The 576,716-nt window shown below is 39.2% G+C and overlaps 5 protein-coding genes and 1 long non-coding RNA gene across 21 annotated transcripts; 3 read left to right on the top strand and 3 right to left on the bottom strand.

Annotated features, from left to right (window-relative positions):
• Positions 1 to 56,740: 56,740 nt before the first annotated feature.
• On the top strand, positions 56,741 to 78,847 carry GDNF (glial cell derived neurotrophic factor). 7 transcript variants are annotated; one of them, XM_054055390.1, is made up of 3 exons: positions 56,741 to 56,818; positions 60,037 to 60,234; positions 75,852 to 78,847. In XM_054055390.1, the coding sequence occupies exons 2-3, from the start codon at positions 60,063 to 60,065 to the stop codon at positions 76,334 to 76,336; spliced, it is 657 nt and encodes a 218-aa protein (XP_053911365.1). In that variant the 5' UTR covers positions 56,741 to 56,818; positions 60,037 to 60,062; the 3' UTR covers positions 76,337 to 78,847. The 7 variants fall into 7 exon arrangements, with proteins under 7 accessions (XP_053911365.1, XP_053911364.1, XP_053911367.1 ...); XM_054055389.1 differs by lacking the exon at positions 56,741 to 56,818 and adding an exon at positions 58,132 to 58,265; XM_054055392.1 differs by lacking the exon at positions 56,741 to 56,818 and adding an exon at positions 58,132 to 58,265 and having other exon boundaries at positions 60,037 to 60,135; positions 75,852 to 78,846.
• Positions 78,848 to 100,457: 21,610 nt separating this feature from the next.
• WDR70 (WD repeat domain 70) lies at positions 100,458 to 250,664 on the bottom strand. The gene is made up of 18 exons (XM_054054495.1): positions 250,590 to 250,664; positions 250,448 to 250,510; positions 247,758 to 247,841; positions 239,892 to 240,006; positions 235,608 to 235,809; positions 204,356 to 204,415; positions 199,558 to 199,691; positions 193,053 to 193,206; positions 191,203 to 191,279; positions 162,007 to 162,181; positions 140,897 to 140,996; positions 134,400 to 134,484; positions 133,229 to 133,367; positions 115,439 to 115,539; positions 113,993 to 114,072; positions 110,547 to 110,663; positions 110,000 to 110,162; positions 100,458 to 101,172 (listed from the first exon to the last, which is right to left on the bottom strand). Exons 1-18 carry the CDS (start codon positions 250,609 to 250,611, stop codon positions 101,088 to 101,090), a joined length of 1,956 nt encoding a protein of 651 aa, XP_053910470.1. The 5' UTR covers positions 250,612 to 250,664; the 3' UTR covers positions 100,458 to 101,087.
• Positions 250,665 to 256,240: 5,576 nt separating this feature from the next.
• Positions 256,241 to 292,154, top strand: NUP155 (nucleoporin 155). Of its 2 annotated transcripts, XM_054054775.1 has the most exons (36): positions 256,241 to 256,449; positions 259,322 to 259,459; positions 259,801 to 259,897; positions 264,359 to 264,429; positions 264,984 to 265,070; positions 265,859 to 266,025; positions 266,457 to 266,562; positions 267,060 to 267,133; positions 267,451 to 267,542; positions 267,675 to 267,772; positions 267,865 to 268,017; positions 268,756 to 268,856; positions 270,047 to 270,217; positions 271,310 to 271,420; positions 272,300 to 272,394; positions 273,905 to 273,993; positions 275,310 to 275,369; positions 276,444 to 276,521; positions 276,628 to 276,775; positions 277,362 to 277,428; positions 278,285 to 278,403; positions 278,610 to 278,713; positions 280,517 to 280,650; positions 282,419 to 282,610; positions 283,259 to 283,397; positions 284,058 to 284,193; positions 284,576 to 284,729; positions 285,022 to 285,126; positions 285,250 to 285,404; positions 285,907 to 286,036; positions 286,286 to 286,399; positions 286,869 to 286,989; positions 287,962 to 288,072; positions 289,174 to 289,310; positions 290,007 to 290,107; positions 291,357 to 292,154. In XM_054054775.1, exons 1-36 carry the CDS (start codon positions 256,326 to 256,328, stop codon positions 291,493 to 291,495), a joined length of 4,218 nt encoding a protein of 1,405 aa, XP_053910750.1. In that variant the 5' UTR covers positions 256,241 to 256,325; the 3' UTR covers positions 291,496 to 292,154. The 2 variants fall into 2 exon arrangements, with proteins under 2 accessions (XP_053910750.1, XP_053910751.1); XM_054054776.1 differs by lacking the exon at positions 275,310 to 275,369 and having other exon boundaries at positions 291,357 to 292,153.
• A 441-nt stretch (positions 292,155 to 292,595) lies between these two features.
• Positions 292,596 to 295,202, bottom strand: LOC128850425 (uncharacterized). Its single transcript, XR_008447854.1, has 3 exons — positions 295,088 to 295,202; positions 293,039 to 293,132; positions 292,596 to 292,943 (listed from the first exon to the last, which is right to left on the bottom strand). It is a non-coding gene; the product is annotated as an uncharacterized LOC128850425 (long non-coding RNA).
• A 273-nt stretch (positions 295,203 to 295,475) lies between these two features.
• On the top strand, positions 295,476 to 360,791 carry CPLANE1 (ciliogenesis and planar polarity effector complex subunit 1). Of its 4 annotated transcripts, none has more exons than XM_054054231.1 (53): positions 295,477 to 295,514; positions 297,494 to 297,634; positions 298,468 to 298,603; positions 298,794 to 298,913; positions 299,754 to 299,983; positions 300,415 to 300,521; positions 302,037 to 302,193; positions 302,988 to 303,091; positions 303,241 to 303,423; positions 304,849 to 305,098; positions 306,167 to 306,319; positions 307,254 to 308,014; positions 309,358 to 309,542; positions 310,210 to 310,290; positions 311,163 to 311,327; positions 312,094 to 312,267; positions 313,124 to 313,352; positions 313,594 to 313,727; positions 314,747 to 314,964; positions 315,265 to 315,429; positions 315,993 to 316,131; positions 316,519 to 316,628; positions 318,216 to 318,377; positions 319,087 to 319,195; positions 319,550 to 319,856; positions 320,302 to 321,229; positions 322,418 to 322,581; positions 323,511 to 323,647; positions 324,220 to 324,302; positions 325,447 to 325,526; positions 327,005 to 327,073; positions 328,606 to 328,795; positions 329,403 to 329,660; positions 329,856 to 330,599; positions 331,473 to 331,639; positions 332,914 to 333,040; positions 333,999 to 334,053; positions 335,103 to 335,204; positions 335,679 to 335,771; positions 341,179 to 341,291; positions 341,539 to 341,737; positions 342,009 to 342,253; positions 343,084 to 343,177; positions 344,090 to 344,251; positions 345,642 to 345,672; positions 347,533 to 347,664; positions 349,475 to 349,640; positions 351,299 to 351,360; positions 351,796 to 351,960; positions 353,074 to 353,183; positions 353,528 to 353,611; positions 355,039 to 355,208; positions 356,215 to 360,790. In XM_054054231.1, exons 2-53 carry the CDS (start codon positions 297,554 to 297,556, stop codon positions 356,353 to 356,355), a joined length of 9,531 nt encoding a protein of 3,176 aa, XP_053910206.1. In that variant the 5' UTR covers positions 295,477 to 295,514; positions 297,494 to 297,553; the 3' UTR covers positions 356,356 to 360,790. The 4 variants fall into 4 exon arrangements, with proteins under 4 accessions (XP_053910207.1, XP_053910206.1, XP_053910205.1 ...); XM_054054230.1 differs by having other exon boundaries at positions 325,444 to 325,526; XM_054054232.1 differs by lacking the exon at positions 335,679 to 335,771 and having other exon boundaries at positions 295,476 to 295,514; positions 325,444 to 325,526; positions 356,215 to 360,791.
• A 4,949-nt stretch (positions 360,792 to 365,740) lies between these two features.
• Positions 365,741 to 518,557, bottom strand: NIPBL (NIPBL cohesin loading factor). Of its 6 annotated transcripts, none has more exons than XM_054053716.1 (47): positions 518,417 to 518,557; positions 462,371 to 462,514; positions 459,520 to 459,685; positions 458,200 to 458,330; positions 453,899 to 453,998; positions 453,658 to 453,809; positions 452,474 to 452,634; positions 448,310 to 448,403; positions 438,482 to 439,114; positions 424,359 to 425,930; positions 410,773 to 410,955; positions 405,642 to 405,839; positions 405,401 to 405,472; positions 405,223 to 405,312; positions 402,543 to 402,646; positions 400,868 to 400,954; positions 399,224 to 399,455; positions 398,372 to 398,523; positions 397,488 to 397,568; positions 396,344 to 396,444; positions 393,991 to 394,129; positions 393,700 to 393,782; positions 392,540 to 392,672; positions 391,494 to 391,637; positions 388,669 to 388,758; positions 388,215 to 388,429; positions 388,013 to 388,115; positions 387,203 to 387,301; positions 386,958 to 387,104; positions 385,944 to 386,078; positions 384,595 to 384,693; positions 383,337 to 383,390; positions 382,078 to 382,186; positions 381,361 to 381,497; positions 379,663 to 379,803; positions 379,267 to 379,360; positions 379,002 to 379,156; positions 378,658 to 378,748; positions 376,737 to 376,910; positions 376,025 to 376,215; positions 375,136 to 375,243; positions 373,687 to 373,887; positions 373,115 to 373,261; positions 371,415 to 371,710; positions 370,920 to 371,094; positions 370,107 to 370,292; positions 365,741 to 369,544 (listed from the first exon to the last, which is right to left on the bottom strand). In XM_054053716.1, exons 2-47 carry the CDS (start codon positions 462,432 to 462,434, stop codon positions 369,179 to 369,181), a joined length of 8,385 nt encoding a protein of 2,794 aa, XP_053909691.1. In that variant the 5' UTR covers positions 462,435 to 462,514; positions 518,417 to 518,557; the 3' UTR covers positions 365,741 to 369,178. The 6 variants fall into 6 exon arrangements, with proteins under 6 accessions (XP_053909691.1, XP_053909694.1, XP_053909695.1 ...); XM_054053717.1 differs by having other exon boundaries at positions 369,404 to 369,544; positions 370,066 to 370,292; XM_054053719.1 differs by lacking the exon at positions 438,482 to 439,114 and having other exon boundaries at positions 365,742 to 369,544.
• Between the last annotated feature and the right edge of the window lie 58,159 nt (positions 518,558 to 576,716).

The following is a 576,716-nucleotide window of genomic DNA, read 5'->3' as shown; positions in this document are numbered from 1 at the left end:
TTGGTTTAAAATGGCTGCTTATCAATACTGGGAAGGATCTGAGGGGGAGAGCTTCTGTTCTCAGCTCTGCCAAAGATTCCTCATGGGACTTAGCATTTAAATTTCATACTCTCTCAGTTTAACTTACCTGCAAAACGAATGCAGTAAGCACTCTCATGAAGTTGTTGGAGGCCTCATTTAATGCCTGACAAGTATTTTGATGTCATCCCACGGCTGCTTGCATAAGCAGAGTACAGTTATTGTAAGTGCTTTTTAATTCCTATTTTCCTTTCTCAGCCCATTTTGGCCTTTGTGTTGTTTTGCTGCAGCCTCGCCACAAAATGCTCCAGTTTCATCCTGTGTAATCTGTTGAATTTACGCTACACAGAAACCAGAAGTGGGCTTGTCTTTTAAAGCATGGATATCATATTAGACATTTTCTAGGGATGAATCTCTTTCCCAATTAATATTTTCTGGCATCCTACCAGATTTTAGTACTGTAAAATTTAAAGAATCTGGAATCCACATTGCATGTTTGTACAAGGTTCATTTAATTAAATGGAAAATATGCTGCATTGGCTATTTTTCTCTGACAAAGTAATGCTTCTCCACTTCAAGTTTTAAAAACTACTCAAAAAAACAGTTCTAAGTTGGACTGAAAACAGGATCTTGTCCCATGCACAGTATTTCAGAGATTATGTCCTCAAACCCTTTCCTGTGCGTCATCTCTGTATTAGCTACTGCAGTTCACCCATCATTATTAAATTAAATTTGAAATAAAACCCAAACCATACACTGTAAGTTAGCCGTAGTTTAGTTCCATGTCCTGATATCAAGAATAAAAGTCATTTTCTTGACATATTCAACACAAAAGCTATCCCTGGATAATGCTAAATCTATGACAACCAGAGAAATCCAAGAAAATATGAACTTAATGCTGACAATTGTTCCTCGGTACTTTTCAATACATCATTCTTCTAGGAAATTATTCTTAGATTTCAATGAAAAGCAGATTTCCAGGTGTCTGGGTGTATGGAAACCTAAAACATGCAGTGAGGACAACTTATTTCTCTCTATGCAATTCAGGCTACGGGTTACAGCCATGGGTCTTATCAGAAGCTCAGTCTTCACTCGTTCAGAGCACAGCTGATATGGATTAGATTAGAGTACTGTGATATAAGGTATTAATAAAGTGGTGGGAAAAACAGGCCCTTTCCCCCAGATCTGGGAGTTCAAATCCCTTTGGGAGCATGGCATGCAATATACTCTACATTATGGTATTTCTTTTTAGCTTCTTGCACAATATGCTGCCTTTAATGAATCCTATCTTAAGTCTCAAAAGTTAATACAGTACTAAGGTAATAACCGAATACGTTTTGCAAAGTCACCTTAGATAAGATGCTATACAAATATTTCTGGTTTTATTTTGTTCTGCACGGTTGAATAGCGAGACAAATAGAGGCAAGCACAAGGGAGACCAGTACAGAAAATACTCTTTATTTAGTATCCTTCGGGTATCATCTCCTTCACTATCAAGAGATCAGCATCTACCTCCAAATTGCCCAGAATGTCAGTCTATTGCTTTCCCCAATAGTACATCTCATACACAAAGTAAGTGTTAGCCAAATAACCCATTTTTCCTACTGAGTTCACTCTGCTCCAGGTGTTCCAACAAAATTTTGATAACAGGATTTAGATTAACTAATCTGCATTAATGTGCACTAATCTGCATAATCTACACTAATCTAGGTCCATCCTGCATTTGGCTTCATCCTGTATTTAAATTTCAAGCTTATATGGTATAGGAGGTTTGGGGTTTTTTTCCTGCTTCTGCAGCATGCAACACAAAAAGGTCCTACTGCTTGATTGTAATTCTACATCTTGAAGCTTAATAACACCAAATTCTACTCTAATACCCTCTAAGAAATTGCTAGGAACCATCAGGACACACTACAATAAAACACATTCATGTTCACACTTGCAGGACTTAGAGATGGGTATTTACATGCAAAATTGAAGTCTCAAGTTCTCTGCTTACCTCTAGAAGTGCCTCTCCTTTTGCCCAAGCAGAGAGTCATGTTGCTGCAACTGTACTGTTCCAGAGCATAAACCATATCAACTACCGTATCAGAGTGAAACACGAGGGAGATGCACGTCCGTACTGGCCCATATACGCATAACTCTAAATTTCTCAACAAGATGTTTCTTAAGTAAATCCCTTTTTGCTGCTGGCCATACACATAGCTGCCACAGTCCATCACCGTACTCTCCAGCTCGGTTCCTGCCTCAAATTTAAACCATGATTTAAGATTTCACACATGAGGTACTCTGCATTTTAAGGAAGAAATCTTGCTGTGAGTACTCACCATTACCCACAAAATGGCAGACTTGATGCCAAAACAACCTTATTATTATTTAGAAGCCTGAGGCTGTGGGGTAGACCAAAGCACTCTATAAAGTGCTCTGTAATTACAGTACTAAAGTACTGGGATGTAAATGAACCAAAGTCAAGACCATATAAGGTACAAATTGGAGAAGGGATCTAAAGATAACTTCCAAGAAAATGCTTTAATCACCAAGCTATTGAGCATTTGAAGGAATGCTGTGTCTCCTGCTGAAGCTGCAGTGATACTAGAGCAAATGAGAACTACGTGAATAACTGATTTGGGATGGTTTGCTGAACTGAAAGACCACCAGACTAAAGCTAGATAATTACGTATTTTTGCATAGATAATTAAATATTCACTGGAGCAGGAGCTTGAACATAACCCTCCTTTATTTCAGACAGATCTCTGCTGACTGAGCTGTTTGCCAGAAGTGCAAATGTACCACACACTCCTTCCCCTCCTTCTATTCCAGCTGCACTTTATGTGAGAAGCGTCTGGCCACCCACCTACTCGCAGGAAAGGATTTGTGGCTGTGAATGCCAAGAGGCAGAGGCACCTTCATTCAGACTTAGATGTCTAAAGTCTCTTTGAAAGACAGAGGAGGATGAAAGGCTTCCCCATATCCTCAGTTTCTCTGATTGACCCCTCGTTTAGTGTCCTGGGTTAACGTTCCTATACTTTCTTTCCGCACTGGGCAGACACGCCTCGCTACCTATACCAGGACTGTGAATTCTGTCATTCGGGACAATGGCTAAAAGGTAAGCACCACCACATGAACCCAACAAGCTTGACATTGCCCTCAGAGGCTCTCCAACAGTGCCTATTTCTGAACCCACTTTCTTGGTTTTATAAAGATTGCAGCTTATAAATGAGAAAACTTTAACTATTTCCAGATATATTTGAGACTCATCCTGAACAAAGCTAAATTTGTAAGATTGAATAATAGTAACGTGTGGTTCCGATGCTCCACTGTGGCGAAGCATTTTTAAATAACAATATCTTATTACCAAATGGACACTGAGATTACAGAATTACTATCGACTCGTAACGTTAGTTTGCAAAATATACATTTAAACCACCCCTGGCTATTACATTCCTACTATCGGGGGGGGAAAAAAAGAGCAAATAAAAAACAGATTAACAAATCAAAATTACCTGTTCTCTAACAGTAATCCTTTTTCTATGTCAGCCAAGTTCTCTACTTATGTCATGGAACCGTTATGGAGCTTACAAGCTTTTAATCAAAACCAATAAGATTTGCTTGATATCAAAACGGAAATCAGGCTGAAGATAAGTAATTCCCATGTTGCTGTTGGTTTTAATTTAAAAAAAAATAACTAATTATCCAGAATTAATTGTAACAGGTGTTCTAAACAGGAAATATGTTTACTATTGATTGATGCATTTCTGCCATGAGCCATGAAATATGCGTATTTATAACGCAATATAACATTTGCTATCCATCATTTTTATTGCACATTGTTTCACATGCACTCAGCAGACCAGGCACTGTACGAGCCACAGTCTCTGCCTCTACACCCGCACTTAAACATCCGTTGGGGAGCACAGGGCTACTGCAAGGTCCCTGTGCCACCAGCTTCCACCTACTACGGACTCCTGCTATCTGCCCCTCTGAAGGTACCTAGAACCCAACTGATCCACAAGATCTGGCGTTCTCCAGCGGATATTTTCAATTACACATCTGTCTTACAGAGTTTTCTTTCATAGCATCATAGAATCATTTGCTTTCACTTGCTCTCAGTCTTTTCTTGAAAATTGCTACTGCTACGCTGCAAAACCTAATGTAGAACGCCACAGAGAAAGATAATCTTAGTCATGAAAGCATGAAGGTATGATAGTTGCTTCTATAAGAACAAACAGCACACAAATATCCACTCGCACACAGTGCTGCGTTACTGCAGAAGGATTCCATGCAGACGTACACAAGAATCCATTTGCCTTCACCAGGGCTCAGCAGCAGGGTCTGGGTCTACCACAGCTTCGTGCTGGTGAACAACCGATTTAGGGTGAGTAAAACAGAAAAAAAAAAACGGCCGCTCTGAGACAAAACTTTCTACTTTTACCCAGAAAAAATGCCTTCCCAGTGACACATTTCATCACCGTAAGGAGGGAAAACTAACCTTAGGAGGTATTTCAGTAGCAGATACTAAATCCATGCACGTTACTGAACAGAATACATCTGATTGCTGAAATCCTGTTCCTTGAAGATATCATGCTGCAGCATTTAAATGCTTTCCTACAATACTTCTCTTTCCATATGAAACAAATAGCTGAATTCTAGATTAATTTTTGAATCGTTTCTGGGCAACTGAACTCTATTCACTTCATTAACAAATACCACTGATAGTGGACATGTCCCGTTGACTAAAACAGATAAACCTAAAGGTGGTGAGAACCTCCCTAAAGGCATTTGGTTCTGTACAGACTCTGGCCGTTACAGTGGCAGCCTGAACCTCACATCCTCACGGATGAGCTTTGTTCCACCACACCCAAATAGATCAGAGATTAAAAGGTCCACTTCCCTCTCTGATATATGTGGCAAATACCCGTGTGGTCTACTGGAACAATCAAACAAAGGCTTCTTACAGGCAGTGACAGTCATGACTAGGTTTTCCAAAGTTGTTATAACCAAGTTCAACTAAGATTTGAGTATTCTTATGACTTTGTGCTCAAATGGTGTGATCATAATGCTGCGATATTCAATGTTGTTGGGGTTTTTTTATAGGGTAAAGAAACTCTAATTTTCTAGCGAAAATACTGTTTCCAAATATGAAGAGATATTAAACGAGACCTTATTCCTTATTCATGAGAGACAGATGTTATTTTTGGCTGCACGGTTTAATGAATACCATATTATGCTCTTTTTAACCTTATACCAGAAATAACATGCTTCTAGCATTCATGAACTTCAAGCCATTATCAGTTAAAGCTTCTATTAACTATCCAGAACTTTTCTCAATTCGCACTGCAAAAGCTTTAAGCTGTCAGCTACAGTCCCTATTATGGAAGGATTTTTTTTTTACCCATCAAAAGATATTCATGCAAAAGATATAATCCTTAGCAGCCAGATAGCTGAAGTTGAAAACACTGTAATATTTTCCTGTTGTCTTATTTACAGTACTGAAATTATGCATTTTATGCCTTGCTGTATTTTTGCATTTGTGTTTTGTTTTCTGCTTTTCCAAAAACAAAAACCCTGTGCACTTTTAAAAAAAGGTATTATACTTCTGTTTGCCTCCACTGATTTGGAGAAATGCCTGCCAGTAAGCATGAGCTGAAACTAATTACCATCAGTACAAAATCTTCAAGCTGAACTGGGATGCTGACAAAAATGCAACCAGAAAATGGGTAAAATATTTCTTGGGAAGCAGAGATCAGTCTTCCAGCCAGTGATTACAATGAAAAATAAAATCCTGCACACAAACAGTTATTATTAGCATTTCATTTTTTTCATGGATAACTTTCTTCATAGATTAAAGGTTGTGGCTCACTCAAACCGCTTGATTTAAGCCAACTACAAAAGATTTTGCCGTGCCTATGTGGCAACTGTGTCAGTGTGTGCAATAGGATTTTACCCACTGCATTTAATACGATAGCTTGAAACAAATGAGGCTGTTCTAAGAAAGACCCTTAAAATATAAAGTTCTGGGCAACTGTCTCAGCTACATAGATGAGAATACAGCAGGGTATCTCCCAAAGGTGTAAGCACAAAACCATGCTGAGGTGATGACTCCTGGATCTGCAGCACGAATGAACAAAGCTCAGGAGTCAGGGCATGGAGAAGGTAAGATGCCACAAGTTCAGGCGATATAAACAGCTTCCCTTTGAAAGCAGGTGTAAAAGTGTCCAAATTACCGCCTATTACCTCACAGCCACAAGCAACCATCCTGGGAACCGCAGAAAACTCCTTTCAGTTACAGCAGCCTGCTGCGCGAGGAACTCAACAGCCAGAGCTCCGAAGTCAAAAGCAGATTCAAAGATTTACTAAGGAGACATCAAGCTGATGAGAGACAACAAGGAGCAAGAGCAACGCGAGATTAAAGCGAAACAACAAACTTACGAGCAGACCGTATCTCATGTTGCACAACAGGGCTGAGGGAAAACAGAGCATCACTTCCATGGCAGCAAAGGAAGATGACTTTCTGGCACTCAAATTCACCTCATGATTAGCCTGGCTACAGCACCAGCCAGCTATCACAGAGCAGAGTGGGTGTGATCAGAGGAGACCATATGTTGTTACTCTTCCTACAAAAGCCGACACCATTGAGATAACAAAAATGCCCAACAAGACACCTCTTCTCAGGGCAAAAGGAGCTCCTACCTGGGAGCACAGCCAGTGACGGGAGAAAATTGATAAAACCAACAGCAGCACACGCGTGATATCTGCTGGGAACAGCAAGGAGAGCCTCAATCCACACAGGCAGCAAAAAGTACAGGACACGCCGCATTTCTCACGGGCACCTTCGTGTTATTTTCTTTACTATTTTTGTAAACAAAAGAATGGACAAGACTCAAACCAGAATTCTTGCAGCTCTGTATCTTTTCTCTGACGGTAGCCTGGCAATCTAGCGAAATAAATGATAGTAGTAAGACCAGTGACTATTCGCCGTGTGGTCAGCAGGAAAGGGAGTCAAATGCGAAGTTTCTCTTACCCTTATGGAGTCCACATACTTAGCATAACTGACCGGGAAAAGAACATATCCCTGAATGCATAAGTGAAACCCAGGAAGAGAAAGCAATGTGCTATTGGCAGCAACAGACAAAGCTCGCTGGTTAAAGTTGTAGTAAAGTGACTTTAATGCAGCTGAACAGAAGACAATTTATGGTGTTTAGACTACACCAGTGCTGGCTTTGACAAATACTCTGAGCAGGCCAAAAAAACACTCAGAACTTCTGGGTAAATTTAAATATGTCTGCACAGGCACATGAATGACTGTGAATGTTTTATTGTAATTCTTTCCTTTCCTTTTTATTCTCAATATTTCATACACAGTATAATTCACCCCTCTGACCACTGACCTGGAAATTTAAATAATAAAATGCCTCAAAATGCTTTGAAGTTATAGATGTCAATGAAAAGTGCTCATAAAATAGCTTTAACTTTTATTATTGTTTGTACGCTTTTATCTCAAAAATCATCAAATTGCCTTTTTCAGATATCCTGAGACTTCCTTGTGTTTCCTGCTGCTGATGGCCAAGTTTTATCTGAAAAAAAAATCATTTTATAGCTCCATTAAAATTAGAAAAAAATTCAGAAATATAGGGTTAGAATTTGCTGATACAGAAAGGTTTTAGTCTTGTAAAAGCGAAAAACAACATATTTCTGTGGGGCAACGCTGCCAAGAGCAAGATACTGAACAGAGCATAGCAGTATTGTTCCTTCACAGTGCTGATTTGCATCAGACAAGCATTTGTCTCCCAGGTTTTTTTTTCCTATTAAACATTTTCCTTCTATCCAAGTGTTCAGACTTTTTGAGGGAAAAATGCAAGGTGTGGGAGTCAAAACACCATCTGGAAAGCTGGTAGTTCCTTAAACCATTTCATCACGCTGTCTCCACTCGGGGGGACTTGGAATAAAATTCCTCCCCAGTTGACTGTGCTGATGCAAGGATTAATCTGTCAGTATTTTAAATATTTTCGAAAGGACAAGTTCCGTGCAGATTACAGTCCAGCAGAAATCCAGTTCCTGGACCTGTAGCTTTTATTCCTTGGGTTATATTATGTAAAAAGTCTAATAGAGGTGCTCTGCAACCTTAGATGACTGCCTATCAGCAAGCCCTGTTATAACACCTTGCTATAAACCACCAGGAGCCCTGTTTCATTGAGACCAAGCTGCAACAGGTGGGAGAACAGCTTCAGGACAGATAGATTCTGTACACAGCCAAACACCTAAATCCCAGTCATTTCAGGGAAATGGGGATTATATCTACATAGTGCAACGGAGAACGAAGTACAGAGCTTCGAGTTAGAGATTAACACGCCAGCACGTACACAAAGAATGGAGCAAGGTCGTGCAGAAACCGTATCTCAGAGCATCAAACCAGACACCTCTCGGAACAGCACAAGCCTTGTGCTAATTAGACTGTCTGTGAGGCTCGTAGCTATAAGACACTGCGCCAGGGTAGCTGTGTTCCTAGTGATGGCAGTTCCTTTAGGCACTGGATACCTCTTTCGCTGTCCGTGGCACGCAAAAGCGTCTAGAAATGTTTCCCAACATCTCTAAGCAGATTCACATATCCGGGTTTTAACCCAGGAGTTGTGCCAGGAAAGACACTAAAGTCACTCCTTGAACTTCAGTCACTCAAATAGCCAAGCGTTTCACTGATGCAAAACAGCTGGGGCCATGCCTGATACAGAAAGAAGAGGCAGGGATAGAGGATGTCAAAGAAAAACGGGAAAGCCAAGCCAGTTTTAGGATCTGATAGTAATAGAGGGCTGCATAACTCAGCCACCTGCATCTTTGGATAAATACTTTTTTAAGCCCAGAAGCTGTCCTTGATGGGTGGACATTTATTCCAGCTGAAAATGCATCCCACAACAGCAGTTTCATACCCTCTCTTGGCAGCTGTCTTTTTCATTCCCCTCCTCTAACAAGCCTTCCCTGCTGAATTTGTATTTTCATCCTGGCTCCATCTATAACTGCTTCTACCATCCTTCTCAGTTAATATGAACAATGATGCTGCTTCACCTTGTAAGACCGTTTAGATGCAAGATAGCCAGGTCCCATGTTCCCATCAGTCATCTCTGCATTACATATTCTCACTTCTTTCCCCATAAGTCTTCATTTCCAAAATATCTATCACTTTAGCTGCTCTCCTCTGATCTCTCTCCAACTTGTCTGGGTCTTTTTTAAAATATGTTGCCCGGAACTGAACCCACTACTACAAATAATGTGTTGAACACAGCAAACTAAGAACGCTTGCCTCATATACAATACCCTTGGTGGTTCAATGAAATGCAATGGTAGCAATTTTTCTCATTAGTATTGCACCGTTTACTAACTCTTACTCAAATCACCATCAACTATAATCCCTAGATACTTCTCCATGGGTTAAGTACATGTCCTAAAAGATTTCCCACATCCTATATTTATTCTTTCTTACGTGAAACGTGCTATGTTTGCATTTGAAACTTCTCTTGATTGACTTCAGTCTCTTTCTGGTTTTCACCAACACAGTACTTCTAAGTTCTATTCTCAAAACACTTATTACACACTACTTTTATGAGAAGTTAATAGGGAAGGTTCTGAGAAACACCAAATCGCCCTCAAGTACAGGCTCGTCATGCATCAGTATGTCCTGGTAATGAATAAATAGCAATTACTGATTAGATTTGTTTAAACTCATCTTATACAGAAAATATTAGAATCTCACTATAGCAGTTACACCTCTACCACATCCCTGACCTTCTCAGAGAAAAAATTCAATCAAACAAAATAGCAGTATGGGCACTGCATTTCTTTCTTTTGTTAAGATAACCATCAAACACATAACGTATCTTGCCATGAGTCACTCATAACAAACTCACATTACGTTCTCTTCACTGTCTCATTTTCCTCCATTAAGACTTCCTTCTGGTCTCTGTGACTGTAGTATTTCTTATCCACTGATGTCCTTAAATGAGACCTATGTGATGTCTTTCTTCTGTCCAAGCCAAGAAGAAGCGAGTTAATTAACCCGATGCAGTCTTGCATCTTTTGATCTCTTGCAGCTCGTGAGCTCACATATGCAATGCCACCTCCATACCTCTGCACTACACTCCAGTCTGGAACACATGCGGTGGAGCTCTTGTTAATTCTTAGGTGCAGATGCAGAACACAGAATAAAGCAGAATCCTTGCAATCACTGATAGGTAGTTGAGCATCCCGTAACAGTAGGAGTTAAAAGAAGACATCTCTCTGTACATAACAAATATCTTATGTGGGGAAAAACAAGACCACAATTAAATACACCTCCAGCTCCTCTCTCCTCCCATTATGATCACCACCAACTTAAAAGTCTCCACGAAATAAGAAACTCTTGGAAATCATTTTTAGTGTTTCATGCTGTATCTGCCAGCAGAGAGGTCTAGCAGAAGGCAGTCTTCAGAGAGCAGCAGCTTCTGAAGCACTTGTGTTCATCAATTTTCATTTATTTCTGGCAGAGAAGGCTATGAAACCATGCTTAGGAAGTGGGAACAGTTCTACATGCCACATAAAAATGAAACATCTGAGAGATGTCTGTTTAAACAGAATATAGAAAGAAGGCCAATCCGTAGAAAGAGTTTGGGTTTGATGTAAACCTGAAGAATAAATTTCTCATATAGATAAATGAAAAGGAGAAAGTATAACAAGACAGGTCCATAACTCAACCCAGACTGTCACTAGGATCAAAGTCAAAAACTCTAGGAGACGTAAGACAAAAATTTGACAAACAACCCTTAACAAAGCAGTTTATGATTTTCAATGGGAATTAAACTATGGAACAAGGTAGATACAGCTATTGTACAACAGACACATTGGACAATTAAAGACACTACAACCAAACAGAGTCTGAACAACAAATTAATGGGTATGCTTGGCCTTTGCCATGATGGAAACAAGGCTACTAACAAGGAACACATCCCCACTAAGGTTTATGGCTTTCCAGACCAGGCAGACATACGCTACTAAACATTATGCAACACACTGCTAATATCTTCAAAGAAAGGAAGCACACAAGACTCTTGTCCAATAACATGTTAGACAGTCAAACCATCGGCCACGAGAGACAAGAGAGCCTCAGGATACAAAATCAGTCTGCCAAATTAACTCATTGTTATTGAATGCAGTGCTGGTAGTGCAGGTGCCAGCTCCTCGTACGCTCATGTAGACTCCAGTTAGATCCCATCCGAATCTAACTAAGCCTGTTACAGGACACTATTAATAAAGATCTGTAAGAATGAGAAAGACTGAAATAATCCAGTATAATGACCTGACAACGGCATTTGAAGGCTGCAACAAGACTAAGTTTGCTTAAAAAAAACCCAAAAGAGTGGGACCAGAAATCAGTCACCGAAAAGGAAGTACTGGAAGTAATTAATTCTCAACTGACAAATCAAATTATGGACTATTCAAACCACACCTCTTTAGAAACCTTCCAGAAGAAGAGTCTGTGGGATCAAAGAATAATTGAAACTATGCCAGAATACATACTTCCTCAAATATGCTTTGAACAACAGGAAGAGTGACCTCTGGGCATTACAGTTTTCATCGGTGACAGGAGAACTCAAAACCCCACCTCACATGTGATTCTTTCCCATTGCCACCTCTTCCCTGTAAACCCCTTTTGCCTACCTTGTCCTTCACACTCTGTTTCCCTTTGCTATGTCTCCGTTTTTAGCCATTTACCTTATAAAGCCCAGCACAGACAGCCCACAGCTTGTCTTACAAAGCGCTGGTGCGATCCAATGTCTTCAGAGGAATCTAAAAGCAGCGTTCACTGAACAGGCTGATGCTAGTTAGTTTGCCAAGTTTTGTAGTGAATGTAGCTTTGTTTCTCCGAGAGAAACTCAGAGTCTGTGTTTGCTATTTGCACTGCTTTTTTCTGTGTCTCTGGTCTGCATATCTCTATTTCCTTTCAGAAACAGAACCAGATTTTAACAACAGCAGCAACATCAAGTCCAGCCATGGAACCTCACTCATATCTTCTTTTTCCCAAAAAGGGAAAGATATTAACTATTGCATCTGAGACACTACTGAACAGGAGCTGTCCTTGTTACAAATTAAATCCTCCACAGTTTAGAAGATAAATAATGTAACTGAAACAAGCTTTCTTTTATTTTCCAAACTACCTAGCTGTCTCGTTTTCCTCTTCTATCTTCTAAAGTTCAAAAGATTTTGGGAGGCTTTAAGCAAATTGAAATCTCCAGACTCAAACCCTTCAGAACACTACATACAGTGCAAGGGCAATCACTTGGGCGTCTCCAGGTCCATTGGTTCCCTTAGAAATAACACAGCATAGGACATCACAATCACTAAATGAAGAATTTATTAACAAATTTAGTTCTTAGTCTGTTCTTATGTATTTTCAACAGCCTTCTATTAATGCACTTGCTTAGGTATGCATCCTATACTAAGAGACAGTATCCTCAGGCTTAGGATTCTTGGACTCAGGCACCTCTACCCCAGCAATGAAACACAGAATTGAGGTTGATCATCGCTGGTATGGCCTGCGGTGAAGTGTAGCACCGGTTAAGTGAGCTCAGTTCAAGCACCCCAGGACAATGCTGCTCCTAACCAGCTCCAACTTTCAGCAGCAGCACACTGACGCGCCAGACCTGGTTCACATCAACCCATTGCTACATCTCAGCAATTGTACTCCATCTGCTTCTGTCTCAGCATTCGCCCTTGGGTGTCTCCGCAGTAGAGCTGTAGATTTTTGCACGGCAGTAGGAGCAAGATCTACGAAGCTCTTGCATATACCGTGTGTTGCCCGGAGCCAGCTAAAACCATGCTGAGAAAAAGATATTACGCTTTGCAAACACCAAGGAGGAGAAAACTGACTGGATCAACACACTTTCTATAAACAAGGCTCAGTTCTGCTACGCCTCTGCTGTGAATAAGTAGGAATTCTTCGTAATCAGAGACTGTTTCTCTGAGGCTGTTCCCATTTTATGTTACGCTTTAGTTCCGATTCTGTATTCTTCTGTGGTGGTTTTACTCCCTGTAATGAAGGGAACTGCTCTTCGAGGTACAGTGCAGAATCCTTATCTCCTTTTTATTACAAAATTGTATTTAAAAGCATTCGTCAATTTCTGACTATTGCAACAACAGAAATCTTCATTTTCACTGACCCGCCGCCTCATTACAAAAATAAAGCCAAAAGCTTTCATTTCTACTTACTCCAAAACATCTGGAATTAGGCCTCAGAACTGGTATCTCAAAACTGCAGCACATTTCAAAGCTCTGGCTGTCAATGTTCTGCAATACAAGCGAGTTTTGTGTCACGTATGCAGTCTTAACACTGCACTTTTTGACAACCAGGGCTGAAAGGTAATATAAAAAAATCTTTGTAAATGAATGTATTGCTTTATTACAGATATATTCTATAGAGATAAGGTATAAATGTTTTAGCCACGTTATCTCCCGAATTTCCCTGCAAAATATCTCATCTACTGCCATGGATCAGTAGTCCAGAAGTTGTTACTAATGGTTTTATGTTTGTTTCTAAAGACTGGAATGGATACAGATCCTAATCAAAACCGTACTAAAGTTAATGAAATTCTTTCCTTTTCTGCAGTATTTCTGGAGCAGTGTCATTATAGAGGCTTTTATGCTAAAATTTCATTATAGGCCAACATCAAATATGCTGCAAGTGAGTACAATTCTCATGACTTTATCTTGGCAACAAAGATTTAAAGCATTCCTTAACATCACAGTAGCCACTGAACGTGTGATGTTACAGCGTCAGCAAGTTTCTTTGTTGGTCAGATTGAGTTTGCACATATTTGTGAGATTCATATTTTCCAAACTTGTAAATCCTACACCTTGTAAAAATAAAAAAAAAAAAAAATGAAGGGAAACTGCAGTTCAAGAAAAAACATTAGCAAAATAGTTTATGTAACTGTTTTGATGATGCATTTCAACCTACTGAAGCAAGGTTTAGATAGCTATCTCTGTGCAACTTTATGAAATAAATCTGAATGTCATCTCAATAAATACATGGTGTTATGAATCGTCCTGTAAACTCCAAACTCTGAGAAGTTCTGGGTTTGAGTGGAAAGCATTCCACTGATGCTTTACACGTGAATAAGTAAGAGCATCTCTAAATAAATAATCCTCCAGATGTTACATAAAGAGTAATAGGTCTAACATGAAAGACATATGAGTGAGTGCAGAGTTCAGATATTGCTTGGAACATAACAGAGACAAGTATCTTCATTGTGCAACCTAAAAAAAAATAGTCACCTGGCTAGTGATGCATTTTAAATTAAAAACTCAGGAATTTCTGTAACATGCCTTGAAGTGGCTGTAAACAAGATCATCCATCTATTCTCTGTTTTCTACCATCTGCGTTACAACTGTTGGACTCACTGCTGTAGCAAAGACAAGAAGACCAACAGGAAAGATATATATACTCATTTTGGAAAACAATAGAATCATTTTAAGTTTTAGTCATGAGTCCTTTTTTAGTCATGAGGTTACTTTGTTGGTATGCTGACAGTGAGGAGAGCAGAAAGAAGACACCACCTTCACTCTTTGATTATCCTTTTTCTGTGCTGTATATTTATACCACGGCATTCATTAGGGGTTTCTGAAGTAGTTAGGAAAGAACTTCTTTCCACTTTACAATAAAATTTGACACCTATATTCTTCTCATTTCATTCTTTCAAGCATCGGAGATTAGTCACATAAAAAAAAAAAAAAAATAAAGAACGAGGCATTTGAATATGTTAGTGGTACTGATGTTATTCTCTTACCAGACCTATATTTGCCACAGCGCTTGTGCTTTGTGGTCTGTGACAGATTGAGGCACATGGAGTAAAAGTTCTTCTAAACTAACCACCTCTGATGTGGTTCCCCAACCCTGCCGAAGACAGGACCCAGTGACGCAACTAATCTCCTTTGTCCATCCTGCATTCCTATGCGCCCATGCCCGAGGATAATGAAAGATTACTGTACCCTGACTTCCTCATGGTCAAACAATCTTGTTCAAGTAAAAAGAATTCTTAATTTCACAACGCTACTGAACAGGGGTGGTGCAATATTGAAAAGAAACCCCCAAGGATATATCCCTTAGATCTATTGCTTCCCCTGTAAAGACCTTGCGAAGGGAGAACATGACAGGTAGAGCCAGTTCACTCCATGAAACACCTTCACCATCTGTCCCTCACGGTTAGGACCAGCCTTCGGGGAGACCAAGTACTGAGGGCACCTCTGAAACAACTAAAGGAATCCAGCACAGAGTAAAGCCAACCAGCTTCTGTTCAAGGTGCACAAGCTCTTCCCAGGCATTTTCCTAATACCTTTTTACAGTTCAGTGAATACCTAAGAAAAACACATGGCTACCCCTGTCAGTCCTCAACCTATTCATCAAAGTTTGCTACAGCACAGCAGACAGGGAAGTAAAGGGAAACTGTCAAAGGAGGGCATAACCAAGGAAGATACTACTGCTTTCTTCCATATTTGTTTCTTCTGTATTTGTTTGTAAAAGTAGATATAGAAGATATAAGGCCAGGAAGAAACAATCTGCCCCCATCTCCTACTTCTTCTTAAAGGTTAATTTCTCACTGGATGGAAAGGAATCTCTAATTTGGATTTAAAAAATGGCTTAAAGTCAAGAGTACAAGGAGTGATGCATTAAAAGATTAACATTGGATACCTCATGAATTTTAACATTTGCAGAGGCATAAATGGGTGCACAGTTTATTCTCAAAATATGCTCTGAGGTCCCAATAGTGCAAGGCTCAAAGAAGTGCAATACCAAAGCGGCAACACTGGAATGTGAAACAAGGTCCTTCTGGTCCACCATGCCTGAGAAAGTCTAGTAAGGCTTATAAGGAAGCTGGCAACCAAAGAAGAGAGTACCAGATGAAAAAGAATGGTGGTAAATGCAGTATAATGCAAAATGGGGGAAAGAATTAAATGTAGTGATAGAATTATCAAAAAAGCCTAGTAGCTGTGGTACAAAGTAGACCCTGATACTGCAAAACCCATTTTCAATAATTAGATCTACTAAATAAGCGGAGTTTATCAGACTTACGAAAATCTAATGCTGGTGCAACTATAAACTTCTTAGAAACTACAGTAGTCTGAGCAGTTCTGGATACCTATTTCATTGTTCACCGTAGAAATAATCTGAAGATCATTGTGCAGAGCTTCACAAATACCGTTCATCCAACTGAAGACAATATTAGGAGGCATAAAAAGAGGCGTGGAGACCAATACCAAGTGCTTTGGAATGCTGTTACATTTTGGTATGACATGCTCCCACCAGAGTACTGCCTCACAGGCTCTCTCTTTGGCTCAAAAAGGCACCAAGGTCTTTCGTAGCCCTGGCCTGCAGCTAACGAGACTCAGGTGACCTGGCTCACAAAACAGGTCAAATAGTTCCTTGCCCTCAAGTCTGAAGTATCCTCATACACTCCTTCTTTGTTTGGGGCTGGAAAGTCTCAAACAAACACCTGTGCTCTCCATTGTACCACGTCTATAAGCCTTAATTTTTTTCCTAGAAAATGTTCATCCCAGTAGTTTCAAAACATTTAACTAAATACTGCTTTACATTAAGCTAAATTAGTGACTCTCTTTAGTCATTTTATAACAACTTGCCTTGAAAAATGCATGCTGAAAGTTGACAGCATTTCTCAGTTTGGAAGTAGAGATGATAATGGCAGCATTTATATTTGACAAGTCAAATCTCTCAGTCAAGAAGTCTCTGTGTTGCCTATTGAAACAGCAGTGAAGATTCTGTCTACCAAGAGCTTTTAGAAATTCAAATTCCCTCTTTTATCCCTAGACCTCCAAAAGCCTGGGAAGGAGGAGATCCAGCCCAGGAACTGCCTGATCGAACCTGGGCAGCAGACTTCATACTACGCATGAAGTGCTCCAGCAGGATGCGTTCTTATCAGCACCACAGGTGAGAAGGGCACAAATGGGGAAGGGGGAAAGAGGCTGGCAAGTGTCCCAAGATGTTCCATCTATAGGACAACCCTACTACTAAAGTGCGATACTCCAGGGTAGACTATGCCTGATCCAGGAAAAAGTCAGCTGTGCCTCACACGGAGCCCTGTACAGGGCCACGTACCAGTACCGCACGTTAGAACCATGGTACCCCATCAGTGGGGTGCTTTGCACAGCTCAGTGCACCGAGGGTAAGGAGAACATCTGCACCACCCACCCTCTGCGTGTGCCTTCTGCATTCAAACAAGGCTACTCCGGTGCAGCTTGTGCGTACATCCGTACTGTTCGTGCCTGCTGGCTCTGATGGCAGCAGGACAGGCACAGCCAGACCAGGAGAGAGACACCATTTTGGCCGTTACCAGGCAACAAGGGGATAGACATGGTGCCTGCCGCCAAGCTCCACCGTGACTGGCTATGGTCACTGGGTGGGCAGGCAACCAGCTGATAAGTGACCTGGGGGACCCAGGAGGGACCTCAGGATGCGTCCCCACAGCCTGCTTCAGGCCCTAGAGAGGGATCTGGGCATTCCTGCATGGTGCAGGGTCAGACAACATTTTTTTAACACCTCAAAGCATGCTAAAAACCCACCACACGGCTGCTTGCCTTCCAAACGGGAACAGGATCTCACCACCACCCTTCACATGCACATGTGTCTTCTGCAGCAAAACCTGGCTCTTTTTCTCCCAACAACGGGAGAAAAAACCCATGAATTTTGTTTCTGTTGATTCTCAGCCTTAGAGAAGGCTTCAGGAAACACTCTCCCTTCACTTCGATCAGCCCAGAATGGACCTTACGGAAAACACAGCACTGAGACCTCCGGAGACAGGTAGAAACCACTCCATCAAGTGCAGAAATTAGGAAGAATTTGACTGACTCTCATTTCTATGGTTGTCTCCGTGTGTAGGTGGATGAGCAGAAAACCATGCAATGATGTGAAGTCTTTGCTGTTCTTTCCCCCCTATTAAAGTCATATTCTGTCAGCGCAACCCCTCAGCTCTCAGGAGAAAGTCGCATTAATTTCATTTTCAGAATATAAAGGAGCAGATAATCATAATGTGAAACTCATTAGTAAAGTCTAAAAAGAACTAATTTAAGCAGCATTTATTTCTCTGCTCTGCAACACAGTTCTTAGTAGTTTCAAAATTAGGGGCAAATGAAGAAAACATTCCCAGCAGGGAAGAGGAGGTTTCAGCATGCCATTAAATTTGCCCATGACATTCCAAAGCACAACCTCTTGCTTGAGGTATACAGTTTGCCAGGGGCTTATTGTTGGAATCCCCGCACATCCCTGCACAAAGAATTGCCACAGACCTTGATATACCACTATTTTAAAACATGGGGAGGGGGAGCATGGGTGGTCCTACAATGTCTAATTGGAACTGTGATCCTGGAGGTCAAATTCTTGCAGGTAGATCCAAGCGAAGAGTTAACCCTCTGCAGATTAGGCACTGAATACCTGGCCTCTAAGCATCTGGCTCCTTCTATGAAATTCAAACCCTGGAGCTGCGTGCTAAGCCTCCCCCCATTAAGCACATGCTAAGTTAGACCTCTCAGAAGGGCCATCCAAGAAAGCGCATGTAAAGCGGGAGACACTTGGAGCTGGAAATGCTAATTGCAGGAGCGTGGCTGAATTCTTGTCCCCTCTCCAGAGCTGCGGCATCTGCCCGTGTCAGAGCTCCAAATAGAGCCTGACCCCACTCCCTCCTGCCAGCAGCCCCCGGCAGGCTTCTGTTTTCTTTCTAAAACCCAGCCAGGATGCTCGAATGGTGTTGGTATTTGTGCATACATCATGCCCTGATGTTGGTAGCACCCCCCCGGGGAGAGGCACATGGGTGCATGGGCTCCTCTGCCAGCTGGTAGACCATCTCCCGCCTCCCAGCAACGCTGCCTCACTGCAGTACCCTGGATGATGTGACCTGGATTTCCATAGCTTCCTCTGGAAGCCCTAACCTTAATGATAACGCTAGCAGCAGGTCTCAGAATTTCAACTCTGTACAATGAAAGCGTACGTAGTTTTGTGCCTCTTCACAAGAACGGACTTCCTATGTCCGCCTATCCCTGCTGTCGTCCTAGGCGCCTTTAGAGCTTTCAGTTACCTCTCACAACCATCAGATATACCACCTATGCGAAAATACGTCTACCTGTAACTCAGGATTTACCCCCTCGAAACCAAGCGCGCTCTCTCTGGATTTTGTTCTGTGGTCTAAAAGAACTGTATTTGCAGATGATTTGGGACAATTCACCCCAACACACGGTGGCTTTTTTCAGTTGTCTCTTGCTAATTTAACAGTTTTTTCCAGCCGCAGCACACACACCTGTGCAGTAACTGCCACTGCTTTTACACAGGGATATGTTTTATGATATGAAGCAGAGTAAGTTAAAGCTAACCTGTCATAAGCCCTAAGTTAAGAAGGAACATATTTAGCAGTGATGTTTGATGTTAAACACATGTCCTTAAAACATATCACTTCTTGTGAAAAATATTTCTTTTACTAAGTAGATTAATTTTGGTCAATATTGTCCCGGAACCTGAAATAAATACTAGAAGGACATGGTGATCTTTTTAAAAAACATGAAGTTCGTGTCTATCAGAATTGATGTCCATAGACATTAAAGGTAAAATACTGCCCTGAAATGTAACTCTAACCTGTATCTATGATGACATCATATTTCTGGTTTTTCCTTTGCTTTGAGCACCTGCACTCGAATTCCCTGCTGTAAAATCAGTTAAAGTTGGTATAATGTAACAGATAATTATATTTAGGCTCAGAAGGAAAATATTGAGATTCAGATTACATGGCAGAAAATAAGAACTCCCATTAGACCTGAATAATTTGAAATGAAAGTTATCTTTTTAAGTCTTAAGGCATGGAACTGGATTACTCAGAGACCTTTCTTGCATCTGAAAATGCTACTTTAATTTGTAAGTATTGCCTCATTGGAACAAAATTCTGGAAAATTAGTTACAATTTACACCCTGCAGCATTGCTATAAATGAGTAACTCAAGAAGCTTCACAGAAATCTCAAACACAGAATTCCAAAGTAAGTTGCGTTGAAAGATTTAGCAAAATATGTTCCCTGACATGCAGCAGGAGAGCACAGGGCACACACCTCGCAGCTCCGCAGCAGTCTTAAGTCAGGACTCTCACTTCCTAGAGCAAGGGACTGTGACCTCTGCCTATTAAAACAAACAAAATAAAGAAACTAAATGAAAAACAGCGGCAGAAATGAAGAAGGAAGGCGTCCTTGTTCAGTTCGCAATACTGGGCCTAAATGGAAAATGCTGGCAAATTCCTGAAAAGTTGGTTGCACGCTAGGAAAACAGCCTGTTAGATAGCTGGGGCATGGACACTGGAAGCTTCTAAGCAGCCCTGCCAGCTAGAGAGTGCTCCCTGCCACTGACACATGGCACTACAGTTGAGGAAAGTGATGATCTTTCCAGGAAACAAAGCTTTTGTATTTTTCCTACAACAGTTGGGCAAACAAAATGGTTACAACCAGCGTTGCGGTGCAGAAGTCCCTTTTGTCATTGTTCAACCCTTATACCACTAAGAAAAAATTTCCAAATCCTTCTTTCTAAAGCAGCTTCCTGCTAAAGCCATATCAGTTCAACGCTCTCCACTATTCATACCTGCTAGGCTTTCCTTATCTCAAGGCCCCCTCCGACTTAAATGGAATGAAAGAAGAAAGCCAAGATATGCACAGGATGTCTCTATCTGAAAAAGTAAGAGCAGGTAAATAACTTATCGCACATCCAGGCACTGAGCCAAATATTCAGTGCGTGTAAACAAGCAGAAACTTCACTCAAGGTGGCAGAGGTTTGCCAGAAGAACACTCACTAAGAGTCTATCGTTCTCTTTACCACAGTACCAAGCTGATACTCTAGGATGAAACCTGAATCCCTCAATATTAATGAAAAATAATTTTATTAGATTAGTAAGTGTCTGAAAGAAAATTGGAGACCTAAAACTGTAAGCTGTCACTTATCTAGATCCAATTGATAATGTTTCATTAGTATTATCCCTAGAAGTTTTAGACAAAGTAACAGGTGATGTTCTCTGTGTACACCACTTACTAAAGCTACAATACCTCTCACTCTGAATAAAATCAAACGATTGATTCTTCAAAAGCAGGGATGAACTTCCCAGTATGGCACGGCTAATTTACCTCTAGTAAACTAAAATTGCTCTTGCACAGTTGGGACACACTTCATAAAAATGAGGATTGATCTTGTGTCAAAGTACTTTGAAATATACTCCTGAAAAATGTAGGCACTTGTGTAACTCAAATATCATATGTCAAACATTCATATATGTTGGCAAGATTACTAAATAGCAAATAGATAACTATATATATAATATAAAGGGAAAACCTGCTGCCTGAACATGATCATACAAAACTTAGAAACAAAGGGAAGAATCCATGCCAAAGTTTATATAAAACATATGAGTACCATAATTTCAAACATTTGGGAGCTATGTCCAGTGAGTCATGAACCTCAGTAAGAAATTTGTACATAAGAAGTAATGGTAAGCATTATTTAATAATTCACTGGGAATGAGAGTAGGAAAATTTTATTTCCTGTTGTTACTAAATTATTTCAGCTATCACAAGAGCTTCCATTAAAACAAAAGAAATCTTGACAGGACAACGAAAACAGCACAAGAAATAAAATGTGCAAAGCCTTAATCTAAATGGAACTGTAACAATTGCTGTGGCTAAACTGAAATATATTTTCTATTACTTTTAAGGTTTTGGGTCGCCTAGGGCATAGCTCACTGAAGAAGCCTCATCACCTGAAATAATACTTAGTATAACTTGTTGCCACTATTGCAGTTGTAGTAACTTCCCTTAAACGGAGCCAAACAGTGTGGGAAAATACAAACCAACTTGTAAGGCGCTTACACCATTTTGTTTCACCTACCATTCTATCCAAGCAGCATTCATAATATCCCTTTCATCTATCTGATATCTGCCTGTTGAAGACGCAGAAATAAATGCCTGATGGCATAGCTCAGAGTCTCCCAATAACCTACATTCTGGAAAAGGGGAATTTATGAGTGAAGACCCCCCTGTGCCTTTAGGTTTAGGTTTTGAACACTTCCCCCCATATGCGTGGTTGGTTGAGCCAGATTTCCAATGCATAGAAGAAGAACTGGACCATGCAAATTTAAGAACTTTGTCCAGTTTTCTAGTCCTGTTGCAGCTGATTATTGTTATTATTTTCTCATTGGCATGCAAAGTTAACATACCAGGATAATCTGTAGAAACATAGTCATTAAAATTTACACTTCCCCTGTCTCTCCGTGCAAAATAACAATCAGCACTGGACTTTTCTCAATCTCCTCCAATTCAGTTTATACAAGAATGTTGTTTTCTGTTAACATTTTTCACAGGACAAATACTTCTCTACTGAATAAAGATTTATATTGTGGTTTCCTAGAATAATCTTCCAGAAGGAAAAGGTATTTCCTCCCTCACAAATCCCCTTACTCCATGCGCACACCACAGCATGCTCTGAATAAGAGGAAGAAAAATTAGCGAGGATATGATTACTTTACTAGAGAAAACCTACTCTCCTCCAGCGCCAACAAGATATTATAGGTCATGTCAAGTAAGGTCAAGTGAGTTCTTGTCATGTCCAGTATCTCTGATTTATTCTGTCAGCTGTTCGCTGTCATGCAGCACGGTGGGGTGAGTGTCAATATTGAGATAGCACAAAGCGACTGGACACTTTGATTTAAACTAGGGCAGCTCATGTTCACTTGAAACACATGCTGAGCCCTGCTGGGTGATTATGGATGTCATGGGGAGTGTGGGATGAACAGTATATTAGCACACATAATTTATGTACAGAGCTTTCTTTGCCGTTAAGAATGTAGCCCCTGTGATGGGGAAGTCCCGTGGATTCCCCAAGCTCCTTTCTCCCCTAGCAGACAAGGAGATACAAAAGAAGAAAATGCAGAAGAGCCGGTGAGTTAAAACCCGCAGTTCAGCATTTCCATTGAAAAGGCAAAGTAGGTATGCAAAGTGGTAGTGGTGGTGTTATGCAAGAAAGCGATGGCATCACCCCTGCAACTTCTTTCTTTTTTTTTTTCCTCTGCTTCTATTGGTAGGTTTTTATTTTTGGCAATCCTTTATTAGGGATTAGGCTATTTGTTTATGCTAATCTTTTTCACTCCTTTTTTAAAAATACGCATTTAACGTGGGCAGAATGCAAAGCCGAACAGCTGCTGAAAGGGATCTGATGCCTATCAGAACATCCTGCACTTTCTTTAAAGCGCTCCTTTCTGGTGGTCACAGATTTTACAAGCACAGTTTTCAACAGCTCAGGTGTCAAGGGCCTCACTTCAAGAGCTCACTGCAGTCATTCATCAGATATGGAGTAGGAGGTACTAGAGTTATGTGCAATACTTGTATTACTGTTCAAAATTTCAGTTTGTAATAGTAAGTGGGTATGAGAACTATGTGGTTATGTATGTGTGAGTTTTTGTGCACGAGCTCATGCACAAATCAGAATTTAATCTAGAGTCCTTTAATAAGTGTACTCTCACTATGGTGCAAAAATACATAGAAGCTAGATTACTTATAAGTCAGACTAGCAAGAAGTTTTATACGTCATAGGCAAAGCCACGGCTCAGATGAATTCAGTGGCAAAACTTCCACCGACATCAGCACATGCAATATTTATCGCTGTGACTATGTTATGAAGCAGTGTTTAAACAAGAGTGGAATGGAACAATCAACTTCTACCTAAGATATACTATGCTTTTGTCTAAATTATACTGATCTGGGCCTGTTCAAACCCCATTACTTTTCCACTTCCCACAGACGGTAGCGGTTTTTGCACCAAAGCCTTCAATGCCCAAGTCTGCATTTCTGAATAGCCTTCCATGGGAGCGGCAGCAGACCACAAGGCTGGCTTGACACTTTGATAAACACATTGAACAAGCATCTGTTCTGTGGAGTAAAGAGAGAAGACATGAAAATAACAGAAAACAATGCTAAAAATTACTTTTATTTACATACTTGATACCACTGGATCCAAATGAGTGAATACTGCCAGGCAAAGCAGATGGGACTCTACGGCTGTGCTATGCCTCTACTGAAAATACTTGGAGGGCTCTGGTTTCCCTTCACAGAACTCAATTTAATTTTTAATCTCAGGTTCAGGAAAGAATTTCCAGTTTCCGTATCTATTCTTTTCCTGAAATATCCCACAATCCATTTGTTTCAGATATCAAAACCATTAAACAACACCATTGAAACTTTGCCCAAGGCAGATCAAAAAGGCTCAATCTTTGTGCCAAGTGGCAATGCTGCTGGGGCACAAAAGGCCATTGCCACTCTAAGTTTTAGCTTGGATAGAGAAAATATTTGATGGTCAATATTTTGTGGCCTTCTCCATGGAAGCCTGTATCTCCAGACCTGGTTTTATTGGTTAGGTCTCCAAACAGCAAAATACCCAGGCGCACACAACCTTAAGCAACTGAGTAATCCCAGTGCTTTGGTTTGCACTGCTGAGTTCCGTGGGAGTCTTGCCATTGAATTTTATAGGAGTATTATCAGACCGTAAGTGCTTTGCTGGTTCAAGGCCAATATTTTCTCAGACTTTAGAGGAAGCCAGATTGGGCCTGATCTCTACACAGCCTCTCCTAGAAAGATCAAAATAAAAACAAATGATACTAAGCAACAGGAATGCACATAGCATAGAGGAAAGCACAGTCAAACAAAAGACAAGACGAAGAAGCATTAGTCATTGAAATATCAGTACAGGAGGGAGTAGTGGCAGGTTGTTTTCCTCACAGTATCCCGCACTCCAAGTTTTACAGACAGACGATTTGTCCATCTAGCAAACAAGCATCTGTCCGGCTGAGGTTTGGACAGGCAATACGCCTGCAACAGAGCCACGGCCGCAGCCTTCCTCCGGCAGAAGGGGCTTAATGCTGCACTGTTTAAAGAACAGTCTGTGTGAAATTAATGTATGCATTAATCACCCATTTCACACACCTGTAGCAACAGCGAGTAGGATCAACCCCAACTACCAGCACAGCAGACAATTAACTGTGGCAGCACGCAGCAGCAGTAGAATGAGCATTGTGGTGCTTTTGCTTCGTTGGTCTGCGCTTGCAGCCAAGGCGAAGGGAGAGGGGAGGAGGACTGGCAGCCAATGGTGAGTGCTGGGCTTCTCCCCTCACACCAAGCACTCACACATCCCTCCTACAGAAACCCACACTGAGCCTAGTGGGAACAACCTTTCTGGAGCAGCAACAGCCGAGTCCTGAGACAGCCTTGCCCCAACACCTCCACAACTGCATTTCAGGGAAGTCACTGTGTCCACATTATAACACTATTTGGCTTAAAATAACTCTGTTCAAACTGTTTGGTGTCATGGTATTCACTCCCCTCACACTAAGAAATTCTTCCCATGGTACTAAATCAGTAGAAACCCATTTTGTCAAATCTGCATATCATTTATATGCACTGAAATCTTGATATATTCTGCATACAGCCTACTGTAAGTTTTAATGAAACATCTACAACATGGAGACCCAACTATGGCCAGTGATTAACATAGCTCCTCTAAACCAGCTGAATAGTGCAGGAACAGTCTCTCAGGTCCAAGACTGCTCACTGATGTATCTTAGATTAGAAATAAAGAAGCTTCTTTTCATTTTTTTCTAGTAAAAAGAGGTTTGGGTATTTCGTCTTTTTCTGCTGTGCCTACTTTGGAGGTCTCTTCAGCTAAAAGAAAAGAAACAAAAACAAAAACAAAACCAGCAGGTACACACTTCAGGTCTGATTCTGTTACTCTTTTAAAAATAATCCATTCATTGTGTTGCTTACTCCCATTTAAGTTAGTAGGATTATGGTTCGCAGTAAGAGTTATCCCTCTAAAGCCACAAACTCCAGACGCTTGGCTTTCTGCTACATTTCCTTCAGTGGGATAGCCCATGCTGGGAGAACATTTATTTACTCCTCTCACTCCATTCAACCATACAATTAGCAATCTCTTTTAAACATATGTATCTTTTTATGAAATACAAACCAACTATCAGATGCTCTGTTGTTCCAAGCCAATTAAAAACAGTGCTCTACAGAGCACACAAACAACTCAGCTCCGTGAAAGGCACATGCCTTGAATTGCTAACCAGCACTGGATAGACCAGAGAATGCATTTTAAATGACAATGTCACATGCAGCTTGTGAGCGAGTAAGAAGCTATGCCACTATCATGTCTCTGGAAATAAGCGCTACTGTTTTCCCAAGGCACTTCATGACCTTGTGCGTTGATCTCTGTCCATTTTCCAGGACTGTAAATAAGAGCACTTGGAAAAGCTCTTCTGTTCACACATTTGTAGTTACAAGGGAGAAGTCCTGAATGGAAGCACGGCATCCATCAGGCAAGCACAGCAGGTGGCACAGGACAGACTGCATTAAGCAGATCCTACAACTGGGGCTTCTACAGCCTTTTATTATGGCAACAACCGAACATATATTTATCAAACAACGCTAAATATAAGAAAGTTGTTCCTGTGCACAGTAGTAAGCTGGCAAGTTTCCAGACAACAGTTTTACTGTTGGCAACACAGAGAAGTTACTCGCTGGGGTCACCAAACTGCTGAGAGTCTGCAATTACTTTTATCATATTATCTAGAAGCTTTTCATTGATCTCGAAAGGAACTTCGTTTGATCACCTATATACTTCCAGAAAAACTCAGGTTTAATCAGAAGGAACTCCTCCAGTTAAGTTGAACAGCTTCATTGACAGTGTTGTAAACATGTTGGAAAATTTACTTTTGTCCCCTTCTAAGTTTCACAAGTGGCGATATTTTATGCTTTCTCTGTTAGTTTCCATTTATCTGGTTCCATTCAGGGCTATCCACATCGAATGCCTAAGAAGCAAGTAAGATTACTAAGTGGCTTTTATTAATTACAGATTTATTTTTTTTCATATTGTCCATGTTAGTGTAATAGAAAAAAGGCTGATAGCATAGTGTCTGGGTGCTGATCTGAGCTAGCTGTAGTCCTAAAGGCAGAAAAGACGACTCAGAGAACCACAGCCACTCTCATCACTTTCACATAAGGAAAAGAAAACCCTGAAGTGGAAAATTGCATCTACAGAATAACATATGTGCTAAGCATGCTGCCAAAACAAGAAAGCTCTAAGTCCCGGACACCTGTACCTATCAAAAATACTAACGCAATTGCAGTGAACGAATCGCTATTTTTAAAGAAAATCGTCCATCATCCCCCGTATTTCCTGGAACCACCTTTAATATTTTCAGACACAAAAAAATTGAAGCAGAAATAAGTAAATTGGAGACAGCCATGATTGTTGGCAAAGTTTCTCCTGCTTCCTTCCTGTAATCTTTACAGATTACATCACCTGCACTTTGTTTTCTAGATGATCAGTTACAACCCTGTATCTGCACTCGCAAGGCCAGACACTGCCTACCCCAGTGTATCTTGCAGCTCCAAACCAGTTCTGAAAGACCAAATTAAACACAGCAAATGGATCCTTCCTAATGGCCCCACTTCAAACTGCCATAACCTACTGCTAAATTTTCAAACAAATATCTTTGGTTTTTTCGCCACATTGGTCCTCACACTTGGGAACAGCTCCCTGCAAGCCATCACCAAGCTGCTTCCCTGTCTTCCTTCAGATTCTTCTTACAAATTTACCGTTGTGGTGATGTCCACCAGGAGCTGACAACAGCAAAGCTACGAGACTGTAGCTTAGACCCTTCTTCCCTGTTCAGCTGCAGCCCGATTTTCTCTCCTGTACTTTTGCACTAAGCCTCTTAGACACGAGATCTGACCTTCATGTCAGCAGAACCAAGAAATGAGGCTGGCTCTTCCTTTTACAATGTCCATTCCCCTCCACACAATATTGAAGGGTTTAATTGAAACACATCATAGTCTGTCAATAGCTCCTATGACCTCAGAAACCTCCCTGAATACAAGAGCCCTTCCAAAGACCATGTTAGGGAGGAGGCTTCTCATACAGGGACAAGGGGAATAAGACCAAAGCCCAGTAGCTTTCAGATACGATGGATAGAGTACCAGAAAGTGGACATACTAAATCCTTAGAGCTTTATATACCAAAAAGCTCATTAGACTTAATACTAGGCTACTGGTGAGACCGCACCTCGAATCCTGTGTTCAGTTCTGGGCCCCTCACCACAAGAAGGATGTTGAGGCTCTGGAGCGTGTCCAGAGAAGAGCAACGAAGCTGGTGAGGGGCTGGAGAACGTCTGACGAGGAGCGGCTGAGAGAGCTGGGGTTGTTTAGCCTGGAGAAGAGGAGGCTGAGGGGAGACCTTATTGCTCTCTACAACTGCCTGAAAGGAGGTTGTGGAGAGGAGGGAGCTGGGCTCTTCTCCCAAGGGACAGGGGACAGGACAAGGGGGAATGGCCTCAAGCTCCGACAGGGAAGGGTCAGGCTGGATATCAGAAAAAAATTCTTCACAGAAAGAGTCATTGGGCCCTGGCAGAGGCTGCCCAGGGAGTGCTCGAGTCACCATCCCTGGAGGTGTTTAAGGAACGGGTGGATGAAGTGCTTGGGGCATGGTTTAACGGAGTGTTAGGAATGGTTGGACTCAATGATCCAGTGGGTCCTTTCCAACCTGGTGATTCTATGATTCTATTCCTTCTCATCAAAAAAAAAAAATAAGAAAAGTTCATTGGTTTCAGCCAGGAATTACTTCCTGAAGTTGAGGAAGAGAAACTTTGCCAGCAGGAGAATGAGAAATTACAGACATAAGCCAGAGAGAATTCTAAAAATAATGTAAAGGGATTAGTAAAGAGATCTTTCAAAACGAACCTTACACATTGCCGAAATAAGGATTTCTTTCCTGTAAACCCCTTCTTCTTTATTTCCTTACTCGCTAGAAGCAGATTCCAATCCTGCAGTACAGCGTGTAAAAAAAATAATGGTGAATTATAAGACAGAAAAAACGCACTGAAGAAAATGCAATATTTCACGTAGGAGTCTGAATAGAAGTAGTTTTCCTCTGAATTTCCAGTCTCATAGGTTTAAGTTTTTATTATCCTAGCATTACTAACACTTTAGAAATGTGGCATTTTGTCCTGTACTGGGTAAGAGGGCAGGAAGGAGGAGATAGCCAGTAACAACAGTGAAGAGAGAACGTGTCTTTTCTCAAATCACCCAGCATTTAGCGTTTCTGTAGGACCTGCAGCCAAAGTCACTTGTGATACAGAGGCCTTGTCCATCAACACCTTTGGGTTTCTCCATTCTCTGTTTCGAAAGAGAGACCGATAGTCATTTTTAATCCCCACCAAAGACATGTTTTCCTATACAGTCTTTTGGGCTGCCAAACCTTGAGCCAGACCTTTCTATAGCAACAAAGCACAGTAGGAGTCATCCCTTCTGGAAGCTTGGAAGGGCAGGAAAAGAGATATGCCAGTGTCTCTCTATTTATACCTTTAAAGCCTATGAGGAGACTGGCGGGGCATGAGGACCACAGCCAGCTAGGAATTCCTTGCAGAGCTAGTATTGCTAGCTGCTCTGAACCTAGATTTCAGCATTTAAGATAACTGCTACTCAGTGGAAATTGCAGCTACAACTCGTGTGTTTTGCCAATATTTTGAGGCAAATAAATTAAGATATACTGGATGCTAAGGGGTGATGTGTTGTTAATAAATACAGACCGTGTGGTATTGTCAACGACTTGGTTAAGCCACACAAAATAATCCAATAATTGAGATATTTTTAAAAATCCAAGTATTCCATGCTGAAACTATCGGAAATGCATGTAAAAGGCTACCAAGACTGCCCACAGATATGGGCAACTAGTCAAGGGCCAGCTGCATGCAATAAAGGAGCATGCATAACAAAACCAATTTAATATACAAGGAAAAAATATTTGTTTGATCAAGATCTGCCTCACATCTGATAAATATTTCTTGGTACACCAAGTTTTTCCCAAATGAGTCAAACAGTTACATGCAATGTTAATAACACACAAATACCAAAAAAAAAAATCAAATTTTCTCTGGATGTCATAAGGGGAAGGGGCAAAAAAAAATAAAACAAAAAAAAAAACCAAACTGGGGTCTTTTTCTAAAGAGAAGGGTGACATTTTCAAACCACAGCTCAATGTACAAGTAAGTAAAAACATATTTAATGACAGGGCGAGTCTGCTTGCATTTTCTTAAGATAAAACAAAATTTGCTTCTACACCTTTCAAAATAGGAATGTTTGTTAGGTAGATTACTAGGAACACTGAGAAATGTTTTTAACTTTATTTTTAGTGCACTTCTTAATTGTTCCCATGGAAAAGAAAAATGTACTTTCAGTACAGATTCTGAGAAACTTTCAGCAGATACTTCTGTTTCTCTCGTGAGCCAAGTTCTTTTTTTTCTTTCTTTCTTTTCTTCTTGTTTTGTTTTTCCTCTTTTTTTTTTTTTTAACTGAAACGGCCAAATCCTTCTCTGCTGTTACACCAGTCAGCATACATTAGGAATTAAATGGCTCTGTTCAGTTCTTATCAGGTAAAACGTTGCAGCTTTGACAGTAGCAAAGCCCTCCTTGATTCATTTCAATGTTTTAAACTGTTGCACAAGCTCAGAGAATTTCCTTCACTTTAACTGTCTCATTTCACACTATTAGCTGATAAAGGAGCACCTGGTCTTTTCCTTCCTCCTTCGGTTTTAGCATCTCTCCGTTTTTCGGGCTCACAGAAATGGAGGTTGTTTTGTACTTGCAGTAAGCAGTATTCTTCCAGATTCAGCTGTACGTTCCTTTTTGGTGCAACTTGATAGCGCAGCCTAGAGTATCCCAATCTAATTTTGCACCACTCCAGTTCTGGGAGCTCGAATCAAAGGGTGGCCCAAGAAATGCTTTGCAGCTCCTCTGAATCGCCACTCCTCAAAGAAGCCCCAGGTCGGTACCCACGCTCCCATTTTGGGCTGAACTCTGCAAAGAGGAAGGGTAGTGAAAGGCTAGTGAAATCTGTTTGTACATCTTCGCATTGAGAAACTTCAAAGGACTTTGAGTCAAACACTCAGCTGAAAAATATTTCTGATTATTCATTACCAACTTGCATTCTTCCTTCATTTTTTAGATATTCTCTGGCAAAGACTCGATATATCTGATCTGTTGATTCATAAAGTTCATCTTAGCCTTCATATTTCAAACCTAGCTCAGATCTGCAGAGGTTTATCCAGCAGCAAAACAGCATTCTTTCTAAAGAGGGCCTACAAAAGCTGCAGTGAATGACCAGCTTGGCTCAGCCCTGTGTACAGCCATTATCTTTATGAATTACAACTTAGCAGAGAAACTGCTCTAGAAGTTTAGTCCTAATCATCCAACTGTTCCAGTACATGCCTTTTAAAAGTCTATAACTAGTTGCCACAAATGCAAGAGGAATAACCCTAGCAATAGGCAGATGGAGGCATGACCTACTCATTATGAGGGGGTCTCATTCCAGTCTGTAACTGTTAGCAAAAATAACAAATAAGATGCTATTTATTACATGATATAGAATTTTCTCAACCCAAAGCTTTTTTCTTTTCTTTTTTTTTCTACTTCTGCTTAATTAGTACCTGGCCTTTACCATCTGCTGAAGAGAGATACGACAGCAGACACCAGATTATCTCCACTAGTATACGATACAGCTAACTTTCGTGTCAGAATTGCCTAAAATATTTTTCTCTGAAGGAAATGATAAATCACAGCCCTCATTTTTTGGTACATGTTCCAAGGCAATGGTTTCCAAACTGTTTTGGACCTTGCTCCACTGTCAACTCTCAGCATTACTTACACGTGATCAATCACCATTACTGTCAAGTATTTAGCTGAACTGCTAGGAAAGCTTGGATCTGTGTGCCAGCTGTATGCCATGCCCTCACAGGCCACTATTCGGGACACCGTCCTGCTCCAAAATAAGGTTTATATGCACAGGCCACAGTACAGTCAGAACTAGGTCTCCCTTCACCCCCTAAGGGGGAGATCCAACACATGAAAATCTCTTCCTGTTAACTCCTACATCAAAGCCAGGGATAAACGAGAGCCCGGTGTTCAGAGGAAATCAATGGTCCTCTTTTTCTCTGCACGCTGAAGGTTGATGACAAAATAGTTCTGTTTCTGCAGAGCATGGTACGAAGTGTTGGAGTCCACCAAGAAGCGATATGAGTTGAATTTCATGGAAGACAGAGGAAGGGTATATGTCTATACATGTTCCTCATATCTCTGTGTGTGCAGAGGAGCTCATGCAGAGTGTGTACTTGCATTACTCAACAGAAAGCTCCTGAAAGTGCTTGTTTCTCCCAGACACTCTGCCACCTCCATGAGGCATCGTCCCCATCACAGCGCTGGCCCTAACTAGCTCTGTGACGCTGCCTCCCACTTCTGCACCCTCTCCCTTGCAGGGCTGCTCTTTTCCTGCACGTGCTGGTGCCCACAGCCCCAAGAAGCTGAAAAACAAAGCCTCTGGTTCACTTCATTCCTTGACCATGCAACACCTGATGTCACAAAGTCTAGGGAGTTGCATTTGAATTCTGCGAAAGCAACACTGAAGCCTGCTGCCTCCTCAGAGGACTCCAACCCTCCTGACCAGGAAGGTGGAAACAGGGAGTGTTCGCACTATCTGTCCGCTTCATTGTTAAAACTGCAAATTTTCTTTCCAATCTTTCCCCAACAAGCCGTGCTCCAAACCTAAAAATTATGCAAATGCACGAAGAGAGGAGACACAGGGAATTTCTTTCCAGATGACTGGCTGAGGATTTTAACTTTCTGGCCTACAGTCAGCAGAGTATCTCCCAGTTCATGTGAAGCTGTAAGTGTGTCATCAGGATACCACATGCTTTGATAATTACTCTAGTAGGTATTAAAGTTAATCCGGTGCTGTATAGATCGCTTACAAAACACAATAACTGAACCAGAAATCCTTACGTGAGACAGTCATAAAATCAGTGGCTGAAAGTGCCAGCACGTCTCCGACACGTCCGGCATAAACTGGAACCCAAAATTCCTGCCTAGTGCAGCCGGTCAAGAATCCAACTGTCCTGTGATTATGAAATCTGAGGCATGGCAGAGCAGCTTATGTCAGATCTACTGCATATCTATGAGTCTTAAACCAAGACTTGTGAATATAACCCATGCCCTTCCTGGCTTGTGAGAATAGTCATGAGCAACTGGTGAAATTTTAGACCAAAATAGCTGATGCATCATTCAGAGGACCCAGCTCTTCTTCCTTTAAAGACCAGGCACCCATCCCAGATGCACTGGTCCTACCCAGCTATATTCCCAGTATGAAATCTCTGTTCTGCAGAAAGCCTAGAGAAAAAACATTCTAGGCTTTCTCAACCTTGGCTCAAGACAGGACACAGACCTAAGCATGATGTAGAGCGAAAGACATCCGTTCTCCTCACCCTACTGCTCTTCTTTGCTGCCCCCCTGCAGCAGCCATCGCGTTACCATGTTTTCACAATACATTTTCAAGATAATTTCACTGTACAAATGGTAAATTCCTTATGACTATCCTAAGATAGTTTCAGTCTTTCCCAATAGAAGAAATTTGGTGAACTAAGTAATAATGACAAAGAGCATGTCCTCATAATACCTTCCTTGGATCAGTATTTTCTGTTTTTTCCTACATCTTCATATTATATTGCATCGAATAACAAATTTGATGCAGAAGATGGACTCTTATCACTGAATAACAGTCAGCACCAAGTATTAAGACCAAATATCACCACCTGCTGCCACCACAGCTGTCTAGAGCTTGGACAACACTGCCTGAAAAATTAATAACCGTTACAAAGCAGTAACAATGCTTGAAGGTAGTTTTATCCATCCTGAATCATTTGCAGGCATAAAATTTTCATCTTTGCCTGAATATTTCCAATAGCTTCCTCAATTGTGCTCAGTTTACCACGTGCTCTAAAAGCAGTATTCATTAATAACCTTTTCTCTATCCCTGATTAGATAGGAGAACCTTCCCATACTTTCAGATGGGAACTTCGGCCTTTAAGAGACATCAAACAGTCCAAACAGCAAAGTAGCACAAAATGTTAGGAGGGTACCAGACCCATCTGTGCTATAAATTGGCTCAAATCATCTCCAAGGTCTTGACCATTGTCTTCAAGGTATTCTTTGGCTTAAGTCCAGGATATATAAAAGGCTATGAGCAGGTAGGAGAAACTTCCTGAAAGACCAGGAATAAAATCCTGGATATCTCAATACTCGCTACTCTACACACAAGACATTTTCATTGGTTTTACCCTCCTCTTACTTGAACACACAGAAATACCCATAGTTTAAAAAGAAAATCCTTTCTAAAATAAGATATTTTACAGAAATTGTTTGCCTCGAAGAATACATAAAACATAACAAAGAGTTCAGATGCATTATGAGATTCATCAGGTACCACAAGATGGAACAGACTTTGCCTTACAATAACCTGTCCTAGAGTCACAGGCGGCAAAGGCCAAGCTCAGACTATGAAGAACATTTAGGAGATGGAGAGGACACAGCTGGACTGGCTGTATCTGGGGCAGCTGAAGGATGCAGTGGCCTTTGGAAGCAGACAGAGGAGGCGAATCATTGCACTGTTGCAGCCCACAAGGAAGAGATGTGTCCTTCCAAGAGAGATCCACATAATATGCTCTCAAGGAGGTAAATCTCTGTTCTTAATATCACTAAAACGATGCAATTCCCAATTCCATATATGGCTTTAAGAATTTAGAGGGTGTGCCTTTTTCTCCTCCTATTTCATATGCAAAAAAAAAAGGCGTTCAAAAGAGATTAGAACTTTCTATCAACCTTTGGTCTTGCCTAACAGTCCTTTTAGCTATGTTCTCTATCAGTGTTATTTCCATTATCCTTAATTATTTTAATCAGGCAGATTATCGTATTCATTAGACTTGAAGTAGAGGTAACTCTCGGTGAGGTCTGAGTTACAGCGCTAGTAAGACTAAATGGCTATTAATATTATTAATAATAAAATTGGCCCTAAAAAATAGTCAAACTGAGGTCAGAACCAAAGCAAATAGACAAATTAGCAGGAACACCAAAATTAAATGGCCATTTTGGTTAGATTGTCAAACTGAGATGGCAGGGAATAAATCTTCATAAATCCTTAAACGGGAAGTTAAAAGAAGTAGTCATGTAGGGAGTTACAAATCATGTGAGCAAATTTTTGCCTGCAGCAGTAAAATCAAATTTCAGCTGGGTGCACATTTTAGTGGAAGAACCAAATTACTGTTTATGTTTAGATCACAATCTCAAGATCAGTGAAGGCTTCCTCCCTACACTTGTGTTGTATGAAGGCTAATCTGTTTCCTTCTACCTCCCTACAAAAATTATAGACTTCAAGAGGGCAATCTGTGAAGGAAATGTCTAGCAGCTTGCTCTCCCAGATGTATGTGTATATGTATAGACATATATATATATACACACACATATATAAATAGCTGACAGCTTAATTTCTCTGGAACCCTTCACAAAATGGGACATGAAGATTTCAGTCTGAGATTTAGACTACAGAAATTTAAGAGATTGACCTTGGTCCCTGGGTAAGGTTTTGTGGGAATTCATAGGCACAGTCCAGCATCAAGCCAGTTAAATTTGTCAACATTCCCAGGGCAATCTGCAGTTCTGAAAGATCAGGACTTCACCAAGCCCTTCGACCCTCAGCTGGTCTACCCACAGCATCTCTGCAGAAGGCTCCAGGCAGTGCAATACATACCTTGGATTCGGGCAAGGAGCGTTCAATCCTGGCAGTTCAGTATGTGCTGCTGAGCCAAAAGCTTCCTTAAACGGTACCTGTGATTGAAATAAATACGATCATAGCAATAGAAAGAAACTTGTGAGGCCACCTCTGAACCCTTCTCTCTGAAACAGGTGATCAGAGCATACCTTCATCATTACCAACATTTGATAGAGTTTCTAAATGCCAACAAGAAGCCAAAAAGACCTGTGAAGGTGAACAGACTGCAAAGGTACAGCAGCAAGAGTAGATCAGAACAAGCCAGATTTTGCAGTCTGGCACTGCCAACCTGGGCCCAGCACAGGGCAACTAGGAACGCACAATTGCTCACCTTCCCTGCTCCCGAGATCCTCAGTGGGCAGGTAAAATATAAGTTCACATCCTCTGCCTGCCTTTTACTCTTTCTCTTCCATGAAAAGGATCTGGAAAACTAGCTGTAAAATCATCAAGAGGCAGTGAAGGTGTACAAGCCTTCTTCATTTCCAACCTCGCATTTCATTCTTCCACTTACTTTCTAACCTGTCTAAAAAATGTCCCAGGGAAAAAAAAAAATAAAAAATTAACACCCAGGAAGGAAGATGAGGAAGGGACAGGGGATTTTTCAGTGGTACCTTGGTGGAGCTGTGTAGAATCACAGACCAGTTTTGTTTGGAAGGGACCTTTGACAATTATCTAGTCCAACCCTCCTTCCATGGACAGGGACATCTTCAACTAGATCAGATTGCTCAAAGCCTCATCCAGACCGACCTTGAACACTTCCATCTACAGCCTTCTTGGGCAACCCGTCCCACTGCTTCACACCCAACCACTGTAAAAAAGTTTTCCTTATGTCCAATCTAACCCTACCCTCTCTCAGTCTTAAGTGTTGTCCCTTGTCCTGTTCCTATATGCCCTGGTAAAAAGTCTCTGTCTTTCCCACAAGCCCCTTGCGCTGGCCGAAAGGCATCTCAGCCACTGCAGTTTTGCCCCTGCATGTACAGCCCTTTGGTCACATCAAGGAAATTATTATTTGCCTCCTAGCCACAACTCCTCTCCTGCATAGATACAACTACGTACCTCCTGTCCCACTCATGCACCACTCCAACAGCCATCCAAGATGTGATTCATATCCTCTCCCAGGAGATTCTTTAAAAAGTCCTGGCCATACTTGCCAAGAGAAGCCTGTTTGTCTTCAGGCCATGAAAAACTTTTGCTACCTTATGTGTTTTTAAGTGGTATCCCTGCTCAGCTTTCAGAAACAATAGCAATCGTAGAAGAGCTTTTAATGACATTCACTACATTAGGCTGTTTCATAGGAAAAATAGTTTGGCAAAAATAAGTACCGAGTGGAAAACAGATGCTAGAGTCGGTTGGTCAGTTCCTCAACCATCTATGCCTCCACTACAAGGTGCGCACGGCTGTTACAGTCATCCTCCTGCCTTGTGACACCACGTTTCTGCATCAGCCCCACACAACCAGCTGCTCCGGGTTTTTCCATCACTTGTCAAATTAGAGACCAAATTTGCCATTGTCAAAGCAAAACGGATAGTATCCCGAATTTGTCACTTGACAGACCCACTAGTGACTGAGACCTCTTTCTCTAGCTCACTGTAATGCTGCAAGTTGGGAATATTCAACAAGTTTTGCTTATTTTAAAGGAACCGCTCTCCACAGACACATTTCAATGGGCCGCTATGATTTTTCAGGGGGATTTTTGAGTAAGCCTAGAATTTTATTAGTGTATACAGATTACTTCAGAGAAGTGAAATCACTCTTAAAGGGTAGTAGAGCCTGCTGGTGTTCCTTTTCACCAACTCTTGCTCTCAAATGAGTTTTGCGTAGAGAGGGAAGCGATTCAGGAAAGAATCATTTTCTGTGGTAACTGGTGCTGGAAAAGCATTAATGAAATTACGACCACGTCAGTCAATGTTCACTCCCCAAAGTAGATGCAGATAGAAGCAAAATCCCCTGTCCTGGAGGAGCTCTTGGCACATCACAGGAGGACCGTTGTATTGATCCCCACAGTGTGAAGTCCTCTACTCTGACCAGCTTTAGTTTTAAACTCTTTGTCTTTAGAAGGGGAAGAGGAAATGTCCAGCTGACCTGTCAGTAAGCCAGAGAGGAGCCTGCTTGCCCTTGCAGGAAGGACTCCTTCACAAAGCCATACAGCACATCCCTCCTTAGAAACACTGTTTTACTTACGTCCTTTTGCATAAATTAAACAAAATTCTACGCAAATACTTCCTACGTTACCACATATATAACCAAAATATAACCTACTATTTGAAGATATAATTTTAGGTCTTGTACTCAGCATATATTAGAACATAGAGTTCTGTGTATTTATATCATTTTCTTGATTCACAGATGAGTGACAATTTTTCAAAACGTTATTTTTAGTGAAAAGAGAAGCGGATAGATGATTTATATTGGTCTATGGGATGCAACAATCCTTTAAAGACTTTCACAAGAATTATCAAATAATTACTTTGCCATACGCCCGTAGTGAAAGAGTTCAGGGGCAGAACTGCAGTTGACATTGGCCACCCAATAACTGGAGCAACTGCATTGCTTATGCCAAAAGAAGATCTGACATTTCTTTATGAATAGATACAAGGAAGGAGTGGATGCAGCCTTTGGCAGATTGTTGTAGACATTCAGTCCTGACAAGTGACACAGTCAGCATCTAGAGCAGATGAGGTAATGAAATCTTCACTAGTGCTGTACATGCAAACACAGGGTGCCTAGACTGGGGACATCATGACCGAAGCATTTATTCAGCTCACACAAGTCTTATCTGTATCTTTGCTTCCCAAGCTACACTTGGCTGCAGTATTAATAAATTCATTTTTTTTTTGTCACTGTAGATTTCATGGAATTGGTTTTTTGTCTCCCAGCTCGGTTCCTTCATTAGCCTTGTTCATCACCTACCATCTGTCTCTTCTCCTTTTAACTCCTGATCTGGTTGTGGTTATTACTAGAAAAATTCTTCATTCCATTATGGGAATTTGCACAATTGTTCACATTATTTACTCAAGGAATGCCAGTAGCCCAAAATAAGAGGATCAGACTCCGATATTGGCTAAGCTTATATAAGCCTGGAATAACTCCACTGATTTGATGGTAATTTCCCTGGATTTACATTCGTATGGGTAAGATAAAAATCTGGCCCAGGGTTTCTATTTCTTCACTCACTTTAGACTTCACAAATCACGAAACCCTGGATGCTAATAGTTTGACTAAAACTAGAGCGAGGCTTTTTCACAGGGGTTAGCACTGCATGGTCTTTTCCAGATATGGAACATCAGCTGTCCACCACGAGAAATTTCTGCTGACTGAAGCATTTAAACCTTCAGTCTAAATTCCAATTAGTAATCTAAAGCTTCTGGTAAAACATTGCTGGAATTTTTTAACAAGTTCTAAATGTGCGAGAAACTTTAAAATCATCATATTACCACTGTTTGGGCTACAATTCTCGTTTATAAGCTAGCAGAGCTGTACACCGGCTGTAAATCATTGCAGTATTCTCTCCTTTGAGGGCCACTTACACGCTCTAGAGGAATAAAAAGCGTCTTTGGTGTTAATAAGAATTGGGCTCTTTGTGCTTAGCATTTCTTTTGCTGTTTATTGTAAGTAATCATCTGCAGTGCAGTGTTTTCATGGTGTGGATAAGATGCATATGGTTGTTAATTGACTTCTTCTATTGAGACTTTTGTCCTCTGGTGACTCCGCCTGTCTCAGGGCGTACTACTCTGGCAGCAGCACCAGGAGAACGCACCACCAATCTTTCTTGAGATTCGTTGTCACAAAAGACTTCCCCCCAGGGCAGCAGCAATTTTCCTGCAGCGATGACCGCAGACGTCAAGCCCTTTCATCTTACGGACCACTATCTGCAGCAGACTCAGTAACTCTGCACAATCAAATGCCACTGAGGCCAGTGAGAGCACCATCGGGCTGTAGGTCAGCAGAGTTTAGGCAGCAGCTCATTCATCCTGCTACATTATGTAAGGCATTGTGGCTGTGTGCGCCGCGATAGTCCCTGTAAGAGAATTGTTTTTCTCCCCGGTGATTTACTCAAAGTACTTTGAAATCAGTGGAAAAACGGTGACACCCTGCAATTTTTACTTTAGCTGACTGGCACAGACATCTTCAGAGTTTAAATCAAGAAACTTACTGTAGCTGAAACTATCTAAACCCAGATCCATCAACAGGGTAATATCATTTTTAGCTTGCTGCCCGAGGGCACATAACTGACATTTTGTATATATAAAGTATTGGCGTTCCTCATATGCCAAAGTTTAAACCACAGAAAGAATCTTCTGGCAGATTATAACAGAAGCTCCCCAGAGGCAGCTGAAACTGTCTATTATCTGTGCGTGCCTGTGTTGACTACAAGTTACACATAGGCTACACTCCACCATTCAGCAAGCAAAGGCACAATGCCGGCCTTATCCCTGCGGCGCATCGGAGCGGGAGCTCCCATCAGCATCGGGGCAGCAAGGGAAAAGCTGCCCTCTGCAAAACCCAACAGGGTCTGCGCAGAGAGCGCCCTGTATCCCTCGCTGGAGTTCCAGATGTGCCACTCCAACCGCTTGATACAAGGAACTGGGAGTGCACGGAGATAGGAGGATACCGTGTTGGCCTGAAGCTCCGCCAGGGGAGGTTCAGGTTGGACATCAGAAGAAAATTCTTCACAGAAAGAGTCATTGGGCCCTGGCAGAGGCTGCCCAGGGAGGGGGTCGAGTCGCCTTCCCTGGAGGTGTTTAAGGAACGGGTGGATGAAGTGCTGAGGGACATGGTTTAGGGAGTGTTAGGAATGGTTGGACTCGATGATCCAATGGGTCCTTTCCAACCTTGTGATTCTGTGATTCTGTTGAGTCACCTAGGAAATCACTCTAAAGGATTAGGGACTAAGAAAGGACAGAAGGTTTGCAAAGCAGGTTGCACAGAAAATACCAAGAAAACCTTTTCCAATCCCTTACACCCGATATTTTTTTCAACCCAAGACAGCCCAAGGCCTAGGAGGAGGGGAAATTTTCATTTATTCTGGTTTCTTACAGCTGCTTGAATGAGTTCTTTTCAGTCTTTAACATTTGTTTCATAATAAAAGCTACCAGAAAGAGCAGTGTTTATCTTTGTGATATCTTTTACAGAAGAAGATTGAACACCTGTTTGCAGTAGTAAATTTTATGAGTTTAATTATGAAAAAGCTAGGCAACATAGTCGGTCATTTTGGCCCTTCCATTTAAAATCTCAGGAGATGAAAAGGAGCAGAAATTTTCTGTTTGACTAAGTTTTTTTGCCCAGGTTAAAATGGCAACACTTCATAACAAATTTATTACTGATACAAGTTTATATTAAGCTTTTTCTGTACATCTTAGTAAACCATACCAAACCCATACTACTATTTTTATGGCATTAAAAAAAAAAAAAAAAAAAAAAAAAAAAGAAGTCTTAAACTCAGGATAATTGCAAGTTAGATATCTTTTAAGTTTTATTTGTATTTTCAGTCAGGCTTATTGTCAAGGAAGGTTTGCCACCACATAACTCATTCTTCTGTCCTTGGCTCACGATCACAACCAGCCGCTGCAGGTAAAGCCGTTAAGCATGTGCAAAGCTAAGCCATATTCAATGGGCCAAAAATAACGCTTATTTACAGCTGTGTTTTGCTCGCTTTCTGTAGTATTTACCAAATTCACCCTTCTTTGTAGACCTTGTTTCCAGTATTATGAGAAATTAACGCTGAGAAATTCCCGTCTCACATACCAGATTTCCGTATTCTGGTCAAATGCTGCAGGAGTGTGAGATAACTTTTTCTGTAGGTGTATATGTTCACATGCAATAATTTACCTAGTTAAGGCAGCCAGCGTTTTTCCGATTGTTCAATGCTATGATTCTGTTTCCTGCCTATTCCAGTATTACATAGCTGCTGCCCTTCCTCCACAAACATTAGGTTCATCTTGAGGGTAGGCTCAAGTGGTTGACCTATAACAAAGTAAACATATGTAGCTCAATCACATGAGCTCAAGGCATGCTTGTGTGAGGTTGCTTGACAGCCTGGGGTCTGTGAAAGCAAATGTGTAGCTGCAGTGCTGCAGGCTGCTCCAGAGGGGAATAGTTTACATGAAGGCAAAGCATAGTTTAGATTAATATCCTCTGGTATGGAGATGTTGCAACCTTGGCCATGATCACTCACCTCGCAGAGCTTCATTTCACAGCCTCCAAGGGTGGTAAAAACCACACTGTCTCCTCACCAGAGCACTCCCCTCTGCCTGTCACCAGTCTGCCTCGACACTTGCTGTTCCGGGCTGTCCCCTGCCGTAGCCGGGCTCTCAGCAGCAGCAATGTTAGTCACATTAGAGAATGGAAACGACTACTGCATGGGGGAAAGGCTGTGGATGGAGTCTTCTTGGACTTCAGTAAAGCCTTTGACACAGTTTCTCACAGCATTCTGCTTAGGAAACTGTCAGCCTCTGGCCTGGACAGGCGCACACTCTCCTGGGTGGAAAACTGGTTGGATGGCCGACCCAGAGAGTGGTGGTCAACGGAGTTAACTCCAGCTGGAGGCCAGTCACAAGTGGAGTTCCCCCCGGCTCAGTGCTGGGTCCAGCCCTGTTCAATGTCTTTATCAATGACCTGGATGAAGGCATTGAGTGCACCCTCAGCAAGTTTGCAGATGACACTAAGCTGGGAGGAAGTGTGGATCTGCTGGAGGGTAGGGAGGCTCTGCAAAGGGATCTGAACAGCCTGGACTGATGGGCCCAGACCAATGGCATGAGGTTCAACAAGACCAAATGCCGGGTCCTGCACTTGGGACACAACAACCCTATGCAGCGCTACAGACTGGGGGAAGAATGGCTGGAGAGCTGCACGGAAGAGAAGGACCTGGGGGTGCTGGTTGACAGCCGACTGAACATGAGCCAGCAGTGTGCCCAGGGGGCCAAGAAGGCCAATGGCATCTTGGCTTGTATCAGAAATGGGGTCACCAGCAGGTCCAGGGAGGTGATTCTCCCTCTGTACTCAGCACTGGTGAGACCGCACCTCGAATACTGTGTTCAGTTCTGGACCCCTCACCACAAGAAGGATGTTGAGGCTCTGGAGTGTGTCCAGAGAAGAGCAACGAAGCTGGTGAGGGGCTGGAGAACAAGTCTGATGAGGAGCGGCTGAGAGAGCTGGGGGTGTTTAGCCTGGAGAAGAGGAGGCTGAGAGGAGACCTTATTGCTCTCTACAACTGCCTGAAAGGAGGTTGTGGAGAGGAGGGAGCTGGCCTCTTCTCCCAAGGGACAGGGGACAGGGGACAGGACAAGAGGGAATGGCCTGAAGCTCCGTCAGGGGAGGTTCAGGTTGGATATCAGAAAAAAATTCTTCACAGTAAGAGTCATTGGGCACTGGAACAGCTGCCCAGGGAGGGGGTCGAGTCGCCTTCCCTGGAGGTGTTTAAGGAACGGGTGGATGAAGTGCTGAGGGACATGGTTTAGGGAGTGTTAGGAATGGTTGGACTCGATGATCCAATGGGTCCTTTCCAACCTTGTGATTCTGTGATTCTGTGATTCTGTGAAAACAGAAAATGTTGACTAGCTGATCAGAGCATTACCCCCACTTTTCCCAGAGTGATGGAGAAGACATATCCCAGGGTCCAGCAGGAAGCATAAAAGTGTAATTTTACCTTGACATAGGAGCAACAGCCCTCACAAAAACCAAACTGTATTAGAATGGATCCGTGAGCCTCAGTAAAGTTTCTCTGACTAGGTTAGACACCCTCTGCCCTGTGCAGCTTGGCCCTGTCCTCCAGTCCCACCTCACACCCATTCCATCTGCACCACCGTTGTTTCCCTCCACTCCTCTCCACAGCACTCCACCTCTTGGCATTCTCTCCCCTTTCAGCCAAACCTCTCATAGTTTGCTTCTCCCCTCTCCAACTGGACTGAAACAACACCAACACAGTGTTCGCAGCCACAGTGTGGTTGTCTCCACCTGCTCATCCTCTTATCCATCTTCTCTCAGCCTGTATCCGTCTGCAGCATTTGGGCCATGTTTCAAAAAAATCAGCACTTGGCTTTTGTATTTTTTGGTGCTTTTAACTTGTGAAAGTGAAAAAGTATCTGCCCCCACCACGATGGGAATAGTATGAATAGATAAAATTAAAATTGTGTTTGGTCGTAATTAAGGCACAAGTTTTCAGGCACTGGCTCCCCCTGTCACGGAGAGCGAACCTAGAACACATCCTTGCCTGCACAGGTCTCATGGTGTATAAGCACTCCAACCTTTGGCTGCAGAAAAGGATTTACTCCCAGATGCTTGCAAATGAAGGTGCAAATTACTAGCTGCAAAACTTAATCTACATTTCTGTATGGCAAAAATGCCATATCTGATCGAGTCAGGCTAAGAGTTTGGTCCTAGTAATTCAACAGCTGCATATACTAAGTGATGACTAGACCTTTGGTAAACTTGGAAGATGAAATGCTTAGTCATTTATACGAAGTAATTGTTCTCTGCATGTAGAAAACAGCTCTTTTAAGCATCTAGAGTTATTAATACATGTCACTGTCTGCAAAACGGTTCTTTCTACTGTACGGTGTTGATCAAAATGCAGATGTTAACACTGCGTACATCTAAACAGAGCTTCTTCTTACTTTTCATTTCTCTTTCACTCCTGCTCATTCTTACCACAATGTAAAATGATTGATTACAATATTATGATGGCTGGTGGTGTCATATTTCAAACCTACCAGAAGTTAAGATTTCTAATCATAACAGAATCTCAACTAATTATTTTGAAAACAGAATTTTTCTGACAGAAGAATTGGATATGAACCAATGGTTATAACCACCACAGTGATTATCAAGAACTCCAGCGTCTCCAGCCTGCCTTCCAGGGACGGCACTCAAGGTCTGACTGGTAATTCCAAAAATCTAGTGAGTTGCCTCTTAAATCACACACTAAAAAAATATTTTCCTGCTAAATACATACAAGCAGACCACATCCTAACAAGCAACTAGTGTCTAGTCCATCTTTTCCTCTCTTTTCATACAGTGCACAGTGTAGAATCCTGGCCCATAATGAGATCTCCTGTGCATACCCTGTGTAGAGAACAGAGGTGATGTTGCCTCCCACAGCCGTGGGGCATGGCAGACTCTCTCATGCCCTTCTGGTAGTTTTCATTCCTGCTGTCAACAGCACTAGTGTTACCAAAATTGTTTTGATATTGTTGTAGAATGAATAAACAAACTCACTGGACCGGGACCAGCCCTATACTTATCTTGAGAAAATCCACCGTGCATCTTCCACGGCATTAGCCAAGCTCCTATCAGGACCCCTGTGTATTTGTAGGGGCGGAGGCACAGCTATGTGAGGGTGTGTGTTGTTCTGGCACTTAAATAAGGAACAATGAGCAATTCAAATTGTTACTGGAAATGTAAAAGTTGCATTTCTAATAGACCGGACTCAATTGAGAGCTAAAAGTCAGTTTGCGTCAGGTTTTGTATTTAATGAGTAAAACATAAGTGCTCAAAAACACATCTCAACCAAATGAATACATTTAGTCCAGCAGGTTTATTTCACGGTAGTGGTGCTCTGAAAGCCGGCAAGCATGATAGTTACTGTCCTACACTCAAGAAAACTAAAACCCAAGTGCTCTCTGGAGAGATCTTCAGAATTTTATCACCCACACAAAAGAAGCCAAACATTCTTTTAAAGGAATTGCCCTTAAAAATAGAAAAGCTATTTTAATCAAGCTGCTGGACTGCTTTATCTTGTCACCTGTGCCCAGCTATGGAACACTTTTCCTTTAATAGATATGTTTCTTAAAACATCCTGATCATAAGTGACCTTTGGTTTTTAAGCAGAACACAACGGAACAGTTTAGTCCTGCTCCTCTTCAGGTCAGTGGGAAAACTGCCACCCCTTTCAACACAGGGTGCCTCAACCTGCAACACGCACAAGGCTCTGCCCTGCAAAGCCATTTCAGCCCCCACCAAAGTTCATGGACGAGGGAGAATCTCAGCCCCTCTGAGGATCACAGCTAAGAGATGCTTTCCAAATGATCCACAAAAGAATAGCTCGGCATGTAGCAGCCAGCTGACAGATGAGAACACTGTGGGAAAGAAGCTTTCAGTTTTGATTTAAAGAGTGAAAGGGCAGCAGTATCTCTGGCATCTTTGGGCAGGGACTTTCATGGATAAAGTAACAGCTGCCCAGTCTGCATAAATTTATGAAGCAGTGAGACAAGTAGGCTGCTATCTGCTGGCCCTTTGGAGGGTGAGAGGTGTAACCAGATTACACAGAGAGAAAGACCTTGGGTTCAAACCCTGAAGGGCTTCATAGATTCAGTGGAAAGCAAATTGCTCCAAAGAAAATACTGAATGTAAGCAAAGTACTATTCGATAGTGGCTGGCGGAGCCCTGGAAGTATGGGCAAAACAAATTATAGCAACTTTTTGTATGCAGAAAACCAGCACAAGTGGTATCACAGTTCGAAGTGGCTAGAAACAAACAGTTTGTTGCCAGACTAAAGCTCACTGGCAAAATAAAGTTTTTCATTAACTTACATCCGTCTCAGGAAAATCACCACTAAAAAGTCTAACATACTTTTTGTCATCGGCTGCAAGAACTCTTTTATTTCGCTCTGAATTTTACTTTACTTGCTTTGATATTTGTGTTTTATCATAATGTTTTTGTGCACAAAATACTACTTAAAGCCCCTAATGCAATAGCTAGGAGATGCAATGCTTACTTCACTTTTTAAAATTATCAAATACTGATCTAAAAATATCTAATCAAAGAAGTTACTATTACATTGTAAGGACGAAGCTTCAGCCAGCTCAATTGATTATAACATATCCAGGTGAGAAAAATGCATACTTAAGTATTTTAAATAGCTGCAGGTCCAGGAAACGGAGCGCCAGTATTTATAGAAGAGTTGAAGTCAGAATTCATCCCAGGAAAAACCAATGACTCAAACCTTAAACCTTCCTCCTGCAACTATGCTTCTCTGATAAACATCCTTCAGAAACAGCAACAAACAGGCAGAATGGAGTAAAAGGAGAGCAGATCCCCAGGCAGTTGCTGGAGATGCAACCAAGGGTGAATTTCTAGACTATCTAGTCTCTGATAAAGCACAAGGAAAGAAAAAGAATTTTAAAACAGTGATGACACAAAGGCTTATGAATAACACCCAATACAACATCAAAACACAATTTTCGTGGATGCAGCTTGAACACATCTAAAAGCAGAACCCAAGAAGGTGACACAATAGCCTGAGGGGTGACCCCAAAGGAGACCCAGAGAGCCATCCTGGGGGTTGCAGGGCTTGGGTGAGGAAGGACTGTTAGCCGAGAAGCTGCAAGCCTCTGGGAATCCCCACAGGCAGGGCAGCAAACAAACCACCTTCCCAACACATGGGAAGCCCTAAACCACAGGGAAATATAACACAGCAGACAGCAGCTACCTCTTCTGAGCATCATCCCAGGCTCCTTAGGCTATCAGAGTCTAAAACCAGCCCTTCAAGACTCTCTGATTTTCCACATCTCTAAGACTTCACTACAGCGTTATTCTTCATGCAGAAGTTTGGGGTTAGGTCTCTTCAAGTATAACACCAGGAATACAGCTGCTTATAATGTTTTACAATAGGATTTAATATTATTATTAACAGCCACAGATGACAGTAATAATATTCCCATTAACCAGCCCTCCAGATAATTTCCAAAAACTAATCAGCTACTTCAGACGGATCATTACCTTTGCAGTCATTGTCTCTCTTCACAGGCTGGCAGTGAAGCAAAAACTCTTCCATGGATTGTACTGAACCTTGCTAAAATTGCTTATGCCAATTTAACTTGCAGGAAAACTGACATAGCCATGATGAAGCCAAGGGGGCGGGCTACTTCCATGTGTTTCCCATTTCCTAGTCAGCATAAGCTGCAGCAGATACGCAGAGAGCACACAGAGAAACTATGCAGGGCTTGTTTCAGCTTTGATGGTTGTACAGCCAGTTACTGGGACCGCAGCTGTTGAAAGCTGAAGGTACTTCGCTTCCCATTGCCCATCAGACAGGCGTTGACATCCAGGGAATCTTACCTGAGAGATTGTACACTCATAACACCACACTGTTTGCATTTGTCTCTTAAGGTAGCATCAGCTTAGCAAGAATGCATTAAACATCGTGATTCTTAAACATTTCCTGCTGTGCTCAGAGCCTATGCCCTTGTGCTTTCCCATGCACCTGTGCTGCTTTTCCCCTGGTGCTAGGAAGTGAGCCAAGATCCATGTTTCTCCTTAGGCTACATCATCTTCTGTGAGAAGCTGCCTGCAAACTTTCTGCCAAGAAAACCTAGCAGAATCAAGGCCAGAAGAAGCACAACTAAGTCCCCTCTGGCCATTGTGCTCTGAAGAATTAGAGGGGAAGGAATATCTACATTTTGCATATGCTTGTGCAGCGTACGCACACAGCAAGGGCCAGAGATGGGGAACACTCGTCCCAGGGCACTGTGCAGGGAAAGAGGAAGGGAAAAATGAGGCCAGAAATATCTCAGAAATTAGGTGTGTGAGCCATCCCGGCAGCAGCAGTTGCAGGGAAGAGTCTTCAGGACCACAGGGCACTGTGGGTCAAGCGGGTGTGTTTCCATACAGATGGAAGTGTTTATCAGCTGGCCCAAGACACATAGCAAACACCTCACATGAAAAATCACATCTGACTACTCCTGGCAATGCATATCCAAGCATCGGAAAAATGGGTCCTCTCTCCCCTACTCCATCCTACAGACCTGTGCCCACCCAAGCTTGCTTTGCCGAGATGCCCCTCAAGACCTTGGTCACCTCTAGTTTCCTCTAACACTAATGAAGACACACATCGCTGCTACTCATCTCTTAGGTTAGCCGAATTGCCCCCGGGAGAGTCCGTACCCTCAATGAACTACTGAGCAAACTGTGGCAAATCAGCTTCCTCCTTGGGCACCCAAACTGTCTGCCAGCAGTTGAGTGGAGTGGGGCTAACCCACAGTATCTCTCTTTCTCTCGATCTCTTTCAATGAGCTTTTCCCCAAATAAGGCAACAAAGAGGCAGAAGATGATCCTAGAACATCAGTGTAAAGGGCCGGTGTGTGCCTGCTCTACTTCCTTTCCCCTGGTCCCTCTTTCCCACCAAACGCAGAAAAAAAACTCATTAAAAGCTGTAGCCAACTTGGTACAAAGTGGGGAATGTAAGGACTGTTGGAATTCCCATAAAGAGAACAGAGATTAAATTATACATTTAGAGGGTTGAGTACTGAAGAGTTCTGTTGGTCTGGGGCTTCTTTTTCTTTATTTTGTTGTTGGGAAAGCAAGTCAGGGGGTTTATGGAGGGGGTTTTTTTGAGTGTTTTTCTCTAGTGTTTTTTGTCATTGTTGCTTTGGGATTTCTTTTAAATGATAGCTTCCTTTTATATTGCCTGTAGAGAGGAAGGTGCTGGAGCCATGAGCAGAGAGAACCAGTGCCTGGTACCTGCACCATGAGCTCCCATGATCTGAAGAGTGGGTGTCCCCATCTACACAACCTGCTGGCTGCCCAGCACCCAGGCACGAGCCCTTCATGGCGCTGCTGAGAGCATCATCAAAGGCTGAAAACTGGTTGGCAGAGGAGGAAACACCAGTTTTAGGCATGGAAGAGAACCTCTATAGGCCGGGGTGAGAGACAATGCAAGGGTTACCAATAGCGGGCAGGAGGTGCTGCTTGCAGAATCTCAAGAGAGCGAAGCAGGAATGCTTCAGTATGGAACGACAGGTGCTGTGGCCATCCTGACACAGTCAGACAAGTGTGAAGGAGCATCAAAGGTGCCAAATGTTACTGAAATTTTAGCTAAGACTGGGGCCAGAACTGGGCTTGTGTCCTTGGGACATCAGCAAATGAAGATTCTACGATTTCAGGAGCAGATAGTTTGGTATCTCAAGAATGTCTCCGAATTAGGGAATCTGTTGATGTTTGGGGTAACCTGACTTCATGTTAGAAGCTACGTTGATTAAAGCCTCCCTGGATTTTTCCCTCACGCATTGTGCTGTTCTGACACCTGATCACCATTCCTATAGCAAAGGACTGGGGTTTTTTTCTGAACAAAGGAAGTGCCTTGTAATACAGGTTCATCCCCACTCTAAAAATGCAAGTTTGGCTTTAAACACACCAAGCAAAAAATAATCGATTCCTTGAACCAACAGCCTTTAACAGCTCCCATCATGATATCACATGCTCTTCCTGAGGAGACCTGCCAGTTTTCTCCTGGCTCTTTTCAAAGTGTCTCAGAAGAAAAACACAAAGGGAAACATAATGAAGGCAGGCTGTGGGGAAAATCCCCTTTTACCCATTCCCAGAAAAATTAATTCCTTGGGATCTTAGCTAATAATGATATAATCTTAACTCCTGCAAGAGTGAATTTCTTCTTTCAAAAACAAAGAATGTCTTCTTGTTTCCATTTCTTATTTCCATTCCCCCAACAAAACCAGAAGTTATCAAAAATCTGATACAGAGGCTCAGAGAGTACAGGTGAGATTTTATGGAGCGAGTGATGTTGGGAAAGAGATCTGAAAAGAGAGAGAATGGGAATGAGGGGGGTGACTTGACCCAAGGCGACAATAATTCTCCACGGGAAATAGCTTTTGCATGAGCCTGTTGGAACTATCCCTCATCCAGCAGCATCACACCGACTGTGGTCCAAACAGTCCCTGGGGAAATCACCACAATGAAACCAATGGAAACATTGCTGGAGTAAGAACAGCAGACAGTTCCCAATATTGATTTCGTATTGACTTTCGTGACCCTAAGACAGCAGATACTGGGAAACCTTTGTAGCAAATTTACCAATTTACAACTTTGCCGTGAAGGCTTGTAGCATCCTACCATCCCAAGGTATAATTTTTTATTAGAATTTTTAAGAAGCTGTGTTGCAGATTATAACATACCCAACATTTCTTTCCAGCCTAAAAATGACTGATCACATCCTTCCTGTGAATATCGGGTACTTTCACACCTTCCCTCACTTGCTCCCCTCTGCATTCTTAAATGTCTGCACTCTATTGCAGTTTGCTAATTAATACTGTCTAATTTTTTCATTTTGCCTGCACAAAGCAGTGTGAATATAACTCCATGCTGAGACATTTAAAGATCTAGGAACCAATTCGGCAAGAAGCTTGCATGTGTCTAAAGTATGCTAATCATCCCTGGCTCAAAGTCAATGTTTCACTGATTTGCTGAATTGAGACGCTAAACGTAATCTTTGGAGGAACTTCCTTGAAGATCACATACATCATTGCACTTCAGAGGCTTACTAACTATGGAGAGCTCAGAGATGTAGGCAAGAGCATGGTACAGTATCCCACGCTTTTCCTCGCTAAAGGAGATAGAGGTCTACGCACAATCCACTTCATAAAAATCAAAGCGAAAAGTGAGTGGCTCCTACTGAATGACTTTAAAAGGAGCCTGGTATAAATAACGTGTCGGTTCGCATTTCTGTCCCAGATTACAGCCTCCAGTTTTCAGAACTTCTTCCCTAACTGCTGAAGAATATTTTCGGATGGGTGGGTTCACAGGTCTATTAATCATTGTTATACCTATTCTGCATGTGAACTATTTCCTCTGAGCTTGTAACAAGTCTTAATTCTTCGGCTCTGTGAAAGTATATTCATGAATGTCTCCTTCTGAACACAGGAACCAAATAAATGCTTCGAGTTTCACTAACAGTGACATTTTCCCAGTGTAAGCCAGCATGCTGAAACATTACAAGCTGATGGTCAGCGCACATTATAACTGTTTTATGTAAAAATATTTAAAACAAACACTGCCATAATTCCACATTTGCTAGGAAAGGAAAACTATCGTTTAATTGTCTCTACATGACAAAGCACACATAAGCAAAGAGAAGAAGATCTATAGCCCAGTTGTTCTCATAAACAATCTCAATTACGATGTGTCTCTGCTCACCCTAACAGAAACATCTGCCTAATCACCAGGGCTAAGGATAACCACTGCTCTCTGACATTCCAGTGGTTTACAAGGACAATGCAGTTACAGCTGCAAATTTGCCATAAGCAAACAGCTGAATACACTGCTGAACGTATCACAATCATTCAGACTGCTAAGATGCTTCTTCCTATGCTTAGAAACAGCTAACGAGGGATAATCATCCAAAAGAAACAAGCGTCTGCTACGTATCTCGTAAAATCTGATGGTTTCTTTATTTTGGATTTGGTGGGGTTTTTTTTTACCAACTTGGTCTGACAGAAGTTAAGTTTAATAAATTAATGAATACTACCGAACGACCTTCCTTTTGTCCTACGCTGACGTCTGACAGCAGAATACAAATTCAGAAATACTGAAAAAAAAAAAATGTTGGGAGAGAGAATCCAAATGGAAAAACTCACCACTTTTGCGAAGTGTCACTGCTTGTTCCAGTTGTCCCTCTGCATGGCTCACTTCTCTTGGCTGCTTTCAGGGCAGATTAGTGACCCTCAACCCTGACAAATATGTTGCCCTCATGCTTTTATGATCTCCTAATCTCTCAGAAGGTGACACATTCTGAGATTAGAGTAAATAGAGCAGGATCCCAGTGGCAGCATAGTACAGATGCAGCTGTGATGAATGCCAATTAAAACAGTAGCAGCATGTGACAGCTGTTTACAATTACTTTTAATTAGCGAGTTTTAAACACGGTTATCGGGCTCCTCCTTGAAGTATGCAGCTAGAGTAGGTTTTAAGTTTATGATTCCTTAGTCCTTTGAGTATCTTTCTGCTAGAGAACTACTGCAGAAAAGACTTCAGCAGAAAAGATTGACGTGATCCGCTAGTATTTCCCTGAAAAATGCCTCCTAAAAGATAAAGTAATTTCAGCCCTGGGGGGAAATTGGGCACAAGACGTTGCCCAGATGAACTGTTAAACACAATTTCCCGGCAGTGGTTCCCTACCACGTATTAAATTTTACCTTTAAACACAAAAGTTAAACAACACGAGCAGGTCTCTGCGATAAAGTTCTGCGAGTATCTACCCCAAAAGGAGTAAAATTAAGGTTGCTTTTAAGCCTCATTTGCCGCATCTCAGACCAATTTTAGACACAGGTTGTCTTCTCTTGTCCTCATACCCCAGCAAGAGAAGAGCCACCATTTAGGACTTGTTTTCATTGCGCAGGGAGGGCTCTCCGGAGCAGGTGGAGACACGCTGACGGCACCTATCCCAGGAAAATAAACACTGCCAGAGATGCTGCCAGGCCTAACCATCGATACTATCGCACTGGGAGAATGGTCGCTGGCGTGCTGAGGCCCATGTTGTCCCAGGCAATCCCATTCCCGCATTGGTGCAGGAGTCCACAGGGACGAGGAGATACCGCCAAAGCTATGCGTGTGCAGCCACCCTCTCTGGGAGCGAGCAGAAAGGATGTGGTCAAACAGCAGCAGTTGGCCCCCAGGCTAAAGAACAGACCTTGGCACTGACTCACAATAATTCCAATAAACACAGCAATTAGGGCCAGCTCTAACTAGATTGCTTGAGAGACGCGGATAGTCTGGGCTCCAGCGCAGCCTGGGCACCTGAGCAAATCCTCAGGGGCCCCAAAAGACCTGCACTGCTCAGGAGGACATCTACGCTGCTACGTTTTCACTTTGTTTCTATCTATCTAAATTTAAGGTCTCGCCCCTTGCCCAACAGTTCGGTCACCGTAATACACGAACGATGGGGAACGGCAGATCCAACACTGGATGCCGGTGCAGAGCAGAACAGTCACTCATGTCCCCAAAACACACTAATTCATAAGGGACTGAATGCTTAAAACAGTTCCGTGCAACGGCCTCATAGCTGGTTTTAAAAGAGCCAACATTCACAATGTAAAAACACAATGTAAGAATATTATTTAGGTCTGAATGGCCAATTTTCTCTTTCTGTTTTCCTTCCTGGCAGCAGCAGTCTTTTCTTTCACCAAAAAAAAAAAAAGAGCTGTATCTTAAGCAGCTCCTAAACTCTTGTGCTTCAAACTTTAAGATCTCTATAGAAAAATATAATCTATTCTTAAGGTTTTGTAGCTTTTGTTAGCTTTGAAACTACAAAAATGTTGCAGTAGCTGCTTTAGTTTCCACAAAGCAAGAGTGCACAGGGCTCTCATCCTTACCAAGGAACTGGGAATGGCAGTGCAGGGAAAAGCAGACGTATTATTTTTGTGATTAAGAACTAGCAGGTTTACTCTCCATTTATTTTGACCATCTTATTAGTTCGGCTAGGACATCTGCATAACATTTCCTTTTGCTATGGTTCACATGGGCTAAATAACGCGTATGTTAAAAACCAGGCTTTCAGCAGCTTTTAATAGCAAGGAAAAATAAACTCCCGCAGTTTTACAGATACACGATCTCTGTCTTGGCTTCATCACCTGATGTTATTTAAAGAAAATTAGTGGCTTTGCACTGACAAAGCCCATGCAAAGGAATAGTGCATTGAGCTCATTTTATCAAGTATGTACAGTAAAGGTTTAGTTAATAGCCTTTAAGTTAAAATATGAGGACTCCATCTCGCTGCATGTTAACAGGGTAACCAAGACATTCGTTTCAACGTCTCATCTCCAGACCTCTAAGAGTGGCACCACCTTGTAGTCATTCCTCTAACCTCTCTCCTTGCTCTGTTCAGTCTGGGAGCCGGCGATGGCTTTTGTGCACACAGCATTTAGTGCACACAGCACTTTGCGCATACAACAATTACATCCATCACCTTGAACTACGTGTAAATATCTTCGTGGCAGAGGTAGCATGATCTGAGTAGTACCTCTGAGCCAAACCAACCACTGCTCTTCGTAATGCCTTTTCCTGTCCCCTTCTGGTGTGCACATAGATAGAAACAGATGCACTTATCAGACACCGGTGTCTTTATTGCGTGGGTACCATATACCCTGTTTCTTTTGAACAGGTTGTTCTGCCGTTGTTCCACCCATTTGCTGCGGTCTGTCTCTCAAGGAACCGGACTTTAGAAGCTTTTATTACAGGTGCCCATCACTGGGCTGTCTGTGCTGAAAAAAAAAAGTGACAATCACTTTAAAGTGACTGCTGAAGTGTAGCACTGTTCCAAATTTATAAGGGAAGATAACTTTGGGGGAATATTTTACTCTGCTGTTGTTACGAGAAATCTCTTCTGTGCAAATTATTTCTTCCCCAAATCAAACAGTCACAAAAACAAACAGCACGAAATTTTAAAAAAATCTAATAAAGTTATTCATTCAGACGCTATTTATGAGTTGTAAATCCGTCAGTCCAGTAGAGAGGGGAACACATTCCCCTCGGAAGGCTGCCCCCTTCATCACAAATACCCCTCTCAGTAGAAGACAGTTGTGAAATTCCCCTCGGCAGGCAGGTGACTGCGGCAAAGCAAAAGCCATGCTGCCCGACGGGCTTCGTGAGGAGGTTCATGGTTTTCTCTCTGTCTTGTCAGCCAACGGAAATTTAGGAGATGCCTCCTGCAGGAATATTTGTCCTGGCAGCCTATCCAGATGACATTAGCAGACCCCTCACTTCCCATAAAAACATCTTAAAAGCCTCCACTCCTTCGACGGTGGCAGGCAGAGGAATTCCACCCGCTCCCATCACACCTGGTGAGGTGACCATGATCTCCTCTACACCCACACACCTCCTGGTCTCCATAACTGGGTGCTGGAAGGATTCTGCAAGTGTCACACTGATGAAAAAGAGACAGTAAGTGTTGTCGGTGAGCACACACCTAGCGCTGGAGCCCACGCCTGAGGTCCTCGTCCTACTTCCTAGACCAAGTGTGCAGAGAGGGTGCAAAGGGTGCAGCAAGGGCTGTGCAGAAAGCCTGGGATGGGCAGCAGGAGCACACTATGGGACATACAATGGGAATGGGGCAGAGGGGAGAGGAAAAAGGGAAAAGGAAAGGAAAAGAGAAAGGGAGAGGGAAAGGGGAAGGGAGGAAAGGGAAGGGGGAAGGGAAAAGGGAAAAGAGAAAAGGGAAAAGGGAAAAGAGAAAAGGGAAAAGGGAAAAGGGAAAAGGGAAAAGGGAAAAGGGAAAAGGGAAAAGGGAAAAGGGGGAAGGAGAAGAGGGAAGGAGAAGGGGGAAGGTGAAGGGGGAGGAGGAAGAGGAAGAGGAAGGAGGAAAGGGGGAGGGGGAAGGAACGGGGGAAGGGGAAGGGGAAGGGGAAGGGGAAGGGGAAAGAGGGATGGGGAAAGGAGAAGGAGAAGGAGGAAAGGGAAAAGGGGGAAGGGAAGGAGGAAAGGAGGAATGAGGAGGAGGAAGAGGAATAGGAAGGAGAAGGAGAAGGAGAAGGAGAAGGAGAAGGAGAAGGAGAAGGAGAAGGAGAAGGAGAAGGGGAAGGGGGAAAGCAGGAAGGGGAAGAGGGAAGGGGAAGGAGAAGGAGAAGGAGAAGGAGAAGGAGAAGGAGAAGGAGAAGGAGAAGGAGAAGGAGAAGGAGAAGGAGAAGGAGAAGGAGAAGGAGAAGGAGAAGGAGGAAGGGGAGGGGAAGGAGGAAAGGAAAAGGGGGAAGGAGAAGAGGAAGGGGAAGGAGGAAGGGCGAAGGGGAAGGGGGAAGGGGAAGGGGAAGGGGAAGGGGAAGGGGAAGGAGAAGGGGAAGAGGAAGGGGAGAGAAGGGTTTCCCAGCGGACGAGGCGGCCCAGGAGAGGCAGAGCAGGGCCCGGCGGCGGCCGTGCCGGCACCCGGGCGGGTGGCGGGGCCGGGACTGTGCAGCGGCTGCTCCCCTTCCCCGCCGGAGAGGGACGGAGGGCTGCGCACACGCGTGAATGCAGAACCGCCGCCGCGCTCAAGCGCGCACCCGCGGGCGGTGCGGGAGCCGCAAACCCACAGCCGCGCTACGGCTGCCGCGGCCGCTCCGCACCCCGCAGCGAGCGGCTCTCCGGGCTTCGCTGCTTTTGGGGGCGTCGCTGCTCTCGGGGTTTCGCTGCTCGGTTCGACACCCACCCCCCCACCCCCCCCCCCACGCCTCCCAAATGCTCCAAAAGCCAAAAATACTGTATTAAAGCGAATGGAGGTGGCATCGCGGTGGGGACGGAGGCGTTCGCTCCGCCAATTGCAGTCGCACCGGCGACATGAGGACCTCATCCCTCCGGACAACCGCGTGAGTCATAAACACACAGCGCGGGGCTGAAAGCCGAGACTGTTTACACCGACTTTTACGGGGTGTCAGCCCGGCTGCGCGGGGGGCACCGCGGCACCTGCGGGGGGGGGGGATGGGGGGGGGGGGCAGGATCCCGTCCGTCCGTCCGTCCGTCCGCGCGGGGCGGCGGGAGCGGCGCTGGGGAGGGGACGCGGTGTTGGGTTACGGCCGCGGGTACCGCAGCCCACGGTATGTCGGGCCGGTGACTTCAGCCGGGAGATATTTGGAGGCTCCGCGGGGTCCGGTGCGGGGGGCCAGCGTGTGTTTGGGTCTGAAAGCGAATCAGCGGAGGGCGCGTCACTGCCAAAGGGCCCTATAAATCCATCTGCGGCGCCGAGTCGCCCTGGCAAAGCCCCCGCCGCTCGGCTCCGCGTTCCCCTCCGCCCGCGGGTGCGGCGCCCCCCGCGCCCCCGCCCAGCCCCGGGCGCGACACCGCCTTGGATCTAAGCCGCGACGGGACCCCCGGTCTGCAGGAGCAAGCCTCGCCGCCACCGGCTCGACACATCCCACCGGCTTCTCCCAGCAGGCTGACGGGGTGCCTTTACCATTATTATTATTATTATTATTACTATTATTATTATTATTATTATTCCCTCCCCTCTTCTGCTGGGGTGCGCTTTTTTCGTGATTTTTTTTCTTTTCCTTTTTTCTTCTATTTTTCTTTTTTCTTCTTTTTTTTCTTTTTTCTTTCTTTTTTTATTTTTCTTTTTTCTTTTTTCTTTTTTTCTATTTTTCTTTTTTCCTTTTTTCTTTTTTCCTTTTTTCTTTTTTCCTATTTTTCCTTTTTTTCCTTTTTTCCTTTTTTCTTTCTTTTTTTCCTTTTTTTCTTTTTTTTTCTTTTTTTCTTTTTTTTTCCTTCTTTTTTTTTTCCTTTTTTTCTTTTTTTTTTCCTTTTTTTCTTTTTTTTTTTACTTTTTTTCTTTTTCCATTTTTTTTTTCCCCCCTTTTTCTTTCCCGCCGCTGCGTGCGTGCCCGAGCGGTGCGCGGCTCCCCCGCGGCGTTGGACCAGCTGGCGTTATAGGAGCCCTGATGTCTTCATCTGACTCTCCGCAGTTGTTGATGGAGTGTCTTTCTCAGATTTCCAGGCAGGGTCCCAAGAGCAGCACCCAGCGCCAGCTCCCGCTGCCAGGCGGCGCTCCCCGCGGCTCGGGCGGCTGCTGAGCGCGGCTGCGGGGCCGGAGCGAGCGGAGAACCCCCGCGGCCACAGCACCTGCGCCGGCGGTGTGTGTGTGTGTTTGGGGGGGGGGTTCCCCTCTGCCTCCATCCGCACTTGCGACCTCGCCCCACATCCACACCCGCACACACCCGCGGCGGTCGGACCCCGACCCGCCCCACATGCATCCTCCGCGCGGCCGCCCGGCTCCCCGGCGTTAATGTCCATCTCGGGTCCGACGAGACCGGCTCAGAGGTGAGGGCGAGGCGGGAGCCGCGGAGGGGCAGGGAGGGGGGAACCTTTGGCGGAGGCGCGGAGCTGCCCCGCAGCCGCCCCGGAGAGGTGCGAAGGCAGCGGGGAAAGCGCGCGGCGAGCGGCGGCGGCCGCGCCCCGGCGGAGCCGGAGCTGTGCCCCGGGCCGGGCGCTGCCCCGCTGCCGCCCCGCTGCCGTGTGTCCCGAGCCCCGGGCCGGGCGGAGAGAGCGGGGGAGAAAGGGGAGGAAAAGGGGGGAAGAGAGGAGAAGGGAAGGGAGAGAAGAGAGGGAAAGGGGAAGAAGGGAAGAGAGGGAAAGAGGGAGAAGGGAAGAGAGGGGGAGGAAAAGGGAGAAGAGACGGGAGGGGAGGGGAAAGGAGAGAAGAGAGGGGAAGGGGAAAAAAAGGAAGAGAGGAGACAGAAAGAAGGAAAGAGAGGGGAAGGAAAAGGGGAGAAGAGAGGAAAAGGGGAAGAAGAGAAAGGAGGGGGAGGAAAAGGGGAGAAGAGAAGGGAAGGGAGAAAAGAGAGGGAAAGGGAAAGAAGGGAAGAGAGGGGAAGGAAAAGGAGAGAAGGGAAGGGAAAAGGAAAGAAAGGAAGAGAGGGGAAGGAAAAGGAGAGAAGAGAGGGGAAGGAAAAGGAGAGAACGGGGGAAGGGAAAGGAGGGAAGAAAGGGAGAGGGAAAGAAGGGAAGAGAGGGGAAGGAAAAGAAGAGAGGGAGAGGGAAAGAAGGGAAGAGAGGGGAAGGAAAAGAAGAGTGGGAAGGAAAAGAAGAGTGGGAAGGAAAAGAAGAGAATAGAAGGAAGGGGAAAGAAATATAGGAGAAGGAAAAGAAGGGAAAGGGAAAGAAGGGAAGAGAGGGGAAGGAAAAGGAGAGAAGAGTGGGAAGGAAAAGAAGAGAATAGAGGGAAGGGGAAAGAAGAGAGGAGAAGGAAAAGAAAGGAAAGGAAAAGTAGAAGAGGAGAAGGAAATGGGAGAGGAACGAAGAGAAAGAGGCAAGGCAAGGGGAAAGGGAGGTGGAAACAAAGAAGAAAGGGGAAAGGAAAGGGAGAAAGAGAAGGAAAAAGGAAATATTTAAACAAGGAGAAGGGGAGATTGGAAGAGAAGGGGAAAGGAGAAAAAGAAAAGGGAAGGAAGAGGAAGGGAAGAAGGTAGAGCGCAAGGAAAGGAAAGTTGGCAAGTGAGGAGGAAAGAAAATAGGAGAGGACAGAAAAATTAAAAAGGTGGAGAAGGAAAGAGAACGAGGACTAGGAAGGGGAAGAAAAAAAGGAAAAGAAAAAGAGGGAAGGGAAAAGGAAAGAGAGAAAGGGAGATGAAGAAGGAGAGGAGACGGAAAGGAAAAGGAAGGTTTGGCTGTAGCACAACGAATCTGCAGACGCCAGATCAGCCCGGTCTGCCCTGGCCGACAGGTGCTGTGGGTGGACAAGCGCAGGGTGACCTGGCTGCCAGCACAGGGACACAGTTACGCTGCCACATCCCTGGGCACAGGCTCCCGGGAGCTGCTTGCCCACATCCCCCAAGGCAGCAGGCTTAGGCGTAGAGAGTGGAGGCCATCCTACATCTCCCTCTCCCGCACCGTTCGCTGAGGAGACACCACCTCCCTCACTCTGGGAGGCAACAAAGGTGTGAGGCTGAGCTGTGCGAGGTTGTCTCCCGCTGCTCTGTGCCCGGCCTGGCCAGGGTGCACCGGGCGGATCTGGGGTGCAGGGCTGGCAGGGAGCGGGCAGGACTGGGGAGCACAGCAACTGGGGGCTAATCCTGCCTCTCCTCTCTGCCAGGGGCCTGTGTTGGAAGGAGATCTAAGATGAAGTTATGGGATGTTGTGGCTGTCTGCGTGGTGCTGCTCAACACAGTCTCCAACTCGCCCCTGCCCACCGGTAAGACGCCTCCCAAGGGGCTCCCTTCAGTGGTAGAGGGGCCTGAAGACGATCTCTCCCCCACCAGCCTGCCGCCTCCCTATGCTGTGCACAGTGACTGTAAGAAACATTCCCCTTTGTAGCCACTGCTGTCTGTCTTGCTAAATCCGCTCCCCTTTGCCCAGGCATCAGGGTGAGGAAAGGACCCCCACACACACACTTCTGTCCCCCACTTCTCCCACGGGCAGGGTCGTGGGCTCTGGTTTGGCTCCAGCAGCTCCAAACCAAGTAATCTGCCAAAGCTTGGGGTTGGCGATTGCAGGGGCAATGCCCTCCCCTTCCTCTTCTGCTTACGGTCCTACCTTCCTGCCAGTTGCAAGATCCCTTTGGTTGAAAAACCTGGAGAGAGGGGAAAATTATTTGTATACAGAGGAACCGAGAGAAGGATCAGGTACATTAACCTCACAGTGCAGGCACTGAAACGCCTCTACCCCTTCAACCTCCTTTCCCCGCTCAGACCTGCCAACGTAATTATTCACTGTTTGTAGTGGGCGCAAGTCCTGACGGAGATTGAGCTCCGTGGTGGGAGGCACTGTACACATCCTGGAGTGCTGCTGAGTTTTGCTAAATCCTCCTTGGATCCTGATCCCAAAATTAGTGTGTCCACATGGAAATTTACAGAAGAGTAGTAGTGGCCGGGTTAGGAGCTTGATGCAGAGCAATCCGCCTGAACCAGCTCACAGTAAGACAGCTTACAATCCAAATGACAGATAATAATAATGCCACGCTAATAATAGGTCTCCTACAATAGCAGATACAGGATTTTCACAGTGGTATGTGAATGTTGCACTAACTCTGTTAGCTTTTTAAGGGGAGAGTTAATATGACCCAGTAAGAAGTGGCAAAATACTCACATGAGTGGTGGAGATGTTCATTTAGCAAACGCCCAGGTGCAGCTTGGAGGTTGCTCCCTTTGCCCTTGCTCAGCTCTCTCTGTTTAACTTGTTGCAGGGTAATTGGGATTCATTTTTATCTCCTTATCTGGAGGCATGTCCTTCCTGCGCCTGCTGCAGCTCCAACCACAGGCAGCCCCACTCTGGTTTCCCTGGGAGCAGCCGGGCTAATGCAGTGTAGATCCACCAAGTGGGGTGCGTGCCATGACTCTGCTTTCATCCCCTCCCCAACACCCATCTCCTCTTCCGTGTACACATCTGTGTCCTTCCCCATTTAGTCTCTCTATCCTTTTCTTGCCTGTGTTTCTCCGCTGCTGGAATCTTGCCTAGGCTACCGCCTCCGTGCGTCCCAGCCTGTACTCTTGCTGCTCACAGTCCGACAGCCCCTGACGTCCTTTCAGCCCCTCTTTGCAGGGAGGTGAAGCAAAAGTGTTTCCTCCCAGGGCTCCAGCCTGCCAGGGCTGCGGGGCCAGCACGTGCGGTGATCTTTTCCGTGGCGAGCTGTGTAGCAGGATAGGTGCTGCCCTACAAAAGATAGTGATGAGCTATTCAGGCCACTGTAGTGGTTCCCTCTGCACAGGTTTGCTGCAGCGCCTGTGGCAGGAAGATCAGTAAGAGGAGAGCAACACCAGTCAGTTTGTAGCTCTGGCAGAAGCTGTGGGGTGGGATAGCGTTACTGCTCCGTCTTTCCGGAGTGATAGTATTTGTACGACACCTGCTTTTATCTTGAAACTTACTTCTGGCAACGTGGTTCCTGATGAGCTGGTTTCTCTGCAACAGCTCAAGGGGACAGTCAGCGGCAGTGGTCTCGTCAGTTCCTACTGTCCGAACCTTCTCATTGTTGCCTCTTTTTTTCGCTGTGGATTGGGTGAACAAGAAGCGGAAAGGAAGACAACCTGTGTTTTACCTGAGGTGTAGTAGTATCAATAGACACCCTCTTCCAGATACCGGTTTCCAGGGCACAGACGTAGGCTTTGCCAGGCGGAGTTGGGTTGCGGGTTATTGCCCTCTGTAGTCATTTGAGAAAGGGCTGATAGTTTGGTCCCAAATCTCTGAACCCTGTGGATCACTAATAGATGGGCTTGGCTGCAAGGGGAGGAAAAAGCAGTGCTGTTCTTCACAGCAGATATTGGGGAAAACCCAAGGGTGTTCCTGTGGTCTTTGCACAGCAGTGGTTTACACAGCACCCATGCCTGAAAGTCAGAAACTCTTCACTACGTTGCCAAGTCGGATGAGTCAGGGTGGAAAGGCGGCTGTAAGAGAGCAGTGAAATGCTTTTATTCACTTTTACCGCGTTTTTAGTTGATTTAAAAGTGTGTAGTGTCTGGAAGGCAGTCTGCAAACACAGACCCCGTGAGGCTGATCCTACCTGCGCACAGCACTGACTCGCTGATGCATCAGCACTTTGTTAAGACTCACCACCGTAGTCATCTTTGACATATTTGTTTCTTTTCGCTTACCATTTGATGGCACACATCCATCAGCACATGGAAGTCATATAACAGTGTACAGAAGAGGACTCACATCCACACCATGTAGACTTCCCTCTCCTCTTTGGGGTTGCTTTCACAAGCAGAGGGCAGTGTGCCACTAGCATGCAGGCATGCTTGCAGCTCCCCAGCTCATCCGCTGATGGATCCGCCTGCCATGTATTACCTCTGTGGATGCTGTTGGTCAGCTGCTTCGCCAAGGGCCTTCGCCAGAGGCAGCTCACAAAGCAGTGGGAGCGCCATCATCATCACTTGTTTTGGCTTATCTGCGTAGGTCGGTGTGTGGATGCTGAGCAGGAGTGGGTGCTGTGTGCATTCAAAGAGGGGTGCGCTGCTCTCTGCTAAAGCAATAGCAATCCCGGTGCAATCCTAGGTGGGGAGTAGAGAGGTCAGCTCTCCCATATATTGCTTGCAGCAGGGGTTATCAAGGTTGTCAGATCAAGTCCTGCTCATAATGGCAGGCTAAACACATTGCTGGAGCACAGATCTGTTTTCCCAGGCCGTTGACACCTTTCTGTATTCTCATTTGCTGGGATTGCTTTCTCCGCAAAGTGCTCTGAGGTCACTTGCTGTTACCCCGTTCAGATTGGCTCAGAACCATCCTTTGTTCCAGCCTACAGGCGAGATCCTAACTTCCTGAACTGGTCAAGTGCAATGTGCTGACCTTTGCTGTCCGTGGAAGTAGTTAGAGGTGGCAGAAAGCGTTGGCAGTTGCTTCCTTCTGCATTTTTTTAGTGGACTGGAGACTTTAGTGAACTGGCTGCAGTGCATTTGAGATACATCCAGTGATCGTAGGTGTTTTAGGCGTCGGTGTTCATGGTGTAGCTTATTTCATCAACGAAGAGTAGCTGTATAATTCGTCAGGTTAGGAAACCCTTTCTTTGTTTCCTTCGTGCTACAGTCTGGTGGGGGAAGGACACATTTGGCTTGAATAGCAACTGCAAACAGAACAAATACAAGCCAAAGTATTATAAACTAAATACTAAATCAGCAGCTTCAGAAGCGTGACAGCTCAGAGGGAGCCAAACACTTGGTTTGACTCGCACATGGTTCCCAGCAAGTGCGTTTTGTATCTGCTTGCTGTTGTATGGCCATAATCAACATGTATGTGAGGACTGGCGTATCCTAAGATCCAGGATATGATATGTAGCCTTTTGATCAAGTGGACATCTTTAGTAAGAACTAGTGGTAAGCGTGCGGAATTGAATGAAAAGTGTCACCCTGAGCTTCCCCTGTCTGATAGGAGGAAAAGGTGGGTTTTGGCATGATAACATCTGAGTTACTCTACGACCACTGGATGGTTGTTTGTTGTTGGAGCTCATTTGGTATGTTTGTTATGCTGTAATATACTGTAGTATGTGTGCGTGATACCTCTCTCAAAAATTCTTCATATCCCTGCTAAAGAATATTTAATATTAGGTTACTGCATTTAGCTGCGACTTTATCAACTAATATGGAACACATCTGAAATGAACAGTGATAGTATAGGGCTCTTTAAGGCAAATACAGTATTAAATTATACTTCCGGCTGAATGCATTTCCTTCCCTACAATATTTATTAGGCACATTTGGTGTTACGAACCAGAACTCTCATGTTTCTGCCCAGGCTTTCCTGCTCAACACGCCTATGGTGGGGCATATGTGCTTTAGTCTGAGGTGGCCACAGGCTGCAGAGGTAATTTGCCCATCCACAGTAAATCCAATGTATCAGAGAGGTGTCTGCCACAACATACGGGTGCTACACTGCACCATTCGATCTGTGTGTATCCGGTACAGCGGGTGCATACATCCAGTGTCAGAGCGAGTGTACCAGTGTCCCTGAGCCAGCATATATATATATATATATATGTGTATATATATATATATATCAGAGTTCGTTTGCATGGGCACACCCAGGCAATTAGAAATCTCACTCATTTAAGTTTGCCCATTCATGGGTAAGATTCTGGAAAAAGAAAGAACAGGACACATCTGGGTAAATCCAGGTGAATGTAGCCCTAGAAGCCCATTTCTCTGCAGTCTCAGCTATAAATAATGAATATACTCTTGTGAAGGGTGTTCTGAAACTTAAGGAGGAAAGGACTGAAATGCAAGAGAATATGGCTTTGTTCTCTTTTTGAAAGTTATTCTTTGTTTAAAGTTTTATGTGTTCACTGCTTTTTAACTTAGAGACCTCAGGGATTTCCCAGTGGGAGTGTGGATCCTTTTAGATATTTTGCAGGTGTGTGTTGCTGGGTAACATACCTGAACACGCTTTTCTTGGTCACCTTTCATGGGCCTCTTCAACAAATTTTAGCGATCCCGGTGTTCAGGCTCCGCAGGTGACAAGCCTTCAAAATCCTTTCTGAAACGCTGAAGAATTCAGCTGTGTGGTGACTATTGATGAATTGGTGGTGGGGGAGGCATTATTTGTCCGCTGGAAGAGGATCCTCAGATTGATAGGTTGTGATGTCTTTGTAAGTTATACTGTTCCTGATTAGGACTGTATAAAGTAGGAGGCTGAGAGAAGCTGTTTGGCTTATCGAGTCCCATCCCCCACAAATGCAGGTGATCAGGGATAGATACCTGCTGCAAGGATCCAGTCTTCATCCCTGTCAACTTTAAACTTGTAGTTCATAGACCAAACCCCGCATACCTACACTTGTGGATTCTCGTATTTCTGAGGTGATAAGCTTATGATAAGTAATAAATGAGGAATACTAATTATTGCAGCTTACCCACGTTCAGGATAATCAGACATCTAAATAGACTTTAGTGCTGGTAGACAGGTCGACGCTGCAGAATGGTCCTTTTTGACAAAACCGTCTGTAGTTTCCGATCGAGTAGTAGTATTTGTTATGGGGAACTAAAGGAAAGATTTCATTGATTCTTGGAAATTCAGTCCTGGTTACGAAGAAAGGAAAGAAAATAGGATAAAAAAAAAAGATTTATTTGGGACGGGTACAAAGAAAGTATTAAGACAAAAACATACACGAGAGTATGTCTGCTCTTAAGATCACACACAGGAAATTAATTGTGTGAGGCATTTCAAATATCAGCATTGTTTTTAAGGAATAAAGCCACGTTATGTGGCTTAGCAGATTTTTGGGCTGTATGTAGGTACAGCACTTAAATGGAACCTGCAGATATATTTCTTTGAAGAGTCAGTGGGACTTGTTCAAATTCTTTAATGATTATTGAACAGGAATAGTCTTCAAAATAAGCAAAAAACTGAAATCAGAATATTTGTTTTCCTGCGTGAGGGCCAGACAGTGTTACAGCAGTATGCTGGGACTTCTCATGTGGCCACATTTTTAGAGGCATTTAACTAAAAAGCTGCATACAAACATCTGGACTACCTCTGCTCCCATGCCAAGCATGTAAGGTTTCTTTGGCAAAATCAGCGATTAGTCAGGAAATTTCTGACAGGGAGATGTGGATCCAGCGTAGCAGCTGGGAAGGAGCTCGCTTTTCTAATCACGTGCCAGTGCCATTTGGCAGCCCTAGTCCGCACATCCCAACATGAGACCTCCTGCAGCAGAGCACGTAGCACCTGCCCGAGAGCCAGGGGATGGTTATTATAATAACAACGTTTTCCAAAGTGCGACTTTTTGTATCGTTCCTATTGTAAACACATGGAAATGCGGACAGTGAAAGGCGATGATGGGAGAAAAAGTATTATTTATAGGTCAGGTCAAAATCTAATAGCAGCAGAGATTGTCAAAGGAAGAGGATCAGCCCTGGATTTGTCTGTGTGGCTTTACTGCCCCCAGGTAAGAGACAGGGATGGCTGCATTGCTGCCTGTGCTGTTCCTTGGGAACACCCCTAAAGCCCAACAGGTGATGCAGTGTTAAGAGCACAGGCAGCCCAGGAACAGTTGCTGCTATTTATTTGGGAATGCCGATCCCATTCAGCGATCTGGCACCACCGTGGGGCTGAGTGACTGATGCAGGGTTTGACCGATGTCGTGCAAAGGCAGGACTGGATGACATCTGCACAGGGGAAGCTAAAGAGGATTTGTTTTTATTACCAACTGTATGTCCTCAGTGCATACCTGTTAGCTGGCTGCATGGGTTCTTGTTAACAGAAATCACAGGGTTTGGGTCCCACTCATATATACTCATTTGAGGCTCTTGCAGGATTGGGCCAGAACCAGATATTGAGCTCCCCAAATATATTACTGGGGAGCTGGGTGTTTTCTCAGCATAATATGAATTTCGAGGGGTACAAGGCTTTAGTGAGGGGACAATAGACAGGTATGTGCCATGCCCAGGTTTGGCTCCTGCTGCATGACTGGTTTCAGACAAGGTGCTGCCACTTTTTCTTTCCCCCTCTCTTACACTCTGTATTAGGTAACTACTTAAAATGCAGAGACTGCCTCGTGGGTGCTAGAGTACCCACACGTCCCTGTTCAGTAAGGCTTTAGTGCAGATGGGCTCCTGGCAGGTGCTGCAGGACCTGTCAGAAAACCACCAGAGCGACTGCTGAAGAGCTGTATGCTCCTTAGTTTTTCAGAGCTGTTTTTTTCAAAGCTCTGAATCAGACGCGAGACCACGTTCTCCCACCGCTCCCTTGCCGTTGGACTGCCAGGTGAGACCTTCCTTTGCCAACTGCGGAGAGGCCAGAGGAGGTGTTAGCAATCCCAGAGCCAAGCAGGATTTTGTGAATAACCTTGCATGGACTGGGTGAAGAACAAGAAATTCCCCAGGACAGGTCAGCCTTGCGAGCTGACCTGTCCTTTACTTCCCTCATTTCACCTGACCTTGCCGTTTTCCACTGCTATCAGAGAATTCCCCTGCTGGCAGTGATTATGATGGTCCTGTTGTTTCTCCCCTTTTTGCTCCTGGTGGGAACCAGCGTTTCATACCTGCAAGAAAGCAGGCGAAGGATGCGAGGGGAGACACTGTTAAGCATGCCGGTGTGAAAATACACTCTGCAGGTTTGCCATTGTGACCCACGCGTGCGAATCAGCAGGTTTAGCTAGTGAGCTACAAACATGGAACTTGGCTGCTCTGAGTGGTCCTGGAGCGATCTTCTAGATTACTTAGTACTTTCCCTTGGAGAGACAAGTGACACCAGGTAGAGTCTCGATTTTAAGGACTCTCTGAGTTAGAGGGGAGGACACAGCATGACCTGGGAGCTGGCAAGGCGGGTAGTGAGGTAGTGAACCTGAACAGTATTAAACATTTAAAGGTGAGCTGACCTTAGTGCGTTTGGTGCTCTGTTTCCTAATGGACACAACCGAATGGTTTCCATTACGTTCTTAGCCCCACGGATTTTCAGACAAGGCATGAAAGCAAAGTCGTGCCTCAGAGAGGTGATATTTTAATTGTTTAAATCCTGAAGACCTTTCAGGATAACTAGCTTTAAGACTTCACTTTGCTTTGATTCCAGCACAAAAGGCTTTGTTTTTCATGAAAAATTCTTCTTTTTCCATAACAGAAATTGTTTATCCCCACCACAGTTGATGCTTTTTTGCATTGCAAAGCAGAATGATCATCACATTAGTAATTTTAACCTGGTGCTAAGGTTGCAGTTCCACAAACAGGTTACTCCAAGGGGCTCTGAAGTCTTTGTGGCGCGAGATGGAAGGATTCTGTGTTTGTAGAGAGCATGTAGGTGAAAACACTACTGCAAAGCTAAATGCAAATATAATTAATGAATAAATAGTATACCAGAGTAAACTTCATAAGCGACAAAAAAATGAGCATGATTTATTGCAGTCCCCACTAAAGGCACTTTAGTTGTCTATTTCCCTCAAGCAAATGACCTAATAAGTAATGTCTTCGGAGTATAACTGTGGAGGAGACTTAAAAAATAACGAGGAAAGGAAGGAAATTAAAATATTGTAGTCATGAAAGGCACAGATTACAGTACAAGAACTGTTTTTGAAAAAGGGCCACTTGATCCTAACACAGATCTGGATCTGGGTTTTCTAAATAATGCTTGCCATTATAATGAGCTCGATTAACCCCCTTGAACTTGGAAATCGTACTTTAAACTGGACTCTGAATGCTACTGTTCGAACTTCTCAAATTGAAAAACAGCTGTGCTTAAGAGAAATACCCTGGTAATTTTATTAAATGCTTGACCTGGAGTTTTGATGTAGTAGCTATACACTTCCACAAACGCGTACGTAAAAAGCTATGAACTAAAGCAAAAATCTGATTTTATAATTTTGAGTGTATCTTATTAGACTTCTATTGTATCACTTCAACTTTTGTGCAAAGTGACAAACGATGCTGCAGTGATGTGATTACATTTTCCTGAGATCAGCATGGAAAATTATTCTATAATATACAGCTTCAAACAACTTAAAACATCATGTTTGGTGAGATATCTAAAAAAAATAAATTCTACTTACATAAATTATTATTTAGCAATGAATATAATTTAAGCTTTCCTTGTAAACCATAATAAATAGCAGGGCGAGAAGAGACTGTATTTATCCTTTTAAATCCATAACCAGGCACCAAAATGAGTAACTGCATTTTTTCTCAAAAGCTGAAGATCCATCTGTTCCCACTGAAATCAATTTGTGGTCAGGTACAAACCAAGGGTTTCTTGCCCTACCATGCTGGGTTACTGCCACTGCGGGGGAATATTTGGCTCTAAAATGAATCTGTTGCTAGTGAAGTCAAAGAAATAGTTTTACAAGGTGTAATTGTGACCTCATTTGAACAGATAGGAATAAATTGTCCATTTTTCCTTATTGGGGACTGTTTTCTTGAGACCACAACGAGTTTGATTTGTGTATTCATTTAAACCTATTTTATGTAGAAATCTATCTGAAAACTGTGTAATTTGTTCTTCTAAGACATCAGGTCTTGTTCCTTCTGGCACGCAATGTCTCTAATTAATTGGAAATGCAAAGGCAGGCTCTTTGCGGTAGTGAAGATGCCCAGAGGAAGGCACATTCCCGCGCACGTCCAAAGCAGAGCTCCAGGGTAGCTTTCTGCAGAGGACAGTGGGGATCATAACAGGTGTTTGGCTGCAGGATCCTGTGCCCATATGCGCTGCCAGCTTTTGCAGTGCTCTGTGTACAGGGACTGTGCTTGGGGCCATGCCGGTCAAAGCTTTAGGTGCCAGCGAGCAGCAATGAGGCAAGAATATCACTTTGCATTCAAATGGGATGTTCCTGACCTGAGAGTCTGAGTCGAAACTATGAGCAGAGTGTGCCGTAAGGGTTCAGAAAGCAAGAAAACAGCTTGCGAACAGCAAGCAGAAGATGCATATATTCTTGGTGGGGCTTTTTCATCAGTATTTCAAATTAGTCTCATTGGTTTTTTTTGTTTGTTTGTTTGACTCTTGGAGTTCTGGATGTTTGGTGTTCACCGGCTGTGCCCCCAGCCCAGTCACTCTTCTAGATTCCTATGTGCACCAGTCCTGTGATGTTTCATTCTTTCCTTCTCTGCTTTTTTTGCTCATTTTCTGGTCGTGTGAGGAACTTCTGGCAGATCTAGACCCCTGGTTGAGCTGCATGTGGGAGAGAGAAGGTGCCCAGACTGGTACTTGGGCTGCCATTCATAACCCCCTCCTCAATACTCCAGTGCTAGAAAGCAAACTGATGCTCTGTTTGGCACTAGAGGAAAAAAATCTGCCTGTTCCTGCCTGGGTGGTCAGGTATTTGGCACAGTGCTGAAAGAGGCCATGGAAGGGAGCTGCGGGAGAGCGAGATGAGCGGGAGCATGACACATGCTGGATGCAGCTCCCGCAGGCACCACTGCCTGCCCCATGCTCCTGCCCTTCAAGGGACTTCCCTAAGGAGTTGAGCAGCCAGGGAAGAGCTTTCAGAAATACGACATGAAACCCAAATAAAACCTCTTGACTTTGCACCAGCCTTGTGAGTTTCCGTGGCACTATCGTCCAAGTGGTAGGGCCACGGTGGGGTCTGTGAGCCTTTTTCTCACACTGTGAGCAAGATACACAGAGACCCCGTGTTCCCTGAGGGAGGATTTTACACTTCCAGGACATATGGTCCTTTCTCTCAGGAAGCACCTGCTTTGAGGTGTATCATGTGTCAGCCAACCAGTGCTCCATGTATTGAGCACATGCTATTGTGGGCTCTCCCATCCCATCCTAGCCTAGGTGGCTTTGGGTTTTTAAACTTTAATTCCTTCACACACTGGAGCATGAGACCAGGGACTACTGCTCAGAGATCTTTACTGCTTTAATTGCCGTAGTATCTGAGCATTTTCTGCTGGCACTTTGTGTACAGTGTGAGAGACATCTGTCATGTGTTTGTTCTCTCAGCTTTCCCAACAGAAGGCAAGTGTTTTCAGTAAACTAGTTTGTTTTGAAAAAAATACGCGTGTATATAATTAGATGCATTTCGTATATGTGTATATGTAAATACAACAGGCATATACACACATGCAAACTGTGTATGATACGGGAAGGGATGACAATATGTGCCTCTCTGAAGGGCGTGAAATCCCTGTGGAAAGCTCTGCTGCACAGTCCAAGTCAGCGCTGGCTGGCCCTGCAGTATAAAAGAAGCAAAGCTGCTGGGCAGTTGACCATTCTGAGGCTACAAACGTTTTCTAAGCAGTATTGATAGGGAGTTCTAACAAAGAACCCCTCAACTGAGTGGCTTTGTGCGTATTACAAACCAGTACTCTATGCCAAGGCAGTCCCTCTGAGTCCAGTGGTGTTCCCTGGCTACAGAGCTCTGCTCAGCATTCCCTTCTCCCCAGCACCACCTACCGCAGCGCAGAGACCAAATAAGTGCTTGGCACATGGTGGCTGTGGTGCAGAGAGGTCTCCGCGTCCCTCGAGCACATCTACCAAGTGCCCATCAGGATAGGGTGGTCCTGCTGTCAGTCTTCTCCTCCTTCCCTTCTGTCTATTAGCCTTTTATAGTCTTTACTCTTTGGTCAGTGGTTATTGCTTATTCATGTATGATGTCTGGTTGTGACTTCCTTACCTCTTACCTCTAGCGTGTTGTTTCAACTCATCATGCCTGAAGTTAATGTTAGCATTTCCGCTTGGTTGCCCAGGATCCTCCTTCAGCACCGTTCTACAGCATTTTGTTTCAGGCTCTCATACTTAACATACTTATTGGACAGCTGAATATCCCTACCAAGTCATGACTGGCACCTTGGCACAGGCTGCAAAGTCAATGTTCACTCTCAGCTGTCTATGTTTCCTTGAAACCCCTGTGAGCCAATCCTAGTGACTGTTTGTAGTTGTGCTGATGACTCTGCTTCATTAAGCAGCAAAAGATTAGCACCGAGCCACACCTGATCAGTATGAGCCCTGTTGCTTGAGTCCATGGTTGGGTGATTGCTGGGTCCGGTTGCACTTGCCACAGGACTAAGGGCGCGGGACCTGTGCCGCTGAGTGTGTTGGACCTTGTCTTTGTGGGGTTATGTAATAATTCAGAATTGTACCAGTCAGAGGCTGGGTGATGGTGGGGTTTGGAGATGTTCCTCTAACAGTGCTAAATTATGGAAGCAAACTTGGGGTACATTGGCAGTCCATTTGGAAGCTATCAGGAAGAGCATCATTGCATTGGTCATCAGTAGTCTGGAGCTCCACAGACAGAGGGTGTTTTGCTTTTGGCAGCTTGCAAGGGTTCTCTGAGTAGCCCAGTAGTGCGACTGCCGTTGTGCTAGTGTGGTGTCCAGCACATTGGCTCAAGGAGGGCTCTATGCCCGCACTGTTCCCACTGGTTCCCTAATATCATTCACGTGCCTGCTGTCTCCTCCAGTGATGCAATCTCCAGATACTGGGAGTCGCTGCAGGAGTTCTCTTGACAAATTTGCATATCTGCTTGGGATGTTTTCCAGTCCCCTGGGCTGAAGGGGAAATCCACCCTGGAGACAGAAAATTGGCATTCCTCTTACTCATAGTGCTGGCATCCCTCCCAGTGAGTCTCCTGAGTGGCCTGATATTGCAATAGGGGATGAGCTGAGCAGGAATCCCCGGCTCCATCAGACATATTGGCCATGCACACCTCGTTCCAGGTTCCAGCTTCGAGCACGTCTTGCATGGTTTGAATTAGAGCCCCAGTGAAATCAATGGGATCAGTCATGCTGCCTCATTTTCTGGTTGCAGCGAGTCGGTGTGTGTAGGTAGAACTCCTCTATTTGGATACGCTGTTAACTCGGTCTACTTCTTGCTCTGCTGCTTCCACCTTCTGCGATGTTGACACCTCGTGCCTGTGCTGGCAGCCGTGCACGGGGCTCCGACGTGGTGTGCTTTCTCCACCTATCATAGGCCACTCGCAGCGTGTAAGGCTCTCAGCAGCATTAGCTTCGTTGGTGCCGCTGGGGTAGTTATCACACGTGAACCAGGACGGATGTCAGTGCAGGCTTTCAGCAGGGACGCAGTCCACAACGTGAGCCTTTCTTCCTCCAGGGCATACGTGGATTGGCTTGGGCAGGGCAGTGCTTGAACCCTGTAACTGTCTGACTAGTATTTAACTAGACTCCTGCACGTTGCACTGTTGCAGGGAGAGGTGGTATTTTTGCACCTGAATTGCAATCAGTTTGAAAACGCATATTCGGGTTGTTATCTCTTCAGGTAATCTGCTTGTCCCTTCTTAGGTGGGGAACGCTTATTCCCCTCACTGCGCTGGCAATCTACCAGGCTTGGCATAAGTATGAGGCTGAAGGTTGCAAAGAAGAATCTCCATATATAGGTTGGGTTTCTCTGTAAGAATATCCCATCCTGATGGTTGAGCATTGCATGAATTTTATTAAACCCCAGTACGCTTCCCTGATGACTCTTTCTCACTCTCCATAGCCAGTATCTCACTGTGTCATACTGTTGCTACAAGGATTGGGCTAGGATTATGTGGCAGAGGTGTGGCTAGGAGCTAATTTGAAGGTGACAGTGGAGAATAGCACAGTTAGAGCCGTCTCCTCAGGGCCACATCCTTACCTTCTTGGTTGGGAGCTAAGAAACTTAGTTTCTGTGCAAGGAACCTAGAAACTACCCAGTCCCACAGCAACAAGTGCCTTCTGCCAAACGCATCTGCATCTGTGTCTGTTCCAGGACTTAGCTTGTGGGGGCTATGCCAGCTCCACTGGGGTCATCTTGCTTGGCTGAGTCAGGAGAGGTGATACCCCTTCGTGCTTTTAAGAAATGTAGTCCACCCATCGCCTTGGCCTGAACCTTGCTCTGCAGGACGCTATTCATATGGTATTGTCAGATCAACCCTTCCTGCAGCAGACGGGGTCGATGCATCCAATGGACACACCTATCCCGGCTACCCCCTTCTAGTTGGTGTGGCTCTAAGCGGGTATTTTGGTACCTGCTACAGATATAATGACAAGAAGGGTGCAAGAAGGATGCACTTACCATTGGTGTCACAGGAATATAGGGTGTAGTGCAGCATCTTGTACAGGTCCCGTATAGCTGTATCCCTCCTTCATATCTTTTGACAGTTCCTGGTCTGCCAGATTGTTGCCTTTGGCATGGATATATGTAAAACAAAGTAAATTCACGTTTCCCAGTCCCAAAATCTACAGTTTATAGGATCCCGCTTTCCCTATGCCACCCTTATTATGTGAAGATACAAGATTGCCTGCCTTCATTACTCTTGTATCAGTCTATACTATTTTGATGGAGCCACCCATGAAAAACTGTATGCTTCTAATCCATTTTGTCGTGGAGGTGGGCCTCTAGGATATGGCTGCTTTGGGAAGGCCGTCCGTGTTCTTTCTTATGTGCAGATGCACTGTTGTTTCAGCAGCTCTTTGCACTAGCGGAGTTAAGATCCTGCTGTCCCCACCTCCTCTGCACTTGGTGCTTCTATTGAGGATATGAAGGTCCAGCTTTGCTAAGCAATGGTAGGCAACCTCATGTCTTCCTCTCTCTTGTTAACAGAACCCCTGCTGCCACATGTGGGCTGCGTACACGCACTGCCTGGTGTCCCATCAGGGCTCCTCTCAGTTATAGTGTTTATTAGGAAAATAAGGCTCTGAGCCGTAGCCTAAGGCACTGTTCCTATCTCAGCACCTGACCAGGTGAGAGTCCTGGTGGCTCAGTGGGTACCAACCCCTGGCCAGACGCACTGTGTTGGGTTTCACCTTTTCCCAATGTTTGCAGTCCCTGGGACAGTTGTAGGGGTTCTTCTGGAAATGGATCCCCCATACAGGCGCGGCTGGGTGGGTGACACAGGTCTGTTATGTGGGTGGGCACTTAGGAGTTAAGTACAGAAACGAGCATCCCCTTAGGTCTTACTGCAGAGGAAGTGAGTCCTCAAGTCTTGATTTTTTGGCACAATAAATGAGAAGAAAGAAAAATCTCAATACTGCGGTATAGTTTATGTTTAAGAGACGATCATTAATAATGCAACTTAAGGGCACCTACACATGGGCTACTCACAGCCTGACTCTCTGTTAAATGACTGTATTCACTAAAGCAGATCACAGTGAGGGATTTAATCCATGGGAAGTTCAAAGATTTCAAAATGCGTTTTTTTTCCAAACCATGCTGAAAAGCTGAACTCTGAGAGGACACGTTCCATTTCACCCTCCTTGAAGAGGTTCATTCTTCTAGTATCAAAACATTCAATTGTGTTCAACATTTAATTGATTTGAGTCATTTGTCACTGGTGGAGTGTATGTCAAGTGAAAAATAAGGTAGATATTTTAACTTCATAAAGAGAAAACGCATTAATTTCCCTTGAAAATTAACTTAATGCTTCCATTCTGACCTATTTCTACTCAGTCTGATCACCATTTTGTGATAAAAAAATGTTCTGTGAGAAATTTTTCACCAGCTCTGATAATCATTATCCCCAAGTAGCACTAAGAAGCAGGTGTGCAGCCAGAAATAGTAACGCAGCCTGGCACCCCAGGACATTCCTCTTTCTGTCCTGCCCCGAATCCTTATCGATAGATGGCTTTGGCACTACTAACAGCTGACGGTGTGAAAAGACAACAATTAACAATTATAATCACAAAATTGCTTTAAATAAACCTTGTCCTTTTGCTGTTCTGCTGGGAAGAGCCCATATAACCTCTCTACAGTAGCTTCAGCCACCCATTAATCAGACTTGTATTATGACATCCTTTTCCTTCCCTTGAGTTTGACAGCGCTCATTCAGTATTGAGAGATGTGCTGGAACGCTACTGAGCATCAGCAAACACCTACAGACATACATACGTATTTTATCTGTTTTTCCCCAAGTGAGATTCCGTGCTGATCTAAACCATTTGAAATTCTCCCTGATTTCTGAGGGTCTCGGGCACGTGCTCTGAAATGCTGGGCAGAACAGCTTGCATGTGTCTAGCGTTTTTGAGCCATGAATGGACAAACGTAATAACATCTGACAAAAGCCTTTTTTCTCTTTCCCAACAGCTAATATGCCAGAGGATTATCCAGATCAGTTTGATGAGGTAGTGGACTTTATTCAAGCCACTATTAAAAGGCTGAGGAGGTCACCAGATAAACAGACTCCAATTTTTTCTAGGCGGGAGAGAAACCGGCAAAACGCAGCCACGAACATAGAGAACTCCAGCAAAAAGGGAAGGAAGAATCAAAAGGGCAAAAATCGAGGATGTGTCTTAACAGAAATCCATTTGAACGTAACTGACTTGGATTTGGGATATGAAACCAAAGAGGAGCTAATTTTCCGGTATTGCAGTGGATCTTGTGACGCAGCTGAGACCACCTATGACAAAATTTTAAAAAACTTAACCAGAAAGAAAAAACTGGTTACTGACAAAGTGAGGCAAGCTTGTTGCAGACCCACAGCGTTTGATGATGACCTGTCCTTTTTGGATGACAACCTGGTTTACCACATACTGAAAAAACATTCCGCAAAAAGATGTGGATGCGTCTGACAGCTGCGCACCAGAGGTGGCGCCAGTTTTGCATTCCTGCTACGATGCAAAGAGAGGGACCAAGGTTCCCAGGGAAGCGTCTGTTCAGAGTGGAGAAGAGAGGACCAAGAATGCAGAAAAAAGGGGATATGAGAACCCAGGGTTGGGGGCACAAGGCAGCGAAGGAGGATGGAGGCTTTTGATGTCCTACAGGAAAGGAAATAAAAGCTCAGGTGGAGATGCCAACAGCTGGATGGCGTGCTGATGGTTCCCTTTCCCATTTGACACAGTCCACTGTCAGTGAGACTCGGATCCATGAGGAATGTGCTTGAAAACACAATCCTGCATACCACGCTGTGTTTTAGTTCTACCATCTGTGCCAGAAAGCTGAGCTGAGAACTGGCTTAGCGGTACCTTACTCGTCCCTTGTGCCCTCAGCTTTACTGAAAGAGACATTGGGATACTGCCCATTGAAGGGCAGTTCCTAAGCACTTAGGACAATTTCTAAGCTATAATGAGATTAACCTCATAACTAAGGGGATATCGGGAAAATATTTCCCAGGCTCAAGTTCTCTAGGGCCAGTATTGATACGAAGCAAAACAGTTCCGATTACTGGTTAAGTTTGGTTATTTCTATCTTGTGTTTCTTTAAAACGAGTGTAGGATTTCATTCTTCTGCTACCTATGAAAACAAGTTGAGTTTTAAGCACTTCTTTCTAGAATAGTAAGAGAAATAACAAACCCAGCCTACACAAAACGTGTTTCTTTTGGTTTACAAAGGACTAATGTCACTTGCGTAACTACATTTCTATTTGGTCATTGTGAGTGAGCAGACTACTTGATGCGATGCATCCGTTCAGAGACATAAATATACAGAAGATATTTATTAAGATTAAGTTATTGTTATTTATTACAGTTCAGTAATGAGACTCCTTTCCTTATTTATTAAAGTTTCTTTTCAATGGTGCCAAAGTAGAAGGTGCTTGGAAGATAGAGAGAGAGACAATGAAATTGGGAACAATGGTCCATGCTTTTAATTGAAAGTGTTAACTTGAATGCAAAAAATCACTTACTTTACCTTTTTTTCTTTTAAACAAAATCCTGTTAATGTTCACAAAATGTAGCGGCGAAGCCTGCAACCCTTCTGTTCACTAATACTTTTGAAAACTACTGCAGTCATTCATGCACAGCAGCAGTGACTCTGGACAAGTGGGGGTCACAGGACTTGGCTCAACATTAGCAATTTGTTAGAAAAACTAATTCTAGTCATATTTTAAATGTAGCCACTTTTTTTTTTCCTCACACTTTTTGCCAACTGACCTCATATAACTATTGAAAAATGGAAAATAATCACATTTAGCCTTATAATTTCTTGTTATATTTATTTATGCTTTTCCTTCCATTTTTCCGTGTAGAAGAGGTTAAATCTCTCTTACTAGTTAGCCCTGGATTTATATAGTCTGCAGGTAAACAACTGTGTTAAATAACCAAAGTGTTCTGTATAATTTGCTGAAATGTTACAGGATCCTACCCAGGCAGCAGAACAGTCTGAGTTTCCTTAGGGTGAGGGAGGTTGCACAGCAAAGGCGTTCGTACCGCACCGCTAATGCAAGCTCTCATTCTGGAGACCTTTTTCTTGAAGGAGCAGCAGTGCAGGTCACTAGCCATGCCTGACAACCAGTGAAGCATCAGCTCCCACAAAAACAGCAGGAAGAAAAAAAAATTCCTACTGAAAACCGAAAAACTGTGGTCCGACCTTTTATCTCGTGCACGCAGTGGCTCTCGTGCTCCTTTTGCCCTAGGCCCCTCAGGGCACCACAGGAGAAGGGTCTAGAGAACAAAAAAATTCCAGAACAGGCATAGAAGGATGTGCCAGGTACTACGGGGATATAGGGAAAATATTTCCCAGGCTCAAGTTCTCTAGGGCCAGTTCCAATTCCAAGCAAAACAGTTCCATTGTACGAAATGTGATTCAGCCTTGACCTCCACTGCTTTCCTGGGTGGATGGAGGGAGCCTCAGAGCCCACATGCAGGGTTCATTCTTGCACTGCCATGGGGACACCTTACTCTACATGATGGGCAGGAGTGGTACGGCTCATACCACCACCAACGTCAGCATGATTTGGGCAGTAAGAGCCTGCTAAGCCGAGGGTCGGCTGTGCTGTGGGGCGGTTGACCAGGCACGGCGCTCAGAGGAGTGCTTTCATGCGCTCCAAATGCTGAGAACTTGCCCCACAGCGTTTTCTGTGCAGCTTGAAGAGGCAACCAAAGCAAATCGCTATGTTCAAAATACAAAAGGGTAAAGTTTGTGATTTTTTTTTTTTATTTTTCAGACCTTACTGAAGACAGGAGTGTGCTTCTCTGGAGTTTTTTACTTTACCTGCAATTTATGTCTCAGTCATTTGTGTTAATCAACCAAAGTTCTCTACAGACTTTATTTTTGTACAATATTCATTTTATAACTTTTTACAAAATAAAACTCATTTCTATTGTTACCTGGTTTGTTGCTTGTGCTTCTGCCCGTTACACCACTTCCAAGTATTGCCTCGTGCGGTTCCAGGACTGCATGGGGCAATGCTGAAGAGCCAGGAAGTTCTCTACACAGTGGAGCTTTCCTCTCCTACCTTACCTGTGGCTTTAAAGTGGAACAAAGCTCTCCGTAGCTTCTTAGCAGAACATGACATTAATGGGCCACGGCGATGAGTGACTGAAAAATGCGTGGTAAGCAGTGCCACAGGAATCAGCGCAGTGGCAGGCTTGAAGCCTGGTGTTACCCAAGCTGTCCCTTGCACATGTGGGTCTGCGGTGGCTTTGTGGTGGCCTTGGCAATGCACGGCCACAATTCCTGCACTCGGAGGAGATTTGCATTTTGCTTTGCGAACTCGGGCATTAGAATCAGTTGGACTGAACTCCATCCACGTTGGCAGTCCTTTTCCCGTTGTTTTTGAAATAGGAAAATACAACTTCAGACATTTTCTTTCCCGCCACCATCATGGAAAAGATGAGGGCGGGTTTTGTGGCTGCGGCCAGCAACGTTTTTCTCAACTGCTTTGTTTTAAGTGTTGCAGTTCCTGCCGCAGAGCCAATAAACGCCTGAAGACTTACAAGTTTTGACACCACGCTCTGTACTCCTCGAGACTGCTACAGAAAGGAAGAGGGAGTATGGGAGCAGTGAGCAAGAGATCAAACGCTCTTTCTCTTAATGTACAGCATATGGATGCCTTGGTTTCATTTGTGCTTAGTGAGGCCGTGCACGCAGCTCCAGCCCAGCTGCTGGAACGCAAAGTAAAGCTTGCGAGCAGTGCTTTTGAAGTAGACGGCATTGAAGGCATTCATCCTCACATGCCACCACCTCCGCTCCCTGCAGCAGAAGCCCATCCGGCGTGCACGAAGGCAGCTGATTGGAGCGTGATTCAATAGGGCACACATTGAGTGCTTGGCATGGGAATGGTCTGCAGCTTCATGTTCGGCAAAGATCGTGCGTGTTCCCAAGAGCTGGAGGGAGTGCCTGTGTGCAACACAACTGTGAGGTGCTCTGAAGATTAAGCTCTGGTGTTAGCTCAAACCTTCTGTCTCCTCTTACGTGGATGGGGAGGCATGAGGCCAACACTGAAGTCTTGCTTGGCCTTATCAAAAGCTTTCAGTGGGCGATATAATGGCTCGCAGGAGCAGGATTGCTTGCATGGAGCTGTTTCATCCCTAGCCTTGCTGCTGCAGATAATATTGGAGTGACCAGATGGATTTTTCCATTCCAGCTCCAGGCTCTGCACTGCTGTGCTGGCACCTTCAGCTTCGTTTTCTGGTTAAAGTAAGGATTGGAGTATTTCCCTGGCACCCTGCACACAGTAAAGCAGCTTGAAACCTTCATCTGGCAGGTTGTGTAAAAGATTACAAGAAGGACTTAAACTTTGATTTGTCACTAGGTTGTGCCAGTGCTGGGACAGGTGTTGCATCGCTGTTGGAGACAGCGGTACCCTGGTTCCTTTCTGGGTGGAGAAGACAGGTCTTCAGTTAGATAAACTGTTTACAAGGGAAAGAATGGACTCCATAACTATTTACACTTATTTGACCCTTAAATCAGGAGAATATTACTACTCAACACCTTGATAAAGTCGAGGGGTTTGTTTTGTTTGGGGGATTTTTGGATCAGATAGCATTGTGCTGTCAGACAAGAAGAGCTGATTAGAGACTTGGGACGCGCTATGAACAAGGCTAAGGAAAACACAGGTAATTTGTAGAAGGGCATAATTAATGATCCAGCCTGGAAATCTGGCCTTCAGAGAGTCCCCTCCAGCAGAAGGAACTGAAGCCACATACTTCTCACAGGCAGTGTCATCCACAGGCAGAGCATCAGGAGAGAAATTATAATACCATCAGGTCCTTCTGCAAGCTGTCCATGCACTCTGTCCAACAGCTGTCTGGTGGTGCAGTCTCAGTGCGGAGAGGATGAAGTAGAAAAAAAAATGTGTTTAATTTTGAGTTGCTTCACCTCTGCTCTCAAAAAGGGGAAAGGCCAGACTCAGCCAGTGCCTCTGTCTGGAACAGGACAGGAGGAAACCAGCAGCAGCCTTGCTCCTTGCAATCTGGATGGTTAACCAAAAACACAGAGGAAAATATCAGGATGAAGAAAACAAATGGAGCTGACACATTGTATAAATAGGTCTTCAAATGTCATGCAGGGCTGGAACAAAGATATTTTGTTCCAAAGCAAGAGACAGTTTGAAATGGCTCAGTAATACACATTGAGGAGTTTGCTTCTTTGGAACAGAGCTCTTCTAGTGAAAAGGTTAATTGTGTTGCAATGGAAAAGAAAAAAGGCAAAGCAGAGGCCAGGCCTGCACTCCTCACCCTAGCAAAATTTCCCATTCACTTGAAATGAAGATTTTCTATAGCTAACATCACAGGACTGAGCTACTAACACTACAGTAAGTTATACAGTAGGTATATTCACAGGTCAATAAAAATAGCTAAATAAACCATATATCCCTTCAATACTAATCCCAGTGACTTTCAGACAAGCCACAGCAGCAACCAGCAAGAGGAACACAATGCTCTGCTCAGCCTGGTGCCGGCAAGTTTCTTTGGGAAGGCAGCAAGCACCGGTACTTGAGGTCAGCACTGTGATGTCTTCACTGACCATTAGCTTTTCCACTTCAAAACTGAGGCATTTTGTTCATTTTTCCATAAAAGGGTCACTCATAAGTGTGCAAACATTCCCACTTTGCAGCTGAAGAAATGGAAAAGAACTCAACAGGGTTTTGAAGGCTGCAAAGGGTTGCTGGAATTACCTACAGGGCTGAACTTTTGTGGCAATCTCCAGCTTTTTGACAGCTCTCCAAGCCTTGGGCCGCAGGTGCAGGTTTCTTTCTGCTGCCCTAAATCTTTGGTTTACTGTCTGCCAGCACACTGGATGAGGAACACTTCCTTCTCCTTCACCCCATAAAAAACACAAACATCTTATGATGACAAACATCTAAAACCACTGATATCCTCCCTAGAGCTGCTCCATTGTCTGCCGTGGAATTTCTCGAGTTTCACAGGAGTATGAATAAGTATATCAAAGCTGTTGCTTTTGTTAGCAGTAGTCACATACAAATACTTTGTCTTTCTGTTCCTCCAAAGTTTCTCTCACTTATTTCAAATGTCCTGGGATTTCCAGAACTTCAAGACCTTTCACTGCGATCTTACTATTTTGCTAATTCCCCCTTCTTTTCTCCATCATGTCTCTCCAAAAGCTTTCTATTTCTTGACTGTCTCATCCCTCCCACATTAATCTCTGACATCACAGAGATTCTGTGATTGGATCTGATTCTGTAATTCATATCCGATTGTAGAAACATGTCCAAATATTCCCTTAATTCAGGTTAAAATCACTTCCCTCTGAGCTACAAACGGGCACTCGTTGTTAGCATTATTTTTAACAACAGTTTTAATGTGGAGATTCAACATCTCCTAAAAAAAAACCAAACCAAAACAAAACACAGTATAAAGAGCAGCTTTTGATAACCCTGAATTTTGAAAGACACAGAGACTCCTTTCCTGCAGGAGTAGACAGGTCACCTGGGGGTGAGAGTGGCTGTGCAGCCAAAGCAAGGATGGACATCTCCCAGTACTCTTTCTCTGGCAGTGGCCCTCAGCTGGGAAAGGGAAGAGTAGAATAAAAATGCAAATTGGGAGTAGAATTTTCCCAAGAATCCCCACCCCAGCTCCAACAATATGCAGTTAACTTCCTGAGCCAGATGTTTTAGTGGTGCCTAACAGCCCTCGGCAGGCCTGTCTCCCTGGGAAGGCAGTAGCCTCATCTGTGAATGTATCCCTTTGGCCTCTCCTGCACTCCGGACAACTTAATTCCGTGCAATATGAGCAAGCACTGTTCTGCTGCCACTAAACCTCCATTTTATTGAGTGCCCACTCATTCCTTTGTCCTGTTGAGTTTCCAATCCTCCTCCACCTTCATAGTCCACATGGGTCTCTCCGATCTGAGAAGACTTCATCTCTCACCATCCATGTCTCCTCTCCCTCTTACAGTCAGACCACAGGCGTCCTGAGGGAAAGATGCTCTCATCAGGATGCTGAATGGGAGCAAACCCTGGATTTCCACAGGGACGCATTGGTATTTCCTTTTTTGTTTTCTGTTCTTTTTCCAATAATTCATTTCAGGTGCTTGATTGGGGAAGTCATCAGAGATATGACTTCAGAGCCAAAGTGCTGCATCCTTTTGTTTAACACTGAATTTTTGTCTAGTAACAGATCGGAACCCAACTAACTCCGACTGTGTCAGTCTACACAAGATATCACCTGGCAGTCAAAATAATATTTCATCTTACTGATATGACACCACTGTGTGCAGTGGATGTGAGCCAGAGGGCATTGTCCCAGGATTGCACCGCTCAACCAATGGATACCCACATCCCAGAGCTGTCAATGTATGAAGACCCCAAATCTCCAAGTCTGAGGCACCCATCTGACTTAGGAAAAAGTCTTACGCCTCATTGCTGACAGAAAGTTAATTAAAGGGATCTTGTCTTTTGGGAGCTCCCCAGAGGGCTGCCTTAAACCGAAAAGGATAGATAATGAGTTGGCCCTTCTCAAAACAGTAATTAGTGGAGGAAGAGACATGGCAGTAGCCCAAGGACAAGCAACAGCGACCAAGTGCTGCTGCAAACAAGGGATTCTGGAGGCCCAAAACATGGCACAGGCAATACCTCAAAGCTGTGTTGATCAGTGGGAAATGTTTTCTGTCAGGCCAGGAAACAAGTGAGTAAACGCAAAAATTTGTCCAAAAGTTTCTGAGGCTCCTGCGTGGCCCAGGCGGTGAAGAAATGAAGACCACCTAAGAGGCAGATGTTTGGGAGGAGAAGAAAGCCCTGCAGCCGTCTTTTCTGGTGTTTATGTAAGAGGTCAAATTCTGCTAAAAGCAAATATTTTCCTATTGCGGACCTCTTGTTTCTTTTCACCTGCGAGTGGAAATCCCATTTAAAACCCCAGAGCAAGTCAGTGATAAAGAAGCTCTTTTGCAAGGAGCACAGAAATCGCTTTCTAATTCTGACCACCAGTGAGACAAAATTTGGACTAGTTAAAAGATCTCCAAAACGTTGGAATTAGTTCGATTGATCTATTAAAAAGGTCTCGGTAACACGTTAGGCTGATTTCTTAATGGTGGTAATATGTGACTTCTATAGGACAATGCAAGTAAGTCTTAGTAGTTAACTGCAGTTTATATTTGACTGTGAACGAGTCTGTATATTATGTGCTAATATGAGCCAATGAAACACCTCTGTCATGAGATCTCTTTGCCTAGTTGCTTTGGGGTGATGGTTTTAACCCTTTAAATCTTTGTTCTTTTAGAATAAATGTGATATTGGCCATATTTAATGCAAACAAATCTGTAACATGACATGACATTTCTTTACATGATATGCTTTTTTGCATAAGCTGAAATAATGTGCATTCTAAAATAGTTTCCGCATATTCATCATGCAAAGGATGAAAGCCGGAATACCCAGAATCAGAGGCCGCACCAATGCTATTGTATTTAGGACAAGAAAGTTCACTAAAAGATTCGTGAATTGGCTTAATTTACCCATCTCATGACAAACCACAAATCTCCTCTACCTTCTTTGATGCTGTCTAGCTACAGACTCAAAAGCATTCTTTAAAATTACACTGTGTAAAGATTTTTGAGCAAATATGGTAAAGTCTCTCTTAAAAACAAAGGTAATCCCTTTGAGCCCGCATGGTCTCGGTCTATGTTTATTCATCTCTTCCAGTGTTATAACTCAATAAGTACTGCTATGGCTTAGCTAGGACAGCACAAAATGTCTAATTTTATGGCTGAGTCTGCTCTCTGGTGCTCATTTAATCATGAGTTTTATTGTCAGCTCTTCTCAAACTGTCAAGTGTAGTTCCTTATGAGAGAGAGACCTGCTTTCTGTAACACACATCCCCCTGGTCCCACTTATCATCTGGTACTATTGCCTTTCCTTTCTCTAGGCTGTTGATGACATTTATGGCTGGTTTTTCCCAAGAAACAGCATATCTTTAAACCAGGGCCTCTTTTTCACTTTTTAGTGCTTTGTTTCAATAATTTCTCACACTCCAGAAATGGCCCAGCTGATGTGTTGATCTTTATATCCAACCTCATCCAAGAGCTATAACCAGCAGCGAAAACTCACTGTGTGTATTGATTTTGCCTTTCTTCAGGAGACTCCATGGAAAATCCTTTTCCTGCTTTCTCGATAACACAAATGCAGAAGCCGTATGCGCTGTGGTCCATAGCACTGGGCTGCTCCTCTCCATGCGTGGCCTCTGCCACCCCTCCCTGAGCGTGACCATGGGCAGCAAGGCCAACGCAATGGAGAAATACACACATTTGCCTGTGTTTGCAGCCAACGGAAACCTAATTCTCACGGGAACATGATGGAAACTACCACCGACAGGACACCGCAGACTGGTGGTATGTAAACGTGCAGTGGCCTCCACTGTGCACAGGATTTGCCAATGCGGTGGGGCTGTGTCTGTGCACAGTCCTCTGAGCCTTGTCCAGGAACAGCACACAAAGGGCGGAGAGATGCTGCTTCAGCTGGTATGAGCCTCGTTTAAACCAACAGGCATTCACACAGACAACTGTTTAGCAAGAGGAACCGGGCAAATAATCTGCTCCTAGGACTTTCATGCATTTCCACATACAAATATTTTAAGAAGAGCAGTAAAGACTGACTGTTTTTACTACACTTTTTCAAACTTAGCAGTTTGTTCCTCCATCAGAAAAAGTCAATTCAGCAAAACAGAAGCCTTTTGTGGTAACTCATCCATGCAGCCAATGCTTCCTATGGCAAGCGATAAAGGGATGTCGGCTCACCTCTCCTACGGATCTCAGACAGCGTGTTAGGCTACGTAGCAGAGCTGAAACAAAGCACTCTGGCATTACAAAGATGAAATATCCCATCAGCTTTTGAAAGAAATCCTTGACTACCCCCTCCTGGCACTTCACTTCTAATACTGGTCTGCAAGTAGATTGTGTCCATCCTGACAAGTCCTTTTGATCCTCCAGCTGATAGGATGCCCATCAGGACATACATATTCACAGTTTCTGGGACATGGTGAAACAAAATCCAAAGTAGAAAAAAAGCTGCTCCTTTCTAACAGTGAACCTCTACAGAACTGTCCAGCTGGTGGATAACAACGGCTTTCGTGTCATCGGTTTAAATGTGGAACAAAATATCTTTTGAGAAGAGAGTCCTAATACTGCATTAAGTCACACAGTAACTTAATCTTATCACCCCTGTGCTTTCTAAGTGTTCCCCAAAAGCGTAACTCTTGCTCTGGGCTGTCTGGACTGCCGGGAATTGCTGAAACTGCTCAGCAAACAGGATGGATGAGAGCACAGTGAGAAAACAGAACGGTGTTTGGAGTTGGGATCCAGGCTGCAATATCACTATTTCAATCCAGCTGAAGAAAATTCTCTTTCTGAAATCTTACAGAGAGCAATAAATGTGTGTTTCCTGACCTCAGCAGGGGTCTGGCTGAGAAGAGCCCGTTTCAGTTGCTGAATCCGAGCAAAACAGCTTTGCAGATTTGCCAGCTCCCTCTGCAAGATGGCCTGCAACATGTGTACACATGGTATCTGGCAACAATAATTCAGAGAAAATGAAAAATGCTTCTCATTCATTGCAAACAAATGGGTACAGTGCAATCCCAGGCAAACTTTCCCAAAGCAGGCAGCTTTCCGGATTAAAAAAAGAGAGGAGTGAAAAGAGAGTGGGGGTGGGCGCAGAGGACCCCTGACAGAACTGCGTGGGAACAGTTACTTCAAAGGAGGGAGTAGATATCTAGGAAAAGAGCAAGTTTCCAAATGCAGCCTTTGCTTTCTGGTCTGGAAAGCAGAGCTCTTCCTGCGGCCGCTCACGCGTGTACTGTCAGGGCTGCAAACTGCAGCCGCCATCAACACTCTGCTCCCATCGTGGACCTTCATCGCTCACCTCCAAGTTACCCCCAAAACAGTAAGTCCTAGAATTGAAAAGCCTCGTAATTGCAGGTCTGTGCACCTTGTGAGAAATGAACGAGATCCCATTTATTTCCAGGTTTCTTCGCCGTAGAGGCTTTATCTGCCAGGGCTGTGATATCAGCACTCAGGGCTACTGAAAAAGCAAACCCATAGAGAACGTTCAGACTGCCCCAACTTTTGTCTAACAGGGATGCTCCAAACGAAGGCACCAGAGCCGTGATAGTGAATAAGAGCATGCTGACACCACTCAGAACTGCTTAGCAACACAAAATTTGAGGAAACCAACCTGACGGTCTCTGCATCCACATCCTTTCTGGATGGTTTTCCTTAGTCTTCTCCGATATGAAATTGGCAACTACTTGGAAAAAAGGCTCAGCAGCTAGGTGGAGGAATGTATGGCATATACACCACTGCCAAAAGAAAAAGAACAAGAAAGAAAAAAAAAAAAAAGGTACAGCATGTAACATGGGTAAGCAAATAAACCATTTTTATTAAAAATATTATAGAAGCTTTGATTTGGATTGCATCTGGTGTGAAAGCTAAGGCATATTACCACGTGAGGATAAAATTTAGTTCTCATTTTACTCTAAGCATACATTAGTTTATATATACGTGTCAACAAGGTAAACAGTACAAAGTTCATATATTGTCTTAGTGATAGGACCTCAACGCAACCACAACCGATTTGTAGTCAAGATACAAAATGCTAAAATTAGTGGCTAATCTGATCTCTCCAAACCAATCGGAAACTGATAGCTTCATCATAGCATTTCTATTGTCAATGGTTTGAAAGTTATAACCGTGCTTTCCTGACGCTTTACAGGGAATAACAGCCGGCACCGATGTCACCCGGGTCTGGTCACAACAGACCTTTGGTTTGGAGTTGTTTTACTCCCTCTTGTAAAAGCTCTGTTGTGTTTACTTCACTAAAATTTAACGTGGCTATGATTTCACGACTCCTGAATTCACGCTGACCCCTGGCCAAACCGTAGAATAGCTAAAGACTCAATAAAGACGAGTGACATCATTGACCCAATACAGTAGCTATTCAGATGTACGCTGTGGTCTCCTTACATAATCACCTAATTTTAGCTACTGAGTGAACCGCATACAGTGCCACACTGTATTACAAGCTCTGAATAGCTGTCTAATATCCAGCTGCTTTTTCCAAGGTTATTTTATTTTTCCTGGTTTAAAATTATTTCCTTACGTAAATCTCAAGGTGTTATTTTCCCTTAAGCAAACCCCATCTTCAAAATATGCTCAAGGCTTCTTGATCTTGATCATTTTGACGCATCATTAGGTGGTCATCATGGTAGTAATGGTGCCCATGGCACTAATATACAGCGCAGGACCGTAGGGATTTATAATGCCTAACAATGAGAACAGCCCAAAGAAAACAGCAAGGTGATACAAGTCCTAATTCAAGCACCAGACACACATACGTGCGCACAAGTAAAGAAACTGGTCGGCCAAAAGTAGCTTTTGCTTGTAATTATACAAAATATCTGCGAGTGTTTATTTTAAACCAAAAGCATTTTTCGGGCAAGGACTTCTTTTTGCTACGTGCTACCACAGCAGCATCTGCGAGCCCTATTCCCTGTGATCAGCGAACAGTAGGTGCACGCGCACTTGGTGCCATTTATAGGTGCAAACTCCAGATACGAATTAAATGTGGTAGCTTAGACGTAGTTTCGGAACTACCTCACATGCATGTTACACTTCTGAAAAAGAAGTAAGAAACCCGTGCTTTCGTTGCAGGAATCCCACAGGCAGTTTGCACGTGGGTGCTGTGCACCCCTTCCAGGTAAGTGGCGTATTACACACATCGCATGTACACGCGCCACAGACTGCACTACGTACAAAACCAATCCGATTATACTATTTGATCTAATTTATTCTTTTTTTTGTTTGGTTGGGTTTTTTTTTTACATAACTCTGATCTAACAATGAGAATTGTGACTTTAAAAAACTCCTATTTCTGTAGTGTTTTCCATCTAGCTGGCTTAACACAGCAAATCCCAAAAGTTCTAATTGCCGATTGCTTGCGAGTTCCCTGTGGCTGTAGAACATTACTGTAAAGAAATTGGCAGATTTCTTCGCAATTACAGAAAACAAAAGGTACAAAACTACCTCCGGTGCTTGTACTGAGGAACTTTATTATGGAGAGTGCAGAAGGAGATTACATGTAAAAGCTGACTGACATGTTATGATCCCCAAAACCACAGATCTGCTAATCCCCCCCATACCAATAGTGGATATTTGACTATCTCTCGTGGCACACGCTCTCTCGCTGCTGCCCAGAGCACTTCTCCCGCCAGGAGAGCTGGCAGCTGCTCCCAATCCCTTGTGTAATCAACTAGCTCACCTCAGAGACACGCTCACATTGTGCTGGTGCAGACTCACTTCTTCCACTTTGCAGTGCTACAATCTGCGGACAGAGCTCTGGCCGGCTTTCTGCCTAGTTAAAACAAAACTAATGTCTTTGTGACAATTTCTGGGGGGAAAAAAAGAAGATGCTAGAACCCCAGGCGCCGTCCTCTGCTGGCTTAAGCAATAGCAGCTCCTTAGCTCTCATTTCCATTAGCAGGGGTGCTGGTTCTTGAACTCCAGTTCACTCCGCGCTACTGGCACAATATTTTTGATTGCAATGTTAGCAGGAGTCAAATAAATCACGTTAATGTTGAGAGCTGAATATTTGTGCTGCAAAGGGCTGCTAGCCGTACGCAGCCTCAGCCCCCGACCATCTACTCTGTGCCTAATGACACCGTGATAATTAACAACAAAAAGTCTCCGCGTGGTAAAAACAGACTGTAAAATTCCCTGTAAAAAAAAAAAAATAAAAAAATCTCATGTAATTAACAAATTAAAAAATGAAACCAAAGCTCAACCACAGAGGAGAGCTGAGCAAGGCAAAGAGGAATGCTGATCGTGCCTTGGGACAAGCTGTCCCTCTGGGGTCCTGCCTGTTTGTCTTGGCATTTATAAACAGCCCAAGTGGAATAACAAGGTTTGATTCTGCCCAGAACTGTCAGATCGCAGCCCTTGCATTAATTCCTGCAGGCAGAAGGGCCTATGTTTGAGAGTCGAACCATTTTTTAATTTAAAAAACTCTCGCTCTCAAGCAGCACAGCGCGATTCAGCAATAAACCTCGTGGATGCTGAGCCCGAGACGCAGAGAGTGGCTCCGCGCCCTTGTTTCCCAAAGGAACTCAAATGTTCCTCGGCCACGCACAGAGAACAGAGCAACAGGACGAGCGAGTTACCAAGCAGAGTGAAAGCAGACAAAGCACAAATCAGAATTTGCGATGTGTTAGCTGGAGTGTATTTCCAAAGGAGCCATTTTGGCCTCAATTGCCACTGCAATGTGCCTCCAACCTGAAGGATTCGGTTTCTAATGACAACCAAACGGCTGCTGATGCTGTTGCACAGTGCTGTTTGTAACTCATTCATAGGCGCAAACCCACAAAAGTCAGATTACAACAGCAAGTTAAGAGTATTCCCCTGGTTCAAAAGATGCCTTACAGACAGAGAGATGCCGGTAGAGTACGGAAGGGACACTGAAACAGCTGAACTGTATTCCTAGAACTGCCACTAATTCGACTTTGATTAACTTCCCTCATCTTGCATTTCTGTTTCTTCAATCCTGCAGTTATTGTTGATTTTTCTATGTAGATTCTTACAACAGAGGATACCATCTCTGATCATCAGTTTGAGAAGCACCTAACAGAATAAAATCCTGAACTCGAACAGGGATTATTCTAGGACAACAAAAGGGGAGCTGGGAACTGGGAATAGTTTCTAGGATTTAACGAAGTTACTTCTCCCTCCTTCCCAAAGAAAATGAAAAACATTTAAGAACTTATTTACAGAATTGCTTTAACTCTCTTTTATGCCAGAGTAGGACAGTACTCCAGGGAGTAAAATAAGTAGTTAAATGAAACAGAAAGATATATACCTATGTGATACTTATCTAGTTTCCATGAACTATAGCTTCTCTGTTGTTTTTTTTAGTGTAAACACAAGTTAAAGCTAATAAAAGTTAACAAGAGAATCCTACAAATGGACATTTTATAGAGCCCCAACAAAAAAGATTATCACCTTGTGAACAGCAGAATATCTTACTGCGTTTGGGAATCCGGCAGCTTTCCTCTTCACTGAAACCTTCTTCTTCTCCTGTATTACATTACGAGATGATTTTACAATGTTTTTGGATAACATTACAGAACCTTTGAAAGCTCCCTCATTTATGACCATGGGCTGTAATGCCTGGGTACGCATTATCTTCATCCCATAACCGGCCTGGGGTTCCGGTCCTGGAAAGGTGTTCTAAAAATGTAGAAGAACAATAGGATCCCACAAGCCTGAACTTCAGAGTTCAGGATAGCTAAAAATGGGTGCCTTGGCACTAGGGAAAAATCTCACCAAGAAGATAATTTCCAGGACCGTGTCAGTCTCTCTTCTCTTTTTTTTTTTTAATTTATTTGTCTTCATTTTGTGGCTCTCTGGGCTACTCCAGTGTATTGTTAATATCAGTGTGTTGCCTAAGTGTACCCCAAGCGGATTAAAGGAGACTCATGTCGCCAATTAAAATACTGCAGATTCACCTACTCGTTCCTCCACTGTTTATGCCTCTCTCCGATGACGTGGCCAGCTTCAGTTTCTCTGGTCCTCTACATTTCACCCAACATACTGTCTTGATCAGGTAAACGTCTTCCAGGATAACTGTTCATAAACATAGTTAATGCACAACTTGAGATACATAGCATTTTACTTCTTAAGCATAATTGTTTGCATAGCACGTCCTCGTCAATAGGACAAGTATATGTACCTATAGGACAAGTATACGTACAATATACTTGTAGTATATATAGTATATATACAATATATAAGTATAAGTAATATATACAAGTATATATACAATATATAAGTAATATAAACAAGTATATATACAACATATAAGTAATATATACAAGTATATATACAATATGACAAGTATATGTACATATATATGTGCACACAAAAGGCTGTCACGCTGAAGATAAACCTGTTTCAAGTTACTTTAACGTATGACCTCTTCATCTGCAAGAATATTATGTTTTGAATCATCAGGTTTTGTCATAAAGCTTTTTTTGTCAGTGTAGCACAGAGTCCTCCTTTCAGAATAGTTTTCTAGGCAATCTTTAGCATTGACGGATAATCTGCCTTGTCGTAGTCACCAGTATTGCTGTCACTCCAGGATGAGGAGGAGACTCCCGTGAATCCAAAGCCTGCTGTGCTGGCATTGTCGAAACACCGTATTTCACAAGGATCACGGATCTTGGAGTTAAACATGAGCTGTTTCATAAATCAACAAACCAGGACGTATTTTGTAGTTTACCACATATGGGAATATTATAATGGGCCAACAAGTCCACTACCAGGCTTATTTTTCCTTTACCGTGCTTCTTCGACATATATTTCCTTGGAATTTCTATATACTGTTTATATGCAGGGGGTGAGAACGTCTAGAGGTTGTTTCTACGAAGCAAAAATACCTGTACCGATAATTCAACATTCATGAGAAATTCTGCAACAAAGCACTTGAAGCACAGCTCTGCGGAGAACACCAGAATTGCTTTATGAAATGTGAAAATTTCCAAACTGGAGAGAGAGAGAGAGAGAGAGAGAGAGAGAGAGTGAGAAGGTTCTTCTACCTTCCTGCAGATTATCTTGAAAATTCTAGAGTGTTAAGGGTGCAGAGAGCTGCAATTATGAACAGGAGAGAGAAAGCACATTTTTAAAGCTGATAGGAGACAAGAGTTTGCCCCTCTGGCAGCCAGGTAAACTTGCAAGACTGCAAACAGAAAGGAGACTTTTAACTTGCACTACACATGACATCAGCATCCGATGTCCACAAAAGGAGACGCCCCTACGCTGTATTTACCAAGCTGATTTTCAGATGAAAGCTATCCCAGCCACTTTCGTACTCTTCAGTGGCAGAGAGACAAAATGTGCTTCGTTCCCCGTCTGGGTTTCACCCAAGATGCTCAGCCAGGAGCCATCGTTTTGGCAAAAACTACACGTGCATTTTTTTGTCTGCCTTGTCAGAGGAAACACAGGAACACAAACTACTATCCACCAACTCTGGTGTAGCTGAAAGTCATCCCAGAACAGAGGAAAAAATAATCTGTGTTCTGAATTATTGTTTTCCAGATGTATTATCTTGCATTTGTCAGGGTGACTCCTTGTTATTTCCTGCTTCTCATTTTTCAACGGTGTTTGCAGTATTCATCTGCATCATCTGTTAATTTCATTAACATCCTGTTTAATGATTTCGAAGGGGGTAGTTTAAAATGATGTTACATAAAACCGGACATAAACTCCCTATTCCTGCAGCATCCCACCAATCACCTCCCACTCATCTCTGCGCACTATTATTTATCACGACCCTGTTCCTCGTCTTCTGCAAGAGAGATATATCTGTCTCATATATACCTATTACACCGTGTTTGTTTGACGTGCCATCTTCAAATGAAAATTCCTGAGTCATTGGCTTTTAATTTCTTAGTCTAGGATTGCTTCTTGTTTTCCTTTGATTGCTACAGTGTGCCTTTAAGGACCGAATTAAATGTCTCTGAATCATTGCAATCACAAAGGAGTTTTGCCTTGGTTCTGTGTTGCACTGACTTACGGGGACATGGCTATAGGCATGTTATTATTACAAACCATAGTGGTATTATTTGTGTAACAAACTGAAAATGTCATATTCTCCAAAAAATGTTACAATTAACCTATGCTTCTGTAATTAATTCAGCCACTTAATTAAAATACATGTCAAGGAACACTGAAATTATTCTATGAATAAAGCAAAAAAGCCATAAAAGCTTTGAGCCATTGTCAATAACATTGCTTGCAAAGGCCATCCTGAAGATGCTGACCTCTTCATTTGGAAGATCCCTGACATTTTTTCCTCATCAGCCAAGATAATTGTAAATGAAGAGCCAACTGCAAACTATACACCACCTTCATCACAGCGCGGCCCCTTGTTCACGCTGCAGGTTGTAGTGTTCGAAAATCTGAAGTTCTCTAAGCAATGTCTTTTAGCAGCATCAGAAGCCGACAAGTTTCATGCCCACTGTCAGAGTCTTTTGCTTGCATAACCACTCTAAACTTAGGCTACCTCGCACTACAGAGATGCCACTAAGTGACAAGGGCAGCTAACAGTACAAAAGAAAGATATTCCCCAGCTAGCATGGAATGGCTGCACTACAAATTGCATGGTTTATGTGGGATGAAGAAGCATGCCTTTATGCAACACCACAAAAATAAATACTCCTACCACAGAAAGCCTTCACGACATCACCTGTAAAATTGTTACACACACAATCCCTTGCAGTTATCTCTTCTCACCCATCTGCCATCCCTCTGACATCCTAAGGTGATGGTTCGAGTCTGAGGGATGATGGGGAAAACGGGATGTTTTGGCAAGTTGTTAGCAACCCTAGCTCTTTGCGAGGAGATGGTGTTGATGGTGGCGGTTTCTTCCTTCTCACTGTAGAATCCACATGGGACTACTTCTACGCATTCTGCATGATACACTAACCCCTTTCTCTTTCTTTGCTGCTCTGTGGTTTCATGCTATGGTCAGATTCTCTATACATGGCCTGCTTTATCTTCGTTAGATACTTGCTATTTCCTCTTTTCTACCCCCGAAACTAGCTTATCCAGCTCCCAAAGCTGCATTCTCTGGATGGCCAGTAATTAACCGCTGTTGAGTTCCTATTAGCTTGCATGGTGCTGCTGGTAGAGTTCTGTGTCCACACCTTAAACACATCTGTTATCAACCCATCTCTAAGTTGCATTTTAATGTTAGGGTCATAAGCAGTTCGTTCAATACAGAACAGTTAACGACAATTACAAAGTCATGAATTATAACATTAGTTTCCCCATCATTTGTACAAAGCTAAGCAAAATCTTAAATAAATGAAGCAGCAATCACCTGGTTGTTAGGTAGCTCTTATAGGAGCTAAAGGAAGCTCAAAGCCCCACGCGGCTCAAAGCCAGGCAAGTCCTAAGACCTCTCAGCTCAAAATAGAACCATTGGCCTGTTACTAGCGATGGCAACACAGCATTAAAGGGTATTCTCGGCTGCACTACGGATCCACTGAATCAAGTTCAGTAACTGACAGCACCTCCTGAAGACACGTTTAGAGAGGATCTCTAATGAGCTTCAAGTTCCTCAGCATCTGAGCATCACAGAAACCTGCACACTCAGTGCTACCTGATCCCCGCAAGCTGTCCTGCACGCTCCCATGTTTTTAAACCACCAGCAGTGCATTCCCAGTGATCTTGGCAATCCGTAGCAACAGGCTAGGGAAAATGCCAACGATAGTGATTTTCACTGAAATCTTCCCGAGGCCACTGGAAGAGCAGACGGTGAACAGGAAAGCTGTGGGACAAGAAACACTGCTGCTTCCCTCATGCTCGGAGTTTGGAGAAGTCAGCGTGTGGGCAACAAAACCACCACGCGCAAGGTGATCACAGATCTCATTGCAGCATCACAGCTCTTGGTGGGTGTGAATGTAGTAACACAACGCCAGCGCAGACCAGGCCAGGTGTACACCTACAGGTGTGTGGACAGACCTTCTGCTCACTCGCAGGTTATAGCGGACGACATTTTTTATTACAGAAGACGAATTAAAGTGAGAATTCAGGATCAAAACTCCTAACTGGGACAGGCTGGAAGTATGTTTAGAACGTGGCATTCTGAAATTCTGAACACAAGGAGGTCTTGAGGTCTCTCACTTCTCACCCTGTTAATGTCAGAAGGATTCCTGCTGGACACAAGGGAACAAAGCCATTACAAAATTCCTGAAACCAGGACATGAAGGAAATCCAACAATTTCTAGGAAACAATTTTCTAGGAAAGCAAAGTGTTTTTCAAGAAATTCCTGAGTATATGAACTAGAAGCTTCTGAACACTTAAGAAAATTAACAGTGTATGAAACATTTCCCTCCCATACACGCAGAATACCTTACGGGTTTGCCACTAACCACCAACTTCAATAGTGGTTTAACTGAATAACAAGGAATACAATCGTTACATCCACTGACATCTGGAAGCCGTAAAAAGTTGCAGCCACTTCGGGGCCAAAAGAAAATCCAAAATAATCTGAACAAAATGGTGGTACAGTTTGAGAAAATGCAACGAAATTCAGTACAAAGGACAAAATCCAATACCTGACCACTAGGCAGTAAATTCCCTGGGCAGCAGCTTTGTCGTGGACACTCTGGAGTTTGAGCAGAATTAGTACCTGAACACAACCCTACGCTGCCAAACTGCAGGGAAAAATAGTTACTGCAGAGAGACATGCAAGGATTTTTCCTGTTTACTTGGTAGTACTAAAAAAAGTAGCTCCATCTGAAACACTGCATACACTGTGTGCAGTACACTGAGAAATGTCGGCAATCAGAACAAGGCTGAGGAAAGCAAATAAATGATTATAAGCCAGAGAACATAAACCATAAAGGAAAACCAAAAGAATAAAAGGAAACAGGAGAAAAAAAAAATCAAATGTAATAAAAAGCTTCTGCAAAGGGGAATGTCATAAACTGACTTCCATGGCTGCTGGGAACAGGATGGGAAATAGTGGGCTTAAATTGTTGCAAGAATGTTCTTCTTATAGATAATGAAAAATTTTCTGCTGCTAGGAAGAACGAAGCATTGGAACAGATTGTTCAGGGAGATTGTGCAGTGTCTATCATGAAAGCGTTTGAAGTGCTGATCCAATAAAAATGCCAGAACTGGTTCAGGTATAGCTGTAACTTGAGTCAAGGATGGACTACAGAACTTCTCAAGGTCCCATCTAGTCCAGTTTATCTACTGCAGGTGTTCACCTGTTGCATCTACTATTTCATGGTACAACAAGGAAAAAGGCCAGAGCCTGCAGGATACTTCTTCAAAAGAGTAAGGAAAACCATAACTACTGGGCCTGATGTGCAACAGTCCTGCATGAGAGCTAAGGTTAAAAAAATAAAAATAGACTTATAGTCTACGCTTTCTGAATCAGCTTTCTTTCAAGTCACCTCTAAGACAACAAGATGAACGTACTGTCTGATCATCATCCATTCGACAAAAATAATGAACTATTGGCAAGGCACTCAAGCAACACACAGGTCATGGAGATCCCAACAAGTTCATCTGAACATGAGACATCGCTGCCAAAGCGGGAGACTGACAGGATGCTCCAATACCTTTGCATATAAGATGGAAAACTTTGACAGCCAAAGCAAATTTCAACCTGGACGATATGCTATCCAGACAAAGTATCTTGTGTTTCTGAATTACCCAGACTGCATGAACCAATCGGATGCTCGAGACCCAGAGGATGGATAGAGTTATATCGTAGACAAACTTGAACCTAAATGAGATTAGCCGAAGAAAATTAGCAGGTTTAAAAACTGGTGTAATAAGATGCATCTATGTTTCAATGCCGGGCACGCATAAGCACATTTCTCCTATCCAGCTATCCAACTCTTCACTTATATGTATGCATGAAACAGTTAAATCGATGAGAAGAGCTCAAGGATCGACAACAGGGGACAGAATGTCACAAAATCCTGGACTAGCCATGGTAAAAGTCAGGAGAAGCCTGCTGACTTTTAATGAGGGTAACTATAGGGCTTTCCGTAAGTTACCATTGCTGAGAGGCAGGCTAAGAAGGCCTACAGGCACTTAACATGACAAGGAAATAGAAGAGGAATTTTGCAATGCTGTTGCAACTAAGAGGCCACATCAAAATTCAAATGATTCATTATTAAAGGAGGATGTGAACTACAAATGTCTCAAGCTGGACACTCCCAAAGGCATAAGAAGTCCAACAAACCAACAGATAAAGATCTAACAAAGACCACGGCACTTCTGCTCAGCAACGCCACTCATTGCAAAACACTCCTCGGGGTCCGGCAGAGATTGAAGTGATAGGGCAAAGTTTCATGGTTTCTCTTCCCATAGCACATATTTCTCTACCACCCAACAGAGAAAAGGCATGCATGAGAAAGAACATCAAAATAGGAGTGTTATTATAAGCAAGGAGCCAATGACTGGAGCCCTCTAGGCACAAATTCACAGCTCTTGCTATCAGTCACAAAAACCATAGCCAAAAGTATAATCTTCAATAAATTACAGGTCAAAGGAGTTAGATCAGAGAGAAACTTAACCAGAAGATAGTTACAAACAGCCAGAGGAAAAGTGCCAGGACTCAAAGACCATCTTAGCAATCTTCTCACCTGCTGCAGGAGACTTAACAAATAAGGAAGGAATAAGGAGGATAGGACCAGACAAAGGACTACAGTGTCAAATAAGACCTTCATACCAATGGGGGCGACATAAACAAGAAAGGGGAAACTGGGCTCACCACTAGCTGGTGGGCTGCAGTGTTGTAGGAAAAGCCCTGGCGCAGTGGACAAGCATGGAGCACTTCACAGCTGGTCACAAGTAGTTATTAGCACAAAGGACAAAAGAGCACAGATTGCTATAAAAACCATCTAGAAACTGCACAGAACACACGGAGAAAAATCAGTGGAGAAAGCACCACAGATGCCATTCTGCACACCAAAATGCTGGTGATGATTGTGGCATGCCTGTAAGCAAGTCTTCTGCAGAACAAGAAAAACAGCCCACCTTGTTTCAGAAATGTGGGAACAGAAGACCATCTGGACTCTGGCCACAGTCACACTAAATATCGACATGAGGACCAAGATCACAACTTGGCAGCTACTAAAACCGAGGTCCTTTGTGATGTTTAAAAGAAATTAGATTCACAAAAAGTTAATACAAGAATAGTTTCAATATTCCAGTTTGCATGCAGAGTTCATATTTTTAATGTCAAGATTTTTCCCTGGACTATTCAAAGGCTTGACTCAGAGTTTGCTGTCCCAAGTGTGGTCTCGCAGACTGTTCATATCTCCTTCCTGACTGCATTAACTCTTATCAATGAACTACTGAAGATTAAAAACTGCTTCCTAAAATGCATTAAGATTTGCCTTGCTGGAGAACGTGCCTGAAAAAAACAGTGCAAGGACAAACAAACCAAGCTAAGAATTAAAGTGTAAGTACAACTGAAGTTAATTTTAAGTCTTTTTAATACATATCTGCACCTGCACTGCTTTAAATTTAGGCTGCTAAAATGTAAGAAAATTAATCACTGTAACAATGACGAACTCTTAGAGAAATTCTAACAGAACAGAACTTTTGCAGGGTTCACTTAGAGAACTCAATCTTCGAAGAATTAGGAAACAAAATCTAGCTGGTATGAATAAATAACATAGAGGGAGAAGCTCCACTTCAAGCTCAGAACAGCTGCAGCATTTTTCTTCTGCCTTTCCCTGCAGCTCTGCTCCCTAAATCACATTGCCTCAGTGTAGAAATGATAAACTGTTAATATTAAGCCTAAACCCAAGGATATATTAATCCTTTAAAAATCTTATTCAAGATTTCATAGAAATGTATTTAAAAGTACTTTATTTGGTAGAGCATCATTTGAATTAAAAAAAAAAAAACACAAAACAAAACAAACCCCCAAAAGTAGCCTTAAACGAAACAATGCCATTTAATGTTTATTTGCTGAGGGGGGCGCAGCACAGGGAGATCTTTATCAGGTCTTGTTAACAACTGCTGCTCTTAATTTGGTACTGTTCTTCCCCTCCATTTAATGTCCATGTAGGTATCAAGTCCTTCATTCTACATATTACAGATGAAATTGTAAATTAAGCATTGATGTACTATTCTATGTAAGCATGAACTAAAATATTTTTACCAGGGACAGACAAGTTGTGAATTATTTACTGAAGTTCCACTCATATCAAAAGACTACACTGAGTGAAAGTAGCGGAAATATTTTGTTGTAGAAATGTCATGCCAATGCTGATTACACCTTCCGAAGTCAGGTTTAGTTTCTGCTAAAGTATAAAAATAATAATTGAAAAAGAAAAAAAAAGCTTGAAACAGGATATCATACAACGAAATAGTGATGCAGAACAATGCTTAAAGAAAAACCAACTAAGCTCTGCTGACTACCAGGACCACAGGCTTGAGGTTAAGAAGGTGATTAAGTGCTTTGCTAAATATAGCCTTCACAATCAATTCATAATTAAGAAAGCTTGATTGTTTATGAAGTCTGTTACTCTCTACTCTTACTGGAAATGCAGTGTTTGCTATACTGTGTATCATTATAATCACAATACTTAGCATATTATTATTATAATCACATTATAAATGCCTAAAACTAACCCAGGTTCCTTTCTCCTTCTCTAAAGGACATGAGTTTTAAATCTGTCCTTCACTTTATGATGAATTGCAGGTTTTGGTTAAACAATTAAAACTTCCAATATTTAAAAAACCACCATAAAAAGGACTCTTCAGAGAGTGTCAGGCAGGATATACGTAATTCCAGCACACAACAAAGTCAATGGATACTAAGACTTACCCTAACACTTATCAATACAAACTAGTAGGGGTAGAAAGTCCGAATAACAATCTTCATCAGCTAGGAAATAAACATTTTTATTATTTTTATTAAACTAGAATATGTAATTGTCTGTTCAAATTCCACATTGTTGAAAAACTACAAAATGTCTGTGATACGTGATATGTGATATGTGAGATATTACACACACTTAAAAGGACAATCATTCAAATAAGCACAGGCATTAGAAAATGTGTCTTCTAAAACACAGAACTGTGAACTGAATTGAAACTACTGTTAACACATAAATGAACTAAACTGGACTATTCCACATTAATTCATCTAAATAGAAGTGTAAACTTTGTTGTACTTGTAACAGAAGGGGTAATTTGTTATATCTTACCTAGAAAAAATAGAAAGGAGTCTGAGAAACTGTACTTATTTTATTCATATACTTAAAATCATTGAACATTGTCATGACACACATTTGTACGGTTGGCAGTAATTAAAAAAACACTTGGCAATATAATGAATTCACTGGAGTCCTATTTATAAAGAAATATATTTCACTTAAATCATGAAGCTAAATAACTCATACAGAGAAGAGTTCTTTGCACAATATAATTCATTCCTTATTACAAGATTCAGAAGCGGGATTACAATCCAGTGTAATACAACAATCCCCTCTTACACTGCAGCAACTTTCATGACCTGAAGTAATTTTTTGCTTTCCAACTGTGATCCGCTACCCAAAATAAAGAAATAAATGCTGCATTGTGTTTTAAATGCTCCAGAATTACTCTTCAAACCAAATTTTTCAAATTTTTCGTTTTTTCCACTCCGGCTTGTCTGTTTCATCATCTTCTGGTTCCACTTCTGCAAAAACTGTTTTTGGCTGTGTTCTAGAAAACATTTAAAAGATTAAAAGAATGGTAAGACTACGACTCTTTATCAGAAACTTATTAGACATGCACTAGACACAAATTGCATCCTTTCTATGTTTATGAACAGCATCCTAGACTTGCCCATTTCTCATTTTCAACATAAAACTATCAACCAATCTGCCAAGAAGGGAAGAATCATGCAGCTCTCAGGAGAAGAACACGCAAAACACACACACAAGTTTTGCAAGTATTATTTCCTCACCATCTCACAATCATTACTTGTGTACTCCATGAATAAAATTAAAATAGAAGAGAGGAACAAATTAATTCAATACAATGCTAGAAAAATGGAGCCACAGGTTTCTCTTTCCCTGATTTTAAAAAGGCAAAACTCCGTTTAGATACACTGTAGTATGACAGCAGCCAGTACGTAGACAGAACAGCTAAGCAAGGTCTCTGGCTTAGCCTGTGCATGAAAAAATAAGCTTCTTCCCCAGAGACTTTACCCAGCACTACCATAACATAAAAAGACCTAATGATCATCGTATGAGAACACAGTGTATCCTACAGTTAAGCCCGATGGTATCTATTCCTCCACTGTTTACTTGTATTTTAAATAACACTTAAACTTTATAAAAATAATTATTGATTATTTTTTAAACGAACACAGTATCAAGTAGCATTTCAATAAACTGTTTGGACATTCAGTTCCCCTGTTTTACACTTCAACCACTGCATGGTCCCCTTTTGCAACCTAATTCTGAGCACAGTCACTGTGGAGCTGAAACCACTGGATTTCTGAGTCTGGCTGTGCTCGGTTTCTCATTACAACAGATATGACAAAGTATAAAATACAGCCAAGGCAGTCATAATCTCATTAATGTATTAACTAATGTTTTTACAGCAGTCTAAGGATGTGAAGTACTATTATTATAACAACTGTTACTTGGCAGACTCTACAAAATGCATAAACCTTAAGAAAATTGTGTCTCCCTTACTTAGCACGTTGCCACTGACTTCAAAGAGTAATAGCAAGCCACGAGCCTCTAAAGAGCAAGGTTCTCCACTTGTTAAATATGTGGCACAAAATAGATTTAAAGTCACTAGAACTAGCCAAAGACAACGTTCCTTATCACAGGATCTTTCTATCAGCCTGCCTCCTCCTCCATCCTCCAAAAGTGCCATGGAGGTAAGACGTATACTAAGATGTTCCGGAGGTGGTACTACGGCAGTACTCTGTTGGCACATGGCCCCTGGGTGCAGGCTGCAGGTCTCATCACACCGAAGCAGATCTTGTGCCCACATGATGACCAACATTACCGGAAGTTAGAGATACCATTCCGCTCTCCATGGAAAGCAGAATTAAGATTAAAAAAATAAAAATCCAATTAAAAAATGCCATTAGGAAACAGTTACATGAAATCTACCTTAAGCGATCACTGAAGGAGGATGAAAAAGAAGAGAAAGAAGAGAAAGAAGAAAAAGAAGAGGAAGAAGAAGAGGAAAAAGAGGAGGAAGAAGAAGAGGCGGAAGAAGAAGAGGAGGAAGAAGAAGAGGAGGAGGAAGACGAGGAAGACGAGGAAGACGAGGAAGACGAGGAAGACGAGGAAGACGAGGAAGAAGAGGAAGAAGAGGAAGAAGAGGAAGAGGATGAGGAAGAGGATGAGGAAGAGGATGAGGAAGAGGAAGAAGAAGGAAAAAGAAAAGGAAAAAAATCAGGCACCAGGGATGAAGACTTTATTGGCCAAAATACTGGACTTTGTTAGCTGATGAAGAGATGGAATGTATGCAATCTTTTTCTCAATTTCAGAACACATTGATGGCAGTTTATTTAGCTCATTTTAACTGTGTACCTTCCTTTTCCCACAATACATGAAAGGTATCTAAATGCCAAGTGACCACATCAGGTCAGTACAGAGATGCTTTCTAGTAAAGCACAACTAATCAAGTGTAAAACTATCATTCCTGACCACAAAACCTGCAACTGTCACAATTTTGACCGGAAACTTCCAACCAAGAAGAATTCATTTGTGAAACAAGCAGCAGAACCTACTTGTTTTCCAGGACAGGAGTGGCAGAGGGAAAAGTTATAGACTTCAGCTAATGTGAGTATGCTACTGTGCCCAGGAAAGCTGAGAGTGGGGTTGGGGGAGGGAAAAAAAAAGAAACTGCAGAATAATCTAGCAGTAACCAGCTAAAGCAAAAACATACAGAGGAAATCAAGTCTGCTTGCTATCTCATTTTTTATAATTAGCGTGAAATGGCTGTAGCCTCACTCAGCTCAGCTGAAATGTAAACTATTCCACCTCCACAAGCTACGCAGCGGTAACTGGGGCACCTAGGGTGACTCATATGCCTGACCATTTTAAAGACACAGGCACAGATAACACTGTTTTTGTTATAGCACTATCAGCAGTGATCTTCACATTTAAACACAAATTGTTCTGCTTAGAAATTGCACTTGCGATTATTAGTGCAGTAGGAGGTTGATGCAGGATTGATATTTATAGAAAAATTATTGAAACAGTTTTACTACTTCAAAGTATTTTTATTTCTGGGGGTGTAATAATACATGCAGAAAGATGTGTTCTTTTTCCCCGTCAACTTTCTCAATTTTACTTATCTGTAACTTAGAGTTTGTTAGAGACTGCCAGGGAGGGCAAAGTGGACCAACAGAGCTGGTTAATCTTCAAGGTCAGCCTGCTGAAAACACACCCCATCCATGCACAAAAATTGAAGTCTGGCAGAAGCCTCGTATTGATGTGCAGGGATCTCCTGACTAAGGTAACCCCCAAAACCCCTAAAAGGAAGAACACCCAGAAAGAAGGGAGAGCCTTAGCCAAGAGGAACAGGGGCATTACATGAACATACAGAAACGAAGTTAGGAGAGCCAAAGCTTAGCTGGAGTTGAAATTGGAAAGAAATATGAAAGGCAACACTATAGGTTTCTAGAGCTACACCAACAGCCAAAGGAATGATAGGGAAAATGTGTTTAGTGGGGCAGGTAACCCACTAATGTAGAATATGGATAAGGTCAAGATACTCAGTGCTTTTTTTTGACTCTGTTTTCCACAGGGTGGTCTGCCCTCAGGTGTCCAGGGACCCCTACGCTACCAGCAGAGTCTTCAGAAGGAGGGAGACATTACCAATAGAAGAGGAAGCAGAGACAGGGTTCATTGGACACAATACATATCCATGTGATCAGATGGAATGGATTCAAAGGTACTGAGAGAGATGGCCAATGTCATTGCAAGGGCACCCTATCATCTTCGAGAGGTCATGGCTATTGAGAGAGATTGTCAATGCCTTGAAAAGACAAGTATCACCATCCTTATGACGGGTAAAAGGAGGATTTGAGGAACCACATGATAGCCTACCAAACCTCAGACCCTGGGAAGAATATGGAACAAATATCCATGGGAGGTATTTCCAGGTACTTGAAGGACAAGAAGACGACAGGGAACAGCCAGCCTGAACTGAGCAAGGTCATACAAAGCCTGCCAATCAGACTGCTGAAACAGGCTTCCCAATGAGGTGTTGTGGAATCTCCATCCTTGAGGATATTCAGACTTGGCTGGGCAAGTCTCTGAACACCAACCTGAATCAAATTGGACCTGAACAACCTGATCTAAAACAACAGGCTTTAAGCAGTAAATTGGACTAAATGACCTTCAGGGGTCCCTTCCTACCCAAATTATCCTACAATCCTATGTTTTAACGTTACTGTCAGCAGAAGCCAGTATCTCATACACCGACAAATGCATTCCTATTGTGGGTTACACTAACAGGGTGCGAACAAATATCAGGAAAACAAATTACTATGACTTATTCATACAGTGTGCTTCTCCATATTTCAGCGGTTTCCAACACATTCAGGCATGCAGACCCCTAAATAATTTCCAGGGGCCACGTAGACTGCTTCAGAGTCTCCATAATCCCTCTAGTTATGGGTTGTTTTTTCTTAAGTTGCCTGACAGGGATCCAATAGAACTAGCTCATTGACATCTCAGGTTCATAGATTAGCAGCTAAAAAAGTACCACTGCAGCTAAACCAGCTGGAGATGTCAACTGTGTATCACAGCATGTGACTCACGTCACAGTAACTTTTGAAATTTGCGTTTATATTGCACCGAAATGGAGAAAAAAGACAAATTTCAAGCATGCCTGGAAACCAGAATGTCATAAAGGCTACTTCCAGACTGAAAAGTGAAGGTTTCAGCATCAGGCCTCTGTATTCCTTACCCCATCAACCAGCCTGACTTTTCTTCAACTCTCAGGAGCTTCCTTCTTAAAATTAATAATTTCAAAAAAAGATTTAGTTTAAATATACCAATACGTGGCAACAAAATCACTGTTACAAGCCATTTTGTTCAGTTCCATGTCTTCAACTACAGACACCCGAGCCACCACTCGGTTATGACTAACACTTCACATACTAGTCCTGCCACTCAGAAAAAGTTCAGTCAAAACAGCACAGCTACAGGCTGTTTCTTCAAGTCATTCTCTTGCCTGTGTCATAGAATCATGGAATCATAGAATAGTTTGGGTTGGAAGGGACAGAATCACAGAATCACAAGGTTGGAAAGGATCCATTGGATCATCGAGTCCAACCATTCCTAACACTCCCTAAACCATGTCCCTAAGCTCTTCATCCACCCGTTCCTTAAACACCTCCAGGGAAGGCGACTCGACCCCCTCCCTGGGCAGCTGTTCCAGTGCCCAATGACTCTTACTGTGAAGAATTTTTTTCTGATATCCAACCTGAACCTCCCCTGGCGGAGCTTCAGGCCATTCCCCCTTGTCCTGTCCCCTGTCACTGGGCAGAAGAGCCCAGCTCCCTCCTCTCCACAACCTCCTTTCAGGTAGTTGTAGAGAGTAATAAGGTCTCCCCTCAGCCTCCTCTTCTCCAGGCTAAACAAGATTAAAGATCACCCAGTTCCAACCCCCTGCCATGGGCAGGGACATCCCACTGGATCAGGGGCTGCTCAAGGCCCACCCAGCCTGTCCTGGAACACCTCCAGGCATGGGGCACCCACAGCTTCCCTGGGCAACCTGGGCCAGTGTATCACCACTCTCATCATGATGAAATTCTTCCTTATGTCCAGTCTAAATCTGCCCCTCTCCAGTTTATACTCGTTCCCCCTCGTCCTGTCCCCACAAGCCTTTACAAATAGTCTCTCTACAGCTTTCCTGTAGCCCCTTCAGGTACTGGAAGGTCACTATAAGATCTCCTCTGAGCCTTCTCTTCCTGAGGCTGAACAACCCCAACTCTCTCAGCCTGTTCTCGTAGGGAAGGTGCTCCAGCCCTCCGATCATCTTTGTAGCCTCCTCTGGACCCATCCCAACTGCTCCATATCCTTCTTACATTGAGGATTCCAGAAGTGGACCCAGTATTCCAAATGAGGTCTCCCAAGAGAGGAACAGAGGGGCAGAATCCCCTCCTTCGCCCTGCTGGCCACACTTCTTTTGATGCAGCCCAGGACACAGTTGGCCTTCTGGGCTGTGAGCGCACATTGCCATGTATGACAGCTCATGTCAAGCTTCTCATCAACCAGCACCCCCAAGTCCTTCTCTGCAGGGCTGCTTTCAATCACACCATCCCCCATCGTGTACTGAAATCAGGGATTGCCCCGACCCAGGTGCAGGACCTTACACTTGGTCTTGTTGAACCTCATGAGGTTCTCCCACTTCTCCAGCCCGTCCAGGTCCCTCTGGATGACATCCCGTCCTTCTGGTGTGGCAACTACACCACTCAGCTTAGTGTCAAGCAGCAATGACAAAGACCGCAAAACATGGGCAACATCACTGATCTGAAAGGTATTTTCTAAGAAGTCAGGTCTATCTTTATGGGGAGGGAAATTTCTGCCTCATCTTTCTTAGGGTGCAGAAGAGAGCTACATCTGTGCCTGATTAGGCCCTCAGCTACAATGCTTAGTAATTCCTGCAGATCCTTTAGAGGGACATCTCAAGTCATTATAGTATCTCCGTACAGCTGTGTTAAAACAAACAGCTCACAAAGAATGTAATTTTCAAACATTTACAACTGATGCCTCAAGTTCCTTTCCTGTAGTTCTTTACTTGAAATCTTCAATCTGTCCTTCCTTTCCTTTCACTCCACTGGAACAGCTCTTGCCAAGGGCTCTAACAAGCCTTTTCCTGAAAAATCTCAATATCTTTTCTTTATCCTCATCCATTATGACTTTTCCGCTGTGCTGATTGCTTTTTTTTTTCTGACACTTTATTCACAATGGGCTTCTGTGACATGTCATCTTCTGATTCAGCATGTACTTATTATCATCCCCAGTATTCCTTTCAGCAGCATCTGTTTTCTTGCCCATCCTTTGGCCTCTTATATACTTACCTCCCCTTTTCTGACTAAAATTTTAGAAGAAACAGAAAGGTCAGGCTAATGATAACAAGCTTGAAAAAAATTTCAACTGATGTAATGTAAATTACTATTTGGCTTCAAGAATAAACTCAGCACCTCTGACTCCAACAAAAAGGCAATATTTTTACATATACTGGTCAAGCCATCAGCAAAAGTCACGTGGCATGTACATCTTCTAAAGATTATTGAAGTGAAAATACAATTGAAAAAGCATGAAATTTGTTATCTGATTTAGAATGACCCACTCAGTGCAAACTGTGACCAGCGGAAACCTAACCCAGTCATCACACTCAGGTATAAAACCTCTGATCAACCAGAAAAAGGGCATTTCTTAGTATTCTGCATAATTACTTAATAACCATCACTGAGGAGAACTAACTAACTAAAAGTTTAGACATTTTCTTAAGAAGGAAAACGAAAATCAGCAAGTGAAGAACCATCTATTACACAACACAAACCAAAAGCCTTGTCAAACGAGATATATCAAGCGGGTAGTTTTATACTCAATTTAAGTGAAAATTTACTACAAGAAATGTGGAAGAACTGGTAGCAAAGAAATAAAGTAGTAGAAAGAATAAACACTATTTAAAGAAACAAAATCTACTGGATGCATGTTTTTTTAGGTATTATTATTATTAATGCTCTGAGTAGACTACATCTTTAAGTCAAGCTTTTAAAGGAAGGATAACGGCATTTTCACTGGCATGAGATTTATCAGCCGACAAAGCCATGAAGGCAGCATGTTGTTGGCTGCAGTCCAATTCCCCCACATACATATCACCGTCTGGTGTGTAAGTTAATAGCAGTCTGGACTTGCATCCTCCCCACTTCTCAGCCAGCTCTCTTCTTCCCCTGCAGCTACATCTTTAACAAGAAACTGTAATGAGATCCGCCCACCTGACACAGTAAGCCTTCTGTAATACAGCTATGTTTTAAAACTTTCATGTCTACTACATTGCAGGTGTCAGGGATGAAATTTAATATACAACCAATTAAGTTACTGAGCCAAAAATATACTGAGGTATCTATCTACCTGATGGAATGTGCGATTGTATTTACTTTTCAGAATGGATAGTTGCATATCTCAAATAAAACCAGATGCCTACACAATCAAAGTATATCCCATCCCTAACAAGCATTAACTCTCAAACAATTGCCATACTCATTAATTACCCAGTAAAAGTCAGGCTGGGTTGCTGGCTTTCTCAAGCTGCCTTGGAACAGCTATTCAGTTATCTTTGCGAACGCACAGGTCAAGTCAGAAAACAAGTGTCACCACTTGAAGCAGCCAATGATTCTTAATAAACTTCGATATACTGGGAAGAATTGGTCATTGTTTTACTAAAGAGCTGACCACTATAAAGAAAGTACAGTCATTAAAGTACTAATGAAAGTACAACTGAGGAGACAGAACACTGGGCTGCTAACAAGAAAAAATAGTTTGTTATTGGTAGACTGCTCTGTGTGCATTATTAGAGCTCTTCAAAACCTTTTCCTTATGCATTCTGAAAATACTACACATATTAGATTATTTAGTGCAACAAAGGCATGAATATTGATAACAAAGTGTGAAAATTCTAGTAACTTTTAAACCAGTAGTTTCTGTTCATTAGTAAGAAATGCATCTATTCTGTCATTATTGTAGTACTATTGTGAACGTATTTACTTAACAGCTTGAAATCTATTTATTTTTAGAAAAAAAAACCTTTGGTAAAAGCATTATAGAGGCATATTGAACAATTTTCATTGTAACACATGCAAACAAATGCACAGTCACATACACAATTTAAACTGAGTATGTTACGATCTGTGGGATTTTCAAGATTTTATGACCATAATTTTGATCAGGCTCTTCAACTTATGTAGCGACAATTAAGCACTTATTGCTCTACGTTCAGTTCTTGATAGGACATATTATCAGTGCAATTTTTAATATTGCTATACTTTTAACACCAAGTTAATTCAAGCCAGCACTCAGGCCATTAAGCAGGAAAAAAATCAAATATAAATTTATGGCATTTGAGAATTCAACTAAAATAAGATGTCAAAACACCAAGAAATATTTTGAAAGTTTAACCTAAGAATCAGTCAGACCTAAGGGGCCTACTGGAAAACTTACCATCCCAGTTTGTCAGTAGGACAGTACCTTATTAAAAGGTATACTGCAATTTCAAACACTGATTTGGAGAAGATCCTAAATTCTAATCAACCTAGCTTTAAAATAATTTCATATCACTAGCACGTATAGTTTCAAAACGGAAATGTCAATTTTAAACAGTTCAACTTCCTGAAAACTCTTTATCATCATAGAAGAGTATGGTATATTCTTGGTTTACATAACCGTCGCAGCAACACAGAAAAGGCAAAGACTGCCATTAAAAATGAGTCTATTCTATTTTTAGAGAATTCCCACCAGCCTCCAGAAATATTACTTGTATTTTTTACTTGTTTCCTTACTTAGCATATGCTGGAGCCACCCAGTATGGATTCTCCTCCGCTTCCTTTGCGTGACGCAAAATCGCCTCTCGCGGGTTGCTATCATCTGTCTTATCCAGCGCAATATTCTTGACTATATATGATGACAAGGTGCCTCCATGAGTTCCAACACGCCCACCGCGACCTGTAGTAAAAAAAACCCAAAAGTTTCTTCTATAAAAAACTCTAAAAAATAAACAAAGAAAGGTTGTGTTGTGTCCGTAACAATGATCTGATACAAAAAAGTTATTTAATACTATAGAGCTAACAATGTAGCTCTAATTTAGAGCTGCATTTATTTAAATGTTTTGCTGATAATATAACTTACAGTAAGTCACTGTGATTATTAATTTATTCCAGGCAAGCACTCTAATCAAAGACCAACATCTTACAGTGCTGGACACTACCCATACATATGTAATAGAGTCACGACCCAAAGAAGTTTGAATGCAAATCCTGACAAGTGAAGAACCCAAGCATGACAGTCCCCCTGGCATGTGACAGTCTGAAATTATTATGCCTAGATTACCTGGTCCTGCTACGGGAGGTTCAGGTTTGTGAGACTTCATGGGGTCCAGCCTATCCTTCTCCAACTGTTTCCTGGTGCTTCGCTGTCGTGGTTCACGGAACATTGGAAGTGCGTGGGCTGAAGGTTTACATTTTGGAGAAAAAGAAATGTTAGAAATTCCACATTCTTTTTAAGATTTTAACTATAAAGACTGAGATTCTTTCTTGCAACGGAAAAAGTGGCAGAAGCAGCCTCCCAGTTCTTCTGTATTCAAGTGGTGGTTTACAGAGGTATATTTTAGAGGGATTCTGTCTGCTGAATTTTTTAAAGATGAAAGCAGTCAGATTGCCAGGGTTCCTTCAGGCAGGACCCTTTTATCTGAAATACTGTTTGCATAGTTTATGCATATTTAATTTATTCCCCTGTCATTCAGTTCTCAACATTAGCATTGTGACCAAACAGCTGCTCTTTTCTGAACTTTCCATGTTTCTACAGATTTCTAATACTTTAGGAGTATTAAGCATTCTCAGATCTGAAACAGAGAGGGGTGGAATCCTTCAATGACCCACAATGTAATGTTTCTGCAACTGAAGTCACAATCATGTCCTTTCTTAAACTATGAGGTTAATCTCAGTTGGAAGAATATCCCTAACAAGTAATCTGTCTAAATTATCGGGATTTAAAACTCCTGTTTCTGCATAAACCTGCTACTGTAATGGTTTTGGTCCACTCAGACAAGAGACCCATTTGACCACAACACAGAAACACTATGTTAAGGGACACTGTTTCCTTGTTCTCACGTTCAGGCGTGCTGATTGCTGCTGTCCCCCAAAACGTGGGCAATTGTATTGGGGTCAAAACACCCAACAAAGACAAAACCCACCAAAGCAAATCTTAAATTTAGTGGAACTGGCTTGATATTGAATAAGAAAATGGAAGGCAGCATCCAGCCACCTATCAAGTTTGATTTTTCAGCATATTCTGGAAGCCTGCTCAATTTATTAGACTGAGTGAAGTCACAGCCAGGTGACAGAGCAGTAGATCTTTGGAAATCAATGTTTAGGTTTTGTTTCTGCAGATTTCATTAAGTATGAAATGCCTGGGACAATTTGCTGGCAAGCACTAAGCTTGATTGGTTTGCATAGAGCATCTAAGATGACTAATGCACAGATCCAAGCTTTTACCATTCGTAGAGTCAAGGTTGCCTAAGCAAAACTCAAACTGCCTACTCCAGTGTTTTAATAATTAACACCTAATCCCTCAAAACAACATTTCTGCATTTTAAATAGCCATTACAGGCAATTCTGAGATTAAAAAGCAGCCAGAAGTCCAAAGTGAAAAAATAAAAACAAAAAGAGAAGGAGGAAATGAGGAAAAAGGAGTGGGTTTGCTTTGCAAGAGTGAATTTGGAGATCTCCAGTTCTTTCCAGTCCTACCTCTAAGCTTAAGACGTAAATTTAACCCCTGAAACATTTACAAAATATTCAACGAACTTAAAAATTTGCAAAGCAAATCTTTACAACATTTTTGTAAATGCCACTCAATACATACGTTCATTGGATTTTAAGCAGAAAGTTTCTAAAAAGTCACAAAAGCTCTTTACAGTATAAACCTTAACGACAGGGCACACAAATGATTTAGATAACACATCATGTGCTGATATAGTCAAGGGTGTAGTAAGGATGGATTGAGAAAAGCACCCAAAGGAGATCCCTGATCTTCGTCAGCTGCTACTTTACCCACTGCTACCCAAAAACAAGTTGGACATCTGCTGCACAGAGGTAAGCAGGAGACTGCTGCAGCTGGAAAGTACCTCTGATGGGAACCCAGAAGCAAAGGGCCTTGATAAGGGCCCAGTCACAAAGACTGCTCCGACTTTCTAAGCTTTCTTTTTGTTTATTACGCTGCCAAACAACTACTTTGTTCTACAGAAATGGTCCTAGCTATTTCTAGACCAATACTACCAAAAAACAGTGCTGAATTCTAATACCGTAGAGCTGCAAGAGGATGAAGAGAAGCAAGACAGCACAACTGCAGGACTGTTCTCAATTCAAATGAGAAAACACTATAAAGCACAATGCTAATGGGTAGGGACAAAATCTCTCAGCTGATCCCCTTGTTTCTTGGTAAAATTTGTCCTTGAGAAAAGGCAGATCACCAAACATTTCATAGTAACGATGATAACTTTTCCTTATGCATCAGTGAGCCTTAATAGGAACATAAGTTCTTATACAAGTATAACTCTGAGACTAGAGAGATATTTAAGCTATTCAAAACCCCACATAGAATCATAGAATGGTTTGGGTTGGAAGAAACCTTTACAGGTCATCCAGTCAAAGCCCTCTGCAGAAGCAGGGACATCTTCAACTACAGCAGGTTGCTCAGAGCCCCATCCAGCCTGACCTTGAATGTTTCCAGGAATGGAGTATCTACCACCTCTCTGGGAAACCTGATCCAGTGTTTCACCACCCTCGGTGAAAAAATTTCTCCCTAATACCTAGTCTAAACTTCTCTTCTTTTAGTTTAAAAACATCACCCCTTGTTCTATTGCTACAGGCCCTGCTAAAAAGTTTTTCCCTATCATTCTTAGAAGGCCGCAGAAGCTCTGACATTTTGGAGGTGTGTTATACATAGAAAATATATACCTTTCTGGTTGAGTAAGGCTACAAAACAATTCGTATGAAGCACTAATATCTCACACAAACAATCAATACTTAATGAAAGATTGCAACTTTTTAGAGAGGAAAATACATAGCTAAATGATCTGTAAAAGGCTTCGAACCTGAGAAAGAGCTGACAACGTGCACTTGCAGCCCAGAAGGCCAGCTGTATCCTGGGCTGCATCCAAAGCAGCGTGGCCAGCAGGGCGAGGGAAGTGACTCTGCCCCTCTATTCCTCTCTTGTGAGACCTCATCTGGAGTATTGTGTTCAGTACTGGAATCCTCAATGTAAGAAGGAGCTGGAGCAGTTGGAACAGGTCCAGAGAAGGCTACAAAGATGATCAGAGGGCTGGAGCACCTTCCCTACAAGGACAGGCTGAGAGAGTTGGGGTTGTTCAGCCTCAGGAAGAGAAGGCTCAGAGGAGATCTTATAGCGACCTTCCAGTACCTGAAGGGGCTGCAGGAAAGCTGGAAAGGGGCTGTTCATAAAGGCTTGTGGGGATTGGACGAGGGGGAACGGGTATAAACTGGAGAGGGGCAGATTTAGACTGGACATTGGGAAGAATTTCTTCACCATGACAGTGGTGAGGCCCTGGCCCAGGTTGCCCAGAGAGGTTGTAGCTGCCCCATGCCTGGAGGTGTTCCAGGCCAGGTTGGATGGGCCTTGGGCAGCCCCTGATCCAGTGGGATGTCCCTGCCTGTGGCAGGGGGGTTGGAACTGGATGATCTTTAAGGTCCTTTCCAACCCTAACTATTCTATGATTCCATGATTCCATGATGCTATAAAGATATATTTTAACTCCTTACGTGTTATAATGTAATCCTGCGTAAGAGTTTCTGCTTGTCTCTCTTTTCGTTTCGTTTTAACCACACATAACTTTGCTCCCCTAGGAGGAAACATAGAACAGTTCAGTTGGTCTCTTTATATCAAATAAAACCCATTTTTTATTCAAGACATAGTTTCAACAAAATTACATAGCACTTTAAATATTCATGAATGTGTGTATCTTTGCCTGTCCACGCAGATGTGAAGGAGGGTAGAGAGATTAGTGTTTCTGTTACAGAGCAGTTTATATGACATAAGGAAATAAGGGTGGAAGATTCATTTCACACTTCATTTATCCACAATACTTGCAGCGTGCACATTCAAAGTGCTCCTCTCCAAACATGGGCAATGATTTGCTTCTATTACTCTTCCTAAGCAGCAGAGGTGGCAATAACCTAACCAGAGGTCTCTGTAACACTGCAGAAGGAAAGACTGCATGACTCATGATAAGTACCAGAAAACAAACTGGGCACAAAATTGAGCTAGGGCTCTTGTGGTCTCTGCCTAGGAGACTCAGGCTGCCCTCTAGAGAGTGGCCCAAACAACGATATCAATTCTCTTGTTCTCTAAATTGACAAAGACCAGGGGAAAAAAACCTATTTCTGATAATCTTGTAAACCAGAATTTATCTTCCCACGCAAATGTCCAGGTCACAGTAAGTAGTCAGAAACTGTGAACTGTAACACAGTATGGTTTTGGATGCCAGTATAACAAAGATAAGTTTATACAGGGGAAGAACATCTTATTTGTATCACTCAGTATAGATGAAGTGCACATTTCCCCGCTGCTGACAGGAAGGAAGCACACCCCAGTTCTTCAGCCAATTCAGATGGTACAAGCCAGTTAATTGCAAAAGAAATATTTATAGACCAGTTAAGTCCTGTTCTTTTCATTCCAGGCTGACAAGTCACCTTCTGACGAATGAATACTACCTTTCCACTAGATGTACAGGCAAAAGCCACAGGTCGTGAAGACTAGCAGAACACTGGGAATGTGTTTCCTGAGTTTGCCCCACTCAAACTGGGTCTTCCAGTACTGCTTCACAGACACTGAAGTTCAAGCTAGCTTTTTAAACAAGGTTTTTACTCCAGGAGAAAAAAAAAAAGACAATAAAAAAGTATGACACTACATCACCAACTTCCTAGAGATCAGATGAAAGGTCAGTTATTCATACCGCAGCTTTCATGCAATTAAAGAATGAAAGTATTTTTAAATTCAGGTTAGAACAGCCAGCATACTGCACCATGAAAAGCCCAGGAGAAAATCTGCCACTTTCCAGAAACAAATTGTCGTTTTCTTCTTTCTACTGTTACTAAATAAAACTACAAAATAGGTTTTCTTGTATCTTAATATAATCATAGAATGATAGAATCAGGATAAATTTGGGGAAAAAATAGTGTTCTTAATCATTAATTATGATTACGTACCTCTGGCTTTTGACAGGATCATAATACACTTTGGCCAAACCATTTCCTGTACCAACCATGATCTGGTTCAGCTTGGGATGCCAAAGGCAACGCACAACACTCTGAAATAAAGCAACACGTTGATAGTTAGTTGGTCATTCATCTAGATCTTATAATTAATATTCACATAGCCAAGTAGTGGATCACAGTACAGCATGGACAAGCTTAAGCACATGAATGAATACGTGAATAAATAGAAGTTCCTCTGCAGAGCAGAATACATTGTAAAAGGAGTAACAAAACACGGATGTAGGCAGAGGAGGAAGTACAAACTGATGACAGCGTGATAACCAGTGGTTTCCCCAGACTAACTGCTCCAGAGACTTTCTGTGCATAATGGAAATGGAAAGTTAAAGGAGGATTTGAAGAACAATGAAGTGCTTCAGATATAGCAATGCAGGCCTGCATGAATTGGCCTTTTTATTTTTAATTCTTCCACTCTGTTCTTGACTTTATCTGTTTTTCCTTTCTTCTCACACAGTGCTGACCTTTCACATGCTGACTACAGAAACGGAGGAGTAGCTGATTTTCACTCTTGGTTCTTCCATCCCACAACACCCAGACAACTTGGTATTTGAAGCCAATGTCTCACATCTCTGTCACCCTTCTGGTCAGCAGAGAAACTAATTTTCAGACATTAAGAGTATTGTTCTTTTATAGACACAGTGTGGCTCTTCATGTGATTTTGAATCTCCATGTGATTGCTGTATTCAGTCTGATTCAGCAGGCAGCACAGAAATTCTGTAAGACTCGAGCTTCTTACTCAAGAGAGCCAAAGTAGTGGGTGCTATCTGCCACGAAGGACAACGCATCTTAACACAGACACCAAACATGCACGTGCATCTGACTAACTGGGAGCTTGAGGGGGATGATAGTATTTATTTTCCAGAGATAGTAATTCTTTCCGGTAGGCAGCCAGGCGAACATGAGTCAGCAGTGTGCCCAGGCAGCCAAGGTGGCCAAGAGCATCTTGGCTTGTGCCAGAAACATTGTGGCTGGCAGGACCAGGGAAGCGATTGTGCTCCTGTACTCAGCATTGATGAGGCTGCATCTTGAATCCTGTGTTCGGTTTTGGGCCTCTCAGTACAGGAGAGGCATTGAGGGGCCGGAGCGTGTCCAGAGAAGGGCAACGAAACTGGTGAAGGGGCTGGAGAGCAAGTCCTGTGAGGAGTGGCTGAGGGAACTGGGGTTGTTTCGGATAGAGAAAAGGATGATGAGGGGAGACCTTATCACTGTCCAGAACCACCCGAAAGGAGGCTGTAGTGAGGTGGGTGTTGGTCTCTTCGCCCAAGTGACAGGCAATAGGACGAGAGGGAATGGCCTCAAGTTGAACCAAGGGGAGGTTCAGATTAGATATTAGGAAAAATTTCTTCACCAAAAGGGTTATCAGGCACCTGACCAGACTGCCCAGGGAGGTGGTTGAGTCACCTTCCCTGGCGGCATTTAAAAGACAGGTAGATTAAGTGCTTAGTGATAAGATTTAGTAGTGGACAGGTACAGTTGGACTCCACGATCTCAAAGGTATTTTCCAACCTAGCGATTCTATGATTCTATGATTCGTTAAATGGATATTGTCCAGGACTGAAGACAAGTCTTAACAGCGTGCTCAGACGTAATAAATGTATCAAACAGAATGCAATATCATGTTAGTACTTCGCTGAACAATGCTTGTTTTTCTGGCTCTTCTTCCCCTCAAGATTACTACTAGTCCTTTCTCAAAAAACAGGAATAGACTCTTCTCAAAGTCAATCAATAATTCAGTAGTCAAACATTATCATCCATCATTAATGTATCTCTATATATACCTCTTTTACATAATACAGCACATGCAATTCACGAAATTGTAATCTCTAATGTCTTAACACGAGAAATATAACAAAGCTAAAATATAACTAGGGCTGTAATACAGGCCTATAATTTGGGAGACGAGAATCATCTAATCTGGAAGAGATTACGTTATGTGTCAGCTCTAGTGACTCCTGAATCACTTCCCATTTTGTGTTCCATACTACTTTTTACTTGGTCCAGATCCCATTTTTTTTGCATGCTATAAGGCACATAATATAAACACTACTAGAAAAAATTCTGAAGCCCACTCAGCCGCAGTGATTCAGAACTTCATTTTACTACAAAATGATGGATGACTCTCTTGTGAGCTGTCTTTCTGCTTTGTGTTCTTGTTTAAGAAGAAAAATGGAGTGAGATGAGTTTACATGAATCAACTGACCATTCCTTATAAGGTTCCTCTGTAAAACATCCTCCTTTTACACAGATACACATACAACATTATACCTTCCCATCCACTTACAGGTACACATAAACCCAGCTTACTTATTACAATAACAACTAAAGGACAACAATCTTTTTACACGTAACTCTGAAGTACAAAGAATTCTGATAATGTATGATGTCCATGACCCCTGCCATAAGTAACCAAGACAATTAATGAAAGGTTGCTAATAAGTTGATTTAAATAAGAGATTCATAAATGTATTATGTAATACTCAAAATGCTCCAGTAACTCTAAACCACCACGCAAAGCTAATAACAAATATTGAAGGTCAAAGGTGGGTGGCCTTTTCTTTTAATAATATTTATTGCATGTGTTTAGCCAGCCTTTTAAAACTTCGTAGTTAATGTGGTTCTCCACTTTCTACTGTCAAGTAAATGTATTTTATAGCATGGTACTGGATACCAGCCAACAAAAACAAAGTCTGAGACAGTGTGGCTCAGCACTGATGGGGATTGCTAAGTTTCTAACTTGTCAAACATGCACAGCACACTTAAAACCACCATGGCACGTGTTCCAGAGCAGGCGAAAGAAACTGCCATTAAATGCAGTCCTATAAATCTCCTGAAACCGTAAAACAGCCCCAGAATATAATTTGTCAAAAACTAAACAAATAAAAGCTCTGAACATGCAAGTGATTTTATTAATCTACTGGCATATAAACTTACTTCATAAGAAATTCTAAAAACTACTTATGCAGATTTTCAGATTTTAGAAATGGGCAATACTTTAAAATTACCAAAATACTGAATTTCTGAACCAGATCCTAATAATTTTTCCCAATGATATAATCCTAAAGAAGGAAAAACTCTAAACAACCATACAAGAAAGGTAATTTGTAGATTATTCTTAACATTGGGAACAAGGGGGGAAGGGGAATCTTTACAATGGCAAAAATAATTATTCTTAAAGAGCAGTCTAACCCTAACTTTTCTCCTGCATATGCTTAGAATAACTCAGGCAGACATCTTTTTCACTGCATAAGCTCTAACACCAATTCCAGCTCAAAGAAGGACCCACCTCCCAACTCTCCAGGCAAATAATTGTGTTAATAGCAGACAAAGAAGTCTTTTGCCGACTTTGCCTGCCAATGAGCACAGGCAGATACTCACCTACTGATACTGCATCGTATACACAACTACCGAATGGTTGTGGTTGGAAGTGAGCTCTGGAGAGACCTCAACCCTCCTGCTTCAAGCAAAGTCAAATACTACAGGCAGCTCAGGACATCGTCTAGTTTGGTTTTGAATATATCCAAGGATGGAGACTCTACAGGTTTTCTGGGCAACCTGTTTCATTGCATGTCCACCCCCACCATCAGAAAATATAACAACAACAAAACACAAACCAAAAAAAAAACCAAAAAAAAAACCCCAACCACGAAACAAACCCAAAACATTTTATTATCCTTAAGTGGAACTCTGTATAATTAGTTTTGTGCCTGTTGTCTCTTGTCCTGTGACTGGGCACTACTGAGCTTTGTTTTATCTTCTTCACTCTCCTGTTACCTTCCAGTATTTATATGTAAGATCCCCCACAAGCCTCCTCTTCTCCGGCTAAGTGATTCTAGCACTCTCAGCCTTGTTTCCGTGCCACATACTCCAAGATTTTAGTCACCTTTGCAGTCCCTCGCTGGACTCACTATAATATTTTTCTCTCTCTCGTACTGGGAGCTCAGAACTGGACCCAGCTCTGTCTCACCAGAGCTGTTTATAGGTGAACAACGGCTTCCTTCAGCCTGCTGGCAACACACTTTTGCCTGATGCAAATGCCGATGTACTTCTTGCCACCACTTTCCCTATAGCAAAAAAGCACGGTTGGCATTCAACAATCACTGTTTAAGAATAACTTGTCTCATTTTAAGGTTGTGTCCCACAATGGAACCCAACACAAGCAAGGTGGTACTCCTGAGTGAAACAGAAACTCAGCCCGGAAGCAATAATCTCAGCAGTGAAGAGAAAACTCCAAGCTCGCACTCCACTAAACGAGGTACTTTCATTCTTAGGGAGAGCCGTTAAAGAGCAGAGAATTAAATTGCCTAACATTGTTTTATCGAAACTTAGCACAAAACATTTGACTAACTATAAGTATTGGTTGTAAGGAAATCCTGTGGATGACAGCTTCAACACTCAGAAAATATGAACACCAGAAAAACAACAAAAAACTTCAGTTAGAATCACAGAATAGTTTTGGTTGGAAGAGACCTTAAAGATCATCCAGTTCCAACCCCCCTGCAATGGGCAGGGACACCTCCCACTCAGTCAAGTTGCTCAAAGTCCCATCCAACCTGGCCTTGGACACCTCCAGGGAGAGGGCATCCATGACTTCCCTGGGCAACCTGTTCCAGAGATCTGCCAGCCTCACTATGAAGAATTTCTTCCTAATGTCTAGTCTAAATCTTCTCCGCTCCCATTCAAAGGCATTCCCTCTCATTCTGTCACTCCATGCCCTTGTAAACAGCCCCTCCTCAGCTTTCTTACAGTCCCCTTCAGGTACTGGAAGGTCACTATAAGATCTCCTCGGAGCCTTCTCTTCTCCAGGCTGAACAACCCCAACTCTCTCAGTCTGTCCTCATCACAAAGGTGCTCCAGCCCTCAGATCATCTTTGCAGCCCTCCTCTGGATCAACTCCAACAGTTCTAATGCTGCAGATTCCATAACCAAACGCAGTACTCCAGGTAGGATCTCAAGAGAGTGGAGTAGAGGGGCAGAATCACCTCTCTCGACCTGCTGGCCACACTTCTTTTGATCCAGCCCAGGATACAGCTGGCGTTCTGGGCTGTGAGCGCACATGTCAAGCTCCTCATCAATCAGTACACCCAACTCCTTCTCTGCGGGGCTGCTCTCAATCATATATTGCCCCATCTTGTATTGAAACTGCAGATTGCCCCGACCCAGGTGTAGGACCTTGCACTTGGCTTTGTTGAACCTCATGAGGCTCTCACGGGCCCACTTCTCCAGCTTGTCCAGGTCCCTCTGGATAACATCCTGTCCTTCTGGTGTGAGAATTGCACCACTCAGATTGGTTTCATCCGGAAATTTGCCGAGGGTGCACTCAATCTCACTGTCAATATCATCAATGAAAATATTAAACAGCACTGGTCCCAATAAGGACCTCAGGGACACCACTTATTAACTATAGATTCAAACACTCAATACAAAAAGACTTAATCTGTTTCTCATAACATTTAAAGCTGAAACTAGATAAATCTATGCAGATTTTGAACTCCAAAAATTCCAGGTCATATCTCAGTGTTGTAAATGAAAACTAATGTCTCATTAATAAAAAGAATGATAAAACGCAAAATGCATCATCACATAAACATGTTCAACATGTGATAAAAAGATTTGTATAACAGCTGGATGTTGCAGACAACATATCTTTGGAGCATTAAGTCCTGGCAGCCTGTCATAAAATTCCTGAAAATAACTTTTTCCATGGAACTGATGTGGCCAGCTTTGTGACTGTAAGATCTGAAAACACAGCACTTGCAAAAGCTGTTTGGTACTTCTGCTGCTGCCGAAGCATTAAGTTCTTCAAATGAAATTAATCTGAAAAGCCTTTGGCAATGTCTATTGCATATACAAACACAGTAACCTGCATTGAGAAATACCGGGAAAAGATTGTGAAAATATTTTGGGGAAGTCAGGCAGGGAGAATATTAAAAATGTTAAAAGAAAGATAAACACTCCAAATTTATCTTCTTCATTGCCACTGTGAAAGAGACATATTACTGATTCTTCTTGAAACTAGCCATACATTTTTTGAACGTTGCTATACTATTGTTTTAAACTAAAAATATTAATTACCTGAATGATATAAAATTTTTACTTTATTTTTATAAGTAAGCACGCTACTCACTTCAGACTTCCAGTGCTTTTAAAATAAACACTAGTTTTAGAAAATTTTACCTATAATAACTTAAAAGCTCAATAATACGTGGTATTCTTAAACCATAAAACTCATAAATATGTAGAAAGGTGGCAGGCGACAGTGATGATAACACCATTCCCTTGTGTGCTATTCCATCGCATTTCTTCTGAGACATGTGCAGTCTCAGCCCATGTGCAGTTCTGGGTTGGTTCATAAATAGTCTCACCCCTAACAGCCTGTTCTCACCTGTGTAAACGTTTACTCTTTGTATCATATAGACAGAGCTGTTGCTGCAGGTAAAGAGCAAACTATACCAAATAATCTTTCTGTTTGGTTCTTTTCCACCTGGCTTAGCTCTCTAGGCAACTAAACACATGGCTTAGCTGATACCATGCACGTAACAATGCTTTGACAGCATTTAACAGCAGTGCTTCTAAATGAGAAGCTGAAGCTAGAAATATCATTTCTGTAAGACAGAAAGGGACACTTATTCTGGCCTAGAAATACACCCTCGTGTTTAACAGGCAAAGCGAAGACTGACCGAAGCAGACTTCTCAGCAAGCAAAAGCTAATTACCTCAACTGAAACTGTCCAGAGCACTTGGGTAACACCCTGACAGGAGTAAACAATGCAGAGAGGGCATTTTTACAAGGTCAGTAAGAAAAGATTAAAATGATTTGTGGCATAGGAATGGAAAATTTACCCCTAAGATGAAACCATGAAGCTGGTAAGGTCATAAAACTACAGACTGATGTCAAGGATTGAAAGAATTCTCCTGGGTCTTTGCTTATAGCAGTGGTTCAAGATTGCAGCAGCAAAGGCAAAATTCAGTTCCCTGGCCCACACTTCAGGTAAATATTCATTTTTACAGCATGGATAGAGCAGATCCAGGATGGGAAAAACAGTCTCAGAGGGGTCAGTATAGGTTGGAGGAAAGAGGGCAAGGAAAGGTTAATAAATTCTAGTAAGAAGGAACTAGGAAAGTTTAGGGATGTTTCATACTGGGAAGAGGGACTGGCAGAGATTATGGGGGTTGTGAGAAGCTTCAGAGGGAATGCACTATGGAAAACATAAATAAAGGATATTAAGAAAAAAAACCTGAACAAATACAGCAAGCATTCCTAGGTCCTACAGAGTAAAGAGTATGTATAGCCCTCACATAAACATTAATTCTTATTCCTAAAATAAGTTTCTTCCACTTTTCCAGAGCCTATATCTCACTAATATATTTTGAATCTACCGAAATGTAAGGTTGCCTGTTAAGGAGAGCATATATAAAGAATGCCACTTGAAAGTATAATTCACCTTTGTGCTCCTTCATTCTTCTGCAAGAGAGGTAGGGAAAACTAACTTTTTCCTCCATCGCTGTCTCCTTGCATTTCTATTCTAACTTTTTACATGTCTGTGAGCTGGAGCTGTACAAAAGCACTGATTTCTGATTTTTTTGCATTTCCATTAAAATTTGACTGATATCCAACAGAATGCAACTAGCTCTATGTGTATAGAAACCCTAGACAGTAGCCAAACTTTTGTAGTCAACAAAGTTTTATTAAAACAGTGCATGTATATGTATATTGCTCTAATGGAATATGCAGATCATAATCTGCTGCAAGACTGGCGCGGCATCAAATTCCACCATTTTCCAAAAAATTCCAAGGACTTCCATATTTTTGACACAAATAGGAATCACCATACACTTTTGCAGCACTTCGGTCAATAGGACAATATTCTTCCCTTGCTACTAAAAAATGAAAAGTAACTTAGAGCGGTGGTGTTTTACAATGATGTTTTAATTTCTTTACTCTCCTTCGGGAGGTCTTAATGCTTCTCAATCAGGCATTGTTTTCTTTGGAAACAAGTCCTTCTCCCTAAAGGCAGTTAAGTTTTAAGGTTAAATACCATGCATTTGTCTTAGAAAATGAATATATCATGCAAAGTGTATTCTCAGACAGTGCATAATAATGTATCAGCTTTTTCAAGTTCATTAGTAAAGCTCCTCCTGCCATGCAAGGAAGAAGAAATGAAAACATGCTTCTGTACCATTTACGGACTCGGCTGGAATAACCCTTTTCAATTTTTCTTTCTCTTCACTTCACGTATAGCCTTTCGCTCTTCTCTGGTAGTTCTCAACTCTCAGCTTCCTTATAAATTTGCTCCAAAATGCCAGAATTGATTATTCAGTTATCTGCAGCTATAAGACTTCTAGGCTAACTTCTCTAAATTAATACCTGGCTAGTAGTGAAAACTGTCGAAAATACAGACAAACAAATCTGGTAAACGGAGAAGATGCATCTATCTACTTCCACACCTAAAGAAAGCTACCCTGCAGCAGTGGTGATGTCTACTCAATGATGCTGACATACAGCTGATATTCATACTGTCTCTGTAGTGAATGCCAACATCCCTCTAGCAAACTAGAAAAAGCAAAAGTAATTTCCTTGCAAATTATCATTAGAAAAAAAATACTGCTAATTCCAGATAAATACTGAAAATGGAAAGGGAATATGCTAATCCTAGACTTCCGTACATCTCTAACTTTTGAAGCAAAAATTCATGGAGTTCTGATGTTTCTGCCATGTGAGATTTTCACTGATTTAATATAATAATAATAATAATAATAATAATAATAATAATAATAATAATAATAATAATATAAAGTTCTGTAATCCTTAGGTGAAGCTGCTCATGCCTTGACAGTTACATTTGGCAATCAGTTGCAAGTAAGGGAGTAGAGACTTGACTCTTAGCTAGCACAATCCTTTCATAGAGTGGCAGGCTTTTCTCCTGTAAATTGCCTACAGTCATAAATCCTTATCTCAATAGAATAGCATGCAAAAGAAACCCATTGTCTCCTACTTTGCTATTGGCAAGGTCAGAGCACAAGAGATGGAATATCACAGTGCTTTAGCAGGACAGAATAAACACCAATGGACGGAAGTGAAGATCTTAGGTGGGACTTGCATCTCAAAACTTGAGATATCTACACCTCTAATCTTTAAAGATCTACTCTTTAAATGCCTACTAAATTTCACCTCTGTTTATAGATAGCAGAGAGAAATAAGCATTTTACAGTGGCCTTCATCTAACCTATTTTAGTTATCTATTTTAGGATGAGATAAAATCACCGTCTGGATGTGTTTATTTTTCTCTGTTGATTAGAAAAGGAGCCTAGAGTGGCTGGATCAGTTGTAGACATCTATATTTGGTCAGGTGAATCCCTGCAGTCTACAGTGGCCAAAATAACTATACAAGAAAAACAGAAAACTAACGAGGATCTATATTACAGTGTGTTGTGCTACTTACATAAAACTGTCCAGTTCAAGGGTAAAGGATGCTGAAAGCCAAATTAAATATTCCTAGTGCAGAAAGCATACAGCAGACACAAACTCCTAAAACTGTACAACAAATCCTTAGAATCTTAGCTTGAAAGATCAGGTCTAGCTCTGGAGATACTTAAAAACTGAAGGTGGATGAAAAAGAAACAAGCACAGCCTATGTTCACTTTTATTGCTTACCTCCTTCCTAACTTACAGTCTAATAAATAATTGCCTCAGAATCTGTTCTGAAGCTATACAATAAAAAAGTAACATCAAGAGCTGCTCCTCTAAGAAAATATTTTTGGTTAGGAAAAGAAAATATTAAACAAACTTTCTCTCTTTCCTACGTGCAAGCTTTGCTTCAGTGACCATGACGGTATGTGACGGGTTCTGTTTGAACAGCACTGCTTGGATGTGCTGCACTTGGCTGTCCAGACAGACAGATAAGCAGCACATCAGCAGAGAAGACTGTGAATGTGTAAAATGACATTCTGACTGTGGTCGTGGACTCTGTAAGGACAGGTCACCACAGCAGTGTACAAATGGGCTTTTCTGACTAAACTGAATATTTACCTTAACTGTAATTTTTACAAATCCCAACATTGTTGAAAAAAAAGCAGTCTGTCAAAATCAGCACAAGTATGTGTGCAAATAGTTCATTTGGCAGATCTGTTCTGTCTTTTCTCCTGTAAAATCCCTACATATTCATGGTGACGAACTGCATGTAAAATGCAGTATCTTTTAAACATGTAGTAGCCTGAACGATAATTAAGCAATACTACTTAGGAACCTCATTATTAGGGGTTTTTCTTTAGGAAATAGTAATTAGCTTTCAAATAAAGCCTACCCATTACCTAAGCCTAGAGTTATATTAGATTATTTTTATATTTGGGACAGGTAAGCAATTCCAAGCTTGGATTGGAGTGAGGGCTCAAATCTCAGTGCACCTTCCAACTTAATCTTCTATAGACTTCAGTGAAATGTCCTTCCAGAAGAGAAGGGAAACATACAAAGTTATTTCAGAAAAAACCCCTGTACTTATTTCGAAGGATTTCTGTAAACAACAGATTAAAATATTTGGATGCTAAGAGCTAAAGACAGATTCTCACTGCCACAAAATCTTCCAATTATTGTACCACATCCGTCTCCCACTATCACCACTTTTAAGCAATTCCTGTAATTAGGAAATACAACATAGCACTGGCTTTCAAGAATTTCTATTTTACAACATAGGCGTGGAACCATTTAGAAGCTTCAGATGTTAGACTGCTGTACAGGAGATACAATTCTACAAACCTTCGTACAAATCTTCATGGATGTGTCTAAAGCGGCTTACAGTTTTCATGGACTGAAAACTTCTCTGCAACTACTATCAAATACCTCTCAGCAAAAATGCATACGCTACTTGCTAAAAGAAAGGAAAATATCTCATAACATACTAAAAATCTCATGATGCTGGGCTGCAGGGAAGCTCTATAAGCATTCTAACTTGTAGGCAGCAAAGTGACTCCTGCCTGCCTTTAAGACCTCAAAACTCAAACACTTCCTTTCTTTTACGCCCTCCTACTCTACGAAGTTCAGGAAGAGGCCTAGAAGAGTCTTAAGTAAATGTTTCAGCACATTTGTCCCCAAATGTAAAGAGATATTTCCTCTCCAATTCTATACAACTGGAATTTAAAGAATTTTTAAAAAGCATCAGAAACTCAATATTCTAATCTGAAGCTAATGGCAATCTCACCCGCAGAAATAACAGTATTTCTAAATAATAATCAAGGATCATTAATAACGATGGTTGATATGCAGAGTGGAAAGTAAAATCAGCTGGTAAAGTGAGCATAGTAAGGAAAGGCTCTTACATACACAGATCTTTCCTTCTACTACAGCCATCTTGATTTTTCTGCAAAAGATCTGTATGAAACATCAGCTACGTTAACTGCCTGCTCCCCTCCAAGGACAACAGAAATTCTACTTTTAGAACGGTAGAAAGATAACACTGCTCAGGGATAATATTAATTCCCACTGCACAGTCTGTAATCTCTTTTCACTGATGTCTTACAGCACAGTGGTGATCCAAAAGCCAACAACTTGGCTGCCCACGCAGCAGCATCTGGGAAAGGCTGGTCTGCTTCCCGAATGCACCCACCAACCAGGGGAGTGGAAAAAATTTAGATTGAATTACTCTTACAAAACTGATATATTTTTAATTAAATGAAAACATTAAATAACTGATTTAGAACTATGCCATTTCCAAATGCCCATGAAGCTGAATAACAAATGCCACCCATTTGCTTTCACCTTGTTTCTTCTTCAATGATGGACTGAACAGGTTGCCCAGAGAAGTTATGGAAGCCCCATCCCTGGAGGTGTTCCAGGCCAGGTTAGATAAGGCTTTGAGCAACCTGATCCAGTGGGAGGTGTCCGTGGCTGGGGGGTTGGAACCGGATGATCTTTAAACTCCTTTCCAGCCCAAACCCATGGAGAGCAATGCCATATCACTTATCTTTCAAAGTAGAGCTATAAAACATAATCTTAGAAGTGAATGAAACCACTGAACAACACCTTCCTTTTCTTCTTTCTTTGATGAACAGAAAAGCTCCTTAATCAAGGTGGCAAACTGTTTTCCTTGTAATTGCAGGGCAGTGCACTTTCAAGCACCTACTCTGCAAAAACTACAGCCACACTTGAATCACAGCATATCGCAAAACTAAGGCAATCAACCTTCACATACTTCTTGTGACAGTGAGGAAACCTGCAGTTTATTTCTCTTGCATACTTCAAACCCCTAGTGACAGCTCCCCTAAAACAAAGTACATGCTGCCGCAGGATGTATGAAGGGAAGGACTACATTGTCTTTACATATATGAAAGTTGAGAATAAAAATTGACAAGTGACCTCACTGCAAAAAAATCACATTCCTGTGATTCACTTTTTATGCTAGATTTTTTTTTTCTTTAATCAGCATAAAAATTTACTGGACCTTAAATACTGTATTTACTTCCTTCATTGTGGAAAACGTATATTTTCTTTTCAAATTAAAAAAATGGCTTTTAAAAAAACCCAGAAGCAGCATCATGATCTCTTCCAGAAGCTAAAAGAATTTTTCTTAAATTCAAAAGCTTTAAATCTTAGTGAAATGAGCCACAGTGGAAAAGCCCTTTATTATATTACTGCACCTTATAAATAGTAAATGATATCGTTTGAGGTGACGGAAAGAAATACAGCAAACCTATATCAACTGTGCATAAAAGATGCTAGAAGTTTCATATTCCTTATTCCTTCTTTGGTTTTCACTCTTTAATCAAAAAACAAGCTTTATTTATAGCTTGTCTCAGAAGCCCTTCCTGAAACATCCCTCAGAGCTATTTGCAGAAATATTTAATACTTTAACTTTTGCTTATACTTGAGAAACTAAAAAAATATTGAAGAATCCTCCTAACAGAAGCAGGTTTCCCAAAACAACCATAAATTTATGGGTTTGGCTTGCTGATTATCTACAAAAACCTCTGGTATATTTTAAAAACTTGCACATCTTACTGAATAATGTACACAATCTAATCAGCTTGGTTTATTTTTAAATTTCATTTAAAATAACTTAAATTTCATTTTAAAAATACAATTTCTGTAACCGTACAGCTTTCCCCCCACCACTACCCCCAGTGCCCACTCTCGCTTGGCAGTAACAGGGTGTACTACTACTTCTTTCCATATGGGGAAAATGACTGCTCTACCTCTGCCAAAATCAATCTTGTCTGTAATAAGGATAGCTACCGGGTGATCTCTTTGAACTAGCTAAATGGATGATAGACATACGAGAGTGACTCAAGTCGCTATCCACAGCTATTTTAAATTAAATTGACATTGGGGGAAATGTTGTGTACCCAACTCTGTTTCCCATACACTAGGTATTTATAACCGGTTCCCATGAAGATCTCCTACTCGCATAACCAAACCAAGAATTAGAAATAAACCCTTCCTGACCTGCATCTGAAAATGAAATCTCCCCTCCAGAAAGACAGCGCCGTTACAGACATCCCAAAAGATGAGACCTCATCTCAAGCAGCTACAGGGCCTCCCTTCCTCTCACACTACCACAAAGGAAAGGGAAATAGCTTCTGTGTTTTCAATTTTCTGTGTGTTTGTGCATATACTTTGTACACCTCTTCCGGCAGTTTGATTTTCTGGCATCTGTTTAAATTTCCTCACCCATCTAAATGGAGTGAAGTAGAATTTTGCATGCAATTATAAATCTTTCACATAAAATAAGATCAAATTGCAAAAGTTTAATGCAGATAATTTTTTATGGGTATTTGAGGTGAGAGCACAAGAACTGTTCACAGATAATACTGTGAAGACAGAAGAAACAGAGACAGAAAAACATAACAGTATAACAGTAATATAACAGTATTCTTAAAGCCTGGCTCTTGTTAAAAAGAGAGGAATTCCGTACAGTTTAGTATAAATAACTACAGTCACAGCACGAAGGCCTCATAATTTCCAATCACATTGAGCCAGAGTAAGGATAAAGTACTGCACGCAGAGCATCAGCATCCTTGTAAGAGTGGGAGAGGCAGGAGGTCTCACCACTGTGCTCTGATCAAATCTGCACTCAGTAAGGACTCTGCCAGTAACCTGCAACACGGATGATTTTACTCCTTGATTAGCTCATCGGAGAAAAGTTCACTGAGTGCTATTAATTCTAAAATTCCTCTGTCTGCATCAAGATATCTGTAAGTCACAGATCACAGAAGACAGGATAGCCAGAGAAGCATTATTATGTATTTGCCCAGTTCATACCGACTACTGAACACACATTGCCGCCACCCAGACACAAAGCCCATGGTCTGCACCACCTCTCACATCTATTTAGCTTCTCCTCAAGAAGTATTTACCCAAGAAGCTTGAGTTCTACAGAAGTCCCAGTGCCTACATGGTGTTCCATAGTGAACACAACAAGAGCCGCAGACTGTGACTTAAAAAAATAAAAAGATAATTATGTGTAACAAAAAGCGAATAAATATTCTACACCCAGTCACAACAGCAGAAACTAATCAGACTGTTAGTCCATTAGTAAAATCACAAGGTTTCACTCCAGCAGCTCTGAAACAGTAATGGTTTTTCCCATGAAAACTTGAAAGAAAAGGTGAAAAAAGGTTTGTGCGGTATGATGGAAAGGAATGACAGACATAGCTTTGGTCAAACATTCCTTTGAAATATTTTCCCATTACCCCCTAGGTTCATTCACAGGCCAATTGCACTGGATATATTTACCGAGGAGGTTTAAGATAATGTTTACTGCATTTTGATGTTTTTCAATTTTCTAAGCTTACTGGCATTTCCTTTAAAAAAATCCTTGTGAAATTAAAGTAACACATTAATAGTTTATGTCTCTTCATAGAAGATTTTTTGCTATTCTGATTATTTACATTCTACAACTAAATGGGTATACAATTGCCCTGAAAAAAAATCTTACTGCTTTCATATTAAACTTGAAATAAATGACTAATTATGTCCTTTTTCTTTAGCAATTTGGACTAAATCCAACTGAAATCACTGAAATTATTTTCTTGAGGAATGAGAGCAGGTCAAGCTCTTTGCAGAGAGCTTGACTGGTGTATTTGTGGTTTGACTGCATGAATTGATATAGTGTAACTTCATCTATGCAATGCCTAAAGAAGCAAAGATAGAAACATAAGCAGTAGATAACATACAAAAGGTAAAGACGCGTGATATTTAGTTACAGAAGACAAACTGAAATCTTAGACAACGTTACCTTTTTATCTTGGTCTATGCATTTTTGAAAGAATACAGAAAAAATGGAAACTTGGAAATTCATAGAAAGTAATTACTGCATCACTCAAAAAATACTTTGATAAAATACCTGTAAGGGATTAATGTACTAAGTTATTGGCCAATGACGTTTTAAACAGACAGTATGTACCACTTATAAAACACAAAAGCCATCTTCTTGAAAATTCATTTGTTTTCAGCATGACTTTATGCAATTATATTTCATCACGCAATGCAATTTGTGAAGAAGAAGAAAAGAACACTAATGAAAATGCCAAAAGAAACAGGCAAGAGAAAGATCTTGAAAAAATACATTGTTTTTCTTTTATAACACCACTTACAGTAATTTTTCTTCTTTTAGATTGAGGTTGATACACTTAACTGTGTTTTTCTTAGATGTGTAATGTTGAAACTGGGAGCTAGACAGACTGATTGTAGAGATATTATTAGTGCTGACTCACTGAAAACTATGTCATAAGATCAGTATTCATAGGTCTCAATTCTTCACCTATTATTTCCCTTATTTTCATTTGATCCATTATATTTAAGGCAGAACAACAGTCTTAAATTTTGTAACTACAAATGAAGAAAAACAGCAGCAATAAAACTCTATAGACAAAAGCAATTTACTGCATTTTTAGAAGTACCATATAAATATCAGCACCTGTATAAATTTATAGGATAAAATTATCAACCTGCTGAGATTTTTACATGCTTAAAATTCTACCACATGAGTGGCCCCAGTGAAGTCACTTACTAACCTCTAGTTTTGTTTTACCAATGATTTCCTACTGTTGGTTCTAAGCTCCGCACCTCTCTTGAACTTTGAAGCAGAAGAGAAATTCATTTCTCAGTTCTGAGAAAAACTGATATAAACGCAATTTTTTTGGACTCTCCTGTAGCATTAGCTATCTCAGCAGGTAAATAGGACCCTCTATTTCAAAGAATTAAAGAAGCATAATTCTGGGAGACAAAGGTAATAAATGAAAATTATGTTTCCTTTAATGCAAAATGGGTAGGTTGGTGAGCAGTATTTCTCATTGCTTAATTTCTTTCAGAGACACAGGAGTCATCACTGACAAGCTTCTCATTCATGCCATCTTAAAGCTCAACTGAAGTTTCTGTACACTGCTACTGACTACAACACCACCATACGGAGATGCTATCATGCCCATATCCAGACACTTTGCTCTAAGGAGTCCAAATCAATTGCGAATGGAATTGCTGAGCTATTTTGTTTCCTGTGCCCGAGGACAGAAGAGCTCCTACAACAACTGACCTTTTTCCCTTTACCTCATATAGTTGTTCTCCTTTTCTTTGTCATGGAAGTTTCAGAGGGGATACTGAGGCATTGATTCTTGTCTCAGAAAGGGGTTATAAATGCGTTGTCATAATACTTGTATCAGAAAATAAAAATCCACTAAAAATCCTGAGTTAAGCTGTGGTTTGGCATGTTCCATAGGAGAAAAAGTCAAACCCCAGTTTATGGCCACTTTAGAGAAATTTGTTAGTACTAAATAAAACTTCCAATGTCATAAAAACAGTATTTAGAATATATGCTTAAAATAAAAACAGGGCTTTTTTTCTTTCTGCTTTGACATATATTTGCAGGACTGCTGAACAGAAATTATGGCTATAACAAATTAACCTGTAAGCACGTTTTGCTTTAGGATGAATTAGAATAGAAAATGGTACTTGAAAAGAAAAGTAAATACAAATATAAATTCTGTATAAATTATATCCAGCACAAGGGATTTTGTCTGCTAGGAAACACTGCTGTGCTGGGTCAAGAGAAGCACAGAAGAGGAAAACAAGATCCTGAAACAAAGCAAGAAAGTTGATACCTGACAGACTGCAGTAATTATTTGGACTTAAACGTACACTGCCATACTCAAGCAACGGCAATTCTGTTTTAATTTCTATTTCTCCTGATTGTTATAATCGATGAACTTACTCATGGTGTACACCGTAAGAGTGAAAGGACTTTTCAATTATGATATTAAGTTTTTTCCTTCTGTTCAATACAGTTCAAAACATACACAAACTCTTCTGTATTACAGATTCACAATTTTAGTTTTTTATATGAGTGGAGAGAATGCTATTTTTGATGGGAGGGGTTACTAATGATGCCTTCCCTTTTGCTGTTAATTTGTTGCATTTACATAAGCTCAAGTCCAATGAAATACACTCTATAGTAACAATAAATTTAGTTTCAGGGACAAGTAGGAGTTCTGTCACAATATGGCCATTTTACTGGTGGAGTAAACAGCATAAACATGTAAGAATTTTAGGATCCACTTTTTTTTCTTTTTAAATGAAAGAATAATAGCACCTATTCATGGAACTCCACCTCTATCACTTAAATATTTAGTAGAGGAATTACAGTAATGTAACAGGTCATTACCTGTAAAAAAGGAAAAAAGGCATTTAAATATTATTTCATTCATATTTTTAATAGTTCACAAAAGAGAACTAAATACGTACCGCATCTGTAACTTCTATCTCGTATAACTTCTGGAACGTCTCACGATAAAAGAAAAAAAGCTTCCCGCTGCCACCACCTTTCTTAACAGAAGTGCCTGTAACAAGTATTTTATCATCTGGGCTGAAACAACAATCTGTCCTGTTGAAGAAAAAAAAAAATCATCATACTACACAAATCAATAATTAACATATAGAGAACTTACATATAAATCGCATTTCTTAAAAACAATCCTTTCTATTTGTTAACCTTTTCAAGACAAAGCTTTAGAAAAACCTTTTGTCAGCTGTCATCTGTTATTACAGTTATCAGATACAGTTCACATGTACAGTTACAGCTGTGCACAGAATGCGCAAAACTGGATACAATAAAAAGCCTCATCCCAACAAAATTCTCTTCCACTCCAAAGTCTGGTAAACTTTTCAACATGAGAAACAAACAAAAGCGTTCCCAAAACTGCTTATCATCATTAAGAAAAAAGTAAATCAGTCATGAAATCTGTTTTTGCTGAAGATACATTCTTCAATGATGCAAGGCAGTGTGTTTACACAGTGGCCGAAAATGTTTATCTGTTTACTTTTCCTCTATATTACAAATTGGAGTGAAGGTTTAGCTGTTGATGACCTGGCTAAGATCTTATTTCAAAAGTATAAATTGTGCTACAGCTATAGAAATGCAAGTAATAATAATATTAAGTACAATACTTAGCAATATGCAGCACAAAATTGGATTTTAGCACCAAAAAACACAGTCATGAGCGCTTCTAACTTCACAACCGCAATTCATACCACGAAAATTCATGTTATGTCTACTTTGCAATCCAGTTCTTTTTTTAATAATCATAGACCAAATAAGAATGAGAATTACTTATGTATCTCATTACACAAACACAGGGCAATGAACTGGCCTCATCCTGAAAAGTTACTAATCTAATTAGATCTAAGACATATGAGACTGAAAAAAGGCACAAAATAAGCAAAGCTAGCTATTAATTATCACAAAAACATAAGCTCTTTTAAAGCAATGTGAAATCCTAAAGCAGCCAAGAATCCTCCTTGCACAGTGGTACCTCGAACAGTCCTTTCCGCGCCATTCTGGACCTAGAGAACTATTACCTCCCTTTTGGCACAACTACTGCTATCTTTAGTAGCTAGAATAAATTAGAGTACTTACATTGGAAAGAAGCTGGGCAGTCCTTCTGCTGAATTAAGAGGCTTTTTGAATTGTCTAATATCCCATATCTTTAAAGTATCATCTCCTATGAAACAAAAGGAACAAGGTTTTCAATAAAGAATTTAAGTAACGAATTTAGACACATACAGAAAATTCCATCCTCTAATTCAGACACAAATAACAGAATGATAGGGTAAAAGCTTTCAAAATGAGGTTGTTTTGGAAGTTTCTTATCCCTAAATGACTATGAAAGTGTAAGGATGAGTTTCATCTGCTGCACTCCAGTCAGAAGCTTCTCCTCTGTGGCTCAACTCTACCATGGCAATGTCTTCTACAAAGAACCATTATCCACAGTGGAATCCGATTCCTCAATGTTCGCAAGCATTGGTGCTTTGCTACTAGGAGTAAATTTAACTTTTAAGATATCAAAAGAAATTTAAAAGTTACTATGGTCTAGATTAAAAACTAAACAAGTTTCATGTGTTTGGTTTCTACCTGCCCTGAAAAAGTGATCAGGAGAATGTCTAGCCTATATTAGGAAGAATTTCTTCCCCATGAGAGTGGTGAGACACTGGCCCAGGTTGCCCAGGGAAGCTGTGGCTGCCCCATCCCTGGAGGTGTTCCAGGCCAGGTTGGATGGGCCTTGGGCAGCCTGAGCCAGTGGGATGTCCCTGCCCATGGCAAGAGGTTGGAACTGGGTGATCTTTAAGGTCCCTTCCAACCCAAACTATACTATGATACTGTAATACTACGAAGTCTTCCTCTTTCTTTAGCAGGCAAACATCAACAAACCACAATCTCAGTACCAACAGGCCCAGGAATCAGTCAGAAATCCCTGAGGAAGTGGTAGGAAGGAAGCAACTGAACCCACACGTGCTATAATGAAACTTTTTCACACCGCTCCACACCACCTTTGGCCATAAAAGCCAAATTCGAGGTTACAGCAAAGACATTTACAGCAGTTCTCGTCTGTGTTTGATAAACATGGTATGACTGTATGCCAGTAAAAGTCAGGCTGTTTATTCCTTTTCTAAAAGTTATGATGCATTAACAAAGTGAGAACAGGAGGAAAAAAAGAGATTAGTTAGTCATTCTCAGAAAGATCTACACCTCTGCTGATCATCTCTCTGGGATACATACTTCCAGCATGAGACCAGCTACAGAATTTGAGATTCAAAGCACCTCATTCAGGCACCTAGATATCTCCTGGCATTTGACATCAGTGTCTCAGCACTTTCAAGGGTTAAAAGACAACTCAAACAAGAATTCTCTTTAAAAATATCCAGAGATTAATTTTAGACAGACAATTACAAAATATTCCAGACCTAGGAGGAAAAAGGAGAGAAGTAACTGGTAATGCACAGACTCGCTTCTTTACAAAGCACAAACCTTGCAGGGAAATTTTTTTGTTGTCCAAATGTGTTTGTAGATTCAGAGCCTTTAAGATCAAGAGCTTAAAGGAGGCCTTGGAAATAACATGTTAAACAAAAGAAAAAAATTAAGTAACAGGCTGTAATAGAAGAAATCAAGGCCAGCAGTACCCTTTACAGGGAAAGCAGTAATGTGTGGCCTCGTACATCATGTACGTTTATATTAAAGATGAGGATAACTCCTTACTACAAAATATTTTTAATAAGTGGACAACTTAAATAAATGATGTCTAGAGCAAAGTATATTTATGTTCATTGGGAAGCTAAAAAATGACAAGAAAGAAAAATGCTGAATCCCTATTTCGGGAATATTTGTTTTCTTATTGTTTCCCAGTTGACTCCATCTCAAGCACTTCAAAGCATTTGGTCTTGTAATATGAGCCCTCCCTCTTCCCTCCCACTCCCAACAAAAAAAACACTTATCGGCAAGATGTTTTATCTAAAGCACCAGCACTTTATAAATGTATGCAAAGGATACCATTTGGCCACTCTGCAAATCTCCCGGATGGGGACAGATCTAAGGCTAGCAGCCAAGGCTGTTCTGTTCCCAGTGGAATGAGCCTTGACATGATCTTCAAGCTGTAGTCCTGCCAGGTTTTAGCAGGAAAGATGCAGTCAGACATCTAGCTACAGCTCTTCTGCTAACAAGAAAATATAATCTGCTCGTTTAAAAAATTAGAAGACTCAAGAAGGACTCAAAAAGTTGTGATTGATTTCAAAGCAACAGTCTTACACTGTGCAGAAACAGATGATTGAGTATTTGGAAATGCTAGTAGAATGACAGCACCAATGCTGTGAAACTAAGCATCATTAAGCACTTGCTCAAACGCACTTTTTCTAATAAATATTCTCTATGTTACAAATACAACACTGGTTTCTGAATCTGATATGCATTTGGAGTTGAAATTACTGTCACTAAGAAAACAAATTTATTAACTTTCTACAACACCCAGGACTTTTTCAGTGCCATCCTTCCATTGATATTTGAGGGGCTTCTTTATGAGAGCTGTAGCAGAGCTAATCTATTTTCAGTTACTTCATACATGGAGTATGAAGTAAAAATAGTTACCATTAAACAAAACATATAAACAAAAACTGTGCATTCAATATAAAGCATTGAAAACAGTCCACTCAGATCATTCAGTGTATTTCTTGATGCAGACTTCTCCTGGCTGGATTATTTAAAGCTTTCATAATACTTCTAGTAGTATTTCAGACCCTATTCTTTGTCATTTTAATGAGAAAGATACTAATAAACAGGCTGTAGTCTGATACAATAAGGTCAGATAGCACTGTGTCTCTGGCATTAGGCACTGGATTTATCAAGAGGTAACAATTAGGTCCTAGAAAAAACAGTCTTTGGTGAGCCAGGATAGGCATTTTGCAAACAGTTTTTAGTCAAAATAAGGCCAATGCACAGAACTAGATGATTTTTAAGGTCCCTTCCAACCCAAACCATTCTATGATGCTATGATTCTAAGGAAGGCAACATCGTCCAAGAAGCTCCTATTTTAAGAGGGAGTCCTATGTTGAAAGCAAAGCCTGAGGAGATAAATTCATAAAGATCACTGGAGAAAGGCAAAGAACCATAGGAAATGAGAATTTTAGAAGAAAACACAGCATAGGAAGAAAGGCAGAGCATAACAAGGTTTACCATGAGGGAGCACCAGAATACGTTAGATTATAAACTCTAAGCTTTCCTGTGAAGACTTATACTACATACGTAAGGAAAATCACCTTACAGAACAAGATATACGCTTCTGCATTCTGCAGTAGTTCTGCAAGAGAAATGGTAACAGCTAAAGGATGATCTCTGAAGGCACCACAGGTCGGGACCACACTCACCCTGAGCCAAGCACCTTGGGAGGGAAGTCACAATTTGGGAATTCTGCACTTACACTTGGAACAGCTCCTACCATCACCTGCATCCATACCAGCCTGTCCAAACACTTCAGTGCATCATCCTGTCTAAACACATGGAAGTGAAGGATACTGGAAGATTCTAGAAAGCCATTTCAGCTCCAAGCATTAGAAATAGTGGACTGTCCCTTATTAAAGCTTATGAACATCAGTGAAAAATTAAAATCACCTGAGAAATATTACTTCACATAAACCCATACAATTTTTAAAATGCTAATATTTGTGTTCTCCGAAAAGAGCAATATATTCTTACTCTAGACAAAACAGAAATTCACTATACATGCTGCTGCAAAATCCTTCAATATACAGGATACTGTACTCAAGGTATTTCTACTTTTTAAACCAACTTTAAAATTAAACATTACATTTTTCCTCAAGATAATTATGAAAAGAGAAATACAAATAAACTAAAAATAGCAAAACATCAAATGGAAATACAAAAGAAAATTAGGTTTTGAGCTCAAAAGAAAGCATCTATCTGCATCAGCTATTTGATGAGGTTAATATTTTTTCTTGGGTTTAACTATAGTGAACTTTTTTTCCTGCATAAATTTACTGATTATGATGGTACTGAGTCTGCACACTGTTCATACCACAGAAAATAAATGAACCATGAAACTACTAGCTATCATGAGATTCATGGAATTAATGAAGTCATTGCTTCATATTATGACAAAAACAAACTCCATAAATTCTGTACAGACCAGGAGTCAAAAAAAGGTTTTTATTTTTTATGAGTCCAGTTCTGTCGCCTACCTCTTCACTGCTAAACAAAGAAAACATTCCCCAAATACTATCTTCACTTTATTCGGGGAAAAAAAATACTTTCATGCTTACAAGTGTGCAAAAATATCACTTTCTTAAGTTTCTGTCAAGTTACTACTCAATATCTGACTAAAGTAAGATTGGGAAATCTTATAAGCAGCTCCTTAGATTTTCATTTTCCCTTGTGCTTGCAGCTGAGCCCTGCCTCATCTCTCTCATATCCAACACAGAATCTACATCAGATGCAGGAGAGTCAATCAGGCTTTCAATCGAAGTCCCCATTCCCCAAACAACTCCCCTCTCTTTGATCCTCAGCACTTGGCAGGTGTGTTAATCTATGAATGCCGGATCCACATCTGCTTTTGTTGGTACAGGTCCAAAGCAATACTTGTATGAAAGCACTAACCAAACAAGTCAGTATAAGGTATGAATCCTCCTTATTCTCTAGCACAGCACACACAGAGGTTTTCTTTTTTTAATACACTGGACAAAGGTAGCAATTTTATCCACATGTACAGCCAAATTTCCATACAGCCTTGAATTCTGCAAACAATGATTCAACATCTTATACAGCTCAGAGCAGAGTGTGCTAGATATAACACATAACTAAAAGTCTGCTTAAGATGACCCACAATCTGGAGACATATGAGGAAGTGCAGGCAACCAAAAGTGCCACATGCAATAAAAATAAGCAAAGAACACTATTGTGATTTAAATTCTTTAAATGTGAAACATCAGAGAATTTACATAAATTGAGGTTTCAAGACCACACTAGTGAATATCCCTCACATAAGTATTAAACGTGCTTGCTGTTAGTACTTAAAAGTACGCTGAGGTTTCCTTTTAAATCTTATAAAGTATGACCTGCATGAATTTTTCAAGGGCAACACAACCGGCAGACAGATGCAGCATTTCACTTAACACAGAACAGAAAGACACATGGTTCACCTACTTTCCAAGGAGAAGAAGGTTCTCACATAGTATGTGTCTGGCTTAGCAAGGACTAGCAAGGTTGAGAGTTTGATCTTAACCACTTAGGACTCATGTTGAGTACAGTGGCCGTAAAACTCTGGATCCAGGAGCCTGAACAGTAATTAAGAAGAAGTCCAATTGCTATTACCATGCCTGAGTAAGCCTACGGCTGTTGAGAACAAGACTATCATCATCTTACTCTGTAAGATGTGATGTAGAAAACATGATGTTTGGCATCTAGAAGACATGACAAGACATACAAAGAAGCCAGAGTGGTAGGATCCAACAGCTGCTGCATATCGCCGTAAAAGCAACCAATGCCACTCTACTCATTAGGGACAAGTGGAGGGGAAAGACAAAAAGCAATTGCAAGCTACTGCCCTTGACTTGGAAGCACATCCCCTGCTTCAGAGCATTTGCCATCTATGAACACTTCTACCCTAGTATTTTCTGTATGTAGTCTCGTTCTGTCTACATACCAAATTGACCAGATGTCCTGTACACGTTAGGCGCTACGCTAGCTGACATTAACATATACTGCCTCTCCCTAGGCCTGTTTATTTGGCCTTGGGGCCATGCTAATGCATACACAAAGCTTCTGGTTACAGCTGGTTTCCATCCACACAGCTTGGGTTGTATGCTCGCACCTGACTGCAAAATACTGGATAGACAAATCTCTGTATGAAAAGCTGTGTTAGGCAGACACCATCCTATCCAGTACAGGTAATATTGGAGGGAATGAATCTTCCAATGTATATTTGGCTTCTCAAGACTTGTTCTATTATCTAAGACTAAGTTATATCTGAAATTTAAAAGACAAGCTTTTTTTTCCTTTCCTGTAGGTATTTCAAATTTTTTTTGTCATTGAAGTACATTTTGTTCACTCACTTCCAGTCATCACCTCTTGGCGTTTATAATATGGGCTAGATAAAAATTCTAATTAGAATAGAAAAGGATATAGCAGAAGAAAGCTGCTTCAGGAATTAATAACTCCAGAACAGAGATACTGTTACAGAGAGGCAGTAATCATCCTGAATAAAACTAAGTAACAAAACTGGTCTCATTTCACTTTTTCTTAATAATTTCTTTTGGATGTATTATTAATGCTGGACAAGACAACAGATCAGGAACAGTGTAATATACACAGCAAAGTTCTCTTTAAATTTTCCCTAATTGCTGTAGAATATGCTTTCGGAACACAGTATTACAAGGCGTACCAAAATAAGAGATGTGAATTTTGAAACACTTCAGGTTTAAATCAGTAGTATCTGATTTCACTATTGCCTCCATCATAATAAATTACATTTAATGACGATGTGATTTAAATGGTTTGTTTACCAAAGCATTTCACTTAGTAAAGTTAAAACTGCCATACATTCAACACATCAAAGGGTTCTTTCCACCACCTACCTCCTCGGCTGGCAAGGACAGTACCGTCATAAGAAAATGTCAAGCATGAAGTGTCGGTGCCTGGAGCATGGGCTTGCCTGCAGTGGAATTTTGTGTGCACCTGTTTGTCAAACAAACAAAACATTAGAAAATTTGCTTATTTCAAGATGGAACAAACATTTCTTTAGAGCATTTTGTCTACTCTGGTGATATTCTGAAATTTAAAAAGAAATCCCTGCATTTTTAGCAACTACTGAAGTTAAGTATATCTACAGGCTTTTAAAAATGGGATATACGTTTCAGAACAGGCTTTTATGACAAGAGCCTGAATGCAAAACTTGCCTTTTTCATAGGTTTAATCATACAGGCTACATTTATATAGCATTAGCACTCTCGGAAAACTCCCACTTGCAGAGAACAAAGGTAGCTATGCCTAGTTAAGATAAAAATACATCTTATGACAGCTCTCAACATTGCCCTGAGCAGGCTTACAGTTAAAAGCAATATCAAAATAAAATATACATACTTTGGAAAGGACTTTAAAAAAGGATTGGAAGAATTTACTTTTGCCAAATTTAATCCCTGCCAAAATTCATGGCTTATATCATAGAACAAAGCTCAGATATCTGAGGGTTGTGTTCCATTTAGCTGCAATAAAACTCAAGATTGCACATGACATATGTTTATTTTTAATTATTTTTATTTTGCCAACAATGTTAGAGAAACCTAGAAATTACCTTCAAGTTAACATTTAGTTCTTGTATAGAGCCGACTTATTCATGAAGTCACAATTTAGTAAAATCCCTATTAGAGAGGAAGGAAACTTGAACCTAATTTTAGCACCTCGTAAAATCAAGCTTTTCTACCTCCCAAACAAAACCAAAGGTCTCAGCTAAAATACCGAGGAAGGGTATTCCTGTGTATTTCATCTCCAAGTGTAATATTCTGTAATATTTCATACACAGGAAGGGAAAATGAAAGAAAATGGAAAAAAATAAGGAATTTGAGAAGAAATGGACTTTTTTTTAACATCTAGGAAATTACACTTCTCATTTGCCCTTTTTTCCTAACATAAAACTAATTCACATAGTACTAAAATAAAGCATTCATGAATTAAAGGTTGCCTATTCAACAGTATTGCAGCTTCCTATCTGTATGATGAGAATTAAAATACGTCCTTACTCATACGGAGAGGAAGAAGACAAAGTAGTGACCTTAAAGTCCTTCATTTACCATACTGATGAGCAAAACCAGAAAAGATGCATGCAAGCATGTAGTTCCAGATGAAGTGTTGAACAGAATGCAGTAAGTCAGGTCCAGAATCACGCCATGAACGTTAAGAGGACAAAACACTGAGCAGCTCCTTACTACCCAATCTATACATTAAGAGAGATACAGTTCTACAGAATAGAAAAGGAGGATGTGATCATGAAATATGAACACATGGACTGAATTAAACTGATACACAAATCCTCAGTTAATGCATCTTCTAATTTTTCTCTATGCACCTTACTAAGACTCCATTTACAGACTACTTGATATGCAAAGACGCAAGCTAGTGAAGTAATTAATGTTGTTCACTGTTTCAAATATTTGTTCTAAATTTGGTCCAAAAGCTAGAGAATCTCTGTGTGATGACATTAATAATGATTGCAAGCTTATTTTGGAGTGCAGATTTAGTCAAGTATTGAGAGCAGTCACGTAAGTCATTCCTTCCACAAATGACTCTTCAACAAACAAAGCAGAACTTCAAACACAAAGTAAATGCTTCTTAGAGCACTTGGAGATGGAATGCAATAGCCTACATTTAACCAATTGTTTTGAAATTAATGTCATTTCTATCCAGTTGTGCGTATTCTAGACAAACTCTATGAACAGATTGCTGTTTACAACTGTATGTCTTCGGTGGGGGGTGTTTATAAATACTAGGAAACATATTTTATACATCCAATTACTTAAAATTGTCCAAGTATGTGGTAACATACATAGGATAAACTGTGAATTTTCTGTAATATTTGTTAAACATTAATAAGCAATTAAAATGATGTATTTTCTGTCTAAGAAATACCATGGACACTTGCAAAAACATCATAAATGGTTAATAATCACACCATAAAAAATGACAGAAAGATTACAATATGGTATTTAGTTTTTTCAAATAAATTGGAAAACCTTCACTTAGGCTCCACAACACTTGTTTATTCTACACTCCCATTCCTTCCTGACAATGTTACACTTACCTACGTATATTAAGATAACAGGTTTTTATATTTTACTGCCCAACTTAATCATAGCATCACATAAGCGTAGAATCATTGAGGTTGGAAAAGATCTCTTTTTTCTTTCATTTCATATTCAAACAATCTGGAATTACCTCCTTTTGTTTTGTTTTGGATATAAATCAAAATAAACAAAAATATTTGGGGTGCAATCAATGCCTTTTCTTTTATATTTACTAGTAAAACCTGCAAATACCTTCATATATGTAGACAGGTAGATAAAGAGCTAGCAAATGATATGATTGAGGAGTTTTGGTGTTTTTCCATTATTCATTAATTTATTAATCAAATCTGAACTGTATCATTCAGGAATTAAACGGCTCACCCTAAATATGTCACCCACTATGTAACCTTCTCAATGAAGTACCTATACTCGAAACAGTTCTTACCCTTTTCAACTGCCCCATAGAAAAAGAAAAATATACAGAGATCAAATACTCAGACATTATTTGCCTCTTAATCACAAAAATGAAAACAAGAGAACAAATTTGCCACAAAACTATGCAACTTTGATGCCTTAGGATTTGACGTAAAATGCGATTGGTCTGAAAGAGACAGTGAAATTGTATCAACAATTCTGTTGGTCTTTAAAAACAAGTTTGCTCCATTTACCAGTAAAAAAGGTTGTTTTCCTAACTTTGAGCTCTGCAAGCTGCCCTCCATATATTATTCTGCAAAGGAATATAACCCTGAATTGTAATACTAAATCAAATATTCTAAAATGATTGAAGGTTGCTCTAAAAATGATAGAAGGTTGTACAAGAAGTTTTTACACATACTGGCAAACGTTCATTGCAGTTTTCAAAGAAAATAATGTGTTTGGCCTCTGGCCTCTTAAACGTTTTTAACAGATGTCTAATCTTGCTAACAAATCATTAGGAAAAAAATGTTATCAGAATGCTTCTTGCTGGAAAGACATAAAACAAGGGAACTGATGTACATAATTCAAAAGTTTGATTCAGGAAGGGAAGGCAAGAGCATGGAAACACCAGATAAAGATATAAAGACTGCTAGGGCAAAGTGTATCTACGCATCTTCCTAATTACTCCTCTCGTTTTGTTGCAGAGGTGTCTGCTATTACGAGTACTAGTCATGTGCCATGCAAAATTTGACATGTTCATCAGTCCTGAAGATTTTTTTAAGGTCTAGTTATCTCAGCAAATACTGCAGTAACACAGTCGGTCTTTCGCAACTTGTTGAAGCCTTTCTAGCAAATAACTCCGGCGATGTAAGCACTTTCTTTCTAGCTTTGTGTTAGTACATATATTTTTGTTAAGCAAGTACAGCTGACTGGACTTGTGTGGAACATGAAATGACAGGCAGAAAACATAAAGCACATGTGAGAAAGGATGCAGTTGCATGTATCAAAAAAACCAGGATAACAGCTAAATGTCAGGGTTTGCTATATTGCCACAGGCCTCACAGAGAGGATGAGAACCAGAACATAAAAGGAATCCGGGGAAAGGATCAGTGGGGAGGGGCAGAGCGGGAAAGTTACAGGACTGGAGTGTCAGTAATAAATATCCCTTGTACAAAAACCTGGGTGGATTAAAGAGGACCAATAAGGGAAATGAAGATGACAGTGCCCACATGAAGTATTTATCACAAACGAATGACCTACAACAGAGGGGCATGGTTAGACTTCTGTGTCACACAACTGCCCTCCTTCTCCAAAACGCTAAATAAAATACTTCCTAGGAAAAGCAGAAGAGAGTTTTCTCACCTCAGAAATCCAAGCCATGCCCACGAGAAAAACAATATGCTTAACTAATGAAATTTTTTCACTTTCCACATTGTTTCTAAGATACAGTATTTCACAGTGAGACGATGCTTTCCCGAGATTATAATGCTTCCCTCACCGCCCTTTTTTATTTTAATGAAACAAGAAAGGTTCCAGCCAAGATATTCTTCTTCCTTCTTGTTCCTAATGTCTTCAAGATTTTTCCTAAAACAGAGACTGTAAATTAAGGAAGGCTTTGAGGAAAGTGAGATCTATAAACACTGCTATTTCAATCTTTCCCTGTACTGCAGACACGTAACACAATTTCACCAATTTATTCGTTTGAACAGAGTCAACCACACAACTACAATCATGTCTACAGCAAAAGGGACTCTATGCAATACTGAGTGTACTACCAACACGCAATATATTCCAATTTGCTCCAGCACGGGGAACGCATATCCTGAACCAGGAAGCTCACCTCTAGAAATGCCTCCCATGCTCACTTACAATCTCTTCTTTCTCTCTCACATCAAGGAACATTTCTAACATTCCGTGAAAGCGCTGGAAATCGGCATTTAAACTGGTTTCAAATATGAGGCAGAAGGGCAGGATTAGCAGCACAGAGATGCCGGACAGCCGAGTCCCAAGCCATGTATATCTGTTTGAGATTTAAATAGGTGATTTCACCCTACTAAGAGTCTTTCAGCAAAATAAATTAGCTGACACTAAAAATATTCAACTCCAAAAGTGATATTTTTTAATAAACATAAAAGCCTTCCAAGATAACATATTGTTGTAAGCCAGTCTCACGGCGACAAGGGCATGAGCTATAAAGCTGCAACAAGAAAGGAAACAAACAAACCAGAAACTTCTTTAGTCACAATTGAGCATAGCTGTCTGGGTCTTTGTTGAAAGTAATCTCATCAGAGACACCCAGCAATCTCAACGCTGTGATCAAAGCTGCCAAGACAGACAGATTCCCAGGGCACGGGTTACACTCTCTAAATGGCTATTTCCCCATTCCCCCTTCAGTCGTCTCTACTGAAGGAAGAATATTTACTTTGCTCTCAATTTCAATCCATATAAGAAATGCAAATGTACTTTCTGGGTCCAGCATATCACTTACAAATTATCAGGTCTACATATGCCAGCCGAATTCAGGAATTCCTCAATTTTTTACCCTGAGTAAGCAGTTGTAGACTACATCAGATGCTTTCCTTTAGTCTCTGTAAACATGATCCCCGGTCTTTCAATTTATGTGACAGCTCTTCAACACCACTTTCTGTGGTGTAGAAATGGATGCTCTTTCAGTAATGACCATGCTGATGCAAAACAAGATTAACTTGAGAAATTTGAGATTCTAGTGTTTACATGATTACACTGTTACATTATTTGCTCTTCTCTGTGATTTTCTAACTGGGTGAAATCTACATGTATCACTAGCAGACATGAAACACTTCTTTCTTTCTCCCAGTACTAATTAACCAACTATGAACATAGTAACCAAACTTTATTTGCCATAACCCCTATATCTGAATGGCAATTGTATTTAACTCTCTTACCTGTCCATTATATTCTTGCATGTTGCAACTAAAGCCTTTTTCTGGGTGGAAGGATGACATTCTAGAGGAGTATTTCTTTATATATCACACTCAGCAGTGGCTCCAAACCCCTCAATAATTGTTAACATGTATTTCATAAAGAAGTTTTTTCTCATTATTTGCATTTACTGAACAGATGAGAGACTTGGCTTTATTTTTTTAATATTCTGCAGTCTTTCTCAAGCAACTGTATTGCAATGAAAAACCTCCATAACGAGAACAAAAAATAGAAAATATAACGTCTCTGCAACAATTTTTAAAGTTTATAAAATATTCATTCTCTTGCAGTGAATCATGCCTAATATCATGAAACTATGAAAATAAAAACACAAGTGTGAAATGCTTAGTCAGAAAATGTTGGGCTGCTACAGAAAACAGCGTTCTTGGACAAGAAGCCACACAACAGTATAGTCACTCAAGGCAAAAAGTTATTTAGTATTTTGCCAATTGCAATTGATACAAAATATTGACTTCTACTGAAAAAAACCTCTAACGTTTACAAAGAGGGAAATGAGGCAAGGCACTCAGCACGTTTGACTATATATGGGTTTAGATAAAATAAGGAATCAAGCAGGTTGACTTGCCTTAGAGATGTTTCTGAACCACTGTAGAGCGATGAGAAAGTCCTTCCTATCTGCTCAACCTTGTTTCACCACCCAGAGCATTCAATTTCTAAGGACACTGCTGACCAGAGAGACAATTTCTTCTTGTTTAAGTTAAGTCAACAGAAAAAGATTGTAGGAAACCATTTTAGAAAGATGGCTTCTTAACAGCTTTGCTAAATATTTGCTTAATGGTTTGAAAATGAAACCCCAGCTGAATGTTTGGTTTCACTGTCAAACTTTGCATTTGAGAAAATAATCTGTCTTAGCCACAAAAACAATAAATATTACTAATAAAAATAGCTTTTGGAAAGTATTCAGTTGGCTTCCTTTGGGGATTTTTTACACTGCATGAGAAAAACATACAAGGATGTAAAAGAAATGTTCTTTTGTATCCTTTCATAACTTACCTAACCAATCTCATGTTATCTTAGCAAATTAACAATTTTGTTCCTCTTTACTATCATAAATACGGCTTCTGTAAACCGAAAAAAAAAAACCCAAACAAAACCCCCTCCTTTTGCCTCTTTAAAAAATAAACTAATCACTTTTAGACTTGTCCCGCTGTTGAAGGGTCCTTTGCCTTCCAGAAAAGAATCAAATCTGATCAATTATATGCTGTGAAAATTTCATTAAAAATCTAGTTAAGATATACTAGAACCCCACTGAAACTTCACAGATTGTTTCAAATTCACATATGCGACACTGGATGTTTCATATCAATTAAAGTAGCCTTTTGCCTACAAGCAATAAACAAGCAAAAATATAAACAGAAAAAATAAGGAAACTACAAAAATGACTATACAAGCTACCACAAAGCTATTCCCACCATAATTCAATATAGTTTCTTAGATTCTTTCAGTCTTCATCACTCCCAAAGGTGAAGACCCATTTTAGTGATCTTATAGAGGTACAGTGTAGAGTGAAATATAATTGAAAATATACAGAAATTCAGATGAAGGTAGTGTTTCTGGGTTGGTAACACTTGAGAAAAAAAGAGTGTAGTTTGCAGTGAGTTACCAAAGGTGGCTGCATAATAAATTTACTTATATGTTGAAAAAAGTAGCTAAACCATGTATATTCCCATAAAATGGGGATATTTTCTAAGAAATTGTCACTTTCACTAAACTTCTTGTACCATATCATGAGCTATTAATTTTTCTACTATACTTGATTTCTCCGATAAAAACGTACTGCAAACCATTATGTCATATTTTCTCTACTTATTAAATTAATATACTTTTTTTAAACATAGTTTTTATTTTAATTATTTGGGTTGAAAGTCAAGGAAGGAAGAATTTCTCAGGTAAAAGGGGTAAATGGCATTTAGCACATGAAGTATTTCAGTGATAAAATGAGCACTTTTAAGTCAGAACCTCAGTAGTTTATAAATAAAGGTGGCCAAAATTATTAGCTCAATATATTTAAGACTGATTTTCAAGGATCACATGTATCTGTATTTTTTTTAAAAGCCTCTAGAAAACAAAAACTGCCACCATCATTCAGCAAAGTAAGTTGAGAGAAGGCTGGTTTGGGTTTTTTTGAGAAAAGGAAACCCCTTTTCTTCTGTTAAAGGTCAGTCAGACACTTGCTGATGGTGGGAGATAGGCATTATTTTAATAACTAAAGATATATTGCTATTAACCTGCAAGATGCAGAGGTTTTAAGTAAACTTCATTTTCTTTTCAAGCAATATTCCTATCTCAGTTTCATTACTGATTTGCTATTGCTTTTTTTGTCACAATAATTTTATAGACTCGACCAGCTAAATAAACAAATAAAAAAACCCTACGCATCTGTAAGCAAAAAATTTGGCAAAGTGTAGAAAATTTTCAAAAAAATATTTTCTGCGAGTAGTTTAGACTAACTGAACACAGTGTTCACAGCAAAAAGAAATAAATTTCCACTTAGCTTCAGAATCTGTAAACCCAAAGTTACAGATAAGAAATTTACTGTTATTACAAGTAAAATTCTACAGTGTGATTATTTTGACAAAATGCCTTTATGTTCAAATACAACAAATAGTGCATTTGAATTCATCCAGCATTCAGCTCAGAAACAACATACTGTCTTAAATAACTTCAGCAGTTCAAGTTTGGTGGTAGCATCAACTTCAACCTCTCCAAAGCCCTCAAAATCTGTCATGATTAGAGTTAATTTGTAAAATAAGCTAGATTTAAAACCAAGATTTCACTACTTCTGCAAGATGAGGCGCTGGTATACTTGAATTAGATTTCTGACACTCAATATTGAAATTACTTCAAAAAGAATGTTTTCATCTTAAAAAACGCTGTATATTTTACCAGCTACAATGCACAACATACCATATTGAGTTTCCAAGCTAGTCGATAGAGCAGCAATCAAGTACCTAAGTATTACATACACTGAAAAAACTTATATCTTTCAGAAAAATGTGGCTAGCTGTTCTACAGTGAGATTCCTGAATACATTTCAAACATGGATCACTTTTAAAAATAGGAGGATTTTTTAAGAGATATTAAAACTAGATTACTATTTAAATACGACAGAATACAATTCTTCTGTTTAGAATGAATGTCCTTGAACGAATTATTTCCTTCTGTCTCATTTCATACAAATAATAATCTGATTATTAAAGCTACAGTAATGTAAAAATGTCCCAATCAAAGTCTAAGATTGCCTCAAACAAGCTGCAGTATCGCCATATCAATTTGCCTCTGAGGAGTATAGAATCTGTATAGAATTTTTCGTTTTGCAATTACCCTTCTCCTCTACTGTTAATATTGTTTCAAAACCTTCTTTAATCTTCTTTTCCTATATTTATTTTTTTATGCTACTCTGTAGTACCTCTCCTGACTACAATTCCCGTTCACCGCTAGCATCTCTAAAGTTCTGCTTCTTTGGAAGATTCCAATGGAAGGTTCCTTCTATTTTCTCATTCTAGCCTTCCAGTTTTGTTTCAGCACAATATTTCACACTAATGCTCAGCAACTTTATATTTCTTGTCCATCAGAGGTGACATCTTCACAGCACAGAGATGTATGAATTGATGCATCATCCACTTCTCACCAAATAGCTCTGTGTTTCTTTCTTTCTCACTCTCCATTACTCTTATCCATTCTTTGGCCTTCTCCTTCATCCTCATTCCTTGTCAATCCCACTTGAATTCCTTCCTGAGTTTCAATAGATTTATCTCTGACAAATCCAACAATGCTACCCCATCCTCATTCAAATCAGCTTTGGGAAAACAGCGCCTGTTTTCTATGCTCGGTTTTCATTGTTCTACGAGGTCTTATATCTCCTGTACATCTTCTACACGTTGGCTCTGTTCTTCACTACTCCCTCTGGTGTGCGATTCGCTTTCTTTCTCTCCGTTCTACTGGCCATTCACCACTAATCAACCCTCTTGGTCAGTGAACTTCTCACTCTAAAATGTACTTTTAAAAATCTTATTCACTACAATATTTTCATGCCATTAAAATACCTTGAAGAAAAAGTATATCGTTCTCTGCTGAACATCTTAGTTCATCTTGACATTATTCAGTGAGTGTTTAACTGGCAACTTAGATTCAACATGATGAAAGCTGTTCCTAATTTTCTTACCCAGTTACCACATCTCAAATTCCCTACACAATTTAACCTCTTTTAATACAGTCCTAATATAAGGTTATATTCATCGCAATGTGTCATGCCCTTTCTGTTGCGTGTTGTAAAACACAGTGTAATAAAGCCAATCAATAACCAGTGGCCAGTATTATTACTTCGACGCCTTTTCCCTTCTTTGTTTTCTTGGTAATGGTTCTTTACTTTTAGAGTCCACTACCAACTCATTGTCTTATTTTACAGCTATATTTTATCAATATATTCTTCCAATAACAGCAGTTATAAATGATTCACTTAACCCTGATTCACTTAACTAAGCCCTGAGAAACATAAGGGCATCTATGTTTCTCTCACAAAAATGGGGGAAAAAAAAGTCAAAACAAGCAAACCACCACTCCCTTTTCCATAATACACATGGACATAAAGTAAAGGATAATTTAAAAATTACAAAAAAAAGGAGACAAGCAGCAACTGAGTTTGCACACTGCCTTGCTCGTGTTTGTTCATATAAACCTCTTACCAACTTCACATCGACGGATTCATTTCCTGATATAACCAGGTCTGTTTCGTAAGGAGAATAAGCAAAACTGAAGTTTGTTTCACACACACAGGCACACAGCAACACACACCAGAGCAGCCCTGCCTTGCTCTCCCAACTCAATGCAACAGCCAAGAGACAACAGTGACCTGTCTGGAGTACAGAAAACACTCCTACACCTTTCTCAACTCCAACCCAGTTGGCACCACGCTTTCACATATGAAAATCCCAAACCAGCCAGGCATTTGCTCATTTGTGACAAGTAAAAAGCTAATGGCTGGCAACGCAATGCTTTCTGCTAAAACAGGTGTCTCTACTTCTGAAAAACCACTCAGGCTCTTGAAGGTGGTCTTGAATAGAAACCATTTCTCTCATCACAAGGGCAGGAACACACTACCTGTTCTTGTTGTGCTTTCACAAGTCCTGGTGAGACACAGACTCTGTAAAGGTCCCATCAAATATACTCTGGTGACCTCAACAAGACAAAGTTTGCTTACAGCTCTCAGGCTCTCTGCAAATGAGATAGGATACAGCATCATCTATAAGCTACACCCACCAGGAGCTATTAGTGTCCATAAAAAACATGGTCCGTGACTTAAGGAATTTTGGATTTTTTGTTTTAGTATATTTCACTCCGTGTTTGTGAGCTAGCATGGTACTTTCTAATTTGGCCACCCTATCCTATCATTAATAAAATGCATTACACCAGAATGAAATATAAATTAGGTTTTAGCATTGATTACAGGTGACTGCTCTGACCACAGGAAAGTCTCAAGTCTAATCTGGAAGCGATAAATATACACGGTAAAAAGTGACAACGTAACCATAAAGGCATTTTTAAAATCCTAAATATGATTTAACCTGAATGAAAATGACATATGTTTGATTATCTAATATACCACATTTAAATTACTCAAGCTTAGAATTATTACACACATTCAGAAATTCTATTAAACTATAATTCCATTATAGGTTTGTGGGCATACTTGGACACACAGAGACACGCTGTATATGTATTTACGCATAATACTTGAAACATATAGGCAGTCATATCCAACTCCAAATCTAGTTCTCCATCTCATGAGAAATTCAAAACTTCGCTCGAGGAAGGCAGCTGTTCCACGGATGTATCTGATTTCAGCCTGTGTAGTGTCACTGCAGTCGTACATTAAATAAAACACAGCTGGACAATGCTCCACCTATTTCACCACCCTCTCTGCTAACTGTTTAGCACTAACATCTGTTGAAAACCAACATTAGGAAATAGGGAGAACATAGAAAAGCCCTTTATTTTAAAATATTTTGCACTTGAAGAAGTTTTACTTATTGGTATAGAAAGTCTCGCATATTCAATCAGCTTTTCAATACAAAAACTCGCTCGGTGAAGGCTGCCTTAAAAAACGTACAATAATTACTTTTTATATCACGTGATTGGTTTAGTTCTGTACCTGGTGCCAAGAGATGGTATAGTTGTGTTTTATCTTCTCATTTGATAATCACAGACATAAAAAATAACTTCTTTGGTTTATAATCTTATTATGATTTTTCTACATATGCCATGGGAACTTTTTTAAATTAAAGTTAACTAGACTTGCAAGATATTCCTTGGAAACTGAAAGTAGTCTGTATTATGGGCAACTATTTAAGCACATTTAAAACTTTATCCTCACAAAAATGCACTTTTTAGTGGATGCTGCCACGAAATAACCTTTCTCTATGCAGACGTAGTTTGTTCTTTATCAGAATTCCTCTGAGTCAAGTGTTGGTAACCTAATGTTACATACAAAAGTTATCCTTCATTATAATTTATCTTCTTCTTTTAGCTTCTCATTTTCTAACAGATTCATGGGGAATATTTTTGTGTTGAAAAATTTAACATATTTCTTCAGTGTCACAAAATTGAGCACATTTCAAAACAAATCACTCTCTTACTGAGTTGAACTACAAAATTTTAAAATACTTCTCTGCCTTGTGGTCTTTGGTAAGTTTATTTTTTCAGTTACAAAAAAGGTGATACACAATCACTGCACAACTTGAAACTCTCGGTTTCCTAGGCCAGTACCCACTTTCTGATAGTGACCAGTGACACAGGAATACATGAAAATCACAGAACTCCTAAATGGGAAGAATTTATTACCCATCTACATTAGACGTCTGGATAAGTTAGAAATTTGGTAGTATTTAAAATGAGAGCGGGGAAAAATAAGAAGTAAAAGAAAAGTTTAATCTATTACAGTAATGAGAAGGATTGAGAAGGAAATACAAAATATATTTCAAAAGTTTAAGAATTCCAAGTCATCATTTTAGTTTTGAGATTCTGTATTGTCTGAAACTATTATCTCATTTTTAAAAATGCCGCTTCTAATTTCCTTTTCTATTTAAAAAAAGTCAAACTTAAAAAATCAACCCAGCTATCTCTTATAACACTGTGTTCTAAAATACACTTCCCATCATTCTCTATGAATACCTCAAAATAGAAATTTTCTAAAAGATACGAATTGATGAGAAAATTGAATCCTCCAAGAGATATAATAAAATATGAAGCTGGAAGGAAGCAAAGGATCCATGAATTAACCCAAGAGACAGAGCAAGCATATGCAGGGAGAAAGTACCTAAACATCACTCAATAAGTTCCACGCATCAGAAGTTATTTCCTACTTTTTTTGTTCTTAAATAAATCCACCTGATCAATCTGTAACATTTTTCCTTTCATAAGTATTGTAAAATACAGAAGGTTTAGGCTTCTCTAATAAAACAAACTCAATGACCAAGAGTTGCACAGAAATATACTTTTAATTTCTTTTATGAAATTTACATTTATGTATAAATCTCCTGTCCATTTCCTCACTAGCCTCATGAAACACTGTCTTACTATGAACAGTGAGAAACATTTGGACCTAAAACTAGCTTCCTAATACACACATCAAGCATTAAACTCTTTTTGTAATTTACGAACCATAACAGGCTCTAGAGGAGTAAGTGTTAAGCTTGCTCAAGCAGTGCATACACTACAGTATCTAAAAGCCACTCTTCTGATAAGCCTAACTACACTGGAGCTCACTTCTTATTAGAATAAAATGAATTATCTGTACTTTTAATTTTCTGTACTTTTAATTTTCTGTCTCTGCATAAAAGGAAAATTTTCTCTAAAAGAACAAAGCCAACTCAAGAAAGGTCATTGGTTTTGTTCTACTATTTTTCATTATTTCATCTTTCTATTTCTGCAACATTATTCATGTTACATTAATATTAATAACACTGCAATATTAATAAAGACAATCACGTTGCAATAATATCTACTCTTCTTCTCATATTGTCCTTTTCAAATTATTTCTGTAAGCTTTACTGTTATTTTTCTAAATAGTAAACCAAAGAAAGATACAGAATCCTTGTGGGATAAGCCTTTTTCCTTTACGCATACATGAATCCAAAGTAAAATCCTCTATGCTATTTTTATTGGGGTGTGACAGACTTCAAGATTTAGAATTGCCTTTCAGCACTATATTAGATAATGCAAACATTTAGATAGTTCTTAACTATAAACTGTTTATTACGTAAGAGAGAAATGCACTTAGAGATACAGCAGGGCACATTTTATCTTAGCATATGATTGTCAGATTCTTAACTGCAGCTAGCTTCAGGGTATAGATAGTGATGTACTGGCTAAAACAGGCATATACAAAAAGGAATAATATATGAATCTGTTAATATTTGCGGCTGGCAGGCCTGTGTGTGATTTCCAATTTCTGGAACAGAAGTCTGGCACATACACATAGGGAATGAAAGTGTGGGATATTGTGGATATGGAAAACTTACCTTGAGTTTGAAAGGGGAATATAGTATATTTGGATATCCTTCATCTTGTATTTACACAAGGAATTTCTAGATGTAGCCAGACTGCCCTCTTCAAAGCATGAAGTATGTTACATACTTGGGAGAAATTGCAAGATTTGCCTGTTGTTTAGCCGTAGTAGTGATATTCATTAAGTTTAAGAACAGTCATTGTAAATTCTTTCTATTAACTATTGACATTTCAATAGAATAACTTTAATAGTGTGAAGAAGTCAATATAAACCCTAAATTCTATATAAGCAAAACCAAGAAAATATCCAAACAAACAAGTGCATGGCCAAAATAATGAATAAAATCTAACTGATGTGAAAAAAGTGCAATCCTGGAATCCTGTGATAGACAGATGCCAAAGACACTGCGATCTTTGCCTGGCAGAAACTGTGTCTAATAAGGCATGCGCATACTAATAAAACTTTTTAGTAGGTAGACGTCAGACATACATTTCAAGAATTTATTACTAAGAGCTATGTCTTCTGCATGTCAGCATATGCAAAAAGCACGCTGTAACTGTGCAAAGATCCAATTTTGTCTTTCAAAACCACGAGTATAAATCCCCTCAAAGGACTTTCCAATTAATGGAGAAAATATTTACAGTGAGTCTCAGACCCTACTACTAGTTTTCAATACTCTTTCTTGGCAGCATCAGCTGTAAAATCCATCATGAATAGCAAAACAAAGTTTATGAAAAAATATCCAAATAAGATCTGGGCTTGGATCCCTACTCCAAAACAAAAGGGTCACTTTATTTAGGGGGAGGGAGTAAGATCTTACGTGATCTCTTTGCATTACCTAAATCTGTGTCTTTAATTGTATAGTATTTCTTCAAAATGGCTCCAATACTTGTAAAACTTTTCATCTCTGAAAACTCTACCTTAAAACTTCATACTGCACGCCATAAAACTAAAGTTTACAAAAACCCTTCCAAAGCAAACAATCACTAAAAATAGAAACGTATTTATCTTACATGTATAAATCATGCAATTATTTGGAAAATACTTTTAACATGAGTATTTGTAATTAAAATGTACAGAGCTTAGATCTGTTTAACTTCAGTGCATACTGCAACATCCCTCTTTTCTTCCCCTTATATTTTCAGGATAGGGTGGCTTAAGGGCATGTGGAAAATAGGTTATTTGGATTATCACTTGTTCACACCACTTTTGGGGATATTCATGTGGGCAGTATATTAGTACAGTGATGGATTTCATTTTATTGTGCATTTTTAAGTCCTGTAGCATCATTTTCCCCTTTAGCTAAGAAATTTAAAACTGATCAAAATACAAAAATTATTTTAGCAATTTAAAATTGAATAAGGTTTTGAAACCTGGAAAAAAGAAAACACTATCAAAGCAGTAGTTCAGCAATACTGTATTACGTGATAATTTTTGACCAGGAAACAGCTGAAGAATGGAAGTGAGCATACCACTAGGTCTTTCATGAAACAAGACATTAAACATATACGTTAATCACTACTTATAAATATCTTTCTTTGAGCACTGAATCACTTTGTGTTTTTATGAGAATTAAATATGCCGAAAATCACAAAACACTGCATCTTTCCTGTTTAGATTTACACTACCTAAAAAGATAAACTTATCACAGATATACCCATCAAAGCTAATTCTTTACTTCTTACAGTGCATTTAGATAGCTAAAAGCTTATGAAAATTACTCAAGGTTTCTAAACACACCCAACTTAAAATACCCTGGAAGAAAAACAGAAAATATTTTGGGTGTAAAAGTTGTATACTTAAAGGTATTTAAAAGACATCACCAATCCTTACTAACTCTCCCTCCCCAAGCTCATTATCAGTATTTTTGTGTCGCATCTGCAATGATACACTATAAAATAAGTGACGTGTGAAACTGAGAAGCATGATTCAGGCTGCCATATGCAGTGATGTTGCTTATGCAATCTTCAGCTGAATGCACCCAGAAAAAACTGGAGGCACGTAACCAGGTAGCCTTATCAGGTGGTCTGAAAGACTAAGAAAGGCTGACTAAAAAGTATAGTTTTCTCACCCTAGTACATTTTTTTTGTAATCAATGAAAAACATCTCGATCCTTTCCTGCTTAGTGTAGAAAATGAGGGAATTTTTTTTTTTAATGGAAGAGATTTCTCTAAATTTTAACCCACAGCAGATTTTTAACCTATCTAACAAGTGTACTAGCAGTCCTTACAAAAAATTACTTCAGTCCTTCCTTATCTCTATGAATGAGATACTCCCACTTCTACACAGGAAAACCAGGACACAGAAGTTTACCGAGTGCAAGATACACTTCATTCTTTATATTAAAGACTGACTCCACAATCAGTTTATCAAGCAATATGTATTAATAGTGGTCTAGCAAAAAGCTCTGGGTGGGCAAGCACAGGCAAGATGAGGAATTTGAACCCATCTGAACGCCAGGTAAATCTATTAGGTTTACTGCACCGTCCTGTAAATGAATAACTTTCAAGGTCCTGTCTTATTTTAACCACTAATGCTCTTCAACTCTTCATATTTGCCAGACATTTCCTCATGTCTCAGAACATTTAAATTGAGAGAGTTCTAACACACAATGTTACAATTGACTATTTCATACTCTTTCCACTATTCATTGAAATTTTGAAGGAAGTTATTTTTTACATCCTTTGAAGCTGTTATTTTAAGCCAAGCTGACAGTGTTCATAATATTTCAAACAAGCTGACAGATCGTTCTGCTAATGTGCACTGTAAATGCACATGTACATGAACCTTAAAGAAAAACCATGCACTGACGACAAAAAAACATACGTGAGAAAATAACCCAGATTTATGACAAAATGAAAAAATCCTCTGAGGCAGGTGACTATAATGGATCATAATCACACTGAAGAAGTTTGGAGAAAGGCAAGGCAGAGACGGAATACATGTGGCTATCTTCAGCTTTAGCAAGTTACCAATGTCAGTGTCATAAAGACAAAAAAAAGTCTTTCTCCAAAAGTTCCGAAAGTGTTTTTACTCTCACTACATACAGCTGGGAGGTTTGGAATTGCACCAAAAAAACAGCAGAAGCAGAAAACTGAATGAAACACTCATGGTGTGCGTTACCAGTCAGAACTGAAGAATGGAATTGATCACACACCAAAACCACTTCCTAGGCACAACAACCTAATTTTTAAAAGGCTGATACTGAGGTGCTTTAAGTGGCTACAAGAAAACAACTAACTCATGGTCCTAACTTACAACCAACAGCTACTTTGACTTCAGCAGGGATGATAAAACATCGGATAGATAAGATCTTGTTTCTATCTAAATAAAAAAAAATAATGACTTAATCATACTACTATGGATGAAGTTCTATACTATTGGGCAGCAAACGCAAACGCAAGTGACACCATGATGGTGACGGAGATGCCAACACACAACATGTTTATTTTTAATTTGTTTGCCCTTTGATAGACACATCAGTAGGATTAAGGACAGGATGTAATTCAGAGGGACCTGGACAAGCTGGAGAAGTGGGCCTGTGAGAACCTCATGAGGTTCAACAAGGCCAATGGCCACTTCCTCCACCTGGGTCGGGGCAATATACGATTTCAATACAGGATGGGGAATGATATGATTGAGAGCAGCCCTGCAGAGAAGGACTTGTGGGTGCTGGTCGATGAGAAGCTTGACATGAGCCGGCAACGTGCGCTCACAGCCCAGAAGGCCAACCGTGTCCTGGGCTGCATCAAGAGAAAGAAGTGTGACCAGCAGGGTGAGGGAGCTGATTCTGCCTCTCTGTTCCTCTCTTGGGAGACCTCATCTGGAATACCATGTCCAGTTTTGGAATCCTCAAGATAAGGAGGATATGGAACTGTTGGAATGGGTCCAGAGAAGCAATACAAAGATGATCGGAGGGCTGGAGCACAGGCTGAGAGAGTCAGGGTTGTTCAGCCTGGAGAAGAGAAGGCTCCGAGGAGATCTTATAGTAACCTGCCAGTACCTGAAGGGGCTACTGGAGAGCTGAGGAGGGACTGTTCACAAAGGCTTGTAGTGATAGGACGAGGGGGAATGGGTATAACCTGGAGAAGGGCAGATTTAGATTGGACATAAGGAAGAATTTCTTCACCATGAGAGTGGTGAGGCCCTGGCCCAGGTTGCCCAGGGAAGTCGCAGCTGCCCCATCCCTGGAGGGGTTCCAGGCCAGGTTGGATGGGCCTTGGGCAGCCTGATCCAGTGGGATGTCCCTGTCCATGCAGGGGAGTTGGAACTGGATGATCTTTAAGGTCCCTTCCAACCCAAACTATTCTATGATTCCTGAAGACACACATAAAGCTATGAAGTCATATGTGGAGCCGAGGATAACAAACCTAACCAGCAGTAAGAAACGATGGACACAGTGGAAAGATTGCTGGGATTTTTATCAGAGATCTTCTGCCAACCTGTGGAGTGGTGTGGTGTCTCTGAACCCCCAAAGGAAGAGTGGCTTCCCATCAGCACTGCTGCAGTACCCCTGCCTTTTAGAGTGCCCTTTTGCTTTAGGAAACGGCATTATTAGACCCTCCTTTCCATCAAGGTATCCTATTCTGTCCTTGGTACTGCTGTTTTCATGACCCTTTTTCTCCTTTGGGAAAACAGAGCCTTTAAGTTTTAACTGAAGCAAAGAGGAACTTCCCACACTCTGAAGTGGGCTGTGTGTTTGACAGGAGTTTTTTCTCTCCTGTCAAAAATAAACCTGTCTAAAAACCTTCACAGACATCAGGATAACAGGGACGAGGAATAGTATATAGTGTGAGCCCTAATATCTGGAGGGAACACCTTCCTGGATTTAGTTTGTGCTGTTACTGTCACATGCAGGAAGAGTGGTATGGCATTCAACAGCAAGATGGAAATGTCATTTGTATTTTTGCTTAAAAGCAAAAATTAAGTCACATAGTCAAAACAGGCCTTTATTGAATCAGCTCCAGCATGACAGTATGGTCAACTAAGCTACAGTTAACTTTAAACACCTTCCTGTATCTGTCCTTCCTGCTGCATATGTGCCAAATCCATATTCTAAAATAACAATGCCAGAATCATTCTTAACTGATCAATGTAAGAAATTATTGCAGCTATTTTCTGCTTTCAAACACTAGTGATTTTTTGTTACAGGCTCAACAGAGTCTTCCCAAGCTAAACACAAACGCTGTCCTAATTTTGACTTGAAACAGAGCTGTACTGCAGTACAGCAAAATCTGTGTATACAGCTACAGTCTTGTTTCAACAAAGTCAAATTATGTTTGCTGGATGGGAATTACAAAATTTCTTTTTCAAAAATCAGAGCTTCATGTTTCTATTATATATTTCTTCAAACAGCTTAAAACCAACATCTTGATTTTCCCCAGATTTACCTATTTTCCTGTATCACCTACAGTTCGTACCTCTGTAAGTACACCAGTTTGCCATGACTTACCATTTTCTTGTTCACCTTAGCAAGCATCTCTGTACCCTGTCAGGCCAGCAAGCGCTTTCATCATTTCAGTGCAGGAGTCAATCCCATCCTCCTCTTTCTAAAGCCTACTTGGAACACATTACTTTTTTTCTTCCTTATCCTTTCCTCACCTTCTAAATGTAAAATGAAGGCTTTTTCTTTTGTAATTATTTAATCAAGAAATCTTTAGAAACACGCGGTTTTAAGTATATACAGAGGTTTTTAGAGGGTACTAGGAGTTTTAAATAAGGATGTCGCTAAAAGAACAATTTACACTCCTCATTTACACAAAAATCTTAAACAATTCTTCATGACATCAACAAAAGTAAAGACAAAAAATCCTTAGGCTTTAAAAATACAAATCCAAGGACACGACCACCTTGATTTCCACTAGGAAATTACTTCAGGCTTGCATTGTTATACAGGGGTCACTAGTTGGAAATTGCACAAGATGCACAGGATATATCCTTAAATTATTCATAATCACCTTAAACTGCACTCAATCAGCATTGCAATATGTCATCTTATAGACACACTAAAGTTCAAAAGGAAAAGAACATGAAAAAGCAGACTACCAAGAGCACTATTGTTAAAAATACACCAGAAAGCTTAATATTTCAATACTGTATATGTTAAAATAAACAACATACACAGGTGATGAAAGCCAGCCTCTGAAAAATTTATTATTCTGTTAGAACAAGTTTACACTTAGGATGAATTCTCAAGCTTCATGCCATTAGGAAGTTTTACTGGGTTTATAGTGGAAATAAAAACAGAAATAAAAATAGATGACAATCCCAAAACACAGGCTGTACTTTGAATATGATCAGCAGACTTTCTTTTTACATCCATACATTTCCTCTTTTTTCCAGAAATCAAATTTTATTTAGTCTTTCAGAAAAATTCCCTAAATTGCCTGTTTTCCTTTTTAAAGTCAAGAAGTTTGTAAGATGAAGGTGAACGTGTGTTCATAACTTGCATTAGTTCATTATTAGTTCCCCAAACCATTTTATTTTAATTGTACATATATCAGTTTGATTCAAAAGATCCTGCCTCCCACTCCGAGCCTCCCCATTTCCTCTGTAATTGCACCTTGGCTTCCAAAAATTGACCCTCAAGAATAACTGATCTCAGTATGAAGTTTTATGAGTTACTACCTAATGTATTCAATACCTCAAATAAAATATGGAAGTGTACATTTTGAATTACATAAGAACCAACATGAAATTACAACCCTTTCTACAAGCATCACTCCTTAAATGCATAACACTCTAAATATAGCTATGTGGTCAACTTCTTGTTATAAAAACAGACTGTCAAGAACTTTCTTGGTGTTTTGAACTGAATAGCAACATGCTGAACGATCAGTTGTGGAGAGGCAGGCTATTAAATTTTGCCTATGAGTTATTTAGTTTTCTGACTAGGATGGGGGATAAAATTTAAGTATAAAAGCACCGAAATTTATTTTATCAGCTTCAATATTCAGCACTTGCTATATAAGATGCATATATTGTATTCAAGTACTTAACTTACACTCATATTCCTGTCCCAGATCTGGATGGAGCCATCTTGACAGCCAGCCGCAATAAATTTACCATCTCTGCTGTATGTGCAAGTTGTAGGGATCACCCGTTTGCCTTGAACTGATCGTGGTTTAAATACACTTTTGTGCTTTTTTTCATTGTTAACATCCCACGTCCTCACAGTTCTGGAAAAAAAGTTTAAACAAACAGTTGTTTTAGATAAAGTTAATACGTATGAAGTAATTCTTCGTATGATATAACTGAAACACTTTTTTCAGCATAAATGGCAAATAATATTAATCAAATAAAGTTGTAATGGCAAAATAGCATTTAAAATATGGTATGGCAGTCATGAAACTAATGTGACAACTTTCCAATTAAGAAACATCATATTCACTCACATGCAAGTGGAGGTAAAAAAAAATAAACAAAAATTTAAAAAAAAAAATCTATTCTTCCCAAACCCTCGTATAAATATATGCAATTATTTACAACTGGACAAACGACCAAAGGTTAATAGAAAGGTATTACATAGTCTCCATTGTCACCGAATTCAGGAAGATGGAAGTATTCAGTCCTTTACAAGAACAAAAACTTCAGGAAACAGCCATGAATGCTTACACAAATTCATTAACTAAAGAGATTGTCTCAATTGTTCTGACATGACCACAACTGAAAAACCTGTTTTCAGCTGGCACTAGTGCAGGCTGGCTGGTTATTCCTCAGACTGTTCTTTATTTTAAACAGGGAATTGCAATATTATTGTAGTTCTCTTTCACTAATCCTGAAGCTCTTCAAGTTCTGCTGTAATAGTGTTCTTCACATACTTTACAGACTCATTTATTTAATATTGTTTTTCAAGTTGAGTTTTCTTCACATTATTAGGAAAATAAATTGTCTACTTCTTTTTAATGGAAAAAGAATATCTGCCTGAATCTTTAATGTTCCGTAGATACACAAAAATATCCAAATGAGAAAAAATAAAACACTGAGATACAGGTGGACTCTTTAAGCTGTCGTAGATACAAATGTTTTCTCTCCATTTAATGTGTTGAGTTCTTTCCAGATAAAAATTCAAAACTCTTCTGGCACCTAACGCAGAGAAGAGTTTCAGGGTTTGGCAAAGGAAGGAAGAACATTAATTTAGAAAGAAAAAATACTAAGTTCTCAAGACAACCTCATTTGTTTAGACTACACAAACATTGCCTCTGATTCAACAGCACGTAATTCATTGGTCTCTAGCAAAGCAAACACCACTTTAACAAAGGCTGCCATTTGTCCAGAACAACACAAGACATCACGGCATAACATTAGGAACTTCCATCTACAAGACCAGACAGACTACAAAGCTGATATATATATAATTCTAGGATAATATAGATAAGAAAATGGGCTGGAAATAGCTCACAGAAGTTATATATAATCATATATTTAATGACAGTAATGAGAAATCAGTAACAGAAATAGAATGTATCTCCAGTTCCACAAAAAAATGGAATCCACAAAAAAAGTCAAGATTAGACTCATTTTTAAGTCTTCAACTATTATACCTGTAAGGCATCACTTCCTTACTGTACTTGGAGCTCTGGCATTAGACATTGAAATGTTCTGGTGGTTTGTTTGTTTTGGGGTTTGTTTCTTTTCATTTTAAATGAAACATTAGATTAGGATGCATTTCCTAGGGTCACTTAAATTAATCCAGGCTGCTATATGGAACAGGTTGCCCAGCAAGGTTATGGAGTTGCCTTTCTTGCAGTTATTCAAAACCTGCCTGGCCACAGCCATGTGCTAAGTGTTTAGCCAAGTCTTCTTTGAACACGGTGGTTGGATTAGAGGAACTTTAGAGGTCACCTCTATCTTCAACCATTATGTGATTCTGAAATTCTCCTTTTCCTCTCCATGAGATGTCAATAACCATCTCAGTCTCCTACCTTTCAACAGGCACACTGACAATTTCTTTCATTCTGACATTTACTCAAAACTCGAGTCTTTTTTCAGTCCCTTTCCCTCATATCATTCAAACCTTCCAGAGTCGCATTTGAATATACTGTACCTCCAGCTTTTCTTCCTCCTCTTGTGATGATAATTTCCTGCTGGAAAGCTACTTCTTCTCTTACAGTGCAAGTTTCTCAGGACTGTCTTGACATCTCTACGTCTCAGACAGTGCTCCTAGTAACACGGTTATGTGCGGGGAAGTTTAAAATCTTCCTCTTCCTATTTGCCTTTTTATCTAGGATGCCTCGCAAGCATCTCAGCTGCAATTCCAAAAACAATCTCTGATAATCCCTCACCATCCTAATTCTTCATTTCTTCTGGCACGGGATTATTTAAAGCCTTCAGCCTCCTCTTCTTAGGGCTCAATGCTCTGTCAAAATCGCTTCACAACACTGTATAGCACATTCAAACCTTTTACCTTTCAATTGCAAAGAAAGAAGCAGCACTTGTAGAGTTCTATCTCATGACAGAGTAAAAAAAAAAAAAAAAGTGAAAAAAGTAAAAATAAATGAGCAGAAGTGAGCCCTAAATCAACTGTAATATCAGCAGGTCAGACAAAAAATCCAAGTTTCCTGAGCTGCCACTTCTGCTGCGGCCAGTCGGCCACACTCTCTCATATATGTTACATGCCCTGTTAAAAACGTCCACAAAGACTATAGTATGCATTTAATGGCTCCTCAATGTTTTCTTTATGTCCTCACACTGAATATGTGTCTACTGTTGCCTTGCTGCTGTTAGATTTAACAATAAAACTTTTATACTAAAATAAAAGAAATATTTTAAAAAAAAATATCTCTATATGGCTTACTAATTGATCAACCATTCCAAGAGAGTCCTTAAAACTTAAGCTAATACAGAGCTCTTTGATCTCTTCTTTAACATCTGACATTTTAACTATTTTTATTATGGAAAATTATTCTTTATGAAAACATTTCCAATTCTTATTAAAAAAAATGGACATTGTATTGCAAATCTCATAATATTCTGGACAAAATTTCAGCTTGCAACATGAATCAATTGCCCCACAGTTTCTAACTGAATCACCACCAACCAAAACATTTGGAGTCATCTATAAACTGTATATGCTTTACATTCTCCTTCAGATCAGCGATGGACTAGAAACTTTGGGACAGCTGAAGGACCTGAGAGAGACACTTTCAGTTCCTCGTTCTAAGCGCCTTCATCACATAGTCTGATATGACATAGACTAATTTGTTCTGACATTCCCCTTTTACCCTCCATGCTTCGTCAATAACGATCTGAGCATCCTGCCTCTTCCTTCAGGAAACACTTTGATGCTTTTCCTCCCACCTACTGTTACACTTCAAACCCGATGTCTTTCTCCAGTCCCTCTCCCGCACACCATCTAATACTTCTTAATATTTAATTCTTCCCATTCTAGCCAAAAGAGGAAGGAGATAAACAAGAAAGGAAGCACAGAAACCCAAACAATCCACCTGCAGGGAATATGCCTTTATACTGGCAATACGACAAACAATTCCTAACTTCAATATTTTCTTTCTGCTACTGACCCTCAGACACCATACCACATCACAATCAACTCAGAGAGCATAATTTGGAATTATGCCTCTGTTTTCTTACAGAATATTATGTACCATTTAATGACTCTTCCTCCTCCTCATACATAACAAAAAAACAACTGAGATTGCATTCTGGTAATCCCATTTTCACTTCCTAACCTACAAATCTAAGGTTTGTGTTGAAACAAATAAAAAAATGTGACCCCTGGATCAATCAGATTAATTCCGGGAGACTAATTTTGATCCAAAAAAGTGCCTCTTATTAAGAGTATCTCCCTAGGCCTAAATAAGTGTGGGATGAAAGAATAACATTGTTTTATGCTCTATGTTGCAGCATTCAGCAGAAGTGTAATACTAATAATTATCTGTTGATAGGTACAACCAAGAAATTGTATAACTCCACTGAAAACAAAAAGAAACACATCCTGAATGGGGCTTTTTTCCACCTGAAAACAAACTACATTAAATGAAAGTTTGTTCTTTAGTAAAACAACAGATAAGGATTTTTTTTAAACTATCCCTCCAACATATAATGCTGTTCTTTCATCATATCAAATTTTAATATACCAAATGACACACAGAGCCACATAAATACTTTTAATTTCTCTTTCATAAAGCTCTTCCCAAAGAAAACTTGCATGAAGGCTCCACATACAGAAGTTTAAATTTAACTTTTTAAATGGTAGATTCCACATCTGCAAAACAGATTTTATGAAGTTGTTACATTTGCCAAGAGCAATTCAAAGCAACTTTGAAAGGAATGGGGATGTTCTTTTGGAAAGGTAATGTGGATATTTTCCTGACTGTTAAGAAGTTAAATGACCTAAAATAAACAACTAATTTAATTAGTGGGGCTCGGGGTGGGGAGTGTGTGCTTTTTTCCCTACAAATGTTTTTCTCTTTTCCCCCTTTTTTCTATTGTTCTTATAATTTCATTGCTAAGTCAAAATTACTAATAAAATTAATTATTGACAATGTTGCCTTATTACTCCAATTATTAAAAGTATTTATACTTCCCTGGCATTTCCCAGCCTGCATGCATGGAAAATTTCTCTGAGTCCTGATTCAGAGAGCCACTGACCACTCTAATACTATTCTAATACAATCTGCTAAAAGTCAGTAAGTGATCTGATTCAAACATTAAAAACCTGACCTGTCAAATTCCACTAAGCTTCTCTGCCTGATCCATCTCTTCTGTTACTGGACTGCAAAACTCTCTGCATGATATTGAATGCATTTAATACAGTATAGCTATATTAAGTCTATTCTTAATTATGTTTATTCTTATCAAACTTAAAATACTGAAAGAGCAAGAGAATACATTACTGCTAAAAGTACAGATCAGTCTTAACGTTGTGCATCTAGAAAGTATATTATAATGTCTACCTTTGTAATATAAAGTTGCCCAAAAAGACTACATTTGATAGCTACAACATATTTGAAAAATCATCACACAAATATTGCTGCAATGGAATTTATTGGCAGAGCACAGAATTCGAAGTCACCTTATCGGTGATAGAAAACACATTTCTAAAAGTGTTTAAAAAAGCCTCTTATAAAAAAAGTAACTGATCTGAAATCTTGGCAAGATTTTTGCTATTTATTTTTTTATGATGTAAAGCAACCTTACCTACACAAGAATGAAATTAAGACGCTATGTAATACAGTGAAAAAATATCTCTAGCAGAATACATAAAGAGAACAGATAGATAAGAAATAGCTGAAAAAATAGTTCTGAAAAAATACACTCTGTGCATACAGTGGTACAAGACTAAATCAGCAAGAAAAGTTTTATTATTGTATTATCTTTGCCTTCTTTCAGCAGAAGCAAGTAACAGCCATCTTCTGTTGAGCACAAGGGAAGCAATGAAGATTGAATCACCTGACAGAAACTGAACAACTCTGTAGACACAAACAGATGGAGAAATCCAGAGAAATTTTCCATACTTGTCTGGCAGAAAAACTTCTAAATAAGCTATCCACTCCCAGCATCTGAACAAAGCTAAAATAATTTAAACCAGAATACAAGAAAAGTCTAATCCAGCATAAGTAAAATCACAACTACGGAAGGAACTGCCAAAAAAATTGACACAACTTGATCTTTTATAACAATTCTCAGCTTCTCCGTTACTTAAACAATCCCTAAATGTAAAAAGGAAACAGAAAACCTCAACAGGTAAAACATTTTATGAGAGTAAGAAACAAACAAAAACATCAAAATTCATTTTTATGTGACATGCAGCAAATGGTCTGAAGCAGTTATGAGACTGTATTTTTTCCATATTTCCAAATAATCTTTGATAGGAGAAATTACCACATTTGGGTAATTACAGCGGAACTACAAATACTACTTTTTTGGGGGGAATATCTTAAAATCTAATAAGAACAAATAGGAATTACTCCCATTGATCAGACTAAAAGAATTAAAAAGCAACCAGCTCAAAATAGAAATGACATATAAGCATGTCTGAGAGAGCATGGAGAGTGGATATTCTAAACTACTAAACAAAAATGCTGCTGCTAGCCAATAAAATTAAGGAAAACCAAATCAGAAAAGGTGATAGAGAAGAACTGACTATGAATGAGTATCAGCTGGGCTAATGAACTAGAACTCCTAGGGAAGGTCAGAGAGAAGAGTAGAAATGGAAAGAGACTGGGTAAGAAGAATGAAAGCAAGGAACAGGATATAAGAGTTATAATTCCTCGTCAAATTTGGCACGACTGCTTTCAAGTCACCTGTGCAGCATGTTCACAAGAGAGAAACAGCAGCAGCAGATACGAGCAAGTTATGACGTACAATCACTTCTGGCTGAGGAACTGGCCAACAGGTGCATTCAGATACAAGAGTTACCCACCAATACGTCTTATAACTCCTTTCAAGTTATAATGAACCCACACTTGTAAAGACACAGTAGAATACTCGACAACCTAACCTCATACTTACGGCATAAGAAGTCTGGTTTTATTGAAACGTGGAGCTCATAAGCTTTCCGGAATGAGTAATTTTTGTGTTTTCCCAGATTAAATCATTGGTCAGGCTAACAACACAAAAGGACATTCTTCAAAAGGGTAAAAATTTTAGAGTAACAACAAACCTCCTGGAAATAAACTAGTACTTTACACACTGCAAATCCTACCAACTTAGTGTTTACACACACCATCCAAGCAGAACTCAGATTTAGAAATCATCTACTTAAGTCATTCAGCCAACCAGTCCCTTCCTTGTCAAAGTAATCAATAAGAGAATTCTATTCAGTCCACACAATTAATTAGGCCCTTGGCAATGCAATCATGAACAAGAGAACACCATCTACACAGCTCTTCTTTGCTTCAATTTTTGCATTACAGGAAGAGTACATGGATAATACAGGTAGAGTTAGACACACAATTAATGTGTTCTCAATATTTTTTTTAATCAGTAGATCCTGTACATAATTGTACTGTATTTGAGTATGAATTGCATATTTATTCCAGGTATTCCCTTCCAACAGCCAAAGTGATGGAAAAAATACCCCGTTGAATTTTGCACAAACTTGTTTAAAGTGCATCATCCCTTCTTTCAAAACCTGAAAATTCCTCCAAAGTATTTGCAGACCAGCTCATCAAAATGAACAACTCCAAAATTCCATCATTCTCAAAGTCAAAGATTATAGCACGTATACTTTGCACATGACATTGGCAGAGAAAGAACCAAAAAAATGCAACACACAAAAAAAAATAATCCTACAATATAAATGTTGCCATTCATCAACTATCAACAGCAGCTGTTAACTCAAAGCACAAGAAAGACCATCCAGTCACACAAATGGGAACGTTTCAGAATGGATCATAAAAGAAATTCCAGGATTCTGCTTTAGACTTTCCCCCTATTTCCTCACTGATCTGCGTTGTTCAATGCAAAATGCAGAGAAATATCTTGTTATCTCAACTGTTTAATTTCAAAGATTCTGAATGCTTTGATTCAAACCAGTATGTTTCACCTGGGACCTAAAAGTTTTACATGACATTCATTCCTTTCTAAGAAGGAAATGAATTTTTCCTTCTTCAAAAATTTTCAAAAGACTTTCAAACTTCAAACTGCACTTGCTCTTAATATATCTAAAAAAATATTTGTTTTCTTATATCTTATTTGTTTTGCTTAATGTATAGAACTTGAAACAGTTATTTGTAAATCAACTGTTCTTACATAATTAAAACCAACTACAAAAAAACATTAGACTTAAAACATCACTTTCACTAACAGATGAGGATACCAGCAACCTGCTTGAAATGTAATCACTATCCTAGAATACATTACAACATATTAGAATATAAATCATATAGAGAAAGGTAGAAGATGAAGAAGAAAGTAAATTACAGAAAATTTTCACTATAACCAAAAGAATAACTTTAATATATGTCTTTTCCATTAACAGTTATTGGAAAGATAGGCGAGTTCCATTGTAGTTACTAATGCTCAGCAGAATTTTTTAAAAAAAGCAACACAAAAACATGCTCCAGAACACTGTTTAGATTCCTAAAAGAATGACATAGAAAAAGGCCTCTTCAGACTATGAAAGTTGTCTTCAAATTAAAGGCATAAACTGTACTGAAAACACAATTGCAGGGCTCATAGACTAAAACAAATTCATTTAGGTATTCCAAACTGCATGGTTGTGATGGTTTCTTCCCTGATGAATTTTTTACTCAAATATATCTCGTTAGTTTTATTGGATTCAGTCTATTTTACAAAACTCCTACAGTAGGACAACGTACGGAAAAAAACTGAACGTGCCTATCACGCCCAAGTTCTTACTGGCTTTTCTCCCTTAGTATTCCCTGAGATGTTTCAGTACTTTTTTTTGTATTTTCCTAAAAGACTGAACATATTTGATTGCGTTAGTGGTGCAATCATGTAATTTCAGTAATATTATTTTAATACAGAACATTAGAATAAATACAGATTCTGAAGGCTGTGCCAGTAAATTTTGTGTCGTTTTCCTAATGTAGCAAGAAGGCAATGAAGAGAGATCTCATCTCCCACTTAAAGTAAAGATAAGAGTGGGGTGTAATCAATCTCCCTGTGGGGTACATCTGATTAAGATCAAAGGGGAAGACTTCTGGTAAAGAACAACTCAACAGTTCAAGTTACTGTCACCTGCATGAACTGAAATGACTCAAGATCAGTCTTGCATGATACTGCAAAAGCAGGAAGAATATATTACTAGAAAAACAGGATACTTGCTAAAAAGCTGATTAGTCATGGCTATAAAACAGTTAAGGCTCATTTGGATCTCAGGTTCTTCATGCCAATATATAACTTAGATTGGACCTAACACTCAGCTGAATTCTCCATTAAACCAGTGTAAAATCAACTGAAATTAAAATAAAGCAGTTAAGTAACTAAAAATTCTCTGAAATAACACCTCACCTGACGCTATATGCATGACAATTAGTTTTAACCTTTTTTGCTGACGGCTTAGAAGTCACTCTCTGCCACTTTTCTGCAGTTCCATTAGCAATGAACTGCAATCTATCAGAGGGGAGTAACAAAGAGAGTAAACTAAGCCTTAAATGTATTTTGACTTTTTAAAGTTACATAATCTGTTCTAAACAATGCAAAGTTTGACTCAGCTGCACAGATTAACTATGCATTCTGGGCTACAGAAAGTTTTTAAAGCAGTTTTAACTTGATTTATGTATGAAGTAAATTTCATTTGTTGTAGTAAAGTCTCTGTTAAAACTTATGAGCGGCTTATAAAAGCAGGCCAAACTGCAGCAATAAAGTGTAAGTAAACACAGATTTATGTATTTATCATATATTCTGGAATATACACTGAAGTGTAAGACTCTTCCCTCCTCCTCCCAAAAATTCAGAAAGGAAGAAGACAGAATCTATTGTACAGAAGAAACACGGTTCTTAGCCTGAGGTCTCCAAAGACTCATGACATAGTCCCACACAGACCACACAGTCATCACCATGGTCTGCTCACATCATAGTATTGCTGAGGCTGAAGAAGCCCCTATATTCCTTTCTGACTTTTCTGTAAGGTTATAAGTCTAAAGCAAAAGGTTAGTGGACAAAGTAGTATTCGATTTTATCATTTCTGGAGATGAAAAAGAAGTGATTTACTATCCCTTATCAGTTATGTTCTCCGCATGAGGGGAAATGTTATTGTTTTGCTGGAGTTGAAAATGTGCAGATTTAAAAGTAGTAAAGGCAGGATATAAACAATGAAGAAAATATTTTGTTTAAAATCTGGTTTTCCTTTTAAATAAAAAAGACCAAAGAATGTACTTGTTTCATACCCAATGAAATAAAAAATCAAATATCTCTGGAGTGTGAACATTACTTTGTAGTGCTCCAGTCTTCTATTTGCCTGAAGCCCTGAAATTCCAGTCCATTTGTAATTTCACCTTTTAGTTCACTGCACAGCCTGCTGCTACCTGAGCAACCTGATCTAAGTTCACTTTGAACTAAGCAGTGGATCAATATGGATGACACCCAGATGTCCTCTTCAACATATATTATTCTGACTGCAGACAACTTGAAAGAGTGTTTTACAATGCATTTAGAATATATAAATATTTTTGGCAGGGACTCGCATTTCTTATAACTAAAATTCTGTGAACCAACATAAAACTGGTCAAAAGCTGGTTAGATTAGAATTAAGTCCAAAATCACAACGACGGCATACAAACAGCACCGCTGTCACTGACTTTAAGAGCTACTGGAGGATGGATACTGGGAAAGTTGCATCAGCTTCAGTTGGTGACTCACATCCAACCCTTCTACACATAGTAAACTACATGATTGACTTCTCTATTTCCTTCTGCACTCACAAGTAGTTGAGGAGGACCTATTCCCACACCTATATGGATATTCCACATCAACCAAGGTCTAACTCACACCTGAAATTAGTCCTACACAGGTCAACCAATTAGTAGGAAAATTCTCAACACTATTTTTTTTTCCCAGCTAGAACTCATGGATGCCTACTCAATAATTCAGCTATTCTTTACAGAAGTGTAAAAGCCGAGCTCTACTATTCCTTTTCACCTGGGAAATTCGTAATTCTCTTTGCACAATCACAGAGTATCTCGAGTTGGAAGAAAAGCATCAAGACGATCAAGTCCAAATCCTTGCTGCTCAAAGGACCACCTAAAATGAAGCCATACAACTAAGTGCATCATCTAGATGCTCCTTGAACTCTGACAGGCTTGGTGCCTTGACCACTTTCCTCAGAGACTGCTCCAGGAACCAATCAACCTCTCAGGAAAGATGCTTTTCCTCACATCCAAACTGAACTCCCCCTGATGCAGCTTCATTCCACTCCCTGTCTCCTGTCACTGGTCAACAGACGCAGGAGATCAGTGGCTCCTCCTCCACTAACTTTCCTTGAAGAAGCTGTAGACTGTGATGAGGGCACCTCTGAGCGTCCTCTCCTCCAAGCCAAGTGACCTCAGCTGCTCCTTGTAAGTCCTGTCCTTAAGGCCTTTCACCATCTCAGTCGTCCTCTTCTGGACAGAGTCAAAGAGTTTCATGTTCTTCTTACAGTACAGCACCCAAAACTGCACACAGTACTCCAGAGCAGTGCAGAGTGGGACACTCACGTCCCTCAACTAGACAGCTACACTGTCATCGACGCAACCCAGAACACAGTTGGCCTTTGTGGCTGCCCAGTGACTGCCATGAATCCAAATCTCAAGATCTTTTTCCGTGGGGCTGCTTTTCAGTCTCTCGTTGCCCTATTTGTATGTATCATCATGATTACTCCTTCCAGGCAAAGAACCTGCACTGGCTTTTGTTAAATTTCATACAGTTAGCGACCACCCAGCTATCTGGTCCATCTCCATACAGCTGCTCTACCCTTGAGGATGCTTGAGGGAGTCCACAGATCCTCCTAGTTCAATATCATCAGAAAATTTACTTAATGCACATTCAACTCCTGCATTTAGATCATTTATGAAAACATTAATGAGCGTTGGCCCCAAAATTAACCCCTGGGGAACCCCACTGGTAACTGGGCATCAACCAGGTATAACCCTATTTACAGTCCATCTTTGAGCCCAATCCATCAGCCAGCTGCTCACCTAACGTGTTGAGGATTTGTCTGGCTGTGTGCTGGACATTTTGTCCAGAGGCATACTGTGACAGACAGTACCCCAGGTGGCCAGGAAAGCCAATAGCTTCTTGGCGTGTATCAGAAACAGTGTGGCCAGCTGGACCAGGGAAGTGATTCTCCTCCTGTACTCGGCACTGGTGAGGCTGCACCTTGAATCCTGTTCTGCGCCCCACATCACAAGAATGATATTGGGGTCCTGGAGTGTGTCCAGAGAAGAGCAACAAAGCTGGTGAAAGGGCTGGAGAGCAAATCTTATGGGAAGTGGCTGAGGGAAATGGGGTTGTTTAGCCTGGAGAAGAGAAGGCTGAGGGAGAACTTATCGGTGTCTAGAACTACGTGAGAAGAGGGTGTAGGGAGGTGGGCATTGGTCTCTTCTACCAAGTGATAGGTGATCAGATGAGAGGGAATGGCCTCAAGCTGCATCAGGGGAAGTTTAGATTGGACACAAGGAAAAATTTCTTCACAGAAAGGGCTATAAAGCACTGGAACAGGCTGCCCAGGGAGGTGGTTAAGTCACCATCCCTGGGGTATTTAAAAGGAGGGTAGATTAAGTGCTTAGAGAAATGATTTAGTAGTGGACAGGTACAGTTGGAGATGACGACCTCAAAAGGTCTTTTCCAACCTATTGATTCTATGATTAGCTTTTTGATACAAAAATATCATCCTCTACTGGCTTCCCTTGCTCAGCTACATAAGTGACTTTGTCATAAAAGAAAATTATTAGCGGAGCAGGACTTTCCCCTCGTGAACCTATGATGGTTATGACCAATGACTGACTGCATTGTGTCTGTAGTGTTTTTCAATAACTTCCAGAGTAATCTTCTGGTAATTTTACCAGGAGCTGAAGTGAGACCGACAGGCCTGTAATTACTTGGGTCTTCCTTCTCATCCTTCTTGAAAATTGGGACATTTGCCAGCTTCCACTCACCTGAAAGCTATGAGTGAAAGGCAACTTCGGGATGCTTTGCATGTCTCATTTCTTCCTACTATGGCAAAATGAAGCTAAGGAAGCTCTTAAAAAGTAAGCCATTTCTGAAGCACAGTTCTTAATTTCTGTATACTTTAATGATTAAAATCGAAATGTGTTTTCTCTTGAAGCAAAAGAGCCATCAACAATAAGATGCAAACAGGCCAGACTGGTAGTCCCAGGCCGAATTTGGTCCCTTACATAATTTCATCATTTCTGGCATCCTCAATTTTGTGAAAAGACAACACAGCATTTATAGTGCATGAAATGTCCAAACCTCCTCTTGCCGGTACCTATGACCGTCTGGTTAGATGCCCAAGTTAGTGCTAATCTTATGCGCACCAGGATAGATATTCCTAAGATGCCATCCAGTTCTAAGTTGTAAACTAAGTTTACAAAAACAGTTCCATTTCCAAATGGAGGAAAAAGGCGTATCTTCATGTCATGTCTGCTGTTTGTACGTGAACATGAACAACTTCACACACTTACTATAAGTCACTGCAAGCATACACACACCAGATATATATATACGCATGCATGTGTGTTTCAAACAACTGTGAAGGAACTACAGATTCTTAATTTCTAATTATCTAGTCTTGGAATCAATACACGAGATAAGGGGCAGAACCTTGAAATGGAATTGGAAGAGCAAAGCCCAGTGCTTAACTGAAAACCCCACCTTCAACAATTACATGAGCTGCAATGTAAAAACTACTTGATTAATCAGTTTCACTCCATGCATGTTATGTGGAAAGTAGAGTTTTGTTCCTGTCTATATGCATAAACACATCTGATTCTTAAAACGCATAAATCTAGGGACAAAGCACAAGCCTTACTCACTTCTGCAGAGCTGTGGAAAATAAAATAGCAAAGCTCGCTTTAATAAATGTGGAAAAAGAATTGGCATAATTTAGCATGCTTTGGTCTTCCATTTTCTCTACACTGCAGCAAGTTTTTCTTATGTTTTAAATTTTTAGTGCTTAAGATAATCTACCTGAAAATGTACAAACACTTCAAAAATTATTTATGCTGCAACTAGTCAGTTAAAAAAAGCTCTCAAATGCAAGCTCTTACAACTACCTGCATATTTTATTGCAGCAGCTAACATTTTAATCAAGAATAACTACAGAAAAAATATTAATATAAACACACATAGTTTATAAAGACGAAAATAGCTTTACTAACCCTTTTGTAAACATACAGCTTTCAGCAAGGGCCTGCACAGTCATTATTCAAACTCCTCTTAACCAGGCCTGCTCATTTGCTCTGCTCTCTTAATCAGCTCTGCACTGCATATACATCTTAAAATAGACAAGTCAGTCTAGGAAAAACCATCCTCATGAACCTGGAATGGACTTCACACCTTAACACATCAAGACAAAAAGCAAACTACTATACCAGTGCAGCACCAATTCCTGCACACGTGCAAGACACCAGCAACTTCTTGATGAAGACACTCTCGTAGTACAAATACTTCTCCAGAGGTGTTTTTTCCAAAGACTTATATTTTGATTCATCAGGGGATTTTGTCTAAAAGCAACAGAACTCTACTCCTACACGACCAAATTGCTGCCACTTCCTGTAAAATATCATGCTCCTGTGCTAAAGGATGAGAACTCACATTGTTCCAGAAAGAAGAGAAATAGACTCACCAGAACTTAATATAATTGACTTAATATAATTCCTAAGCCTCATTATGGGAAACAGATGAATTGCTATGCCTGAAGTAAAAAAATGAAATATCAACTACGTGAGGATAGACAAGGAGGATATACAAATAAAGATAATTTGATTTTCATAAATGCCAATTCTTATTCATTTTTACCTCATGCAACTCTTCAGGACAAGTTTTTAGATAATCTGCATGATATTTCAATGGAAGTATTTAAGCAAAACCTCTATAGTACACAGAGTATATAAATTACTGGTGAAACCAGGTTTGTCTGGGAGTAAAAAGTATTATATTCTACACAGATAGAAACGGAAAGAGGTCTCTTAATTCTCTGTAACTGACAGAAGAATAAAAAGAAATTATTAAAAAAATTATTTTATCTCAGAACCAGGCTGTCGTTTCCTTACTCTCTGTGTTAATTTGCACGCATGCACACAAACATATAGTTTCTTTGAAGCTAGGAATTTTTACTTTCTGTACCTCCAACATTCCTCCCGCTTTCAATTTTATGAATTATACATTTGATATTGAAATCTAAATAACACTATGTGCAACAGCTGGAAAGTGCCTTCAGTTAACTTCCAATTCTCAAATACGCATTACAATAAATAAAGTTTGCAAGGCTTAGTACCTTACAGTCTTCCTATATTACAGCACTGAATATGCATGGAATATTTTTAAGACATATTTCACATAATTACATACATTTCCAAACAGGGTGGGCAGACCTACCATATCTCCACTGCTTATGGAAGCCTTGCAATATTTTGTACTTTTCCAGGGCCTTATCTCTTGAAAGGCAGTCTGCACAAGTACTTCAGCTTTCACTTGAAAGAACTACAAAAGGCTTGAAATATTAAGAAAATTCAGACTAAAAGTACAGAAATAAGGAAACAAATAAGCACCTTTAAATATTTAATTTCTGTTTTTAATAAATGCATGTTATTATATACCTACTTGAAAATCTACTTGGCATTGTCTAAGATGTTATCATCCAGCCATTTCACTGCTAAATCATTTCTCTAAATGACGATGATGCTCTTTAAACCAAGTGGCTAACTCCCTGCCAAAGAATATGAGTAAAGTTCGCAACACTTATTCCACCCATTCTGTTATTAGGATGCTAACCTTCAGCACAGGATTAAAAAAATGTGAGTTTCCATTTGGAGCAGGTACTCTACAACTCCATGGGCCGTTCCCCAAAATATCAGAATCTGTGAAACTAAGTTATAATACTATTATTTTATATTTACAGTGTTCAGGAGACTATTAATGCAATCAATAATAGATTTTTCTAAACACACATCCGGGGTTTAAAAATTAGCCATTTTAGAGTCACTGAAAGAGTTATTGCTGGATGGCTAAACCTCATGTAAATAAATGTGAGCTCTGTAAAATACACCCTTTATGTCCTCGGCAAAGTTTCCAGAGCAAACAAGCACTGACCACGGACTGTACGAGTCCATTCTGGTCCTGTGAGGTACATGAAATTGTAAAGTCAACTTTAAAAAAAAAAACTCCCTGAAGAAGTTCTAAAGCCAAATTTTAAGTCAAGCCAACTCTGTTGAAGGTTCAATTATTTGCTGGGATTTACAGTAAACATCCTGATAGATTAATTAATTTTTAAAGCTTGTGTACGACCAAAAAAGGGAAGACACCTTTTTCCTTCTCTGAAACTCTTCAGTACTTCTTATTCTGTTATCCATTTAATTCACTGTGAATCACACAACAGAAGGAAGCTAGAAAGGAGTATAAGCAAATTATTTATTTTGAAGGGAGGAATGTATATGGTCTAGTAAGTTTATGATGACAAAAGAAGATCTGCATCTTATCTCACCAAAAGTTCAGCCTCAGGAAACCGAAATGTTTGCCAGCAGGTTCTAAATCACACAGACACCAATGCATGTAGACCTTAATTATAGAGATCAGCTGACCAGAAGTTTCCACTACCATTAATGAGCTAAACTGAAGAATATCAATCAGATGTTTCCTATCCTAGCAAACTGAAGATTTCACAAATCACAGGTCTGGAAACATTTCAAGAAGGAAATGAAAGGTTTCCAAAACCAAACTAATCCCTCAAGAGAAATGTATTTAATACAAAGCTTTATTAGCAAATACTTGGATGATAAAATCAGCTTAAAAAATTAACATTATTGGCATAAAGAGACTGTAAAACTATCTACTGGTGAACGATACAGAGACAGCAAGATGGCAGCAATCAGGTAAAAATTTAACAAGGAACTGGTTGATAGTACTGTGAAGGCAGGTTGATTTTTCAAAAGATAACATGCAACTAAAAAAGAATCTTGTAATTAATGTGCTACAGAAATAGACCCATTTCCCACCAGAAGCTCCACATGGATAGTTCTGTCATCTTCAGAAGGTCTCTGTACAGACTTCTTCCTAGCTTCAAAAAGTTGATAACTTTAACAGACATTCACAGATAAGCCCCAAAACCTTATCCATAAGTAACCAAGTCACAAATATGAGCTAATCAGAGTTTTTGATCCCAAAGAAATATACATGCTCGTTCCAATCTCAGGTTTATTAACTGGTGTTTGAGCTCTCCGGTTTGTTTGATGCCTAAAAGAGAATTTTGTTTGCTTCATTCCTTCTTTAACAATCAGTTCCACAGTCACATAATCCCTCTTTTGACAAAGAAATATTTTTCCCCTGCTACTTAAACCTTGCTAATTTCTGATCACTCAAACTAATTACGTCTTTAACAATTTAAAGAAATTTCAACTATCAAACATTTTATCTCTATTTCAGTATTTAGTTATTATTGCCGAGTCTCTTAATACTCTATTTATTAACCTGAAGCATATTGAGCTCCTTGAACAAAGATTCAGGTCTTTCAACCTCCTTTTTTAAGCTGCTGTCATTGGAACTAGACACAGACCTCAAGTGCAGTTTCAATTGTAAATGCTGAAACAAAACACTGTTTCCTTCACCAATGTCATTAGTAAAAGTTAATTCTCTGTGTGCCCATGGATTTTTATAAGATGTGTTTCTGCTCTTCCATAGCTTCATACTAAGAGCTTAGATACAATTAACCCTACACTGCTGTCAGGGAACAAGTCTAATTTTGAAAATATTCTTCTCCACGTACAACCTCACATGCTGTTGTCTTCACCCAGTTCACTAACCAATCTGCTTTCATTATCAGTGACTAATACTTACTGTTCGGGTTTTACTAGAAATAGATTCACACTTTGCCTGATAAATACACTTTAATTAAAGTAATTTATAAAAATAAAAAAGTTCTGAGGCACCAGTGCAAGCTTATGAAACTGCATTAGAAATATGTTGTCTGAATTACTTCAGATTACTAGTTTTAAGATCTCTTCCTATTAGCCACACCAGCTGATATGTGACAAATATCTGATGTATTTACAAGACTAATCTTTAAAAGTCACAAACAAAACTAACTCCAATTAGCAGAAAAAATTCATCGGATTTTGAATTGTAATTTACTGCTTGTAACTTACTAATAGGTATCACAAAAAAATTAATAACATTTTTTATTAAATAAACAAGAGAAGCTTCTTTACCAAAAACCCATACAGAATTTCCATGATATTCTATCCCATTTGCGAAACGGGATTTGTCATCCTTAAGCTTCCTGAACTGAAAGCAATTCCAGACCAACCATCACCCAGTGAAGCCATATACCTTTGAAAAGTCTACCAACTGAGAAGTGCAACTCCAGACTTTCATTTCATTGAAAATAAAATCACCCGATGTACATCTCTTACATGCTAAACAAGCTACTTATCTGTGGGATTTTAACTAAAACATACAACATGAGGACACTGATAAGAGGAACGATTTTTAATTTCATTATGCAAACAATGAAATTACCTGCAATTCCCAATGTCAAAAAACCCAAAGCAAATATTTTTCTCAGAATTTTGATCTATAGGATATTAACTACCATTAGTCACTACTGCATAACTTTAATACAGAATCAGATTTGAACATTAATCATGGCAATTTAATTTTATTTTCTGAGACAGGATACATATTTTATCTTTGTAAGCAAACGTGCCAAAATAAATTCTTGTCTACCCTATTTTACTTTCTCATTATCAAACAAAAACATTGGAGTCTACGAAGTCTATTGTACTTCCCATTCTTATGAGAATAATCAGAAAATTCTGGTCATTCAAATAAGATGCATATCTCATGAGAAAGTAGTTCTTTAAATTGAGTTACAGGTTAAAATAACCACTGAATATTTGAGAGGAAAGGATTTCATCTTCATATAATAAAAGACATAATCAATTCTTCATGGGAGAAGACAGAAAAGGAAATTGCCAGGGTGAAAGATACTTGTGGAACAAAGTCATCACAATGGAAGTGTTTGCTCAACAATCCATATATGACCCAAAAACATGTGAAGCTTCCTATCAGTGTTAAAAATGGCAAATTCCTGTCCTCTTCCCTATCTGATACCAAGCTTAGGTGATGGAAATATTAAAACTTCCAGTCTCCAACTGTTTCTATCCTGCCAGAGTTACTTATCCCTCAGATCTGCCTGCGGGGCTGCTCAGAAGTATTATCTAACCCCTCTCAGTCAAAGTGAGCCAAGACCAGGAAAGATGTAATGATTAAACCGTTTTTCCAGTCGGGCTTATTTTGACAGAAAAGTATTAGCGAACACATTCCAAGGAAAGCTTATCCATGTAACCTACATTGTGCACTATGCAGGTGAGAAGTGAAACACTAGATGTTCTGAGCAACAGAAGCAAACACATACAACCAAAACTACTGCTTTCCCACACTAAGCTAAGAACATTGTGATTGACTATCAAAAGCCAACTTTCTTTGAAAAGGCTGTCCCTTCTTGCTCTACTCACCGCACAGTTCTAAAAGGAGCAAATTGTTCAGTAAGCACTGAAGTACTGTGGATATTTAAATGTCGTGCTTGTCAGATAAACCGAGCACTTCTTAAATGTCTATTTTCATCTGACACAAAAAAGAACTTTTAAGAAAAACAATTTCACTTTGGTATAAATAAAAATAAATCACTGAATGGAATTTTATTATTTTATGTTCTAAATCAATTCCAAAAATTTGCCTTAACAGTAATATTGTCTTGAGGAAAAAGTATCTCATAAAAATCTTGAAGAAAAATTTTCAAGCCTCAGAATTTCATCTTCATGTGCAGTATTTCACTAGGTATATGTATAAACACCAAGATATATATGTGCTTGAAATGACTTGGCAAGAATTACTTTCTTTCCTAGGACTTAAGTCCAAGTCACACTATACTACTTCAAATATATACTACTTCAAATATACTACTTACTACAAATTCCGTTGCTTCACCCAATATTATTTGTATATCCCTACCTATATAGTGTAGGGATGTATATATCTCCCCAGTATGATGCACCTAGATATAATTAAGGGTGACCTCTTTGGGGAGTAATAACTTTAGACCTCAAAGACGGTGCTATGCTCTACAGCATGCAGCTCGTTTTACGAAGTTTAACAAATCTAGGAACTGCACAAAAGCACAAGCCTGAGAGTTTGCAATTAAACAAAGATTTTTAAATTATTCCCCAGGTAAATTCAAAACATTAGTAATTATTTTCAAGTATTCTTTGCCAACTAGTCTTCAAATTTGTGAAGACAGAAGCAGCATTGAAGCCTAGGTTCTAATGAAAGTTTATATAAACATCTTGGTAGTGGCCTTGACAGCTCTATTTTAATGCTCTCAGCGGTTTTCAAAGCTGCAGAATAGTGAGTGTTAACTGCATTAACTACACATAAAATGTTTAACACATTGAAGGCATTAAGGCAAATAATGCTTATCCTAAAGCTTTCTTCTGTGTTACAGTTTGTTTCGTGCTTTTAAACAAAAAAAAGTGTATGTAATGAGTTGAATTGTCGTATTTCTTCAAATAGATTATTCATAAAATCTACAAATAACAAGACAGTGTATCTACTCTTATATACTGAACTGACAAGCCTAGATTCTGCTTTCACGTAAGTTTTCATACGCACAGTATTAGTGATACTTAAAACATTCAAGAAAAGTAAAATTACAGCTTCACTTCTCCAGTTTTCAATGAAGCCATTTGAAGATCAGGGTCTATAAATCCAGGACAAATGCCATGTAATCCCAAGTTTCACAGCCAGCGGAGCTGTCCACACAGTGCACGGACAAGCAGGATGGAAATACGAAATCCCCGACTCTCCTGGGAAGATACTACCATGCAAAAAAAGAAAATCTAAGGAGCAAGTATGTTAACTGCTGTAGGGTACTTGCCTCTAAAGCTTATGGGGTGCAGACATCATCAACTGAATGAAAACAGAATCATCCGGGCTGAAGGGAGTTTGCCAGCTCAAGACAAGAAGAATGACATGGTGGAAGGAAGAACAAATGATTGCTCTGTGGGCAGGAAAACTGACTGCTGTCCACCTTCAGCAGCACTGTTCCAGACCTTGCTCATATTTCTTTCACCAAGCTATGAAGCCTTCATCCAGTTCTGGACTTAAATAAAGGAACACTTGCTAGAAAACAACAGTCATGAAGGAGAAGTTAAATGCTGATAGCCGTCACCTACGCAGGCATATAAAAAAGGCAACTAACAGGAGAGAGACACGACAGCAGCTGTTCTAGAAGCTAACCTGGTTATAGGATGGAATTGGTAAACATATAAAAGGTGGAGGGTAGCTGAGGTAAAAGTGAACATGGAATGGCATTGTTCACTAAAATATATCAAATTTCAAAAGCCCCTACACATAGTATTCTACCGAGGACATAACAAGCATCCTAAAAGAAAGAAAACTAGATTCTAAACAGCAATGCTTGCTTGCTGTTAGATAGAACTAATACAAAACTAGTATCTATACCACTCACCCTTCATTAGTTTTCTTTTGCATGCTTGAAACTACAAATCGTATTTGCAAATTTAATTAAGCTTATTTTCAACTCTTCCATTTAAAAAAGGTATTTAAGCTTTCATTATCAAACAGCTCATAGTTTTAAACCCAAAAAGAAGGATTTTAAGAAATTATTCACTTTTTCTTTCTGAACACTCTCTATGGTCATCACTTATTCTAATTTACACCACACGTGTCAGAAATCCGTCTCTTTCTTTTTTTATTACAACACAGAGAACATCTACTAAACAACAGTATACAATTAAAAAAACCCATTCAAGGCCCTGTCACATGGAGCAGAGTCGCTTCAGATTTGAAACATACATTTGACTAAAGTCTAAGTATTAAATTGTACCTTAAATGTAAAATTGTATTCTGAAGATTTAAAGCTACTTCACTGAAATAACTCCACCTATTTAACTGGAGACAGTTCTACACTGAAGCACAATTTATCCCAAAATAACTTATTAAGGAGGTCACTTGGGGATGACAGTCAATGTCCTCCAAGATACCTTTTAAAGAGTATGAACACTAACTCAGTAGAGGGTGAGAGAAGGAAGACTTGTGAGAGGAATTTTCTACAGTAAACCAGCTGTTCGGCAACCACAGCGCTAGCTGAAATGACAAATCACAAAGTTCAGGACTGCTAAATTTCAAGTTTGGCTGCAGTTCTACCTCTAACAGGAAAACATATATGAAAGCAGGGACACAGAACACCTGTAGCTGGAATCTGCAGTACCACTGAGCTCTTTTGCTTACTCAAAAAGCCCTACCTATCACATTTGTGATAAGAAAATATCCAAATAACAAAAACAATATTATCCGTTTCCTCTTCCTCCTTTGTTTTAACACAGATGCTCAATGATATTTTGGAATTATATAAACAAGTGGTTAGTTATGTCTTAAAACACGTTATTCTTTTAGGTCAATCTGCTCAGGTGTATATCCAGAAGAGGAGAATAAAGTCTTTCTTTAAAGTCTTTCTCACTTTCAAAATTTTCTTTCACTTATAGACAATGCGTTAATGTTTGCATTTCTCTTACTATAAACTTCACTGCAATTCCATAGAGAAGTTCAACATACAGCTGATAAATGGATCAGATTCTTGCCTTAATAAGTGTAGGCTCCATGTAGGCTTGAATAATGTAGTAAAGACATTATGAAAGAGACAAAGGTTATTTTCATCACACAATTTATCTGACCCTTATCAGGAATGGCAAGAAGTAGATGCAATTAAAAAAGACTGATCTTTCAGGAATAGTTGCGCGGTATTTGAAGTTTTACACAATGTATATTCATAAAGGTAAAAAGGCAGTTTGTGCAAGAAGAAAGTTTAGATCAAGTTAATACCAATACTGAAAAAAGCTTTGTGTGTATGCTTTAGAGACATTGAAAAGTTGATATGAACTAGCAATAGTCAAATGAGTGAAAACTGAAATTATCGTATCTGTAAAGCAAAGTTCTAAGGCAGAATTACTGCAGTTCCATGGAGAAGACAATTATGTTTCTATGTCTGTCTTTTCTTTCGATACAACTTTATTCTAATCACCTGAAACGCTGGAAAGCTTTAAGCGACATTACACAATTCTGAGAATATATGCTCAATATTTAACCAGCTTAAAAATATACATACAAATAAAGAACTCCTTAGCTAAATGTCTATATTAGTGTTATTCAGCCATAAACTTAAGGTTATCACCAGATTACTTAAAGAACTGACAAATTTCTTAGTTTCTTCTGCTACTAAAAGCTAACGAACTGAACAATCTGTAGAAGTTGAAAACGATTATTAAACTGCAATTCAAGAATAACAAAACTATTTGTTTAAAATTAAGTTTTTTTTAAAAAAAAAACCTTACTATAACATGGAAAAAAGAAACAGTGTTATTACATGTTTTAACAAGCCATCATCCAGAATACTTTTAAGCAAATCAAAATGAAGTGAGCTACTGTAAATTATATATATTCTCTGACAACCAAATAAGAGGACATGAGCTTATACAAATTAATAAGAGGGTTTTTTTTGACTTATTCTGTAACTGCTTGGTCTAGGGTCTGGCTCATTCCAGTTTGTAAGCTGACCAGCTTCTGTTTCTCTCCTATAGAAGACAGAAGAAACCGTGTCTTTTTCTTACATAGTCTTCTCTGAGTTCAACATTGTGTCCTTGAACAGTCATACAAAACACACTGAGACTCCCTGCTGGTGACCAAATATATCTGCAGTCTGAAGTAATAAATTTACAAATAGCCTAATACCACAAATTAGACTACGTTATAGTCAAAACCTACTTAAAAGATTTCTTCAAATATAGAGCAAATTTTAATGTTATGAATAAATCACAAGAGAAATGGACCATCTCTCAAAATAATTCTTTTGCAACAGCAATTCTAAGAGCCTTCATTTCTTTTCAGTACACGATACTACTACCATCTTCGTTATCCAGAATCAAAAGAAACCGTGACATGCAAGTAAAGACTATCCTCAAGTAATAATTTGAGTTATACTGGGTTACCATGAAAAGAAAAATAAATATGAATTTGAAAGATTTTAAAAGAATTTATTTAAAACACATTAAAATGTCTTATTTTCCTTTGAATCTACAAGTCTACCTGCAACGTTTGCTTTTTAACTTCTTTACACACAATGAAAACTCCTGCTTTCAATAAACCACCCAGAAAATACAGTCTTCTTTTCTTACGTTATTTTTAAGCTCAAGCAAATGAAAACCATTCTACTAAAGAGACAAACAATGCAAATGCTAAAGTAGTCAGAAAAAATGTACTCCACAACCTGTAAATAGTTCTAACATTCAGCTTATGAATGTCTGTTTGTGCTAGAGGTGGTGTAAATGTTGCCTAGAAGCACAGAACACACGGACTAAGGTTTAACAGTACATTAACACTCTTCAGGTGCTCCCGTGTCCTCTTCTCCTTCAACTCCAGACTGCCATTCAGCATGCCTCAAGGACAGTGACACACATCCTTCAACTGTCACTTTCTGCAGCTTCCAAACTCATAGATGATACACTGAAAACCCTTACACTTTTTCTGGCAAGTGTCTTTAAAAGTACACGTTGGTTATGGCAACCAGGACCGGAGTCCACAGAAGCTCTTCTCAAAGAAATACTCATCAAGTGAGTGCAGAAGTCCCAGTTTAAGAGCTAACAGCCTCGCTTTAGCGTTCTATGTGATGTCCAACAGAAACTAAAGCCAGAAAGAATGCAACATCTTCACCTTCCTTCATGTCTACTTAAGGTTAGTTACATTCTCATATACCGATACACTCAGGACTAACTCACCAATGAGTTCCATTTTGGTGTTCAATGTTAGGTGCCCTTCTCCACACATGCCAAAGAACATGCAGTTCTTTTTCCAATGTGACGATTAAATCTCAACATACAGCGAAACGGATTTCACCAAATTCCCTATTAAAAGTTCCAGAGCATTCACCATAGTTCAAGTAACTTCATCTCACAATGTCCTGTATGAATTTTATAACAAGACTAACAGAAATTTACTGCAAAATTTCCAGATCTTTTCTTCGCTTTCCAGTCAGTCTTCACTGTTTATTGTCAGGATTACAAAAAATGAGATAAGTAGTAGTTTGATTTCATATTTTCCTCTGATGTGCAATACTGTGAACTTTTTCATTTCTCCTCTTATGGAAATGGATCTTCTTGATAAAGTATAACAGAGAGGAATGTGTCAAGGACTGTGAACGCCAAATCAGATCCGTGTGTAATGTCAGGAGTGTTAATATTGGGTACAGGCAGGTCTCCTCCCCTTCAGAAAGGCTGATTCAGGACTGGCAGATAGTATTTTTTTTTTTTAATAAACTAGAAAAAACATTCTCATCTGAAATCCCTGTGTACTAAAGCCACATAATGGTTTTGTCTCAATGTCTTCCTCAAGAGAGGAGACCATACTAACAATTAGCCTACTTGCCTGAAAACCACATCAACTCTAGATATAAAACCACTGCAAAAGAATTATACCTGAGAACAATCCCCACACTAGATTTCCTACGGTAGTATTGCATAAAATTCTGCCTTAATTATTAACTGTAAATGAAGAACATGTAAAAACATAAAATATCTGACTAAATCTGATCAGAGATTCATTTATCCCTTTATTCAGTGTTTGTCCACAGCAGTAATAATGCTGACCAAGTCTGGTCATTATGGTTTATTCCCTTCATTCCCCCTCACTATCCACAGCTGTTATATAAGAGACATTATAATGCCTACTGTATTTCCCATCTGTTTATGAGCCCTTCTGTAAAGCTCAAATTAATTATTTGCATGGCTTAAACAGTTTTACTGTATGTGCTTAAGGCTTTTGGCAGTTTAACATTTTGCTGCCCCAGTGGCTGGAACGTGTGGAATGTGTGGTTAAAGAAGGGAGGGGTTTGGCTTTGTGCCTTGTGAGCAGGCAAAAAAACTGCCGAATCACTTTGCCTGGGCTGGAAAAAAACGACTGCACTTGCACATCCAAGGGATTCAAGCAGCTGTTAATAGGGAGAGAGGGTCTTTTGCACTGTAAGCGACCCTCAAAGCCTGATTGCTGCTGCACAGCGTTCCAGCAGTGGTTATCCTGCGTCTTTTGAACTGCAAGTGATGGCTAAGCTTCTAAACCCAGTCCTGGAGCCTTTACTACACCTATGCAACCTCCAGGACTGTCCAAGCAGGGATACTGCACAAGTCCAGCAACACCCCTCCTCTGTGCAATAAGGGACAGAATTTTACCTATAAATAAGGTGTGCCAAAAAGCACACGTGCACACCCATCACTCTTCGGACCACAATCGAGTATTTAAGACCACAAGCCAAAACCACCATTAGACCCAAGGAACTGGTGATCTTACTTCTGGTCTATTCTATTTTTTTTCCTTTTATTTTCTCTTTTTGCTCTTTCTCTCTCTGTTCTTATCTTCTCTTAAAAAAACTTCCTCTCATCAGTGCTTTAGGATGACTTTGACTGCATTTGAGCTACTCTTATATTTGTAAAAAATCTTTTGCTGAGTATTTTTCTAAGTTTTTAGAACTTTGACTGAGTTCAAAGTAAATATTGAAATATTGAGATAACCCCCAAAATGACTGTGTTCACTTTCCTTGCTGCAAGCAAAGATTCAAAAGGATCATCTCCCACTGGTCCCTAACAGGGCAGGGCAGTTGGGGCTGAGTCTTACAACTTCTAAATACAAATTTTTCTCATCCCTTTTTAAACCTGCCTCCACAACACTGGATAACAAAAAAACATAGAATATATTTGGACAGTATCCAAAAAGATGTATTTCCTTTTATTAATTTTAAACTTAACTCTAGCCACTTTCAACAGATGCCTCTTAGTATAAGAGGTTTTGGTGAACAAAAGTTCCACATTCGGCTCATCTACCATTTTGAACATTCTGCAAACTCTGATCACATCCTATTCCCATTTAGACCTCTTCTCTCTAAAGACTGTCAGTCCTTTGGTCTGACTTGATCAGGCTGCCATTTAGAAAGCTCAAGTTCTGTTATAGTTGTTTTGTTTGGTTTACATACAGCATAAACCAAGCTTTCACACAGACTCTTCAACAATTTAATATTTCTACAAGCATGTCATTAACTGCAAACATATTCAAATAAAAAATGAAAAAGCCAGCTTTAAAAAATCCCTGAAATATAGTCCTTCAACACACAAGGATCAGGTGCAAATACTGGATTAAATGTAAAAAATTAGAAAAGAAGACAGATAGGCAGTTGTATCATTCAATCAATTCTATAAAAACATTCTGTGCCAAATGCAGAATAAACAGTAAAAAATATAAAATTTCTGGTTTCTAGACTGCTTAGTATAAATTGAAATTTTAAATTGTTTTTACTTGAAATTCAGAAAACCTGTTTCGTGCAAGCACAAATCAACAGCAATTCCCCATTACTTCTCATGACACATTTATCTCTTTAGCTTTAAACACTTCTGCTATGAAACATAAAGTTTTGTAATTTACTTTGCTAAGCACAATATTTTCTGAAGTTACTCTGGTAAAGCAACCTTACAGCAGTTACTTTTTCTCACTCAAAAATCACTAGACAGTACACTAACTTATTTAAAGTCACATTTGCACTTCAGCATTCCTCAACGTTATAAAAGCAATGGCAAGACCCATCAGCAAAAAAAAAAATCAGAAATTCTGATACTGTATAACACCAACAACTGCTGTCATTTCCTAACGAAACATAATTTTACATATGAACTAATGAAAACAACACTTACTTATCTCTTGGAATTAAGTTTTCCTAAGCTCATTAGACATTGGCATAATCAGATGACCTCTCCCACTCAGATTTCTACCTTCTTAGTTCAGGAGGCTCAACATGAGTCAGCAGCAGCCTAGCAGCCAAGAGGGTAAACCACATCATGGGGTGCATCAATCACAGCATAACCAGCAGTGAAAAGAGGTGATTATCATGCCATAATCACAACTCATTTAGGTTGGAAAAAACCTCTAAGATCATAGAGTCTAAGTCTTAACCTAGCATTGCCAAGTCCACCACTAAACCACGTCCCTAAGCACCATTTTAAATACCTCCAGGGATGGGGACTCCCACTGCTTACCTGGGCAGCCTGTTCCAGTGCTTGCCAACCCTTTAGGTAAAGAAATTTTTTCCTAATATCTAACGTAAACCTCCTCTGGCACAACTTGAGGCCATTTCCTCTCATCCTATCACTTGTGACTTGGGAGAACAGACCAACACCCACCTCACCATAACCTCCTTTCAGGCAGTTGTAGACAGTGATGAAATCTGCTCTCAGCTTCCTTTCCTTCCAGAACAAACAAACCCAGTTCCCTCAGCTGCTCCTCATAGGACTTGTTCTCCAGCCCCTTCACCAGTTTCATTGCTCTTCTCCGGACACGCTCCAGACACTCAGTGTCTTTCTTGTAGTGAGGGGCCCAAAACTGAACACAGGATTCGAGGTGCAACCTGTCCAGTGCCGAGTACGGGGGTACAATCACTTCCCCGGTCTTCCCCTGGGCAGCTTTCCAGCCACTCTTCCCCAGGCCTGTAGCAGCATTGCATGGGGTGGATGTGACCTAAGTGCAGGACCTATCATTTGGCCTTATTAAGTCTCACACAATTTATCTGGGCCCATCAATCCAGCCTGTCCACATCCCTCTGTAGAGCCTTCCTTCAAGCAGATCAACACTCCCACCCAAATTGGTGTGGCCTGCAAACTTACTGAAAGCGTACTCAATCCCCTCATCTAGATCACTGATAAAGACATGAAACACAACCAGCCCCAGCACTGAGCCCTGGGGACACCCCTTGTGACCAGCCACCCAGTAGATCTCACTCCATTCACCACAACTCTTTTGGCCCAGCGATCCACTCAGTTTTTCACCCAGCAAAGAGTGCACCTGTCCAAGCCACAAGCAGACAGTTTCACCAGGAGAATTCTAAGGGAAATGGGGTCAAAGGCTTTACTGAAGTGCAGATAGACAACATCCACAGGCTTTTTCTTCATCCACTAAGTGGGCCACCTTGTCCTAGAAGAAGATCAGGTTAGTCAGGCAGGACCTTTCCTAAACCTGTGCTGACTGGGCTTTATCACCTGATTATCCTGTAAGTGCCGCATGATAGCACTCGAGACGATCTGCTCAGTAACCTTCCCCAGCGCTGAGGTTAGGCAGACAGCCCTGCGATTCCTTCACATTTGCTAACCTCCAGTCAACTGGGACCTCCACGGTTAGCCAGGATTACTGATAAATGATAGAAATCATACAAAGGGGCTTGTTAAGCACTTCCACCAGTTTCTTTACTACTCTCGGGTGGATCTCATCTGGCCCCATAGACTTGTGCATGTCTAGGTTTATCAAGAGCTGAAAGAAATAAAATTTTTGCTTCCAGATCTCACTCAAGATTGTCTTGAGCACTTGCTCAAGATTTAGAAGGATGATATTTAAAGCAAATTAGGGCACAATATTAAAACACAAAAGCCAAAGAAGTCTATGAAAAACTTTGACAAAGATAAGCCTTAATACTCACCCATCATTAGAACATGTCAAAAATTCTTCCTTTATTTTTGGATGCCAGCAGCCTGAATTGAGCATTGCCGTGTGACCCTAAGGAAATGAAGCAAAAGGTGGTCTCACAAGATTTTGTAAGATGTCTTACGAGGTTTTATAAGTTTTACTCCAAATCCTTCAAGTGGAATCATATGAAAGCTGAGGGCCAAATAAGACCCTTCTGACCACAGCAATGGTTCACTGACATCACTATGATTTAACAGATTTTATGTACTCTAATCCATTTCATCCTTGTCTCTCATATTTGTTTTCATTATAAAACTTCCACTATTCATCTACGTATGTGTTTTTCTTTCAGAAAATAGCATGGAATCATACCTCTCCTTTTTCTCTTGGGAGAACTGTAAAATGCAGAGAATGGATGCAACAATATGCATCAAATGGTGTCACGCAAATTGTTCTAAACTACACGAAAATCAAGAAATAACAAGAATTACCAGGATGACACATTACATATTCTCAATGCTAAACTACATTAGCCAAAGACCTTGTTGGAGAAACCTGAGGAAACAGAATTCAAGAGCCAAGATGGATTTAACTTCAGGTAAGTTTTTCATGAAAGATAAGAAGTAGCAAATTGAGTAGTCGGCCCTGGTTGTTCAGGATGGAAAAACAGAAGCCGAGGTTCTTATCTAAAGTAAGCAATTGCCATTGTGGTGACTGTGAATAAGATGTCATTGTCCAGTTGGCTTTAGTTCTCTGAATGGGCACATGCCCACTGACTACATTTGAAGAAAAAGCAAGAGACTACTCCTGCAATTCTGGAATCAATCATTTCAGTTTGCTTTAAGCACAAATATGAAGATAAAAACTGAAAAGTTAATGGGGTGACATGACAAATATTGTAACAGTTTGACTGCTGGAACACAATACACTGAAATTGTAGAAGTTTACAAGAAAAAGAAAATGTGAATTATTTTTAACTAAACAAGAACAAAAACAGATGTTACTATTTGATTGTTTTATACACATATCACTAGCCAAAAGAAATAGTCATCTGACAAGAACAGCATTTAGCCTAGTTATCTGGGAATATACTTTACAAGCAATAAACAAATCAATTTCATCATCAGTTTGAGCAGTAGATTTTATCATTACTTTTTAGGCTTAGTCTATTTAAATACCTGACCTGAATATAAATCACCTGTGTAAACAGAACCCTTAACTCTTATAATAAGTTTGTGGAAATACAAAGAGAAAATGGTCAAAACCCAGCCAGCTGTTGTTGAAGTACTTCAAAACCATGAATCAGCTACTTTCCATTTGCATTTTGGACTTCCATTAAAAATATACACATTGTTGCTTGTTAGTCTTATACTCATTCATGCGAGCAACAATAACAACATCCTCCAACCCCTGCCTCAAAAGAGAATTATATCAGAATTATATCAGCAAAAGAATGGAGGGTAGAAGACTAATAGTTTCTAATATTTTTTTTTTGTTAGGTGGACAAGGGCATGGGGCAGGTGACCATTTTTACAAGATACACTTATAAATAAATAAATTTTTTCAGCACGGTAGAAACATTAAATGGAAGAGACTTCCTGCATTCACCTCAGTCAACTTCCTGCTCAAAGTCAGATCACACTCAATACCAGATGAGGTCAGTCATGGCTTTGTCTAGCTGGGTCCTGAAAACCTCCATGGCCGGAGGTCCCACAGCTTCCAGCATGTATCAACACATGAGACTGTTGCATCCGAGAGAAAGAGCTTTGCATTCTTCCTTCTGAACTTCATGAGGTTTCTCATTAAGAGCAAAAATACGCTACATTGTAAGTCTTCTGGCATTCAATTAATTTCTGACTTTACCTTTGTGTTTGTCATATCCACAATGTATTGGTCTCCTTTTATGCATTCCATTACTGGGAAGCCATCTCTGTCAAGAACTTTTGCTTGAGAGTTACCAGACACAACAAGAATGACATCTCCTGTGCTGCTATACTGTAAAGATTTGATTTGGTGACTAAAAAGAAAAAAAAAAAAAAAAAAAGACAAAGAAAGAAAATATTAACTTCCATTCCTGTAAGCCTACACTAAAAAGAAAGTGTCAATGTTGAGAAAACACACTGCAGAAATAAACCCATATATAAAAACAGGGGGTGTCCAAGATTAATGGATTAATGCTTTTTCTCTGTGCATGCAAATGTCACACTTCCTTCTTCAACCAAACAGCACAAACAGCATTATTGACAAAGCTGGCACCTAAAATGTCATTTCTGTCAAACATATGTAACTTTAAGAATGCTCTTATGACTCCCAGTGAAACATAATACGTGTCAGATTTAGCTTTTCAGGGCTGGAAAAGTACTTTCATCTCCTCAAATGCAATATGTGGATTTAGAGTAATCTAGAAATTACTGAAGAAGGATATTGTAATCCTACATAAAAATCCACTGGACATTATACATCAGGAAATTAGTCAAACATCAGCATACTTGCATCTTTTTCTACGTTTAGGGCTACGGTTCCACCAGACTCTTAGATAAAGACAAACATACCACCAGCCCTGAAAACATGATAGTAGATAATAGTCTGCCTAGTTCATTATGTCTTAGATGATGGCTCATTTGTTGTAAAAGTTTTCTTACGTATGTTTTCTATTGATTGAGAAAGCCTAGGATGGAAAACATGGAATAATAACAAGACAACAAAAAATGCTGGAAGGTGGCTGATGACTGAGAGTCCATTTCCAGCTTCAGCATCGTCTGTCAGCATTCTGCTTTATGAATAGAGTTCACTGTAGCTCCTGTACCCAAAGCAGATGCCCCTTTGACTCCCTACCTAGCTAAACTCCATTACAAGTTAGGTAAAGAATGCAAAACAGTCTATCCAATCCACACCTGCCAGAATTTATATGCTGGCACATTAACAGAATGTGCACATTAACGTTAATTATATGAACGCTTCAGCTCTGCAGCTAAATTAACCCCAAATTAAGGACTGCAGTGCATTTACCAGCTGTATTTGGATTCCCATGGCATCCAAACTGTCCTCAAAAAAGTATCTCCCTTTTGGTGAAGAATATAACCACGTGCATTCAAATTCTAGTAACTTGGACCAAACTACTTTTTAGTAAAATTTCACATCATTAAAATTATCTCTCTTATTATCAACAAAATTCAGTATGCAACTTGTAACTTAATAATTTAACTTTCCATGACTGATATGGTACTGGCTTCATGACTGACTCTGCAGCAGTTATTATCTGTATAATCTGTCCTCGAACTGTGAGTTACTGTATATAAAACACATAAAGCATAGTAATACACATTTGAAAAGTTCTGCATTCAACGTGGTAATGTAAACTAATTATAAGTTTCTCATTCAAAAAATGTTTCGTGAAACTGATTACATTATGAATCAAAAGTCAAATACTGCTTCAAGCATTTTATTACATAATACAAACTGGCAGCCAAATTGGCCGAAGTATTATAAACTCTGATTTTTAGGAGAAAGGAGACACTTAAATCTGGGAATTTCCAAAACAGATCACAGACGATGTCTGAACAAGCATCCTGAGCCTTAAGAGTAAAAATGGATACTTGCTCAGAAAAAAAAGGAAAGAAAGAAAGCCTCATTAAGCAAAAAGAAAGCCACAAGAGAAGCAGGTTTTCTCTTCTCTCTTTCCAGTTGTGGGCAGCAAGACTGAAAGAAAAAAACGCATCCAGTCTATTAAACAGGTGGCTCTGTGGCTGGTGTCATCACAATTTTGGACTCTTCGATAACGGGATGGCGTTACACAGCACCAGTCTTGCTAGTGTCTGACGGGATTCACCTTCCTCAAACAAGGGTCTTTGCTCAGAAGCTTGAACAGTGCTTTAAACCAGACTAGAAGAGAATGTGGGATAATATCAGGCTCGCTTGATACAAGCTATGTAATAACACGCAAAGATTAGTGAGGGTCCTCAGCCTGAGACTCCAAGATGTGCTGGGTATAACGGAGCAGAGCTGAAATTGTATAGAGATGAGCCAGGGGCTACGGAGATAATAGAAGTCAAGCAGAAAACACTAGTGAAATATCTCAAAGGAATTAAGGGCTGTTCCTTTACGAACATGGCACAGCTGACAGCCCAGTTGAAGCACCTCTACATCAATGCATGCAGCATGGGCAACAAACAGGAGGAGCTGGAAGGCATGCAGCAAGAAAACTATTTTATAGTTGCCACCGCAGAAGCTTGGTGGGTTGATTCACAGAACTGGAGCGCTGCAATGGATGACTATAAACTCTTCAGAAGGGATATGACAGGGAGGTGAAGCGGTGGGGCAGCTCTCTGCATTAGGGAGGGTTTGTATTGCCTAGAGGCTGATAACAGTGACAGTAGCGTTGAGTGTTTCCGGGTAAGAATCACAGGGAAGGCTAAATAGACAAATATCATTGTGGGAGCCTGCCTGAAACTACCTGGTTCTACCAGAATGAAGAACCAGACAAACTACTCTATAAGCAGCTGAAGGAAGCCTCACAATCGCTAGCCCTTGTCATTGTAGGAGTAGCTGCAACCAGATGTCTGCTGGAAAGAGAATAAAACAGAGAGGAAACAGAATCATAGAAGAGTTTGGGTTGGAAGACACCTTAAAGATCATCCAGTTCCAACCTCCCTGCTATCGGCAGGGACACTTTCCACTAGACCAGGCTGCCCAAGGCCCATCCAACCTGGCCTGGAACACTTCCAGGGATGGGGCAGCCACAGCTTCCCTGGGCAACCTGGGCCAGGGCCCCACCACCCTCATGGTGAAGAATTTCTCCCTTATGCCTAGCCTAAATCTGCCCTTCTCCAGTTTACACCCATTCCCCATAGTGCTATTACTACAAGCCTTTGTGAACAACCCCTCCCCAGCTTTCCTGTAGTCCCCCTTCAGGTATTGGAAGGTAGCTAAAAGATCTCCTCCTCATATGGGAGGTGCTCCAGCCCCGTGATCATCCTTGTAGCCCTCCTCTGGACCCATTCCAACAGTTCCATATCCTTCTTATGTTGAGGATTCTCATTCTCAACAGTCAAGGAGGTTTCTGTAGTGTGTGGAAGATAAATTCCTGACACAGCTAATGAGTGAGCCAACCAGGGAAGGCACCCTGGTAGACTCATTGTTACTAACAGAGAAGAACTTGTAAATGGGTTGGAGGCTGTTGTGAACACCATGATCATGAAGTGATACAGTTTTTGATCCTTGAGAAATAAGGGGGGGAGGAAAGGGTATCACACTCCAATGCTGAAACTGTCAAAAGAGAATACCCAACACATCTCCAAAGCAAAACCGATAGTTCGCCCTTCTCCTTGTTTAAATGTACGAACCAAAAATAAACATTTTAAAACTACACTAAAAGATTATTTTTGCTTTATGCACGTAGAGGATTTGGCTACTGGATGTGATCAAACACATTGCCCCAAAATAAAATCTGGTTTCTGAGAGAATCCAGAATAAGTAAAGGCCCACAAAGTCTTCTGAGAAAACTGTTTTTCAGACAGTGAAGTTCTGAAACTAAAACTGCAGACATGCTGTTAACATGGCACTATTCATAATTTGGCCAATGCCCCATTGCTTCTTTGTAGTTGTACATCAGCATGCTCCAACAAACTTTGTTTCCATCTTAGATTCACACTTAAAGTTTCTTCCAACAAGGAAGAACACCCAATTTTACAGAACAATGGGAAAATACTAATAGTTCATTAAATTGGTCATATGAAAAAATGAATCTAAGAGATATTATTTCAACAACCTTTATGTAAAGGATGGTGAAAAACCATCCATAACCATGCAATACATTTAAAAGCATGTCTCAAAATCGCCACTATAAGGAGGGTATTTTCACAGCCCCAGAGGTTACCGCTTTTCAGATGTATATTGGAGTATGGCCAAGAGTGAGGGTCTGCAGACAGTTCATAAAGAAAATATTTTTGGTTCATATTAATGTTAAAGCAAAAGTTTGGGAAACTTACAAAAACAGTTCCCTTTTTACAGCTTTAAGCCAAAACGACTTGATTTAATGCTATTAAAGTGTGTGGTACTTTGACAGGACCTGCAGAACAAAGCTACATAGATGGGTAGAATCATGACAAACAAATAATTTCTACACACAGAACACAGTTTTCCCTTGCCCTTGCCTTCACTTTTAACACCAAGGTGTGGTTTGAAGGTACTAGGTTTTGCCAAGCTCTAATTTTTTTTTCCTTACATCACAAATCCTGGGAGAAATTAACAGAAAAACCTGACATTATGCTACAAAATGGACGATAAAGAATTGTTTTCAGGCTTTTTTTATTGTTAAAATGAAATTAAACTCATGGTTCCACAACAGGATTTCTGCTAATATCTAAAGCTTCCATACCAAAACTCCTCAGAATTCTTTGAAATTAAGGTCTGTGAATGCTAATAGTCCTTGCAATAAACTTCATAATTAAAATAAATATTATGCAAATACATACACTTGGGCATTCTTCATACAATATTCCACATGCCTCAGTGTCAGCATGAAAGAACTTTTTTGTGTGTTTTGATCTTTTTACCAGGCAGAGCTTAGTTCCAGTTTTACATTTACAAAAGATACAGAAGGAGTATTTAAATAATACACTTTCGAAAACCCAAAATTTGTACATATTATAAATATTTTATATTAATATTTTTATGTATTTCATTAATACTTCAACATATTTAAACCACAAGAATGTACATTTCACCAGGAACGCTCATATAAAAATAATTATGATATACTTACAACATACTAAATTAACAGTGTCAGGGATAACAAGCACTTTAAGCTCATATTTTACCATTAGTTTTTGCCAAAAGGAGGTTACAAATGTATTTGCAACCTGTTTTCCTTGAAATATGACATTAACACACACTGTACCTGTGGCGTTTATACCACATGTGTGTCTTATACCGTTTTTACTAAGGAATCTGAATGCACTCTTCTGCTCAATTTGGAAATGCTTCAATTAAAATAATCTCTCACAGTGGCAGTAAAGACTATCAGCTCTTTCTTACTCCTCAGTTATGACAAAGGAGAAGACAATATGACTTGTACCCTGCTAACTAATCATGTAAATGAAACTCATGCCATAATGTGACTCCACATTTGGCAAATTTTATTTATTTTGAAGTGGCATGTTTACTAAGTTATGTTTTCAAAGTAAATGTGCCATTCATTGTTTTGTTATAATAAGGTAAGTCTGTCAAAGATATTAGAATTGCATAGCGAATGAAAGCATACTTTTTAGTTTCTTGACTTTCCACACTTTAGTACATCAGCAGAATCCCTTTCTAGCTTGTTCCTCATGAGGCTAATAGCCCCCACTTTTTCTTTTCTTTCATTCTCTATATTTATGGCACCTCTACAATTAACCGTACACATTCTAACCTTCCAAACTGATCAAAATTCAGTTGTAGCTTTTTAGACAATGATTAAAACCAGGCATTCTGAGAACTTCTTACTGCACAGAATACATTTCAATCCCTTTTTTGAGCATATCGAAGTATCTTAAGAAGTACATCACATTAGTTAGACATAAGAAAGCACCTCGCTAGAACAACCGAGTCATTAATTTATGAATGCGTTTTAAAAAGTTTGCTGTGCATGAGAAATGAACTCCTTTTGAAGGAGTTCCATATTCTAGTTCTCTGGAATAAGTAAATGAACTTGATTTATTTATTTGCTGAATTACCAGTGAACAGTATGGATATTATGGAAACGAGTCTTTTCTAAAAAAGGCTCACTGGCTTTGTTTTTTTCAATATAAATATAAATACACAGATAAACATAAATATATAGCTTTTTTTCTCCAAAAAAGACTTTCTTTAATGCACACTATATAGTTATTCAATTATCAGTGCAACGAAAAGGACCAGTGCTTCCAGAAATGGAAGATTTACTATCGGATACCTACCCACTCAGAATCACTGGCAGCAACTAAAGAGGCTCTCCACAATGCAGTCAACTGTTTTAACTTTCTCTTCTTCTTCATTAATTTTATATGAGTAAACGACATATGGAAAGTGTGTTCTATTCATTTGGGTTACAACTATGAAAATAAACCTTTATTTTTGAGAGGTTCATAGTCTATTTGCTGATATGCTATTAAGAATTTCATCTACAAATTCACCTGTGGCTTTCTAATATAGGAAAATACGTAAGTCACTGGAAAAAAAGCATGAAAAGACATAAGCAAACAAGTCCTTACATTCATATTCCATTTATCACAAAAGGTACAATGGAATAAAAAAGCCCTTCAAACAAGCTATTTTACAAGGCTTTTCTGCATTCTATTAGGAGCTTAACATATTCACAGTCTTAGGCGAAAAAGACAGTCTTCACACCTACCATTCACAAGGTTGGAGTGACCGAAAAGCTTGGAGAGAGGCATCCATTCCAGCGAAGTCCCAAAATTTAACATCATAGTCATATCCACCAGTTATCAAACGGGCACCTGAAGGATCCAGCCCCAAAGCAGAAACCTATACAGAAAGAAATGCTTATAAAATTCAGACCATTCAAGCCTTATTTCTTCTTCTTCAGGGGTCACCAAAATATCAAGTACTATTAAAGTAAAAAACAAAAAAAGTAAAAAAAACCTAGTATGCTAGTTGCCTCCTAAAATCCGTTAGCTACATTTTGGGTTTGATTTTCACTACCTTGTACAACATCCAAGTTCTTTGGAAGGGGTGGGGAGAGATGGAAATTACATAATCTGAAGAAACCACTGAAGACAGCTGAGAAAAGTTAGTTTACAGCGTTTGCTTTCTAATCATCTCATTTCAGAATCTGACTACATTTCATTTCTACGAAGAAAACTGTACTGTAGCCTCTTCTCAGAAGTACAAAAAATATTTCTAGCAAGACACTGAAATGGCACTAACACCCACCAGTTTAAGATTTTGTGCTAGTTTATTCAAGACAGTTCACGTGCCTATATACAAAACTAAATGCTTAGAGCTACTCAGAACTTGGAGAAAGGAATGCTTAATGCTCATTACTCTCGTTTGTTACCCTCAAATCAAAGGCTGATTAAAATGGGATTTTTAATGAAAATTCTATTTTAATTCTCTATTTGAAGAGCCTTATTATAGTAGTGTTCACCAGACGGAAAAGTGAGAGTAACAGAAAGCATCTCATTGATTAAACATCCTTTCATTTACCTTCAAAATTATTTCTTCTCTTTTCTCATTTGTGAAAATGTTATCTACTACCATGATTCTGAGCATTAATATAAGATTAGCTAGACAATGTGCTAAATTAATTTGTAAGTCAAGAGACCGATTCTCCAAAATTAAATCATTTGCATGAGCTGTTGCTGAAAACTGATGTCAAAAACTGTAAAACAGGAGTATTTTTAGAATTACTCAAAATTACAACCAACCTAAAATGTTAAAATGACTGAGAGAATTTTCATGAGAAGATAAAATTCATATGGAATCCATGTTTATGTTCTACCTTCCAGAATACAGTTCAAGTTACACCAGCCATTTCAAGTTAGGCAGACCATGGGTAATACCTGGACACTAACCAGAGGATGAATTTTAACCACTGGACAAAAACCTGAATCATCCCACACACATAAGATAGGATAATCATCAGTTAGCAACTATCTCACAACAAGGAAGACAAATTTTAACACAAGAAAACAAATGGGTAATAATAATTTTCTAAAAAAGTTGTAGAAAACGTTGGAAAGAGATTTGGAAACATGAGCCATAAAATTCTGAAGGAAAAAAATAACATTATAGTCCACCAAGAACATTCAGACATAGAAAATTGTGTGGGAAAAACCCAACCAACCAAACAAAAAAAAGCCTTAATTTCTGAGTTAAAGGCAACACTTGAGAATATTGTCACTGCTACAGGTGAGCAATGCTGAACTTAATTGGGGAAAAAAACCCAAAAACCAGTCAATTACTGTCAGGTGTCTAAATCTGTATTACAAATTCCAGACATTGCTGTATTACAATAACTAAATTACAATAAATTGCATGTAAGGATACTCATCTGTATGTCTCTCCTTTACATGCATACACAGAGAGTAGAGTCAATATGATTTAATGCAGACACCTAGAAGTAGCACCAAAAAAACCTTGTCTCAAAGATCTGTCAGTCTACAACTGCCCTTTTTATTAAAGCCTTACTGGAAACACTGTGTTATCGAGACTTTTTAAATTTATGTAAACCGTTGAATAGTTCCCTCACAGAACACTGTTTAAAAAACGGAATTTAGCATAATTCCTTTTTCCATACCTAGTTGCAAAAGTAACCTACAGAAAATATGTTTCAATAAAAACACTAGTTACGAATGCAATTTATCCTTTAAGTTTAAGATGGGCAAGTTGTTTTGCTAAAACGAATTTTCCCTGTCTGAAAAAGTATGGGCTTAGTTTTCTTTTTCTGGTTTCATGTAAAAAAACGATCACTTAGGTATTCCTAACTGCCTCCAAAAAATCTAATTTACAGTTACTAGGATTCAATTTTTTTCTTTTTACTTCTCTCAATCAAATGTTTAAATGTACTGCTTTATGCTATCCCTAACAACAAATTAAACTCCATTTAGTGATTATGTCCACGTGATATATTTAATTTTCAAATGAAACGGATGCAACCTCTTTACGTGTTTCCAAAAAAAAAATGCCCCTTTTACCATTTAAATGCAAATTTTGAACCCCATTAATTCCATTCATGATTTCTAACGTGCAGGAAAACTGGGCATCTTCAGATTAATCATGCATTCAATTAACAGACTCAAGTGTTCCAGCCTACAATAACTGCTTTAGGAAGGAGCAGCTGTGACATGACACACCAGAAAGCACTCTGTTCAGAGTACTTCTGATTACACATTCTTCCTCATATCCACCTATGTATTAGAAGTGTTACGAGGAAAAAAAAATATATATATATCCCTGAAGTTTCATTGGGAACAGTAACTCCGATTACACTATACAACGAAGGCAACCGGGAAATTAATCAGGTTTCTGGAAAGACTCTCCAGCTTGGGAAATCTTTTCTGAGAATTTTCAGCTGCACAGGAATAGAGTCATCATCAAACCCAGGTTCATTAGATTGAAGAGGTACAGATGGGATACATAAGTTTAGCTGGAATACAGTACACTGCATGAGCATAATGAGAAGACTGCATTTTAAAATGTTGGGATGAAACACTGACATCAACAGATGAAGTTGCTCCCATACTTATACGTGTGTAATGACATGGGTAAGTAGTTTCATTAATATAAACTAAACAAATAAAACAAAAATACAGTCCTTCTACAGAAGAGCTTTTTTTTCAATGTTTCATTCACCATATCCAGTCTAGTGCAACTGTGCTATATATACCCACATTATAATTCAACACTGCTCTAGTTGATGACAGCTGCATTCTCATGCTGTTAAAATACCTCAGAAATCTTCCAAATCTGTACCTTCCGCTTTATAAAGCCTTTTACTTAGAAATAACATGAGGTTATATTTTAAGAAGCTATCAAAAGATTTACTGGTTTAATATAGAGAAAAACAAATCAAAAAAATTTACATAATAAAAATTTAGTTAGGTAATTTATTCAAAAAAACATACTGCAGAAGCAATTACTGTCACATGAAAAATGGTAAACTGGTTTGCACTAGTATTGTTATACACAAACCTTCACATGCATATAGAAGTTATTATGCAAAAAAGTTACATGAACTCCCACTCCGCTTTTGTTTAGTATAATACAATGCATCTTTTTCAGGTCTTAGAATATTTTTCTACTTTCATATATAACACACGTGTTCCCTCTTCTCCTCTACTCCTCTACGTCTGAATTTCTAACACTATGACAAAACAAACGTGTAAGCCTTACCACCTCTCCGTACTCCAAGAAAGACCACAAAGTTTGATGCCAGATAATGAATACACACTTCAGAAAATAGCTAAAAAAAATTTATGATTCTTGCTATTAAATTTTAAACCCAGGGTGATTCTTCTAAAATGTCCAATAAATGTTAAGAAATTATAAAAAATTCAAACCTTAAACTCATAAATTATTGATATTTAATGTTGTTATTTGATATATATGCTAATATGTTTAGTATTTAAAACATTTAATATTGTTGATATAATATTTAATATTGTTGATTGTTACATTAAGTGCATCATCATATTGATCACATAAACGGAAAATGAACCCACGAGTTTTCTTAAAAATCCAGAAAAGAAAAATTGTACATTTCCTAATACTGTTTAAAGCCTCGCTAAAACAGCATTATCCTCAGATAGTTTTTTTAGTTCTATTTCAGTTCTTTTTTCCCCCCTCTCTACAAAGAAATTCTCAGATTCTACTGACTAGCTTGCAGTGCTTTCACAAGTATTTAATAAAAATAAAATAAATCCTAGTATTATTTTTTCTTTGAAGCCTAGAGTTATACTGAAGAGGACAAACAGCAGCAGCATCTATAAGGAAAGGATTTGGGAACAGATTCGGGGCTATTCATGGCCAGAAAATAAATTCTATTCTATAAAAATAGATATTCAATCAATCAATCAGTAGGTAAAAGCAGTTTGTGTTGGAAGATGAGATTACCCAGAGACAAAACGTTGGTAACAGAAACATTATATTTCCAATTCAGACAGTGGTTCTTTAAAGGAAAGTAAAAGAACAATATTGGAGGTAAAACCTAGAAAGCAGAGTCAAAGAACATGAACAAGGTTTCAATAAATCGAGAATAGTGTATGAAAGGCACTTAAAGATTCAAGAAGAATGAAGGAGACCTGTATTCAGCTGCAAACAAGTCTTAAACATCAACAATAACATTCTCTTTGAAATCCACGACCAGTCATAAAAAGGTCTAGATTAGACTCATATGTAGATTAAGAAAGTCTAAGTTATTAGAGGAACTCTAACCATTCCAGGCTATATTTGAGCAAAAAGGAAGAAAAAATATGAGATTGCAATTGAGTTAAATGGAGACGCATTCAGGTTATTACAAGAAAGCAAAAAGACAGTCTTTACACACATTTTTAATTGCAACAAGGAAAGAGACTAAAATGACATTTAGGAGAAACAGCTTTAACTGACAGTAAGTATTTATTAACTTCTTTCATAAACTGGCTCAGTTCTAGAAAAACAGGAAGTGCTGAAAATATGTTATCACTTACTGTTTTTGTTCCATGTTGGAGTGTAATTTCATGAGAATCTGGAATTTTCTTGACAGGGTTCTGGAAAAAAAAAGAAAATCCACCTCTGAAAATAGTGCTATGACAAAAAAAAAAAAACAATACTGCAACATATATTAAACACAAAAAGAGTTTTAATCACACCAGCCATAACCTGAGAAAGAGAAAGCAGTGGGAAGCCAGGAAAAAGAGACTGATTCCAGATTTTTATTTTCACGGATATAACCCTAAAAATATGAGGAATAATTGTTAAGAAAATACGATACTACCTTAATACAGAACAAAAACAGGCAAGGATTTCCTGGTTTTCCTCTTTAGAAAACATTAAAATCCTCCTTGGTTTTTAATCACCAATCACCAATATCCAACAATCTTGAACTGTGATTTGATCAATCTATCATTATTATACAATGTCTTCTCCAATAAAAGGCCTCTATGAAGCCAATGAAATTAATTTAAAAATCTAGGAATTCATTACAGGAGAAAAGATACCTATGTAGTTTATTAAGAAAATGGACTGGCTTGCCACTTCCACTTGTGCCATTACCTGCGGTTCTCACGGGTCCCCATAACTGCCACTTTGATGGCAGCCATAACATAATCAATATAATTCAGGGAATTAAATTTAATTGCAACATAGAGATATAGAGATTGAAGGCAATTACAGTTTAAAATGTCTAACATGATATTCTATCATCTGTAACAAATACAAAAGTAGTCAATTTACAAAGAAGTTAACTGAAGGCACTCAAGTGATTGCAAGGTTCTGTAAAGCTTATTTGAATCATTATTCTCAAAATGCTTTTTTGTCTGGTACCAGTTAAGTTTCCTAAACCAGGCACAATTTATCACTTTGATGCTTGAAATCTTTGTTATAATTTTCTGATGCCAAAGTCTGAATTTAAAACAATTTTTAAGCACATTTTATAGTATATATTATCTCTACCATTATCCATTTCTGCCAATTCCTTCCCTTTATTTCAAGTTTGCCACTGAAAGTCTCTATAGCGTCAGGATGATTTCCTGTATTCTTGTTTTATTCTGCAGTTCTATCAGCTTTATTTCTGTAATAAAACTGAAACATTCATTATCTTTGGTTTAGCCAAACCTACCCTTCTTCTACCTTCGCTTCTTACCACTAACAACTTTGATTCGCAAAACTTTCTTCTTCTTTTCACACACATGCACAGAGATAAGTCAGCAAAAAACACTTGTGCCCTCCTCTTTCTCTTTCACAGCATATGCACACCTTCGATAGCCACAGATGTTTTAAGAGGAAATCCAGTATTTACATGGAAATCATATATGTGCCTGAACAAAAAAATACGAGACTGTGGCCCATGCTGAGTCTTAAAAGCTAACAGTAAAGGTTTACAAATAGCTTCATTGTGAAAGGCATATCCCACATCGCATTAAGAGACACTTCCACAGACTCAGTGGTTTACAAGTTGAGAAGCAGATGTAACTCAAAATTTCCAAATGAAGTTGTTACTATGAAAGTGAATTTACTCTTCAACTGACACTATAAAGCACCTGGGAAAAGGTACAATGATAATACTAATTAAGTCTTCATGCCTCATTTTTTCCTGCACTATAAATTCGTATTTGCTGTTCTTGGGATGCAAACAACTACTTGACAGCCACAGACTCTACTTGACACTAAGCACAATCCATACCAAAAAAAAAGTGTTGAAAGGAGACAAACAGCTTCCAAGATTCATACTGCCATCATCTGCAAAAAAAGATAAACTACTTCTGAGAATGAAAGACTTTCACAGAAACCATCTGTTGCTGGAAGGAGGAACAGCATTTTGGTCATTCTCATCTTAATCGCTGCAAGGTTGTTAACTCTGTATTCCAATCCAATCATTGGAATATTAGAAGGTTGCTTATTTTCCATACCTTACCACAAAGGTCAGTATTGTATGTCTTCATCATGTCAGCATTAAACCTAATTTTGAGAGAGTAACTTAACTATTTCAAAACTTCTTTTGATAAATCAAACAAACAAAAAATCATATTAACAAACACAATGTGCTAGAATAAACTTATTTAATTGTAATTGATAGGTTTTCCAGGTGACAATGATCAAATCCCTCATATAATTAGAGAAGGGAATCAGTCACATAAAAACATTTTTGCTTTACAGTGCAGTCATGTTGAACACTGTTCTGGCTACTTATCTTTAAGGAAGAACAATAGATAGGAATACATTCCGCCACCTGATAAATCAAACAGCCTGAGCCTGAAAGTCAGATATTTGGCAAGTGCTAGTGGTGCTACGCTCTGCAAGGTCCAAGGGATGCCTGACGGTTAAAGTAACTGTTTAGACTATCCAAAACAAAAAATTAAGATAACAACATCCAGTGACATATCTTGGCACAAGATCTTCAAATCAGCCAAACATTTACAAAAAAACAAGGTGTCTTATTCTATTTTAGGAACTATGAACTTCCTAAATGATTGAGTATGACAAAAATATCTGTAAGACGCTGCAACAAAAGCCTATGTGTTTACATAAAAATCAGATGCAACTACCACTTCTTCAGTTATTACTTTCCAAAGAAAAAGGAATGCCATTAAAGCCTTTTTTCACACTCCCAAAGAAAAATACAGTTAATACAATGCATGCTGATGTGAGCATAAGAATCCCATGTGTACTGGAATATTTCTCTAAGTCTGACAAAACAGAACAGTAAAGTTTGCCCAAAGAGGTCCTGCACTTGCAGTTTTCCAGTTGTTGCTCGAATTTCAGTTCTTAAGTTCCAACAAATTTATTTTAATATTTTCACAATGCTGTTCTGGAAAATTTGTCTTCTTCTTGGCCTTTTCTTTCCTCTTTTTTTTTTTTCCTTTTCTTTTTAAGCCATATCATATAACGAATAGACAATTTGTTAAATTTATCTTTCTCTTTCAACAGAAACAAAGGAAAATAATTTTGATATTAACATACTTCTGATATTTTTACAAAAATTCATAATTCCTTGGCATATGTATGATTAATATATACTAAATCTGTCAAATAGTATATTCTAGGAGTTCACAGTTTTTCTTAAAAATAAAAAGTCTTACCTTTTAAATTATTTCTGCAAAGGGACACTGCAAGTCAGGTATCATATCTGCAGTTTGCAGTTACATTTTTTCAGGGAATTCCAGCTCTAGCTGACTCTTAATTTCCTGTGTCTGACAACACTCCCCTACTCACTGCACCACTGTCCCTAAATACTACGGAATTTTTTTCTTCCTTTTGGGAGCTCCCTCATCCTCAAGCAATATTCAGAAAATACACCACTAAAAAAAACACAGGCCAAAACTAGGTCATAGTCTCCAAGATTCTTCAGAAAAATCAAAGACAAAGCCAAAAAATCAGATAAAGCAATGACGCTGGTCAAACTAGACAAGTGAGAGAATAGACACAAAAAGGAAAAACTAGTTAAAAACTAGATTTCTACATCCTACAAGATACCCTTCAGTATCCTCATGGCTGTGAATATGGGCAATAATAATCACTGAGACTTGGTAGAAGGCAGAAGGACACAGGAGGTGGGACAAGAATGGGCTGGTATCTTTATGATAAGCTAAACATTTGGCTTGGGGAGAAAGTTAGGTCCTATAGAAGTAATACAAAAATCCAATAAGCCGTATCAGACAGAGCAACTTACAATTAAAAAGTACGTCAACTTTTACCATCTGTTAGCCTTTCTAATGGATTGACCATCCAAATGTTATTTTAAAATCACTATTAGATTATGTTCACAGGCTTAAATGGATGAAAGAAAAGACTACAAAAAAAAAATGTTAATTCCACAATCACGAGCTGATATCTCAGTATCTGAGAACTGCATTTGGTGAAAAATAAATTCATAAATTCAACCTCTGCCTTTCTAAAAATACTCCTATGAGACTCACTTTTTCACTGCTCAACCAGAGAAAGGCAGAATGATGCATTTACACCTAAAAGTACCTCAGCTGCTTTGTTGGCAGAGGTCTGCATTTCACTAAACAGAAACAATCCTGTGTGAAAGAGCCTTGCAGGCTACGGGTAATCTTTCACACACCAGGCCCTTAAATGGGAACTTCTTTGCACACATACAAGGCTACAATTTAGCAGAGGAAAAAATATTTTTTTCCCTTTGTTTTTGCAGTTGTCCTTAGATTTCGATGTAGAGGTTCGTGCCGTTCTTGAGGATTTCAAGATCAGATGTTGCCCTGGAAGAAAATACAAATTTCCTTTTCTGGATAGCTGCTGTGTCCTTAAAGCTCCACGAAACACTGACTTGCTGGAGACTTGAAGAGAATTGTCATTTCTGGGAGTAGAGTTATGGTACAGCATCAAGGAAAAACAGGCAAAGCTACAACTCGCTAAACTAAAGCTGAGCACTCACCCTGACTTGAGCAGGAGAAGAGGTTAAAGTTAGCTTGGCTACTATTTACTTTAAATACCTTACGTACTATACTAAAAAACTCCTTCTGCTGGAAATGTGAAAACACACACACTGCTTTCTTGGGTCTTTGGTTTGCTACGCTCCATATGTAAGATGCTATCTGTTCAAGGACTGGAGTGAAGAGAAGGAGATAACAGCTACACTTAAAGATTTCTCCATTTCTGGTGTAACTGAAGGTTTCACAGAACAAATTTAAGAGAGGTGGTCTGACACAGAAGAAAACTGCCACCACACCTAGAAGACAGATGGAATAACTGCATTCCTAATAGGCAGCAGGAATAGCTGGTGGAAGTGGGAGGACAAAACCCTGTCATCAAATGGTGATGGAATTACCTTCATCTACTTAAGAAACTGCAGCCATTCAGATCCCAAGTGAAGACCTACCTGCAGAAAACCATGTTTTAATCATCCAAATCCCATCCTTCTGGCAATTAGAAAAAATAATTTTCTATTTTCAAGCATTTTGTTTAAATAAGTCACGTTCATGTTTTCTTTTATGCCTTATTGAAGCCTCCTCTCAATCCCTTTAAAATAACTGTATTGCATGGAAAAGCAAATGCCACACTGCTGTGGTGGGGGCTGGGAAGAGCAGGAAAGGTTTTTATTTTAGACTCCAGCATACAGACTGGCAGCACTGAAATCTTCTTCCTTGTGACCAGACAGTAAGAATTTTCTGCATCTTGCATTCTTCTCCATCAAAGAGTTCAAATAAGCATGATTAAAAGCAGTAATCAAGCATGACAGTAGTAGTTAAAAAAAAAAGAGAAATGTAATGTCTTCTAATAAAAACGGTTGTGCTATAAATTGTGTTAACACATTGAAAGAAAATATTCTTAAGAGATTTTAAGAACAAAACAAATGGGCAAACAACTGATCAACAATCACAACAGAAGGGATGGGATTTCTGACTCGTTAATTCCCAAAGCAGAGAGAGAGAACACCACAAGCTCTTCAGTTTAGACAGATAAAATATCACAGAAAACCACTGAATTGTGCAGATAGACTGTTAGAACAGCATCACAGAAATCCTTTCCAGCTGCTGCAGTACCTAGGCTCAATGATATGCCTATACGAATAGCAGAAGGCTTTAAACTATTCTTATTTTAGAATTCAGAACAAAAAAAGCAACTTTTGCTTGTTGCTTGCTAATTTCTGCATCAAATGTGTTCAGTTTACATGCCCAAGTATTGTGTTTCAAACATCACCTAAAAACCAAACCAAACGCTCTCTTCTCAGGGCAAAGAAGTTACAGAAGTATATGATACTTCATAGATGGACATGTGCACGACCTCCCTATACTACACTGAAGTTGAGAGCTACAAACATAAAAGTTCTCCTTTCTACCTCACACTCAATTTTGATAGACACTACATCCACGTAATTGCAAACAAGACACTATTCTAGTGATGATGAACAGAGAGAACAGAATCTTGTTCCACCCTTCACTCTTGAGTCTGAAACACCATTAGAAGAAAGACGAGGGAGCGTGGACAGGAGCATTTCACAGGTCTGGAAAAAAACATGCCTCATTCTTCTTTTAAAACTAGAAAAAGATGTTTTAAGCTGTTAGGCACCCAGCTGAATTTTCAACAACAGTGAAGAGAGTAATAAGAGTTTGAATGGATTTTTTTCCTGTTCTTTTTTGAAATCATTTTGTAAATAACCACACACTGATGTCCATGTTTTGCTCCACAAGTTACTCCTCGTGCATTGATTAAAACCATATCACTGGTAAAACAGGCAGGCTTTCCAAGTCACAATTTTTTGTTATTTTCCTCCATAACTTAAACTGAAACTAAATGCCTAAGACATACACTAAGTTGCATAAGAGTACACCCAAGAGAAAGACAGAGTATGAAAAACCACTACGTGAGAGACGAGCGAGATGCTGTTTTACAGCAACAGAAAAATAGAAACATTTTTTGAGTTTATAGGAGTGCATTATCCACAAACTTGCATGCAGAAGGAAGCATTCAGATTTGAAAGGGCATTTCAACAACTTTTAATTTCCTCTCTTTTAGGTGTTAAGAGTTGACAGATGTATTCTGATGCAGAGTTGCATGTAATTAAACTTGGTTTGGCCCAGATTCATACAATCTGAGTTTCTGAATGTGATGCACCTAAACATGGAAAACATACTTCAGACTTCCTATACAGCCTTCAGAAAGAGATAGATAACTCCAGAAGAATAATCAGTGTATCCAAACACTGAATCATCTGGAGACTTCTCCTCTTCATAAAGTATTCAGGTAGTACTAGGCAATTAACTTCCTAACATAGGTGCCTTGACTAGGTGGGATCAATTGGAGTTTATGTGTGTGTAGGATCTAAAATTTTGCCCTGAAAAAGATAAAAGGAAAATATTACGGAAAACAGGAGGGTACATGCAAACACTGGTACAAATCATCTTGGCTGCTATTGCCATGACACACCCACAATATCTGTTACTCATGGAAAAATGTAGATAACTCATAACTCCATGAGAAATGCAGAAAACCTTCAAAACTAAGAGAAATATTTTAAGGCCCCTACAAAACGCTATCTTACTCAATTATCCTCTCACTCAGGCAACACTCAAAACAGCACAGAACTTAGGTCTTGAATTTTAAGTATAGGAAGACTAAGGAGAGGCTATTCTCTTTTTTAGTGAGCTAGAATGCACTGCTCTAGGGTGCATTCGAGAATTAAGGAGGTGCTTAAGTAGATGAAATTCCTTTTGAATGCCTACAGGAAGTAAATTTATTTATTCAATATGGAAATAGTACTGTTGCTATCTTCTCTCAACATCATCTAATTCACAACCTCATGAAATTTTTCCTTATGATCTGAACAAGAGTGTTTTGTCAGGTTTAACCAGCAAGGGAAAAGACCTCAGATTAAATCTTCATTCCAACATGACTGCCTAAAAATAATAAATTTGTAATGTTATTATAGGTCAGATGCAACATATTTTATTAGATGATGGGTCAAACAGTAATTCGGAGACTGTTCCCAGACACAACAGGTAACATGAAGTAAATCTTCTCTTCCCTTTCATGGCACTTAATGGTATTTCCTCTTCTGAAAAGACTCGAATGGCTTAAGAATTTAGAAAAGCTATTGCAATTAAGAGTCTCAGCATGGTTTACAAATACCTTTTTAGATATAAATTCTTCCAAAGTACAGCAAAAAGTCTGCCTGATCTGTCTCCTGGGAGACAGTTTTAGATAGATTTCAGGAGGTTACTATTTTTCACCTAGATTCTATAATCTCATTCAGATAATTTCTAAATTTATAACAAGCCTTTGATTAATGAAGTCACACTCTACATTAATATTTATGACCTGGGAATTGTTCTTACAATGTAGAGAGAGCCTTTTCTAAAGTATGTTGTAATCACTGATAAAACTGATTTAAATCTAAAATTGTTTGCAGTCGTTCAAGTTTCCCTGGCAGTTTCTGTGAGACTGATTTACTTAAGCTGACTGTTCTGGTGATATTTCCGATATGTTACATACTGCTTACATAACAATCTACCTATTTCATCTTTATCATCTCAATTCCAAATGTCTATTAAAAATAGACACCTCATATTTGCTAAAACAGTATATACAACTGCCACAAACCACCAAAAAGCAGCCATGTTACAGCAATAAGATACGCAAAATTACATTATGAATGAAAAATATCACCAGCATCTTCAGTCATAGATATCCTTTATTAAGATTATTATTTAGAGCCAAATTTTGTATTTTGTGATTTGTATTTTCTGATTTGTATTTTCTTTTCACATAAAGAAATACTACTATTTACTTCAATAAAGTAAAACAGTGCACACAACCACAAAACAGCTGAAAACTAAGAGAGACAAAACAAACACGCAACATATCTTCACTGTGAAACCTTTGCTCAGCCTGGCTGGTAACCAAGGAATAGTTTGCAATCACAAACTTCCAACTCTTTGAATTTTAAGTGCCAAATGTTTAGTTCAGATGCAAAAAGACCTCACATATTTCACGTACAGCTTGAATTTCTGTACCACGCAGATTCTACATGGGATTTCTGCCCAAGTGAATACATCCTAAAAGACACAGGTGAAAGAATCCAAGAACACAATACAGGATGCAGGACCAGACTGAACCTAACTTTCATTACCATGTGACATTTTTCAGCCTGCAAGCCAGTTCACTTTATCATTAAAACTTGCTCTAAAACATCCTTTATCTAAATTACACAGACACTTTATCACCTTTTAGCAAACTTTAGGGGAAAAAATGCATGAAGTTGTTTCACTTGATCTACCAAGACAAACTAAGGTTACACTAAGAATTCCAGAAACAGTCTGCTGCCTTTCAATAATTAGAATACTTTTAGATGTTTTTCAGTCATTAAAATAGCTTTACCACTATCCAGATTTAACTGATGTCTTCAAATAGAATTGCTCAATTGAAGTACATTAAAATAACATACACAGTAGAGTAAGTATTACTGTTTCTTTTGCGAGTTTTGTTAGTGGAATTAAGTTGATCAGCAGCATTACACTCTAAATTTAAAGTTGGGACTCATCAAAACTTAGAAAGCCAACACAACCAGTTAAATGCAATCTTTGGCACAGCTGTCTAAAATAGACATAGAGATCACTACAACTGAAAGAAAATAAATTTTTCCTCTTGCAAAAAAAGAGTCTGATGTTCACTTTAAGATTTCTAGTTATCACGTTAGCATAGAATTTCATAAGCATCAAGGTGATATGAATAAGAACCTCTACACCAGCATAATAGCAACTTCATTAATGAGCCATCTCTCTAAAATTATAGATGTTTTAATGACCAAAATTAAAACAATTCACTACTGGTGTAGACCAATCCTTGGCCTTCAACTTCGTGCAGTTTATTTCACTTCTGCATACTCAAATTTTCTCATCCGAAAAATCTGAATAAATAATAACTATCATAAGGAATCTGCTACAAGATTTTATTCAGCAATATCGAAGTTCTTCAAATTCCTCAGGGATTCTGTTATTCTTAGCAAACACACTACAGTCAGCAAAACTAAACAATTATACCTCTAGAGAGAGAGCTGTCCACAGACTACACTTTTCAACAGTTCTACAACTGTGACTGTAAAACGGTGTTCACTCAAATGTTTACTCCGGGATTTGAGAGACATAAATTTATGCCTACCATCCCACTCAGTGACCAATATTCCAGTTGCTTACAAACTTACTAATCAATTAGGATAAGGAATTAAAACTGGAGGAGGAGTCATCAGATAGTCAAGCAAAGATGATCTATAACCACAGGGTGAAGGTAGCGGGTGTGGGTTAAAAATTACAGCATGTCTAAGTTACTGCAGGAAGGAAGGACAATTTCCTATCTAGCCCCCACAGCTGGTTCCAATTCTATTACTGTTTCGATTACTAATTCTCCCATGCCACTCATAAATTGCCTTCAAAACATTAACATTTAAGCTGTCTTATAGCAGCACAATTTTACATAATGTGACCTGAGAATAAATTGCTAAGTGACTTTAGCTATGCATCCGGAAAGAGTAAAAGATACTTTTACGTTGTACATATAAGAGGTTTATACTCGGAAGAAACACACCTTTCCCCGTACTTCACTCAGGTAGATTCCTTTAACTAAAGCTTATGTCAGAAGAAGGTAGTGCATTGGACTTGATGATCTTAAAAGTTCTATTCAAATCTGAACGATTCTACAATTCTATGATTATGGTCAGATAATATATCTGTTATTGTTAAGACTGTTGCAATACTCAATGACACCGCAAATAATTTCAAAAACATTCAGGGCAAATACTAAGCCCCAGGTTAAAGAAATCACAGACAGTGTGAATACCTTGGTTTTATTTTCAGTCATAAACCCCACCATTTTTAAAAGTTGTGTCCAAGAATTAAAAGCCATGCTTATCTTCTTGGCATTTACACAGTATGTCTTACTAGAGTACACATAAATTGTGATCCCTCAGCTTACCAGACCAAAAATAGTGACTTCTATACACATAATGTAGACTGAACACTCCAAATAATTACAATTAAATATGACAACACAAGCAACTAAACGGAGAGTCATTGATTTCTACATAGCAATTAAATAACTATTTTTTGCTATGGCTCAGTTGTGAACTATATAGGAACAGAGTAGACTCCAACACATTTTCCAGTTGTTTCCATTTTCCCACATGTCAAATCTAACACTTAATGCTGTCATTCCTCAAGATGTCCGAGGTATAAAACCATACAGAAGCATTACTTTCATTTAACACAAACTTTAGCTAAACACTACATAATTTTTTTTGCTGTGAGCATGGAGAAAGAAGGCAAAAACTTAAGAACATTCTACCTTACTGAAATGTCTCAGTTCACAGACTTAACTGACACAGAGTTAAAATCCTGTATATTTTTCTTACATCATAACTGTTGGAAAATGTAGAATATTAGACACATCCCATGAGACCTACCTTAAATTATTCAATAGTCTTCTTCATCTTCTCCACAAAGAACTGATGATGATAATTCATATTATACAAAGATTACTTGAACTACCAGAAAATTCATCATCTTTTTACAATATAAAATTTAAGTTTGGATATATGATTCAAATTAGGTGATTATTAATCATGTCTATTATAACCCTGCTGGTTTGCTCAGATGAATTAACAGAAACATGCATCTCCAATTTGGTCACAGCAGACAGTTAACAGATCTTTAACTCATATTAACATAGTATAAAGACGACAATTTGGGATATTCAGATGATGCTCTACAATTATTTTCTTTAGGAGTCATGAAAGAAGAGTCCATAGATACAAGAAGTTCCAGATTTCAGACCGCATGCCTACTATACATCTGCTGAGAGATGTTCAGTAAGACAACTGGTTATGTTTCTAAGTATCACATCTTAAATGGGATAAAACGTCCCATCCAGTATGTATGATACAATGATGCATTAATAAGTACTGTACATTTGTTCATGCACTTAGCTCAGATTCTACCAATTCTACTATTGGCCAGAAGCCAATATTAATGCTTGTTATTAATATGGAATCATAGAGTGGTTTGAGTTGGAAGCGACCTTAAACATCATCCAGTTCCAAACCCCATGCCATGGGCAGGGACATCTTCCACTAGATTGGGTTGCCCAATGCCTCATCCAACCTAGCCTTGAATGTTTACCAGTGACGGGGCACCTACCACTTCTCTGGGCAATCTGTTCCAGTGTTTCACCAGCCTGACTGTAAAAAATTTCTTCCTTACACCTAGCCAGAACATACCCTCTTCTGATTTAAAAACCTTACCCCTTGGTCTATTGCTATAGGCCCTGTTAAAAAGTCTGTCCTATCTGTCTTATAAAGCTGCCCTTAAGTACAGAAAAAGACCTCCCTAGAGATCATAGACACCATAAGTTCTCCTTGAAACCTTCTTTTCTCTAGGTTGACTATCACCAGTTCTCTCAGCCTGTCTTCACAGGAGAGGTGTTCCAACACTCTGATCACCTTTGCAGCCCTTCTCCGGACCTGGTCCAACATGGACCTGGTCCATGTCATTCCTGTGCTGAGAGCTCCAGGGCTGGATACAGAACTCCAGGTGGGCTCTCATCAGAGCAGAGTAAAGTCAACGCTTCTTTTGATACTGCCCAGGATAAGGTTGGCCTTCTGACCTGTAAGAGGACATTGGCAGCTCATGTCCAGCTTTTCATCCACCAGTACCCCCAAGTCCTTTTCCACAGGGCAGCTCCTAAACCCTTCACCCCTCATCCCATGTTGACACTGCGGAGTAGCCCCAACCTATGTGCACTTGGCCTTCTTGAACCTCATGAGGTCCACATAGGCCCACTTCTTGAGCCTGTCCAGGTCCTTCTAAATGACATCCCATCCCTCAGATTACATCCTATTTTGAGGTACCCTAAGTCCCTTACACACTCATTTACAAAATAAAGTAAAAAAACAAACGCACAAAGAACGCCACAGCAAAAAAAAAAATCTCTTGTATAATGCTTATAAAAATCTTGCAGCTGCTGAGAAAATAGATTTGTGGCATTTCATATCTCCTGGCTGACTGATTGGTGAAGTTACTGGGGAATGCACAATTCCATAACTACTGTTTCTATAAATAAGCAAGCTAAAAACACCCACAAGCAGTTCTTCCCCTGAAACAAGCAAGTGCTTAAACACAGGTCCAACTTGCTATTCTATCAAAAGAGAAACGAAAGTACAAAATAAGCCAAAAATGAGCGTGAGAGAAGCAGAGAGGTTATGAACACTTACTGGCTTTCCACAGGAAAAGCTTAAGTGGTGGGAAGGAATGTATAACCCATAAAATAATCTGAATCAAAAGCAGCCCAAGAATTTTTGCTCAGATTTGTTCAAATTCCCCGTGATGGACGTTTTCCAGACAACTAACAAAGAGGCCAATACAGGGATTCCCAGTTTTACACAGTTTGATGGGCTTGGGCATAATTTAACTCCCATTTCTGGTATTTGTTCTGTGGGCCTAAAGTCTTCCGTTAAGCTCATGTTTGACATCCACGTTGGATATGTGATCCATGAAGTGATATGATCTAGTTCTGAAACTAATGCTATCTCGTGTAACACCTACTGCTGTCACAGGCTTGACAGTTTCCCAGGCCTTTTAACAACTTACATTTCACGTCTTGGGAGCCACACAAAATGGGCAGAAGATAAGCTTACAAAACAAATCATTTTGCCTTGAGTTCTTCAATGCGGTTATTCTGTTTACAGATAAAGCGTGAAGTGCAAATCACTTAAAGGCACTTTTCTTTACGTGCTTGCTTTTTAAGCTTGCCCTGTTTTCTGCACCATACATCCAGGTTCTCACTTCACCTGGCTACCACAGGTAATATCCAGTCTGAGATAAAAAACCAGACCCTTAAGTAGATTATGATGGCATCCTGTTGTCTTCAGGTCCCTCTCACGAGATCCTGATAAACCTCTACAGACAGGAAGAAACTCCTCCTGGGAGACTTTATTTAGGTGAAGTCTCCTTCATAAACCAATTATTTCAGAAACCATTGTAAAGGGCAATCTATTAAAATCGGAAAACCTTGACATTGAGGGTAAACTGTTCCTACCTTTGAATCACTTGCCCTCAGAACTTCAGTGTAATATAGGAATAATAAAACGCTCTTACAACGCAATCATCGGTTTGACACACACACACACAACAAACCATAAGCTATACATATATTCTCAAATCCTAATCACAGAATCACAGAATCACAAGGCTGGAAAGGACCCATTGGATCATCGAGTCCAACCATTCCTAACACTCCCTAAACCATGACCCTCAGCACTTCATCCACCCGTTCCTTAAACACCTCCACGGAAGGCGACTCGACCACCTCCCTGGGCAGCTGTTCCAGTGCCCGATGACTCTTACTGTGAAGAATTTTTTTCTGATATCCAGCCTGAACCTCCCCTGATGGAGCTTGAGGCCATTCCCTCTTGTCCTGTCCCCTGTCACTTGGGAGAAGAGCCCAGCTCCCTCCTCTCCACAACCTCCTTTCAGGCAGTTGTAGAGAGTAATAAGGTCTCCCCTCAGCCTCCTCTTCTCCAGGCTAAACAACCCCAGCTCTCTCAGCCGCTCCTCGTCAGAGTTGTTCTCCAGCACCTCACCAGCTTCGTTGCTCTTCTCTGGACACACTCCAGAGCCTCAACATCCTTCTTGTGGTGAGGGGCCCAGAACTGAACACAGTATTCAAGGTGCGGTCTCACCAGTGCTCAGTACAGAGGGAGAATAACCTCCCTGGACCTGCTGGTGACCCCATTTCTGATCCAAGCCAAGATGCCGTTGGCCTTCTTGGCCACCTGGGCACACTGCTGGCTCATGTTAAGTCGGCTGTCAACCAGCACCCCCAGGTCCTTCTCTTCCAATGGTCACTATGATACTGAATAATTCCAGTGCTGTGGAACACAGATGAGAGGACAAGCTAGCAAGAGAGAGTAAATGCATATAAATAGATTTTTGCAGTTGGTTGTGGGTATCATGAGCTTAGAAGTATCTATTAATACTGACAGGCACCCAGTAGATACACATCACATTGTCAAAATTTCACACAGCAAAGGGACTGGGGGAGTTCTGGCTAAGACAATGGAATTTTTCATAAGCTTAGATATTTGCTCTGAGGTGATAATTACTGATCAAGTGATAGGCTTGTTTACAAACTTGCATTTAAAGAACTCAATTCATAAGCATGCAATTTAACCTATCTACCCCGATGGATGAAAGACCTAAGATGACCTCCTTAGAACCTGTAATTACAAGGTATGGTACGTGAAGCTTAGCATTTACACGGTAAGCCCTTCTCATCGTAAAAGTACCAAGCTGAGAGATTTTTGTCAGTATACCTCAGAGATTCTCTCCCAGGCCTTTTCATCAAAAATAATGGCACAGAGCAAAGTCAGTCAGTGTACTAGCAGGGGCTGCCAAGCAGTGTTTTCAAAAACCTACGAAATCTAAAGCTGAGTTGTTTTCTTTGATGAGAGATCAGTGGTAACAGATTAAAGATAAATTAAATGTTACTTATTCATCTTATTTCAGACACAAACATTCTGTACACCTAAGTGTTTGGATTCTCATATCAGCTCCTGACCTACAAAACATATTTTCTAAGGAAAAGAAAAAAGATTAAAACTACTCAATCTTTCTTTCAGACTATCTGTGCCTCGGTTGTTGATGGTTTAATTTTTTTTTATCTGCAAAAACTGCAATATGTACAAAAGCCTTCGAACCAAAACTGTTATGAGGAAGGAATGCTGCTCAATTTAGTTCTGAAAGTGAGCCAATTTCTCTGATAGTTATGCAACTATCAGAGAAAACATAGCTTAAATATACTTTCTCACCTACATGTAAATCAGGGTTTAAATGCTCCAAAGAAAAATTACATCACTAACTGCTATTACAGAAAAGTAAACAAACAGGAAGTGCCAGGGTTGGATCCAGAAAAAAAATCCTCTTGCTATACTTAGAAAGCAAGGTTTTATACACATATAACCACCAGAAGGAAACATGAATCTCTGCAATCCCATGTTTTCATTTTTTCTCTCCATATTTTTGAGAGTAATACTTAGACAAATACTAACTCTTCTTCCGACACTTCTCCCCCTCACAAACAGCAGAGGATCCACATTCTTTTCTTACCCCACTCACTTACTGTGCCATTAAGTGTTTTCTAATACTACTGATTATTATTTGCCTAATACTAACTCAAAGTTGGTTGCTGAGTTCACTGTGAGGTTCCTCCTTAAACTTAACAGACAGGCTCGCAGCTTCCATTAGGTCCAATACTATGAGACAAATCCCAAGAAATAAACATGCAAATTACATTAAACTACATAGAAATAAACTACAGCTGACAACTATTACCATTTGACAGCATAGAACTAGTTTTCATAACTATCATGATTTGGGCAGATGCTCATTTAAAATAGCGTTATAAATAGCAGAGTTATAACTAATTTAGATTTAACGACATTCATCTCTCTCTGGGGAGTTAGTATTTTGCTGAAAATGCAGTGACTTAGTTGACTACTGCTCATTCTGCATTCAAACACTGATTGCAGCTTCTTTATGGACTACAAGACTTCAGGAAATCACAGAAAACTACCACTGGGCCTTCTCATATATTTAGTGTCTATTCAGTGTAACATAATTGCCTTCTCTAAGAAAAATATTTTATGGACAGCAACTGGACTAAGCCTGGTACTATTTAGACCACTTATTTAGCAATAATTGAATGGATCTGCCCTTAAATATTGCAGCTATTAAATGTACAAACTTCCTTTATTATCCTTACCTATACACTTGCACTATTACAGTATAAACGCTTACTTGATAATTTCAAAACTTAAGTTTTCAGAGGTTTCTTTTCATAAAGGAGACAAATATGACAAAGTTCTCAGAGATAGGGATACAAGCAGGAAGTGATATAGGGAAAATCTATTCAGTAGGATGCCTGACCCCTACAAGGTATCTTAGGAAGAAATACCAAATACGACATAGTACAGGTCTGTCAAATAGAAAAAAAAAAAGCAAAACAAAGGCCACAAAATAATTGGCTGCCCTTACCAAAGAGACTGCTAGATAAGGGAGCATTTAATCATAGAACAGAAGAACAACCTTGAAGGACTCCGTGAAAAGAGAGTTAATAAATTCCAAGTTGAAACAAATGAAGGCATTAAAACAAGTTACTAAATCATGTGCAGAAAATAGAACCACGTCTGAATTTTTGAACTATCTTCTATCAAGATATACTGTGACATTTACTCTGACATTGTTATTTCTAGGACTTAAATTCAGATGACACACACACTTCTATCCACTGAAGCTAGTCCCAAAATTATCACATACTTCTATATTACCCACCATTCCTCCTCATATGCCTGCACACCCATGTATGTCACCTAACAAGGCAGGAAAAACATGAGGAAAATTAAACAAACAAAGAATACACAAGGGATATAAAAAAGCAACTGAGAGTTCACATTTTCTCCAGAATTTTAATATTTTCCACTTGAAAAAGTAACGGAGTTATAGAAACAACTTATTTTTTCACATGGTCTTCAGGCACAGTATGTTCACAAAGACCAAGACCTAAAACTACAGAAGAAGAAGGGCTCACCTCTAAAATTATTCAACACTTCATGTCACAGTGGTCCTGTAAAATAGGTATGAACAATTTGTAGACCCTGAGGATGATTAAGCTACTTATTTTTTCTTTTGAATTTCCATTCCTGATACTTTTGGTACTCAGTAGACAAGGCGGTAATACAATTAATATACTTAAATAAGGAATGTGACTGAATAATATGTTTATTCTTCTATTTAAGACAACAAGAGCAGTTTCATCGTGACATTTGCTTTGCAAGAGACATTCACCATTCATGCTGGAAAAGGTTACAAATCTGGTAGCACTGAAAACCAGATGATCCCTACAGATGTGGTTATAGACTGATATATAAGTTTGTTTTCTTTGCAGAGAACAGCATGTTCCAAGACAGTCTAAGTAATAGGTTGGTCAAAAAAAAAAATCAGATAAATCTCTATAAATCTAGATGACGCATGAAACTTGGACGATTACCAGCTTGAGAGAGAAACAGTAATTATTCTATGAGCTATGATTCTTCTCACCCCACTCTATATTTTAAGTGAAACCTAGCAAGTTGTTGATATATATAACACTATTACATTATATCTTAACCAAAACATTGAAAGATTCTTTTTTGAAAATTGTGCCCTAAAATTCTGCATTGCTGAAAAATTTTTTCAAGTGTCATAATTGTTGCCAGTCATAAGTAGCACAAAAGTTTAAGAATTAATCACCGTTTTCCTCTTCTGCTCAGAATATTCCCAATATGAGTAATTAGGGTTCACCTCTTCTACAGAATTGCAAATTCACACTGAAATCTAATGCTGACATGATTTGCCTCTTCAATCGAACCATCTGCATCAGCCATCACATTTATGGATAGCTTATTTTTTTAATGAAATCTGACTTTTTACTCCTAATTCAGACCTTCCAGTCCCATCAACCCAATGTTTCCACAAAATTTGCTTTGTGTTTGCATATGTGTAGCATGACTATAATATTTGCAGACAAAGCATTTACCCAACTTGTAGGAAATACAAAGGCAGGCTTCAAAGTAGTCCCAGAGATAAAGGCTCAACGTCATGCAGAAAATATGTCACCCACTTCTGGTAGTTGTCTTTTGGAAACAAAGACAAGGAGAAAAATAAGCAGGCAATCTCAACATATTCCGAGAAAACCCAAGTCTTCTGCTACTTTCATTTCTGGTATTGCAAAACAGGCATGAACTAGCATAGCTGAACACTGAGAGGTCAAGGAGGCTTTCAGTCCCTCTAATTAACTTTGACTAATGAGAAAATGCTGCATTGTAGGACACAGCAGCAGGAGTGTACTACTCACAGACCCCTTTTCACTGTGCTGGTGTTTGCCCTGCCATGAGATTTTGTTTGCTTTGCAATGCTAGAGATTTAGCATCACCATTGTTTACACAAGACTCAATGGGTAAACAGTGAATAAGGTAAGTCTTAATCTACCGGTTAAACTTGGGAAAGACGGGTGTTCTGGCCTGTGGCTGTCTGTTTTCCAATAAAACACTAGATAAGATGCAGTCTGTGGGCCTGATCCACTTCACATGTGATCAATACAAAGTCACACACACCACATTACGTTCATATTTTGTATCACAGCATCTGCTTATGTTTTGGTCACAGAACAGATTTTTCCTCCTATACAAGGAAAAGTCAAAAGAATTAAGTACTCCAATATGCAAAAGCTTAGAGAACTCAATTAAAAGATCTCTCATATTTTGTTTAATAAATCAAAATAAAAGAAAAAGAAAATGGACGTGGCGAGTCTCCACTAAAACTTCAGCTCTGTTTTCCTACTGTTTTTAAAGATCTAAGATGCTGCTAAAGTCCTAGGTAACTCCTCCGTCCGACGACTAATCTTTCAAAGTTGACAATTCCGCTTTTTATCAGGAAGGGAAAAGAAAAAGTTTATACACATAACATAAAGAAGTATTTAAATTTTTTTTTTCTCTCTTCAGATTAAAAGAATTATTATGTCCTATGATTTGCCCGTACTTTGTGACAGGAAGAGAGCAGCTAATTCACATAACCTAGTAGCAGCAGACATTAATATAAAAATTGTCATAATTCATATGACATTGCAACTCTTAATAAAGGCTCTCAGCTCTTTCTGACACCTAAATTATTCTACAAATACACACCATACAGTAAGTGATAGGGAAAAATCACCTATTTGATTTTAAGTCAAATACTTGACTTAAAACAAATAAGCCAAGCTTTCTAGCATTTCCATGCAAACAAGTCATGTATGAATGAGAACTCGAGCCTTTGATTTCATTCCAGATAGTATTTAATTAATTGAATATTTTAACTCTTCAGACTGTTTTTCCACAACAAAACCTTTGGTCATACATAGAAAAATAAGTCCTATTCCTAATTTCTATAGCTTTTCCAGGATTCATTTCCTGTATTCATATTCGTTATTACACAAAAGATGACTTCTGGGGCCTCTGTACTGTACAAGGGCCACCATGGCTGAGTCCAATTTTTATTTAAGACCTTGTTTTTCAGCACATAAGAATGTACATGTGCTCACCACAATTAATTCCATGCATCTAAATAAACCCTGTCAAAATCTTGACATAGTACTATTTACTTTGAAAACTGGTTCCCAGCTAGCTGCTAAAGAGGGCTGCAGAAACTATGCAAGACAAACGGAAGTTCCAGGAAGGCTGGTATGCATCGAAGATGGTTTCACTGCCCTCTAGTGCAACTTTGAGGAAGGAAAAAAAAACCACTGATGTTAGCTGGCAATATTTGGGTTATAGCGTATCAAAGAAATAGGAATTTTTTTTTAAGTGAATCAGTGATTGTACCTCAGGTGGACAAACTCCCGATTGAGCATCAGCTAGGTAACTCGCGCACAAACTGCAGTGCAAACAGAACAACGGAGAACGAACCGCCCTCTCACGCTTCTACAGCGCGCTCCCATCGCTGCCCGTGGAACTCCGTGCTGCCCTAAGGCGCAGAGTGGTTGTTTTGGAGCCCATCACTGCTCTCACAAGGACACGCAGAAGACTGAGAAGTTCCATGAGCCCCTGTTTGCACCTTGAGAGTATACTGTGCTGCAAAATGTGATACATTTTTATCTGCTAAACACAGGCAAATTAATTAAACTTGGAAATAAAAACAGAAGTCACAAATCGCTTTCCTTCCGGCAGTAGGAAACTATGTTTGTCTGTATCTCATCTCATCAACAGCGTAAAGGCAAAGGTATCGTGCTGGTAGTTGCACTGACTATACATACACAGCCTCATTTACAAAACTGGCAGTCCATGTCCGTAGCCCTAACAAAGTCAACACAAGCATTTACAAGAAAACGATCTAATCCTCTAACGTCAAATAATGAAACTGAGCTACATGAGATAGCTATTTATTAGACATTTGCATTAAGCCCTATTTTAGAAAACTAAAATGAAAGCTCCTTATTCCTATTGCATAAAGGTCCTGTCTGAACTATTTTTTTAATATTAGGAAGTAAATGTTACATAATTTATCACTTCTTTGCTATTTTTGCACATTAATGATATGAAAATAACTTTTGCTTCACAAAGTAACATTTTACTTCAAAACCAAATGCTCTGTCTAACTCACCTGTCTTTTTAAACTACATTTAGGGTTCTCATATGAACAGCTGTAATTTAGAAGAAAACTGGAAGACCTTATCTCTCATTTAGTAGGCACTCCTTGAAACATTTCAAAAGGTTTTTCTACAAAACAACAGATATAAAACTTATAATTTTCAAAATTAAAATAAAATACTTCTAGTAGAAAAAAGGAATTAATAATTTACAAAAAAATGCAACAAGTGCATTCACTAGAATCCAAGTGAAAGCTTTAAACACATTTCAAAAGCCTCAGGACTGGATCATAAAATGGGATGGTTAATAAAACTACATGACTCTTTATGATTCTTCAGTTCCTTCAAGGAAAGTAATTCTGTTTTATGAAAGAAAATCAGAAAAATGTTTTTACATATTCTCATAACATTTGGTTTTATGAACACTTACGAATTCTCAGTTACAATGAAGTATTTAAACGACATTTATAAATAGTAGGCAAGGCAATCCCATAAAATATATTTAAGATCCTAATAACTTGAAAATAATTTCATTAGGCATTAAAATACAAAAAAAAAAAAAAAATAGCAGGAGTAAATGAAGATCAGTATGAGTGTTGTGTGATATGGATAGTGTTATCATCAAGTATATATAGGCCCTGTATACTGCTAAGTGTCCACCTGCAAATAAGAGATGCCACTGCAGCCATCGTAAAACATTACATGTGGTAGTCTCACATTCATAAAAATCCAAAGCCATCTCTTAAACAAACAGCAGACATTCCAAGAGTCAACAAAATTGCTCTCCAAGGATACCACTGGAGCAGCCTGCAGTTCCAACAGTTTAACATAAATCACTTGTTAATTGAAAATCCTGCGAAGACTTGTTTTAGAACGGAAATGTAACTGCATGTCACTTACACTCTGCCTTCAAATATAGCCCTTCTAAATTATTTAATCATCCTCACCATAAATACTTCAAATGCTTGTTATCATGCACTTTATTTTCCACTTCATTCAAGCAAGAACTCTCCATACCTGTATTTCTCATTATACTGCTTAGAGTAAAAACAACTTTTTCAAGAAGTTAACATTCACATGCCAGATACGAAGAAATCTGGTGTTGTGGTTTAACCACAGCTGGCAAACTAGCACCACACAGCCTCTCACTCACCACTGCTGCCCCCCAGCCACGGGCATGTGGAGGAGAACGGGGAATAAAGTGAAACTCATGGATTGACGTAAAAACAGTTTAATGGGACAGCAAAGGAAGAGAGAAAAATAATAGTAATGATAATAAAAGAATATGCAAAACAATGCAAAATGCAATTGTTCACCATCCAACGTCCAATGTTCAGCCCATCCCGGAGTAGCAATGGCTAATTCCCCAGCCAACTCCCTCAGTTAATATACTGAGCATGATGTTACGTGGTGGAATATCCTTTTGGCCAGCCGCCCTGGCTATGCTCCCTCCCAGCTTCATGTGCACCTCCCTGCCGGCAGAGCATGGGAAGATGAAAAGTCTTTGATTTAGTATAAGCACTACTTACAATAGCAACAATTGAAAACATCAGTGTGTTACCAGCATTAATCTCACACGGAATCCAAAATGTAGCACTATGCCAGCCACTACAAAGACATTTAACTCCACCCCAGCCAAAATCAGGACATTTACGTCAACTTTATGACAAGCCAAAAAACTCTTCCATTGATGTATTCAACAGTGATATATCAACAGTGTTGAACATTGCTAGTATTGCTGTTAATTTCCTTTCCAAATTTAGACATATTCCATACATTCTAACACTAAAGTATAAGCTATTCGATGCCGTTAATTATTTATGAATAGAAGTATATTGGAAATTTGTTGTAATTGCCAACAAAAGCATCACTATAGAAGGTAGACATCACTTCTTTTGGACTCTGTAAGCATTTTAGGGTCTAAAGAAATAATTTCATTTCAGTCTCTTCACTTCCAAAGACCCCAACTTCTAGTGGAAGAAAAGGAAGTGATATTTAGGATCAGGCATTCATATATCACTGCCTGAACAGATTTTCCTAACATTTCCAACTACATACTCTTGTTAAATAATACTACATTGAAAGTATGGTCTTGTGACTGAGATACATATGCAGAATATGTGCTTAAAAAGACTTAGAATTCACTTTTTTTAAGAGGTATGTCACAGAATTGTATAGCCTCTAGGTTACCCATGCTTCAAACGTAGCTGGCAGGAAAAAAAACCAAACATATTTCTACTCTCCCTCTCAGAACAGCAGAGGACATGAGCTTCCACAAAACGTTCTGGCTCTAAAGAAATGAAGGGTCTCAAGAGAGATGAGCGTATTTCAAGCATGGGAGCTCTACAGCTCTACACAGCGTAACTAGCCCAGAGATGAACACTTTGCATCACCTTTCCAAACACAGCAAGTGGTAGCTGCAGCTCCTGAAGAAGCTTTCAACAGGCTCCATCAGGTCATGCTGACCTGACAAAGGGTCTCTACAGGACATGGCAAAAGTAAAAACAGGACATATGAAATTCTCCAAACATTGTTAAAAAAGACAGTAGTGACAGTAATAATAATGTTCTATATCACGTTATTTAAAACTACTAAATTAACTGCTCTCTAATTTTTATGTTCCTTGAAATCAATAAATACATGCCTATTCATTTTCTCACAAAATATTTCTGGAAACAAACTTGGAGGACTAAGTATCCTCCTATAGAGGAAACATTTTAAAACTTCTCATATTCAGTCATATTACTAATTAATTAAAACCAATGTCATGCTACAAAAAAATGCATGGCATGATATACAGCAGTGAAATCTCGGCCTTACTATGCTCTGCAAAATTGATAAATACAGATCTGTAAGTACATTTGTTTTGCTCTGGAAACAAGCACATACTCCATGTCTTTTTATGAAAGACAAACATTCCATAAAGGAATTACCATGTTAGCTTCCTCTTGTACATTGTCCATATGATGCTTTCAGTTTCTTACGTTAAGTTTTCCTTCCTTTTGCTTCTAATTGATTCTCTCACGTTCTTATACCGAACTTCGCTATCCAGAATTTAGGGGGTTGATTTTCTTTTCTTTTCATTTTTGTGAAGCTTGCAATCCTTTCTAACTCGCTTATGACATAATCTTTTTCATTCTTTGCAACACCAGTAAACACATGAACAATCCTGAACAAAAATTCCACGACTTGTTCAGAGTTTAAAACAAGGAAAACATATTTTCCTGGTTTTTACAGCAGAAATACTGTCAGGACCTAAGAAAACATTATGCACATATATGACAAAAGTATTTTCTTTCTGATTATATAGGAGGGTAACACAAAATGAAATTGAAAGCAATGCTAATTGCTACCTATTTTCCATCAAAGCATCAATGACTAGAAGTAGTTAAAAAATAGCGTCTCAAACTCACACTACACTGTCTCTGTCGCACAGACAAAAACTGCTTTGTTCAACTTCACTTTTTCTTCTTTAGACAAGATGAAACATGACTGGGTTAATAAGATTCAGTAGTTACCAGGGCAGACAATCCTCAGCCTAAACACTATAACTCCTTAGGATGACTAAAAATTTCCATAGCATTTACTTTGTTTTACAACACCACGATTTTTAGCCTGGTATCATAGCCAAATTCTAATTGGAACAATTACCATCTAAATTCTTCATGTAAATATGCAGAAAATGGCTCTCTTCCATTCTGAACAAATGAGTATTACCTTTTAAACCTCAGCAAAAATTTAAAAGTGTCTCAAAAGTATTATAGAACTTGGAATATGGCTATGCTATCGCTTTGGAAATATGCCCAAATCACAGTACAGCCTTGGAGAGATCCAAGGCTGTACTTGTTTCAGGGACATAGTTATAGCGTGATTAGTATCCCTTCAGTACTGTAGAGAGAAAAGTTCTCCATTCCAAAGAAGAATCAACTGTAACTGAGTTGCAGACATAAGATAAAGCCTTGCAAGTCCATTTGGCAAATTCTTCCAACAACCACTTCTGTACCTGTCGCTTCAAGGGAGGAACAGTGTGCCGAGACGCTAGCACTCCATTGAGAGATCTCAGCACATTTTCTAACGACATGTGGAAGAGAACATTAATAAATACGCACTCTCTAACTAATGCCTTTTAATACATGTCATAAATTACCTTGAAAAAAAAGCTTATGTCCTAGATTTAAAGCTGTCTACCACCAACTGTGACATGACTGCTTTGGCTACTCTCCTGTCCTCCTCCAGTCAGATTTTATTTTGGTAGCACAAACACCAAATATGCAGCCTGCCAGGGCAAAAAAAGCTGGCACAGAGTCTACTATCACTCTCAACCTCAAAATTTACCACATGAAATATTGCTCTTGTTGAGAATCTGCCCTCTCAAAAAAAAAGAAGCCATTTTCTCTTGTAAAACATCCTTGCTTGGAAACAAAGTCTTCCAGAAAGGCATCCTTTTTGGGACAGAAATCAAACCTGAAAAGCTTCAGACTACAGGAGACACTCTGCTTCCTCCCTCCCTCTCTCAGCTTACAACCATGTAAAAAACAAGCACTGATAATCCAATCAGGTTTTACAGCATTACAAGAAAAAGCACTACAGATGAGCACTGATCACAATCCAAACAAACATCTATTCTCATTTTCCTCACTCCCCAAATCAATGCAAGTCTTTCATATTAAACAAAAAAAAACACCTTATAACAAGAGGAAAGTATCAGAAAGAATTGAGACTAAGTGCACCTATTGTCCTTAAAATATACTTGATACAGCAGCATTCCTTATACTACTACAAAATAACCACTGGAAAATACTTTCTAAGAACATACAAGTATATGGTGCCTTCTGAAGATTCATCACGTATGACTATATATCATAGAAATATTTATATATGTCAGTAGATATGACATGATATCATCATCAAAATCGCAAGAACATCTATATGCAATCATCTTATCAACATACGTGTTCAGAGAAGGGCAACAAAGCTGGTGAAGTGGCTGAAGAACTCTCACGAGGAGTCGTTGAGGAATCTAGGGTTGTTTAGCCTGGAGAAGAGAAGGCTGAGGGGAGACCTTATCACTGTCTACAAGTACTTGAGTGGAGGCTGTAGTGATGTGGGTATTGGTCTCTTCTCCCAAGTAAAAAGTGATAGGATGAGAGGAAATGGACTCAATTTGTGCCACAGGAAGTTTTAGATTGGATATTAGGAAGAGTTTCATCACTGAAAGGATTGTGAAGTATTGGAACAGGCTGCCCAGGGAAGTGGTGGAGTCCCCCTTCCTGGAGGTATTTAAAAAACATGTAGATGTGGTGCTCAGGGACGCAGTTTAGTGGTGGACTGGTAGTGTTAGGTTTACAGCTGGACTTGATGATGTTAAAGGTCTTTTCCAAGCTAAATCATCCTGTGATTCTGTTATCACTTCTGGCATGAATGGAGGTGAATTATACTAAATTAATAAGTCATTGAATATTTATTTGTTACTTGTAACTACCATCAGTATTAACACAGAATTTAATCAAACACAGAAAAATGCTTTACAATAGCTGCCATAAAGACTTGAGTATATAAAATGAACTTCAATAATTCCAGAGAAGAAAGTAACTGAAGTCAGAATTCACATATGTAACACATAATCTATGGGTCTCCTCAAAAGTTTATGGTTTTTATCACATATAAATGTAAATTACAGAAACATATAATACTCAAAAACTACCAGTGCTGATCCAAAACGTTCAGCAATTAACTGCTGTTATTCATTTTCCTACACAAACAACAATAAAATACAAAAAATGCCCGTCAAACACATTAACCACCAGCTACTGCTTCCACCTAACAATTCAGTAAAATACGCAACGTAAGCTGAGCAGTCCTGGGCCAACCCTAGACTCAAACGACACTAGCCTCGTAGCAACAGTCACTCAGAAGAAAGCAAAATCAATTGAACAAGTAATGATGGAGAATCGATGTTCCTATAATGAAACAGACATGTAAAGTCAGAATTGAGAGATACCAGTAAGCTACCTGGGTGAAGCCAATATTCTGATGCATTTTAACAGTTATAGGAAGTTCACAAGAGTTCAGACAACAGAACTGCAAAGCGTATAATTATTAAAGAAAACCTTTTTTCCTTCAGGGTCAAAACCAGATATTTGTCTTTTAAAGAAGTTACTTCAGCAGCAAAATATAATAACAAAACAGACACTCTCACAGTACATCTGGAAATAAAACAAAAGGATTATTCAGTGGAGCTTTCTGTGTCTCCGTCCAAGTTCTGCCCCCATGCGTACCAACCACAGTCTGACATAAAAGCAAGAAAAAGGAATCACAGAGTTCTCATAACAGCAACACCTGCCTTCCTTGGGGCTCACAGGATCATACTGTGATCACCAATCGATCAACAGGAAATCAGGAAAGCACAGCTGCTTCCTGATTCCCTTCACAGGAAAGAAAATAACTGAGTCCATGAGCAGCAGTGAGGGGAGGCTCTAGACCCCAAAGGCCTCTGGCATCCACACTGACACAAAATCTTCCCAGTTATAAATTAACTGTTTAGACTGAAAACCCACAAGTCTCGTATTTCTGCTGCTCTGCTTATTCTCAACCAAATCTATTCTAGACTGTTTTGTAACTATTGTCTTAAGTTCAGACGAACTTAAATCACAGCAGTCTGCAAGTTACCTTTCTGTCTGAAACTTTTCATTCGAGTCCTTTAACTTGGTTTCCAGTAACTCCATTATCAAAAAAGTTGTAGTATTATCCAAATATATGGAAATAAAAAAATTAACACCGCTATCTTGCTAGAAATTAAAACAGTCGACCAGCAAACAAAGCAACCACTCAGAAAGCCAGAAGTAAAATCAGCTGTTCCTGCATATTATCTTCCCTTCGGCATTCTAGGGAACTTTACAGAACTAAAGCAAGAGTTTTGCTAAACAAGACATTCAGTGCCCTTTGGAAAGAGATAAGGAAATTAAATTATAAAATTATATTCACTGCTTAGAATTCATAAATCTGACAGGCATGCAAGCAATTACATAAGAATTGCAGGGAGGGAGAAGGAATCTCATTGGGCTATGACAGAATTCAAGTTAAATTAACAATCCAGTTGTTTTTTCCAAAACTATTTCTATGCATAACAGACTGCATTTTAGAGATTTCAGTGCACAAAGCCCTACTAGGGCGCAGACATCTCTGATGGAGGACAACAGAAAATAGGTACACAGCACACTAAAGCACAAAGGAATTAAAAAGAAATAATTATTTTCTACCACATTGCTGATAATCCCCTCTTCTTTTTATAAGCTACTTCTACCTCTAAAAGCCTTACCCTGTTCTGTGGAGCATACGTGCTGCCTCCAAAAATATACACATTTTACCACTTTAGAGACATTATGCAACTTCCTGCAATTTCTCAATTATTAAATAATACTGTTCTCCCACACTGCTATGCTACGCACATGAGTGCTCAGCATGTAGTTACAAAACCTTCTTTATTTCATAAATATGAAAAAATGAAGGCATCTGCCACAACTTGGCATTAATCTGTAGTTTGAACATGACTACATTTAGGAATCAACACAGCACTCGTTACTGACATAAAAGAGAATACTATACCATAAACTGGAACAGTAGTATTTATAGGACTCTTGATTTATATGAACCTAATAAAACTACTCAAGTAAAATTACTCAAGAGATGTCAAAGGATGCCAGCCTTCCACTGATGATGCAATAAAACAGATGTCGAATATTTAGTGTATTTCTATTATAGCTAACTTGACCAATCTGGTGAAACTTCCTTTGACGCAACCAACCAATTTTGCTAATTCAGTATAAGTACACAAGACCATTACAAACAGATTTAATTGAAAAGTAGATATATATTTTACTTCAGAATGGAATTACAGCAGTCTGAATATATAATGGTTTTTGCTAACTGCAGAAAGTAACCTCTCTAACAGACCACAGAACCAGTGGAAAAGTTTTCCCAAATTTTAATCTGGATTTACAACAGAATTACGGTCAAACCACAAGCTACTTGTATTAATTCTCATTTGCAAAAGAAAACCCAAGCAATTTCTGACATAAGTAAGAAGAAAACCTTAGTGGTGGTGGTTTATCCTGTATGCCTATTTAGCTAATCTGGTAAGTGTGTTTTTTAAGCAAAATTTGCCATGATTTCTTAACACATGCAAAATTCTCATTCTTAGGAAGAACTCAGTTTAGAAATCAACTTGATTCCTTAATACCTTGGAAAGAAGGCATTCCATGGGAATATAACTCCCGCTTTTTTTTTTTAAAATCTCATAAGACAGCTGCTGCCAATACTTCTGGTGTTTTCAAATATGTTAAGAAAATAAATAAGGACATAACATAGAAATAAAGCAATAAACAATAAAGTCTGCATGGAAAAGATCAGGATGAAGAGCTATAAGACACTTCTGATGCAAAGTTTTATGCAATACTTCAACGAAATACTAGCAGACATGAGGCTTAACCTTGGGTTTAGTTGCCAGGATATAACATGATTTAAAGTTTACACTGTTTTGTTTTCGTGTCATACAAACTGAAATCCTTGGAGCATCTTGGAGAGCTTTTACTCTCCCAAAGATTAAAGATACCTGGCAGGACTTGATTCCCAAGCCTCCTTGTTTCTCTGCATGGCTCCAATTGAGTGCCATAAGGCAGTTACAAGCTTCAGAAGTGCTGACAGCAGAGCAAAAGATTGTTTTTTCCTGGGAAGAGAAATAGGGACTGCTAGGGAGAGCTATCATTTAGAAAGGCATTCTGGAGAGACCCCAAAGAAAGAATAACACACCTGAGCGTGCATGTTTTGAGATTTACAACGCCCTAGTACATACATGCACAAAGTTCACAGATAGATACTTGCAAAATTTGTTCTTTCTTCACACTTTTTTTTCCAGAATGACAATTATATGGGTTCACCACAATCTGTATACATGCTAACACTCTGGATGATACCGAAACTGGTTGAAAAGTATTTAGACAAAAAACTGAGTAAGATCAAACATTTCCTTCAGCATCAACAAACATAAATACTTTTCAGGAACCATTATTCTTATTATCTCTTGGAAAGATTCATGTTTGATAAAATTTCTTGACAAAGCATTGTATTTTAAGACCTTACTATGAGTTGAAAATGTATGAACAAGCAGACTTGAGTCAGGAGAAGAGATGAAAATTGGAGGAAAAGAAGTAATGCCTTCAATATGACATAATCCAGAGCAACTGACTTCTGAGTCTACCCCCAGGAATACGGACTCAGTCCGTAGTGCCAAAACAGACAAAAGATAAAGAGAATCCTTGATACAGATGAATAGTAAGTCGTAAGTTAAGGCCTTCTTCTAGTTAAGAATAGTAAGTCATAAGTGAATTAATAATAATCGTTAATAAATAGTAAGTCATAAGTTCAAGAGTTTCTTTAGGAAAGTTTGGGATTTATCCACAGTTGGGACCCTAAGAGAGAAGTCATCATGTGTGGGGTACAGATGAGATCACAGGAGATATGGTGACAAAATGTACAGTTCAATAATTAAAGAAATTCACAGGCAACAGTGAATCAAGCAGATCAGTACTAAGGCATCAGAATTTCCCATCATTTATCTACTAGGAAACAAAAGCCCAAAAATTGTCATCATACAAGACTAGGCTCACACTAAAATTTAATCAGTAACATCACTGCTTACAAAGTTCCTCTCCCACATTTCCGGTAAGTAGTATAAATTTATGTTTCGAAGTTCATAAGATGCAAGGTAAAAGGTAATAGGAGAAGAACAAACTGAACACTTGGTCAAAACTGAAGAGGAATTGATGCACCTGGGAATTTGGTTTTTAGCATTAGTTTTATATTTGTGTAAGAGGACATACAGGGTGTTTTCTGCACCAAATAGTTCAAACCAGCATAAGTAAGGCTACTTTTACTGGACTGTTGCTACAAAACAACACGGAAACCATCATACAAATACATTGCCACAAAATATTCAATACGAGGAGTTTTGGAAAACAAATATCAAACAATTAAACTTTTAACTAAATAGGGACAGCTTTGTCAACTATCTCTGATACCCAGTTTATGTTTTTAGGGCTTCTCTTGCTTTTATCATAGATAGAGCGAATATAGGTTGTCCTTTATAACAAACTGGTCTGGGAAAGCAAACAAACAAAAGCCCCCAACTGCCACAGCTCCTTTTCTCTGAACAGTTTTGACACAATTGCCAAAGAAGAAATCCTACACGTGCATGGGGAAATAAATTATACTGAATATTTACATAAAATATTTCTATATATAGTTCTGTCATAATGTGAAAACAAAAAAAAATAGCATATGACACGCACTAATTGCTGATGAATTTCCCTTGAGATTCACGGTATACTTTTTTTAAAATCTTCATATTTTTACATTAAAATAATTATTTGCATTTGTTGAATAATAATTAGAGAAATCACAAAAAAAATGCATTTCAAACAGCAGTCATACTTCTGTCATAAAGGAAAGAGCACAACTACAAATTAGAGTCTACTTAAAGTGTTAAAACAGGAACAAAATAAAAAGGAACAAAATACTTACATTATCTTCCTCCTCAGTATCATCATTGTCATTATCATCATCGCTATCCTTGAATCCAGGCGGAAGCGGTGGCCCAATGAATTCATCATCTTCATCATCATCATCTTCCTCAGCTGGACCTTGAGCAGAAGCCTGGGATGGCACGGAAGGACGAGTTAATTCTTCATCAGAGCTGTCTTCACTTTCACTACTGGTTGTCTCTCTACATGGAGAAATTTTAAAAATTAATATTTTAAAACCACTGGCATTTCCATAGGAATTTTCAGACAAAAGACATTGAGCACTGTTGGAAATTTATAAACATTAAAATTATCAGCAAAAATGTAAACTAATTTGTATCAACAGAGTGTAGGCCCAACATCATCTTGAAAGCATAAACAAAGCCATAAAAAATAATTGCAGACAGTTCAAAAAAATGGACGAAATAAAACAGAGTAAGATGTCCAAAACAGTACCATGCCACTACCATGGATTTTAGTATTGCTTAGAAGCCAAAAGAATATATTGTTAGAGAGCATTTTCAAGATTCTGTTTCAAGTTGCATCTTGCGCAGATGCTCTGCACCTCTGCGGGCTGGGTGGAACTCGAAACAGTGATCATCCAGGCCCACAACCAGAGCAAGAGCGCAAAGCATGGCACGTGCTTTATAAACCCGGTAAAGGGTAAAAGGGAATCTGGCACTTTCAATCAAGTATTTGATTCTGCTACAAATCTTGATCCTAAGGGTTACATTAAATTATCATTTTGCTGCTGTCCAAATCAGTTCTGTGAACACATTATTTTAGGCGTATGAAAATTTCTGGAAGTAGAGATGCTTAATTCACGTTCATTCAGTTTATTCAGTATAAACGTGCTCCCTCTGCTGTTAGTTATCAAGAAGGCTGTATTCCAACTAAACATTGCCTTTTGACCAGACACAGTGTAGAATTACAGTGAAGCCTTGCAGTGGAAATTGGATGTTCCTTTCACATTCAGTAACAAACTCGAATTGCAATATTTTTCTTGTGAGTTTTTAAGCAAGCAAACTACAAAAGACAGTTTAACAAAGACAATAAAAAAGAAGACTACAGAGGTATTGTTTGGGTGTTTTTCAATATAGGTTATCACTTAAAAGCTATAATAAAAACACACTAGTTTAAGAACAGAACACAAGATTGCAGGAATATGTTCTGAACTGTGTAATTGTGTCAGAGGACACAGCCCAGCTCTGCTCCCCAGTCCAGCCATATACCAAGCAGGTAGTAGGACAAGCAAAAGAAATTCTGTTTTAGGAAGAAATCAAAACAAACCAAGACCAACATGAACTAAGTCCACAGGTGATACAATGACAAGATGGGTCTGCATGCCTGAAAGCTTGTCTAATTTTTCCAACTTCATTTACTAGCCTCTACATACAAACTTTGTTTTGCATAGTGATGAGAGACATTTAAAGACCCAGATGAGGGTCTTCGCAATACGACTATCTAATAAATCTAAATCAAATAAAAAGATCTTCTCGTACTCTACAACAATGGGACAACCAATAACCTTTTACCAAAAGGAAGCTTTCCCAGCACATGAGGAATGGGTTAGAACCTTTAAAGTTCAAGTTAAGTATCCCCAAACCTAACAACTTTCAATATTATGTGCAAAAGAGCTGTCGATATGCATGCCCAGACTAGTCCCAGACTAGCAAACTACCTGTCTTTACCCCAAAAGGCAAGCCGTAATTAGTTTTGGAAGGGAACCAAACATACACTGTTGCTGCCAGTGGAAACAATGTATACAACATAATGACTCAAGTAGTCCTTTCCTCTCCTGGAGTGCCAGATCATCAGATGTTCCTGTAGACACCCAAGAACAATACCTAGCTTCCTTCACAATTACCTAGCCTTATCATTCCCTCCTTTGCTAGGAAGGATAAATTGATCAAATCCAGCACTTCAGTATTTTGAGCAGCAGTGGAGTCACCCCACATATGAAATGGCCAGAATTGCACTGCTATTTTTTACCATACTCGAAGCTCGCTAGGAACGGCCAAGAACTTCAGCTACAGCTACTGGTAATCTCTGTCCTGACTGGAATAAAGTCAAACATAAGAACATCTTAGTGCCAGCAGACCAAAGCCCATCTACCCTTCCGACAGCAGCTGGGAGCAGTACTGACAGAAAGGACAGAACAAGTGGCTCTTCCATCAGGCTTCAGCCCTACAGTCTTAGTCTACCAGAGGCTGCAAAGAAAGAAGAACCAGTTTATTAGCCCCTTTCCCAAGATTCAGACGAGTGGAAGAAATTGGGGTTTTTTTTTGTTTTCCCTCATTACGTCCTCAGCAACTGAGACAAGCTGTAAGAGGAAAAAAGAGAAACCTGCATTACAGCAAGGATGGCACACAGAGAAGGGAGAGAACAAAAACCACTGAGAGTTGGGCAACTCCGTGGGCATATCCCCACCATGAGTTCACTCTCCTCACATCTCTACTCTATTTCCTCAGGCTTTTTCTTTTTATATGCTATAGATGCTCTCATTACGCAAAACGTAATTTTTATTATTATACTTATGTGCAGATGCGTGTAAGCACTACAACTGTTGTAAACATTTCTCTACAGCGAAGTAGCTCAAAAGCAAAAAGAATCAGTAGTTGTTCTTCACATCTTTTTGGAGTGATCGACGCCTCTTAACAATTAAAAAAATAGTATGAGGGCTACTTTGACATATGAAAGTACCTGGATTTTTTTTTTAAAAAAAGTAATAGGAAATTGTTGCCATTTTTATAGAACAGAACAAGCTATATATATTAGATCAGTTTACAGTAACTAAATCTACACTGTAAAAAGAACTACTGAGTCCTATGTTTCAGATTTAAATCATCAGTTGTAAGATTGTTACTCTAAATTCAGGCTGAGTTACAACAGCATGTCTCCTCCACTCATGTCCTGGTTTTAGCACTAAGATACATATCAAATTTAGTATGGAAATATAAAACTTCCAGGAGAGTTCTTCATGTCATACTGTCCCTCCTCAGAGCTCAGTAAAAACCAAAAAAGAAAAAAACAAGAAAATTTAATATAAGCAGAACGCCAGTGAGTTACCAAAGCCTAGTTAATAACTCAGAATACTGAAACGTATTTGCTATCTTCCTTTATACAAAGGCCCTGGAGTTCTATTTCGTCGAGTCCATCAGCATAATGAGATGGTTAAGGAAAGGCTCTGTACCACATGACTGCTTTCCACCTTACCACTTGTTTTAACCAATTCTTTATACTGCAGTCACTCATATACAGTACAGTCGTCCTACATTTAAATTTTTGTGATCCTTCACCAGACAGGAAACCAAGACCATGAAGAGTAAAAAGGAGCACAGAATATTTTTTTTTCTCTGGTGCACAAAATATAACACAGTATCTATAGGACAGTATATTGCACAATTAGTTATTCATTTGAATCTTCCACAGAGCAGCAAGCAAAAACTAAATTTCCTAACAGAAACTTGTTCACAGTCTGAAACACTACAAGTTTAAAAACCTGGCACATATAGACTCAATCAGCCTAAAAGATAGATAGATAGATAGATAGATAGATAGATAGATAGATAGATAGATAGATAGATATAAAGGTCTGCTAGAGTGTTGTATGGGTTATGAGACTAACACAGACACAAAAACCTACAAACTCACAGTGTGCTGATCTCCACAATCCCTGCCATGCAATGGAGTTCTGCAGCCCCCATTACCTTCACCTAGTTTTGATTTCCCAGCCTTCCAGAATTCAAATAGTCAATGCAGTAGCAGTTACTATTTGTTGAAAACAACCATTGGCAAATTGAAAAGTAAATTTCAGACTCAAGTCAAAACAAAATACTTTCTCACCCCCAACGCTACACTATACAATGCGCATACAGAGGCTCTCCACATATTTTGCTTTCTTCTTCAGCAGGCATGATATATTCTATCTACAGGTGGGAACAATGGCTGCTAACAAAGTAAACAGATGTAGTCTTTGCATTTGCCCTAATACTTTCAAAAAAAATCCACAAACGCTGTTATTTAAAAAAAAAAAAAAACCCAAAGAAGACGAGGGAGGAGACTGCAAAATTAACTATTAAATATACATAATATCAGTATTTACAAATATTGACATAAGTTTAAGAAACATAAATAAGAAAAAAAAATCAGTATTTCCACTGAAATACTTACAATAACATAGACACATTCACACAAGCTAAATTACACCCATGGCCTCAAAAAACCAAAACCGTCTTCAGATTAAAAAAGCTGTTACATGGACTTTCCCACTATATCTAAGTACCTATGGGTTAACTTGGACCCAGCTCCTGCTGCACTGGATGCTGAAGTTGATGAATCGGCACATGCACTTCTCAATTCTTTTTCAGCCTGGGCTTCTTTCTCTCTTTCACGAGCCTCTGAATAAGGAGAGCATATAAACAACAAATAATCAACAGTTAGAAAATCATAAAATTAGATGTTTGCTGAGGACAGCAAATTATTTTCTTCATTTTCAGACCCACATGAAATACACAAATAGGCAACAGCAAATAAAGGATTTCACCTGAACGTGGATTACTTTTCCATGTATATTACATTTTCATTGCAATTGCAACGATCACTTAGAAAAATAAAATGTCATAAGGAAAACGCAAATACCTTCCCGATTTTAGTTTGTACACGCTACCGAACATAAGTCGATCATATAAGAATGCTGATCTTTCAGTATTTTCAACAGTATCTAGAATAGCGTGGTTACATCTGAAAGTTCTTGTAGTTTACATAGAATAGCAGACTACATTAGTACAGAAGTATACAGAGGTGTAAATGAGTGCCTATTTTTAAGAAGGGTAGAAAAGATGACCCTGGGAACTACAGACCTGTCAGCCTCACCTCTGTGCCCGGTCATGGAACAGACCCTCCTAGAAGATAAAGCACATGAAGGACATGAAGGTGATTAGTGGCAGTCAACACGGCTTCACCAGGGGCAAGTCCTGTCTGACCAACTTGGTGGCTTTCTGTGACAGGGTATCAGTGGACACGGGAAAAGCAGTGGATATAATCCATCTAGACCTCTATAAAGCCTTTGACACAGTCCCCGTAACATCCTTCTCTCGAAACTGGAGAGACGGATTTGATGGGTGGACTGTTCAGTGGATAAGGTTGGATGGTCACACTCATAGAGTAGTGGTCAATGAGTCCATGTCCAGATGGAGATCCGTGACAAGCGGTCACTCTCAGGGGTCCATACTCGGACCAGTGCTGTTCAATATTTTCATTGACGATATAGACAGCGAGATCAAGTGCACCCTCAGCAAGTTTGCAGACAACATCAAGCCAAGTGGTGCAGTTGTCACACCAGGAGGATGGGACAAACGGTCCTGTGTGAACCTCATGAGGTTCAACTAGGTCAAGTGCAAGGTCCTACATCTGGGTCAGGGCAATTCGTGTTTTCAGTAGAGGATGGGGGATGGTGTGATTGAGAGCAGCTCAGCAGAGAAGGACTTGATGGGGCTGACTGGTGAGAAGTCCGACAGGAGCCAGCAATGTGGGCTCGCAGCCCAGGTCAACTGCATCCTGGGCTACATCAAAAGAAGCGTGGCCAGCAGCTTGAGGAAGGTGTTTCCTTCCCTCTAATCTGCTCACCTGAGACCCCACCTGGAATAGTGGGTCCAGTTCTGGAATCCCCAACATGAGGTTATGGAACTGCTGGAACAGGTCCAGAGGAGGGCTATGAAGACGATCAGAGGACTGGAGCACCTTCGCTATGAGAAACAGCTAAGAGAGTTGGGGCTGTTCAGCCTGAAGAAGAGAAGGCTCTGGGGAGACCTTAGAGTGATCTTAAACTACATTAAAGAAGCTACAAGAAAGCTGAGAAGGGACTTTTTACAAGGGCATGGAGTGATAGGACAAGGGGGAAAGGCTTTAAATTGGAAGGGGGAAGATTTAGACTAGACATTAGGAAGAAATGCTTCACAATGAGGGTGGTGAGGCAGTGGAACAGGTTGCCCAGGGAAGCTGTGGATGTCTCCTCCCTGGAGGTGTCCAAGGCCAGGTTGGATGGGAACTTGAGCAGCCTGGTCTGGTGAGAGGGTCCCTGTCCACGGCAGTGGGGTGGAACTGGGATCTTTAAGGTCCCTTCCAACCCAAACCATTCTATGATTCTATAAAGTGAACTGTAAGTATGAATTGTTTGTATTAAGAGTTTACTCCCACTCTGCTTCCTGAAAAAAGAATGCCTGTGGAATAGCGCAACAAAATTAAAGGGAACCTCCATCTTCAAAGTACAAAGAAGAAGGGAGGATTATGACAAAGTAACAGATACAGGTACTGTATTTCTAGAAGTGCTCAAACAACACCAACTAAGCACAGAAAAGATACTTTCTTTCCATATAAGGAACACCACTTCCTTTTTTTGCTCACTGCTTGGTACCTGAACTAAAACGAAAGACTTGTTCTGCAGCAAAACTAGGAAAATTTTTCAGCTAAAGAGAAGCAAGAACAGCTGCAGGATACAGAACATATTTTGAACCCAGTTCTTCTTATCCATAGTTTTAGTAGCAGAGGAGACATGTCCAAAAGTTATCATAGTGTTCCAAAAAGCTAAAAGGCAACAGTGTATCTTAAGAACTCTGAAAATAAACTGTTCACATTATCCCATTCTCACAATCTGTAAAACATACACCTTTTTGGTACTATAGTCATAATACCAAAACTTGTTTCCAGGTTAAACAGCTGAATTACATACAAAGTTCTGTTATTTTTAGTAAAATTACCAACCTTATAAACAACAAAACACATTGTGTTTCCTTTATGAGTAAGGGCCCTGAAACCTGGGGGGCAGGGGAAGAGGACACAATCAATACGCAGTTCAAGATATCTTGACTAAGAAATATTATGTTATTGTAATTACTTACTGGATTGCTCTCCTAAACTAAAACATGATGAAAGCAAATGATCTCTCAGAACTGACAGCTCAACCTGAACCAGTATCAGACATGAAAAGGTTTCCAACCTGAAAACACGCTACTTTGTTTACACTTGGCAAACAAAAAAATGGTCCCTTATCAAGTTTTGAAATCCCTTGTATATTTGAACTTCAGAGTGTTTTTAAGTCCACAAAGTCAACTTCATAATGATCTCATTTTTTTCATACACAATTGCTTTCTTTGTGATAAGGTGCTTCAAATCTACTAAGTTCATAGAATCACAGAATGTGTTGGGTCTGAAGGGACCTTAAAGACCATCTAGTTCCAAACCCCCTGCCGTAGTCAAGGACTCCTTCCACAGGATCAGGTTGCTCAAAGCCTTGTCCAATCTGGTCTTGAACATCTCCAGGGACAGGGGCTTCCACAACTTCTCCAAGCAACCTGTACTAGCAGCTCCCAGACAATCACAGTAAAACATTTCTTCCCAATATCTGATCTAAATCTCCCCTCTTTCAGCTTAAACCCCTCAGGCTATCACTATGCTCCTGGATAAAGAGCCCCTTCCCAGATTTCTTGTAGGCCCCCTTTAAGTACTTAACTGTAAGGGTTTAGAGAGCAGATTAAGCGTAATCTAGCAGGACAGAAGCTGCTCAACCATGATGGTATCACATGAAAAAAACAAAACAATACCAAAACCCAGACATTCTGCACAAACTGTCCAAGCAAAAGCAGAAAGCATGGGTATTAGGGTTGGCAAAGGGATTTCTAGAATATACATGGAGCATGCCTCCCAACAGCCTTCTTTGGAATGGTGTTTGGTGGTTATGGCCAGAAAAGATACAGCTTCTGCCACCTCCTACTCTCAAACTACCACCTTGAAAACTTACTCTCAGCACACCAGAAGACAGAGAAACATGTGGGCTGCTATATAACCTGCTATTTAGTATAAGACACACATCTCTTCTTTATCACTCTGTTCTGTCTAGCTTAAAGCTGTCTGTACCACTTTCCCTTCCAAAATAAATACACGGCTAAGTAAAAGTAAAAAGGAAACAGCCTTGCATTCAGATTCACCAGTTCCTGCATTTGTAAGCTATGTCTTACAGGAACCTTTAGCATGCTCACCACTCTTACAGACTCAGGCTGCATACATAAATTAATAACTTTACTACTTACCGAGCCCCAAGCTGTTTAGGACTGTCCTGCTTTAACAAAACTGCACTTCCTTTCTGTTCTCTAGACAAGCAGCCCCAGACACATGAAACATTATCTCACAATGGAGAAATGGAACATGTTTCATAGAATCATATAATCAGTAAGGTTGGAAAAAACCTCTAAGATCATCCAGCCTAAACATTAAGACACCACCACTATGCCTACTTAACCGTAGAATCATAGAATCATAGAATCACGGGTTGGAAAGGACCCACTGGGTCATCAAGTCCAACCATTCCTAACACTCCCTAAATGATTCCCCTCAGCACCTCATCCACCCGTCCCTTAAACACCTCCAGGGAAGGCGACTCCACCCCCTCCCTGGGCAGCCTCTGCCAGGGCCCAATCACCCTTTCCATGAAAAATTTTTTCCTGATATCCAGCCTGAGCCTACCCTGGCGCAGCTTGAGGCCATTCCCCCTTGTCCTGTCCCCTGTCCCTTGGGAGAAGAGCGCAGCTCCCTCCTCTCCACAACCTCCTTTCAGGCAGTTGTAGAGAGCAATAAGGTCTCCCCTCAGCCTCCTCTTCTCCAGGTTAAACAACCCCAGCTCTCTCAGCTGCTCCTCGTCAGACTTGTTCTCCAGCCCCTCACCAGCTTCGTTGCTCTTCTCTGGACACGCTCCAGAGCCTCAACATCCTTCTTGTGGTGAGGGGTCCAGAACTGAACACAGTACTCAAGGTGCGGTCTCACCAGTGATGAGTACAGAGGGAGAATAACTTCCCTGAACCTGCTGGCCACGCCGCTTCTGATCCAAGCCAAGATGCCATTGGCCTTCTTGGCCCCCTGGGCACACTGCTGCCTCATGCCTCCATGCAGCTTTCTAGCCAGACTCCTCCTAGTCTGTAGCACTGCATAGGGTTGTTGTGCCCCAAGTGCAGGACCCGGCATTTGGCCTTGTTCACCCTCATCCCATTGTTCTCAGCCCAGCGGTCCAGCCTGTTCCGAGCCCTTTGCAGAGCCTCCCTACCCTCCAGCAGATCCACACTTCCTCCCAGCTTAGTGTCATCTGCAAACTTACTAAGGGTGCACTCAATGCCTTCATCCAGGTCGTTGATAAATACATTGAACAGAGCCGGACCCAGTACCGAGCCCTGAGGAACCCCACTTGTAACTGGCCTCCAGCTGGAGTTAACTCCATTCCCCACCACTCTCTGGGCCCGGCCACCCAACCAGTTTTCAACCCAGGAGAGTGTGCGCCCGGCCAGGCCAGAGGCTGACAGTTTCTGAAGCAGAATGCTGTGAGAAACTGTGTCAAAGGCTTTACTGATGTCCAAGAAAACTACATCCACAGCCTTTCCCTCATCCAGTAGTCGAGTCACTTTGTCATAGAAGGTGATCAGGTTACTTTGGCAATACCTGCCTTTCGTGAACCCCTGTTGACTGGGCCTGATCACCCGGTTCTCTTGCATGTGCTTCATGATAGCACTCAAGTTGCATGACTTTCCCGGCACTGAGGTCAGACTGACAGGCCTGTAGTTCCTTGGATCCTCCCTGTAACCCTTCTTGCAGATGGGCACAACATCAGCCAACCTCCAGTCCAGTGGAACTTCCCCAGTCAGCCAGGACTGCTGGAAGATGATGGAAAGGGGTTTGGAAAGAACATCCTCCAGCTCCTTTATACTCTTCGGTGGATCCCATCTGGCCCCATAAACTTGTGGGTGTCTAGCTGGGCAAGCAAGTCTCTAACCACCTCCTCTTGGATCATTGGAGCCTCGTTCTGCTCCTCTAACTCCTGAGTTTGTACACAGAGGGAACAACTTCCCTTACTATTAGAGACTGAGGCAAAGAAGGCAGTAAGTACCTCAGTCTTGTCTTCATCCCTTGTCACTGTTGTTCCTTCTGCATCCAATAGGGACTAAATATTCTCCCTAGTTCTCCTTTTCTTGTCAATGTATTTGTAGAAAGATTTTTTTATTATCTTTCACAGACTTAGCCAGTTTGATTTCTAGTTGGGCCTTGGCCCTCCTGATTGTTTCCCTGCACGATCTCACTTCCTCCCTGTAGTCTACCCAAGACGCCTGTCCCTTCTTTCAAAGCTCATAGACATTCCTCTTCCTTTTGATGCATCTCAAGATCTCCCTACTCAACCAAGCTGTTTTTTTCCCCGGACAGCTCCTTTTCCAGAACACAGGGATGGTTTGCTCCTGAGCTGCTAGGATTTCATTTTTGAAGAGCGCCCAGCCCTCGTGGGCTCCCTTGCCCTGAAGGACTGTTTCCCATGGGACTTTGCTAACCAGCCTTCTGAACAGCCCAAAGTCTGCCTGCTGGAAGTTTAATGTGACTGTTTTGCTAATCCCTTTCTTCATCTCACCTAGAACTGAAAACCCTATCATCTCATGATCGCTTAGTCCCAGGCGTCCTCCAACCATCACATCCCCCACAAGGCCTTCTCTGCTCACAAACAGCAGGTCAAGGAGGGCACCCTCCCTTGTCAGCTCACTTACCATTTGTGTGAGGAAGTTATCTTCCACACACTCCAGGAACCTCCTAGACTGCTTCCTTTCTGCTGTATTGTACTCCCAGCAGATATCAGGAAGATTGAAGTCTTCCATGAGGACAAGAGGTAGCAATCTAGAGACTATCCCCAGCTGTTTATAGAAGAGCTCATCAGATGCCTCTTCTTGGCTGGGCGGTCTGTAACAGACTCCCATCACAATATCTGCCTTCTTGTGGGCACCTCTGATTTTAACCCACAGGCACTCAGTCCCTTCCTCATCGTAATCAAGCTCAAGGGTATCAAAGCAGTCTCTAACATAGAGGGCTACACCACCTCCTCTCCTACCCTTCCCGTCCCACCTGAAGAGTTTATACCCCCCCATGGCTGCACTCCAATTATACAAGTCATCCCACCACATTTCCGTGATGGCAACAACATTGTAGTCACCTTGCGCTACAACAGCTTCCAACTCCTTCTTCTTATTGCCCATGCTGCATGCATTGGTCTAAATGCACTTCAGCTGGGCTGGCAAACCTTCAGCCCTCATAAAGGGAATAGTGTTCATTCCCAATTGACTGGTCCTCGGAATAACTAACTCCACAGTGCCAGTTTCATCCTTACTGTCCCCAGGTATAATGGCCCCCACTTGCTCTGAGGTGATGTACTGGCGGTCCTGTCCAGCACACCATATTTCAGTTACTGGAGTCCTGCTTCCAGGCTCACTCCCAACTAGCCTGGTCTCCTCCCCCTTCACATCTAGTTTAAAACCCTATTTAAGAGCCTAGACAGATTTTTAGTAAGGACTAGTCCTCCTAGGAGACAAGCGTGTCCCATCCCTAGTAAGAAAGCCTGGGGGAGTGTGGTTCACCCCATGACCAAAGAACCCAAAACCTTTCTCCTCACACCAGCCTCGGAGCCAAGCATTAATCAGCTGTTTCTCTTTGACCTCCTGCTTCTCATTCCTTAGCACTGGAATGGAGCTAAACACTAATTGTGCCCCAGAGCCTTCCAACGTTCTCCCTAGAGTCCTAAAGTCTCTCTTGATGGCTTTCGGCTTTCTGCACTGTAAGTCATCATTGCCTATTTGAAATACTACTACAGAGTACTAATCTGTCTCTTTCACCAAGGAAGGAAGTTTTCTAGTAACATCCTTCACTGATGCCCCCGGTAAGCAGCAGACCTCCCTGTGGAGCGGGTCCGGTCTGCAGATGGGTCCCTCTGTTCCTTTTAGAAGAGAATACCCTAAGACGATCACTCTCCTCTTCTTATTTACTGAGGATGTTTTTATGGTCTTCAGAGGATGGCGCAGCCTAGGGCACATCCTGAAGCACCACCTCTGCACATATTATGAACACTGCCAGGGATGGTGACTCTACCACCTCCCTGGGCAGTCTGTTACAAAGTGTTACCACTCTTTCAGTAAAGAAATTTTTCCTAATATCCAATCTAAACATCCCCTGGAGCAACCTGACGCTATTTTCTCTTGTCCTATCAGTTGTTACTCAGCTGAAGAGACCAGCACGCACCTCACCACAACCTCCTTTTAGGTTAGAGAGTAAGTTTCTAAATTCCAGCCACATTTCTTACCCAAGACCTTCCTGCTCCTCTCCACTGCTGTTCTCCTCGTCTGCTCAAACATAGCTTCGAGGTCGAACGTTCGCGCTTTCTTCCCTGAAAATGAAGGAGGAGACTGGTACACAGTCTTACGCTGGCCACAGGCACTGCAGCAGCCTCAGGCCTGGGGGGACAACAGGCCTGACCACTCTGTTGCCTTCCGCGTTCAGCCGTTAGTCCCCCCAGTGCTGTGCGCCCAGGACCACCAGCCCCTCACCACTGCCCCCCCACACCAGCCAGCCTAGAGCCTGGCACTTGTCTCATCAGCCCCCCGTCCTCCCTGCCAGCCCCCAAAGCCACCACCCCTTGTGCTCCCAGCCCTGCACCTCACACTCTCACACCCTGTGCCTCTCACCACCTGCATCCCCATGCCCTGTGCCTGGCACCCACTACCACCCCCCACCGTGCCCCCCACCCTGCACACAGCACTCCTGCCCTCCATTTCTCCGGTCAGGTGCACAGCACCCCCCGGGCTGCCACCTGGGCTCCCAGCCCTGCATCCAGTACCCCTGCCCTTGTGACTCCTGCCACCTTCAGCCCTCACCCTGCACCCAGCACCCTCCACCATCATCCCCCAGCCCTGTGCCTGGCACCCCCACCACCACCTCCTGCGCTCACAGCCCAGCACCCAGCACCCCCCACCAGCCCCACTGACGCTCCCAGCCCAGTGCCCTGCACCCCTGGCCCCCCATACCTCTAGCCCCACATCCTGTACCCACCACGCCCTGCGCTCCCAGCCCTGTGGCCAGCACCCTCACCCCCCATGCCCCCTACCACCTGCACCCCTCACTTCGCATCCAGCACCCCTCGCCACCCACCCCTGTACCCCTAGCCCTGCACCTAGCACCCTGCCACCTGCAGCCGTCGCCCTGCGCCCAGCACCCTCTGCCCACCAACCCCCCATCACTGCCCACCAGCCCCGTGCCAGGCATCCCCCGCCACCATCCCCTGTGCCCCGAGCCCTGCACCCAGCACCTGCTGCCAACAGCCTTCTGCAACCCACAGCCCTGTGTCCAGCACCCCCAGCCCCCCACGCCTGCCTCCACCACCCCAAGCACTCACAGCCCTGCACCCTGCACGGACCACCCCCTGCGCTCCCTGTGCCTAGCACCCACCACCCCATGACCCCCAGCCCTGCGCCCTGCATCCCCAGCCCCTTGTGTCCCCCTGCGCTGCACCCCTGCACCACCAGCCCTGCACCCCAAGCTCCCCGTGCCCTCTATCCCTGCACCTACCACCCCCCATGCTCCCAGTGCTGCACCCAGCACCCCATGCGCTCCCAACCCTGCACCCTGAATCCCCAGCCCCCCACGACCCCTAGCCCTGCACCCGCCACCCACTGCACTCCCAGCCCCTCGTGTCCCCCAGCCTTGCACCAACTGCCCCTGCACTACCAGCAGAGCATTTCCGGCTCCCCATGCTCCCACCACGCCACGACCCCCAGCCCTTCACCCCTGGCTCCTCACACCCCGCAGCCCAGTACCCACCGCCCCACAACCCTCAGCCTCACGCTCTGCATCCCCAGCTCCTTGTACTCTCCAGCCCTGCATCCCTGCACCCCCATGCCACCCATCCCTGAACTCAGCACCCCCCGCACCCCCATCCCTGTACCCACCACCGCCTGAACTCCCAGCCCTGCACCCTGAACCCCCAGCCCCTTTACTACCAGCCCTGCAGCCCTGGCTCCCCGTACCCCCAGTTCAGCACCCACCACACATCACCTCCTGCACTCCCAGGCTGGCATCCACTGGCCCCCAGCCCTGCAACCTGCACCACTGCCCCCCCATGCCCCTCGCCCTGTACCCCCTGCTCCCTATGCCCCCCTGCCCTGTGCCCAGCACCCACCACCCCCTGCACTCCCAGCTCTGCACCCTGAGACCCCTGTTCCCTGCAGCTCCCACCCCTGTACCCATCACCCACCACCCCTTGTGCTCCCAAACCCTCACGGCCCACAGCCCTGCACCCCCATCCCCTCGTGCCCCCCAGCCCTGCACCCCCAGCCCTGCACCCCCAGTCCCTCGTGCCCCCCAGTCCCTCGTGCCCCTAGCCCTGCACCCCCAGTCCCCCTCCCCCAGCCCCTCGTGCCCCCAGTTCCTCACCCTCAGTCCCTCTCCCCCAGCCCCTGCACCCCCAGTTCCTCACCTCCAGTCCCTCTCCCGCAGCCCCTGCACCCCCAGTCCCTCACCCTCAGCCCCTCTCCCCCAGCCCCTCTCCCCCAGTTCCTCACCCCCAGTCCCTCTCCCCCAGCCCCTGCACCCCCAGTCCCTCACCCCCAGTCCCTCACCCCCAGCCCTGCACCCCCAGTCCCTCACCCTCAGCCCCTCTCCCCCAGCCCCTGCACCCCCAGCCCCTGCACCCCCAGTCCCTCACCCCCAGCCCCTCGTGCCCCCAGTCCCTCACCCTCAGTCCCTCTCCCCCAGCCCCTGCACCCCCAGTCCCTCACCCCCAGCCTTGCACCCCCAGTCCCTCACCCCCAGCCTTGCACCCCCAGTTCCTCACTCCCAGTCCCTCTCCCCCAGCCCTGCACCCCCAGTCCCTCACCCCCGCCCTGCACCCCCAGTCCCTCACCCCAGCCCCTCGTGCCCCCCATATCCGCAGCTCCCCCCGCTGTGCTCCAGCCCCGCGCCCCCAGCCCGGCAGCCCCGCCCCGGCTCTCCCCGCACCGAAGCCGGAGAAGCCCATGGTGGCCGCGAGGTCCGGGTCGGGCGCGCCCAGCATCTCCGCGTCTGCAAGGAGAGGGGAAAGAACAGCGCGGGGTCAGCGGGGCCGCGGGGCTCGGCCCGGCCCACCCGGCCCGGCGCTCACCGCCCTCCGCCGCCGGCTCCATGCTGCGGCCGCCCCGGAACCACAACAGCGCCCGCCCCGCCCCGCGGGGCGCCCCCAGCGGCGGCCGCGGCAGCGCAGCCACCGGGGAGGGAGGAGCCATCGTCCCGTGGCGTTGGGTCCGTACTAACGCCTCGTCCATCGCAGCTGTTGGAGATGGAGCTGTTGGACGGGTCCAGAGGCGCTTACAGGGATGATGGGAGGGCTGGAGCCCCTCTGCTCTGAGGGCAGGCTGGGAGAGTTGGGGTTGTTCAGCCTGGAGAAGGCTCCGAGGAGATCTTAGAGCGACCTTCCAGTACCTGAAGGGGCTACAGGAAAGCTGGAGAGGGGCTGTTGGTAAAGGCTTGTGGGGATGGGACGACGAGGAACGGGTATAAACTGGAGAGGGGCAGATTTAGACTGGACATTAGGAAGAATTTCTTCCCTATGAGGGTGGTGAGGCACTGGCCCAGGTTGCTCAGGGAAGCTGTGGCTGCCCCATCCCTGGAGGTGTTCCAGGCCAGCTTGAACGTGGCTTTGAGCAGCCCCTGATCCAGTGGAATGTCCCTGCCCGTGGCAACGGGGTTGGAACTGGATGATCTATAAGGTCCCTTCCAACCTTAACTATTCTATGATTCTATGATCCGAGGGCTGGAGCACCTCCCACACGAGGACAGGCTGAGAGAGTCTGCGTGAAGAGAAGGCTCAGAGGAGACCTTAGAGCAGATTCTGATACTGAAATCTAAATTAGAGAATTGCATTTCACATTTTACTTTCGATGAACAATACATACTAAGCAGGAAAAAAGTCTTGATGCTGCAGACTTTAAGCATATAAACAGTACTACTCAGAAGTGTGAACAAAGTTTCCTGTAGAAGCAACCCCACCAATAATAAATTCAAATCTGAAGAGACATGAGATGAGAGATGTGCAAACAAACTCTTACAGACTCTTACAGTGACTCAAATGGACCCCAACCTCCTCTTTGCCCTATTTCTTTCTGTGGTAACTCTCCAGCCCTTTTTAAGTTGTACCACAGGCTTTACAGAAACAGTCCAAGGGCTGGAGCACCTCTGCTGTGAGGACAGGCTGAGAAAGTTGGGGTTGTTCAGCCTGGGGAAGAGAAGGCCGCACAGAGACCTTATAGCAGCCTTTCCACATATTAGGGGAGCTACAGGGAAGGTGGGGAGAGACCTTTCGCAAGAACATGGAGTGACAGGACGAGGGGGGATGGCTTTAAATTGGGATGGGAATATTTTGATTAGACATCAGGAGGAAATTCTTTACAATGAGAGCGGTGACACACTGGCACAGGTTTCCCAGGGAAGCTGTGGCTGCCCCATCCCTGGAGGTGTTCCAGGCCAGGTTGGATGGGCCTTGGGCAGCCCCTGATCCAGTGGTATGTCTCTGCCCATGGCAGGGGGTTGGAACTGGATGATCTTTAAGGTCCCTTCCAATGCAATCCATTCTATGATTCTATGACCTAATTGTGGAAGTTGATTAACAGTAATGTCTGTTTGGTTTGTGATATTTAAGGAACATAACAGTGAAGGCTGCAGAAGACCAACATCTGGCCAGTACTTCAGGAGCAAAAAAGATGAGATGACAGGGAGGTCGAGATAACCCTTATTTTGAACCTTATATGGCCAGATGCCAACGAAATGGGACAGGAGGCTGCTTTGCAGACCTCAGGCTCCATAAAGGACTGTGAGGAGCATGCTCAAGGGGAGGACACCTATTATAAATAGTATTGGGAACTGTGATTAATATGCATGATTTTTACAAGAAATACAATACATATGTATAAATTCAGTGTACAAAACCCCTACTACTTGTAGTCACCAGCATATACAGTAGGAAGATCCATCCCCCCCGTATATCCAGTACCAAATTAAAAAAAATGCCTGCTTCTTTAAGACCCCAGCTGGTGTTAAGAAGTTTCTTCTCCTGATTTTGGTGGCAGTTGGATCAGCTAACACTAAGCCATGTGACTGACAGCACTGTGCAGATGCTTGTCGGACTCTGACAGGCTCGGTGCCTGTGCCTACTGAGCAGCTCTGTCACACTCCCCTCAGCTGAGAAGAGGAAAACAGCAGAAGATCAAGATAAGGACAGGGTGATCACTCAGCCACTGCCATCACAAGCAAAACTGACTCCACTTGGGGAAATTAATTTAATATTTTGCCAGTCTAATCACAGTAGAATAATGAGAAATAAAAACAAATCTTAAACCACCTTTGTCCCATCCTCCACTTCTTCCCAGGCTCAAATTCTCTCCTGAATTCCCTACCTTCTCCCCTACTGGCACATGGGAGTGGGGAATGGAGGCTGCAGTCAGTTCACCAGAAGTTATCTCTGTCACTCTTTCTTCCTCATGGGGAGGTCTCCTCAAGTTCTTGCCCTGCTCCAGCATGGGGTCCCTCCCATGGCAGACAGGTCTCTGTGAACTTCTCCAATGTGTATCCTTTTGATGGGCTGCAGTTCTTCAGCTTCTCCAATGTGGATCCTTTCCATGGGCTGCAGTTCTTCCTTTCCACAGGGTACAGTCCTTCAAAAACAGACTGTTCCAGTGTGAGTCTCCCCAGAGAGTCACAAGTTCTGCCACTAAATGTGGCTCCTCTTTCCACAGGTCCTACCAAGAACCCACTACAGCATGGGCTTCCCATGGGGTCACAGCCTCTTTTGGGCATCCGCCTGCTCTGGTCTGGGGTCCTCCATGGGCTACAGGTGGACATCTACTCCACCATTAACCTACATATGCTACAAAGTGACAGCCTGCTATACAGTAGAGAAGCCTTACACAGAGATCTGGATAGACCAGAGAGCTGGGCAATCACTGACTGCATGAAAAAAAAAAAATCTGCCATAACACGGTCTTCTCCATGGGCTGCAAAAGAATCTCTGCCCTGGCATCTGGAGCTTTTCCTTCCCCTCCTTCTTCACTGGCCTTGGTGTCTATGGAGTTGTTTCTCTTACATGTTCTCACTTCTTTTTCCAGCTGCAGTTTCTCTTGTGCAGACTCTTTTCCCCTTTTAAATATGCTGTCACAGAGGTGCTACTGCTGTCATCCATGGACTCAGCTTTGGCCAGCAGTGGGTCCATCTTTGAGCCAGTTGGTATCAGCTCTGTTGAATGTCCCCCAAATCTTGCCATAAAAACCCAATATAGTACTGTGACCACCTCCCTGGGAACCTGTTCCTTGGATCAACCACCCTCTCAGTGAAGATCCTTCTGCTAATGTCCAATCTGAACTGCCTCTGACACAGCTTCCCTCCACTTCTCATGTCCTGTCACGAGTCACAAGAGATGGGAGATCAGCACCTCCTCCTCTGTTACGCATCCTGAAGAAGTTGTAGACTGCAATGAAGGCACTCCTCATCAGCCTTCTCCAAGTGAACAAGCCAAGCGACATCAGCAGTTCCTCCCAAGTCCTGTCCTTGAGACTTTCCCCATCTTGGTCGCTCTCCTCTGGACACACTCAAATAGTTTGATGTCCTTCTTACATTGAGGAGCCCAAAACTGCACATGGTAGTGGAGGTGGGGTGCACCAGTGCAGTGTAGATTGGGACAATCACCTCCCTCTGCCAGCCAGCTACATGGATGAATCCTAGCACACAGTTGCCTCTTTTGGCTGCCAAGGCAAAATTGATTCACATCCAACTTGGCATCAACCTAATCCCAATTGCTTTCCACAGTGCTGCTCTCCAGCCTCTCATCCCTCAATTTGTACCTTTAAACAGAATTACCCTGTCCCAGGTGGAGAACGTGTACTGGCTCTCGTTAAATTTCATACAGTTGGTGGTTGTCCAGCTCTCTGGTCTATCCAGATCTCTCTGTACAGCCTTTCTACTGTCAAGGGAGTCCACAGCTCCTCCTAGTTCAGTATCATTGGCAAACTTACTTAATGTACATTTTGATTCCTGCATCATGATCATTTATAAAAACATTTAAGAGCTCTGGCCCCACAATTGAGCCCTGGGGAACCCCACTGGTGACTGGCTGCCAGCTTCTCAGTCTTGAGAAGATACAGGGAGAAATTTCTACTCTGCCATGTAAGCCCTGTGAGGTCTGGGGCCTGACTTCAGCTTCTCCATTTGGAAAGAAGATTGGAGCGGGATTTCCTTTCTCCTGCCAAGTGCCCCTCCAGCAGATGAAGCTTTCCAGAATGGTCACAGGACCAATTCAGGAGCAGAAAATCAGGGCAGCAAATATAAGTGAAAAACCAGAACCATTCCCTGAAATTCTAGTTTCACCCAGCCCTAAGACCTCCTACAATGGTTTGTGAATGCCTGTGCTGTCCAGAAGAGATGCATCCCTTAACAGAGACACAGCCTTGGGAAGTTAACCATCTGTCACAGTAGCATTGGTGTGTTATCCCAAATTCTGCTGAAACAGCAGCCACACAGCGCCAATGCAGTGCGAAGTACTCTGCTTCCACACCTTTGCTCCAGAGTTCTGTGCATGCCTTCTGTGACATGAGGGAGTCCTCTCAGTTTTTGGCTTACAATCACTAAGCACACAATCTGTGCATGTTTGAGTAACTGATGTTTACAGTAATGGGATCATGGAATCATTAAGGTTGGAAAGACCTCCGAGATCATCCCATCCAACCACGAGCCCAACACCACCGTGTCTACTCAACCACATCCTGAGGTTCCATGACTACACATTTTTCTAACGCCTCCACAGGCATAGACTCCATCACTTCCCTGCACAGCCGGTTGCAACGCTTCACCACACATTCCTTGCCAGAGAAGCACAAGCAGGAACCAGGCTGCACTCCCCCCAATTCACTGCTGCGGGGAGTCTTCCTGCTGTGCTACAGCATGAAGTACCTGTGACTGGGCTGTCACCCACACGGCCAGGAAGTGATGGGGCCTGAGCGACAGCCCTACATCCATAGGTGACCATGGGTGTAACTGCAGCCTGTAGCTGCTCACATAGCCATGATCAGACACACACACAGAGACACATTTGCACACCTGCACACCTGCATGCACATACAGACACAGTCACAGATGTGCACACGCACATAAAACACACACTTGCACATGTTCACACACATGCACACACTCGCACATACATGTGCAGAGAGTTGCACATGTGCAGTTGCACATGCACATACACACAGACATGCATGCACACACATTTGCACATGGTTGGACTCGAAGATCCAGTGGGTCCTCTCCAACCCAGTGATTCTACGATTCTATGTGTGCACAAGATGCATGCACACACGCATGCACAAACACTTGTTTGCACACACGCACACAGATGTGTCTGCCCAATCCCCCACACCCATGCCGCACAGACACAGCCACACACACCCCTGCACACGTTCACACACATCCAGTTGCACATGTGCACACACACGTGCACGCACACACTTGCACGTGCACGCACAGGTTAAGTGCACACACGCGTGTTCACACATGCACACGAGAACACTCACGCACACACGCGAGCAGACACGCACATGCACACACTTGCACACGCGCGCGCACACACACACGCAGACACCGCACGCACACAGCCGCTCAACCACAGCAGCACACGCACACACAGAGCTGCTCACGCACCACTCCCCCCCTACCGGAAGTGCGCCCGCCTCACCCACACCGGAAGTGAGCCCCGCCTCACCCCCGCCGCCGGAAGAGCGCGGTGCGCGCGGGGGCTGGCGGGATTTGGCGGGCGGCGGCGCGGCCGTTGCCCATCGCGCCTGGCGGCCCAGCCGCCGCCATGAGTCCTGCGGCGCTGTCCTCGCAGGAGGCCCTGGAGATCGCGGGCCGCATCGTCGACCGGCAGATTCAGGATGATCGCTGCTACCCGGACCTGTCTGAGCTGCTGGCGGTGCCGGCGCCTGGTGAGAGCGCCCGGCAGTCTCGCCGCTGCCGGCCCTGCCTGCTCGGGTCGCGGCGGAGGAGGAGGGGGTGGGTGAATCTCGCCGTGAGAGCGGGGGAGCGGCCTGCCTTGGCTCCTCGGACCGGTCTTCCTCCGAGACGTGGGGCGTTTAATCCCCGCGTGGCATCCTTAACCAGAGAATGGTTTGGGTCGGAAGAGACCTTAAACATCATCCAGTTCCAGCCCTCCTGCCGTGGGCAGGGACATCCCACTGGATCAGGCTGCCCAAGGCCCATCCAACCTGGCCTGGAACACCTGCAGGGATGGGGCAGCCACAGCTTCCCTGGGCAACCTGGGACAGGGCCTCACCACCCTCATTGTGAAAAATTTCCTCGTAATATCTAGTCTAAATCTTCCCCCTTCCAGTTTTAAGTCATTCCCCCTCGTCGTATCACTCCACACCCTTGTAAAAAGTCTCACATACTGAAAGCTGTTCTAAGGTCTCCTCGGACCTTTCTCTTCCCCAGGCTGAACAGCCCCAACTCTCTCAGCCTGTCTTCGTAGCAGAGGTGCTCCAGCCCTCTGATCATCTTTGTAATGTGTGGCTGTACGATTTAAAAAGGGCTGGAGAGTTATCCCAGAGAGAAACAGGGCAAAGAGTAGGCTGGGGTCCATATGGGTTATTGTAAGAGTTTGTTTGCAAATCTGACATCTCATGTCTCTTTTGAGATTTAGATTTGTTGTTTATGGGCTTGCTCCTACAGAAAACTTTGGTGATGCTTGTCTTGTGAGTAGTGCTATTTATATGCTTAAAGCCTGCAGTATCAAGACTGTTTTCTGCTTAGTCTGAAGACCTGTGTTGTTCATCTAAAGTTACATAGGAAATGCAATTCTCTAATTTAGATTTCAGATATTGAGAAACAATAGGGTAAAAATAGAGAAAAAACATAGAATGGAAAAGACCTTTGGGATCAAGTCCAACTGTACTTGTCCACTACTAAATCGTATCCCTAAGCTCTTCAAATACCTGTCTTTTTAAATATGTCCAGAGATGGTATATGCAAGACATAAGGAGGAAATTCTTTACCATGAGGGTGGTGAGGCACTGGCATAGCTTGCCAAGGGAAGTTTTGGATGCCCCATCTCTGGAGGTGTTAAAGGCGACGTTGGATGGGACCTTGAGCAGCCTGGTCTAGCGGGACGTGTACCTGTCCATGGCAGGGGGGTTGGAAGTGGAGGATCTTTAAGGTCTCTTCTGACTCAAACCATTCAATGATTCTAAAGTGACTCAGTCACCTCCTGAGGCAACCTGTTCCTGTGCTTGATAACCCTCACAGTGAGAAAGTGTTTCCTAGTGTCCAGTCTAGATCTCCCCTGGTGCAGCTTGAGGCCATTCCTTCTCATCCTCTCACTTGGGCAAAGGGACCAATACCCACCTCACTACGATCTCCTCTCAGGTAGCTGTAGACAGTGATAAGGTCTCCCATCAGCCTCCTCTTCTCCAGGCTAAACAATCCCAGTTCCCTCAGCTGCTGCTTGTAAGATTCGTTTTCCATCCCCTTCACCAGCTTTGTTGCTCTTCTCTGGACACACTCCAGGACCTCAATGTCTTTCTTGTAGTGAGGGGCCCAAAACTGAACACAGTATTTGAGGTGCGACCTCACCAGTGCCGAGTACAGGAGCGCAATCACTTCTCTGGTCCTGCTGGCCATGCTTTCCAATACAAGTCAAGATGCTATTGGCCTTCTTGGCCACCGGGGCACACCGCTGGCTTGTGTTCAGTTGGCTCTCAGCCAACATTCCCAGGTCCTTTTCTGCAGGGCAGCTTTCCAGCTACTCTTCCCCAAGCCTGTAGCGCTGCGCAGGGTTTGTTGTGTCCCAGGTGCAAGACTCTGCACTTGGCCGTGATAAACCTCATCCCGTTGGTCTCAGCCCATTGATCCAGCTTGTTCAGATCCCTCTGCAGAGCCTCCCTACCCCCAAGGAGATCGATGCTTCCTCCCAGCTTAGCGTCATCTGCGAATTTACTAAGGATACATTCAATCTCTTCATCCAGGTCATTGATGAAGATATTGAACAGAACTAACTGGACCCAGCACTGAGCCCTGGGCACACTATTTGTGTCCAGCCTCCAACTGGATTTAACTCCATTTACCACCACTCTTTGGGCCCAGACATCCAGCCAGTTTTTAACCCAGCAGAGGGCGCACCTGTCTAGGCCAGCAGCAGTTTCTCAAGCAGAATACTGTAAGAAATGGTGTCAAAGGCTTTAGTAAAGTCCAAGAACACCATCCACAGCCTTTCCCTCATCCATTAAGTGTGTCACTTTGTCATAGAAGGAGATCAGGTTAGTTTGGCAGGACCTGCCTTTCATAAACCCATTCTGAATGGGCCTAATCACCTGGTTGTTTTGTGTGTGCCGTGTGATAGCACTCAAGATGACCTGCTCCAGGATATTCCACAGCACGAGGTCAGACTGAAAGGCCTGCGGTTTCCCTGATTGTTCCTCCAGTCCTTTTTGTAAATGGGTATAATATCGGCCAGCCTCCAGTCAAGTGGGACTTCCCCAGTCAGACAGGACTGCTTGTAGATGATGGAAAGGGGTTTGGCAAGCACGTATGCCAGCTCCATTAATACCCTTGGATGTGTCCCATCCAGCCCCACAGACTTGTGAATGTCTAATTGGTCAAGCAGGACTTTTAACCATTTCCTCATGGATCATGGGAGCTTTGTTCTGCTCTCTGTCACTGTCTTCTGGCTCAGGAGGCTGAGTGCCCAGAGAACATCTTACCTTACTTTTAAAGACTGAGGCAAAGAGGGCATAGAAATCTTTTGTTGTAAACTCCACATTCATTCTAAGAAGTCTAATCTTTATTTGTTTTTCTCAATTGCAGGTAGCCCTACTGTTTCTGGTATGTCAGATATGGATTATCCTTTGCAAGGATCAGGATTGCTGTCAATACCCAATCTTCCAGAGATCAGCTCGGTCCGCAGAGTCCCACTTCCCCCAGAGCTAGTCGAGCAATTTGGACGTATCCTTTTGAAAAATAATGTGTTAGATTGTGTAAGTAGTAATATTAGAACTAGAGTTTTTTTCATGCATATTCGTCTGCCCTGGTGTTTCTGTCAGACTCCCAGTAATGAACTCTGGTATTGTTCACGTTCCCTTCATATGGCTCAGAGGGGTAACAAGGTCCATTTGTGTAGAGTTGCTGGTGGAATTAGATTCTGTAGAGGAACTTAGACTGTTTATGGTACACAGTTTGTGTGCCACTCTACATAAGGTGGTATTGTTTTTTTTTTAAATGCTCCACAAGGAATTTTGCCTTTGCTAGCAGAAATTCATTTAGTCCTTACATCATCAGTGCTTCAGATATGCAGTGCAATTGTATGATGGGAGTATTTCCAGAAATCAGCAGAGCTTGGCTGACCATTGACAGTGACATCTTCATGTGGAACTACGAAGACGGGTATGTAGAGAACACATTCCTGATGATGTTTTGTTGGTGTTATACTGGAATTAAGTGATTGCTGTAGTGGGGGATTTTTTACTGGTAGCACAGAGGTGTGCTATTCAGTTTAACTTATCTTTGTTCCTTTTAGATTTTAATAAAACTTCCAACTAATAAGGTTAAGGATTTCTCAGAAGTTAGTAATATTGCTACCAAATCATCTGGAGATGAAAGAAAGAAAAATGCATTTCTTACAGTTAGATATAGCCAATATCCCAATATTATTGTTGTATTTCTGCCACGGTTTTTATTATGCTGAAAAAGTGTCACTGTTGAGACACGACACAGTGATGCGGAAGCAAGTTTCTTTATTGAAGTTACATGGCTGGCCGGCGCGCGCTTGATCTTACACGCACCTCTTATGCCCTTTATTAACACACGCGTCTCCGCAGGATTGGATTAGCTTATACATAAACAATCTGTGAATGGATGGTACTACTTTCATGCACGGTCCTATATTGTCTGCCCACTTCCCATCCCATGATCTCCTTCTGGGTGCATTAAGCAGAGCCTCAGCCTGCTGTGGACCCCACAATTCTCCCTTTTTGTATTTGTGCTAAAGAAAATTGCCCGTTAAAGATTGTCTGTGTCAGCCGCTGCCGGACCCTTCGCAGCAGACACACAATACAGAGTAACATTGACAGCACAACTACAAACATACCCACTCTTGAAGAGGCAAGTAAAGCAGCATCAACATTTGACCGCACTGAGTGATATCGTAGGTGCATCTGAAAAGTATACAAGCATTGATTTATACTCCATTTCTACTGATCCCAACAGCTCTAACTTGTGGTTCCAGTACATTACTTATACTCTATTTCTACTGATCCTAAAAACCCTAACTTGTGGTTCCAGTATACGATTTATACTCCAGTTGTTATGGCAGTTCTTTGATGTTAGCAAGGGCTATCCATCACACTCATCTCCAGCCGTTTGATTCTCCACACGTGGCCTCCGTGGCTTATCTACAGCAGGGCGAACACAACGAGCAGGGTACCACCGAGGTCCTTCATCTGTGGAAATACAAGCAGACCCTCGACCCCAAGTTAATAGCTTGCATGGGCCTGACCACTTTGAAGGTCCTTCACTTGAACCTTCACTCCATCAGAGATAGCTATGGTAGACTTCAAGGATTCAAAATGTTGAATCATTGGGGGATTCTGATGTTCCTCATTGATAGTTAAGAAATTTAATACATACATCACCTTGTTCAGCCTTGCTTCAGGTGATTCCCCAGACATTCCCGCCTTTTGTTTTTGTAAAAGGCACTTAAGTGTACCATGGGCAAGTTCTACAAGTGCCTGACTAGTGGGGGAGTGAGGAATACCTGTAGCATGGCTGACACCCCAAGACTGTAAAAACGCTTTCACTCACCCAGAAACATAAGCGGGACCATTGTCAGTTTTAATTTGTCGAGGAACACCACAGGCGGCGAGACTTTTTGCCAATGCCTAATAGCATCTTTTGTTGTTTCTCCAGTATATGCAGTAGCAATAATGACAGAAGAAAAGGTATCAATTGATACATGTACATACTTCTGTCGGCCAAATTACGTAATATGAGTTATATCAGTTTGGCAAATTTGTAGGGCCTGTAAGCCTCTAGGATTTACTCCATAAACTGTTGGAAAATGTTGGCCTTGACAATCTGGACATGAGGCAACGATAGATCGAGGTTCAGTAGTAGAAAGCTGAAACTGTCTCTTGAGTGCTCTGTGACCCTGTTGAAAAAATTGATGAGAAGCAATTGCTTGTTACATAATTGCTTGTACTGGTCCTAATGCTACCGCAGATACTAATTGGTCAGCCTGGGCATTTCCTTCTGCTATAAAACCAGGTAGGTCAGTATGGCTTTTTATGTGTAGAATATAATAGGGTAGGCTGCGTTTTTGTACAGTTTCCCACAGGAGCTTCATAACTCCAAACAACAGGTGGTTTGTCACTTGTCCAAGAACTGTTTTATCCAATCTCTGCACTAGGCCTGCGACATAAGCAGAGTCGGTTACCACATTTATGGCTTGTGGGAACTGTTGAAATGCCAATGTGACTGCTCGTTAATTCCACCACTTGTGGGGAGCCTTGTTGATGCTCAATTAATTGTTGCCAATTTTGGCCACCAAATCATGTAACAGCAGCTCTTCCCATTTTCCCAGACCCATCTGTGAAAACTGTGGGTCCATCAACAGGTGCTGTTTGGCTTAACAATTTCTGTGCAATAGAGATTTGAGTTCCCAGTTTACAAAGTGAATGGGAAGGAAAATGATACGATATCTGGCCTGTAAAATTAAGTAGCGCGGCTTGAAGTGCAGAACTATTGGCAAGACACCATTCAAAATATTGAACTTGTAGAGGAATAACAATACATTCCGGATCTCATGCCAATAGTTCCACACATTTTTATAATGAGTTGAGCTAACAGCTCATATAATCCTGGAGCAGCCTTTTTAGTTTGAAATGGTAAGAAGATCCTCTCCAATATATGGAGGGGGTCTTCCCACCCCTGATCCCACTGCACAAGCGCAGCATAGGGCATTGAGCCTTCCACAAAGACCAATGCCTGCACAATTACAGTCAGGTCAATGCGCCAGACATGCTTTTCCTGAATGGCTTTGCTCTACAAGTGTCAGAACGTTTCTGGTTTCCTTATTTAGAATCCTGGGTGCTGCAATATCTCTGTCCCCTTTTAACAGATCAACTAGGGGTTGTATTTGTGATGATGTAAGGCCTAAATAGGGTCTCAGCCAATTCATAATTCCAACTATTTTTTTAACTTCATTTAAAGTTTTGATTTCAGTTACTATCTCAATTGCCTGAGGTTGGACTGTTTTGGCCAGCACTTCCATGCCCAAATACAACCACGGCTGAACACGTTATAGCTTTTCAGGGGCAATGACCAGGCCATAACATTCCAACATTTGTCTAGTGTCCCTTTCCAATTCTCCTAATTGTTCTGACATTGCAGCAGCCAATAAGATGTCATCCATATAATGATAGCAATAGCATTCAGGATATTTCTGCCGTACAACACTCAGTGCCTGGGCTACAAACCATTGACAGATGGTAGGTGAGTTTTTCATCCCTTGGGGTAAAACCTTCCAATGATATCTTCTTGTGGGTTCTGCATGATTAGTCGAAGGAACTGCACTCGTTGTCTTCTTAAAAGCCCCGGATCCGGGATTAAGCAGCTTCTTTCACTGCTGCTCTTGGCTATTCTTGCCGAAAACTCTTTTAGCAGCTTCTCTCGCTGCTTGTCTTGGCTATTCTTGCCGAAATCTCTTTTTTAGTGGCTGTGCCATCTCGGGGAACCCCAAAATTAAAACTCAGAAAATCGCTAGCTGTATCACCAGATGTCACTGTTGAGACACGACACGGTGATGTGGAAGCAAGTTTCTTTATTGAAGTTACATGGCTGGCCGGCGCGCGCTTGATCTTACACGCGCCTCTTATACCCTTTATTAACACACGTGTCTCCGCATGATTGGATTAGCTTATACATAAACAATCTGTGAATGGATAGTACTACTTTCATGCACGGTCCTATATTGTCTGCCCACTTCCCGTCCCATGATCTCCTTCCGGGTACATTAAGCAGGGGTCCTCAGCCCGCTGTGGACCCCCACAAAAAAGTAGAAAAAAAACTATTCTAAGTTGATTTAGTAAGCGCTCTGGTGCAGGTACAGTGATGAATCATTCCCAAAATGGTAAGAAATACAGCATTAGTTCTGAAGCTCTCCTGCCTAGCTTCTTTTAATGATGCATAAAAATGAAGATAATTTTATGAGGTTATTGAATGGCTGTGATGTGTTTGTAGTTAGCTTCTTCATTTGGCTATGTAGTAAGAATTCTTTCAGTGAGAATGGCTTTATACATATTGTTGCCTTTCCTAAGGACACTGAAGTTGAGGTTGTAGCTCATGTAGCTCCTATCCATGCATTTACATTGTGCCACAGTGTATTTAGTATGCTCCCCAAGTAATACAGTGCTGCATGGTGTTAAACATAAGGTGTTTGGAAGGAAGTTGGGTATTCTTGCTTTAGATAATTCTCATGGGACAAAAAAAAAATGGTTTCTCCGTCTTGATGTTAATCAGCATTGCAGATGCTGCATTGTGTAATTCAGAGTAGACTATGAATTCTAAAAAACCAAAAAATACAAAATACTACGGTTGGGTTTCAGACAAAAATCAGCTGTAGTGGCTCCAAGCAGCTCAAATGACTGCCGGTACATGCTGTGAAACTTCTCTGTCATTCCATTCCACTGGATCTGCTTTCACCCAAAGCAAAAGAAGTAGATGGCTTTAGACTGTTACAATAAAATAATTTTTAAATATACAGAATGCAGTTTCATTTAATTCAGTATTATGTGTTACTCCATGACAAGCTTTATGGAAGTTTTTCTTTTTTTACTTCTTTGCTGACAGGGGAGATCTGGCTTATTTTGATGGTCTTAGTGAAACTATTCTTGCAGTGGGTCTTGTGAAGCCAAAAGAAGGTAAAGACCCTTCTGTGTATGTTTATTTAATATGTACATGTGTGAAACTGTTTTGTGTGTGTATATGTGTACACAATATACGTGGATTTGTTTTATTTTTAGGAACTTTGTGGTATGAATTACAGACCACAAATAATGTTTAGTTTAACAATAAATAATTTGCAATGATAAGCTTGCATTTTTTTGCCACATCATCCTCATAACATTCATCCTGTTAATAAATACACACTTTCAAGTGAAAATTTACATGAATTCCTGGTTTTTAGCCCTGAGTAGGTAACATTGAAGTCAAAGTTCAGTTAGCAGTAGGGTTGAATTTAAAAGAAACACATTTGTAAGAAAAACGTAATTTTGAAGATCCTATATTTAATGAACTGAAAGCTGAACTGCTAGCTGATTCTTCTTTCTAATTCTAGAGTTTTGCAGATCTTTGGGTCTTAAATATGACTGTTTCCTCTAGTCAATCGATACGTCATTGCTGTGGGTGCGTTGGATACATCATTGTGATCTGAGAGGTTGGCTGCATACTAAGGTTTTATTTTCTCCTCTTTTAGGTATCTTCCAGCCTCATGTACGACACTTACTTGTTTTGGCTACTCCTGTGGATATTGTGATTCTAGGGCTCAGTTGTGCTAATATAGGTAATTCTCTTTTATCTCTTGTGCATGAAGAAATATACATGACTGATTTAAAAAAAAAAAAAAAAAGAAGGGAAAGAAAAGAAGAAAAACAAGGCCTTATACTAAGTGCCTTGCTAATTATTTTTGAATCGCATTACAGACTGGGGGGGGAAACAATTTTTATGAGATATACACTTGCTGGATCCTGGACTCCCATGGAAGCATTGAGTTGTATTATTCACCAGTTTAATATAGAAAGAGCTTTTGGAACAGGAATTCCTGTTTATTAAACAGCATGTTGGAGCGGGAGCGGGGAAAAGGCCATGAATCTTGAAACTAGTGAATACAGTTCATTAGTTTGGTTGGCATTGTATTCCATCCACAGAAATTGAGAACCCATTACCATATTTTTATTCCATATATACAGAGAGGAAAAACAGAATTCTTTGGAGAAAGTGAGAGGATTACAATCTTCTGCTATCATTTTATGTTTGATGTGAAAGAGAAAGTAGAAAGTTGTTATTTAGACTTGTCACAGTTTAGAGGATATGACAATGTGTAGAAATGGAAAACATTGCATTTCCTGACTTGGAAACTTTACGCAGAATTTACACGTATTTTTTTTTTTAAATAGAAGATCCATTACTCTGCAGTTCACTTTGGAGAATATTTATACAAGAATGTGTTTAGGGATTATGAAATTGGTTGTATTTTTTCCTGTTTTCCGAAATGTTTCATATCACAGACCTGTAATATTTATGAGAACAATTTAAAAAATGGAAGAGGATTGATCAATTTATTTATTTAAGGTTCTGGATCACTCAATGACAGTATGTCTGGAGGAATGCAGCTGCTACCAGACCCTCTTTACTCACTCCCTACTGACAACACATACATTCTGGCAATAACATCTACTGATAATGGGCGAATCTTTTTGGCTGGAAAAGATGGCTGCTTATATGAAGTAGCATACCAGGTAACTATAAGTTTTACACATACACATTTTTTATTGTTGCATGACTGTGGGATCTAGGCACTACGAGTTGTAAAATGTGATTTGCTGTCTTTTTTTCGTCCATAATTATTTTGCATGGCTTGGTTGCACAGCAGCTCTGACGTCTTGTTGTAGATGCATTTTCTTTAAAGAAGATAGAGTAGCAACACATCTTTGGTCAGCTTCAAAAATAAAATTAAATTTGTCACCTTCTGTACCCTTTTATGTAAAAATTTCCTTTTAATTATCACCTGTTTCTTTCAGTTGAAAACCACGTACTTTTCTAATTAAATGTGTAGTTAGATTTTTGCTTGTTTCCATACTTGTCCTATTAACAACTTTTTAAAAATAACTGTTAGTGGAGCTTTCTTTCTTTCTTTTTCTTTCAACATTGTGTTTGTTTTAAATTGTAGGCTGAAGCAGGCTGGTTTAGCCAGCGCTGTAGGAAAATTAACCATTCAAAGAGCATGTTGTCTTTCCTTATTCCTTCATTGCTACAGTTCACGTTCTCAGAAGATGGTAAGTAGTGATGTTAAAGTGTTACTGAAAATTTAATGTAATCTTTTAAATTATACTACCAAGATGTCAGACAGAATAGTTTCCTCATTCAGAGCGTTTGGCTGTTTTCAATAAAACTTGCAGTGGTTGATGATTATAAAAATCAGGTCACTTGTTTGTGTGTCTGGTTCAGGAAATAGAAATCAGAGTTGAGGAAGTTTGCCATTTAGGCTTAAAGGTAGTGTTCTGTAATACAAAATTCATATGTGCTTAGTGGGTACAATCTTTAAGTAAATAATTTTACCTTGTTTCACTGTTTATTAAACAATTGAAATTTTTATACTTTTTTTCTTTAGTTTACTAATAATTATGTGAAATGGATTGTTGTTTTAGATCAGTTTCATTAGGAATCTTGTGTGGGACTCCTGTAGTTTTTGTTAACTTGAAATTAATTATTTTATAGATATTCTCTCTTATACATTTCTTAACAAGGTCTCCCTTTTTGCCTCCCTCCCCAGATCCTGTAGTTCAAATTGCCATTGACAACTCTCGAAATATCTTATACACCCGCTCAGAAAAAGGAGTGCTGCAAGTATGTAATTTCTGCTGATGACTCTTAGCTCTGTTACTAATGTTTATATAATTTTTTTAAGTTTACCTCAGTACCTGTGAATTTTCCGTAGGTTTGTCAGGATATTATTCTGGTTTTGTAACAAAGTGTGTGCTGAAGACCAGAAGTACTTTCTCCTGAGGAGACAGTAGCTTTTTGATCTTCAAAAAAGATCTTCAACTGGAAGATCATGGAAACATGAGGGTGAAATAAAAACAGAATTTGAGTTGCTGCTTGGTAGGTGAGGTTGTATGAATTAATTCAACTGTAAATCACAAAGTTCTACTATTGAATTACAGGTTTACGATTTGGGACAAGATGGTCAAGGAATGACGAGAGTTACTTCTCTTTCACAAAATTCTATAGTTTCTGCTGCTGGGAGCATTGCCAGGTATATTTATTACGATTGTAATGTAAGAGGCTTTCTTTAAGGCCAGTACTTTCACGCTATATTTTTGAAGACTGTTACTTGCTTAATTCTTTGGATTGAGAGTGTATTTTTTTTTAAAATTTTGTTTTTTAGAACAATAGATCGTTCTGTTTTTAAGCCTATTGTTCAAATAGCAGTGATTGAAAATTCTGAATCCATAGACTGTCAGCTACTAGCAATCACACATGCAGGTAAGAAAGCAATGCTAGTGTCCCCTCTTGTAAACTTATAAATGGCATCTGCACAGTTTAGCAAAGTTGTGACCATTTTTAATCTTTTTCAGGTGTCCGGCTGTATTTTAGTACTTCACAATTTAAGCATCCAGCAGCTCGTCCCTCCATGTTAACCTTGGTTCATGTCCGTTTGCCACCTGGATTTTCAGCTGCTTCTAATGTGGAGAAGCCCACAAAGGTTCACAGAGCTCTTTATAGCAAAGGTGAGCAGCGGTACAGGGTGGTAATGGCAGAATTCCTGGAAGTGAAGGGTTGTCATGTTTTTCAGAATTTAATTCTTCTTAAAGTGCAATGTTGGAGCAGAGAAAAGGGTTGTTCATGTGTTGATCAACCTTTTTTCTTCTTATCTCTCCATAAAATAGATTTAATGTGCTCTCATTCACCTATGTATGTCTGGGCATGTGTGATTAGTTCTTGAAAGCAGGGGACAGAATAGGCTTCATACCTCTTTAGAGCCTTTTATGCTGAATTTAGTGTGTGCTGACTTTTGTTCATTTTTTGACTCATTTAGCTGCTGATACCACATAAGATACCAAACAGCTGCCAGATGCTTGCAGGTTTATGTCACTTCTGATTGTAATTTTTAAAAGTGCTGCAGAAATTTGGGCAGGAAAACATCTCTATGTTACTGACCCTTTTAGTCATACATAATTATTTTTAATTTGAAGTCGTTTCTGAATGCATTTCCACGCATGATCCATTTAAACATCTCATTTTTAAGGCACTTTCTACCTATTGTATGGTCATTTTTCTTTGTACCTTTTAGAATAGGGAGTAATGATGTTATTAGTGGTCTGAAGAACCCTCTGGCATACAAACTCAGGAGTTGCCGTTCAAATTGCATGATTAGGACTTAGAGTTTGATCTTTAGTAAATAAAGAATTAATGAATTTGCATGATCATTGCTTCTAATACAAACTTAATATTGCTGTTCTTGCTAGGGGTCCTCTTGATGGCAGCTTCAGAAAATGAAGATAATGACATCCTGTGGTGTATCAATCATGATTCTTTCCCTTTTCAAAAGCCAATGATGGAAACACAGGTACTAAAGTAAACTTTATACAATTTTGATGAAATCTAGGTATTATTTTTTCATTTTTGATAGCAGATACTATCTGCAAGGAATGGGTAGTTCATAGAAAACCTCCATGAGGAGTTTGGAAATACAAAGCTACTAATCAAGATGCTTCAAACTAAAAAATATTAGTAGACATTAGTGTGCATGCTAGAGACTTTAGGTTTCTTTATTGAAACTGATATGCCATGTCTTCATTAGATTTCAGGCATTATTTATCTCTTCATTATTTAATCTTTATTTTTTTTCTCTCATTTTCTTTTTTCCTAATTATTACGTGAGTTTATAAGAGGGATTTGGAGAGGGTTGGTTGCCTTATGCATCAGTTCAGGGAGAACATTTTGTGTATTCTAGCTCTGAAGGAAGCCTGAAGTCTTTTGAAATGGAGAAGTGACGTGTCAAAAGTAGTATTATTGAAAGAGCAGTGGTAGAGCAGGAGTGAGCAGAGGCTGTTTAAGTTAAAAGTTTCAAGTTAGTTTTTCATTATTTGCTGTTTTAATAACTTACAAAGGAGCTTTATAATTACTCCAAATCCTTTCCCTGCAAAAACTTACGTATAAATATATATCCCCAGTGTTGACCTGTTGGTTTTTCTCCAAGGCGTCTGATAGGAAGAGACACCTTGGTATCCCAAACAAAACTGCAGCCTGTGCTTGAGCAGCAGTTCTTCCTTGTTAGCATACATAGTTTTCTGCAATGTCTTCACTACCTTATGTCTCTTGTTGAGCTATATTTGAAATACTACTGCCAACTGTGAAAGTCTTGTAAACCTTTATGTTTCAGTTCCCACATTTTTTGATTCTTTGAGAAATAATTTAAATTCGTGTTACCTTTGGTACGTGGTACTGATATGGTTAGCAGATTGTTGCTATTTATACTGTAGCAGCATTAAAGTATCCCACTTTTCAAGTTGTTTTACATTTAAATACAAAACACCATCCCTGTCTCCGGTAAGCCACAGTATACATATAGCTGTAAATTCAGTGGTAACCTTCTGTTAGACTATGCAAAAACTCACTTATTTGCTTTGGGTTTTCTTGTGTCAAGAGTAGATTCTATTCTGTTTAATTTTAAATGGTAAATAATAAGATATCACCATGGATGTACAAAATAAATGTCTGTTATTAAATTGTGTATAATACCTCCCTCTTGTTCAGATGACCACCCGTGTTGATGGGCATTCCTGGGCTCTTTCTGCTATTGATGAGTTTAAAGTTCAGAAGATTGTAACACCACTAAATAAAGACATTATTCCAATAACTGATTCACCTGTTGTTGTGCAACAACACATGCTGCCACCTAAAAAGTTTGTTCTGCTTTCAGCCCAGGTGAGTATTACTTTTCTTAATATAGGGAATTAAAAGAGTAAGTACAAATTTGGAAGACTGATCTAAACCTCTAAAATACTAATTTTGGATATCTTTTTAAGATTGTATTCTCAACATAAGGATGAATAAGGAAGATTGCTGATACCATCTGTACCTGTTTTAAGTTTACTCAAAGCTATTGGGCCAGCTTCTCTTATAAGGGTATTGGTAGTTTTATTTTCGTCTCTGGAGACCCTTGTAGATACAGATAATGAGAATTTCTTTTAACCTTGGTTTTGTATATATGAAATTGAAACAGACATTGGCTACCCAGAAAATAGGGGTCTTGATGACCCAGTGGGTCCCTTCCAACCTAGTGATTCTGTGATTTTATAGTTTGAGTAAATTTTATTGGCAATTGAAATTTGAACAAATAATTTCCCAAAGTCCCCAAAGGTCTTGTAAAAAAGGTTTTAAGGTACAAAACACGCAAAAAGAAAAAAGAAATTAACTTTCCTACGTCTCTTTTCAGATTACAGTTAGCAATATTTTGGAGCACTTGATATTTAAACCAATAGGCAGTTTGAAAAAAGATGGTTTACCATCGATGTCTAGCAACCTCACACTCAACCTGCATTTGTTTAATCGCAGCTTTTTTTGTTAAAGGCACTAATCATATCTTCTCTCCAGTAGTTAGTGTGGTTGCAGGCAAGGTGATTGAGTGTAGAGTCTTACCATGCCCTTCATCATCAAGCATTTTTTTCCAGGCAATTTTGAGGATTTGGAAGATACATTAATGTTTCTTTTCTGCATCTATTTGCTGTATGTTTATATTTTTTGCTTCATGTAGGGCGAAACAAAAGTAAATCAAAAGTAAATTGTTTATGGAGAGTTTATGGCCACTGCAGTGTTTGTCTTGCCTTTCGTAGACTCACTAGAGAATTCTCTGCATGTGAATGGAACCTGGCTTTAGCCACCATTCACGTTATACTTCCATCCAATTATGCGACCAGGGAAAACTCGGAATGCTAGGGATAAGCATTGTTGGGAGGAGATGTTGGTATGCCCGCAGTAAATACAACTTCATTCTAATTTATTTTGGATTACTTTTAGGGGAGCTTTATGTTTCATAAACTGAGACCTGTTGATCAGCTGCGGCATCTGCTTGTTAGCAATGTAGGTGGAGATGGAGAAGAGATTGAAAGATTTTTCAAGTTGCATCAGGTAAGAACTTCTTTCCTGTTAGGACAAATAAAGGTTTTATAATGTTTACTTAAATTTAATCACTTTCTCTAGCATCTTTTTGTTGTTGCTGTAAACTTCTGGGTCATGTTTTGTTTATCAATTAAAGAGTTGGCTTTTCCTCCTTTATTGTCTACTTCAAACAAGGCAGTATAATGAGAAATAACTTCTTGTTTTATAATATCTAAAAACGGAAGTCTTTAATTTTTCCTGAAACTGATGTGCATCTTGAATGCAGAAGTATAGTGCAGTTTTTAGTTTAGGAAGAAGGAATTCAACTAAGATCAGGGAAGGAAGAGTTTTTTAAAAAGTTAAGTTCCTACTACTTCCAGATGTTTTTACTCCTTGAAGGCCAGTAGAGGTGTGTATAATTGGTTTTCTGATTAACGTAAGTAACAAACAAGCAGAAAGGAAGCTAATGTGGATTACAATTTTAAGTTGACTGGTACCAATTTATATAGGTAGTAAATGTCCACTGTAATCTTGTGCTTTGATAGGACAGACTAAGTGATATTTTAACAGGCCACTAGAATGCGCAAACTATTATTTTTACTCTTAGTTCGTGTTTCTACAGAGATTGCATCAGTCTTAGTCATATTTAGGTGGTAGACATAAAGAATATTTCCTACCAGGAATCATACTGATTTTGCAAAAACTGTGTGTAACAAAGACTTACCAGCTACAGTTGGATGCCTCACTATAATCCACTTCCTGCCTATAATTAGGAAGAGCTGATTTCCTTGACTTCTAAATAAAATGGTGCAAAAAGTTTTTACTGTTTAGTTATTGATCAGTGTAACTTCTACGCATTTGTTAGCAACTTGATATAAGCTGCCACACTAATAGCATGGTGTGCTCTAGGAGGATCAGGCCTGTGCCACTTGCCTTATCTTGGCCTGTTCTAACGCTGCATGTGATAGAGAAGTGTCTACCTGGGCTACTCGAGCATTCTTCAGGTAAGTTTCAATTCTGTGGGTTATTCTGAACGCAATGCTCAGGATCACTACAGCTACTAAATAATTGTACAGGGTCTTTAACCTGCTGCCTGAGTGAGCATTATTATAAAATTAGTATAGACTGTTGAACCTAGCAGAATATGCTTTTGCACTAATTTAGGGTTCATCAAAAGAGGAAGGTTCTTGTAATGGTGACTTCTGGTTAGTTCCCCACTTCGATGCTTGTATTCCACAGGTAGAGGTGGCGATTGAAGAGGTAGTTTAATCTGCCAGAAGTGCACTTATATGTACTTCACAGTATCCAGTTAATTGAAGTGCAGTGTGTAGTAATATCTTTAATGAGACCAACTCAGGCAGCTGGAAAAGAACAGACAATTTTTTAAAATTTTGGAGGGCTTAGGTTTCTTTGTATTGTTTGGGTTTTTTTGGGTTTTTTTTTATCTTAACATATTGTAGTTATTTATGCTGTTCACCGTTGTGCCAAGGAATTTTATTCAAACAGACATACCCTGTTTAGGGCCTGATGGCTCTCAGTCATACATGCTGATTATTTTTTTTTGCATTTTGATTGGTTGGTTTTGGGTTTTCTCTACTACAAGTTGAGTGAGGGAGTATGGGCTTGCACTCTGGAGGATTGATTTGTCATGCATGTATCTTCAGTGCTGCGTGAACTTGGTATGGTGCAGATATGTATATGTGTGTATTTTAATTAACTGCCTTAAGCAAGTTGGCGTATCATGGGTCTCTTGCCTGTCCTCACAGGGCATGTGGCCTGGAGGAGAGAAAAGGGTTTTGCTAAGGTACTCCTTTTGAGAATGATGATAAAATATGCAAATTTAACTGTATGTTTGTGCTAGAGTTTGAGTCTCATAGTCTCTGCTTGGTTTTTGCTAAAAGTTGTGCAGGTGTTGAATCAAGTCAGCTGTTCTTAGTAGGCTATAAATAGTTGCTCTTTATTAAACTCAAAATCATATTACAAAATCGGAAAGAAAATGTGGGTAATAACTTTGGAGAGATGTGCACTAGCAAGCGAAGACATTAACTAAGTGTTCACACAGCACGGTGGGAGAGAGATGGATAAAACTTGTGGATGGTAGAAGGATAAACATGGTTTATCTCAGCTATATCATTTCCACTTCCCTGTGGGGGTAAACCTTAAAGATTACTAAAGCATAAGCCTGATTTTGAGAACTGGTAAATTTCTCTTTAAAGCCTCTTCATATCTTATCACCACAGAACTTGAAACATCCATAAAAAAAAAAACTTATTCATCTAACTTCTCTTTGCAATTGCTTATGTTACTGCTTTTCATATAATGTGTTCAGTTAATTTCCTTTTCATCTGCCGAAAGTATTGTGCAGTCACAAATACTTCTGAAAACTTATGCTAGGATTTTTATTCCTCACTTTAAAAAAAAAACCAATATTGCTGTTAATTCTCAAAGACATGAAAATTGAGTAGACTGTATATGAAGTGTGAATAATTTTTTGTCTTTACATGTAAACATTAGGTATGGGGGAGAAGCACAAATGAGATTTCCATCAGCTCTGCCTACTCCAGCCAATGTTGGGCCTACTTTGTGTTCTCCTGTTCCTGCCAGTAAGTACCAAGCATTTCATGGTTTTGGACAGGTCTTTTTTTCATTAAATATGTTGTATTTTTTCTTCTCACAGGTACCTGTGTTCTTTTTGTCCAAAATAGTCCTGTTTTTTCCCTTCACTGGCAATTAATTACAGAGGGCTTTTCCCATTTCCTCTTGAGTGTTTTTTGGATTTAATGAGAGGGTGATGTGATCTCAAACTATGTCTGGATGTTGTATATAATCTGTTAAGAATGTGTAAAGAAGGTATCCATTTATTGCTGCCAGAGGGACTTCAGCAGCCAAAGAACCAATTATCAATACTGTAGTTCAAGCACTACGAAATTAATTGGTTGTTTTGTGTCTCTAGCAGAGTATCTTCTTACAACGTCATTGTCATACCTCTGCAGCTACTGCTTGTGAGAGGAAAGGAAAATTTTGATCAAGAAACATGTTAATTGTGTGGAGTGATTTTTCCCTGTAAGAGCTCTATCTTCAACATTAGGTTTCTGCTTAGGTCGTCAGTGCCATCTACAAATGAGAATAGTACTGTCTTTTTCTACTCAGGACTTGATGCTTTTTGGAGTGGAGGCCTTTCTGTATTACACAGATTCACTTAATTGTCTACATTTGCTTCAGGATGTTGTCCCTTAACAGATGTAATTCAATTCCAGATAAAAAACATTTGTTAAAAAAAAGAAGTTGTAATACTGATTTTGAATGCTAAATTAATTTTTTTTTTTTTTTTTTAATTCACAAACTCATTAATTTCCAAGAGCCTTTACCCTTACCTGACATGTGGCATTCAACTTTACACATCAGACTTGAGAAAAATAGTTGATTGCCTGGAATGCTAAGAAATTCCATTTCAGTGCTAGTTTTGACTTACACCCAAATTCATGAGTATTGGAGAAGAGTGTGCTGACGGGATGACATTTTGGAAAAACAGTTGACTGTCTTTTTAGAGTTCTCAACTAGTATTAGAACACTAAGAATAGTGACTATTTTTAAGGCATCAATGACATCACTTGCCAAGTCTGATGTTGTGGAACAATAGCAATGAGGTCAGGAACTGAGAGGCAAGGCCTAAGAATGTAAAATTAAATCTGAGTTAGAGAGAACAGCAGCTGTGGGGGAGATCAGGTGCTTGAAGGAAACTGAGAATAGAAGTAAGATGTGGGAGAAACGATAGGAAGCTCTGCAATCAATAAGATGACTTCTTGTAGAAGTCAATTTATTTTCCCTGAGCCTAAGTTCTTGGATATTTTTATCTTTTGCTGTCATGTGTGCCTCTTTGAAACCAACTACCAAAGCACGTATCTCAATTTTGCTTCAGTGACAGGTCCAAGTGGAAGATGTCACCATTCTGCTACTCCTTACTCCGTTTGCTCAAAGGGTAGAGAACTGTCATATTAAATTAGGATTCTGGTATTGTGGATGTCCCGTGTGGTGGGTCAAATAATGCTGACAGAAATTGATTAAAACACATTGAAATTTTGCATGCGAAACTATGCTACAATAATGTTAGCATTAAAAGGCCAGTCACCTTCAACTTAGTTCCTTCTTTTTGCCACTGTTGAAAATCTAGTCATAGGCTTGCATGCTGCTTTTCTGCAAGTTTGTGCTTTGGTTGGCACGCAGGAGAGTGTGCTCTGTGAATGCATTGATGCTTTTTAGTGAAGGACTTAATCCTTTGCGCTGTTGCATATTGCCAAATTGGGAGAACTGTAGTGAAGAAGGGAAGAAGGAGTGATTCTTTAGATAAAAGCCAAATTTTCAGAGCACCATTTTTCTTGTCCTTTCCATGCTGTATCATCCTCATGCTGCTGGTACATGGGCATTTTGTAGATGGCCACGTGTTCCTCATATTTTCAGGTCCTAAGTTAGGTGTTCGGACTTAATCTGCAGAAGGTTTGAATACTCACAGCTAAATCTGAGGCTGTGGACAGTCTCAAACTGGATGGTCAAAGTTAACAATGTTGCTGTAGTGTTTGTCCAACTGCCCTACGTAAAAATTAGGAGTAATAGTACTAGTTTCTTTCAGCCGAGTTCTTTGAAGGTAAAACTGACGTTCTTTGAAAAGATCTAAATGACTGAAAGTGGGTGCTTTGACAATAGATGCCCTAATCAGGAATGGTACCAGTCAGAATGTGAAGAACAAGAAGAAGTATGTGGACAGTATTTGCAGGGAACAGATGGTGTGCAATAAATAACACAAAAGTGCTGGGGAAAAAATGCTCTTGCAAGAAACATATCCATTAGATTCACTTATGGAGTGTTGGGTTGATAAGAAATGAGCGCAATTTGTTATTTAACTGCAATAGCTATTGGAATGGTTCTGATTTTAAAGTACTTGACTTAACAACTTTGCTGCTTTTGCATGGAGATTTTATGGGTTATATTTTAGGAGTTATTTTTAATTTGTTCATTTGTTTTTAACAAACTTACCTTCACTTATTTTCCCTTTTAGTTCCCCCCTTGACTGTTGATCCTTCGTATCCTAAGCTTGATACTCCATATACTAGCTTTTTGACAACACCAGGGCAAGGTAATGCCTTCTTTGGCTTTGCTAGAGAAATGGAGATTTTTTTTTTTTTCTGATGGGCTTTTTTATTTGCATTTAAATGAGTAATATTTACCTACTTTAAACCAAGGTTTCCAGCCTCCTGCTGCATCAACTCCCTTTCCTTCTGGGAATTCTCTGTCTCACCCTGGTACATCTGTTAGTGGAATGATGGGTCCCGAGATAGTATTTTCTGGAAGACATAATGGCATCTGCATATACTTTGCTCGGATTATAGGGTAAGATGTTTGTGTAAAAAAGAGATTCTATCCCTCAGTTTGTTTTATAGTTTTTCTTTCCCGTAGATGGTGAATTCTATCTTAACATGAGTTAAATTTGAAATTAGTGAAGTGCATTTTTATGTTGTGTTATTCCTGGAGGTATATAAAAGTTGTGTAGACGTGGTGCTTAGGGACAGTGATTTTGTGGTAGAGTTGGCAGTGGTAGGTTAAGGGTTGGACTTGATGATCTTAGAGGTCTTTTCCAACCTAAACAAACTTCATTTGATTGAAATTAAAATTGATTGAATTTGATTGAAAAAGCTTGAAATTTTGTTAATTGTCTGTATTGATACCATTCAGAAATGTGTAAAGGTAACTTTTTTGAATATTTGAATATTTTTAAATAATTATTGTTATTTTTAATAATGAATATTTTTAATAATTAATTTTTTAAAATAATGAATATTTTTTGATATTAAAATCATTTTAAACCTTGAAGTAAAAAACATTACCTATTTTTTTTCTTAAGAAACTGCACTTTGAAGACTTGCAAAAAGACTTGCTTAAATTACTTCACTTTTAACACTGTACTGTTGTGTTCCAGGAATATTTGGGATGGCAGTATAGTTGTGGAGAGAGTTTTCAAAAGTGGCAATCGAGAAGTTGTTGCGGTATGTAAAAGATTGTTCTGTATTTTTAGAAGTTTCTTATAGTGTGTGTCTTAAACCCTGTTATACTTCTGTTCCCAATTATAAACTGATAAGGAAAAAATGTTGTTAATTGAATGTTTTCTTAAGTGCCACACTTTTAACTGACCAGTAAATATAGTTTTAAAATCTTTTTAAGCTAATATTTTTATGAAACTTAAATGTTATTTGATCTCTTTCTAACTGGCGATGGCCAGTTTTAATCATGTTTAACGATGGCACCGTCTTCATTTCTGTATACCCCCTCCAGACAAAGCCTAACACCAAAATGCGTAAGTGGGTTAGGATGAACATTGCAGTTGTGTAAGGACCAAAAAAATTTCCAGCGTCTTCCTGACATTTTGGTGTTTCACTTTCTGTTTGTGATGAAAAACATAGTCTTTTCTGACTGTGGATATTAATAGAATCCTGAACTGAGTAATTTCAGTGATGCAAATTAACTGCTACATGAGCTTTCCTGCTCCAGTTATAAGGTAACTGGGAGAGTCTGGAAGAGTTGGCATTTCTACTCTGTCTTAGCAATGCTTAATCATTGTTTTAGTTCAGAGTTCGGAATAGTATAACATGGCTGATTCGGTTGTCAGGTGGTCAAAGTAGCATCTTGAATGTTCTGTATCTTCAGAGGACGACTGCCTCTTCACCTCAGTTACTGTGGTATAATAAAGTTGTGTTCTAGTGATAGAATCACTGTTAGACTATTTACTTGTTGTACCTCCTTTCTGTTTGTCTTTTTAGTGGCTTTAGCTGAAAATTGTAGAACTTTGGAAAAAAAATTTTGAAACCAAGATTTCAGTAAAGAACTGTGTGCTTTCTTTTCCAGGTGGAAAGCAGTGTTCCTTCCCACGTGCTGGAATGTGTACTACAGGAACTGAAAGGTTTACAAGAATTCCTGGACAGAAATTCACAGTTTGCTGTCCTAGGAGCCCTTGGAAACCCAAGGTATTATTCATCATATTAAGTTTATTAGTGGTATTTAATGTCTACCTGTTGAAAAACTATACCATGCATATCCACATTGAATTTAAGTGTATGTAGAGTCTCCAGCTTCAACTGTTCAAATGCTAAAAGTAATTTGTTAGATATAATCATTAAAAGACTAAGTATTTGTAATCATATTAGCATCTCTTTTTACTTTGGAATTGCAGTTTCAGCACACCAATGAATCTGCAACAGAGGTTTCTGGGTTTCGTGTGGCCTGATGGTGGAAGTTCTCAGCAAGTCCAGCAAGAACTCCAGAGGAAATATCATGGTATGTAATTATACAATACATTGCATTGGGATGTTGCCTTTCTCACTTTCTTTGTTAAAACCTCTGAATAAAGATGTCTTTTTTCCATACAAATTTGACATTAATCAATGTACCATACTTGGTAGTAAGTTCTTGAGGAAAAGCACTGTAGTTGGGAAGCTAACTTTCTAGCACCTTCTCTTTGCTTCTGTACCATATTGTACTGTTCCATCACAACCAGTGCTTCTGCAGTCGCATTGGTGTGAAAAAATTATTTACATAAGACTGTACTAGAGATGAAGTGTATACCCAGAACAAAAGCTCAAATCTAGATAGTATTCTAGTCTTTAGTTTGGCTATGGCAAGAGTCTTTGTTTGCTTTATGCTGCAGATGTTACCTTTCAGTTTAATATTGTAAGATTTAACATCTCAACTAAATAAAAAGGTCCACAAAGGAGAATACCTCTGTGAAGAGAATTTGGGTTTCAGCATAGTAACTTCTAGTGGTCTTGAGGCACTAGAAAACCGCAAGTTTTATCCCTCCATTTATTAAGCTAAAATAAAAATGCTTGAACTTTAAAGTACTTGGAAAATTCTCTCTCATACAGAGAATTAAATTTCAATTCTGTGTATATATGTCCTCTTCATGCTATTTTCCCCATTCAGATAGTATTGAAATACAAAACTAGAGATTTATTTGCACACTACCTGTCTCCTTTTTTTTTTCTTCCTAATATTCTCCATATTTCATTAGATGGTTTCATCTCCTCATTACAGTACTTAGTAGCTGCATGTTCGTTTATATTTTCAGGATAGCAACTGTTAAGCAATGTGTTCTGAGACAAGTGAGGGTTGTTTCATTAAAATACTCTAATGCAAGTTCCCAAAGCTACAGTTTCTGAAATGCCTACAAAACTTTACTTAGAAATAAGACCAGCCCATCTGAACTCATCTCCTCACGTAGTGTAGTTTTTGCTGAGCCATTTCCAGGGAACATGGGAAGTGTTACAGATCTATATACAGAATTCAAGTTGGTTGTGATCCATGTGCGTATAATCCTGGGTTTTAATTACCAGTTCTTTTTCTGTACAGCTTACTTTCAGTAGTGTGAATGTAATTACTTTTAAAGAGTCATTATGTAGTCTTTGGTAGACATTTAATAATTTTATTTTTCTTTCTTATGCACTCCAAAGCCCATAAATGCTTTTGGGTTGCTAAATGATGCAATGTAATTATTGGTGCCTCAAAAGTGAAGACATAAATCGTTATAATTATGTTTCATCTATGTAATAAGTATGTCTGAATTATTCTTTCAGTGAATAGAATACATCTTACCAGATATAAATGTTAACTAGTTTTTGAAGTATTTGTCATTCTTTTAAGATAGTGTAGACAATGTTGACAAAGTCGTAATTTTAATTGTTCTCTCTAAAAGCAAATGCAGGTAATCAAACAAAGATATAATCTGTGAGTTTGTTTCAATTTCTTCTAGGTTCATCATAAGTATATTTACAATAAGTATTTATGAAAAAAAGTACAAAAGTTTAAGACTGCTGTGTAAATCTATGCACTCACGTGAAGGCACGCTTCTTTTTCAGAAAGTACTCCCTCTGTGTTGCATAGTTTGAAATAAATTTTAACAGATTGCGTTAATTTGGGGGAAATGTTAATGTGACACTTCCCTCCAAAGACAGCATTAGTCAAAAATGGAAGAGCAAAAAAAATTGGAAATTCAAGGAGTTTGTTGTTGTAAGACTCCAAAAGTTTATGTGCCAATTTGAAACATTAAACAGTTACTTATTGACAATCTCTTTACTTTTTCAGCTGAGGCACAGCTAACTGAGAAGACCTCACTTCAAGGCATCCATCAGCTTGTTCGCAAAACATGCCAGGCATTGGCTTTATGGAAGCTGCTGTGTGAACACCAATTCAGTGTTGTTGTAGGTGAGCTTCAGAAGGTACGGTCCAAATCATATGATTTTAATTTGTTTGTATTTAACTTACAAGTTTCTTTTGCTACCTAAATATTCCCAGAGGAATATGGCTTTATTCATTGAGAAATGTATAATTGATTTTAAACCACATCGATTTTTAGTCAGGTTGCAAATGTTTGTTTTTGAGGCTGACATGTAGTAATGACCTCATCACCCACTTCTAGCAAATTGAAAGTGTCACTAGCAACAGCTTTTATTTTACTTTTATTGGCAGTTAATAAGGAGTTTATTTTTATGAATCACAGTGTGTTCAACTTAAGCACATTCCACAAAATGTCCTGAAAAGAGTAGTGCGATGTTATCCGAGAGGAGTTCACAATTTACCTTGGTGTTGGAAAAGGTATAACAGTAGAGAGCAATACGGTTGTAGAGACTCAAGCCCTTGCACTTTTGTGCAAGTAGGAGTCCGCAATGAATCACAGAACAGATGAGGTTGGAAAGTACTCCTGAAAGTTAACTCTCCCTCCTGCTCAAAGCAAGGTCAACTAGGGTAGGTTTTCCATGACCATGTCCAGTAAGGTTTTTAATGTCTCCACAGATGGAGACTCCACAGCCTCTCTGGGCAACCCATTCCAGTGTTACACCTCTTTTAGAGTAAAACATATTTTTCTTATATTCAGGTATAATTTCATCTGCTTCAGCTCTTAGCCATTGTTTAGTGTCCTGTCACTGGAAACCACTGAGAAAAATATGGCTCTGCCTTCTTTACATGTTACTATAAATATTAATGAGATCCCATACACTGTTCCCTGAGTGTTCTTCTCCAGGCTAAACAGTCCCAGTTCTTTCAGCCTTTCCTTCTTTAGAAAGACAGAGACTTGCAGAACTCTGGGTGCTGCTGCTGTGTATCCTTTGCTAATGTTGAATTTCCTTCCAGCCCTTGAAGAAGCTTTTAATCTGAATACTGGTTATTCTATCCACACACTTGATAGAAAATACATTATTTGAGAAGTTATATTCTTTGTAGATAAAAAGAACATCGTCTTAATCTTTACAAATGCAGAGAAGCTGGAGGTCTTCACACTGGGGCTTTGGGGAGTTAGCACGATTTCTAACAGCTTTTCTCTTGTATTGAACAAGGAGTTAACTAATTGTTTAACAAATAGAACCATTTCCTTTGTCTTCAGTAGTTTTAGAGGATTTGTTATAGTATTTTCATGCTGTTAAGTGATCATCCATAGAAACTATTGCCAACTCTATGTGAGCAAATATTCCTAATAGTAATTTTAAAAAATTAATAACCTTCAATGTAATTTAATATAAAAAAGCACAAAGAGCACAGATGTTTTTATGCATCTTCCATTTTTTTATCTGTGACAGTACTCGGATGGTTTCCATTATTAAAAACTGTGACAGATTTGTCTTCTAGAGTGTGCGCTCTGACAATGCCCTGTGAAGTCAGGGGTACTGCCAATTCTATTCTTAATTGCAGAGATCTGAAACAAAAGTGATACCTAGTGAAGGTGGCAGACGAGGTCTGCTAAGAGGACTTTTCACTGTCCTTTGACGTCCAAGGGTCTAGTGCCTTCAATGATAGGGCTTGCTTTATTATTTCCATTCTGTTATATAATGTGTGTTTCAAGTAATGTATTTCTATGCTGTGCATTTCAGTCGTGGTAGTTTTGTGTGTTCTCATTTACTGGAAACAGTTTTCCTGCTGGAACATTGTAATGTTTCTCAACAGAATAAAGTAGACACTTCGATAAAGTAATTGAATTTTGTCTGTCTTCAGGAATTTCAAGAACATCTAAAGGTTACTGCTTTCAAAGACTTGGTAATTAGAGACAGAGAATTGACTGGAGCGCTCATTGCTTCTCTCATAAACTGTTACATCAGAGATAATGCTGCTGTGGATGGCATCATTGCCCATTTGCAAGATATCTGTCCTCTTCTTTATAGCACTGACGATGCTGTGTGTTCCAAGGTAAGCCCACTTAGTGATTTTAAAGTGCCTAAACAGAACTTTAGAGCATGGTCAAATAAGATAAGTTGAGCAGCTTGTAAAATCCTTCTAAAACATTATGCTCAAGTTGTTTCAGGAGCACAAGAACTAATGAAGGTAGGTCATGTGCGTATTTGTGTCTTGTAATTTATTAATGCTGAAAATTATGTGGCTTTTGGTTTGAAGCATTTGCAGTTGTTTATGGTGTTTGTGTTGTCTGCCTCCAGTGCAGTGTCTAATAAAATGGTCATCTTGATGTTGATAAAATGTGTTCTTGGTCTCATCTTTCTTCAGCGTAGCCTCTTGATTTCTGTCACCTAGTTTCATGGAATTTGTGGAAAAGCTAATCGTGTTTAAGAACGTCACTCTTTCAAGCTCTTAAAATAGATTTGAAAAAAGTCATTGTTTGAGGAGCGAGTTTAATTCTTAAGGTGTTCTCTCTACCACCGTTCTGCTGTCTTTCTGCCAGGAACTTAGTGTTATCAGGTATTGAGAGAGTGCTTTGGAGATGTTCCTACTGTTTCACCTTTGAACTTTGGAATAATAACTCCTTAACTGACAACAGTATCCATGATCTGTTCATAATGTGTTCCTGTGAATAATTTTCATTTTCCCATCATTTGTCTTTAGGCAAATGAACTGCTTCAGCGGTCTCGACAGGCTCAAAGCAAACTGGAAAAAGAGAAGATGCTAAGGGAGTCACTGAAAGAGTACCAGAAGATCAGCAATCAAGTAGACCTTGCTAATGTTTGTGCGCAATATAGGCAAGGTAAGAGGCAACCACTGATTTTGTACAGGTAAATAGTTTCTGTAGTATCCTTTCATGCCATCTTCTTTTTTGTTCATTTTGCTTACTCACTTTCTCATTTTATAGTGTTTTGCCATAAACAGTTTCTAAACTTGTACAATTACTATATGTCAACCTCTTGTTTAAAGAAGCCTTTCTAGATTTCACCAACCAGTCAGAAGAGCCTCTTTTGTATGAAAATATACCCATCCCTTTATTTCACTGTGCAGTGTCTGTTTCATATATGAGATTAAAATGTTCTTAGGAAAATGGTTGGGTTTTATGTAAGCAGAGGGTAAATGACTGTTCTTTTGCAGGGAAGGGTTTATGCCAAAATTGCTGTTTGAAAGATGGTTCTAAATCCTTTTTTACGCAGTGGAAGTTAGTACATAATTTAAATATAGATATAACTGTTGTAACATTCAAGATTTCAGCCTCTGTACAAATGCGTAACTTCAAACTTGCATATAATCCTACCCATTAGGTGCAGGCATAAACCTTTGTGTAATGTAGACCAGGGTGAACAAGGCATTTTTTGTTGTTGTTGCTTGCTAAACTGGGAAATGTTTGATACCACTTAGCATTTTTCCCTGCATTTAATACAATAACAAGCAGTGATATTTGTTGTGGTTTTTTTCCTAGTGCGTTTCTATGAGGGAGTAGTAGAGCTCTCTCTTACAGCTGCTGAGAAGAAAGATCCCCAAGGTCTTGGCCTTCATTTCTATAAAAACGGTGAACCAGAAGAGGATGTTGTTGGACTTCAAGCTTTTCAAGAAAGGCAAGTTTTCAAGATAACTTATTATCATTATATGGGGTGCTTTATTTTAAGTCACTGGAAAAGTAAGTCTTTTGGGGAACGTATGCAGGGTAATGACAAACAGGTGTTTTATAAGGCACACAATACAGCTGGTTTTGCCCAGCATGCCTGCCTTGATTGTCATAGATAGGTGCAGAAAACATTGTGATCTGAACATTAAATAAATACTTGTTAGAAAGATGATTGAGAACAAACCATGTTGTGGTAACTAGCTGACAATTATCCTTTTTAAATTTCAGTACTTGTGTTTACAACGGCATGTAGTAATGACATTTGAGAAAAGTATTTCATATAGTTGCAATGGAAATTATGAAGCTTTTCATTTCTCTTGTTCTATTTATAGATTGAACAGCTACAAGTGTATCACTGACACCCTTCAAGAGTTAGTGAATCAAAGTAAAGCTGCTCCTCAGTCTCCCAGTGTACCCAAAAAGCCAGGTCCTCCAGTGCTGTCATCTGACCCCAACATGCTAAGCAATGAAGAAGCCGGGCACCATGTAAGAAACTCACAAAAAAGTCATGACTGCACTCCAGAAAACAGCACGATTTGAAGGAGTGTGGAATTTATTATTTTTTTTTTTTTTATGGAATAATTTTGCAAAGTAGATAAAAGTCAAGACTTGTCATGAGTTGTCTTCTTTATGCGCAGAGTATTCATACAAATGATGACATGCAAATAACCTGGACCTAAGTATTGTCATACACATTTTCGTAATGTGTACAAAATGTGTACATTTGATGTAATGTAGCCGCTTCTGAAATAATAGCTTTGGCCTTTTCTTCCCTTAGTTTGAACAAATGCTAAAGCTGGCTCAGCGTTCAACAGATGAACTCTTCAGTATTGCACTTTACAACTGGTTGATACAAGTTGACTTGGCAGACAAACTATTACAGGTGGGCTCATCTCTTTATAATTTAACAGTTGTTTCCACTGAACTGGAAGAATTAATTTTAGTAGTGCTGACGCTTTAAAAAAGAGAGATGAGCAAACATTTCTTTTATCTTTGACTTTTGTAGGTTACTGCCCCCTTTTTGGAACCCTACCTTGTGCGAATGACCAAGATTGACCAAAACAAAGTCCGTTATATGGATTTACTGTGGAGATACTTTGAAAAGAATAGGAATTTTAGTAATGCAGCCAGAATCTTGGCTAAGTTGGCTGACCTGCATAGGTATGGATTATGTGTTGCATATATTGAGGCAATTGTGGAAAACAAAAATTAGCTAAAATCAAAACAGTATGTGTAGGTATTTTAAGAAAAGGACACAAACAAGAAAAGGCCAATGCAAAGGGTGTTTGTTAAAACAGGAAAAGTAAGTTAATAGAATATATTAGCTTTTAATCCAGACCATTACTGGAAAGGAGTTATATGTCTGTTTTATGTATTATACATTAGTTTGCCATATATTTCCTGTTTTAAATACCACATATTAAAGTGTCGTTTATTACACAGAATTTTATAATGCAATAATGTAACTGTGGAGCAGTAGATTTGAGAAGTACGCTAGAGCAGAGCCTGCAACAAAGATGGTTTTACCTGGTTGGATAATGTTCTGCGTCATTTAGTGAAATCGGGAAAAGTCACATACTAAAGCCCAGAGTCTGGTTACAATACAACTAAGCCTAAATAATTATACTAAGTATCTGTTTTATTTTTAATACTCCTTTTGCAGCACAGAAATTTCTCTTCAGCAGCGCCTTGAATACATTGCACGTGCCATTTTAAGTGCCAAAAGTTCCACTGCTGTATCCTCTATAGCTGCAGATGGAGAATTCCTGCATGAACTAGAAGAGAAAATGGAAGTAAGAAAAAATATTAATCTAAGCTAGCTGTAAATGCATTATTGCCTTTATGTCATTGGCACATTTTTATTGCCAATTCTATAGAAAGAGTTTTCTGTGGTTTCTTCCCAATATGGCAAAATTTACACAGTTGATAGGAGACTCTCAGGTGTAAGACATTTCTACATTTAAATAAGTCAAAGTTAATTCTGAGTGTTCTTAAGCTTTGATTAAATTAACCCGATTTTGAAATATTTCTTTTTAAACAAGGTTGCAAGGATCCAGCTTCAAATACAAGAAACATTACAACGACAGTATTCCCATCACTCTTCAGTGCAGGATGCAATCTCCCAGCTTGATGCTGAGTTGATGGATATAACCAAGGTGATTAAAATTGCTCTGTATTAAAAATCTATTTATCACATTTTGGAGGCATGTTTTGCAAGAATGATCCTTTGCTGACGAGGAAAAGTAATAGACAGATCGACATTCCTAGTCTCAGAATGTCTGTTATTGTACACTGTCTTTTCCTGTACATTGATATTCCTTCAGTCTTCAGTAGTTTAATCTTTTTCTATGTGTTTATCTTCTTTGTTAAGTCTCTTAGGTATCTGTATTTATTGCGAAAATTGTTAGAAAATTAATGGTATGAATTATAACTTAAATGCAATCCCATATTTTACATTAAGAAGTGAAATTAAATGTAGTTAAAAAAATAATGTAGTGTTTCACAATAGTTACTGAAGTTGTGTCTTTACTAGTCTGTCCACTATGCAAAATGAAGAAAAGCTCATTTTAAAAATTCCCTTTTTTATCCTACTTGAAATGTAAAGCCTGATAACTTCTCTTTCAGCTGTATGGAGAATTTGCTGACCCTTTTAAGCTCTCGGAGTGTAAGCTTGCAATTATACATTGTGCAGGTCATTCTGATCCCATCTTGGTGCAAACTCTCTGGCAAGAGATTATTGAGAAAGGTAGGTCTCAGTGGACTATGAGTGGTGCAAGCTAGAACTATAGGAAAGTGGTACAATTTAAAGCTTTTAAAGACTGACTGTGCTGGTGATGATATGTCCAAGTGAGAGGCCTCTTTTCTGGACTGTTTGGTAATGTGTTTGATAGCATAATTAGCTAGTAATTCATTAATGTTATTACCTTTGTCTTGTGTGCCTAAAGTACAGAAGAGTAGGTTTTTTTCATACACATTGGCACATATCGTGTGTGTGTGTGGCTTTAATAATCAAATTCCAGTTAATGCTTAAGAAGTCATTTCATCCCTTCTTGTTCTTAAATGCCTTTATGTATCGACTTAAGAATATCTGTGAAATTTTGTCTGAATGCTTCACTATTTGGAAATATAATAAAAATGTTAAATTAATAATGACAAAGATTAAAGGATCTTCAGGGAGCTCAGCATTTCTGTAATGTTGACAGGAGTGGAAGTATAAGGGGTTTGTCCATTTATAGAGAGGCAGATTGGTGGGCACAGCTCTGTAAGCCTGACCTCTCAGCTGTGATAATCTGACTCCCTCTCTTACCATGAATTGGTAATTCACTGTCTCCTCCTGTTCATTTGTTTTTTCTTCTTGGATATTATGCTCAAAGTTGCCATTGTGCGAACAATATTGACAGTGATTTGAGAGAAAAGCTATGCAGTAGTGTGGGTTTTGTGGGTTTGCTGTTGGGTTTGGTAGTAAGGGTTTGAGGTTTTCTGGTTTGTTTGGGGTTTTTAAGTAGATTTGCATGGAACTTCAAGGAAGCATAAAAATCTGAGAACTATTGCATACAGACAGAAAAAGTTACATTTTCACTTCTGCGTGCTGATTTGGCAGTGATAATAGCATAAGATTTTGATGTGTTAGTAGTAATCTAAGTACCGGATTTATTTGTGTAAAGATGTGGAACTTTTTCTCTGAAGTTCTCGCTAACTGATTTCTTTTCACTTTCAGAGTTGAACGATAGTGTGTCTCTGAGCCCAACTGACAGAATGCAAGCACTTAGTCTGAAGATGGTGTTACTTGGCAAGATCTATGCTGGCACACCCCGTTACTTTCCTTTAGGCAAGTTGTTTAGCCTGCATAGTAGATAAATGTAACCATTACAGGAATGAGTCTTGGCTTTCTTTTAGCCTCTTGGAAAAAAAGTTTTAACCTAAGAAATGTCTGTCTTTAAAAATCTAAAAGGAAAGAATATTGATATTTTTGTGATAAATAATTATATGCTTATGATACATAATTACTGTAGTTATTTGTGAAATATTTTTCTGTAGCTGAAGCAACAAATTATTGCAGTTGTCAGTAGTGATTGTGTTGATCTTGTGGGTCTGTGGGCAGTAGTTTTCAATTTTATCCAGGAAATACGGTGCAAAAGCATTGTGATACTTGCTTGTTACTGCAGTGACTTTAAAACAAGGTATTGAGGAGAGGGAGATTAGCTTAATAGTAGTAGTGGAATTGTTATTGGCCTCTAATTTTGTAAACGCAGTGTGATTGTATGATTACAGAACCACGACGGTTTTTACACATGCAGTTTTTCATAGAATTATCTAAGGATTTAACTGGAATTTACAGGTTTCTCGCCCTGAATGGAAAGTAAATTAAGCTTAAAAGGCAGTGACTGTTATTTTTCAGTGCTGTGCAGATCCCATTTTATAAAACTGTAAAGTTTGTTTGTATTAAAGTACAAAGTAAAAACACATTTATACATTTAGTAAGATTTTAGGCAACTACAGTTATGTGCTGTCTTTTGAAGTAATCAACTCCTGTCTGTGGGGGCATACTGCATACAGATTTCAGGAGAATTCTAGATCCTTTTCAGAGCTTTTTTCTGTGATACATGTTTTGACTACTTGGTATTATATAAACAAATAGAAACTTAACAGCATAGTTCCTTGGCAGAACTGTAATGAAATACTTCGTGTGAGTAATCTCTGTCATGTATTGCCAATAGTTTAATTCCATCTTTAGAGGTAGTTACATTGTGCATATCCTTTCATCAGTGTGGACTAAGGGAAACTGTTAGATGTTCTCAACAGGAGAAAGGTACCAACTGTGTGCAAGACAGAAAATTAAACTTGGAGTAAATCTCTTACAAATGCCTTTCTTTGCTGGACTCCAGTTAACGAGTTGGATTCTGAACATTTCATTGTTTTTCTTCTCCAGACTTTATAGTGCAGTTTCTAGAGCAACAGGTCTGCACTTTGAACTGGGATGTAGGTTTTGTAACACGTACCATGCAAGAAATTGGAGTGCCATTGCCAAGACTGCTTGAAGTGTATGACCAGTTGTTTAAAGCACGGGTAAGGAAAACAGCCACAGAATAAACATACAGTTTTCAACTACTATCAAGATTTGTCTTTAGTGAGAAAGAAAATAAAGTGTGAAATATCAAAATGTCAACCTCATAGCTTTTGTTTTTCTTTGTTTTTTACTTAAAGGCTCTTAATGCTGCTTTTTTTTCCCCACTGTTGATTTTATTCACCTCAATACTAAAATTGTTAATCCTTCTACTTCACCTAAGGATGATTTAGGATTAAATAGAATTAGAATTTTTATGGTGTAGAAGGAACAACATATCTTGAATATATTAAATTTTATTTGTTTACTATTAATGATTAAAATTTGCTTTATTGCTAATTGATGTCTGATTGATGCAACAGGTACAAATAATATGAACTCAGGTTTTTCACGTCAGGGTTGTGGAACAGACTTAAAAAGTTGATTTGGTTCTTTTTACCCAGATTCCTTGTAGTGTGAGGAATTCAGAGCTTCCTTTCTATTACTTTGCAGAATGTTAGGTAGTGGAAAACTGAGTTAAATTCATGTATGTTTTAGTCAAAAAAAGTCAGAATAGTCTTTAAATATAGCCTTAATATAAATAGAATATTTTTCTTATATTTTTGAATAAATAAATCCACAACTAGCAGTTTGTACATATACACTTCCGTTTTTTTCTTGTCTCCTTAATGTTTGTCTCCTTGATCTTTTTTATTTAGGACCCTTACTGGAATAGAATGAAAAAGCCTTTACACCTCTTAGAGTGTATTCATATATTATTGTCAGGATATGTACAAGATCCAAGCAAAGTTCTTCTGAGGTAAAAAAGTCTACTTTATCCTAATAAATAGTGAAAAATACAAAATATCTTAAAGCAATCCCCACAACTTGTATTTTCTTCTCTTGGGTAAATCTATTCTTTCCTAACAGCGATTATTAGATTCTTCATTAAAAACCATTTGGTAGAAACTTGAGGAGTCTCCCTCTAAAGTACTTCAATAAAGATAACTTTCTCTAATTCACTGAAGGTTCAGGAGAACTGAGAGCATTTTTTTGTATATTTTGGCAATGTACTTTAAGAAGTAGTACAGGCAAATTTGAGAGAATCTGGAAGAAGTGAGGAAAAAATAAGAATTGTGTGTTTTGTGAATAAAACAGCAAACAGTTTAATGAAGAAAAGCTAGAAATAGCGTGTTCTTTTATTCTGAAAAAAAAAAAGACTAAACAAAAGGATAGATCTTTCCAAATTGTTTTTAAGAGGCTGGTGATGAATCATTCTCCAAGACTAAAATTCAGTTTAGTCTGCAACAGGAGATATGTTTCATATTAGAAGAAGTTTCTAGGTAGAAGAATAGCTGTGTACTTGAGGAAGTTGCCTGTGTGTTATGGAGTCTGCAGCTTTGGCTGCTTTTGTGGATAGACTAGACCAATTTTAGTCAGACCAATCTTGTCTCAGAAACAGTGAGCAGAACTAGGAAAAATCCTGGTAAGTCTTCTAACCGTAACTTTTTCTGATTCTCTTGAAAAGATACATGTAAATATCCCATGTTGACATACAGAGTTTTACATCTATCTTTTCTCACTTCTTTGTCTTGTATGGTTAGCTGATTTAAATACTCTTAACTTCTTAGAACTTTAGTGAATGTTGTCTAATTTTCATGTCTACTTAGCTATTAATACCTAAATTGTTGTAAGTTGATACTAACTTTAGGTATATTAATTTAGATAGAAATTTTTAAGTTATACGTTGGTTATATTCATAGCTAAAGTAATATCTAAATATTAAAGTAAATATTTGTGTTGCTATTAACTGTCATGTTATTATTTGTATTTGATATCAGATAAATAGTAATTGTTCATTTATTTTCTGATTATGCCTTAGTCACAAGGACCAGATTTCAAAAAATATTTTTTCTAATAAATCATTAAATACTTAAAAGCAGCTGACAGATAACTTGCTGATATGTTATTCCACTAAATCTCAAAGAATGATCATTTACTATTTCAGATAATTTCTAATACACAGAAGAAAAAAAAGAGCTCATTATTATTATGTGTTTTCTCTACAGGCGACCATTCACAAATGTTTGCTTGGATGCCGTTAGTTGCTACCTGGTTGAACTTCAGTCTATGAGCCCGACTTTAACGGTGCAGACAACTATTGGGAATTTTAAATCACTACAGGCTAAATTAGAACGGCTTCACTGATTGACTAATACAATAAAAGAGTCATTAGCTCATATTAAATGACTATGATATACAAGTTCAGATGTCTGCACTGAGTCTCTGGAAGAACAAATCATCAGAGGGAAATTCTGAGAAAGTTATATCTCCTGCTGCATTTATTAATTGTGTGGCCTGTATTCATGCTATTCTAAACGTATCTACAAATTGTAGAATGTACATGTGACAAATGGAGTTTCTACCAAATTTTTTAACAATAGGAGGGGTTTTTTATACTGTTGAAATAAAGTGCTTTGTGTGATCATTCCCTTGAAGATTAAAAATATTTGGAAAATATTTTATTTTTCTTTACTTAAAATATTAGAGAAGACTAGGAAGTAAAATCTACTTGATAGCTGTTTGAAACAAGAAAGGACAACTGCAGAAGGCAAGATGATAACAAAAGCACATTATCATGAGTCAGGTTCTCAGAGTAGTCTTACCCGGCAGTAGTGATGCAGTCATAACGCTCTGCATGAGTTTATTGACAGGTCTTTCAGCAATGAAGTTGGTCATAATTTCCTAGCAGTCGCTTTAAACACAGCCTTCCTCTTTAAAACAGTTTGAGATGAAACTGCAGTAACTAGCAATGTAACTTGTGTTGCAAGTGATAAAACGGTATTAAAACCCCTTCAAATTGTTTTCCCTATTTCATTTTAATAAATATGTTTTGTTAAAACTGAATAAAGAAGTCAAGGACTGACTTCTGTCTACTTTCATTGTAGATACACACGTACTAAATTCTGTAAATTCTTTAAAAGGAGCATAGCTGCACACCACCCTATGTGCATGCTTCTAAGATTTTAAAATCTCATCCTTCCAGGAAATTTTTATCTCTGATTATTTACATATTCAACAATAAGAACTCTATATAGCATGCACAAGAAATTACCAGTTCATGCTCATCAGTAGTCTTTCTCCCGTAACTTCATGTAAGTAAAGAGTTTAGACAGATGCTTAGTGGGGATAAAATCAAATCATGCCTATAGAGTAGGTTATTGTCTTTTTTAATCAGGACAAGGAGTAGTCAATACATAGCACAAGTGCTGGGGGAAAAAAAAACATAGGAAAAAAGAACTATGGATTAAGAAATTTATTTACATGCAAGTTATCTACTAGCAGATATTTTCTATGCTTTAAAGTTTTGTTTAAAGTACAGCCACTACATTTATTTCCCTGTGAATTGACAGGTACATTCTTAAGGGTTTCAGTCAGTTGTAAGTTTGTTTTCCAGTTGATAGAACAACAGTGCCTCTGCCAATATTAAATTCTACAAAGTAAGAATGTTTCAAAGTGCTGCAAGAATTACAGTTGGTATTTTTCAGATATTTGCAGGTACCTTCAGTGTAGAGATCGCCTTTTGTTTTCATAGCACTTGCTCTGTCCTTGAATGGAAAAAGTTCTGTTTCCCAGAGTTTGAAGGATGTGAAAACCTGAGATCAGAGGAGAGAAATGTCTGGATTTGTGTAGTAGGCGAAACAAAAGTGACAAGTACTGGGAAGAAACTGACCAACAGAGCCCAACTTACCATTAACAAAGTTGCCTATAAGTGGATGATTACTTTCAGTGGTCTTTTCACTTTCTTCTGTCCCAGTGCTACTCATTCTCAATCAAGACTGTGGCTAAGGAAAGGCAGAAAAGCACAAATACAGGATAGGCAGAGAACAGGCTGAGAGCAGCTCTGAGGAGACAGACTTGAGCGGGTGGTGGATGAGACGTTCAATATGATGCAGCAATTTGCACTTGCAGCCAAGAAAGCCAACTGTATCCTGGGCTGCATCAAAAGTGTGGCCAGCAGGTCAGTGGAGGGGTTTCTGCCCCTCTACTCTGCTCTCGTGAGACCTCATCTGGAGTAGTGTGTCCAGCTCTGGAACTCGGCACAGGAAAGACATGTATCTGTTAGAGCAAGTCCAGAGGAGGACCATGGAGATGATAGAGGGCTGGAGCACCTCCTGTATGAGGAAAAGCTGAGACAGTTAGTGTTGTTTAGCCTAGAGAAGAGAAGGCTCCATGCAGGCCTTATAGCACCCTTACAAGTGCTTAAAGGAAAGCTGTGGAGGGGCTATTTATTAAGGAGTGCAGTGATAGGACGAGGGAATGGTTTTAAGCTGCAAAAGGGCAGATGTATATTACATAATTGGAAGAAACTTTTTCCTGTGAGGGTGGTAAGGCAGTGGCACAGGTTGCTCAGAGAAGTCATGGATGTCCCCTCCCTGGAGGTGTTCAAGACCAGGTTGGATGGGGCTTTGAGCAGCCTGGTCTGGTGGGAGGAGGTGTCCCTGCCCATCGCAGGGGGGTTGGAACTGGATGGGCTTTGAAGTCCCTTCCAACGTAAACCAGTCTATGATTCTATGAAATTACAAGAGTATTCAAAGAGTACTGGTCAGTGGCTCAAAGTCCAGATGGAGATCTGTGACAAGTGGCATCCTTCAGGGGACCTGTGGGACCGGTGCTGTTTAATATCTTCATCAATGATATTAAATGGTGAGATCGAGAGTACCCTCAGCAAATTTGTGGATGATACCAAGCTGAGTGGTGTAGTTGCCACACTGGAAGGACGGGATGTCATCCAGAGGGACTTGGACGGGCTGGAGAAGTGGGGCTGTGAGAACCTCATGAGGTTCAACAAGGCCAAGTGTAAGGTCCTGCACCTGGGTCAGGGCAATCCCCGTTTTCAGTACACAGTGGGGGATGGTGTGATTGGGAGCAGCCCTGCAGAGAAGGACTTGGGGGTGCTGGTTGATGAGAAGCTCGACACGAGCCGGCAACGTGCGCTCACCGCCCAGAAGGCCAACCGTGTCCTGGGCTGCATCCAAAGCAGCGTGGCCAGCAGGGAGAGGGAGGGGATTCTGCCCCTCTGTTCCTCTCTTGTGAGAGAGGACTCATCTGGAATAGTGTGTCCAGTTCTGGAATCCTCAACATAGGAAGGAGATGGAGCTGTTGGAACAGGTCCAGAGGAGGCTACAAAGATGATCGGAGGGCTGGAGCACCTTCCCTATGAGGACAGGCTGAGAGTTGGGGTTGTTCAGCCTGGAGAAGAGAAGGCTCCGAGGAGATCTTATAGTGACCTTCCAGTACCTGAAAGGGCTACAGGAAAGCTGGAAAGGGGCTATTCCTAAAGGCTTGTGGTGACAGGAAGTGGGGGAATGGGTATGAATTGGAGGGGGGCAAATTTAGGCCAGACATTAAGAACTTCTTCACCATGAGAGCGGTGAGGCCCTGTCCCAGGTTGCCCAGGGAAGCTGTGGCTGCCCCATTCCTGGAGGTGTTCCAGGATGGGCCTTGAGCAGCCCCTGATCCAGTGGGATGTCCCTGCCCGTGGCAGGGGGGTTGGAACTGGATGATCTTTAAGGTCCCTTCCAACCCAAACTACTCCGTGATTCTACGATTCTAAGAGCAGAGCCGCCGTAGGGAATGGGAGCCTCGCTCCAGAGGACACAAAGCCACAGTCTGCCGGCTCTAAAGCCTGTATTTCGCCTGAGTGGCTGCGTTTGACAGAATCATAGAATCGCAAGGTTGGAAAAGACCTCTTAGATCACCAGCTCCAACGATTTGACCGGCACCGCTGCGCCCGTACCCACTTCCCTCCGGTCCGACGACCACGCGCGGTCCCGGAAGGACCCCGGCACCTCCCGGGCACTGCGCATGCGCCCGAGGCACCCCGGAGGCTCCTCAGGCCGCCGAGCGGGCAGTGTGGGCGGGGCCGTAGGGGCGGGGTGATGGGCTGGACTATTGTCATCCGGTGGGCGGTAAGGTGTGATATCATAGTGGGCGGAGTTACAAAGGGGGCGTGACAACGTGGTGGGTGGAGCTAATGGCGATGTGGGCGGTGTTATGAGGGGGCGTGGTAACATGGTGGGCGGAGCTACGACACACGATGGTTACGCTGTAGGCGGAGCTACATGGAGAGCGTGGGCGGGGCTACCGAGAGTGGGCGGGGCTGTGCGAGGGCACCCACCGCGCATGCGCCCCGCCGTCCCTTCGTTGCGTCGCGGGCGCGGCTGGTGAGTGCCGGGAAGGATAAGGGGGCGCGGGGATGTGGCGGGGCCGGGCCGGGCTGGGCCCCACGCGGCCGCTGGGGGACGGGGAGGCGGTGTGCAGCGCTGCGCCGCCCGGGGGACGCGGGGCAGGGTGTGAGACACGCAAGACAGGCACAGAGACGCACACACAGATCATAGAATCACAGAATCACTGGTTGGAAGGGACCCACTGGATCATCGAGTCCAACCATCCCTAACACTCCCTAAACCATGACCCTCAGCACCTCATCCACCCATCCCTTAAACACCTCCAGGGAAGGCGACTCCCCCCCTCCCTGGGCAGCCTCTGCCAGTGCCCAATCACGCTTTCTGTGAAAAATTTTTCCTGATGCCCAGTCTGAACCTCCCCTGGTGGAGCTTGAGGCCATTCCCCCTTGTCCTGTCCCCTGTCACTGGGGAGCAGAGCCCAGCTCCCTCCTCTCCACAGCCTCCTTTCAGTCAGCTGTAGAGAGCAGTGAGGTCTCCCCTCAGCCTCCTCTTCTCCAGGCTAAACAACCCCAGCTCTCTCAGCCGCTCCTCGTCAGACTTGTGCTTATTGCTCTTTACAACTACCTGAAAGGATGCACACAGACACACAGATGCTCACAGACACACAGACAGACACACACACACACACACAGAGTCAGTCTCACACAGAGGCACACAGACACACACACACCCCGGTGCCCCCACACAGACACAGATGCACTCAGACACACAGATGCACACACAGACAAACAGACGCACAGAGACATACAGATGCACCCACACAGATAGACAGACACAGACATACAGTCACACACAAACACACCCACACAAACAGATGCACAGTCACAGACACACAGACACACCCACACAGACAAACAGACACACACAGTCACAGACACGCAGACACAGACAAACACACAGACGCACACACAGACAGGCACACAGAAACAGACACGCAGTCACAGACACACAGACGCACACACAGACAGACAGACACACAATCGCAGACACACAGATGCACCCACACAGGCACAGATGCACTCAGGCACACAGATGCACACAGACGGACACTCACGCGGATGCAGACAGACAGACACACGACACAGATGCATACGCAGACAGGGGCATAGACACACAGACACCCACGGGCATGCACACGCACACCAGGGAGGTCTGTTTTCACCCATCCCATTCTGGAGAATCTGCTCCTCCCGCTTTGCCTCTCATGGGGCGCTGCCCCCCAAGTGACACCCCAGCGTGTGGGGCAGCCGCAGTAGTCCTTGTAGGGGTGGGGTGCATTGCAGCCCCGGCACCTGCCACCCTGAGGTGTGAGGTGTGCTGTACTGCCCCTGTTCCCTCCTCAGCCCCAGCTGTGGGGTATTACGCCCTGCCTCTGTCCCCCCTCAGCCTGAGGTATGTGGCACGCTGTACTGCACCATCTCTGTCACCTCGAGCTACGGGGTGTGCCTCCCCCTCTCTGTCACACTTCTGCCCAAGGTGTGGGGTGTCCCACACTGCCCTTGTCCCCCATGGCCCGAGCTGTGTGTTGTCCTGTACCATCTCTGTCAGCCCATGGTCTGAGGAGGCTACAAGGTGAGGATGCCCTCTTGTGCTTGGGAGGCTGCTTTTTGGTTTCCTTGCTTTCTGCATTCCTTTTTGGAGCTTTCAACCAGGTACTTTGTGTCGTGGCTCCTTTTTTCTTAGCTCCTTCTGGAACAAGCACGCAATCTGGATGGGTGTAGTGCAAATAGCCAGTGAGCTATGGGAATGGGAATAGCTGTTTTAGTTTGGATATACAGATCAGCATCAGATATGCTTGTGATGAACAGAAAGCTGCTATAGTTATGACTTTGTCATAACTATAATGTTATGTCATAACTATAAAGTTATGACTTTGTCATAACTATAAGCAGTCTTCTGCTTCCAACTCCTAAATAAGAAATTATCTCTTTTTTGTTTCTTGCAATTCTTTCTAGGTATGTGAAAGCGCCACTGCTTGCTTTTCTTTATAATGGTTACCTAGACGTTTGATAAGAATGGAGATTAAGTTAGATGTTCTCCTCTCTACGAGTATCAAGCAAAGAAAGCCGTGGCCTCGCATCGCATGGATTGGACAGGTAAGTGTAATGAGCTTCTATTTAAATAAAATCCTGCAAAGAAGAGTTTTTTAAATTATATGTTACTTTGCACTTCTGTTTACAAGGACGAGGGTAAAAAAGCCTCAGTAAGTGATTCGAGCATACCCCTTAAGCGTTATAAGGGGCTTAGTGTTTTTGTCTTTTTGACTTGAAGCTGGAGGTTCAGAATTTCTTGGATAAACAATGGGGAGCCTGTTTCTTTCCAAAAGATTTGTGCCTTATATGAGGTTGGTTTTTTGATGGTTCTAGCTTTTAATAACCTTTTTTAAAATACATTGTTGGAAGTGGTGAACAAAATTTTTTTTCCCATTCAGTCCTCAATCCATTGAAAGATATGCTTCTTTAAGATTTTTTGATAAAAGGAGAATAATTTTTTTTCCTCTCTTCTGATATATAATTTGAATTTAAGTAGGTAACTGTATAAGGCCAATTCTTTCTTCCATTGAAACTGGCAAAAATCTAAATTAAGTGCTGCAAGAAAAGATAACTTCTGTCTAATTTGTTGTTTTGTTCTTGTTTGTTGGCAGGTAGTTCAGTTGAGGTACTTCAAAGAACTTTTAATAATGATTGTAGAATTAGTTTGACAGTTTGAAACCTGTGAACTAAATTCATCTTTGGCTGATGCTAGATATGGTATCGTGCTGTAGAGCAGATATACCAGGGAATGGAGTTAATATGGCAATTGCTGCTGAAATATACGTATATTTTTTAAATTATATATTCCCAACATTTTTTACCTCTGCATTATTTTGCAGGTTTACATAGAAAATAGTGTTTTAAAAATCAAAATGCTCTTTTTTTTGTTTCCACAGGAAAAAGAGGCAGTTTTTCTTCTAGATGATAAACAGATAAATGAAATTAACCTGACATCAGGGAAGACAAAGAAGAAAATCCCTCAGCTACAGTCATTGTTGAAAAATGTGGTTGTTTTAACAACATCAAGAAATGGTTAAGTATCATACTTATGTATGATAAACTCATGTTACTTTATTTGTTGTTGTAACAGTTTAGAAGGGTACGATGTCTAAAAGATCTGCCAGTTCACTGTCATCTTTAGAACTGTGGCTAGGAGGAAGGGAAGTAATTTTAAGTACTGCTCAATAATGTTCCTCAAAACATCTCTCCCTTGATAACACAGGTGCTTGGTTGGCAGGAATACTTAAAACAGGAGAGCTATTTCTTTGGAATAAAGATCAAGACTGCTTGAAAATTGTGCCAGCGATTGAAGAGTCTAGGAAGGTAGTTGCAGCAGCTCAAGGTAGAGGGTTTTTTACAATTACTCTTTTGAAAAATGGAATAGAGCGAAAGTGATTTTCCTTTTGTTAAGTGTTAAGCTATATTCTCATTTGTTTTGTATTTGTATAATTTGTATGCTAGCTAAGCTTTGACAAATGTCCTTTTTAACACTTGAATGGTACAGGTTTTTTTTTAACTTAGTGATCTCCTGTAAATAGTAGTTTATTTTTAAATACAGTAAATATTTTATTTTTTAATGGCTAGTCTTTAACTATAGAAAAGCATTCCTTACTGAGGTGTGAATATCTTAGAGCATCTCATGTAGACACTGTACACATAATTTGAAGTTTATTCTCGAGGCAGGTTTTTATGATAATAACTGGAGACAATAATTTAAAGAGACATATTTGCAAACTAATTTATCAAATATTGTTATGCATCGCATAATCACACTGATATCTGCTTGTAAAGTGAAGTATTGTACAGCTATTCTGTAATTTCAGGAAAGATCGGTAGTGCATTTAGGTGCTGAAGGTAATAAATAGTAGCTCACTCATGCATTTGTGAATTCTTTTCGTGAAAGGCGAATTTCAAGAAAGGTGATCTTGGGGTAACAACTGTAATGGTTGAGTCTTGTGGGAAATGCAAATCATAAAATACATAAAATATAGGCATCTCATCTGACATTACTGCTGCCCAAGATCTAGTATCAGTGATGATAGCTGGGAAGAAAAGCTACTAAATGTGGTGGCTTGGATTTTTTGTGATAGTGAAAAAAAATAATTCCTTTCTCCTTTCTATTTGAATCTAAATCTAACAGAGGACCACAAATTATTTGGCACATTGTGTTTTTTTTTCCTAGAGTGTTTAATGCGATTGTACTTGTATGTATCTGGAGATGGCAGAAAGGTACTGTTAACTACTCCCACAGCATGTGTCTTTTTTTGGGAGAGTACAGAACACGAAAATACAGCCCCTTGTAAAAATTCTTCTGCTGGACATTGGACACAAATTTTGCCTGATGAGTCAGTCATGTTGCCTTCTACTGAAGAAAAAGAAATAGGAGTGCATGCTGCTTTCATACAAAATGAGGTAAGAATAGGCCCTGATGCAATCATTTAATCTCTTAAGCAAATTAGAGCCACAGAAGCTACAGTGAATTTTGAGAGCAATTTCTTCCTTGTTGGTGATGTGTGTAGGCTTAATTGTTTAGTTCATATTGGATTTAATAACAACATAAGAACAGGCATACTGGATCAGATCAGAGTTTATCTGGCCCAATATTTTTTCCAGCCTTCCTATTTCTGAATGACGACATTATGCCCATGGCTGGGGGGTGGAACTGGGTGATCTTTAAGGTCTTTTCCAACTCAAACCATTCTATAATTATGTGATTCTGTAATTATGTTATTTATTTGAATTGTAGTAGGTATTCATCTAAAAATATAAATAATTAGAGATAAGATTGTGTTTAACCAGACGTTTGAGTTTGTTCTGATAATAGTTGTGGGATTTTTCCACAGATACTGGGTGATTGCTGCTTATGCTCTTTCGTTTTTTACTCTGGAGAATGTTTGGTGCTCACGTTTTTGATTCTTCGGTGGCATGAAAATGGCTTTAAATATATTAGGTAAGGTTGAAAATATTTGAAATTACATTGGCTTAAGAGGAGGATTTTTATTCTGAAGTGCTTTAGAGCTGGGATTCAGAACTGCAATTGAACACATTTATGCTTAGGTCCAATCAGGCTATGGTTACAAGCGCTTACTTATGTATGCGTGTGTTCATCACATGCTACATTATAGTTGCATATATGAACAAATACTGTAATTTTCAAGCACTCAGATGTGGTTAATGTAACAGCATTTTTGAACGTATTCCATACTTCAGTATTAACTTACACATAAGTAAGAATGAGTTGTATTTATCACTGTATGTGGGTGGCTATGTGTATGTACATGTGCCTGCATGCACGTCTGTATTAGCACTAGGGAGTTCTCTAGATCATACTAATAGTTTCGTTTTCTTATTTTTCGTATGTTACTAATGCATTCTGTGCAGCCATGAATGCCCTGAATACCTCTGTCTCTTCTTAATTATGCATATTACTATATTTTAATTGTTTTTCTGTTCCCCTTTCCATCTCTTATGCCTATACTATGTAAGACTGTGTTTCTTTTCATGGGCTGAGGCCAGGTACTGAAATAGTAACACTGATACAACCACTTAAAAATGCAGTTGAATAATAATCCTGAGTCCACGTATAGCCCATTCCTTTTCATAATTGAGATACGTGTATGTTTTGAATTTAAATGGATATGTCCTCTGCAGGTATAACTTGAGTAACTTGCTAGAATTTTGCCGGACGCTTGACATGGTACTACTGCTTTTGTTAAATGATGCCGTTTATCGTACTGACTTAGATATTATGTCCTCTTTGCTCTGTTCTTCACTCAGTTCAGTAGCACAGTAATGCCTCTGTGCTCATATGAAAAGTTAAATAGAGCATAACATTAATTCATTTTTTTATTTTGAATGGTTAATTTATTTTTTCATTATTATTTTTTGTCTGTTAGGTGGCATGATACCAATTGGAATCTTTCCTGTGTTTTCTATCATATTTTAAAACTTTTTAGTATTATAGGATGGTTTTGGTTGGAAGGGAACTTTAAAGATTGTCTAGTCCAACCTTCCTGCCATGAGAGGAACAGCTTTCACTAGGTCGAGTTGCTGGAAGCCTGGTCCAGCCTGACTTTTAACGCTTCCCATGACCTTCCTTGTTCAGAGCAGCGTACTGTTGATTTTCGTTTTCAGATTTTGAGTATTCCTATGTTGGATGTTGTTATAGCAGCTGAGGAAACTGTTCCTGTCTAGAATCCAAGTGCCTTAATTATATGCCATTAATCTATATTTATTTGCACATTTTATACGTATAGCCCAAATTCCTGTCCCATAAAAATAATTCTCAGTGCTCAGGCATATTTTTTAAACTGAGGCAAATACAAAGGTTTTTGAAGAAAAGTAGCATGAAAAACTATTCACGCTGTATGTGTTTTTGTTTTGCATAGTATTTGCTATATATGAATCATTCCATTTAGCCTAACTGAGTAACCTCTTGGTTCTGTTGTCTTTTTTGGGTATTCAGTTCTTTGCCATACCAGATCCACTGGGTACAGCAGACTTGTTCCCTTGTTAATTTGGTTCCTCTGTGTGCATCTGTAAAGTCAAGAGGAGCTTTGCTATGTGCCTTTGCTAGAGATGGACTTACACTTGCAGTTGCTGTTAATCAAACTGATCCAAAGGTATGAAAGACAGTAGACCATTTAAGTTAATAGTTCAGTTTGAATGAATATGAAAGGATTTAATAACACATTTTTAGGAGTGATTTTTGTGTTTTCTTGTTGATATGTGTGGTTGTACTCACATGGATCTCCATAGCTAAAATCTTCTGCCACAACTTGTAATCTTTTGAATGCTGTTTTTCAGTTAGGAAATCCATGTCAATCCCTCTATAATTTCTAATTTCCGAGAAATAGAAAAAAAAAAGAAATTAATTTCAATTAGTGCATTGTATTTGCAAAGGTTGCGAATGATTCTCAATCGAGCCTCAGCCTAACATGTACTGGAGGTTATGTTCCCAATTCATAATTTTACTCCCTCTAACAACTAAGAGGCTAAATCGTAATGTCGTTTTTAATGCTAATGATGACAGGGAATATGGAGCAGCTTATTTAGTGTGCCAGGATTGGATGATACAGTCCTTCAAAGTTCCAGTTGTTATTCACCAGCAAGACTGTAAAGGAGTGATCTTGCATTATTTTGAGAGTTTTAGAAGAAGTTAGGCTAAAAAGAGTATGAAATTATATGTTTAGTATACAATAATCTCTAATTAAATTATTTTTCAAATGCATAAATACTTATTGAAATTAATAAATAAATAGTAATAAATATTGAAGTACAGTGTCACTTTCATGTGTAATAGTGTTTCCAGTATATCAAATATAATACATAACTTACTAATAGAAATTATTTTTTACAATAATGACATTTTGGAACAAGGATTTATGTTTCATCGACATTTACTTTTTCTTTCTAGGCCACTCACATTTTGTTTTTAAACACATTGAATTTTGCAACTGTTTTGGGTAGCCTTAAAGGTTGTAGTAGCAAGCACAGTGTAGTCCCATCTAAGTTTATCAGGTCAGTAATTCATGTTTCTGTTGTGGATTGTTTGGTTTTGTGTTGTGTTTTTTTGTTTTTTTCCTTGTGTCTTTTTTTTTTTTTTTAATATATGCTAAGCTTCTGAAACAGAAATTCAACAGAGAAATATTTTTTCCTGCCCAATTTAGATCTTACTGGGTTGGCGATATGAGTTGGACTCCTGATAGCCTTTTCTTGGCTTGCATGTTAAAACGTGGATCTTTGATTTTGTTGACGTGTATGGGTGAACTGCTGACCTTGGTTACTACTGGCTGCTCTGTAGAATTTGGACCAGCAGAGTTTATTCCATTTCATCCACTAATAACATGCAAGTAAGAGGTTTTGAAAATGTTTAACTGTTTTGTCGTATCATCAGATCTTAGTTTCTGATATAAGTTTTACATAAACATCTTTCAAATTCGCTCTTTTGCTTTTCATGTGTCATATTTGTTCATATCTGTTTCTCATTTATAGTTCTTTTCTGTTACTTGTAATGATGAAAATTGGCATTGTGATGATGTAAATATATATTAAGTGATTTGGTTTTTTAAATTTTTGAATTGAGTAGTAATTAAAAATAGCATTTATTTTGATGTAAGAAGAAACTTACAGAAGTACTAAAGTTGCAGGTTTATTTTAAATCAGTGGTATTTCTCTGCTCACTAATTTTACCTTTAGAACTTAATATCACATTTCCACATCATTTATTTGTAAATAACATATTTGTGTGGACAGTAAGTATTATTAGTTAGCTTTTAAAGTGGTTTTGAGGAGTACTCCAGATAGAAATTTTCAGATTATGCTGCTTGCTGCATGGGGGCACAGAAGAATCTCCGGTAACATGTTTTAGTGTAAATTGAAACTTCCAGAAAGTAACACAGTCTGAATAACTGGAGGAAAAAAGGAAATAGAATCTAAGCTTTAATATTTTTTTTTTAAATCTTATGAATTTTGAGTGACTAAAGCTGGGTAGTATATAATGTAACATCTCATGAAAACATTCAAAGCATCTTAAACTGGTTGAAAAATCAGATACTAGAATATATTAGAATGCCTTAATTTTGGTTATTTTTTGAACTATTTTCATGTAATTACTAACTTTTGGGCTATTAAGAAATAAAAAAAACCCAGACTAATTTTGCACATTATTTCAAAGCATTATGGGGGTGATAGTAGAATCTATGCACAGTGCAGCTTTCTGGAACTCAATTAGGAGTGTTTTCTCTGTAAGAAAAGACTTTGTAAGACTTCTTTTGTAAGAGAAGAATTGCGTGTTGATGTAAAATATTTCTATTTAATATCTGAACTGATTCTGGAATAATAGAATTAAGGCCTTGAGGATTTTTTTTTGGTTTTTCATACATGACTTCATTAGAAGCTACTTCTAATTTCATCTTCAAGCACTTGTCATGCATAATGAGAGCTAGATAAGAAAGCTGTAGAGATTTAAAGTCAATTTGTGAAAAAAACATATAATATTTAATAACAAAATAGTAAGAGAATATTGTAAGCTGCTATTATTTTTCTTATAACTCAGAAAGTTGCAAATACAGCAAAATAGTGGCATTTTACAAGCATAGCGTTATCCAGAGTTATCATGCAAAAATTAAGACACTTCTCAGAATTCTGATTCGACCTGGTGGATCAGAGTCTAGAGGGGGTATTAAATGTTTGTAAGTTCTTTCTTTTCTATTCTGTTCATGACTATTACATACGATAGTTGCTTATTTTTTTTTCTCCGTGTATCTTTATTTTAGACAGCAGCAGTCTTGTTGTCAAGACTCTAGTCAGTCCCTTGGTTCTTCAGCTTCTGAAAGTGACCTTATGAGACAGAGATTCTCTGTTGCTTCACATTCAAGATTACCCTACCTCATTGTCTCTGATGGATACATGATAACAGTGCTTAGGTTGCCTAACAACCTTTCACCATCAGGATTTATAAGATCCCTTTTGCTTGATTCAACCCAACGGCTTGAAAGTGTCCGTTTGAGTTTGCTGAACTCCAAGGTAGGGTTGTGAATTATTTTGTAGACTTTATGTAAAAAAACTTCATGTGTATTAAAACCCCATGATTTTTAAACTGAAAAGCTCTATTTACTTTACTGTGATATTTGTATAAATTCATGTGAATTATAAAGCTACTTTGAGAAGAGTGTTGATCGGGAAAACAATGAATACACGTTTTCTTTAAAACTGTATTCCTTTAATATCTGGGGGACATTTCAGTAAAATGTTGTAAAAGGCAGTCTTAACTGTCACTATATATTTTTCTGGAACTGTAAAAGAAACAGAGATTTCTGTATCTATAGAGTTGGTTCAGAGCATTAACAAGTACTATGCTACTCTGACCAACTCATCTTTTCAGAACAATACAAAAGGATTCTGCAAAATCTCTCTCTTTCTTAGGCTGCTGCTGTTTTAGAGCAGTCAGCAACAGTCTCAGGGGTGCTATGGACATGTGTCCTCAATTAAAGCTTGTTGAAAGCATTTTTGGTTTTGTTTTGGGTTTTTTTTTTGTCACTTCTAAATTGAGATAAGTCTAGGAGAAGGGAAACCTTTGAAAGAAGAGGTCCTACAACTACTGAAAACCACGTAAGATATAATAGATAATAAGTTCAGAGTTTTTGCATTTGCTGATGGAATGCAACTTCTCTTCCAATTCAGTTTGGATTTTGGGTTTTTTGAGAAGGGAGTTATGATGGTACTCTTGCATAAGCTAAAAGAGTGGGAGAGGATTTGAGCATTTAAAAACATATGTTATTAGTAAGAATGTAAGAAAGCACTACATACTGACAAACTTGTAGGATTGTTTCAGAGATCATGAAAGCATATTGTTTCAGCACAAAGCAAAGTAGAGTTGTCTAGTGCTGAGAAAACTGCATTGCTGAAGCACGGGCAGATGATAGTTTGTTTCTGTGCGACATATGTCCAGTGTACTGTTCTCCTTTTCTGTCTGGGACTTTAAACTGAAGCTTTTTATAGAAGGGACCAATTTCCTTGGTCTTTTTAGAAAGTGTCTGGTTTGATCTTCCTAGTGACAGATAATATGTTTTTTGTCATTGTTATTTCTTCTAGTCTAAAGGGAGACCTCTGTGTTTACAGTCACTGTTGTCTTTAAAAGCTAGGCTTTTAAAACACGCTCAAAACCAAAGTTCCATCCTTTCCACCATTCCGAAATTCCTGGAAGAGGATACAACAGAAACGAATGAGAAAACCTTGGATTTACTGGTACTTAATAGCATTTTTCCACTTGTAATTATGCAAGTAATTTAATTTTAAGATATTCTAAATGTAAAGACGTATTTTTTTTAAGTAGTGTAGGTATGTCTGCTCTTACTAGGTACAATTAAAGTAATTCGATATTGGTTAAATTCTCATTTTCTGTAGAGGTATGAAGAATATGGTTATTTTTCTCAACCGATACTTCATTTTTATTTTTGATCATCTTATTTCAGCAGTGGATTGATTTTTTTGAAACATACATATTAATCTACATATACATCTGTTTATTATAGTTCAATACTCTAGCATCACTTTATAATGAAATGTAACATTACACTACTAAATATACTGGGGCTGTAAAGTACAGTGTTATTATCCTTAGTAAATAAGATATTTATTGGTAATTGATACCCATAATTTTAGAGGATTCTTCATCAATTCCAAAATTTGTACGTGTCTTTTGGAAGAATGGCTTTGTGATCAAAGTTACCTTGCAGCCTTTCCCAACTCCATTTCATTCTTTTGGTTTTTGATTTGTTCTTTAAAAGTTTATAAGCTTTTGTTGAATGTTCTTTTCGTCTTATGGGTATCTGTCAAAACCTCTTACTGATACTCTGGGCTTAATAAAGGACAAGGTTTCATTTTCTGGTATAAAAAACCACTGTTGTAGTGTGTAATTAGAGTGCAATTTTTTTATTGTTGTTGTTAGGTGATTTAATTTCTGTCTTCAAAACGATTCCAAATAGCTACATTGAGTTTGAGATCAAAAGGAAACTGCTGTCAGCTAAACTTATTAGTCATTAAGCAAGTTAATTAAGCATAAAGATTTCAGTTCTGAGACTGACTAAATGGTGATCTCTTGCAGGCTATCTCTTGCAAGTCTCTCTCAATAGACTTGAATTAAACTGTTCGTTTGGGGTTTTTTTTTTGTCTGATTTAGGACTATGAAGAAGAATCGGATGATGACAAGCAGTTTTATAATAGCCCTTCCAGCTTTAATAGCCAAAGAATCCCTTCGTTTGTTGGCAAAGCGGATCAAGGCTACATAGAATTTGCATCAATGTTTGATACTATCCACGCAAAAGACAATACTGAAGAGAAAGATAAATTATCAGTAGACCTATATTCCATTCAGAAAAACCTCCTTGCAGCTTGGCATATTGGGATTTCAAAAAATGTGGAAGAGAAAGATATGTTGCTGAATTACACAGTGAACTGCATTATCCATTTTTTTAACATTCTTCAGTTTGTGAAATGTTCTTTGCTAAACAAGAATGCATCTTTAAATAAGTCTGTGAAGAATACTCACTGGATGCAGTATGTCTTAAAATATTTTCATCAGTGTTTAACTTTCTTGCATTGGCATTCAAGAGCCAGTCTGACTGGACACCTGGCAAAGCTGACAGTACAAACAATAAAACTGATGCTTATACAGAAAGCAGATCAGTTGTTCTCAGAAAACCTTTTGGCATGCTTCTGTCTTTTGAAAATGGTTTCTGACACTCTAAGTAGCGTGTGCATACTACAGTATGAGAATTTGTTTGCATCTCCTTGTGGAAATGGTCCTGTGGAACTCGACTCCCTCACTGTACCTGTTTTCCTAGTTTTTGATGAAGGTACTACTCAGCAATTCAGCTCACTCCAATCTCTGCTTAGAGAGCCACCTCAAGCAGTAAACCATCATGCTAAAACAGAAAAAAGGTATGAAAGATCTTTGTATTGGAAAAACGAAATTACACAGGATAACCAGGTGATCAGGCCCCGTCAACATGGGTTTAGGAAAGGCAGGTCCTGCCTGACTAACCTGATCTCCTTCTACAACAAGGTGGCATGCTTAGTGGGTGAGGAAAAAGCTGTGGGTGTTGTCTCCCTGGACTTAAGTAAAGCCTTTGGCACGGTTTCCCACAGCATTCTAATGGAGAAACTGGATGCTCATGGCTGAGATGTGTTTAGTGTTCACTGAGTGTAAATCTGGCTTATGGCTGGGCCTGATGAGTTGTAGAGAATGGAGTTAAAACCACTTGGTGGCCGGTCACAAGTAGTGTTCCCCAGGGATCAGTGTTGGGTGAGTTCTGTTTAATATCTTTATCGATGATGTGGGTGAAGGGTTTGAGTGCACCCTCCATAAGATTGCAGATGACACCAAGTTGGGCAGGAGTGTTGATCTTTGTGAGGGTATAAGGTTCTACAGGTGGCTCTGGACAGGCTGGATTGATGGACCAAGGCCAATTGTATGTGGAGTTCAACAAGGCTCAATATTGGATCCTGCACTTGGGTCACAACAACCCTGTGCAACGCTACAGGCCTGGCAAAGAGTGGCTGGAAACTTGCCCAGCGGGAAAGGACTTGGGGTTATTGCTTGAACATGAGCCAGCGGTGTGTCCAGGTGGCCAAGAAGTTCAACAGTATCCTGGCTTGTATTAGAAATTATGTGGCCACCAGGATTAGGGAAGTGGTCATCCCGCTGTACTTGGTGCTGGTTAGGCCACATAAACTTTAAAGAAGCTTAAACTGAAGTGTAGTATGCAGCTTTTGGGAAAGTCTGTCGTTGTCACTGTAGGATTTGTCTACTGCAGAACTCAAATGAATCCAAGCATGTTAATCACGTGAGCAAGCTGCTCTTTCTAGAGATTTAGAACCTAAGAGGCACTAAAGCTCACAAATTTAATGTTACTGCAGTAAAATATATTTCTTCAATAAGTTTAAAATACAATTTAAAAGACACTGATAACTTATTTAGAGGTTTATCTAGGATATTTTTCCCCCCATTTTTTATATAGCAAGGGATTAATTTTGAGTGTGTTTGGGTGCTTGAAGTAGATTGTTGTGTTTATGCAAATGCCGAATAGTCAATATTTATTGGTCAAAAAACAAGGCAAACAAGTATTTCATTTTTTCCCCCAGTTGAAGTCAAGAAAGTAGGTTTAACATAAAATATAATTTTGTTTTCAGATGTATTGCCGACTATAAGACATAAGAAATCAATCTAAATAATCTTGTTAACTTTTGATGATTTTCATAACTTTATACTTCTTGAACTCCAGGCTGATTGTACTGTGGCGATTATTGTATAAGAAAGTGCTTTGGTATCAGATGCAGCTGAACAGAAAAATGAAGAAGAATGTAGAAGAGGAGTCTGTTGTCTCAAAGCTTTTAAGTCATATACAAGCCACCCTTCAGTCTTCAGGAATGGCCTTAGAACATCATTTGAAGATTAATTCTGTATCTGGTTAGTACTTTGGACAGAGCTACAAATGTTGGGTAGTTGCGTTGTTAACTGACTACTAGGAAAATTAAGTCCAACTTAATGACAGTAACTGACCACCAGATTTTTAAGAAGTTAATATTTAAGAAGTTAAAATTCTAATAAGAACTCTCTCTGAAATACTTCATGTCCCAGTATGCCTGTAGATTGTATGATAATCTTAAGAGCTTGTTGAGCTAAATAATGACTATATTGACTTCTGCTTGCTTTGAATCATGTCCCAGAGGACTCAGGATCTGAATTCTGATGTCATTTGTTATGAGTTATTTCCTCCTAAGTAGATAGGCATCACAGTGTGCCTCTTAATGGGTTTTTATGTAGAAATCCTATTCAGTTCATGTGATCGCTCTGAGCATGAGCATCTTGTGTACATGAACGTAGAAAGCCTCAACTATGTATATTATTCAGTGTAACCTGACCTAATGTAATGGAATTAACCTAGCTTATTCATTTTGCCAACAGTGTGTTGTAGCATAATTTCCTACACATTACTGTCCTATCCTCCTGTCTTCCTTTCTGGTTCCACACCAATAAGCCCAGCTTCCCATTTGTTTCTCCCACCACAAGTCTGTTTTGCACATGTAAAACTAACTACGTAAGGCTTTTCAGTTGTTGTATATGTGAATTATAGGTGAGGAGAAGTTCCTTTTAGGCTCATACAGAGAATCCGTGGACATGTGGAAAAGATCTCTTTGTGAAATCAAAGCAAAAGGTAAGGGATAAAATCTGTTTTGGGGGTAGAGGGGCTAAGATGTATAACTAATTTATGTAGTTACTTGTGACTCTCTGCCTTTCACAAAAAAGGAAGCAAGAGACATAACGAATGCATATCTGAAATTAAACTGAGATTTGAACAAAGTTTGGTCATAACCGAAGTGATTAATCCCTGAAAAATTCCATGCATTTCTGTTTTAATATCAGAGTTTTGTTGTGATTATGAACTACTTGGTACAGAAAAGCTGTAGGTATATTATTTCTAAGCAAGAAAGAGAAAATTAAAAACAAGTGAAAAAATGAATTCCTTTAGTAGCTGTAAAATCAAAATACTTGGTGTTTAGAGACAAACAAACCAAAATAGTATGTGGCAGGAGTTTATTTAGGAGTTGATTTGAAGCACATACTCCAGTCTCTTCCCAGGCATCGTGAGAAAAAATTTTTGCTGGCTCCTAATGATGAGGAATACCTCATGCAGAAAGAATTCAGGGTATTGGAAGCTTAATGGTTGTCTGGGCAATTTCAACATGTTTTAGGCATCCCTTCTTTGAAGGCTAGGCTCCCTTGAGCTCTCCTGACATTGTCCGTGTCTTAGCAGTTATACACTGTATTGTCTTGAAAACTGCCAGATCTCTTCAGTAAAATTAGAAGTAAAACTGTTGTGGATGAGAGTTAAGTTGCTAATAACGTAAAGGTTGTGGGAGGATCGTAACTCGTACAATAGCTGCTCCTCAGGTCTGCTCCTTCTCAGAGTATATGTTTATATAAATATGTTTTTGGAGAAGGAAGAACTAGTACTTTCAAACCTGCTGTGTCTGTTTTCATGTTTATTATTTCTTTTCTGACTGCTTTTTTTTTCTCTAAATGCAGGAGGAAAAAGGATGTGTTTTCTTCAGACTAGGTATTATCTTGCAATATTATTTTGCCACCTGTATCAATACAACTTGTGTGAGGCTCAAGGACTCTGTGATCATCTGGTAGGAGAGATTCTAAGGCGATCACAGCTCTCAATGAGTCACATGGAAAAATTCTCTGGTATGTTTATGTTGCATAGAAGTTTGATAAGGTATGTTGGTACCGTTTGGATAACCTACCTTCTTATTTCTGTGCCATCACACACGCTTGACAGCATGCTTTTCTCTTTACACTGGACTGAAGTCTGTTTTCAGTGACTGTAAAGATCTTTTTCTGATCCTCAGATGTTCTTTCAGCTGCACTTGTTGGACTAAGTTTAGACAACTTTCCATGTTAGTTAATAGTGAAAGCATGGCCTGTTAAGTGTTCATACGTTCAAGTCTGCTCAAGGAAGGACTTTGGATAAGGAAAAGCAAGAAGGAAATGATATGATTTTATATTAATGTCACGTTTACATCATGTTACAACATAATGAAATCTTGGATTTTAGATTGGCCACCAGTCCTAAATTGACAGTGGCATTGTTTTGCAGATGCTTGTAAGACTTGTTCTTGTTTTTTTCTATTAAGTAAGAATATGAAATACCAATTTCCAAGTTTAAACAGTTTGATTTTTTTGACTCGGTGCTGATCTGAATTTAGATACTATAGGTACATCTGTAGTCATTAAGAACCTAGTATAAAAGTCATATTAATATAATGTACAATTACTGTATTAGTGTAAAAGAGTTAGCTCTTTAAGTCCTGAGAGCTTGTAAAGAAATTAAGTAATACCATAGTTTGCTCTTTTTAAAAAAATGTTTTATAAGCTGTGATTAGACAATTTTAGCATTCAAGTTTGAAGTAATTTTCCTCAAAACATCTTGAATTGATGTCTGTTTTTTTAGATACCAAGTATTTCCAGCATGAACTATGGATGGTAACAGACGTTGATACCAAAACTGCTATGGCTGTGATTCGATCCATGGCACGATTCATGGCTGCTTATTTCACAAATCAGCTGCTTTATATCTTTCCCCCACACAATGTTGACATCCTGTACCCACTTCACATCACTCAAGGTATTTTCTCTAAGAGAAATATAATTTGCTGTGCTTAACTCTTATAATTTTTTACATATATATCAATGCTGTCTGTTATTTTTCAGCACCATTGACTGTAAAGATAAAATAACTTACTTATTGCAGATTCTTTTTTTGAGGGGTATATGTGTCTATGTGTATGATTACTGTTTTGAATCTCTGGATTATTGATAGCATTTTTGGTATTCAAAGTTAACAGATTGATGTGTGCAATTTAATTATGTTATCCACAGAACAGAATCATAGAATAATTAATGTTGGAAAAGACCTTTAAAATCATAGACTGCTACTGTTAATCTAGCACTGCCAAGTCCACCTCTAGGGGTGCAGACTCCCCCACTCACGGGCAACCTCTTCCAAAATTTGGCCCCTCTTTCAGTAACAAATCCTAATCTAAACCTCCTCTGGTGCAACTTGAGGTCATTTCCTCTCATCCTATCACTTGCTACTTGGGAGAAGAGACCAGCACTGACCTAACTAAAGCCTCCTTTCACGCAGTTGTAGAGAGTGGTCAGGTCTCCCCTCAGCCTCCTCATCTCCTGGCTAAACAATCCCAGTTCCCTCAGCTGCTCCTCATATCCCACATTCTTAAGAAGAAAAATAGCCTACTCTGACCTTGCTTTTAAATCATACCATGAGCTGCATCTCTCTGCTGCAGAAGAACCCCATAATGTGCCTCCCATAAAGGAAGGAGCAATTGTACACTGAAATGAATCCAGAAGCATGTGAACGTATGAATTCTAGATAATTCATCTGAATGCAGATTCATTTAAAATTTATGCATGCAAATTTATTTAAACTTTAAAATGTTTGCATTGTTTTCGTTGTGTCACAGACTTATCTGCTCGTATTATTCCTCTGCAACACTGTTTGGTTACCAGAGCTGTCAGGGACCAGAACCTTTCATCTGTGTGGACAGCTGAATATGCTCTTGATTTATTCTTTATTGGAGGGCTTATTCCAGAGGCTGTGTGGTTAACACACAGACTTGGAGACTGGAAACTGTCTGTTTCAATTGGTGTGGCATATCAGCTGTATTGTCAGGACTCTGATGAATTATCCAGGTGAGTTTGATCTTGGAGTTAATATACTTTATTTTGTTATTAATGTTGTTTGCATGAAGTTTTTTGTAACAAGGCATATCCTTTGCCTCAAAAATTCATATTCCCAGACTCCTAGTAGGTGTAGAACCCGATGTGTAAAGTTTAGTTATTTTGTCATAGAAAAGCTCTCAAACACAGTTTTGTTAGATTATCTATGGGTTTTACTTTGTTGTTAATGAACAGTTTCTTGTAATACTTTCAGACTGAAAACCAGAGAATATTGCCTGCCATTAAGCTTATCACCAATGCAGACTTTTCAGGAAAAGTTACAGTCTTTGTTAGGACAGCCAGTTACTGCTGAAACGTCAGGAGGTATTAAATTCAAGCAGTTTACAGGTACATAAAATTATAAATAATTGTAGTTTTTTTTCGTGTTATTTCACTGCATATTCTGTTTATTGTCTTCAAAAGAAACAATTGCCTCATCTCCTCCAATGTGTGCATTACTGTTATAATGTATTCAAATGTGCTCCTTTGTATGTGCGTACAAGTTTTTCATCACATAACCTAACTTAATACTTTAGTGCACAAGTCCCTCAGTTGGCTAGATCAACCTGTCCTTGTTTACGTTTTACAGAAAATTTACTGGAACTCTCTTTACTCCTTACACGCTTTCTCTGAGTCTGGAAACCACATTTCAATTTCCTGTCAGCAGGTGGATGTTAATTAATCTTTATGTAAGCCATATTGCAGACACTATGTAGATTGTTCTGTTGTACTTGTTCCCAAAGATTTTATTTCAAATTTACACGTACAGAGATATACATGCTGTATATAACAATCTGTAAGTATGATAGATAGCGGAAAGATTTGGCAGGATGTACTTCAGGACAAGCAAGAAGAGTAGAAATGGAGGTAGTAAAGAAAGTAGAGGATTATAATATTCTGCCAATTTCTGGACCCAATTAATGATATATGTTAAAGTTCCTGCTACTTCTAATAGGAAAACATGTAATTCTATATGAGAGATGAAACAAATACATTTCTTTTTCCTTGATCATCATGCTTATTGGTAAAAGAGTTGCTATAATCATTATTAATGGTATACGTAGTTTTTGCCTCCTTGGTGAGACACAAAATTGTATGCCAAGAATTGTGTGCCAGGGAAATGCATGGCTGAAAACTTCAGTTCTCTGTTTAGAAAGGCAAGAGATTCCACGCTAATGTAAAAACTAAAACTAATAATCGAATACTCTTTTCAAATGTGTGAGATGTTCTCTTAAGGCAAATAGATGCAATGTATAATTGTAATAGACAAACGTAAATTCTAAGACCGTGGCTTCATAATTTTAGAATGAAGGCCGTGTGTTATTGAGTCAATTAATTTATCGGTTTCTGTGCTTAATATTTTATAGATCCCATTGAAGAAGAAGATGCAAATGTTCTTTATAGTTCAATACAGGAACTACTGAAAGCAGCTGTTATGGCAGGTGCTGATATTCTCTCGGAGACATTTCAGCTTTTGATGGATTCTGCCAAGGATCTTAGCAGAAAATTGTGTGGTTTAGTTCCAGATGGCCTTTATCTTCCAGCACCACCATTGTACTGTCCTCAGCCAGCTTCTCTCAGTGAAGTAAGTGTGCACAATAGAAGTTTCCTGCGTCTTTGTTGAATATATTATGACATAATCATGGTCTTTATTCTGATTACTTTCTTTTTTTTTCTGTCTGTTTTTTCCATGTCCATTCATTTTCTTACCTAGTTCCATAGTTATAAATATGTGTGCCTCTGTTTTTTTCCATAACAAATCCCTGCTATAAAGAAGAAAGGAAGTATTAGGAGCAGAAAAAAAAACGTTTAGGTGAGATTCCGTATTGTATATGTCCTTTCTAATTTGGGGGCTTGATTTTGCTTTGGAATTTGCATTTTTTAGGAAGACTGTGATGACATTCTTTTGAAAATTGAGAGAGAAAGTCGTCAGAAAGTGTCAGGAGTCCTTCAGCGAATTATCTTACTCTTCCGCGCTGCTCATTGTTCCTGCCCTGCAGCACAGTGGTACGTTGCACAGCTGAAGTGGGCAAGAAAAGTTATGCAAAAAGTAAGAATTTAATTTCAGTATTACTGTCAAGCTTGCAATTGCACTTTCTACAGAAGGCGGGGGGTGTGACTGCCTTCCCTCAACGCCCCTGTGCCATTGTTCATACAGTGATCTGGACCAGAAGGCAGTCTGACTGACAAATATTTCCTTCTGTTTGCTTGTTGCATGGTCACATGTTTAATGCTGTCATGGGGAAGTGATCAGAAGTACCAGCTGAAACAAGAGGGAAATCTAGTCTGCCTTGGTTGCTAGCAGCCTGGACTGTATTGGATTAAACTGGTTTCTTAATTGTGATCTTAGTTCTTATACTTTGTTGCTCTTGTATTTCTGGTAATCATGAGTACTGTGCAAACAAAAGCACTTTTTGTAAACATATTCCTTCAAATCATTTTCGAAATACTTATTTGAAGAAAGTGGAAAATGAGCTTAAGGGAATTTTATTGACCTTGGCAGTATTCTGCTAATAACTGAGAGGCTGTGCATATAGTAGTGATACATACAAAACTTGAATTTATTTTTATTTCAATCTTTATTGTTTATTTCTTTATTTTTACTATCTATAGATTCGAATAAAAGGATCTCTTCCTTTGCTGAGTCCATTCCCAGAGACTTTGCTTCGTTACTCTAATTTCTGCACTGTTTTCCGTAGATCTACATCTTCTGGAAAGCATCAGTTTGATGATACTACCTGTAAGATTTTAGGTCTGTATGCAATAAGATAAAATAATTTAGAACTGGAAAAAAGAACAGAAGTGACAATCTACAGGTGCCAAGAAATACTTAATAGTTTGAAATAGTATACTGCTGTGTGTGGAGAGACACATTTCCTTTTCCAGATTTTATGATAGTTGCCAAAACCCTTAATCTGAAAGTTGCTGTCTTAGATTGTTGTGCGTATTGTAGGTGTTACAGATGTGAAAGAACATGAACACTAAGTGGGACTAATGAGCTTCAGACCACTACTGAAAACTCAAGAATGAGTAATTTTTTTTCTTTAATTAAGTTAAGATAGTATTAAATCCTTTCTTCAAGCTAGTTTATTTCATTTATTTAACTAAAATCTCACCATATTGCATGTTTGTGTTATAGGTTGGTTCAGAGAGCTATGTGCATTGTGTTGGATGCTTCATGTTCGTGAAAGATTATCTGACAACTGTAGGCAGTACCAAACTGCAAGGGAAAATATTAACAATCATAAGGTAATTATATTACTAATATAGTTAAGATACGTTTTAATTGCATAAATCTATAAGAAGAAGTCTAAAGGTCTTCTGCGTATTTCTGTGAGAACTTTTATCTCCGTAATAGGACAGAATTACCACTATGTTATAATGTGCAGAATTTGATGCTACAGAATAGTGCTGTCCATGCGAACTACATCTTTCTTATAGTATTTCTGTTGAGCTTCTCGTTAGTATTTAACTTGGATAACTGAAAAGATACTGCTAGAAGAGCAATAGTTTCCACACTTATTTTCTACCCAAGTATTTACTAAGTAAATAAGTATTTTTTTCATTTGATTAAGATATTTTGGGCGTTTCCTGACCAATGTATATTTAACACACACACAAAAATGTTTTTTTTCCCTTTGTTAAGATACATGATTTTCAAAAAGAATAATGAAAATGTTAAAATTTAATCTTGTGTTCTGTACGTATACCCTCATCAGTTAATATCAAGGTCAAAGAAGGAAAAAAAAGAAACTGTTAGCGGGATAACTTGTCATATATTCTGTAACAGCACAGTTATTGAGTTTTGTTCTATCTTGTCTACCAATTCAACTGTCCTTGTGAACAGTTCCTTTCTTTTTGAAACAAGTCCAAAATTTCTTTTCACCAGAAAAATCAAGTTTCAAATAAACCAGATGGCTCTGTATGAAACAGTAGAATATTCTGATTGTTCTGTGCTTTGTCCAGCAGTGACAAAGAAGATGGAAACCCCTGACTGTTTCAAAATACACTAATCCATCTTAAAATCCTCTTGGCTGGCTTAAAGATCTTGCTTTCAAAAACAAATGGGAAAACAGACTCTTCAGCAGAGCGTTAATAGAATTATTTTCTGAGCTTGTTTAAAAAAAACTCCTTTCTTTTTTTAAATATATGTTATATATTTAATGAAGTTATATGTTGTGTATGTTTATATGTTTATATATTTTATGAAGCTTTTGAAGGGGCTGGAAAACAATTCCTAGGAGCAGATGAGGGAACTGGGGTTGTTTAGCATAGAGAAAAGGAGGCTGAGGGGCAGAGCTTATCATTGTCTACAACTACGTGAAAGGAGGTTGTAGAAAGGTGGGTGTTGGTCTCTTCCTCCCAAGTGACAGGGGACGGGACAAGAAGGACTAGCTTCAAGTTGTGCCAGGGGAGGTTCGAGATTGAACACCAGGAAAAATTACTTCATCGAAAGGGTTCTCAGGCACTGGAAGAGGCTGTCCAGGGTCGTGGTTGAGTCAGCATTCCTGGAGGTATTTAAAAGATGGCTAGATGAAATTCTTAGGGATAGGGTTTAGTAGTGGACAGGTGTGATTTGACTCAATGATCTCAAAGGTCTTTTCCAACCAAGCAATCTATGATTATGATCCGTTACAACCTTGATCTGTCTCCTGGCATTGTATACTTCTCTGTTCGGCAATTAAATTAGAGATGTTTATCATTGCTGGGAAGTATCATTACTATTGGCAATGTATGAGTAATTTAGCTGAAATATATTGTGTATATCAATTATATGTTGCATATCAATATGCAGCATATCTATATATGTTTCTATAGCAAGGTGTTTTCTTTTAGGATCCGAAGAAGAATGAATGTGATGCCTCCACAGTTGAGCACTGTCTGAATGCAGTGGAGTGGGCTTGTCGAATGCTTCCTTTCTGCAGGTTCATGAATGTTGAAGAGTTAATTCAAGATGTAATTTTGAGTCTGCTTGGACAGTTGCCACCACTGAAAAAGGTAAAAGATACTAAAGGTAGAACAAAAGCAATAGAGATTATCAGAAGTGTAATCGGAATCACAGAATCACAGAATCACAGAATCACAAGGTTGGAAAGGACCCATTGGATCATCGAGTCCAACCGTTCCTAACACTCCCTAAACCATGTCCCTAAGTACTTCATCCACCCGTTCCTTAAACACCTCCAGGGAAGGCGACTCGACCACCTCCCTGGGCAGCTGTTCCAGTACCCAATGACTCTTACTGTGAAGAATTTTATCTGATATCCAACCTGAACCTCCCCTGACGGAGCTTGAGGCCATTCCCCCTTGTCCTGTCCCCTGTCCCTTGGGAGAAGAGCCCAGCTCCCTCCTCTCCACAACCTCCTTTCAGGCAGTTGTAGAGAGCAATAAGGTCTCCCCTCAGCCTCCTCTTCTTAAGGCTAAACAACCCCAGCTCTTTCAGCCGCTCCTCGTCAGACTTGTTCTCCAGCCCCCTCACCAGCTTTGTTGCTCTTCTCTGGACACACTCCAGAGCCTCAACATCCTTCTTGTGGTGAGGGGCCCAGAACTGAACACAGTATTCGAGGTGCGGTCTCACCAGTGCCGAGTACAGAGGGAAATCATCTTGTAAAAGCTGCTTGTTAGACTTCCTGGTGGTGTAAGTTCTACTGAAAATTATACCTTACTTTTATGTTAGCTGTTTGAAAAGATACTTTGTTTTGTGCAGGTGGCAGAGATTTTCGTAAAAGCATTTCCTAAACCTGAAGATATAAGAGTTCCATTAAGAGATAAATATCATGGACTTCAGCAGCGATTCCAACAAAGTATTGTTAAAGGTAATGTGTGTCCTTTCTCAGAAAATATTAAATGAACTTTCTTTTTACCCTAGTTATTAACTTGTAACGATACCTTCTTTCGTGCCACGTGTAAAACAATTATTATAGTTTTCAGTTGGAAAACTCAAAGAGAGTTTTATGGAAAATTCTATTTTCTTTCTGATATGTCTTATACCAGTAATAGAATATCCTGACTTCCATGTTGATGGTGTTTCTTCACTTCATATCAGTTCCTGTTTGTATTTCTAAATGGCTATAATTTATGATGATTCAGAGTTCATTCATGTCTTGAGAGACTAATTGAAAACTGGGAAGTTTGCATTTAAAATATCTTGGTTTTTTTCCTTTTGGTAGGTGCTGGAAGTGAAGAAATGATGTCTGTTGTTATACAGGTTACTGAAAAAGCAAGGTTGAAGACCTTGAGACGTGTAATAAGGAACATAGGCCCCATAGAAATTAATATCTGGGAGCCAGCAGAGGAGGCAGCAGCAGATGATGAGGAACACTGTTATGACAGATTTTCAGTAGGCACTAGTCTAAGCGGAAGCACGCTTACTGATCTTGGGAGTTCTCAGGTATACAGTGATGCTGACACAGCAGATACACTTTCTGATCCTTTGTTTACTGAAGAAACAAGAGCTCGAACACCTTCAATCCAAAGGTATGAAAGAAGTTGCAGGAGAAAGCTTTCTATTTAAATTTAAAAAAAACCCCTGTTATCCCTTACTGTTCAAATAATCTTTTCACCAAACAGGGTAATTATTGTTGTGAGTTATTTATGAAATAAAGAATGACATATTTATCAAATTTTAGAACTACTAATGTTATCTCAGTTATTATATGACTAATATGTTATTGAGGTATAAATTATTATCAGCTGTGATTCATATAGGATACTGCTGAGTTCCTGTCTGTGTAAAAATACGGATTTTGCATTTGATTTATTTGCCACCTTAACATTGTATTGTAAATTCGGGGTTGTTGGTTTCCCTGTTTTAAACAACAGAGGAAGAAAAGGAACTGATATTGCATTTATTTAGTTTTTCATGTAATTCTTCTTAAAATGGATTTTGGTGTCAACAGTATGTATGTTTGTTGTCTTACAGGGATGATGAACATCACAGACAAGGAGAAATATATAGCAAAAATACCACGCACAAGATAAAAGCTCATAACTGGAAAGCAAAACATAAGGACGAAATATATGGAAAAGATGTGCATAATCACTGTAATTTGCCTTTAGTTGGTGCATGGGAATTTGAACGTGATGATGATGAATATGTTATTTTTTTAGAACTCTTTTTGAGTTATGTTCTTGAGAGAGACCTGATAAGGTACACTGACCTTGCAATTCCATTTCTTACTAGCTTTTCTAGACTTCTTCGAGAGCATCAATTAAACTCTCTCTTTTTTGATGTTCATACAACACTAAAACGTCGACAAGGCAAAACTAGAAGCCGAAGTGTGTTTAGAGCAGGGTCTTGCTATACTGTTGCCCTGGTATCTTGTGATCCTGCAACAGCGTCTGTCTGTAATGAAAATACTTCGGAAAATCCAACTATTGTACAGTCCATTGTACAGACAGCAGAACCTTCTGTACATAACCTAATGAAAGGATTTAATGAAGGATTGTTTGGTTTAAAACGCAAGTCAATTTACAGAACTCAAAGAGACAATCAAGAAGTCACTGTTGCACCAGAAAGCCACACCTTTCCTAACCATACTTCCTCTAGTTTGCAAATTCAGGCAACTTCTCAATACATTTACAAAACTGTTGATATGGTTGATACTGTACCAGGAGAAGAACTAACTATAGAGTTAATGGGTAAGTTGAGCAATATTGCAAAATTGCTCGAGTGGATGATCAGGTGGTCTGATAAAAGACTGCTCTGGGGTTCAAATAAACAAGATTCCTTAGAAGAAATTCTCCCGATGGTACATGTGAAAACATCAGCAGCTGCTGTCCTTACTTCTTTCTGGCTATTGGAACAGTTACACAGAGATGGATCTCAAGCAAGGAGCATAAAATTTAAGGTAAGAAAGTGGACGGTTAAGTGTTAATGAATTGTGTGAGTTAGTTATGCCAGTAAAGAAAATCACACGTCTTTTACCCTGTGGTTCTGTTCTCAATAAAGCCTGGAATATTGATTAACAGTTTACTTGAAGGGTTGCTAGGAAAAGAAACATTACAGGAATACTGTAGTTCTGTTTGTTGGCAGCCTGTTGTTAGAGATTAAAGATCTCTTTGGAAGTCCTATATAAATTCTAACTAATTTATCTAGATACCACATTATTTGAGCAGATTCCTACAAGTTCAGCTCTTTTGTCTAGTTTTAGGCATCAGCTTCGAAGTAACCTAATATTGGAGATAAAGTATGGAAAACCAAGACAAAGAATAAAGAAATAGTTTCTTTGGGGAGACTTGAATTTAAAGTAATTTCTCTTTGAGGACAGTGCAGATACAGTCTAACTGAAGTATTTAAACTAGCTTAAGATGGGTGAAGAGGAAATTTGGAATTTCTGTCCTGAACTGTTCCACAGAGAGTGTGTTAATGTAAAAGAAGAGATTTGCTAGAAGAACCTGATGAGCATTGGTTTATTTTGTATTTAGGAGTGTCTGGATCACTTACCCTCTTTAATTAAGTCTTCACAAAAGGATTTGAGGGAAGAGGGTTGTAGGCGTTTTTAGGGAAAACACTTCTCTGATATCAAAAGAGATTTTTGTTTTCATTTTGGTTTGTATTTTCTGTTTGCACTGACTAATGCTTCCTGTATTTTACTCACCACGTAACGGCAAAATTTTGTGCTAACTCTGTGTTTATATATGAATTTTTGCCTCTCATACTGTCTTCAGTGATAATTTTAGAGTTTTGTACTGCATGTGATCAAGGCAAAATCTGGCTGTGTATCTCTACATAGAGTGTATTTGTCACATAAAGTATTTGACAGTTGTAGCTCCATTGACACTGAAAAATTTCTCTTATTTATGTTTCCGTTGAATAATTCAGAGGACTGTTGCTTCGCATAATGTAAGAAGGGACAAAACTCAGATTCCACAGGCAACTGTAAATCCAGAATTACTCAGCTCTATAGTACAGAAAAATCCAATTTGAAGTTAAGCATAAATATGCTGTGTTAAATTGTTTGAGATTTTTTTTTTTAAGTATCAGGTATCTTCTTTCTTAACTAGTGAATTTTCATTATTGTTACTGTTATTAATAGAGCCTGGATAATCAAAGTTTGAAAGAATTTGCGTCTCTGTCAGAAGCCCAGTCTAGTACAGAAAAAGAAAGTAGTGTGGATGAAGGGTCTTCCATACTGGTCAGTCCTCCTCTTGATGTCCAGAGTGTACAAGCCTGTGATGACCTTTGTGAAACTGACTTTGGGTAATTTCTTTTTTAACCTAAGAACTCTAGTTAGTCTTAATTCCTCAGCTAAGCAGCATGAACAGTTTTACTGTTATTACGTGTTATATACATGTTTAATTGAGTGCAAAGTCAAACTCACACGTATTGTTTACAGATGCCTGAAGCAGATTAAATGCATTAGCAGATGTACCTCGGGGTTGAAAACAATGTTGTAGTTGCATATGAAGTCAGTTGTGCATGGTTATTTATAAACTTAGTGATGTGGAAATGGAATCTAGTTTTCTGATGTGATTGATAAAATGGTTTTCTTAAAGAATTTGGGTAACTTCCACTCTCTTTAGTGTAATTTTCTTTGCATTAAGATGAGAGTTCACAACATTAGTTTGTTTTTCCCAGGATCTATGATATAGGTCTGTTCATTTCAGCTGTATGCATTTAAGAAAATAGGTGGAAAGGGCAATAAAGATTTTATTTATTAATATCTTACATAGTTCTGAAGATGGAGATGCCTTATCCTGAAGTCCTTTGTGACATATTGCTTCATCTTTTGCAGCACTAAATAAACAAAAGATCTTTGAGTATACTGAGACATTGCTGGGTGTTTTCTTTGACATACATTTTTATTTTTAATAAAGTTTTAATGAGGGAGATGAATGTAATCTTAAGCAGTAGATTTTGAAGTCATTGTATGTGTTAGATAAATATTTCTGGAAACAGCCCATCTTAAATACTGTAGCATTAATGTCAGTAAAATATCACAGCTATATAAAAAAACTATTAATCTTGGTTTAAGTAAAATTCAGAGAGAAAACTTATATGAATATTGATTATATCACAACGGTGTTTATTTTACAATTATGCAGTGGCATACAAGCTCAGAGGAACAGCATACTTGAACTAAGGAATTATTTCTATTGTTACTTACCTTTTGTAATTCCAATTACCAGAATGTCTACAGAATCAAAATATTTTGATAAGAAGGAATATAATCTTGGGAATTATCCTGTACCTCATATGACTGAAGATATTAATGAAGTGAGACCTTTTGTTCAGGAGGAGTTACATGTAACATCAGAAAAAGAAGGTTTGTTTTTATGATATATCCTTTTACTATGGTCTGACATATAAAACAGTAGGAGTTCTGCTTGAATAGGGTTTTATGTCCCTCTGTCTAACAAAAAAATAAATGAATTTTCATTGTTCTATTGAAATTATTGTATCTGTTTTATATTATATCTAAATGTTATGCAGATGCTTTCTCAAGACTTTCTGATCAGTTTTTCACTTACGCAACTTCTTGCTATAGAAGTAGGACCATGTATATTGCCCAATGTATATTTCAGTCTTTTGTTTACTCTAATTAAAAAAATACTCATGCAACTGTGTAAAATACTGCTTGAAAATTCTAAGAGTTGAGTGTGTGTAGGTTAAGCTTATCATGACAATAAGCTCGGGGTTTTTTTCACCTCCTGGTTCCTTCAGGTGGATGCATCATCACTAGTAGTAACACAAGTTTTGAATTTGCCGAGTCATCTTTTAGTCTCTTTCTTCTCACTAAAGAAACAGTGGACCAGTGTGACTAGTTGACAGAATTCACATAAAAGTGCTATATATCCCATCCTTTTCTGATACAGAGTAATTGTGTTTATTTTGTAGAGTTCTTTGAGGAGCCATATGAAACTTCAAAGAGCTCCAACAGCTCTGTCAAGATCAAACCTATAGAACATCAGAGAGGAAAGGCAAGTTGCTTTATTGCATAGAAGCATCAGTTACTATGAATACTCTTTTCAAAATATCCTGAATTCCTCATACGCTTAAGAAACTGGTGGCTTAAAGCATTTAGGATTAGTGAATTTTTTTCCTGCTTAAACCAGTAATAAAAGTCACAAGTAATTAAACGATAATAAAGTGAGATCTGCTGTGAGCACTTTAGAAAACTGATTAGTTGTTTGTAAAACTAAATTTATATATGCCTATGTATGTATAGTAGTTACAAGTAAAAATTACATGAAATCTCTGCAATAGATAACAATGCATATAAAAAGACCAGATTATTTATGCATACATATATACAGAAGCATATAAATAAAGAAAGAACACCAGATGATCTTCAGATTAACAGACCAGATTTTTATGTGTATTTTGTTGTACTGGAAAGCTGTATTAGCAACTTTTTTGTCTTAAAACTGTGTGTTGCCTCTGAAGGTGTCACAGGCTGATTGAATAAAGAGTACTATTTGTTTGAATGCTTGCTTGTTTTCAAATGAAATATATAAAGATGTTTATTTTGCTCTTGCTGGAAAACATAGTCTGGATCTTAAACAAACCTTGTTTCTTCATGCATCATCTTCAGTCATAGGTCTCCTTCTTCAGAAATCAGCTAAGGGGTATTATGCTGAAATATGAACTGCAATGCCATTATCTTACTTGCCTGTATTACTGTAGGTTCTATGTTGTTAGTGGGGTTAGAAACAATAAATATATTGTCATCTTCAATTCCACAATGCATTTTACTGTAGTGAATCTGTGACATTTAAAATGTGGCATTTGTTTCAGTTTCTTAGTTTATAGATAATTTGTGTATAATAGGGTTGTTTCCACACTTTCATCCTTACCTGGGAGTGCTACCTTAGCAGCATATGCATCCAGTCTACTATATAGATAGGAATTTGAAAATAAAAACTCATAATAATTACTTTAAACCAAAGATGTTCAAAAGAATCATTAGGATATATACTGACTTCTGATCTATAGCTGTCTTCTGATAGGTATATAATTTTGATTATTTTTTAGTCAGATTTTTTCAGTAAAATAATATTTTATTGAACCAGAAGGGGGTTATAAAAATTTACAGGTTCAGATGCAATTTTTGTATTCCAGCAGGACTCTGTTTCAGATGTAGATAATCCCCAGGAGGATCAAAAGGTGGAAGAAAGAAAGGAAGAAGAGGCTGAGCTGAATCAGTAAGAGACCTTTTTTTTTATTATTGTAATTACTTATTTAACTTTCCTTAAAAATCTAAGGTAGTTTTGTTAATTATGGTATTCAGTGGAGTCTAAATGGGTTCTCCTTGTTGATTATAGCAACAGACTCGTAGTTTGAAACAAAATTTCTATTGTCTTCTATTCCACTGGAGCAGGAATTTCACATATGCAAAGTCTTGGATTGTTGAGTGGTTATTTTAGTCATGCTGAAATAAAAGAGGTGTGGCTTGTGGGAAGTTGTAGTTTATATTTGGGAAAAGGATAAAGTATAACTGGAAAAGCTTTCAGAAACACCATTCCTCTCCAGACCTGAAATAGGAGCATAATCTTCAGGCTAAGTACAGTCAGAGAGTTGTTGTTCTAGGAAACTCTTAACAGTTAATCTGTTACCTAGCACAGAAAACAGAGTTTGGTGCCTTGGAAGCAGAAGGTGAAATTAAAACGTATATGGACAATATGCTTATTAGCTCCTGAAAGGAGGAGGGAGGTGTTTTAGACACCTTGAGAAATTTACTTATTTGTATTTTTTTTTAAATCACGTATTTTAAAATATCTCTACATATGTAATATAATGTGTATAGAAATAGTCCATAAACCTTATTGTCACATCATCTCTTTGAACAGACTACTACTCAGTTTGATTTCTCTGTTTTTTCAAGGGAAGAAGCTACATTCTGAAAACACAGGGTTTGCTATACCATGAGGACAGTTTTGAGATTTTTTTCATGTGTTTTAGTGACAAAAAAAGTCAACCTATTTTTATTATTTCAATTAGCTTTCTTCTTGAATCCACTATGTTTCTAGTAATGAAACCTCTTCCTCTGATATAAAGTGCCTGGACATCTTAATATTTAGGGTCTTATTAATTGTAAAAGCAATAAATAAATAAATAAATAACCCTGTGTATATATAATGTTTGTGAAAAACTTTTGAATGGTTTACTTGTAGAAATGTTTAGAATCCTCAATTATTTTAAACTGCTATATTTTTATTTTGAAAGAAACAAAAATGACTGCACATAAGATGTTCTTCAGGTATTTCTGATGATACTGACTTTTTTTTTTATAGGAAGGAAGTGATGCTATTAACAGTATTGCTTAAATTGGATTTTGTCTTGTTTTGTCAACTCAGATAAACCTCTTTTTTTTGCCTGCTGTTTGTGGTGAATAGCCAGAACCTATTCACTGCTTTTGTTTGAGTCAGTTTCTGATTGCTAAGGAGACAAAGCATGAATGTCAATATTTGCCAGCTCAAATTGCACTGTAATGCACAGATCGAAGCAGTGCAGATCAGTATAGCTCTGATCAGGTGGTTCTCAGGTATTTTATCTCATATTAATTAAAATACTTCTATATGGATGTGTGCATACATATACACACACGTATATATAAGTGTATCTTAAACAGTGTAACATATTATTGTAATATTTACCATACTGATTTTTTCTTTCTTTATAGCATGACTGAGGTTGTTACTGGCACCATTTGTCACTCCTTCATTTTAGAACAAGAACCAGAAGTTCCCAGGTAAAATAAAGCTAGAATGTCTTATATAATAAAAAATTGACTATCCCTATTAAATTTTCAGTCTGAAGTAACATGATATGTAGATTTCATTACAAAGTATTTGCAGGTATAACATATAGTATCTGCAAACTGTACTATTAAGTAGCCTTTCCTGAAACCTTTTTGTACTGTAATTCTTGAGGAGCATATGCTCTGGCGTGTTGTCCAGACTATCATGTGAATCAAACACGTTAATTCAGAGCTACCAGATTTCAAGAGAAGTTTTGTTCTCTGGTTCCAGACAGAATCATTACAATTACATACTAATACTATGAAAGATATATTGTTGCATAAAACACCTGAACAATAGCATTATAAACTTAGTGTCATATTTTTATAGAATTATTAAAACTTACAGGTCTTACAGCAACTACTAGATACACATGAATGGGTACATAAATATGTTTATAGTATTTCTGTAAACAGGCAACAAGTTTGAACTGGGTAAAGGCATCAGGAGTCAATCTCAAGTTTTCGCTTCTAGAACAGTCCTCTATGAGTTTTTTCTGATTGTCCCTTTGGACTCCATTTCCACGTGTCTCTAAACTGTTTCCTTCTTGATTTTTTTTGTGCCAGCTTTTTTAAAAAACACTTTTCTCAAACTTTCAGGGTTTCGGGCCATGCTTACACAGTTTGATAGCCTTCCAAAAGATTTCTTGTGCCTCTTCACACCTATTTCATATCCAAAATTCTTTTAGTATTATTCATAAGCTCTTTCTTTATGCTTGTAATTCTTCACATGCTGCACTTCAGCTGTGAAAAATACAAAGTTTGCCTGTACCTGTAGCAGTGTTAGCACTTTTCTTAAATAAGATAATGTCTTTCTGGTCATTTTCTGTTGATGTAGGTAAAGTCCTTCAGTTTCTTTATAACTTTGTGTAAGTCCTAGGCTTCTCTTGTTCATTTAAGGACTCCATCTACTTAAGAGTCTTTACCTACCTAAACATCTAATTATATCTGTGAGAAAATTCAATATATTGTATTATCTGGTACATATTATTTTAGTGTTAATTGTTTTCTGGTCTGCAGTTCTGTTGTTGTATATGAATACATGTTTTTAATTATTTGAATGAAATTGAATCTGCCATCAGCTAAAAATACCTGTCTCCACTCCTCTCAGCTGTTTTGTTTTATGACTAAATAGGCCTTTCTGTCAAATCGTCATTTTCTGCCTGTACCTCTAGTGACGATAACATTTCAAGTACCTTTTTGACTGAAAAATCAGATAGAACTTACATCTTTATTACTGTAATGAATTCAGTAATGAATTATTGTAATGAAAATTCAGTGGATCAGGAAGCGTTAGGAAAAAGATTTCTTACATACTCCTCAGTGAAGATTGTGCAGCGCTAATTATTTAATTGTTCCTACAAATTAATTATGCTTTAGAAAAGAAGATACATTTAAAATTTCCTGGGTTGGTTTAAGACAAACTGACACAGGTGTTCTGAACTATGAATGTTTTTCATAGTTTTATTCTTTTCCTTCTTAAGTAACAGAGAGATTTCTCTAAGTGATCATCAGTCTTCTCAGACTGTTGTGTCAACTGTGTCAAGTATTGCCTCTAATACTTCCGTTTGTGCAAAGAAGCAAAAAGTCAATGAAGTCCCTACAGAAGAGAAACCAAACACATCAGAAACTGTCACTCAGATGCTCCAAGATGAAATGTTTAAGTTAGTTCAGGTGAGAGCTTCTCATTATTGAAAATAATGTTTACAGTATGAACTGTGTTATTTAAAACAATGGAGATAATTGCTCTTTTAAAGGTATTCTGTTGGTGGTTGGTTTTGAAAGAGATTTCCAGTTTGATGTAAACTAATGCGAAAACTTATTTTAGACTTAACTCTTGCTTTTGTCTCAAGAAAATTAATAATATAATAATAAAAGTTTAAGTATGCTTTAGTTCACATAACTCAGTGTGCTGTAATAGCATAGGTTAAGAAAAATTCTGAAGCTATAATAAGTTTGCAGCTGTGCTAGGATTTAACTTTTGCTAGTACATTGAGACAATGTCACCTTACATTTACTCAGACTTCAGAAACAAGGAAATGAGTTTGTCTTGCTTTAGTGTAACCTGTCCGTGGCAGGTAGTTAGTGAATCTTAAAAGATTTAAGTCCAGTACAATAAACTATCATACAACTGAATCATTATTGAATCTTTGGAATGTTGTTTATTTTGTCACCTGTATTAACAGAATAACGGACAGTTTTAACATAGCCTAGACATAGAATTTTTCCTATGATTCTGTTAAAGTTGATTACAGTGTTAGTTTTGTGTGTGTGTATCCAGCTACAGCAAATCAACTTCTTGAGTTTAATGCAAATAGTGCAGTCACCCTTTGCCAACCTGCCAAACGTGCAACAAATTTTGCAACACCATCAGCCTGTTCACCTGGAAGGAATGAAGCCTTCACACACTGCCGAAGGCAATGCCTCTCTGAAAACACAGCTGCCCACTCAAGAAGATAAAGGAAAACTTGTTCAAGAGAGCTCCGATTTTCAACCAGGGAATAATTTAAGAGATGAAAGCAACAATGATGGTATAAAAGTAAGTGTGTTGAAGTGTCATTTATGAGAGGTGTTCGGTATATCTGATATGTTATCTGTTGTGTTAAATTAGGAAATGATTTTGTAGTGATTGCTCTAGATGAAAAAGATTTGATAACTTTTTTGTGCATATTTATTGCATGATTACTAATTTAAGGTACTTCTAAATGCTGTTTTGTTTGCTTTTCTGATTTAGAATCAGCTGGACGTGAATGTTTCTTCAAGCCTATTAGAAAGCCACAATAAAGAAACAAGATTTATACCACCATCTCAAGATTTGCATTCTTCAACACTTAGTAAACCACTTCATCTCCTAGCTCCTTCCTCAGGCACCCAGAAAAAAACAAAGTTTATCCCTGTCGAAAAAAAAAACAGTTACTCAAATGGATTTCCCTTGCTTAAGCTTGAATCAGGTTATCGTTTCAAACCAGCACTATTATATCCAGTAGATATGACATCAGCTTTTGCTAGACCACCCCCAGTGCCACGAGTGGCTTGGAGTTCATCAGATTCCGTAGAGAACCATCAGTCGTCATACACAACAAGAAAGAGTGAGTCAAAAGCAGATTTGAACATGAGTAGATATGACCCTGAGATCCCAGGGCAAATGCACAAGGAAGAGAAAAGATGGGCAGAAATTGCGCATAAAGGACCTCCCAAACACCTGAATCTAGATCAGTATGAAGGACATCAAGGTGTTTCACCTCAGCAGCAGTTCTCTGCAAATGTGAACATGGACAAACCACAGATCACTCAGAACCTGGGTGGTATTCCACTGTTGCACCTTGACCCAGTGCCTAGACTTTCACCAGCTGTAAGGCAGCCAGTCACTACTACTTTATTACCTGTTAAACCTGCAACAAAGGAGACTGACTGTGGAGAAACCCAACAGTACACAGGAATATCACTACTCCATGTTAATTTACCTCAAAAAAAGAAGGTACTGGATTTTAGCATTAAGTTTTTACAAGTTTTATGGGGTTTTCAGTTTCATGGTTTCTTATTCCTGAAAAATAAGTTAATGTTTCCAGACTATGTTATTGTAAAGCTTAGCTATGAGAAGGAATTTGGAACTATGTTACCTTCTTACTTGCATGTCAGTATGAGGCAGGCTGCATGCTTGGATATGTTTTTAACATTAGTTGATTCTTCTTTCCATAGTTAATCAACTTTCAGCACATGAGTAACCATTAGTAATGAATATAAGGTATTTACTGTCTAAAATACTGGATAATATTAATATGGTAAAACATAGTTCTAGTTTTACAGAAATGTAAATAGAGTTATTTAGAGAAATAGAAAGAATACGGTAAGAAATCCTCCTTTGCAGGGCAGAAATTGGATGCTAAAAGGCTTGTTAAGAAAACCCTATCTTTTGGATTTTAGAATTTGATGTTTTGAAAAATATTGTTCTGATAGACTTTCATACCCTAGTGCATTCCAGTTGGAAAGAATAGAAATGTTTTTCCTTGAAACATACTTCCTCAGTCCTTGTCTATGATGCATGGTTCCTACCTTCATCCTCAACTGCATGCATTAGAAATTCAAATATTAGTGAAATACATTCTGTGGAGAAAATTCATATCTTTGAGTTTATTTTCAGAAAATAATTAACATGCTTTAACTGACATTCTGGTCTGATGCCTTTAATGCTACATTTTCATTTTCATTAGGATTTGCTACATGAGTTGTGTTTTTATCACTGAGATCCAAACTGGACCTGCTCTTTACATCCAACCTGACTGGAGTTCCCCTCTCTGTTTCCTCTATCATTGTTTCATTTATGCTTCTTTCTCTCTCTGAATGCTTTCAGGCACCAAAATTCATTCCACTTCAAGATCTCATTGCATTTGAGCAACGCCACCAGCATCATACTGTGCCCAGTACTTCCTTTGGACCAGAGCAAACTGAACCTATCCAGTTACTAAAAACTGATGTTGAACCATTTGAACTAAGGGATGTGCAGAATAATAGAAAAAGGCAAGCCAAACTTTTAAGTGGGTCTTCATTTTGAAAGACTTACAGACTTAGAATCAGTGGGAGTTTTTACAGGACCTTAATTAAAGTGAGATTTGGGTGTAATTCTCTTGGAGAAGAATAAAATAGCAAATAGCAAAGACACAGCCGGAGGAGTATGGCATTAGGGCATGATGAAGGAGTTGTTGCTGCTACAAGGTTAATAGGAATAAGATTCAAGAGGAAATGTTTTTCATACCCAATATCTGTGGTTTAAAGTCTTCTTGTCATCTGGCTATTTGTTATATGCTGTTTGTTATATACTGTTTGTGAAATGCTTTGCTGGTTATGTAATGAATCTTGATAGGCTACTACACACTGCATAACGTCACTGTTGGTAGTAGTCTTCAGTAAAGAAAGGGCTATGCTTTTTCAATATAATTCAAGATGTAGGCTCTGTTTCTTAACCCAGATAGTGATTAGAAAAATTCCTGCAGACAAGATATTTTATTTTGTTGGCATGCATGTAACATACGTGGTAGGTACAGTATTCTTTATGTTTGAAATTTGGTTTACACTTCATTAATTGATTGCACGAACAGTGAAAACGATTTATTTAAGCTACATGCATATCTTTATTCAATTTTCATGTGTCAATAGATTCCTGACATTTCACCGATCTGTGTTTTCCGTGGAAGAGTTAATGGCATCATTGCATCTAGAACAGAACGCTTGCTTCTGATGATGTTGTGTTTGACTCTGGCAGTTGGAAAACACAGACTCTGAGATGACTTTTTCATGTTAAAGTTAAAAAACAATTGATACATATAAAACTGCAGCTGGAGCTTAGTATGCCTGTATACAACTTTTAAAACTTTTTTAGTTAAATAGTTAATGAAAAAGTTTCAACAGTAGCAGCAGCTTGTTTCGTGCTGGAGTATTCAATACAGATTCCTTACGGGCATTTTATATAGCGGTGATTATTTTTTTCTACACAAAATATAGATATGGAATGTTATACAGTTTGTGGTGTTTGATATAAATAGTTTAGTAGACAATTAACAGATTTTGATGTGATTGTTACAGGTTTTTGTGAGTTCCTGCAACAGTTCTGTGTAGATTTCTGGTAGGCAAAAGTTGTGCTTTGAGCTGATGTGTATGCAATGGTTGTGTTTGTCTTTTCCACGTTTATTTCAGTGTATATTTCTTAATAGTAGTATTTCTTAGGAAACAGTTATAGATTTTTTTGTTATTTCAGTGCAGTTCTTACTTTTTACTTGTAATTAATACGTTAACAGACAAAAGAGGCGTGAAAAGAAACAAGTGGAAGAGGAGGAAAAGAAGAAACCAAGTGTGTCCTTCTGCCCAGATGACTCCATCATCAATATTAGTGATGCAGTGGTGGCTGTTGAATCAGGGACTAGGGTACAGAAAATTTTTTGTTTGTTTGACTATTCAAGTATTTACAGGAAAGAAAGAAGCAGGAAACTGTAAACCAGGACAGTCTTGTAAATCCCTTCCAGGCTGTAGCCTAGAAAGTGTATACATCCTTCATTCATATATTGCTTTCCCTGTAAACAAGAGATTTATTTCTATAAATAATTCCAAGGTTGCTTTGTTTTTCCTGGGATATGAACTTATGTATTTTGATAGGATATTTGTCTGTTCGTACAGTTAAAGTAAAAAGATATACAAACACTAATTGCTTAAAAATAAAACAAAAAATTATGTTTAGCCTAGCAGTACTACTAGGCAAAGAGACCCAAGTATTACTCTTTTCCCATGAGGCTAGATGTTGACAGTATCAGAGTGAGGATGGGGAGCACAAGGACTCAGTTCTGTCTCAGCCTGGAAACTGTGAAGAGAAGGTTTTCATCAAGCTGTGTTTTGATTTGTGCGCTTCTACCGTTGGTTCGCCTTAGCCTTTTTGATACTGCTTTTGCTTGCAAGTACTAGATTTCAAGCTGGAACACTACCAGATATAAACCTAGATCACTACCCAGGGCAGCAGGCTCAAATTCTGCTCCATATCATACCTTCTTTGAGACTTCCCTGTCCAGCACAGCAGCTGGAGAGCCTCACCAGACTTGTAGGATGTTATTTATGGTAGAGCAGAGGTAGCATACACTTGAAGAAGAATGAGGAGTTTGTGTTTCTGTGGATAATCCCAAGGCCCATATGGGAAAGAATGTGCCACAGTAATTCCACTAAGTTGGAATGAAATGGAAGAATTAAAAAAGGGCGTAAGAAATGTACATTAGATTGTTGTGGTTTTGTTTTTCTCAGATCATTACTCAAAGTAGAAAAGTTAACAGCATCAAGAAAGTCTTTAATTTGCGTTGGAACTATTTTTTTAAGATCATTCTTTTTCTCATTATGTTAGGATCAACAAGCGAAGTCTACATCTTACCTTCAAGATGGTATTTTCACTTCCATGGGCAAGTACAAGTCTTTTTAGTGCTTTGAGTGCTCAAATAAAGTAAATCAAGGAGCAGAAGTTTGTTAGATTTCAAAGGAAAACTTCGTAGTCATCAAGGTGTTAAAAACTTGGACTGTGTGGTCTGTGGGCAATTCAGTATAAGGGCTTATGGGATCATTACCCTGAAAATTAAGAAAGCCTTTCAAGATATACATCAGATATTCAGTCTTTTTTGCGAATGATCAGTTTTTAGGGGATTGGTGGGGAGAGAGGTGCAAAAAATTTAAGATCTCATATCAGTTTTCTGTACTCTCAGAATAATTCTGAAAATTGTAAGAGTTTTCTTATATATAACTTTTCTTAAAAATAGGCAATAATTTTGTATTTATGTCTATAAACAATGGACTTAATTAGATAAGAACAGTGTGTTGAATGAATTTCAGTAACTATGGCTCATAATGATTTTGGTTTGTGTGATTCATCGGACAAATGCTGTAAACAGTGCTTTCAAATTTTAAATCAGTTTATTTGTTTTTAAAAGATAACAGTCCAATTTTACTTCTCTGAATATTCTAATTACACAAAATTTAAGATTCTTTCAAAAGAAAGTGAATATTTGCAATATTTCTAGCTTACAAAATTAAGGCTATGCCTACAGAAAGTTTTAGTTCTTTCTAGTACATTTAATTCAGCACAACATTGAGTCCTAACAGAGGACAAAATGCAACCCATTCTCTGAAATTTGGCCTCAGAGAAATACTGGCTTGCAAAGCTTCGTAGAAGCATAACAAATTAAGGTACACGTAACAAAATCTTCCTCCCCTTTTAAAATATAAAATAAGTTCTTATTGTACAGCACGTAGAATATTTAATTTAAAAATTAAGTGTCCAAATTGAGCCTTGATTTTAATTCGGATTGGCATTGTAAGTTTCAGCACAGTTAGGTATTCACACAAGGCAGGTAGTGCAAACTTTTCTTGAAATCATTCATGAAGTATGCTTGAAGAAAGGTTAAAATTATCTGTCAGAATGCAAAGAAATAATTTAATATGTATTATCATGTTTTAGACACAGTGAGAGAAGCGACTACTGCTTCAGAGGTACATCACATATCTTCTGCAGGAAAAAAAATAGCAGAAACTAAAGATGCAAGTACAAATACACACCCAGGTAAGTACTACCTGTGTGACCAACCATTTCTGCTATTGCTTCTTGTGAGCTGTGATGTTTGGTCAGTTTCCAAAATGGAGTAAGTTTTTAAAGGGAAAAGCTGTTTTCCATGCTGTGATTTTTTGTTTCAATAGGTATTAAATCAGAAATTATTGGAATATAAATTATAGAATACTAGTCTAAATAATTATAAATACAAGTGTTACTGATGCAATTATGTAAGAATCTCCATATGCTTTCTGTAAGTCAGTTCTTCTGTGACTTTTTCTGAAAGCTTCTGTTAATTTTCACTTTATCTAAGTGCGTTTTAGACAGTGCTTCACATGTGACTGGAATTGTTTCCCTGCTTCTTCTCCCCCTCAACTTTGTCTGGGTTGTGACCTGGAAATCAGAAACGTACATTCAGATAACATCACCGGTGTTTTTACTTTCTTTAAATTAATACGTTTTGCTTTTGTCTTTTTTCCTATCAAGTGCTCAAATCATATCAGGATGTTGGAATCAGTGCTGGAAATGAGGCTTCTGAAGTTAAAAGTAGTGAACCAGTCATGTCTGTTCCTATGTCAGGTGTGCCTTCAGCCTTTCACTACTTAATTTGTTGTTTGGGAAGTCCATAAAAATATTACAATTTTGGCATGGCTTTTGTAGTTGAGATAGCTAAATGTGGGATATGGAGAAGAAGATGATAATTTATCCACCTTTGTGAAACCAAATGTGAAATACTTTTCATAAACAGTATTATAAGTTTGTCTGGAATTTTTCATGGTAGAGCATACCTATGCTTTTGTATTCTGGAATGAAAAGGTACCATTGTGGATTTCAGCTTGATTTTAGCACTGCTTCATCTTGGGGAGTTGGTGTTATGTACACCAAATGTATTAGCTGGTGAGTTAAGGTGGATCACAGCTCCATGTGAAATGGCGCTGTAGTAGCTCCGCTAATTATACAGTTTTTCCATGCATCTGCTAAATTGTATAACAGATATAGGCAAAGTTACAATATTCCAGCTTTGAGTAGGAATTTTGTTGCCAGTCAGTCATTTAAACGGTCTCTTGGGAGCACGGCGACTGGAGCGCGGCGAAGTGGAGCGAGGCAAAGAGGTGCGGGGCACGTTATTACAAAGGGGCAGTTTGAGCGGCAGTTCGAGCAGGAAGGGCTCAGGGAGAGGCTGGTGGCTGACCATGGTGGCTACCAGGCAGAAGATTAAAACTGCTCCGGGTGCTGCAGCGAGCAGGATGGATACTGCCACCCAGACAGAGCCTCAGTGGGTCCATGCAGCCACGCAGACCCTGGGCTGTAGGCAGTGCCCCCCTCCCACACCAGCCTGTGCCTCTGATGCCGGCTACGCTTGTGGGAGCTGTGCACGAGTCGCAGAACTCCTTCACATGGTGGCAGAGCTGAGGGAGGAGGTGAACAGGTTAAGGACTATCAGGGAATGCGAGAGGGACATAGATCTTTGGAGCAGTGCCCTCGCACAAACCCAGCAGGTTGCTGGAGCCAATGCGGCGGAGCAGCTTGATCCTATAATCTGTGAGGCAGGGGGAACAAGAGATGAGGGATGGCAGCAAGTTCCTGTCCGGCGCAGGAAACCTGCTCCCCCCACCCGGACAACTAACCCCCAGATAGCCCTCAGAAATAAATATGAAACGCTGCAGGTAGAACCTGTCCCCCAGGAAGAAGCAGAGGAAGAAGGAGATGGTCCCCACAGCCTGGAAACATTCCCTAGGCTCCAGCATCCTCGGAGGGCCCTAAAAACATCCTCTGTCAAGAAAAAGAGGAGAGTGATCGTCTTAGGGGACTCCCTTCTTAAAGGAATGGAGGGTCCCATCTGCAGACCAGATCCGCTCCACAGGGAGGTCTGCTGCTTACCGGGGGCATCAGTGAGGGATATCAATAGAAAACTCCCTTCCTTGGTGAAGGAAACGGATTACTATCCCCTGTTAGTATTTCAAATAGGTAATGATGACTTACAGCGCAGAAAGCTGAAAGCCATCAAAAGAGACTTCAGGGCTTTAGGGAAGATGATGGAGGGCTCTGGAGCGCAAGTGGTGTTTAGCTCTATCCCAATACTAAGGAATATGGAACAGGAGGTCAGGAACATACAGATGATTAATGCCTGGCTCCGAGCCTGGTGTGAGGAGAGAGGCTTTGGCTTCTTTGATCATGGGGTGACCCACCCACCCCCAGGTTTTCTTACTAGGGATGGGTCATACTTGTCTCCAAGGGGGACTAAAGTTATCTCTAAAAATCTAGTTAGGCTCTTAAATAGAGCTTTAAACTAGATGTGAAGGGGGAAGGGGAGGAGACCAGGCTAGTTGAGAGTGAGCCTGGAAGTGGGAAACCGGTGGCTGAGAAATGGTGTGCTGGAGAGGACCACCAGTACACCACAACAGGGCAAGTGAGGGCGAGTACAAGTGGGGACAGTAAGGATGAAACTGGGTCTGTGGAATTAGTTATTCCAAGGACCAGTCAATCGAGAATAAACTCTCTTCCCTTTACGAGGGCTGAAGGTTCATCAGCCCAGCTGAAGTGCATTTACACCAATGCACGCAGCATGGGCAATAAGAAGGATGAGCTGGAAGCTGTTGTAGGGCAAGGTGACTATGATGTCATTGCCATCACAGAAACGTGGTGGGATGACTCACATAACTGGACTACAGCTATGTTGGGATAGAAACTCTTCAGGCGGGACAGGAAGGGTAGGAAAGGAGGCGGGGTAGCCCTCTATGTCAAAGAGTGCTTTGATACTCTTGAACTGGATTACGGTGAGGATGGGATCGAATGCCTATGGGTTAAAATCAGAGGAGCCCACAAGAAAGGGGACTTTGTGATAGGAGTCTGTTACAAACCACCCAGCCAAGAAGAAGCTGCTGATGAGCTCTTCTATAAACAGCTGGGGACAGTCTCTAAATCTCTGCCTCTTGTCCTTGTGGGAGACTTTAACTTTCCGGATGTCTGCTGGGAGTACAATACAGCAGAAAGGAAACAGTCTAGGAGGTTCCTGGAGTGTATTGAAGACAACTTCCTTGCACAACTGGTTAGCGAACCAACAAGGGAGGGTGCCTTCCTAGACCTGCTGTTTGTGAATAGAGAAGGTCTTGTTGGGGATTTGACGGTTGGAGGACGCCTGGGATTAAGCGATCATTAGATGATAGGGTTTTCAGTTCTAGGTGGGATTAAGAAGGGGGTTAGCAAAACAGTCACATTAAACTTCCAGAGGGCAGACTTTGGCCTGTTCAGAAGGTTGATTAGCAAAGTCCCGTGGGAAACAGTCCTTCAGGGCAAGGGAGCCCACGAGGGTTGGGCGCTCTTGAAAAATGAAATCCTAGCAGCTCAAGAGCAAGCCATCCCTGTGTTCCGGAAAAGGAGCCGGCGGGGGGAAAAGCCAGCTTGGTGGAGCAGGGAGATCTCAAGATGTGTCAATAATAAGAAGAAGCTTTATGTGCTTTGGAGGAAAGGACAGGCATCTTGGTTGGACTACAGGAACGAAGTGAGATTATGCAGGGAAAAAATCAGGAGGGCCAAGGCCCAACTAGAATTAAAACTCTCTAAGTCTGTGAAAGACAACAAAAAGTCTTTCTACAGGTACATTAACAGGAAAAGGAGGCCAAGGGAGAATATCCAGTCTCTATTGGATGCAGAAGGAATAACAGTGACAGGGGATAAGGACAAGGCTGAGGTACTAAATGCCTTCTTCGCCTCAGTCTTTAATAGCAAAGAAAGTTCTTCCTTCTGTTTACAAATCCAAGAGTTAGAGGGGCAGATTGAGGCTCCCGTGATCCAAGAGGAGGCGGTTAGAGACTTGCTTGCCCAGCTAGACGCCCACAAGTCTATGGGGCCGGATGGGATCCACCCAAGAGTATTGAAGGAGCTGGCGGATGTCCTTTCCAAACCCCTATCCATCATCTTCCAGAGGTCCTGGCTGACTGGGGAAGTTCCACTAGACTGGAGGCTGGCTGATGTTGTGCCCATATATAAGAAGGGTTGCAGAGAGGATCTGGGGAACTACAGGCCTGTCAGTCTCACCTCAGTGCCAGGGAAAGTCATGGAACAGGTAATCTTGAGTGCTATCATGAAGCACATGCAAGAGAACCGGGTGATCAGGCCCAGTCAACATGGGTTTACAAAAGGCAGATCTTGCCAAACTAACCTGATCACCTTCTATGACAAAATCACTCGACTACTGGATGGGGGAAAGGCTGTGGATATAGTCTTCTTGGACTTCAGTAAAGCCTTCGACACAGTTTCTCACAGCATTCTGCTTCAGAAACTGTCAGCCTCTGGCCTGGACAGGCGTACACTCTCCTGGGTTGAAAACTGGTTGGATGGCCGGGCCCAGAGAGTGGTGGAGAATGGAGTTAACTCCAGCTGGAGGCCAGTCACAAGTCGAGTTCCTCAGGGCTCAGTACTGGGTCCGGCTCTGTTCAATGTCTTTATCAATGACCTGGATGAAGGCATTGAGTGCACCCTCAGCAAGTTTGCAGATGACACTAAGCTGGGAGGAAGTGTGGATCTGCTGGAGGGTAGGGAGGCTCTGCAGAGGGATCTGAACAGGCTGGACTGCTGGGCCGAGACCAATGGGATGAGGTTTAACAAGGCCAAATGCCGGGTCCTACACTTGGGGCACAACAACCCTATGCAGCACTACAGACTGGGGGAAGAATGGCTGGAGAGCTGCATGGAAGAGAGGGACGTGGGGGTGCTGGTTGACAGCGACTGAACATGAGCCAGCAGTGTGCCCAGGTGGCCAAGAAGGCCAACGGCATCTTGGCTTGTATCAGAAATGGGGTCACCAGCAGGTCCAGGGAGGTGATTCTCCCTCTGTACTCGGCACTGGTGAGACCGCACCTCGAATACTGTGTTCAGTTCTGGGCCCCTCACCACAAGAAGGATGTTGAGGCTCTGGAGTGTGTCCAGAGAAGAGCAACAAAGCTGGTGAGGGGCTGGAGAACAAGTCTGACGAGGAGCGGCTGAGAGAGCTGGGGTTGTTTAGCCTGGAGAAGAGGAGGCTGAGGGGAGACCTTATTGCTCTTTACAACTACCTGAAAGGAGGTTGTGGAGAGGAGGGAGCTGGGCTCTGCTCCCCAGTGACAGGGGACAGGACAAGGGGGAATGGCCTGAAGCTCCGTCAGGGGAGGGTCAGGTTGGATATCAGAAAAAAATTCTTCACAGTAAGAGTCATCGGGCACTGGAACAGCTGCCCAGGGAGGGGGTCGAGTCACCTTCCCTGGAGGTGTTTAAGGAACGGGTAGATGAAGTGCTGAGGGACATGGTTTAGGGAGTGTTAGGAATGGTTGGACTCGATGATCCAGTGGGTCCTTTCCAACCTTGTGATTCTGTGATTCTGTGATCCTTTGGATCAGTTTGTAGAACAGAAAATAGAAGGTAACTTTGATTTGGGGTTAAAGATTTATTTTGTTTTGGGTTTTCTCCCCTCATTTTATAAATCTTCGATAAATTGTACTGTGTGGAATTCAGTACCTAAGTATTTCCCCTATGGCAGCATGTGAGCCTATTAACTGTTCCTTTCTTTTAAAATTCGAGAGATTTGGAAGATTATTTTACTGGATCATGTGATCTCTTTTCAGATCGTTTATTAGACATCTTTCTAGCCAAGTACTATAATTTATTTTGATCAAATAAAGATACAAGTTTTTATTTTTTTTAACCTGTTCAGAGGGGAATTGAAATTAATAGCAATTTCAATTGCAGTGTGTTAGTTTGATTTTAGTCTTTTTGGTATTTTTCTGGTGATTTATCACCAAAATGAAAAATAATTTTTTAATTTATTGTTAGAAGAAAACATTAAAGGAACCTTTTAAGCTACATTGTCAGTCTTTATTTTTTAAAATAAATGTTAGCCAAAGCTTTTTTTTTAGCATTTAGAGAATGCATACCTGTTTCCAAATAGTTTTTCTTAAGTTTTGTGAATTTTTCTGTAAACATCATACTGATTATTATTCCTCTCTCGTAGAACCATCTAATACCCATGAGATACGACCACCAGACATGTATTTAAACCTGGGATTCCCTGCTGAAATGAGTGAGAGACCTTTACAGTCCTTTCTGTCGGATGCACCCGGTTTGGTTAGTAATCAAATGTACATGTTGGTTAAAATAAATGTTAAATATACCATTTCTTATACGCCATGAGTTTGTGTTCTTTATGTTTGCATGAGTCAGTTGTATAATACAGTAAGAAAGATTGTATTAATTTTGTCTCCAAAACAAAAAAGACTTCTAACTCAAAGTGGTAAGAGGTAAATGGTTAACAATGTACTGTGAACAACGTATGCAAAACGTGTACTGTATAATTCTTCCTATTCTTGTTTAGGGTGGACATGAATATATCAGTGTGATTGACATTGAAGATGGTGACATCCTTAACAATTTGCCCATGATACCTGAGTCTGCAGAAGAGAGAGCCACTGCAGAGCAAAATGAGAAATTTGAAATTCCATCTACTGCAGAATTTCATCATGTGGCAGCTGCTGTTACTGATCCAATTCCACCTGAAGTGCTTCAGCAGAAAGGTAAACCATTTCATTTTTAAATCAAGAAAATAAGCTGTATGCTTTTGTTGTAATACTCTCATCTCCCACAGAAAACCTGCAGCCTTTCCCCAACTTAACTTCTGCTTTTTCACTTATATGTCAAAACATTTACACATTTGACTTCTGTTGTGACAAATCCTGCCTCCTAAAACATACTACTAGTTACAGCACAGCTATGCCTGTTACTTGTAGAACTTAAATATTTGCAGTTTATTCAATGATGTTCGTGGACTTTTTTTTTTCTTTCAAGATCATCATGTGAAAATTGTATCAAGCCAAGTGCAAAAGGGAGATAAGAAGTTGGATTCTGCTAGAGATAGTGTGACTTGGAACATAGTATATGAAGATGATAGAACTTTACCCTCTTCAGGGCTTCCATCTAAAGTAATCGGCAAAGAATACTTTTCCACAAAGCAGAAGGAAATGGATATGCAATTACAGGCACTACAAAAGATAACAGAAAATATGGAGGTGGATTTCAGAAATGCCAGATTGGTAAGTTCTGACTGTTGAGTGTTGTCAGCTAAAGACAAAATTTACATTTAGGAATGATGCGTTTTCAAATCTGCTTAGTATATGTTGAGAGAGATTGAGAAAAATACAGAGATCTCTCACCTTTAGTGCTATATCTATTGGCCAACGTGGTTGCTTATAGGGGACAAAATACTGGCCAGAATGGTGATGTTCGTGGTGAATAGGCAGAATATATTTAATTTATTCGGAATTGGGAAAAAGGAATAACATGAATGTTCAGGCAGAGCAGGACAACCTCTTGGCAAAGATTCTTTGTGGTTGTGACTCTCCAGAACATTATATGACTATTTCTGGAACCTGTTCCTATGTATTTCATAAAATATTCGCATTTTTAGTGCTTTTATAGATGTAAATATAGGAGTAGAATAAATGCATTCAGATGATCTTACATGTAATTCAGAAGTTACTGTTTTGTAGATCGTGACGGGGGTAACAGTAAAAAGTTAAAAATTTTCAACAGACTGACCTTCTAATACTGTATGTAGTTTATTTTGCTTAAAACTTCAGGTGTGGCTGACTTCAGGTGTATGTAAAATGGGCAATGCAGGCACTTATTTCTTCACGTTAATTTGACTGTTTAATTATGCTTAGAGCAAACTGGGAGTGACTAACCTAAGAATGAGCCAATAAGATAAGGTACATTGGAAAACTTGAGCTGTTTTTAAAATAAAAATAATATGATCAATAGGAGTAAAACTTTTCACAAGAATAATACAGTTCATATGTATATGTAAGTCTTGGTAATGCCTTGAAAAGTATATGGTTACTTAGTTTTTGAGGTTCATTTGTAGCTGGTGAAAACAATAGAAGATTTTGAAATGGCTGCAAATTCAGACGTTGGTGCTCGTCCTTCATTCTCTGAGGATGCTGGAATCACTAATGATGGTATGTGTTCAGTTAACAGCAGGATAATAAACTTGCAATTGCATATTAGACTTGACTGATTTTTAATTACCACTGAAGTTCAATGCAATCCCAAAAGGTTATTTAAATATGCACCAAAAATCAAAAATACCTGAATATTATGAGTGCTGCTTCAACAAAAAGAATTTGAGATTATCTACACTTTGATCATTTCCAGAACTGTAATGCAGGATTTGGGTATAGGTTTTTAAAAACAATAGTATGTATTTCTGTTGTACCATAAAATCAAAACATGCTGCTTATGAGAGCATTCCTTGCTAATGTAAAAGTATATCAAATTTGTCCTCAGTTTTCTCTGTGTATATAAATAAACTTCTTTCATGTATCTTTGGTGGCTATTTAGCTGCAATGCCTGATGATTTTATGGAAATCTTACATCAGCTTAACTTTTTCTGTATCTGGTATATTTAATAATTTATTGTTTATGTAGCAATTGACTCAGTAGTACCTGTTTACTTATAGCTACTGTACTGTGCCGAGAAGGAGCATGCTAGGTCTGTTTTATATTTATACCAAAACATAGTCTGATCTACTCATAAAGTTGACACAAAGCCAATTGGTAGAACCAAATCATGGCTAAATCTGTATTTATACATAAGACAATATTTAAGAAGTCTGTCATCCTCATAAAGAGGAACTCGTAGTTTAGGGTTTTTTTGTCTTTTAGGTTTTTTTTGTTCACATGTACAGGACTAGTACATATATCACAGCTCTGGTGGTGCCGTTGCATAGATAGGCACAGCTGATCCAGGTTCAGATTGTTCTGGGTTTGACAGATAACTGAATATGCCACTAAAAAGTAAGTTTTTGCATCATGGCGTTTTTTATGTTGGTCTGCACTAATTACTTCTTTTTTTGTTTTCACGGAATCAGAACATTATTTGAGTGGTATGAATATTGAAGATGTTACAGATGGTCTGAAGGAGGGCTTAAACTTGGAAAGTCACAAATCCAGTTATACTTCATTGGAAGTACACTCTCCTGCCACTGCAGCCCCTGCTTCTAAATTTCCCGGTGGCATAAAGTCATCTTCTGGTATAGTCTTTAATGTTTATTTTTCCCTTTTTCTCCTTTTAAAAATGAGTAAGCTTTTTCTTCCCGGTGCCATACTTTCTCGTTGCTGTTTTACAGACTGTTATGTAGTGCCACTTACCTTTAAAATTTGTCTGTGAGTCTTTCTTGATTGCATTATTTAGAACGGATGTACACTGATTATGACATGACAGAACAGTATCACTAAGCTTTGGAAATAGTTCAGCAGTGAATTATGCTTACACTCCAGTTCACCATTATTGAAAGAAAATTGATAACTTTGGGTCCGTTTCTGAAACTCATCACTTTTGCTGACTTGTAATGTTTTAGTTAAGTGTACATGAATAGGCACAGTGCTGCAGAACACTCAGAGCTTCCTTCCAAAGCGTCCTTATCATCTGTGTCATCCTCCTGTGTTCTGGAGATGTCATACCTAAGTTAAATCCAACTCACATCATTGAAATAAATAGTTCTGTCACTATACAGTAACTATCTTATTTTGAGGTCTCATTTCAGTTTTGCAAATTGATGGTGAATTGATTTTTGCAATTATGAAGGCTGCAGTAGCATTAAAAGAAGTCATCATGCAAGCAACCCATTACCTGTATTTAAAAATGTATTTCTTGTTTTGTCTGCATATTGCCTTTATTGCTTGCATTCCACCTTCTAAAAATTATATATACTCTGTTCAGGTAAACATGCATTTGACAGTTACATTTGCAGCAATCTATCTTAAAAGGCGTTAAAACGTGGTTCCTCTATCTGCATACAGCAGAAGTGAGTCTCAGGTGATGTGCACACTTAGATAAAATTTATAAACAGTAAGACACAGTTTTTTCTTTAGTTCTGAACTTCTTACTTGCAAGGTAAGAAGACTGTAGGTGATACTAAGTTGCAACTATAATTTTTGAGCATACAGATTAGCTTAAGAAGGATAATAGTGCTCTTCATTTCAAGGCATCCATACTGCTCTTTAGCCACAGTTTCTGAATTTCAGGAGTTCATAGCCTGGCTTCTTGAAGTAAGTTGCCATTGTTAATGATGTTCTGTAAAACACTGTGTAGTCAATTAGAGCAGACCTTTCCAGTTGAAACTGGTAAGCTTAGTTTGATCATGGCAGAAAACTGGCAACAGCAATTTCATCTTCCTAGCAAAACAATATGTGTCAGCCAGAGAGCTGTTAATAAATACACTCTGAAGACACTGTATTAACCATGTTTGTATGCTTTCTCACAGATCATTAAGCCTATGTACAATATTAATTTATTTTTAATGTCAACATATTCAAGATTGATATATTTTTCTATTTTATGCCACAGGCTACTTAATAAATTTTCTACTAGATTATGTACCAGTGCAAGGCTTTTATTAATAAAGGCTGTTTCTGTTTCAGAGTTGCAGATAAGCGGAGATGCACGTGATTGGTATGTATTTTAATGTTGGTTTTGTTGAAAATTGGTTTAGTTTAAATTCCTACCTCAAAGGGCACTGTCAAGGTGGAACCATCACTTACTCATGTAGGCATTCATTTTCAAACTGAATTAAGGACTTTTATTAGTTAATTTCCGATATTTACCCTGACTTTGGTAGTGCCTGTTAGATTTACTTTATCCAAAGGTTGCAGAACATTCAAAGTTGCTAATTATGAATAACAGCTGTTACTGTAGATGCTGCTTTTGGTTATATGCATCTGTTATTTCTCCTGTTGCAAATCACGTGTTTTGAGCAAGCTGGAGGTTCAACAAGGCTGAGTGCAATGCCCTACACCTGGGATGGGGCAATACATGATTTCAGTACACGATGGGGAATGATGTGATTGAGAGCAGCCCTGCAGAGAAGGACCTAGGGGTGCTGGTCGATGAGCCGACAATGTGCGCTCACAGCCCAGAAGGCCAACTGTGTCCTGGGCTGCACCAAAAGCAGCGTGGCCAGCAGGCGAGGGAGAGGATTCTGCCCCTCTACTCTGATCTTGTGAGACCTCATCTGGAGTATTGTGTCCAGGTCTGTCATCCTCAACATAAGAAGGTTATGGAACTGTTGGAATAGGTCTTGAGGAGGGCTATGAAAATGACCGGAGGGCTGGAGCACCTTCCATACGAGGACAGGCTTGAGAGAGTTGTGGTTATTCAGCCTGGAGAAGAGAAGCCTTCAAGGAGACCTTATAGCTTCCAGTTACCTGAAGGAGCTACAGGAAAGCTGGGGAGGGACTTTTTATAAAGGCATGCAGTGATAGGAGGTGGGGCAATGGGTATAAACTGAAGAGGGGCTGATTTAGACTAGCCATAAGAAGGAAATTCTTCACCACCTCACTGATGAGGCCCTCACAGAGGTTGCCCAGGGGAGTTATGAGTGCCTCATCCCTGGAGGTGTTCAAGGTGAGGTTGGATGGGGCCTTGAGAAGCCTGATCCAGTGGGAGGTGTCTTCCCCATGGCAGGGGGTTGAAATAGATGATCTTTAAGGTCCCTTCCAACTCAAACCATTCTATGATTCTGTGATTCCATGATTCTATGAGATGCGTTTAACTGCTGCTAATAGTTGTCCACTGAGGCTAACTATCATCAGAAAGTTTTGAAGAGTTGCTATATGTATAGCGTAAAGCAACAAGCTGAAGATTTCAAAACTCAAATCATCTTGTGCATTAAATGAATTTTTCTATTGAGAGCAATCAATTAAAAGAGAGGAAAGAAATGGGCAGAATTTAGGTAAAACTATTCTCTTAGTTACACTAATTTTCACTCAGAAGGTGAGTGAGAGTTGAGGTTCCTGAAACTGGTAGCATCCCGCAGCCTCATGTGCAGCATTACAAACCCTGTGGGTGCTCCTTGCCTTCAGGGATGCTGGGCTTGGGATCCTCTGTGCCAGCCATGCAGGTGTACCCCAGTGGAGATTAGGCAGTTCAGCTCTGGATGGGGCCATATTTGTGGATGGTCTATTAAAAGCCCTCTTTGCTGCCATACCGCTGATGTTGGTCTCAGCGAGAGAGGTCTCGCTCGTTTTGTCCCATTTTCACTGAGGACCTACAAAGTTGGCTGAGGTGTATGTGATAATGGTGGAGCTGAGGCGATGGCTGGCAGCTTCTTAAGGACAGTGCAACTACACACATTATCCAGGTATTGTATGTGTGCACTAACACAGCTGGATGTAGGGGAAAGAAAATTCAGTTCAAAGGCTTCTGTAAAGCAACCTGAATATTCTCATTTGAAATACAAAAGGAAGGATTTTATCTTGTTATTCTTACAGAAGTGTTCTGCTTCTAATTAGTAATGTTTTTTTCCTCCTTAAGCTCTTTAGAAGATCCTCTGCAAATTACTGGTCTGAGTGGTGTTAATGACCTCATTAGTGATCTTGTAGTAGAAGGTGACATCTCTCCATCAGAGCTGGGCTTTACGAAAATACAAGCTAAGAAAATCTCTAGGTAATACCATAGCTGTTTTTTCATTACGTGTTAGTTAAGACATTTTAACCCTGGTTATTATTCTCATAGCTCACATGCTGTGAATAGTGGATGCAGGCATGTAATTTGAGTTTATGTCATTGAGACCATGAGAAGTGTTTAATAGCCACTGTTTTACTGGCTGTTGTCCTCAAATATGCTAATTGTTTTTTATTATTTTAGTTTTAGAATTCTTTCCTTCCTGCTTGCTTGTTCCGTCTTCTACCAGGTATGGGCTGGAGCACAGCTCTATATATGCAGCAGTTTCTGTTCAACCCGGGGGACTGGAGTCTTCTAAAGCACTTCTGAAAGGCAGAATAGACTCTTCCTGTCAGTGGCAAAGCAACTTCAGAAGCTTCCAGCCCCAGACTCCAGCTTGTCAAGTTCTTCTCTTTGATGGAGATTTCTATACCTTCCTGACTGTCAATTATAAAATCAGCTGTTTTCTTTGCTGAGATAGATTGAAATTACAGATGTTTCCTACACCTGTTGATGATACCAGTACAAGGCAAAAGTAGAGCTGTTCAGGGTGCCAAACAAACTGTTGTGTTGGTACAACGGTTCACACCAGTTTAAGATACCTGTTTCAAGGTGTTCTCGTAGCTCCTTTAAGCAGAGTGTAGTGCTCTGGTTTACTTGTTCTCACATTTATTCAAATACTAAAAGTTGCTCAGGCGCTTCAAATCTGAATCTGTGCAGAGATCATAACATCTTTGTGATTTTCTAGGAATTCCAAATGTAATGACAGCATCAACATAAAAATGTTGCTAGCTGGATGGTTTTGTGGAGTTATGTGAATATTTTCAAAATTTCAGAAATGTATTCAAGCAGTATTTAAACAAACCCAACGAAAGACCTCGAAGCAGATCAGTTTCATGTACTTATTTTCACATGTAGCTGTGAATACTTCTGATAATGACACTTCTCTAAAAGTAAATCACTTTTAAAGGTGTCAAAGTTGTTCAGATCCCTTGAGGTCTTTACAGCTTCAATCCACGAGCATTCATTTGAACGGCAGCTACTAACATATCTTGTTTTGCTACACTTATATTTTGTGTTGATTCTGGAATTATTAGTGCCTACCAGTCTTGAAAATTTGAGAAGTTCCAAAATGGACTGCAAAACAATTGGAACACTTCTCTTGGAAAATCTTGTTTAATTCCTAGGTCAGTGCTTTTAGTTTTACGTGAAGAAAGTATTTATTATCCAGCTTGCTTATTTTAAAGACTCTTGCAAGGTGACTTAATAAATATTTCTGAAGAACTCTGAAGATGTAATTACGTAAGCATTCCGTCGGCTGTGGTTTTGCATTGTTAGTATTCTGAGTTATTTTTTTTAAATTACTCTGTACAGATAGACTTGTGAAGGATCTTATAGGTTGAGGAGAGGGGAAAAAAGGGATGATAGAATTTCACTGGTCTTTTTTTCATTTTGGGTACTTAATACCATACACACTTAAAAATGACAGATTAGAGCAGAGTGACTTTCTTTCCTGTTCCAGGTATCCTATAAACACAATAACAGATTGTCCCCATTTAAAGCTTTGGTCCTGTTATCTGACTGTAATAGACAAAACGAAGAAAAATTTTGGGAAAACCTTGGAAATTACTTGTGTGCCACGATTTTATGAAGTAAAATTTTGCAGAAGATTTCCCCATTGTTCATTACTTACACTTTCAGCTGAGTCAGCATTTTAAAGGGATTGTAGTATCTTTATTGTCTCATGCGTAGCTGCCATCATCAGCAATTCAAAGGGTGTCTTAGATTATTTCCCGTTTACGACTGCTCTCAGGTTTCATGATTCTGCTGCTGGACGTTCTCAAAAAACAGAAAAGGAGAGGAAGGAGATACAAGCATGGATGAAAAAAAAACGAAAAGAAAGGATGAGAGAATATATGAGGAAGCTGGATGAACAAAGACAGAAGGAGCATAATCCATTCAATCAAAAAAAGAATGGGGTAAGAATAATGGGTATCTTGAAGAGTAACTGTCAGGTATTGTACAAGTATTGATTGTTTGGGTAGGTAAGGTAAAGGCTAATGGTGATTTTTTTCCTGTTTTAATATTGTTTGTTTATATGTGTAATTTTATTGGAACTGGGCATAGCTGTGTCAGAGGTGATCAGTAAGCGAATATACGAGTGTTCTTCACAGGCTGCAATAATGACAGTTCACTGCAGGTGGCAATTATGACCTGTCCCCCCGCTCTAGTTTCAGGAAGTATAGCCAGTCACCCGACTGTAATGGATATAGCTCAAACATTCACTGATAAAAGCCGTGTTTTGTCAGGGCGTGATAACTGCAGGAGTTGTAAAGATGTGTTTGCATCGTGTTTCATCTTTCCTGACATGTCCCAAAACCCCTCAAAGCAGAGTTCAGGTGCCATCATCCTTTATGAATATGATAGGATACTGAGAGCACCATCCTTATCATTCACACACAGAGAAGTGTACGCAGTTACAGAGTGTCAGCAGAGGTGCTAGAATGTGGCATATATCTGAAGTACCTGGTGATCTTTTTTTTTTTTTTTGAAGGCTGGTTTCAATACAGGCTCAGCAAAGAATTCCTTCCCTCACAGAATTTTTTACATTTTAAGTTTAACTAGTAAAAACACCTTTTTGGCCCAATACATCACTTCTGAACTGCACTGTGCTGGAAATAGCTGGAGAAGAAGGTACAGAAGTGTTGCAGAAATAATTTCCCAATCAGTGTTATGTCCTAAAATACACCTTTGTCAATTGAATACTGTTGGGATCTGAAAAGATAATGCTGAGTCAGGGGAGCCTCCAGACTTACAGAACATGAGACCTACCTACAGCAAATACATCCCTATACTTTTTACTCATCAGTTAAATGCTGGATGTGCTGTAAATGCTTCCATGCTGAAGCTCTGCTGGTTTCAACTCCCAAGCAAGAAACCTGTGAAGTGCGAAAGCTTCCTGTTAGTAAATGCTTCAATTGTATTCACTCCTAGAAAAAGTAACAGATCTCATCTGTGAAATACAATATTTCACCTCCTTTTAAAACAGTCTTTCAGCATTGAACCTGGGTGCTCTTTTGCACATGTGTAGAGAGAAGCGATTCAGGGAGAATGAGTCCTGTATCTCTCTATGTTGCCAACCATAAATATACCCTGGATGCTTTTGTTACAGGCTTTTCTCCTGAAATCATTAGATGGATGGATTCTCAGCTTCTGGTGGGTTATTTTTAGAAGAAAGCATCACAAAATTCAAATTGTACTCTAGCAAACACTGGTCAACATGCAATCTTGCCTTGTTTTTTAAAGTAGTTATTGTTCAGAATGTCACTGATTTTTAGGAAACTGAGGGTGGAGCCATTTGAAACATAGAGCATGACAGTGAAGACATCTCCTTAGGAATGTTAATATTTTGACCATATGAGCTATGGAAGGTGTGGCTGCAAGCTTTCAGTGTATTTTTAGAGCTTGGGAGTCTTATCTGACTATCATGGTAGGACCATAAGCTTTCATATTGTTTTTCATTCTGGAGGGTGTCTTGAACAGTAACTTAAAAGTCAAATCGGTCTACGTTTTGAGAGAAATTGGAATGAGACCATGATAGAGAATAATTTAATGATTATTATACTTTCTTACACAGCATGGTAGACTTACTTCAAAGGATATTAAACTATTGCAAAAGAAGAAAGAAGAAAAAGACAAGTAAGTTGCTATAAATGTAACTTGTGGCATTCTTATATATTAATGCAATTAAGGATGAAGTAGTTTTAACTGTCTTGTCTATGAAACTTCCAATATGAATGGCATTTCAACAAAAAGCATAAATAATTCGTGTTTGTTTTACCACTTAGGAACACTGAATATTTTTCATCCTTTGACTTTTTTTCACTTTCCAAATATAACTTTTTCTCTTCCCCCCCCCAACTGTGACTCATTCCTTGTGACAAACCCAGTGTTAATAGATGTTTGAACTTTTTATTAATTAGCTCAAAAGGGTTAGTATCTCTTCCCTGAAATTGCAAAAATATATTCTTCTATTCTGTTTGCCATGTAGATTTACAAGACTTGCAAGCCAGCTGCAATTAAATGAGCAATAGCATGAGTTAATATGTAATATTATGTTTGCCTTCTCAATAGAGCCATGTTTTCTAAACATCACAGAATGAGAATATCACAAGCACTTTCCCTGATGAATGAAATGTTATCTGAAAAAGTGCCATTACCTGCAAATGAACACAGACCGTTATCCAGGACAAGATCACCTCAGGAGTACAGAGAACGGCGTATGGCATCCACTACAGGGTAACAACTTCAAGCATTCAGCCTGCACTGGTGTACTGGCATCTTTACCACGCTTCGATTTTGTCCACAATTTCTTGCTAGTTGACATGGGATTTGCTTGGGGGAAGCAAAATCAAAGATACACTTTGTCTGGACCAGAGGAGTCTTGAGTTCTTGCACCAGTTTGCTTACAATCCCTAGTGTAAATCTCAGAGGGAGCCTTAAAATCCCTTTTGGAGCACAGAATGAGCCAGCTCTAGTGTCAGAGCTGTAATCGACATCCTAACCCATTCCACTCAACAGCAATTCCACTGGACTCTCGTCAGCAACAGAGTTAATGATCTCAACTAGTAACATGCAAGGAGCAAATAAAAATAATACTGTGTGCGCATATAGACTACATAAATCAGAGTTCAGAAAACTCATATTTATTCTCTTACTTTCTAATTTTGTTCATTACTTAGAATTTTACTTGTTCCTTTGCACTTTGGTGCATATTGCCTTTTGAGGATATGGTGGTATTTGAGTATTATAACTTGGTACATTTTTGTTACTCGATGTTGTTAATGTCAGGTATATATATAAAATCCAGGTACATTTTGCAGTATACTTCTTCTACATACAATTTTATGTTTTCCAGAGTAAACAGAACTGTAGCCGGAACTGTAACGCGAGATAATCCTGTAACTTCCAGACTTAAATAATTTTTATCTTTTTTTAGCAAAACATTGTATGCTGTCAGTACTGTACAGAGCCTGCAGGTGCTGTCCAATGGCAGTTTAATTACATCAGCCCTGCCAGAGTCAGAAGTGCTAAGGAATGTAATGGAGAAAGCCATCTTAGGAATGGCAGTAACTTATAACTAAAAAGTTTTGTTGGACCTAAACTTTTTTTGTAAAGCCAATTTGATATGTCTTCACTGTGATTGCCAGTACTGCTCATTCTGGTGAGGCTTATTGGCCTCACAAGTAGTGTGTGGTGCTGATCCTCAGCTAAGTGTTCTGAAGGTGATTTCTATGGCCTTTTATCTTGTCTGAATAAGCTGTGTTAGATCTAAGCTATGTGGTAGACAGTGGTAATTGGGCTTTGTCGTTGGTTTGATTTTTTTTTTTTTTTTAATTATTGTTATTGTAGACAGCATCCGAACAGTCCTGTTCTGTCAGAAAGGAGAGTTGCTGCCAAACCCAGCTTTGGTCAAAAAGTGCACCGTTTCACCCCAGCTTTTGGTTTAACACAGTCCAGGGGTAAGAACAGACCTTTCTTAATTAAGGCACATCCTGAATACAATCTCCAAGTTACTACCAGATCTTGGGAGGGAGGAGCTTTGATACCTATGTAGAAGGTCAGATTTACAATCCTGGAGGTTTCCTGCCCCAAGGCTTTTGCAACTGTGCTGTCATTGGCCTGTTAAATGATGAGTATTATCTTTCCTTATCATCTCTTCCTAAATCCAAAGTAGCTTAATTTGCCATAGCAAGAGTACACTGTAATCCAGGAAGCAAACTCACAGATTAAAATCTTGAAGTATCTTTTCAGTGGTTTTGATCTACCTCACCTAACAGAAGAAGTGCTTTCTGTGTCTCTCCAGGAAATGCCTCTATGGTCCTACAGAAAAGTACTTCCAGAGGAAGAATGAGAAATGCTGCAAATTGTCTTCTTAATTCTAGACACTGTAAGTTACGAAGGACAGTTGCAGTACTGTTTTGCTACATAATACAGGGGAAAATAAGACACAGAGAACACAATTCAGAACACATGCTGGGTAGAATTTATGCAACACAGGCCTAGGATGCAGTCCTGGTTTTGAAGAATAAAAATAATTTTTTTCCCACATAAGAATCCTTTTCATTAGAAACTTGTGAAAGCTTTTAATCAATCAATGAATCAATCACCTCTGTTTGCCTTCTGAATGGTTTTAGGTAGGTGGCCTTCCAAGGTTACTGAAGCAAATGTGCTAGATTTCAGTGATTTCCTGAAGCAGGCATTACAAAGGGATGAGGGGCAGAGGGCTTGAGTCTTTCAGCTGAAACCCAGAGAGAGAAAGAGTTTGTTAGCAGTATATAGCGCACATGTATTGTGTCTTTCCATTACCTTTCTATGCTGCTTACTTTCTGAGCTCTTTAAAATGGGAATTGTCTTTGTTACCCCTCTGTGCAGTGTCTATTTAAGATACGAACTTGTAATATTAGAGTGGAAAAATTTATAACGGAACTGGTTTAAAAAAACAACTGGATTTTACTGATCCTTTTTCCCTATGCCAGTTTGTGTAGGTCTGGATCCAAAAAAGTTTCTTCACATGAATTTTTCTTCCCAATCAAATGCTTTAACAGATGCAGGACTTGATTACATGAGCAGAATTTCTGATCAGATAGAGAAAGATTGCAGGCAGAATCAGTCTGAAATTTAGGAAATATTGTGGGTTGATTCCATTCTCCTTTACAGTAGAATTATACTAGTGGCTTTATAGAGATCCTGTTTGTCTAGTCAAGTGTCATTTTTTTTGGGCTGACAGTGCAGGAAAGAGAGAGAAGCAGTAGTAAGCTTAAGATAGATGTTTTTCCTGAATCACTTCTCACCTCTACACAGGTGGAAAGTCATTCTCCTGTTGCATACATTCTCTATTAAAACTCTAATTGCAGGTTGATCTTTCTCTGAAGTTACATTACTTTCTTGTATCTATTTCTCCAGTGTATCCTTTCACTGATAAGGGTTACACTAAAGTTCCATGTCTTATTAGAGGCACAAATCCAGTTTGTGCAAGTATAGTTTTATCTTGCTATTAAATAATGTAGCAGTGTCCCTTTTTGGAAACAGTACTACAGGACCTGGATGCTGTATGCACCCTGAATAGTTCTATTCCACTTCATGTTCTGCCCTGGGAAGGCAGTTCAGAGCATGAGGCTGGGAGGGAGCAGCAGCATTTTCTTGCCTGAAGTCCCTCATCTGTTCAAGATAAGAGGGTATGGTGTTTCTTCATGTATTTACACATGACCTCAGTACTTAGAACTTGGAGCTTCTGCTCTTGGAAAAATGTCAAGATGTTCAGACGAAAACAGCAAGAAATGTTACAGTGCTATGGTTGGCCTGTTTTCTCCTCAGCTGCTGAGTACAGAGTAAGCAGAACATCAAAACAAAAGCCTCCACGTGTTGCCACTGCAGTTCAGACAGACGATGTAGATCCAGAGTCTGAGCGAGACTTAGTGAGTCCTTGGACTGTGCCTGATGATATCCAAAGAATACTTCAAGATACTCATGACTCTTTGTTTCAGGTAGGATGTCTGCTTATTCTAGGAATAATTAGATACCTATATTTATCACTTTGTTTACTTCTGCTTTATTTAAAACATGCATGTGGAGTAATGTGTCAGTGTGCACTCGCTGCCCAGAAAGCCAAACTGTATCCTGGGCTGCATCGAAAGAAGCGTAGCCAGCAGGTCAAGGGAGGTGATTCTGCCCCTCTGCTCTGCTCTGTTGAGATCCCCCCCTGGAGTATGGTGTCCAGCTCTGGGGCCCTCAGCACAGGAAACACATGGAGTTTTTGGAGCAGGTCCAGAGGAGGGCTACAAAAATTATAAAAGGCCTGGAACAGCTCACCTGAGAGAGTTGGGGTTGTTCAGCTCAGAGAAAAGACTCTGAGGAGACCTTACTGTGGCCTTTTAGTACTTAAAGGGGCTTCTAAGAAATGTGAAGAAAACTTTTTAACAGGGCCTGTAGCAACAGGACAAGGGATAATTGTTTTAAACTAAAAGAGGAGAAGTTTAGAGTACATGTTCGGAAGACATACGTTTCACTGAGGATGGTCAAACACTGGCACAGGTTGCCCGGAAAGGTAGCACATGTCCTATCTCTAGAAACATTCGAGGTCAAGTTGGATGGAGCTCTGAGCAACCTAGTCTAGTTGAAGATGTCTCTGCTCACTGTAGGTGGATTGGACTAGATGACCTGTGAAGGTCCCTTCCAACCCAAACCATTCTATGATAGATACAGAGGGATAAACAGTGATGATTCAACAGAGCTACATTTGGTCTTTATGAGAAAAGTCATTCTCGTGGGCCCTGAAAATGAATGTTATTTGTAGCAACTGTGTGGGCATGTTGTCTGTCCACACAACAGATATCAGTGGGATAATAAACATAAAAATAAATTGCATTTTTGCAGAATATTCGGGTACATAACTTGATTAGGACATGTTTGAAAATAGTGGCATCTTTTCTAGTGACTGCACAGAGGTCTTGTCTATGAGTGATATGCAGTGATTTTCTTTTCCTCCAATAGGATTCTGCACTGCATCCTGTGAGTTTCTCTCCTCTCGGCACTATTGACACTGGTGACATTTCTGAAAGCACGGGAAGTATCGTCAGCAAACTGGACTGGAAAGCGATTGAGGCTATGGTAGCAGATGTGGAAGACAAATGATCAAGATTTCTCAGCTGCTCTGCACTTTGAAACAGTTGCTGATGTTTGGTTTCATCTTATAAAACAGTACTTGTTCTACTTAAAATGCATTGAGGCTTGTATTGGTTTTCTTAAGAAGCACAGAAACTCTCACTGTTTTCAGTCTTGCCTAGGTGAAATTAAATTCCTTAACATACAGCTTACTTTCCATGTGTCTTCAGGTCAAATACAAGTAAATATAGTTGGTAAATGCAGACCAGTTGTCTTAAACATGAACTTAGGAGTCAGCTGCTTTGCCCTTCTCAAATATTTAACAAGTTTTATTCTATTTAAGAGCACTGCACAACCGTTTTACATTTGTATTTAATACTAAACATAATATTTTTGTAAGTTACCAATTACGATAAAGTGATTTAACAAAAGTGAGTTTATATTAGTTTCTTCTGTAAAGTTACTTACACACAGAGTGCTGTTATTGCTATCTACCACTATAACTGTGTGTCTGGGTGTGCCTGTGCACTACCCTAGTGTTTTAAATCCAACTTACTCATACAGTAGTTCAGAGAAATCTTAAAAAGAGTTTGAATGATTGATAGAAACAAGCTCAAATAGTCAGGTACCCGTAAGTGAAATACAGGCATCCGTATAAGACACTATAAGACACTAAGAACAAGTACGTACTGAGGTAAAGAGAGGTGCTGCTGCTTATCCATCTGTGCAGTGCTGCTGTGTAAAAGCTGTTCTAGTAGCCCTCAGGTATTTGTAGAAAAATTTCCCGTATGATGAGTGGCTGTCAGCCTCTTGTGGTAGCTTGAACAGATGCAGCTGTGGTGACTTTTTCCCAACAGCAACAGTTTTTATTTTTGTAGTGAAAAAATTTAAATTTTTCATGAAAGTCAAAAGTGTGTTTAGTTAGGGGTTATTTACTGTCACACAACACTGTAGCAGTTTCTGAGTAAAACTGCATCTTGGCAAATGTCAAGAAATGTGGTTGGAAGAAAGCCTGTTACAACATTACATACTTACCAGGACAAATTTACACTTTGTATAGGCTTAGAGATCAAAGCAGGCTGTGTGTTTTTAGCAGCCTTCAGAATCTGCATTAGCTTCTCCCACAGGAGTGGCCAGAGTGCAAAACTTAGCACTGGGAGTGATCATCTCCAAATGAAAGGGCAAGTTCCTTCAAAGAGCCAGTCCAGTGCATGTATCTGTGACTTTGAGTGGAGTCTCAAACTGTCTTTCTCCAGAGTGGCAGCAGTGAAATCATAAGTATGTACCTTTTTTTTCCTGATTGGAAAAAAAAAATAAAAATCGTGGTTTAGCCAAGTATCAAAGTGTCCTTAAGATCACAGCAAGCTGTGAGAAGCCGGGGACAAGACAGTGGCTTAAAAACCTTGTCCTAAAAGGCTTGTGAAAACTTCACCATGCTCAGCCCTGTGTGTTGGGTGGTATTTACTGCATCACAGTCAGTAAATGTTAATGGATCTCCTGTGATGAACAGACATTAAAAATAGTAGGTTGGTGCAACAATAATTGCTGTTTTTAACCATTAGCTTCAAAGTGGATAATCTCAGATTAGGATAAAATTTATTAACTGAAATAAGAACCATTAGGATCTACACATTTTTGCCAGTGAGAAGCGAGTCTATTTATTCTGGTTGCATATAATGCTGGAGTCCTGTAACTGATGAATTTCATAGAATCACCAGGTTAGGAAAGACCTCTTGGATCATCAAGTCCAACTGTTCTTATCTGCCACTATGCCATGTCCCTGAGCACCTCATCTACCCATCTTTTAAATACCTCCAGGGATGGGGACTCCCTGGGCAGCCTCTGCCAGGACCCATGACCCTTTCTATGAAACCTTTTCCCTGATGTCCTGTTTGAGGTGTTTTGAGTTGCTGCTTAGCGGTGGGAAGCTGCCTCTTGCAGGAAGAGGTTGAGGTGCTTGAGAGTGTGGTAATTGGTGGGAGAGAGGCAGCTGGGTGAGGGAGAGTTTTGTAGCCCGGTTTGTGCAGCTTCTGCAGAGTCATTTGTGAGAATTGTGGCCAGGTGTTATCGTGGAGAAGAACTGGTCCTTTTCGATTGACCACGTTGGCTACAAACATTGCAGTTTTTGGTGCATTTTGTTGATGTCTTGGCAATACTTCTCTACTGTGATGGTTTCACTGTGATTTAAGAAGTTGTAGTGGATGATTGCACTTGCCGACCACCGGGCAGTGAGCAGAACCTTCTTTTGATGCCACTTGGGGTTGGGGAGGTGTTTTAGTGCTTTACCTTCATCCAGCTACTGCACAGAAAGCTGTCAGTTGTCACAATGTGATCAAGAAATGGATAATTTTTGTTGTGCAAATGCAGTGGGGAGCAGACTTCATAGTAGTGATATAGTTTTTTTTTTATTTTCACACAGCCCCCATTTGTTGAACTATTTAATTACTAAATTTGGTGCAGATGTTGAACGACTGTTGGATGGTGAACATTTAATTCTTCTGCAACCTCTCCAGTTGTTTTGCTTGGATCTGCTTTGATACTGGTCCGCAGTCAGTTGTTGTCTATTGCAGAAGGATGTCCGTGACCTTCCTTGTCCTCAAGGCTCTTGTTTCTATTTTTTTGGAACCGATGTCAGGCTGTACATTCATTGAGAAGGATGTTGTGGGGATCATGTCAAAGTCCTTACAGAAGTCCAGAGAGATGACATCTGTGAGTCTTCCCTTGTCCACTGATGTAGTTACTTCATTATAGAAGGCCACTATGTTGGTCAGGCAAGACTTGCCCTTGGTGAAGCTGTGCTGGTTTCCTGAATCACCTTCTTGTCCTCCATGAGCCTTAAAATATCTTCTAGGAGAATCAGCTCCATGATTTTCCCAGGTACAGAGGAGAGGGTGACAGGTCGGTTGTTTCCCTTCCTTTTTACCCTTTTTAAAAATGGGTGCAATGTTCCCCTTCTTCCAGTCACAGAGGACTTCTCCTGACTGCCAGGACTTTTCAGATATCATGGAGAGTGGCTCGGCAACCACATCAGACAGTTCCCTCAGGACTCTGGGATCTCATTAAGTCCTGTAGACTTACATATATTTAAGTTCCTCAGAGAGTCTTGAACCTAATCTCTTACAGCAAAAGAGACGTTGCTCCTCCAGTCACTGTCCTGAGGTCCATCCGCTCGAGAGGTGTGGGAAAAGAAGTTGCCAGTGAAGACTGAGACAAAGAAGTTGTTAAGTAGCTTGACTTTCTCCTTGTCTGTCATGTTCATCAGGAGCTCATCATCCCTTAAACTCCGTTTTCTGCATGATAAACCTGCAGAACCTCTTCTTATTCTTTGTGTCCCTTGCTGAGTTCAGCTTCTACTGCGCCTCAGCCATCCTGACCCCATCCCTGTACAAGTGAGCAGTGTCCTGTGCTCTTCCCGGGATACCTGTCCCTGCTTCCACTCTCTGTATGTTGGCTTCTTGCCCTTTAGTTTGACCAGCATGTGTGTTTGCCCCTTCACCTGCCGTGTGATACTCCTCTGAAAAGCTTCCTCCACCCTCACTTTTCCTCCTGTTACTGTCCTCCAGTGAGTTCTATGGTTGCACATCCTGACTCACAAAATACCTCTCCCTTCTTCTGCCAGCCAAGGACAACACTGATTTTGTTTCTTCATGAGATTTCTATTCAAAGGTGACTTCCATGTGGTAGTTCTCTAAGCAGCCAACAATTCTTTGGGGCCAGTGATTCTCATAATGATACCAGCAAGTTCTGAGAGGAGGAAACAAAAAACCACAAGAAGTAGGAGATCAAAACTGATAAAAAGCGATTTATCAGAGGAAAAAGGAGCAAATAACAAGCAATTCCAACCAAACATATTGTGTTTGTTCATGTAGTCGTCAAATTCTTTACTGCTTCCTTTCAGATATTTGCCAAAAACTTGACAACAGCACTACATGTCCTCACTGTGAATTTAAGACATCCCCTATTTCATGCTTTTGCTTACAGGTTTGTCTCTGTTGCTCATGAAATGCAGAATTGCTTTATCAACACAGGAAGAACAGAGCTTCAAAATGCGAAGTAAACTTTGTTGTAACAATGATTTCCTCATTTGCTGTTGCTCCCGGGGAGGAGAAAGTAAAGGTTTTTCACCTTACCTCAAGCCTTAAACATTAGATGTCATTACCACGATCAGCAAGAAGCCCTGCACAGAAGTACTACATTCAATAATTTAATCTAACGAGCTTTACATGAACGTCAGTGAAGGCAGTGGGAGGATCACAGCCTGACACACGGGTGTTCTTGTAACATTTCTAAGCTCTGCAGAACCGAAGTGGATGGAAGAAAGAAATCCAAATTACTCCATTGGGCCAACATCCACCTTTCATAAGCAGGTAGAGAGCATTGGGTCTTATTTTCAAAAGCATCATATCCCTCTTCATCCAAAAGGAAATGCACACTATACCCCAGATGAGCCTGTGTTAATATTTGCTGTTAGGTAGTCAGTAAAGAAGTACTTTAAAGATTGTATGTCTGTGCCTTTCTACGTGGTACCAAATAGAAGTGGGGTTTTTTTGGTTGTTTTTCAAGTAGGAGGGAGTGGAGCTCTTCCTTCCGAGTAGGGAAGGGTTCTGTTGCAGAGACAATATGAACAGCCTGTCCTTCGGCAGCGCTGATCTAAAGTATAAAGGTATTACTTTAACAGCTCACGAACATGACAATTTCTGGGCCACTTTGTTAGAAGGAAGGGCTGCAAAACATCAAAGAACACAACACAACAGGTGTGATGGAGATGGGCTATTTTACTTAAAAAAGCAATAGGGAGCCACCTCAGCAATGCTCTGCTAACAAGAAATGTTGAGAATTGCCATAAAATCTGCAGCTCAGGGTATGTGGCTGCACTTCACCCTGGTGATAACCGATGTCTGTGATGAGAACACAGTCATCATGGACACAGGAGAGTGATACAAGAACAAGGCATCATTTTGAGCGGTTTTAACACACAAACAGGTTGGATACTGTAGTAGATGGAGTATTTAACACACAGGATACTGTAGCAGATGGAGTATTTTGATGTTCTGTTGGTGGTTTTCCTCTGAGAACATAACAGGTGGGAACGGCAGGTGATGATTTCACAGGAGGCACGCAAAAAAAAAAAAAAAAAGATCTTCAAAACCAGGTTCTGTTATCTTAGGAGTAAACAATGCTCCTGTCAATTAAAAGATCCCTATCTGCAGAAATATTCTCTTGGAACCAGTCAAAGTAATCCCACTCTTTTCTTGGGGGTGGGGTGGGAAATGCTAATGTAATTGGATTTCCTTCTGGTATCCAATGAGCCAAGAGAGGTCCAGAATCAGTAGTAATGTAGCGGCACATTGAGATGAAGGGGCACAGCTTTTCCTCTTCTGACTTCTAGCAGGAAAAGCAGCACATAAGTTTCGGAAGATCTCTGGAGGGCTTGGCAGAGGGGGTGTACTGTCTCTGACTACAAGATGAGGGCAGAATAGGAACACAACTTCTGTGAAAGCCATCACTGGTCCAGTCCTCAGAGTGTGCAAGGGTCCCAAGGGTCCTACCAGGAAAAGAAACAGGGAAATTGTCCGTCTGGAAAGAGTAGAGCAGAGACCGCCATGTGGCATCTTGCAGTTGGCTGAACTGTGGACTGAAGAGCTGACTCCAAATAAAGTTTTACTCTACTCTGTGACAGTAGATCTGTTTCCCAAGTGTCTGCTGAGATACACGCAGAGGGAGGGAAGGAGGGAAAAATTATTACTACCGTATAATCCTGTTCTCATGAGAGAGCTTCTGGTTTATCCGTTAGTCTGTTAACCAAAAGGCTCTGCCCTGAAGCCACAGTACGTTATGAAACAGATCAGCTGCAGAAAGGCAGACACATCAATTAGCTGAGAAACTACACATGGAAATACAGAGGAGGAAGATGTGGAAATAGAAGATGTGCATATGTAGTCTCATGCACGTTTAGTTAGAATAACCCAACAGAAAAATGAGAAATGAAAGAAAAGTATTTGTTTAAAAAAGGGTTTAATTTTTAGAACAGCTCAGTTGGGATAAGTTACAGCAATTTCTGGTTTTGTAAAGCAGAGTAACACTTTTTTGGAATCCCATCTGAAGAAACTTTAATTTCCTTTAGTGGACCAGTAGTAAGACTGATTTTGTAAGCCTTTGATCTGGCTGAAAGCCACTAAGGTTTCATACCTTTAGGCATAAGATTTTATAGGGTTAAATCGTATATATAGATGTAGAGACTTGAATTTAGATATATATCTTTGATAAGAATGACTGAAATAATTGTTTCTATGTTTTGTACTTACCTGCCACTGTCTGCCTTTACCTGTACCTCTTCAGTAGAAGCGTTGTCTCTTCGTCAGAGCTCTGGATGAGGCAATTAAACTAAAGACTACGAAAGAGATATCAGGTTACGTGAGATGACAGCTTACAATAGCAATCTATGTTTTATTTCCAAAACTACTGCCTCAGTACAGAAAGAGAAATATTTGTATTTCCAGGGGAACCAACAAGGAAAGCTTTGGTGTCTCTTGCGCTCCTAGCTCGCTCCTTTGGAAGACGGAACAGCGTGCGCAACCGCAGAACAAAACGCTTTAAAGACCCTACATAAACTTCAAGAAATTTTGCATTCCATTGGAGCATGTACATAAGCAAAGTCTGCTCTACAATTTGTAAAAGTTTTGTAAGAAAAAGGAACAAATCTTCAGGAATAGCAACTACCCACTCCATAAATACAAACCTGAAACCTGCTTTTGAAATAATTTTGTACCGCTTTGCCTAAGGCATCAGTGCGCTACTCCCATCCTCGGATGGAGTGTTCAAATAAGCCAAAACAGTGGAAGGGTTTTTCTTTATTTCTGATGTGTGAAGACACAACAAATGGAAGGAAGTCAAGGTCAGAAAGCGCTTGAAGTTGAAAAGGGACAGCTGAGAGAAACACGCGCTTTGCAATGAGCAGCTATGTGCACCCTCCTAAAAATATTTAATGCGCCATTTAATGAAGTGAGGTCTGTTTGAGGGGGTTTCTCTTCCACCGCTAACCATGGAGCACCCGGTACCGATCAGTTGCCCAAAGAGAAAAAGTAAGTGTGTAGAAAGCAATGGCTGATCTGGAAAGTTTGGTCTGGATGATTTGAAGGCTGAACACAGAGAGAACTTCTGCTGCAGTTGTTTCCACAGAAAGGGAAGGAAAGGGATCCTCTCACATAGAGCAATACCTTCCAAAGAAATCTGCGTTCTAGTTCAGAACATAACCCCCTCCCCCCCCCGTCTTCCTCGTAGTGTTTTGTTGTAAATACCTCTGATGCGTTGACAACGTAGCACAGACACACTGGAGGAACAAGTTATGTAAGGAATAAGTTTCTGCCTCTCAGAAGTCTCTTGTAACGGGGCACAAGTTTAATTTTATACAATCTGTAACAGCTTTTGGATTTTTTTTTGTTAGAAAACTCCATAAAGGTCACAGCCGTTTTTTTTTTCCCAACCAGTACTTTTTGACAGCAAATAGAATCGATGAGGAGTGACCCAAATCACAGAGAACTTTGGCATTACATGAATCTGAGCTGTAGATCTGTGTGTGGGGGTGATGCAGGGCTGCATCAGACAGGAGACGCTCGAGGTTGGCCTTGAAATCCATCTCCAGATGGGACCGTTCAGAATCAAAAAATCTCTCATGAATCTGAAATGAATGGTTTTTCTCAAGGACCCATTGCACAGAGCACATTTAGTCTAAGCAGGAAGCACAGAGCCATTTAATTTCTCCTCTACACATGAATTTCTGGATTACAGGAATTCAAGTGCAATTCAAGATTCTGTATTTTCTCTGTCCAGGCATAAGCCCTAACGAGAACTGAACATGTAAAACAAGAGACAGAAAGAAAGCTGTTGACCAAAGAAAGTGTAAGTCTTCAGCCTGTGCTTGTGAAGCGAAAATGAGGAGCAAATGATCCCCTTTATAGCTTCTCAAAAATAAATTAACTGTAGTGACAGACTTGGGCTGTTACGAACAAATTTTGTAGCCCTCTGCGGTTGGGAAGATCAAATCGCAAATAAGGGATAGATTAAACAAATTCAGAAGATTTTTTAGGGAGAAGGGAAAGGCAACGTGTGTTGAAAATGAGCTCATTGACAAAAAAAGGCGTTGGAGAAGTGTGTGAGGCTTCCAGCCAAAGCTGGCGGTTGATGCAGCGCACGGTGCACCACGGTTCAGAGCTGGAAACTACAGCTTCCGAAAGATGGAACCCACATCACAAGCACAGCAGCATTATCCCACTTAATCCTCCATCCCTGGCGAGGTGTGGTTGGAAATCACCTGAATCAGCACTCCAGCTTTCAGGAAGCAGAATAATTGTTTTCAAAGCAGAAATATGAACTTTCAACACAGGTGCATCAAATACAGAGATGGAGGAAATCTCTTCTGAAGTCAAATAAAGTTTCTTTAAAGAAATGCTGAGAAACACCCGCCACCCTGTGTCGGCAGCCGTCTCCGGGACAGGCAGTTATTTGGTGTCTCAGTTCCGTAACGCCAGGGCAGCAAAGCCCCCGATGGATGCACAGCTGCTAAAATGTGTGCCAGGCAAGTACAGCCGCCACACCAGTGTTCGGTTCCCCGAGCCAGTGCTGTTCCAGGCAGGATAAACTCTCCTCTTCTACCCTTTTGGCTCCCCCCAACCCAATGCTCAGACTAAAGACTTGAGGACAATCTTAGGGTACAACTTGGGTTGCTGTTGAATGAATGCCAATGAAAATTACTCTTTCCTAATAGAGGGAACTCCAAAATCAAGTGGGAAACTGTATATGGATCATGTAAAAACTAATGCAGTTCGGTCAGAGGGGTTGCACACAGACTGGCAGGAATTCTCTTAGAATAATAAAATGGAATCCTTGGGTGCCCGTGATGAGAAAGCCATCAATGAGGTGTATGCACACTCTAGGATTAAAGTTTCGCTATGGAAGGGTCCAAACTGAACTCTTAAAGCATTTATTTTAAATAAATGAAATATGAAAATACTATGAATTTATTTGTATATAACAATAACACTTTAATATTTAGCCAAGGAACCATGAAATCTAAAAACTCACTACTTACATTAAGAACTCACCCATTACAACTCAGTACTTTAATGATAAGATGACAAATTCTCTGAGGGACATGGAAACGCTTGTGTGATGATGGTGTGGCTCTCCAGTGAGTGGAAGCACAGTAGGATATAGGAGTTGTGCCTTGGCCTCTCGCCATTTCTGGGCAGTGAGACTTCAGGGGTGTCACACAACAGAGGCGCGAGGTGTTTGCGCTCAACTCCATCAGAATCTGTTGGGCTCGGAGTTAAAACCTGTCAGCAGTACAGCAAGGACCACTGGAACCGATCCATTCGTAACCCTGGAACATCGCGAACACCCACACTGAATCTGCTGTTCACCTGCACCCGGTGAGTCAGACTCCACCACAAACTCTCTGGTTGTAAGCCAGGAACACACTGAAGAACTTTTTTTGGTGCTACAAGGTATTTCGTGTTAGAGCTAATGCTTAGCACAACCTAATCATTCCACAGTAACTATATTCTCACTAGTGATACCACAAAGGCAAAACAAAGGCTAAAGTTTGACTAAATTTTTATTTTTTTAAATAGCTTTTAAATGGCCACACCCCACTGAAATACTTACACCGAATATTGCCCATGCCTACCTTTACGAACGTTAGAGTTGTTGATGTAAGCAATAAAGAACCTCAAAAAAATACAAAAGGGCATTAATGAATCATTTAAAAAAATACTTATTTATAATTAAAGTTTTGTTAAAAACTATTGTGATCTTTCATAGCTGCAGATAACGAAAATATTCAAGAATTATTCTGCGATTAAAAATAATCACTTCATTCTTATTTATTTAGATTATGGAAGTGTCTGTATTTTCTTAAAAAGTACAACACGGCAGTGTTAGCGCCAAAGGCTCGGCCACGCGCCTTCATTCAGTAAGCTACTGCAACAGCTTCCCACGTACAGAACTTGAGCTCAAAGAGAGAAGTGTAAGAACAAAAAAATTCAATAATCACTATAGTTATGTATGTAAAAAATCCATAGACATACAGTGGAAAAAATATAACAAAGCTATGTCAAGGCAAAGGAGTAAAACTCCGTCACTGCATCAATTACTGCACTGCAGCACTTTTTAAGAAAAAGAAAACCAAACCCAAACGACACTTTTTTTTCTTTTCCAACACAGAAAATCCCTAATCTCCTGGCGTGTGCTGTTGGCAGGAGGGTGGTTCGTGTCGGCAAAGCCTCTGCCGCTCAGAGGCTGTGAGCACTGCGGTAGTGAGAGCCGCGGCCTCGCAGCGCTAACGCCGTCAGCCCACGTTTCACACAGCCAACAGGAATTTGCTTCCCAAAAACCAAACACCGCTGCCTTTTCCTCTTGCATTGCAGGAAGTAACGTGAATGTTTGCAACAGGCAAAGCAAAACTAGGTATTACTGTGGGTGGTACAGGAGGAAAAAATTCAGCTCTTAACTAGCGAGAATCTCATCCACTATAATTACTTTTATAATATTACATTACAACTGAGAGACCCTATCAAGGAGTATGAATCCCCTTTGGCATATCACACAACATAGCAATGGCCCAAATCCTGTCAACTAAGACAACTTATGACTTTCTAATATTTAATTATAATTTCTAATAAATTTATTCCAATAAATACCAAGCAAATTGAAACAAAAAAACCCTTTCTTTGCTATTGGGAAAGCCACGTGACCAGGAAACAATTTTGTTTGTCAACGAGGAAATATTTGCATTACTGATCAAAAAATAAGAGGCTTTAATACACGTAGCATCAGAAATGGCTAACAAACAACTGATTTTAGCCTGTATCCGAATGAAATTCTTCTTTGTATCATATGGGAGTTTCCTTGTGAAGTATTTTTCACTCTTTCTAGCCGTAACACACAGCAGATCTTAAAACCCCTGTTCCCAAGGTCTGTATTTCCCCTGTAAAAGCTGCTTCTGGCCCTGAGAATTTCATTATTTGCTACAAGTGTCCTGCTTAGAGCTCTCCCTCCTTTAACAATACCTATCGTAGCACAAGAGGCAACTTCTTGTACAGTAAACATCACTGAGAGTGAAAACAAACGTGTGCTAAAATATTTCTGTTCAGAAAAGCTCCAGGGGTGAAACAGCAAAAGGGCATCTCCCATAGGAACAATTACTAAGTAGATTCTGAGGAGTTATTAATAATTTCAGTTTAATGGGTTTTTTTTCTACACGAGATTATTTTGGAATACTGTTGCTATTCCTCACAAAACAAATAATGTATTGGAATCCTGCGAGCTAGCTTCATACAAACAGCCTCCTAACCATAAATCAGATTTGTAAAAGAAACATAACAGAAAGATTTACTTATTAAGGAACACCTGTTTCAGATAAATACATTTGAAAACACAGCAGGGTTTTATCGCCCCTAAAAAGCTCAGCTGTTTTAGGTTCCTTCCGTTTGCATACGCTGCTTTTCCTACCCTCTAGGACGGCGAGCTGCTTGTGAAAGGCTGTGGCAACGCAGCTGAAGCAAATGCTCCCGAAAGCTTTCAATAGCATTTTTTTTCAGTTTACAAAATGTGAAAACATCTTTCAATTAGTAAAAAAAATAGTCTAATATACAAACATTTTTAAAAAAATTCATTTGTGAAGGAATGTGGCGTAATTACGCGGACTCATACCCATTCACTCCTCAGATACCGGTAGCTATCCTCCTCTCAACACAGAACTCAATATTAACGCAGAGAAATGCACACATGGCCGGTTTGCCCAAGCAGAAGTCATTCAGCTTTCCCCAGATTTAAACTATCATAAATTACCATTTGGACAGCATTAGAAAGAAATTGAAGCATACAAGGAATAAACTATAGTTTCTTTTTATATCAAAATGTACTCTTGAAAATGTGTTTGGCACAGTGCTAAATCATATAGTTAATACTAAATATTGCAGGATACAATAAAACCCTGGAGTTAACTTGTGTTTACACCCTTTAAGGGATAAAAATAAAAAGATACCAATTATTCAGAAGTCAGCCTATACAAACTGTATAAACAATATTTTTATGTCTTGTTTTGAAAACCACTGAAATAGTAAATTTTACATAAAAGACTGCAAAATAATATAAATGGATTTAAACAGATCTTTACAATAAGAAATTCAAATGGAAACAGACAAGTAACAAAGAGAAGTAAAAAAATTTATTGCAGTATTTGTTCCACCAGATTTGCTGGGGATCCCTTTTCTTGTATTATTTCAGGGTGACCTAATACATCAAAATCTACATTTACAAAAACTCCTCCTGCAGATAGGTCATAGATACTGCATGCTTTTTTTTTTTTTTTTCCTTTTTTTTTTTTCCTTTTTTTTCTTCAACAGAATAAATTATATATCCAGGAGATTCTGCCATTTTACAGCCTGGAAAAACAATGCTTCCCTGGAAACTGGGCTAAGCTAAAGAAAGCCATCCGCTGCTAGGTTAAACTCCAAGAACACTTTATTAAGAACATTAACAGACTAATTTCCAACATTCACTTGTTTATTTTTTTAAACAGAAAGGTTTTTTTCAAGATATAAACAATTTTTTTTTGTTAAACTATAATACAGTGGGAGTAAAAATGAACTGAGAAGTTTCTGCTGCACAACAGCGAAGGAAGCTCCCACAAAAATGTTTACCAAACATTTCCTTCTTTTTCCCGCGTCCCAGGTTCCATTCTTACTCTTCATTTAACTCTTTTTTTTTTTTTTTTTTTTTGCGCCAGAAAGTTGGTATTTCAAGTTTTTCTGTTATTTCATTTCCTGTAAATTTGGCTGCATATACAAATTCATTAGCTGGAAGTTCCATCCTTGGCGGCATACAGCGATCGTAAAGTCTGCACAACTTTATTAGTCAGCTTATTAGCACTCGTTAGAGCAATTTTTTTGTAAATAATGTCTGACTCTTTAATAGTGTCTACCCAAGGCACCAGTTTGCGGCCATCACGGCGCTTAGCCTCAGTCCAGGAGCCACTGTAGGAGCCTGCCATCCACTGAACACTGAAGCCATTGCTGGTTTTCTGTACTACTCTTGCAATTTGTGGTCGGTCTTTGTACTTTGGACAGCAAATAGCGATGACATCCATGACATCAACACTTTCATTCATCTGTGCTGCCAACTCCGTAGAGTCTGAATTTCGTTTTGACCTTCTCAATGACTAAAACATTGGGGGGAAAAAAGACCAAGTGTTACACAAAAGAACTTTAGTGAAATTATTGCTTTTATTGCTTTTAATCCCTTGACGCCGGGAGTTGGGATTTCCCGGCACACATTCCATTGCCGGCAATGAGACGCACCGCGACCGCCAGCGCCAAGGGGTTAACATATCCTTGTAAAACCACATACTCTTAATTTGTACCCGTGTCTTTATCTCTTATTGATATATAAAATTATATATACACATGAATCATAAAGCTACATAAAAACTTGGCAACAATAAAAAGGATAACACACAGTACATTCCAAAGGAAAATTAATAACTTTTTATACGGGATAAATCTCATTTTCTAGTTTGTTTTTTTTTTATTGTCTTTTCTGTTAAACTTTCTACAAAAGTTGTATAAATGGTTAAGTAGAGAATCTCTATCTACAAAATGCTTTCTTTCATGTGGATTACATTACTTGGTGTACATTTAATATAATAGACTGACATTTATAAGCACATAAAAATCATTTTACGTAATACGCTGCGAAATACGTTGACTCCTCCTCCGCCTCACCCCTGAAGTGCCTCCTCCTCTATCCTCCCCATCACTTTCATCGTCCTCTGTCTCAGCTGCATTGTTTTTAGGGCTGCCTCCTCCAAGCAGCGAGGTAATTGCTTTGTTCCGAGCATTTGTGCTAGCTGACACCTCTCCATCTTCTTCCTCTTCATCAGGATCCAAATGTTCCATAAGGAGCTTGAACTATTAAAAAAACAGATTCATCCACATTGTAACTTTAAAAATAGACATTTATATCACACCACATTAAAAAAACTCAAATAGCAAAGTAAAGAAACAGGGTAAAACAAATGGCAGACAACGTCAAATTTGAACAGCTTATGTTTTGTTCTACGAACTTTTTACTTTCCTCTCTTCGTAGTAGATAGGTAAAAGCTTTCTCCCTGTGCTTACAAAACTGCGATTTTTCTCTAAATGATATTTAAACATCAGGGTGGGGGTGTGGTGTAAATACAGTAGATCTAGTGACAATTCCTGTGGTGAAAACAGCAGTGATACAGTGAACAAGTTACATGGAGGAGGTACACAGCATGGATACCAGCAACCAGACAATACTCTATAAAGTTATCTTTTAGTTGAAATGTATATTCATTGTGTTAAACCTATTAGAAGACTTTGAAAGACAGTCCTGTCAGACTTTCTGTAAGGAAGTGGTCTTTCATCAGTATACTGCGTAACTGATGTGATATATCACATCTACCATCCAATCTATATATATCTCACACCTACCATCCAAAGTATCAACATCAAGTTTATACTGTAACCTAGTTTGAAAGGATTTCAGGTTTTCCGCAAAGCAATGTTACTTACATCTAAGTACTGTTTTACTATACTCCTCTTCACTTCTTCAGTGATCTTGGAATTAGCCATATCACTCCGCAGAAAATCCAGAGTTTGTTTTGGATGGAAATGCACTCCTGTCTTCCTGTTTATCGCTTTATCATAAACTTTTGCAGATTCAGATGGAGAATATTTCTGAATTTTACTGTTTATAAAGAAAATAAAGTGGAAGAGTTTTGAAGGAAAGTGCACAGTAATTTCAAGGAAAAGCTTTTAAAATCTTCGATATAAGTAGCTATATTTTAACATTTCACATGCAATAGACATCTTGGTAAGAAAGAAAATCACTACGTTTTCTAAGCCAAAGTTTCACTACATTCAAGTTATCATGTTTATGTTTTTTTGGTTACACAAACCTATTGCTTAAACAACTAGTTGCAATCAACTTCTAAAAAAGCTTCCGAACTTGATCCTTACAAAGAACTCACTTGATAACAAGACAGCCTATTAACTAGATATACTTACCTATCAGAGAATCCACAGAGGTTCTTTAAATGCTGTTTCAGCATCAGCAGTAACAATATGCCTTGGGAGACATTTGCAAATTCAATTAAAGGAGCTGGATCTTCTGGTAAACATTTCATCACTGCGTTTATATCATTTTCTTCATCGGAATCTGAATCAGAGTCCACTCGTTTCCGTAACCTCCGAGGCTTAGAAGCTTCCTCTTCACTTTCACTCCCACTACCACTGTTACTGTCACTCTCCGTCTCCTCCTCTGATGAAGGTTTTCTTTCCTTTTTTTTATCTTTCACCATAGACTGCAAGACACAGAAGTAAATACACATTCCAAAATTAGTGTAAGTAGCACCGTGTCTGTTTCTAAAAAATTTTTCCACAATCATTATTGGTATATATTAAATTAGCAAGAATTCCCTAAAAATTGTTATTAATTTATAAACCAATATTCAAAATTAAAATTATATATGGCAAAAAGATGCTGAAAAATAGATCCAAAGCCCACACTTTCTGCAAAGTTGGTACAGTAGGTCCTTAAGCAACAAGTACTACACTAACATATTATTCTTAAAAGATTGCTCACATTCATTAGCAGTGACAGTAAAATGCAGTAGAAGGCCAAATACAGTAAAATTGCAACAAAATTCCAATTTTTCTTTCACCTGACATAATTTGTGTGTGTCACATGGATTTCCATATGTATTTTGGTACAGACTAGTCCAAGCTGGTTTTAATCCTTGCATCTTAAAATTCTATGATGCTAATCATATTGCTGACCAGAGAAACCCTGAAGTAATCATACACAGTAACAATAATAATCAGTTCAACTACTTGTAGATGTAAAGAATTTCCCATGTGCATTATTACTGCACTTAGTATGATTTTTCTTAAGACAGAATTAAAGATGTCCTAAGCAGGATGGCATCCTTTCTGTGCTGGGTGGTACACACTGGTCCCCAATCTGTGCCTTTCTAGCACATTAAAAATTGACTTTGGCAGGGTGAGAATTCAAAGCCATATATTTCCCAGGCATCAACTCTGACTAGTCAGATTGGACATTCTAGAAATGGGTTTGCTTCCAGACAGTTTGTGCCTTCTATTGTTAAAGTTGTCCAGGAAATGAAGACACTGAAGTGTTTAAGAAGCCTTTTTCTTACAGGATTGTGTATTGCCATAATAACAGATCCTTTACCATGATTCAGGTTCTTATATGGTACCTTAAAAAAAGGCAACATATTGTGCACTCTTTTCTTGCCCTAAATAATGTATTTAAGATATCTCAGACGATAGACATGCAACTGTCACCAGATACTTGACAAAAAAATAAAGAGCTAGCTGGATTTCATTATTAAAATTACACAAACAACCACTGTAAACTAGTATTTCATGATGTTTCCGAGTTCATGTGCTGCCAGATGCATGCAATTAATGATTATTCAGGGAATTAAATAGATTTGATATTAAGATCTCAAACGTAATCGTTCATTTTAATAATGTAAGCAGCGATGTAAGGGAAGTTTTACAGTAGTATCTACCAGATGCAGGCCAGAACAGAAATGGTTGCTTGTTTTTAACTATGAGTTACAAAAGAATGCTACTGTACCCATATCATAATAATAGAACTGTATGCACTGAAAAACTGACCACATTCTAGAGAAGCTGATGTTGTTACCATAATAAACATACTAAAATATAAATGCACGTACCTCTTTAAATGACTGTAACAAGTTGCTACCAGAAACTGACAGTGTAATGTCTATATGATGCATTATAAACAGTGGCTCTTCCTGTGTTTGATAAGGAAAACAGGCTAGATTGTCTGCTATGTACAACAGCATATTCACCTCTGTTTTCTGGAAGGTAAAAAAAATATGTACATATAAATACACATAGAAATATCTTAGGTTTACACACTTACCCTGTGTTTCTAACAGTCTACAGCAGAGACATGATCACAAATTTTATTTTACGTACCTGTACAAACTGATTCTAAACAACATGTACATATACAAAATTTAGTCATATCTGAAGATAACGTTATTTCTAATCAGTTCAAACTGGGTACAGAAAAGCACAGAATGATGCAAAAGTAACAAATTCATTCTATTATATAGGTAATACTAGATAGGTGAATACCTCAATATTACAAAGCAAAGAGAAGTACATTAGGGAAATAAAGTTATCAATAATTATGTCATAAAAATACAATGTAAAAGAGAATTTAAGCTCGTAGTGCTGATTTTAATTTCTTTTTAAGTGAAGCAAATGTGATGCTTACTGCAGTGTCATCAAAGAGGTTGAGTAAAGAAATTAGAAATGCTCGTCTGTGTTGACGGTTCCCTCGGATCATGGAGTACAGATGTGAACACAATGCACTGGATGACTCATCATGTCTAAAACCTCTCACAGGATCTTTTGGGCAGGTATTAATGGCCTGTTGTACCTGGTAAGACATCTTCATACCAGCCACTGCTTTCATCTGAAATGGAAATGTACTTATTTGTATTTAAACCGTTACCTTCAAGGCAGTAGAACTTACTCCCTTTATGTAGATGCTGACCTAAAGTTTAACTTTAAAACATGCACTGAGGCAATACTACCTTTTCAGTTGGCAAATGGATTAAACCAGAGCTTGTGTCAGTGATTAAACTGTCTTGTGATTTACTTACTCTGTAAGTAAATTCTGTTAGAAACATACTGCTAATCTATTTACCCACTACTGCCTGTTATTCCAATTTAAACCATTTTCAGGAATACTGAAATGTATTCATACATGAACAGAATATTTTACCTTCACGGTCCTTATAGTGAAATAAACAACTGAGTCCATATTAATACAACAGGACTAACAAACAGAAAAAGAGACTTTTTTGCATATATCCTGTGATGTCCAGCTGATTTTACTTAATTAAAGGCTCCTGCTCTAGTTTCAGAACAAATTGCGTCTCTAGTTAGGCTGCATATCCAATTCTCATCATACTACCTCCTGTTCAGCAAAGTTGTCTCCTCGTCTATAAATTGTCTTAAATCTCATCTACCTGTGTAGCAAATTTCACCTGCAAGACTTCTCCTAGCGGAGTTACATGTTTGGATGGCATCAATATTCCAATGCTCCAACTGCAGTGGAATACAATCAGATAAAAGACTTCCCACAACGTGGTACACACACTGAACCTCGACTGGGGACTCCTGAAATAAGGAGGGGGTGCTACAGTTTAGTTTCAGATCTCAGGCACAATTACTAGCAGTACGCCAAGTAAGATCCCTCAGATCTAAGCAGTTTCCTACGCTAGTCCTGCTTAGATCACAATTTACAAAGCCTAGATGCCTTAATGTTCTAATCCATACACAATAAGGACTTCTAGTCTAACAAGGCGTTCTTTACCCTAGTCTACTGATACGGGAAAATCATTGCTAAATATTATGAAATGGCAGTCCTTACCTCTTATCAAATAAATGCCCTTAAGCAGAGTTCAGTGCAGAAGGTATTACTGTGAATTGTAAGTTGAAGGAAATTTTGGACTGGAAGAGACAACTCAAATTTTTATATCTTTTCTGTTTATAACAACAGAAATCTCCGAAGAGCAGAGTCCAGCTAATCTTCACAACTGCTTATAGTTTATTTGTTACTTCATATTATTTTTCTGCATCTGAAGCATATTCAGATGTTAAACCAACAGAGAAAGAGCAACAGTATTTTGCAAAATGTTAAATCAGTGTTACTTACGTGAATGAACCCAGCATATTTTTTGTCTATTTCCACCAGTTGCTGGTCAGCTTTATTTCGCATAGAGGGCTCTGGATCTGTGCCCATTGCAATTAAGTATGGCACACACTTGAAAAACAAAGGAAAGTATTATTCAGAGTCATTGTACCTCCTCTTTCTCAGTTTTTGTTCTTCTACTACACTATTTTTCTTGTTATATTCCAATTACTGCAGAAACTAGGAAGCTCTATGCAATTTACTACCTGACTACGTTTTGCAAGCAAATAGTACAATATACACAAGAACCAGAATAACAGAAATCGTGTGAGGTTTCAGGTATCTCCCTTTCTCTCAAACTCTGACGTCAATTTATGCTACAAAAAATGCCATTTAAAAAACCCAAACCAAAATACATCACTTATGACTGAACAGGCACAATGGCTGCAGCATAAAGAAAAATTACAAAATCATTGTATAATCAAAGAATAATGGAGATGTTGACTGAAGTTCTGACATTGCCTGTGGAATTCCATAGTGTTTGGAGGAGAAGAGGATTGAGGTGAAGGCAAGCTAACACATTCTCCAGGATAAGGAATCAAATGAAGACAACAACTTGGCATATGCCTGAAAATTACAACAGAAATATGCTCCAATGTACATCTGTATATGCTCTTGAGGCACTGGCTGGGCTTTTGCATCTTGATCCAAACCCACAAAATACAGCATTTGGAATCTCACTAGCTAAACAACATAAAACGGATTTCAAAATATGCTTTCTGTAATGGCCCCTTCCTAAAATAAGAAAATACTGTAACATAGCTGGAAGAGAAAAACTGGAAATCCATGTAGCAGGTGTGAAACCCTCTGAGAATTGGAATGAAAAACCTCCCATCATAAAAAGCTACCATACCTGAACAGGATGGATGAGACCCTGGTTTAATGTCAGTGCAATGACATTTAGAGCAAAGTGGCGAACACTGGACTGGGTATGAAAGAAAGCCTCAAGGACCTGTTTGAGATACAGCTGCATGATGGAACTACTCATCCCTGAGGAAATATCACCCATTTCTTTCAGGTCTTCCTGTTTTGCTACTTTTTTCCCTGTAAGAAGGACAAAAGCAATAGCACACTCACCACAGTATAATAATTAGCTTGATGCATCCTGATCTTTAAGTTCTGCAATATACACACATTTCAGCCGTCTCAAAAATGGGTTTATGATCTCATGGTGTGTAGAACAGTTGGATAGTAAATATACATCAAAACCCGAAAGTGATGTGACTTTAATGAAAGTCTCATTCCTTAATAAAGGTTTTTCATTTAAAAGTTGCTGTATTTATTATTTCATACCTCAAAATTAACCTTAGAGGAGATTTTGATAAAAAAGTATTACTACTATCATTACAACAATTATACATTCTGGATTGCTTCTAGGGTTTATACATCTTTAAAGTAAACAAGATACCTGTTGTGTGTACGTATCTATGCACATAACAAATTATTGAAGATTATTCTAAGATACTTTGGGTACAATATTACTGATCTAATAACAATCTTAAGTGACTCAGTTCACACACAGAGAAATTGCATGCCTCATAAGCACAGAAGCACTCAACACTTACAGTCTCTGTCTGCCTGCTGCATACGTGTATCCTCCTCCTGCAAGTAGGTCTGGAGGTTTTTCAACACCTGGATTTTTAAGTTTACGGAACAGTTCTTATCTGAAAGAATGCTGTTGTATAGAGTCTTCACTTCCTGTTCAAACATTAAACTTGGGTGTTGTATAAACGCAAATCCTAGGAGTGGGGAAAAAAAAGAGGAAATAATCCATGTTACTTTCACCTAAAAACAGTATTTCTAGAGAATTCCAACATTTACCTCCTCCCAACATCACAGCTTTTTCTAGCCCAAACAGTACTGCTTTTCTATATGGCACTATCTACAGCTTATAAGGATGACTTCTTATAAGGATGCATCCCAAAGGAAAGGCTAAAATGGTTGAGTCTCCTTACTGAAATAACATGCTAGTAATTGCTGATAGGAAAGTACACACTGTTCACATGATACCTCCATTGTGTTTATGTGTTGAATCCGGTTTTTATCCCTTTTCACCTTATTGCTGCACACAAATGTTGAATGGCTCTGACAACTTTGCTCAATTACCAGCTCGTAAGGCAGAACTTTGCACAGCCCGCTACATTTCCATACACCCAGCAGCTACCCTCAAAATGGAATCGGCACAGATGAGATCAATACATCACTGAAAGTGGTTGTTGGAGGTCTAATTAAAATGAAAACTGATATGCTTACAGGCAGAGGACAAGAAAAAAACCTGAAGACTACCTGCTGACAGCCGCCCCCCATTTTGCCCCCTTACCCCAAACCTATCACAGTTCAGTCTATAATTTAGAAACATCTTTGGCGAATGCAACATTCTCCACATCCATAAGCAAAGCAATCCTGTCTATGTTTAGGAAGACAGCCCCTATCCCACGTGCACTGTTCTGTAGAATATAATTATAGTGGACCGGACTACCATAAGTGTTGTGCACCTTGCTGTAATGTCTAGAAAAACTCCTACGCAGTCCAGAAAGCTGTAACACTGCTCTTGCAGGAAAGGCAACTCTAAAGCCATTAATCCTGCTCAGCTGTCTCAAATGGTTTCTCATAAAATATGAAATCAAGATTCAGTCTTGGTTCTTACCGTGGAACCCTCCTTAACCTGAATTGAAGGAGGATATCTGAAAAGCCACCTAAGCAGAAACATAACAGCAAATTCCAATCCACAGTTAAACTACGTAAGTTCACAAGGCCTAGGAGACAGCTTTCTTTACAATGAGCCATAACCACAAATGCAACACTCAGAGAAGCCAAGGCCTATCTGCCTGAACAAGATTCTCTTACAGGTACAGTTTTTGTCCTTAAACAGAGGATGAACATGATGCAAAGCACTCAAGAGCAGTTCACGTACTACTGTAAGTCACTGAAATACCACACTAGTGCCTTCAGATCAAGAATCTATTTAAAAGTGGAATATAGCTAAAATCCTAGCTAAAATATAGCTAAAATAGCAAACTAATATCTAGACTGACATCACCTCAACGCCTTGTGAAATTTCACAAAGCATCCCCAAGTTGGTCTAAACTGTCAGAGTTCCCTCGACTTCTGTGCAGAATATCACACTTCAAACATTCAAAGTTTCTGCAGCACTTTTTCTAGTTGTTCTCTAACAATAAATTGTGGACTGAAAAGCAAGATTTGGAGTTACAAGATATTTGCATGTAGAGAAAAAAATAACACTTCCATTACTCTGCAAATCTGTTGCACTTTAAGACTTGTTCACACGTCAAAAGGTATTCATTGCCAAAAGCTACCACACTTCTGCAGAAGCATGCAATTAGCAACACTGACTTTTCTACAGCCAATTCTCAAATAAAACGTGTAGCAAATTTTACTCCCTTGTCACTACACAAAAAATGAATTCCTACTGATACATGTGGATTTTTATATATCAAGCCAAAAAATAATATTAACATTCCTTACCAAGGCCAATAATGGCTTTTGTCTGTACTTCTTCATCTGAATGCTTCGTAAAATACATCAGCAGTTCAAGGACTTTATCCTTAATGTTAACCTGAGCAAATTAATAAAAAATAGCTATTTGAAGATAAACAGATGTTTTTAATCTCTTATAAAAAACATAGATACAAAAAAGAAAAGGAAAAATACAGTCTCAGTGCATGGCCTTTTCAAAACCATGTATTTAAAACCCCAAAAGCTTTACTGTATGTATTATGAAAAAATACATAGCTCTGAGGTACAAGGCATAATTAAAAGGGAGTATTCTATACATCGAAGGCATGAAGAGTAAATACAAGTTATTTTACCTTACTGTTGCCCTTAAAATCTTCCTGATCAAAATCAAAATGCCGGCACAGTGCTCCAACAGTGAAAAGTGATCTAAGGAGTGCTGGTTTATTGGCAGTAAGTATTGTACTATTGGGGTCTTCTTGGTGTTGACTTTTCAATTTTGAAAGTGCACCTACATTAAGATAAAAGTTTTGATCACAGTGTTTAATCATGGCACATCCCTAAGATCACACTTGCAGTCAGAACTGAAAAGTGACAATTACATGGTGTGATTTTACTTACCATAGTATCTATTAAAACAGGCCCACACAAATTTGTAATTCTGGGTGACCTTGTTCACAACAGCCCCAAGACAGCTCACACAATGCTGAACAACCTAGCAGCAAGAAAGAACAAATTTATAAGTTAAAATTGAGACTTTTGTGAAGGTATGTAGGAAAAAACTATGCTGAACTACAGCTACTGTTGTAACAGATGCAATGTCAATATCCCAGACTGCTCTGAAAAACCTCCTCACACTTCCTGAAACGTAACAGCAATGCATACAAACTCCGGTAAACCAAGCACACTGATATTCAGAAACTATTTTCATAAGGAAGATAGATTGTCTTAAAAGCAAAACTTGCTCTCTCACAATGTGAAACTGCATAAACTGAATAGACACAATCAAAAGCTTACTGTCATGCCGTATTTGATGATGAGTTTCATGAGGTCTTCCTCAATAGTGGCAAGAAATGTCTCACTTGGGTGCTCCATTAGCGGCACTACAAGCTCTAAGATTTTTGCAACATTGCAGATCACCATGAAATCATTCTGGGTCTGAAACAACAGTATTTATAGCATTTAACATTTTTGGCTGTGTTATCTACAAGCTACATATTATTAATATGAACCGATAGTCAAAATTCCCAACTTATTTAAGACACTTGGTAAATAAAAGAATAGCCATATAGTTTATATCTGTTATTAAATTACATATTATTATGAAAGTAATATAACTTCTAGGGAAAAAAAAGTCTGTATGAGCAGAACTTCACCTCTCAAGGCTGTGACAGACCTGAAAATTCATGGTCCTCATCATTTTTTTGAGTCCCACAATAAATTAGTAACTGATCCCAACACATGCACACTAGAGTACACACAACACCTTGAAAGAAGTGTCAGCAGCAAAACAGAGTTCTGCTACGACTCAATGTGCCTTAAACAAGATAGGTAATAAAGTGCACAAATGTAGAAATAACAATTAAAATTATTACTGGTTTATATTATCATGACTGTATATGTATTCTATGTGAGAAGTCTATGAAAAACATTTATCTACTAAAGACACATTTTGACTTTTTTTGACAAATCAAGCTCCCAGTGAGTATAAGATAATTCCCAAATGCTACTACCCAGCGAGTTAACATTCAATAACAGTGGTAATTCTACAATTCATCTCAACGTATGTAAGTACAAAACCAGTGCAACCCACTAAATGGGTTGCAGCAAGTAAATAATCATAAATCCCTTTCCTATACTGTTTGATCAGAAGCAGCTTTAATAATCTGTTGTAAACATTCATAGAGAACACACCAGGGCTAAGCCTGGAAAATGCTTGGCTATACCTACAATCTAAGCTGATAAAGAGTTACTTCTCAAGCTTGCCCTGGGCAGCTGACGCAATGTAATGTGTTGCTGCCACTCACTCACGACACTCCTCCTCGAGGCAGGGCTGTATGATACTGCCCTGCTCCGTCTGCCAGATGAGGGTTTCATCACAACATTCACTGAAACAACTGTGCAAATTAAAATGGCAGAAAGTGCAACGTTTCAGAGGAGTGGGACCATTTTACCAGACTAGGGGTGGTGGTGCCAGCATTACAGCTCTCTTACTATTTTTCTGATGTAAACTGTCTTATAAGGGAACACAAAAACTAGAGCTAGGGAAGTGAGAAGCAAAGTGTGGAAGAGGATGGAGCATGACATTTTCTTTCTGATCTTTGCTGTATGTTACATCATTTTATCTTTCGAAACTATATCGTTGGTCTTTAGATCCGTATGTTAAATATTAACCACTTTTAAGACTGTGACTATAAAACAAAACAATTTAAAGAAGTTACTTCGTAATAGGTGAAAAACTGGGTCTCAGTCCTCAAGGGAAAGAAGCAGGTTTCAGTTTTATTTGGTGTAAAATGTGGAGGCAAAGGGTGAAGAGTAGCATCTTAGAAGCCAAAGACGTTATTAGAAGGACCTAGTACCTTCCGAAGCCATGATGCCCATGAAATAAATACACAATTTTTCTTTTCCCACTTTCATCAAGTATACAAAACAGCCATTCATGTCTATGGTTTTGTTTCTGGGAATAAAAAAACGACTGCTTTTTTCTCTACTTACACTACACTTAGTGGTCAGGTATGGCTGCATGGTCATGGCATGTTTGACCATTAGCTGTGGCCTGATTTTGCTGAATAAGAACAAAGTGGTTATGCAAGCAACCAAGCGACCAGAATTCACACCTTTGCTGTCAGAATCTGCAACATATCAGAAAATACAAAAAGAATATCAAGTCTAAGTACTGTATGAGCAATGAAAGACATACAGCTTAAATATCATTTGAGTATCTTTTTCACTACAGCTCTTTCAAGATCAATACAGAATATCCTTATATTAGAGATGAGAACACAATGTGTTAACATTTGCATGTGATCACAAAATATGTGAGAAAAGAAATAAAGATGCTTTAAGATATTACTAATTTTTAAACTACTTACTGTACACAGAACACTGCCCCAGCAAATGATTCCTATTACAACTGTAAAACATACTAATGCAAATAAAACTTTGTTTTTGTCCTAGTGATCTAAAAGTTTGAAGAAGTTATTTTAAAAGTAGTTCTATTACTGTGAATAGCAGGTGAAAATTAGGAAAAGCTTTATTATTATGCAGTGCTCAACAGTTCAGACTGAACTTAAAAGCAATAATTTATTACCACCATTTTTTTAACAGGAATTCTCCAACAGCAACTTTCTGCAACAGTAATTTGAACAACTACTGTTACAGTACCATATAAAACTCAAAGTAACTTAGCTACTGGGTTGTACATAACATTACCTGATAAAGATTCCTCGTATTTAAGAATGTGCTCAACCAAATTGTCAACTAGTTGAGTACAAGCTTTCTTCACAGGTTTATATGAGGCATCCTCTTCTGACTTCAAGAGCTGCAGCAGATGAAACAAAGTTATGTAGCACTAAGTATGCATTCATTTACACTGGATACATGCTGGTTTTGTAACAATTTCTATAAATACACAAGGTTCTTACACTACAAAAGTATTTATTTAACTTCTCCACAAAAGTGACATGTTGAAAAAATTCAGGGAAGTAAAAAATATCAAATAAAAATGCAAGAGAAGTAAAGGAATGTTAACTACAATAAAAAAACCAGAAAGGTCTACTGGTATTTGTATTGGGATGAAAGCTAGCTTTGTGCTTAATGAAATAATGCAGAAACCAGTAATGTAGCCATATGTGCCAGCAGTAACTAATAGAAGCTGGAAGGCTGTTAAAATGTTTAGGAAAAAAAGGAGCAAATCAAAAGGATTGTAGTTTTTGACACTAAGCAAAAACATAAACAATGATGAAACATAGTTTAACAAACATTTTAAGCAGTTAGCTTTCTTTCATATCACTTCAGGTACTGAAACTACATCCATGAAGATTCTTTACTATTTAAGAAGGGCTGAGACCATACTATAGCCTCTTCTTCAGCGCAGCCATTAAGAGACTCTGGTTTACTTGGCTACCTACTTTCACGCCACTCCAGGTTAAAGTAAAATCAAAAGTTTTTTTACTTGAAAATTAACCAGTGCATACACGATGTAGAGGACAATCAGAACACAGGTTAAGCTCAATTCTTAGAAAAATCAGACTAAAATATGATATTTATTCTGAAGAATCACGGCTTCTATGTGACTAAATTACCCGACAGATACATTGGATGTGAAAAAACACTTGTATGCCGTTTATAAAAATTAAATCTACATTACACTAGGTGCTTCAATTGATAATTAAGTATCTTAGCTGTGGAATTCATCTTTCGTCACTCATTATTGAAATGACTAGAGAACTAAAAACAAACAAACAAAATCATTCCCAAAACAAAGAAGTATTTTAAAAACAGATCGTATGGAAAGAGAGAAACTAACGTCGGCGACAAAGAAAACTGCACCAATAATGATCAAAAGTCAGACGTTTAAAGGGCACTGTAAAGGACTGAGCTTGTAGACCCCCTTCTATGTGTTACAGTACAAAAAGAAATGTTAGAACTCTAACAATGACCGTACTACACATTCAAAATTCATTACTTACATTTTGAAGAAGCTGTTCAAACCAATCGTACCCTGTATCTCTACAAGCTGCAACCTAGAAGCATTTTTGAGAATAAACTGGTTAATAAAAAAGGCATCTGAGGAAAAATTACGTCAATACAGATATTATCTTAAAAGATCAGCAAGCGTGCATAAGTCTATTTTCAGACGCTTTAAATACAATTTTTTTTTATCTTTGGAAAACAGAAATTGTCTTTGCATTTGAAAAATAGTTCTCAGCATTTCAGTGACTCCACGATCTGTGTAACAAATGACACAAAGCCTATACGTTCTACTGGGAATCGTTGGTCCAAATGTAAAACAAATTTTGTTTCTGTAGATTAAAGATTAAAGCACAAAAGCACAATTACAAACTAAAGCACAAAGACGAACCTGACATTTTAAAAATGAAATTCTGGGTATCTATGTGTATATAAATATTGTTTTATCAAAAAAACCAAGCCTTCACTGCTATCATATGTCAGGAGCAGCTCACAAGTGCCCCACAGGAGAACTAGCAGGAGAACTGAGAATTAAACTGAAGTTAAACTGACTAACTTCTCAGTCTAGAAAATGTACTCTAGACTACTATTTTGTAAAAATATTGAAAAGCAAGATGAAGATTAAACCCGTAATTGTAAGTAATGAAGCAAGTACTTTTAATTGATATTTACATTTTGGCATAATTGATATGAAAACACATTCTCAGCACAGTGTTTTTACACAACACATTTTCACTACAAATAAAGCAATTTACTTGAAAGAGATTTTGTTATTTTGGAGTCTTGTTATTTAATTTGCTAAAAGCAGATAAAATTATGCAGGTACTAGTAGTTTACCCTGACCCTCTAATTATAAAATGGCTTATTGACCTTTCAAAATAAATTTTATCATTCTTCTAAGGAAAATTTTCTTTCTAGAGACAACTTCTCAGTTAGGCTTAACCATATGCCGCTACCAGCAATTCCTGGATGATGTTAAATATAATAAAAGTCTGTTGTGTTTTAACTGAACAAGCATTTATACAATCTGAATACAGTGGTCCCAGTCCCCGCTGCCAGCAGATCAGTGAGCATTTGAAGTTTCCTACAGCCTGTTGCATCAGATGAATAATTTTGGCATGTATTCCATGCCAGGAGATATAAAAAGAAAAACCTCTGACAATTAAATAATTATATTCTAAAAAGCTACAGACAATATTTCAAAGATACGAAAAATATAAGGAAATATTGCACACAACTCAAATTTGTTTAACATACCACATCAGTGATGTTCAGTATTTTCCTTGTCATTGCTTCTTTGTCATGGTGTGGAGTTGGAGTAAACCAGAGCTTCTGGAAGGTCTCGTTTACTAATTTCTGAAGGACAAAAATATTAGCAGAAATAAACAAACATTTCTTGGCACATATGTATTATTTCCAATAAACCCATACAATAGATTCGGTTGATGATGCATGCCATTTCATGAGGAATTATTCAACATAAGGGAGACTGTCATGGTAAATGTTACCCGAGACGCACCCAGATCTACTATTACAGGATTTATATGGACCTCTAAGCAAACTTCAGCAAAATGTTCACTGGGAACTGATGCTACAGAAAATGGAGTTATCACCTTCCTGCATTGATTTGCATTCCTCAGGCAAACACAGTACCCTGAGAAGCTGACAACTGAACACATGCACCTCCCTACTCAAACACAGGAAGTATGTTCCCATCCAATGTTTTCTGATGGAGGAAAAAATGGAATAGAGTGAAAGCAAACAAAATTATTCACAAATTACATATAAAGCATCTGGTTTTAAGAAGCTCTCCTCATTCACAGGAACATAAAAATACATTAAAAATAATGCCTCATTTTTTTATTGATTTTGTTAGAAAGGCAAAGGCAATGGGAAGGAGGAGAAAGAATAAGGTCATACTCCTTTCCCAGCAGCACTTTGGATCCAGATGTTCATCTACTTCTTGATTAACAGTCCTCTCACAAAGCCACTTGGCACTAACCTATCTCAGGAGGTAAACATATATGCTGCAGCTTTGAAGTTGCAGATTTCAAATCCTACTGAAAGTCTGATACAAAAGAATTACAGGTGTGTCCTTAATCATCCAACAATTTTAAATGATGTATGATCACATAAGTAATGTTTAGGGGGAATAACTGACCAACTAACACTAAGAATGCACAATTCGCACAGATTAATACTACAAAATTTCTGTATGCAAAACTTAAAATTTGCATTATTAATGTGAAATACTTAAGACTTATAATTTATTTTGTTTGCAGAAAGAGGTTTTATAGGCAATTTTAATCGTTAGAAAAGAGAAGTACCACAAACAATACTTGCAAGAAGAAAAATAATTCTAGAAAATAACTTTTTAAAATCTTTTGTCATCAACAACTTTAAGAAAACTGAAGACAGAAAAAAAAGAAAAAAAAGGTCAGAGAGCATTTCAGAAAGCTACAATATTTGCTCTCAAAAATTACAATAATAGAAGTCATAAATATTACAAAGGAGCAATGCAATACTTTTAAAATTTTTTTTTGGTAAAAATACAGAAACACTAAAATGACAATAATTAAAGTCTGGACGGATGCGTTTCATTCTACCTTAATGCCTTCTTCATCATTGACTCTCCGAATCATTTTCACACACATCTCTGTAATTTTTGGAAATGTTGGTTGTTCAATGCAGATATCCCTAAGTATCTTTATGACTCTCTTTCTGACACTGATACCAGTATCCTGTGAAAAGAAAAGCATTACACTCTTGAAAACAAATCCAAAAAATGAATTAATTTATGTTACCATATGAATTACTATTTGAAGATCACCAAAATTGACTTGCAAAAGCAATTTAGAAAAGGCAGCTAAAATATTCTGGAGAGCGTTTATGTAAAACGTCAGCATAACTTGTACCACTTCAATGCAACAATTCTAAAGGTTCTGTCTGAATCCCCAGAAAGCTGAGATGCTTTCCTCCATTTATTCTCTCCCATCTAAGAGCTCGTGATGTTGCAATTGCATGATTCTACAGCTTACAAGCTAGATGCGATGAGTCTTCGTAGATCTGGGCTGTAATACTTCAAGCTTTTATATAAGGCTTATGGATAAGATACATGTAGCAAATTAGAGTACAAAAAATCTAATAAGAAGTCTTTGAAAACACTAAAGATAACATAGAAAAGCAAAGTAGTTTATCTTTTTAACTTTTAGATTAGAATGGTATCTTTAGATACTGTGCTGCAGATCTTTCATCATAACCCATAGTACTGAACTGCTCTCAATGACCCATATCTCAGACTTCAGAGATGTGGCAAAACTCATCATTTCACCTAGGTTGTATCTTAATTATTGAATCAAAAGGAATCCAATTGTGGCTCTGATGCAGTACAACTTTCTATATATGTATACCTTTTGACATAACAAAGCCTCACTGGAAACAAGTGATGCATTTTACAAGACTGGTCTTAAAAGCGTAAATTCCCAAGCGTAAATTATATCTAATTGTTTTAATAACAACAAGATATAATTTACGCACAGGATAATCATTCAATCTAATTAAACACAACCCAAATTTTCCAATGCCACTTATATTATCATAAATATCACAAGTCACCGTACCAAAATTCTTTCAATCAGCATGTCATAATACTGCTCAGCAAGCTGAGGACGACAGAGCACAAATCGGCCAAGGAGCTCTACAGCTGCTTCTCGTACACTAGTAGAGTTATCCATTAATCGTCCATGAACACCTCGTTGCATATCCAGCTAAAAAGAATTAAAGCACAGATTCAAAATAAGAAATGAAGATTTTTTTTAAACACGACAGAAAAAACTACGTGCATGATGTATATTTCCTTCTTTACCCTGGCTAGAATACTGGGGTCCACAGCAACAACCTCAGACAAACACTTCATGGCTTTTGTTCGAACAGCAATTGCATTTTCACCAAGTACACGCAGAATCTAAGAGAACAAAAAACAAACATTTATTTGCTTTGGGAAGGTAGAAAACATTATTTACCAGGCAAAAACGCAGCAGAATAACATGCAAACAATTTAAATAAAATAAAAATACCTGCCAACTAAAAACTTAATATCTTCTCAGAAAGTAAAAAGGAGCACGTGAGTGATGTTGCATGGCACTAATGACCAAGCATGGATATTTACTAGGATTTGCTACATCTGTAAGACTGGTCCAAACAGGATTTACACAGGGTCTACACGTTCACTTACAGATCTTTCACTTTAAACTCTACTTTTGTCATTCAGTTGTAGCTTTCACCATGGTTCTTTTAATAGCAGAGCTCAACTTGGGGACTATATTTTAAGAATAGCTCTGTATGCAGATCAATGTAAGCAACACAACCTAAACTATGAATAGTAACTATGCAAACTACTTCAACACTTTGTAATTATCCTCTTTTTGCGTACATCTAATCATAATAATTTTGCCATACGCGTACTTGGACAAATAAATAATGTATGTACAATATGATATAGGAAATGCAGACAAGAAAAAAACGCGATCTCTTATGTCATCAATACAGACTATGAAAGCACATGGTGTTATCATGGCCTGTGCTTAATAACGAACAGATATGGCACGCTACAGAAAGTCCTTGGAAGCAGAAACTAACTGTATTTCACTGTACTAGGACTTCTGGCACAGTTTACCTGTGTCAAATAAATATCGAAGCTCTGGGCAAACGGCCTCATAGAGGCCAAGTAGCGAACAATCAAACATGCATCTTCGTAGTCCACAGTATCAGAATTCATCCTGCAACAAATTCCATGTGTTAATTAGGACTTGTTTACCAAAAACAACTTAAAACATCAAATGCATGACTAATAAGAAATAAGTGGTACTGAAACATACTTCAATGTACTGAACTGAGATGGAGCAGTTTTAATGATGCTGCGAAGAAACTTTTTGCGACTTTCTGCTCTATGCATGATTTGTCCTGTGGTCTCAACATCTTTTGCATGATGAGTTCCTTCAGACGAATCCTCATCCTTCTGAGATTTAATTGCTTTCTCTGTCTCCATAGTGGTATCACGGAACCACTGCGCTATATAAAACTTCCGAGAAAACTGAAGAAATACAGAAGGATGCATAGAAAACAAAACCAAAGTATATAGAAAAGTAAAATTAACAATATTTCAGAAAATCTGCAGTGTTTTGGAAAACACAATCAATGTTATATGTTAGGGTGACATTTTAATTGAAGCACTAATATGCACAACCAAAAATACTATTATTCAGTATAATATATTATACTGACTATAACATTACTGATCTATACACTTGACATGAGAAAAGTGAAATTTACCACTAATGATGCATCAGTTTCTGTGTTCTCATCCAGATAATCTAGCAAAGCCTTTTGCAGCTGTTGAATTTCATCTTCTCCTCCTGAAGCCTGCCAGAATTAAAAAGATAAGTTATAAAACAGAATATTGCAGAGTGGTAATTACCGTCTGAAAATCTGCATGTTCACATACAAAATACACTGAAGTTGTTTTGAAAATTGCAGAACTTTAACTATTTTTTAACCAGTTATTTATAAACTGCATAGAGTTTATAAACAAATAAGACTGCTGCTCTAAAGTCTGAGAAAGATTAAGAGCAGAGTAACACTGACTGATTTGATTAATTTTCATTCTATGATCTTGTGTGAAGACCCTTATAGAGGAAAAAAGAAGGGATGAAATAGCATGTAGCAGCCTAATACAAGGTTTAACCTATAAAAGTCATTATTAGCTGTCTCACCAATATTAAGCACTGAAAGAGTGACTTCTCGGGTGAACAAGGAATAAAAGGCAAAAAAAGTAAAAGAAAAATGAAACAGAAAATAGTAAAACAGTACAGGCAACATCAAAGAAATATAAGTAACTTAATCACCCTTTTGTAAAGATACCTGTTATAACTGTTTTCCGGATGACTTTAAAAAGGCCCCTTCCAACAGAAATAATTCTATGATTCTACATATATCCTGATCTCTTAAATGCTCCTAGCCTATTTAAATGAAACAATTATCTTGTATATGACCACAAGACAATGTATTTCTCCCCATATACAGGTTACAGAGATTAAATCAGTATCAATGAACTGATGAGTCAGAAACTGACTTTCTCCGCATCTGCAAGAAGGCATAAAACCAAACCCATAAACCAGCTTTTTTTCCTTTAGTGTTATACTGAAATACACAGGTCCTTGAAGTTGTTGATGTCATTTCTTTTTCCAAAACAAATGAGTTCAGAAGTTCAAAACATGTCTACACTACACATAATATTAATATGGGCTTATATATTTTTAGCGTCCTAATATATGTGCAAATTCTGGTCTTAAACCAATGTTAAAAAATTCTGTGGATAGCTGGCTGAATAAAAGGGTTGTCTTATGATGAGCCATAACTGCCTATTTTCAAACAAGTAAAAATGCAGAAAGGAAATTCTGAGGCCCATGACAAATCATTCAATATTGATAATAAAAGTAGAAAGAATAATTTCTTGCTTAAAATTTTTGAGCTGCAAAACATTTTTCTTCATCAGCAATAAAACTTGTAACCTATAACAATCTTAACTTCTATATGAACCCCACAGATGGAAAATACAACACATGACACCGCTTGCAAACATCAGCAAGTGGAGAAGACTACAGTTACAAGTCCAGAGCATCAGTGTATCAAGTGATAATACTAATGATGTTGAAATACTGATGTGTTCAAATCAACTTGACAATGTATGACAGTTTTCTACAAAAAAAATCTACTGTTTGAAAACGTCAAAACAGAATAAATTTTCTCCTAAATCTAATTTTATGGGTCATGAGTCCGAACCAGAGTAGAAAGAATTATAGCATTTGTTAATCACTGGGGACTATCCAGGTAATTATGTTGGGAGCATAGAAGAAAATATCCAACAGAGTGAAGCATTCAGTTCGGCAGGAAAGAAAAATCTGTAGAGGTATAAGTTAAATTTCTGAAAGGAAATAATAATTTTAGTTTCTGATGACCACAGCTGAATATGTCTATCTATAGAACTAATTTTCTTGCCATCTGAACAGCAAACTGAAGCTTAGCTGTCATGTACACATTTCTAAGTATTTCTTATGATACAATAACTACAAACAACACACTGTCTACCCTGATGGATCGTACTGTATAGCACACACCTTCCACAATGCACAGATCTACCATCACTGATGTTAAACTTCCTGAGTAAGTGAAAATAAACGCCTTTAGCATTATATCAAGACAAAGATTTGACACTATATGTTCTAGAATATTCCAGTTGCCAGAAGTGATGGGAAGAATCACACTCATAAGGGAGTGGAAGAATTTTGATTCTTTATTTGAATGCCTGTAAAGTGCAGATTTTCCTTCAACATAAATCTGTAACAGATACTATAAAGTATGTTATACGTCTGTCGTAATTTTTTTCAGGTAACTGAAAAGGAAATGAACCTGATATCACTACTCAACTTTTGATCACGCTGAGAACAGTTAGCAGTTCAGAAAGAAATCTATAGCTTCCATAAGAAATGTGCAAGTCCACATTTTTTAGAGGAGGCAAAAGATCTCGTATTCTCCCATGAACCAACATACTGTATGGAGCACAAATGCATATGTTGCTTCAATAATTGCTGCCACTCTTGCAGATATGGAGCAGCATTAACAAATATGCACTCTAAATAAAGATACATGCAAATCCAGTTTAAAAAAGGAAAAAAGAATGACCAATACCAGCTAAATCACAGAAAAACTACTCCTATAGGCCTAACAGTTTAAATCTGTAAAGCCTGTACATGAGTTCCAAAAGCTCAGTTACCACTTTGCAATAGCAAATGGACATACACACATGTTTTTAAGACTTCTTAAGATAGAATCCAACTTTTGCTCCATTATTTCCCCTGTACTGTCACAAGAAAATTGGCTTAACCAGTGCAATTAACCACTTCCTATGATCACTACGGAGATGGTGCAAGGAAGACATCCTCTAACAAATGTGATACTTAGAAATTGAGTACATTTGATTCAAAAATCTGAACAAAGAAAACCGATTCTCCCAAATGACAGTTTGGGAGATATCTTTAAAATTGTCATGCATTTCAATGAATACATCTCAATCCAGCTGCGTGGGATATCTCACATACCTGTTTGAGGATTCTGGCTATAGATCCTTGATCCATTTTGCTAGTGACTGCATCTTTCCTTAGTCGTGCAGCTACAGTTCCAAGATAGTCAAGTGATGCAACTCTTAATGCCATTTCTGTAGATTTGTTACTGAACTGGTGAACCTAAGAAAAACAGAATAAGCTTTTAAAAACAAATATTTATTTATGCAATTGAGATTCTTCTTATGAAAGATTGCTTGACCTTATTAAAAATTCCACCCTACCTCCATGCCGCATAAAATTATGTAATTTACTGTTACATTACAGATACACTACTGAACTTCACATTAATGTTTCCCCCCTTATTGGGTTTCTCTCTATACAACTATGCCTATAAAGAGTTTTTTAAAATATATACTCTCATAAAATAACTGGATGATGAGTACAGCTGTTATTCTTTTCAATAGCATAAATATTAAGCACCATAATGCAACCTCCTCATTATTCACATTTTACCAGGAACAGGACCATAAAATACTTTTCCAAGAAACTGCTCAAATTACTGTGATAAATGCATTGTAATACTGAAGAACAACTCTCAAAAGAAAATGTCAAGAAAAACATTCACATTCTGTAAAAAATGAGAATTAAATGCAAATATTGGTAAAAAACCAAACCACTTAATTGTTTTCAGGTTCTGTGCTAAAGGAATAGTGCAGAGGAGATCTTTAACATGAATCACTACAACTATTAATCTGACTTTATTCCAAATGAATATCTAAACTTATTAGATGCTAATCAATGTATATTTTCCATGCTGAAAATGCTATGGAATAGTGGAAGTAGACTTCCGTGAGAAACTGTATGCATATCTGATCTTTAACAAGTTCCATATCAACAACTCTTCAACACAAATTTTATTATCTATGTATTACATAGTTGTGATACACATAAGAAAATCCTTAAATGCTGCATGTGTGTCAACAACAAGAAAGCGTTCCTGTAGTAGTTTCAGTTGAAATAAACATGTCTTCATAGTAATAAGAAATAAATTAATATAACAGTTAAAAGCAAGAATCCCTTACCAATAGCCTTCCTAATAAGCTAAGTAGCAACTCTGCGGCTGGCCATTCTGGTTTATTGACTGTGGAAAGAAGATCTTGAATAAAGTTCTCAAATAGTGGCCTGTAATCTTCTTCCCCTTGTTTACTGCCACACCTGTTTAAAAGAAAATGCATTTTGTAAGCCAATCTAAGAGGCATTTAAGCTTTTCTTCTGATGTAAACAAAAGTAATTCTATGTTTAATAAGAAAAACAGTTTTAGGCAATTCTAAAAAAAAAAATTCTGAAAAATTAGCAGAAAATTTCTTCTACTAATTTATGGAGAAATTGTTAAAACAGTGATCACTTCAAGCTGCACTGCAAGTGAAGCAGCTAATCCACGATAGCAGTTTTCTTCCTAAGATTTTTTATTTATTTATTACTCTAAGTCTGCATTAATTTGGGCAGTGGACAAAGTAGGTAAAATTGTAAAGCTGAAGATGGAGTAGGGTATTTAGGAGGTCTTCTGTCTACCTCCCTTAAGCTTGATCTGATTTGTCTGATAGTGATGTCTCAGTATTACGCTCCACAAAGCTTAAAATCAGAATGCAAAAAATGCCAAAGATAACATCTTCACTGTGTTTCACTTCCATGTGTCATCCCTAATTTTAATGATACCAGAAGTATTCAGAGATTGCTAGATGGATATTAAATAGCCTTTTGGCTTAAGAGTAATAATTAACATGACTTATTCTTAGAACTCGTTTGGTTATTCAGCTATACTAGGGTTTTTTTTGCCTGTTGAGACACTGGCATTCCTAACTTCAGCCAAACAAAAGTACTTTCTAGAGTTTTTTGATTTCTTCATAACGTTGATGACTGAATGAATCTGGTTCCACCACTTAAATATTCACTAAGCCTCCTCTTCCAGGCTTCTGAGGAGCAACAGACCTCTAATAAAAGGATCCTACATGAATTATCAAACAGATTCTTAAATGTATAAAGAACTCTCTGCAAAATATCTATTCCATAAAAATTTTTGTCCAGATGGGTAGCTCTCTTAGGGATCTATGAAATATATTGTCATAAATAACTTTATGAGTAGGTATATAGCATTGCAAAGTGGTTAGGTTTGTCTTAAGAGATGATATGTTTTATTAGGAGCTCATTTCATCAATATGCTAAAGAACACAACAGTACTTACTTCTTAAGGAAAATAGAAAGGAAGTTTTGTGCTGTTCTCATGGCTGTTTCGTAAGAGTTAGTAATAAGCACATCTTGATCCACCTAAAAAAACCAAAATGCATTTATCTGTTATTTTAGCATACTGAGAAATATAATTTCCAGATCAGCATTTCCCATGAATCAATTAATTACTGCAGTTATGGACTTACAATATTTGATTACTAGAGCACCATAATAAAATATTGTACCTACAAACACACAGAGTAATTTCTGCACAAAAAAAATCTATGGCTTTTAAGAAATATCTTACCTTTTTGTTTGATTCCTCGTCTGAGTTAGAATCTTTTTCTCCTGATGGTAAGTGCACGACACACTGAATAAGCTGCAGAACTAGTGCCGTTACCATCTGAATGTACATAGGCTCTCCATCAGTGTCACTGCTGTTCAATCTGTTCATAGGGAGAGACAGCATTAACAGTAACACTAAACAAAAAAGACAAACAAAAAAATTTGGCCCTAAATAATATTGTTCTAAAATTATTAACACAGCTAGAAATCTGTATTCTAGAAATCTGTATTCTAGACATTCATGTAGTCATTTGCTTCTCTCTTATGTAGTGTAAAATCTAGTCTAACAAAACCAGTAAGTATTATTCTCAGGCAGAAGAGCTGAAGTGAAACAGCCCATGGATGGGCTATCAGAGTACCTGCGAATTTCAGCAGCTAAAAAATGCACAAGAATACTTAATAAATCCAACATCCACATGCTAAGGCACTTACTAATAGGCTTATTACATATAATGCCATATCTAACACAACACAAAAAAACCCCCCAAAAACAACAAACTCAAGCCCCAATAATTTATTACTTATATATTACTTAATATATGTGAAATGTGCAGGCCTTATAACAAGATAAAATACTGACTAGGACCTAGATTGACCTCTACAAAGAGTTACACCTACGATAATCTGAGGCAGCACAACATACTATGAACTTCAGCATGCAAGTGTCTTTTAATCATGTCTTAACTGTGTCTTTAAGTTGGTAAGACCAGTATAAATACCTACATGTTCTTCCCATGACATAACTTGACAAATAGTATGGTGTTTACTACCCACACATACATCAACACTGCTACCATTAACAATACGAAAACGTGATAATCATTCATATCACTCTCCTCAAATTATCCAACACTAACTGGGCAGATATCGGATTGTATCTTGAAGACGTAGCCAAAGATATAAAGATACAAGAAGCCCTTTCTTTGAAAGGTCTGGAGAACAAGTCTGACGAGGAGCGGCTGAGAGAGCTGGGGTTGTTTAGCCTGGAGGAGGCTGAGGGGAGACCTTATTACTCTCTACAACTGCCTGAAAGGAGGTTGTGGAGAGGAGGGAGCTGGGCTCTTCTCCCCAGTGACAGGGGACAGGACAAGGGGGAATGGCCTCAAGCTCCGCCAGGGGAGGTTGAGGCTGGACATCAGGAAAAAATTTTTCATGGAAAGGGTCATTGGGCACTGGCAGAGGCTGCCCAGGGAGGGGGTGGAGTCACCATCTCTGAAGGTATTTAGAAGTCGGGTAGTTGAGGTGCTCGGGGACATGGTTTAGCAGTTGATAGGAATGTTGGACTAGATAATCTTAGTGGTCTTTTCCAATATAGTGATTCTATGATTCTAGAGAGAGAAAATCATTTCATACAAAATGTTGTGCAACCCGCACCCTTCATGACTATAGTCACAGTTACGGAATGCTCCTTAAAGACCAGAGGTATCACTCTACAGATCAACATTTTAGCCCTGACATAGTAACTTTCTTCTGGCACCATTCCTACTTCAAAAAGCATATCTACCATTTACACTCCTACTCCTACTACCTTGGTATTGGCTAGATCTCCGTGTGTTTACAACGAAACCAAGAGGAATTAAGAGGAACAAGCACTTATGCTAATGTTAGGGTCAATTCAACTTCAATATTTCAGTGTACTTTTTTTCCTGGATATTTCCTGTTCACCCACTCCAGTCTAGACAAAATATTTAACTGACAATTTGTCTGCTTCTGGGGGCTAGATATATGCAAGCAAGGAACAAAATCAACTTTGATTTTAACTGAAATCCAGTTCAGGTCAGATTCTTCCTCAGACTGAACCTGAACCTGTGCTATTATTCTGAAGACACAGTGAAATCCAGCTGAAGTGCTTGAAAGACAATGAAAACAGAGTAGTTTCAAAATGAAACTCATTCAAAGTGATATTAGATTGATTTCCCTGCTGGAAAGAGTTCTCTGTGTGCGTCCTCAAAGAAATTCAGCCAGCATTTTCCTATTTAGCTTTAGCAACAAAGAAATAATGTAACTCCACACTGACAGAACCAAAGAATTTTCCAACAAAAAAACCATCTGAATGCATACTAATATTATACTCATTTACATGCTTGGTGAGACAAGTAAGAGGATATTTCCATTATTTTTCTAAGCATGCACAAATATGATGGCATAAGAAGCAGTGATTATTACAAGATATTTGTCAGACAATTGCACCCTCATTGGTTTGAAATATCAACCAGCTTGTGGAGTCACAGATTTTTAAAGTAGTTTATAGTAAAGACTACAATCCTACAGTAAATGCTACTGTCTACAAGTCATTAATCTATGTCAGGTATTACCTGAAGTTTCTCAGACTCCTCTTGCTAGTTGGTAGTCTTGCAAGGGAAGTGAAAATTTCCTCTAGTATTAACTGTCTATGTTTTTCATACCTGGAGAACACCTATTCAACAGTTACACCATTGTTAGAACACTGTTTACTGTTACATAAAATACTGCTTGTTAAATACATTGTTAAGAATTGTATATCGAAACATATACTTGGATATGACAAATAAATTATAATTAAAGCATACCTTGCTTTTAATATATAACTTTGATTTTCAAAGCAAACATTTCCTTATAAAATACATAAAACCTTTTCCAAGTATAGACTTCTTAAAATTTTCAAATAACATTAAGTGTGTAACAGCTCTTAAAAATACCTTACGTTTTAAAAACTTCTGTCAATGTTAGAATATACATATAGGGAAGACTAAGCCTTCAGACTCCAGTACAGAGTAAAACTCTGTGGTAACATAAATTAAGCAAACTTGTATTCGGATATAAAGCACATTTGAGAAAGCAGTTTTAGTTCATATCCTAAGCTTTCATGTTTGCTTGACATGACATATTCCTTGTATTTAAAGGCTCAGGATGGTAGAGTTTGCCTCTCCTTTTGTTCAGAAAGAATACTGGAGTATATTATCCTAGGAAGATGGAAAACTCACTTGAACAAGCACCTCTGAACTGTGCTGAATTTTTCCTGAAATAAAATATTATGTGCCCCATGAATCTTTCACACAGCCACCTCTTACAAGGAAAAGAATTTATACCATTACAAGAATCCTACTAGTTCTGTGCCTTGTTCCATTACATAAATCCAAATCTTAACACAGGAAATAAGGAAAATCACATTGCTAAGATTTCTTAAGATAAGAAAGGACAGGTAAGAGTAAGGAGGTTTGTGTTTACACTTTAAATGACATAACCAAAACTAAGAAGTAGGGGTTTTCTTCCTATAGAGTACTCTGCAAATAAGAGGCAGCTCAGGTAGATTTAATACTCTTCCTAGATTATGATAACAAACTGTATTTAGAAAAAAAAAAGAACTAACTTTAGAAAAGCTATTTCTAAACTCCAATGCTCTACCAAAGAGAATTACAGTCTATGTAAATGCTCTAATACCTTCCAGAAACACAAAACGGCAAATTAAAAAGTACTTACTGCAGTCACTAATTTGATGGCACATAACTGTAGTTCACTGACATTTTCTACAAAGAAAGGTGTTATTCCCATAGAAGATACCTATCGATGGAAAGAAATTACGGTAAGTATATTTAACTAACAGACTGATACTTGTTTTCACAATTAGGTTGTTCATCAACAAGTTAGGTATTCAACAAGATGCATTACTTCATATTATTTGCAAAGGAAGTTATTAAGAAATTAGAAAACAAGTCTTATGAGGGGCGGCTGAGGGAACTGGAGCTGTTTAGTCTGGAGGAAAGGAAGCTGAGACCTTATCACTCTCTACACCTACCTCAAAGGAGGTTGTAATGAGGTAGGTATTGGTCTCTTCTCCCAAGTTACAAGCAATAGGATGAGGGGAAACTTCCTCGGACCTCAAGCTGGGCCAGAGGAAGTTTAGATAGGATATCACGAAAAATTTCTTCACTTAAAGGGTTGTCGGGTGTGGGAACAGCCTGCCCAGGAAAATGCTGGAGTCACCATCCCTGGAGGTATTTAACAGATGCATTGATGTGGTGCTTAGGGACATGGTTTAGTGGTGGTCTTAATAGCCATAGGTTAATGGCTGGACTTTAAGGATTTGAAGGATCTTTTCCAACCTAAATGATTCTATGAATCTATATTTGAAGACAAGCAGGTTCAACTTTTCTGAAGTGTACAAGAGAATTTATTAAGGATTTAAAAACTACACGCTTTTCTCCTGAAGATTAACTATTACACATCAAACCAGTCACTCTGAAGTTAATAATCTGTAAGTTTGTACCAATTTCGTACTTCATGTCACTGAGACAATTACTCTTTACATTCTCTCTGGGTAAAGAAAAACATTCACAGGCAGAACGTCTTCTGATAAAACTTACCTGAAGAATAGTTGTATCAGTAAGAAGCTGTATCTCTAGCAACTCTGACAAGCTACTGACAATGTCACAAACTTTGTTATACAACATCACTATAACTCTTTGCTTGTGGGTGGAACACTTGGCACGTTTTGCTTTTGAACTTAAAAGACCACCTAGGAAAGAAAAAACAGCTTTGTTATTTTTTTCAATGTTTCACATCAACTATTAGAAAGATGATAATTCCTCAAAAAGTGTCCCCAAAACAACTGCATGACAATAGCTTTGTAAAAGCAAGTGCTTACAAAAGAAAAAAAACTATTCAGTAACATCAGCTGAAAAGGAAGAATTTCCCATTATACTAATTTTTCATAATTGCTCTAAAGTCTGCATCCAAGATTTTAAAAAAAGGTTCTTGAAGTTGGACACCTGCATTTAAAGGTATGCATGTGATAACTAAATGCTAAATAGTTTCACTGAAATAAATCATTATATACACAGAGAGTTTGACTATAAAATGACCGATTTCTACATATAATATCTATACACAGAAGCTGAACTTCGAACAAAATTGTAAATATTTTAGTCTAAATAATTTGGGTTACATTGACATTATTGCAGTAACCCAAGAATGCCTATGTTATTCAGGGGACATGTCATTTATTATTTTTTTTTTACTCTACATTTCATCATCCTCAAACTAACACAAGGCATTAATTCAGAATGCTGAATGTAATACGTAAGGACCGGCATTATAAGAGTTGAATATAAAAATCTTATTCCAAAAAGTCATATCCCTTGTATCATCATACAGTAGATTATGTTTTGACATATTTAAAAGTGGAAAGATCTTTAAAAATTTCTTGGCATACTAACCGCCATGAGGATCCACTCTATATACAGGATCATACTGAGGATAGAGAGTGTTCTGCAAATGAAATTTTGTATATTGAATAACTCTTTCTATTACGTCCTCAATATATACAGCTTTAGGCATATTTGGTGATGTCATAATATTGATAGCAGTAAGACAAGCATCAGCAGATTTTGTCACTCTTTCCATGATAAGATCTCTCCATAATCTCTCCTCATCTTCAGTGTCATTGTTCTGTAACAGTCAAGAAAAACAGGATAATGTGAACAAAGTTTTATCCTGACCAAGTAAAAGATAGTAACATTATCCTAACATACTTGGATACGTGCATGTATACAATGCTCTATTTCCTTTTTGATAGAAAAATAGTTTGTTTTAAAATCAGATAACGTTTGTTTTACTAGCAACACATTTGTCATGCGTTTCCCTAAGTTACAAATCTTCAAAGTCTCACTGTATTCTTCTGCAAGAACACAAAGCAGCTCTCTCTGTATTATTGGTACACACTGTAAGGGAAGATTGCCATATAATCTACTTAAGACTGATGCCCCTTAAGCAATATCTAAACTTGTTTATCCAGTGTTTACTTCAGTGGCCTACTCTCACCAGATGCTGCTTTCATCAGTATAGTTTTTGCCACTAGAGGGAATTCTTACACAAAAAGACTATTACAAGCCACAACTTTCTGGTACACAACTTTCTCTGCTTTGTAGACCAATCCACCTATCATCAATGGGTCTAAAACAAGTTTTATCCAATATGTCCATTTAGATGTAGCACAGCGTATGGGATGTCTGTATTTCTGTGTTTGCACAAGTTACAAAAACAAATGTACAAGAGGTAAATACAGAACTGTATACTGTAACTTTGAAAACCATACAAACTACATAGATGGAAGTATTTAGGTACAAATAATGTGCCTCTGGTTTTCATCTGCAAGTTCAAATTCTTTCTTTTCAATGTGAATAATTACTCCCTGCAAATCAAGGGGGTTTACTCCATAAAATTCAAGAACTCTACTCATGATAAAACATTGTTTTGACTAGAAAGCGTAGAAATAAAGAAATACATGAAACGTGCAATATCACACATTGATCTCATAAAAACTCCAAATCCCCACGTAGTTTTAGGACAAAACTCCTAAAATGTTAAACTGCTTGCTAGTTTTGTTTACTTTGACAACTTTGCAGCATAGAAACAGACTTCAACAAATCACTTCCTCCTTTCTTAATGCTCAGGAGAAGAATAAGCTCTACCTGAAAGTTGTGGTGCTTCTTTCATTGTGTATGGGATGTTTTACAGACATACAGCAAAGAAATGTCCAATGGTGCACATTACACCACTTAACATGACTATTTGAGGATGAAACTATAATATGTAAAATTAAAAATTAAAACGAAAGAAAATTCAGTTGCTCCCAATACACCTGTTGGTTATCAGTACTACAGCAAAACATGCTTAATTCTGAAAAAACATAATCAATTGAATTTCACCTCAAATCTTAAAATTTGGCAATTTCATTCATACACATTGTACCAAAAATTCCTCTCACACACATACACAGTATTTGAAACCATCAGTAAATAGGACTCAAGCGAAGAAAACTGTTCTACGCAATGTTGTGAAATTATGCAATTTAAACTCACGTGATTAAGTAATGTAGAAAGCTTTGATCCATCTTGAATATTCTTTTCCAAAATATTCAGGACTTTTACTGTTTTATCTGTTGAGAGCTAAAACAAGAAAAGAAATGCATCAAACAGCTGCAGGAAAACAAAGGCTTCCAAACTGCTGAAAACAATGCCCACAGATGAAGGACAGAATTTCTGATATAATCTGAAACACTTATATGGTAAGGAATTAGAAATAAGAATCATGTCTTGACTTCAGTCGTTTCCAACACAGCACAACTGAGAATGCTGATAATATAAGTAAACTAGGTTAAACATAGTCTAAGATAGCAATTAAACTGCATTTTCAACCATTAGAATCCACAGAAATAGATTTAGGATTCCATATCTAGTGTTAATGTTGTATAGTTATACACTTCTGCTTCATAAAATGAGCAAATCCAAGTATCAATCACAATAATCTAACTGACTGATTATTCTATTATTATTAGAATATTATTCTAATAAAGTTTTATTAGGAGAAAATAAAAATTCCATGAGCAAGCAGAAATAAAATTACTTGATATTTAAGCTCTAACAAAAAGGAAATGTGTTCTTAACATTAGTGTTACCTTCAAAGAACTAGCGCATTCAAAAAAGTAATGCAAGCTTGCTTACTAATCTTCTACGGAATTGTGATTAAATAATTTGTAGAACATGCTAAACTGGAGGATAGCCACTTTCACTCATCCAGATACTACTGGCTCTCACTTTAGTAGCAACAAAATTCTCATTTTAAGTATACTTCTATGTCCGTGTGTGTGATAAACAGGGAACAGAATTTAAGGGACAGAACTATCAGAAATGAGAAACATTCAGGTCAACAACACATGGCAAAGGAAGGCAGGAAGATCAAATATCCAGAGAAAGAATATCTAAATTTTGTATTAAACAAAATCCTTCAGTGCTACTTTTATAATATGTAGCTTCATAGACACTTAATAAACAGACTAAGTGGTCATGAACAGGCAGAGTAAGAGTTTAATACCAGACTGCCCAAAGTCAAGAGTGTGAGGAAGATAAAGTAAAAACATTGTTTCTAGAGGTATGATACCAACAAGAAGTTCCCTTGAATCAAATTTAGAAAAAGAATGGTAAAGATACCATTGCAGTCTACAGAAAAATAAACTTGTTATCACCTACGGTTGTTAAATGCTCTTAAGTTTGAAGGTTTGTTTTGGAGAGATGGAGGAAGTATACAATCCAGTGTGATACTGGCTGGACATCACACAGTCACATCACACTGATGGCATATAACAGAAAGGGTAGATTTTTTTACTTTGCCAGCAGGTTCTGATTTACTGTTCTGATTTACCAGCTGTAAAAGCAAAGTCTATAGGTTGAAGTCTGCTTTCACAAAAGCACAAATTATGTTAGATTTTACTGCTCAAGCACGGATATTACATATTGGCATACCCTCAGTACCGACACAGAGAAGAACCATTCAACAAAATCGCCTCATCTTCAGAGGTGGCAATAGTTAAGACATTGTCAGTTTTTAAGCACTTTAGCTAAATCACCAGAAGCTCCGCTATTCACAGTACCTGTCACGTGCACACCTGAAGTGGGGGAATGTTATACAAAAGACATATTTTTTATATGCTTATTAAAATTATACATTCAAAAAAAGTTAAAGACTATGAAGAAATACCTTGTCCATAATGCCCATTGCCTTGATCTTGGCAGATTCACTACCCAACTCACTAAGCTGATGTTTTCCCAGTAGCAATTCCTGTGGAATCTCATCATCATCGCCTTCAAGAAGAATTAAGAAATTAACAGTCATATTTCTAATTAGACTTCAAAGAAATCAGTATTTTACAGTTAATAAGAAAAAGCAAACTGAAGGAAAAAAAAGATTTTCCAAGCAAGTAACATCTAATAGTTCCCAATATTTAACATCTAATAGTTCCATCTAACAAAGACTGATGATGACAAGCCAGTTTTGGTTGTGTTAAAACTACTTGATAGATATAACTGATTCTGAAATCTCATTTAAGAGCCTAACATGAGGCTGTCATTTCTGAGAGTCATAAAATAAAAATTTTTAAATTAGCAAAACCTATTAATTGCAGCTCTTGTGCTATCATCCTCATTTCAGTAAAATAAAACTTAAACAACTGTAGTCCTAATTCTTGATTTCAAAAATGGGAAAGGACAACAAATGGAAGACACATATGAAATTAAGAATCTTGGAATACACTGTGTCTTATTTATGTTTACCCTTACAAAAAAGCATGATGTTGCCACACACCAGAAGAACAGACTTCACTTCTAAGACCAAGACCGCACTACCGCTGTAAAAACTGCAGTGATTTTTTTTACTATGCTCCTCCTTTTGTTCTAATCCTGTGACAAAGATGGTAGGAAAAAAATTAATGAATACTCTATCATCCATTTAAACAGGAAGTTAGCTTGGTAAACTAAACTTCTTCCTCAGACACTTACCACTAACCTGGCTGTTTTTCCACTGAAATGCATCACAGAATCATAGAATAGCTGGAACGAACCTTAAAAGATCATCAAGATCCAAACCCCTTTCACTGTGGACACCTTTCACTGGATTAGGTTCCTCAGAGCCTCAATCCGGCCTTGAACACCTCTAGAGATGAGGCTTTCAAGACTTCTCTGGGCAACCTGTGCCAGTGCCTCACCACTCTCATTGTGAAGGATTTGTTCCTTACATCTAATCTACACCTACTGTCTCTCAGTTTAAAGCCATTACCCCTTGTCCTACTTGTAAAGTATCCCTCTTGGGCTTTCCTCTAGGCCTTCTTTAGGTCTAACCTACACCTATCCTCTTTCAGTTTAAAGCCATTATCCCTTGTCCTATCACTACATGCCCACGTAAAAAGCCCCTCTTGGTCTTTCTCCTTGGCCTCCTTCTGGTACTGCATGGCCATAGTAAGGCCTCCCCAAAGCCTTCTCTTTTCCAGGCTGAAGAACCCCAACTTTCTCAGCCTGTCTTCACAGAAGAGGTACTCTAGCCTTCTGATTGTCTTTGTGGAGTTCCTCAGCACCTTGCATGGATCCTCGGCACAGATCCACGTCCTTTTCACATTGGAGGCCTCAGAACTGGACAGAGTACTCCTGGTGGAATCTCATGAATGCATAGTAGATGCGGAGAACTCACTCCCTTGACCTGCTGGTCACGTTTCTTTCTGAGGCAGCCCAGGATATGGTTGGTCATGTTAAGCTTCTCTTCAACGAACACTCTCAAGTCCTGCTCCTCAGGGCTTCTCTTGATCCATTCTCTGCCCAGTCTGTATTCGTACTTGGGTTTGTCCTGACCCTTGTGCAGGACCTTGTACTTCACCTTGTTGAATTCATGAGGTTCGTATGGGCCCACCTCTCAAGCCTGTCCAGGTCCCTTCGGATGGCTTCCCTTCCCTCCAGCATGCCGGGCACACTACACCACACAGCTTGGTGTCAATGGCTTGCTGAGGGTGCACTCAGTCCCACTGTCCATGTCGCTGACAAAGACGCTAAACAGTGGTAGTCCTAATACCAACCCCTGCGGAACGCTACTCATCACCGAACTCCATTTGGATATTGAGCCCTTGACCACAAATCCTGGAGTGCAACCATCCTGCCAATTCCTTATCGACTGAGTGGTCCATCCTTCAAAGCCATGTCTCTGCAATACAGAGGCAAGGATGTCATGTGGGACAGCGTCAAATGCTTTGCACCAAGTCCAGGTAGATGACGTCAGCTGCTTATCCTTTATCCACCAATGCTGTAGTCCCATCGTAGAAGGCCACCAAATTTGTCAGGGATGCTTTGCCCTTTATGAAGCCATGCTGGGTTGTCACCAACCACCTCTTTATCTTCCACGTGCCCCAGCAGAGTTTCTAGGATGACCTGCTCCATGATCTTGCCAGGCACAGTGGTGAGACTGAGTGGCCTGTAGTTCCGCGTGTCTTCCTTTTTTCCCATCATATACAGTGACTCAGTAAATGCATAAGGACTCTGCTGCCTGAACAGAATAATCAAGCTCCGTTGGGTCAAAGGCCACAACATATTCAAAATCACGTGCCTCAGACACTACTAGCAAGAGAACCATCTTATGTTAGGGTTGCTTACAAGGATATGTTTGACAGAAGATAACACCCTAATGACATCCCAAAGAGGTATCCTTTCCATTCCAGGGGACCACTATTTGTCTCATGATTTATGCCTCTTTTGGATTCTGCAGGGAGGAGGAAGGAGGATCTTGCTTCCTGTAGCAGCAAGTGAAATGGGAAAGGTAAAGGCCACCATTCAAGGTGGAAGCCATATAAATAAAGCATTTCTAGTTAGGGAAAGCATTTTGAAAATTTCTGGCACATTACCAAAAGCTGTAAAATCCATGTCTTCCAAATTTTCCAAAATATTCTCTATTGAAGCAGTAAACCTTTTGAAAGATGAAGAATCCATCAATTCTAGTGAAAAAAAGAGAAATGTATAAATTATTATTTTATATACAAAACAGAGAATATAAACCATAGAAAATAAATCTTCTAAAGTTACCTTCAGGTGTTAGTTTAGGTTCATAAGCTTTCCTCTTCCTTTGTTTTTCTTTTTTCTTCATTTTTCTAGCAACTAATTAATAAAATAAAGAATGAAACATACGCTTTCTCAAAAATGAAATCAAGTATTATTTACATTTCTTACACTTGCATTCAATATTGCCTGTAATGATGTTTAAGATTTCCACTGAAAGTGCACTAGCATTATGGTATAAAACTAAATTTTAAAAATGATCAGTTACCCTCACTGAGGCTAGAGGGAGGAGAATAATCATCCATATCAGAGTCATCAGGACTGCGATTACGGTAACGGCCACTACCAGAAGTCCTTCTTCCTTCATGATAATGACCACTTCTCCTGTGGTCACTAGAACTTCTTCTGTCATGTTCTTCATACTCCCAAGCTTCATCTCTATCCTTTTTATGTCTTTTACGAGAAGCTAGAAACGAAATGCATTTTCATTATGAGTACAAAAATCTACTTCTAACAGCTCAAATTTAAACATTTTTAAACATTTAAGTGGTGTGGATATGGCACTTAGGCACATGGTTTAGTGGTGGACTTGGCAGTGTTAGGTTTACAGTTCTTCTAACAATTCCTTTGGAATTACATTCAAATTGTGCCTGAAACTGGTAAAGACACCAGCAAATATTTACAAATACAAGTTTACAGGGCATTCGTCTTTTTAAAGAAGTAAGGACAGTGGAACAAATCAAAATAAGTTTCACCTTTTAATGAGAGAATATTAAGATAATTTCTCCAGTTACCTAAATTGTGATGATTACTGGGTGTCCATATTCCAATGCAGTGATTGCTTTGCCTGTCTAACACAGCAAGTTCCAGTGAGACTTGGCAATCCAGCCGCTTAAAAATATTCTGTTTTGCCAAGACAACTAAAGTTTTGGCTTGCTACATATTGCAGGATATCCAGTTTAAAGAAGAAAACTGAGGTCACAATTCTGGGCCACAGAGCAACAACAGAAAGTTGTTACACCAGTTTTCAGTCAGGACCAAAAAGCCTAGCAGATGTGAACATTGAAGAAACCGGCATAAATGTTCTGTGTAGGAACACAGATTTGGTGGAATTAAAGTGACGGATGAGAATGGAGAGTTCTCTGTTATTTGCAAAGAAAGTCTTGTGTTTTGAAGGGGAGTGGGTGCTAAGATGTAATAGAAGATGGACATGGAGGAAGAGGTACCTTCATTCGTGAAATCAGCCCAGCCTCTTATTTAGTGTAACAGGGTAACTAGGCTAGCAAAGAGATCTGTAACACAGACTGTGCTGTGAAGATCAAAACAGCTCAAAAAATAATGTGCTAGTCTAGCAGAGTTTATACTTGTGAACTTGCATACAACATCTGTGACATCTGTGTGTCTCTACCAAAGACTCCTGACGTTTAGAGAGGTATGACTGTACACAGGATTGTTTTTGAGCAAATTGGTTCCAAGCACTTACACAAAACTGGAACTGAACTGACAAGTTCTTCCCACAATGCCAGTTTACTGAGAAGCATAGAAACACACCAAGATACAGTCACACCCGGCATGTGATCCTGGATACAGTCAATAGTGAGCTGAGGCTCAGAATTAATTTAAAAAAAAAAAATCAAACCTGAGGCAACACTAATGCTCTGCACCACTTCTGTAAATTAGTACAAGAATTCTGCACAGAGGAGGTCCAAGTTGTTAAGGTGATAACTCTATTCACGCTTTGAGCTGTAGCGCTTCTGGAGGCAGTACAGTCAGGCTCACGATGCCTGAGCTACTAACACCATCTAAAATCATTAACTGCCTAAAGCAATTAAGTGCAACTGAAGAAACGGAAAGCCATCTTGGATACCTGGAGTGAGCGTACTGGAGAAGAGAGTGTTTTATGGGAAAAGACTTCATATACCTTAACAGCCTTTTCCCTCCATCAGACGGTATTTTGTGGAGGCAGGTGACATCTGTCTCTATAGTTCAGTATCAATTTAAACTCTGTAGGATGAATTTTGACCTCGGCAATGACGTTTGTCCAAGAGTAATTGACGTTCTGTCACTGTAAACTGTGTTACTTATTTTGAATTAAATTTTTATTTAATTGTGTTCATACAGTGAAGCATTTTAAACTATGAAATTTACTCCAATTACTTATACTAACAGTTTTACTTTAATTTTCCTTTTTTTTTTTTTTTTTTTGTATCACGCTGTCAGATTAGAGATGGAAAAAAATTGAATTCAAGCAATTTGACTGTATGAATTTAAAGGGGACATAAAGCAGTGGAAACTGCCAGCAATATCAATCAAGCATTTGGCCAAGAGACTGTCAATGAACGTACAGCTTGACATCAGTTCCAAAAAAATAGTAGCAGAAACAAGAGCCTTGAAGACGAGGAAGGTCACGGACATCCTTCTGCAATAGACAACAACTGACTGAGGACCAGTATTGAAGCAGATCCAAGCAAAACAACTGGAGAGGTTGCAGAAGAATTAAATGTTCACCATCCAACAGTTGTTCGACATCTGCACCCAACTGGGTAATCAAAAAAGCTCAACAAATGGCTGCTGTATAAACAGAATGAAAAAAGAAATTGCTGCTGTGAAGTCTGATTCCTGCTTCATTTGCGTGACAAAAGTAGTCCATTTCTTGACTGCATTGTGACATGTGAGGGAAAATGGATTCTATACAACAACTGTTGGTGTTCTACCCAGTGGCTGGATGATGGTGAAACACTATAACACCTCCCCAGCCCAAAGTGGCATCAAAAGAAGGTTCTGCTCACTGCCTGGTGGTCGGCAAGTGGAATCATCCACTACAACTTCTTAAATCCCAGTGAAGCCATCACAGCAGATAAATATTGCTGGGACATCGAAAATGCACTAAAAACTGCAATGTTTAGGTCCAACGTGGTCAATCGAAAAGGACCAGTTCTTCTCCACGATAACACCTGGCCACAATTCTCACAAATGACTCTGCAGAAGCTGCACAAACCGGGCTACAAAACTCTCCCTCACCCAGCTGCCTCTCTCCCACCAATTACCACACTCTCAAGCACCTCAACTTCTTCCTGCAAGACGCAGCTTCCCACCACTAAGCAGCAACTCAAAATACCTCAGATGAATTCATCAGTTCCACGACTCCAGAATTCTATGCTACCAGAATAAATAGACTTGCTTCTTGTTTGCAAAAATGTGTAGATTCTAGCGGTTCTTATTATTTCAGTTAATAAATTTTATCCTAAGCTGAGATATTCTGCTTTGATGTTGACCGCTAAAAATGGCAATTAAAACGACAATTATTTTTGCACCAGTCTAATACATCTCCTTGAGAAAAAGAAGCATCCAGTATTGCTTTCCATTAGAATTTTAAATTGACCAGTTTAACAATGCTGCACGACAGAACAGAATGTGTTACAGCAGTGCTGGTCTGCACGGCAAGTAAGATGAACATGCAAACAGCTACCCATAATCACTGCTCCACAAAATTTATTTAAGACTAGATAAAATTGACAAAAAATTTCAGTATTAATAACATTTCAAGAGTTAATTACTGATTTTATACATAGAAGACTATTTGGAAAATAAATACACAACCTCCTCCTGAATTCTGCCAAACTCTATGCAATAATACACTTAGCATGTATTATATGAGACTTATTCAATCTTTTTCTTAATTTCTCATCACTGAATTTAACAGAACATCCCTCCTTTGTGAGATTCTCAAAGAAATTTCTCTTCTCTATAACAATCACTATTTGATATTTTCTAAAGCTCAATTTTAGACAACTAAAAGAATTTGGAAATACATATTTATTAGAACTCAAATCTATTCAGTGTACTTATCATAAATCTTTCATTCTCTTGATCATTTTGTCTCATTTTAATTTAGTACAGCTTTGAGGAATATTTATTTTTTTTAAATCAGATGTCCTCATTGAATTGTTTAGAAAGATGGTCAGAGATCCTGAGTAGATATAACGGACCTAGCGTCTGTTAAAGCATATAATTACTGTGAATTTGTATTTAAGAATTTCAGCAAGCTGTGTGGCTAACAAGTAGAACGGTATCTGAAATTCTTGACAATTCTCTCTATTCTATTTATTCTCAACTAGCTTAGAAAATTTTGCTTTACTTATTTTTTTTATTAACCATTCCAGACTATTAACATCATAAACAGGTGATATGATAGGGTAAAGAGAGAACACAGAACCTTGAATGAAGCAAGTTATCATTAATCCTTTGTCACAATCAATACTGATTATAAATTCCTTCAAGATCTCATATTCACGCTCAAAACAGCACTACTGAGTTGTAAATAAAAGGAACAGCAGAAAAAAGGACATTCTTTTATGCTTCTTTGATAAAGATCAGAAATTTACTATTTTTATGTGTATCTGTGCTGTAGATCTGTTGGATGAGAACTGGAAACATTATGAAGCAGAACAAACAAATCTGTCTCTTTTGGATCCTCAGAAAGACTTCAAAGCAAAAAATTGTGTTTCACAGAAGTTCATTAAGATGTTTATACAAGCAAAGGTGGGAAGAGTCAAAACTGAGGAAAAAAAATCATTATAAGCAAGATGCCTTCTCAGGTTAACAGCAACAGGCAATTCCATTGGCCTGCATGGATAACACAGCTAATATGTTAACTCAGGAACTGACTGACTCCATTTTGATAGTGTTTCTTTTCAGTGTTGGCTAACTGAACTACCATAGAGACAAACTAGTCATGGCCTTACTAGCAAGTAGGAAAATCCTCCCTAACTTAGAGATACATAACAGTCTTTTTTGACACTTAGGAACTACCCCATTGTACAGCAGAATTCCAACTACAAGCCTCTTCTCTTACTTTGAAAACAGTTAATCCAAGTATAATATCATCAAGAAATGGTATTTTGAGAACCCATCAAAAACAACTCCAGTTTTTTAAGCAATATGCCAGAGGTATAACAGAAGAAGAAATATTTTAAGAAACTTCTGGACAGTAAGATTCAATTTTCTTATCAATAAAACCAGGAACAATTTGTTTACTGAAATGTTTCTTTGCGTACCTTCATACACAAGTTTTCTGTGCTACTTTAGAGGATATTTTCTTTAGGCTAAAGATGTTTCATAGTACAACTGGAAAAAAAAATCTAGGCAGCGTCTTCCTGCTAACTCCTCTAAGGTAATTAGGAAAAGAAATTTAACAACAAGGTGCTTGTCCTCTGGAGAGACAAATTGAAACCAAGTAATTCTTTTAAAAGCAAAACAAGTGTTCTTGACCAAGTAGTTGCTAGGACAGCAAATTTATTTTCTTATATTTTAGGGCAGCCAACTTAAAAAAATATTATTTTGTAAAAGTGGAATATCAGCTTTCTTTAGCAGTAGGAACAAAAAGATGTACTACTTACATTCAAAAGCTTCTTCACTGTCATTGTCTTCATCAGAACTGATTTCAGCATATTTTGGTTTCTCATTAACTGTGCTACGTTTGCGCTTGTTCATTTTCACGCGTTCACAAAGTGGCATGGTGGACTCAATTTCTGCCAGGAGCTCAGGAGGCAACTCCTTTAACACTGACTGATCTATGCTACCTATTAATGGAGAGTAAGAAGAGCAAATGTGAACCTGAAGATAAAAATAAAGGCCCAATACTACAGTCCTTTCACAGGAACCACTTGCAGTATATCGCAGTTAGATACATGTGGATGTATTTGACATCCCTTTATAAAGTTTTATTTAATGTTCACATTACAATTAGAAATCAACACAATAAATTACATACACATCTCCCTCAATAAAATACTTTGTCAGGCATTAAAATATAAATAAATCCAAACAGAGAAATTTCTTTTTCAATAAGATATCCCTGCCCTCCATAAAATTTGATCTTATTTCAGTTCATCCTCTGTCTTTAACAGGTTTTTATAACAGTGTAGGTAAATCAAGGATTCTTTGAGTCTCATCAGCAGTTACATTTATTGTAATTCATATTATTTAGTGTACGCAAGGCTTCCCTTTTCCAGTGATGGGATAATCTGTGGCAGAACCTCTGGGGTCTTATACAAGCCAAATCATTGATGGCCCAACCTCTGCCCATATTTTTTTCTTACCTCCTACCAGTGGTTTTATAATGCAATCCATTTTTTTTCTTGATTTTGTTACAAAGCAAAGATGAAAGATTTTTATTTAATATACACAAACAGCTAGCTGGACCACACCAGACAGTAAATAAGCAGACAACATCATACCATTCTCATCACATTTTGAAACTATAATTAGACCCAAATGCAGTCAGAATGAAGGAGCTCTGCAGTTAAAATTTTTACAACTGACACATAGGAAACCAATTAATTTAAACACTTTCCTTGGGGTTTTGTTTATTTGATGCCTTATCTTTATTTATCAAAGAATCTACTGCATAGATTTGAAGACCACTAGACTATAACTGTTAACCTTTTTCCAACAAAAGAATAAACACATTCATTATAAGCATCTCTCCCCTTCCCAAGGCATACGGTATTATTTAGAGATGAAATCACTTGTCAATTGCTATACACACACTCTCTCCTCCAAAAAATCATTGTCCGGATGATAATTAATTTTTAATTGCATTCATTATATCATTAACACAACTTTCTAAAATTTATTTCCATTTTTCCACTAATAGTCTATCTTCTAATCCAACATGAGTATTTTTCTTTTTTTCTTTCCCTCTATAGACATCTATAACTGGAATTAGAGGAGACTTAATACGAGAAAAGAGTTTTCAGCAACAAAATTTTTAAAACGCCTCATATATTGCTGTTTTCACATGTAACTACATCCACAAAAATTGCCTATAAGCACTGAAACTAATTATCAGAAAATTATTTTTCTATAAATCTCAAATATGTTCAGCAAGTAACCTCATACAAATGCATTTAAAAAACCAAAAACATTTAACTTAAAACATTGTGGATTTTGAATTGAAGTAAGGAAATAGCTATAAAGTAAAATTGTCAGCAAAAGTTGCCGCTGCTTCCCCTACGCTGTGGTCACGCTCATTTATTTGCATTAAGTTGCCATCCTCATATAATCACTACCTGTCAAAGCTACCTATATTCTCAATATTGCTGTCAAAAAATGCTAGAAAAGATTTCACAGTGTCACCGAGCAGGTTGCTGTGACAGGATTATTCTTTGCGTGCAGGGCACTTGACTGAAGATGGGCAACATGGACAGACCTCTTCCTCTGCGTGCACCAACAGGTGGGTGGACGACAGCCAGGTCTAATCTGGCTGCTGCACAGCTGTGCACCTCAGCACAGGTGTCTCCACTTCATGTATTTTTGTACGCCTACTCAATGCCTGAAGAGAATTAGCTTACACCCACCCCCAAAATACAGGAAAACTCACATACACAAGTTTTAAGACAATTTCCACAGGTGAAATTTCTAGAAGGCCTCAGACGCTGGCTCCCTAACACATATTGTTGGCAATTTCATTGAAATCAGCAGGACTACACGCGTAGCATAATGCCTATATACAGTAAACCTGACCAAGCAAAGACATTGCAAAAGCTCTAAGGAAAAGAACAAAAGCTGCATTAAGTGCCGAAATAACCAACAAAAATCACAGGATACTACTCTCCTACCTCCCAAGATTATCTATCCTTGCTTTCCTTATTTATTTTGTGCACAGGGTACAATATTTCTCAAGCTTTAAAAATAAATCAATTACCACAGTACTAATTAGACATCAATGAAAAAGTAAAAATGCAACTTTTTAAATATTTCAAAATATAACTTTCTTCTTAAAAGTTCCCAGTTTTCTATGTTCTCCACTGCTAAATTCAACTAATGATTGAACTGTGCTCTATCTGTATTACAGATATTTCAGATGACAGTGTAAGCTTAACAGTTTTTCTTTTGTTAGGGAATAAGTAAAGAATAAATAGAATTATTGTAAAGTCCTCTGTAATCTATTTCTAAAGATTTTGTTTGTGTCACAGTGTTACCTGATGCAAGTCTGCCTCATGCCCAGCTGCCGTAGCTGCTGACGGTTACAAATAACCAAATCTAAAAATTTTTACTCTTGCAGTACAAACGAGTTAGGCATGACTGCACACCTATCTACAGTTCTGATACACATGGAAAAGGACTCCCTATACTTTTTGAAGAAATCTAGGGATGTTACATACTGTGGGACTCCAGTCAAGAGCTTGTTAATATTTATTTTACTCTATTACTTATGTTACATGGAGTCATGGCGCCGCAGTCTTCACTAGAAAAATCTTACTGAAGTCTTTCTTTCATACCTCTGTATTGTACAACAAAGGTATCGCTTATTTGTTTAGGGTAGTAGAGAAGTAGTGAAGAGGATCCACTTTACCATAAGAATCCAGTCATATGGCAACAAACATTAGGTTATAAAAATCCATGGTAATGCCTTTTCAGTTTATGGGATACTTTTCAAAAACAACTAAAAAGAATATACAACACAAACACCTTCAAAAGGACCTACAAAACCATGTATGGTGACTTCTCAATTTCCTTGATAAGTTTACTAAGACCTGGTATGTATTTTCGTGTTTCCACTTTCAATAGTTTGCCTCTAATTTGCATGGCTTTTTAAAAGGATAAGGGGAAAGTAACTTCACTAAAAAGTTACTCCACGAGATAATAACAATGTCACAGTAAAATAGCTCCCTGAAGAGCTGGGAATAACTCAATTTTTTGCAAAGTGTGTTGTCAGTGTACACAATATGCCTGAAATGAGCTAAATGAAACAGATGTTCCTCAGACACACTTACACATATTCTCAAAGCTGTCCTAAGTCTTAAAACAAACCAAAAAGCCAGAAAAGTACCAGAACAAAATCTTTGTCTCACTGTAAAGAAAAGAGCATCATGCTAACAAACTCCTACTCCATAAATGAAACTGAAGGGAAAGTCACAGAGTCACTGTTAGAACAATCCACATCAAAGGACAGCACAGGTGAACAGACACTTCTTCAGTGCTTCTCGAAAGGTATGCAATGACGTCCATGACTCACACGCTATTTGCTTGCTGGAGGACAAAAAAGTTGTTTCTGTTTGACTGACATCATCCTAAGTTTCTTAGAGAAGCTATTCAAGGATCTTCAGCTGTCACTGGGTATACACTGAACATCAAGATATTTGTTTTCTCAATCCTTGACAAAATATAAAGATTAGCCAGAGAACCTGAGGTAAAATAAAATCAGTCTGTAAACCTTCTTCCATATAATATTTTAGTCTGGGAAGCTTTTAAACGGTTTTGCCATGTATAGTAGAAAGATTTCTGCAACTATCCAGTGGGCGTAGTGTTCAGCTTCTTCATGTGAAAAAAGAATGAAAAGGCAGAGATTTGATTCAAAGTCCAGCACTGCTTTTTGTTCATAACTTCATAGGTAGTTTCAAATTTGTAGGACAGCTTTTAACTTCAGATATATTTATGCATATCTGATCTTTAGAAGGATACAGAATCACTTTGCCTTGAACCAGCAAGTCATCTCCCTCATCCAGGCAGATGAATACCTTCCAGAGAGGTTGAACATAAAAAACCCCAAGTAACATCACTATGGTACTGGATCAATTCAATGTGCACAGCACAGCTATTTTTTTCACACAATAATCGGTGCGTTCATGTTAGTTTCACCTGACTTGATATAACAACTTGGACAAGCTACGGAAAAGGGGATAGTGCTTGCTGACGCTTAGGTTAGTTTTCCTGGATCAGAGAGGTAATTCCTGTCATTAAATAAAACCAACACTAATAAACTCTTATTATCTTCTCAGCAATGATTTCTCTTTCCTTTCTAAACTATGGAAAAGAGATGTATAGTTTATAGCGGCTGAGAGAGCTGGGGGTGTTCAGCCTGGAGAAGAGGAGGCTGAAGGGAGACCTTATTGCTCTCTACAACTACCTGAAAGGAGGTTGTGGAGAGGAGGGAGCTGGGCTCTGCTCCCAAGGGACAGGGGACAGGACAAGGGGGAATGGCCTCAAGCTCCACCAGGGGAGGGTCAGGCTGGACATCAGGAAAAAATTCTTCACAGAAAGAGTCATTGGGCCCTGGCAGAGGCTGCCCAGGGAGGGGGTCGAGTCGCCTTCCCTGGAGGTGTTTAAGGAACGGGTGGATGAAGTGCTGAGGGACATGGTTTAGGGAGTGTTAGGAATGGTTGGACTCAATGATCCAGTGGGTCCTTCCCAACCTGGTGATTCTGTGATTCTGTGATTTTGGTGCAACTTTTTATGAGCTAAGAAGCCGTCAATATTTGAATATATTTAGAAAACTAAACTCTGAATCAGTACTTATGTAATTCTAAGAGGCAGTGTTAAAACAACGCATACCAGCTTGCCTATATGGTTACTTTTAAATTAGTTGTGACACCAAAATGGCCTGTTTGCACATACACCTCCTGAGGCAAACTAACAACTGCTTGATGAAAAACTGCCCCTGAAATTAATTTCAAAACTGAGGTTTATGTTAATGAAATCTTTAGCGTTAGTTAAGTCTCCCATTAACATTGTCTTTCCAACTTCTGCATCCAAACCGTTTCAATAAGCAAAACTGCAGTTAACGCAATTTCTTATTTGTTATCTACGTATCTTATACTTTAAAATGCAACTTTTCCAACTACTATCAAGATATTATATTAAAAAAAACACACAAGGTTCTCAGAGGGAACAGTATCACTTATTTGGGGAGAGGATATAAATCTTAACTTTGCATTTCCCAGTGGTTAAGAATTTTAGGTTTAGCCGCCCTCTGCATTCTTGATTTCCTACGCTAATAAATTGCCATACATATTCATTTTGACATAAAAACCAAAATCCTACAGCCTACCACTTCATTTTGCCCTCCTCTTGCTCCTCTTTCACTACAGAGACACTACCTGCTACTGTACTCTTCTTATGTTGTTGATCCAACGTTGTAGTTATTCCACAGGCACCAAGCTCACCTTCCTTACATGTCCTCTCGGAGCATTTGACAGAAGATGTTTCCCTTGTGTATCACCAGCTTTTTGTCTAACTTTCTCGAGTAAGTTTGGGTCACCGGTATAACTACACTGATAAAACCTTCCATGTCAGATATACATGCAGGAAGGAAAGCAGTTTGTTTCTGGGTTAGCTCAAAACCCTTTCAAACTCTGTGCTAAATCAAATAAAATACACTTTTACTTCATAACAAGCGTGTTGCCCTCTGACTGGATAGCCATGTCACTGTAACTACAACAGCACAGACTCACAGCTTAATTCTAGTACACCCACTCATGCCGATAAAGTTCTATTTTAAATAAAGAACTAAAAGAAAAAATGGGATAAAAGTACTTTTCTACCTTATAAAGATGCATGGAAAATAAACACCCTTTTAAAACAGGTAGGTGCCGTTACAGTTTAGCACTCGGGCACCACAATACAAATGGTATGAACAGCTTATTTATTAAAGCATCTCTCAGCACAACAAATTTAATTATATCCTTTCCCCCCAGCACTCCCTTAAAATGCTCCAGTATGCTCTTTATATGGTGCACTGAGTATCTGATGATCAGAGATCTTGCCTACCAGCTTCCTCCAAATAATTCTGTGCCCTGGAGCGTTTCAAGAACAGAAGGGGAAATCACAATCCTTTTCTCAAACAGAAGGTTTAGGTATGAGGAGGTACATCTGGTCGTAAGTTCCTCTTCTAACTCAATTCCATATCATCAACTGAAAAACCTACCATCAAATGAACACCAGTGAAAACAATCTGAGAAGTAGTGCATTTATTCCAGTGGCTTTCCTCTTTCCTCTCCCATTCACTGCCTTAAAATTTATGGAATGATATACAGCTACAACCTATAAACAGGATACAATCCTCTCTTGAGACTCTACATCCATGAAGGGATAACTCCTGAGCTCAGCTTACACACACATACACATCCCAGAAAAAGGGTGGGAGATTGAGATGCTCCCATCATCATCCAAGGGACTGCGCCCACAGGGTTCTCTGCCGCAAGAAACTTGTCAGGAGGGAGGGAAGCAGCGTTAGGAAGAAGCATGTTCTGTATCATTCTATAGATCTTGCTTTAACACATCTCTCAAAATAATTTTTCCTCGTGTGCCCCAATACTGACACAAAGAGAAGGCTCCCAGCCTTGGGCTAAACAAAAGAAAAGGTACAGATGCCCTCATTATACTCCAGTCCTTAGCCTTGGCCTCGAAAAAATGGACCCAGCCAGGCTGGTGTGTCATGGAAAAATCTGTGCACATCAACAGATTAATTCCGTGATTCAGTAGAGGACTTCATTGCCCACAGCTAAACGGCACAGGTTGAAAACGGATTTTACAATAGTACAAAACAGCCTGAGAATCAAAAAGCATTTTCTAATGGATGGAAAAGATTTCCAAAGAGCATGTTGAAAGATCCAGGCAGAGAGCAGGGAATAAACCCAAAACACACTCTCCAATGATGTCAGAAGAAGTCACACTTACATTGGTATCAATGGTTTCCTCAAGATTGTTAGTGCAACAGTAGCCACAAGTTTTTGTGTTTCTCACTGCTATTCAGTGTTTTTTCGTCTTCATAAAAAAATCAATAAAAGGAGGCTTAGAGCAGTCTGGTTTTGCAAGATATTTCACAAAACCCAAAGCAGTACTCAGAGTAAAATGGAGCAAGACTGGTAACTGAAACAAACACAGTGCTGAAACAGCCCCCATGTTTTTATGAATCAGAGTGAGGGGATTGCTTTTGGATTTCATTGTCATTACTTTTAAACATATGCATTGAAATTTAAGCCAACTCAATTTATTGTGTTAAAAATTTAAAGTGTTTTACACTGTTGGAAAAAACAGCAAAACAGCATGTAATTTCCTGCTACTACGAAAAGTTTGGAATCCAAAATTTGTGATTGATGCATCTTCCAAACCACGTATTCTGTTTACTTTAAAAACTGAGCCATGGGGCCTCACCTAAGAAAGAAAAACTTAATTAAATAAAATCAAATTACACTGCATAATTTTTCTTCTTAGAAAAGAAAAACTCCTACGTAAGCAGTGTAATACAACCAAGATCTTTGCAGAGAATAAGCAAAACCTGATCTGTGAGTATGTGCTCATCGAGATGATCTGCTTTTCCCTCACTCTACCACAGAAACATTCTCAGCCTCTACCACTGAAAATATCAAATGAAGCTACTCTTGTTTTGCTTCTTCAAAGTAACTTAATTACATAAGCAGCAACACAAGATTGCTGATGTTTTAGCTTTTAATATGAATACTACATGAATGCTCCTCAGAAGATAATTAAATAGTATGTATATTTAAGTAGCCTTTATTCAATGCAAACAACAGTTTGGTAATTTGAAGAACAAAATAGGTCTCACCCTTTTCCATTCATTGGTAATGTTCCCATGGAACAAAACTAAATTCCCAAGTTTAAGTAAACAGTTTAACAGTTAACAGTTTAAGTTAACAGTTTTCTTACACAAAAAAAGTCACCTAAACCATCTGAAAATGTTGAGCAACAGAAAAGTTAATTTATCAGAAGCAAATGCGAGGCTTTGCCTCATCCAAATTATTCCAAATTTACTGTTTATTTAGAAGAAAATTAAAATAAAAATTTTTCAGCATATATTCTTGTACATAAGTCAAGAAATAACATCCATATTTAGCTATTTAGACACATGAACAGGTCTGCATTGCATATTGTAATTGATGTCAGACAAATTGCTGGCCCACATTTTTATATACTGCAATGCATTGTTGCAAAAATTATTTATGCAAAATAGCCCTAGCTGTTCCCAGAAGTAAGAGGAACCTGATCAAGCATCCACGTCCACAAAACAAAGGCAGTTTCAACAAATTGCTCTGACAATTAGGTAATAAATTTCTATCACATACATGTGCCAAAGTAATTTTTCAAAAATGAACTAATGAAACAATGCACTCCTAAATCTAGAGACAAAGCATCGTATTTTGGATGAATCAACATATCATAAAACTAGTGGGTTTGGTTGAGTTTATTGTTGCTGCTAAGAATTAGATGCACAACATGCAAAGTTCACTCTTACTACCCAGAGAAAACTTAAGAACACCTGAGAATCTGAATATTTACTTTAGAGGCAAAGACTAAAGCAGGAAATAACTAAAGCAAGCCTCCAGGCAAAGCCTTGTGCTGAAAATGTCTATTTACTAGTAACAGGTCAACACAAGAAAGGACTCTGGCATGCAAGGGCTGAATTCCTGCTGACTACCAATATCAGATTGTCCAACATTTACTTCTGATAAACGAGCACCAAAACTGAAGGCCCCAGGTAGTACGTCCAATGCCAACAGAATTCCAGCATGCTTTCTGCGATAGGAATCACACACCATACCTAAAAAATCCAGGCAAGTAGGATTTCATTCCAGCACAAAGCATTCTAGAGAAATTAGATGTTCCTAGACTATGGGGTTTCATAGATTACGTGTAATTTGGTTTTGGCTTTTCATTAAACAATGTCTGAAATATTTTTCAAACCATGAATATTGGTTCAAAATATATTTTCAAAAATATTCAAAATATTTTGAATATTTTCAAACCAGTGCATATTGGATCCTTGGCAAATCCAACATATCTTTAAATACTTCTAAATACCACGAGGGACAGTCAGCTCTTCTACTAACTCTGGTCCTCCCACATGTAGACGCAATTGCTACCAGAAACTCCAAGACACTGATTTCAAATTTCAGAGCTGTGGAATTACGGACTTTCACAGTGGTGATCTTCAACAAGATCACAATCTGTAGCAAGCAAGCTGAGTTGCAGCCGTTTCTTTTCCAAAGGAAATACGTTTTTACTCCAGTTACCTCCTTCTAGCTCAGCTGCTTGTCCCACTGATTTCAGTGAGTACAACAGTGTATCTGTTTCAGCATCAAGAGATTGCTATTTTGGAAACAAATCTGAGTAAACTCCCAAATTTGCTGGATGCGTTAATATACATAAGCTATTGTTCCCAAAGGTTTGCCAATTACATCCTTAGAGAAGACTTATACAGGCTTGAAAGGAAGGCTTGAAATAAACGTTTGCAACTGATACTCCTTTTTCGTCCACAGTTTTCAGCTGTATAAGAAAGTACTTGTGAGTAGCCCTGTTTTGCTGACGTCTTTGAGAGGTATCATGAGTTGGCTCATTGAGAGCACAATCGGGATACAGCTTTTCATCCTAGAATACCCTCTGCCTTGTCACTACTATCTAGAAGATAAGCACCTAACTGATAGCACTGCTTCACAAGTGAGACTACTTCCAGCACTGGCAGAACTCAAAGGTGGACCCATCATGTCACACACATGCCAATAGGTACTATAGGCTCTAAAAAAGTCACTTGGAATTAAAAAAAAAAAAACCAAAAAACCCCAAGATATCACACAAACAGAGAAAAATCTGTAAGCATTGTTTTAACACGCAACCTGAAGATGATTAAGCAGCAATTTTTTTGGTTGATCCTGTAAGAATATGTATGAAAATCACCTTTGAAAGCATGAAGATCAAATTTCAGAACACAGCAGCAGAGAACGTCGAATAGTTAGACTTCTAGTGAGTGACAAAATCCTGTCTTTAAAGTTCTGTGTTGTACAGATAATGAAATCCTATAACAATCCACACATGAAGGAATAGCATTCAAATCAGTTTGTTTTTTTCCTTTTTCTTTAAAGCAACTATTTTTAGGTAATACTAGGAACCATAAGGTGCTTCTGTACATGCCTTAAAAACCGTACAATCATTTGCTTATTTTGTAAGGGAAATCCTCTAAGCATATTATACACTAACTCAGATATCTCCTTACACAGAAATATAGAGCATCTCTCATTATTAATATCAGTGCCATACTTTAACAAGGGAAAATTTGTCTTGTTCAGAATGCAGTAACTGTGAAACCAATAACAGCTCCCATCCCAACATAGCTGACCACTACAGCTTTAAGAAGCAGCAGAAAAGGTATTCCTGAGGCTCTGGAAAGAAAGGATAGCAAACATGACTTCCTCATTGTAGGCACAAACTCAAAGGGAAAGCACTTTGATGGATCTACCAATAACATACATTTGCATTAAAACCAGGATCAAAGGCATTCACAGATGTCAAAACCAGAAGATAAAGGTCTTACAATTCATTCTGACCTAGACCTAACAGGCCACCAAATTTCTGGTTATCCCTCCCATTCCTACAACTTAAAAAATTTCCGACCTTTCTATAACACTGGATTAAAATGCTACTTTGTCTTTTTGCAGTACAATGTAAGATTTATCCACATGCAAAATAAAGGGGTGATTTACTAATATAAAAATTTACTGAAACAATGTAAAAAGTTACAAAGACTTTTAGGTTCGCAGAACATTAGTTTTAGTTTAAAACAAATCAAACTTTACTTACTTTTATAATGAACGGACATTAGTCCATTAAGACAGAATGATTACCAAAATGGTGTTTTCACCTAGCTAAACTAACCCTATTTTAAACCGGATTTCAGATAAATCACAGCTATGATGTCGTGACAAAGCCAGAAGACATTTTCTTGGGGAGGGATGGATAAGAAAGCAAAAACAAAGGACAAGAGATAAAAGGAAGTAAAATAAGAAAAGATAAAGCAAAACATTCGAAGCTACATGGAATAAGAGGGATGTGAGAAGTGGAATAATGATGCTAAAAGGCAACACTAGATAAGATTTACTACAATCTATTAAGAAATATAGGATGAACGAAAAGAGAATGTTTATGAAAATTACATTCCTAGTGTATTCAACTGTTTATAACTAAAAATGGCAGAGAGTGGAACAGTGAACTCTATTTCCTCTCAGTTGGAGTGAGGACATAGTGGCAATGACATGAATATTTTCAGTATCAGTCAGTTGTTGACACATAGACTTCAGCTTATGAAGAGACACCTTAAAAAATGATGAACCTTTTCAAACATTGGATTTCACGTCGCTATTTAGCATAATATAACCTACAAGTGAACAACTGGAAAGTTAGGGTGGAAAAAAAAAAAAGAGAACAACAAAAATACACACGAAAAACCTGAAGTTCAAAGACACTTATTCCAAAATCTAACTGGCTGAATGCTAAAAGCTTGATTTGTAAGAGAAACATAGGTACAACATCATTATTTTCACTAAATCTATTTCTAGTACCGTTCTAAGATCCTTACTCTGAATTCAATAGCAAGAAGTTTGATAACAGATTCAAACATTTTCTTTCCTTAGGAAATAGGTCCAAATAGAGAGTGAGTAAGAAATACATAACTTCAGAAAACAAGAAACACACAAAAACATCACAAAAAAGTTATAGATCTGACTTTAAAATTAAAGCATTTGTGACACAGCCCCTAGAATCATGCCAATAAGACAAGAGTCATTAAAACCTTCACGCATTACTGAAACAATCTATATAAATAACCACATAAAATATAGACCACAAAAAAGTACATCAGAAACATTTTAGACAGAATACATGCACTATATACGGCTCTGAGAGCTCTAAAATTACTGATTTTCTGCACAGAGGATTGTGATTTAAAAATCTCATCAGTGAGATGAGAAGTGAGTTCCACCAGAAAGTTCTCAGCATCACCACATCAAGAACATAAAAGTTTCATCTGAAATCTTTAGACTAAACTGACAACAAAGATGTAACAATTTAATATTTAACTATAACCAACTATTATTAGAAATGGAGATTTTGCCTGTCCTGAATCTCAGAAAAGGACAGGGGAAATGTCCATATTTCAAGGCTAAAGAGAAAATATGTTACAAGGAGGCTAATATTTTACCAATAAGTAATACAAATCCTGAGTTATTGAGTCTTTAAGAATTAATACAAACAGGTTAGCAGATCAAGAACAGACATAGCACAATAAATTCATTACACAGATATCACCTCTCTACACACACCTATAAATACAGTTATACATTCACAAAGATGATTTCTTCATCATTTCTTACCAGGTCAACTATGTAAGAAAATATTTTAATCTCAAATTATACCAGGAACTGCATTCATGAATCACCTTGCATACCACTGAAATCTTGTATCCTGCCACTTGATTTGTCTATTTTGAGACATGGCAACTCTATAAACAAAACTATGTAAGAAAATTAAAAGTTTTAAATGCTAAACATTAAATGTGAAAGTAACCCTGCCCAGTTAGTTACACTGATTTCACAATATGAAATTATCTACTTCAGTCTGAAACCAAAGAAGACAAAATTAGAGCACCAAGAAAAGCAATCTTAAAAAGTGTTGAGTGTTAAATCTACGTGTTAAAAACTGTTAAATCTGCAGAAGAGACAATCAACGAAATATCAAACCTAGAAGCTATTCTGAATTATTTCCTGTCCATATTAATTTCAAAATGCCAGCCAATTTTCACCAGTTCCTTTCCTCTTTCTGCATACAATAGACCCTAGATACAATGACATCCGAATTTTCCTGAAGACAGAATATTTTTTATAAGCGTATTGTCCCACAGCCTCAAGTGTGGAGGCTCTCCAGCGAAGTTGTATCACTTACTGTATCATATCAAAACTTGTTGTGGAAAACCACATTTGGTCCCAATTAAAGATACAAAAGAATCTCAGGGCTTGTATATATAGGTACTTCCCACCACTCCAGCAACACAGATTTAGTTAGAGCAGTACCAGTTCCTTATACAGACACACCAGTTTAAATCATATATAACAACAGTTGCATTTCCCTGGATAAATTACCAGGTTAAACTAATGCAGCTGAAGTTGAGCTTAAGACCATTTAGGTGTTCCCACATCAGCTACTGCACTGGAGTAAATAAATCACTTCAGGTATATCACAGCAAGATTTCCAGTAATGACAAACCTGTAGACAAGCTTCAGTTTGTTTCCCAAAATCACCATAAGCACGCTTATAAACTAACCATCGAATATTTAATTTCTTACCACAGAAGTAGCAAATCTAAAAGAATAAGGTAGTAAAAGATGTAATGCAATTAATATTAAAAAAGCCTTACCTTTATTAGATTTGGATGACTTGTTCTTGTTAGGTTTAAAACAAGACCCCCTTGATTTATCTTCTCTATCCTTAATAAATTTCTGCACATCATCCAAAGAAAGCTTTTGAAGGACAACTACAGGCTTAGCTCCTTTATTTAGATCTTCAACTAGTCCGATCTTCTCTACTTTGTCCTTCTGTTCACCTCTAAATTCGGTTTTCCTTGACTCCTGAGTAACATTGCCATCTTTATCACGCTTGATTTTTGGAATGACAAAATGTTTCAATGCACCAGATCTTGCCCCCAACAAATAACTGGGAAACTCTGCTTTATTGTCAGCATGTGCTTTATTACTGTCTATTTTACTCTTATTACCATCTGTCCTTCGTTCATCCTTGCTATTGGGTGATTTAAAACCAGGTTTATCAGGTCTTGATTTACTAGCATCCCCTTTACTTTCCTGTTTAATACGAGGGCTGTCAGGTCTTGATTTCTGATCCAAAGAAGAAAACCTTTCCTTTGGTTCACCAGACTCATGCCTATGTTTCCTTTCAAATTTCTCAGGTTTTGAACCATCAGATTTAATACCATGCTTAGAATCATGTTCATTTTTGTTTGATGATCTCAAATATTCAGGCCTTCTAATCTTGGATGGATCTCCTCTGTACCTCTCTGACTCCCCCCTGTCCTCAGATCTTTGTTTAAGGCTATCATGGTCACGCCTTGGTGTATCAGAAACCGAACGCCCATCAGGCCTCTGTTTAGTTGGATCAGATCTACTTTCAGGTTTTACCCTTGAAAGATCAGGTTTCACATCTAGTTTATGCCTAGATATTTCAATTTTCTTATCTGACAATGGTTTACTGGCATCTCTCCTATTATCATGTCTGTGTTTTGGCGTTTCAGGCCTGCCTTCACTCTTCTGTTTCGGTGTTTCGGGCCTGCCTTCACTCTTCTGTTTTGGTGTTTCGGGCCTGCCTTCACTCTTCTGTTTTGGCGTTTCAGGCCTCTGCCTTATTTCCTGTTTGCCATTGTTTTGTTTTCCCTCATTTTGTTTCATCTCCATCTGCCTGGTCTCATTTTGTTTTGATTCCATCTGTCTGTTCTCATTCTGTTTCACTTCCATTTGTCTGCTTTCATGCTTGCTTTCATGTCTAGCTTCTAACTGTTTATTCTCATTGTATTTACTTTCCAACCGTCTGCTCTCATTTTGTTGAAATTCCATTTGTCTATTTTCATTTTGCTGGATGTCCATCTTTTGACCTTCAAAGTCTGACTTTTTCCTAAAAATCTCAGGATGGTTTTCAGGTCTAAATTTAAGAACTCCAACAGTGTCTTCTTGGGGAACACACACAAACCCATCATTATACTGCTTAATTTCTTCAGGTTTTTTGATGGTGTCCAAATCCTGAGTTACTGTTGCCTGAGAGTCTGCTCTTCCTGCTTGCTGCAGATCAATGCTAACCATCAACGCTGGCCTTGCCCCATTTCCTGTAGAACTTGTCTCCTGAGAAGCTGCTCTATTTCCTCCAGTAGCACCTCCAGCCTCCTGTGGTTTGTTTTCTTGTTTTCGCTTCTTCAGAGGCTTATCTGCAAGTCAGAAGAGAAAAATCACACAAATTATTTATCTATAGAGAGAGACTGATAAATGTCCAAGTAAGAATGTTGATTCCCCTCCACTCTCATCAAATAATCTCCTCAGAATGTTGAGTGCAAACACAACAAAATCCACTGAATCTAAAAGCAAGAATAGAACTTCTCTAGCTAATACCCTTTAATGCATTGAGACTCTCATTTATTGTCAGACTACCACAGCTACCAATTAATCATAAATTAAAATGGGTAAAAATGGTAAAAAACACCGCCCTTGAAACATATAAAATCAGAATCCCTCTGTAATTCCTAAGAGAATCATCTAATAAAGCAGCTACAATACTTGAAGTAAAAAAAAATTTAAAAAACCTCAAAAGCGATCCATTATGCTTGAAGCAAGTCTGCAAAGAAAGTTAAGGTGCACCTCCACACTACTTTCTGAGGAATACTACTATAGAACATTCGCTCCTGCAGATTCAGCCTGCTTCCTTATAAATGAACTAAGCAAGGATCCGCAACGATGAAGATAGGTTCTCCCTCCCTGTTTCAGTGTATCAGTTGGACTTCACACATATTTTAGCCAGAAGACACATTTTAATAATTTTTGTTTGCTATTCTTAACTCCAAGATCTCATATTTCTTGTTGAAGCAAAACAGTATACCAAGAATTGGAGTCTATACCATGACACATACATATTAGTGGGAGGGCACTACACACTTGAAAGCTTAAGTATTTTCCCTTCGCAACCATAATGAATTCCATGAATGAAATAACTTCAGCGATAATTTTATGCAGTGTCAAGAGCTTGACTCTGCAATAAGCTTTCAATTCACTTTAAAAAAGCATGCAGAGTAGAATACAGAAAAACTGAGTGAGCCAACCACACACCCTGTCATTTTGCTGAATTCATAGAAATGAGAAGCACTTGAAAGTATCCAAAAGAATATGTTCTATTTTTTTAAATGAAAAACTATTTATATTACCAACATGGTACTCTAAACTAAAATTAACTTCTGCCATGAAAAACAAAAGCCTTATCTGCACAAACTCTTATATTCTCATTTTTCAGCTATCATTGTGTAATCTGTCAAAACACAATGACTATCTGTTATCAGGGAGTATGACTTTAAGTCAAAGGAATGAGTAAACACAGGTTGGAAAATTCTGGTGTAGCTCTATGGTCAAAATACCTACACCACAAATACAGTGTAAGAAAAATAACTTCTTTTGTGTTTAGATTTGTGGTGCTGTATCATCAGATGCAAAAAGCCAGCTTTCTTTTGGGGAGACGGAGAATGAATGGTAGGGAAGATGCAATCAAGGAATATGCATTTTTATCCAAGAAAAAAACCCAACACCCTCTCAAATTGTAAATCAGAATTGTAATATATGATTTCTAATTTCTTCTAACTTTGTAGGAGATTTTTATTTAGAAGGATTAAAACTTCGAACGGTCATCTTCAAAATTAACATTAGAACACAATAACAAGCAGTAATGTAGTCAATTCTAGTGATCTGAACATAATTTCCATTCTCAAATCTACTGGTACATTTCTAACTTCCTAAAACTCAAAATCACATACAACATTTAACAACTGGAAGACAGTGAAGACAGGTACAATAAACTCCATGCAGAAACTGGTCAACTGCAACCAAAAAAGCCTGCAGGAATGTCTACCAACTTTATGATAGACAAGTGAAGAAAAATGAATTTGCCAAATCAAAGGTGCAGATTTTTAGCATGGAGATTTTTACATTTTCTGTACTACGGCAACTGCTGGATTCATTTGAGAACTTAGATAAATTTCCCTACACTACTGATTAAAACAAATATATGTTTTTAAAAAACTGTAACCCAGTGACAAATCATCATCTTCTCGCTATGATTTAGAGGGCTTTGACTTCACTGAGCTTCAAGGCAGGCCTTAAGAATGGTCATGAAGTAGAAGCTTCCAAATTAATTGCCTTCAGATTTGAATATTAAAAAAATATACATATACATTTAATACACATACATCCACACACATCATTACCTTCTCAATTAAAACTCTTTACATTGTGAAACACAAATTGAGAAAACTCTGTCCTTTGAAAAAAAGTCAGCCAGCTTTTTAATTTTAACCCTGAAATGTCAGACACACTTAAATATTTCAGTAAAGCTCCGATGGTGGATCCAACAGTAGCCTATCCACCCCTGTTATCACCTGTAGCAGAAGAGAACACATATTCACATTTCCCATGAGTGCATCTCATTGTCCGACACATCATCTTAAGGTACTAGTGGAGACAGTTTGCATTAACCTGTCAGTTAAGAGCTTGTCAATTAATATTTCCCTCTGCTACCCCTCCTATTAAGAGCATGGCAGATGGCCAGGAGCTGCGATGCCTTAAACAGCTGTGGCTGGATCAACCAAAACTCACCTTTCAGAGCCTTCATGCTGAAGGCTCCAAGATTAAACAACCCAAACAATTCAAGTAGAATGAATTTTCTTGCTTGAACTTCCATAACCGACCAGGCTCAAAATGCTGCTGCTCTTCATCACCCAAAATGTTAAATTGTAAGTTGAGAAGATAGAAGTAGGTGATGACATCACAACTTGGCGTGCATTTTTGCTCTAAATACAGAGCTCTTCTGATGAATCTTCTTTCATTTCTCTTGTCAACTAAATACTGATGTTCTAGTAAGTCACTATAACCACAGCCTGCTGCCTGTTGACATCTTGTCTGAGAAGAAAGGGACACCTTCAAACTTTCCTTTTCCTAAATGGCAAGGTAATTCCATACAGTTACAGATTACTCACAGCTTTCTTCCTATTTCTTGATGGTGCCTGATGGTGATCCTCTGAGCTAGACTTCATCATTGCTGTCTTTCCTCTAGGTTTCTGGTTCTAGAAAGATGTCCCAAGTATACGAAAATATCAGGTTGAACTGGAGCATAAAAGGTAGGATGAGTACCTAGTACTGCAATATTCATTGAGCATAATGAAAAGACTCCACTGAATGAGCACAAGAACTTTTAAAATCACTGTGAAATCTGAATACTGCAGAAATTGAAAAGCCGAAATACACCTTTGGGCTTCACAAATTCTTGCTCTCACTTTGAACTATATGAGAAGAATTAACAGAGCGGTGAGGAGAGAGCAATTATCCTCTAAAAAAAGATGTCTTCAGACAGATGCAAGTTTCCATACATCTACTTTAAGGCATGAGTCCTTAACAGGACCCCTTAGGGTTTCGACAAACAGCTAAACTTAGGAACTTTTATAATATCCAAATACACTTTGTATCCTTGAAGACATCAGTGCCAAGCTTCATCCGCTTCATTCCATACATAATGGAATTCCTTTTTATTATCAGGATCTAGGAGTTTGCCATAATATCAGTGTAAGGGTTTTCTTTCAAATCCTGCAGACACAGATTCAAAGCTTGCCACAGTTCTGAACATGTAGGCTTAGAAATTCTTGAAATCAATAATATGTCATCAGGTTCTTCTTGCTTCACTCTTTGTAACATTTTTCACAGTAAAAAGAACACACAGTAAGCCACAGAAGAGCTCTCTGACTATATGGGAGATGAAGTATTCAAGCTTGTTTTTTCCAGATTCTTTTCTTTTCAGAAACATTACTCACTCCTTCCCGCTCCCAAGAACATAGATTGATCCAAAGACATATCTACTTTTCGTTCAATTCCTTGAACAAATTTATGGCAGTTCAGAGCACAGCCTGATCCCAGTTATTCTTCTTTTGGCTTTGCAAATCCACACTGATGTTCTCTTTACACTGCAACGGGCTCAAAGGGCAGTATTTTGGTACTCGAAGCAAGATCAGAAGCTACCTTATTCCAAAAAACAGTAGAGATGCTCTGTCACATTAAACAGGTCACCATGGTGCAAGAAACAAAACATTATAGGAACTACAAGTTTGAAATGGAAAAAAAAAGATTAGCTGGATTTCCAAGTGGTTATCTCTCACCTCTCGTCTTATGAACAGTATGCCTAAAGACAGGCTGTGGCCTTCTTCTTTGATAGAACTGTGTATCAAAGGGATGAGTACTTTCAGATTCAGAAATTAATGAATCAAAGCGGATTCTTTGTGCAAAAAACCTCCACTGGACTTGAATAACCACAGATGCCTTCAAATACGTTTCTGATGAAATTGTGAGTCAGTCATAATTCGAGGAATATCCATACTGGCAATGAATATGCTTGGAAGCTGAGGGACAGCAGCGGTATGATGGGAGCTGAATTAAAGAACTCCATTTTTCCATCTAACCTGAAATCTTTCCAGAGTGGCAGCCAGAACATCACTCTGATATTACTGCTTTTTTTTGCAAACCTGATGACTGTTTTAAGTCCAAGATTAGCCTTTCAACAGATAGCCTAAAAACTTCTACAGCTCCTTGTCCTAGCAAACTGAAATGGGCCTTTGGTAAATAGCTGTGAAAAGGTAACAAGTATAAATAATAATCATGTGCATGGCTGCTAAGCTTCATTTTAGTAGAATAGTAACACTTCACCCCTATTAATAGTGTTTAGTAGAGCTTAAAGTCCATAGATTTCTAAATGATCTTGAGTGATATTGAAGACACAACAGCCAAATTATCACTTCGCATTTACTTGCAAGGGATTCAATTGGAGACTTTATATCCAAGATGGTAAAATGTGAATGTACTCTTCAGAACCACAAAGGAGACAGATCCTCAAATGCTGAATTCTAGATGAACCATTTTGATAACTCCACTACACTCTTTTTTTAAAGCATAACAAATAAGAGTTCTGCATTTTAAAGCTCTAGAATGTTCTATATTTTAAAGCTCTAAAATGCTTCAGAGATTCCTGGGATGTGCCTCCACTGACTTGAAATATCACTTATTTGAATTATTTAGATCAGCAAGTAATGCATTTAAACCAAATATACCAGCCCTAAGCAGTTATTATTGTCAAACCTTCCACCTTTTAACAGCCTTAGCCAAGCTGACTTAGAAGCTTATCTTATTTAAGCTAGCGTTCAAGATTAGGAATTTTCAACAGGTCACACATGCCATACATTTAAATAACAAATCTATGTTTACTGACAACTTTTTTCTTCTCTTAGTTATTTTTCAGAGATCTCTTCAAAGCTCTACAGGTGCCCTGGTGCCCCCAGACAAGAGTGTTCCGTAGACCACAAATATCTAAACCGATCAATCTAATCTGGGTACAAGAAGGTTTAAAATTCCTTTAATGGTACTGATGGACGACCTAAGAATAGAGTGTAGCCAAATATCCATTCTTATCTTTCTAGTACTTCATGAAGCATTCCTGACCATGAGAGTTTGATTTCACTTGACCTTCCGCCAAAGTCATATTCTAGTAAAGAAATAATTAAACGACCAGAGGTAACTCTTCCCATCAGTGGAAGAAATTCTCACAGTACTAGCTTCTCCCCTTGAAGGAGACTCAGCAAACATAAGTTAAAATATTTCTTCTCACTGCTTGCTCCCTTACAGAAGAAACTGAGAAAATGCAGTCATGAACCCTGTATATGAAGATTTATAGAACAGAACAGAATTACAAAGTCTAAAGCACAGACCAGAGGGCTTCCAGCTGCTGCAGCTCAGAGGAAGGCTTTTCAGGAAATCTGAACAGCAACAGCTGCTAATTTTTAGCCGGAAGTTAGAAGACTGCATCAGACTTCTGGTCACTGTGCACAGGAGAAAAGAAATAGTCCACCAGGACTGACGTCCAAACTCAGTCAGGAGAAAACACAAAAAGATTACTGGAGTCTCTGGCACACCTTAGGGTGCGCAGACTTAAAAATCTTCATTTTGGCAAAGTTTTGCTTGTTTTCTTTAATACAACAATAATGTAATCAGCATAAATGGAGAACGAAATATGATCTTACAAATCCCTCTACTTAAAAATATCCGTTAACTCACTATTCCTTATCAATTACAGTCACACAACAGAAATATTAACACTAAAATGACAAGAACTGAACCACAGAAAAGTACAATCAAGCATCTATACTTATTTAGAGATTGGAAACTATAACAACCTCCCTTAATTTAATTTTGCTTTTACACATAGTATGATTTTAATTCACTTACAATATAGAATTTTCTGGCACTAATGCTGTGTTTTATCAATGTGGCTACTTTGTGAAGAATTACAGTGTTGTAGACTCAATTGTTAAAATATCTGAGCAAAACCTGAAGTGCAATTATATAATGTGGACCAAATTTCACAAGAAAAAGGAGATCTAATGATCCAATCCGTTTTTCATTCACTTGTATGAACAGCAAACTTCAGAAATAAGCAATGACTTTGGAATACCCCTTTCAGATGTTTTTATGCTGACATCATACTCTGCACTCAAAAATATCTTCAATCAACTAGATCCAGCAACATTTATACTGCATGATAATTAATAGAAGTCTCTTTTTTTTTCTTATGTTGATGTCAGAGTGAACTTAGTAACTATGAACTATAGAAATGCTGGCCTTGAACTCTTAACAAGGTTTACTAATTACACCTGCCATTTCTTTATCAAAATTTAAGTTCTTTATAGAGAAGTGAATGTCCCAGAACAAAATTAAGTAATTATTAGTAAGCAATATTATAAATAATCTCATCCATCCAATTATATTTAATAAATATTTAATTAATATTTAATTTAATTAATAATCATTAATTAATTTAAATAATTTTTCAACTAAAGTTTATACTACCGATTCAAAAAACAGACTACTTGCCAATCTAGCTAGGTTTTGTTTATTTTCTACACCTGCTTACAAAAGCAAGCCTCTGTACCATCCTAAGTAAAACACAGGCAGTCTGGAAATAAACAGGGAAATTTGATTTCATGTTACACAAGAGCACCAAAATAATGTAAATGTGATTTGAAAAGTACGCCTCTACTTTAAAAAACAAAACACAAACCCACAAACAACAAAACACAACCAAACCCAGTATTTCATTCTTTATGGAAAAAATTATAAAAGAAAGTAATTTTTCCTAGACACATGGAAACATTTCAACACTTCGTTGCAATTTTTCTATACAAAAGAGGAATTTCTTCTCCTAACTTTTCTTAAAAAACGTCTGAACACAGACACTAAAAAAGTCTCTCATCCATAGGAACGGGAGGTTGCGAAGTTGCTTTTTCTTGGCAAAGCTAAATGAGGTGCTAGTTTCATCCATTATGTCACACTATAAAATACAGACCTAATGAAAGCTTGTGTACACAAAATATGTGATACCTAATTCTCAAGTTGTCCTACTACACAGACAGACAGATGTTTGTATTTCACAGTCTCAGCTAATATTCTGGTATTAGTGACTTATCTTCTGCCAGATTACTATACAAATGATTCCACTTGTAACCCCATTTTTAATGAAATTAACCTCCTGTAACATATTCTTGAATGCTAGTACAGTGGTTATAATTACACATTCTGTCATTTCATCAACTGGCTACATAAATTTAGATGAAAACAAACTTTTCATTCTTAATAGTGTTCTTCTATCTGTTTCCTCTTTGGGGAACTTCTTGGGGGAGATGGGTAATTGGGAGACAGGGAGAGGAGCTGGATAAGAATTTAAAAGGTAAGAGAAAAACGTTACTTACCTATAACTGAAGTTTTGAGAGTTTTGCTCCGGCAGATTCACACTCTTGGGATGTGTGTCTCTGCTGCTATGGGCTTGAAACGAACTACAAAAAGAAGGGCCCACAGCAGGCATCCAAATGCCCCCTAACTGATCCAATTATTGGAAATAAAGTTATTACAGCTTCACTTCTTCCTTATTCAAAGAATCCACAGTGAGATTCAAAGATTCCACAGTAAGAAGTGGGTAAAATGAATCCTCAGAGGTTAAATATATTGGGAAAAAAAACAAAGATACAAGCAGGTTTGGCTTATTTTAAATAGGCTTCTAACACTTTAAAGTTTCTTTTAAAAAAATATTAGCCTCCCAATTAAATTGTTAGTGATTAATGATTTGATTACTCTTTCTCACAAACTCCAGAGAACAGAGTCTTTTACAAGTAGAAGTAGAACACCTTCATCTGATAAACAGCTGCATTATTTTGAAATGTCTTTGAAGTCAGCTAAAACCTAACAGTGAATACAATAGTAAGTGCAAATTAAAATAAAAAATTAAAGAAATTTTAAAAAGAGTCTCTGAAAAAGGATTTTCTGTTTTTCCAAGTAATTTTCAAGGTTATCATCCCTTTTTCCCTTATTAGAAGACTCAGAGCTCCTCTTAACATTAATATGTTAAATACCTTTGATTCACAGTATTTGAGATTTTTAGAAAAGCATTAATAATCTTGAGGTATAAAACATGAACCTGGAAATCAATTCAGTAGCAGGTTTAAATTTGAAGAGCAAGAGCTTTAAGTAATGTTCTAGGAAAGTTTCAGACCGAAGGTAGCTGACCAGCTACGAACTACTCGACCATACGCAAAAATAACCCACTTGTATCTGAACAGTTGCAGAACACAAGTTAACTCAAAGAACAGAGGTTACCAAAATGAAATCTGTCCCTAAACATCCTCCCCAAGAACTAGAGGAAAAAATAAAGATTTATGAGATGAAGAGAAATTCCTGGCATATAATTTTCTAAAACTCAACAGGACTCCTGCATTTTCCTACAGTAGTCAACTTCAGAATGTGAAGAAAGCACAACTCCAGTCAAGTGAACAAAACAGGCTGAAGAAGTATTCAACAGCACCAAGTAGTACAGAAAATGTGACTACTGATTAGAAAAGAAAGTGTGGGTGAAGTTGTATTACCTTTCTGAAGAAATTATACCCTCAAAATACCACAATGCACCTAAGCAGAGGAAGGTTTCGCTTGTTGACTGTTGTGGAAAAAGTATTAGCCTTTTAGTATTAGCCTTTCTGAATCACTTCGTCTTCAATTCAGATGATCTGAGTCTTGATAAATAATGTCTGGATCTATCTGTAATACTAGACATCTTGTCAAAAGAGAAGACATGATGCAATATTGACTGGCAACTTGTATCCGCTGGGGGAACTGAGGCCACTGTGAGAGGGGCAATGGGAAATGATGATCTGAAGTATGTAAATAAGTCACGGAACATGACATATCTATTAGAATGTAACTTTTGGTGCCACGTACCTTAATCTCCAAAATATCCTACTATTCCTTTCATTAACAGATACGGACAAATTATTTGCAAGATTAATCAATACAGAGAGACATCTCTGATGGAAAAAGTAGGAAGACGAGATGGACTCCTGTCCTTCCATGCAGAGGATAAGGATGAAACTAACTTTTTTGAACTTCACACTTCTCTGTCATGATGGAAAGACCATATAATCCACTTAATCCAAGATGCAAATAGACCAAAAGGATAGAATTATAAAGAGAGCTCTGAAAAGCACTTTGATATGAGGCAAAAGGTCTATAATACAAAAACACTCCTCATGCAAACCTGACACACATTAGGTCAAATCTGCCAGATTTTGCACCAGTGACTTTTGCACTAAGAATTCCTTTTTTTTCAGAAAGCAAAAGTATAACAATTTCCAGAAAGATACATTGCTTTTCAAAGAAGGCAGCTTTGCAAAACTCAGGGTTAGTTTAGTTTCTGAAACAGAGTCTGCCTCCCACTCTGACAAAGACTCTGATTGGTGGAAACTAAATATCTCAACGGTTTTGTTAGAATTAACATCTGTTATAGAAAGTACTATCATTACTAAAGGGCTCCAATCCCCATTTCCCACCTTTACCAAACATTATAAAAGGACTTCAGTAACAGGAATTAAAAAGAAAAAGACCTTAGCATTGTCTTAGGCAAGCGTAGCAGTTGTATAACTTCTAGCACTCTTTAAATATCTGCCCCTCCTCTACAATAAAGTTCTACCATGCTACTGGTTCCAACCCTCAGAAAGAACCTGTCATTTCCAAACAAAGCCCTACTGTTAAAAAGAAAGTATCTGAAAACTTTTGATAAAACACAGTAATGTTGAGATTTCATGTCTAAAAATAAAAGACAAAAGAGACCACCAATCTTCCATCAACACTTGTGAGTACAAGTCTATTCAAAACAATTTATGGAAGAAAAACACCAATCTGTACCTACACAGAAAGTGTGGCTGTAATATGTATTCCCACGCTTCGATTACAAAAATAGCAAAGATGCTTCCATGCAGATTAGCATGTGCTAGCATCTGAAGTAATATCACTAGAGAAAGACTTGCTGTTGTAAAGCATCAGCTGACACCATGCATTCCCGTTCTAATTAGGCTGAGTACTTGATACAGTCACACTGCTCACTTGAAATGATGTGATCTGAAGTTACAGTGTATGTACTAAAACACACAAATAGCGGGCTCTTGCATAAATAAAGTAAGTACCATCGGGAAAAGGAATTCCATATTTAGGAGCCATTGGATATTTCTAACAGAATTATTCACATGAAGCTTCCTCCTGCAGTCACACCAAACCAAACAGGTATAACTAGGACAATCCCACAGTGTATCAACTTGCAGACATGATACAAACCTAAACACAACGGCAAACACATTACTAAAAAATAAGAACCATATTTGTCCAAGGTAAGAGTTTTCAAGGAAATTTGTCCCAAGACAGTAAAAAAACCCCTTCTACTCAATACTATTCATTAATGGCTGAAACCTCAGCAGTCGAAATGAAAAGAGCTGCTGTCTAGTTTAGGGGCAACTCATCACCAGTGAATAAATGGTGATCACTTGCCCCAGTCATAAGGCAGCAACTCTCGTACCCGATTCACAACAATTGCAGGAACTCAGGAAAGACTGTGACATGCCAGAATAAGCAAGTAGAAGGGAAGCATAAGGTGGAATCCTTATTTGGGAAGACGGTCATTGAGCAGTAGTGAAATGAAGAGATCATATTCTATAAAATTCACTCCTTTCCCTAAAAGAAACAAATAAGATCCTGCTCATGGCTGACTGGTAAACAAATTTTATGACTAATGCTCAACATTTCTTGACAGCCAGAACAAAAGAGAAAGCGTGTTTTAGACTTGCTGTTAAGTGTTCGAAGGCTGCTGTGCACCATCAAAAATAAAGAGCATTTTTCCAGATGCTTCTCAGTTAAAACATGCTGGAGATTCTACTCGAACTGTGTGGACATAAAAGTAGCTTTTAAACTATTATGAGACACAAACCACAAGCTCTCTTCCAATAACTATTAAATCAGTAGAAGAGATTTAAGCAAACTAACAAATCCCTCATTTCATTAACTCAAAATTAAAGGCAGTATTAGACGTATCTTCTGAGGTGAGTACACATTTTCCCCAAAGATTCAAAAAAGACTTGATTAGTTACTAAATAAGAAATATCTAGGAAGTTAAACCTTTTAGTAATTGCAGCAACCACATTTACAAACACACACACAAACTCACTCTCGCTCCTACTTCCACCCCCAGCACCTTTAAAAACAGAAAAAAAAGTTTGAATGGAGAGAAAGTTTGTGCTCTTTCTCCTGGTTAAAGACCCAAACTGTAAGTAAAATCAGGTGCATCTATGCAAGCATGTCCCATATTGACTACTTTCACCTACAAACTTTGAAAATCAGAATATGTGCCATTTTCCAATGTATGAGCATTCACATTATACTATAGAGGACTTTTTTCTCAGAAATGAAACACAGTGCAGAGGAAGCTTCTAAAAAATACTTACATTAAACTATCACTATCTAATTTATAAAATATATTATCTTCAAGATTTACACACGGGCTTTGCATTTATTTTTGAGATTTGTGAAGTCGAAGACCTTCAAAATAGTTTTAAAAAAAACAAAATAAACAACTAAAAATCCCAAATAGGCTACATTGAATGAAATCGATTAAAGACAACTGGTACAGCCACTGAAGCAGAAAGAAAACATTTCAGAGGCTCAGCTGGTTCTGTGCTAAAGACCATAGAGATATACGGTAGTTCTCTAAAGCTTGTAATGCCTACATGAAAAAAAGCATCCAGTTGAACAAACATTGGAGACAGCATGATAGCATGTATTTCCCAATCATTAGACTGCGTTTGGAAGAACAGATGTGATTTTAACCTAACACCTCCATCACATTAGGCTCAAATGGGGATATGAATAGAAGTGGGATAAGAGTCCTCCTGTATTTTCTTAAATTAGGCAACATAGGTAGTTAATAATTCAACTACCAAAACTTATTACAAATTTTGACTTATGGTACTACTGGGATTTTAGAAACTATAAGCAACATCAATTGTACTTCTTTCAGTCTCATGATTCAAAATAAGAGTAACTTCAAATGAATTCTGAAAAATAAAAAAGTCACTTTCTATCCCTTAAGGCCCAAAATAAAGATACCAGATATGAAAAAAAAGCATATACGAGAGATTACAGCTCATTTTTGGAGGGGAATGGAGATGAATGTTGCAGAAGAACCTACACTGCGTGAACAGAATTGAACTACGTGACAATGACAAGAAGTTTTTGTGTATATATATATATATGGGATTTACATACATATATATATATTTATATAATATATGTAGTGTATACACACACACAATCCTTTTACCTTTATCTTGCACTTCTTTTGAAAATCGCTCCCTTTCAATAGCTGATTCACGTTCTATCCGCTCAATTTCAGCCAATGCATCCAATTCTACTTCATCATATGACGTTATAGTTCCTTGTTGCGAAACCTGTTGCTGTGTCTGTACCACAGGGGTCTGAGGTTGTTTTGCAGCAATTGAAGTGTTCTGTTGTAATACAGGCACTTGTTGTGCCTGAAGGAAAGCTGTCTGTTCGTGCTGCGGCAAACACTGAGCAGCGTTTAGTGGGCGGTTAACATCCTGTGGAGTAACGGGTGTTTTAGAAGTCTGTCCTGGGTACTGCACATTAAAAGGAATATCACCCTCTGACACATTGCTGTTTTCCAAACCAGAAAGCATATCATCCTGCTGGTCCATATCCGAAGATCTTACACGAGACAGTCTTAATGTAAGCTTAGTGGAGTCCTTGGAAGGAGAACTAATGATATCATACATTGCAGCTTTTTCAGTCTGGTCTTTTTCATCCTTGCCTAACTTCATTTTCTTTTGTTTCTTTTGCTTTCTTTCTGGAGAATCTAACAATATGTCTGGGGGAACATCTCTAGGTGATGAGTAAGGTGGAGGCTGAGACTGTTGGATTAAAGGTTGTCTTGATCCTAGAATAATAATTCAGAAAAACTGAACAGTTATGTTGTTTCATGTTTATATAAAAACACACTAAATATAACCTACAAAATTTTAATCTGTATTTCTATGCATATCTGTGTTCACAAAAGGTCTAAATAAGATTGGTAGGAAGCACATCATTCCTAGATCAAGATGTAATTCAGATAGTTGTAGTGTATTCCTAGGTATTTTAGCAGTCCACCGCTGGTACAGAAAGGACCATTTAAGAGAAGATGGAAAAAAAAAAACCCACCACCAAAAAAGAACAAATAAAAATAGTACCTGCAGGTTCAGAATATCAGCTATTAGAAAATGGTCAATGAAAGCAAGTTGACTACAGACAGGGAAAGATCAAAAGGATTCTTAGCAAGGTCTAGTGATGAAGACAACGATCGTGTATATGCATTAGCCATTTCAGTGACAAATTAATCATTAAAAAAAAAATCAAAACACATACAACCTCCTTAAGCATGTTCCTGACAGTTCAACTTCTTTTTTCTTTTTTTCTTCTTTTTTTTTAAATTTAGGCAGACTTATCCCAACTTCCTTCATCCGTGACTATATGGAAAACGCTAACTGTCTCAAGGCCTTTTTCTACCATTCCCTACCTTATCAAGCTTCCTTTTTTTAAAAAAAAAAAAAAAAAAATATGAATTTTTACCTCTACTTGCACTCATTCCAGGTTCTGAGTATATCTAGAGAAGTTTTTAAGAGGACATTTTTAACTTAAAGCATTTTCCAATTAATTACATATAATTTTTTTGTTCCTTGAATTAAACCAGGTCCCCATAACTGTGAGCCCAGAAAAAATGCTTTCCATTATAACCTGAAAAGCTGAGCTGAGAAGCTTTCCAATATAACCCGATTATAATTTTGAACTATAATTTTTGGAATAATGGGTGGGAAGCCTCTTGGCTGGACCAGCAGAGCCAGCCTCCTCTTGTTAAAGCAAACATTTATCAGATTCCATTCATCCATTGGGGAATATGGATCACCAGAAAGCAGTGACTGAGATTATTATTAGTCACTCTGGTTCAATCATCACAGGTCAGTACTTCTAACACTAATCAAAAAGTAATGGGAAATCAAGTCCCCACATGCTTCATAAAAAAAAACACCACTGAGCAAGAAAGCAGTTTTAATCTGCAGCTTAAATTTCTACTGGATATTTTAAAAAATACTAAGCAATGTACTGACCCGTAGATGAAAAACAGAATGGATGCCTTTAAGAAAGCTTCAATTCATATGAAAGGTGTCTTTACTGATGGCTTCTTTGCATAGATGGCTACACTTATTTTCTCTACCTAGTACATCCTGAGAGAAATTCTGTAACGTCTGTATGCTGAGACCAGGGTATGAAATGGCCTTATCTTTCCCCTTTCTTGACCACCAGCAACAACTCCATATTCTGCCAGTACCATCTACACTGTTGGGAAGCCCTGTTTTGACTCATCTTGATTCTCTAGATCTTTCCATTATTCCACTTCCCCTCATCAAATTAGATACCACACTCAACCACCAGTACTATTCATGTGATGCTATTCCTTCCCCTCGCCAACTACTGTTTCTTTTGCTAATTGAAAAAATTGTCTTAGTGTAATGCATAGCAGAAATCATTAGCAATCGATTTCTTTTATGGTAATGACTACCACATAGGAAATACAAGCCGAGTATTTATTTCTACAAATATTAGAAGCATCTCAAAACTTTTCAAAGAGAACTTACTGGCATCTTAACTCTTTAATTATCTCTTATTCAAATATTTCACAAGTTGCATCAATGGAACATTTACTGTTTTTTTCACAGTTAGACTTCAAATAGAGGACACATATTTGATAATCTCTTGTCCTAAACTTTTAAGTAAATATGACAAGATTGTTCTGATTTCATAGTAATTGGGTATTTACCACGCTGAAAAATAACACTGCAGCAACAGATAATATGATTCTTTTTATCTTTGCGTAGACTTGAGGAGGTCAGAAGGATTTCAGTGCATTCCATTGAACATACTTAAAATCCAGTAAATGAAGAAACAAAAGAAAAGTTTTCCCTCTCCTAGGCAGCACTACGAACAGGTATTTGAAAGTATCTTCCTACTGAAGGAAATTCCTGAAAGGTGTTGACAGTAAGGCCTGTAAACTATGCTTTAAGAGTACAGATGTGGTAATACCTACACATATTTCTCAGATGTCTAGTGATGGACTCTAGCAACATGGACATTTAGGAGCTACAATGCCTACGTATTGAGGTGAAAGGAAACAGAAGAAGATGGAGCATTCTGCAACAGTTTCATTCTACTACAGACATGAGCAGTTTTGAACAGGTATCACACACTGAACATTTACCTCATTCCATTGGATGCTTAGACTCCAGACAAAAAATATCACCCATTATACAGAGAGAGTCGTAACTATTACTCTTGATGTCATATTTCCTACATCCTACACTGTTGATGGAATATTTCCTATGGGAGAAGGCTTGAGCCATTATATGCTGAGGACAAAGCTCTTGTAAGACTTGTTGATAACAGAATGAATGTTTTTGCGTTAAGAATACACAGCCAAGGCAGGTGTGATCTGTTTGCTGAACCAGTTGAGATTCCAACGTTGAGAAGGTTTGTCCTAGAAAATGCTGTCATTGTAGTAAAAATAACACAATCTTCAGAAATGATCTTCAGGAACTAACTGAATTTCAGAATATTATTTTAGAACGGAGAAATATGTAGGCAGCTGCTGAGTCTAAATATAGGCCTGTGCAGTAATTCCAAAGAAAAAAAATTCAGACTTTCTGTAGCTGATCTTCCATAGTATCAGTAAAAGAACTTTGTGTAATCTCTTTCTATATGGCAGGAATATATAAAGCTCTGGGAAGGTCACTGTATTGTTACTGCACAGCAAATACCGATGGTCAGCCAGATAACACCAAAGAGACACGTCTACACAGGACAAACACATGTATCAACAATACCTCCACAGCCCTTCAGTAACAGTCGTTCTGACCACCCATGATAATCCTGGGACCAGTTCTCTATAATGATTCCTAGTAGCAGATCGCACCGAGTATGAAAGAAGTTTCATCAGCTGCTGCACCAACTTGTAAACACCTTTTTTTCTGTGACTCTTGACTGATTTCTTATCAACTCTTTTACAATGCAAGCAACTATAAAATGCATTGCATTGACAGTGACCAAGTCTTCTTGAAAATGTTAAATTTCAAAACCACTTCTTGTTTGTTTACCCCTGGAACGGCTTCACTTGCTCAATACGCATCAGTTACTTGGATAGCAAACAAATAAGCTTCTGTCCAGGAGACTCTACACATCACCGACATCTCCATCTTATGGTTTTTGTCTTTACACTTTCTAATCACAACACCACACTGGCACCATTTAAACATCCATGACACTTTCTCTGGTAATCTCTGAGCCTCTTCGAGAAAAGACCACTTGCCTTTCACAGCTGATGTACCAAAGTCACACCGATGCTCACATTCTTTGTTGTGATCCACATGGTTGAAAAACAACTATCAACATTACCAGGAACTTAGAATTCACGTATTTCACAAAATTTTATAGACTTACTAGCTTTCGACTTGCACAACAACAACTTCCAAAGGGTCATTTAAAACAGTATCCTCATATTCCTGTTAACTCCCTTTCAGATAAAGGTTCCCAGATGTTGACAGAAAGTCCTTCACCAATGCTACATCCTCTTTTGCCAGAAGTATGACTCCCAATGCATGACAACTGGAAAAAAACTGCTAGTGAACAGATGAAGACCAATGTCTAACACCTGTTTCATAGCACACTGGAAAGAAACTTCAGAAACATTCAAACGCTATGCCTTTTTAAATCCATAGCAAAGTGATCCTCAAGACTCCAGAAATATTCTTTAAGTGGATATCAAATTGTTGCACAAACCTGGACACAGAATTCCTGACTTTTTACCAGTAAAGTCTATGGAAAGACAGGCTTCACGGAATGTATATGTACTATGTGTGGATTATTAGCTTTCACATCTGAGTAATTATATTGTAAATAAGTTCCTACCGCCAGAGGCCAGAGAATGAGAAAAGAACCAGAGCACTCATATTGCTTTCATACTGATGTTTGCTGTAAAAGCTAAGAATCTGGTGATGACAGAACCTGAGGAACACTTCACTGTCAAAAGATTTTAAGAGACTGAAGTTACAGTGTGTAAATTGAAGTGACTCAATTTTTTATTTTTTTTCTATTTTATTTTATTTTATATGATCATATTTACCAGTTTCATGTAATTGGAGTTCTTTCATGAAAACGCAATCAAACAGATTCAGCCTAGAACTCTGGACCCCAATCTCAGAGCTGGTAACAATCGTCTTGAAAATTTGTGCCTCCAGTAGGCTCAAAAAGGCAAAAACAGTCCCTTTGAAGGATCGTAAGAGATTGCCCAGAGTATTATATATAGTTCATATAATTTAAGCACATATTAGAAGCACAATTTCTCTGTAAAGATTGAGACAATAATAAGAGGTCATATTCCAAAGTGGATTTTTTTAAGAATAAGTATAATCAAATCAAAGCAATTTTGTTCTGTAAAGCAGTAGGTCTTCTGTATCGCTTCTCATAACAATTTCACTAACGAGCCAAGGAAGTGTGACTTAGTCAAAAATTAAGATTGAGCTATAGGCCACTGCAAAACTGTATTCATAGACCAATGATTGCTCTCCGTAAAAAGGGATGAAAGGAGTACAGGTGAACAAGTGCACTGTCCTAAGAACCGTAGTTTAAAGCATTTTTCATTAGTAACTTCTTGTGTAACAGACAGTATTTTATTAATATAAAGATCCTAACAGCTTTTGGTATTGAGGCGTTATAAGAGAGAAGCCCAAAATTGCTTTTAAAAACAGAATAAAAAATTAGTTTTCTTGCTTAATTCGAATAACCTCGTGAAACAAAAAAAATCCAGTGAGAAGCAGCACAAACTTTTTATTAATCTGAGAAAACGCAATTTTAACAACATGAAAGAAAGACAGATAAGCTCCAGAAAAACCGTAATATGCTTAAAACAAATTGCAATACAAATCTAAGTTATCAGCAACGAGTACAATACTGTCATATACAAGAGTGGTATCATACAAAGTTGTCTGCTGTACTTTTCTGACTAGTCATCCTTCTAAGTATTCAAATAGAGTTGTATCTACAACTTGGGACAGTACAATAGCAAGACAAATCTAGACCAATTAGGATCCAGATAAAAACATCAAGGACAATTAGAAGCTCAGAAATGATGACTTCTGTAAAGATGATAGAAAGAAATCATGCTCTTCAGTCTCTATATTAGATTAGTGCAAGACACGACAGAATTCTTCGATATACAGAGACTGCTATATAAAAAAGGACAGGAATTGTTCTTCCTTACCCACTGGAAAGAAGTTAAGAAGTGTCCTGTCTAACTGCAACAAAATTGATTCAGGCTAAGCATTAGGAGAAAAGTTTTCTACCACTAAGAATTTAAACAGGTTGCATGGCAGGAGTAAGGGAAGTCCATAACTGATATTTTAACAATACATGGAAGTTATTGGGAGTAATACTTGTACAGTTCATCCGACATGATGGTAAGAAGATGGGAAGCCCCCAAGTCCTTTCCTGCTGTATATTCTAAAATCACAGAATCTTCCTCTGGAAATCTACCCAAGTCTTGTACTAGATATAAAGAAATCATTATTTATTTTGATTAGACAGTGTTGACATTAATTTTCGGAGAGCATAACTTAATTTAAAACTCAAACTGAAAGGGATAGCACATGAAACAGACAAAGAAGAACACACATCTGGGAGATTTTGGGGGACAGATTCTATTCACTTTCCACATAGCCTTCCAGTAGTTTTCAGAGAAGTGTCCCACCACTTTCTCTAGAGCTTCAAATGTCTCATGAAAAACTCAGCTTTGGCTGTTCTAGCTTAGAATTGCTGTAAGATCTGAAGAAAGAATGAATGAATATTTATTTTGGCCCTGTCAGAAAAAGGTCTTTGAACCAACTTCTTGTACTTTTTTTTTGAAAGAGAGAGTATGAAATGATGATTTTTCTTAACAAGTAGCTTTGAGAACACTGAAGTCTGTACTGCAGGCTAAGAAGACTCCTAATTCTTTTTGCTACACACAATATGTTCAGAGATCCAGTGTAGAAGAATCTTTCTGGAGAAGTCAAGTAAATCCCTTGGAATGAAAAGTAGTATTCCCAAATTCTTCAGGAAATAAAAAAATATCCGTTAACAATTTCTGGAGAGAATATAACCTATTGTGCAGAATACATAGTTTCTGCAGAATTACATAGTTTCCTAAGGGTTGTTCATTGTCCTTACAGATGTTTTCCCATGTTTACGGATGTTTAGGAGACTGTGTGGAAACAGGATTGTAAATTATGTGATCTCCTCTCTTTGGAAATCAAAGGTCTAAAAACATCTGGAAGGCTTTCCTTCATACAAATCTTTAGAAGTTTTCTGAAAAAAATAATAATCTTTTCTGAGGTTCCAGAACAGTGGGAAAGTAGAACAAATGGATAAAGGATTTTTATTAGTAATTGATCTGGGGTAATGGAAGCCATGGAATATCTTAAGATCGATAAAAAGAAAACACTCCATGTTAACTCGTCATAGATGAATTCACAGAAATGAATTTTTTAAGAAGTCAGATGTGGTAACAGATGATAGTATGAAATCAGCGTCATTATTCTGTTGGCACAGCTAAAAATATAAAATGTACATAAAAAATAAAGGACAAAGATCAGTCTAGAACTTCTGGATAAAACTTCAACTGCTCTGGTACTGTTACAGAAGCTGAAGAGAAGCAAAGATTTCTGTAACAGAGAAATTTCACTCCACTGAGTAAGTGGGTAACCAGTCACAGTAACAAATACAATTTCTGCCATCTCTCAAATATTTGGCCAAGTTGCAAACAAAGCTTTTCTCATTCAGATGCTGTCGGACAGCGATATTAGTCTTAAAGTCATCCAAGACTGTGCAATCACACTCTCCATGTCTCCAGAAGTCTTTGCTACTTGCATGATGTGAGTACAGAAATGCACTCTGTTCCTGCATCTTCAGGAATTGCCTCAAGTTTCTATGTTATATAAGAGAGCTTAGATATCATAACACCCCTATTGAGATCTCTGTCTGAACTGATGATGTCTCACATCATTCTTTCTGTCCTCTCAAACAAACAAAAAACAAAGTATTTTGCCCATTTTCTTTAAACAAAAAGTTCAACATAGATACTTGATGTTCGTTCGTCAATGGAAATCTTATCAGCACAACTTTCAGTCCAAAATATACATAAACCCCACACTGTCAGGGATCCTGTTCTCTAAGTAACACTGTAATTATCCGCAGCTCTTCCACATACTTCTAAGATACAAGATTAGACCAGGTAAATGTCTGGCAAGATTCTTGCAGAATCAAGAACAAGTTCTCTCAGTCATGGTTCACTACGCTCCCTAAGAGTGCAAAATGGTGGCACCATTAGAAACAGTATTTCAGCTGTGTGCTTTATCAATGGGAAAAGTAAAGCTAATATACAGGCAAACAAATAAAAAAGCTGCTCTTACACTTTTTCAGTCCCCCTAACGCTCAGACACTACAATCTGAACTGTACAATCAGATTGTCTGCAAAAAAAAAAATAAAATCTGGAAAAGTATCCCTTCAAAAAGGGGTCCTGAAACAGTAATGACTTTAAATGAAAAATAATTCAAACATTCTTCTGGCTGAGTGGTAATCATGTACTTGAGTGGAAGTAGCTTAGATTTACAACGTTGTCAAACTGATAAGCTCGAAAGAGACAGTAAAACAACCACATTTAGTTCTCAACATTTACAACTCTTACAACAAGTACTTTAAGCACAAGACCCCTGAAGCACTGATGCTGCTGGCATGCTATACACACATGTACTTCTCACTTGCCACTTAAACCACAATTCTTTAGTCACTGTTTAACACAGTATACACCTACAGAAGATGAACCACAGAGATCACTTAGCAGTCACAGGATCACAGGATAATTCAGTTAGAGAGGATCTGAGGAGGGCCTTAGTCCATCCTCACATTCAAAGCAGGGTGAGCAAGACCACAGTATGCAGAGCTTTACACACTGATCATGAAAACCTCCCAAGAACAGAAAACACACAAATTCACTGGCAAGACTGAATGATCTGATAGTGAAAAAGTGAAAAAGTTCTTCCTTAGACCTAGTTAGAACCTTCCATTTAAATTTAAGTCCATTATATCTCATCCTTCCTTCACAACACTGAAAAGTCTGACTCAAATCTTCCTGATAATCTCCTTACAGGTAAAAGAAGGCTGCTCTAAGGTCCACACCTGCCAAAGAAGTCTGTTATCCTGGCTACATAAGAGCAATACCTTCACTTTCTTTGGAATCTTCCTCATCCCTTGATGTCTCTCTCCACCTAATCTGACCATCCAAAAAGACTTAGTTTTCTTTTGGGGCTAAAGAGAAGCAAACACTGTGGCATCTTTCTACTACTGCCATATAAACATATAAGCACTAAAATGTAGATGAGCAAGAGTATACCCAAACTCCTGCCTTCCTAATTCTCATACATGTCAGTCATTGCTTCTTAGGGTTAATACTAAAAACAGGAGTGTGCGTTCCAAATTTTAGCATAGAGTTATTTTGAGCAGATTTTTTTTCTATTCTCCTTGAGCTGACTGACTCCTTCACAGCTAAGGTTTTTGGGCTTCAATTATGCTATATGTATTGAGTTCAATGAACTACCTTTAATTTCCTGTTCTTAAAATTTTGTGACTGCAGTTACAACAAGCATTGCATGTCAAAACACTTCTGAGCTGGTTAAAAGTTCAATACTCGTAATGCTGCCTTTAAACCATTTCTTATGGAGAGCAACTGAAACCATTTTTTGGAAAATTTAATCTTCAGATTGAAAAGGATTTTAAATCCTTCTGTCCTCCATAAAGTTAAGCTTTGATTTGGAGAATGATTAGCCAATTTTCAGACCTCAAGAAATTTCTCCTGGATCAGGGCTCAAAGTAATTTTGCATCCAAAACATAATGACATACTGTCTAGTGCTATTTGAATACAGAAGTCAGGAGGAATAACTAAGTATCTCTTAAAGGTCTCTGTTCTTTAAAATTGGGAAAAAATACATTGATATATATGACTACCAGACTACCTTTAAGGGTTCCATCACTTCCAGCTGGAGAGCAGACTGACTGTGGTGACCTCAAGGAAAAAGATGCAGCATTCCTCATTGAAGGATCACCATCCTAAAGTAACAATGATAAAAATAACATTATGAGCATGGACACTTGATAAAATACAGACTGAAATCAGTACGTACACTGATAAAATGGACTGGATTCAAAAGGCATACAAGAAATATTATAAAAAATATTTTTTACATGAAATTCTTCGTAATTTAGACTGCTATTACACTACTATATAGGCAATACTCCAAACCACAATCAGTCCAATGAAGAAACTATAACCAAAACATGCACACAAAAATAAAACTATGTACAAGGCTTCGAGGTGAATAAGCACTTTTGGTTTACACCAAGACTTCTTTCAAAACATTCCGTTACAAGCACTGTAAAGAGCTGAAAAGCTAAAACAAATTGAACATAAAATGCAGATTTTTAACACAAACTCCCAATTTTTTCTCTTAACATAAACTTAAAGCTTATGTAGAATGCGATCTTATTTTTACAGCTAAACAAATTAACACTGTTATTTATATCCCCCAGAACACACACGTTAGCATGGATAAAAATCTCTAGCACTCTCACTGTAGCAGCTGAGACTGTGTCAGGTAAAACACAACTGGAGTGAGTTTAGCTTGCTATTACCTGTCTCAACAGTTAGATAGGAAACAACCGAATGTCAATATGGAGCCCTTCTTCAGCATGGCAAGCAAGTCCTACTCCTCAGTTTTGCATAGAACAACTTGCTTCAATGGAATTAATAATTTATGACAAATTTCTTCATACTATAATACTAATTACAAGGTAATAATGTTCCTGCTCTTTTTTTTTTTTTAAATGTAAATGTGCCTTTTTTACCCACACATTATCTCAAAATTCAGATCGCCCTTAAATGTTCTACATGGGATTTTTATTGCTTTCATGGAGCCCTCTGCTGGTCACGAGTATACTCGTTCCCTCGCTGCTCTAAACGAGATTTAAACTTCATACAGAACAGTATTTCCCATTTTTAGCACTGTTTTTTACACAACACCTATTGGAAAGTTTTGGAAAAGAATGAACTAACAACCTCTAATCTATGAGGAGCCAACTGCTACAATTAGAGACAAATCGCAAAGCATAATTTCTTTTAATGAGTAGTCATAGAAAGGAAGTCTCCAAAGAAGTTAAGTTGTAAGTTTATTTAATCTATTTCCTAATTAAACTCGTTATTTCAGAAGCTAATAGTCTAACATTGCTCCTATTGCAGTATCTGAATGCATACAGTTCTTTCACGTAACTTTTTTTCTCCCCAAACCCAAATTATCTGTCTGATAAATACCTTTTATCATTTTGACCGATTTCAACCCAATTAAAAGAATGTTAGAAGGCCCAACTGTCATTAAGATTTTACATGTCTGTATGAAAAAGAATAAAGCAGCAGCTGTTACTAAGTTAGAAAGGCAAACTGGCACTTCCAGGAGATAGAAGTCTGCATAGATGGGCAACTACACGCTCCCTCCGACAATGGCCAGACAGCCAACTTCCATATGCAGAGCCATAGACCAGACAGTGTTTGTGTTACATCTTGTGAAGGTATAGTTTACACTGCTACAGAAAAGGACTGAAGGTGCTTACAAGTCAAAGAATATAAATCTGTCAGAAATCACATTTCATCAGTTTCACTATCCTTCAGTACTTAGATAACAATTCTATTAGTTGGTTTTTTTCCCCTGTCACAGCATAATGAAACTAAAACTCACTCTGTGCTATTAATTATTAATTACTGGAAAAGTGCTTGCAAAAAAAGTTCTTGCCTCATGAGGAAAGCCTCATGTGCAGAGAAATCTAATATTCAGATTCAACACAATAAAAAGATCTGCATCTTAAACTTATATGTTATAATTGCAAATCAAAGTGGATTAATTTCCTGATGATTTATCCCCAAAATACTGGAAAAAAAGCTTAGTAGATTTTTTGCTTGGGACATGGGAGGTCCTACACCCATGACTGCCAAGGACATGGGCAAAGGCAAATTTTATTAGATTAATTAAACAGACTAACTAGGTAAATGACCTTTCAGGTACACAAGACATTCCGACAGTTGATGACAAATTTTCAGAACTGTTGACTTCCACAAAGTTTCCTACTTCAGAATTTCATCAAACAGTAATACACAAGCACAACCTTATAGTCTTAGAGTGCTCTCAGGTTTACCAAAAAATCATTTTTAAATTGGGTGTACATCCTGAGCCTTTAAAGGTGTAGTTGCTGATTTTGTAGAACCATATATTGCAAATACATAGTATCCCGCAACTACTATTTAAGTCATAAAATTCTCAAGAATTTTAATTCTAAGAATGAAAAGAAGTTCTGAAGTTTTATGATTTAATAATCATCATTCTATTTAATAATCCTCAGAACTATCTTCATAGGTCACAACACTTCTGAAAAGGCTTCAACATTAAGATTAAGCTTATAATTCATGCACAGATGCAAAATTTTAATTAATCCAAATTCTTCAAACTGTTTCCTGCAAGACAGCTAACCAAAACCAGCTTTTAAAGCTATAATTACAAATTAAATAAATATGTCACTAAAAAAATCCATAAAGAGACAAAAGTGCAAGTTTACAATGTTTGCTACTTCTTATGTTTTGTATTTCTCCAATTAAACCAACCGATAAGGGTATGCTTTATGTTTGCAGTCTGTCGATCTTGAAATAGTTTAACTTCTAAGTTTTCATGAACTAGCATGTGTTAGTACTGCCTGGATCACAAATTAGGTCTGAATATTTTCAAATACTTCATCTTTAAAAATTATGAGATGTATTATCCTAATATTAATGTTTTAAAAAAATCTTAACATAAACAATATTCTCTTGACAGCGCATCTTTAACATAGCTGTGGGATAAATGTACATTTAATGCCAATAACAGCAAATTTTGAAGAATTTGCATTGCTGAAGCAGAGACTGATAAAAACATTTGATGACTGTGTATTATGACAGATTCCTTCGTTACAACACCCTCCTGTTTAAGATACTACTTTTTAGCTAGTATTGTTAATCAGCATATTTCTTGTATTAAGAAAAAGAGACAACTACTAAAACTAACAACTTTGTTAGTTGGAGTTCTACTGTATTAATCTCAGCAAGAGATTTAAGCAGACTAGTGAACAGTTGAATACAACACTTTTCTGTTTCCAAAAGCTAGCTGAGGAAGACAAGAGCTGCCCACGATTTTTGTAAGCTAAATAAAACACACGCACAAAATCACACAAAAAGAAGAAGCCTGTTTGCACCAGGTTTTAATGACAAAATTAAACCGAAACTTCAGTGCTCTTCCCTTATGAGTTGGTAGGACACTGTGTCCCAAACTTGTAAAGAATCTCAACATGCTTCATCCACAGGATGAGATGCTCATTAAAAAGATAAACCAGTAGTTCAAAATAATGTGGGAGAAATTTGAGGTTTTTTTCTCCTTTACATTCAAGATATCAGAAGGAATTTCTCCCACGTGAAAGAAAGTCATCATGAGAAAACTTCTTATGAAGAAACCAGGCCATAAAAAGCACACAGTAGACCAGTAATAAAAAAATCATAGAATCATATAATCACCAGGTTGGAAAAGACCTCTTGGATCATTGAGTCCAACCATTCCTATCTGCCACTAATATCCACAGGAATTCTTGCCTTTGACAGTAGTACCATATCAACCAATAGGTTACTCAAATATGTCGAGTCTAATTGTCAGCTGGGGGGGGTCTTCGGAGAGACAATTAACTACACATGTATTTAGAATCTAGTATTGTTTGCATCAACGCATTGCCACGGTAATTGTAGAGACAGTTTACTATTTCTTTAAAATAAACTCACATACGAGAGTATGTGAAGATTTTTAACTTTTCCTAATTTCATCAGAATGAACATTACAAATAGTTCCAAAGGAAAGAGATCTAGAAAAAAATTAAATCTCACACATTAAAGTTGCATGGTTGAACGCACACATCTGAAACTGAAGTGTATCTGCAGCAGCGTTATACATCATCAACAACATAGTAAAATATCAGACTTCCAAGGCAGCTGAACATATAACTTGCTTTATCCTAATAAGTATTTGCTTTATCATAATAAACTGATTTAGATAACATACATCACTACTTAGTCTGTGGACCATCTGTAGGTAGTCTTCATTTGAGCCATGTCTAGAATTATCAGCATGATGATTAGCTGAATTTCCAGATAACTGACTTGAAACCTTATTTTCATGGAGATTCCTCATCCCAGCTGTGACAATGGGACTGGATACTGAAGCTGAAATACGAAACATAGAAGTAACTATACTGATATATTCACACACATTAACTCTAAGTTTCAGAGAAAACACCATATTAGTGGATATTGATGAGCTGAACGCAAGAGGCCTGGAATCTGAACAAGAATTTGACTTATTGATTGTATGCTTTTGCCTCAAACACCTTGATAAAGATATCTAAGATTTTCATTTTCAACAGGATTTAAAAGCTAAATTCCACACAGATTCTCTCCACCTCTATCCTAATTAGATATCATACTCTTGCTGGTTACAGAAAACTTTGTTTTCCTCTACAGAATTTCTGTTCACTACCCTTAGTAGGTATACCCTTCCAAGGTACTCACGAGACACACATTACATACCAGAACGGCTGCATATATTCTAAGCACAATGCTAAACTTTAAGAACAAATTATTTATAAGCATCTAATAAGAATTCTACTTGCCAACAAAAAAAATGCCTAGATACTGTAATGGTGGTGGTGTTGTTCAAGATTGCTTTTATAAAAGGGAAGAACAAAGAAATCAATTCTTTCTGAAGGTCATCATTGCCAGTCACTGTATACTTTATGCATAATCCTACCCAACTTAGAATTAACCTAGTCAACAATTCAAAAGTTTGGTAAGGCTAAATAAATTGGCAGTATGACTTACGTTACATCAGCAAAAATGAGTTTTCACTAATACAGGTAAATTATGGCCATAGATAAAAAAATAAAAGTTTGGGGAGTGTTCAAATTTTTTTTCTTTCGTCTGTCATTTATATACGGTCATTGCAAAATGGGTGACATATGGGAGCAATGCAACATGAACATGTGTTTTACCTCCTCTTCTTTTTTTCCCTAAATAGAGTGTATGCTACCCCTCTGACCAATCAGAAAAGCAAAGCTTAGACATGCCTGCACACTCAAAGATTTGCATTAAGCATGTGACTCCATCAAAGAAAGTAGAAAGTTGTGAAACATGCACATGATGGTGAAGTTGACAGGAGACAGGAGAATAAAACAGACATCATCGACTTACCTTGCTGCATCTGAGGATGTGGTGTATAACTTGGAGGATGTGAATATGGCATGTATCCTGCAGGGCTTTGAGGAGCATAAGGACTAGGCACTGGACTGTTCTGTTGTGCCAAAAATCTATTACCAGAGCTTGTCTGTGGTGGCACAAACCGGCTAAAAATAAAAAATATGAAAGTTGGAAAAGTAAATTTAGTCATATTTATTATTCCCCGCCCCTCATCCCATTTAAAAGAAAGCATTACCTGGAAGGGCTATGTGAGATAGTGGTTTGTTGATAATTGGAAGATGCAGGACTACCACGCATGGAATTCTGAGAAATATTAAACTGTGACATCATCATCCCTATTAAAAAGAAGACAGCAGAATTACTTTACATACATTTCCTTTTTAATCAATGAAGTCCCTCATTTCAGAAATTATTATGCACAAAGACTTTACAGACATTACAGACATCAACATTGTCTACCCACAACTATTACAAAGCATTAAAAATTATTGATTCCATGTAAGATGCCCATTTTATATAATGCCGTAAAAAAAGCGTGTTGGGGGAGAGGAGCCCCAGAGTCAATGAACGAGTCTTCATAGAGGTATGAATCATTGCTCGTTTATTGTAACATCTGAGGATCTATTTATACAGATAATCAGAGTGCATGTTTCCATGGAATCAGAATATTTACAAAATATTCTAATCGTAAAGTCACACTGTTAAACTACGCGCCCGGTTCCCATGCCTGGCTCTGACTTTATCAAGCCAGCCTCCTCATTCTCATGAGACAGCAAAGCTCTCAGAAAACATCACAACCTTGAAGCCTTATACTAAGGCTTTGTATCTAAGAACTGACTATAGGCCTTTGTGTCTGAACACTGATACTTTAGCACATTCCTTTCTACTGATCGTCGTAGGCAGGGTTGTGCAAGCTGGCTTCTAGGATTACAGCAGGTCCAGTTTGTTCCAATATATTTTCTACAAAAGCGTTCCCTAAAGCAGTGTTAATTCAGTTATAAATATGAACAGTAGTTCCTTCCTCTGTTCCTGAGAGCCTCCCAAGCCAAAACCAACTAGTAACTTGAAGCATTTTATTACAGGACATATACTCCACACCCCAGGGTAGTGTGTACAGTACTCATTGTGTCAATAAAAAGATTTGGAAGCGAGAAGAACACAGAAATTTTTAGAGTAAGTACAGCAAACAACCACCTTGGGCAGAGTGCTGTAAGATATTCTCACCACTCCCACAATGTCTTCGTGTTTCCTCTCTACCAAGGGACAAAATCCTTCCATTTCACCTCCATTATGCTTACAAAGAATGTTATCAAAGAGGGTACTGAAATATTTCTCTTGCAAAGCAGAACCAATATCCCAACTGTAGCCTTCCAGAGCCTGTAGAACCCCATAGTCATGCTTTGGAAATTCATGACTTGTATGAGCTGTCAAGCCACAAGCACCAATGTATTTGAAAATAATTTAAGAGGCATTTGGACAATGTCTCCATCTGCTTGACTTTTCAGTCAGCTGTGAAGTGGTCAAGTTGATGGCTTAGCTGATCATTATAGGTTCCTCCCAATTCTATTCCATCCCACCCCCCACCCTACCCCCACCCCCCCCCCCCGTATTCCATTCCTGGTCTAATCAGTTTGTGGTCTGTATTATTTATTAGGGAGAATTTAAAGGAATCTCTTTTTTTCCTCTCTTCAATACAGGTATAAAGAACTGCCCTATAACAGCACAATGCTGGAAGCTGAAGTGATGCCAAACCACAGAAACTTAAATGAATTTCAAGTTCTCTTAATGACAGAATTTAATATCTTGCAGCTAAAACAGTGTCAGATTCATGTACACACTGCAGTTTGGGAAGCCATGGCAAGTCATCCACAGCTGTGGGTAAAAAGCGCATCAGCAACACAAATATTTTAAACTAAAGGTTAGAGAAAAGGCTGATAGAAGTCCCCAGTCTGGAGTGTTTGGGAGCTGCCAGTTCTTGAATTACTATCCCCGGTATCAATTACCACGATTTTCACACAAGCAAAACTGGTTTCAGAAATCCCATCCCCTGGCAACCCCTTTTCTCTTCCCCTCTCCCCAGCAAAGAAAAGATGTGATAATCCTCGAGGAATGCAGCCATTACCACCTCCTGGTAGGTGTGAGGTGCTGCATTCCAAGTACATTAGCACAAGAAAACTAGCTCAGAACAGGAGTGAAAGTCCCATGTGCTGAAAAAACATCAGACTCCTCCATACTTCAATATAGAGGACATTTAACTGTCCTAAGTAACAAAAGGGGTCTCCTTACCTCTGCAAAATTTGTTTAAACGGCACTGGTTGCCTCTCACACAGGACAGTGAGGAGGAAACTCCAGGGGCTTTCTTGTTGGAGGTAGCGCCTGGCATGCTCTCTGCCAGCTCACCTCTCACTGCCACACTCAGGGCAGCTCAGTATAACACGACGCCTTAGTGAAACCACTAACTCTTAACATTCACGTACAGAAAACTTGACAGAATGTGCCTGCATGACCATGAACTATACAAACGAAGTTTATGTTTAAAGCATAGAACGCACTTTTAAAAGAGTTTAAAAATATTTTCTCCTTAAATATCTAAGAATTTTTCTTAAACCAATGTTAATTTTGAATGTTTGCAAGTTCAAGTTTGAGAAAACATAATCCTAGTAGCAACTACTCAAATGTGTTTCCTTAACACGTACTCCCAAGTCTTGATTATAATTTTTTTGCTTGGTAAAAACTGATATGCATAAATCCACTTTGGTATTCCTACTAAATGCCAAAGGACACACTACATAGAAACACAGCTCAAAGTCACAGAAAAAATTTTGTATGATCACACTGCATTACAGCATCATGCACGCCGAAGCCAGGACTGCCCACCGACGGGCGATTTTTCAGTTAAATATACACTCCCATTGAAAGTGTTCATCTGTGAAGTTTTTCCCTTTTACAAGCAAAAGTGCACTATGTATAAATGAAAAAATTATGCAAGCAAATTGTGCTTACGGAAAGATGCATAAATTTTAATCCCCCCCAATTCACAAGTTCTGATAAAGAGCTTAAAATGAATACTAAGTCCTTTCTGAATCCTAAGGGATGCTATGAATACTAGTCTATTGCAATATACTATTTTAATTGATCTCCCAACACATATCTAGTGAAAGACAAAGCTGAAGTGTTGAGAGGAAAAAAAGAAAAAAATACTCTGAAAACCAAACTTAATAATATATTAATTTTAAATAATAAGAAATCTATATCACCCATACACTGTAAGATCTAAGTTAGATGTAGCTGAAGATAGCACCCATACCCTTCTATGTCATCTGGTGAAAAGGGCCTAAAATAAAATTAACATTTTGCCCTAGTACAAACTTAGGCCTGACACCGCATGGTGGAACCCTGCCTGCTCAGACAAGCTGGTTACAGAAAACAGATTAAAAAATCTAAATAAAAATCTGATCTGAAAATCTAAGCTGTATAAAGACTGTTTCAACAATGGTATTGTTACCAAAAGACAGGAAAGATGTTCAAGCATTCTCCTACATTAGCTGAAATATACCCATAAGAGGCTGGGAAGGTGCCTGCTCAGGACACAGAGTGAATGAAGTGTCCGCAGAATACATCCTTCTTGAACTATTTGTTAATCACAACTATGAACAATTCTTGTTCTAAACTTACTGTTAAACTATAGATCAACACGAACTTGAGAAAAATAATGAGCACAGAATTCTGCTTGTGCTTTATCTTATATGCACAAGAATTCAGAACACAGTACTTAGCTTTCTGAAGATGCCTTTATTTCCCGACAAATTACACCAAATTAAGAATTTGCTAGCAAAGCTTTATCCTCTCACTGTGGAAACTCTGGAAACACTCCTACTCATTTCATAGTTTGGTGTTTACATACTTCAGGTGCAAGCCTCCAGATCTACAGCTAGAATCTACTCAATTAATGCTTTGCTTGGCCTCTCTCCTTCATCTTCACTACCCAGCAGAATCTTTCATTGCACCTCAGAACAGAATTAGCTGTCAAAACAGTAAAATCTGCAGGGCATCACAAATTGCTAAAATGAGGAATGGCAGGGAGGAGCTGTTAAGTGTCATTCATTCAACCTTATCCTGTACCCTAGAACTATTAACAATTATCGCTGCAATGACACATTAGAATTGTACAGATTTTCAGTAACCTTAAGGCGTATTTTTCCAACTTCAATTTTTTTACTAAGACAAATGCATGAACCTAGCCATAAAGAAATTAAAATAAAATTATTATAAAATAAAATCCAATCACTTATCTTAGAGATTAAACTTTACAGTGGAATTAAACATTTTTTACAAAAATGCCTGGTAGAGTTTATTTCTATGCTTATCCAATACAATCACGCTTAGAAGATGCCAACAGAGCTTTATATCACTATCAAATAGAAGGTAAGACATAAATATAACAGTTGTGCTCTGTATACATTTGTGGTTAGTATCAGTCCCCTAAACGTATGGAACAACATAAAATACAAGCAATAAATAACCAAAAGTTCTTACCGCTTTGCACCCCGTATCTGTTTTGCATGCTTTTCTCCCTGAAAACATTAGGATTCCTTGCCAGGATAGCCTGCAGCAAGACTGGTATATCTCCCTCTGGATCATCGCTGCCAAGGTTATCTTTCAACTCTCTGGAATTGTGGAAGTAAGCAAATAAAGAGGCAAATGCATTTTCAAATTATAAGAAACTATGAGTCAAGTAAAAAAAAAAAGAAATAACCAAAAAACAAAAAACAAAACCAAAATGAAAGAAGACAATTTACTGTTAAAATACAGCAAAAATTGAAGTCTGCAAAGCACTGTTCCCTGCCTGTATTTTTCTGTCCCCCCTTCTTCTTTAAGGGGTGGTAGAAGTATTCCTACTAGTTTTCAAAATTATTTTCTAAGCACTTGAACACACATGGCTGTAAGTTTCAGACTATTATAGAAAGTTTCTTATAATAGTCTTTTTATTTATATCTTGAACTTCTCCATAAAAGAATTCTTCAGCATAACATCAAGAAAGCGTTACTGTAGGAGTGAAAATAAGATATGCACGAATATATAACATTCAGCTTTCAGCGCAATGCTCTGGGAATCTTTTATTTTAAAAAGGGAAATTGGCATATTTTTGATATCACAGGATTCCCAGGATTCCCTCTGTATCATAAAAATGTAATGGATTATCTATGAATTCATCTATGCTTTCGGTAATCGTTAGTTTTAAGGAGTTACGAAAACTAGCTCCATTTGTTCAAAACAACTGTTTGGAATACTTAGGAAAAAGACGTAGTGCAAGACAATGCAATAAGACAGGCAAGACAATTCAAAGAACATCAGGGAACATTTTTTTTAAAACACAGAAAAAAAAATCACATAAAGTGAATATGTTAGCATACTTGCTGTGCCAACTCATTAAAATATTTAAGTACAATACCTAATCAGAGCTGGCGTGGGCCTTAAATGCACGTCTCAAAAATGTTTCCTTTCTGTGTAATACCGGGTATATAATTTGCCTATGTGCATTATTAATCAAACTGGAACATAGGTGAGTATTGCACAATGAACACCACAAAGTCTGCACTCCTATCAAGAACAGAATAAGCAGCAGATCTCTAAAATAACCTTCACAACTATGCATAAGGGGTGCCAGACATCTATTAATGTCTTCAGACAAACTGAAACATTTGACTCTTATACAGCAGTCATCTGCTACGCCAACCTAATAAAACCCCTGCATATTTGGATTTCTGGATTCTCACAAACATCCTAAATCCAGTTAATTTTGATTTCAAGCAATAAGGATGATGATATAATACAGCTCAAGTTCAAAATACATACATGTGATCTGTTGACACCTGATTGAGACTGTGGATGAGCTGTGAAACCAGATTTTCATCCCTGCAAGCCAGAAGGCAGTTCACCTCTTCAGCTATCCGTCCATTGAAAAGCAGGCTTTTTGTTGTTGTAGCAGGTAAAGGTGATGGAAGAGGCAGCTGGTTCAAAACTGTTATAGGAAAACAGAAAGGAGTTTAGAATAATTTCATGATATACAAACATACAAATATGCACACCTTACTCCTTCACATCATTAAGAAAAAAAAAATGACAACTACATTTGAAATACAGGGAAGATTCCTGGATTTTTTTTTTAATCATGAATGCAAACACAAAGGCTGGAATCTGTTTCAATGTAATGCAGTCAAATCCAAAAGTTATATTACTATATTATTGTAAACTATTTAACTCTGCTAAGGCGAGTATTATGAATAAAAACATATTTCTAAACATTCCAGAATATTACTTTATTTAGTATGTTCTGACAGCTTTCTCTTGGAACTGAAAGCATTGACAAAAGAAGGAAATGCAAAATCCTTGTAGTTGTGTGCATTACTGTAAACCTATTGAGCATATACTTCAAGTTTTCTACTCTCGTCTTCATATTTAGTGTTCTCACTTCATACGGTCAGGGTAGATGAAAAACAAAACTAAAAGACATCAGCACACCAAAGAAACCAGACAACTCAACAACCAATTTAAGTCACTAATTAAATTCTCCATTTATTCTTCTCTTGTTGTGTTCATTTCTACATAAGTATCTTCTCAAGACAAGGCTAGTATTTTTGGCTGGTATGATCATGAAAGTGTCAGTTCAGTCAATATACCTATTAATCATTCTCGGTAAAAAGACTAAATGAAAACAGCATCATAATATTTCAATCAGATTATAAACGAGCACACTGTACTTTCAGAGGGCATTCTAGCACGGAAGTCCACCGTACAAGAAGCCTTGACCAGACGACTGGCAGAGCTACACAGGCAAGAGAGTAAGCCAAAAGAGGGCAAAAACCTAGCTACATAAAAAAGTCACTTCCATGGGCCCACAAAACCAAACTCACTCTAACTTAAGTTTCCAGGCTGATTCAAGTCTGAGAAAAAAGTTTTAACAGACTAATAAGAAATAGCTCCAGAAAAAAACCCAAAACCCTAAGTGAAATATACTCTTTGGTTCTTTTAGATTTTGAAATACTTTATTAAAAAAAGAAAAGAGGGCAGAAGAGATACCAGTATTTTTCCCCCAATATAACGTATATCATTACTGTATTTAGAAATAAATTGCAGTCCAAATAGAAGCGTATAATATATTAAAATAGCTAGCTTTCATTATATGCATCAGATTACCCTGTATGTGGCAGTAACTTGGAAAGATTAGCAAGATCAGAATAACATATTAAAACAGTAGAAATGTCCTCCATATTTTTGGGACAACAGGCCTTGCCCATCTCAGTTATTTCTTGTCACACATAGAAAGATAAGGTGAAGCACTGACAAGCTTTCTCTTTCAGCTACTCCTGAGTTTCTAATCACAAGTGCTAATCCCCCACAACACCGGGAGTCTGGTCAGTGATTTCCATCACCTAAGTATTGTAACTTTCTTTAGGACCTTACCTGCAAGTACTTACTGCTGAAAAACTACCTACAGCCAGGAAAGTTATTATTTGCATCCTCATGGTCCAGTTTGACATACATAATTATAAACATACACACATATAAATGTACAGTTAGCATCCTCCAATTTGATATTTTAGAATATCAATGACAAGAAATGGATTTTTTCCTCAAATACGTCTGCTTTTTTTTTTTTTTCGCTGTAGGAATTGGATTGCTGGGTACGCATTCCAGTGCCTCTTGGAAAGTTTCCAAAATTCCACACTATAATAATAAAAACAAGAGCTCACAAGCGGCACCTGGGTCACTGAGTCCAATTATTCTCAGACAGGCTACTGAGATATAAACTCTCTTACACTTTACAAACAAGATGCATCTTTGCCTCATCTGCCCTTACTGCAATTACAAACAAGATGCATCTTTGCTTCATCTGCCCTTACTGCAATAGTTGTTGTAGGACCTCATCACAGTAATAAAACATCTCCTGGTAATTTTCACTAGAAATTTATTTTTGGCCACATTATAACCATTTGGTTTTGTGCCAGTATCAGCGTCTAATGTAAACGGTTCTTTTCCTTTCCTTGTATTTTGTCTTCCTGACATATTTAAAGACAGTACACACACTTCATCTGCTCCTTTTGTAGGCTAAACAGCCAAGAAAGGACACTCATAGGTTCAGCTGCTTATTTCCATTCTAGCAGACATTTTTTGCACCAATTAATTACAGCAACTTTTTTGGTTTTTACCTTGTCCAAAACTATGGAATTAGGTTTCCAGTATATTCAGTATACTCCACAACTCTCTTTAGTTACTTGAGCATCTGTCTAATCCTCCCTCTCTCTCTCTCTCTCTCTCTTTTCAGTGAGGATGATGAGATGTACATTTTGGAGAAGTGTTATATCATTTATACGGTTTCATTATTTGTGGTGTACCCAGATATGCTACTGAATGATGCTACAAACAAACAACTAATTTCTTTGTCTCAGGGCTCCTCGAGGCTTTTTTTTAACATACACGTCATTTAATGTTTAAATTAGCATGTTTTATTTGAATAGAGTTCTACAATTCAAGCAATCTCAAAATTAACATTCTCAATCCTATATCTGATTTTCAACAGATTTACCTTTAGGAACTCTTGCAATACAAGTATTCTCACTATTTTGAAAATGCAGCTATTTACCAAAGGGATAGAAAACAGCATAGAAAATACAAGTTAAAAAAAAAATAGTAAAATAGTACTTACGGTCTGTAAGACTAGCAATCCCTGCAAGAGTAGTGATGGGAACATGAGGCATATCCCCATTCATCCTGAAGTTCTGGGATGGTAGTGCCTACACAGATATTTTAGTTCAGGTGCCAGCTATCATTACTTCCCATCTCCCAAGCACTGAAATAATAAAAAAAAAAAGAAAAAGAACAAAATCAAATGAAAATTCTCAGTTTACTTTTTTAGAATTTTAAATTCAGTAACAAATGAAACACAGATCATACCCTCAGCTGCATACTAAGTAAATTTTGTCCAGAATGGGTAGAACAATGTAGACTTTAAACAGTATTGAACAATCAAAAAGCAAACTTGTGGTGTCAGCAGCAGAGCCCTTAACCAAAAAAAGATATTAAGGCAATCAAAAGAAAGTGTGCTGAGGTTATACAGTACCACCTCAAAAACGGGCAAGAAAACTTCTGCTAATTCACACGGGAGTGGACAGAATTTAATTCATAACCAGTTTAAGTGATTAACTACTATATTCAGTTCCCTGTTTTGCGGAAGGACATACATAAATTATATGTACAATAAAAAAGTCATGTCCAATGATCTCTCATCTCCTGACTGAAACTGCATCACAGCTGACTAAGGCCACGTCACTAGTCAATATTATTGGGAATCCTGGATGTAACGTAGAAAACTAAACGAGTCAAAAAACCAAATCTGTTCACTTTCCCTTCCTGGTCACCTGGGAAAGCTGTGAACATCACAGGATGACCCTACTAGTTCAAGTTCTTTCCTGATATTACTGCCAAAATAATCAAATTATACAGATATACTACAAGAAAAAGTCCTCCAGAACCAGAGGCTTAGATTAGAAACCTTCTGCACAGATATGTGACAAGAAATCTGAACTATAAAGATCCAAACCTGAGACTGGAAGATCCAAACCTGAGACTGGAGCAAGTGCAGTGAATCAGGATGGTCAGGGGAAGAGTAAACTTTCCTTGCAAGAGTATAGTAGGGGTTGGTTTGTTTAGCTAACAAAACAAATGTCAAGAGGGGGTGTGGTTTCTCTCTAATGCAGTCAAAGAAGGTTACAAAGGAAGAATCCTACAGGGCGATGCTAACACAACAACAAATGGGGGCACGAACGCAGGCAAGAAGAAAATGAGAACAGAGCTCCTCACCGTCAGAGCTGCCACCTTCTGGAACAGCCTTTCACTAGGAGTAGTAGAGATAAACAACAGCATTACTTCAAAGATGTATCATACAGATGTTACAGAAGAGACAGGATGTGGTTGCCTGCACCAGCTGAGAACCAAGCAGGGCATTTCAAGAAGTCTGTCTCTTAAACTACAAAGTTTTTCTAAGTATGATGGTGAGTAAACAGATGACAGTAAACAAAAGACAAAGAGAGACTGATGGGATTAAGTGACAGGATTAGTTTATGCAATGAACACAATACGAAGAAACCACATAGGCATATCTGGGTCCAAATATTATATCCGTTGCATTGAGGGGAAAACTATCTGTTGTACCACTGGCAAACAATGGGATTCAATTCTGGAAGTAGAGACTGAGATCCAGTTGAACTCAAATTTTACTTGAATGAGAACATTACTAAACTCACTAACTTAAGGAATTTAAAATATGAAGCAGTTAGTGGAAAAAAGCTGACAGTTCAAGATGAGATAGGTTCTATCACACAAAACATCAGAACAGCATCCAACAATTAATGGCTTGACTGCCAGACAAGTTTTGTTGTGGGTTTTCTTTTTTCATTCCTCAACTGCAGTAAAAGTTGAAAGTACTACACTATAGGAGCTCACAAGAAGAGCCATCATTTTTCAATACTTAGAATATTTTACCTTACCAGCTTGGTACAATAGCCGTTACAAGTAGTACAGCATTTCTTCCCAAAGAATGAAAAAACGAAATTGGCAGTTACATTAGCTGAATTAAGGAAATCAAAGAACGGTTGCATGGGAAAGATTTTAAACAACAAATCACAGAGTGTAAAGCAGCAGTTCAAACAGCAAAGTAGAGATCCAATTTACACATATGCGAAGGAGGTCTAGCATATTCAGTGCATATGTATTTAGACTCTTGCTTCTTTATATGAAACAACGGATATCGTAAAGAAGTTCCAGACATTTCTGTCACAAAGGAAGTGACACAAACAACCCCTCAGTGAAAGGAAAACAGTGAAATGGCAGCATATATTGAGAATAATACATGAAAAAGCTAACATTGTAATACATGCTAACGGAGCGTAGCCAAGCCAAGATAGCAAGAAAAGTAATATTTTAAAAGTTTATGCTATGGATAATAAGTACATGCTTAAAGTGCTACTTCTGTATGTTATCTTCATCCCCTTTTTCTTGTCAATTATGTATATTCTCGTTTACTGCAAATTAATATTCCAAGGAAAATTCCTATCAAAGTGTTACATTTACAATGTTGAGGGTTGTTGAAGGTTTTGGTGTTGTCTTTCTTTTTAAAGCAGAAAGTAAATGTGGTTCGTCAAACAGTTCATAACATGGACATGGAAAATACTGACTGAAGTAGCACAAGGTCTGGGCTGTGTCATGTGGATCCTCTCTGCAACTCACCTCTTTCTATATTCTGGATTTCTCACCACAGCACTCTATTACTGACAGAGTGGAAAACTAAAAGGGAAAAAAATTCTCTCTAGAAAGAATGGATAGGCCTGTGTAAAATTAAGGTAGGAGGACAGGACACAAGTTGTGAACAACTTAGGTAAAGAGTCAGTGATCACCCAGTGAAAAGAAGAGAGACCAAAACCAGGGAAGGGAGAAAAAAAAAACCCACCATAACAACAAACCCAAGCAAACAAATAGGAAAAAAAAAAAAAAAGGCTTCAAAAGAAAAATTCAACAAAAATGAAACAAATTGCAACTGTATTTTGTCAGATATTATGGCATCTGACTATCAATGAAAGAATGAGAAGATTCCGACCACTGGTTACCATATGAAGTTTCAAGCTCTGCATTTGCAAAGTTTAGTCATGTTTTATTTAGTTTAGATTACAAAAACTTTATGTAAAATGAAAATACTTTAAAAAGTGGGGTTTGTTTCTTATCTTCTGAGTAGCATTGTACTGATATAACCACAGCACCATGATGAAAACTGATTTATGCAGCTACACACTTAAAGCAAAGCAGTACAACTCATATATTAGCTATTTAATAATTTAGGTGAGCAGTGGACTTTTAATCAGCAAACATGGCATTAGAAAGTAAAGAAGCCTTGCCTCACAGACAGTTTGGAACTTCAACATTTTGCAATAAACTACTTTTCTTGTTAGTCACTATATGAATCTCGCTATTTATGAGACCACAAACTGTACTTACAAACCACCTTCCTTCTAAAAAAAACCCAAACCAAACTGAACTTCCCCACAAAACCCAAACCAAAACAGATCACTTAAAGAATGAGGGAGGCAGGCAGAAACAGAATCAGTGAATAAATACACTCTAGTTCTCATTCAAATAGGATACTGCGACAACGTACGCCATACAGATTTACCCACAAGAGGGCAGATTTCTGTTTTCCAAACCCAAACTTCACTTTGATACAATGACAGTAATTCTGTTGCAAGTTTCCAGAGCTACATAGTTTAAAAACTACTTCAAAAAAATACTAAGGAAGGAGATACAGTTGCCTACATAGTCTAACACTAAAATACCCGGGGGGCCACACCGAGTCATACATATTACAATTTAAAGAATCTTAATGAAAGCCAAACTCAGAAAAAGTCAGCATTGGAAATAAACAGCAATTAATCGCTGATGCAGCTAAGGTTAAAGTAGTAATGCAAGAAACTATGAAGCCATCTAGTGTGAATTTAACTCCAACAACCAAGAGGAGTGGTGGTTACAGCACATAGCAGGGAGGTGGAGAGAAAGCATGTGGAGATCTGTGGGTCATAGACCCAGAAAACTTGTTACAAACAAAAGTCTATGAAAATAGTTCTACAAAATAGTTCTAAATAGTTCTACCTTCTACAATACTTGGCACAAAAATATTAAGGTTGAAAACAGAGATACAGAGATCCCAGAAGCAGAAAACCAGATGAAATTAAGTGTACTAGCAAAATCTGGATGTTTGGTTTGTAGAGCAGTTAGCCAGTAGAATCAGTAATACTGACAAAGCAAGCGAAAAAAAGTTTGAGAGAAAAATTACCTAGCACAATTTCTAAATCAGTATTAGCACGTGTTTTTCTAAAATCACTCCAGCAGCAGGTGCTCAAATCACTACAAACTACAGCCACTGTAAGAAAAGAAATCTTGGTGAAAAATACAGTACTGGGTCAATCTTAAGTTGCTACTGCATATAAAACAACCTTTAGAAAAATATTTTAGAGTGCCCACTTTCCTTCTCAGTGGCTGCTGTCACATTGCTTTGCCTTCCGTTGTTCTGACCGACAGCAACGACGCTGTTGTCTCAGCTGCCCACATTTCTATCAGGGTAAACTAACAAAGAATAAATTGTACTTTGCATTGTAATAACTGTTCCCGAGGTATGAGAGGAGGGGAACTGGCAGAATCAGACCACTACAAAAAGAAAAGTGTACTAAGTCACATGCAGACAGCAGACACCAGACACCTTTAGGTAGTATGCAGCCTCACTGATCTACACTATGTGAATGTCTAGTAGGAAACACTGACCTTTCCTGCTACTTTGCAATTAGAAAGGGTAAAAATTCATTAGAACACAGCTCCCTGCAAAGAAGGAATTGGTCCCCAGCAGCACCAGGACCTTTTCATGTGAAAGCCATTTGTCTTTCAAACACAGGGAACTTTTCCATTTTATTAATTTTATGTAAAAATTAAGAAGTATTTATAAACAGCGTTCTGCACTTAAAAATATAATCTCAAATATTTAATCCAGATGCCTTCACACAAAGAGCTATTTAAAATCATTCCATATCAAGTCATTCATACACAAATAAGACATTTAAGCACCAAGTAAAAGCCTTTTCATTCAGGCAATACAAAAAAAAAAACCCAAAATTCACAGAAAGTCAAACTATATTCACAAAACGTTGAGATGCTCTAAGTGCAGCTTACTTCAGCGAAGGAGAAAAATGCAAATCTCAGAATTGCTGACTTTCACTGACACCGCATTAATGGGTCCATGTAAATAACACTGTTCTACAGGAAGGTGTATTTCCTGCTGTTTCAATAGAGAACTAAAGCAACAGAGAACCTGTTTAAAGGAGCCTTACTGTTAGGCACCTCAGCTGTTATCTTACATCATGGGGATTAAACTTAAGTGAATGTAAAACAAAACTTGCACCTGGTTCCAAAATAAGGTACTACTGGCTAATTCTCATTAAGAAAGTGATACAAGATGAAGTCCTACTGATAAGGTAGCAAAACCTAAACTAAAGAACTGGTGCAATCTAAAAAGTTAACCTGTATACAATATACACTATTTTTGTACACACAACAACATTGATAGCTATTAGTTATGAAATACTTTTGTAGGGTAGCTACATTCACCAGTCTGGCAAAATAAAGAACCTAAAAAGTCCTGCCAGGGAGAATCCAATTATTCTAGGAGTTTATTACTGCTCTTTTTCCATCTTTTAAAATAATAAATATTCTCTTTATGAGACTCTCCTTTCATGTCAAAAATCCAGATGCTATTGAGGTTACTGAATTCCTTCTGTCCTGCAGAAGCAAATATAGAATTTAACTGTAAAAACTTAACTTTCTTGGGAGCAGTCATGATATTGAGCATAGCTGAGAAATTAAAATATAAAGTGGCTTCAGTAGTTCATACGTTTATTTCTCACCTGCACTACATATGTTTAGGAGAATGGTTGACTGAGCCCCTTGGGCGACAGTCCTGAAGGGCAAAGAAGACCAGGAAGGCTGGACATTCTTCAAGAAGGAAATTTTAAAGTGCAGGAACAGGCTGTCCCCATGTGGCGAAAGATGAACCAGCAGGGAAGAGGACCGGCCTGGCTGAACAGAACTCTGGCTGGAACTCAGGAAAAACTGGAGAGTTTCTGACCCTTGGAGGAAGGGCAGGCAACTCAGGAGGGCTACAAGGATGTTGTGAAGTTATGCAGGGAGAAAACTAGAAGGGCCGAAGCCCAGATAGAACTGAATCTGGCTACTGAGGTAAAAGACAATAAAAAAATGTTTCTATATATATATCAGCAGCAAAAGGAGGGATGAGGAGAATCTGCAGCCTTTAACTGCGGATGGACACCCCCCCCACACCCCTACCCACCAACGAGGTTCAACGGGGCCAAGTGCCGGGTTCTACACTTGGGACACAACAGCCCCATACAATCCTACAGACTTGGGGAACTGTGGCCAGAAAGCTGCCTATTGGAAAAGGACCTGGGGGGTGTTGGCTGACAGCCAGCTGAACATGAGCTTGAACTGTGCCCAGGTGGCCAAGAAGGCCAAAAGCTTCCAGGCTTATGTGAAAGATGGTGTGTTCAGCAGGACTAGGGGAAGGGATCGTCTCCCTGTACTCAGCAGCAGTGAGGCTACACCTCGAATGTGGTGTTCAGTTTTGGGCTCCTCACTACAAGACAGACACTGCAGTGCTGGAGCGTGTCCAGAGAAGGGCAGTGAAGCTGGCGAAGGGCCTCGAGCACAAGTCTGATGTGGAATGTCTGAGGGAACTGGGGGTGTTTAGCCTGGAGAAGAGGAGGCTGAGAGGAGACCTTATTGAAAGGAGGTTGTAGCGAGGTGGGTATTAGACTCTTCCCCCAAGTTACAAGTGATAGGAGGAGAGGAAATGGCCTCTGAACTAGGAAAGGTTGACTGGATATTAGAAAAATATTAATTTACAGAAAGGATTCTCAAGCACTCAACATGCTGCCCAGAGAAGTGGTGGAGTCACCACCATCCTTGGAGATATTTAGCAGGCTTGTAGATGTGGTGCTTAAGGACATGGTTTAGTGGTGGACTTGGCAATGTCAGGTTAACTGTTGGACTCTATGATCTTAAAGGTCCTTTCCAACCTAAACAATTCTGTGATTCTGTGATTCCAGATGCAATTTCTATTCCAACAAAGAATTTGTTACAGCAGGTTATATTAAATAGGGTTGATTATATAGAAAGAAAATTGCTAAGAGATGTGTAGCAGAGCAAGAGCAATTAAAAGGGTTTGTTAGGTTAGCTTTCTCAAGTGGAGAATGCTATAGGTTGCAACACACATCTTTGATAATAAAACAGTTGTGACAGGTATGAGAAAGGACATGGTAGCTTTTTTTTTCCCCCCAACTTTTTCTTGAACACCTCATTTATGTGAGCTGGTGCTGCTCTTTTCTAAAAAGAGTTCTATACTGTTATTTACTTATATTTTAAAGACTTCTCATTGCTCAATTGGGTTTGCTTTTAACCAGGCTAAAAACCTAGTGACTGAAAACTGAACCAAAACCTATTTTATTCAGGATTCTCTTTGAATTTTTAATCTTGTATTTCTGCCCTGGAATGCTCTCTGATGATTCAGAGCCTTTATTAAAAAATTGAGGAAGAAATAAACCTGTTGAGACAGAAGCTAATTTTGCAGAAGTCTTCTGGACACACAACTTAGCCTTTTTTTAGCTCTGAAAAACAATTAAAATCCCTTTAAGTTTCTTTAATACACACTAAGAAAACTGACACACAAGTAAAACATTTCTTTAGAGATCCATAATGGACACCAATGTAAATGTCCATATAAAAGCATTTAGTGTGTTACATTTCAAAAGCACCTCACTGCCCTTTTATACTGGCATTAGTATTGATCTGTGATACGTTATTCCCTTTGTCCTAACACTCCTCTGGTTGCCTGTTTTTCTACTTAAGCTCCATACACATTTAAGATAGTGTCTGTACAGCAGTGCATGTGGTTAAGATGCTTTTCTTCTGGATTGCTGTATTATTTCCCCTCCTCCCCCTCACCACAACTCCTCTGTCCAAAGGCCCTACAAAGACAGATCTCTGAAACATACCCAGCTCCCTCCCGTTACTTCACATCCGTTCCCACACCACTCAACTGCTAGATGGAAGAGACAGAGCGTATGCTGCAGCCTCTTCCTCAACGGGCACTTGGGTATCTTCTCTATCCAAGAACCACAAACTAAGCTGTCTTGAAACTTCCATCCCTAAAAAATATAACCGAAATTATCTCATGTGTTCCAAAATTATTAGACCAAGAGGCTTGAAGATAAAGAAGCGTCATGATCATTAGGCAGAAAATAATTAAATATATCAGCATTTTTACTAACTATGTGTAGAAACACAAAGAGCTTTGGTTGTACCGCCCTACTGTAAGCATTTGCACAATTACAGGTAATGCAATTATTTTTGTAATTTTACAGCATTCACTACCAAAAATTTGTTCCATTTGGTTCATTTTACAAGAGGCAGTTTATATTGCTCATGCAACATACAGGTAAGATATACCCTCTCCGAAGGAGAATATGCTAACATTTAAAAGACAAAACCTCTGAAATAATCAACACAATTTAATACTTTAAGTAAGGCCGCAAAAACATCTTGCAAAAAACATTTGCCTGGAAAGACTGAGTGCATGAGTAAAACTAAGTTTTTTTTGAAAATAAACTCAGTGTTAGTGTCTAATACATAAAATAATCGTGTAAGAATCTCAAAACACGTAAAATTTTTCATCTCTTGATAACTGATTTTAGTTAGTGTTTATATACTAAAATTATTAGATAAGGTTTTTCGCGTACACCACCCAACCTAACAATACAAAAAATACAGACTCCATGACTTTGCGACTACAAAAGTCTGATTACTGTCAGAATCCCTCAGTCTTTCCGTTATGGCATTTTTTCTTTTATTCACCTTCCCACCCTATTTAGTTACCATTCCTAGTAACACTATAAACTAAGAGATAATCAACAAGCATATAAAACAATATCACTAGTCAGCCAAGATATTCCTTTTTCTCAAACGCACACAGAGTCTGGTCACTAAAGTCTTTTCTTCACATGAACATTACAGTCAGCTAAACTTTTGGAGGACAATGAACTCAAAGACTTAGTGTAGGAAACAAATGGAAACTATAGCTGGAAAAACCACACATATTCAAAGTTATTAATCTCTGAGGCATACAGCACACATCTAGAGGTACTGTGTTGGAACAACTGTTAAACAGCTGAGGTCAAGTGATGACCAGCTTGCCTTGTGCACCTGGGACTAGATATTAACAATCAGGGATCTCTTGATAGACAGGAAAAGTACTGTACTGCGGTATGGCATCTGTGGGTCTGGGGATGGATTCATACAGTTACCTACGGAAGAACTCTATGTGACACTGAACTACTTTTACTGTTGCTGGTTCTCCTATGTCTGCAGCACAAACACAACAGAAGTTTCTCAAGCTAGCAAACCATGCCAAAAGGGGAAATTGAAGCTCCAAGAAAAGCATTTGTCTAAAGTGGCATATCCTCCACCTTACTGATCCTCTTCCATATCCTACCCTGAAGAGCCCGCAGATGTTACAATTCTAAATCAAACCTACCTATGAATTGCAGTAATTGCCCCGCAAAACTGCTCGCAGGCTTAGTCAAGCTCTCAGCTTTAATCAGGCTTAAAACTTTCCAACTTCCAAATTTTCCAGAATTGCCAATGTTACAGCATTAAAAAAACATTCCATCAATAACAATCAGGGGGAATCGCAAAATTGTGAAGACCGTGTACAAAAATCCTTGAGCATTTTCAGTGCTTGACCTGTCCATGTTAAACTTTCACAGCTCACCTCCACTGAGTATTGCTACAGTGTAAAGAAACACAGACTAAACAGAGAAACACAGACTAAACAGAGAAAACACACTTGTAAAGTAATAATTTGGAAGCAAACAAAAGCTGAATATTTGTGTGGATAGGACTACCATGGCCTAGTTAACATGAAACAAGTACAATGAAGAATACCATTTTGAAGAAAATGTCCTTATGCATAGAGATTCCTGAAAACACTCACCTGACTATTTTTCTCCAACAAATTTTACAGTCTAAAACCTATTCAGAAGTTTTCTTCATATTTAAGCAGAGCTCACTCGACGCAACTTAATTTTACAGAAAAAAACCCAACGGCATTCAAGCTACTAATTCTGAATAAGAATATAAACTCAAATGTTTAATGTAACACAGCTAAACCACTTTAATTCCTCCTGTTAATTTACATTAAAAGCCTTAAGTGTTGTTACATATACAAGGTTTGAATATTCTTTCTAATTATTTGGATAAAGTCAGTCACACACCTTCAAATAGTTCAGCTGAACACAAATAATACATCTGCAAACAAGCTTCAATTTTGTTTCTCCAAGAAATAGGGAAAATTATAAGTTTCACACAGTAAATTTCTATCATAACTCCTGGCACAGATTTATCAAGTACAACAAAAGTGGGTAGAACAAACAGAAGAAGACAGAAGATTCATGATGAAATTTCAAGACTGAAACACTGCCGGTCAACAGGGACAGCAATGTTAAAACCAAGGGACACCACTGGAGGCCAAGTGAAAACACTGCAGGTCATAGAATGAGATCAGACTGTCAGCAATCAATAGATTTTATTTTCACCATAAAGAGCAAAGCTGGACCACGGTCCATGACAGAAAAAGCCAAGAAACCTTCCCACTGAGAAGCTGTGCTAAAAATTTTCACTTAATTTACAGACTACTTTGAAAAACACAGAACATGACACTTGTGTAATTCCCACCTCCTACTTCCACAGCTACTTCAAAAGACAAAAGGCCACAGGAGACAAAGAAGGCCAAAGAGCTTACAGAACAGTCTATGAAACTAAGACGATTACTAAGTGAACAAGTTACCCTTTGCCGCCCCTTTGCCCATAGCCAATATTTATTTTTTTAGATTTTTTTTGTATTTTAGTTTGGTTTTGTTCTGCAACTTTGGGTCTATGAGGTCCGACGTGAGGAGGAAAAAAAAAAAAAAGCCCCAAGACTGTGCCTGTATCTGTCTTTATTTAAAAAATTAAGCAAATCAACTACCATCATCTTCAGAATAGCTCCCTTCCAAGGTGACACACAGCTGCACATGATGCTGCCAACATTCAAAGCAATTCCACAGAACATCCTATGGAAGGCTGTTGAAGATCACAATTTTTGCTTTCATGTCTTCTACCAACAAAAAAATGGGTTCCTTTGAGCACTCTCCCAAAGAGATCTTTGGGATCTCTTTATTGTATGCCTCAGTCAATAACTAAAACGTTTCCAACACAGATTTCTTCAATTTCACAATAAACTTGATGTTCACTCACTGTTCACTCTTGCACAATGACATTTTCTGACCAAGGGTAAGAAAATGTCTACATCTGAATACACATCCACTAAGGGAAGCGACTGAATGGAGCCTTGTCTTACCATGACAGGTTAGAACATACTCTACAACCATCTCTTTGTCTCTCCCCTCCAGCTCTTAGTCCTCAAGGTACAGCGTCACTCTTGGCTTTTTTGTGTCAGATCTCATATGTTTTGCCAGCTGTCTTTCATAATTCCCAAGGACGACACTGATTCACACAGTTGGAAAGCTGCAGCTCAGTTACTCAGACAGGTAGGCACACATACACGTATGTGCATTTACAAAGATTGGGGAAGAAGATGGAAGAATTACTTTAGATACATACAATCAGTAACTGGGATTCATGCCCTCTTACAACAGAATACGGCTTCTGCTGACTCAGAGAACAGCACATAGATAAGTGAGTAAAAATGAAGACATTTATATTTCCCAAAACTTTTTAGCTGACTGAAGGCATAACACAAACTTACTGTTTCCTGAAGTGCCTTTCCCCTGTCCCAACTGCTTATAATTTTTCTTACATCTGTGATTTACGTATTAATCCATACATTAACATGTTCGTCCATAAAACATGATCTGCCCATGCAGATATTTTTGCAGAGCTTTCCTTTTCAGTACACAACATAAAGAACAGAAGAAAACAGGTCACTTTAAATCTGACAGGACCAAACATTACCATCAAGCAAACACTGCAACTACCATGCACTGCAACTACCATGCACTGCAACTACCATGCATGCACTGCACATTTAGTACCAATGAGGAAGATAGTCCATGCCAGCAAATACTAGAGACGCTGCCTATACTCTATCTTTTTTAACTTCTTTTCAAAAAGTAGGAATTTTCTCCATTTTCATTTTAAAGTAGCATGACTTTTAGATTACAAAGACCCTAAGAAAAGTTGCATCTAACATTTCTAATCTTGACAGTGACAGAAAGTAAACAAAAACTTTCCCTGAAGTTCACACACTGAAGTCTTTAGGTCAAGTGAGTTACAATTAACACATAACCACATACCAAGATTATATAGTTAAAAATTCATAAGAACGTAAAAAAGCATCAGTAATCCAGAAATTGCACCAAGTTCTGCAAAGAATGAAGTCTATACTTTAATTATACTTAAGTTCGCTTGTTTCCCAATGCTATTTCAGGTTGCAGTTTTCACTTTCAGCTTTTAATCTTATTCGTGTATTACTTTAATGGAAGGCAGAATCTAAGTTACTTGCTCGAAGAGAGCTGATGTGTACCCCCAACAGTCATATATTTAAAAAAAAATCCTTTTTATTGAAAGGAAACAAAATCTCAAACCACCAGATGCTTTTAAAATGCATCCTGCAAAAACAGACGGGTGACTCAACATCTTCAACTGGAATGGTCTTCTTAAACAAAGTTAGAAATATACATAATGACAGAGGCATTTCTTCCTATGTAATAGTGGATGCACCAAAGTCTTCACTATTCTATTCACAGATGCAATGATCTGAAAGACACTCAGCTTCCAGCTTTAAGTGCAAGTACTTCATAAAAGCACAGGTTTTCTATTCTTGGTTTGACAAATACGAAGACCTTTGGTTAAATCGATCTCTCTGCAACCAGATGAAGTGCATGAACTGGAAACACTGGAACAAAGGACCTAACTTTTCTACTTCCCCAACCAGACAATAGCGATAGTTCAGTACAACCACTACAGTTATTCAACCAGCATGAAAAATAGGTATGTTCACTCGCGAAGGAAACATCTCCAACCAGCAAAGCCATGCCCCTTATAACTGGAGGGGGAAAAAATGTTGTCAAATAGCTGTGTACTATACTAAGTTGCGAGGTTGCATTACAATAGTTTAAACACAAACCTTCTATTTTGTTCAACTTTCATTCAGTACACCTGCAGTTTTAATGATGATAAATTACCCTGAACAGTACATGATGCACTACAAAGCTGAGCCTTAAACTTAAACATCACATGACATTACCATTACAAGATGTTATCAATCACTATCTAATCAAAGCTAACTACTCCATCTGCTACTTCTGTTGTACTTGCATCCCATCTCTCTTCTTTTGGAGAATACATGATACAGTTCGCAAATATGAAATTATAATTAAAAGGGTAAAGTCTTAACTACAGTGCCCATAACTTTGCTACCATCAGGTAGAGAAAAGAAGAGCTACAGTAATATCAAACCACTTACTATAAGGTGCGCTGTTGGATAAAGATGAAAATCTACCTGTTCCTAATTTTTCTCTTTTTCCACTAACCCTTCTATGAGATCACTAAGTACAACACCTTTGATCTGCTGAAGTAACCATTATAAACACTCAGCACACAGATTTTCAAGCAAAATGTTAGCCCAACTGTTTAATTCTTCCAAAATAACTTTTACTGCATCTGTATGCCTGAAACCATTTTTGCTGGTTTCAAAGCAATGGTCATAGCCCTTACAACAACCATCTGGCTTCCCTTTACTTACTTCACTCAATTCAATTCAGTCTTCAAGCAGGACTCTGCAGGTGAGTACCTCTTCCCAAAGGAAATTATGCTTAAATTATGAAATTAAGCTTAAATGATACTGAAAATTGCATCCCTGGTTAATAAAAACCAACAAACAGCACACACATGCACCACCCCACCTCCCGCAAAATTAAAATACTCCTTCACCACAAATTTTAACACTAGATAGAAAAGGGACTGGGACTGCCAGCGCTTGAGTTGATTCCAAGTTCTCAGTTCAGAAGGCAATTTTCATATCTAGCCTTCACAAACAATGCAAAATCTCTAATTCAAGTGTGATTTTAATGTCCACGATATTATGTAAGGCAGTCAGTCTTCAAAACCTGTAAGCAGTCAATCACTGCCATAAAATTTCCCTTTTGTCTGTCCACCTCTTTTGAAGTATATTTAGAAAGGAAGACTTCACTGCTTATTAATACATAGTAGACAAAAATGTTTTCTAATATCAAAGCAAGGCTGAATTCCACTGCATATCATACAAGAAAAAATTCTAGTTGGAAATAAATTTGGCATAATAACTTGAGGAAACTGGAAAGGTTCACACTACTGATCTCTAAAGCGGCAATTCCCTCTGTCATTTAGGGCATAGTTCAACTTTAGAAAGCATTTAAGAGACCTAGTTTGTCTTTTTTTCCCAAATTCAGAACGTCTATGCTTACCTATCCGTACATACAACAATCAGAGAGCATAACCACTCATGAAGCAGATGTTTTTATCAAATATTAAGCTCCAACTAAATACAATGAAACCCAAAATAATTTTCAACAGTTCAATAGCAATATTTTTTTCACCACTGTCACAAGAAACACTTAGCAACTTTCCTCAGTTTCCATGAGGTCTCAGTACCATCTTTAATAACTACGCGTTTTCCTTTTAGAATGACTACATCTTCCGTTACAGAGAAATTAGGCATAAAACTAAATTCAGTCTCTTGTTATTTTTATTCCCTGGAATGAAGTGTCAGTATAGACTGCACATGTGAGGGCTGTAGAACGTGGCCCTTAAGCTCAAAGGCCTGTTTTTCCTCTTTGGCAGAAAGCAGTCACCATCATTCCCACTAAGACATCTAAGAATTTTAAAGCTGCCCCCAGTTACCTACTAAATACTTACTGGCTTTCCAAGGAAAAATAAGATGAGTGAAAAAAGATATTTTTAATTAGTAAAATTAGCACACATGACAAGAAGTCAGGCAAAAATGCCAGAAGGCATGCATGGATGAGTAAGGAACAAACTGGAGAAACTCAAACACAACAAGGAAGCCTACAGAGGGTGGAAGCAAAGACAAGTAGCCTCAGAGGAATACAGAATTGTCTAAGCAGCCAGGGATCATGTTAGGAAAGCTAAAGCCCTAACAGAATTAATCTGGCCAAGGACATCAAGGACAACATGAAAAGCTTCTCTAGGTACTTAGGTGGTACAAGAAAGACTAGGGAAAATGTGGGCACTCTCCAGAAGGAAACGGGAGACCTGGTTGCCCAGGATATGGAAAAGGCTGACATAATGACTTTTTTGCCTCAGTCTTCACCAGGAAGGGCTCACATTGCAAAGTCGCAGAAGGCAAAGGGAAGGACTGGGAGACAGAAGAACTGCCCACTCTAGGGGAGGATCAGGTTTGAAACCACCTAAGGAACCTGAAGATGCCCAAGTCCATGGGACCTGAGGAGATGCATCCGCAGGTCCACAGGGAACTGGTGGATTAATTTGCAAAGCCACAATCCACCCCATTTGAGTTGTGGCAGTCTAGTGAAGAGTCCACTGACTACAAAGGGGGAAACTAAACTCTGATTTTTAAAAAAAGGAAAAGACCTGTGGAACTGTGGGCCAGTCAGTCTCACCTCTGTGCCCAACAAGATTATGGAGAAGATCATTCTGAAAACACTGCTGAGGCACATGAGATAAAGAGGTGACTGGTGACAACATGGCTTCATAAAGGGAGAATCATCTCTGACAAATCTGGTGGCCTTCTACGACAGTGCTACAGCATTGGTGGATAAAGGAAGAGTAACTGACATCATCTATCTGGACTTGTGCAAAGCATTTGATACTGTCCCACGTGACATCCTTGACTCTGTATTGCAGAGACGTGGCTTTGAAGGATGGACCACTTGGTGGATAAAGAATTGGCTTGATGACCATGCTCAGAACTGTGGTCAACAGCTCAATGTCCTAGTGGAGATCAGTGATGACTGGCATTCCACAGGGGTCAGTATTGGGACTGGCACTGTTTCACATCTTTGCTGCAGACACAGACAGCGGGATTGAGTTCATCCTCAGCAAGCTGATAACACCAAGCTGTGTGCTGCGGTTGACATGATGAAGGGAAGAGATGCCATCCAGAAGGACCCTGACAGATTTGAGAGGTGGGTCCATATGAACCTCATGAAGTTCAACAAGACCAAGCGCAAGGTCCTGCACATGGGTCAGGGCAATCCCAAGCACAAATACAGACTGGCCAGAGAATAGATTGAGAGAAGCCCTGAGGAGCAGGACTTGGGGCTGCTGGTGGATAAGAAAGTCAATGTAAGCTGCCAGTGGGTGCTTGCACTCTAGAAATACAACTGTATTCCAGGCTGCATCAGAAGAATTGTGACCAGCAGGTCAATGCAAGTGATTTTGCCTGTCTGCTCCGCTCTGGTGAGACCTCATGTGGAGTACTGTGTTCAGTTCTGGAGTACTCAGCACAGGAAAGACACAGACCTGTTATGTGAATCCAGGAGGGCCATGAAGACAATCAGAGAGCTGGAGCACCTCCATACAAGGACAGGCTGAGAGAGTTGGGGTTGTTCAGCCCACAGAGAGCTCTGGGCAGACCTTATAGCAGCCTTCCAGTACTTAAAGGAGCCCTAGAGAGAAGATGGGGAGGGGCTGTTTCTCAGGAATCGCAGTGATAGCATGAGGGGGAATGGTTTTAAGCTGAAAGAGGGGAGATTTAGATTAGATATTAGGAAGACATTTTTTACTGTTAGGGTGGTGAGGCACTTGAGCAGGTTGCCCAAAGAAGTTGTGGCTGCCCCATCCCTGGAGGTGTTCCAGGCCAGGCTGGATGGGCCTTGGCAGCCTTATCCAGTGGGAGGTATGTCTGACCACGGCAGGGGGGTTGGAACTGCATGATCTTTAAGGTCCCTTCCAACCCAAACCACTCCATGATTCTATGATGTATTTTTAAAAAATACCACATCCCATAAAGCTTTCTATACACGCTAAAGTAGGAGCTTTAGAAGTGAAAAGGTTATACAGTATGCAGGCAATAAATTGCCACTTCTGAAATATATGTGCACAAGAAGAGGATTTTACATTTCCTGGCAACAAAATCTATGTGAAACTTAAGTTACTTAAGTCAGGAATTAATGCTATAAAATAATTTTGTAATAAATAGCTGGTACTTATCAACTGTGATGATTTGACAACATGAGTATGGTCTTCTGTCTTAAGTGAATTGCATATTTTAAAAAAAAAAAGAAAATCTTAGAATCTCATAGCAGTTAAGGTTGGAAGGTAGACCTCTAGTCTATTCTTCCTGCTCAAAGCAGGATCAGCTACAGCAAGTTGCTCAGGGCTGTATCCTGTCAGGTTTTGAATAACTCCAAGCTTGGACTCTAGAACCTCTCATATTCCAATGTTTGTACACCCATAAGCTAAACAGCTTCTCCTCTAAATAGATTTTCTTGTACATCAGTTTGTGCCCATTGTCTCTTGCCCTGCCACAGGACAGCACTGAGCAGAGTCTCGCTCCATCACATACTTTAGCAACATATTGATAAGATCCCTCTTTGTCTCAGGCTTAACAGTTCCACCCCTGTTGGATTCTCCTCAAATACCAGTTGCTCCAAACCCTTAAGTACTTTCTTGGCCCTTCACTAGACTCAATTCAGTATGTTCATGTCTTTCTTGTGCTGAGGAGGCCAGAACCGAATTCCAGATGTGTCTCGTCACTGATGAGCAGAGCAGAAGAATTCTCTCTCTTGACTTTCTGGCAATGCTCCTCTTAATAAAGCACAGGATGCTGCTTGCCCTTATTTGCCACAGGCAACATCACTGGCTCGCATTCAGCTCTATCCACCAGGACTCCTAATTCCTTTTCTGCTAACCTGCTTCCCAGCTGGTTGGTGCTCAGCCTCTACTGTTGCATAAGGTTATCCACTCCCAGGTGCAGAACTTGGCACTTCCTTTTGTTGAACTGATGGATGTTTGTGTCTGCCCAGTTCTCCAGCACACTGAGGTCTCTTTGAATAGCAGCACACTGATTTGGTGTATCAAACACTCCTCCCCATTTTGTCTGTACACTGGCTGAGACTACACCGTGTCTCATCATCCAGGTCATTAATGAAGATGCTAAACAGCACTGGCTCCAGCATCAACACCTGGAGCACACCACTGATCATCAGCTTCCAACTGCACTTCATGCTACTGTTCACGGTACTTTGAGCCCAGCAGTTCAGTCAGTTTTTGATCCACTTCAATGTCCACTTATCTGGTCTGTACTTTACTCATTTGTCTACTGAAGTAACAGTGTTGAAAGCCTTACTAAAGTAAAAAAATGAACATGCCTTCATGCACACCACTAGTCATGTCATCATGGAAGGCAAATCAGGCTTATTAAGAATGACCTTTGCTCTACAGATCTATGCTGACCTCGCACCTTCCTGTCCATGTGTTAGGGAGTAGTTTGCAGGATTAGTTACTGCATCACTCTCCCAGGAATCGAGGTAAGGTTGACTGGCCTTTAATTTTCTTTCCTCTTGCCCTTCTTGAAGGCAGGGGTGACATTTGCTTTCTTTCTAGTGCTTCCCTCAAATACCATGACATTTCAAAGATTACTGAGAGTGGTTTCACAATGATATTGATCTCCTTTGGCACTTGTGGATGCAGCTCACCAAGTCCCATGGACTTGTGCATACCCAGTTTGTTTAGATGTTCCCTAGATTGATCCTGCTCTACCAAGGGTAAGTCTTCATCACTTCCGACTTTTCCCACAGGCCTTAATGCCTGGGATCCCTGCAGGTCAGTTTTACCAGTTAAGACCAAGACAAAGAAAACACTGAGTGCTTCAACCTTTTTCACGTCCTTTGTCACCAGCTCCCTGTTTCCATTCAGCAGTGGGTCCTCATTTTCCCTAGCCTTCCTTTGGCTGCTGATGTACCTGTAGAAACTCTTCTGGTTGCCCATCACATTTCTATTGCACACAGTTCCAGCTGGGGTGTGGCTTCTCTAACCCCATCCCTTCATGCCCAGACAGCCCTGCATGCTCCTGTGTCAGCTGACCCTGCTTATGCTTCTTCTCCATTTCCTTTTCAGATCTGTGTTTCGGTCCTCCATACTGAACTCCTGCTACTTTTGCTCGACTTCCTGCATGTCAGGATGGACCATTTTCGAGCTGAGAGAGAGTGATCCTTGGGAAAAAAAAAAAAAAAAAAAAAATAAAAATCAACCAGCTTTCTGGATCCCTGTTCTTTCCACAACTGTACCCCAACAGAATCTTCCAAGCAGACCCTTGAATGAGCTGAGGCCTGTTCTTCTCAAGCCCATGGTCATGATCCTGCTGTTTGCCTTGCTTCATCCTCTTAGGATCCTCAACTCCACCATCTCATATTACTCCAGTCAAGGCTGCCTTAGCCTGCATTCCCAACCAGTTTTTCCTTGTTTGTAAGGATGAGGTCCAGCACAGCATCTCCCTTGGCAGCCAGTCAGTAACCAGTGTCAGGAAGTCCTTACCAATTAACTCTAGAAACCTCTCGACTTACTCGTGCCCTGCTATGGTGTCACTCCAGCAGAAACCACATTGGTTAAAGTCATCCAGGAGCACCAGGGCCTGTGAATATCAGGATTCTTCCAACTGTCTAAGGAACGCCTCAGCTGATACTTCTTCCTGACTTTTTAAATTCAAGAATTATGTAAACATGGAAAGTACTACTACAGATTCTGCTTTTGAGTGTATAACTTACAACTGATTATAAACTGTTTCCAGATGACCTGTAAGAGATTTCATAATAGAATGTGATGATGAAGGAGAGGCAGGCAGTTAAATTAAATCCTGAATTCTATGAATAATATAAAACATATAAATACACTTAGCCTTTAGGTAACAGCAGCACTGCCAAGTCCTACAGAAATACCAAGAAACCAAAAATATCTCCAAGCACAGAAGAACTGACTATCAGATGACGGATGACTACCTGAATTTCATACCATCATCAGTCTTGACAAGTACTGTAAGATAGTTTCCCACCTCTTAGCACACGTTATTGTCAAATACAGGAGTCTATCACAATATAGGAGCTGCTTCAATCAGTGTGATTAATAACAAGGATTTGGTGGCATTCATCTGACAGGTTTGAAAGGACTGAAGATCAAAGAACAAACTGAAAAATGCAAATGATCCAGGTCTCTCAAGGCAAGCACAGTGGTCAAAACTGCATAGCTCTTTCAAAAGGCACTGAACAACCTTGCGGTTTTTAATATCACCACATCCTACTTTCAGAATTAAAAAAGGTAGTTTAAACACTCATTAAACATAAAACTAATAAACATGCAACTATGATACTCAGAAACCAAACTCTACAACTCATGAAGATTCTGAGTTACGGCATTTTAACTGCGAGGATTACATAAGCATTACAAGTATGAGTGCAGATAGTATTTCTGAATATATAAATCACATACAACTAATTTCAAATGGTTTCTAGAAAAACCTGTAAGATACCACAATACTTTCAAAGGCATTATCAAAATCTGCCACATATTGTTTCCTCATCTGGCTTTAACCACATAACTCAATATTAAATGTCTTTCCAAAACCGGCAGAAAAAATGTAGAACAATACAAAAGAGTAATAAAAATCAGGAGGGCTCTACGCCTATAAACTAATGATTGGAGGGTTAAAGTGAGGGGGAAATAGCCTATCCTTTACTGCTAAAATCTGACAAAGTTTTCCTCTTTCACATTCCACTGCTGAAGAGCGCACAACTTCCCAGTGTGTCTTTATCTAGTACAAATTAATACAAACTGGGGAAGATACACATCATTACAGAATGTCAAAAAGAATGAAAAAGTGCAGGCAGTCAAAGTCATCAGTTTTCCTGACTACTGCTTCAGTCTGCATTTAAGGTTTAGCTATAAAAAAGCACAATTTCCTAGTTCAACATCTTCAGTTAAGAGTATATTTTATACATATTCTGTATCAATTCACTGACAGAAATTACAGACCAGCAAAAGTTGCATCTTTACTAGTATCACCGAGAAAATATCACCAACGTATACATTCATAACAATCGTGTTTGTTTCTAGTTTCTAGTGCATAGTCCATCTCAGAGAACTACGACATGGATTAATATTGTCTCCTTATCTGAAATACTGCTTTCCATTAGGAAAAGTAATTTTACAAAGCAAAGACAGAAAAGACCAAAACAAAGTTATAACCATGAGGAGAAATTCAGTATTTACAGAGAACGTATCTATAGATGAGCAGTTGCAGAGATAACCACTTCAGAAAAAGTAAAATGCAGCTGGGAATTGCAATATGCCTGTTCCGTGACAAGAAAAAATGATCAATTAAAACAGTTAAAGCTAATAGGACTGCTCTAATTCATTGTTAAGCTAAAGAAGCAAATGTTACCTTAAGTAAAGGTGCTAAGAAAGATAATACATTTAAACATGCAAATTTTTTAGTATTATTTCACATTTAGTTTTAAAAATTATGAAATCATAACTTACTCTTCAGGTGTATCAATGTACTACAACACATTTTTAAAATTTTAAGGATATACACCTACAAAAAATACTCCACCCCCAAACCAGAAACTTAAGACACATCCCCTAAAAATTAGTAACGAAAGTCTCCCCTAAACAATCAGAAGAAATATGAAGTTTTCACTTTCAGCTGACCAATGGCACATAAGTAAGTTACAAAATGCCAAATATGGACTTGGTGGTCCACAGAACAGTTCTGGTGTAGCTACTGGAACTTCTAACCACTAAACACAGGATTTTTCAGTGACACAATTGAGCAGCAAGGCAATAACAAGGCCAGTACTCTCACAGGGAAGTTAAACTGCAAAAAAAGCCCCTATTCTGCAATCCATCACCTCTTTATCCACTGTTTTATACTTGCATTCCCAGTTGTTTAATATCTTATTATACTCACTCTGTTTTGCAGCTGTAATGGCAAAGCTTGACAGAAAGTGAGGAATTTTTGCTGTTACAGTTAATACGACAGGAGGAGGTGGTAGGGAAAAACATGTAGGAACTTCACAAACACACACAGTTGAGGTAAAGGGAGATATGAACGACATGGAGATGCAGGAGGCAGGATCAGCAGGACCATCAAACTTCTCAAGAGATATTTGCTTTTAAGAACGTACCATTGTTCCAGGAGATCTCAGCCGATTTCTCTTTGAAATGGAACTGTTTGTGTAACTTTACCCTTGGCATTCTTTTTGCCTCCTTCTGAACAGAGATTTTAAAAATTGCCATCATCCATGGAATGATATATGGCATGATTCGACTGATAAACAAGATAAATCACATCAGTAGGAGGTGAAGATGAATAAAAATGCATAACGACCAGTCACAGAATCAGAATGGTCAGAGCTGGAAGGGACCCCCGGAGATCACCTTGTCCAACCCCTGCTAAAACAGGTTCACCCACAGCAGGTAGTTACTCTGCAATTCACAAGTCTACATATCTCTTCTCTCTTCACTAATTCTTACTGCAAAGAGTATTTCACCCTCTGTTATATTTTTCCACTGTTTTGAAACATCCTTAACAGACAGCAGGGTATGTCTGCAGTGGAGAAAATACAGCAGAGCTACGACACAAAAGTACGTCCTCAGTTCAATCAATAATGCATATGACTAGCCTTACATCAAGAGTTTAAGCACAAAAGTTAATTTCCTTTTAAATTTTTGTTAGAAGGACAGAAAAGCACTATGATGTCGCTAGCTTAACACTATAACATGCAGACAATTCCATTTGCAGCAGTACGGTTTCTTTGAAGTACACAATATTTTAAAAATGCACACTTTGTATGGCTGTACTTTCTAGAAAGCACCAAGATACCTTAAAGCTGTGTTTTAAAAGCAGTAGCTCTTGCTAATTCACTATCCACATTTTACAAGTTATCTCAAAGAGGCACTAAAGCACAAACATACACAGCATACCTCCAAGCAATTAAAAGAATTTGTCTTTCAAATACAGTAGTTTGCTTTAAAAGCACTGATTAATAAAAGCCTTCTCTTTTCCCCACTAAAATAAGGTAGGTTTTTGTTGGGGTTTGCAGGTGTGGGTTTTTGTTCGGCAGCTTACTTTTCTTCCCCCACAAGTTCTTTCTGGTGTCCTCCTCCCAAGCCAGTCATTCATGTACTTAGTAGTAGTAAGATTTTTTCCATTTGCAACTTCACACTGAATTACTACTTGTTTGAGAAATGTACTACTCACTTTGCAAGAAAAAAAGTCACCAACAGTTCCTGCAACCAGAAATACTGTGCAGCCAGTCCCGCTGAAAATTATCATACGGTATATGTATCGCACAAGGTGTTATTTCACAAGGGAGAGTAAGAAGAAGAAAAGGCCAGGGAGAACAGACTGATTAGAAGAGGGTAAAGAGGCACCAAATCATACAAGTCTCAGCCTCAAAGCCTTCAGCAACAGAAACTACCACTCCTTTCTTCCCCTACTCCTCTGTAACAAGTGTCAGACTTCTTCGTGATCAAATCCTAGCACCAATACCCCCTCAACCTTGGAGAAAAACAAACAAACAAAAAACATAACAAAAAAGTAAAAAAAGTATTATCTACTTGCATGGTAATGCTATCAGACTGAAATTTTGAGACAAATTGAAACGGTACATGGAATGAATTTTATGTGGCTTCTTATGAGGCAGACATCCATTGTATCATTATGTCGTGCAGGAGATAAAACTGATGACCTGGGTGGCACACATCAAGCCCATGTCAGCCTAACTTCTTGGAGAAATTACAGGGAGTGAAAGTTACTTTTCTTTGACTAACACAGCAAAATACACAGTCATGATGCAACTGAACACTTTGAAGGTAACTTCAAGAATGTCTCTCTGTCCTCCACTTGCTGAGCTACCGTAAACTTCAAGCACGAAATTTACTTGAGTGCTGTGTAATAACGATTTTCCAAACATCTGTGAGGGATAGGGAAAGGATTGTGAATGACGACAGCAGTCTGGCAAGACTATGTAATGCAAAATGCTATGGCCAACACTGTTGTATCAGGGGTTAGGGTGCAGGATGCTGTTGCGCGCACTACAGGACACCAGCAATAAAGTCAGCATTTCTATGTTGATGCTAAAAATGTATGAAAACCTTACTCACCCTTTCCCCAACACCCACCCACTGCTAAACACAAGGGTTTCAACTCCTCATTTAAATGGATTGAATTACAAACCTAAACAACTATAACTGTAGTAAATTTAATCACTAATATGTATTTGCAGGCGTAGAGGCTGAGTGGTTTAGACATCCTCTTCCTTTCAGCACAGGATGATTTTTGGTGGAGAGGTGAAAGGCTTTATCCATACAGTAACGTTCCAGAGTAGCATTTAAACTGATATGTGGCCCATTGTGTCTGTGTACTGACGCAATGGAGAATACAAGCTTATACCACCACCTTGAGGTTTTATTTACACGTATCTTCCACAACTGAAAAGTTTTAACTTCACAGGAAGAGAAATTAAAAATAAAATAAAAAGATAAATAAAATAAAATAAAATAAAACTAAAACAAAACAAAAACATCTCAGTTCCTTCCCAATGACCTGAAAATACTATGGCTCTTCACACTAAGCAACTCACGTAGTACCATGTGAAAAGAGGTTTACGTGTCTAATCTCCAAACAAACAACCTTAAATGAGATACCTAACATATCATTTAAATTGCAGAAGTAGTTTTGTTTCTTTTGTGGATTTAAGAAAGAATAGCCCAAACTGAAACTAAAAATCTGGACTGTGAGAATAGCTAATATTTTAAACAATCAAAACAAATCCATAGCAGAAAGAGAGTGTAAACAGCATCTGGAATAAAGAATCTCTCTTTAGTAACTGCTTGAAAGACACAGTTTCAAATAGAGTTATGAGATGAGCTTACAGCTTCTAAACCAGCAACTAATGAAAAGTCTCAAATCGCCTCATATTCGCTGTCAAAAGGCTTGGGGGCTTCCTGCATTGATTTCTGAAAAAGAAAAGGGTTTAAGGAGATAGTGATGGAAGACATGCATCCACTATAGATGCAGAGTTTCAGCTTGACTGCTTTTTATTTAGCTTCAGAAGCTAACAGGAACGAAGCAGCGTGATTTCAATGTTCTCTCAAAGGTGCTGAAAACCTTCATTAAATAAAACTGCATGAGAATAAACTATAAGTCTAGGGCATGACAAAACACACACAAACTATATTCAGCTGAAGTTTTTTCAGGCCAACAAGTACAGAGGAAAAACAAGGAGCAGCTTTCCAGAAGCTCTTACCATGTCCCCACAAACACACTTCCATAGGTCCATGTAAGCCTATAAAAAATGTACAATATACCACCCCCCAGCAGCTAGCTTTTCTTCCTTGTACCGTTTCTGCATATCACAATTCTTCAAAACATCAGCAAGAGACTGAGTGAAAATACATACATAAACCTTTAGAGTGCTGATTCAGAAAGCTTGCTGACTGCACATGATTATTTAAAGTAAGACTTTATGCAAAGAGGAAAACAAAAATATTTCAGCAGGTAGTACATTGGAAAAAAAGCCTGCTCTCCTAAAGAGAGTCTAAAGTGTCTTCAAATGCACATGGAAAGTTCTCCCAATTTCCCTTTTTTGTTAGAAGAATACCATCACAATTACTGGCAGAAATCCAGAGGCACCCAGCCTCAGTGTGCTTCCTTTACTCTATGGAGGGAAGCAACAATGCAAACTTCATCAAGACAGTGAAGCCAGATATAAAAAGCACATACGGTGAGCAGGAAAACTCTCTACATAAAAAAGCTTGCCATAAAGGCAGGGGGGGACAATGCACAAGCCAGAAAAGAAATCAAATCCACCACTTTCAGTTTTAATGTTCCTACTTAATCTAAAACAGGGACTTCGGCTTCAACCAAGTAGATGTTTGGTTGGTGAACTGCTTCAGTTTTGTAATTGTTTAACAAAATCTAATGACTAATTTGAAAAGAACGAGACAACAGTCACCTTCTAAAGATCACTAAGGAAAACCCAAACCAGCTCAGAAATCCACTAGAATATTTTTCCACAATAAGATGTAATTTGATGAAAACACTGATCACCAACAGGTTAGAAAATAAACCACTTACTTTAAAAGCGCATTGGTTATACTGGCAAATAACAAAACCAAAGATAATTTCGGTTTAGAAAAAGGCAAAGACCTCTGCAACATGCTTGAAATCTCAGGCTTTAATATACCAAAGATCAAACAAACCCAGAAAGCACCATGAAACAAATGCAGAATTCCAATACTAGAAACACTGGTAAGGATCAATGAGATTCTTTATGGGTTTGACTAATGATATCGTCTCAGTTACAATACTGTGCCTTTCAAAAAGAAGGATGTCTCAGAACTTATTTAATTTTACAAATTACAGTACAAAATTATTTTGTCTTACGCTTCACGTCAACCATTACATAATGTATGTACAATTCCTAACTGCAGGTAAGTGCAACTTGCCCAGTAATTCTGGCTGGACATACAAGGCATGAAAAAGTTTCAGGATAATACTATTCTGCCAAGCACTGAACCACCATGAACAGCCAGGATCTCTGTGTAAAGTTCCTTCAGAGACACTGAACCTTTTATCATAGCTTTTCTGTGTAACTAAAATCTTGTCTTTGAAAACCTCTATGAAATGGGTGATATCTCTTTTAAGTTTTTTATTATCTACTTAAGTTTAATCTCCCAGCAAAGCACCAATCAATTCAGTATCTCACCTGATAAAGAACGCCTTATAAGATGGAAATTGCCTCCTTGCGTTTGATGCCAAATGACTTATAGTAAGCTTCATTCTACATCTTACCAATTACCTACAGATTAATCTTCTGAAGAGATTATCCCCAGCAATCTTGTTTTAATAAATACTTACCCTAAAAATCACAGTACTGGCTCCTTCTCTGAGGGAGGGTAAAGCCATCAGATATGGTTTAAATGGGCAAATTGAGACAATCGCTTATTGACAGCACTAAAAAGTAGTCTGTACGTATTAAGGAGTCAACTATAGTGGAAGAACTATGCATGATCTCCTGACACTTATTTTAGACACTTCCTGCTGGTTTCAGTATAAGTTCTACTTAAGAAAGCTAAACAAATACTGGCCCTTGCAAACTTGAAACACATGACAATTCCACAGGTATAGAGTTTTGTCTTGGCTTTTTTGTTATTGTTGTGTTGGTTTTTGTTTTTTTTAATCTAGCTACTTGGTAATCCAAGACTTGCCTTTAGGTGTTAGTTATGGAGCTTCTGGATGCAAAGAATTCCACTTACCAACTAACTACTGGATTGCTGCTTCGTATTATCTGTACAGAAACTGAGATACATTATCTCTTCCTTTCTGCTGTGGACACAACTGTTTTACAAATTATTCTGTTTTTTATACTGTTCAGTAATATTTTACACATTTTATAAGAAACCACAGAACTGACCGCTAATCAACACAGACTGATGAACTTATGTCATTCTTCTTTACCATGAGGACTAAAAAAGTCAAAATCTTTAGTCCCTGAAATACTGGTTTTCTCATTTGTCCCTGCAGTTGTTGAGGGTACTTTTGAAGTTCTACCCTTCATCTCAATTTGGGTGGACTGACTTTTATTTCCATATAGAATCTCCCTCAAAAAATGATTCAGTTGATCACTACCTTGAGAATGTTTGGTTTAGTTTGCACATACTTCTTCCTTTTAAAAACATTTTAGTAACTTTAAATGAACTTTAAGCAAACCAGTAATATAACATTTAAAAAGGGTAATTACTATTAATATTTGAAAACAATAAGTAAATTGGTTGCACTTTTCTCAGCATCTAAACTTATACATACTAGACGCAAGAGGTATGCCAATCACAGATGATGACAGTCTATACTTTTCATTTTGATAATCTTAAAAATAAAACTTTCAGTCTGCTTGCTTACTATTTAAGGACCATACTGCATATTGAACATATTTCACATATCATCAAGTTTACACTAATGCTGATTCACACAGTTCTAGCTGCCTGGTCAAAACCAAGGAAACTAACGTAGCTCAAGATTTTAGAAGTTAGGAGGAATTTATGGTTTAAAAAAAATAGACTAAACTTGCATACTTTGACTCTAAAATTGAAAGTCATAGGCAACAGAAATCCTCCGTGGTTACCCCAGACAGACTAAAAACTAATGAAAGTTACAGATATGACCAAATCAGTTCAGAAAATCAGTAAAAGATACAATATACACAAGTTAACGTGATTTAGAAATGCAATGTGTAAAAAGTAAAGCATAACATTGTTTCAATTTAAATATTCTAAGATAAATAAAGGATGATTTAAAGAATAAAATGCAGCATTATCATGCTGGAATAGAAATACAGTGCTACAGTACTCACAGTTTTAAGAAACATCCATCAGCAGATAGGGAAATACTACAGGAAGCGACACACAGTAGCTAGCAATTTGAACACACCCGCAACTTAATTCAGAGTTAGAGGTGACACCAAATCCTTCCTTAAAAATAACAGGCCAGGTGATGAAATAGGTACAATTTAGCAAGTAATGAAAGGATGATTGTATAACAACCAATAGTAACCTAGAATATTAAAGTAATATAATTGAAGTCTTATTCAACCTGTATTAGTTTTTTTGCTTTACTTAACTGATACAATTGAATCTGCTTACATTAACTTCTGAATTTTATAGACTTAGAAACATTGTCTAGTTCCACACAAATTTTATAAACTTCAAGAACTTTAAACTTAAGGACGGCATGTCATCCGGAGGGACCTGGACAGGCTGGAGAAGTGGGGCTGTGAGAACCTCATGAGGTTCAACAAGGCCAAGTGTAAGGTCCTGCACCTGGGTCAGAGCAATTCCCATTTTCAGTACACGATGGGGGATGACGTGCTTGAGAGCAGCCCTGCAGATAAGGACTTGGGGGTACTGGTCGATGAGAAGCTTGATATGAGCTGGCAACGTGCACTCACAGCCCAGAAGGCCAACCGTGTCCTGGTCTGCATCCAAAGCAGCGTGGCCAGCAGGGCGAGGGAGGGGATTCTGCCCCTCTGTTCCTCTCTTGTGAGAGAGAACTCATCTGGAATACTGTGTCCAGTTCTGGAATCCTCAACATAAGGAGAACATGGAGCTATTGGAACAGGTCCAGATGAGGCTACAAAGATGATCAGAGGGCTGGAGCACCTTCCCTATGAGGACAGGCTGAGAGAGTTGGGGTCATTCAGTCTGGAAAAGAGAAGGCTCAGAGGGGATCTTATAGTGACCTTCCAGTACCTGAAGGGGCTACAGGAAAGCTGGAGAGGGGCTGTTCATAAAGGCTTGTGGGGACAGGACGGGGGGGAACGGGTATAAACTGGAGAGGGGCAGATTTAGACTGGACATAAGGAAGAATTTCTTCACCATGAGAGTGGTGAGGCACTGGCCCAGGTTGCCCAGGGAAGCCGTGGCTGCCCCATCCCTGGAGGTGTTCCAGGCCAGGTTGGATGGGCCTTGGGCAGCCCCTGATCCAGTGGGATGTCCCTGCCCGTGGCAGGGGGGGTTGGAACTAGAATCTTTAAGCTCCTTTCCAAGCCTAACTATACTAAATGTTTATCTTTCTTTAACTGCCAAACTTGAAATTTTTTTTTCTTCCAAAACAGTTTAAAATAATTCCAGGTAATCAAAAGACATTTGTGGAAAAAAAGCCACAATAGAATCAGGTACTACTTTAAAAGTTTTCACACTTTTTCTACCATCAGGGACAGAAATTGTGTACTTCTAACTACAAGGAAATCAGACAAGATGAGTAATACTATCTGAAAATTTAATTACATTAAGACCAAGTACAGAACAACGATACAGCCAAATATCATGATACTATTCACTCTATTTACTAAGTCTTGGGGATATTGGAATTGGAGAAGTTTCTTCCACGCTTCAGCTAAGGAGCTCTGACTTTGCTGGGGAAAGCAGGGAAGATTCATCACCGAGTCCTTCACCTTTACTATAGGTCTGCATCCAAAGTGGTGATAAAACTCTTACGTTCTCTGATTTGCATAGAATAAAGGTTTCTCTATCATAATCAACCTGTTCTTTTATCTCCCAGTGCTTGGATTGAAATTATAGCAAAGTAATGGGGCTCCAAATTGGACTAGAAAGATCAGGGCTCCTTTTATTGGTGATCAATTAATTTACTATATGAGTTTCGTCTAGTTAAATATACCTCTTGGTGCCTCAGATTTTCTTCGAATTTGGAACAGCTTTAGGCACTCCTGCCATAAGAAAAAGAGCACAAAACTCCTCATTCTCCTTCACCCCTCCTGCATATATTTCTAAAACCTATCAAACATGGTCATTCACAAAAACATTCAAATACAAATGTGCTCTCTGAAAAGTTATAAAGAGAACTATTTTGGACTAGATACGAAACAGACAAGGCTACTCCCTTGAACAAAGAAATGCACCTCAGCAAGAGAAATAGTTCTGGTACAGAGAACAAGTAACACACTATGTAAGCTTTCCAAAACTGGGCCTTAACTACTTTTTCCTGATTCACATAGCACAATGTCATTCTCATATCCCAAACAAATAGCTCCTGCAGCACAATGAGTACAAATCAACACCATCATTTATTATATTCATTTCATAGTAAGAGCAACATGCGGCATGAGAAGGCTTGTTTTTTCCAGTGTCCAACTACAACCGCAGCATCAGATCAGGTTCTTTCTTTCAAACACGCAACTTCTTTAGGTTCTGCATTATACTCAGACAAATCCTCCAGTAAAAACAGTTCAACAGTTTAATTTTCACCTTAAGATATCGGGGAACCTTAATCCTATTAACATCGATGGATTTACATATCAATATTAAGTTGTAGCTGAGCAAAGTGAGGGGGACAAATTAGTCTCAGCTTCTAGTAATAGGAAAAAAACCCAGAAAATTTAGCTATCAATCTAGAAACACAATGTTCAAAATAAACTTCAGAAAGCTATCAGAATACATTAGATATAAAGTTCCTTTTCAAAGACAGGTACAGTATAACACTACCAGAACCTGAAGATGTAACGGTAATTCCATGGCACCAAGTATAGCAAAAGATAGCAGTCCTGTAACATATTTTTCAAATTCTTTTAACCTTCACTATTTACAGATCTTACTTTTTCAGATTAAATATATCAGAAATTATTGAACAATTTATCACACTGCTTGCTTAAGAAGTAAGGATTTCTGTGACTGAAAAGTCCAGACCCCTATCATTTATATCATATAATGTATTTCAAGCATTTTGTAATTTCATCGACTTTTCTTCCTTTACTACTTAAACATTTTGACTTTATCATTCTTTTCAGAAAGTAATTCCAGTATCTCATTCTTTTGTACTTTAGAGCTTTGTATCAATTTCCAGACTGGAATTATTCAGAGTCAGCATATATTACCTTTTTCTTACACTGTCTGTGCCTGTAGCTCCTCTCCTTTCCAGACATGAACCCTTCCAAAATATATAGAGTGCTTACTTTACCATCCCTCAGCGATCTCCTAATGATGGAGCTGCAGAACACAAAGGGTTCACAGATTCGACAAGTTTAGCAGGAGGAACACTGCTTCCCAAAATGGCATGGTCACAGGCTCAGAAATGGAACAAGACAGCAGAAAAGCTTGGGGGCTGTTGCATGAATAGGTGAATATTAGGACTGCCACTCAGTAATCACCCTGAGCTAGTCTGACATGAGCCAGCTGTAGCCTAGAAGCCATGTAAACAAATCAGTTCAGACTGCTGCACTGTAAGTTGCGCTGAGTCTCCTTCTACAAAATAAGTTCCCACATAAAACAATTTTTCCCAACCTTCTAACTAACTTCTACATTCGGTACTATCCAATTATTTCTTTCCTGAGCACAAAGGAACCATGCACCAATGCAATCTCAATCCAAATACTCTCGCACGTTAACATCTCCACACATTAACATCTCCACACAGACATACCTTTCCTGATAGATAAAAAAACAGCATATGCTTTTGAATAGTCTCATTTTACTGATGATTGACTTGGTATTTTGTAATAATATTAATATACACTAACCTAATGACCTTATGTTATACCCAGCTGAAAAGCTGTCTGCTTATAGCAGAAATTCTAGTAAAGAGTCTCTAAATGTATCAACATTTGGCACTTAAATTTCATCCCACTTCTACTTCTGCATCTCCCAAGGTCATCAGTTTTTTCCAGACAGGTACTCCCATCCTTCCTTGTACTGACAATGGCTAGCAACTTTAAATCCACAAGTGATACAATTAACCTATTTTTTTATTCATGGCTTTTAAACAAATCTAACAGCTTGTAGATCCATTTGCAGAACCTGTATTTAATATTAGCCAATTTGTAATGTTTAGTACTGTTTTACGAGGAAAGTGAGTTCCTTCTTGCACTTACTGACAAGAACCTACACTGGCACGTAACATTTCACTAGCTAAAAGAATAAAATACGTTTTTTAGAAAGGATCAAATTATATTTTTTTAAATAACACCTTGAAAGGACCCTGAGTTAAAGCTATACAACAGCCTCTACCTACAAAAAAGCAGCCCAACTATAGGAACAGGAGACAAAAAAAATGAAACTATTAGGAAGAAACTGAATTTGTAAGTATGATTGCTTTGAGTAATACTCTGTAGGAAACCCCTCCCTAATATTCCCACTCTTTCTTTCCTCATTTCAACATAGAATTTCAAAATCGCATAAGGAAATACAGTAAATTAGATACAGAAACTTGAGAATACATTTTAAATGCTATTTTTAAGATAAACATCTGAATCTAAACAGAATACTTAACTTCACCAAATCCATAACAGGTGCCACATACCTCATCATAGACAGGAGAATAACTTCCAAGTATTGTGCTTAAACAAAATTTTGCATTCACACTTCATTTATATTGAATATGGCACACAAGTAAGATTTAAGTGGTTCAGTATTTTAGCAATACTTTCCCCTCGATAACCCCTGCTACTACAAGTATATGATAATGATTCTAAACAGAAAATCCTGTATCTGTTTAGGCTTAGAGGGACCTCTGGACCAACTCTCTGCTCAAACTAGAAGCAATTTCAAAGTTACGTTAGGCTACTAGGGGCCTTCCCAGCCAAGTTCTGAGTATTTCCAAGGACAGGGACTCAATGAATTTCCCCCCCCTTTAAACCCAATCAGTAATTCCCTTTTTGCAACAGCAGCTATTCCTTCTTTTGTTGTACATATCAGAGGAGCTTGCATCATCTTCTAAACGCTCTAAACCTCATTACCTAGTTAAGGACAGCAATTCAATGACCCTTAGCTTTCTCTTCACCAGAGTAAAGCAACCTAGCTACCTCATTCTCCTTCTACGTCATGCTCCAGCCCCCTAACCATCTCAGAGTCCTTAGCCCTCCATCACACTTGCTCCAGTTTGTCGGCATCTTTTTTCTTAACTCATGTCATTCACATTTGGGTTTCACTTCCACACTTTGTCTCACATTCATTCCATCTCCTCCACAGTGCCAATAAGGCCAGGTCCCTCTACCATCTGCCCCTTTCACACTAATAGTCAAATGCTTTGTTCTGTCATCTGTATAGAAAGCACATTTCCTAGGTTCTCCACAAGTCCTTTGCATTCTCAAGCCTAGAATCTCCCTTGAACAATGTGGCCAGCAGGTCAAGGGAGGTGATTTTGCCCCTCTCCTCCTCTCTTGTGAGACCTCACCTGCAGTATTGTGTCCGGTTCTGGAATCCCAAGCATAAGAAGGATATAGAACTGTTGGAATGGGTCCAGAGGCCGACTACAGAGATGATCAGAGGAATGGAGTACCTCCCATACAAGGACAGGCTGAGAGAGTTGGCGTTGTTCAGCCTGGAGAAGAGAAGACTGCAGGGAGACCTTAAAGCAGCTTCCAGTAACTGAAGGGGCTAGACACTAGCAACCATGTAAAATAAACTGGATTTAAAATAACAGCATACACTGTATCCACATCGAAATAAAGGCACACATCCACTATAACATCCACTATTCCAATAGACTTGGGTCACTGAAGAATTCCTACCATGCTGTTCTGCAGAATGCAGAAAACTTTATGCTGTTCTGCAGCTCAACAGCATAACAACACTGGCAAGCTCTAGCCATTTTCACTGGTACTACTGTAGAGAAAAACACCAGAGACTTAGCCAAGTTAGTCCCACTGCAGACTGGGAAGTCAGCAAAATTATCACAATTTCTATTTTTATACTGTACAGGAATTACCCACAGTGGTCTCTGGAAAACCAAAGAAATTCTAACTCTACCTGATGTTTCACTAGCCAACAACCCCCTAGCAGTTTATTGGAAGGAAGTTTTAGTCTACTGAATAAACTGACTGAAAACAAGTCACAGCTGAGCTCTGAAACATCTGTTTATATGCAGATAGTTAACCCATTACATAGCATTGTGTCAATGGCACTCAGTAATACATAGCCGACTTTTAAATTAATTCTCACTATCCACTGAAAATGCCTCACGGTGTACAGGTTCCTACCTCAGATATAACGGGCAGGTTCTTCTCTAACTTGAGTTCGAGTCAGTGACAGCCTGACCCCCAACTCCAAATTACACGTACATGCCTTCAAAGCAGTTAAAGCTTCTGGGTGAAACTTCAGGAAGATTTTGGCAATGCCTCCAACACTGTCACGTAATCCTCTTAAAAAAGCTTGATGACCCAAAATGACTTATGATTCACATGTAACAGTGCTAGTATATATTAGAAAACATGTTAACACTTTCATGAAGATACAAGCAAAGCCGAGGCTTGAATAGTAATATTTTCAGAAATGTTTACAGGTCCTGCACACTCCTTCACTGGCCTGTCAAAGAGCAGAAAGCTGTCTGAGTTTTAGAAGATGGTAGGCAGAGACGGACAATTAAGAGAAGATGTGGTGGACAGGGAGAGGCTCTTGCCCATTAAACTGCAAGTAGTTGTTTCCAGCCTTTAAACAAAAAGGTCTTGGGCTTAAATTCTGCAAAGAAAGAAGGAAGAAGGTTGGTATGATATTAACCTTATACCTCTCTCCTTTTTCCATCTTTTTGGAAATTCACATCACAAAATTAAATATATGATCAAATGTGCTAAGAATAAAGACTTTCAAAGCTTGTAATTTCTGATACAGTTTTGTTTTGTTGCGTTTCTCTCCCTTGACTACAGTGGGATAATTTCAAACACAGTATGTGTAATCTGACAGTGGTAATATCAAAATACTAAAAAAATTCAGTTGGAGGTCAGGCTGTCCACTGAACAGAGAGGAAAGCCAATGAAAATAGTTGGTCTCAGTTTGATGCAGCCTCTATACTTTGCACTAATATAGGCATTTGTGGTATTTCTGTTACACTGTTAAGAAGACACACCAAAGGGAAAAGAGAGAATATTTAAAAGAAGGTGAGCAGCAGTGTATAACTGGTATTTCATCACTCTGTGTGAGGGGTGACAGCGTACTACAGCCTTCTGCACTGGACAGAGGCTGCTGAGGTATTAGCTGACCTGTAGAAACTTGCTTAAATCACTGCAAGTTTTGCAATATCTGTGCAAGAGAATGGTTTCTGCAGTTCCTTGGTCACATGGAGATCTTTGTAGGAGTAAAACTGAAAACTATTTTAAAAAAAAGGACAGCAGAAATTGAAGGAGCAAAAAAATCTGCTCAGGAGAACACTGCTTTTAGAATTGTTTCCAGTATTTTGCTGTCACTGAATGGACTTCGGATTTTTAACACTGTGACATTTTCAGATGCAATATTTTTCTCTACTATTTTTCCTTTCCAGAACAGTAAGAATCATAGGCCGCACCAGTTTTTATACTCTTCGCCACCAGCTACAACTCCACTAGTAAGAGAGTTCAATTAAGAACAGATCCCACGTTAGGTAACACCAAACACAAAGGAAAACACCCTCCTTATCCAAAAGCTTTTCTTCAATTCTTTTTTCAGTTAATTGTTAAACTTGCAACCCTTGTTCATGGTTTTAATTCCTCTGAAAAGCAATTTTATTGTCTAGGTCAGCTAAGAAAGACTTCTCTCACTTTTACCAGTTTCAGCCTACATGTTAAAAGCATCTGGTGCTTCAGAGAAATTATGGCCAGGCATTTTAAGTCAAGTCTTTGGCTGTTGAGACTGAGAGAATCTTGATATTGTCTCTGTCAAGTACGACCAACTATTTTGGAGATGAAGGTATAATTTGTCTATGGTATGGCCTTATATACGAATTCAGTGAGACCTAATAAGCAAATGGCAAATTCAAAGTTATATTCAGACTATCTGGTTGTAGTGAAGCTTAACCAGAAGATTGAAAGAACACATTCTTAAAAAAAATACCAGTTTGTATGTCATTTCCCAAAAACAGTGCATTGCAATTCTAGTGGTTAACTAAAAAAAAAAAAACCAAACAACTGCTATCCAGTTGTCAGGATTTCTGTCACAATGCAACCAAGATCTCTGAAGGAGTAGGTGCAAAAAGCCATTTCTTAACAATACAGTATCAGTTATCCAATTTCAAGGGTCATAAGGAAGAAGCTGTGTATGACACCTGACTAGACAGTGTGCAGATATGCTCTCTGCTGGCAAGATGCTGGAAACTTCGGAAGTTGCAAAGCTCTAGTTTTTTTCCTTTTATAAAAATATCATCTTCTACATCATCTTATCATGTTTTACCCACTCGCTCTTCAAGCTAAGAATTTGAAAAGCTAAGAAATGACACTGCACAGGTAACTTGAAGTACAGAGAAGAGTAACATGATTACTGCTAATATTAAGGTCTCGTATTGTCTCTCAGTGGTTTAATACGTCCAGTTGGATAGACACCCCCTTAAGACAAAAAATATGTAGTTTCCAACACACTGAGACACGTCCTCCATAGTTTCAGAAAACAGACTAAAAGGCAACTGACGTCATCCTGAAATAATCAAATATTCTAAAGGGCTTTTTTTGGAATAGGAAGGGACAATTTATGTTAGAGTCACAGCTTGACTGCCTACTAGTTGGGACTTTTTTCCTGCCTGGCACTCAAATTGTTTTTCACATTATATTATTTGTCAGTTCTCTTTGTATTACACATAGATATACACTCAGACAGATAATACAAGCAGAATTAATGCTATGAAGTCCATCATAAAAATTTCTAGCCACTAACACCTCCCCAGCAGCAGTACCTAAATTAACAACAATTTTAGTTTAGGCAAATTAAAGCTGTTATTACAGGCATGGCTGGACAAGCAGCACCAAAATAAGCCTTAAGAGAAGAAATACAGTAAAACTAGTAAATTATATTATAGGATTTCAGATTCCATTAGTGTTTTTCTACGGTAAACTCTTGCATAACACAATCTATTTGGTAACATGATTTGAAACAAACACAACCCACTAAATTCTCCACCTCAAACACAAAATAAGGGAAGGAGGAAACACAATCTTGAACCAACTCTTCAGTCAATATGTAACAACCGGGCCCAGTAGCACTCTTGCAGATTTTTAATCTACTTTCTAGAGACTGTCCCATTCACTGATGTAAACTAAACTGCAGTGTTAAGGAAGGTTCTTACCACAAAATGTAAATAAAACCAATAGAGAGATTTTTTTCATCAATTTTGAATAAAAGTGTTTTCCTTATTTTTCTAGTTCCAGAGAGTTAGAAGATCATGGCCTAGTATATCAACTATTTCTCACTACAACTCAACAGTTCTGAATGAACTAGTTCAATTTTAACAGTTTTCCAAACCCCTGTTCTACATATTGTGGAGAAAGTACTACTGTTCAGGTAAACAAAATGAATAAGCGAAGTAACTATTCAATAATTTAGGACAGAGTGTACACTGACAAAGCACGGTCACTAACAAGCACCCATACTCTGAAAAGGGATCCTAACCTCATTCCACTTTATCCACAAAAGTGTGTAATGGAGTTTTATGCTCCAAGTACTATATTGTCAAACTTGTAAAACTAAACTGCCAATTTCATACAAGAAATTAGAGAATTCAGCTTTGAAGTTACACTTCACTGATGACCATAGTTTCCCTAAGTGGTCATGATAATCACTGCGCATACAATATTTTTTCAAGCTTAAGGAAATTTAGATATAAAAATGCACAAACATGCAACCACTGTCCTGTCATGTCCTTCATACCAGAAGGACAGGATGTGATCCAGAGGGATCTGGACAGGCTGGAAAAGTGGGCCTGTGAGAACCTCATGAAGTTCAACAAGGCCAAGTGCAAGGCCCTACACCTGGGTCAGGGCAATCCCCAATTTCAGTACAGGATGGGGGATGACGTGCTTGAGAGCAGCCCTGCAGAGAAGAACTTCAGGGTACTGGTTGATGAGAAGGTCAACATGAGCTGGCAACGTGCACTCGCAGCCCAGAAGGCCAATCACGTCCTGGGCTGCATCAAAAGAAGTGTGGCCAGCAGGGCGAGGGAGGGGATTCTGCCCCTCTACTCTGCTCTCTTGAGACCCCACCTGGAGTAACGTGTCCGGTTCTGGAAATAGCAACCTAAGGAAGATATAGAACTGCTGGAATGGGTCCAGAGGAGGCTACAAAGATGAACCAAGGGCTGGAGCCCCCCCGCTACTCGGACAGGCTGAGACAGTTGGGGTCATTCAGCCTGGAGAAGAGAAGGCTGCACGGAAACATTACAGCGACTTTCCAGTAACTGAAGGGGCCTACAGGAAAGCTGGGCAAGGACTTTTTAGAAGGGCATGGAGTGATAGGATGAGGGGAATGGCTATAAGTTGGAGGAGGGAAGATTCAGTCTTGACGTTAGAAAGAAATTCTTCTCAATGAGGTTGGTGAGGCACTGAACACACCGGCCACAGAAGTTGTGGATGCCCTGTCCCCGGTTGGATGGGGCCTAGACTACTGGGTTGGAACTGGACGATCTTTAAGGTCACTTCCAACCCAAACCATTCTATGATCCTATGATACGAACCTGACATAAAAAGCAGAGTAGACAGGGTTACAGATGAGAAATGACAAATCGAACTACAGACACCACAACCCTCTGTGTCTTGTATTTTCTAAATTCACATCCAGGAAACAGAGAACTTCTGTTTGATAAAGGTATACCAATAAAATCTACATTAGTGCCAAGACAACTGAACCGCCTCCAAAAGTACTCGCCATCTCATCCTAGTAAACTTGCCTAGTTAGAAAAATTTAAAATAATTCATGAGATCAAAGCTGTCTCAGGCTCTTTGAAATAGACTGTGGTAGGATCCAGAAAATAACAGAAGAAGCAAGAATCACATGAAATATCTGGATGACATCTTACAGCTACTATCTCAAATATGTACAAAAAGAGAAATCATTTGATAGACACAAGTTTAAGAACGTTATTCAGATTACACTACAGCATACAGGCCCCTACGAATAAAGTACAGGGAAGATAACTGGTGGAATCCTACTTCCCCCACAATTAATGACCAGAGGGAAAGGATTTATGCAGTTCCTCTCTCCCAGACAACTGTCTATTAAACTGACTGAGAAATTTGGAAATTAGAGATTTTCACTGAAAACTGTCATTTGTCAAAATGGACATAGCTTAGAAAATACTTCCATTTAAACAGACTGCATTTTAAAAAAAAAAAACACAGTGTTTCAGCTTTATACCATTACAATATTTCGAAAATAAAACACTTCAGTTACGCCCCAATTGCAGATCTAGAATACTTTTATTTGACTTTTGTTTGTATTACTCACAAATACTAGCACTACGTTGTTTTCAAATGTCAATCTAAGCATTTTTACTGACATAACTTTTCCAGAAATTTGATCAGAGTTCTTATACATTGATTTATTTTGTTTTGAGTACTGTCATTGAAAACCGTACAACTTACCAAACAGAGAGTAAGTTCACATCTGTTGACGTTATTTCTAAAACTAAATACAAGTCAGCAAACATTCATATGTGCTAATCCACCTCTGCCCCAAAGCCAAGAAAATAACAAGTCTATTGAAAAAAAAAAAAGAGAACCATGCAGACTTATCTATTCTATTATACTGAAATATCTCTGTTGTTAACACCTTCCCATCAGCCTAAACAGTTCTCAGAATCTATTTTATAACACAATTTCAAAGTCAGTATTCCTAAATAATTTATTAATACTTTTAGTCAAATACTGCAATACTGTAAAACAAATTATGAAATTACTGCAAAGCAACAGTCATGCGCCTTCAGAAATCAAGCTTTCTTCCACAAACCTACCCTAGCCAAAATATGTGTGTTCATATTTTGCAAGGTGAGAAAGGGACTAAAGCCTTTCCATCTTGTTCACATCACACACTTGCAAAGCCCTCAATTGCTGATCTGTTAATAATGCACAGATCAGAGAAAAACGGCCTCATTCATACTCCCTCTGACCAGCCTCTTCTGTCAAGGCTCCAAAGTAAAACAAGGCTAGAAAGATTTTTATTTCTCTCCACCTCCAGACTGGTCTTTTATTACACAGCTTCTTCACTGGTTTGGGAGAACTGATTATAACAGCCAATTTCAAAACTGGGGGGAGGATGGTAAGGGAGAAAGATGAGCAAGTCTTCACTAAAAAAGAAGAGTTATACTTTTTCAAAACGTAGCATATTTAAATCAACATCAAAGAAATGCAGAAATCTAAGCCTGAAGATCCAAGCGGCTTGTTTTGGTTTAGTTAAGCCTGTTTCCAACTTCGGATACTTAAGTATTCAAATGACCTTTCCAGAAAGCATATTCTAATTGTGTCGCATATAAAAGCTCTCACTTACAAAAGCAAGGAGATAATGAGGTTAACAAATAGAAAACATACCAAAAAAACCTAAAAGAAAAAATTGGTCTTAAAATTACTTCTTCAAAGAAGTAACTGATAAAATCTCAGAGGATAAATGCACTGCTACTACTTCTCTATTCATTAGTATATTACAAATTTTTTTCATCATTTACATAAGTTAGTCACACCCTTCAATATGAGAAAGTTGGTCATTGATTAATGACTGACACAGCAAAAATTGCTATTTCCCATTTGTGAACTTTATCTCTATGAGTTGCAGATATCATATTATTGATTAAACAAAAACCCACATCCACCCTATAAATACATCTCCAAATTCTAAACTGACATAAGAAAGTAAAAAGAAGGATATCTCAGGCCAGCAACACTGTTCCAAGTTACTGACTGAACTGCCAAGATAACTACATTATGGGCACATGGAGGAGGCCCAGAAACTGCTCCATGAAGGTCAGATTAGTCCTTCCAGGATCACATCAAGACAATCCACACAGAACCCTTCTATTCCTGACCGTATCCAACCCACACACGTTCTGCATACCTTCTATGTACTTTATTCCGCAGGCATTTCATTCCAAACTATGACAGTCTTATTTTCTTAAGGGCCTAAAACGCACTGCTTTGGAAGAGAGCACTAATTATAGCCCTCAGTTTCTGAGTCTCTACTACAAAACTTTTTACCACAGAACTCGGACAGCAATATTGTCCTAGCTGTTGCTAAGGCAAAGGTGAAACGTGGCCCAAATCTAGGAACCACAATTACCATGCAGATAAATCAAATTAATAAATAAATTGAAGACTAGATTACCCAGTCACGCTTATTTTCTTAATAGAATTTACACAACTGCATATTGAGCACTTTATTTTCATAACTTGTTCAACTGCAACATTTTGCAATTAAGTATTCCGTTCTTCTATCATGAGGATGGATTTTAAAAGTGCAGGCAAGTTGTATTTGAAGGGTCACAGAGAGAATAAACAGAAAAATCCCACTGAAATTAGATTATCATCAGTATATCCTCTAATTACTTAAAAATTAAACACTTTAAAATATCTTAAAATAAATATGCTATGTATTCCAGGTCATCCTGTTACGAGAAACACGCAGTTATAGCTGTTTGCCTACCACCATTCACTGATGAAACAAAATGAGTATGCAAGAAGCAATATGTAAACCACAGGACTGCTATAAATACAGATTTGTATAGCATCACCTGTGAGGGAAAACTAAAGTTGATCTTTGTAGTGTTGCCCAAGATGCAGGTGGTAACACCCACCTTTTAGAGAAGTAGCTCAATCTTTCTACAACAAAACACTAACTTTATTTTCACTAGTCACAGGCTCATTTTGTAGTAGGTTTTCAGTTCTCTGCAGCTTTGCTAATGTAGAAGGAATAGAATCAATTTACTTTCTTTCCAAACTGGAAATTACTTTAGAACAAAGGAGACCAAGCGGCTATGCATTAAAAAAGAAGTAGGACATCCTTCCAGTTTCATTCAAACACCATTTGAACTGAAATCAGGAGCAGCTGAAATGCATCAGGCCTCAACCACCTTAAACTGGCATCAAGACTGACATATGCACACAAGCAGCAACAAGGAGTAGCTAGTTCTCAGTCTTCACTTTTTACATTGTATGCTGAGGCACCTACACAGTCAGGGATACTGTCCTTTGCTGGCTGTTCATCCAGGACGTCAAACTACTGAAATTCTGTCCTGTTTTCCAGTAGTACCCTCACTAGATATCACAGTTTAGCCCACGACCAGCTTGACTGCAAGCTAAACATGAGCGGTTAGCGTTTGCCCCTCTCCCAAGAGAAAGGGAAAGGAGAGAAAGACTAATAACAATACTAATAATATAATGCAACATATACACAAATACATTGCTCCCTCCTCAGCAACTACGTCACCACAGGTGCTGCAGAGAAGCCACGAGGAAAAGGGGCCAAGCTGGACTCAAGAACTGGATTCACATGGATCTGGAATCAGGGCAAAAAGTCAGACAAGGTCCTCACTGGATGTCAGCCACTGAAGAAGAGAACTTGACCTTTGTGATCCCTCAGTTTTATACTGACTGTGATGTATATGGGATAGAATACTCTGTTGGTCACTCTGGGGTCACCTGTCCTGTCCGCTCCTCCCTGGACGTGCAACCCTTTCTTGCGCCTTTCACTTACAGCTCCAGCAGTTTGAGAATGGCCTTGGTTACTACCTGAGTAAGTACAAGCAGTGGCCTTTCTGCATACCAATGTTACCATTGTTAGAGACAAACACTAACTGGAAAACATTCAGTTACCTCTCAGAAAATGAAGTTACTTAGATGAGGCTTAGCTGAAGTTGGAAAACTGATTCTACTTCAGCTCAAAACAGAACACCAACTTAGCACCAACTTCTGTGATAATACATAGAGCTGAGATGAGAGCAAGGAAGCAGCAGCAAAGCAGCAACAAGGAAAAGATCTGTTCCTGGGGCAACACGCTACTTACCTTTGCAAAACAATAACTTCAACTCTTAACATTAAATTCACAGGACATGATCCAAGGACATATCTGCGGTATACTACAGAAAGAACTGGTCTGTCTCAACATCACACCTAACCTGAAGATCTCATCACCCAGACAACTGCAGGTGGACTGCAGCTCTGAACAGGATGGGTTTGCAGGGTCCACCCTGATAATGGATACAGCTACCAGACAAAATAACTGCCAGGAGCTGGACACTAGACAGACAAAACTACTGCCATGAGCTGAACACGCCCAAACAGGTGCACGTTTCGGGGGAGGGAGGGGGGAATAAGGGGCAGAGTTAGTGAAACGAGCCTATTAGCAAGGCGTGACCCCCAAGCATATAGAGGAACAAATCAAGAGTGAGGTTTGCAGAATGCTCTCCCACCAAACTGAGCAGACTGAAGGGATGCCCCAGCGCCATGGGGGTAACTATCTTTATCTCTCTCTTCCTTTCTCTCTTTCCTTTTCCAATGCATGCCTCATAACCAAACAAATAGTGGCACGTGACCTCGTTTGAGTCTTAATTCTGTGTCCAAGTATACAAGCTAAACATACCTCCATCTTTACTGCACATATCAACATCTCAATTCATAATGCTTTTTTCTCTGTAACACTTGCCATGGGAGACCGTAAATTAGAGCTCACAGAGCCACAAGTGGCCTTCCCAGGCCACGTGTTTGACATTATAGTCTGCATGCTTTGGTGCCCACAATAATATTTAAGTATGAGACACAAACCTATAATGACAGTAGTATTCCATGAGTACTAAACTGCTATAATCCAATATACATTTACATTTGAGTTTTCTAGGTTCATAGTACAAGGAACCATTATTCCTAATGTTTATTTACAGCAAATATCCTCTTCTAGATCTTCTAAGACTGTGGCTGTCAAGTAGGTATTTCTTATTTCTGAGAGACTTTAAGACAAATTTTCAAACACAACTCTGCCTTTTTCAGTGGGCAAATATTCAAGTTACTACCCAATCACATACATAAGTCTTTTATGCAAATGAAAAAAAAAAATTTTCAAGTTACATGAAACTAATTAACACAAACTAACACACCATTGATGAGCACATTAGTAAGCTACATGAGTGTTCAATTTATTAAACTATGCTCAGAGTCAGAAAGTTTTTGCAAAGAAACCACAAGTGGGAGCCTACCACAGCTTATTAGCAATAAGCACTCCAGGCCACCACCCACCCCCACCCCATGCTCCCCAAATACAAACATCTTTAACTTACAGAGATTCATAAAATGCTTAACAATGAATATGACAAACCTCAAGTTAACAACAGAACAATACTAAGTAACTATGAAAGAATCATTAAGGATATTGTTGGTCTTAATAGAGTAAATCTAATTTACAAAAAGATTGTGTTACTTAAAGAAAACCAAAAATGTTTCTTAAATAGTCTTGTGTGTGTCAAGACTATTTACTACTATAATCTTTGGGTGCAATTAATAAGTGTTTTACACCTTAATATTTAGGGACTAAGCTATTTGAAGTCAGCTGAAATTCTAACTTATTTCAGGTAGTAAATATATTGATATCTATAAAATTCAAGTAATTTTACCTGTGTAAACACACTGAAGGCAATCCTTTTGCAGACGTATAATTATAAACATTATTTGACACACAAGCCCATCAATGAATTTACATGTTACTTGATTTAAAGCATATTTACTTGTCATAATTATGAACATTAAAATAAACTAAATTCTTTTCAGCAAGGTGAACTGATTTTACTAATAAAAACTCTATTTTACTAATTTTACTAATAAAAATTTTACTAATAAAATTTTACTAATAAAAACTCTAAGTTCTGTATAGCAAATGTAAAGTCTTTGGTAACTGATGCACATTCTACAGGCTCACCTTTAAAACTAAAGTACAGCTATTTTCTAATTTTTGTTTCTCATTACAAAATAGCATAGGCATATAAGCTGCTTCATTACAAAACTGATAAAAGTGCCTCTGGCTTTGTTTAAAAGTTATCTGTTTATATCAATAGCAAGCTTTATTATATCTTCTAACACGATTTCAAAATCAGTGTGTTTTAGAAGATATTTCATCCATTTACACTGTCCTTTCTAAAACATTTGCTAAAATTTATACTAGTATCAGTAATAAGGTGCAAGTCAAAGACCTTCAACAGCTTTGTTTCAGCCAAAGTCTATTCTCTCCCAAAAGTCACATAGGATTATGTAGACTATCAGCCACATTTGGGCAAGCTGATTAGCCCAGATTCCCAACTTACTGTGCATCAGCTGACTTTCAATAATTGTGCAGACACACTGAACCCATGGAAAAAATGCAAACTAATTCAACCTTTCTCAGCCAGCTATGAAACATGGGTAAATCAAATCAAGTTGTGTGCGTCTGCCACTGACTACATATACACAATTGAACAGACATTGTAGCTGAGCATGTAACAACTTCAAATTACCAGGACTTAACAAGTTATGTTGAATCCTCCGAAGTTCATCTACAGAGCTTTTTGTAAGACTTAACTGGATAATTATTTATCAAGATGCGATTAGGAATTTGCTTAATCCTGTGACATCATATGTCTACTTTGAGCCTAGAAATAGGATTTGTCAGGAATAAACATAAACATTTACAGAACGAGAGAGGATTCCTATTCTGAAGTTTACCGATTCAATTTACTCATTTAACAGGGCACTAAAGTCAGTAAGTATCTTTCATCATTCCTTCTCCAGGTTGCAGGCTGAGATTATAGTGTAATGTGAAAACTTAGAATGTTTACCTTCCAGTATTAAAATGGCTTGTTCATGTAATGATATTTAGGGACTTACAGACAAAGCAGCTTTTAAACCACACCATTTTTATTGCAATTCCTCAAACATTTTAATGATGTTTTCCGTGGTAAAAATAAATGATTTATTTCTATAAATAACATGACTAAACTTTACATCATGCTAAACAGATCCAGAGGGAAATGAGTAAATAGTGAGAACCATAACTCTAAACAATCTTTCGTAATAGTGACCCTACAGTGTGCAGTGTTCCTACAACTCTCTAAGCCATTAGTCACCAAAATTATCACAAGGAAACTTCACCTATAGCTTTGCCTAAGTGTATATCAGAATAGCCACTATCTTTGCAGAACTAAGCATCTTGATGCCAGTTTCATGCCTAAGCCTCCACAAGATCTTCAGAGTAGGAAAGTCCAGTCATACACGCACTCTGAACATGCCTTAACACATAAGACTGATTACACGTCACACTGTGTGCCTGCCACCACCTCCAAGCCTTCCCTCAAAATCTCACCAAGACAGAGGAATAGCACTTGCTCAAGATATCATACAGATTCTAGAAACCTTCCTCAGTAGCAGGAGGCTCAAACATACATTTGTGACTATCCATTAAAGCCTTCAACTAGCTCTAAGATTCTACAGAGTAGCAAGTATTCCTTTCTCATCTCGTTGCAGGAGTACTACCATCACAGTGCAAAGAAAAATAATTGGAACATGGAAAAAGCCCAAAAGAGATTATATGATTACCAAATAAATTGATTTAAACTTTCTTTCAGAAGGTAAAAATCTCTCTAATGTTTTCTATTGACTAGCCAATATGTAACCTTTACTCTGCACCACAGCAGATGAGTTCCATTTTCCATGTTCACACATCTCAAACTTTTGATTGACTCTTGAAGGCTGACCAGTTCAGCAGCAGTACCACAATAACAAAAGTCCTTTTTGATCTCAGTCCAATTTCTTTTTATAATGCAGAAATAGAGATTAAAAACTTTACTTACCACACTGTGACAGCTGGTTTACAAGGCAACACTTAAAAAGACATTATACTAAATGCCTTTTCATATGTTAAAATTCCTATCATTAAAAGTGTTAAATACCTGACTTTAAAAAAATCCTCTAGACCAGAGCATTTAACACAGAAAAGTTTACATCAGCAAATACTCAAACATTATTTTCTACGTATTGACTCAAAGCTTTCTAGATTTCTACCAGGAAATCCCACACCCCCAGGCTGAAAGATCACATTTGCGAACTCAAAATAAATGTCCCTTGCGCTCAAGAATTCTGATACAGTCATTGGATTAAATAATTGTGTAACATTCCCCTCCCACACCCTGGCCTAGTATTCATTCATTTTACAGGAGAGATCTGGTCTGGAAATGAATCAGAGGCTACTCATATGGCTACCAGTTCTGTTGCACACATGACGCTTCAACTTCAAATGAAAACGAAAGAGAAGTATGAAGGGAAAGAGGCTGCAGATCAGATAGCAAGAAACAGGAAAAATGCCACTCTTGGTAACCTCGTTGTATTGCTATTACTAACGGTAAGTATTTCTGTGTTCCTTTTTTCCTGCATGCTCTGAAGCCCAACTGAAGAAGCACTGATTAGTCAGATTTGTAACCAAAATTAACAAAACCTGTTACAATATTATCATACATACTACAATGCACAAAAATTCAAGCTAATTTAAAAGTCAGGTCCTGCAGCTGCTCCAGTTAGACCTTTGAAGTCATAAAGACCAACTTTTGGATCTCAGTTCGCAGCTTGCAAGATAACACACTCTCCTCAAAAACATTTAAAAACTAAGTATGAACTATTTCAATATTACAATACAGAAAAGTCCATGAGGAAATTAAGAATTATATCTCTGAAGCAGAGTTTAATGATGTAAAGGGATTAAGACAAAGGACTACATATTGAACACCAAAGAGAAATCAAAATACTTAATCATAAAAGACAGAGCTGGAAGCAATCTCAAGAGTCTGCCTATCCCTTTCCCCAAAGTAGAATCAACAACATCCAAAACATTAATATAACACCTGTTGTGTTTGGGTTGGTTTGTTTTTTTTTTTTTCAAAAAACTCAAAGCCTCTACATTAAGGATGCTACAGTCATTCCACAGTCAGTGAAACAGGCATCCTGTTGTAAGAAAAAAAAAAAGTGATGACAGACTTAAAGACTACCACAGTGCATTCAAGAAGACGCAGACTACACAGGTAATGTTAACTACAGAACTCCCTACTGTCTGCATTTACAAAAGTACTCGACATTTCTGAGCTTTAAAGTTTTTTTTTTACTGTGTGATTTCCTTTTAATAATAAAAAACAAAACAAAACAAACAAACAAAAAACACAAAAAAAGACAATACAAACAATGAACTCCTGTCTGTGGAATAACCCTTCTTTGCCCAGCCAATTCTTGTTTTGTACTTCTGGCATCTCAAGCAATTTTTTCTTCTTTCCCTATCTGGCCTCTCTCAATACACACTTCCCACCCGTTCCCATCCCTGAACTGCTTCCCTTGACTGTACACTCAATACCAGAGTACCCTTCTCTCTCGGCTTCTTACTAAGGCTGTTTCATAGCTCTTACTTTATCTTTACTAAGGACACTTGTATCTGTCCCACCAGCTCCTTTATCCAGTCCCCACAGTTTAGTCATTACTTCCTTAGGAACTCCAAGCTCCTACCCTCCTCCCAATTCCCACCCTTCAAACTCCTATTCTGTCACCATCCTGTACAAGTCTGGTTCCAGTTCACCACTCTTGTTTTCCTTGTGTTCACTCTTCCACCCACCTGCAACTTCAGTTCATGTATTTTCAGCATTCTGACAAATCAGCACTGTGGATAAGGACTGCAGAAACAGACAGCAGAAAACTAATGCTCCGTAGTACATCTAGCTGTCTAGAACTATACTTATTAAGAAACTCCTGTTGTGCATCCAAAATTTTTCAACATTAACGCCTACAATTAGAAAAGTCGGGTAATTTTTCAGATGCTAATAACTTCACAGATTTGCGGTAGGTTTTCAAATGGCAACAAAATGCACGCCTGTAATGCAGAAAGTTACCTCCCTTTCAAATTTTATATTTCTTTCCCAAAGGAATGAGATGTTCTATTTACTTGAATAAATAATTTTCAAACCATTTTTTTTTCTCTAACATGACCCTTTGGAGCCAAACTATTTAAGCTTTAAGCTTTATTAAAAAAAGTAAGTCAACAAAGGGCAGTCACCCAAAGCATATCTGAAGAAAAAGAGCATGAAACATATCTGAATAGAAAGTAACGTGAACGACTGACAGTCTCTATTAGCACCTAAGACTTGAAAACAAAATTTCAGAGAGTACATGTAACTTCATTCTTTCTGAGTCCTTAGTCAACATAGTGGTGAGATATTTAGCTTAAAGATGAGAGAGAGACTGCACTATCACTGACACATTTATATTAAAGGAGCTTAATAAATTACATTATAATTTTAAAAAAAAAAAAGAGAAAAGAGTTTAGTACTATAAAACTAAGCCCTGAAGTATTCAGAAATGTTAGGATTATGGTTGCTTACATCTACAGTATAGTCCCTTGTGCATTTTGATAGTGATTCACTAAATGATCATGCACTGGTTTATGTTATTCACAGGATCTCTGCCTCATACATGCCACGCAACATATATGTCATGAAACAAGTCAGTTACAGAATAAAAGGAGGTGCCTTCTGTGAGACATTACTCTTCTCTACTAAGAAATCTGAATAAAAAATAGGTAATAAATCCAAATGATTAAAAACAGTTTCCCATCCAAGTGATCTTTTTCTGGAATCTGCCATTTATAAAAATCAACTCTTCCTTAAAAGAAAAAAGAACAACTTCTGAAAAAACCTCAACAATTTATTTTCACAGAAAACTTCCATCACAATGAAAGAAAAGAAAAGGAATAAAGGAAAAACTGAGCACTACTTATTCTACCTGTTTCATAACATACTCACAATCTCTGGGCCATGCCTAGAGCACATGACATAAAAAGCCATTGTGGAGAAAAAAGCTCAAGAACTACTGTGCCTGATACAGATTAGGCATTTGCATCTTCGCTTCTTACATCCCAAAAGTGAAGTTCTTCCTAGGAATTCACTTACTTCCTACACCTCAGAACAGTCTTGCTTTTCTAAGAGAGCCACAGAGCAGCTGGACCACAGACTTGGTATCACAATGAAATGGTCTGACCACTAGGCTTCAGAGGTTTCTGTGCAGCAGTTTACATCAACTGCAACAATTACCAGTTTAAGAGGCTGAGTTGCATCCCGAACAGCCCAAAACCAATGCTTAGGATACTGTCCAGGGTTGCTAGCTCCTGCTGGAAGTTAACACGGTAACATTTTGAATCCCAGTCTCCAATACTGAAGGCAAGTAATTTAATTACTTGTGGGATTTGGGTCATTATCTCTGCTCCTCCTGATTAACAGATTTTGGTTTTCTCACAACATGGAGGGTGAGTCTTTTTAATTTTTCAGGACAGAAAAATGCATTCTTGTCCAGCTGTTGTTATGATCAAGACAGTTAAAAGTTAACATTAAGTTTACGGCCATTAGCAAAACCCAATCTATACTTCCTAGGGTTCCTGCATGAGAAACAAAGAGCCTCATGTTTTGAAATGCAGTGCACTCACAATGACAAATAAAATTGAAGAAAACAATGTTATGAACTTACTAAATGCTGTGAAGTAAATCTGAAAATCTGAAGACTAAAACATGTCAAATTACAAAAGGTTTATAAGCACTTTTAAAACTCATTATTTGGACTAAGTTTTAGTCTCCTACCTATAAAATGGAAATAATATTTTATAGATGTGCAAAAAAACCCATTTCTCTAGTGTTTGTGAAGCACAGATATTTATTTTGAGATAACTCCTACAACTTCATCGCAACAGATGAAAACGCTAGTGTTCGTTAAGGATTTGGAGGTAAACAGCAGGTAATAAGGCAGTGGGATGCAGAATGAATGACAAAGAAAAACAAACATATACAGGAGGTTATAACAGTACAGCAGTCAGCTGGCATTTCCCAGGCACTGTATGAGGCACTGAACTGTGGCTATGAGAGCAAGGAGGAATACCATAATATAGTTAAAGGCCCAGCATATAGAGAAGGGGGTTGGATTATTTTTGTTTCTGTAATCTTAAATTTGCCATTTCCTTATCTGAATCCCTTACTTTGCAGCCTACGATATTTTAACACTGTTCCTCTAAAATGCATTGCGTATCTACGTAAACACACTCCTACAAAAAAACCCAAAGTGTTTCAAATCTAACCACAGCACTAATCTGAAAAACTAAAATATCTACTCATGAAGAATTTCGATATTTGTTTGGAAAACCACTTAGAACCAACTGATACAAATATTAAAAGCCATAAACCAAACTTTCTTAGATTTTTTTTTTCCTAAATTTAACATGAAAAATGGTCTTCAATGTTTATGTTTTTTAAAGTTATTTGTGTAAATCAGGTGCTCTCCTTCAAGTATAGCAACAAATGCATTTAATTGGACTGGGCCTCTTTCTAGTTTCTACACACAGTTTTGCCAAAATTCTTTTTTACCCTCCCCTTCCCCAGTGGCTTTTCCACAGTGAACAGTAGGGACAGGAAGTGAGACAGAAATCACAAATCCTGCACAAGCTCCTCAAACACAATTTCCTCACTCCTGGGGTGCAGCAGATGTCAATACAAAGCACTTCTCCCACACATACTTTGGGGGTCAGCATCAGCTACTAAGAGTATGCTTGTAAAACTACAAAAATAAAACCACAACTATAGATCAATTATATTAAAGATTTTTAGAATACAGGCCCTTAACAGCTGTCATTTCAAAAGGACTTTTTTGATTACAGAGGAAGGATCATTATTGTACAGGATTATCAGCAATAATGCACAGGTATCACCAATATCTTTCTAGGTATTTCTGTGCTACTGTGTGTTCATTACCACCAATGACTCAAAATCAGAAAGAAGCTAACCTAATCTGTATTACTTCCAACAAAGACATATGAAAAGCAAGATTGGAAGTAAGCAGTATTGTATTGAAATGGCCACTTCAATATGTCAACTATTTCTTGTGATATACTTTGTGACACCCTGGGGGGCCTGAAACCCCACACACTGGCAGCCTAAGTCCCCCCTACCAGGGCATGCTTGTCCATCCCCCAGGGCCTGCCCTGCTATTCCAACACTTGATGACCCACCTGATACCTACCAGGCACCGAAAACTAAAGCTGTCGCTACTCATTTTTTTCAATTAAGTTTGCCCATAATTATTGCCAGAGTGTCCAAACATTCATTAATATTATACATTCCCCTAGAATAATTTCTAGAAAGCTCAGATGTCTGAATTTGAAGTCTTAATTTATTTCCTAGGTGTAGATATTCAGAATAGAATTTTACTTTTTCATTCTAGTTACAGCAATTATCCACTAACTTTAGATTTCTTGCACAAAAGTTACGAAGTAAATGTTAACATAAGTTCAATATTATGCCTTCAACACTCTGTAGTATAATATGCACATAAAAATAATACATTTGCCACTGCACACATTGAAAATTGCAACCGGAAATTTCCTATAACACTCCCTCTCTCAAATCAATTCACACTTTGACTATTTTTCATCTTGCCTCCTTCAAAATATAGTATATATTCTTCTACAATACAAGCAAACAACAAACATTTGGAATTAAGGCTGTGTTACCTTAATCATCATACAAATAAAACAAAAAAACCCCCCTGCTTTTATTCCAAGGAAGTTACTACCTATTGCCTTGATTCTGCAAGAAGAGTCATATGAACACTTTCCTAGTGGGAGATGTCCCTGCCCATGGCAGGGGGTTGGAACTGGATGATCTTTAAGGGTCCCTTCCAGCCCAAACTATTCTATGATTCTGTGATTAATGTGCATAAAGTCTTGAACACGCAATGGGGCTGTACTCTCACATATTCTTAGGGAGAACAGGGATCTGAAGAGGAGCTTAGTGATACAGTCTTGTTTCTCTGATTCTGTTCCATTTCTCCTAAATAACAATTCACAGGTTTCAAATGTGAAAAACAATTAATATTCCTGGTATGCCTCTTTCTATGTCTTTATTTTTTAAAAGTATAATAGTAGCTTTAAAAGACAGCAAAAGCCTTCAAGGAATTTTTTTTTCTTTTTTTTGGAATAACTTCAGGTAAAATGTTTAAGCAGTTCAAAGGAAAAAAACCCCAACCTTGTATACAGGAAGCAAATTAAAAATTTAAAAAGTAGCCAAGAGTGCAAAATAAGATATAACAAGGAGAAAGTATTCTCCTCTTTCAGTTAAAATAATTGTTACAACTAATATCTTGAGAATAATTAATTTGTATTTCTATAACATGAATAAAGTAACAACATCCTCCTTAAGCAGCTAGCTGTTGTGATAAACAGTGAGTCAATACAAACTCATAGGGACAGGGAAAAAGAAGCATAAAAGTGACATAGTCCTGCCTCACACACACATTCATGTAAATGTGTTAAAAAATACAAACAAAAATAACTCTCTTATGGTCATTTCCACATTAAATATTTCTGTATGCCAAGCTTATTTTTCTGATATAAAGAAATTTACAACTACATAAAATGTGATAAAGCAACTAATTCATGGTTAATCACATGTCTCAGAAGAACAAACCCCAAAAACTCATTACAAATCACAGACAGCATCTTAAATTTCCCTCCATAAATACGCCTGTTTTTCATACCAGAAAAGTTCACGCTTTCCAATAAAGAGGGAAAAAAGGCACCGTAAACACAACCCTGGCAAGATAAACTTGACAGGAACTACATAACTACAGTAGCTCATTTCCTGCTCCTATCTGGTATATTTAAAGCAAAACGCCTTAAATGAAAAATAAGCCAGAGAAGTTCAGTAGTGTTGGTTTAACAAACCCATTTTTGTTAAAAGGAGAGCTGTTTGAAAAAGGACGAGCAGGGAAACGCTACAGCTAGCGTCGCTTCCTGATGATGAAAGCTACCCAAGAGCTGCAACTACTTCTGCACAGTCCTTTCTTTCCTGTAAAGCAGAGTTACACTCGGCCTCTACGCATGCCACGGACCAGAAGAAAAAAGCAATTCTGCTGCCACACACCGAGGCAGGGACAGTCAGAGATAACTAGTGGCTCCCTCTGCAATTCACAAAGTTTAAAAATAAAAAGCTGCTTTACGAAGTGTAAATGGTTCCTCTCCACGCACGTAGGCCTGAGGCCCTGTTGCAAACAGTGTCTAACAGGACCAGGCAGCACAAAGACAGGAATGGGAGATTAGTGGGAGGGAGGGAGGCCGGGATTGGGGCTCAGCAGGATCTTCAGGCTTTTTAAAATTCAAACTGCTCCCTGACCAATACAAATCACGGACACGCTACTGACTACTACACGGATTTACAGCATTAAAAACACGCCTTCTACGTGACAGCTATATTAACTTCACCCTTTTAAACATGTATCAGGGCACTGGGAGGCAGGATAGCACGGTTTTATTATGAGACTCTAAACACAGCAGCAGAAAGTTACTCTACGAGATACATTAACCATGTAGCATTACAACAGATCTGCCTGAACAACTGAAAATCCCACTGAAAAACAATTTACGTAACGTTGATACTTGTTTGCCATGCACAAGTTTCCCTTCTAAACGAAAAACGAAACTTGGTATCCTAAATTTCCCCTCAACAATGCAATTTCTCTAGGATTATTTTTATTAGTTTACTGGGTGACAGTTTTTTAAATCTACCTCAATTTTTAGTAAAACTCTCAACTCTAACACACAGAAGTCCGGGATTTACTTCACTGTAAATTCACTACCATTTATTTATAAAGACCTGATACTTGAAATCAACAGTCATTTACAAAACACATCTGACCTGTTAAAATGACACCTAATTACATATTCAAACATCGCGGACACAAACAGCCAATAACAACCTCGGGATCTCAAAGTGATACGGCCTGACAAGAAAGGATGACACTTTTTAAGTATCCCTCGCTTTTCACTTAATTAAATTTATGTTTGATTCTCAGATACTTCGGATGAGGTCTCATGTTCACCTTGGTCGCTTAAACACCATAAACGCTACGATTTACACACCTCCCCCCTCTCGTTTTCTGTTTGCTAGAAGCACAAAACTGTATTTCTTCTGAACGTCAGACGTATTCCTGTGCTGTACAGGGCACACAGACACTGAGATTGTGCGAGGTACCTGATACAATACCCTTGCCCATGTGCATTACCAGGGTCTGCAGGTGTCTGTGTTGCGTCGATCATCCCACAAGCGCTAGTTTTATGCTATAAATACACTAATCGCCGTATTATTTCGAGATTAAATCTCTGTACGTTTTAAACCCATAAACATTATAACTTTTGAACGTTCAGAAGGCAGCTCGTTAAGAGGAGAGGGTACCAACGGAGAGAACCGGTATTTTTGTTCCCGAGCATTCACATTGTTTCCCTCTTCCCCTATTCCTCCACTTACTCTTCCCCCACTTCAGAGGGCTGTCTGCGCCGGGACCTTCTCTCCTTGCCCCGGCGAAGTTATAAATACGGCAAAGGATCAGCGCACATTTGCGGCTAATTGTATTGTTTCCTCCTCCCGCTCCCGCTCCTCTCCGGGTTGAGGCCTGTCACCGAGAAGCCGCTTCGCCTTTCTAATCCCCGAGCTGGAGTAAAGGCGCTGGCCGGCGGGCCTGCGCTCTCCACCGGGCCTGGGCCTCCCGGCAGCCCGGGAGGAACCCGCCTCCTCCGCCGAACGCGGGCGAGCAGGAAGGGGGGGCCGCGAAATAAACACCTCCGGCCGCCACCGGTTCCCCCGAAGCCCGGATAAGAGCTAATCCCCTCCACTGCCGGGGCGCCGGGCCGCCGGGGCCGGGAGGCCGGGCCCGCCGCCGGGGAGGGCAGGGAGGGGAAGGGGAGCCGAGGAGGGGGGCATTACCTGAGCAAATCGGCGTCCGAATCCGACGAGAATCCGAGAGAGGGGGAGAGAAAATCCGCCCCCCTCCCTCCTCAGAGGAGCCGCCGCCGCTGGGCCGCCGCCGCCGCCGCGGAGCGGGAGGAGGAGGGGAGATAATATAACAACAATAATCCGGGCCGGGAGGGGGGCTGGCTCCTCTTCCGTCTCCTCCTCAGTGCAGCGAACATGTAGAGCCGGGGGGCGAGCGGCCGACGCGAGTCCCTTCCCCCCGGGCCCGCTTCACCACATCCGCGCGGGCCGGGCCGCGCCGAACCGGTTCGGCGGCGCGGGGGGCGCCGGGGGCCGCGGGGGCAGCGCCGCCGCCTCTGCGCGCGGGGCGGGGGCTCGGGCGGCCGGTACCGAGCGGGGGGCGGGCGAGAGGAGGCGGCGCGGGGGGGGAAGGAGCCCGTGTGTGTCTCTCGCTCCCTCTCAGAACAAAATGCCGACCGGAAGTGCAGCTGCGGGAACGACTCCCTCCACCGGCGCCAAACACCAGCGGCCTCTCCCAGCGCCGCCGGAGCGGCTCCCCGCCCCTCCGCCGCGGCTTCTCCCCCTCGTTCGCGATCCCCTGGCGGCCTGCGGAGCGGCGCCGCGGCGGGGCCCGCGCCCAGAGGGCGGGCGGCGATCTGCTGGGCAGCGACCGCGGAAAAATCCACGCGCCCCGGCTTTTCTTTTTTGCCCTCCCGGAGGACGGCGGGGCGGAGGGCCGCGAGGCGGGAGGCGGACCCCGAGCGGCGCCCCGGAGCGAACGGACCCGGGACGCCCCCGCGGGAGGAGCGAGGCCGCGCCGCAGGAACTGCAGCGCCGCGGGCCGAAAGCGTTGCCGGGGCGAGCGGGTTCCAGGTGGACGTACCGCGCTGGAGCGGCTTTTAAAAACCACCTTTTTGGACGAGCGCGGGGGGAAACGCAGACGTTCGGGCGAAGGGACCTTCGCGGGAGGCTGATGCTCCGCACCGCGGCCAGATCCACTGGAAACGGTCCGACTGCGGGTTTCGAAGGTGTCTGGAGAATGTCTTACTCTGAAAGATTTTCTGGTGTTCGCCTGTATAGGTAACCGCGCTGTGAATAATCACAGCACGGGATAAGAAGCACATCCACCCGATGAGTTAACTACGCGTTTTCGTACTCACTTGTGTTGTTTGGCTCCTCGGTACTTGGACAAAAATCCCGTCATTTCTAGAGGAAGCTTGTCTGTCGCCTCCAGGATTCAGCCATACGGTTGTGTTGGACGTGGCCGTAAAGACCCTGAGACACAGAAACACACCCGTTCAGCTCCGGATGGATATTATTTGCACAAAAGGATGATACCTAACACCAAGGCACTTGAATCTTTTCAAGCCTTAGGATTTCCTGAATTATGCTTCGATACAGATTTAAAACTTCTCTGTCAACCCTAAACGACTACCCAATTTGTAATGTTGGATGAATCAAAGCTCATTTTATAACTGCATGTGGTTTTGTTTGAAAGTACCAAACTGAAGATGGCACTGGAGAACACGGTAATTCACTACTGGAAATACTGATACCTAATGGGGTACTCTCTCGTCAAAGTTTAATGGAGACAGATCGAACCGGGCCCTGAAAAAAATGTATTATGTACCTTTGCTCCAAGTTAATATAAACCATCCCAAGCCTATAATTGTTTATGCATTTACAACTTCAAGTTACCCATTTGAAATAAAGGGAAATAATCAGTGTAGTAAATGATGTTCATAAGTCTTTGTGCTTAATTTAATACAGCACAACTCTGTAACTCTAGGGGGTAAAACAGTTCTCTTGGTAATAAACTGGAGTTTAATGGACTGCTACCTATTTGGAGTTCACATACCCATGCGTATGTGGACATACATGCCAACATCCGCACAGGAAAATATGATTCTAAAATTACAAAGTTGGCCCAGGAACACCACTTCTGTCTACTTCTAACTGACTGTTACCAATTCATGGCAATGGACTCTTTCTGTGATTTTAGTAATTTATTTCTATAGCACTTTTTTTTTCCTTACTTGGTGACTTAGTGTGTAGATAAATACTATTTTTTTTATTTATTTTTTTTTTTACTGTTTCAGTCAGAATTTTCCAGGGATAACGTCACTGGATCTTTTTAGGCTTCTACCATCCCATTCAACTAAAAGAATTTGTAGCAATGGCTGTTTTGCCCAAATACTATGATATTATTACACACACAAGAAAACAACTAATTTAAGTGATTAGTTGATTTAGAAGGTGGTGATGTAGCACACATGAGCAAATCAGGATTTCTTTTTTTTAGTCCTTAAGGGAAATTAAATATTTTTTATTCAATTAGATATTACTGTAATTCAGTTTTTAAAAGGAAAGATCAGGTTCTTCAGATGCATTCAGACAAGGCTTCCTTTTATTCCTGTTGTCTTCAAAGGTCCACTGACAGTGATGTATTGCATAATGGAGGCTTACTATGTTCCTAAAAAAGTACTTTAGTATGCATGGGGTTCATCTCATTACGCCTGAAATGGCCAGAAAACGGGATAAATTGTGATCAGAATATTGGCTGAAAACATATCAAGATCCTTTAAACCTTATTTCTGTTCCAGGCCTTAGTCATGGGGTGGAGGTAGTCCTAAACGGCACGGGAGGAGCTCTGCTCTGCCGTCACGCAACCATGACTGTGGCACACCGCACAGAACAAAGCTGGTGGCAGTGCAGAGGAGGGCAAAACTCTCTGAATTCTACAGATAAATCCACACCGATACAGTCCTGAGAATGAACTGCAAGTTTCAGGGTCAAGCTGTAGAACCTAATCCTCCTCCCTCAGATGTCAAAAGGAGAATGTCTCTTTTGCCCCACGCAAACGATTTGGCTCCCATAAACCTAAGCTATTTGCACAGGCGCTTATTGTGACTCGTTTCTCTTTCTTCAAGGAGTATTTAAATGCAGCCATAAAAGGCATGAATTAGAAATATTCATGCAGGCAGTAGTTTAAAAAGTGTATTTTTCAATTTTCACAAAATACACAGTAAGTTGTAGGTACCTCTCTTGCTGTCATTTACAACTGCATTCTGAGATAAGCCACATGAAATCACAATATGCGTGTGTGTGCTCTGTTGAAAATAAGTGAAAAGACCTCCTTGCCCTCTTCATACTGATGTTAACTTCCCTGACAGATACATGTTGTTACTCAGCTTCATAAATTATGGACAGCATTACAGTGAAAATACACCTGACACCAGTGTTTTCTTAGAGATTGCTAACTGTCATTTGATTTTTTCCTACAGAATGAATGAAAAGTGTATTGTGCTTTTCCATTTTTGTCTCTTTAAGTGCTGGTAAAACATACAGTGGGTAGCTGTCATTTTAAGTTGTCAATGTGATCCACAAACATATTCTACCTTTCAGTAAATTATAGTTAGTATGTATTTCTAAGCAGATTTTTAAAATAAATGTGGTGTGTCAGTAAAATAAAACATTATTGTATGATTTTTATATTTTTTCAATGACTGAAAAGAACTTCCCTATAAAATTTTGGGAGCTCATTATCTGAATGTAATATAGTAATGTAATCATTATCTATCATCCTAAATTTAAGTATTCAGATTATTTAGAATCTGGTATTAAGGCTGGAATACAATAGTGAGAATACAGAATGTAATAATGAATGCTGCATGACAAATAATATAAAGTTATGTTCTTTGCACTGACTTTAGTTCACAGGAGCAAATAATGGCACCATGTAATTAATTCACTGGGGAACATTCACTTTGAGAAGCAAGCAATCTAAATATCAGATGAAGCCACCAGTGGTACAGGTAAAATAAAAAGCCAAGGAAGCCTGCAGACTGAGGAGTTAAATACTCGGGCAGTTACGTTCTCTAAGCTTGAAACTTGATGGTGACTTCTGATTTTTTTTTTTTTTTTTTTTCTGGTAAGCCAGATGGAGGTAATTTTTTTCGCTCTTCTAATTCTTTAGCTTAATTTACCTCAAGGAATGTAATATGAAATTAAAAAAATACTGTTTCACTTTTTTCTTGGTCACAAACTTGCACTGCTTCTACCATGTTAATACTGTGCTTCTGCTTGTATCAGGACACGGTATGAACTCTATGGCAGCTAAGTCTTTTAAAATGTTGACTTGTAAAAAAAAGGTCTCTGTGGAGGAAAAATTATGGAAGAGAAAGTTCTAGTAGCCTCATTTTAATGTTACAGTCAGTTCTTATTAAGCAAGGCAGCAGGGATTCTGAAAAAAAGTTAAAACATAGACAATGTAAAACATGCTATTTAGCTATAAAACGTATAACAATAAAATACTTTATATAACAGAAAAAGAGGTCAGTGATAGATTACTGGACAAGCAGACTGTCCCAGTACTGTTCTATTAGGGCCGTAAGAACAGACCTAGTAACAGCTGGTTTTGTAGGGAAGATAAAAGATTACATATTGTCATTGAAAGAAATCTGAATCTCACTTAAGATGCTCTTTTGGCTCTTTTCTGTGAATTCACTGTTGGCGAAAGGAAGCAGGTACTGTTCCTGCTCTAAGTCACTTAACGTCCCACAAATTCATTTTCTTAATTTTTCTTCCTTTTTTGTTTTTGTTTTTCTTTTTTTCCTTTTCCAATTTTACCCTAATATAACTCCGTTCTCTCAAATGTCATTTTGGATAGGCACTGGGAAAACAGCTTAATGTTGTATTTTATAACAGAGCTATAGAATTGCATATGGGTTACAGGAGAAATCCTGTGCAATTTCTTCGAAGAGCTACAAGGGCCACTATAGGTTATTTTGAGAGATAAAAACATTCCAGCTATTACTTTTCCTTTCACTTTTCAAGGTATAAAGGTAAATCAATACAGCTTCATGGGCCAGCAAGTCAATGTGGACATTCATCTTCTGGCAAAGGACAGAAGTTAAAAATTGGCCTCATGGACTGTTTTATTCAGCACAAGCCTAAAGCCACACTTTCATGGATTAAAGAAATCTGAGCTTAAAATGTCTTCTCACTCTGTTTTTAATGAACTTGCCAGTAAAAAGAAGATCTGAGATGGAGATATGATGATCTAAATGATATATATTTAAAAGAACCTCTTGGGCTTTGAATTTATAAACTGCTTCTTTGAAAGAAAGCAGAACTTTTCCATTCTGCAGATACTGAAGTGTTAACCATCTCAGCCAAAAGATTCAATGGCTACTTATAAACTAACAGGTTAAACATGTCCAGAACTGTTCTCTGGCGCAGAGGCTGGTAGCCACATAACGTTCCATGCCTATATTATTAAGCCCTTTTATTCTTCGAAACAGGATAGTCACATGCATCTACTGCCCATTGGGAATGGTTCCTGACTCACACTGACTTCCAAACCATGCCCAAGAATTGTCTGGGAAAGTGCTAGCTGGCATGCTTTTAGCCTGTGCCAAGGTCTGTTCAAGCACTTTAATACACGCTGTTCAGATAAACAATTTCCTATGTACATGAATGTTTTGTGATGGTTTCATTGTGTTCTACAGACACACCTAAAGGAGTCTCCTCTGAGAGGTTAGCCAAAAGGAAGGTAAGAGGGAACTGTGATCCCCCACCTAGAGATAAATCATGTTCGTATTTCCAATTAATTAGTAATAGAAGCAACTAATAACCTTTTTTAATAGAAAAACCTGATAAAAGAAAGTTGACTGATATTTGGCTATTATCAAGTTAGCTATTTGTCCATGTGAAGACATTTTATGAAGTCCTGTATGGTGGCTGAAACAGCCTTCTAACATGCAGCAGAAGCCCCTTTTCCTTTTAAACATCATAGAATCGTAGTACCATAGTATAGTTAGGGTTGGAAGGGACCTTAAAGATCATCCAGTTCCAACCCCTGGATCAGGCTGCCCAAGGCCTATCCAACCTGGCCTTGAACACCTCCAGGCATGGGGCAGCCACAATCTCTCTGGGCAACCTGTGCCAGTGCCTCACCACTCTCATGGTGAAGAAATTCTTCCTAATGCCCAGTCTAAATCTGCCCCTCCCCAGATTATACCCGTTCCCCCAGTCCTATCCCCACAAGCCTTTGTCAACAGCCCCTCCCCAGCTTTCCTGTAGCCCCTTCAGGTACTGGAAGGTCACTATAGATCTCCTCTGAGCCTTCTCTTCTCCAGGCTGAACAGGCCCAACTCTCAGCCTGTCCTCATCGGGAAGGTGCTCCAGCTCTCCGATCATCTTTGTAGCCTCCTCTGGACCCGTTCCAAGAGCTCCATATCCTTCTTACATTGAAGATTCCAGAACTGGACACAATATTCCAGATGAGTTCTCTCTCACAAGAGAGGAACAGAGGGGCAGGATCCCCTCCCTCGCCCTGCTGGCCATGCTGCTTTGGATGCAGCCCAGGACACGGTTGGCCTTCTGGGCTGTGAGCGCACGTTGCCGGCTCATGTCGAGCTTCTCATCAACCAGCACCCCCAAGTCCTTCTCTGCAGGGCTGCTCTCAATCACACCATCCCCCATCATGTACTGAAAATGGGGATTGCTCTGACCCAGGTGCAGGACCTTACACCTGGCCTTGTTGAACCTCAGGAGGTTCTCACCCCCCCACTTCTCCAGTCTGTCCAGGTCCCTCTGGATGACATCCCGTCCTTCTGGTGTGGCAACTACACCACTAAGCTTGGTGTCATCCACAAACTTGCTGAGGGTGCACTCAATCTCTCTGTCAATATCACTGATGAAGATATTGAACAGCACTGGTCCCAGTACGGACACCTGAGGGACACCATTCATTCCAGATCTCCGTCTGGACTTTGAGCCATTGACCACTACTCTCTGAATACAACCATCCAATCAGTTTCTCATCCACCATACTGTCCACCCATCGAATCCATCTCTACAATTTAGAGAGAAGGATGTTGTGGGGGACTGTATCAAAGGCTTTACAGAATTCTAGATAGATCACATCTGTCAGTTTACCCGTGTCCACTGCTGTGGTTACCCCATCATAGAGAGCCACCAAGCTGGTCAGACAGGACTTGCCCCTGGTGAAGCCGTGCTGGCTGCCATTAATCACCTCCCTGCCCTCCATGTGCCTTAGCATAGCTTCTAGGAGGATCTGTTCCATGATCTTCCCAGGCACAGACGTGAGGCTGACAGGTCGGTAGCTCTAAGGGTCCTCTTTTCTACCCTTTTTAAAAACGGGCACAATGTTCCCCTTCTTCCAGTCACCAGGGACTTCTCCTGACTGCCAGGACTTTTCAAATATCGTGGAGAGTGCCTTGGCAAACACATCTGCCAATTCCCTCAGGACTCTGGGATGCATCTCATCAGGTCCCATGGACTTATATATGTTCAGGTTCCTCAGGTGTTCGCCAACCTGATCCTCCTCTACTGTGGGAGGGGCTCTACCCCCCTGGTCACCATCTCGCTGTCCCATGACCCAGGAGGGGTGAGGAGAACAGTTATCAGTGAAGACTGAGGCAAAAATGCTGTTGAGTACCTCAGCCTTCTCCTCAGCTGGTGATACGTGATCCCCATTTCCACCCATCAGTGGGGGCACATTCTCTTTGATCTTCCTCTTCTGATTGATGTCCCTGTGAAAGCCCTTCTTGTTGGTCTTCACTTCCCTTGCCCAGTTCTGCTCCAGCTGCTCCTTGGCCTTCCTGACCCCATCCCTACACAACTGGGCAGCGTCTCTGTACACGTCCCAGGTTCCCTGTCCCTGCTTGCACTGCCTGGGCAGTTCCCTCTTGTTCTTCAGTCTAACCAGCAGGTCTCAACTCAGCCACACTGGTCTCTTCCCTTTCCTGCCTGATTTTCTACATATGGGGACTGAGCGCTCCTGTGGCCCTTATGAAAGGGTGTTGCAGTGAGAACAGGAAGAGAATGCACACCTTGTGCAATAAAATGAAATGAACATAAGTAACTTCTGCAGTCCTTTAAATTATGGCTGTTATCATCAATTTGTAATTAAAGTAACTTATAAAGTATAATTTATTGATTTTAAGATAGAATGGAAAAGGGGTAAGAATAAATGAAACATCATTGGGTATTTTCTAAATGCTGAGTATTCCTCTTAAAACTTTTTCTTTGTAAAAAATGACTATTCTGTTTCGTAACTGGACATGTGTTGGCAATTTCCTTCTCAGTGTGGCCATAGGGACAAACATCAGGCCATCTACTTTGTCAGCACTTCAGAAGATGTGTGGGTGCTCCATCAGTGAGCCAGAAAGCAGTATTGACTTGTCACAGATTTAATTTCTCACAGAATTGCAATGCGATGCACTCTGCAGCACAAAGCTTTTTAAAATTGTTTTAAAACTTTTGAAAAGAACAATCAGTGGTCTGGAAAATTGAATTGTTGTCCTGGAGAAGCTGCCTAGGCTTTTACAGTGAAATTAAATACAAATAGATGTCTGCCTAGGTGGTGCAACTTGGTTGCAATAAAAAAAAAAAAGACTGAAAGAAGAACTCACCTTTTAGGAATGATTAGCATTGAATTCTAAAATAGTAACAACTTGAAAATAAAGTCAAATTGATGTATTTAAGAAAAATGTCCTTTTCTGTTTCGTGATGTATTTAAATTCTAGTTTTTATGTTGTGTATTTGTCCTCCCACAGTGCTAAAATACCCACACAACTTCCTTCAGGTTCCTTAAACATATTTCGTCTTTGAGAAGAACAGCATAGAAGATCTTGGCCTTGGAAGTATGCATTTGGAGAAATAAGATAAGCATGAACAGTTTTCTTAAAGTTTATAGGTAAGTGGAAGTTATTTACAAATCTAAAGTCACAGAGTGTAGCTCTAAGAAAAATGGAGCAGGAGAGATTCAAGATGACTATCAACCAAAAAGGACTTGAGACTCAGAGTGAAATTTTTGCATGTCTTCAGAGGAAAACAATGTGTGCACAATCTTTATAAACAGAGTGCATGAAAACATCTGATGCCATCATATATTTCTTCTGACAGAGACAATGCACTAGCCAGTCAAGACAAAGCAGGTAAGAATACATTTCCAGTTTTAATGACAGTTGCATTCTAAATAGATCCATAAATTACAATAACTTGGCAGTATTCAAAATATGAATTTTCCTGACAGGAAAATATATAACCATGCATCATAAAACATTTGTTCATACTTTCATTCACCAGATTTTTTCCCCTGGATTTACTCATTACTTTCACACCTTCCAGAGTTCGATTGCTGTTTCCTCTCATTTCCAGACATCAGTCTTGTGTTTATTCCAGACCACAGTTCTGATCAATTCTTTCTGGTCAAAGAGCTTTCTCCCATATTTTCTGGGGCAATGTTTGTCTTTTCTTTGGCATTAGGCTGCATTTTCCCTAATATTTTGGATTGTTTCCTTCTTAATTGTTCCCAAAGACAGAGACAGCAAATAAAAGTCCTTACTTTCCGTATTTCCCTATTATGAGTCTTCCTCATTGCCAAAAATTATTGAGAATATGAATCTGCACCTGTTTCTCTTAAAGAATCCACTGGCTTAAAGGATGCCCTCTCTATAAGCAATGATCTTACTGGTTTTATTGATTCTGGTAATTGTGTTTACAGAATAGTCAAAGGCTCACACAGGCCATAGAAGGATGTGCAATGTCTTTGAGTAAACAGGGAATGTAAAACTTCCTTTGGTGGGGATGCCATTTTAATGCAATAGAAAAGGTTTTTGTGTTTGAATAATGTCAAATGGTTTCTGTGTTTGAATGACTTTAAAAAGTCAGTTAAATAAGGGATAATCTGTTATAAAGTGATTAATTGTAAAATTCATTCTGTAAAATTTATATTTGACGTATAGTATAGCATATAGTACTTACATGAAAATAGTTTCACAAAAATGGTTATGTATGCCCAGACTTGAAAATATTATTTTCCATTTTTTAAGACTTAGTTTCAGAAATATCATTTATAATGCAGAGCGCAACTGTTGTATTTCCTTTTTTATTTAAAATGTGAATGTTGTGTTGTGTTTATAATTGTCTGTGAATAACTTAGCATGTTACTTACACTATGAAAACTTGCCTCATCATCTTCAGAAGTACTGAAGTTGACTGTACAGCCTAAGGGCATGTTAAGTAGAGATGTACATGCTATATATTTTGATGTTATCCTCATCCAAGTTTTCCATGAAAAATCGGTCATCTGAGCAAATACTAATAGAAGTTTGGGGTGTTAGTTTTGTTTGTTTTAGAACTAGATTCATAAAGGTAAATGCAGCTTTTTCTTGTCCATTTGAATTCTGAATGGGAAGCATTAGGTTTTGTTTTAGTTAGTCATGATATTCTTATGATCCCCTTATTTCGTAAATCTTTTAATGAATACCAGCTACAACTTGGAAAGTGAGAAAAATGCTTAATGTCCCTACATTGTTGATGATTAACTAAAAAATGTAACATGGCCTGTGGGGGAGGGAATGTTGCATACATATTTCATAGCCTGTCTGTGAGGCTTTGTTTCATTATTATGAACACTGTGTTACACAGCATTCTGATGACCTCCACAGTGTTATGAAATTAGTATAAAACTACATTAACTGTTGAACTTTCAATATCTATCAAATTGATTATCCTTAGCACTTACCTACACCTTTACCTTTTTATTCTTTTTAATAATCTTCCCTCCGAACAATAAAAAGAAATGTGTATATTTAAGATTTTTCTTACCAGGCCTCTACCAGGTTTGCCCTCTTCTAAAAGCAGTTCAGAGATGTCTATATGAGACTTCTTTATGGGTGGTGTTCTTCACTTGTTATAGATATAATTTGTTCAGTTCCCAAAAATTTCATTCAAAATGCTACATACTGATGTCAAAATGCCTGAAATAGAAAATTCACACATAATTTCAAGGAGGTTATCCAGCAGTAATAATCTGGCTACAAAAATGTAACTACATGTTGAGGTAGCTGTAGAATAATAGCTAGTTATTGCCTTTATGAGTATGTTTTCATCTGTAGAAATGTGAAGGACAAGTTCTTAGAACTATATCCCATACAAACAGTTACAGTACTATTAATCTAAAAGGTTTCCTCCAGCATACACACTTCCCTCAGATTAAAAGAAGATACTGCAACTTTTTCTGAATTAAATGCTATTTTTGGTGATGTGTCAACGTGGAGCTCGGGAAAGGTTCTGGATTGCTAGCTTAGTGCACTGAAGTCCCTATTTATCCACAAAAGTAAACAGTGCAGGAATAATGATTAAAGCAAACTTCCTGGTACTGTTCAACTGGTGCTCCCCAGAGACCACCGTTAAGATTATAATGTAATTCAACCTTTTATATCTTTCTCTTAAGTATGTGGACTGTCCGTAGCTACCATGTTGCCGCAGCATTACTGCTAATACTACTCATCTGGTACTTCAGTGTAATTTCACATACAAGAAAGGTTATTAATCACATAGAAGAAAACACCACATTAAAAAAAATTAATTTGACTTCCCAAAGACAATACCCAGTCACCTTGTCTTATGCTCCTAGTTTGTTTATTCTGTGTGGTTTTGGTTTGCCCATAAGTTTCAAAGTTTCTCTGCGGCAGTGGGCTTGGTGTGTTGGCACTGCAAATGCTTAGGACGGTACAGAAATAATTTTCAGTATGACGGAAAGCTCCTTCATGTTTATCACTAACAGCTGCTCTTAAACCAGCTACTTTATAAACATTTCCAGGCTGGATGGGGCTGTGAGCAGCCTGATCTGGTGGGAGGTGGGGGTGGAACTGGATCATAGAGTAATAGAATGGTTTGAGTTGGTAGCGACCTTAAAGATAAGTTAGTTCAAACCCTCCTGCCATGAGCAGGGACACCTACCGCTAGACCAGGCAGTCTGACATCAGTGCAGCTTTACTTTGTATTTACTGAGGGTACGTATACCTTCCATAACAGGGTCTGCCTCAGCAGGACTGCTGGAGAGCCCACGTCTTTCAGGACTAGCATGGGTTTGTGCGAATTAATTTATAAGTTTTACTGCAGCTGGTTTGTATGTTTAATTATCTCATCATATAAATCTATCTTGTAAGATGTAGCTGGTTTAGGTCAAGAGATAATCTCTTTTAGGGATGCAAGAATTTATCGATATGCTTAGTTGTCTTGTAAGATGTAGCTGTTTTAGGTCAGGAGATAACCTGAAGGGAGTCTCTCAACACGGTTGGATAATCTAAAAAAGAATGAACATTCTTTGAGGATTTACACAGCTCTTTGTCTAAAACTTGTGCATATACCCAACTAGTATACAGAATGATAGGATAGCTTGGGTTGGAAGGGACCTTAAAAATCGTCCAGTTCCAACCCCTCTGCCATGGTCAGGGACATCCCACTGGCTCAGGCTGCCCAAGGCCCATCCAACCCGGCCTTGAGCACCTCCAGGGATGTGCAGCCACAACTTCCCTGGGCAATCTGTGCCAGTGCTTCACCACTCTCATTGTGAAGAATTTCTTCCTTATGTCTAGAATTCTTCTTTATGTCTAGGTACACTGCTTTTGTAAGATGTTACACCTTTTTTAGAAAGGCATCCAATTCAACAATGAATTGTAGAATAAAAATATTATTGCCTTTGCTTCAAAGATTTTGACCTTTTCAATATTTTACCAGTGGATGAGTGTTTCTCACAGGCTGACCTGGAGGAAAGGCAAAAACAGTATTGGCACTGGATGCTGGCCCTTTCAGGAGCAGTTGCTGTATCAGAAATGGCTTGGCCAGCAGGTCCAAGGAGGTGATTCTTCCCCTGTACTCGGCACTGGTGAGATCACACCTCGAATACTGTGTTCAGTTCTGGGCCCCTCACCACAAGAAGGATGTTGAGGCTCTGGAGTGTGTCCAGAGAGAGCAACAAAGCTGGTGAAGGGGCTGGAGAACAAGTCTGACGAGGAGCGGCTGAGAGAGCTGGGGTTGTTTAGCCTGGAGAAGAGGAGGCTGAGGGGAGACCTTATCGCTCTCTACAACTGCCTGAAAGGAGGTTGTGGAGAGGAGGCAGCTGGGCTCTTCTCCCAAGTGACAGGTGATAGGACGAGGGGGAATGGCCTCAGGCTGCATCAGGGAAGGTTCAGACTAGAGAGCAGGAAGAAATTTTTCACAGAAGGGGTGAAAGGACCCTGGCAGAGGCTGCCCGGGGAGGTGGTTGAGTCCCCATCCCTGGAGGTATTTCAAAGACGGGTAGATGAGGTGCTCAGGGACATGGTTTAGTGGCAGATACGAACGGTAGGACTCAGTGATCTTTTCCAACCTAGCGATTCTATATTTGACACGCTGCCGCCACACGCTCCTGAGGCCCTTTAGGAGCCAGAGCAGCACGCAGCCCAAGGGCATCCTCTTTGGTGGGTGATCTTTAAGATCCCTTCCAGCCCCAGCGAGTCCATCATTCCCCAAGCTCCCTCAGTTTCCCTGGATCAAACACCTCCTCTCACGCACCGAAGGGTCCGTCGAGGCGTTTGGCGCCGCCTGCGGCGCGCGCAGCCGCTCCCCCTCACGGCTCTTCCCTCCTCTTCCGTCCCCACAGCCCAAACCGGTTGTTACCCCGCCTCCTGCCTCACCAAAGCGGCACCCGCGCCGCCTTCCCCGCGTGTCCAAACGCCCCCAACCCTTTCTCTTTCTCTCTCCCCCGTCACCAACTCTCTCCTCGGGGCGGGGACCGTAACTGAGCAGCCTCTAAGCCCTCGTTCAGAGCAGCCTCTGAGCAGCCACAGCGCCCGCGCGGCTCCTCCCCGGCGCTCCCCCTACCTGTCCCGCAGCGGTGGAACAGTCCAGCGCGGGGGAAAGGCGAGAGGTGGCTTCGCGTTTTTGCCTCACGACCGCCTCTTTTCAGCGACAAATCGCCTCCTCGTGCTTTATAATGACCCCTCATGACTCTCCTTTGGATTTCTTTTTTCTTTAATTTCACATTAAATTTTACACATTAACAATGTGTACGCTACTCTCTCCCCCCTTGTCCCAGTAATGGAACAGCCCGCGGGGTGGGTGGGGTGGGGGCGCTCCGCTTTTAACCTCTTCACTGCCGAACTCCAGCCCGGTCTCTATAAAAAAGGTCTTTTATAGACTCATAGACTACTTCTAAAGGCACCTGAAAGATCATCCATCTCCAACCCTTCCTGCCATGAGCAGGGACATAAAATTATGGAACCGTAGAATCATAGAATCACATAAAAGTTAGGGTTTTAAGGGACCTTAAAAATCACCCAGTTCCAAACCCTCTGCCACGGGCAGGGACATCCCACTGGATCAGGGGCTGCCCAAGGCCCATCCAACCTGGCCTGGAACACCTCCAGGGATGGGACAGCCACAGCTTCCCTGGGCAACCTGGGCCAGTGCCTCACCACCCTCATGATGAAGAACTTCTTCCTTATGTCCAGTCTAAATCTGCCCCTCTCCAGTTTATACCCATTGCCCCTCGTCCTGTCCCCACAAGCCTTTATGAACAGCCCCTCTCCAGCTTTCCTGTAGCCCCTTCAGGTACTGGAAGGGCACTATAAGATCTCCTCTGAGCCTTCTCTTCTCCAGCCTGAACAACCCCAACTCTCTCAGCCTGTCCTCGTATGGAAGGTTCTCCAGCCCTCCGATCATCTTTGTAGCCTCCTCTGGACCCGTTCCAAGAGCTCCATGTTCTTCTTACATTGAGGATTCCAGAACTGGACACAGTATTCCAGATGAGGTCTCCCAAGAGAGGGACAGAGGGGCAGAATCCCCTCCCTCGCCCTGCTGGCCACGCTGCTTTGGATGCAGACCAGGACACGGTTGGCCTTCTGGGCTGTGAGTGCACGTTGCTGGCTCATATGAAGCTTCTCATCAACCAGCACCCCCAAGTCCTTCTCTGCAGGGCTGCTCTCAATCACATCATCCCCCATTGTGTACTGAAAATGGGGATTGCTCTGACCCAGGTGCAGGACCTTACACTTGGCCTTGTTGAACCTCAGGAGGTTCTCACAGCCCCACTTCTCCAGCCTGTCCAGGTCCCTCTGGATGATATCCCGTCCTTCTGGTGTGGCAACTGCACCACTCAGCTTGGTGTCATCTGCAAAGTTACTGACGGCGCACTCAATCAAAGTCTATATCATTGACATCTTACAGTAGATCGGGTTGCTCAAATCCCCATCCAACTTGATCTTGAACACTTACAGGGATGGGGCATCCACGGCTTCTCTGGGCAACCTGTGTTAGTGCCTCACCACTCGCACAGTACAAAATTTCTTCCTAATATCTAATCTCTACTTCTGCCCTTTTTCAGCTTAAAACTGTTCCTCCATGTCCTGTCCCTGCAGCCCCTGAAAAAAAGCCCCTCCCCAGCTTTCCTGTAGCCCCCTTTCCAGTACTGCATGGCTGCTGTAAAGACTGGGATACTGATTGGATAAACTGATCGTTTCTTTCTTTCTTTCTTTTTTTTTAAAAAAAAGTTTTACAGTGGAAAACTTTGTCGATCCTGCATGGCACCACCCAACCGCCCCAGGTCCCCCACCTCCTCACCCCTTCAGATGGTGCGCTGACCTCTCTTAGTGGAGAGCAGCTGCTCATCTCAGGTAAGCTAAGTCACCTTTCAAAATCATAGAATCATTAGGTTGGAAAACACTTTAGAGATAGTCAATTCCAATTTATTTTTTTTCCCTGAGAAATAACTGGTGAAATAGGGGTGTCCTGAACTATGACCTGGGGCCTTAACTTGCAGTGCTCAATTTAAGCACATAAGGGTCTGTGGTAAGATAGCATGGCTTTCAATAGGCAGTCTTTCCTAATTTCAGTTGCTGAGGTGTTAAAGAAAATTGTAGTAAATGTACATACTTTTTGAGATACTGTAATGTGAGAGGTCATTCAGATCATCAAATTTGTTTCTTCAACTATTCCTTCATTTCTCTATTCCTTTTCCTCCTCAACTTCAAGTGGAATTGAATCATTCAAAAGGCTTCAGAATCATTTTGTTTAGGTTGGAAAAGACCTCTAAGATCATGAAGTCCAACCGTTAACCTACCACTGCCAAGTCCACCACTAAAACATGTCCCTAAGCACCACATTTACTTGTCTTTCGACTGTCTCCTGGGATGGTGACTGAATCACTTTCCTGGGCAGCTTGTTCCAGTGCTCAACAGCCCTTTTGGTGAATGAAGTTTTCCTAATAACCAGGCTAGACCTTCGCTGTTGCAGCTTGAGGGTGTTTCCTCTCATCGTGGCACTTGTTCCTTGGGAGAAGGGACCAACACCCACCTCACTACAGCCTCCTTTCAGGTAGTTGTAGAGAGTGATAAAGTCTCCCCTCAGCCTGTTTTTCTCGGTGCTAAACAGTCCCAGCTGCTGTGGCTGTTCCTCTTAACACTTATTCTCCAAACCCTTCACCAGCTCTGGACACACTCCAGTAACTCAATGTCCTTGTAGTGAGGGCCCCAAAACTGAACACAGAATTTGAGGTACAGCCTCACCAGTCCTCAGTACAGGGGGACAATCACTCCCCTGGTCCTGCTGGCCACTCTGTTTCTGATAACAGCCAGGATGCTGTTTGCCGCCTTCACCACCTGGGCTCTCTGCTGGCTCATGTTCAGACAGCTGTCAGCAAGCACACCCAGGTCCTTTTCTGCTGGGCAGCTTTCCAACCACTCTTCCCCAAGCCTGCAGTATTGCCCAGGGTTGTTGGGGCCCAAGTGCAGGACCTGACACCAAGCGTTTTTGAACCCCATAAAACTGGCCTTGGCTTATTGATCCGCCTGTCCAGATCCATCTGTAGAGCCTTATGGCCCAAAAGCAGATCAACTGTCCCACACAACTTGATGTTGTCTGCAAACTTACTGAGGAGGCACTCTCTCCCTTAGTCCAGATCATTGACAAAGATATTAAATAGAACTCACACCAACACTGAGCCCTGGAAAGCACCACTTGTTGTTGGCCACCGACTGGATTTAACTCCATCCACCACAACTCTTTGGGCCCAGCAATCCAGCCAGGTTTTTTACCCAGCAAAGAGTGTGTCCAAGCCATAAGCAGACAGTTTCTCCAGAATGCTGTCGAAATGATGTCAAAGGCTTTACTAAAGTCCAAGTAAACAATGTTCACAGACTTTCCCTCATTCGCTAAGTGGGTCACTGTGTCATACAGCAGATCAGGTTAGTCAGGCAAGACCTGCCTTTCCTAAACCCATGATGACTGGACCTGATCGTCTGGCTACCTTGTAAGTGCCACGTGATGGCACTCAGGATGATCTGCTCAGTAACCTTCCCTGGCACAGGGGTCAGGCTGACAGGCCTGTCGTTCCCCACATCCTCCTTCTGGTCCTTATTGTAGGTAGGTGTTACATTTGCTAACCTTCAGTCAAGTGGTACCTCCCTTGTTAACGAGGACTGCTTGTAAGTGATGGAAAGTGGCCTGGTGAGCACTTCAGCCAGTTCCTTTAGTACCCTCAGGTGGATCCCATCTGGTGCCCTTGTGTGTGTCTATGTGGAGTAGTAGGTCGCTAAATATTTCCCTTTGGATTATGGGGTGTCCATTCTGTTCCCCATCCCTGTCTTCCAGCTCAGGGAGCTGGGTATCCAGAGAACAACTGGTTTTACTATTAAAGACTGAGTCAAAGAAGGCATTATACATACTTAAGTACCTCAGATTTTTTTCTTATCCTTTGTCAGTATGGGTCCACCCTGACTTCCACTAAAGGCTGGAGATTTTACTTTGCCCTCCTTTTGCTGCCAAAATATTTATAGAAACATTTTTTATTCTTCTTTATTTTTGTAGCTACATGGACTTTGGTCCTTCTAATTTTCTCCCTGCATAACCTCACAACATCCCTGTAGCCCTCCTGAGTTGCCTGCCCTTCCTCCAAAGGTCAGAAACTCTCCTTTTCACCATGAATTCCAGCCAAAGTTCTCTGTTCAACTTCGCTAGTCTTCTTCTCCACTGCCTCATCTTTTGACACATGGGGACAGCCTGCTCCTGGTAAGTCTTCTTGGTCTCCTTTGCCCTTCAGGACTGCCTCCCAAGGGACACTGTCAGCTGGGTTCCTAAACAGACCAAAGTCTGCAATCTGCAAGTCCAAAGCAGCTGTTGTGCTGACCCTCCTCCCCACTTCTCCAGGAACAAAAAACTTTATAATTTCATGATCTCTATGCTGAAAACAAACCTCCAACCATCACATTGCTTCCACATCCTCCTCCGTTTGTAAACAACAGGTCCAGTGTCTGCCTTCCCTGGTTGGCTCACTCACCAGCTGTGTCAGAAAGCTTTCTTCCACATGCTCCAGGAACCTTCTGGACTGCTTCCTCTCTGCTATGTTTCATTTCCAGCAGCCATTGGGCAGGTTGTAGTCCCCGCTTGGACAAGGGGTAGAGATCATGAGACTCCTCCCTGCTGCTTATAATATAATTTGTCTGTCTCTTCATCCTCCAAGCTAGATGAAACATTGTCCTTATTATTGTTTAGTTCCACTTGCTGAGTGTTGTACCTGTTGTACCAGGGCATGTGGGAAGGTGGGACAGTCACAGAGGAGACGTGCCTGCTGCACTGACCAGGAGCTAGTCGCCATTCCCCCCATCCCTTAAGTCCCTGCATTCTGCCAGATGGAGAGAGAATTGGGAATCCTCCATATCATGCATCCTGTCTGCCTGTGAGGCCTGTCTCTGGGAAGATACAATTCCAGTAGTTTATCTCTTTGTCTCATGTTCCCTGAAATTCTTCAACCTACTCGCATTCTCCCAGATCGCTGCTACTAAGTGGAGGAATTCTTCTGCCTGGGCACATCTCCCATGGGTGTGCTCACTGCTGCCTTCTGATGCAGCCTGACGACTGGATTAACCCACAAGATAATGTTCTGAACCATCCTGAGCTCCAAAGTAAGCATGGAGCTTACTTTTACACTATACATTTTTTTTTTACTTTTACCATTTACAATTTTTTAGGAAGAAGGAGAGGCATATAGCTTAAAGTAAATGCAGAAGAAAATAGTTACTTCTGCTTCAAAGTATTAGTGTTAGTAGGTATGTGTTGGTGGTGAGGAACTTGTCGAAACAGTTCCAGCAGAACTTCTGCAAGCAGTTTGTGTCCCATCTGCTAGTGCAGAAGAGATTTTTCCAAAAGTCTTCCAGGTTCTATGAATGAATGTACAAATTGCAGCTCCTGGGCAGCTTAAGGCTGAGCAGGTGAGTTACTTCTGCTGATGTCTGACAACCCATGAATATTAGTATCATATTTCCTATAGCGAACTAGGCATTATTTTAGCTACATAACTTCTTGTCTGAAAAGCATTCCACACATTTGGTTTGTATTTTGACATTAGGCCTAATTTTCTAAGCTAGGAAGTACACATGTTATACAATTGCAACCACAGTCCTTAAAAGTAAAAGGAGAAGGAAACCACTTTGCAAAATAACAACAATAAATTGCAAGATTTTATTTAATACAACACATATGAGAAATGTCTGCATTTGCTTGGAGAACTTGTGCAAGTTTGTTTTAAAGAAGTGAATTTTGTTGTTTGCTTCTCTTCAGTCAAATATAGAGTTTTCCTTTTCTTACGAGGAAAGGTCAGGAGTACTGGAAACCTTCGAGGTGGTGCTTGATTCTGTTGAACTCCTGATCCCCTCTCTAGAAAGGATCTTTTCACTCTCACACTACAGCCTTGCAGATGGCTGTGATACTTTGAGGTTTGGAGTCTTTTTGTTGTTGAAATCCATAGCTTGTTTTACTTCCTTCAGAAATAAACAAGTAGATAATATAAAAAAAATGTATCTACTTTCTCAGTACAAGAAGGACATTGAGTTGTTAGAACGAGGGAAATCAAGCTGGTGGAGGTTTTGGAGAACAAGTCTTATAAGGAACGGCTGAGGGAGCTGGGATTGTTTAGGTTGGAAAAAAGAGTCTGAGAGGAGTTCTTATTGCTCTCTACAACTACCTGAAAGGAGGTTGTAGCGAGGTAGGTGCTGGTCTCTTCTCCCAAGGGACAAGTGATGAGATGAGAGGAAATGGCCTCAGGTTGCACCAGGGGAGTTTTGGGTTGTATATTGGAACAAATTTCTTTACCAAAAAGGCTATCAAGCATTGGAACAGACTGCCCAGGGACGTGATGGAAAAGTGTTCAAAAGAAGATGGAGAAGTGTTCAAAAACCATGTAGATATGGCACTTTGTGACATGGTTTAGTAGGCACAGTGATTTGGGGCTGATAGTTAGACTTGGTGATCTTAGAGATCTTTTCCAGCCTTAATGAGTCTATGATACTATACTCCGGGTTCAGTCTTTCAGAATAGCCATAAAACTTTCCTTGTGGAAGGCACCTTGGCCACCTTTGTTTGATATTTACAGTTGTCCATACCAGTGCTTTTTTTGCAGTGCTTTAAACTGAATGTTCCTTAAGATATCTGTCATCTTCTGTCTAGTTCTCATACCAAGAAATTCAGTATTAGGATTACATTTAAGAGAAATGTATTAAGGTATGGAAACACATAGCTAGGCCAGAAAAAGAACTCTAAACTCTGTATTGACATGTGAAAGGAGAAATGTAGCACCTGAAATGTAATTTGGAAGCATGTACACCACAATACTCCAACCCCAGTAAAAATATCGGAATAATTGCCATGTCCATCTAATGTCGCTGAAAATATCAGTACAGCGTTTAAATCTTAGTCCTATTGGATACAAAATTTGTCCTGGAACCCAATTTTTCTTTTATAGTTTTGTTGGAATTATTGCTTTGAAGCCGCAGAAGGAAAAGAAGTGTCAGAATTCTTCCTGTATTCTTTGCATTTTTATCCCAAAGACACGTATTTCTATTAGTGTCATCTTCTTGTCCTTGTTTCAGGGACTGAGCAAATTACGTTCAGTTGTTTTCCTTCCCTAAAATAATTGTGAGAGCTTTGTGGCTCATCTGTTTACAAGAAAGCTGTTATTTTTAATGAATGTTTACTTCAAATAACAGTTAGGGAATGGTTTCTAGTTTTTAACCTCTAAGCACAGAATTTACGGCATTCAAAAATTCGCTGTTTCTGTCTGAATTGGTTAAAGGTGAAATAAGGTGATGTATCCAGAGCTGTTGGGCTGGGTTTTTGACGTGTCTGATCTAATGTTCCACTTAGTTTCCTATCTCAAATTTAACCTCAGAACATAAAGATGCTGTGGAATCCATCAGCTCTAGCACTCAGTCAAGAACCTGCTCCCTTTCTGGAGAAGTCCTGCCTGTGGAAAGCAAACCCTCCAGCACTTCCCGGCCCTTCTCCAGTAGATGGTGGTAGATGAGCAGCATCTCTGGCTGGAGGACAGCAGGATGCTCTGCGGTGGACTCTAGCGGCAACGCAGTACTTTCAAACAAACTTCTTTCCTGTTTTGTAGAAAGCACAGTCTGTGATAAGATTGTAAAGAAGAGTGAGTTTATCAATGGAGATGAGTTATTTAAGTCTGAGTAATTACTGTGTAAATAGTTGAGGTGATAATACTAATGTGAAAATTTATTAGGAAACTTTGGAGGAAGACACGTCTTAGACATTTGACACTGTAAGTGGCATCAGTCATAATGTTTTGCCTAACTGAAAAAAGAATAGATTCATTCAGCACACAGCAGTCTTCCAGTTCATACAGCATAAATGATTCTGTGGAAAGGCTTAATTGTATCACAGAGAACACTGTGTGGAACTGCTCTCTGTACAGGGTTTTGGGTATGTAAAGAAAGCAGGAGACATTGGAGCTATGAGTGTATTTAGAAAGACGGATACTTAAAACAAAAAATACATGATATGAGCATTAGGCAACTGGATATTACAAAGCTGTGAGAAAGTAATGGTACATCTGTTAAATAACTGGTAACAGCTCAAAGTCTCACTCTTCCTTCTCACATGCGGAACTTCAGTTTCTTTAAAATAAACAGGCAAAAAAAACCTCTTCACTTTTGCACTTCTATAAGTTTGGGCCGCTTACGAAGTATTTACCCCACAGCTCTTACTCCCAGTAGTTTTCCTGCTCTTTCCGCTGATCCTCTGTATGTTATCTAAGTGTTTATCCTCAAGGTCTGTTAGACTACACCCATGAAAATATAACATATGGTATATAGAAGCATTGAATAGTAAAGTTAGTTTGAAAAGCTTGGGTTTACAGTCAGAAAGAGAACCTTGCACCTAAGTGAATCATCTAAGTAGAGGAGATAACTCCCTAAATACAGGCAGAAACTGAGAACTTATCACAGACGAAGTGCACTGTCACCGTTGTTGTCTCTAAGACAAGTGTGTCATTCATCATGTTTTCTAAAAAAAAAATGAATCTGAGAAATTTTACAAGCCACTGGCAAGAACATTTGAGATGCAAAGCTACTGTAGTTCAGTGTCTCTAAAATGAGGAGTCGGGTTTTATTCCTGCTTTGACTTGCTCTGATTGAAAACAAAACCCGAATCTTTTCAGCCTAATGATGGAGACATTAATTTCCCTTACTGTTCCATAGGGCCTCATAAATAGCTGATATTTATGCTGTTACATCTGAGTTTATGTAATATTTATGTTTATGATAATGTTTGTGACAAGTGTACGCTCAATTTGTAAAGTAGTTTAAGCCTTTAATGATTAAACCAGAGGTAACTCTGTATTCAACACACTGTACAGCTTCAAAAAATTAACAGTGGAAGAAAAACTAGAATTAGATATATGCCACGAGGTTAGTATTTTTGTTCTATTATAATCACTTAAAATTAGGTCATCTGAAAGGCATTTGTTTACATAGAAGAACAGACTTTGTAATATCTTAGTTTTCATTATCTTATTATTGACAGACAAGTTAAAAACATTTCAAAAGTATTTACGGAAAATTTTACACATTCAGCATACTGCTATCTGAAAATGAGTGGATTTGTCTTTCCAGAATTAGGTGTATTTACAAAATTACTGCTATTCTAATTAATGTTTTCTATAGATAACATTTTATTTGTGACTTTAAACCAGATTTTAAAATATCATCAAGATATTAAAATTTAATAAAATTAAAATACTCAAAAAAATAAACTTAGTCATTAGTGAAATATTTTTACAGAGAGACTAAATTAATTGCTCAGAGTGGTTGGACAATGGCTTCACCTCCTACAAACTGCTGGAAAACATGATCCACCTAGCAACTTGGAGTTAATTCAGGCTGTTCATCCAAAGGAAGGAAGGCTTGAGGTGGCTCTCATGACTGTGTTCAAAGAGGCAAAGTTTATGCGCAGAAGGTAAAGGGAACACCAGTGTTTGCTCTGGATGGGACAAGAAGTAGCAGCTCAGTTTGCAGGCAGAAATATTCATATCATTCACTAGAGAAAAAAAAAAGCCACTATTTTCACACTCAGATATCTAAGTACTGATGTCGGTGGCCCAGACAGAGCACCGAATCTTTGTCACTGAAGGCTTAAGAATAGGTACTGTTAATAGTTCTTGTCTTTGGGCAACAGAATGGACTAAATGAGTTTCCTTTAGATTCTTTATTATTCTTAGATGTTATAACTACCTTACAGAATGAAGTCAGCTGTAAGAAGGAGGTACAGGGTGGTGGCAAGGTACATAGACATCATTTCTATCTGAATGATTGTCCTCTATTGATGCAGGTTGAGATTTGCGCTGTGATTTTAAAAGCAGAAGACCTGTGGTTTTTAGGTTACAGCTGGAATGTGAGTTTGCAACAAAGAATATGAAGAAATTTAATCTCTTGAATGAGACATTGACTATGAGCTTTTTTTATAATAATACATTGTATTCTGGAGCGAACGGGATTTATACCAATATGAATATATTTCCTGTAGATGCACAGTAATATAAGGAAGGTAAGGCACAAAATCTTTCTCAAGGAGGACTAATTTGATATAGTCTTCTGATTTACAAATTTAAAACTCTTCAGGTTATACCTATCATGAAATAATTTATTTCTAATAAATTTGAATTAGGCAATAGCTGCAAAGCATCACTTGCAGATGTGAACCCTATCCACTGCAGTGCCTTTCTCGAGACTGGTCTTGATTGTGTTACTAAATTTAGAATATTAAATTGTACTAAATTAAATTAAATTAAATTTAACGTGTGGAGCTGCAGCCAAGAATCTCTTTGGCAATTAAGACTATGCGCATAGGTGAATAATAAATTTTATTGTATTTTAACTTTTTATTGTTTGGCGGGTTTTTTTGTGGGGTCTTTTTTTTGTTTTGTTTTGGTTTTTTTTTCACAGACAGCAGCAAATCATAGATGACACAGCTCTTTTTTAAGTTGAAAACAGTAAAGAGTTTGCTATCAAAAATTGCTTTTGATTAATTGATTTGCTGTTTATGCTTTCTGCTTTCTTATTATATTTACTTCATTATTCATGAGCCACATTTCAGATACTATAAAATTACTGTGATAGCTGCTATGGTTCCAGGCTGATTGTTCTTAAGCTGAAATTGTCCAAGCTACTTAGGGGTTGTAGATTTTAAACCCAATGGTGATGATGGTGATTTTCCTATGTACTAATTAGTCTGCTTTCTTTTCTTATATGTAGTAGATGTGTCCTATTTCAAGTAACACATTCCAGTGTCTTCCCTGTTTTAGCTAAGGTGTGCACTGTGGTTGTAGTATAGTCTTGCTCTTTGTGTGTGATGCATTTGCTTGACGAATCATTCAGGGATAATAAAGGGCTTTATCTAAAATACGATATTGCCAGTAAAAATTTCCTATGCACTTAAAAGGAAATAGAGCTGAGCTCTAAAGAAGTTAACATGGCTTTCAAGAGCAGCTTTTATTCCAACAAGCTATCACAATTTTGCTCCTACATTGTACTACAAAATATTTGTACATTTGTGATATTAGGAAAGACAAAGAGTATAGGGGTCATCTCCAGAAAGGAAATTCACTTTTTTCAAAAGCATGATTTTTATTTCTTCTGTTTAACATTTTCCAAGGAAAGGTAACCTTGGAAAACTCCTTGGAAAAGGAGTTCCAGACTAATCTGATTTTATTTCTTTGCGTATTTGGTACAAGTTTTTTGTGCCCGTGGTCACCAGTTGAAGCAAATGACTAAGTAACTGTATTTAGCTTATTTTGTATATTACTGTCCAGAAATGTAGAGGAAGCATCTTGAAGAAGTACGGAAAAAAAATTCTAGATAATAATGTAGCTGCTTCGTTCTGTTGCATTTTCTAAAGTGAAAAAAATGAACAATATTAATTCAGTTTTTAATTATTGCAGTAAAAACAATCATTGCCTGTCTACTAGAGGTTCTATTACTGGCAACTCTCCTGCTCTACTAGATTTCAGATGTATAGGAAGTCTGATTTCAGTCTTCATCCCAGCAGTGTTCACAGACTCTTTTCCCCAACAAGCATCTAATCCTTTCAGGGAGCATCCATTTGCTTTCTCTCCTCTTGTCCCTGTGATGGGGAAAAACCCTTGTGACAAAACCAAGGAAGAATATTGTTTCATAATCCTTTACAAATATTTTCTCATAACACTTGTAACGACTATGCTTTTCTTATTGTTAGCAACAGCTATGTATATAATTTTGCATGATTTTCATGTTAGCTGCTACATTTCCTTGCACCAACCTTATCTATGAATTTCTTTGTATTTGAAAGTGATACTGTAATCTTTTTAAAACAGTCTTTACTTTTGCTCCTTATTTAGGACCATGATCAATACTTGGGTGGTAAATAACCCAAATAATAATAGTAAACAAGAGAAGAGACACCTTGCTTGTTTCAGTAGGACTTCAAATCATGCCTTACATAATTTGAGTATCAGGTCTGAGAAGTTACCTAATCACGTTCCTTTTGGGCTATCTTCTATGTTTTTCCAGGGATAAAGTTAGCAAGTTTGAGTACACTAGCACTTAGTTAAGCTCGACTCAAATTAATATTTAAATCCTAAACTTGCATGTCAAAAATAATTAGTTTCTCAGCAGAAATGTGAAACACTTTAAAAACTAAACCTTGGGAAACCTTATTAGGTTTTATTTTCCCTCATCATCTCCTGATTTTCTCAATGTTCACAATGCCTTTCCTTTTAGGCGCTGTTTCTTTAAAACGTTTCTTCTATCATTAAGCCACAGTATTAGATCAATATTCACTTGGCATCACCAAACTAATTAAAAAGTGCACTTTCATTAGTTTTTTAGTTTCAAAGCACCTGTCTCAGTAGTCTGCACTGCGAAAGAGGGAAGGCTGAACCAGGATGCGCACACTGGGGCGCCTTCGGCAGAGTGGCCATTGATGGCCACTCAGGTCACAGGACTGAGGCGCCCAACACAGCCAGAAAGGACATGAGTCCTCATCGCCAATGGTTTCACTGCACAAACCAGTTCCTTTTGTCCTGTGCTACTTGCATTTGTTTCATTCTTTGAAGTATCTGTGTGTGAAAGAATTATTACTGTTGGATGCAAGCAACTGTCACAGTAGTTTATGAAAAATCATGGTCTCTTGTAACGAGAGACAAAACAAGAAATGCACTTTAGGAAATGCCTGAATTAGAATTGGTGGTATTTAATCTTTTAGTTTTTTTCCTAATGCTGTCAAAATTCATTTAGTGATGCTTAACTGATGATATACTTTGTTTGAGAGTATTATTCCAGACAGTTTCCTGTTAATTTTTGCAATAATCCTGTCTACTTTGAGAAAAATGTGTTACAGGCAGTCCCTGTGGAAGAAGAGACTGCAAGGCTGTGAGCTGAGAAAAGGAAATTATTTCAGCTCCCAAATTCTTCATGTTCCGTAGGTGTATACTCACAAGTTTGTAGCTCATGCAAGATCAATTAATTTTCACCATGAAACCTCACCGCTTTCATCACTTCATCACATTTAAAATATTAAGTCCACCAAAGGATGATAGTATTAAATAATATATTTTAATGTAGGAAACAAAATTCTGGGTTTGGTGACTGTGTGTTTTACAGAGCTTTGAGGTGATTTTGACATGAAAGGCACTATGAAAATGAGGATGGCATGTTTTCCTTCTGTTACTGTAACATCATTCCAGTACAATTGCACTCACCATTGATATTGTTGAATGGGAAAATCCCATGAAAATGAGTGATGGAATCAATGTCATGACAAATGAAGTGAGGAAAGTAATTACTCTGCGTGCTCAATAATAGTTTTCCAAATGTACAAATACTCCAACTTTTTTAACATAGTAAAATGGCTCCATGTATTAAATGCTTGAAAATATTACTTCTTAGATGTTAAGTAAATCCAGGGGATTATTTTCAACTCAGTAGGAAGAAGGAGGACTCTAAACACTCTTCATAGAAAAGGAGGAAAGAAATATTCCATTATTACTAATCACGCATTATGCACAATGTCCCAGACTATTTTTTAGTGTTGGAATATCACAGACTGCATAGTGGGCTTTAAATTAGAAAGTCAAGAAAGTCAGCCTTACTTGCCAGAGCATTCCGTGTGTTATTATAAAAACAGTTTGCTCTCTGACTTTCTTCCAAGTCATTAAATCTGTCAGTCTAAGGCAGTAGAGAGGTGCATTTATAATAATATAAAGCTTTTATTAACACCTCTAAACCAGACAGTACTTTTCTTGTTATGAATAAAAAAGAATAAGTTCAATGGCCATGAATGTGGTCACCTTTGGGGTGAAACGTGATAATGTAATCAAATGAAATAAGGCTCCTTAGGTGTCTTTAAAGAGAATAAAGATGATTGTAGCATGTATCAAAACCTGCAGGAAGAGTTTTGGTAAAAGTGATTTTATTACTCAGGATACAATTTGATGAAATCAACAAAAGAAGGTGTCACTCTGTTCTTAATGATAGGGTTTGCTTTAAGTGCAATTGAAACATGGATGTCAAAGAACATATAAGCATTGTCTGCAGCAGATGTATTTCTGACAGTCCTCAATTCAAGGGCTGGCCAGCTTGACCTAATGTAGCTTCTCATGTAATTTGTGATAAAGGTAAAAGAGTGAGAGTGAAAACATATCTTTTTCATTTCCACTAATTTATAAAAAAATATGTAAATTTTTGCTTGTGGTGATGCGATTCATTGATACTTCCATTTTTCATAAAAGACATCTAAATAAGTGCCTTTTGCATGTAGCCATTCCAGTTAAGTACAGTTTATCACTGTATAATTCCTATTGCTTTTTCTGGTTGCTGTATTATGAAGGTTTTTAGTAATAATTACTTCAGAAATTAAGGTTTTGATGTCTTATATCACTATTCTTACTCCTCTGTGACTGTATATTAGTGATATCTTTGAAACATCAAATCCCCCCTGAGTTTTGTCATTCAGCATCTCCGTTGTGTCCATTTGTTTGTTTATCCTCTGGACTATGATTTAAATATGTGGATTTATATTGCCTCCACTTCTGCTGTGGCCCTTATCCATTCCATGGCTTTTTCCTATTGTAAACCTTACAGTTCTTCCTTTAAAACAATCCTTAAAAAAAGACCTTCTTAAATTTTGGGAAACAAACTACTGAGCTAGTTAGGAAGATTGGCCTTATTAGTTTATCTAATCCTTCTGTGTTTTTGTGGAGTAGTTTTTTTGAATCTGTGTAACAATCCTCTCCCCAAGTGCAATTTCAGTATCCATCTCTTATTTTTATTGCCTTAGCTGCTCTGACCTTGTCCTCTTCTCAGTGATTCTTGCCCTTCTGAGAGGGGAGATGTCACCAGTGGCAGTGCTTTTTTCCCCAGGAAAATAAATCTTTGGTTCTCATTTTAAAGTCTTCTGTTTGTCTTTGGCCTTTCCTTATTGTTTCATGATGTTATGCATACTATGAATATTACAAAACAGCAGGGAATGGATAAAGACTGTATTGTATTGCACAGCAAAATTCAGTGCATGGACAGATAGAGAGATTCCATTATCTCTTCAAAAAACCATACTTTTTTTATTGAACATCCATTGCCAGCACTGATAATGTCCGATGAAAATACCTTGGCTGATGGAGCTCTGATGCTTCCTGTCTCCTGTGTTTTTCTTTATCAGTAATGTAATTTTACTGTAGTTATTATATTATATTTTATAGGGAGATTGCTGAAAAGAAATTTTCAATATTTGTGATTTGAAAAGGATTATTTTTTTCCTATCATCTTTTTTTTTCTGAGAAATTGATTTCTTCAGTTCTTCAGAAAAGATAAATGGCCATTTTATTTTTAAAGACAATAACATTTTATCTTTAAGTATGATTTTTCAAATGTAAGACAAAATCAGAATCCCTTTTTTTCTGTTAATCACTTAGTTAGGGAAGGGCCCCCAAACAGGGGTGACGTAACATCAGTTCAACTCTACGTAACAGTTTGAAGCTTCCTATTGAGTTACAGCTTTCTGGTTTTGTTGCAGGTCAGTCCCATTCCTTCCTGCTGTCTTACAATGGGAAATGCTGTGTCCAACCATAACAAAACAATGGTTTCTGTTCTTAGAGCAAGTTGCAGTAGGATACTAGGGAGAGTGAGGTAAGTAAGGATAATGCACTTGAGAAACACCTTCAGTTAGAGGATGAGAAAAGCAAAAATTTTTCTTGAATAAGAAAAATAACAGTCATTTTTTTATCTTTATATAAATTTGGGTTTAGCTCCTTAAAAATAATAAGCTGGTTTTCTATCTGGAAGTTCAAGTGTATTCTCTGGTTACTCAGATTTCCCACTGGTAACATATCTGTGCCAAAAATTTTGAAGAATTGAATGAATTTCAGGTAAATATGACAGACCTCTCTAAGTGAGCTAACACTCTGTGACAGCTTCCTATCCTGCACGTGCTAACAGGAATGACTACATACACTTAGTGACATATACTGCATGGAAGAGAAGGACCTGGGGGTGCTGGTTGACAGCGACTGAACATGAGCCAGCAGTGTGCCCAGGTGGCCAAGAAGGCCAACAGCATCTTGGCTTGTATCAGAAATGGGGTCACCAGCAGGTCCAGGGAGGTTATTCTCCCTCTGTACTCAGCACTGGTGAGACCGCACCTTGAATACTGTGTTCGGTTCTGGACCCCTCACCACAAGAAGGATGTTGAGGCTCTGGAGTGTGTCCAGAGAAGAGCAACGAAGCTGGTGAGGGGCTGGAGAACAAGTCTGACGAGGAGCGGCTGAGAGAGCTGGGGGTGTTTAGCCTGGAGAAGAGGAGGCTGAGGGGAGACCTTATTGCTCTCTACAACTGCCTGAAAGGAGGTTGTGGAGAGGAGGGAGCTGGGCTCTGCTCCCCAGTGACAGGGGACAGGACAAGGGGGAATGGCCTCAAGCTCCGTCAGGGGAGGTTCAGGTTGGATATCAGAAAAAAATTCTTCACAGACAGAGTCCTGGGGCACTGGAACAGCTGCCCAGGGAGGTGGTCGAGTCGCCTTCCCTGGAGGTGTTTAAGGAACGGGTGGATGAAGAGCTGAGGGACATGGTTTAGGGAGTGTTAGGAATGGTTGGACTCGATGATCCAATGGGTCCTTTCCAACCTGGTGATTCTGTGATTCTGTGATACTTAGTGACATAAGCTACAAACACATTTTGGATACCAATTTACTTGTTGATTAAGGGTATGGCTTTGTGTTTAACTCCACAACAGGCTTGCATACTCTTCTTGAGTGCATATTTATTCAAGTAGAGTGTTATAGATCATCAGATATTTTTAAGCGTCAGCTATTCTAATCTGATAGGATGTATTGTTTAGGATTTCTTGTAAGGCAATTAGTATAGGAAATTCTAGCTTGATCAAATTTTAATATAAAACATGCTACATACTCCATTTTGTTCACTGTTTTAATTCTGCAAACTAGGAAAATGACATTATTAAGAATTTTTACAGGCAGTATTACTATTTTCTAAATACCTTAGTTCTTCAAAATAATGTTGAAAAGTGAGTTATTTTCCATTTATATTTACAATTTTTGAAGTCTCCCATACAAATTAACCATTAGAGGTGTTTCTGAAGATCCTGTGGCTGAGCCTGTAGTTCAATGAAGGAAATCACTGTCAGGAATAAAATCATTCTATTTATCAGCTGCATGAAAATCTAGGAGGTAGTTAATAAGTGTATTTAATGATGGAGGCAGTAAAAACATCTTCATCTTGACAACTGAAAAGAGAAAAATTATCATGAGATGCTCACATGCTGAAATCTTGACCACGATAAATCCTGTCACCAAAACTGAATATCAGCTTTCTAATCAGATAATATTTAGTAGAATTCAGTATTGAAGTTCCTGATTATGGCTGTGAAAGTCATAATCTGCCTTAAGAAGAAATTGTGTGAGAGGTTTAAAGGCCAGGTGCCATATCTTTTTAATTCCACTGAATGTAAGTAGATAGATATATTCTCAAGTCAGTGGTAAAGTAATTGTTATAACAGTAGAAGCAGAACTGGGTCAGTAACTTGTGAACAGCAAAATTTGTTCATAGATTTTTTTTTCATATGTAGCCAGCACATGTGTTTACAGAGAAATGAAACTTAGGGGGAAGTATGACAGACCAGTAAAAAGGTATCTTTGATCTAGGGGCAAAGGAATGTGAAATAAAACCACTTTAGCTATTTCTTTATTCATTTAAAAAAGTAAGACTCTCTCTCCTAAAGTTCAAAGGAAGAGCCTACATTATATTTAGTGAAATATCTTGCAATTTCTAGGCAGAGGGAAAACACCCTATACAATACAATACAATAGCACTCAATCAAAGCGGCAGAAGAATAACCTGGTATCAGCCTTAGCTATGAAAAGAATACTGTAACTTCTCAATATCAGTTATTCTTTTGGAAAACAATTGTCATGATGAACTATTGTGATTTCGGGAGGGAACACAGTGTTCTTTGGGTGATTGGCTGAAATATTGTGCTTTGCATTTATACTTTTTGCAGTAGAAGAAAGATACCAGTTGATTTAATCTGAGCAGCCTTAAAATTAGTAGGCAAACTATATGAGAAAATTGAAAGATACACTTTATTACTGGCTGCTGAAGATTTATAAGTTTACTTTATTAGCTTTTCTATTTCATAAGCAGGTTGATTCACCATGTAGCAGCAGACACAACATAAAATCTGGTAAATGCCGTGATTTGAACTAAAGCTACAGAAAGATATAGGACTTTCCTGAGTGTATTTGCAACACATATCTTAAGATAAGTTAAGCAGTTGAACAAAAGAAGAACCAAAATTGAACAGATACACTTTTCTGTACTGCTACCTAACATTCCTGATTTATGCAAACATGTTTGCAAAATTAGTATCAGGTTTTGTTTTCTTTCTTTTGATTTATTTTGGCCACACAACACCACCCTTCTACTATTCTTCCCCTTATTACAATTGCATTGTTACTAATTACAGTCCCACGCTCAATCCTACTAATTTCAACAATAGCAGACTTTTCCAAGTATCTTCTGTGGGTGCAGAACATCTATTCTCCATTCCACATCTCCTCAGACATGACCTCAGTAATGGCTCTTTTACCTTCAATCATAAAGAGGCAAATACTGGACATTTCATGAAAAACAGAAAACATACATCAGCAGTGAGAAATAGGTTGCAAAAATGAGACTTGATGTGAATATCTTATCCTCAGTTCTGAAAAAAATTCCATCTTATGCTTTACTGCATAATTTTGGTGATCTACAGTTGGATTAATAATCTTCTGTAAGAACAATCTTCTGTGCTTTGCTCGCCTGGATCTGTTTGCCTGGATTTGTTTGCTTAAATTTTTTTCTGTATTTGTTTCTGTTGGATGTGTTGAGGTATATGAAAAGTTATACTTAGGAATGGGACCATTTGGCGCACTGAGGAGAGGCAGACTGTTAGAGCTCAAGAGCCTTTGAGAGGTTCAATTTGCATGTTTTAATCATCACATGCTAACTGTGCTGTGTATCCTTAAATTGTGATGTTTATATGGAATGATGTTAGTGATTTACACCACATAAGGGTAAGTCGTTTTATGTTTGTATTTGAGGTCTAAACATGCTAAGGAGGAATTAATTACTAGGATTATAGCAATAAACTCTAAGAATGAGATTGCTTTTTGCCTTCATCCACCTGAGAATTACATCAAGTATCTGACTATTGCACATGTTGAGATGGCTTATAGCTATCAAGTGAATTATGCTTTCATTTTGGAGAAAGAATATGGAAATGGGAAGTCTGTAAGTAACAGTAATCTCCCATTTTTTAAATATTTACCATTTTTATTTGCCGTTTGCCAAATACTGCCCTCTGGAGCTGCAGTTGTTGCACAAAAATCTATACAAGCCTTTTATTATTCATAGCTACCAAAAAGTTGCAAGTTTCCTTCAAAATAGCAAAGGAAAATGTTTGAGGGGATAGAAAACTACTGCTGAAGGACTTCCTCTGCACGTGGAGTATTTTGAAAATGTCAATTTGATTTTCTGTCCACAAGTCTTCTCATCACGAGTGCTTACATGGTGTTATATTTATTTTTTCCCCTCTGCCCTGTTCTTCCCACCTCCTGCAGCTGCTACTGCAGACAGTGTTTACACGCATCATCCATTGATGTATTATTTGTTATTATGTCCCAGCTGAGCAGGGTTGAGAATTGGTACTTAGATGTTCCAGTCAGGAATCAAAATGTGGCTTTGTAAAGCCAGTGTGAGTAATTGTGTTTTAAGAGAGGTTATTCAGAGCTTGTGGTTTGCACTGGAAAGGTGGCAGATGTATCCTTGTATGACGAAATATGGTTGCGCACGAGAACAGCACTTGTCAAGCTTCTGGAGCCTGTACCTTCACAATTTACTTTGAAGTTTCGAGATTCATTTCTCCCATGAATTGTGATTCACTGCTGTTCAGTCTACACGTACATACATAAACAGAGCATCTGACGTGTGTACACATGTGTTCAGTCTCATGAGAACTAATGCTGGGTTTTGCCAAACCTCTTTTAACACCTGCAAAATGTCTTGGGTCATGTCTCTAAGCCAGTTTGTGAGAAAACTACTGACTTGCACAAGGAGGAATGAATCTTTTGTAGGAGCCTCTCACAGTCTCTTTTGTTGTCATTGAAAATAAATATTTTGGATGTTGTAAGAGAAAAAAAAAATCTTTGAAATACAATATGAAGTTAGTACAAGAAAAACTACACTGCTGCCATGGTATCTGGGAACTAAAGAGTATTGTTTACCTAAGTAGACAATAGCAAAATTCTCAAATTATGAGTGTTCTTGCTTTTTTTGTTGTTTTCTTGGGTTGTTCATGATTAGTATTTCCACACATGATAGTGTTACAAAAATTCAGAGAATGCCTTGCTGGCACAGTTTGACAGCAAAAATGATAGGCAATCTTTTAAGATACATTGGTTTGAGATGATAAAAAAGAGGGACATAGAAGTTGGATATAAGATAACTGTGTATTGCACCCATGAAAAAGACAATAGTTAGCCTGCCATGGATCAGATAAAGCATTCCTTACAGCAATAGGGAATAATTACTATACAAATTATAGGCACTTATGAGCTTTAATATAGGCCACTCTAAGCAAGACTGTCCTCCCATAATTAAGGAAAATGAACTAAATAAGAAAAAATTTAGAGGTTTCTAACTATTAAGGAAATGAAGTATCGTGTCAGCTTTCTGATAGTGAGCAACCTGTCTTGTTTGAAAGTGGAGCTTGGTAAATGTATGAGAGGATATGTATTAATTCTGAATTTAAAGTCACACTTTATAAAAGGGCATGACTGCTTCTTTAACGCCTGGACTGTGGCTGTGGTCCCTGTAAAGCTGTCATTTTTCTGAAGATGTCCCTGAGATGTGCCCAGCCATTTTCAGTGCTGAAACCTTATTCTTCTTGAGTAGCTATTGATGTAAATTGGTAGATCTGAATGGGAATCTGTGCATCTCTGAGACTTGTACAAGTATGAAAGAGATCTCTTTCAAATAATATGTCTGAATTGGGGACAAAGGCAGTTTCAAAGTTCTTATATGGCAAATTTAAATAACTAACCAAATTATCTTTGAATTTCCAACAAATTTGAAAGATTCTGCCTTTGTCATGCATTCCAATGGGAGAAGTATTCGAGTCCCATGTACTCCATTAGTCTGTCAAAACGGCACTATCCTATTGTATTGCTAATTAGTCTTTTTTGTTACATGATAGTTGAAGACACTTTGCATGTGGTTTTTAAGTGATTTATTCTTCCTTGAAATTAGATAGTGTGTTTAAAATATACTTCATATTGTGTCACGGCTTCCTTTAAAGAAAATCATTTATGTTGAGGGGAGAAGCGGCTCATAAAATATTAACAACCTGCTTTGATAGGATCATGTCTTTAGTGAATTCCTATGGTATCAAAAGGCCAATAATTTTTCTTTGTTCAGAAGCCACACTGTAAAAAGGCAATTGCATTTAAATAGTATACTGTAAGTTGTTTGAGAGCTTATACAAATGCTTACAAGACACAGACTTTATTATTCTCTTAGGAAACACAGCTTACTAAGGAAACACAGGAATCTTCTTGGCATTCTCAGCCAGTTTACATGGATAGGTGTTTTCGCATGAATGACTCATTTTTCTCTGTTTGGAACTAGTTCACCAGTATTGGAGGCGAATGGAGATACCTGTTTGGTAATTGTACTTTTTGTCATTTTTGTTACATTTAAACATTTTTGGTCATTCTACATCTCCTATACACAACACGTTTAATGTCTCCCTCCACCTAACCCCTTTGCAGTAAGGCATTATGCTTAAGTTCAGACAAGATAGTTATAAAAAATGATTTTATCATGCTCCTACAGAAATCCTATTAAAGGTATCTGTACTTCACATTTAGACTAAGATTTCCAGACACTGATAACCTCTAAAAACTTTCAATTCGTATGACTTTTGTTGACACTTGTGCTATCAGAGCTGGAGCCAGCGGTGCAGTGGGAGCAGGTCTGTCAGTTCCTTCGCTCACCCAGTGACTGGAAGGCATCCTGGCAGCTCAGTAGGCTGCAAAGAAAAGATGAATGTGTATCTAAGGAAAGAACTGATCTCAGTTTGAAGGACTGTTCCTGGATCTGCCAATAATTTCCTTGGAGGCCTTGAGTGTGTCATTCAAGGTGACAACTGTAATACTTGCAAGAGTTTCTTATTGAGGTCCTAAGCACATTGTCCTAAGGGGAATTAGTAGGGTCCTTGGCTGGAGAAACCTGAATGGGAACAAGAAGCTAGCACATAGCTAGCAAAAGCTATCTTTTCCTCTGCTTGTGACTCAGGTGGTTTTCGGCAAATTTGACTCCTTGCCTATTATAGTCCTCCAAGGGTAACTCTGCGGGCCTTGTGGGCTGCTAGAGGTCCAAATTCTCATGTTCTTACAAATTTCTCCGTGTCTGCAGGCCGCATCTTCCAGAGGGCTCTGCAAAAGGTTGTGCCTAGCAGTCCACAAAGCAGTTATTTTTTAACCTGCATCTGTGAGGAGCTGCAGCGCTCACGCACAACAGTAATTTCAGACAAGAAATTGTATGTTGAGACATGATGTGCATTGGACTGTGCCTAGATATAAGTCTCTACTGCGAGGAAATCTTCCAACAGCAAGAAGACACGGGGCAAGATACAGGGCATCTTCACATAAGCTGACAAATATCAAATTCAGGAAACTCAAGTCTTTGTGACTACAAAAAAGACAAGAACTCAACTTACCTGCCAATTTTATTCTAAGTTGTGAGATATTGAGCAAGAAAGTGAACTTGAACTCCTGACAATCCAGTGTACCATGGTTTTGTGACAGCTCCAGGGCTGCTTTCAATCCCTTCATCCTCCAGCCTGTGTTGATACCAGGGATGGCCCCAGCCCATGAGCAGGACCTTGCGCTTGGCCCTCTTGAACCTTATGAAGTTCACTTGGGCTCACTTCTCAAGCATGTCCAGATGGCATTTCATCCCTTGGGCTCTTGCCCTCTATGGAAAGCATCCTTAAATATTTGCCAGCTCTGTTCTGTTCCCTTGTCCCTGAGGGGGCCCAGGGGGGTCCTACAGACGAACTCCTTGAACAGCTGAAATTATGCCTTTTGAATATTCAGGGGCTTGATTTTTCTCTTCACCTGACCCATATCCCTCAGGACTACAAACTCCACCAATGCACGATCACTACCCCCTAGGCTGCCTCCAGTCCCAAATATCATTGATGAGCTTGCTTGAGTAGGTGACTATCAGATCCAGAATCATAACGCTTCTGGTAGGGCTGTCTGTTGCCTGGCTTAAGAAGTTATCCTCAGTGCACTCCTGGAGTCTCCTGAATTACCTGCAGCTCACTGTGCTGCTTTCCCAGAAGATGTCACGGTAACTGAAGTCCTCCAGTAGGACAAGGGCCTGTGAGTGTGAGACCTCCTGCAGCTGGATTAAGAAGGCTTCACCAGTAGGGTCCCGTTGTTCAGCTGGGCTGTGGTAGGAACCAACCACAAAGTTCCCTTTGTGGCCTCAAGCTCTTATTCTCACCCATAAGCTTCCAACTTGCTCTTGGTTATTCTTAAGGGGCAGCTCTTCACACTATCCATTTCTTGATGTAGAGGGCAAGGCCTCCACTTCTCCTTCCTCGCCTACCCTTCTGAAAAGCCTGCAGCCACCAACAGCCCCATCACAGCAAGTTTCAGTGTTGGCAACCAGATAATTTGGTATGGATTATCAAACCTGGACATATCTAAGGTACCCTCATACATGATGTGCTACAGAAGATATAAGGGTTCATGTACTCAGAGGTGCTAGTAGCTCATGAATTCCAGCCAAATGGTATAAGCAAACATACGAGTAGCATAGCCTCAAAAAGAGGGCAGCTGTTGAACACTATTGCCATGACCTCTTACAATAATTAAATTATTTGATATTTAAAAACCCTTAAGAGTTTTGGAAGAAAATGGTTTCTCACAATGAAAATGTGTACCAACAGGATTAGTTGAAAACTACTGAATACTGAAGAGGATGAAATCTTAGAAATTGTTTTGAATGGATTTTCCTGTGAGACTTTACGTGTTAATGTCAGAGGGAAATATGGACACTAATTTGGAAATAACAAGTACTTGCAAGGATAGTAAAAATTCTGTTTCATAAATAAATTTGTGAGCTATTATAAATGAGGAGTTCATCTAATTAAAATAGAACATGAAAGAAAGATGATTTGATAGAAGGGCAAAAGTTTTTCAGTAAGAGATAAAAAGATGACAACACAAATCAGTGGTATCAGGCAAGAGGGTTGTTGTGTTCTGCTTTGAACAGAAGGAACAAATGCTACCTACTTTTCTTCACAACTTTCCAAGAATCGCAGAATCATTGTTGCTGAATAAGAGGACAACACTCTGATAAGCCTACAGCAATGAAATCTTGTTGGATGTCTTGAGAGATAGAATCATAGAATCATAGAATCACCAGGTTGGGAAGGACCCATTGGATCATTGAGTCCAACCATTCCTAACACTCCCTTAAACCATGTCCCTCAGCACTTCATCCACCCGTTCCTTAAACACCTCCAGGGAAGGTGACTCCACCCCTCCCTGGGCAGCCTCTGCCAGGGCCCAATCACCCTTTCTGAGAAAAATTTTTTTCTGATATCCAACCTGACCCTCCCCTGGCGCAGCTTCAGGCCATTCCCTCTTGTCCTGTCCCCTGTCACTGGGGAGCAGAGCCCAGCTCCCTCCTCTCCACAACCTCCTTTCAGGCAGTTGTAGAGAGTAATAAGGTCTCCCCTCAGCCTCCTCTTCTCCAGGCTAAACACCCCCAGCTCTCTCAGCCGCTCCTCGTCAGACTTGTTCTCCAGCCCCTCACCAGCTTCGCTGCTCTTCTCTGGACACACTCCAGAGCCTCAACATCCTTCTTGTGGTGAGGGGCCCAGAACTGAACACAGTATTCGAGGTGTGGCCTCACCAGTGCTGAGTATGGAAGGAGAATCCCCTCCCTGTTCCTGCTGGTCACACCGTTTCTGATCCAAGCTAAGATGCCATTGGCCTTCTTGGCCCCCTGGGCACACTGCTGGCTCATGTTCAGTTGCTGTCAATCAACACCCTCAGGTCCTCTCCTCTGTGCAGCTCTCCAGCCACTCTTCCCCCAGTCTCCCCACTCTCCCCCCAGGGTTATTGTGCCCCAAGTGCAGGACCTGGCATTTGGTCTTGTTGAACCTCATGCCATTGGCCTCAGCCCAGCGGTCCAGCCTGTTAAGAGATGTACAAAGTCTGACTGAAGAATGATTTGTGACTCCAGGAATAAACTAACTGAATTGCAGGTAGATGTCTTAAGATGGCATAAGCTAGCACTGCCAAAACAAAGTTGTCCTGCTCCTAATTCACTGCTGCTATTCACCCCTTGTCTGTTCCGGCGCCAGTGTTCATGCAGTCAGTGAACCCTATCAGCCAGTTCACTAACGTTCCCTTTTGCCTGTGCTGGTTTTGCCAGGTCTTTTGCTTCTTGGCAGAACAAAGAAATTGTCGCAGAAGTGGGAACAAGAAAGTAAGAAGACTGCTTGTTTGGGAGCATTGCTGACTTAGTAGCTCAAGATGTATGTCAAGGTGTAGCCTGCGTTTCCAGACCCAGCACTCAACCACAAAGAATAAGCAGAAATGAGAAGACTACCATTGCCCTGGATGAAAATTGTTGTTTTATGCAGTAACATGGACACTTGCATCTCAAAGGGATTTGACATGACTTCAATGTAGAAATCCTACTCTTTTGAGTAGAAAGGCTGGAACAGTAAGTTGAAGCATTCAATATTATCCCATTGTTATCTAACAGATCTAGGACTTGCCTAGTTGCCCTGTACAGGATGCAAAAAAAAGCTCTAGGGACTAGATGGCTTTATAAACCACAATAGATTATAGATTGCATATCATATTGACAAGGATTCAAATAGAATATAAAAAATATTATGAATTACGTGACTTTTACATAGCACTAAGAATAAATTACACGAGTTTCATGTGTCGGGAAGAAATGAAAACACCTGTGTGTTTGCCAAGTTAGTGAAATTACTGTTAAACAAATATGATGCTAGGTTACTGGACAATAATTATGATAAAATAAGATAAGCTGAGAATTCTTACAGAGCAAAGTAAGGTCAAATATGAGCATTGCATCTTGAAAACTGCTCAGGGAGAGATTTTCAGTTACGTATGCAAGTAAAAAGTTTTAGCAGCATCAGTTATAAGAAATAAACCACAGAAATTCTCCACTTTCAACTTATGTGAGTTCCCTTGAGCACTGCCTGAGTACCAAGGCGTGCTGACCTGGGTCTTTCAGTGTGAAAATAAATATCAGCGAGTTCTTGACATGTGTTGAACTTGATGACAATAGTGGACTGTGTAACACTCTGCTAAGAATGAAAGGAAAGAACTTGTCAGTGAAGAGGAGCAAATGCCAGACAGGACGGAATTAGATCAATTTGAGACACAGTAACAAAAGGACAGGAGAAAGGTGAAGTGTATTGTACATGTGAAAAAAAAGAGATTATAAAAGCTATTAAATTATTTCAGTTCATTCATCCTTTATTTGCTAAAATGAAATGTTTCCCTCAAAATTCCTTTATGGAGAAAAGGCGAACTTTTCTGAGGTGTGTTTTCAACTAACTACAAAAAGTGAAAGGAAGCAACTGCTTGAACAGGATTCTGAAAGGAGTATAACCCAAGATCTCAAAGATTTAGAGCAAAATTTGAAAATCTTAAAGGAAAAATGCATAATGATCCAATCGGAAGGGCTTAAAAGAGAAATTGTAGATAGTTGCTCAACAGAAATTTTTCCGAGCATCTGGAAGCAGAGAAATGCACTGTGGTTATTGAGATGAAATTGCTTCCTACAATGGCATTCTGTACAAAGTAGTATTTGTATTTCATAAGCCCCATTAAGTTGTTGTAAGGCTATGTCACACCCACATACAGCTTCACTTCTGTCAGATTTAGATAGAGAAGTCAGAAATTTTCTTTAACAATGAATGGTTTGGGTTTATTGTTCTGGTTTCTCTAATGGATTCTTATCCCTTCTGACAACAAGAGTTGTAAAGCTGCTGTATCGCTATAGAGAGGATTTTCTGTTTCTGAAGGTTTCTTGCTACTTATTTATTTCAAATTAATTTTTCACTCTTCTGAATAGACACACCCAATCTCCTGTAAAGGATTTGGAAAATGTACTTTTGCAAATACCATTAGAATGCATTCACAGCAGTTCCTCACAAAGAGGAAAGTTGTTTTGATCGTCAGGATCTTGTTCAGAGGATTTTGTGAATGAAAGTCATCGTTTTAATACCCAATTTTGCCTTTCTTTACAGTAAGCGTTTTATCTACAGATATATCTGAAGCTACTGAGGTACATGGTAGCCAGAAATATCCATTGTCGTTACCAATGCCTCCTGTCTGTCTCTATGTTTTAAAGATGCAAATACCATTTTATATTCACAGAATCACAGAATCACAGAATCATAAGGTTGGAAAGGACCCATTGGATCATGGAGTCCAACCATTCCTAACACTCCCTAAACCATGTCCCTCAGCACTTCATCCACCCGTTCCTTAAACACCTCCAGGGAAGGTGACTCGACCCCCTCCCTGGGCAGCCTCTGCCAGTGCCCAATGACTCTTACTGTGAAAAATTTTTTTCTGATATCCAACCTGAACCTCCCCTGACGGAGCTTCAGGCCATTCCCTCTTGTCCTGTCCCCTGTCACTTGGGAGAAGAGCCCAGCTCCCTCCTCTCCACAACCTCCTTTCAGGCAGTTGTAGAGAGCAATAAGGTCTCCCCTCAGCCTCCTCTTCTCCAGGCTGAACAAGCCCAGCTCTCTCAGCCGCTCCTCGTCAGACTTGTTCTCCAGCCCCTTCACCAGCTTTGTTGCTCTTCTGTGATCACTTCAATGTGATCTACATGGGACTGAAGAAAATTCAGAGAAAGAACATAGACTACTCTGGGTGATAACCTTCTCACTGCAAATATTGTTATCTACTTTTTCTTGCAAAGGCAGTGATTGAATACAGCATCCCTTCCTATCGCCACATTTGCACTTCAGGAGTACCAACTTAATGTTTCTCCTTCTTTATTAGAAAATGCTAATGTTGAAGAAGAAGAAGGTCATTCTTCGTTTGATGACTTCCCTCTGTCTGCTATGACACTTTGACAGCAGAGTGGGAAAGCATTTCTGTATTTTGAATGTATTAAATGACTCCTGCAGATTTTCATGGTTAAGGTGTTTAGAAAATCAACGCAGTACAGAAGGAGCAGCTATAGAAGTAACTGTTTCTGCAGATGAGGCATCAATGGCTGCTTCTGGTTTTTCACAGCACTGGTGTGTTACAGTACCAGTGTATACGTATCACACACTCCTCTGTCGTTTTGTGAATTAAATGTCGATATATTTAAGTACTTAAACCTTTAAGTATGTCAACATTTATTTAAATGTTAAATGGCCTTCCACATAAGCTCTCCACAGAGGTATATTCTCAGGAGAGTTTGTAGTGAAATTTCTGCTTCCAGACACTGCTACCATCTGCACACAGTGGAATGACATACTGTTGACCACCGTTGACCGGCCCAGATATTTGCAGGTCATTCGTGATAGGACAGAAAGGCAGTTTCACCACCAGAGTCAATAATGAAAGAGATAAAATGTAATCTTGATAGATAATCCTGTTAAGAGGGAAATTGGAAAGTGTTTAAACATCCTGCTTGGTACTAATAGGCTATTCTATAGGATTAGATCTAAGATTAATCCTCAGTATTCATAGACAAAGCTTCCTCTGTACAATTACAAGATTCTCCTGAGTCTTAGGTGATCGGCTGTATTTTAGGTTTGTAGCAAACCAGGTCCTTGTGGGGTTTTTTTTGTATGCTTTGTGTGGGGTTTTTTTTGTGGTGGGTTTTGTGTTGTTCTTGTTGTTTTGTTTGTTTGCGTGTTTGTTTTGTCTTTTTTCCCCCCTTCTGATTATCAAAGCAAAACCACATATGCTTTTAGGAAAAACACAGGATTTCTTAGAGGAACATCTAACAACATTTTATTCTATTTATTGTTTAATTTCAAAGACACAGTTGATTTTCTTTTAAAAGTTGACCTGGTTAATTTTCTTGAGAGTCAAAAAACATCTAGAATTTTTTTCTTTCTAACTGCAATGAAGGCAAAGTACCTTTCCTAGGGAACCAAATCTTCATGTGCTTTCTTGGAGCTAGGTTCTCTTTTATGCTGGAAGGAGGAAAGAATGGCTTGTGAGTCCTCCCTGCCTTGGGTGGCTCATGAAAATGCCAAGTAGAATTGCAGCCTTTTTGTAGATGGGTGTGGGAAGGACTACTTGGCATTCCTGCTCTTTCCAGAGGAACGATAGAGACCTCCACTGCACTGTAAACTACGTTTAACAGCTTGCTTTTCCTATAACTTGATATTATCTCAATATTTGATCTACGTGAATAAATAATAAATAAATTGTAGAACTGACATTGTTTAAAAGCACAATTCTTCATTCTTTATTGACATAAAGATTTCATTATTTGGTTGGAGTCTAAACAGGAGAATATGGACTTTAGATAGTTGAATGCACTTGTCAGACACATAATTAGACTATGTGGTTAAAAATCATATATTTTAGGAAAAATCTGTTAGCTGCTTCGATCAGCTAGTTTTCATGAGTCCAAATAATGAAAGTAATTTTCACGTTTTTCTCGCTTTCAAATCCTCAGCGGATAATTAAGAACTATAGATTCATTAGAATAAAAATATCTGCAGAATGACACTACCTGTACTAAGTACCACTTTCTGTTCTGGAAGTCTGACAAACTGAACTTTCAATATACACTTGAGATTAGGCTCATATTTTCAGAAGAACAGTCATGTGCAATTTGTGCATTTGAATTCCAGAGAACACCACAAACATCTCTGTAATGATGTCTTTATTGATAGAATACTGCAAGTTTTGATTCAGTGGAAACCAATGTACATATCTGACACCATGTACTTTAACTGATTAATTACAGCATGCATTTATTTTTACTTTGCTGGATTGCGGCCCGTGTTACGGACAGAGCAATCAAAAGGGAGAATCTTTGGAGAGTCTTAGGTATTCGATAGGAGAATATGAGATTCCAGCAGCAAGAATGTGAAGAATGAAGTGAGACCTCTGGAAGTAAAGAGGAGGGTGTTTTGAATGTGAAACAGGCGTGATTAATGTCATGTCAATATCCAGCACAGACAGTCGTAAGCATTATGGGTGGAAAAATTTTTGGATACCGAAAATCAGAAAAAATCCCAGCAGAAGAGACCACAGGATTAAGTGAGATTACTTTATATGAGAAAACACTGTATAGATGGCAAGTTAGTGGAAGAATAATTTAATTGCAGGTGTTAGTCCTTTTGTCTTGCATTCATAACTGAAGCATAACTGAAACATTTTCTTCTCCCCTTTCTCTTATTTTCTTCTACTTTATGGTCCTTCCTGCTTTCCTTCTCCTATTTCTTGTGAAGCAAGAATTTATAATTTCATAAAAAATTTATAATTTCATAAAAATTATCTTCTAATCTGTGATTGCCGTGATTTTATGGTACAAAGTGCTCCACAAACCATCTTGTTAATATATTTACTGAAGCTTTATGTGCATTTTTATTGTAAACCGGAGGAGTAAAAAGTATGTATTGTGATATGTGCAGGCATATTGGAAATGAATATGAGATTCAGCAATTATTAAGCTTCCAGAAGGTTCCGTATGGAAAGAATGCTGTCAGCCTGCCTGAGCAAAACTAGCTTTTGGACCCGAAACTGAAGAGTCACTATAGCGTTCCACTTGGAAACAGGAAATGCAATCGGAATCCTTTCATGACATGAAGCATTATGTTTCCTGCATGCTTGAAAGAAAGATGGGTGAAAAGAAGAACAGTAACGGGAACTGCAGTGCTTCAAAGAAGTTCCACAGCCTGGGTGTGTTTCTCTCTGTGATTGAAGCCTAACTCGTGCTTCCGCAATCCATGCAGAGAAAGTCTTACACATTACTGAGAAGTACGTAGGGCATCAAGGTGATATTTTTACCGGTTCTAACATCCTCACAAACGTTCCTTCTGATTCCTTCCAACTGCAAGGTTTGAAAGCAAGAAAAATAGAGTTCAAAGAGTCAAGTTTGTGTGGAAGTGGCAGTTGCTTCTCTTTTAAAGGCTAGTTGATTTTTGCAAACTGGAATATAAATGGGTCTTTTCCTATCACTCTGGGGAAAAGGGATGTAAGATTGAAGGTGTAAGATTGAAAGACGAGGAGAATTCTTCCACACGTGAAGTGAGACTTTTCCAAGCACTTGAGGCAAGATGAGAGCAGTCGCTGAGTTTCCAACACGACAAAGAAAGCTCTGGAAAGAGCAGTGAGCAAAGCTTCAGTAATTCTGAAAAATGAATGCAAGTGAATGACTTTGCCAATTAAATGGATTCGGCTGCTTGTACTATTTTTTATAATATCCAAGTTGAGGTGTGAGAGTATCTTTTTATGGTTATTACTGCTGTAGTGTAGAGCTACAGGACCAAAACAAGGCAACAGTTATAACATAAATGAAAACAATATGGTCAAAGGGATATGTAAACATTTTATTTCATTGTGAAATGACTCATTTTACTTAATTTAGGACGACAATCTCATCAACAAATGGAGATGCTGCTGCACCTGCTAGGTTTACAAGCTTGCTTCGGTAGTTAAGAATGGGGGTGTTTGGTGTGTAAGAGATCTTACACCCTTAGGGAAAATGGACACAGATGCAGAGGGCAGGAGTCAGCTTTGGTTCTGATGATCATTTACTGAAAACGATACTGTGCATTGCTGGTGCTGAAGATGTGCCAAGAGAAAAAGACAGTACTGTGATCAGTAAGTCCCACCAGTTATTCACGAGTGGAAATACGGATCGTATGAACAATTTCTAGTAACACACACCCTTGTTGTGCTGAGCTGCTATGCAGACCAAACACTCTCAAATGTGACTGGAGACCACAGTTTATCGTTAGACTTTCCTACCAATGTTGCCTCTTTCATCATAGGTAGAGTGAGGTTATTTTACCGAAGGGCAGGGATTGTGGCCTTGTTGACATCTTCTACAGGTTTGACAATGCAGTTACAAAGACAGCATGGAATGAAATGTGTATTCCTTCCTTCCATAGTGCTCAAGGCAGATAATCTGGAGCTTGCTGGTGGAAACGTTTCATTTTTCCTTTGTTAGCTTTATAAAAGCCATATGAGGCCAAACTCTCAATTAGCGTAACTTGGCTTAGTTCCTCTGAAATCAATGACACTACACAAAGGCCTTCGCTCCTGTATATAGATAATGACAAGTAATCTGGCAGTGTTTCTTGGTTGTTTGATGTTGTTTGCTTTTGATGAGTGATATAAAACATTTCCCCACCAACACCCAAGGTGTTGAACGGTGAACCTACACATCCCATCCAGCCCAAGAATGCCGAGGCAGTGAGACATCAGAACTGGGAGTCAGGACCTGAATAAGGGCTGATTTGAATAATTTACAAACTGTTCCACAGCGTTTATTGCTTGAGCCCCTTTTTGGAATTCCTCAGATTCTCTTTCGTCAGTCTCACCTTGAGATAATAAAAATGAGGAGCGGTTTAAGCTTATCAGGTTTTATTTATGTATTTTAGTAGCTTTTCCTTTTTTGTTTTGTTTCTGTTTCATAAATTACATTAATAATAATATAATCTATAATAAATGTTCACTGATTTCCTTGGTAGGATTAATTTCTATTTTGTTCTATCTGAGTTTGCTACATCATTCTGTAACTTAACTATATATAAACCACAAAGAAAATTTATCACATATGCTAAAATAAGAAGAAATACTCAGAAAACATTACAAGCTAATACTGAAGATTTAAATCCTGCCAGACTGTAAGTTTATTACCTTTGAAGTATTAAAAATAAGGAGTTACAAGGCATGCTTAACTTTAAATTCAATGTTCTGTTCTCCTTTTTCCTCTTCCTGTGTGTCCCTCCTGCAGAAAAAAAAGGCTGAAAAAGGTTGCTGCAGAAATGCAAACATCTCAGTTAAAAACTTCTGAATTTACAGCACAAGGTGAAAAACCTTCAAACGAACTTTCTGTTCCTCTAGTTAGCTCCCAACTAAACATTAATTTTTTAGGATGTGTGCCAGTGGCATTCATGATGAAGGATGAAAGAATCTGGATCTTACCTAGTTCCAAACAACAGACATGGTCAAATGAGTCTTAGAGGTACTATAGAGATTCTAAACCGCCTACTAGAGCACGACTATTCCATCAACATTTTCCAAGGTAAATAAATAAGAGAAAATAAGCAGCAACTAATTCGCTAGGGTTTTATATTAAATGTTTACTGCTGTAAAACGGATGACACAGGAGAAAGTTCAAGAAGCAGAGCTTGGAAATGGACCCTCATACAGGTAATGATGTAGTTGGACATCAAACTGACCTTTAGACCTTCTAGAAGAGAATGGGAACCATTTTTTTTCAATAAAGATACAAGAACAAGAAACTATGAAAATAAACATTTTGTTGTCTACTAATACTAGTTCAATAGTAAGGTGTTGAAAAAAATTATTCAATTTTTCTGGAGAATTTGATGGAAGAGCATAAGAATATTAAAAAAAATGCTATCTCCTATTCAGTTCATAATAATTCCAGTTACTATAAACATAGGTCTTTAATATTCACTTTATTGCGTTGGCGTAGACTTCATTCAGTATCCAAATCATATATACCTCTAAATTCAAAAAGGCATTTAGCTCTGGAGGAAATAAAATAAAGTGTTAGTGAGTTAGAAGAGGTGGCATCTTCAAGAACTTTCAGTTCAATTCTTTCCTGTTTTAATAGATTTTTTTCTGTAATTACGATAGCTTTTATATAGCATTTTAAAATAGATCTTAAAGGATGATAACAACATTATCTTATATAATTAATTATGTGGAAGATATGCTTAGTTACACAGAAATCACTGGGCTTGATGTAACTGTCCCTTTGGCCTTAAAATTCTTGGGATGTTTGTACTTAGTTTACAAATGAAAACACGGAGGATGGAAGTGAGTCAGCAGAGTGAGATGCAGTAAAGCGGAGCAGAGATGACAAGGCTCTTATTTCTAGATCAAACACCCTCTCAAGCTCTTGCTGAATTTAAACGGGAATCAACTACTCTAACAATAAAGTAATTGGCACGATTAGGGCCTCTGAGTGACACAGGCAAAATCAGAATCTCTCCTTCTACTTTGCAAACCAAAAACTCTGACCCTGGTAAGAAGCACTTGCTAGAGTCGATCGTGTCAAAGTCCACTTGGACAACATTTGGTATGCAAATCAATGACTTGGAAGACCATGGCTACTGAGAAGCCGTTGCGGTCAGTGGATCAATAGAAGTATTTTTTACTGACAAACTATACTAGTTAGGCAGGAGGTGTTTTTATCTGTTGTGCCGGAGGTGATTGCTTCACTGACTTTATAAAGTTGTCTGAACTGTAACAAGCCGTACAGTCAATGACGGCTGAACCATGATTTTGCTATTGATGATATATACATGCGTATTATAAGCACTAAATAGTGTGTGTTTTTAAAAATAAGTCTTGGTGTTACCCTGTTCTCCAGTGAAGTGCATGCAAGGGCTCCCCATTAGGGCTCTCTTCCCATTACTTTGTTCACTTTTGACTGAGGCGGTCCATGCTGCTCCGTGCGGCATCTAGAAGGCATCACTCAAAACTGATTCAAGATGCTCTATGACCAAAGGAGGTAGTTCAGGTTTCCCAGGTGCTCCTGATATAAAGATTAACGTATCAAACTTCAGATTGTTGGATATGGTCAGGGTAACAGGTAGTATTACGTGTGCAGATATCTCTCCTTTCCTCTTTGACTCCCTGCTCAGCACAGAAAATTTTCACTGAAAATGCACACAAGTATTTTTTTAGTTTATTATTACTATTTTAATTGAACGGTACATAGCTAGAACAGATAATAGCAGTCTGCAAAGGAATATCATGAAGAGTAATAAAAGTAACATAAAGTCAGCTGGAACACTGCACACTGAATCTCAGATTCTCCAAGAGATCCTAAAGATAATGTAACTCAAGTAATTTTCACTACATTAAAAAAATATTATCAGAGTCTAAATTGGAAAGAACTTTGCTTAATAATTTTATAATTTTTTTTTTCTTTGTTTCAGGAAAGGGCACAGATATTTAAATAAACCACACATAACGTTTGCCCTTTTTAAGGTTGAAAGAAAAGGTCTTCCCAAAACCAATTCCTGCCTCGATATTGGGTGCTGTGTGGCATCGGGCTGAACACGAACCAGCGGTGTGTTTGAGTGGCCAAAAATGCCAGCAGCATCCTGGCTTGTATCAAAAATGATGTGGAAGGCGGAAATAGGGAAGTGATTGTCCCCCATACTGATGAGACCTCACCTCAAATACTGTGTTCAGTTTTGGGTCTCTCACTAAAAAAGACATCAAGTTGCTGGAGGGTGTCCAGAGCGGAGCAATGAAGCTGGTGAAGGGTCTGGAGAACAAGTTTTCTGAGGAACTGCTGAGGGAACTGGGATTGTTTAGCCTGGAAAGGAGAAGGCTGACGGGAAACGTTATCTCTACAATTCTCTGGAAGGAGTTTGTGGTGAGGTGGGTGCTGATCTCTTCTCCCAAGTAATAAGTGATAAAATGAGAGGAAATGGCCTCAAGTTGTGCCAGGGGAGGTCTAGCCTTGATATTAGAAAAAATTTCGTTACTGAAAGAATGTTGAAGCACCGGAACGGGCTGCTCAGGGAAGCAGCAGAGTCTCCATCCCTGGAGGTGTTCAAAAAATATATAGAGGTGGCACTTCAGGAGATGGTTTGGTAGGGACGGTGGTGTTGGGATGGCTATTGAACTTGATAATCTTAGGAGTCTTTTCCAACCGTAATAATTCTATGATTCTATCTGCAACAGATGATCCCATTAGGAATAAGAAAGAAATCTTTCACTGAGTTCAGATATCAACAAAACCTGTCAGTCAATTTAGAGGAAGCTTGTAGGTCCTTTGTGGAGGATAAATAAATAACTGCATCTTTTCATGTCTGAATAGGAAACTGAGTGTCTTAAGGCACTAGCTGACCTTAATTGTCATGTAGGTCAGCGACAAATCTCTTTAGAGATCTCTTTGGACTGTCTCTAAGAGTGTATAGACCATGACTTCAATGTGGAAGCAGAGAGGAAATCATTGGCACAAGAAGTTGAAAAATTGGTGTAACTTCTCCTTATAAACCTTCACCTAGTAAGCTCATCTCCTTTGTGAATTTATGTCTTTGGTGTCTTAAAACGCAGTCAGTGCAAGAATCACCTGAAGTCATTCAGTCCAGATGTCAGAGGCGTGGGCAGCTGAGGGAGATCTGTAATGAGAGGAGAAGCCTACAATAGATGCCAAGAGATGTGCAAACAATGCCACTTCAAATTCAAGAAACGACTTATATATAAGAGCATATTGCAGCTCTAGCAGTCATTAATGGGAATCAAAAGCTGTGCCTGCCAAATGAAGGATATTCTGCAAACTATTGGCATCACTGCAGTCTTATTTGGGCTGCTGTGCCTCCTTATTCGGGTGTGCTTAGCAAAGAAATTTTCAGCTGGCTCATTACGGCTACATGTCTCTATGCTTTCTGAACAGAGTAAAGGGTCTGTATTCTACTTGGTTTGCAGTGACACCACTGGGCTTTGATATGTCACAGACTGTTCGACAAGCTGAGATGATCCACAAGCTGCCACAGAATGAATTGGTACCCGACTGATAAAAGAGCCGTCCTGCTGACTCGGTGTAGAAGTCAGACTGACTCAGGAGAATAATGGATAGACTGTCCCTAAGGCGTGGGGAGAAGCTTCAGGAATGTCTCTGTCCTGTCAAATCTGAGCTATAGTCAAGTTCAGACTGAGATCTATGACTTTTATTATTTAACTTAGCATGAAAGCAAAAGGAGGGGGAGGACATATAGGCAGGGAGGGAACGCTAGAAACAAGGGAAAGCGATCTTGCTGGCTAGGCTGCATCTGGAAAACAGATCCTTGTTCTTTCTGCCGAAGTATTGGTGTGTCACTGTCTGTGTTAGTACCTGAAAGTCCTACAACTGTGTGTACCGTTACATCTGCATGTGCTGTGAAGGATATTTTCATAGTTACTATGTTTACGTACGCAGATAGACATAAGAGCAGCAGGGACAATTGGAGAGGAGAACAAAAGTGAACAATATGTTCATAAGAGAACTAAAGCTATTGATTTCTTTCTAAGGCGGGTGAAAATATATACTAAGCTATAATTTTCTGAGGAAAGAGGAAATATAAAGCAGTTGTATTTTCTCCTGAGGTTTATTATCCCTTAATTCTAATCTCCTTCTGAAGGTCTTGTTCTTACAAGGCTTCAATGTTGCTAAGTGACTTGATAATTAATTTAAAATGTTGGTCCAGCCAACTGAATTCACATCCATGCTTTGGAGAACTACCTTTTACATTCCTCTAAATAAAACTTCTGTTGACGTCGTAATAGGCTCTGATTTCTCCAGCCTCTGCCATTTCTTGCTTGGCTTGCACTTGATGAAACAGAGCAACTTTTTTGTAGTAGCTCCCCTGGGTCACCAGCATAGATTAATATCATTGAAGCCTTATCATCTAAAGACTTGGGAGGGAAGAAAAGCAGAACTGCAAGTCAGCCACACAGAATCTGGGGAAGCTACCAGACCTGCCAGGATCAAAGCACATGGGGGAATCTGGGTAAGCAGGGACTTTTCAATCAAAGAATTAAGAACACCTCAGTGAAAGTCCTTCACTAAGGGAAAGGTGTCATTTAAACAGTGAAGGCTGGGTAGTTCTGACCATGTCACATAGCCAAAAGCTGTGCCAGAGCAGGGAAAGGGCAGAAGTTGGATTGTACCTTGAAGATTTATGCATTGCAGCTTGTGGAGTGCTTCTTTGCCAGCACTTATGGAAGTAGTTTACTATCCTGGTCCTTTCACTGTGTTGAAATCCAGGCTTGATCTACTTCCAACCATACAGATGTTCCTGTTTTGGTATTTTAAGACATACTAAAATGAATGTGCACTCATAGTATCTAAAATAACGCAATTAGATACTCATAGTACCTAAAATATCCTGTTTAAATGTGCATAAGGCCTTAGTTACTTTCCAGTGTACCAGAAAAAACAGAGTTATTTCCTTTAATAATGGTTGAGCAATGTCACAAACAAGTTGTGTTAAAATAGGACTTCCCAGGATTACATTGATGGGGAGAGATAATGCACATATACCTCTGCTAGGTGTGTTTAACGTCTCAGAATTTCAGTATGGTATTGCTGGTCAGAGTAGTAGACATCATATTCATTACATGGGATCCATCTGTGCGTGGCAAACAGAAACCCAACAAGGAAAGACTGAGTTCTCCTGTAAATCTCTCAGACTTACCTGCTGGCAAGAAGGTAAAGTTGTTGGAATTTATCTGCCTTTCTATGCCTGGTAAGAGTCTTTCTCTAAAACACATTCACAACATGGCTACATTTTGAACCTGAAATGCAAATTCATGCTGTTTGTTACCTAGGCTTCTTCTCATCTCTGTTAAATCCTGAAGTTCAGCACATACTTTTGTTTGTGTAGTCATCCGAGTGCTAACTGTGTCTACATATAATTGTCCACTTTTGTAACTTAACATCTCTAGAAGAAAAATTTCCATTTCCTGTCCATCCTCCTTGGCTGTGGGATTTAAGCAAGCACAGCTGAAAATTAAGACTGTCATTTATAAATAAAAAAGACATATGACTCTTCTAGGTACTGTAGAACAATAGTCATTAAAATGTCCTTAAGTGTACGATACAGAAACTGGGAAAACGCATGCTGGTTGGACAGGTGGAGCTTTTCCAACATCTTCGTAACAGCTTCAAAATCTCATTACTATGAATGAGAAGCTATCTGTATGGAATATGAGCATTTAAATTAGTATATGTTGCAAGCAGGCTTGGCCACGTGGCTGACCCTGATTAAAGCTCAACATTTCTTTCTTATGGGCTCTAAAATGAAAATCTGTTTAAAAAACGAGCCGTGGGCTGACATAAGTCACGAGTCTTCAAGCAGCATTGACCTTAACAATTCTGGGACCTCAGGGAAATCTGTCCTGTACTTTCTCCCTCTCTCAAGCACATGTAAATCTTCTTCTGTTACAGCAGAAGGATGGAGCACACACGCTACACAGACCCTACGTTTCTTGTCCACCTTATTCCAGACCAGAGCAAGGATCTATTATGTTGATCACATCTGCTCTCTTAGCTTTCAACTTTATTGCCACTGATTGACTCTTTAGCGTTATTTTAGGGAGACGTGAAATTTTAAAACAGAAAGGTGTAAAACATGCCTGTAACTATGTTACTTAGAAACTGAAAAAAAGTTTTTGTGTCTTGCTTGTTTTGAGTACAATTTAACTCCTCAGAAACTATGTACTAAAAAAAATGCAGTGCATGGTCTAAAAACACAGAGAGGATTGTTTGTCTTCTTCAACACTCTCTCGTTGCATTTGGGATTAAAAATACCTTTGAAACACTCTGCTAGATTTTGTAATATTAAGTGTAATCCTGTAATCGGGGATTCCATTCAGCTCAGCAATTTCTCATTAAAAATATTGAACAATGAAATTTTTGTAAAACCAATGTGGGGAGGGGGAATCTGATTTTTTTTTTTGGTTTGTTTTGGTTTTTTTTTAATCAATGTAAATGTGCTGCAAACATTTATAAGGAAATCTCCTGAGCTTGCAGGCATGTAGAGAACAATACTGCCTGAAATAACAAGTGCCAAGACTTGCTGCTGTGGTACACTGATGAAAAGTAACACTCAGGTATGCTATCACACTGCAGAGCTCAAAGATATTATATTAGACAGGTCCTGCTAGAAAATGTGTAGTTTTGGAAGTAGCAGTGCAAGAGATAATTTTTCTATTCCTCCACTCTTTACGTGAAGTTCTAAATAGAGATGTTTATAGAGCAAGCCTCTGGGACAGATTCCACACAAAAATGTCTTTGCTTTGAGGTCATTGAGTATCACCTCTTTCCAGTTCTGTCTTCAGCCAAATAATTCATGATCTCAACAACACAACTCTGCATCACGAAGTTCAAAGGCTGGGGCTGCGAGAGAGATTTGAAAAGAAGGAATAGGTACAGTCAGATTGCCCGAGTTTAATTAAGCTAAATTAATAGTGTGGGAGAGCCTTAAAAGTGCAGTTCTTAAACTCAACCAATAACCTTTAGGATCAGTTCCCTGAAATATGTGCCAATTCTGCAAAGATTACAAAAAAAAGATTGGGAGGGGTCAACAGTACTGAGGGACTGAAACATCAACTGGTACTTTCAGCAAAGGAGTTAAAATCTGAGTTAATTCATCTTTAGGGCTACAGGTAAAGTATTTTTGTAGATTTGAAATACTGTTTTTGAAGAGAAGTATCTGGGAAGAGGTCCTGGTTCAGGACTGATTTTTTTTTAGTATAGAAACAGGGTTCCAAAATTAGACATAAGTCTTTTTAAGAATTAGATTCTTAAGTGAAAATGCAGCTGAGACCTTATGTACTCCTGGTTCTGTTGTTTGTACTCCCTGTTCATTATTAGTCTTGTTCTGAATTGCTTTCTGGTTTGAATTGTAGTCCAGAGACGTAGATAAACTCAAGTTTCACCTACCGTGTGATTTAATTGTGCTGAATGCTGAGGGACATTCATAGCTCACCTCAGGTCAGCACTGTTTAGATCACAGTTGTTTCTGTGTCTGGGAAATTATAAGCTTGGAGCCATAAATACGCAACGATTGTATATGCCTTTAATTGTTGGCTGCATTTCCTTTCCCGCTGTCCCCACAATCTTTCAGTTACTAACGTGTAATGTTTCTTGGTGGCGCTTAACTGTATTCATACCGTTCATAAGACTTGAACTCTTTAACTACAGCAAGACTGACTTTTGGGAAGAACTGTTCTTAGATGTGATGGAATTCTGACTATGTTTATAGTTAGTAAATCCTGTACCTTTCTGAATAAGTTTTCAATTCAGGTGTGGCATTGTTTATCTGGAAAGAAAGGACAACGATGTAAAGTTCAGACCTCTTTTATGAATTAACATTCGACCACGTGTATCTTTACTTAGTCCTAGGCGTGCAGGCTATAGGAAACCTGGAAAACTGAATGCTTCAGGTTAACAAATTGTAAATAGTATTACTGTTTTCTCCTCTGGACTTAAAAAGTTAAAAAAAAAAAACCTGTCAAACTTGACTAATGCAGAATCAACAACAGTTGGAAGGAACATCTGTTCTGCTCTATTGTGTTATAAAAGGATTCCAATCTACTTTAATTGTCCAATACTGCACCCCAGAGGTGAGAGAGCATTGCCAAATTTCTAACAGAAAAGAAACCAGAGCATAATGCTTCAGTGCCCTTTTGGCCCTCGGTGCTCATTTTATGCACTATTTAGGACAATTCTGGCCTTTCATAACCAGTATATTGCCACTGAATGTCTTGGTTTTGCTGCTGAGAATTTCTCTAAGTAATGTGTTTTGTCCAGGACAAAGGATTTAGTTGATACAAGCACCACCGCATTGCTAGTGAAACCATCACTAACTGGTGCCTGATGATTAAAAGTGAGAAAGTAGTTGGATTTGTCAACAGTTTCTCTTTGCAGTGTGTCCTGAAGATGCATCTTGGCTCTGTTTTGTACTGGCCTGGCTAGTCAAACTCAGGGGTGGTGGAATTCTAGCTAGACCACGTGTTTCTAAATAACTTTTCTCCCCTATTAATTACATACAGACGTCAAATTCTGCTGAACGGAAGCGAAATCCATAAGCCTAGATCCCAGCATGTAGTCAGATCCACAGGTGAGCTGCAGCAGGTTTTCCTTGCTGCGCTGGGCTCAGACATTCCGTGACAGACGTGTTCTCCAGACACAGCGCTGCAGACATTGCTTGAACACAGTGTCATTGTGTGCGAGCTTTGTGCAAATCCGTTGAAACCCAGGCAGATTCTGCACGTCAGACGGCCCCACTAGAAGCTGAATGCACCTGTGCGGACCTCACAATCCGCTGGAATATGCAGTGGGCACATATTGGAATTGATGGCAATGCAGAACGTCCTGATGGCTGTGATTTCAGCTTAGGTAAAAGTCTGCTTCACAGAATCACAGAATCACAGAATCACAGAATCACAAGATTGGAAAGGACCCATTGGATCATCGAGTCCAACCATTCCTAACACTCCCTAAACCATGTCCCTAAGCACTTCATCCACCCGTTCCTTAAACACCTCCAGGGAAGGCGACTCGACCCCCTCCCTGGGCAGCTGTTCCAGTGCCCAATGACTCTTTCTGTGAAGAATTTTTTTTGATATCCAACCTGAACCTCCCCTGACGGAGCTTCAGGCCATTCCCTCTTGTCCTGTCCCCTGTCACTTGGGAGAAGAGCCCAGCTCCCTCCTCTCCACAACCTCCTTTCAGGCAGTTGTAGAGAGTAATAAGGTCTCCCCTCAGCCTCCTCTTCTCCAGGCTAAACAACCCCAGCTCTCTCAGCCGCTCCTCGTCAGACGTTCTCCAGCCCCTCACCAGCTTCGTTGCTCTTCTCTGGACACACTCCAGAGCCTCAACATCCTTCTTGTGGTGAGGGGCCCAGAACTGAACACAGTATTCGAGGTGCGGTCTCACCAATGCCGAGTACAGAGGGAGAATAACCTCCCTCCTCACCTGCTGGTGACCCCATTTCTGATCCAAGCCAAGATGCCGTTGGCCTTCTTGGCCCCCTGGGCACACTGCTGGCTCATGTTCAGTCGCTGTCAACCAGCACCCCCAGGTCCTTCTCTTCCGTGCAGCTCTCCAGCCACTCTTCCCCCAGTCTGTAGCTGCATAGGGTTGTTGTGCCCCAAGTGCAGGACCCGGCATTTGGCCTTGTTAAACCTCATCCCATTGGCCTCAGCCCAGCAGTCCAGCCTGTTCAGATCCCTTTGCAGAGCCTCCCTACCCTCCAGCAGATCGACACTTCCTCCCAGCTTGGTGTCATCTGCAAACTTGCTGAGGGTGCACTCAATCACATCACAGAGTGCAACACACTAAACATAATGCAGCAGCACACAAAACACTCACCTCGCAGTGTCAACGAGAGCCCAGGTTTGAGTAGAATTATCCATTTTCAGTGACAGAAAACAGGAGCGTCATGTGAAAACAGCACTTTTAAGAAGATAAGTAGTGAACATTGTCTAGGAAGCAGATCAGGCGGATACAGAAGTGGATTTCTATTACTAAATCCTCGATTCACAGGGTTACCTTGGATAAATCAGATCCTTTATTTTCTCAGATGTTTTCCCATCTTTTGCAAAATTCTTTCCTTAATGGAAGATAACATCTAAAAGCAAAGCATCAGCACTGGTGCAATTCTCTCACCTTCTGAGCTACTTCTCTTCTCATTCTCTCTGCTGAGCATGCTTCCACCGCACAGAGTTTGCAGTCATTTCCATTATCTGCCTTTCTTCCTTTTGATTGACAAGCCATCTTCTAGAAACTCCCACCTGTCTGCACAAAATATGCACTTCCTCTGTTTGATGTTTTTAAAATGTAGTTGATTTTACCAGGCTTTGGGAACCCTGTGAGCCCACGAATGGAATGTGCCTTCCAATCCCATTAATAACAGACAATTTCTGCGTGCTCTGTTGTTCATTTTTTACTGCATACTGCAAGTTACAGTTTCTTAAGTTTCAGTGAGGAATCCCAGATGGGTCTTTGGGACTTCTTAGTTATATTAAGTAAACGTTGCCATGCTGAGACCTGGAAAACTTTCATTTCTGTAACAGTTTTCCTTTGTGGGAAAGTAGTCAGTTCTATTTGGAACTGGACAGTCCCAAACTTTGAAGAACACTAAGCAGATTAGTAAGCTGGTACTCCTGTGTTTTCAGTGCTAGAAGCCTAGAGCTTCCTGCTGCCGTGTGTCTTGAGGTAAATGTCTTCTTTGACTTTCTTTGTCTTTCTTTGATCTGGGTTATCCTAAATGGATGCCGAGACTGTCAATGTATTGGTTCTTCATAAACTGCTATTTTCTGGATTAGAAATTCGTTTTTTCTTAGAAGCATCCTCTTAGAATCATGCCTCCAAATGGCATTTCTTTGTAACTCAAGTCTGAGTTTTATTTAAAAGCTAAAGTAGAAAGCAAATTACTGCTCCGGCAAATGAAATGAAATGAGGAATCTAGCCTCAATTTTGTAAGAATAAACGTGATATCTGAAATTGTCTACTCTTTTATCTATCAGTTTCCCCATAGTTCTCTCCCCTCCCATTTTGGTCACTAATTTAATCCATTACACGTCAGCTTCCTTAAGTGGAACTGGAGAGTCAGCCCTACAGTAAACATAGTTTTGGGTTTCTTCTGCAAGGCTCTATTTGCTTATGCACAACTGGAAGAGATTCTGTACATAAAATTCTTGCCAGCAGCAGTCAAGTCATCACACACTGTTATACCCAATCATTGCACATCAAAAGATGTTCAAAATTAACTTAAGTTTGTCTTTAGTTACCATTAGTTAAACATTTTCTGACTGAAAATGTACTAAAAGGTCACTA

The sequence above is a fragment of the Cuculus canorus genome, chromosome Z, assembly GCF_017976375.1.
Source record: "Cuculus canorus isolate bCucCan1 chromosome Z, bCucCan1.pri, whole genome shotgun sequence".
Taxonomy (NCBI): domain Eukaryota; kingdom Metazoa; phylum Chordata; class Aves; order Cuculiformes; family Cuculidae; genus Cuculus; species Cuculus canorus.
This window is presented reverse-complemented; position numbering and strand designations above follow the sequence as displayed.

Bases quoted from the DNA above. Each gene is read 5' to 3' on its own strand.
- WDR70 (XM_054054495.1), bottom strand. From the start codon at position 250,611: ATGGAGCCGGCGGCGGAGGGCG. The intron at 193,207-199,557 runs GTAGGTGTGAAG...TTTTCTTTTTAG, and splicing joins TCACTCCAACCTTGTGAATG to TCACCAAATCAAATCTTTAC. The intron at 110,664-113,992 runs GTAAGGAGTTAA...GTAAACCTTCAG, and splicing joins GCAGGATTACATTATAACAC to CCCACGCACTTCCAATGTTC.
- NIPBL (XM_054053716.1), bottom strand. From the start codon at position 462,434: ATGAATGGGGATATGCCTCATGTTCCCATCACTACTCTTGCAGGGATT. The intron at 382,187-383,336 runs GTAAGTAATGAA...CATCTGCTGCAG, and splicing joins TTGAACAGCTTCTTCAAAAT to CTCTTGAAGTCAGAAGAGGA. The intron at 379,157-379,266 runs GTAAGTAAAATC...ATCTTAATGTAG, and splicing joins CTGTTTTAATAGATACTATG to GTGCACTTTCAAAATTGAAA.
- GDNF (XM_054055390.1), top strand. From the start codon at position 60,063: ATGAAGTTATGGGATGTTGTGGCTGTCTGCGTGGTGCTGCTCAACACA. The intron at 60,235-75,851 runs GTAAGAAACATT...CTTTCCCAACAG, and splicing joins CTATGCTGTGCACAGTGACT to CTAATATGCCAGAGGATTAT.
- CPLANE1 (XM_054054230.1), top strand. From the start codon at position 297,554: ATGGAGATTAAGTTAGATGTTCTCCTCTCTACGAGTATCAAGCAAAGA. The intron at 335,205-335,678 runs GTAAGTACTACC...TTTCCTATCAAG, and splicing joins AAGTACAAATACACACCCAG to TGCTCAAATCATATCAGGAT. The intron at 355,209-356,214 runs GTAGGATGTCTG...TTCCTCCAATAG, and splicing joins CTCATGACTCTTTGTTTCAG to GATTCTGCACTGCATCCTGT.
- NUP155 (XM_054054775.1), top strand. From the start codon at position 256,326: ATGAGTCCTGCGGCGCTGTCCTCGCAGGAGGCCCTGGAGATCGCGGGC. The intron at 256,450-259,321 runs GTGAGAGCGCCC...TCTCAATTGCAG, and splicing joins GCTGGCGGTGCCGGCGCCTG to GTAGCCCTACTGTTTCTGGT. The intron at 268,857-270,046 runs GTACTAAAGTAA...CCTCTTGTTCAG, and splicing joins AGCCAATGATGGAAACACAG to ATGACCACCCGTGTTGATGG.